Source organism: Pinus tabuliformis, chromosome 8 (genome assembly GCF_031772625.1).
Source record: "Pinus tabuliformis cultivar Carrire ecotype Pingquan chromosome 8, CPIR1, whole genome shotgun sequence".
Lineage (NCBI taxonomy): Eukaryota > Viridiplantae > Streptophyta > Pinopsida > Pinales > Pinaceae > Pinus > Pinus tabuliformis.
Genome location: NC_142294.1, coordinates 2,027,575,770 through 2,028,152,485, shown reverse-complemented (window position 1 = coordinate 2,028,152,485; position 576,716 = coordinate 2,027,575,770). Strand labels below are relative to the sequence as shown.

Below are 576,716 nucleotides of genomic sequence, written 5' to 3'. Positions count from 1 at the left end.
TCATCACCTGTTTCTGAATCAACAATGGAGGTAAACAATGTCGATCATTCTTCTGTTTCATCACCACATGATGTTCTTTCTGTTGGAAATGTGGAGGTACCGATTACAGCAATTGGCATGGGACTCCTTACCAAGATGGGGTACAAAGGAGGAGGACTTGGTATTGATGGCCAAAGCATGACTCAGCCATTGGAGGTCATGCAAAGACCTCGATTTGCAGGTTTGGGATACACTAAAGGAGAATGCTCAAAGTTGTTGAAATCTTTCGAGACATTGTTGAAACCGTCGAGGAAAGAGAATGATGGGAACACATCACCATCATCCCATGGTAGTTCACATTGTAGAGAAAGAGTTGAGGCAAGCTCTCATCGCCATAATTGCACTAGAGACAACTAGGAAAGGTATAAACATTCTCAATATTCCAAAGTTCATTTTGATTACAAGCATGTTGTTAATGATGAACATAAACCATGGAATCGAAAAACATATAGTTTTTTTGGTTTACATAACCATGTGCTTGTTGAGTACTAGAAGAGAATGGCAGCATGAGAAAGGATGAGGCATGAAAGGCCTTCTCCACAACAGGGAAAGAAGCATGTTAAGCAGGTCTGGAGGAAGAAGACTTATTGTAGTCATTGCAATAGAGGTGGTCATCAAAGAGCCACGTGTTGGAGGCTCCATCCAGAGCAGCGCCTTAAGGACAAAGCGCCCATGCAAAAAGAAGTTGAAAAATTTGATCGACAAGCGAAGCCACCACAGGGAGATGACCCATTCACTTTGATAAGTGAGAGATGGTTTTTCTAGATGTGTTAGCTTGTCATGGTCATATTTTTGTAAATCATTTGTTGCAATTTACATTGTAAAAGTGATGATGTGTTTTCCATCACTTGTTGAAGCAACAATGATGTTTTGGCCTTGTGTTGATAGTTGGGGTATTGTTTCCCTTTTGATGTAAACTTGACCACAGAGTATGTGTTATAAACTCGCAACAAGTATGGGATGCTTCGATCATAATTGGTCATGTAGTTAAGAATGTAATTTGCAAAATATTGTACTACAAGTTTGTAGAGGATGCAGGGGTCGGTTCATCCCTTATGGCTCCAAAGAACAAAGGTGAAGGAGAAGGAAGGGTGACCTGTCATGACATTTTTGGTGCAGACAATGTACGAAGCAGTTGCAGATTATGTTCATGCTTTAGGAGGACCGAAAGCTCCTTAGTGGGGAGGAATGATCCCAGTGGCTCCAGACACACTGAGAGGACAAAGAGGGCTTATAATAGCTCAAAATTAAAAGTGGTCAGATTGCTCTCGAACCACAACTAGAGCATAGTGCTCGTCGTCCTGATTCCAACGATGTGAACGACACTCAAATATGAGCTCGTATGAGGGAGATAGAGCCAGTCAAAATTTTGGTCAAAGTGGGAATGTGGGCCAGGTTTAATGGTTCTACAAATTGACGGAGACCCGACGCATGGAATCCAGCCACTGGGCGGAAAAAATAGTCGAATAGATAATTTATCTAATAACCCTTATTTTAGACAAAATTAAAAATAACGATCTTTGTTACTAAAACAAAAAAATTAATTAAAAAAGAAAAGTATGGGGGGCAGGCTGTCACCCCCACCACCCTAGCTCTACAATACCACAGTTACACATATTTGGGGTAGGAGTCTGGCTGACCGAGAACCCCGCCCCGTGGCCCATGCCACCGAAGTCAACGCCGGGTCCGACGAGGCTCGAACCCGCCCGACCCATGTGGGTCGGCCCCCGCCGGGTGGCCCCGTATTTAAACACAAACCATTTTAAATGTAATGTCAAAATATTCGTTGGAACCTCACGTGACTGCCACTAACCGTTATTAAACCACCACCAGTTTGTAACAATAATGTGCCAAAAATGTACATCCATCGGTCAAAAAGGTTAACACGCTAGTCTATGCTAGGGGTCAGCGATTTTGAACGCATGAACTCTCGCCTCTATTTCTAGCTCATCATCGTTGGACCAACGGTCCACTTTGTTAACTCTACCACAAAAAGCATTATTTAACCGTTCTCCAACCAGTCAACTAGGGAGCGTCAAGGCAGATTGGAGGAATTCGGAGGCCAATGGAGCCATGAGCGGGTACGGAACCCGGACTGTGGAAATTTGAACAATGTAGAACCATGACGTAGTTCCAGGAGGCAGATTGATGGCATGATTTTCGAGACGAATCTTACAGAGAATATTCTTTTATGCCTGAACGATTATTTGGGGAGGTAAATTTTTATTTCGTCGGAATGATATGAAGTTTACAGTCATTTTAACCAGAATTTCACAAGGAACGCAATGGTGAAATAAGAATCACCATCTGAGCAGCAGATTTCAAGATTCCCGAAAAATTAGAATCTTTAAAAAATCTTGAGGGAATCTTCCAGATTCCTTGGAGGTTGAAAATCGACAGAGTCAAAATGCAGCCCAGTTTACACTCAAAAGTCTCATAATCTCACAAGGATCATGATGGAAAGATCATATTTGTGATTTGAGTTGCAGATCTCAAGTCATCCTAGAGAAAAGAATCTTTGGAGAATCACGGGGAATCTAAAAGGTTCCGAAAGGCCCAGATTTTGACGGTGTCAGAATTTGAAAAATGGATAGTCGATTTTACACTTCTTGATGACGGAAATTCAGTGGTACGATCAATTTTAGCAGATGAGCCTTCTGTTTTTCGGCCAACTTCAGAGGTGAAGGGACATGAATCAGTCATGTCGTGTTTTCCTTCATAATTGCAGAGCTGATGTATTATGTTTGAGATCCCTGATTGATGTTATGTTGCGGGATCATTATTTCTACCTTAGGTGAGATGTATTTAGCTTATATTTTTATGCATTTTTGTTGAGATCCCCGTGTAACTATGTTGAAGGGATACTCATTGGCACATTGTGTGAGATCATGTTAAGTTGTCATGCTGAGAGGAAGCCTTCTTGAGTGAGAAGTCTTGTAAGCGGAACGTCTCGTGGAGAGACAAGCCACTCTTGTTTGAGGGTGTATGTCCTTGCTATGACAAAGAGTCTTCCATGTACATCATCATCATTTCCAGAAGTATATGAAGCGGTCTCCACCATCTTGACACTGAGCTTAGAGACGTAGTCCACACTAGACTAACTCCATTATCAAATGTGTCGTGTTCTTGGGTTTCCTCTTGTTTAAGCATGAAAATGTGGTTCTTTATGCTCTTTTAAATTCAATTCTCACAACATCACAAAAGTAAAAGATCTTGGATAATCTTGGTAGCCGAAGGAACCCAGATCAAGTTTGGTATCAGAGTTGTCTTCTTGCAGATGTGAATTGCGAGTGTGAATGATTGAACGTGCAACAATGGAGGATGACAAAGAAATGTATGAGCCATTACTAAGGATGTCCAAAATTGTGGAAATAATGTATGAAGCTTATGAGAAGAGAATAGAGGAAAGAGAAGATGATGATGCTCCATCTACCCCTTTTAGTGAACATCCATCACCCTCATCTTCTTCTAGTCATTCGAATGATGAGATCAACCGGAGCCTTCAAGAAGATAACGCTAAATTGAAGATGCTTCTACGAGAAGAGAAATAGGAGAAGCAATGGTTGTAGCTTTAGTTGTGAGCCACGGAAGAGGCCCTAGAAAAATTGAAGCGCAATGACCAGAGTCTTCAAGTAGAGCATGCTGAATTAAGGAGGCTTCTACAAGAAGCGAGATAGGAGAAGTAGAGGCTACGAGCCACAGAAGAGGCCTTGGAGGAGTTGAAGCGCAAAGAAGGCTTAGAGGAGCCCTCATCACCTATTTCTGAATCAACAGTGGAGGTAAACAATGTCAATCATTCTTTAGTTTCATCTCCACATGATGTTCTTTCTGTTGGAAATGTGGAGGTACCGATTACAGCAACTGGCATGGGACTCCTTACCAAGATGGGGTACAAAGGAGGAGGAATTGGTATTGATGGCCAAAGCATGACTAAGCCATTGGAGGTCATGAAAAGACCTTGATTTGCAGGTTTGGGATACACCGAAGGAGAATGCTCAAAGTTGTCGAAATATTTCGAGACATTGTTGAAACCGTCAAGGAAAGAGAATGATGGGAAAACATCACCATCATCCCATGGCAGTGCACAATGCAGAGAAAGAGTTGAGGCAAGCTCTCATCACCATAATTACACTAGAGACAACCAGGAAAGGTATATACATTCTCAATATTCCAAAGTTCATTTTGATTACAAGTATGTTGTTAATGATGAACATAAATCATGGAATCGAAAAACATGTAGTTTTTGTGGTTTACATAAACATGTGTTTGTTGAGTGCTGGAAGAGAATGGCAACACGAGAAAGGATGAGGCATGAAAGGCCTTCTCCACAACAAGGAAAGAAGCAAGTTAAGCAGGTTTGGAGGAAGAAGACTTATTGTAGCCATTATAATAGAGGTGGTCATCAAAGAGCCACGTGTTGGAGGCTCCATCTAGAGCAGCGCCTTAAGGACAAAGTGCCCATGCAAAAAGAAGTTGAAAAAGTTGATCGACAAGCGAAGCCACCACATGGAGATGACCCATTCACTTTGATAAGTGAGAGATGGTTTTTCTAGATGTGTTAGCTTTTCATGGCCGTATTTCTGTAAATCTTTTGTTGCAATTTACATTGTAAAAGTGATGATGTGTTTTCCATCACTTGTTGAAGCAACAATGATGTTTTGGCCTTGTGTTGGTAGCTGGGGTATTGTTTCCATTTTGATGTAAACTTGACCACAGAGTATGTTTATAAACTCGCGGCAAGTATGGGATGCTTCGGTCATAATTGGGCATGTAGTTAAGCATGTAATTTTCAAAATATTGTACTACAGGTTTGCAGAGGATGTAGGTGTCGGTTCATTGCTTATGGCTCCAAAGAACAAAGGTGAAGGAGAAGGAAGGGTGACCTGTCATGACATTTGGGTGCAGACAATGTACGAAGCAGTTGCAGATTATGTTCATGCTTTAGGAGGACCAAAAGCTCTTCAGTGGGGAGGAATGATCCTAGTGGCTCCAAACACACTAAGAGGACAAAGAGGGCTTATAATAGCTCAAAATTCAAAGTGGTCAGGTTGCTTTTAAATCAAAACCAAAGCGTAGTGCTCGTCGTCCTGATTCCAACAATGTGAACGACACTCAAATCTGAGCTCGTATGAGGGAGATAGAGCAAGTCAAAATTTTGGTCAAAGTGGGCATGTGGGCCAAGTTTAATGGTTCTACAAATTGACGGAGACCCGACGCACGGAATCCAGCCACAGGGCAGGAAAAATTGTCGAATGGTTAATTTATCTAATAACCCTTATTTTAGACAAAATTGAAAATAACCATGTTTGTTATTAAAACAAATAATTAATAAAAGAAAAGTATGGGGGGCGGGTTGTCACCTCCACCACCCCTGCTCCACAATACCACAGTTACAGATATTTGGGGTTAGGGTCCGGTTGACCGGGAACCCCGTCTCGTGGCCCATGCCACTGAAGTGAACGTCGGGGCCAGCGGGGCTCGAACCCACCTGACCCATGTGGGTCAGCCCCACCGAGCGGCCCCATATTTAAACACAAACCATTTTAAATGTAATGTCAAAATATTCGTTGGAACCTCATGTGACTCCCACTGACCTTTATTAAACCGTCACCAGTTTGTAACAATAACGTGCTAAAAACATACATCCTTCGGTAAAATAAGGTTAACACGCTATTCTATGTTGGGGGTTAGTGAGTTTGAATGCACAACCTCTCGCCTCTCTTTCTAGCTCCTCACCGTTGGACCAACGGTCCACTTTGTTAACTCTACCACAAAAAGCATTATTTAACAGTTCTCTAACTAGTCGACCAGGGATTGTCAAGGTGGATTGGAGGAATTCAGAGGCCAATGGAGCCATGAGTGGGTGCGGAACCCGGACTGCGGAACTTTGAGAAATGCGGAACCATGATGTAGTTCCAAGAGGCAGATTGATGGCATGCTTTTCGAGATGAATCTTACAGAGAATATTCTTTGATGCATGAAAGATTCTTTGGGGAGGTAAATTTTTATTTCGTCAGAATGATATGAAGTTTATAGTCATTTTAACCAAGATTTCATAGGGAACGCGATGGTGAAATTAAAATCACCATCTGAGCAGCAGATTTGCAAATTCCCGGCAAAGCAGAATCTTGAGGGAATCTTCGAGATTCCTTGAAGGCTAAAAATCGACAGAGTCAGAATGCAATCGAGTTTACACTCAAAAGTCTCAGAATCGTGCAAGGATCATGATGGCAAGATCAAATTTTCGATCTGATTTGCAGATCTCCAGCCAACCCAGAGAACAGAATCTTTGGAGAATCACAAGGAATCTAAAAGGTTCCCAAAGGCCCAGATTTTAACGGTTTTGGAATTTGAAAAATGGAGAGTCAGTTTTACACTTCTCGATGACAGAAATTCAGTGGTGAAGTCAGTTTTTGCCGCTAAGCCTTCCATTTTTCAGCCAACTTCAAAGGTGAAGGTACATGAATCAGTCATGTCATGTTTTCCTTCATAATTGCGGAGATGATGTATTATGTTTGAGATCCCTGATCGATGTTATGTTGCGGGATCGTTATTTCCACCTTAGGTTAGATGTATTTAGCTTGTATTGCTATGTATTGTTGTTGAGATCCCGTTTAACTATGTTGAAGGGATACTCATTACCACATTGTGTGAGATCATGTCAAGTTGTCATGCTAAGAGGAAGCCTTCTTGAGTGAGAATTCCTATAAGAGGAACGTCTCGTGGAGAGACAAGCCACTCTTGTTTGACGGTGTATGTCCTTTCTATGACAAACAGTCTTCCATGTACATGATCATCATTTCCAGCAGTATATGAAGCGGCCTCCACCATCTTGACACTGGGCTCGGAGACATATTCCACACTGGATGAACTTCGTTATCAAATGTGTCATGTTCTTGTTTTGTTGATCGTTGTCATATTTCCTCTTGTTTAAGAATGCACATGTGGTTCTTTATTCTCTTTTAAATGAAATTCTAACAACATCACAAAAGTAAAAGATCTTGGATAATCCTGATAGTCGAAGGAACTTCCATCACCCATAAAGAGTCCTGATGCCTCACTAAATAAACTGATGATCTGGTGGATTATCTTCCAATCAGCATTATCATTCATGTCCCCAAATAAAAGGTCATCTACAAACATAATATGAGTGACCTGCATATTCATAGAAACCTTCACTCCCTTGATTCTACCACTATCTTTTTCCTCTCTCATCTTTTGACTCAAACAATCCATGGCCAGAATAAAAAGGAGTGGTGATAAAGCACATCCTTGTCGGCGACCCCGGAATTCCCTGAAGAATCTGGTCCTGAAACAATTAATAATGATAATAAAATTCATGGACTGTATACATCCCATAATCCAACCTATGTTACTCGTGGATATTCCCACCTTGTGCAATACCATTCTAAAAAACTCCCAATCTATATAATCATATGCCTTTATCAAATCCACCTTTATGAAGCTAACTCGCCTTTTTCTAACCTGGACGTTGGAGCAAGACGAATGCATGTACACATCCATCCGATAGTCTGGTTATGCAGACAGAAAAATCATGAAAATTTTTGGACCGCCCGTCCTTAATATTGTTGGGCACGAAAGAAGGGCCTAGAGATGGACTTCAATTATAGGCGGGAACGACGCATTTTCACATGATACATTGGTGTCCACAAAATGGCATCGATTGTATGTATTAACAATCATTTGTATTAATGCAATTGTATTATTAATTGATAATCCCGAGAGGATTATTAAATTATGGTTAAATATGATTAAGTTAATTGTATGTTGATTTTGAAATAAAAATTTTAGATTTTGACTTTAATTATTAATAATTATTAGGTATATAGTAGGAATTTAACTTTCCCAATTTATTTTGGAATATTTTTAGTAGTATACACTGTGGTTGGAATTTCAAAAGAGACCCATCCATCAAATTTGATAGTTTTCACACCTCCCCACTCATCTTCACAGTTTTGCAAATTTTTTCACTGCATTTGACGAGAAAATCACCCCATGACACCCAATTTTACCCATCAAATTCCCTTCCTTGTATACACAAATCAAAGTCGAGATTTATCCTTAAAGTAGTTATGTCATTTTTACTCTTTTAATTAAATTGATTAATGGTAGAAAATGTCAAATGAACTTCTACCATATGAAGTGAGTTGTGGTTTTTTGGGCATGCAGTGTTGATAAACCGTGGTATTGTAACAAATTAAGAATCTTCATGGCAAAGTGGGAGTAAATCTTCATAGAATCTAGTTCTATATTTTTTTAAATGCATATACATGTTTAACTTATATATTAATTCTTATGTAGAGGGGTCGTTTTTAATTTTTTGAAATCCTAGTTATAGTTGTCAAAATTCAAAGTTTTGGATGATGTTGAATCTGTTTCCACCATCAAAAACGCAATGCAAGCACTCCTACTGTCAAATTTTTTAAAACCTAAGGGTCTTCACATTACTTCGATCACCAATTGAACTACCCCCTTGGAACGTATATATGTTTAACACTTCTATTAATTATTTTTATAATATATATATATATATATATAATTTATTTTTTTAAATTTTAACAACTTAAGATATATCATAAGTGTTTTTATGTTTATTATAGATTGATACCTATCAATATTTACCAATCATTTAAATTATATGTTTGCATGGAATTTTAGGGGCTAATATTCGTAGGTGGGCTAACTTTCCATGATTTTTTCACAAAAAAGATTCACAAATTTCCATTTTTATAAAAATGATTCGACCAAATTTTACAATATAAAATTATTTTACCTTAAAAATCGCCATCATTACACAGAGACTATATTTAAAACCATTTTAAATTTGAATAATTTTACAAATATATCAATAAACATTTTATAGTTTGCATATTAGGGACTAGTGAGATTCACCAATGTTTTTAAACTTCAAGATAATTTTCCATCCTTGAAATTTTCCCTGTATGGTTGTCATAGTTATATCTGAGAAATAATTATTATGATCAATATACAATTTATTACAGTTCATCATGGGGATCGTGATTAACCATGTCCAATCATTTTAATTATGTTATGCATATATCAATCATTTGTATATATGTAATTCTATTATTAATATTGTAGAGATTATTAGTAAATTATGATTGATCCTGGTTAATTGTGCTGAGAGGCACTCTCCACCCTAGTATGGAAGAGGTATTGTAATGTCCCGTCTTGCAAACATTTTGACCAAGTTAAATTACATAAAAATAAAAATAAAATAAAAATAAAACAATAATTAATTTTACAATTATTAATTAAAACATTTTGACATAGTAAAATTGCATAAAAATAAAAATAAATAAAATTAATAACTTTAATTATAATGAATAATTAAACCAACCTAGATCTATCTTAACTCCAAATCTAACCAAGCCCTAAGAGGGATCAAATCTGAGGAGCAACCCTATTTTAGAGTGAAAATAGATTTGATCCCTCTTGGCACTTGGTAGACTCAGAGTTAAGATGGATCTAGTTTGGTAAACCACACTTGTGGTTAAATATGATTAAGTTAATTATAATTGGGAAAGATTTATTATGATCAACATATAATTTACTATAGTTTACCATAGTAATTATGCTTAACCATGTTCAATCATTTTAACCTCATTGAATCATCTTTAACTATTTTAAAGGAAATGACAAATTTTTACACAAATTTATATGAATTACACAAAGAAATCACAAATTTGAAGTGCTATTAAATATCTCAATAAATTATTTTAATAAAATATTAAAAATTTGACATTTATTTTAATAATTCTATATTTTTTTTGTCTTTCTATATAAGTTTTATGTAAATTCTAGCCTCAAGGGTTAGCTTAATTGGTCAAGTTCCCATCGCTAAAGCACCTGGCTAATGGGAGGTCACGAGGTCAGTGCTCCTCGACGCCCTCTAGGTTAGGCTCTACTAATAAACTAGTGGGATGTGATCCCTTAAGGTGGATCTGTCCAGATATTTCCTTGGGCTAAAAGAGAGAGAGAGAGAGAGAGAGAGAGAGAGAGACAGAGAAAAGAAGAAAAAAAGAAAGAAGAAGAAGAAAGAATGAAAGAAAAAAAGAATAAAGAAATAAGAAGTTTTATGTAAATTATTCACTATTTTTTTTTTTTAAATAAGTAAAGACAATTTAACAAGGTTGAAATCTTACTTAAAAATAAGTTGGCCATCATTTTATAATCAACACGCTTCAACATTTTACCGTTCTATTATAACAACCTTCAATAGGCTCTAACTTTGTTGTCCAAAATTAGTGTAAATTTTCCACAGGGGCTTCATTCAATGAACCTCTGGCATATCTTGTGCATTCATGGCATACTAAACAATACCCTTAATTCGACTACATATTGGAAAATACCTTTAAAAATCGCATTATTCAACCCCCTGCCAATACGAACCCAATACACCTTCCCAATTTAAAAAAACCCTACTTTCAATAGATATTGTAGGTATCCATTTTTTCATTAACATTTTTTATACCCCTTTATATTTTTTCATTAACTTTGAGCTCCATTTTTTATACCTACCAATATAAAAACCCTTTACCTCCTATATATCCTAATATACTATTTCATTTTTACCTCAATATATATCCCCCAATATGAATGCACATGGTATGGTATTGCTCCCCCAGTGAAGACCCCGTGGAATTTTCACCTCTATCACAACTAATGTAGTTATGCATTAGAAGAGATAATTTATTAGATGAAACAATTTCAATATTCTTAAAAGCAATTTGTTGAATTAAACTTTTTTCGCTAACTCGAGTATCATTGTTCTACCACATTACTTAATGTGACAAGACCACAAAGGAAGAAATTGCAGAAGTCTTAATCAAACAATATATACTATCAAGTATTAATAAGCACAACCACATTTGCAAAATGTTATTGATATACGTTGATTGGCATCATTTTAATATGATCAATTGCAGATGTATAAAATGTGGGAAATGTCGTCGATTGGTGTATATCAACCACATTTATTAATTTGGTTGTGCTAGTTAATGACTAGTGTGCATAAGGAGCATTAGTAGACCATGGTTACTATGGATAAATATGTTCAAGTTACGGTTAAGGAAAATTTATTATGGTCAATATAGATTTGACTATGGATGACCATTATTGTCCATAACTAATTGCACCGAGAGACGCATTCTACAGCATAGTATGACCCTGATGTGTAAGTATGTCACGTCCTAAAAATAATAATAAAAATAAGTTTTGAAAATGTTGGCCAATCTTAAATTATATATGACTTTTTAATCTTATTAATGGACTAAGATTAACAATTAAAATATAACTATGTATTTGAATGGATAGTAAATTATCTCATGCTTTTAATAGTTCCTTTATCATATACGTGAATTTGAATGGATCATAAATTTACCTTTAACAAAAAAAATTACCACATTCAAATTCCAAATTGAGTAAAATTTTAAACATTTTTACTCTTGCTAAAACAAATGTCATTTTTTTTTTCTATATAATACTACCTAGGCACCCACGGGGGATTTGAACCGATGACCTATTGCAAGGAGTGCCTTAACAATGCACCCATTCACCGTCAATCCAAAGCCCCATAGGCCCGAATGTCATTTTTTAAATCGAAGGAAAAAGGTTAATTCAACACAAAGAATCGAAAATCTTCTCCAAAATCTTTTAATATTTCTTTCAACTAAACATTTGTAAAATGAATCTTTAAAAGGAAAATCCATATCCTAGGGCTATATCAAAATCTTTAAAGACATAAATATCTCCACATCAAAGTTGTAATATTTGGAAATATTAATTTGATGTAGTTTTATTTTAAATTTTGTTATCATGCCATGCAAAAAACATCATTAAATCTAATATTGATATTATAATATTGATATTATAATATTAATATTATATTTAATATTAATATAAATATATTATAATATTAATATTATTAAATTTAATAACTTTGGATTAATGCAATATTAAATTTAATATAATATTCAATTTGTTATATTATAATATATATTAATATATCATGATATATATTAACTCTAGATATATATGGAGGGAAGAACAAAGACATAGAGTGATAGAGGTGGAGAGATAGGGGGAGTGACAAGGGAGAGGAGGAGATACAATGAAGGAGAGGGAAGAGGAGGAATGAAGAGAGAGAGAAAGAGACGAGTGAGAGAGGGAGAGAAGGGTAAGAGAGAGAGAGGGGGGGAGGGAAGAGGAGAAATGAAGAGAGAGAGAAAAAGAGGAGTGAGAGAGGGAGAGAAGGGTAAGAGAGAGATAGGGGGAGACACAAAGATGGAGGGGGGGAGATAGTGACAAGGTTGGAGGGTAGATAGATAGGGGGAGAGAGATAGTGACAAGGTTATAAGGTAGAAAGATAGAGAGAGAGAGACAGACAGACAAATATGGAGAGAGGGAGTGAAGAAGAAAGACATTGAGAGAGAAAAGTGGAGAGAGAGAGGGAGTGACAAGGGAGAGATGGAGAGAGAACGTGTATGTTTTGGGGTGAGATAGAGAGACAAATAAGGAGATATGGAAGGAAGGGGGGGAGAAGGAGAGAGGAGAGAGGGAGGGAGATAGTGACAGAGTTGGAAGGCAAAGAGAGGGGGAGGGGAGATAGAGAGAGGTGGGAGAGAAATGGGCAGAGAGGAAGGAAGAGAGAAAGGACATGGTAGAGAGGAGAGAGGGAGGGAGAGGGAGGTATTTGGAGGGGGGAGAGATGTTGGCATTATGATACAGGTGTTGTCCTTGATGGCAACTCACTCAGATGACAGTTCTCAGTGCAGTAGCAAAGAATTACAGATCAGACTACAGAGAATGAAGAAAGAGAGGTATACGCAGGTTCACCTTGACAGAGTAGCGTATACACGCGGGTTAACAGACCAGAAAGAGCGTATAACATACACACACACTTTCACAAGAGGGAAAGCGCGTACATGTTGGAAAACTAAGTTTTGGTCCAAGGTATTTGGTCCATGGTATTTTGATCCATGGTATTGGTCCATGGTATTTGGTCCGAAGTATTGACCCCAGGTATTGGGTCCAAGGTATTGGTCCTTGGTCCATGGTATTGAGAAAGGCCTAAAACTATATAAGGAGGAGAAGATCATTAGGCCAAGGTGTGCAAGTGGAGCAAGTATTGAATATCTGATGAAGTGTGAGATCCAGTCTGCAGGTTATGGGTTTGTGATGCTTTGCTTGATCTGAACCAAGGATGCACCTATGTGGATGATGATGAATGATGGATCGGGATCTTAAGGATTGGAATGTATTATCATTATGTGGTTTGATCATGGATAGACTAGATTTGAATTACTGACACATATTTTATTATATAAATGTTATGATCTGGGTATGACTGATGTCTAGAATAGCTGCAAAGTTATGAGTAAATATTTGCATATCTGTACGCGGGTTCGTCTTGGTAAAAGCGCGTATACACGCTGGTTCAGCTCATCAGAGTCGCGTATACAGTATGAAGTATGATATCTGAAGTTGTAGTTGGATCTGGTTGTTGTTGCAGAGTTCTGGGTTCTTCTCTGTGTTCTGGTGACTGTGTTTTGATGACAGGGTTTCAGTGATTCAGTGTTGGGTGATTCAGAGATTGATAATGCAGATATAGTTTATGATTGTATTATAGTGGTGATTGATTTTGTGCTTCAATGTTGTTGATGGGTCCAGTATGAAAATTGGATGAAACGTGGCCTTCATATTATGGTGTTGTGTTCCAGGAGTATCCAGTCTGAAAATTTATGAAACGTGGTCCCTGGAGGAAGAGAGAAGGTCGTAGCCTTCTGTAGGCCAGCACCTACGTACTAGTAAACATATCGGCCAGTACAAGAGCCAGGGGGTTGGAGCTCCCTTCCAGTAGCAGCTGGAAAACGAGAGAGGGTTGTAGCCTTCTGTAGGCTGGCACCTACGTACTAGTAAATATATCGACTAGTACAAGAGCCAGGGGGTTGTAGCTCCCTTCCAGTAGTAGCTGGAGAATGAGAGAAGGTTGTAGCCTTTTGCAGGTGGGTTCCTGCGTACTGGTATGAGTCTGCACCAGTACAAGATTGTAAACAGGTTTTTCTTATATTAAAGGAAGACGAAAGCAAGTGGTTTTTGTCCCGCATTGGGTTTCCACCTTATATCATGGTGTTCATGTGTGTGTCTTATGTGTGATGATCTGTTCTGTTTTTACTGCACCTAGTTACTGTTTATATGGTTAATGAAGTTCTGATGCACTGATTAAAGATCAACATATGATGAATTAACTGAATCATAAGTTTGTTGGATATACGCTAGTTGCATTAAACACAGTTGCGTGTACACGCGGGTTCCCTTAACTGAAGTAGCATATATGAATCTGATTATGGAAATGAAAAAGTTATTGATTTTCTAATACTGATTCACCCCCCCCCCCCCCCCCCTCTCAGTATTATTTCCAACAAGAGAGGTAGGTAAGAAGAAAGACATAAAGAGATAAAAGTGGAGAGAGAGGGGGAGTGATAAGGCAAAGAGAGAGAGGGATAGAGGAGAGTAGGAGGGAACATAAATAGAAGGGGGAGAGAGGGAGAGGGAGAGTAAGAGGGAGGGAGAGATAGATATATATGGAGAAAGAGTGGGTATGCTTTGCGGGTGATATAGAGAGTATATGTATATATATATATATAGATATATATATATATATATATATATATATATATATATATATATGGAGAGAGTGTGTGTGTGTTTGGGAGGGTGAGAGAGACAAAGAAGGAGAGATGAAGGGAGATATAGATATAGATGGAGGGGGGAGTGAGGGAAGATAATTTCTTACACAAGATGCATTGATTTCAGTGTAGATGATGATTTATAATCCTATTTGATTGATTGCACTAAATGCATTGATTTCAGTGTAGATGCTGATTTCTAATTATATTTGATTGTTTGCACTAGATGCATTGGTTTCAGTGTAGATGTTTATTTAAAATACTATTTTATTGCTTTCTCTAGATGCATTGATTTCAGTGTAGATGGTGATTTCTAATCCTATTTGATTGCTCACACTAGATGCATTGATTTCAGTGTAGATTTTGATTTCTAATTATATTTGATTGCTTGCACTAGATGCATTGATTTAAGTGTAGATGTTGATTTCTATTCTTATTGGATTGCTTGCATTAGATGCATTAATTTTAGTGTAGATGTTGTTTTCTAATCCTATTTGTTTGCTTGCATTAGATGAATTGTATGTTGTTAATTTTTTGACTGTAAATTATTAAAAAAAAAATCAAGATTAGACGGAGGGGAGAGAGAGGGAAGAATATTTATTGCACTAGATGCATTCATTTCAGTGTAGATAATGTTTTCTTATAATTCTATTCAATTTCTTGCTGTAGATGCATTGATTTTAGTGTAGATGTTGATTTCTAATCCTATTTTATTGTTTGCTCTAGATGCATTGATTTTAGTGTAGATGTTGATTTCTAATCCTTTTTTATTGCTTGCACTAGATGCATTTATTTTAGTGTAGATTTGGATTTCTAATCCTATTTGATTGCTTTCACTGGATGCATTGATTTTAGTGTAGATGTTGATTTCTAATCTCATTTGATTGCTTGCATTAGATGCATTGATTTCAGTGTAGATGTTTTCTAATCTTATTTGATTGCTTGCATTAGATGCATTAGATGTTGTTAATATTGACGTTGTAGATTATTAAGAAAAAATATTTTCAAGATATATAGTAATACCTAAAAGGACACTATTAAGAATTAATTAGCTATCAAAAGTTGTGATACCTAGAATTAAAATGAAATAGATGTGCAGAATCAATCCTCCTGCAAAGTGCAAATTAATCCTTGATAAGATCGTCTCCCTTCTACATCACCAACTAATTACTAATAGACAATTACATATATTCAAAATTACTAATAGATAATTGCATATAATAATGTATTCATAATATTTATAAGAGGAAAATATATATTTATAAAAATTCAAAACAAATAAAAATATTCTTGAAGGAGATGTGATAATTGTTTGGAGACACAAATAATGTAAATATTTTATAATTCTAGCCACTCATTAAAAAAAATAAAAAATACATTATTTCTTGACTTTTCTAAATAACCTATAGATAAAAAGTCATTAAAATATTCTTGAAGGAAATAATTATTTCAAACATTAGCAAAGAAAAAAATTATTTCAAGAGTAATCTTGACGCAATAAATTATGCAAACTAATCTTCAAGATATATTTAGTAATACTTGGAGGGACACTATTGAGAATTAATTAGTTGTCAGAAGTTGTGATACATAAAATTGAATGAAATAGATGTGAAATATCAATCCTCCTACAAACTATTGACAAGATTGTATCCCTTATTCATCACCAACTAATTACTAATAGAAAATTACATACACATATAAAAAAAATATAACACAGCAACTGTAACATTCAAAAACATTATCATCTAAATCCAAACACATAAACACAAAAACCACTCAAAGCATCCAAACAAAGATGTACAAACCATTCAAGGCAAGCAACACAGACTAAATTAAAGAACAAAATGATATGGTCATGCCAAGCAAATAAAACATAATGTGAATTTTGAATTTAATTTCAAACACATATATAATAATGATAGCCTAAAAATGTGACATTGTTGCCCTCAACTAGAACCAGCTTAGATCCATCTAACACCAAATCTATCATGCGCCAAGAGGGATCAAATCCCTCGAGGTGCAAACCTTTCCTCAAGTTCTACACTCCAAAAAGAATGTTTTCACCTCGAGGGATTTGATCCCTCTCAACGCATGATAGATCTGGTGTATGATGGATCTAAGCTGGTTACAGTTATCTATGGTAGATTATGATTGATCATGGTTGTTCATAATTGATCATGGTTGACTATGGTTGGGTAAGTTAACCATGGTTGATGATGTTGGCCATGGGTGAACATGGCTTGACTAATTTGACCATGCTTGACCATAGTTTTCTATCATATATTATGGTCATCCATGTTGACAACGAATGGCCATGGTTGACCATGTTCAACCATGGTGATCTTCATTAAGCTTGTTTGATGATTCTAACTATGATTTTCCTTGTTGAGGATGGTTTGACCATGTTTTTCTAAGGTTGACTATGGTCAACATGAGATGACCATGGTTAATCATGGTTTATCATCATTGATGGTTGACCATGGAAAATACAGTCAACAATGTTGATGATGGTTGACCATGTTGACCATATTTATCTACATGTTACCATAGTTAACTGTGGTCAACCATAGTTAACCATAGTAAACTATGGTGACCATAGTTACTTATGATTAACCACATTGACTATGGCTAACAATGGTTGACTATGGTTGACCATGATTGGCTATGGTCACTATGGTTGAACATTGTTGAAAATATGGTGTCTATGGTTGATTGAAGACGACGAAGCTTTCTAATGGTTGAATAAGGTTGACCATGATTGACTATGGTTGACTAGGATCAAGACATGGACGACTATGACTAACTATAGTAAACCTTAGTCAATCATGATCAACCATGCTTTGATTTTTGTTTATCACGTTACAATGTTGATGTTTCATTTGTCATATGACAATGTTGATTATTGTTTGTCACATTGTGATGCAAATTTTTGGCTCATAAAATGCGATGCCAAATTTTTTCATAGGTTCTCATTTTCTTGACTCTCTCTTTCTCAAAATGCAGATCTCATTACCCTGATGATGGACTCACCTAGCTAGTCCGAAACGTTGGTTTCAAAATTGCTCACAGGTTTTTCCATTAATTAAATAATCATATTATGATGTTGATTTTGTTCTTAAAATTATAACATTGATATTTGTTTAATATATTATGATGTTGATATTTATTTTTTGTGATCATTTTTAAACATGGATGTCTATGGTCAAATGTGGTTGACTACGGGTGAACATTATTGACCATGATTGTTAATGTCTAACTATATATGAATGTGGATGGTCAAGTTAACTGTGGATTACCATGGTGACCATAGTTGACAATAGTAGAGCTTGTCTAATCATAATTAAAAATAATTACATTGTTGAGAAAAGTTATAAAAAAATTATTAAAATTTATATATCAAAAAAACTTAAAAATTAAATAAGCCTTAAACCTTATTAAATATAAATACTAAACCTTATTCATAAACCTTAATGTTAATATCATAATAAGCCTTATCAATATAGATATTATTATATAAATATAGTAAACTTTAATAATAATAATAATAACAACAACAATGTTTTATAATATTAATAATATTAAACAATTGTAAACCTTCACTATCACTGAGTAAGGTTGACTATGGTCAATCATGGTTGATAATATATGAATATAGTCGACTAAAACTAACTGAGGATGGCTATGAGTGAACAAGGTTGACTATCATTAACTATGTCAAACATATGGTTGACTAAGTTTGACCATGGTTGGCAATTTAAACATTGACCCTAAAGGTTGGCTACAAAGGTTGACTATGTTTGCATATGTCGTCAAATTATAACATTGTTATTTGTTAATCATAATGTGATGACATTTTTTCATTCATCTCATTGTGTTGTTGATTCCAATTCATGATATTGTGATGTTGATTTTTTATTTGTCACATTACGACATAGATTATTGTTTGCCATATTGCATTGTTGAGTTTTCTTTGTAATAATGTGACGTAAATTTTTTCTCCATGAAAAGTTTTATTCATCATATTATGATGCCAATTATATATTAAATAAACCTTAAACTTGATTAAATATAAATATTAAACCTTATTCAAAAATTTGAATATTACTATTATTAGTAAAACTTGTTACTGTAAATATTAATACTATTATTAAGATTTTTTAGTAATCCTATTTAAAATTAAATAACCTTTAAATATTATTAAAAATAATATCTTATTAATAAAACCTTTAAATCTTATTAAATATAATATCTTATTAATAAGCTTTAACCTTTAAATCTTATTAAATATAATATCTTATTAATAAAAGCTTATGGAAAATTATTAATAAACTTTATCATTAAACTTTTAAAAAATTATTAATATCAATATCGTTAAACAATTTTAAACCTTTTAAATAACATTTTATTGAATTCTATTAATATTATAAATGTGTTTTGAATCATATTAATATTAATATTATTAAAAATCAATAAACTTTGGCTATCTGTGAGCATGGTTTAACCATGAATGAACATGGCTCGGTTGAAATGACTATGGATAAACGTGCTTTCACTAATTTAACCAAGGTTAGAGATCCCAAACTTAGGGGAAATTATTTTTAATGAAAGAAAACAAAAAAGAATAGTATAATACTTTGGAAAATTGTAGTGTCTGAAGCAATGCAGTCCAATTAATTAACATAACAAAACATAGGCCCTGAATATAATTCCAATTGGACAAACAATGGTTTGATTTGGGGGGTGGGGGTATAAGTTGTTAAAAGAGCATGGATTATTTTTTAGTAACAAGCATTTTATGGAAGAATTCAAACTCCTTACTCATAATGGAAGGATTGATGTCGATGAATATCTAATTGTTATAAGAAGTAATATGTTGTTCATCTCATATATCACATCTTATACTCTGAAATCCTATAATAAAAAATTCTAAACATCCACCACCTATTTCTATTCTAAGGCAGTAATAAGGAAATAATGGAAAGGTCAAATTTGTTTAGGGAAAAATGGAAAGGTCAATTTCATTATTCTACTATAATAGGACTACAATTAAAAAATATATACAAAACATATGTGAAAGAAATATCTAAATTTTGTAGATTCAAAAACTCTATGAATAAACATGGGTCAAAAAGAAATTTGAAAAGAACTAGTTAACTTTATTAAAACACCAGATAACTCCTTTATCTTATTCTCGCTAGAAAAATTCCATAAAAAGTAATGATTTTGCATCACAATAAACTTTGAAATTTGTTGAGAAGCTTCCTCACAACTCATTACTTGAAATCATCGGTTTCTAACTATCTAATGCATGTTCCCTACGAACTATCTCTTTAGAGCAGCAAAAGCAGTCTTCAATCTCTCTCACTATTCTATTGCATTGTTACTCTACATATATAAACCATAATAAAAATCAAAACCATGATAACCTTTAATATTAATTAGAGTATGTTTCATAACCTTTAGTATTAATTGGAGTAGATTCCAAGTTTAACTTCACTAACATTCTCCCCATAGTGTGGGTAATAAATTGAGTTTAAACAACATATTTATCATGCTCAATCCATGCTATCTGAACCATCTTGCAACGCTCTTTTGTAAACATATTAAAAACATGTATGGTAAAGTCTTGCTTTCACTCATTTACCAATCCAAACTTTGTGAACCATCTTGCAACGTTCTTTTGTAAACATATTAAAAACATGTATGGTAAAGTTTTGCTTTCACTCTTTTACCAATCCAAGCTTTTTCATAAACAAAAGGTAGGCCATTCAACCCAGCTTGCTCATTTTGAGGCCAATAATTATTTCTCTTCAAACTTTGAGTTGGAAATGACCTAAACAAAAACTATATTGTACATATAGTTGAACATAGCAATATAACTGTATAATGCTCTTCACAAAATCATCTTCTTCCTGGAAGGAAAAAAATCGTCTTTCAAGCAATCTATGATCTATTTGAAAACGAGGAAGAGGCAATATTGTATTGCCATGTTTAACAAGGATTTTTGCAATAAATTAACCAAATTACCAAATCCAACCATATATATCTTTAACAAACAATTATTCCATTCCAACCTGTAAAATAGCTCTTCGAGTTGTTAGAATAATTAATTCAGTGACTTTTGTTGCTAATGAAATGTTTTAAATATTTCTGTGTAAGGAACCTATGCACCCTTTATACCAATTACATTATAGAACAAACAAGGCAATATACCAATATGATCATTATAATACAAATGACACCAGCTACTATGAATTTATATCCAGTGGCATAGTCCCATATTAAAAAGGGTATAATATCCATAACTTACCCAAAATTGAGGTAAATAATAATTTATTTATGATGACTTGTTAAAAAATATTGAATTTTCCTTTTTATGTTATTAAAATTAAAAAAAAAAAAATCAAATTAACATTCATAAGAGTATTATATAATTTTACATTCATTAAGAAATGAAGACTTCACAAATTATTAATAATTTAATTTGTTTATTTTTGTTCTAATTTTTTTTAGAAAAATGCTATGAACATAAATATATAAAATTAATATAGTTTAACCATATAAATTAAATTGTTGGTAAACATTGATAAGGATCAATTCATAATAAACATCAAAACACTTATTTTATTTTACATCTCACTTTGCTAAATTGTGAAAAAAAAAAAAAAAAAACCTAATTAAGTTACAAATTTATTATTATTATTAATTATAAAAATAATTAATATATAAATGAAACATATTTATATTAAAAAAACATGGAACAAGATTTTTAACCATGAATATTTACCTCCACTTTAAAATGGAGATTCTTAATCTATAAGTAAGTTTTGCTACAATACCATGGTTTATCAATACCACATGCCGAGAAAACCATGAATTATTTCATATGACACTTGTTCATATATAAAAAAATAATTAGTCAATTTAATTAGAAGAGAAAAAAAGAGCATAACTACTTTAGGGATAAATTCCAACCTTCGATTTGTGTATACTATGAATATTCTAGAATTTCATGGAGGTTAAATCCTTACCGATAACCAACCACCTCCCACATTTATCCAACTTCACCGGTCTGCCAATGTAAACATGAGAAGAAGAGTTACTATGACATGACTTGACCTGCCAGTTCCAGTTAAGAAATTGGGGCCTACAAACCAACACACTGACAACTCACAAACATCCCTCGGGACATTAGGTCACCCAGAAGTCAGTCCACCACCTTTGATGACAAAATCATAAGTTGGAACTGTATTTTCACTGACCTAACCCCCAACCACACCCACAACAAGGCATGCATGCGGTTGTGAGCCTCCAATCGCACTCACAAGCCTAGTTGTCAACGGTTGTGACCCTAAATCTTCTGGTTAGAGCATGTGGTCCCGGGATCAGTGCCAGCTCTTTAGGCCAACCTCTAGACCACTGCCCAGAACTCCCTGAAACTTCTTAGAATCATAAATGACATAACAACAAGGCTACACATTCAAACATAGACAAAGAACTTGACCTAGACTGCCTGGAAAATAACAAACATCTCGTCAAACACATGGCAAACATGTAAGCTACAATTCATGAAAGCATATCTAATCATAAACTGATAGTCTTCACCTGAGGATCATCGAGAAGGCTCTAAACCCTCTCTAGCTAGCTGCAACAACACTTGTTAATCCATGCATTCCTCAACCATTCGTGTATTCATCAAAACATGTAAAGAGCCATAGATAATATACATAATATAATTGACATATAACCAGAAAATAACCAGCATAGAAACCATGACAACTCACCTATAATATCACCAACATAATCACTACAAATGTTCATGGATCACAATAATGAAATATCTCATATTAATATGTGAAAATACCAACCAAGTCAAGGAATTTCACGTACCACCCAACCATAGATTGGGTTGAATCAAATCTCTCTTTCAGCCAATCACCCTCGCTCCATATTCCAAGCATGAATATCAGGTCTCATGGAATAGACCAAAACAAAACCAAATCAAGGCTTCCATAAGTCAAACCACCTGAGCAACCGTCAACCAAAGTGATTCCACTTCCATGGTTGGACATCACTAAAACCAACCAGATTAGTCTCTACCCAAGTTGTCCAGGGCCCCAGGAACTAATAACTCAATCCACAACCTTCCAGGGTTCTAGAGCATTTATCCAACCTAACTCCAGGGAATAGTAACTCAACCCACCAAGGGCTCCAAAGCATTTGTCCCAACCTAGGCTCTATGACTAGTAACTCAACCCAAGTTGTTCTAGGACTTCCAGAGCATTTGTTCCAACCCATGGCCATAAGGAATTACAAACACCAATAAAAAAACAATCAAGTGGAAAACACCCACAACACCATGACTATCCAAGAAATGGAAAAGCAAGGCTAAAACCACTATCGCTCTGAGAAATTCTCCATGCCAATGACAACAAATGACCAGAAAATCACATGCATATACCATGCATCCATAAACCAACAAGTAAATCACACATGTAATCTATTACCTGCAAAGAAATCTAGTTGTAATTGTTGATCCACCTGTTCCCTTGCACTTTTCTTCTTTCCTTTACCTTCTTTCTCCAAATCCAAGGTATGCCAAAGTGCTCCAATAATGCTCCAAGAATATTCTAAGTGTGCAAGAGTGTGAGAGAATGAAAGAATAGAAGACAACTCCACCCAAAAACTGTCAAAAGGCTATGAACTGATCATTAGAAGCCTTTTTATCATTGAGGTCTCTATTTGCTTCATTTTCCTTCGATTTCCCTCACATGCAAATATGTGTCTCTTCACCTTTATTTTCTCCTATTTTCCTTTATTTCATAACTAAAATGTCAATAAATACCACTTTTTATTTATCAATGCCTCTGTGAATTTCCATAGTCATTAATTAACGGAACCTATTAGGATATTTTGCCCACCATTCAATTTGGAATACATGTCCCATGACCTTGATCTTATATTTTTTTATATCGAAAATCAATCCAGAGATATTACATTATCATTCACCTAATAATAATTGACAATTAAATTAAAATTCTAAAAGCTCAATTTCAAAATAGACACACCTAGCATAATAATTAATATATGAAAAACATAACTATTCATGAAAAAGACATCCAATACAAAAACTTCATTATATTTCACCACATCATATAAATTATAATTTACTAAATAAAATAAACGAAATTTATTTATACAAAATATCTAAAATATAAATTATTTCTAATAAAATTTAAACTCTTCTTATATTAATAAAATCCTAAAATCCATAAACATTCATGCATATATTCAAAATGATACTTTACCTTATACGAAAATCGGAAACCGCTCCATATTTTCACGAATCTTTTATATATATATATATATATAAAAGAATCTTTATTTATTTATTTATATATACACTCCACTTGTAAATATTATACCATAATTGAGTTGACTTTAAAGTTGAGCTGGTAGTTACGCGGAAACACCATTTTTCCCTTCGTGAGACGTGGGAATCATTTGGCTTTTGTCATTTCAAACAATCAATCGATAAACACTTTCTCTTTTCCTCTCACACCTTTCACTTTTGTCGTTTCAAACATAATGAGTGTTTAAGTGTTAATTATGATGTTAAAGAGGGATTTCCATGTTTCTTGATGATGAAGAAATACTTTACCTTTTGTTAAAGCAAGCACGATGATGATGCCGCACTTTTTCTTTATCAATGTGGAACAACTACTCCCATCTTCCGTTCATGTCAAAATTAGAATTGATGCAAAACTTTCTTGTCGATTTTGCAAGCCACACGTGTCCCGCTTTTTCTTTGTTAAATGAAAAAATATTTCTTTTGTGATCTCGAATCTCATATATCCTTGACTTGGGACATTACGACAAATACAGTTGGCTAGATGTTAACACCACATGGTCCGTAAAATGTCTCTTGCTTTTCCCTAATATTGTGAGAATATATAGATTGGACAACCACACGCCATTATTTTCCTTCTTTGCATATATGATTGTATATGCGCAAGTTTTTCAAAGTTTATGGAGGGTGTTTTTCTAAGTATTTAAAATTATTTATATTTAATTGAAAGTTTTAATTTGATAGGATTATTAGCATATTTATTGATGGTAGTTTATAGTTTCAAGTTTCAATAATCTATGGTATTTTTGTGTAATATCTTATTTAAGGTGTACTATGATCAACATGAGATGACTATGGTTAATCATGGTTTATCATCATTGATGGTTGACCATGGAAAATACAGTCAGCGATATTGATGATGGTTGGCCATGTTGATCATATTTATCTACATGTTACCATAGTTAACTGTGGTCAACATAGTTAACCATAGTAAACTATGGTGACCATAGTTAATTATGATTAACCACATTGACTATGGCTAACAATGGTTGACTATGGTTGACCATGGTTGACCATGGTCACCATGGTCACTATGGTTGATCATTATTGAAAATATGGTGTCTATGGTTGATTGAAGACAACGATGCTTGCTAATGGTTGAATAAGGTTGACCATGATTGACTATGGTTGACTAGGATCAAGACATGGATGACTATGACTAACTATAGTAAACATTAGTCAAACATGATCAACCATGATTTGATTTTTGTTTATCACGTTACAATTTTGATGTTTTATTTGTCACATGACAATGTTAATTATTGTTTTTCACGCTGCGATGCAAATTTCTGGATCATCAAATGCGATGCCAATTTTTTTCATCATATTATGATGTTGATTTTTGTTCTTAAAATTATAACATTGATATTTTTTTAATATATTATGATGTTGATATTTATTTTTCATATTGTGATGTTAATTTTTAAGCATGGATGTCTATGGTCAAATGTGGTTGACTACGGGTGAACATTATTTACCATGATTGTTAATATATAACTATATATGAATGTGGATGGTCAAGTTAACTGTGGATTACCATGGTGACCATAGTTGACAATAGTAGAGCTTGTCTAATCATAATTAAAAATAAATTACATTGTTGAGAAAAGTTATAAAAATTTATTAAAATTTATATATCAAAAAAACTTAAAATTTAAATAAGCCTTAAACCTTATTAAATATAAATACTAAACCTTATTCATAAACCTTAATGTTATTGTTATAATAAGCCTTATCAATATAAATATTATTATATAAATATAGTAAACTTTAATAATAATAATAATAATAACAACAAAGTTTTATAATATTAATAATATTAAACAATTGTAAACCTCCACTATCACTGAGTAAGGTTGACTACGGTCAATCATGGTTGATAATATCTGAATATGGTCGACTAAGACTAACTGAGGATGACTATGAGTGAACAAGGTTGACTATCATTGATTATGTCAAACATATGGTTGACTATGTTTGACCATGGTTGGAAATTTAAACATTGACTCTAAAGTTTGGCTACAAAGGTTGACTATGTTTGCATATGTCGTCAAATTATAACATTGTTATTTGTTAATCATAAAGTGATGACATTTTTTCATTCATCCCATTGTGTTGTTGATTCCAATTCATGATATTGTGATGTTGATTTTTTGTTTGTCACATTGCGACATAGATTATTGTTTGCCATATTGCATTGTTGAGTTTTCTTTGTAAAAATGTGACCTGAACTTTTTCTCCATGAAAAGTTTTATTCATCATATTATGATGTCAATTATATATTAAATAAACCTTAAACCTGATTAAATATAAATATTAAACCTTATTCAAAAAATTTAATATTAGTATTATTAGTAAAACTTATTACTGTAAATATTAATACTATTATTAAGAATTTGTAGTAATCCTATTTAAAATTAAATAACCTTTGAATATTATTAAAAATAATATCTTATTAATAAAACCTTTAAATCTTATTAAATATATCTAATTAATAAAACCTTATGGAAATTAATTAATAAACTTTATCATTAAACTTTTAAAAAATTATCAATATCAATATCATTAAACAATTTTAAACCTATTAAAAAATTTTAAACCTTTTAAATAAAAGTTTATTGAATTCTATTAATATTATAAATGTGTTTTAAATCATATTAATATTAATATTATTAAAAAACAATAAACTTTGACGGTGTGTGAGCTTGGTTTAACCATGAATGAACATGGCTCGGTTGCGATGATTATGGATAAACGTAGTTTCACTAATTTAACCAAGGTTAGAGATCCCAGACTTGGAGGAAATTATTTTTAATAAAAGAAAACAAAAGAAAAATAGTATAATAATTTGGAAAATTGTAGTGTCTGAAGCAATGCAATCCAATTAATTAACATAACAAAACATAGGCCCTAAAGATCATTCCAATTGGATAAACAATGCTTTGATTTGGGGGGTGGGGGATATAAGTTTTTAAAAGATGACAGATTAATTTTTAGTAACAAGCATTTTATGGAAGAATTCAAACTCCTTACTCATAATGGAAGGATTGATGTCAATGTATATCTAAATGCTTTATAAGAAATAATATATTGTTCCTCTCATCTATCACATCTTATACTCTGAAATCCTATAATGAAAATTTCTAAACATCTACCACCTATTTCTATTCTAAGGCACAAATAAGGAAATAATGGAAAGGTCAAATTTGTTTAGGGAAAATTGGAAAGGTCAATTTCACTATTCTACTATAATAGGACTACAATTAACAAATATATACAAAACATATGTGAAAGAAAGATCTAAATTTTGTAGATTCAAAAACTCTATAAATAAACATGGGTCAAAAAGAAATTTGAAAAGAACTAGTTAACTTTATTAAAACACCAAATAACTCCTTTATCTTATTCTCGCTAGAACAATTCTCTAAAGAGTAATGATTTTGCATCACAACAAACTTTGAAATTTGTTGAGAAGCTTCCTCACAACTCACTACTTGAAATCATCGTTTCTAACTATCTAATGCATGTTCCCTACGAGCTATCTCTTTAGAGCATCAAAAACAGTCTTCAATCTCTCTCACTACTCTATTGCATTGTTTTTTTTTTTTCTGAGTAAAGACTAATTCTATTAAGTGATGAAAATATAGTACAATCAAGCCTGGAAACAGGCTTACCAGAGAAGCTATGGAGCCGAAGGTGATAGGGAATCAACCTTGCTCCAAATAGACAGACCAGGGACAGGTCATAGAAGCAAAGGATTACAAAGGAAGGTACTAATCAAAAGGCTACCCCGAAGGGTTGTTTCCTACAAATCGACCTTTTTTGCCTTTTTTCTTGCTCACTTTTATCCACCCAGTGGAGTTTGGCTGTGTCATGACAAGTTGTAGATTATTTTGTCCTGAAGGCTGATCATCCTTGTCAGAGTCTGAGGGCGAAGAGAGATGGGTACGTTTCTGAGAAATCTGCTGGTTAGAGGGAGCCTCCTGGTGAGCTGAGGGGGCGTCCTTCGGAATTTCCTCATTCTGTAGATCAGCTTCAATTTCCTCATCAACCTGCTCATCTGCCTCAGATTCCTCCTCCTCCGAACTCGAGAAGCCTAAATCGTCCAGCCGACGGGGTGGTTCAAAAGGATTCCATCTCTTGGATTTGGGCTTACGATTCAGATTCTTCTTTTTATCTTTGAGCTGTGAACATGTACTCTGAAGGTGCCCTGTTTGATGACAATGGCGACAGCGGAAGGCTGTGTTCTCGTAATCCAGTGGTTGAGTCCAATGGAAATCTCCAAACTTGAGATTAATCTGATCCGGCAGTCCTTTGCTGATATCTATTTCTGCACATAGTCTGCCATACGTGTAGAGACCATTTTCCTTTCTTGAGGTATCTGTAGCCAGGTATCGTCCCAAAGTGTTTCCAATAGCTAGGAAGACAGAGAAATCCCAAAAATGTGCCGGAAGATTCGGGAGCCTGACCCAAATGGGGATCTTGGAGATGACTGCTGTAGAGGGGTCGAAGTCAGGAAACCAGGGGGTTAGAAAAAGCCCAGCTGAACCCCAGAACCAAGGGCCTCCCGTTAAGGCTTTCTGGTAGTCTTCGCTTGATTCAAAAAGCACCAAGAAAAAACCTTTTGAACATAAGAAGATTTTACACTTTTTAGTCCAAGAGGTATGGACCCATTGATAAAGATCTGTTGTGCGAGGCCATAGGCCATTAAATCTGCAAATGAGTGCGGATTCTGCAAAGCTCTGGTAGCGGCTTTCAACCTTGGGATTAGAGAAGTCGATGGAGGGAATTTCCTCTGATTTGTCTACCAGAAACGGCTTTGGAGCTTCATGTAGCTGGGATGCCTTTGAAGAGAACTGAGGTTGGGCAGCGTTTTTGCATGCTGCATCTTTGTAAGAGAAAGAAGGGGCAGAGGAGGTTTGCCCAAATGAACCACCTCTTAGACGGAAAGAAACCCCAATAGACGCGTCCTTTTGAATGCTATAAAAAGAAAGAGGAAGGGAATGCATAAGCTGCTTACCCTTATACAGCAATCTGAGGTAGGAGGAGGGAATCCCCAGCCGGCATTCAAGTTTTTGCAGAAGATCCTGCACAAGATCTGTTGCGCAAACCCATAACATTGTCGTTTTGCCGGAAAGATTAACTTGGATCTGGAATGCATGAGGTTCTTCTGGTAGATCCAGCTGGTTCACGATCGAAAGCTGCTTCAGAGTTGATCTCGTCTGAACTTGCCTCCTGCAAGCTGCTTGTCCATCGATCTGGGTTTTTTTAAGGCCCCAAGATCTTCTGGGCTCCAGATTTGATGGTTTACCTGCAGATCTGATCATCTGACTACCATGCATATTCTGTGCTCCCGATTCAGAGCAGATCCATGACCCTTGACATCGGATCTTGAGGATTCGAAGGCCGCAGATCTGTAATAAAGGCAGATCTGTGACCCAGAGGATTCGAAGGCTGCAGATCTGGACAATAACCAAGGGTGTGACGCTGCTAAAATCGCTTCCAAGATTCTGATCAGTCCGGCTAAGCTCCGGCTCCAAGCAACAATCCTTCAAATCCTCCCAATCCTTCAAATTAGTATCTGAGAAAGCTTCGAAAATTCTAACCCCAGCGTCGTTACATTTCACATAAAGTCTGCCATCCGGCGCTAAATTCAACCTCCCCGCGACCGGTCTGTAGTCCAGGAGAGGATCTAAGAACGCTTCCTTCCATTTTCCACCGCAGGAATTTTCCACAGACCTCTTCTCAAAATAATACACAGCTCGGACGTACTGTAACTTCATGCTCAGATCCGAATCATGGAAGCCGAGAAAAAAAAAACTCTATTGCATTGTTACTGTACATATATAAACCATAATAAAAATCAAAACCATCTCTATAAGTGTTTTTAACAATTTGGATCAATGTTTCACAACCTTTAGTATTAATTGGAGTAGATTCCAAATTTAACTTCATTAACATTCTCTCCATAGTGTGGGTAATAAATTGAGTTTAAACAACATATTTATCATGCTCAATGCATGTTATCTGAACCATCTTGCAACGTTCTTTTGTAAACATATTAAAAACATGTATGGTAAAGTTTTGCTTTCACTCCTTTACCAATCCAAAAATTTTCATAAACAAAAGGTAGGCCATTCAACCAGCTCGCTCACTTTGAGACCAAAACCTAAAATGAGTATAGAATATATCAAAATATAGAAAAAAAATCTTTTAACAATCATTGCAAGGAGACTCTTTAATATGACATAGGCCAATAATTATTTCTCTTCAAACTTTGAGTTGGAAATGACCTAAATAAAAACTATATTGTACATATAGTTGAACATAGCAATATAATTGTATAATGCTCTTCACAAAATCATCTTCTTCCTTGAAGGAAAAAAATCATTTTTCAAGCAATCTAGGACCTATTTGAAAATGACAAAAACTATATTGTACATATAGTTGAACATAGCAATATAACTGTATAATGCTCTTCACAAAATCATCTTCTTCCTTGAAGAAAAAAAATCATCTTTCAAGCAATCTAGGATCTATTTGAAAACGACAAAACCTATATTGTACATATAGTTGAACATAGCAATATAACTGTATAATGCTCTTCACAAAATCATCTTCTTCCTTGAAGAAAAAAAATCCGTCTTTCAAGCAATCTATGATCTATTTGAAAACGAGAAAAAGGCAATATTGTATTGCGTGTTTAACAAATATTTTTGCAATAAACTAACCAAAATTACCGAATGCAACCATATATATCTTTAACAAACAATTATTCCATTCCAACCTATAAAATAGCTTTTCGAGTTGTTAGAATAATTAATTCAGTGACTTTTGTTGCTAATGAAATGTTTTAAATATTTCTGTGTATGGAACCTATGCACCCTTTATACCAATTACATTATAGAACAAACAAGGCAATATACGCATATGATCATTATAAAACAAATGACACTAGCTACTATGAATTTATATCTAGTGGCATAGTCCCATATTAAAAAGGGTATAATATCCCTAACTTATGGTAAAAAATAATTTAATTTTTATGACTGGTTAAAAAATATTGAATTTTCCTTTTATGTTATTAAAATATAAAAACAAGAAAACAAATTGACATGCATAAGAGTAATATATAATTTTACATTTATTAAGAAATGAAGACTTCACACATTATTAATAATTTAATTTATTTATTTGTTATAAAAAAATTTAGAAAAATATTATGGACATAAATATATAAAATTAATATAATTTAATCATATAATTAAATTGTTGGTAAATGTTGATAGGCATCAATTTATAATAAACATCAAAACACTTATTTTATTTTACATCTCACTTTGCTAAATTATAAAAAAGATAAAAATAAAAACTAATTAAGTTACAAATTTATTATTATTAATAGTTATAAAAATAATTAATATATAAATTAAATATATTTATATTAAAAAAAATATGGAACGCGATTCTTAACAATGAATATTTACCTCCACTTTAAAATGTAGATTCTTAATCTATAAGTAAGTTTTTCTACAATACCATGGACCAATACCATTGTTTATCAATACCACATGCCGAGAAAACCATGAAATATTTCATATGACACTTGTTCATATAACTTTTTTCTAATTAGTCAATTTAATTAGAAGGGAAAAAAAGAGCATAACTACTTTAGGGATAAATTTCAACCTTCAATTTGTGTATGCTATGAATATTGTAGAATATTTCATGGAGGTTAAACCCTTACCTGTAACCAACCGCCTCTCACATTTACCCAATTTCACTGGTCTGCCAAGGTAAACATGAGACAAAGAGTTACTATGACATGACTTGACCATCCAGTTCCAGTTAAGAAATTGGGGTCTACAAACCAACACACTGACAACTCAAAAACATCCCTCGGGACATTAGGTCACCCAAAAGTCAGTGCACCACTTTTGATGACAAAATCCTAAGTTGGAACTGTATTTTCACTAACCTAACCCCCAACTGCACCCACAACAAGGAATGCATGCCGTTGTGAGCCTCCAAGCGCACTCGCAAGCCTAGTTGTCAGCGGTTGTGACCCTAAATCCTCCGGTTAGAGCATGTGGTCACGAGATCAGTGCCACCTCTTTAGGCCAACCTCTAGACCATTGCCCAGAACTCTCTGAAACTTCTCAAAATCATAAATGACATAACAACAACGCTACACATCCAAACATAGACGAAGAACTTGACTTAGACTGCTTGGAAAATAACAAACATCTCGTCAAACACATGGCAAACATGTAAGCTACAAATCATGAAAGCATATCTAATCATAAACTGATAGTCTTCACCTGAGGATCATCGAGAAGGCTCTAAACCCTCTCTAGCTAGCTGCAACAACACTTATTAATCCATGCATTCCTCAACCATTCATGTATTCATCAAAACATGTAAAGAGCCATAGATAATATACATCATATAATTGACATATAACCAGAAAATAACCAGCGTAGAAACCATGGCAGCTCACCTATAATATCACGTACATAATCACTACATATGTTCATGGATCACAATAATGAAATATCTCATATTAACATGTGAAAATATCAACCAAGTCAAGGAATTTCACGTACCACCCAACCATAGATTGGGTTGAATCAAATCTCTCTTTCAGCCAATCACCCCCGCTCCATATTGCAAGCATGAATGTCAGGTCTCATGGAATAAACCAAAACAAAACCAAATCAAGGCTTCCATAAGTCAAACCACCTGAGCGACCCTCAACCACAGTGATTCCACTTCCATGGTTGGACATCACTAAAACCAACCAGATTGGTCTCTACCCAAGTTGTCCGGGGCTCCAGGAACTAATAACTCAATCCACAACCTTCCAGGGTTCTAGAGCATTTATCCAACCTGACTCCAGGGAATAGTAACTCAACCCACCAAGGGCTCCAAAGCATTTGTCCCAACCTAGGCTCTAGGACTAGTAACTCAACCCAAGTTGTTCTAGGACTTCCAAAGCATTTGTTCCAACCCATGGCCATAAGGAATTACGAACACCAATAAAAAAACAATCAAGTGGAAAACACCCACAACACCATGACTATCCAAGAAATGGAAAAGCAAGGCTAAAACCACTATCGCTCTGAGAAATTCTCCATGCCAATGACAACAAATGACCAGAAAATCACATGCATATACCATGCATCCATAAACCAAAAAGTAAATCACACATGTAATCTATTACCTGCAAAGAAATCTAGTTGTAATTGTTGATCCACCTGTTCCCTTGCACTTTTCTTCTTTCCTTTACCTTCTTTCTCCAAATCCAAGGTATGCCAAAGTGCTCCAATAATGCTCCAAGAATATTCTAAGTGTGCAAGAGTGTGAGAGAATGAAAGAATAGAAGACAACTCCACCAAAAAACTGTCAAAAGGCTATGAACTGAACATCAGAAGCCTTTTTATCATTGAGGTCTCTATTTGCTTCATTTTCATTCGATTTCCCTCACATGCAAATCTGTGTCTCTTCACCTTTATTTTCTCCTATTTTCCTTTATTTCATAAATAAAATGTCAATAAATACCACTTTTTATTTATCAATGCCTCTGTCAATTTCGATAGTCATTAATCAACGGAACCTATTAGGATATTTTGCCCACCATTCAATTTGGAATACATGTCCCATAACCTTGGTCTTATATTTTTTTATATAGAAAATCAACCTAGAGATATTACATTACATTCACCTAATAATAATTGACAATTAAATTAAAATTCTAAAAACTCAATTTCAAAATAAACACACCTAACATAATAATTAATATATGAAAAACATAACTATTTATGAAAAAAACATCAAATACAGAAACTTCATTATATTTCACCACATCATATAAATTATAATTTACTAAATAAAAAAAATAAAAAAAAAACAAAATTTATTTATACAAAATATCTAAAATATAAATTATTTCTAATAAAATTTGAACTCTTCTTATATTAATAAAATCCTAAAATCCACAGACATTGCATATATTCAAAATGATACTTAAGAAAATGAAAAACCGCTCCATATTTTCACCAATTTTTTTTAGATATATGTATATATATAAAAGAATATTTATTTATTTATATATATATATACACTCCACTTGTAAATATTATACCATAATTGACTTGACTTTAAAGTTGAGCTAGTAGTTACGCCCTAAAATCCACAGACATTGCATATATTCAAAATGATACTTAAGAAAATGAAAAACCGCTCCATATTTTCACCAATTTTTTTAGATATATGTATATATATAAAAGAATATTTATTTATTTATATATATATATACACTCCACTTGTAAATATTATACCATAATTGACTTGACTTTAAAGTTGAGCTAGTAGTTACGCGGAAACAGCATTTTTCCCTTCGTGAGACGTGGGAATCATTTGGCTTTTGTCCTTTCAAACCATCAATCGTTAAACACTTTGTCTTTGACAGCGTACAATTACTCTCACACCTGTCACACCTTTCACTTTTGTCGTTTCAAACATAATGAGTGTTTAAGTGTTAATTATGATGTTAAAGAGGGATTTCCATGTTTCCTCTTGTTGTTGATGAAGAAATACTTTACCTTTTGTTAAAGCAAACAGAGTGATGATGCCACACTTTTTCTATTAAATGCTATTCACAAATATTAAATGCTATATTTTCTTTTTCTTTGTTAAATGAAGGAGTACTTTCACTTTTGTGATTTCAAACATAATTAATTATGATGTTAAAGATGGATTTCCATGTTTCTTGTTGATGAAGAAATACTTTATCTTTTGTTAAAGCAAACACAGTGATGATGCCACACTTTTTCTTAAAGCAAACACAGTGATGATGCCGCACTACGATTAGAATTGATGCAACACTTTTTTGTCGATTTTGCAAGCCACATGTGTCTCGCTTTTTCTTTGTTAAATGAAAAAATATTTCTTTTTTGATTGCTTTTGTGATCTCAAATCTCATATATCCTTGACATGGGACATTACCACAATTACAGTTGGATAGATGTTAACACCACATAGTCCGTAAAATGTTGCTTGCTTTTCCCTAATATTGTGAGAATATATACATTGGACGACCACACGCCATTATATTATACCTCCAAAGACATTGCATATATGATTGTATATGTGCAAGTTTTTTAAAGTTTATGGAGGTTTTTTTTTCTAAATATTTAAAATGATTTATATTTAATTGAAAGTTTTAATTTGATATGATTATTAGCATATTTATTGATGGTAGTTTATAGTTTGAAGTTTTAATAACCTGTGGTATTTTTATGTGATATCTTATTTAAGGGGATGATGAAGTCATTGTGAGATGTTTTTAGCCAAATAATAGTATGTTTAATGTTTATTATTAGAAGTTGGTTTTTCTAAATTTTTAAAGATATTTTAAAATATTCATATATTTTTATCTATACATGTTGTTATTATATTCTATTTATTTTTCTTTTTATAATAAATATTAATTAAAATTTCTCTCCACCCACATTAACATTTAACAAGTTACATGTTTCAATATTTTTTAATCTCATTGATACTTATCATTTTCTCATATACTCTTTCAATCAAAATTCACTTAACAAATTTTTTGATACAACCTACACAACTTCATGTAGACCATGGTTGATTTTTTTCATAGCCTAGATATATATTGGTAGCAATACAAACTATTAAATAGGTTGTTCGATAGACCAGATTAGTTTACATTGTACCTAGGAAAAAATGGGACCTATATCTTATTTTATGAGAGTGCCAACTTCAAATGTGGGGCCCTTTTAGATGGTATTTGAGAGAATGGAGGAACACAAACCACTACAGTAGCTAAACTCACTAATTAACTAACAATTTAATACTACATAATACTACACACTAAAGTCGCGACTCTTGAATTTGAATTGCTTGAGAATATACGACAAAATAGATGTAAACAATCATAAAGAATCCTCTAGAAAGATATTTAGAACACAAATAACATATGTGTTAATTTTAGCTCACACATCCATGGCTAAATGTTCTTGAATTTAAAGTCTATGTAAAATGCTAGAAATTATATGACAGCTCGTAATAATTAACACATTCCAACACTCTCCCTTAATTACAACCACTAGTGCCTATTGGTCTACATCTCAGCTAGGCTTACAAAAACTTGAGAGCAATTAAAAACTTGTTTTCGTTCTGCATGTTGGTGCAAGTTGTTCTTAGCTATATGATGTGAAAAATTTGTCTTCTTTTTTATTCAAACGTTACATTATACATATCTTTTCTTGTTCTTCAACTTCAACTTTACCATGATTTTGTTCTTCAATATTTCTTTGTCTCTTTATTGGATTCTTCTTCAGCATCTGCTATACCTTAGTTATTGTTGATTGAATTTTTTTTTCAACCTTTATAATATTGAAAAAAACATTTTCATTTTCTTTCATATCCTCTTTTACTATAAAAAAAAGCTTCCACAATTATGATGATTTCCTTTATATTTATTATTTATTTTCCTGCTATAGTTATTATAGCTTTTCCATATTGATGCCAATAGTCTCACTTGTCCCCAAATTCACTAGCTCCTAAGTGCTAACTAGAATGGTCCATAGATCAACGTTATGAACAAGGGCCCAAATCAAAGGCATTAGGCATTTCAACTGCCCACAATAACTGGTAATTTATTTATCTTAACTTGAGGTTGTGAATAGGATACAATGGTGATGGCGGTAAGAAATTGCAATTACTGTGAAATTCCTTGCTTTTCGGCGCCTGTTTGTCATCGGGACTGTCTAGTGCTTCCCATGCTTTACAACTTTAACCACTTCAACATTAGGCCCATAACAATGACTAGTGATAGTTATTGTAAGAGGATTTTTATATGTTGGGTCTATTAACTAAAGGTAGTGCCTTATGCTCGTCGATGCTTTGCAACCTTTGACACATTCCCGGTAGGGCAGTGATGGTATTACAAAACTGCAATTACCATGGAAATGTTTGTTTATCAGGAGTGTTAATTGACAAAGCGACCTAGTGTTCATCAGATTGGTGACAAAAGGTGTTATCACCCAACATTTGCACTATCCCCAATCCCCAATGGTTGATATCTGGGAGATATTAATGGGAATAACTTTGTTAGTTCGCGTGACTGCTCGATGGTTGTCAGATTGCCAAGAAAAGTTTTATTTGTGTGAAGCCTTCAGTAATTTTGATGGTCGATTTCCAATATGCAAGAAAGGTTGACAAGAACTCACAAAAAGCTTGAAAAAACAAGAATCAGTTAAGTTAAACCCAAGGGGATAATATTAAACCCAAGGAACAAGGTATAGAAACCCTAAGATAGATATAATAAACATATCGCTGATCATGGTTTATTTTCATATTGAGACAATTCTTATCACAATGCGACGTTAGACTATGGTTGATTTACATATCGACACAATGTTTGTCACAATTCGATGTTAGACCATAGTTAACCATGGTTGATTTTCATATCAAGACAATCTTTGTTACAATGTGACGTTAAACTATGGTTGAACATGGTTTATTTACATATCAAGACAATCTTTGTCACAATGCGACGTTGGACCATGGTTGGCCATGGCTGACCATGATTGATTTTCATATTGAGACAATCTTTGTCACAATGCGACATTCGAACATGGTTGAACAATATTGACCATAGTTCGCCATGTTTCATTCTATAAAACATGATTGACCATGACCAACCATGGCTAACCATGGTTGACCATGATTGTCCATGATTTTCACATGGAGACAACTTTTGTCATAATGTAATATTCGACCATGGTTGACCATGATTTATATTATAAACCCAAAAGAATAATAAACCCAAGGGATTAATATTATAAATCGAGGGATTAATAATAAAACCCCAAGGGATTATGAACCGAAGGGGATAATATTAAACACAAGGGACAAATATTATAAACCCAAGGTATATAAACCCTAAGATAAATATTATAAAAACATGATTGACCATGGTTGATTTTTATATTGAGACAAGTCTTATGATAGTGCTACGTTAGACCATGGTTGACCATGGTTAATTTACATATCGATGAAATCTTTCTCACAATGCGACGTTAGACCATGGTTGACCATGGTTGATTTTCATACAGAGGCAATCTTTGTGACAATGTGACGTTAGACCATGGTTGAACATGGTTAATTTTCACATCGAGACACTATTTATCACAATACCACACTCAACCATGGTTGATTTTCATATCGAGACAATATTTGTTGCAATGTGATGTTCAACCATGTTGAACATGATTGTGCATGATTTTCATATGGAGACAATTTTTGTCACAATGCGAGATTCGACCATGGTTGACCATGGCTAGCTATGATTGATCATGATTAACCATGATTGATATTATAAACCCAAGCGAATAATAAACCCAAGGGATAGATATTATAAATGCTAAAATAAACATGGTTGAGCATGGTTGACCATGATTGTCCATGATTTTCATATGGAGAAAATTTTTGTCGTAATGTGGCATTCAAGACCATGGTTGATTTACATATCAAAACAGTATTTGTCACAATGCGGCGTTAGATCATGATTGACCATGGATGACCATGATTAATTTTCATATCGAGACAATCTTTGTCAAAATGCAACATTCGATCATGTTTGACCAAGATTGACCATGGTTAACCATTTTTTATTCTTCGATTTGATTCATTTATTTATTGTAAGAAATTTATATATTGCATTTTAAAAACCTGACATTATTTTTGGATGTTAATTGACAATTGAAAAAAATCAAACTCCATAAAAAACTTACCTTTAAATTAATTGAATTAAACTAATTAAATTAATCTATAATTTATAATTAAAACTAATTATTATAACTATAATAAAAATAACTATTATAATACAAATAATTATAATAATATTATAATTAATTGAAAATAATTTTAATAATTAATATAAATTGATAATTTACAATTACATAGTTGATATATCCATTACATTAGCTCCATTGCAATATTAATGATAATTGATATATACATTGCATTAGCTTTTTCGATAATTTTTCAACTAGCTTTAGTTATAGTACGACTTTACTTTTTATAAATAAAGAACTTGCTATTTTAAGAGATTGGATGAAGCCAAAAGCTTACAGTTTCATTAGACAATTAAATTACACTTTTAGTTTTATGTTTTCAAATAAAGAATTGGCTGTAGTTAGCGAAAGAGATTGGATGATGCTCTATTTGGCTTACCCTCATTGATTTTCATCATCTAAGATAAGATAAGATAGAAAACATTTTTTTCATCATTTATATATATATATATATGTTTATCGATTTCTAATTATTTTAAATAGATTATTTATTTAAAATTCTAAAATATAATTTATTTTTGTTTAAAAATGTTTTTCCAATAATAAAATATGTACAATTATATTGAAACAAAATTATTGACCTTTTCAAAAATAAATTCTTGTAAGTAATATTTTCATGAGCATTGGTATTGTTCGAGGAACAAACTAAACATGATCTGCATCATATCTTTATTTAATTTTTTAATCATTTATCAATTTATTTTAATTATTTTAGACAAATTATTTGCTTAAAATTGTTTTTCCAATTATAAAATATGTATAATTTCTTTTAAACAAAATTATTAATGTTTTTAAACGCTGAATTATAATTCTTGAAGTGGCTCTATGGCTATTTAATATTTCCATGAATAGTGAAACTGTTAAACGAGTGTTAAACGAGTGAACCAAACAGGGTCTCCATATGTTTATTTAAATTTAGAGAAATTGGTTGATCAAAACATGTTTTAAAAATATAAAATTATTATTATTTAAAATTGGTTGCAATAATTAACAATATCACTATTTTATTATTAAAAATATTTATCAGAATATTTATAATAGACATCTAATACCAACTGTTTCAAAAGAAGTTCCAACACTTGAGTGGATGGATATTCAAAAACCACGATGAAATTCACAAAACTCTTTTTCACAGCATCTACTATTAAAATTTTCTTTCAAGTCATTGTTCATGTCATTATTATTGGAGTGGCCAGAATGACAAAGGAGAAATATGCGGTGATGATATTTAGTCCATTTTCCCTTAAATTCAAGGCCTGTTATCACGACCCACTAATTTTAATATTTATATACAAATTAAATTAAATTAAACATTAAGGCACATATATATTTCAAAAAAATATAATAACAATGTAGTTTTAAATGCACATATATATTTCAAAAAAATATAATAACAATGTAGTTTTAAATGCACATTACACCAATTTCTGTAAATTTCTTACATGTTTCTTGTGGATTCAAACTAAGATACAAACAAAATTAAAAGAACGTTTCAAGACGGTCAATCATGCTCAATATGGAAGTTACACATGAATTGTGCAAGTATGGGTGAGCTTTTACTGTACCCGAATAAATTTGAAAATATCTTCAATACTCTTCAAAACAATAAGAACGTGACGGGGTCCCCGCAAAGACTTTTGCGTGAAACCTCTGAAACGACGCTGCGAGCAACGCGTATAACCATTCCCCCGAGGCGGGAGTCTTTTTCCCGATATAGGTGTTTGACGTACATGTCATAATAAAAAAAATTAAAACACATGCATGTCTGGGTGTGGAATGTAAGACAATCTTACCAATCTCTAATAAAATAGAATATGTGGTTAAGGTAGATGGTGCCTTGTTGCGGTCGGGATTTATCATATTTAATTCAATTTTAATTTTCCATGTAAACGAGTCCATCCCCAATGTATTTTGAACTTGGAAATTTGGGAAAATATTGTGAACCAATCATTAGACGAAAACATGGTGCATAAATTTACTGATTTTCTTTTATCTTACGTTGTGATAATGGTGATTAATTCTAGACACTGAACTCTTTTTTCCATGCTACAGATCCAACGGAACCATAGTTCCACCTCGAGCTCTGTGCATATGAGATAATTATGCAAAATGCCTAGACGCCATATGCCCCTAGACTGATTTCCACACAACTTAGAAGCACTGTTAATGCTTCATGATCACCTGCATTTCAATAATGCATTACAATGAGATGATCTAGAACAAGTTGACCATTAATCTATACAACGTCGTAGAAATAATGTTAAAAACAATGGAGTTATATCAATAACGATGATAAACAATGTGAGAAAATATAATCTGATAGTGGGAATGAAAAATTCTGGTTCGATAATCAATGCAAACGCAAACGGGATAGTTGAAGTAAGCTTGACATTAAACCTGACAACCCTCATCGTTGAACCAACCAGCGCACAGTAACTAATGATGAAAACAACAGGGCTATACTAATATCCATGACAAACGTTGTGCGAAACAATAATCAGATAGACGGAACAAAATAAACAGGCAGTATGCGAAGCCCTCAGAAATGTATAGAATTAACGGTGAAGAGAACAGGAAAGAAAATATGGTTGTGCCAAGGATATGAAGGCCGAGAAATGGAATAGAACCGATAGAAAACTGAACATAAATGATTTTCCTTGCCACCTAACATGTGGCGTTATAGCTCTTCCAATGCAAACGATTCATGATGGGGCAAGCAATTAATTGATTAAAAAATGTTTATATCATGTTGTAACGTAAATCATCTCGGTCGACATCATATTTCATCCCTCTAAAAATTGTTTCAATTTCTTAAATGTGGTTGCCATGCGAAGGACACCCAATCACTCCGATGCAATTTTTTTAAAAATTAAAAAAAAAAATAACATATCATGTTCCCTGGTTGCAAATTGGTTGCAAGTCCCTAGATATGCTTCTCAGACGAAACACATTCTCCCCACATTTAATCTCATCCATCCATTTTTTATTGGAGTTGTCTATAATGCGATTTTTTGAGATTCCGGTGACGGAATCCGGCGGAAGAAATTGAGATGAAATCATGATTTGTTGCAGTTAAAATAGTTTTTTAACTGCATATTCGGATTCAGCACCCTGAAAAACCCCTGGGAGGCTTTCATTGTGCAGAAACTAGTTATCAAACTTCGATTTCAATAAATTACTGCCAGATTTTCACCGGAAAAAATCGCCAAAAAAACTTTCAAAAAATCACGTTAAAAACTACGACTTTTTTATTTATTAAAAGAAGTCAACTTAAGATCATCTACCCCAATCTTCCACCCAGATTGAAATAGGGGAGCCTTCGACTAATTAATAAAAATCCATTCATATATTCAAGATGATACCTTACCTTACACAAAAATTGGAAACTGCTCCATATTTTCACGAATCTTATTGCGGCAGGGTATAACGCATTTAGAAATGTGTTGACCCTCTATTAATGGAACTTTGACCAAAAATTGAATAACATTTTATAAAGTTAACATTGCAAATTTAAAAAAATGATTTTATTTATTTGAATTTTGATTGGTGAAGTTAGATTCACTTTTATTATGTAATGATGATTTTACATCAAATGTCGTACGAACTTTGCAGATAGTACCACACCAGATCTCTTTTGCCCAGAAAATCCGATGACTGCGAACATGTGGCCTCCTCGGTTTGCTCAACTTTTTGGTTTCTTCACCTTGCAAATGACAACTTCGTTGCTTTTGCAGCACTGTATCACTGCTTCAGCTGATCTTATCAGTGACACTTTTGTACTTATTTCTATTAATTTTGATGTGATGTGTTACTTAATCATGATGAGTAACGTACCATGATTGATCATTATTTTAATTTTATAAATTCTAAGCTTGTTTTACATTAAATATATTGCAAATATAACTCAAATTTTTATATTCTTTATAAATTAATATATTGAATAATTTAAATTATTTATTTTTAATCTTTTATTAATACTTTCTATTATTAAAAAATAATAAATAAAACACTATGAATTTGTATGGAATCTAAAACGGAAAAATTAAAAATTTCCCAAAATATTGAAATTCTAACGGTGTGTCCAGTCATTTTAAGTCCGTCATTTTTATTTGACATTCAGTTTTAGTTTTAGTCAAGCCGGGTTTCCAAACTGCGTGTAGAGATCTCACATTGTCGATTTTCAATTTTATGTTTAATGTAAAATTAAAAAAATAGATTTAGTTTTTATCTTTCTTTTTTTCCTAATAATAAAAAGTTATCAATATTTATAGGTTTATGGTTTTTGTTGATATAATTTAATGATTTTTTAATCTCTTAAATATGGTTTTAAGATTTAGATATGCAATTTTATATTTTTTTGGACTTTTTTTTAGTGGTTTGTGTTTTAAATTATTAATATGTTTTTTAAAAGAAATAAAATTAGAGCAGTTATATAAATTAAATGGTTCTATAAACATCTTACCATAAGTATCAAAATAGTTTAGGATACATTTAATATTACCAAACATGAATTTTTTTTAACTAAATTATAATTTTATTTCTAAATCATTATCGTTATTATTAAGTATAAAAATAATAATATATGAGTCAAATATATATACATTTAAAATAAGAGGTATCAAAATTCTTGACCATGGTTATTCTTAACCTATAAATAGGTAGAAAATGTGGATCAGTTCACGACTAGAGTCATGGGAATATTCAATCAGATCAAACTCATTGGTGAAACCATTACACATCAAAAGATTGTTGAAAAAGTCATTCGAAGCTTGCCCAAGAAAACTTGCGTGGATAGGCCCATTTTAATCTCTGACATGGAAGACAATAAAATATTAGAGTGCCTTGCACTCATCTTTTTTTGGGATATGTTCATTTACTCTCTTTTAATTAATTTAATTTAAAGTGATGTGTAAGGTGAAACATTAGGTATAGAATAATATTGTTTTTAAATAAAATAAAAAAATAAAAATTTGATATTTGATTGATGGATAGAGTAGTTAAAGGTAAAGATTCTCCATAACGAATCCTAATTCACAATTTGCAGTTCACAATTCTGCTATTATAAATTTATGTTCGGTTACTTTATATAGTTTTTATTATAAACTATATTAGCAAAAATTATTTATATAATAATTATTATGACATAGAAAAAAAAAAGATGAATATATAACACTTTAGTAAGTATTCTGGTCAAATTTCTTATTTCTTGGGTGATGTCTCATTTTAATTAACTAATTTATATTTGCAAAATGGAATTAAAATATGTGTTAAATATTTTACAATGTTTTAATGGTCGTGATTTATTTTTTTAATTAATTCTTGAAACTCAAAAATAGTGTTTTACATTTTATAAAACTACAAGATTCTTAAATATAACACACAAAAATTTAAATAAAATGAAATTTTGAGATTACTATGTTTCAATTGTGTAGTCTCAATTTATATTTTAAATAGAATTTGTATTGATCATTAAATAAGAAATAAACTTATAACTTATATTCAATCTTAAAAACATATATTCAATAAACAATTATACTAGAGTTGTGTATGGAAAATAAAGTTGTATTGATACCTTACATTTTTGGAAATGTAATAGAATTGAGTTAATCATGATTTTAATTTGAGAGTTCCAAGCGTACCAAATACAAACAAGTGCTGCATGCAGCCGGTAGTCCCTGCCTAACCATATAATATGCCATTTGTTAAGGCTCATAACCGTTTTATACACATGGTATCCATGGGAGGGTTAGAAGTCTAGCAAAAACCTTATTTCATGATATCATGAACAAATCACTTTTATCTTCGCGTTAGGATAACTTCACACAAAGTTTGGGGTGTATTGAGAAATGTATGACGTGTAAACTAAGGAAGAGAAAGTCAGTTTAGGAATTAAGTTGAATGTCTTTCGTACAACAACGGAAGCAAAATTCTTTTATTTCCCTGGGGATATCAAGATAAAAACATTAATAATATAAAATAAGAAGAGTAATATTTGAATGTAAAACCATGGAAGCGAAATATTTGGAAATATTGAGAAATAAAATTGTTTAGATACATGTTGAAGACAACCATATCTCCGGGTAAATTGGCCCATTCAGGTACACATAAACAAAATAAGATTAGTAAACTAAACAAAATAAGATTAGTAAACTAAATTATAACTTAAGATCCCTCTCTCTACATAAGAAAAACATAAAAATTGAATGATCCTAATTTATAAAGGTTAAAATGGAAACCAACATTAATTTAGTGTTAGGGTTTCACTACATGTAAACCCTATTCGTACGAAGAAATAAAATTGAAGAAAATACATAACTAGTCTGTAGTAGGATAGAAAGAATTCAACACTACAATAATGGAAGAAATTTTGATAATTAGTGAAAAGGTATGCCACTCTAGCCATTGTGTCCTATCGTGCTCTACGTGCTCTACATGACACTGAAGATATGTTTGATATAATCAATTAATATGGTTTTGAGACAAATTAGACATTGCAGGGCTTTGAGCCAAATTAAACCCGAAGATTCTGGAAGATCCCAACATTAATTCATAACATTTTATGTAAATTTAATAGGCATCAAAACACATTTTATCCAAAGTTCACTCACGGCCTTGCCATACAATTGTGTCACCACCTTGCTGCCATAACCTAGCCCACAAAATCAAGAGGCCTGAAACGCTAAAAAAAACCCACCATTGTAATGTTTATGTATAAATCTAAATATTATCGTTGTTAATATGGGCAGACTCATACTTACAGGGAGTTTTCCCTCCCATGATATTCCGTTGTGCATTTGAATGTTAGTAGTGATAATGTGTTAATGATGTGAAAGTTTCCCCTGTGTGTTTAAAGAAAGATTGTACTTAGTATTTGAAAAATATTCTAAGTATAGAAGTAAGGACGATTGTTAGTATTGTTAAAAAGAAAATGGTGGGTGGTGATGCACCTCCTATAGTGCGGTTGAAAGATCACCACCAGTGTAGGGGCGTGACAGGTGGGGTGGCAGGCTCCCTCCCCTTTTCCATTAATGCAAGTAGCAACAACTTGACTACAAAATCTTATTTTTTAATATTAACTATCTCATCATAACAATTTACTAAAAACTACAATCACAACTTTAAACACAATGTTTTTTCAATAAAAATTACATTTAAATAAAATCTTTAATTTCTAAAATTTCATTTTACTTCTTGTTAATTTAATTTCCAATAAAAACATTAAAATCTTTAATTTCTAAAATTTCATTTTACTTCTTGTTAATTTAATTTCCAATAAAAACATTAATGATAGTCATATATATATTTATCAATTTTTTATATGTAATAAATATGCTATATAAAAATTTCAATAAACATAATATTTTTATATATAAAAAATTAATTTTAAACTTTCTTGCACTTTATTATAGTTCAACCTTCAATAAAGCTACAATAAAAACAATATACCCCCACATCATTAGAAAAATAAAGGCCACACTAAAAAACGATATACCCCACATCAACATTAAAGATAGTCATATATATATTTATCAAATTTTTTATATGTAATAAATATGCTATATAAAAATTTCAATAAACATAATATTTTTATATATAAAAAATTAATTTTAAACATTCTTGCACTTTATTATAGTTCAACATTCAATAAAGCTACAATAAAAAAAATATACCCCACATCATTAGAAAAAAAAGGGCACACTGAAAAACGATATACCCCACATCAAAGTTATAATCATCACCATTTGAATCTTTCCTTGCCTCAAAAGAGGTGAAGAAAATTAGACACATATTCTTTTGAAAACATTATAACATACATAACTTCGTAAACATGCCATGAAACATTAAACATATTTTACTACAATATAAGACATAGGCTGCTTTTTAAATTTGGCAGGTAAGTATCTTGAATTTTTTTACTCCGAACTTTATTAAGTAACAAACGTCTAGAATTAGACAAATTTTGTTGTAAACTCAACCTGGTTTTGAAGACTGTTACGGCAAAATAGACATTGCAGTTCTTTGAGCTAAATTAAACCCGAAGATTCCGGAAAATCGCAACATTAATTCATAATATTTTATGTAAATTTAATAGCCATCAAAACACATTTTATCCAAAGTTGACTCACAGCCTGTCACCGCCTTGCTGCCATAACCGAGCCCACAAAATCAAGACGCCTGAAACGCTAAAAAAAAACCACCATGGACGTAGATATTAAGTTCCAACCTTCGAAGCTAAAAAAAACCCACCATGGACGTAAATATTTATCTTGCCCTTCTCATCCTAACATATCTTGTACAGCTTTCGAAGGACGATATCCTACGCATAACAGAAAAAGCTATAAAAGGAATTTACTCGCATTAATCTACCCAAATTGCTGGTCTTTCTCTCGCATTTGGGGTGATTTATACGTCTTCCTGCTGCAAAATATGATGGAACAAAAACACCCCTCTTGTAACTGTAGTTTCAGAAGACTGTTCGAGGTTTAGGGTCGAGCCACCCTTCTAAATAATGCAACATTCGGTTATAGTAGAGTAACGCATATACTAAGTAGATTCCTAACCAAGTAGATAATTCAAGAACCACAAATTTAAACGCCTGTGAAGCAACTACGGTAGCGAAACGACTCAAAGACAGCAGAGCAAATACCTGAAAACACTGGAGTTCCAACAACAGAGGAAGAAGTTGTTCACACCGTTCGGTAACCTGAGATAAACAGAGAGACATGGAAGGACCGAGAAACCTCAACCCAGGTCGTCTCGGCCCAAATGACAAGGAAGTCACATGGTGGTCGAAACCGACATTTACGGAAATTTCCATAAAACCCATGCAGGTAAGAGAAACCCTCAATATCACGGAAAACCTTATAATTTTCGCAAAGGAAACATTTCATCCAATATATAAACAACAACAAACGAAGAACATCTAGTACCAGTATAGCAAACCTTCAATTCAGCGGTTCTTAACAAAGCAAATGAACTTAACAGTAACTAAATGAACTTAACAGAGTTCTTAACAAAGCAACCTTCCGTTCTAGGAGTAATGTCAGAGTCGAATATTCATACATCCATAACAGAATTACAAACTTAAAAAAACATTATGCACCAAAGTAAGCATAGAGATAAATTATACAAGCGAAAAACCTTGAATGCACGCCTAAGATAGGAAACCGTGCAGTTACAAAACATAGTGTAATCTTAAATATTTTAAAATTTCGGGCAAGCAGAACAGCAAAACTTAGACGATAGGAGGAGTAGTCCGCTCAAGCCTGACAACTGGTGAAACCAGACCTAACCCTTTTCCTGAAGGGAAAAGCAAAGTCTATACCGACAGCGTGCTTATAATGAAAACTAAGAATTCCAGACTACAAATTCCTCAAAGGGCATTTAGACTCTACGGTTCTAAACAACAGACAAACCCTTGAATTTAACATAGGAGTGCCAGGCAAACAACACTGGACTGTCCAGCCTTGCGACTTCCCATACAACCAACAATGAAGATTATGAGCCTAAGAGACAACATCTCATCAAGAGTCGAACCACCTAGATCTGGACAACCAGAAAACAGTGGAAAATTCTTACCCGAATCATACCGAGCAAGGAAATCTAGTTGGAAGTTCATCAAACTGCCTTGATAGGTAATTCCCAGGTCCTCTAGAGATGAACCTGTAGAGACACCACATTTGCAATTAGCAAAAAGAAATGAAAACAATGAAAACAAATAACAGAACATAAGGTCAAATAATAAAACAGGGTTACCCTGCCCTCACCCGGAATCCGCAGCGGAAGAGAAACTATAACCCTGTAACTGAGACCATGCATCAAGTCCTTGGCCCTGGGCTGAGGGTAACACCGGTACCGCAGAGAGCATGCATAAAGACACAGCGGAAGCCGGGGAACATACATAATTCCAACCAGGTGACAACAATGTGGACGCAGTCACGCAATGAAGACATTGAGACAACTAGCGAGCCAGGTGCCAAAGTCATGGAAACGCAATGAAGACACTGAGACATCTAGCGAACCAGGTGTCAACGTCCTGCAAGTGGTTTGACAGCCAAAAGTTTAGATATCCAAAATTTGAGAGTTTATATATCCAAAGTTTGTTATTTTTTTTAACTCATATAAATGTTTATCCAAACTTCGCAATTACCTGCCAACCAAGATATCCAAAGTTACTTTTATGTGCTAGCCAGCGAAAGTCGAAACATCCAAAGTTTTCATTGATGCATGAATGAAAAATTTAGGATATCCAAAACTAAATTGCATTGGGATACGTGAGGCTTGCAATAAGACCTCAAAAGCTATGGACCAATAAAAAAAACTTAATATATTTTATATTATTTTTTTAATACTAAAAATTTGGTTAAAGCTTTGGTGCAGATATATATTTCTGGTCAAACAAAAAATTAATATCCATTCAACGCTCTATCGAACGCTAATAGTCCCAGTCAGGGACTAATAATAGACACCTGGTGGCTAATGTGATAGGAAACTTAGAAGTTCAATAATAAATATAAAAACAAATAAAACTATGTTCTTGATAAGTTATTAATAAAAAATTATTTCGTTATTGTTTTTACTTTAATTTAATTATATTCAAATTAAACAGCGGTTAAAATATGACACTTGGTTCATACATTTCAAAATTCAATAATTAAACTAAGGAACATGAAACACGTACCATAATTTAACTTTACTTTAAAGTTGAGCTCCACTAGTAAATATTTTAGATAATTGACTTGACTTTAAAGTTTAGCTCGTAACTCCATTTGTTTCTTCGTGAGACATGCGAATCATTTGGCTTTTGTCATTTCAAAAAATCAGTTGATAAACACTGTCTTTGATAGCGTAGAATTTTTCTCACACCTTTCATCACGTGAAATATAAATGCTATGTTTTCTTGGTTAAATGAGGGAGTACTTTCACTTTTGTCATTTCAAATATAATAAGTGTTTAAGTAATGACTATGATGTTAAAGAGGGATTTCTTTGTTAAATGAGGGAGTACTTTCACTTTTGTCATTTCAAACCTAATGAGTGTTTGAGTAATGATTATGAGGTTAAAGAAAGATTTCCATGTTTCTTGTGGATGAAGAAATACTTTACCCTTTGTTAAAGCAAACACAATGATGATGCTGCACTTTTTCTTTATCAATGTGGAACTACTACTCCCATCTTCTGTTCATGTTAAAATTAGACTTGATGCAACACTTTCTTATCGATTTTGCAAAGCACGTGTTCTGAGCTTTTTCTTTGTATTTTTATATAGTATCTTATTTAAAGGTACATAAAGTCATTGTAAAATGTTTTTAGGCTAAATAATAATATATTTAATATTAAAAATTGGTTTTCATATATTCTTATATATATATTATATATTTTATAATAAATATTAATTAAAATTTCTCTCCACCTACATTAACATTTAACAAGTTACATGTTTCGATATTTTTAAATCTTATAAATTGTTTAGAAATACTTATTCTTTTCCCATATACTCTTTTGATCAAAATTCACTTCAATTTTTTTGATACAATCTACATGACCACTTGGATGTAGACCATGATACCATGATTTTTTTCCTAGCGTAGATATATATTGGCAACAATACAAACTATTAAATAAGTTGTTTGATAGACCAAATTTGTTTACATTGTACCTAGGAAAATATGGGACATATATCTTATTTTTTAAGAGTGCCAACTTTAAATGTGGGCCCTTTAGATGGTATTTGAGAGAATGAAGGAAGAACCCATATCACTACAGTAGATAAACTCACTAATTAACTAACAATTTAATACTACACAATAGAGTCGCAACTCTTGAATTTGAATTGCATGAATTTCTTGAGAATACGCGATAAAATATATGTAAACAATCACGAAGAATCTTCTAGAAATATATTTAGAACACAAATAACATATATGTTAATTTTAGCTCACGCATCCATGACTAAATGTTCCTGACTTTAGAGTCTATGTAAAATACTAGAAATTATATGACATCTGGGAGTAATTAACACATTCCAACACTCTCCCTTAATTACAACCACTAGTGTTTATTGGTCTGCATCTCAGCTAGAATTACAAAAACTCGAGATCAATTCAAAACTTGTTTTATTTTTGCATGTTGGTGCAAGTTGTTCTTAGCTCTATGATGTGCAAATGTTTTCTTCTTTTTGCTTCAAACATTAAATTCTACATATCTTTTCTTGTTCTTCAACTTCAACTTTACCATGATTTTGTTCTTCAATATTTCCTTGCCTCTTTATCATATTCTTCTTCCGCATCTTCTTATACCTTATAGCTATTATTGATTGAACTTTTTTTCAACCTTGTAACATTGAAAAAAACATCTTCATTTTCTTTCATCTCCTCTTCCACTATCAAAAAAGCTTCCACAATTATGATGATTTCCTTTATATTTTATTTATTTATTTTCATATTATAGTTATTATAGCTTATTATAACTTTTCCATACTGATGCCAATAGTCTCACTTGTCCCCAAATTCCCTAGCTCCCCATTGCTAGCTAGAATGGTCCATAGACCGCAAGGGCCCAAATCAAAGGCATTAGACATTTCAACTTCTCAATTTCATTATTATCCCTTCCGTAGGCTAGGGTATAATGTATTCAAAAATACATTAACCCTTCAATTAATTTCATGTTGACGAAATATTTATAAAGAATATGTAAAATGGACATTAGAAACATAGGAATAATTATTTTTTTTTCAATTATTAAACTGAATTTATTTAATTTTTGATTGACATAGAGAAGAGAGACTCTTATTTAGTATTCATTACTTGAGATTTGGCTTTATCTATGCATGGATTGCATGATTTGAGTTCTGACCAATATACCTTGGAATATGTGCCAAATATGAACGTCCAAAGCCTTCATATTTGTATTCGGTCTAAATGTGGGTGGGAGGCGTGGATTGGTCAATTATCAGTACAATTTATGACCTGGCCTCTCACAAAGAATGGTCCTTACTATCCGAACTAGAACCAGAAAACCAGATAAAGGTTCTTGTAACATATCTACCATTCAATTCAATAAAATAAATCAACATGTACGAAATCAACTATACGAATCACAGAAGCATTCAAACCCGACTTAATTGGAACCAACTCTCTTTAAATTGCCACTTTGTTCACATGACAAAATGTATGAATTTCTTAAAATGGGGCTTAGGCACCTCCTAATTATATTCTTCTTCCGATGTGTAGGGTTCACAGTTTTCTCGATTTAGGTTCGATGGTTTGAAATGTTCGAATAATATAAATGTTTATAGCCATTGAAACACTTCTATTTCTTTTAATTGTTTTTACCCGAGGTTCTAAACATATTTCATAAATTAAAAATAAAATAAAATATATATATATATATATATATATATATATATATATATATATATATATATATATTTAAACATGAAATTTATAAAAACTCTATTAAAAAATAAATCAAATATAATATTATTTATGAAATATTATTTATAAAATAAATCAAATATTATATTATTTATGAAACAATAATGCATTAGCCAAGATGGTTGAGCTGATTCACTTATTAATGACTTACTAATGACATGTGTTAGTACAAACATAATCTTTTTCTTGGTATCCGGCATAGTACAAACATAATCTTTGTCGACACGATATCATCGAAACTAAATTTTATTTGAAATTGATCAGTGAATCAGGTTAAATATCACTATTTTTTTTTAATGGGAGGGGCTAGTTCCTAGAAGAAGCATTTAGGGGCCCTCTTTTTTTTTTTGTACATATACGTGTCAGACAAGCTGACACCTGTCACATCTTGTTTACATTCTCATTACAACCACATTGAAACATATATATGCTACTGCGCAGCGTACAATTCGGGATTGATCTTTGGTGGGGTGCGTGGCAGCCGACTGCCCCAACCATTGATCCATGCACTCACGTGCATAGGTTAAATATCACTATCTTTATTTATTTGTTCTATAATTTACAACTATGAAATATTTAGTATTAATTCTGTAAAATTATTGAAGTTGGATTTAAGTAGTTTATATTAATGGTTAATGATTTAATATATATGAATGAAATTTAAATAAATTATTTTTTTTAATACTCACATTAAAAATATAAAAATATATAGAAATATCATTTAAAATTAAATTTCTACTATCTATAATAGCAATTTTAACTAACCAAGTGATGCTTCAAAAATAGTTCAATCTCAACAAACTTGTACTCGGCATTTTAACAACACTAACATAAATTAATAAAAATACCATCACATAACATTGTTATAAATAGAATGGCGAAGTCCTACACATTAGACCTGGCAGTGTTCAACAACATTTGTTGAAATTGGAGGCATGAAGATAAAGAGTAGAGAAATATTGGAGGTCTGAGGGTATGGCGACTTAGGGTTTCTGCAGAACCTGCAACGGCAGACCTGAGCAAACTTCTGCAATACTGTCATACCACCAGCAATACGAAAGGCAACACACGACAAGAAGCAGCGCGAGCAACATGAATACCCCCCAGGGGGAGGACGCTGCGCCTCCCCCCAACGCAAATGATTCTCCTCAGAGGCGTGAGGAAGGAACTAGTTCAGCTGATCAAAATGGAGACAGAGAGAAGATAGATCCACAAGATGCCAAGGCGAACGACAGGGAGAACCCCCAGGTCACCTCAAACACCTGTAGACCGGTCGCTGCTGAACACCCGAAAATAGAGCTCCCAAGTCATCGGATCAATGCTCAGATCCAGTACATGAGAGATCATGCATTGATAGGAAAATTCATAGGTATGTGGCCAACAGAGAAAGCGCTGCATGGCTGGATAGCAGCGAAGTGGAAGCCGAAAGGACACATAACGCTGTAGCTAGGACCTAAAGGGTTCTTCACAGCCATCTTTAACTACTTGGAGGACCGAAACAAAGTACTAGACGGCGGCCCCTATTTTTTCAATGTAGCTTGCCTATATTTGAGGGGATGGGTGGAGCGCTTTAATCCAGACAAAGAAGATCTCAGCTGGGCGCCAATCTGGATCCGTCTCTACTCACTCCCAATGGAATACTGGGACGAAGAGACATTACAAACCATAGGAAATGGTCTCGGTGAATTTGTCAAAACGACAGAGGAAACAAAACTCCGAAGATATACCTCCTTCACCCGTATTTGTGTTTATATGCACCTTAGCAAGGCACTTCTGGATGCGGTAAGTATTTTTCATGACGATGTTGAATGGGTTCAGTTAATTGATTATGAACCTTTGGTTTCTCCCCATCTACCTTTGGTTTCTCCCCATCTTGGATTCGCTAGGTCATGAGTATCATCTCCTCCTCTTTTTTCTCAATTTTGATCAATGGTATCCCCTCATCTCCTTTCCAGCCTTCCTAGGATATCAGACAGGGGGACCCTCTTTCCCCCTTCCTCTTTGTGTTAATGGCGGAAGGTCTTGGCCGCAGTATTAAAGCTGCTATGTTTTTCCAAAAACTAAGAGGCCTGACATTTCCTAACACTCCAGCCTTCACTCATCAACAATTTGTGGACGACAATATGCTTTTTGGTCACCCTTCAGTCCAGGAAGCTCAACAATTCAATTCACTATTGACGGAATTTTCAGAGGCCTCTGGCGCAAAGATAAACAAGGCCAAATCTCAAATCTTCTTTTTTCATACCCCCGCTGTCACCCAAGCTTCTATAGCTCGTATTCTTGGATTCTCAATTGTTGTTCTCCCTTCCAAGTATCTTGGCGCTCCTATGACTGACTCAGCTATGAAACACTCCTCTTGGAGAATGCTCTTAGAAAAACTGGAGGCTCAATTATCTTCCTGGACTCATAGGGCTCTCAATATGGCCAGTCGCCTTGTCTTAATCAAGGCAGTTCTACAATCCATGCCGTTGTATCTCTTCTCTATCCTAGCAGCACCCAAATGGGTTCTCAAAGAGATCAAACGCCTACAGAGATCCCTCCTGTGGGGAAACTTAGATAAAAAACGCAAATGGGCCCTAGTCAATTGGGACACCGTTTGCCTGCCAAAGCTTGCTGGTGGAATGGGTCTGTGGGATCCTTACCACAGCAATATGGTTATGGGCGCCCGCATCTGGTGGAAATGGCTTACTATGCCATCTACCCCTTGGGCATCCCTATGGACTGCAAAGTATGCCAACAGTCGACCCACCGAAGAATTAATTCGAATTTCAGAAGTCAACCCAGGTTCTCTAATATGGAATACGGCCAAACAACACAAGCTCTTAATTCAGTAGCATAGCTTCTGGGAAGTGAAGGACGGCAATACAGCAAGGTTCTGGGACGACTCTTGGTAGCAGCAACCCAAACTAAAGGATTTGATCTTACCTCATCAAATCCCGGAACAAGAAATGCAAACCTATAATACTGTCAAGCACTTATGGCTTCCTTCCACACTGCAAGGGCACAGACAATGGTGTAGCATGGACCACATAATAAGACAGGGAACGGACTCAGCTCAACAGATTCTCAGTACTAAATTAGCAAAGAGAAGAATACAATACTCAGAGGAAAAGGATATTCTTAGATGGGGCTATGAAGAAAAAGGATCCTTCACAACTAGGGAGGCCTATCACATCATCATGAAGGAACACATTGTCAAGGACCCTCTCTGGAATAAAATATGGGACCCCAAGATTTGGCCGAAAGTCTCGACCTTTCTTTGGCTCTTATGTCATAATAAAATCCTTACATGGGACAATCTCAGGAAGAGGAGCTTCCAAGGCCCCTCCATATGTCCTAACTGCAAGTAAGAAGAGGAAACCACTCAGCATCTTGTGAACTCTTGTCCATTAGTGCACAAGCTCTAGGAAACGGTCAGCTTTAGATGCCAAAAGGATGGAAGGACACAAGGAGATATAGTTTCCACTGTTTGTAACTGGGCAAGGAACCCATTCAAGAGCAAGTTGTTAAACTCCTTATGGAATCTTATACCGGGGTTTCTCATGTGGACACTATGGAAGGAGAGAAACCGACGAATCTTTAAGGACCAATCTATGCCCTTGGAATCTCTATGGAATACAATATGTCAAAATATCAAGGAAACACTACTTCTTCAAACATGGTCTGAGGAAGACTTTCCCTCTCTCCCGTTGGAATGAACCATATGGACAAATTGGAATCTGCAGTGGAACCAAGAAATGATAATCAACGGAAAAACTCAAGCAAGAAGCAGGACACCAGATAAGTGGATTCCTCCTCCCTATCACATGTTCTAGCTAAACTTTGATGGAGCCTCGAAAGGAAATCCAGGAAAGGCTGGATTTGGAGGAATATTCAGAGATCATAAGGGAACTCCTATTCTAACCTACTTAGGCTCAACTGGATGGGACACCAACAACTCGGTAGAGTTAGAAGGATTATGGTAGGGACTCATTATAGCCCAAAAATAGGATATATTCCCGCTTGTTATAGAGGGAGATTCAAAAATTCTCATAAATATGGTCACCAAAATGCTGCAGGGAACAACCTCAAGTAAGGTGAGCAACAGCTGGAGAATGGAGAGTCGACTAATACTTATCGAAATCTGGCTCTCCTCCCACAAAGCGATCAATCTCAAGCACATACGCCGGGATGGAAACAAAGTAGTTGACCTATTGGAAAATATAGGAGTGGAAAGTGGAACAAATCTCTATACAGGTACACTCTCTAATCTAGCCACTGAACAACAGATGCTGGATTATCAGGAATTGGTAAAGAATGAAATGGCTCAGGAGGAAGAAGCACACCCGGAGGTGGGTGATCTCCAAGAACATTAATGGCCACCCAATGGACCGCTGGCGATCGCAAAATGAGGATACCAAAGGGCAAGGCCTTCACATATAGCAATATGCAATTGCGATCAGATCACATTGCAATATCGCATCGGCGGAAACCAAGGGGTGGAGCCTTTACATATAGCAATATGCGATTGCAATCGAATTGCATCGCAATATCGCATTGGCAGAAACCAAGGGGTGGAGCCTTTACATATTGCAATATGCGATTGCGATCTGATTGCATCGCAATATTGCATCAGCGGAAACCAAGGGGCGGAGCCTTTACTTATAGCAATATGCGATTGCGATCAGATCACATTGCAATATCGCATCGACGGAAACCAAGGGGCGGCGCCTTTACTTATAGCAATATGCAATTGCGATCAGATCGCATCGCAATATCGCATCGATGGAAACCAAGGGGCAGAGCCTTTACACCTTCTTATGTGCGATGCGATGATGCGGACCCGACAGTTTTCTAAATATTATTTGATAATATTTGTTTTTGCTGTTTGTATGATTAACCAGCGGGTCTATCATTTTGTTGTCGCTTCTGGTGGTGCTGTGTTGAATCTTTTTCGGGGTTTTGCTTCAAATCATGGATCCGAGTCCTATGTTTGGGTTTCCTTTGGTGACAGTCCTGGGATATAAGATTGGTCTTTTTGCCATGTCAAACTGGTTTCTAAATAAAAATATCCTAGGATTAAAGCTGCTAAATTAGAAATAGAGTCAACTGGTGAGATATATGTCCAATAATGCATTTAACAAAAGCTCAAATTCTCATTTGACCTTTGGAGGAAAATAAGCTTCAACATTAAGGCAAAATTATATTGATTTAAATATGGTCTTCAATTAGATTTGAATTGATTTTTTCTAGTGATGCAGCCAGATTTGAATGGACTGCTTCTACTGCTCCGGGACCATTAATCCAAGATGTGTATATTCATTTCATTCAAAATGTGTGCTTCCTTTGATTTAAAATATAGTTTCCAAGCTTAGAAAAAATTTGAATTTTTATCAAAAATTGCATAGTTATCCAAATTAAATAACAAATACATGCAGATAGTCAAGGTTGTAATCAAAATAAGGTTAAGGGTGAAGTTTTGAAATTGATAACAATCTATTAAGAGCGAATTTTAAAAATTTTGAGAACTTTTATTTCACTCCTTAAATCATATATGTTATTAAGAATATTCTCATATCAAAACTATTTATAATTTTTTATATTTTAAAAAATAATTCCGAAAACTTTATTTCAAAATAAACCACACTTATAAATATAAAAATATTACTTTATGAAATAAAATAAATAATAAGAGTGTTCAATGAATCAAAGAAGTCATACGCAAGGAGTTCAGTGACACCATTCTGAGCAACACAGTATGAGTTGAATGCTTCAAACTTCCACTCTGAAAATGCTCTAAAAACAATTACGTTTAGATCAACCCATGCCTTAGAACTCAACTCTCTGAAATTTTCATTAACTAGCTAGATTTAGAATAATGCCAATGTTGAAATTAAAACCACTAGAAAAACCAATTAAAAGCTTTTGAAGAGATATTAATTGGTTGTAGATCTAAAAATACTCAAATTTGCTCATGTAGAAACACATTTGAGACTATGTAAATATAGAAAACCTCTGCATATGACTCCAAAATTCGAATGATCAATTATTTATTTTAAAATATCTCAAATTCCACTTATGCACTTATGTTTAATAAATTGTAGTTTCTGGATTTCGCTATTGTTTTTAAGTACATTTTATCTAGAAAATCTTAGAGACTCTAGTTTGAACAGATTTAAGTTTTATGTCTTTATTTTCATTTTAATGTTTAGAAGTTTTTAAATTTAAATTTTATATATAGTTTTATAATATTCTTAGAAAATATTTAAAGTAAATTAGAATAATTAAACCTTGTATATATTTTTAAAAGTTATTTTAAATTAATTTTAAAAATAAAGGAAGTTAAAAAAAAAATCATGTTCAATATAGTTATTTTTGTGTGGTTTAAAAGGCCTGGAAAATATTGGATTTTCCATCTTGTTTTCAAGACTTGTCTCCATGGTTGGTTTCAATGTCCAAACAATTATTGTGTTATCAATTTTTAGACATAATATATTGTAGTAGTTGAAGTAGTTTTGGTCTTTCTTGGGATATTGGTGAAAACAATTTTGAAATTGCTAAATTTATTATTATATGTTGCTAAAGGTCTCTATTGTACCAATTATTGGTTAACTTCACTTGTGGTAATAATGTATTGTTAAGTGAAAAAAACATAACCTGAAATATTTTTAAAATATAAAAGATGACTTCTTTGTTTTTTATTTTAAAGCGATATTTTGCATTCTTGGTGATAGAATTCTTGTACATTGTACTCTTCTTATAATGATAGTGTATTCTTAAGTGAAAAAAACATAACCTGGAATCTTTTTAAAATATAAAAGATGACTTCTTTGTTTTTTGTTTGTTTGTTTTCTTTTTTTTTTTAAAGCGATATTCTGCATTCTTGGTGATCTGGAATTTATCCAAGATAAAGAATTAAAGGTATTACAGACTCATGTGCATGGATGTGCCTATGTTACTTATGCAACGGATCGATAAGATTGCTAGTATACATAGACAATGAGGCAATCAGAGAAAAACATAACAGTCAAACATGTAAACACAACAAGTTTAATAAGGAGTTCACCCAATGCTCCTGGGCTACGTCTCCTAGTCCAGCCTTCAGTGGTGGCCTCTCTATTATGTTTTCAAGCAGTGTTTTACAACAGTGAACTCAAATTGAGTCTCACTTAAACAGATATAAGTCAGTAGGACTGGAGTACACAGACTCTCCTTACTGAACTTGACCTCTGAGGGTCACAGTAGTATGACAGGCCTATGTCGAGGAGTTTGCTTGAACCTCTCAAGCCTTCTAGAGTGCACAGACTCTTGGACTCTACTCTGGCTCTGTCTGGCTCGATGCTACCTTCAGGTCAGCTCGGCTTCTACTCTCTGCTCTTAGCTAGCTTCATGTAACTAACTCTTGTCACTGCCTTTCTGTTTGTCTTCTTGGTTTCTACCTCTTTTTCGTCGTCCTCTGGTTTTGTCATTTCATGGATTTAAAACCAATCTGCTCTTTCGACTGTTCGTTTCCTCTTCTCGGCCTTCTGGTTTCCTGCCCTCTGTCCGTTCGAAATCCTCTGCTCTACGTCATCATCACCGGGTAACGTCTCGCAGGGAGGTGGCAACCTATTTGTCAATGAACTAGGTGTCAGATTCCTTGAATCATATTTGAATGGTCGTTTGTTTAGCTTGCTTTAAGATCACCCGTGAACACGAATCGTCTGTCAACTCATTGTCCACGTCGGACTCCAAATCTCGTTGAATCTTGCTTTTTGATTGGTTAAAACCGGTCGATCATCGGGATGCATCTCCACCGTTGATCTCGCCCCCCCAGATCCTAGAGTTGTCCTTAATATCGCGTGGGAAAATCGCACGACGTTTACCCGTGCGATGCAGGCGGTTTTTGTTGGGTGTGGAGCATGATTATTCAGAGGTCTTTGTTTCAGCCGGATGTATACCCCAAGAAGATTGTACACCCCTCCACGTGGGGCGGTGCAGGGGGGACTTGTACCCCTGCGGGGGTCCGAGGGGGTTAATCCTCCCCGGTTGGGGGGTCCAGGGGCCAGCAGTCCCCCGATGGGAGTTTTGGGGGCAGCGCCCCCGAAGCTAAAAATAGATGTAAAAATGCCTTGTAAAATGTTGTAATTTCGTAGTCAATCTGGGTTGTTCATTAGGCGGAGATCTGACGGTAGAAGTTATGTTTAATTTAAGGTTTTTTCCCTAGAAGGCAACCCCTCATTATATATGACGGAATTGTATTACGTCTATATATATCTGTATTCAAAGTGACGAAGAGTGAAGAAGGAATTACAACAGACCTGTTGTAGGTTGTATCCCATCATTTCACTGGATAATAAAAAGGAAGGACTGGCTGTTTGGGGTGGATGTAGCCCAAATTGGGTGAACCACATATATCTGTGTCTCTCTGGTTTTATGTGTTTGTGTTTTTCTGCATATTATATGTCTTGCATTGCTCTGTCATATATAATTTTTCTAACAACTGGTATCAGAGCCGAAGGTCTATCTGGCTGAAAAACTCGCAGGAAAGAAGGGTTTCTCGTTCGAGTGGGAGCAATGGCAGAAGATGGTAAGTTTAGGGTCGAGAAATTTAACGGCCAAAACTTCTCGCTGTGGAAGATGCAGATGGAAGATTATCTGTATCAGAAAGATCTGTACCTACCATTGAGCAGAAAAACAAAGATGCCGACGGGTATGATAGATGAAGAATGGAACCTTCTCGATAGAAAGGCACTCGGAACAATACGGTTGTGCCTCGCAGCGTCGGTCGCCTTCAACATTTCGAAGGAAACAATGACAGAGGGTTTGATTCAGGCGTTGGTGAAACTATATGAAAAACCCTTGGCCTCAAATAAGGTATCTATTATGAAACGATTATTTAATATGAATATTTCAAAAGGTGGATCTATTGCAGATCATTTAAATGATTTTAATACAGTTACAAGTCAGTTAAGTTCTATAGGGGTAAACTTTGATGATGAAGTTAGAGCTCTGTTATTCTTGTGCTTATTCCAGAAAGTTGGAATGGTTTAGTAATGGCCATTAGTAACTCTGTTTCTGGATCTAATACTTTAAAATTTGATGATGTTGTCGGTGCTATCCTTAGCGAGAAAATGTGATTGAAAAGATCCTCTGAGACATCAGGTAATGCTTTGGGTGCAGAGTTTAGGGGAAGAAAAATGGAAAGAGGAAAGAGCTCAGGATATCGCAGTAAATCAAGGAAAGGCAGATCCAAGTCTAGATCGGGGATAGTGTGCTGGAAATGCGGAAAGAAGGGACACCTAAAGAAAGACTGTAGATCTCCGAAGGAAAAAGAAGGATATGCACAACAAGAAAACAATCATGAAGAAAATGTGACAGGTGAGGTGTTACAAGGTGCTTTGATTCTTTCTTTTGAAAATATTATTGATTCCTGGGTGGTAGATTCAGGGGCCTCATTCCATGCCACACCTGATAAGAGATATTTTCATGACTATGTTCAAGGAGATTTTGGACAAGTCCGTTTGGGTGATGATAAACCCTGTAAAATTGTTGGAATGGGTAAGGTTCTTGTAAAACAGTAGAATGGAAACCAATGGCTACTAAAGGAGGTAAGGCATGTTCCAGATCTGAAGAAAAATCTGATTTCAACAGGGCAGTTAGGTGGTAAAGGTTGTGTGACAACTTTCACAGATAAAGTTTGGAAGGTCACCAAAGGAGCCTTGGTAATAGCAAAAGGCGAAAAGGTTGGTACATTGTATTTATGCAATGGTATTTCTAACTCTGTTAATGCTTTGACTTCCAAAAGAGCAAATGCAGCATTATGGCATCATAGGCTCGGACATATGAGTGAGAAGGGGATGAAGATTCTTCACTCAAGGAATTTGTTGCCGAGTTTGAAGAATGTTGATTTGGAATTCTGTGAGAATTGCATTTATAGAAAACAGAAGAGAGTCAGATTTCTCAGAGTTGGGAAAGAAAAGAAGAGAGAAAAAATAGAGTTTGTGCATAGAAATGTATGGGGACCTACTCATGTATGGGGACCTGCTCATGTATCATCTCTCGGTGGCTCTCATTATTATGTTACTTTTATTGATGATGCAACTAGAAAAACTTGGATTTATTGTATTCAAAATAAATTTGATGTATTTGATACTTTCAAGAAATGGAAAGCTTTGGTTGAGATTGAGACAGGAAAGAAATTGAAGTGTCTCAGATCAGAAAATGAAGGTGAATATTACAGTAAAGAGTTTGATAGGTACTGTTCAGAGCATGGAATTCGCAGAGAGAAGACAGTTCCAAGAACACCACAAGAAAATGGTGTGTCAGAAAGGATGAACAGAACAATCATGGAGCGTGCAAGGTGCATGAGATTGCATGCAAGATTTCCTTTACAATTTTGGGCAGATGTTGTAGATACTACTGTTTATCTAATACACAGAGGGCCTTTAAGTTCCTTGGATGGTGGTATTCCAGAGGAAGCATGGACAGGTAAAAAGGTAAACTACTCTTTTTTAAAGCCTTTTGGTTGTGAGGCCTTTGTCCATATTAATAAAGAAAATAGAACAAAGCTTGAGGCAAAATCAATGAAATGTACCTTTTTTGGATATGGTGTGAATGATTTTGGTTAACGCTTATATGATTATGAAAATCAAAAAATCATTAGAAGCAGAGATGTAATATTCAATGAAAAGGTCTTGTATAAGAATTAGTTGCAAGAAAATAAACAGGAAAAAGAAAACAAGGAATACACAGTTCTTGATGAGATCACGGAAAAAGAAAAGGTGGCTGAAAATAATAATAATCAACAACCACAACAACAGCAACTACCACAACAACAACAGGCACCCAAACACCTGAAAGTGGTGTTAGAAGACCTGGATAAGTATACCTCCTGAACGATACTCTCCTTCATTATATTATTTATTGTTCACTGATTCTGGTGAACCCGAATGTTATGAAGAAGTAATGCAGGTTGAAAGCAGGAAGAAGTGGGAGCTAGCCATGGAAGAAGAGATGGACTTCTTAATGCATAACCAGACTTGGGACTTAGTCAGGTTGCCTGCAGGTAAAACTACATTGCAGAATAAATGGGTTTACAGGTTGAAGGAACAAGATGGAGGAAAAAAGAGGTACAAAGCTAGAGTTGTGGTGAAGGGGTTTGTGTAGAGGAAAGGTATTTATTTTGATGAAATATTTTCTCCTGTTGTTAAGATGACTTCAATTAGAACTATTTTAAGTCTTGTAGCAGCGGAAGATTTGCATCTTGAGCAGTTAGATGTAAAGACAGCCTTTCTCCATGGGGATTTGGAGGAAGAGATATATATGCAGCAGCCACAAGGATATGAGGTGAAAGGGAAGGAGAAACTAGTGTGCAGGTTGAAGAAGAGCTTGTATGGCTTAAAACAAGCTCCAAGGCAGTGGTATCTAAAATTTGACAAGTTTATGTCTAAACAAGGTTATACTAGATGTCACTCTGATCATTGTGTTTATCTAAAAAAGCAAAATGATGGCAGCTATATTATATTGTTATTGTATGTAGATGACATGCTTGTCGCAGGGTCTAACATGCAGGAAATAAATGTGCTCAAAAGAAAATTAGAAAATTCATTTGCAATGAAGGATTTGGGAGCTGCAAAACAAATCCTTGGTATGAGAATAACTAGAGACAGGAAAAATCGCAAATTAACATTGTGTCAGAATGAGTACATACAAAAGGTGTTGAAAAGATTTAATATGCACAATGAAAAACCAGTTAGTACACCTTTTGCTATCCATTTCAAACTTAGTAAGGAAATGTGCCCAAAAACCCAAGAAGACATGGATTATATGTCTAAAGTTCCATATGCATCAGCAGTTGGAAGCTTAACATATGCAATGGTCTGCACAAGGCTTGACATTGCACATGCAATGGGAGTTGTAAGCAGGTACATGAACAATCCAGGAAAAGAACATTGGATGGCAATGAAATGGGTTCTCAGATATTTGAGAGGTACCACAAGTCAAGCATTATAATTTGGCGGTTCAAACATTTCTCTACAGGGATATGTTGATGCAGATATGGCAAGTGACAGAGATAACAAGAGGAGCACTACAGGATATGTATTTACTGTAGGTGGAACAACGGCCAGTTGGGTTTCAAAAATACAAAGTGTTGTTGCACTTTCAACAATAGAATCGGAGTATGTTGCTGCTACAGAGGCTAGTAAAGAAATGATTTGGTTACAAAGGTTTATGGATGAATTGGGAAAGAAGCATGATAGGGGCACGTTATATAGTGACAGCCAAAGTGCCATTCATCGTGCAAAGAACTCAACAGTTCATTCCAGGACTAAACACATACAACTCAAGTACCATTTCATACAATCAGTGTTGGAAGATGGTGAGTTGAAGCTGGAAAAGATACATACTAGCTAGAATCCTGCAGATATGCTAACAAAAGTTGTAACCAGGGAGAAACTAAGCATATGCTCAGTTTCAATTGGTCTTCAAGGATGACGATGAAGATGAGAAATAGCCAGGTCCAAAGAGGAGTCATTGTCCAACAAGTGAAGCAGCGGTGGAGTTGCTATAATCATTCTCCAAGTGGGAGATTGTTGGGTGTGGAGCATGATTATTTAGAGGTCTTTGTTTCAGTCAGATGTATACCCCAAGAATATTGTACACCCCTCCACGCGGGGGGGTGCGGGGGGGACTTGCACCCCCCGCGAGGGTTCACGGGGGCTAATCCCCCCCGACTGGGGGCTCTGGGGGCTAGTGGTCCCCTGCGGGGGTTTCGAGGGCAATGCCCCCGAAGCTAAAAATAGATGTAAAATTGCCTTGTAAAATGTTGTAATTTCGTAGTCAATCTGGGTCGTTCATTAAGTGGAGATTTGACGGTAGAAGTTATGTTTAATTTAGGGTTTTTTGCCCTAGAAGGCAACCCCTCACTATATATGAGGGAATTGTATTGCGTCTATATATATCTGTATTATGAGTGAGGAAGAGTGAAGAAGGAATTACATCGGATTTTCTCTAGGTTGTATCCCATCATTTTGCTGGGTAATAAAAGGAAGGACTAGATGTTCGGGGTGGACGTAGCCCAAACTGGGTGAACCACGTATATCTGTGTCTCTTTGGTTTTATGTGTTTGTGATTTTCCGCATATTATATGTCTTGCATTGCTCTGTCATATATAATTTTTCTAACAGTTTTCTCTCTCATCCGCTGGACGCGTGTCACTCGAAGTGTGGCATCAGGTGGGACTCAGCCAAAACTTCTTACCGCCTTGAAGCCTTCTGATATCCTACCGGTTTGTGGAATCCCGCTTTACGGAACCGAAAACATTACTTTTCCATTTTTCACATCAATTTTGGGTCAGGGCAACTTCGTGGCTTTCCTTCACTAAGGGGAACGCCCTACTAATTGTGTATCAGAAACCACCCCGTTTTGCCAGTTTTGTGCCATCGCGCGTCGACCATGGGTCAACAGTCTACGTGCTCGACCGAGGGTCCTTGTTGCTCCACTTTGGCCACAATTGTCCCTGTCACGAGGATTCCTTCTGATAGCTTTGATTTTACTTGGACTTGAATCTTTTAACATAATTGAAACAGTCATGAAAACTTAGAGAGTGTTTTAAGATCCAATTCATATCACGACCTTCCCACTGAAAAAGCTTTTTGACCACCAAAAGTTGGTTTTCTTTAAGCATCAATCAAGTGAGGGTATTGCTTCCTCGCTCGCTCAATTTCTATCCATTTCACACTGCTTGGCTTTGAACCTTTGAGTCCAATCCTGAGGTACTCAACATCCCCTCTGTGCGTGGTTCTTACCTTCCTGTCTAGAACTATATCTTCATGCAATTCATTAAGATATTTCGGTAATAGATCATCAATAGAAGGCAATTGACTCTACTCTTCGGGATCTTCAATTAATGAAGGCTCAAATAGTCTCACACTGTCTACATTAACAACTGAGTAGATGTGCATGTAAGCTGGTAGATCAAGGCGAAAAGCGTTCTCACCAATTTTCTCAAGTATCTTGAAAGGTCCATACCTTATTGGCTTTAGCTTTTTACCTTCACCTTGCATTCTGTCTTTGCTGATATACAACCAGACTTGGTCACCAACTTGGAAACTATGCTCCATCCGATGCTTGTCATGCCTTGCCTTGTACTTGGCTTGGCTCTTTTCCAGCTATTCCTGTACTACCTGGTGAATCTCTTGGATTTGTTCAATGAACCTGGTTGCCTTGTCCACATCGTTGTGTCCATCAACCATTATGTCTTTACCAAAGACAAAATCCAAGGGAGACCTTGGTGTGAAACCAAAACAGGTCTCAAAAGGAGACCTCTGTGTAGAAGAATGTTTAGCTCGGTTGTAAGCATGCTGCACATAACATAAATGTTCATACCAAAGTTTGGGATGCTTACTACAATAGCCTCTAAGCAACTGGATCATTGTCCTGTTGACCACTTCTATTTGGCCATCTGTTTGCGGATGAAAAGTTATGCTCTTCTTTAGCCTGGTGTCCATCAGTTCCCACAAAATCAACCAAAATTTCCCAACAAATCGGGTATCTAGATCAGATATAATGGAAGTGGGTAATGTTGGAAATAATACTGAGAGGGGGGGGTGAATCAGTATTATCAGATCAATGAAACTTTTTCAATGCTCAAAAGCATACACGCCACTTCAATTAAGTGAACCTGCGTGTACACGCTACTGTGTCTAAAGCAACCAGCGTATAACCAGAAATCTTATGATTCAGTTAGTTTATCTTCAGTAAATGCATCAGAACATTATTAACCACATTAACAGTAAACAGGTGCAATATAACAGAACAGATCATCACACATAAGGCACACACATGAACACCATGATATAAGGTGGAAACCCAATGTGGGTGAAAACCACCTGCTGCAATTTGTTTCTATCTTCCTTTAATAAGAAACTTCTTTTACAATGTACTGGTGCAGTCCTTTACCAGCACGCAGGCTACAACCTGCAGAGGGCTACAACCCTCATAGCTCTTGTACTAGCCGATCCATTTACTAGTACGTAGGTGCCTACCTACAGAATGCTCCAACCTTTACTCGTTTTCCAGCTGCTACTGGAAGGGAGCTACAACCCCCTGGCTCTTGTACTGGCTGATATGTTTACCAGTACGTAGGTGCTGGCCTACGATCTATCCGGGACCACGTTTCATACATTTTCATACTGGATCCATAAGACAATCACCATTGTAGTACAACCTGCATCATCAATCTCTGAATCACCCAATACTGAATCACTGAAACCCTGTCAAGAACACAGACAACATAACAACAACCAGATCCAACTCCATCTTCATACTTCACATTGTATACGCTACTTCAACGAACCCAACCTGCGTGTATACGCTCTTTTACCAAAGACAACCCGCGTACAGATCTGTAAATTCAAACTTAAAGCTCCGTAGCTATATTAGACATCAAAACATACCCAGACCATAACAATAAACATGCGTTAATAGATCTAGTCTATTCACAGTCAAACCATATGAAGATAATCATTCCAAGCCTTGAGATCTCGTTCCATCATTCATCATCCTCTACATGAGTGAATCCTTGGTTCAGATCACCAACCCATAACCAGCACTTGGATCTCACACTTCCTCAGATCTTCATCACTCACACACTCTTGCACTTTGGCCTAATGATCTTTCTCCTTATATAGCTTTAGGCCCTTCACAATACCACGGGCCAAACCATAGTAACACAATACCATCAACTTCAAAACTAGGGATCAACACGTCCGTCGAGACACCATGGTCCAAAACCATAGGCACAACTTCCAAGGAATAACCGCCACGGACCAAAGATAAGATTTCCACATACACGCTCTTTTATTGAAGCCAACCTGCGTGTACACGCGACTTGGTATATAGCGAACCTGCGTATACGCGACTTGGTATATAGTGAACCTGCTTGTATGAGCGACTTGGTATATAGTGAACCAGCGTGTATGAACCTTCTTGACCTGTTGTACTAAGATCTGTCCTCTGATTAAGTTGCCATCACCTGTACCAACCTCTGAGTGAGTTGCCATCAAGGACAACACTTGAATCATAATGCCAACAATCTCCCCCTTTGGACTTGATGGCAACCACCACACCAAGTCACTCTCCCCCTTTGACATCAAGGGCAAAGGGCGGGCCAAGATATTCTCTTCTTTGGTATACCTTCTGTTGTCCATACTCCCCCTGAGTACATGCTGAATATCTCTGCTCTGTTGTGCTGAACATGTTCCCCCTGACTGTAGGCAAGATCTGCAAAGGATGTTCTTCAAAAAGAACCAAGACTTATACATCATAAAGGACCTTCCTATCACCAAAAGACTCAATACATACATCCATACTCCCAACCATGTGGGGATACATCAGAAAATAACAACCAATTACATTACATCATTCATCCCAGGCATAGTGGGGAAACCAACATAGGCCGTTACATGACCTTGACACCATAAAAGAGATATCACAAAAGAGATACATGCCGAAGTTTCTGAATGGGCTCCAAGTTGTATCAATCCATCCATGCTCCCCCTGAGTAGATGCAAGTTCTAAGACCAGCAATTCATTCAAGACCATGACTATCATTCATCATATATGATCTGTACCATCAGCCTGCAATACCATTCCTTTTATCAAACAACAATATGTATCATTTAGCTTCATAGACTTTATCAACAACTTCTAACCATAATGCCAACAATGCATTAATTGAAGTATATGCTCCCCCTGAGCCTGTGCCATCTGTAGTTAGATCTGATCATGCATACATCAGTAATAAGCATCAAGATCTCATCATCATCAAGTTAGGATTAAACACTTCTAACATCTTACAAGTATCAAAACATTTCCAAACATCCTCAGCAGACTGTAATCGTTAATCAAGAGAGCAGATATTGGACTGAATCATAACAGACCCCTTTTCTGAGCCTATCTCCACTGTATTTCTTCAGACTAACATATACGCGATTTTGCAGTGTTAAACTCGCATATATACGCGACTTCCCTTCATTAAGCTTGCGTATGAGAATTAGAACACTGAAGTTCTATGCCTTCAGCTCCCCCTGAGTCTGTTATGTCTGTGCTGTGCTGAGTACCCTGTGCTGTGCCACATCTTGCTGACTGAACTTCCTTCTTCTTCCATATCTTTAGGCATGTTGATGATTTCTTCTTATCATGAGCTTTGTTCCTGCAATCCTTTGCTCTATGTCCAAACTTGTTACATGCATAGCATCTTACATGTTTCATATTCCTCCTATAGCAATCAGCAGCTTTGTGGCCAAACATATTGCAAGAAAAGCAATATCCATTAAAGTACCTTGAATGTGATGATCTTTCTGCATGATGGTCTTGAAGCCTTCTTCTTCTACATATGGCTGCAACATGTCCAAGATTATGACATACATAACATTCAACATTATTCATGGGAGGAGTCAAAGTTTTTTTTTTGAGGAGTCTCTTTCCTTGATTGTTGATGGGGTTGTCCTTTCATCTCCTTGTAGAGCCTTTCAGATTTTGCATTAGAGATTCTTGTCTTACTTTGTGAACCAGATTCACCTTCAATAGACTCATGAAAACCAAGACCAGTTTTGATAGCAGGGGACCTTTGACTACTAAGAATATCATCCAAGATCTTAGTACTATCTTGAAATCGTAATAGTTTATCTTTTTCTTCTAATTTACTTTTCAAGATATTTACCTCAACTTGATGTTGTTCTTCTTTTTCAAGACATTGCTTCTTCAAGGTCTCTTCAACTTTCCTTCCTTCATCCAGCTGATGCCTTAGTTTGAGGATCTCGTTTTCTTGCTCTTTATTCAGCGCTAGCAGCATTTGTCGAATTCTGGAGGCACCTTCCAACTGATCTTCTAATCTGATGATTTCTTCTTTGAGGGCATTCTCCCTTTTGCTAGGTAGATCTTGCTGATCTATGATTTGATCTGATGCTTCATTTGCTTGTCCATCTTCAATCTGAGGTGCTTCAGGATCTGAATACTTGCTTCCACTCAACGGCAGGTTGTCATTGTTCCTTTGAGTTGTCTTCTTCTTCTGACGTGCTTTCTTCCCCATTGTTCTACGAATCTACTTCAAGCGATCAAGCTTCTCTGAAGGACCTGCTCCGATACCAATTGTTGGAAATAATACTGAGAGGGGGGGGGGTGAATCAGTATTATCAGATCAATGGAACTTTTTCAATGCTCAGAAGCATACACGCCACTTCAGTTAAGTGAACCTGCGTGTACACGCTACTATGTCTAAAGCAACCAGCGTATAACCAGAAATCTTATGATTCAGTTAGTTTATCTTCAGTAAATGCATCATAACATTATTAACCACATTAACAGTAAACAGGTGCAGTATAACAGAACAGATCATCACACATAAGGCACACACATGAACACCATGATATAAGGTGGAAACCCAATGTGGGTGAAAACCACCTGCTGCAATTTGTTTCTATCTTCCTTTAATAAGAAACTTCTTTTACAATGTACTGGTGCAGTCCTTTATCAGCACGCAGGCTACAACCTGCAGAGGGCTACAACCCTCATAGCTCTTGTACTAGCCGATCCATTTACTAGTATGTAGGTGCCTACCTACAGAATGCTCCAACCTTTACTCGTTTTCCAGCTGCTACTGGAAGGGAGCTACAACCCCCTGGCTCTTGTACTGGCTGATATGTTTACCAGTACGTAGGTGCTGGCCTACAATCTATGCGGGACCACGTTTCATACATTTTCATACTGGATCCATAAGACAATCACCATTGTAGTACAACCTGCATCATCAATCTCTGAATCACCCAATACTGAATCACTGAAACCCTGTCAAGAACACATACAACATAACAACAACCAGATCCAACTCCATCTTCATACTTCACATTGTATACGCTACTTCAACGAACCCAACCTGCGTGTATACGCTCTTTTACCAAAGAAAACCCGCGTACAGATCTGTAAATTCAAACTTAAAGCTCCGCAGCTATATTAAACATCAAAACATACCCAGATCATAACAATAAACATGCGTCAATAGATCTAGTCTATTCACAGTCAAACCATATGAAGATAATCATTCCAAGCCTTGAGATCTCGTTCCATCATTCATCATCCTCTACATGAGTGAATCCTTGGTTCAGATCACCAACCCATAACCAGCACTTGGATCTCACACTTCCTCAGATCTTCATCACTCACACACTCTTGCACTTTGGCCTAATGATCTTTCTCCTTATATAGCTTTAGGCCCTTCACAATACCACGGGCCAAAACCATAGTAACACAATACCATCAACTTCAAAACTAGGGATCAACACGTCCGTCGAGACACCATGGTCCAAAACCATAGGCACAACTTCCAAGGAATAACTGCCATGGACCAAAGATAAGATTTCCACATACACGCTCTTTTACTGAAGCCAACCTGCGTGTACACGCGACTTGGTATATAGCGAACCTGCGTATACGCGACTTGGTATATAGTGAACCTGCTTGTATGAGCGACTTGGTATATAGTGAACCAGTGTGTATGAACCTTCTTGACCTGTTGTACTAAGATCTGTCCTCTGATTAAGTTGCCATCACCTGTACCAACCTCTGAGTGAGTTGCCATCAAGGACAACACTTGAATCATAATGCCAACAATCTCCCCCTTTGGACTTGATGGCAACCACCACACCAAGTCACTCTTCCCCTTTGACATCAAGGGCAAAGGGCGGGCCAAGATATTCTCTTCTTTGGTATACCTTCTGTTGTCCATACTCCCCCTGAGTACATGCTGAATATCTCTGCTCTGTTGTGCTGAACGTGTTCCCCCTGACTGTAGGCAAGATCTGCAAAGGATGTTCTTCAAAAAGAACCAAGACTTATACATCATAAAGGACCTTCCTATCACCAAAAGACTCAATACATACATCCATACTCCCAACCATGTGGGGATACATCAGAAAATAACAACCAATTACATTACATCATTCATCCCAGGCATAGTGGGGAAACCAACATAGGCCGTTACATGACCTTGACACCATAAAAGAGATATCACAAAAGAGATACATGCTGAAGTTTCTGAATGGGCTCCAAGTTGTATCAATCCATCCATGCTCCCCCTGAGTAGATGCAAGTTCTAAGACCAGCAATTCATTCAAGACCATGACTATCATTCATCATATATGATCTGTACCATCAGCCTGCAATACCATTCCTTTTATCAAACAACAATATGTATCATTTAGCTTCATAGACTTTATCAACAACTTCTAACCATAATGCCAACAATGCATTAATTGAAGTATATGCTCCCCCTGAGCCTGTGCCATCTGTAGTTAGATCTGATCATGCATACATCAGTAATAAGCATCAAGATCTCATCATCATCAAGTTAGGATTAAACACTTCTAACATCTTACAAGTATCAAAACATTTCCAAACATCCTCAGCAGACTGTAATCGTTAATCAAGAGAGCAGATATTGGACTGAATCATAACAGACCCCTTTTCTGAGCCTATCTCCACTGTATTTCTTCAGACTAACATATACGTGATTTTGCAGTGTTAAACTCGCGTATATACGCGACTTCCCTTCATTAAGCTTGCGTATGAGAATTAGAACACTGAAGTTCTATGCCTTCAGCTCCCCCTGAGTCTGTTATGTCTGTGCTGTGCTGAGTACCCTGTGCTGTGCCACATCTTTCTGACTGAACTTCCTTCTTCTTCCATATCTTTAGGCATGTTGATGATTTCTTCTTATCATGAGCTTTGTTCCTGCAATCCTTTGCTCTATGTCCAAACTTGTTACATGCATAGCATCTTACATGTTTCATATTCCTCCTATAGCAATCAGCAGCTTTGTGGCCAAACATATTGCAAGAAAAGCAATATCCATTAAAGTACCTTGAATGTGATGATCTTTCTGCATGATGGTCTTGAAGCCTTCTTCTTCTACATATGGCTGCAACATGTCCAAGATTATGACATACATAACATTCAACATTATTCATGGGAGGAGTAAAAGATTTTTTTTTTAGGAGTCTCTTTCCTTGATTGTTGATGGGGTTGTCCTTTCATCTCCTTGTAGAGCCTTTCAGATTTTGCATTAGAGATTCTTGTCTTACTTTGTGAACCAGATTCACCTTCAATAGACTCATGAAAACCAAGACCAGTTTTGATAGAAGGGGACCTTTGACTACTAAGAATATCATCCAAGATCTTAGTACTATCTTGAAATCGTAATAGTTTATCTTTTTCTTCTAATTTACTTTTCAAGATATTTACCTCAACTTGATGTTGTTCTTCTTTTTCAAGACATTGCTTCTTCAAGGTCTCTTCAACTTTCCTTCCTTCATCCAGCTGATGCCTTAGTTTGAGGATCTCGTTTTCTTGCTCTTTATTCAGCGCTAGCAGCGTTTGTCCAATTCTGGAGGCACCTTCCAACTGATCTTCTAATCTGATGATTTCTTCTTTGAGGGAATTCTCCCTTTTGCTAGGTAGATCTTGCTGATCTATGATTTGATCTGATGCTTCATTTGCTTGTCCATATTCAATCTGAGGTGCTTCAGGATCTGAATACTTGCTTCCACTCAACGGCAGGTTGTCATTGTTCCTTTGAGCTGTCTTCTTCTTCTGACATGCTTTCTTCCCCATTGTTCTACGAATCTACTTCAAGCGATCAAGCTTCTCTGAAGGACCTGCTCCGATACCAATTGTTGGAAATAATACTGAGAGGGGGGGGGGTGAATCAGTGTTATCAGATCAATGAAACTTTTTCAATGCTCAGAAGCATACACGCCACTTCAGTTAAGTGAACCTGCGTGTACACGCTACTATGTCTAAAGCTACCAGCGTATAACCAGAAATCTTATGATTCAGTTAGTTTATCTTCAGTAAATGCATCATAACATTATTAACCACATTAACAGTAAACAGGTGCAGTATAACAGAACAGATCATCACACATAAGGCACACACATGAACACCATGATATAAGGTGGAAACCCAATGTGGGTGAAAACCACCTGCTGCAATTTGTTTCTATCTTCCTTTAATAAGAAACTTCTTTTACAATGTACTGGTGCAGTCTGTTAGCGCTTGGAATTCACCTAGGCTGAGATAGACAAACTCTCAAGGCTACATCAAACCATTTCACCTCGTAGCTAGCCCTACGAGGTATGAGAAGGCTCTCTCGGGTCAGATTTGATAGATCTTTCAATATGATTAGGCTGACCAATTAAGAATAAATATTTTAGGCTAGTAAATTGATAGGGGGGTTGGATTTAATGATTTTTGAGGTTTTTGGTGGCAATTGGAGGGAGTGCAATTCAGGTTGCGGGGATTGGGCTCAGTTTTTGCAGGGGGTTCTTTGGGGCAAGGTAGGAACTTGTGCTGATGCCTTTGGCTTGGATGAGTGATCAGGGAAGAAAGAGAGGAGGTTAAAGAGGGCAAACAAGGACTTTGAATCCTCTTTAAACAGTGGAAAACATAGATATTGAACAGAATTAAAAGCTGAGCATGGCATGCATGAATTCAAACTTTATCACTTCATCTTGTTCAAATAGCAGCAAAGAAAGAGAGATGTAACACATAAACAAACTTACAGTAACAATTAGAAGACACACCATCAACACAATGATCCACAATAATCCACAATGAAATCTGCAAAACCCTGGCTTTCCTTTCCTTAAATTGCAGAAATAGATGTACAATACACAATAATGTTTCTCCCACAAGAGTCCAGCCATGAAAATGAGAAGGAGAGAGCATAATATAGACCATCTAGACCATCTAACTCCTTTCCCCACCTCTAGGGGTCGAGCTCAGCTTCCTAGGGGCAGTTTGAACTAATTCTAAATTAAGCACTAGATAATAGGCAATCCAACAACTTGCCTCTATTACTTAGCTAACTGATTCATGCATTAATTATTCACTTTTTACATCAAGGAAGCTTCTAGAAGGGTAAAGAGAGATAAAATCTATCAAAGTGCCATGAAAATATTACATTTATCCATCATCTACAAGTAAAAATGGTCAACCATAGTCAAAACAGTGTTTTTTGACAAAAAAGGTCAATTCTGGCAAAGCTGGCTCGAATGGTCGCGCCCCCTGTTCAAATGGTCGCGCCCCTTTGCAGCACCTTTTGAGTGGGTTCCACTGGTCCAAATCAGGTGCAAGATGGCTCATTGGAAAGCTTGGTCTGTCTACTTTCCATCCCAAGTGGAATTTCTGAATTTGGAGTTGTTTTTCCCCCTCAAAAACCATTTCTCCCAAGGTCACTTTCTGCAACTCAAAAAGTGGGCAGAAAGTCATTTTTTTGATGTATTTTGAGCTTTTGGAGGCTCAAATCTCAAAATCAGGCTTCTCCCAAGTATTGGTAATTTTTCTCTTTGCATGCCTTTTCCAAAAATGCCAAGTTTTCAAAATTCCGAGCAGTCCTCCAAAATGGTCTCACCCGGGGTGAGACCATTCCACGGGAAAAACCTGTAATTTTACCAAAAATTTGCAAATGACAAAATTTTCTCCAAATTTCTTGAAATTTGGGCTGGGAGTCCCCAATCAAGTACCATGCTCAGTCAAAGAGGCTTTGGCCAAAGTTTGGAGTGGATCGGGCGTTTTCCTTCGTTTTTGTGCTTTGGCCAACCGTCCTTGGAGCACCTTCGTTCTCGCCGGTATTTTTGACATTTATCTCAAACCATGACACCTGTGTAAAAAGTGAAGGATGTTTTTCTTCCTTGGCATGTTTTGGACAAAAGCCTCTCTCAGTTTTTCAAAATTCATCTTTGATTGCTCAAAAACAGCTTTTGAGTGAAACTTGTCCCGATGTGTGAAACAAGGGATTTTGTCGAAATGGAGCGAAATGAAGGGAATAGAGGGCTTCTAAATTCCTGGGGAAATTTTTGGGAGTGGGGAGAGATGTTAGGAAGCAGGGGAAAGTGGAATCTCAGAGATTGAGTGAGGGGAAGGGGTCGAAAAGGACAAAACACAGGCCAAACCTAGAAAATTGCCAGGTTGTAGCTAGAAACTAGGGTTTGTGCAAAAATGAGGAATTTGGCGGATCTAAGGGATGGGAAGTGTTTGATAAGGTACTTTAAGCATAGGGGAAGGTGTATGAACATTAGGAAACAAGTTTTGCCGGTGATTTTACCGTCCAAGAGAAATTGGCTTCAAAACCCTAGGAGAGGGAAATGACCTTGCCTAGGTGGCAACTGAAGCATGGACCAGGTGTAAAATGACTCATTAGACACTGAGATGATAATGACAACCCTATGAATGATGATAGGCTCAGCTGAATGATGACATAGACTGACATTTGGGCAACTTTGAACAGAGTGAAAGCAAACCCTAGACCTAATGCTTAGTGACCAAATTTTGCTTGAAGACTCACTGAAATGACAAAATTTGACCTTGACACTTCGAAATCACTTTGTAAGAGCATATTTGATCACTGTAGGAAGGCTGAAAAGACTGACACTAACACAGTCCTTTACCAGCACGCAGGCTACAACCTGCAGAGGGCTACAACCCTCATAGCTCTTGTACTAGCCGATCCATTTACTAGTACGTAGGTGCCTACCTACAGAATGCTCCAACCTTTACTCGTTTTCCAGCTGCTACTGGAAGGGAGCTACAACCCCCTGGATCTTGTACTGGCTGATATGTTTACCAGTACGTAGGTGCTGGCCTACGATCTATCTGGGACCACGTTTCATACATTTTCATACTGGATCCATAAGACAATCACCATTGTAGTACAACCTGCATCATCAATCTCTGAATCACCCAATACTGAATCACTGAAACCCTGTCAAGAACACAAACAACATAACAACAACCAGATCCAACTCCATCTTCATACTTCACATTGTATACGCTACTTCAACGAACCCAACCTGCGTGTATACGCTCTTTTACCAAAGACAACCCGCGTACAGATCTGTAAATTCAAACTTAAAGCTCCGCAGCTATATTAGACATCAAAACATACCCAGATCATAACAATAAACATGCGTCAATAGATCTAGTCTATTCACAGTCAAACCATATGAAGATAATCATTCCAAGCCTTGAGATCTCGTTCCATCATTCATCATCCTCTACATGAGTGAATCCTTGGTTCAGATCACCAACCCATAACCAGCACTTGGATCTCACACTTCCTCAGATCTTCATCACTCACACACTCTTGCACTTTGGCCTAATGATCTTTCTCCTTATATAGCTTTAGGCCCTTCACAATACCACGGGCCAAAACCATAGTAACACAATACCATCAACTTCAAAACTAGGGATCAACACGTCCGTCGAGACACCATGGTCCAAAACCATAGGCACAACTTCCAAGGAATAACCGCCACGGACCAAAGATAAGATTTCCACATACACGCTCTGTTACTGAAGCCAACCTGCGTGTACACACGACTTGGTATATAGCGAACCTGCGTATACGCGACTTGGTATATAGTGAACCTGCTTGTATACGCGACTTGGTATATAGTGAACCAGCGTGTATGAACCTTCTTGACCTGCTGTACTAAGATCTGTCCTCTGATTAAGTTGCCATCACCTGTACCAACCTCTGAGTGAGTTGCCATCAAGGACAACACTTGAATCATAATGCCAACAGGTAATCCAAAATGAACCCATACATGCCGAAAAAATAACTTTGCAGTTTGTTCAAATATAATCTATTTATTACAAGGTATCAAATACACATTTTGCTGAACCTATCCACAACAACATATAAATAATCATGACCCTTCCTAGATTTAGGCAGTCATCCAACAAAGTCCATGGAAACACTTTCCCAAGTATGAGAAGGAACTAGTAATGGAGTGTACAAGCCTAGTTTTCTATTGTCGGGCTTGCTTTTAGCACACATAGTACACCCTCTTACATATCTAGAAATTGTCTCATTCATTTTCAGCCAATAACAAAATCTTTGCAGCTCTGCAATGGTTTTACTTACACCAAAGTGACCTGATATTAGAGAAGTGTGAGCTTCTTGAATTATCTTTACTCTTTTAGTTTTTGGAATGCATAGCTTCCCAAAATGATACAAGAGCCGATCCTTAACATGATAATCTAATTCTTCTATTCGTTTTCCTTGACTTAAAGTTGCATTTACATCTTTAAAATCTATATCTTGAACATATTGTTCAATGTAGCTCTCATGCAATACTGAATTATGCTTAATTATAGTAGATGCATTTATAATTGGTCTAGACAACATGTCTGCAACTTTATTGTGTATGCCCTTTTTATATATGATGACTAAATGAAATTGTTGTAGAAACCCATCCATCTATAGTGTCTTGATTGTTGCAACTTAGTTTGGGAGTGTAAATATTGAAGTGGTTGATGATCAGTATGTATAACTGTCTCTTTTCCCATTAAGTAATGTTTCCAATTTTTCGCACTCTATACTAATGCATACAATTCTTTATCATATGTGGGATAGTTAACTACTATAGAATTAAATATCTCAGAATGATAACATATGGGTTTATCGTGTTGTATCAACACTGCTCCCATGGCATAGTCATTGGCATCAGTTTGAATCTCAAATGGTCTTTGAGATCAGGTAGTGCTAGTACTGATGTTGTACTAATCTTTTCTTTCAAGGTGTCAAAGGCTTTCTGCTATTTGCCTCCCCACTGAAACACCTTGTTCAATCCTGTTAAAGCATGTAAGGGAGCTGCAATTAAGGAAAAGTTAAAAATAAACTTTCTCCAATATTGTGCTGCTCCAGATTGCATGGAACAAGCTGCAACTGATCGGATCATGGACACACAGATCAAGAACACTCGCCAACAGAATATCCAACTGTATCGAGTTGTCAAAGCGGGCCAACTCCTTCAGCAGGGCAAGTGGCTCACCAGGGAACAAGTTCAGCAGAAGTTTCCTCATCTCATGGAGGAGCTCAACGCAATGGGGACCATTGCTTCCTAAGGGGGGAGGAATGATCCAGGTGGATATTGGTGGCCACCTGCCAAGTCCACCTGGACCCCCACCATTGTCTTTCTCAGCATTTTCAGTTTCCTTAATTGTAGCACAACTTACTATTTTTAGCAGTTTTTCGGGTCCTGAACTTCCGGAGCCATTTTGAGGCCCTAAACGACGTTTTTTGGGGAATCCCGGGGCAACACAAGTCCATGGAATGGACTGGACTGGTGTTGCCCGTTCCAACAATGATAGTGCTCGGATAGATCTTTCTAATGAGCTATTGTATGCGTCAAACGGAGATCATATGTCAAAGTTACGACCCCAGGAAGTTGATGTACCAACTTACCCCCAAACGGGGCCCACAGTTTGGCGTTTCATCTCCTAGGGTTAGGTTTTGGAATGTGAAGGGTTTTTCCATTGTTTCTCAACAATAAATAGGCCTTCGAGCCTCATTGTAACACAGTTCAGAGGCATGTAGCCATCACATCTCTTCTCAGAGATAAGCTACCATCGCCCTAGCTAGTTTATTTCCATTTCTGTCTGTAAGCATATTTCAGTATTATCCATTAATGAAATGAAGTATTATTTCCGCTGCATCTTTGTGTATATGGTTATCTCTGTAATTTGTTGCGTTCCTGTTTAAATCCGGATCAGTGGTATCAGAGCGGTCTACTTTTTCTCTGTTTTTCTTTGCATGTCCCCAACAAGGTCGGGATACATGGAAAATTTTAGGGGCTAATGTTCGCCCAGTGGGCTAATTTTCCATGATTTTTCCAAAAAATGATTCGCCAATTTCCAATTTTTATAAAAGATGATTCGCCCAAATTTTAGAACATAAAATTATTTTATCTTAAAAATCGCCAACATTATATAGAGACTATATGTAAAATCATTATAATTTTGAATAATTTTGCAAATATATCATTAAAAAATTTATAGTTTGTATATTAGGGATTAGTGAGATTCGCCAATGTTTTTAAACTTCAAGAAAATTTTCCATCCTTAAAATTTTCCTTGTCGGGATATAAGGAGTTAGGGCTTGAACTGGTTGAACCTTTGCAAGACCAGCCTCGCAAATCCCGACGGCCTCCCATGGCGGACGAGAAGAAAGACGAGGGGGCAGGAGATCCCCTCAAAATCTTGCTCGAAGAAGCGCTCGAGCGACAACGGAACGCGATGATGGACAACTTTGCGCAGATCCTTCAACGGCTACCCAGAAGCGGCGCATCGGCTTCCAGCAGCTCCTCTGGAAACGCCACACCCTTTAAGGTACAATTTAATTTTGAAATCCCCATATTCGAGGGTCAGATAGATGCCGATACCGTAGATAAATGGTTAAATCTGCTAGAGGGTTATTTTTTTGTTCATGAATTTTCGAGTCGGGAAAAGATTGTTTTTGCTCTTCTCAAAGCAACCCCCCACGTCAAGGACTGGTGGGAAACCTACTGCGAGCAAAAGGATGAAAGTACTGGCTCACTATTTTCAGCCACACCCACCTGGGATTCGTTCCGGGATGCCATCAAGGAGCAGTACTACCCTGTTGGAAGCTATGAGGATGAATACATAAAGTGGACCACGCTGCGGCAGGGAAGGGACCAAGACGTGCCGGAGTTCACCAATCTTTTCCATACCCTTCGCACAAAGTTGGGTATCAAGGATTCGGAGCAACATTTGATACTCAAATACCATGGCTGCCTACACAAGTACATCCAGGAAGAAATACAGTTCCTAAACATCCCCTCGCTCGGCGCAGCATACCGGTATGCCGTCAAGGTCGAGCAGAAGTTTAAACAAAAGAAGCGAGACTTTGGATCTACGAATCCAAAGCAGGGGAAAGGTGCCCCTAAACCACAGAACAAAGGACAAAGCCAAGGCGGAACAACCCAAGACAACCAGCCGAAGCTGCAAGCAAAGAGCAATGCCGCGAAGCCGAGAAAGGACACTGGAAAATGGTGCGAGTTCCATAAGAGCTCCACTCACAACACAAGTGAGTGTCGGGCCAAGCAGTCACTGGTGGCTGAGCTAAAGGTTTCAGAATCAGATGCATGTTCTGACTCTGAGTCAGAACCCGATAAGGGGTATGAAAAAGGGAATCATATCATTGATGCGGATCCCAGCGCCACTGTTGCTACCGCAAAGATCCAGAAAAATGAACCCGAAGATCCAGAGGAGGAGGAGCGTCTCTTCCACTCCCAGATGTGGGTAAAGGGCTCCCTGATACAGTTCATTGTTGATAGCGGGAGTCAAAAGAACCTCATTTCGGCAGAGGTCGTGAAGCGGTGGGGCTTACCGACCACAGCACATCCACAACCATACACCATTGGGTGGCTTCACCAAGGGCGAGATCTTCGCGTGAGCCAGCAGTGTCGCCTTCCATACAACATCAAGCCCTTCACGGATGAGGTATTGTGTGACATTGCTCCCCTTGAAGTTTGTGACGTATTACTAGGACAACCATACTTGTGGAAGCGACATGCTGTGTATGAATCAAGGCCCCGTGTTGTTATTATTACATTGGGAAATAAGTTGTTCAGGATACCAGAGGTAGCACCACCTGCCGCCATCTCTTTGATTACTGCAAAACAATGCAGTAAGATCATTTCCAAAACCAGGAAATTTGTTTTCCTGATGATACGCCCTCAAGGGAAGAAGAAGACAGTGGCCGCGGCCTCCAAACGGGGTCCCTCTGCACGGCAGCTACAGATGGACAAGATTGTGGAGGAGTACGAAGACATCTTCACCTCCCCGGCAGGGGTTCCTCTGCACTGTCAAGTCAAGCACTCCATCGATCTGACCCCAGGTGCGCAGCTACCCAATGGACCAATTTATCGGCGCTCCATTCTGGAGAACAATGAAATCAAGAGGCAGATTCAGGAGCTCCTGCAGAAAGGTCACATCCGTCCGAGTTCTTCGCCCTGTGGGAGCCCGATAGTGTTGGTACAGAAGAAGGATGGGACGTGGAGACTCTGTATTGACTATCGGGCGCTGAACAAGATCACTGTCCGTAATAGGTACCCGATCCCGCGGATTGATGACCTCCTAGACCAACTAAAGGGGGCGAAATATTTCAGCAAGATCGATCTGAAGTCAGGATATCACCAGGTACCAATTGAACCCTCAGATGTGTGGAAGACTGCCTTCAAATCCAAGGAGGGCCTCTTCGAATGGTTGGTCATGCCTTTCGGATTGACGAATGCTCCTGCAACCTTTATGAGGCTAATGGATGACATCTTGCGGCCATTCACCAACTCCTTTGTAGTAGTATACTTGGATGACATTCTGATCTTCAGCCAGAGTTGGGAAGAGCACCTCCAACACATCCGACAGGTTCTCCAAACACTGCGGCAACACAAGCTATGTGCCAATTTGGAGAAATGCACTTTTGGCATGACCGAGGTTCAGTATCTGGGATACATCATTGATGAACAGGGGGTGCATGTCGATCCAGCCAAGGTCCAAGTCATTCGGGATTGGCCCTCTCCAACCACTCTAACAGAGCTCCGCAGCTTTCTAGGTCTTGCCAACTTCTACCGCAGGTTTGTGTTGGGATTTTCTCATATTTCTTGGCCCTTGAGTCAAGTCACCAAGGGCGGGGCGAAAGCAAAATTCTTTTGGTCTGAATCTCAACAAAAGGCATTCAGGGAGTTGAAGGATCGCCTCTGCACGGCACCAGTGCTCGTGTTACCAGATTTACAACAACCATTTGAGGTCGAGACAGATGCCTCTGACTATGCTATTGGGGCAGTCCTTACTCAACATGGACATCCAGTGGCATATCACAGTGAAACACTTTCAGACACAGTCCGGAAGTACCCCACTTATGATAAAGAGATGTATTCCATTGTACAGGCCTGCCGACAATGGAAGCATTACATTTTGGGGAAGGAAACGGTCATCCACACAGACCACCGACCTCTGCAGTTCATACAGACCCAAGGGAAATTGCAGAATGATCGCCATCAGAAGTGGTCTACATACCTGCAACAGTTTCACTTGAATATCAAGTATAAAAAGGGCAGCACCAATAATGTTGCAGATTGCCTCAGTCGACCACCGATCATGGCGCTAACCACCGTGCTCAACTCTTGCGGGCACGAGACTTCTGATTGGCCACTTCTCTACAAAAGCGACCCAGAATTCGGCCACACATACCAGACACTCTTGGAGGGTCGGCAGGTTGCAGATTTTCACCTCCAAGATGCCCTATTATGCCACCTCGGTCACCTTTGTGTTCCTTCAAGCGAGCGTGCCAAGATGATTTGGGAAGCACACTACAGTCGGGCTGCTGGGCATTTCGGGGTCGAGAAAACAGTGGCAGTACTGCAAAACTATTTCTATTGGCCGAATCTTCGACAGGATGTTGGGAAGTACATCCGATCATGTACTGCCTGTGTCATTGCCAAACCGACCATTAAGAAGCAAGGCCTCTATACCCCGTTGCCTACCCCTAGTCGACCTTGGGAATCCATCTCCATGGATTACATGTCAGGCCTTCCTTCCACTAAGCATGGAAATGACTGTGTTTTTGTGGTCGTCGACAGGTTCTCAAAGATGGCCATTATGATGGCCTGCAAGAAGAATATCACAGCAGAAGCCACTGCTAAACTCTTCTTTGAATGAGTGTGGGTGCACTTTGGGATCCCACAGTCTATCATCTCATATCGGGATAGTCGGTTTCTCAGCACCTTTTGGTCCAGTCTCTGGTCAATGCTGGACACCAAACTCACGAAGTCCACAACCTTCCATCCTCAAACTGATGGCCAGACAGAGGTTGTCAATAGGATGATTGTGCACATTCTGCGCATGTATAACTCAAAGCATCCACGCACATGGGACGAGAGCCTCCCCTACGTTCATCACAGCTACAACCGAGCTCTTCACAGCTCCACTGGCCATAGCCCTTTTCAGGTGGGTTTGGGATTCCAGCCACTATGCCCCATTGATGTGGCCATGCCACTTGCAGTGCTCACATGAATTCAGCTCATGTCCAGTCCGAAACAGATAAGGCCACCAGCTTCATTGAGCGCATCCAACATATTCGCCAGCAGGTCCATGACATTCTTGAGAAATCAAATGCCAAGTACAAGCAGCGACATGATCAACATCGGGTGCCACACAAGTTTCAGGTGGGCGACAAAGTCTGGTTGCATTTGCAAAAGGAACGCCTTACTGGAGCCTATCGGAAATTGAGACCACTCCGATATGGTCCTTACACCATTACTAAGGCTATGGGAGACAATGCATTTGAGCTCAGCATTCCCCCATTCCTTGGCCTGCACCCAGTATTCAATGTGGACCGCCTTCAACCATACTTTCCACCATTGCTAGACACATCCGACATTGCAGAACAGCTCAAACCCACAGAATTAAATCCAGATTGCATGGAACAAGCTGCAACTGATCGGATCATGGACACACAGATCAAGAACACTCGCCAACAGAATATCCAACTGTATCGAGTTGTCAAAGCGGGCCAACTCCTTCAGCAGGGCAAGTGGCTCACCAGGGAACAAGTTCAGCAGAAGTTTCCTCATCTCATGGAGGAGCTCAACGCAATGGGGACCATTGCTTCCTAAGGGGGGAGGAATGATCCAGGTGGATATTGGTGGCCACCTGCCAAGTCCACCTGGACCCCCACCATTGTCTTTCTCAGCATTTTCAGTTTCCTTAATTGTAGCACAACTTACTATTTTTAGCAGTTTTTCGGGTCCTGAACTTCCGGAGCCGTTTTGAGGCCCTAAACGACGTTTTTTGGGGAATCCGGGGGCAACACGAGTCCATGGAATGGACTGGTGTTGCCCGTTCCAACAATGATAGTGCTCGGATAGATCTTTCTAATGAGCTATTGTATGCGTCAAACGGAGATCATATGTCAAAGTTACGACCCCAGGAAGTTGATGTACCAACTTACCCCCAAACGGGGCCCACAGTTTGGCGTTTCATCTCCTAGGGTTAGGTTTTGGAATGTGAAGGGTTTTTCCATTGTTTCTCAACAATAAATATGCCTTCGAGCCTCATTGTAACACAGTTCAGAGGCATGTAGCCATCACATCTCTTCTCAGAGATAAGCTACCATCGCCCTAGCTAGTTTATTTCCATTTCTGTCTGTAAGCATATTTCAGTATTTTCCATTAATGAAATGAAGTATTATTTCCGCTGCATCTTTGTGTATATGGTTATCTCTGTAATTTGTTGCGTTCCTGTTTAAATCCGGATCACTAACTGAACCTCATCTACAAATGCTGACCCAAACGAAAAATTAAGTTTGCATTGTCTAGTCACTTGTAGCTGTGCTTTATCACATAACCAACCCAATGGATATGGCTTCTTGTGAGGTGTGGTTAGGAATCCCAACTTCTTATAGTTGCTTCAGAAATTAAATTTACTTGTGAGCCACTATCAAACAAAGTATCAATCTTTTGATGTTTGGAAATAACTCGAATATGAAAATGCTCATGTCTTTTCCTCTCAGTTTCTTCATTGTCAGTAGATTGTGCAAAATTACTAGTAGATGCTTCAGAATTTTTACCTCTTATACCTGTGGTTGCGATTGTTGTTTCATCTCCTGAGTCTGACCCCAAGTCCTTTTGAATAGCTGCAGCAATCTTCTTCTTCTTGCCCTCGAACTTCTTAGGTTTCAGCTCCGGATGCAAAATCCAGCAGTGTTCATCATCATGCCCCTCCTTCTTACAGTGAGTGCATGAAGACTTTGTCTTTTGTACAGCATTAGCCTTCCTTTCTTTCCATTTCTATTTTCTTTTCTCCTTATTCTTGCTTGTAGTGGGTTGGGATGATCCCCCAACTTCTGGGTTCCCATTCTTACCTCTAGCTTCTAGATGTGTAGCCTGAACAGATACCTCATCTATACTAGTGGGATTAAACATGAGGATGGTGTGCCTCATGTAGCTGTGTAGACCACCTATATACTTCAACAGAGTCTCAGGTGAGTCTAAATAAATTCCTAGAATCAAAGCTCTTTTCCTAAATTCGTGGGTGTAACCTTGTACACTTTGCCCTTTGAGTTGTCGAAGAGTTTGCGAGCTCATCATGGCTTGTTTCATATAAGCCAGTGGATAGAATTTCTTATTGATTGCAGAAACAAATTCACTCCAGACAAAAAGAATCTTACCATGTTTCTTCATGTTAGCTTGCATCCTGCCTTCCCACCATACCAAGGCAGTGCCTCCAAGGCGTAGGCTGGCCAGCTGAATCTTACTTCTATCTGAGTCAATATTCTGCACCCTGCAATACATATCAATATGTCTAATCCAATTGTCCAGCTTCTCTACATTTAATTCTCCATCATATATAGGCAAATCAAATTTAACATCTAATTTCATCAAAGATGTCCTCTTCTTATTTTCAGGGCTATTAGGAGGTGTGAGAAAGCTTTCCTCTTTCCCTTTGCCTTTAGAGTGGTCATGGAGGAGAGATTCTTCTTCTCCTTTATCTTTGGAGTGTGATGAATCTACATCTCTACCTTTCTTAAACTCCCTATACATTTCCTATACCATGGATCTCATGGCCAGGAAATTTTCCATGAACTGGGGGTCTAATGCCAAGGGACTTTCTTCTGACATTTTCTTCTTAAGATAGACTCTTCCAATTTCTGGGTTAGCTTCAACCAACTCTTCTTCTCCTAATTTAAGCTTTGATCTAATTAGCATTCAACAACAAATCCAGCACAAGCTTGTCTAACCTTAGTAAACCTAAAGCTCTGATACCACTTGATCTGGAATTTATCCAAGATAAAGAATTAAAGGTATTATAGACTCATGTGCATGGATGTGCCTATGTTACTTATGCAACGGATCGACAAGATTGCTAGTATACATAGAAAATGAGGCAATCAGAGAAAAACATAACAGTCAAACATGAAAACACAACATGTTTAATAAGGAGTTCACCCAATGCTCCTGGGCTACGTTTCCTGGTCCAGCCTTCAGTGGTGGCCTCTCTATTATGTTTTCAAGCAGTGTTTTACAATAGTGAACTCAAATTGAGTCTCACTTAGACATATATAAGTTAGTAGGATTGGAGTACATAGACTCTCCTTACTGAACTTGACCTCTGAGGGTCACAGTAGTATGACAAGCTTATGTCGAGGAGTTTTCTTGAACCTCTCAAGCCTTTTGGAGTGCACAGACTCTCGAATTCTACTCTGGCTCTGTCTGGCTCGATGTTGCCTTCAGGTCAGCTCAGCTTCTACTCTTTTCTCTTAGCTAGCTTCGTGTAACTAACTCTTGTCACTAACTTTCTATTTGTCTTCTCGGTTTCTGCCTCTTTTTCGACGTCCTCTACTTTTGTCATTCATGGTTTTAGAGCCAGTCTGCTCTTTCGACCGTTTGTTTCCTGTTCCCGACCTTCTAGTTTCCTGCCCTGTGTTCGTTCAAAATCCTTTTCTCTACGTCATCATCACCGAGTAACGTCTCACAGGGAGGTGGCCACCTGTTTGTCAACGAACTGGGTGTTAGATTCCTTAAATCATATTTTAATGGCCATTTATTCAGTTTGCTTCCAGATCGCCCATGAACACAAATTATTTGTCAACTCATCGTCCACGTCAGATTTTTAATCTCATTGAATCTTCCTTTTTGATTGGTCAAATCCGGCCGATCATCAGGATGCATCTCCACCCGTCGATCTGGGCCCCCCAGTTCCTACAATTGTCCTTCATATCGCGCGGGCAAATCACATGATGTTTACACGTGCAATGCGAGCATTTTTCTCTCTCATCCACCAAACGCATGTTGCTCGATCTGTGGCATCGGGTGGGACTCAGCCAAAACTACTTACCACCTCGAAGCCTTCTAATATCCTGCCGGTTTGTGGAATCCCACTTTACGGAACCAAAAACATTAATTTTCTGTTTTTCATAGCAATTTCGAGTTCGGGCAACTTCGAGGCTTTCCTTCACTGAGGGGGACACCCTGCGATAGTGCTAATTGCGTATCAGAAACCACCCCCGTTTCTGGATTTGATCTCCCGTTTTCCCAGTTTTGTGCCATCGCGTGTCCACCATGGGCCAACGGTCTACACGCTCGACCGAGGATCCTCATTGCTCCGCTTTGGCCAAAACTGTCACTGTCACGAGGATTCCTTCTAATAGCTTTGATTTTACTTGGATTTGAATCTTTTAGCATAATTGAAACAGTCATGAAAACTTAAAGAGTGTTTTAGGATCTAATTCGGATCACTTGGTGATAAAATTCTTGTACATTGTATCTTCTTATAATGATATGAATCCTGAATGGGTTTCTTTGGTTGTCCAATCAAAATGGTTTGGTGCACTTTGTTTAGTCATTGTAACTTGGGAAAATGTACAAGTCATTTTTTCCAATAACCAATCATATTAAAATGTATGTAAGTAGTACAATATATCAAAAACAAAATTTCACTAGTCAAAATTCATTAATTAAAGTAAGCCGCGAGGAATGCTAGCTATGTGGCCTTGTCTTAACTCAAGGTGGTGAATAGGGTACAATGGTAATGGCCGTAAAATAATGCAATTACTGTGAAAGTTCTTGCATTTCGGGCCTACTTGTCGTCAAGATTGTCTATTTCTTCTCACGCTTTGCAACTTTAACCACTTCAACATTAGGCCCATAACAATGACTAGTGATAGTTATCGTAGAGAATTTCTATCTGTTGGGTTTGTTAACTAAAGGGAGCGCCTTATGGTCGTCGATACTTTGAAACCTTCGACACTTTCCTGGTAGGGCAGTGATGGTATTACAAAACTGCAATTACCATGGAAATGTCTATTTTTCAGGAGTGTTAGTTGACAAAACCACCTAGTGTTCATCAGATTGGTGAGAAAAGGTGTTATAACCCAACATTTCCACTGTCCCCAATCCCCAATGGTTGATAGATGGGAGACATTAATCTGAATATATTTGTTAGTTGGCGTGATTGCTCAATGGTTGTCGGATCACCAAGAAAATGTTTATCTGTGTGAAGCCTTCACTAACTTTGATGGTCGATTTCCAATAGACAAGAAAGGTTGACAAGAAAAGATCTGTCGCCATCGACTCACAAAAAGCTAGAAAAAACATGAATTGGTTAAGTGTTTCTTCACTGAGTTTTTACCACTGCAATTCAAACCTCGCCACTCTACACCTTCCTGGTTAAACCGAAAATGAAAAATAATTGGGATGATTAACACAAGATCTCATGCATACACGGGAATTAAAAACATAGAGAACTCAATAAATATGTATATTAATTTTGAAAGGAAGGAAGAAAATAAAATTTATTTGTCATGCACAGTTTCCTTCTAATCCCTCACACACCTCTCTAAACTCTCTTTAAAAACCTCCTTGTCTAATCTAATATCTCAAATTAAATATGAAAACTCTCTTCATAGATTTCTTGAATAATTCAATAAACTCAATTTGTTCCTAAATTATCTAACAAATCCCTCATTTAGCCAATTCATCTCCTTTACATAGAAATTAAGTGACACTTTTCTAACTTCCTAACAAATTAAATTCCTTCTAAACTATAACTAAATTAAATGGCTTAGGGAACCCAACTTCCCTCGGTAAATAAATTGGGTAACCAACTCCCTTAGTAAATGAGTTTTGACCCAAGAGGTCAAAAATGGTATTGGCTCTTAAATGCTCCTACATGGGACTCCTGGAAAAGAAAAGAATTGTTCATCGGATTATCAATACTTGTGCCATATTTAATACTACATGTTGTTCTCCTGTAATTATTTATTAACTCTTTACTACAATACTTGCATCCTCACTGCAAAATATTCATGTTTTTCACTCCTAAACTCTTTATTTCCGAAATGTAGAAATTTGATAGAAATTGCAATTGCTCGGGAAATAAAACTGAAATTAGAAGACTCAAATTCTACTCTGCTAATATGCAGAATGAAAATCAAAATTTAGAACAACATGCATAGACATGCAACAATCAAAACCACAAGTACACAGTGATTTCTAGGGGAACCCAATTGGGGAAAAAACCCTCAAGCATCTTTGCATTAATCAGTTGAATAGAGAAACTATTACAGTTGCATTCTCTAGCTCTGAGCACCACCTGAAAAAGGAAAATTTTTATCTCTACTGAATGATAACTTCTAGACAACACTTAGCCAATTTCTGCCTCCTCCAACCTCATATTTCCATGCACAATTCTGAGCTAATTCGAGCTCCCAAGTAATAGGGAAGTCCCTATTTCCTGACGCAATTCCCAATGAATTGATCTTCTAACTACATGCAACAATTGTACATTCAACTAGTATAAAATTAATGTTACACTAGCCTTTGTCTCCTCCACTCCAACTGGGAAATTCAAATTCCATGCATGTTTGGGATATTTTGGGCTGTTTGATTAAATAACTGACTATTGATGGTGTTGGACCCGCCAACAATCAGGGGATATCCCTAGTATGAAGACCTAATTAGACCTCACACTATTCAATGTAGGAATCCCATCTGAAATATGGCTTGGTTTTCGATGCAGTGGGTTTTAATGATATGCCTTGGCTACAATAATGTATAGAGTGATGTATAGTGACTTTGGTGAGAACGAGTTTGTGACCCTGTGGAGAGTCAAGTGCGATGCATGAAGGTTTTGCCATGCAGAAGGGAAAATAAGTGAGCCCCTTAAAATCCTGTAATAGTACACAACTTGAAAGGAACATGTTAGTGTCAGTCTTTGAAGCCTTCCACCAGTGATCAAACATGCTCTTACAAAGTGGTCTTAGGGTGTCAAAGTCAAATTTTGTCATTTCAGTGAGTCTTCAAGTAAAATTTGGTCACTAGGTATTAGGTCTAGGATTTGTTTCACTCCTTTCAAAATTTTCCAAGTGTCCGTCCATGTCACCATTCAGCTGAGTGTACCATCATTCAAAGAGTTGTCTTCATCATTTCATGTTTCCAATGGGTCATTTTACATCTTGTTTGTGCTTCAGTTGTGCTCAAGTAAGGCTCATTTCCCTCTCCTAGGGTTTTTGTTTCTGAGCAAGAAAAAATGTATTTGGAAAGTGTGAGAGAGGTTGTTGTCCACAATAGGCCAAGGAAGAAAATCCTCCTTCGCCTTTTACACAAGTGTCATGGTTTTAGAGAAATGTCAAAAATACAAGTGCCTCAGCAGAGTTAATGCACCTCTGGAGTGACCTTGGGAAAATCAAGATTTATCCTAGCCTGGTTGGCCAAATCACTTACTTGATGAGTGAAATGATAACTAGACACAAAGACATTTCCAATGAGATATCATGAGCTCAATTTGGAGTTGAGGAAGACCTTCAAAAGTTGACTGCAACAACACTCTTCATTTAGGTAGCCTCATTCTGCACATTTTGACCAGTCTTGGGAGATTGGACTTTTGACAGGGTAAATGAACTCCAAATTGAAAAATTAAAGATGTTTTGGAAAGTAGACTCAACAAGATTTCCAACGCGCTATCCCGCACCCAATTTAGACACATGGAAGGCCTCCAAAAGTGCTTTGCGAACCAGCACTGCACACCTGTCATCTCGTGCTGCGCATAGAAAAGGCGTTGCACACCTAAGAGATTTCCACAATGTAAAATTACACTGGCACTGCGCATAGAAAAGGCACTGTGCACCTGAGAAAGGGCACTACGCACCTCTCTAGAAACCTCCAAACTGATCCAAATCATTCTAATTTGCCTCAAATTGCTAAATTAGTCTCTTGTCAAGTAAGCAAAGCCCTCTATCTGATTAAAAAAGGGTTTTTTCATCAGTTTTTGTGATTTTCATCTCTCAAAAAACTAGACCCTAGTTTTTCTCAAAATTGTCTCATAGATTTTCAAAGTTCACTTATTTATTGCTATTTTATTTCCTTCATTCCCTACTCCCTAAAACCTCATTCCCTTCATCTATTTTCTTAATTCTCAAACCCTACATACAAACCCTACATACATATATCCCTAACTCTACACTGTCCCAAACCCTACTCACTCCCTAAATACCATTCACACTCCCATTCACTCTCACCTACTCATCCTAAAATCTCTTCATACTCATCTTTCATCCATCCACCCTATCTCATCATTCACCACAAGTTTTCACAAACAATGAAAAAGGGCAAGTGACTAGGCAACAAAAAAGGAAAAGGTCAAGATGACCTCCATTGAACAAGAGATTGAGAATGACCGGGAAAATTGGCTTGAAAGGGTCAACATTCACCTTGAAAAGTTGCTTGAGAAGGCCAATAAAGAAAAGAAGATGCTTCGCCACATGGCCTATCACTATATGACCCGGAACAAAGTATGCATTGTGAGAATCAGAAAGCATAAGGCAAGATTGAGGAAGGCTTTGAGAAGCAAAAAGGAGCAAAACAAAATTGAAATCCTAGCTGATGCTTCATTAGCCCATCAAAGCAGTGCATGAGGGTGTCTTGTGCCAATTTTGGTAATGTTTTGGTAAATTTTTTCAATTTTCAAATTTTAAATTTTACAACACAGGAAATTCCAATAGGTGCATAGCGCCACCGGCACTGCGCTTTTGACTAGGACATTTTTTGGAGAAGTGGCTTACATATTCAGATTGAACATGAAAAAATAAGAAAACCCAGAAAGTTTCATCAAATTTGGAGCAGATCTTGGTCACCTAAAGGCCAAAAAACCATCAAAAAATGACCTCTCTGCCACTTTTTGGACACACAGGAAGCAGTCTTGGGAGATTCCATTTTTGAGGGGGGAAATGACCTCCAAATTTAGAAATTCAAGATGTTCCAGAAACTAGACAGATAGAACTTTCCAACAAGCTATCTTGGGCTCAATTTGGTTAAAGGGAAGGCCCCAAAACTGGGTTTGAAAATGCGTTATGCATAGGATTAGTGGCGCTGCGCATAGGATGGATTTTGCTAGTTTTGCTCAAAAATCAAAATTTCGCCTAGTTTTTCTACAAGTTGAATTTTACTCCCATTTTGGATGAATCTATGAATGTAAATGATGCTTTGGTATGTAAATGTAATTGAGAAATGACTCTTGAGCGTAGATACATCATTTTGAGGTAATTGAGGGATGAATGAATCAGTTTCCATGATTATAGAGGCAAGTTATTCCACTACCTATTTTCCTGTTCCTAGTTTAGAAATGGTTGAAACCACTCTTTATCTCATGGATTTGCCCCCTGATGGCTATCATAGGTGGTTTGATGTATATATTATGTATTTTTTCAGTCATTAGCAAAGGTTGGACTCTTGTGGATGCTTTGAGCTACATTGTACATCTCTACAACAGTTTGGCAAGGAAATAAACCAATATTTGCAGCAATTCTTGTGGGATTCTTGTGGTAATGTGTCTATGCATTGTTTTTCCTTCTGTCATTAGTTTCTCTCTTGTGTTATATGTGCCAAAATCTATTTCATTCTTCTTAACTAAATGAATCAAGATAGATAGGTAGAATACATTGGTAACAATGCTCTACCTTGGGATTATATTTAGTTTTTATTGTTTTCACCTGTTTGAAGAGGATTCATGACCTTTGCTTGCCCTCTTCAACCCCTGACCAGTCTTAGATATACCATATCATTCAAAATTCAAGTGCTTAAACACTTGCCTACCTCGCCCCACAGGACATCATACATTTCTGAGTTGATTCCCCGGACCCAAAACTGCTTGCTTCATTTGATCTAGCAAAACCATCAAAATCAACCAAAAAACTCTTGCACTCTATACCTAGCTTGAGATCCATATTAAATTCAGTCATCTTGATAGAGATTGACAAGGGGAGATCCCTCTCCCGACCTGGTAGGGCTAGCTACCAGGTTAAGCGTGGTTTGTGGTTATCCTAAGATTGCCTCCCTTCAGCCTGAGGTCGATCTAGGCTCTAACAGAACACACGAGCATAATGACATCACAAGATAATATTCAAAATATTTCACAAGTTAACAACGATGAATTAATACAACGACACACATTCAAAAATATTAGCACGAATGCAAACGAAATGGTTCATAAGCATAAGCGTAAGTTAAATAACATACACTGCAAACATAACAAGAGTAGTCCTAATATATTTACAACATATGCATGAAAGAGTCGACTTTAAGCTTTTATTAAGTGAAAATTCCAATCATACATACACCATTGATGGACCACTAGCCCCAATAGTGGAACGTGAAGTCAACATCACCTTCTCCTCCAAATAAATATACTTCCTTTATGCTATGGAGAAGCCAAGGCTCTCACAAAACCCCAAGCTCCTGACTTTAAGCCTAAGCCTAGCCACAAGCTTGACTCCCCAAAATCCCTTTACATGAGCTATGAGGTCCTATATATAACAAGAGGGGGTGACTCTTCAACCCACTTGTGAATTTTGGACTACCCTCATGACTCTTCAACTTCTTTACAAAATAACTCATTACATTACATCATGACTCTTCACATTCCAATATTTATACTTGGAATTCGATTTACAAATTAATTAAAAATAATATTACAATTTATACTCGTACCCATATAAGGAAAAATAGGGTAGAGTCAATTAGACAATCTAATAAGACAAAACTCTATGATGAGCTCAAGAAGTTCCAATTGATGTCTCCCAGTCACGTATCGGTGCCAAGCTTGATAATGTGCGATGACATCCCAAAACTATGTTATGGTGTCTAGCTGGAAGTGGAATCTAGCCTCCATGGAAATTGGGTACAATGATTTGGAACCAATTTCAACTTCCTTATAAAGCATGAGCAACATTATCGCACTTGGGTAGGGCCACCGATGTAGTTTTGCATGTTTTGTCTATTCACCTCCAAATATTCCTTGGTGGAAATCTGTCTCAGTTGCACCAATTATTCTTCTATCTCCTTCCTGACCTGATTCCTAGGTTTGGCTTCAATGAGTGAGTCAACAGATGGGACCCTGTGGGACTTCACCAAGAAATCTAGGTTGTTGTATAACTGTGCATACGAGACTTGAATGTTACCAATGAATGAAGCGAGGTGCTTGCTATTCTGGATCAACATCCGCAATCTTTATTTCTCCAGATCTGCCTATTGCTTCATTTTCTTGCCTAAGTCAAGTGGTGCCCCTTTGTAATGCATTGACCATTCATGAATGACATCGATTGCAGCTTACACATTCCTAAGAGTTTTGACAAAATATTTTCACTACTATTACAATCCATGCACTTAGACAACTGCCTTATGCATGGTAATAATCTCCTTATATATATTCTTCATGGTCTCTCCAAGTGTCGATACTTCACTAAGTATCACTGCGTTCATTTCCTCTAGATGGACCTGTGCGGAACTTGTGTTATAAGCTGTTGTGCGGAGCTGTTTAACCTATTTCTTGGAAGTCTGCAAGTTATTTTCCAATTGCTTGTTCTCGGCCACCAAATACTCAATGTTTGACTTTACTCCACCTGCGAAGGCCAAGTTGGCCATGGCAATGGTATTGGGATTCTTCCTAGTGTCGGCCACAATCACCATTTCTCTCATAAAAGCAAGAGATGTGAGATCATTCGATTTTTTTTTACACACTTGTATAATCTTCTTCTGGAGTTCATCATATGAAAAATTGTACATTTCTGTAATTGGATCATTGTCAAGAGGAACAACTTCCCCTTCCTCGCTTGGAGTGGAATCTACTGCTGGAGGTGGTGGAGACTAAACAGTGACCTATTGTGTGCTAGGCATCGGGTCAACATCTTGATTTGGCAGCTCCGGTTTATCCTCCATGTCTATAATCTCTATCAATTCTTCAACCTATTGAGAAAGCTCCTAGTCTTGCACCTATACTGTTGGCACAAAAATGTCATCAAGGAAAAGACCCCGAGTCTAGGCACAAGGGGCAAACAAGGATCTGATGTAGTCTAGGACAACACCGCATTTTCACCTTACCTAAAGGGTAAGGAGTCTCACCCGAGGTGTGTCGTGACCGGAACTAAGAAGGGTTAGAGAGATATCAAGGAAAATCCAGACATTAACTTATAAGTATCTTAAAGAATTCATTCATCACAACATCATATTGTTATAGTTACCACATTCGTCCAGGAAATGGCCATTAATATAAAATTTTGAGTAGGTATGTAAATCAGAGCAATACACTTGATCATAATCCCATGCAAACTGGTTCATTCATTCATTCATATTAACTCAAAGGAAGACTCATTACAATATAAATCAGGCGTAAAGCCTTAATCAAATACATAAAATACCATAGCCACAGGATGTCTTAGAGCTCAGGTCAAGTCTAACTCTGGCCACTCTGTAACTGCTAAGGTCCTCATCACCCTGTTCTTTTGTGCCTCCGACTTCTACTAGATACCAACCCCCTCTTCATGTTATCTTCTGCTTTTATCTTATTTTTCTGCTGTTTCCACTGCTAGTTCTATTCGTTTGTCTTTTCCCTCGGCTGCTTCTCTCTCTCCTCCTTGTCCGCTCGATTGTTCCTACTCGCTCTCGACACCTTTCCGCAACTGCCCATCTACTGTATGTTCTTGCTTCCCTCCCTGGTTGTCATCTCCACAACTCGACCATTTCTCCTGCCACCTGTTCTCCACCTTAATTCCTTCAAAACTTTCAAAACTAAAAATGAAGGCCCCAACATGTACGCTCTCCTCCTTTGCTAGTTGTCAGTTTTGTTCTTTCCCTTCAACTTGTTCCCGCATTGTTTCTTTTTCTATTATTCTTTGCCTCTTTTCTTCTTCCTTCTTATGTTTCTCTTCTTGTTCTTGAATTCTTCTTTTCTTCCTCCAATTTCCTCTGCTCTTACCTATTTCTCCATTCTACTCTCTATATCCCCTGTTTCCTTTTTCCTTCTACTGTTAAAGCTGCTTTCACAATAGTTGGATCTGATTTCATCTTGCAGCGTCGTTCTCCCCCTGGAATATAAGAAAACTTTCTCTTTCCCTTATCCTGTGTGGCTTACTCCCTTTTGTTGACATTGCCTCTGGAGTAGCTTCCTTTTGCAGAGTCACCTGTAAAGTTCCTGCAAAATTGACCAACTCGTGGGTCTTGGAGGCATTATAGAAATTCTTCCATGGATTCTCCTCCTGCGAGTGAAATTTCCTGTCAAGCCATTACAAGTGAATTCTCGCACAGTGGTCTTTGAAAATACCATGGGGTTCATATGGATTAGAGTCTTGAGTACCGAATGCAAACTTCTCTATCTCCTTTCCTTCAGTATCCGCAACTTTCAGGTTCTTTATCTCATACAATCTAATTTTCATAGGAAGAGTTGGCCAAGGTGCTTTCTTCTTCATGTGCAAAGCTACTGGCAACCCTATGGAGAGATGATATGAAACTTCTTGCATGACAAGCTTGTTGGTGGCATACTTTGGCAAAAGATGCGGTGACTTCTAATCGCCGAACACTCTAAGGAAGGTGCCATCGGGTGAGGCAAACCAATCTATGATCTTTGATATTTCTTCCATTACCCCACGTGACATGCAAGGTGGTTCTTCCTTAAAGATCATATTGTATAGTGAAATGAGGAAGTGGTTAGTTAGCTTCTCCATTAGTCCTCAATGGCCGCAATTTGAGATCATTTTTCAGTGGTTGTGCACGACAGGATCTTGAGGTCTCCAAACCCAGTTCATCCCACAGAATGCATTATGTGTGCAGATTGCATCCAGTAAACATGCAGACATATAAAATCTTAATTTCCCGCCCTTGGGAGGATTCAGGGTGTTCCATACATGGAGACTTAATTGTCGAGCCAATACATTTGACTATTTGAATGGCTTCCCCTCATTCACAACGTGGTTAAGTAAGATTTCCCACCCTTGAGGAAAGGTCTTTGTGCTCTGCTGATTGTAGATTTTGCAAGCTAATATGATCAATAATTGATAGGCCCACCTAAGAGACTTTGTCTTATAAGTATCGGTGGGTGTATGTCGAAACTTTTATGACTCTTTCAACCATAGTTTTTGGTGGCATAGAAGTATGAATCCATGAGTGTTTATGGATTGGGAAAATGGTATATTCAATGATAATCTGTTGCCAGAAAAGTAGCAATATTTTGTCTGCTGGTACTACTCAAAGTCATGGTCTTCACATCAATATGTGAAACAATCTAGCTGATAACATCTGCACATGGGAAGGTTGGATATCTGCATGCAACCCTGTGTAGCCCTAATTTCTAGAAATTAATGTATAACTACCAATCATGTAGATATACTTCGAATTTCATTGCTGAAAAAGCTTCGTTCACTTTCTACCATGTAAGATATGATTCCTTTTCCACATATAGTTTAGTGTCTGCATATACTAGCAAGTTTACTGGCGTACTCCTAAATACTTCCCTAGTATTGCTTTATGTGGTATATTATGAGGCAACTCTCTTGGGTGTCTTGATAACAGTGACTATTGTAGAGGATTTCTCAGCAAATGTGGTATGTGCGGGACAAAAAAGACACTCATGGCAAGAATAAATTAGCTTTTGCAAATCCACTTTCAAAGTAAGAGTAGGCAGCTAACCAATGCACTAATGATAGAGATTGTGTAATATTGATGAGAAAGGGAGGGAGATCGGCTGAGGGAACTTCTCAAATCACAGTCTCAACAGCCAGTGATGCATCTTGAGGCTTGAGACTGTGCAATATTAAGTTTAGCCTAGGCAGTGACAGGGAGAGACTACACATTGCACAATATCAGTGGACAAGGTGGTAGGATTGATCCCTAGGACTGCGCATTCTCAGTTGGGCCAACCTGTATTGTGCATTGCATAGTCTCAGAGGCCAAGCTCAGCGTGATCCTTGTACTTGCGCAATGCCCAACTAGGAAAGGAAATGCATGGTCAAGTGAAGTGCAGATATGCTTTGTGAGGGTGTAGGAAACAGGCACATCTAAGTGATAATGAAAGTCAAAGTATGGATCTAACTAAGTATGGATAGATCAATGTGAATCAAGTGCAGAAACTCAACAAACAGAAAGAAAAAAGAAATATGCAAGGAGAGTCACCGAAACAACGATCACAAGTGAGCAAAAACAAGAAAAATGATGCAACACTTATGAAAGGTGAACGAAAAATTGAATCATCACTTCTACAAGCTAATGTAAGTTAAAACGGTAGCAACCATGAAGAGAAACAAGAAAAAAACACTCACATAAGAGAAAATGTTGGGTCTCCTTTTTTATGCCTTTAATACCCCATATTTTCCTCTATTTTTGACCAACTTTACCTCAAATCACTTTCCTATCTTCTTCAAGAACATGTGTTTTAGCACCCTTGTGTATCTATCATGTAATTTATATTTAAATCATGGTTTTATGATTTATTGATTAGTAGAAATAGAATAATTGATTCTTTATATTCTCTAATTATTTGGATTGACCCAAATATATTTTAAGACTTAGTTCTTGTTCGTTTGACACCAATATTATCCATTTCGTACCAACCCTGTTTGTCTGGTACCTATGTTCATTCGGTACCTGTGCTTGTTTGGTATCTGTGCTTGTTCGGTACCTACGTTCGTCTTGTGCTGACTATGTTCGTTAGGTACTTGACCCGATTTTTCAGCTTTTTATGGTTCGAGTGAGCTACTTCCGATGAGACCAAGGGAACTAATGGTCAAAGCATCATCTTTTTATGGAAAATCAAAATACGCTTCATCCTCATGCATTGCACATCACAAACCCAATTTTTTAGCTTTCGATGGTTCGAGTGAGCTACTTCCGATGAGACCAAGGGAACTGATGGTCAAAGCATCATATTTTTATGGAAAATCAAGATATGATTCATCCTCATGCACTGCGTGTCATGGGGATGAAGCCAAATATGTGAAGGAAAGTGATGTAATGGATTCAATGTAATATTTACACAATGATTTGAAAATATATTTGAGCTTTGTATGTAACGACCATTCCTCTATAAGAGAAGGCTTGTAGATGGAAGATGATATACACAGATTTAGACATTATTGTTATGCTGGAGATTTAACTAAGCAAATAGATCTATAAAAAAAATTTGAAATCAATGGTATGAGCAACATTTGATAAGTTTGTTGTGTTAATGGAGTCTTTAGTTCTGTAGTTCTCTCAGTTTTCCTTGTTAGCTCGGTAAGGTCCCACTGAGGCCATCAAGGTAAGCTTTAAATTGTAATTATTGTGAATATAGCTTGGTTTTTGTGTGAAGAGTGACTTAGTATTATGATTCAATTTCAAAACATTTGATGTGATTTCAGTTTTGTTCTATTATAGTAATTTGTTTGAGAGTGTGTGATATAAGTGTATTATAATTTTGGAGTTGTTAGTTTCTGAGTAAGGATTCATTAGTTTTGTGAATGCAAACTTTATTTCTCAGGTAGTATGTTTAATTGTTGTTTTCTATTTTGAAGAACAGGAAAAGTTAAGATAAGAGATCTCACCATTCACCTACATGTGTTGTTAAGTGAAGACTCTTATTATACCTAACATTTCCTGTATAAGAATGCATAGCTTCTTTCAGAACTAGTTAAATTAGGAATTATTGTTTTGCTTGATATTTGAGTGTAGTGAGTTCATTTTAGTTCAGTGATTGAAACCAGTTGCTACAGGAAAATAGAGTTGAATCCATATTTTATTTCATGACTCTTTAAATGGACAGACTCATTACCTGAGCAAGAACTTTAGATCACATGCTTGTTGAGATTCTATATATGACTTTTTCTGATCGTTAAGCTGTGTGAGGAAGTTAGATTGAACATTGTAAAATGGAGTATTGGTTTTGAGTGCTTCTTATCTAAGCTATACTCATAAGACATAGGAACTTATCTGTTATTGGCACATATAGTGCATCAAATATATTGATTACGAAACCATATTTACATTTTAAAGATTGCAATATATTAACCATATAATTGCATCAACATTTTGGTGTCGTTGCCGGAGAGTTATAAATGGTAATATATAAATATTTGAACTAGATTGCTTCAATGGTTTTGATTGGTTTTAAGGGCGACCTAAGGGCGGAAAGAAGATAGTAACACGTGAGGGAAGATCCCACACATCCACTTTAGTGGGGTTGCTCTAAAGTTAGGCTGTCATCTTACATTCAGTAGTTAAAGTTTGTGTCGTGTTAGTATTAGATCTTCTTCTTATTTTTTTATGTGTAGACGTAGGGATAATAAAGGTAGATTTGTTGCATCCAAAGTTATAGAAAATTCAAGAAACCCCCAACCACACTAATTCATCTAATTTCTGTGTAGGAGAAATTCTCAGAGGAGAGAGTTCAAAGGCATTAATTGAAACCACAGCCAAAGGCCCTAAATCTGAAGCTACTCTGCAGATTGAAAACATATCACAACAAGAAGTAAGGGGAGTACTGGTGACCCAATCATAAGGAGGAGCTAGAAAAGAGACAGAGGTAGTGGTAGAAGAGGTTGAATCTGCCATTGGAGTAGTACACAAAGTATTGGGACAATTGGATATCCTAACCAATCTAGTGGTTGAACCATCATATAGTGGGGAAAAATCACCTACATCCTATAATGTGTAGTTTGGAAATATGGCAGATGACGGGAATGAAAATAATGAAACTGAGACATTTAGATTCCCAATATTAGACATTACCAGAGATGTTTCTATGAAGAATATCCCACTATCATCACTACCTCATTTCCACGTACGTCAACAGAATATCATGATTAATTTTTGTTTGAATTTGATATACTATGTGGAAGTTAAAATTATAATGATACCTATGCTCGTTCAATACCTATGCTTGTCCATTACCTGTGCTCACCTGGTACCAGTGTTCACCTTGTGCTGATTGTGTTCATCCGGTACTAGACCTGATTTTTCAGCTTTCGATGGTTCAAGTGAGCTAAGTTCAATGAGACCAAGGGAAATGATGGTCAAAGCATCATCTTTTTATGGAAAATGAAGATACACTTCATCCTCATGCACTATGTGTCATAGAAGTGATTTTTCAAATTTTAATGGTTTGAGTGAGCTACTTCTGATGATACCAAGGGAACTAATGGTCAAAACGTCATCTTTTTATGGAAAATAAAGATACGCTTCATCCTCATGCACTGTGTGTCATGAGGATGAAGCCAAATATGTGAGGAAAACTATGTAATGGATTGATTGTAATATTTACGCAATGATTAATTACAATATCTTTACGTTGTGTGAAGACAACATACAAAATACTACAGTAAGGATGGGGAAAATATGTTTGCGATGCGATAAGCCGGACCCGACGGGTATATAGAATTCTGTCGCATAATATTTAATGTACCTGACAATTAGTGCACTGCTATAATATTATGCTTCAAAGCTTTCAGGAAATACGAACAAAAAAAAAAATCTTGTTGACTTCTAAAACGCTGGAATGCCGGAATAGAAGTCCTGTTTCAAATTAAAACATGGAAATTGAATCCCTTTACATCATTCATACAGGGCGCGGCCCATACAACTCTTTACTTCAACCTACGACTTTAAAATAAACATCTGCAGCATACACATGTTTCATTCGTAGCAACTGACAAATAACAACAAACAATGTTCAGATTGATCCAATCCAATGCAATCTATTTGCATTTGTCCACAATAAAGTAATACCAAATCCTTTTATTTCTGCATTAAAATTCTCTTATACCATATAACAACGCCCAGAAGTTTTGTCGTGACATGGAATCTAATTGCAACCTGTATGATTTCTGTATATCACAGGAGATCTACGTTTTTCATTCTACTGGCCTTGAATGCGATATACGGCCTCACGACTCACCAATATTTTGTATGGCCATAACACCAACGCATGCACCATTGGGATCACCCCTTTTATGCAGTGACATGTCACGTATCACTTGTAGCAATTGCATCGCCGATGCCATAAATTTGGAACTGTTTCCATTTAAAACTGAATTCAATCTAACTTCCGGTTTTATTGCGATAGGATGGAACACGTCCTTACTTCTACTCCGATGTCGATTACATTGAACCGTTATAATTAACACGATTTATCTTCCCTTGATTGTTGCCGGTTGACAAACGCAAATCCAGACTTCCTTGCCGATTCAATTCAAGACTGTATTCCTGTATTAATGTCTTCGAACTCATCAAATTCAACAACGTTAAAAGTGGAAAAATACTGAATCTACAAGAGAAACACAATTCAAAACCCACATCGACCAATTTTAATGTTTAGATCAACGATATTTGTATTCATTTATATATATATCACAGTCACGTTTAATAAAACAAACAGAAATCGGCTTCTGGCATAACAGGCCACTATTCTGCACAAAAAACCATTCTCTTTATTTATCCGAGCTTCTGCTCTACAAATTTCACACCTACTCTGCCTCGCCAATCTCTTTGCTTATTACATTTTTTATGTATTTCCTCCACTAATTGCTCTAACAAACAGCTAACATAATCTCCTATTATTAAAGAAAATCTCAAATAAAACAGTTGCATTTATTACAATAATAACAAACTATATGAAGAATCGACCTCCTCAGTAAAACTGAAATTGAACAAACAGTAATAAAATTCACCCTGTCAAACCACAACATGTGGACAATTTTCCACATTGCTGGTCAGTTCCGATGCTCCTGCATCAGACTCCCGGAGAAGAAAAGATTGGTTCTTTAAACTTTCAGGATTTATGCCGTATTTCTGCAATTCAGTTGCTATCAACCAACTGGAATCTTCCATTGGCTGCTCTTTCCACTTGACAAGATACTGAAAATACGTTTGTCCTCGAGTTTTCTTGGATATCCTTTGATCTAAAATAGCTTCAACTTCTTTCTTGGATGTTTTTGGTACCTGTTCTTCCCAATCCACAGTTTGAACTTCATCACCTGTAGCTTCAGTCTGCAATTCTGTTTCTGCCTCTTTGAATGGATATAAGTCTGCAATATTAAAAATGGGGGATATTCCCATCCCTTCCGGCAACTCAATTTCATATGCATTGGCTGAAAATTTCCTTTTGATTTTATAGGGTCCTATCTTCTTCAGTTTCAGCTTATTATAAGTCTTTGTAGGAAATCTTTCTTTCCTCAAATATGCCATGACCAAATCTCCTACTTGAAATTATTTTTCTCTTCTTTTCAGATCTGCCTTCTTCTTGTATTTCTTGCTGCTTTCCTGTAGTTTTCCTTTAACCTCTTCCTGTAGCTTATGCATTTGTTCAACAAAATCTTCAGCACTTGCACTTCTGGCTTCTTGTTTTCCCAAGTCTCTTAGCTCATATACTCCTCTCGGATGCATTCCAAAGATAATCTGAAATGGACTCATTCCAGTGCTTCAGTTTGGTGTGTCATTGTAAGCAAATTCAGCTTGAGCTAATGCCAAATCCCACTGTTTGGGATTTTGATGTACCAGACTTCTTAGTATATTTCCCAAGCTTCTGTTCACAACTTCAGTTTGTCCATCCGTCTAAGGATGGTAGGCTGAACTAAAGCTGAGTTTAGTTCCCAGTTTCTTCCAAAGTGTCCTCCAGAAATGCCCTAAAAATTTAGTGTCTCGATCTGATATAATACTTACAGGCAAACCATGCAATCTTACAATCTCTGAAAAGAATAAATTTGCTATGTGTGTGGCATCATTAGTCTTCTTACAAGCAATAAAATGAGCCATTTTAGAAAATCTGTCTACAACAACATAAATAGAATCGTTTCCTCTTTGAGTTTTTGGTAAACCCAAAACAAAATCCATACTCACTGAATCCCATGGTCGATCTGGTATGGGCAATGGCTGATATAGACCGGTATTCTGACTCCTTCCTTTGGCATACTAACATACCCTGTATTTCTCAACAAACTTTTTAATATCAGTTTGCATTTTAGGCCAATAATAAAAAGCATTTACTTGGGCGAAAGCTTTGTCTTGTCCAAAATGACCAGACAATCCTCCACTATGCTTCTCTTTAATGATGTTCCTCTCTCATGGAACATTTAGGAATACATAATTTGTTGCTTTTAAATAACAGGCCTCCTTGAATAAGGTAGTCCATCCATTGACTTCTGTTATGGTTCACCAGATTCTGCACTGTTGTGTAGATGTCTTTAAAATCCTCATCATCCTTGTACATTTCTATCATTTCATCAAAACCTACAACACCCACTTTAAATTCTTGCAAAAGAAAACTTACCCTGCTTAATGCATCCGCCACTTTATTAGACTTACCAATTTTATGCTTTATTACAAAAGTGAAACTTTGCAGAAATTCCACCCACTTGGCATGCTTCTGATTTAGCTTTGGCTGATTATTAATAAACTGCAAAGCGTGGTTGTCTGAATATAAGATGAACTCCTTCGGCAACAAGTAATGCCTCCATTTTTTCAATGCCTACACAATAGCGTAAAATTCTTTGTCATAAGAAGAGTATTTTTTCTTTGCATCATTTAAATTCTCGCTGAAATATGCTATCGGCCTTTGCTCTTGGCTTAGCACCGCACCAACTGCTTCTCCACTTGCATCAGTTTCCACTTGAAAGACTTTCTCGAAATTTGGCAATGCCAAAATAGGCTTTTCTGTTATCTTCTTTTTCAGCAAATTAAAATTCCTATCAGCTACTTCTGTCCATTGAAATGGTTGATTGACCTCCTTGATTGTCTCAAGGATTGGTGCACAAACTTGACTAAATCCCTTTATAAATTTTCGGTAGAAACTAGCAAGTCCATGGAAACTTCTTACCTCGAATACACTCCTGGGAGTAGGCCAGTTTCTGATTGCTTGTACCTTCTCCGGATCCATTTTCAAACCGTCTCTGGAAATCACAAATGCCAAATATACCATCTCCTCTTTCATGAAACTACATTTCTTCAGATTGATTAGTAGTTTCTCTTTCTGCAGAGTTTTCAAAACTAACTTCAAGTGTTCCAAATGCTCCTCTTTACTTTTGCTGAAAACTAGAATATCATCAAGGTAAACAACAACAAATTTACCTGTATATTCTTTCATAACCTCATTCATTAGTCTCATGAATGTGTTGGGTGCATTAGTGAGCCCAAAAGGCATCACTAACCACTCATACAGTCCACCGTTGGTTTTGAAAGCGGTTTTCCACTCATCGCCTTCCCGAATCCTGATCTGATGATACCCACTTTTCAGATCTATCTTAGTAAAGTACCTGGATCCACTTAAACAATCCATTAAATCATCCATCCTGGGGAAAGGAAATCTATACCTGACTGTTATCTTGTTGATAGCTCTGGAATCGGTGCACATGCGCCATTCTCCTCCCTTTTTCGGACTAAGCACCGTTGGCACAGCACACGGACTCAGACTTTCTCGAATCAACCCCTTGTCCATCAGCTCTTGAACATGTCTTGCAACTTCTGCATTTTCCTGAGGAGTTAATCTATATGCAGCTTTATTAGGTAGACTTGCTCCTGGTATTAAGTCGATATGGTGACTTATACTTCTAATCGGTGGTAATTCATTCGACAATTCATCCACAATGATATCCATGTAACTATTTAACACAGATTGAATTTCTTCAGGCAAATCATTTAAATTTGTGGAGGTTAAAATTACCTTCGGCCTTCCCACGATAGCGAAATGCATCTCTTCGCTTTTATCCACCTCTTATAGCAATTCTTTGCCATTGATCAGCATATTATTATTTTCAGGCAGCTCTTTATCAACATCATTCTTCACTGGCAGCAACGTATGCTTAACTCCATCCTTTTCTATGGTGTATGTATATCTTCTTCCATCATGAATCGCCTTTCGGTCAAATTTCCATGGTCTTCCCAATAACAGGTGACATACATCCATGGGCATTATGTCACATAAAATCACATCTCTGTATGTGCCAATCTGCATTTCCACATTACACTGTTCTATCACGATGACTTGATGACCCTTCTAAAGCCAAGATACTTTGTAAGGTGCAGGATGCGCTTTCCTTGTTAGCCCAAGATTTTCCACCATCTCTTTAGACACAAGATTTTCAGTACTCCCGCTATCAATTATAACCTTACAACACTTACCCTTTGATTTGCATGTAGTCCTAAACAAATTCTTTCTTTGCGCAGGTTCTCCAATCTCCTTTTCTGATCTCAGCAAAGTTCTTCTAAGCAGCAATGATTCACCTTCCTCCTGTGGTTCCTCCTTTTCTACAAGTCGAGGTGGTTCCGGCTTTGCCTCAGCCACATTTGCACCCCTCTGCCTTGCTGATTTGTTATGAGGACAGTCCCGCGACATATGTCCCCATTCTCCACAGGTATAACACCTAACATCTCTTCCTCGCCCTCTTCCTCTGGGTGTGAATCTCCCTCTACTAGATTCACCCATCTATGGTGATCTGCTGCTTGAACTTCCTGCTTCAAACTGATGTTGTGTTCCTGTGGATCTGGCAGCTCCTCTACCTCTTGCTGAGCTCTTTCCTCTGTTTCTTTGACTTTGTTTCCGCAGTATTTTCTCCTCTGCTTTCAAACTTGCTTGATAGGCATCCTCAACAATTTTCAAACTTAATAGGCTAATCTCATCTTGGATCTCATACCTTAGCCCATTAACATATCTGGCTACTTTCTCCAAATCATCTTCTACATGCCCTGTCCTGATGCTTAACCTGTAAAATTCTTCAGTATATTCTTTAACAGACATTCCTTTTTGCTTTAGATTTTTCATCTGCTTAAAAAGATTCAAATGATAGTCTTTAGGCAAAACCTTGGCTTTCAGTTTGCTTACCATTTTATCCCACTGCTTGATCTTAGATTTCCCTTTCCTCATTCTTGATGTCTGTAACTCGTCCCACCAGATGGCTGCATGGCCCTTCAGTCTAGTGACTACAAACTTCACCCTCTTATTCTCCTCAACCTCTTCAGAATTGAAATACTGATCTATGGATCTGATCCAATCCATGAGCTCCTCTTCATTCAAACTCCCTTCATACATAGGAATTTCTATCTTGGGTTTGCTTCCAACTTTTGCCAGCATCTTGAGGACTTTGGCAGTTTCATTTTCTTCTCCTGCTTCCACCTCTTCATCAGATTCTTCTGAAGAACTCTCAGTTCTCTCATCAGGTGCTCTTCTCTGGGCTGTTTCCATTGTCTCCATTCGTTCACGCAGTCTTCGCACTTCTTCTATCAAGACTGCATTTGGTTCTGGTCTTCCTCGACCAATTCCTTGCCTTGGCGGCATCTTGGCTGCAAACACCTATATCTTTGGCTCCGATACCAAAAATAATGTACCTGACAGTTAGCGCACTCCTATAATATTATGCTGCAGAGCTTTCAGGAAATACGAACAAAAAAAAAATCTTGTTGACTTCTAAAACGCTAGAATGCCGGAATAGAAGTCTTGTTTCAAATTAAAATACGGAAATTGAATCCCTTTGCATCATTCATACAGGGCGCAGCCCGTACAACTCTTTACTTCAACCTACGGCTTTAAAATAAACATCTGCAGCATACACATGTTTCATTTGTAGCAACTGACAAATAACAACAAACAATGTTCAGATTGATCCAATCCGATGCAATCTATTTTCATTTGTCCACAATAAAGTAATACCAAATCCTTTTATTTCTGCATTAAAATGCTCTTATACCATATAACAACGCCCATAAGTTTTGTTGTGACATGGAATCTAATTGCAACCTGTATGATTTCTGTATATCACAGGAGATTTTCGTTTTTCATTCTACTGGCCTTGAACGCGATATACGGCCTCACGACTCACCAAGATTTTGTATGGCCATAACACCAACGCATGCACCATTGGTATTGCCCCTTTTCTGCGGTGACATGTCACATATCACTTGTAGCAATTGCATCGTCGATGCCATAAATTTGGAACTGTTTCCATTTAAAACAGAATTCAATCTAACTTCCGGTTTTATTGCGATAGGATGGAACACGTCCTTACTTCCGCTCCGATGTCGATTACATCGAACCGTTACAATTAACACGATTTATCTTCCCTTGATTGTTGCCGGTTGACACACCGCAAATCTAGACTTCCTCGCCGATTCAATTCAAGACTGGATTCCTGTATTAATGTCTTCGAACTCATCAAATTCAACAGCGTTAAAAGTGGAACAAAATACTGAATCTACAAGAGAAACACAATTCAAAACCCACATCGACCAATTTTAATGTTTAGATCAACGATATTTGTATTCATTTATATATATATATCGCAGTCACATTTAATAATCAAACAGAAATCGACTTCTAGCATAACAGGCCACTGTTCTGTACGAAAAACCATTCTCTTTATTTATCTGAGCTTCCGCTCTGCAAATTTCACACCTACTCTGCCTCGCCAATCTCTTTTCTTATTACATTTTTTATGTATTTCCTCCACTAATTGATCTAACAAACAACTAACATAATCTCCTATTATTAAAGAAAATCTCAAATAAAACAGTTGCATTTATTACAATAATAACAAACTATATGAAGAATCGACCTCCTAAGTAAAACTGAAATTAAACAAACAGTAATAAAATTCACCCTGTCAAACCACAACATGTGGATAATTTTCCACATTGCTGGTCAGTTCCGATGCTCCTGCATCAATATTTCAGTTCCACTGGCGGCCATTTTTCCCGTATTTGCACTGTTTTTCAAGTATAAGCCAAAATGTATAGCATCAGTGGATATCGCATCGGCGGGTCGCAAGTCGTCATTTCGCTATCGGCACAACCAAAGGGGTAGGGCCTTCACGTAAGTCATGTATGTGACCCGATGAGGCGGACCCGATGGTGATATAAGTGATTTTTTATGAACTTTCAGGTCCGCGCTCAGGCCATTTTCAATGTATGTTGCACATTTTCATAGTATAAATGAAATATAAGGGAGGCCTTAGGCGAGCGCCGATAGCGATGAAGCCCGGACCTGAAAGGGTCTGGGAAGTGATATATATATATATATATATATATATATATACGTCCGGCAGAGGAAATTTTTCATGTTTTTCAGTGTTTTTACGTATTTCCAAATATAAGGAAAAGCAAAGGACCGGTGGTATTGGCCCAGATCGCGATCGGCATATCGAAATCGGGGAAACCAAGGGTGCACAACATTATCATATATGCGCGCAATGCGATGAAGCCCGAACCGATGGGTTTCCGAAGCCAAATTGTATAATGTTTGAAATCCGCCAAAGCCATTTTTCATGATTTTGCAGCATTTTTGCATGTATTTTCAAATATAAAGAAATAGAGGATTGGTCGGTTAAGACATGCATTGCGACTCGAAAGGCGGACCTGATAGAAAAGATATATATGTGTGGACCTTTGATATTTAAAAATGGCAAGGTGGGCGATATTTCTCAGTGGCACGGAGCTGGTTAAAGCAAGCATGCAGCAGTACAGCGCAGCAGGCTGCTGCCTTCAATTAGCAGTATGGTCGAGTAGGAAAGAGGACGTGCCTCAAACAGATCAACATTTATCAGTCATGGCTTCACCCATATTTCACTCCACCTGCCCAAGGAGGACCGCAGAGCACCAGAGGGGGTCAAATCTATTTAAAACATAATCAGATTTGTATCAGAAGCCCATTTCTAAGTGTAAATGTGGTTGGTGGCCATTTATGGGCTCCTCCACGCATGTGTTACCAGAGATATCTTGTAGTGAAACATATATATACCAAAATTAAAGAATGTAAGGGACTTGATGAGTGTTTGATGAGTGAGAGCTTGTTGTAGCCTTTAACGTCTGGAGACAGTAAATACTATGAGACCTGCAGCTTCTGGTCTTGATTTCCAACAAATATAAGCTTCTTTTGTTGTCACCTACTCACTTTTCACTTCTTCTATGTTCTAGGCTCTGCCTGCATTGCATTTGTTTGATGTGTTGTGAATATTTAGCATTTGAGGGGCTGTCATCCCACCTCTGTGCTACAATTTAGTGGTTCATTGATTTTGCTTGCAGATTGTTGTTGTTTAAATAACGGAGAGCTGTCATCCTCTTTGTGTATTGAATAATAGTCTTGCAGACCTTCTAACTGGTTGCAGCTGGCCATCATAGGGCCCTGTGCACCTGTTGGTGCAATCAGTCTTCTCCATCATCACTTTTACCTTAAACTGTGAGTAGTTGGTGGTTGAAAGCCTTGTAGTTTGGGGGTCTTCACCCATGTCTGGGGATAATCATAGTAGGAGTGGTTATCTGGCTTAAATGTGTTACACATCTTCCATTTATCCATCATTTTATCCAACAAAACTGTTGAATTTTTAATGTTCCTGAGCATCACTGATATACAACCTAGGTGAGTTTCTTGGGGTGATAACAGGACCCTTCATGGAGGCTTACTATGTCAAGGCTCGGTTGTAAGTTTTACTTTGATTTATATTAATACAAATTAATAACTTGTTTCCTATATCGTGCATCAAATTGTGTGTCGATAGCTTGAGGTTCCTTGACTCTTCAAGTAGATTGTTTGGTTGTTTTCTATTGTGTTTGTGGTGTTTCTATACAACTTGTTTTCAGGTATGAGCAATTAGAAGAACAAGAGCTGGAGAAACACGATGAGGACTTCATCGAACGTCAAATTGAAGGTAGGTCTTCATAACACCAACTTTCTAAGGAAATTTTCTTTGGTATTGCCTGTGCAATGACTAGACCCACTCTAGGGCTAGAGGGGTTGCCTCTATCTGCAGAGGGAACTTACCTATGTCACAACAACACCAACTACTTCCAATGGGTGTCCTAAATGGAGGATTTACTTAGAAGTAAAGGTCTTTGTAAAATAGCCTCAGGCCAAGACTCTAAACCCAAAGATGAAGATAAGCAAGCCAAATGGGAAAATAGGCAAGATCAAACACGTGGCTTGATAGGGATGTCTATTTCTCTAAACCTTAGATTCCATATCGCAGAACTTGATACCCCTGATGAAGCAATGAAACAACTCAATAATTTTTTTGGAATTAAAAATGAAATTAGAGCCCATCAACTCGAAAATGAGTTGCTTACATTGGACCCTAATAATTTTTCTTCCATTGAAGATTTTTTGTCCAAGTTCAAGACCCTTAGACTTCTCTTGGAAGATGTTAAGGTTAAGAAAGAAGATTGTAGCCTTATCTATTCCATTCTTACTAAGTTGGGACCAACCTACTCTGTGTTTGTTTCCACCTTCCATTCTACTAGAGAAGCCTTTATTTCTCAAGGACAAGACTACAAGTCCCCTCCTTTGATGCCTTTTGTGATTCTTTAATAAGAGAACAAGAAAAAATCTTACATCTTGGTCTTCTTAATCTTGGAAACTCTTCTAAGAAAGCCTTAGCTGCCCAGCAGCAACCAAGTTCAAAGAATCATAAGAAGCAGCATCCTAAAAAGAATGGTCCTAAACCAACCAAGGGTCCTAAGCATTTTCAGTCTCAAAATGAAAAATCAATTCAACAAAATGATAAGGCAAATAAAAACAAAAGGAAGAAGATTGATAGACATTGCAACTTTTGTAATCGTGATTAACACTTAGAATCCAAATGCTTTGAAAAGATGGAAGCCTTGGAAGCAGCAATGAAGAAGCATAACATCCATTTGGAGCACTCTTCAACTTCAAATTCATCTTCAGGAATAACACTTTCTGCATGTGGTTGTCAAGCATCTCGGTCTGGTTATGCACTAAATGTATCTTCTTCTTCTCATTCTCATGAGTGGCTCATTGATTGTGGAGCTTCTTATCACATGGCCAAAAATAAAGCCATGTTTTCTTCTTTAAATGATTGTAACACCAAAAATATATATGTTGGTGATGATAGATCTCTTAGTGTTGTAGGGACTGGAACTATTCATCTAGAAAATGGTCAATTTAATGATGTATTATGTGTTCCAACCTTATACTGCAACCTTCTATCTATATATCAGATAACTCATTTAGGTGAAGGTAAACTCATTGAATTTTCACCTCATGATGTTGTAATTAAGGACCTAATAGATCCTAGACAGATTTTAGTTACTGGCATTGTTGATGATTCTACAAGGTTGTATAAGTTTAACAACTTTGGGTCATCAACTCTTCCCTCGGTATTTGTTGCTCATAATGATGAAGTGAGCAAACTTTTGCATGAGTGATTTGGTCACTTAAACTATTGCTCCCCTCAAAATATATGTAAAGAAAATATGGTGACAGGTCTTCCTTTGGTATCTTGCAGAGAAGTGTTTGTTCCGGATGTGTACTCGGAAAACATCATCGGGATAGTTTTGAAAAATGTGCCTCTTGGCACGCCTCAACCCCTTTACAACTTGTGCATAGTGATTTATGTGATCCAATTCTAGTTGTTTCATTCTCTGGCTACAAGCATTTCTTAACTTTCATTGATGATTTCTCGAGACGCACTTGGGTATACTTCTTAAAACTCAAGAGTGAAGTATTTAACATGTTCTTGGCCTTTAAGGCCTTTGTTGAGAAACAATCATGACATCAAATTATTAAGCTCAGATCTAATAATGGCAGAGAATATGTTAACAACAAATTCATCAAATTTTTCACTCACTAAGAATAGAATTCAATTGCAACATATTGTTCCATATACTCCACAACAAAATGGTGTAGCTGAAAGGAAGAATCACACCTTAAAGGAAATTGTTAATTGTATGCTTCAATCTAAATAACTTAGTCTTAATTTTTGGGCAAAAGCAATTAACTATGCAAATTACATAGTAAATTGCACTCCTACTAAGGTTTTAGGGAATATCACTCTAGAAGAAGCATGGAGCTTAATTAAACCATATGTAAGTCACTTTCGTGTTTTTGGAAGTGAAGCATGGGCCCATATTCCAGATGAGAAACATAAAGCCTTAGAACCTAAGAGTGAAAAATGTATTTTTCTTGGATATTTTGAAGATGTCAAAGGATATAAACGTCTTCAACCTAAATCCAAAAATGTTATCATTAGAAGAGATGTAAAGTTGTTGAAAATATATTGGCCTACGAGAGTAGTTCGACAGATGTGCCACCTCTTTCTATCCCTTCTACTTTTGAAAATATTCCTTCTTCACATGATGACAGCGAGGATGACAATCCTGCCCCACCTTCTCGCTATCCTCCTTCAACTCCTTAGCTTCCAAAATGGGTCTATACTACTCGAGATGTAGCAGGTGCTCTTGCAGGTGATCCTACAAATCAACGTCGTACATGTTCTCAATTCGATAGAGCCTCTTCTTTACTGGCTCAAGCTTCAGCGAATTATGATTGAGACACCTTTGCAGAAGCTTTAGGCCATCCAGATTGGGACGCAACTATAAATGAAGAATATCATTCACTATTAGCAAATGATACATGGGACCTTGTTCCTCTTCCAAAGGGACGAAAACTTGTTAGATGAAAATGGGTTTACAGAACCAAGTTTGGACCAGATGGAAAAGTTAATAAACATAAATATTGCCTTGTTGCTAAGGTTTTTTAACAAGTTGAAGGCATTGAATATACTGAAACCTTCTCCCCTATTGCAAAAATGAACTCTATATACCTTGTTCTTTCCTTTGTTGCCTCTTTCAAATGGGAAGTCCATCAGATGGATGTTAAATCCGCCTTCTTTCATGGGGACTTGCATGAAGAAATCTATATGGAACAACCTCTTGGCTTTATACAAAGAGACTCCAACCTTGTATGTCAGCTTAAGAAATCCCATTATGGTCTCAAGAAAGCCCCTCGTTCTTGGTATGCCAAAATGGATAGCTTTCTTTTAGATATTGGCTTTTCTAGGTGTCATTCTAACAATACTGTCTACACCAAGAAAGTGGGTAAGTCTCTCATCATTCTTGTTATTTAAGTTGATGATCTTATCCTTACTGGAAGTGATCCCAACCTTATAAACCATGTGAAGTCCAACCTTAAAAAGCAGTTTGAAATGACAGACTTAGGACACTTGCATTATTTTCTTGGTCTTCAAGTCTTGCAATCCAAAGAAGGTATTTCCCTTTCCCAACCCAAGTATGCCTATGATCTTCTACGCCACTTTCACATGGAAGACTGTAAGCCAGACCCTTCTCCCTTTCAGTTTGGAGCCAAACTTTCAGTCACTTGTACTTCCCCTTAAGTTGATGCAACCTTATACCATCATCTTGTTGGAAAACTTTTGTATCTGACCCATACCCGTCCCAACCTTTCCTTTGTTGTTGGCCTTGTTTCTCGGTTTATGCAAAACCCACATGAAAGTCATTGAAAAACAACTAAAAGAATACTTTGTTATGTTCGAGGTACAGTTCAGTTTGGGATTCATTACAGTGCATAAGCATCTCCTCTATTAGTTGGTTTCACTGATTATGATTGGGTTGGTGACCCTAATGATCGGAAGTCTATTGCAGTTTATGTCTTCACTCTTGGTTCTGGACCTATTACATGGGCTTGCAAGAAACAAAGTGCCATTTCTCTTTCTTCAGCAAAAGCAGAGTGTCGTGGCATTGTTGAAGCTAGTAAGGAAGCCCTGTGCCTTTGTCAAATCCTTTCAGAGTTTGGTTTTCAGCAGCAACATCCAACTACACTTTAGTGTGATAATCAAAGTGCCATTCAACTATGCAAAGATCCAGTCCAACATCAACATAGAAAACACATTGAACTACACATGCACTTCATTAGAAAGCTCATTCATGACCACATCCTTGAAGTGCAATATTGTTCAACTGACGATCAAGTTGTAGACATATTTACAAAGGCTCTCACAGAGGCGAAGTTTACTAAACTTCAATTTAGGGTTAGAGTGCAGGAAGTTGTGACTAAGGGGGTGTTGGAAATGATACTGAGAGGGGGGGAGTGAATCAGTATTATCATATTAATAAAACTTTTTCATTTCCATAATCAGATTCATATATGCTACTTCCACAACTTCTTATGGTTAAGTTAATCGATCTTCAATGAGTGCATTAGAACATTATCAACCATATTATCAGTTAACAGATGCAGTAACATAAAGTAGATCATCACACATAAGGCACACACATGAACACAATGATGTAAGGTGGAAACCCAATGCGGGAGAAAAACCACCTGCTGCAAGTCATCTCAATCTTCTTCTTAATAAGAAAATTCTTTTACAATATTTGTACTGGTGCAGCCTTATACCAGTACGGGAGCTACAACCCCCTTTGCTCTTGTACTAGCCGATCCATTTACTAGTACGCAGGCTACTACCTGCTACAATGCTCCCAAGATTTCCTTTAGCTCTTGTACTAGCTTAGATACTAGTACGTAGGTGCCAGCCTACAATCTTCTTTCCTTCAAGTACCACGTTTCATTAATTTTCATACTGGATACACTGAAGCACAACCCATAAACTGAAAGGCCACATTTCATCCAATTTTCATACTGGACCCAACAACAACATTGAAGCTCAAACAACCTTCTGAAACACCCAATCAACTGAAGTAACCAGATCAACAATAATAGGACCAAACCCAGAACACAACAATGATAAACAAAGATTTTAAGAGAAGGAAGCACCCTGCTCAACTGCCAGCCTGAGTCCGGACTCACCCTGTTCAACTGCTAGCCTGAGTCCCTGGACTGACCCTGCTCAACTGCTTACCTGAGTCCCTGGACGCACCCTGCTCAACTGCTAGCCTGTGTCCCGGACGCACCCTACTCAACTGCTAGCCTGCGTCCCTCGCACTGAGTCTACTGAACTGCCTGCATCCCGGCGCACCTGAACCCTTCCTGCACCTGCGTCCGGCGCACCTGAAATAATTCGCTCCTGCGTCCCGGACACACCTGAACCCTTACTGCACCTGCGTCCCTCTGGGCAAAGATGATTTCAAGACTTTAGAAGTAACCCAGACAATCAGATCTATAGATCCGAGCAAGAGTCGAAGAGATCTCGGTCCATCAGATTCGCCTTGTTTAGATCTAGACCAGATCTTGCCCTCATAAGATGTTCAACCCAAGACTTACAAAATCCAAATGATCTCCTTTAATTTATATAGGCAAGCTCCTCCTCAAAACATGGAACAATACCACGAGCCGACACCATAGAAACACAAAACCGTCGGCTAGATACCACACAAGAAACCCCCACGTGCTTTTCTCTGCCTTGAAGTGTGTGCACTGGGTGGACGCACCCCCTGAACGGCTGGCCTGCGTCCTTGGACGCGGGTTCTGCATAGTATACCTGCGGGTACGCACCTTCTGAACTGGCTTCCTGCGTCCTTCATAATTTTTCAATAAAATGAGAGCTGATCATCAACTTCTGCTGCTGACTTGAAGAATAGTGAACTACCACCTGAATGGGTTGCCATCAAGGACAATACTTTAGCCATAATGCCAACAATCTCCCCCTTTGGACTTGATGGCAAAGCTTACTAAGAACTTGCCATTTGATTCCTTTGAGCTGTCCTGCATCTATGTATTATGTTACATCTGATATCTCTTCTGAATGTATATAAGTGAGATGGTCTTCTATGAGGGGGGTTGCCATCAAGTACAACACATGCATCATAATGCCAACAATCTCCCCCTTTGGACTTGATGGCAACAACACCAGATCACTCTCCCCCTTTGACATCAAGGGCAAAGGGGTATGCTCCCCCTAAGAACATGCTCCCTTTGACTATGAACCAAATCTGCTGAAGTCTCTGAATGAGCTCCCCCTTTGTATATGTCATGGTGCTCCAATCTGATAATGGTCTTTCTGAGAACCAGCTGAGATGTCTGCTCTGCTGTATGGTGCTATTCATGCTCAAGCTCCCCCTGACTGTAAGCAAGGTCTGCAAAAGGATGTTCTACAAGAAGAACATGACTCTATATATATCATAAATGACCTTCCTATCACCAAAAGACTCAATACATACATCCATCACCCATCACAATAAGGATCATCCATCCAACCAAGTGGGAATACATCAGAAATATGAGAACCAAATATATTACATCTTCATCCCATGCATAGTGGGGAGACATAGGCCGTTACATGACCTGAAGAGATGACTATAATAGATAGACCATTACAACATGAGTCTTGCTACGACCTTCCAAACATCTAAAGATCATGACAAACAACAACACTGTATAATTTGCTCCATAGTATCATCAACTCATAACCATCCAGATCTACATGAATCAAGAGCCATCAAATGAAAGCATCAGCATCAATCAACATATATATGAATAATCATCCCTGTATCCAGCCAACAATCCTCATCTATTTGTGCCAAGAAAGAATTTATGCATCATGCTCATCTCAGCATCATCATGAAATGCGTATGAGTGACTCATCATCATCATGTCTCCAACAATGCGACTTTGAGTAATCATCCACGAAATCAGCCAACCTCATCCATATATGTGCCAAGGATAAAGACTTCATGCAAGCATCATTAGAGAATCAACCATACATCTGATCATGTGACCAACTCATAATAGCAAGATGAATCATAAGCATTGTCACCAAGGACCATAATGCCAACAATGCATTTAGGACATATGCTCCCCCTGAACCAGTGCCATCTGTTAAATCTGATCATGCATATCAAGAAGAATCAGCCAATAAATGCTTTGAGACAGGTACGCACTTCATCTTCTGCTGTGCTGCGTCCTGTTGCTGCAGGGACGCACCCAAAAACACTATCGCGCCGCGTACTTTTACTCAGGGACGCACCCAAAATAACTATTTCGCCGCGTCCTTTTGCTTCAGGGACGCACCTGATCCTCAGTCGCTCTGCGTCCCCACGCAGATTTTCAGTTACTGAACTGCGTCCTGGACGCACCTAGACTTGGTCTGGCCTGCGTCCGCACGCAGGTCTCCTGTTACTGCACTGCGTCCTGTACTTTCAGCTTCCTCTGATTCTGGTATGTCTGTACATTGTACTGTGCCATCCTTTTCTGACTGTACTTCCTTTTTCCTCCATATCTTCAAGCGTGATGATGACATTTTCTCCTTTTGATATGGTGCCCAAACTTTGTTCCTGCATTCCTTGGCTATATGTCCAAGCTTGTTACATGCATAACATCTTACATGTTTCATATTCCTCCTGTAACAATCAGTAGCTTTGTGACCAAACATATTGCAAGCAAAGCAATATCCATAAAAGTACCTTGATTGAGATGACCTTTCTGCATAATGGTCTTGAACTCTTCTTCTTCTACATCTTGCTGCAACATGTCCAAGATTATGACATACATAACATTCAACATTATTCATAGGAGGAGTAAAGGATTTTCTTTGAGGAATCTCTTTCCTTGGTTGATGATGAGATTGATCTTTCACTTCTTCGTTGATCACTTTAGATTTCCTTTTAGAGTTTCTTTCCTCACCTTGTGAACTAGATTCACCTTCAACAGATTCATGGAAACCAAGACCAGTCTTTATAGCAGGGGACCTTTGACTACTAAGAATATCATCCAATACTTTAGAGCTATCTTGAAATCGTAAAAGCTTATCCTTTTCTTCTAGTTTACCTTTCAAGATATTTACCTCAACCTGAAGCTGTTCTTCCTTTTCAAGGGATTTCTTTTTCAAAATTTCTTCAGCTTTCCTTCCTTCTTCCATTTGTTCCCTTAGTTTGAGAATTTCTTTTTCTTGTTCTTCATACAGATCCTGCTGCATTTGACGAACTCGGAAGGCACATTCCAGTTGAAATTTTAAGCTGGTGACTTCGTTTTCTTGTTTTGCAATAGCTTGGAGTAGATCTGTATTCTGCTTCTTTGATTCTTCAAGATCTCCTTTTAGTGAGAGGATTGTAGCTTCAAGATTTTCATAGTAGCTGGATCTATCTTTGAGTTTCTTGATGGTTGTGCTTCTTTCGTTGACTTCTTTTCTTAATGATGTCACTTCATGCTGCAATTTTTGACATTGGTCTTCCTTGTCCTTGAGTAGCTTTCTTACCTTGTTTCCTTCTTCTAGTTGTGCCCTTAGTTTGGTAGCTTCTTCTTTGAAATCACATTCCTTTTTGTTTAATAGATCTTGTTGATATCTAATTTTGTCTGTCAGCCTTTTAAATTCTGCCTCTATTTGATATCTTTCTTGTTCACCCATAAGAGCAAATTCAGTAGTTTCGCTATCACTTTCATCTCTTTCACAAGGAAATATAGCTGGAACATCAGAGGATAACACATTCATACCTGATAATGACTCTGAATCTGATTCTGAATCTGAAGAGCTTCTTATGCCTAATCCCCAATCGATTCTTCCACTGTCATAGTTCTTCTGAGATGACTTCTTTTTCTTATTAGCTTTCTTCTTAAGCTTCTTTCCCATTGTTCCACGGATCTCCTTCAAGCGATCAAGCTTCTATCAAAGGACCTGCTCTGATACCAATTGTTGGAAATAATACTGAGAGGGGGGGGGGGGGGGGGTGAATCAGTATTATCATATTAATAAAACTTTTTCATTTCCATAATCCGATTCATATATGCTACTTCCACAACTTCTTATGGTTAAGTTAATCGATCTTCAATGAGTGCATTAGAACATTATCAACCATATTATCAGTTAACAGATGCAGTAACATAAAGTAGATCATCACACATAAGGCACACACATGAACACAATGATGTAAGGTGGAAACCCAATGCGGGAGAAAAACCACCTGCTGCAAGTCATCTCAATCTTCTTCTTAATAAGAAAATTCTTTTACAATATTTGTACTGGTGCAGCCTTATACCAGTACGGGAGCTACAACCCCCTTTGCTCTTGTACTAGCCGATCCATTTACTAGTACGCAGGCTACTACCTGCTACAATGCTCCCAAGATTTCCTTTAGCTCTTGTACTAGCTTAGATACTAGTACGTAGGTGCCAGCCTACAATCTTCTTTCCTTCAAGTACCACGTTTCATTAATTTTCATACTGGATACACTGAAGCACAACCCATAAACTGAAAGGCCACATTTCATCCAATTTTCATACTGGACCCAAAAAAAACATTGAAGCTCAAACAACCTTCTGAAACACCCAATCAACTGAAGTAACCAGATCAACAATAATAGGACCAAACCCAGAACACAACAATGATAAACAAAGATTTTAAGAGAAGGAAGCACCCTGCTCAACTGCCAGCCTGAGTCCGGACTCACCCTGTTCAACTGCTAGCCTGAGTCCCTGGACTCACCCTGCTCAACTGCTGACCTGAGTCCCTGGACGCACCCTGCTCAACTGCTAGCCTGCGTCCCAGTCGCACCCTACTCAACTGCTAGCCTGCGTCCCTCGCACTGAGTCTACTGAACTGCCTGCGTCCCGGCGCACCTGAACCCTTCCTGCACCTGCGTCCGGCGCACCTGAAATAATTCGCTCCTGCGTCCTGGACGCACCTGAACCCTTACTGCACCTGCGTCCCTTTGGGCAAAGATGATTTCAAGACTTTAGAAGTAACCCAGACAATCAGATCTATAGATCCGAGCAAGAGCCGAAGAGATCTCAGTCCATCAGATTCGCCTTGTTTAGATCTAGACCAGATCTTGCCCTCATAAGATGTTCAACCCAAGACTTACAAAATCCAAATGATCTCCTTTAATTTATATAGGCAAGCTCCTCCTCAAAACATGGAACAATACCACGAGCCGACACCATAGAAACACAAAATCGTCGGCTAGATACCACACAAGAAACCCCCACGTGCTTTTCTCTGCCTTGAAGTGTGTGCACTGGGTGGACGCACCCCCTGAACGGCTGGCCTGCGTCCTTGGACGCGGGTTCTGCATGGTATACCTGCGGGTACGCACCTTCTGAACTGGCTTCCTGCGTCCTTCATAATTTTTCAATAAAATGAGAGCTGATCATCAACTTCTGCTGCTGACTTGAAGAATAGTGAACTACCACCTGAATGGGTTGCCATCAAGGACAATACTTTAGCCATAATGCCAACAATCTCCCCCTTTGGACTTGATGGCAAAGCTTACTAAGAACTTGCCATTTGATTCCTTTGAGCTGTCCTGCATCTATGTATTATGTTACATCTGATATCTCTTCTGAATGTATATAAGTGAGATGGTCTTCTATGAGGGGGGTTGCCATCAAGTGCAACACATGCATCATAATGCCAACAGGGGGTTAGGCTCTAATGCCTCCTTCCTTCTCCTATTGTGTCATCTTTGTAAATTCTTCAATCATATCCCAAGTTGTTCTTAAGGGGGGATGTTATGATATTCCGACACATAGGAAATAATTAAGTACAACTTGGTCTAGTGTATAGTTAGGTAAAGTGTGTTCTTTAGTATTTACTTTTTGTAACTTACAATCCGATGGTCACAATATGTTCTAGACATGAAGTGATCCGATGGTTCATTCTCTCCTCGATATTACCGACACTTGATCCTTGGCTTAACACCCGATTGGTCCATGATCTCTATTTAAAGAGCATGGAGGGTCATTTGTTAGGTGACCGTTCATGAGATAAGATTATGTAAATTTTCTTTATTTTACATTAATAAATTGCCTGAAGTGGGCGCGTTGGCTCAGGCCGTGTACTGTTTCCTTCTTTGAGGGTTTTAACCACGTCAAGAAGACTGGTGTACTGATATGTGATCTGTTTGTGAGCGGTGTCCTTTGGTGTTCTATCTAAGGAACTTACCCTGTAAATTCCTACACCAATTATGATAATGTTATTTTTACCCTAAGCCAATTTTCTTCCAAATCATTAGATGAAATGGTAGAAACTCTTTTAGCAGAAGAAAAGAGAATAAAAACATGTGATGCAGAGGACAACTCACAACCTGAGATGGCACTATTCTCCAGGGGCAGGGTCCATAAAAACAAGAACTAAGTCAAATGTGTTTATTACCAAAAACATGGACACACGACATTGAATTGTAAGACTCGTGCCAAATATCTCTTAAATGGGAAATTAAAAGAATCTGCTAACATAGCTTCTTTTGAAGACTTACCAGATGAGCACTTCGAGGACTTCTCAGATTATGATAGTGATGATGAGTTTAATGTAGATCCTCTCAGACTCTTTTAAGCTATCAGTGATGTATGTTGTAAGTTATATTTGGTGCAGAACTAATTACTGAACAATGTTGCATAATTCAAATTAATTGTTCTTGGCGCTCGGAAACCCTTGAACACATCACTTGTTTGGTTGTGTTTACACTATTATGGTTTGTTGTTCTTGGTGCTTGGAAACCCCTGAACAATGGCTACAGGTGACAATATGAGATCCATGTGTATGAAACAGGTCAAGTTTTTTGATCAATTTTTGAACACATTCAGTATTCAGACCGTCTTCCTAGAAATTGATGGATAGCTGAAAGCGAAATATTCGACAAATGGTGATTGGTCCATAGGATGGTTCATTGCTTGACAACTCACAACTCTTATCGTGGAAGCCCTGACGAGCCAAGTTGTCAATATGGTTGATCTTGCAAAGTTCATCAATGATGGTCCGAGGCAAGCATGTGTTAAATGGAGTTCAAGTGACAGCTCGAAGTAGTGGATGAAGAAAGAATGATATTCACAAGATTTTAGAATGGATGTGGGTACTGATGAAGATCAGTGAGACAAAGACCCGTTATATTGTTGTGGTATATGTAATAATGTAAGCGTTAAAAGGGGGACTTGAAACTAACGCTTACTATAGCAGGTAGATTTGGTTGAGTTGTTGAGATAATTTCTCAACAACCAATCTTATTGTTTTGGAATCACTTAGATCTCACTAGCACCATAAATATGTGATGTATCTGTGTAATTTGAAGAGTGTAATAGAACTTTTCCTTTGTGTGTGCATCTTTCTTTTTCTACTAAAATATCAATAATACAATATTATATATTTACTAAAATATGAGAGACATAATCATATATATTCAAATCAGCATTATACCCCTAATTAATGTTACAATATAATATATATACATGTAAAGTATGAAATATCTAATAATATATAAACTAGATTACATTATGGTATAAATGCAAGTTTCCTTCTTTATGTATCATTAAAGAGTTTTTTTTGGAGGACTGTAGTGCTCTTGGGATAATATTCATATTAGTATTATCTCCATGTTAGTTATGCGCTTTCAATTAATTTATCTCAAAATCATTAATTAAAGAAAATCTCATATCAACATGTGTTATATTGGGCATACGGTATTAATAAACCATGATATTGAAACAAAAACTATTTACAAGTTAAAAATTTCCATGGTAAAATGGGGCGAATCTACATTAAAAATATTATTTAAGTAATGTTTTATAATGTAGGTGTTTTGATTTTTATCATGATTAGATGCATATAAGAATTTATCAATCATTTAATTTATATGACTATGATAATAATTATAAATACTCATCACTTTCAACTATTAATCACTATAATTATTATTACTTAATAAATTTTATTAATATATATATATATATATATATTTATTAATACCATATTTATTATTAATTACTCATAAAAATAAAAAGTAGAGAGATATGAAAAGACATAATTTAACCAAATCACAGCCAATAATAATGACACTTGAACTTATTAAAACATATTTCTCTTATCTTCGTATTCAAATCCATTGATAGCCTACCACCACATCAGCAAAAGCTTGGAAATTACTTAAAACAAAAGTTAGAAGGGACAACGGATCGTGCTCATCATCGTCATGAATTGATCGCATCTCCTTTCGGCGTCATAGATTTATCTCATGTATATTTCCTATTTTATATGTTCACCTACCATTCCCTTTCCCATTTTATATGTTCACCTACAATTCCCAAAGAAAAGAAATATATATGTAATTTAAAAAGTTAAAGTTAAAAGAATAAAAAAAAATGATTTAAAAATAAAAATTAGAAAATTCATGAAGTAAATTTTTATTTTTTTTTAAATAAAATTTAAAAAAAAAAGATAATAAATAATGATGATGATGGTTAACGTCTACTGAGATCAAACTTTGGTCTATCGGACCTAAAAAACGAATTATTTAGTTTGATTTAAGATTTTATTCCTATGCTCAAAAAGCTTGGAGAGAAGCCTCCCGAGCTCACTGTAATTTTGACAACGTAAAAGGCTAGGAAGGTCAGTATTGCAACAAAGATTTTGAAACTGAGATCTAATGTGGTTGTATGTCGGGCACTCTAAGAGGAAGTGATTTTCATCCTCGATGTTCGTATTCTCACAAAGATGGCAAAACCTTTCCATCCATGGTGTTTTAGGAACTGCCCAACGACCCATTTCACTATGGAGCTCATGAGAGTTCGTTCTAATCTTGCTATATTAATCTTCTTCTTTGAGCTAGTTAAAACAGAGAGATACTTTTGATCTTTTAGGGTGGGGTTGATGACCTCCTTATAATATCTTAATTTTCTTTTAGCTGCTAAATCTTTCTCACACCACATTTTTTCTTTGAACTTAGAAGTAACAATATTTTTAATGTTATTAATGTTTTGCAATGCAACATTCCCGTTGATCTCCCAATGGTTTAACCAGGCCTTGGTGTCTTTATACCAACCTTGTTTGAACCTTAGGTGGTTTTGGCTGGAATTTAAAGCTAGCTTAGGAAGTCTATGGTCTCCTATGTTATTGAGTTTGTGCTTGTACAACAGAAGCCTAGTCATAGCTAGGCTCTCGATAGGGGAAAGACCCACTTCTATAAGGAGAATAGGATAGGGTGTGTTGCTTTTAATTCTGAGGTTATACGTTATAAAACGCTTCTGGATTTGCTCAATCTTTCATCAAGATTCTCTAGAGATGCTACAACCCCAAACCTCACATCCATATAAGATAATCGGAGTGACTGAAGTTTCAAAGACGAACTTCTTTCTATCCCACATTACGAGGTTTGTCATTTTACAATTATTTTCAAGACCAAAATAATCTTTCCATCCCCCATTAATCCTTTTCTCAATGCTATAGTTCCAGTTGAGCTTGTGATGAATATCAATTCCTAGGTACTTGTAGGAAGACACTTCATCCAAGTTACTATTGTCATACATAAAATTAGCATAAGTGTCCTTCTTGGATTTAATAATCATAACTTTTGTTTTATCGGTGTTAACAATCATACCCATAGTAGAGCAGAAATCCTTAAGAAGTATAAGTTGCTTAACAAGATCATATGGGCACCTTGTGAGAAGAACAATATCATCAGCGTAGAGAAGAATGATGATGACTATCCCAGCTAAGATCGTGCCAGCACATCCTGCTTCCTCTAAACAACCTTCTAGCTTGTCGATGTAAATGCCAAATAGGGTAGGGGAGAGGGGGAAGCCTTGTTTAACTCCGATATTACACTTAATATCTTTCGACCACCCCTCATTGCTCTTTAACTTGGCAATTACATTCTCGTATAACCTTATAGAGGCAACTCTCAACTCAAAAGGAACCTTTAGCTCTTCTAATCTGTTCCAAAGGTTATTTCTAGGAACCATATCGGAAGCCTTTCTAAAGTCCACAAAGCAACAAAAGAGATTGGATTTATCATTACGGAATTCCTCCACAATGATCCTACACGTAACGAGGTGGTCTGTTGTTGAGTGTTGCTTTCTAAAACCCGCTTGACCTTTAACCCACTTACCTTCACTTTCAAGCCATATGCTCAACTTCCTTTCCAAAATAATACCATATAACTTGGCTAGGAGAGGGCTGATCATAATTGTCTGATAATTAGAGGGGTTATTTGTATCCCCACTTTTAAAAATAGGGATAATAAGGCTTTGAGTCCATGGTTTAGGAAAACCTTACTTGAAAGCTTGATTGAAAAGCTTGTAAATTGTAATATAAAAATATTACAATTAAAATTATTTTATTAGATGATATATTCTTTTTAAATATATAAAAATATACCTTAAAATAAGTTTAGAATTTAAATTTAAATTATATATATATAAGTTACTTGTTTTTAAAGTTTAGTTTAGGATATTTTTTTGATATCGTTATTAGTTATTACTAATTATAAATTTGTTAATCATAATAAAAAATTTATTCGTTTTAGCATTACAAAATATACAAAAATACTTCAAGATTTCTATATTTTCATTCCATACATGTATTATTTTTAATATATTTTAAACATATGTATTAGAAAATATATTCATAAATACAATCATCTCACAACCTTACAATTCTATATAAGTTTTTTCAAATTTTATGATGACATTAAAATAGTGATAACGATAAGCACGATTAATTTTATATTTATGCCTATTAAATTGAAAATAGACCATGGATACAATAAAGTGTTTATGGTAATCATATGGAAATGTAAATGACGAGGAGTCGAATATTTGGTAGTGAGTTGACGAAAATGGTGGACAATATTCAAGTGGTTGAGTAATATTTTTTAAATGTTGTAACCAGTTTTGTCTAATTCTAGAATATGTAAAGTATTGTGTAAATATTTAATATAAATAAATATGTAGAAATATTGTGTAAATATTTAATAAAGTATCTCTAGAACAAATTTTATAGGTCACTTTTTATAAAACATAAATTGTAAAATATAATAAACATATTTTATAGATCACTTTTTATAAAACATAAATTGTAAAATAGTTAATAAGTTTATATATATTGAAATGTTATTCATAATGTATTAGGAATGTTTCTGATATTTTGTATTATAAAGCTAACCTAGACTTTATCATAGACAAATGTTTCAAGTTACAAAAACACTTGCAAAATTGGACCTCTTTGAGCATCATCCATGTGTTTAGAACAATTATATATTACATATTATTTTTAATTCCTAGGTTAACTTACAAAAACACTTGCAAAATTGGACCTCGTTGAGCATCGTCCATGTGTTTAGAACAATTATATATTACATATTATTTTTAATTCCTAGGTTTGCAAGGGTTTTAGATTTTCATTAGTTTATTGAAAGTGAAAGTATTTTGGATAATTTATTAATATTGGATATTTATATATGTTAATGAAAATATAGGAAGTGGTCGCAAATTAAGGAAGTGAGGATAAGAGTGGTCATGGTACGTGGTATCATCAATTGTAGTTATGGTATCAAAATATTCAAGCATATTGAATTTATTTTTATATAAAAATTATAATATTTTAATAATATTAAATTTATTTTTAGATAATAATTTAATAATTTAAAAATATATTTTTAAAAGATATTTTATTATTTATATTAAAAATAGAAAATGAAAAAATAAAAATTTATAAAATATTTAATTTAATTTCATAAGTCTAGTTGTAAAAATTAAATTAAATTAAATTTTTGGTAAATGTAGTTTTAAGAGATAGCTCTTCTGGTTAAGTACCTCTCTTATGGGGAGGTTATGGTGCTAAATCTCCTAGATTCTCTTGGGTTAGGTTTTGTTAGTTTGATCGACAGGTAGATTCTTTCGGGTTGATCTATCTCGATTTTCTAGTGGATGTAGTGGTCATTGTGAATCACCCTAAAAAAAATAGTAATTGTGGAAAAGTATCAATTCATAGTAAATATCAAAACACTTAGTTCATCATACATTTTAAGTTGCTCAAATTTCAAAAAAAACAAAAGAAAGAATTAAATTGTTACTTTATTTTTAAAAAAATCATTATTATTATTCAAACTAATTAATACATAAGTTAAATAATATACATTTTAGAAAAACATGTAATAAGATTCTTAACTATATATATTCACCCCCAGCTTATGATGAATATTTTTAATTTGTAAATAGACTTTCTTACAATATCACCCCATGTTATCATGGAGATTTTTAATTTGTAAATAAACTTTCTTACAATATCATGGTGAATATCGTCGCTTATCAATACCACATGCCCAAAAGATCATAGTTTATTTTATATGACACTTGTTCATATGATTTTTTTTAAAATTAATGGATTTAGTTAAAAATGTCAAAAAGACATAACTACTTTGGAAATAAATCTCAATCTTTGATTGTGTATACTATTAAAAATATTTTATAACAATTAAATCCCTATTTTCCACCAAATAATTATTGATAATTAAATTATTTTTGTGTACACTATTAAAAATATTTTATAAAGGTTAAATCCCTACCATCCACCTAATAATTATTGATAACTAAATTAAAATCATAAAACTTCTATAAAGGCATCGCCACGGTTAATGGATCCCTGAGAGCCAGTTAAGGACATGTTGCGAAACACATAGGGAGTGTTGGACTATCCATTGCCTAACGATATCTCCCCCAACGCGAACCAGGGGTGTTTTGAACTCAGACCTTTGGCTCTAATACCATTTATTGGAATCACAATTGTCATTGCACCAAAAACCAGTAGATGTAGTAAACAAATACATCACCTTGCACCAAAAACCAGTAAGCGTTAGTAAACAAACTTTGCACCAAAAACTAGTAGGTGTTAGTAAACAAACACATCACCTTGCACCAAAAACCAGCAGGTGTTAGTAAACAAACACATCACCAGAGTTAACGGATTTCGAGAGTGCAAGTCACGAAACACACGGGAGCCCTAGATTATCCAATGTCCAACATAATGCTCATGTCTTTATAAATGGAAGTTTAATTGAAGTAGAAGTGACAATAAAATTACTTCCACTATAGCAAAGTCATGGTATAAGTAACTAATGGCATAGATATTATATAAGTAAGCTTAATGTCAGGTGTAGTCCAAGTGAAGTAGCTCTATGCTGCACAAGTCAGAGGTGAAACACATCGGTGCAAGCTCGAGGTATCATAATGTGCCCAAATAGTGCATTCTGACACTAAGATGTTGAAATATTACTTTCAACTGCAGCGCCAGTCCTTTGCCGGAATCCACCATTAAACAGCGACCGCAAATATTTTTTTTCGGAAAACCATCATGGGATTCCCTGCACCGCTTTTACGGAATGGTGGTAATTCTCGGGGGGTAGCGAACACACTCATCGGCCGACACGTATCCTGAGCGATTCGCCAATACAACCCTTTCCCTGACGCGTAAAGTTCGGTAAAAGAGGTCGTGCGATATTACCGACGACCGTCCGATTAATGTGGGCCAGATCGATAGTTATGGTAGCGGCGGCATGTTTTTTGTTATTGGGAGGACCTCCGGTAATTGCAATAACCGTTGGATGGACGTGGAGCAAAATCTACGGTTAAAAAAAAATATTGCCATGTGAAGTAATTAATGTAAATTTATTACAGTTGTTGAATGTAGGTGGAGATTTTATTTTTATTATTTTTAATTCACGGGAGTCGGTTTCTACGATACAAGTAAAAAATGTAATGTTATGTTTTTTTTTGAGATGAAATGTAATGCACAGCAGTGCAAAGTAAGAAGTGAAAAAATTACACACAACAGTGTTAATTTCTATAGTGAGAGATAGAGTGAAGTTTTGAACTGCCTCTGAAGCAGTCTTGTTGTAATCCCTCTATTAGAGGAAGACTTTTGTAACAGTTAGTTTTGTTAATGAATACAAGTTTTTTTGTGTGTGAAACTCTGTCTTTCCAAAACATTTTTAGTTTTTCTGCGTTAAGAAACAGAGCATTATTCTCTTTTTATTTGTTATGGAATTATCAGAAATTTCCAACATGGTATCGGAGTGTGTCCAGGCTCTTTGATGTCAAAGAAGCTGAAGGAAGGATTTCTTGTTGCAGCAGATTCTCCAGCAGAGTGAAGACTCAATCAAGAAATAATCCAAGGTATTTCTCAAGTTAGTTTTTTATGTTACTGTTGAGGACAATCAGTTATTTTAAATACACAGTCAAGTATTTTGAAGCATAGTTAAGAGTGCAAGAATGGCTGGAGCCAGCACTAGCATGGGTATCTGTAATACTTAGCTCCCACAATTTAATGGGAAAAACTATGACTATTGGGCAATAACTATGAGAGCTTTTCTTGCTTCCCAAGACTTATGGGAATTTGTTGAGGATGGTTTTGAAGAACCAACAGATGAAGATGAGTTTAATGATTTAACTCAGGCAGAGAAAGAACTGTTGAAGAGCAGTAAGAAGAAGGATTATAAAGCCCTCTACTTTTTGTATCAAGCAGTGCATGAGAGTGTGTTTCCAAGGATAACAACAACCAAGAGATCCAAAGAAGCATGGCAAACTCTCAAGATAGCCTATCAAGGCATGGAGAAAGTGAAGACAACAAAACTACAGTTGCTGAGGAGAGATTTTGAGACTCTCTGCATGAAGGAGTCAGATAATATTGACTCATTCTTCACACATGTGATTGGAATGGTCACACAGATAAGGTCTCATGGAGAGATTCTTGAAGAAAGGAGGATTGTGGAGAAACTATTGAGGAGCCTACCAAGGTTCGATGTGATTGTCACCACCATAGAAGAGACAAGGGATCTCACAAACTTCTCAGTTGATGAACTACATGCATCACTGATGACACATGAGCAGAGATTGAGTAGAAATGAAAACTCATCTCTAGAGCATGCCTTTAAGACCCGGATGTTCTTTGGAAGAGGAAGAGGTCAAGGCAGAGGAAACAAGAGAGGAAGAGGTAGAAGCCAAAACAGAGGTGGAAGAAACAGTCCAGCAAATGCTCAAGGAAGATACAGCAATCCAAATTAGAACCAAGGCCAAGGCAGCAGCCAACAAAGTGGACAACATCATGCTCAAGGACAAAGATATGATAAATCCAATGTCCAGTGTCACTATTGTAAAAAATATGGGCATTATGCAAATGAATGTAGGAAGAAGCAGCGTGATATGAGTAATAGAGCTAGTGCAAATTTCACTAGAGAAAATATCAGCCAAGATAATTTGTTTTTAGCCTATAATATGGCTGAAGCAAAGAGTGAAGATGTATGGTTTCTAGACTCCGGTTGCAGTAACCATATGACAGGAAACATAGCCATGTTTTCTATGTTAGATCAGAGTGTGAAGTCACAAGTCACACTAGGGACTGAGAGTAAAGTTTCTGTTATGGGAAAAGGAGAAGTAAATGTCTTAACAAGGAAAGGTGAAAAGAAAACCATAGCAAATGTTTATTATGTTCCTGGAATGAAATGTAACCTCATAAGTATTGGACAGCTTATTCAAAAGGGGTACAATGTTTTCTTTGTGGATGATGTATGCACCATCATGGATAAACCACCCAGCAAACAATGTATTGTTGAAGTGAAGATGACAAGGAACATGATGTTCCCTCTCAGAATGAAAGAAGATTTAAAAAATGGAGAAAAAATAGCAGCAGTGACACAAGAGGCTTTCCAAAGTGAACCAAAAGATGAAAATTGGTTGTGGCACTTGAGATTTGGACATCTCAACTGTGGAGTTCTTAACTTGTTGAATAGAAAAGGAGGATTACCATTGATAGAGAAACCAGACAGCCTTTGTGAAGGTTGTATCTTAGGGAAACAACACAGAGAAAGTTTTCCATCTGGGAAAAGCATAAGGGAAAAAACACCCTTAGAGATTGTCCACTCAGATCTATGTGGACCGATGCAAACTCCATCACTTGCAAGCAGCCACTATATGCTAACATTTATTGATGATTTTACTATAAAAACTTGGGTTTATTTCCTGAAGAACAAAAGTGAAGTGTTTGAAAGATTTTGCAATTTCAAAGCACTTGTAGAAAACCAAAGTGGACTGCATATCAAAGTTCTAAGAACTGATAGAGGAGGTGAGTACATCTCCAAAGAATTTCTACATTTTTGTAGAGAAAATGGAATTCATAAGCAATTTACCACTAGGTACACTTCGCAGCAGAATGGAGTTGCCGAAAGGAAGAATAGGACAATCATGGATATGGCGAGGAGTATGTTAAAGGCAATGCATTTGCCAAATGATTATTGGGCTGAAGCTGTACACTGTGCAGCGTACATTTTGAATAGATGCCCTATAAAAGCAGTCATGAACAGAGTGTCAGAAGAAGCATGGAGTGGGACAAAGCAAGGAGTCACCCACATGAAAGTTTTTAGGTGTGTGGCTTATGCACACATTCTAGATCAACTAAGGAAGAAGTTGGACAACAAAGGGGAAAAATGTATTTTCATTGGATACAGTGAGGAATCCAAAGCTTATAGGTTGTATAACCCATCCACCAAGAAGCTTATTGTGAGTAGAGATGTTCAGTTAATTGAGGAGGAAGAGTGGGATGGAAGCATAGAGAAAACAGTGAATGTTAAAAACTCTTTGTCTCATGATGAAGATGATGAGGAGATGGCTGAAATACATCCCCAAACAGCAGCACCAACACAAGGGCAGCAAGAGACACCCTTGAGGAGAAATGAAAGTGCTTCTCCAAGCACACCACCAGGAGGAAATTCAAGTGCTTCTTCAAGCACTTGTACACCAAATGAAAGAGGTAAGAAGTTCAGAAATTTAAGTGACATTTATGAACAAGAGGCAACAAATGAAGGTATGAACTAATGACCCTGTTCATTTCGAAGAAGCAATTAAAGATAGGAAATGGATAGAAGCTATGGATGAGGAGATCAATGCCATAGAAAGAAACAAGACATGGGATTTAGTTGAACTACCAAAAGGAAAAGAAGTCATTGGAGTTAAATGGGTCTACAAGACCAAGAGTAATGCTGAAGGAAAAATAGAAAGACACAAGGCAAGACTTGTTGTCAAAGGATATATGAAGCAGCATGGGAGAGACTATGAGGAAACTTTCACACCGGTTGCTAGAATGGAAATCGTGAGAGTAGTGTTGTCCATAACAGCACAAAACAAGTGGAAAGTTTACCAAATGGACGTGAAGTCAGCATTCCTAAATGGAGTGTTAATGGAAGAGGTTTACATTGAACAACATCTAGGCTATGAAAAGAAAGGCCAAGAGCACAAAGTGTGCAGATTGAAGAAAGCTATTTATGGGCTGAAGCAAGCACCAAGAGCGTGATACAGTAGGATAGATTCCTATCTACTGGAAAATGGATTTGAAAAGTGTGAGAGAGAATCCACCCTCTACATCAAAGAAAATGATGGTAAAATACTAATTGTTGTGTTATATGTTGATGATGTTATTTTCACAGGTAATAATGATTACCTTATTGAAAATTTCAAAATAGTCATGAAAGAAGAATTTGAAATGACTGACATGGGTTTGCTGAGATACTTCTTAGGAATAGAAGTAGAACAAAATGGAAATGGGATTTTTATCTCACAAGCGAAATATGTTAATGAAGTGTTGGAAAGATTTAATATGCAGGAGAGCAAAGCAGCAATCACTCCCACAGTGATGGGATTAAAACTCAACAAAGAGGACAACAGCAAGGATTTTGATCCTAGTTTGTACAAGAGCATAGATGACAACCTCATGTGTTTGACTACAACTAGGCCGGATATAATGCATGCTGTTAGTTTGATTTCCAGATTCATGGAGAGGCCAAAAGAAGCACATTGGTAGGCAGCAAAAAGGATTTTGAGGTATGTTAAAGGTACTAAAAGGTTTGGCATTTTATATACTGCTTCAAAATGTTCAGATTTAATTGGATACACTGATAGTGATTGGGCTGTAAGTGTAGATGATCGGAAAAGCACATCCAGTTATGTTTTTCACATGGGTTCAAGAGCCATTTCATGGGCTTCTAAAAAACAGCCTATTGTAGCGTTGTATACAACAGAGGCAGAATATGTGGCAGCTGCAGCAGTAGCATGTCAAGCAATTTGGATGAGAAGGATGTTAAGGAGTTTATTCCAAGAGCAAGCAAAAGGAACTGTGATTTTTTGTGACAATAGCTCAGTTGTTGCATTATCCAAGAATTATGTGTTTCATAAGAGAATGAAACACATTGACACAAAGTTTCATTACATCATGGAATTGGTAAACAATGGAGAAATTATCTTAGAACACTGCAGAACTCAGGAGCAGGTTGCAGATATTCTGACCAAACCATTGGGGTAGAAAAGTTTTGAGTTTTTGAGGAAATGTCTCGGTATGACTGATAACCAGCAGTTGAAATTATAGGGGAGTGTTGAAATATTACTTTCAACTGCAGCGCCAGTCTTTTGCCGGAATCTGCCATTAAACAACAACCGCAAATAGTAGTTGTTGTTGTTGTTGTTGTTTTTTTTTTTTTTTTTTCGGAAAACCATCATGGGATTCCCCGCACCGCTTTTACGGAATGGTGGTAATTCTCGGGGGCAGCGAACACACTCATCGGCCGACACGTACCCTGAGCGGTTCGCCAATACAACCCTTTCCCCGGCGCGTAAAGTTCGGTAAAAGAGGCCGTGCGATATTGCCGACAACCGTCCGATTAATGTGGGCCAGATCGACGGTTATGGTAGCGGCGGCATGTTTTTTTGTTATCGGGAGGACCTCCGGTAATTGCAATAACCGTTGGATGGACGTGGAGCAAAATCTATGGTTAAAAAAAATATCACCATGTGAAGTAATTAATGTAAATTTATTACGGTTGTTGAATGTAGGTGGATATTTTATTTTTATTATTTTTAATTCACGGGAGTCGGTTTCTACGATACAAGTAAAAAATGTAATGTTATTTTTTTTTTGAGATGCAATGCACAACAGTGCAAAGTAAGAAGTGAAAAAATTACACAAAGCAGTGTTAATTTTTATAGTGAGAGACAGAGTGAAGTTTTGAACTGCTTCTGAAGCAGTCTTGTTGTAATAGGAAGACTTTTGTAACAATTAGTTTTGTTAATGAATACAAGTTTTTTTGTGTGTGAAACTCTGTCTTCCCGAAATATTTTTAATTTTTCTGTGTTAAGAAACAAAGCATTATTCTCTGTTTATTTGTTCTGGAATTATCAGAAATTTCGAACTTTAAAGTTGTGAAAGAGATTCCTATAATGATGAATATTAAACACTATTCACTATGTCAATCATTGATACATTACTTTTACATTTTGTCCAAACCAATCATTAACATACTATATCTATATTTTATTCTCTTGAATAAGAATAAAATCACATTGGTATTCTCTTGAATAAGAATAAAATCACATTGGTTAAACTAACATAGTTACGGATCTAACATGAGCCGAGAAAGATCAAATTTCTTCAACTACAAACTGAATTTTTTAACCATAAAAAAAACTTATTTATATATTTTAACAATCTTTTTCTATATAAATATATATAAAATTGATATACACATAATAAGTTAAAATAGATTTTTAAATAGCTTATTTAAATCTCTTATTAAAATATATTTTAAAATTTTAAAATTTAAACATTCTAAATACACATTTTTTTGTTATCATAGAAAATTTAGTTTTATTTTATAATAGCATATTATTTTTCTATTAAAGTTAACATACCAACTGCACACTTACACTTCTATCGTACTAAGCTGCCGAATTAGCCTTCGGCTCAATAACCTTAACGAACACAGTAAGCCAATCATCAAATTATTATATAGTGCTTAATATTTGCTTCTACTAAGGTCGGCAATGGGCATTATTGGTAAGTGAGTGGTAGTCGGTCCGCATAATGTGGGGATCTGAGGTCTGCAGGGATAAATCGCCATGTTTTTCAAAGATAGATCGGTAAAGTGAATGACAAAGCAGTGGTGACTGTCGGTGACAAAGGTGCGTACTGGGAGAGCAGTTCTGTAAAGCTGTTTTAGGAGCACAAGCTGTTTTAGGAGCACCACCAAGTTAATTTGGGAAAAGCTTGTCCTTACTTATACCTTGATTAGATTCTGGACATCACTATGAATTTATCTCCTCTCCTTGCCGCGTCTTTCGTTTATCTCAAAAATACCTCAATCTTCCTTTCAATCTGATAGCCTACTATCCCATCTGCAAAATCCAATGGAGTCGGTTGCCACAGAGCGAGCGCCAGTATCATCAGCAACATACCACGTTTTTATAAGTCACAGGGGTCCTGATGTCAAGAAGACTTTGGCCAGCCTCATCTACTATCGCCTCAAATCTTATGGGTTCCGCGTCTTTCTCGATCAAAAGGAACTCCACACCGGAGATGCTCTCTCCCCTGCAATTCTCGGAGCCATTGAGAGTGCGTCAGTACATATTGCCATTTTCAGCAAGCGCTATGCTGAATCGCGTTGGTGTTTGGATGAATTGTGTTGGATCTTGAGATGCAACAGGAAGATCATTCCTGTGTTTTATGACGTTGAGCCCACAGACCTTCGTTACATTGACAGCGAGAGGGGATGTTATAGGAAAACCTTTGAAGAACACCAACTGAAAGGCAGAGTCGGCATGGAAGACATCAAGAAATGGAAGGCGGCCCTCAACAAAGCCTCAGAGATTTCTGGCCTTCTCTTCAAAACTAATGAAAGGTGAATACGTTCAGCTTTATTACGAATCTTTGATTTCTCTAAGCCGTTTCTTCCTTCCTTCCAGTAATTCTGATCATTATGACTGCATGTACGTGTTTGTTGCTTTGCAGTGACCATGGAGAGGTTTTGGAGGAGATTGTCAAAGCTGTGTTACAAGGGGTAAATTGGGAACCATTGGAAGTGGGTAAATACCTAGTTGGACTCGATCCAGCTGTGAGGGAAATAGATGATGAGATTAAGAAACAGAGGGAGTTAAATGGCACATTTATTGTGGGGATTGCAGGAATGGCCGGAGTAGGCAAGTCAACTCTGGTCACATATCTCTACAACCTGAAACGTTCGGCTTTTACTAGGTTTTGTTTTTTGTCCGACGTCAGGAAAAAGGATTTATCATCTTTGCAGCGGAAGCTCCTTCGGGATCTGCTGGGTTGTGATCTCTATGTTGAAGATACCAGACATGGGAAAGGTATTTTTCGCGATCGTCTCCGAGGACTCCAAGTTCTGATTGTTTTGGATGACGTGGATCATATCGAGCAAATAAGTATTCTACTAGTCACTGATGTTGTGGGATCGCGTAGTTTGATTTTGATCACTTCTCGTGATCAAGATTTACTCAAACGCTCCTCTCCAAAAACTGTAGTGTATAATCTAAAGCCATTGCAGACAAAGCAGGCTCAGGAGCTTTTCTGCTGGCACGCGTTCGATCAATCCGAACCATATGAAGGATTCGAATGTTTGGTTGCGGAGGTTTTGAAAATTTGTGGTGGGTTGCCATTATCCTTACAAGTTTTGGGCGGGCTGTTCCTTGGCCGCCATGATGAAAAGTATTGGAAACGGCAGTTGGAAAGGTTATCAAGAAGACTGCCAGAGGATATAGTGGACACTTTAAAAGTGAGTTACGAGGCTCTGAATAGTGAAGAGAAGGAGATATTTTTGGACATCGGTTGTTTCTTGGTGGGAGAGGAAAAAGAAGTCGCAGTTCGAGTATTTGAGGGCCTAGGTTACACAGACGTCTGTGATTGGCTTGAAAATCTCCGTCAAAAATGCCTAGTCGAGTTTTATGATGAGGTACAAGATGATGAAAGACCGAAATTGGTAAGAATTATCTCTGTATTTTTTATTTTTATATTTCTTTTCGCCAAAAACTTATTCCAGTGGGATCTTATTAACTTCTTTTTTTCTTCGTTGGATTGATTTTTTTTCTTTTATTTTTCTATTTTTTTTCATTCTTTCTTTATTTTTCTATTTATTTTTTCCTTCAATCATTCAATCTTTCTTTATTTTTCTATTTATTTTTTCCTTCAGTCATTGAATCTTTCTTTATTTTTCTATTTATTTTTTCCTTCAATTGAGATTGATGGATTCAATCTTGCCAGGCCTATCCAGACTGTATCTCTGATTATGTCCACCTACCAAAGACGAAGAAAATTACAATGCATGAGAATATCAGGCAGTTGGCCAGACATATCGCCAGGGAAGAGTTTGGTGTGCTCCCAACGCGTAACACACTACGGCTCGGCTGCTCGAAAGATGTAGAGGAATTGATGTTGAAGTTACAAGTAAGCAAGCATATTTTATCCCCAGTTTTTCTCTTATTTTTATGAAACGATCCATTACAAACAGGCGTTTAATTGATCTCCCTGAAATGCGTTTGTTAGGGCGGAGCCGATTCCTGTTTGATACGAGGGATTACGACACCAAAAGGTGAGCATCTGCCAGATTGCACGAATTACATTAAAGGTGTGGGTGTACGCCTCTTTGTAGTTGAGGTTCCCATAGATTTGTCGACACTTTTTGGTATGTGGGATATGTCGGGAGATTTGGTGTGGCTTCGATTGCGCAGTTTCAGCTCCATCTATTTTCCTGATACCGTTTCACTGAGAAACTTGAGAGTTTTGGAACTTGAGGGACATGGGGACCTCGAGCAGTTCTTCCAAAGATTTAATATGGTAAGTACATCCATAGTTTGCTGAGTATTTTGAGTATAGTGAAATTCGTCCCACATTGTATTAAACACATTATGTGCATTAACATTTGCAGCCTCCTCGGAACTTGAGTGTGTTGAATATTGATGTGACAGACACACATCCAAGGCCCATCTTTAACCCTTCTGCCCATCTGACGGGCACGCATCGTAGTCAACGGTTAAGTCGGGGACGTGCTCATCAGATGGCCCGAAGGAACAATCGGGTTAAGTCAGGGGCGAGTACCTCTAGCAGCAGCCTTGATCTTAACGATTCTGCGATGGTCTCAAATCGCAGTAGGGAAGGCTTGACGGCATCTTATTTTTTCCGCTTTCTGGAATGGATGGGAACCAGCATAAAATATCCGAGCAAGATTGTGTTGAAGAATATCACATTTCTACAATCGCTCCCCATTGGGTTTGGGGAACTCAAAAGCCTCAAACATTTAGATCTATCCGGCTGCAATAATCTAACCCAACTGCCCTATTCCTTCTCTGAATTGATGCATCTCCAATTTCTCGCTTTGCGAAACTGTGAAAATCTCTCCATCCCCATAGACTTCTCGGGAAATATGTCATCACTTGAGTATGTAGATTTCGAAGGTTGTCACAAGTTGAAATATTTGCCGGCGGGAATCGAAAATCAAAAGTCTTTAAGATACCTGAATTTACTATCTACTGATTTAAAATGGCCCATGAATTTGAAACTACCGGAAAAGTTACAAAATCTAAGAATAGGGCATCGGAATTTTAAACTTGTTGGAGGTGCTTATTCTCCACAAATGGAAGAAAAGCATTTACTGGGGACAAAGCTCCGGCATTCTCTGGACGACCTGAGTACAGAGCTACGGCAGCCTGTGGGTGATTTGAGGCGATTAAAAGAGTTGAAAGAGTTAGTTTTGATAGGTTTCAGAGGTCAAGAGCTTATTTTATGGAAGGAAATTGCAGGGCCGAATATGGAAGTTTTGGTTATAAGGGATTGTCCAATCACTAAATTTAGTTTTAAAAAGGGGGCCAAGCAGGTTGGCACTGTTTTAAGAGATTTCACTTTGAGTGGCACGTCCATAACCAAGATACATATTCCCGGAGATGTTTTACCCAGCCTTGAAACTCTTGATCTTTCACGAAATTGGGTGCTAAAGGAGATTCAAAACTTGCCATCGACATTAGTAAGATTAAACCTGCAAGGATGCTCACAATTGAAGACAAGAAGAAGCCTTTCAAATCTGGTATGCCTCAAAGTCCTAAACGAAAATGAATGTTCTGTGTTGGAAACTTTGAATGTTGAAGGTCTGACATCGTTGGAAGAGATTCAAGCGAAGACATGTTGGGCGCTGAAGAGCATACAGGGACTGAGTCAACGGGATCGGTTGAAATGTCTCCGCATTTCAACATACACTCGTGCTATCTGGAATGATGTTTGTAATTTTTTGGTTAGTATTTGTTGAAATCTAATTTCAACGCAGACCAAGAAAAACCGTGAACCAAGCCAGAAACCGTTCACCGGATTTTCTCGGAGCTATTTGCCGACGAAGGAATAATCCGGGAAGGAGCTCCGAGAAAATATGGAGCTGACGCGTGGTTGACCCCTGACGTAACGCAACGTAAGAATCTCGGAGGTTAACTTTCAGCACTTGTTGGTCTTCCGATATTGTTCTCCACCGTTGGATTTGCTCCCGTGTTCTCCGCCGTTGATCACCTGGAGCTGCATACGAACCCACATCAATTCAATGTTTTGCGTGGAGTAAAAGGTTTATGGTTGACCGCCGTAGGTAAAAGAATTTAATGATTGGTACAAGATTTTGGTGAGGCTCTTTTAATATGAGCATGGGCATGTTATAATATATGTTTTTATATATATTTATATACGGCATGTATTAAATAGGAAATCGTATGTAATAAGTTTAATGTTTTTTGTTTTGACTTTTAAAAAAAATGTTATGTATTGCACACGGGAGGAACAAAAATTATTCTTCACAGCAGTGAAAAAGAATGATGGAGCAGTAAAAGAAAATCACACAGCAGTGTGTAAAATGAGAAGAACCAGGTGATGTAATTTTTGGAATAGCAAAAACCATGTGTGGTTTTGCACAGCAGTGCAGAAAGGAAATGGTGGAGCGATTTTTGTAACTCTGTGTAAATTTCTTTTCACAGCAGTAAACTTATGTAAATCTTTTTATTACAGCAGTAAGTTGTTTTTCACACCAGTGAATATAAAAAGGGATTTTACAGTGGTAAATCTTTGCATCAGGTTTTAATGAATAGAATGCTTTAATGGTGGTGAAATACTCTGTCTCTCAGTGAAATTTCTTTTAAGTCTTCTGTGTGCACAAAAGATCTTGGAGCAAAAGAAACAGAGCATTGTCTCTGTGTGTTTGTTTATTTGGTTTTTGGTATTTTCCCCATCAAAAATACCCTACAGTGGTATCGGAGCAGGCTTAGGCTCTTTGAAGGAGACAAAGAAGCTGAAGGGAGAAGGTTGTTGCTGCAGCAAAACTTCTCAGGCAGACAGAAGACTCAGACAACAAAGGATTCAGATATTCTTCATAGCTATCTTGTTTGTTATTGAAGAGACAGTCAGTGTTTTAAATACACAGTCAAGGAATGGCCAGCACAAGCACTGGTATGGGTTTGTTTAACACCCAGCTCCCACAGTTTAATGGGAAGAACTATGACTACTGGTCAATAACTATGACAGCTCTGCTTGCTTCCCAAGATTTATGGGAAATAGTTGAAGAAGGCTTTGAAGAACCAGCAGATGAAACTGAGTTCAATGCATTAACTCAAGGAGAGAAGGATCTGCTGAAGAACAATAGGAAGAAAGATTCAAAAGCCCGTGTGTTGTTGTATCTAGCAGTAGACCAGAGTATGTTTCCAAGGTTAGCAGCAGCTAAGACAGCCAATGAAGCATGGCAAACCCTCAAGACAGCCTATCAAGGCATGGAGAGAGTGAAGACAGCAAAACTACAATTGCTGAGAAAGGACTTTGAGAATCTGTGCATGAAGGAGTCAGATAACATTGACTCATTCTTCACTCATGTGATTGGTGTAATCACACAAATGAGAACTCATGGAGAAACCATTGAAGATAGAAGAATTGTGGAGAAAATATTGAGGGTCTTGCCCTCAAGGTTTGATGCCATAGTCACCACCATTGAAGAGACAAAGGATCTCTCAAGCTATTCAGTTGATGAGCTGCATGCATCACTGATAACACATGAGCAGAGGTTGAGTAGGAATGAAAACTCATCTCTTGAGCAAGCCTTCAAGACCCAGATGTCCTTTGGAAGAGGCAGAGGTCAAGGCAGAGGAAACAAAAGAGGAAGAGACAGAAGCCAGAATAGAGGTGGAAGGAACAACCCATCAAATGCACAAGGAAGAGGCAGCAATCCAAATCAGAACCAAGGCCAAGGCAGCAGCCAACAAAGAGATCAACATCATGCTCAAGGACAAAGGTATGATAAATCTAATGTTCAATGCTATTATTGCAAAAAGTATGGACATTATGCTAGTGATTGCAGAAAGAAACAACATGATATGAACAGCAGACAAAATGCAAATGTTACAAGAGAAAACAACAGTCAAGACAATGTTCTGTTAGCTTGTAACATGGCTGAAACACATAGTGAGGACATATGGTTTTTAGACTCAGGTTGCAGCAACCATATGACCGGAAACATTGCCTTCTTTTCTGCCCTAGATAAAAATGTGAAATCAGAGGTCACACTAGGAACTGATAGTAAAGTGTCTGTTATGGGAAAAGGAGAAATAAAAATACTTTCAAAGCAAGGAGAAAGGAAAACCATAGCAGATGTATACTATGTCCCCGGAATGAGATGTAATCTCTTGAGTATTGGACAGCTTGTCCATAAGGGGTACAATGTTTTCTTTAAAAATGATGTGTGCACCATCATGGATATACCACCCAGCAAAAGATGCATTGCTGAAGTGAAGATGACAAGGAACAGGATGTTCCCTCTCCGGATCAGGGCAGACATGAAGAACAAAAGGGAAATGGCAGCAGTCACCCAAGAGGCCTTCCAAAGCGTGCCAAAGGATAAAAATTGGTTGTGGCACTTGAGATTTGGTCATCTCAATTTTGGAGGTCTAAACTTGTTGAGTAGGAAAGGAATGGTAAGAGGATTACCATTGATAGAGAAACCGGACAGCCTATGTGAAGGCTGCATTTTGGGAAAACAACATAGAGAAAGTTTTCCATCAGGGAAGAGTATAAGGGCAAAGACACCCTTAGAGATTATCCACTCAGATTTGTGTGGACCAATGCAAGCTCCATCATTAGCAGGCAGCCTATATTTCTTGACATTCATTGATGATTTTACAAGAAAGACTTGGATATATTTCCTCAAGAACAAAAGTGAAGTCTTTGAGAAATTCCAAAACTTCAAAGCATTTGTTGAAAACCAAAGCGGGCTGCACATTAAAGTTTTGAGAACTGATAGAGGAGGTGAATATATCTCCAAGGAATTCCTAAGATTTTGTAGAGAAAATGGAATACATAAACAGTTTACAGCAAGGTACACTCCACAGCAAAATGGAGTTGCTGAAAGGAAGAACAGAACCATCATGGAGATGGCAAGGAGCATGTTGAAGGCAAAGCATTTGCCAAATGAGTATTGGGCTGAAGCTGTACATTGTGCAGTTTATATATTGAACAGGTGTCCTACAAAAGCAGTCATGAACAAAGTGCCAGAAGAGGCATGGAGTGGGAGAAAGCAAGGAGTCACCCACATGAGAGTTTTTGGGTGTGTGGCCTATGCACACATTCCAGATCAGCTAAGGAGGAAGTTGGACAGCAAAGGGGAGAAATGCATCTTCATTGGATACAGTGATGAATCCAAAGCCTACAGGCTGTACATTCCATCTACCAAGAAGTTCTTTGTCAGCAGGGATGTTCAATTCATAGAAGAGGAAGCTTGGGATGGAAGCATAGAGAAAACAGTCAATGTCAAGAACTGTTTGTCTCATGATGAAGATGAAGAGGAGGTGGCTGAAATGAATCCCCAAACAACAGCGCCAACACAAGGACAGCAAGGTACACCATTGAGGATCAATGAGAGTGCTTCTCCAAGCACACCACAAGGAGGAAATTCAAGTGCATCTTCAAGCACTTGCACACCAAGTGAACGAGGTAAGAAGTTTAGAAATCTAAGTGAAATTTATGAAGAAGGAATGAATCCCTTATTTGCCTTGTATTGTCATGTTGATGATCCTATTCATTTTGAAGAAGCTATTAAAGATAAGAAATGGATAGAAGCTATGGATGAGGAGATGAATGCCATAGAGAGAAACAAAACATGGGATTTGGTTGAGTTACCAAAAGGCAAAGAAGTCATTGGTGTGAAATGGGTCTATAAGACCAAGAGCAATGCTGAAGGCAAGATAGAAAGGCACAAGGCAAGGCTGGTTGTCAAAGGCTACAAGCAGCAGTATGGGAGAGATTATGAGGAGACTTTCGCCCCGGTTGCAAGAATGGAAACCGTGAGAGCAGTGTTGTCCATGGCAGCACAAAACAAATGGAAAGTCTACCAAATGGACGTGAAATCAGCATTCCTAAATGGAGTGTTAATGGAAGAGGTTTATGTGGAACAGCCTCTCGGATATGAGAAGAAAGGTGAAGAGCACAAAGTGTGCAAATTGAAGAAAGCTCTTTATGGGCTGAAGCAAGCGCCAAGAGCATGGTACAGCAGGATAGATTCATATCTATTGGATAATGAATTTGACAAATGTGAAGGAGAACCCACAGTCTACATCAAAGAAAAGGATGGTAAGATTTTGATTGTGGTCTTATATGTTGATGATGTTATTTTCACAGGTAATGATGATCAGCTCATTAAGAATTTTAAATCAGTCATGAAGGATGAATTTGAAATGACTGACATGGGTTTCTTGAGATACTTCTTAGGCATAGAAGTAGATCAAAATGAAAAAGGAATTTTTATATCTCAAGCAAGATATGTAAATCAAGTTTTGGGCAGATTTAACATGCAAGAGTGCAAGGCAGCCATCACTCCCACAGTAATGGGATTAAAGCTCAGCAGAGAGGACAGCAGCAAGGATTTTAATCCTAGTTTGTACAAGAGTATTGTAGGCAGCCTTATGTATTTAACAGCTACTAGGCCTGATTTAATGTATGCTGTTAGTTTAATTTCCAGGTTCATGGAGAGGCCAAAGGAGGCACATTGGCAGGCAGCAAAGAGAATTTTGAGGTATGTCAAAGGTACCAAAATGTTTGGAATTTTATATCATGCCTCAGAACATTCAGATTTGGTTGGATACACAGATAGCGATTGGGCTGGAAGTGTAGATGATCGGAAGAGCACTTCCGGTTATGTTTTTCATATGGGTTCAGGAGTCATTTCATGGGCTTCTAAGAAGCAGTCCATTGTAGCATTGTCTACAGCAGAGGCTGAATATGTGGCAGCTACAGCAGCAGCATGTCAAGCAGTGTGGATGAGAAGAATGTTGAGAAGCTTAGGCCAAGAGCAGGCAAAAGCGACAATGATTTTTTGTGACAATAGCTCAGCTATTGCTTTGTCAAAGAATTCAGTGTTTCATAAGAGAACGAAACACATTGATACAAGGTTTCACTACATCAGAGAATTGGTGAACAATGGAGAAATTGTCTTGGAACATTGCAGGACTCAAGAACAGGTTGCGGACATCTTGACAAAGCCGCTGGATCAGAAGAGCTTTGAATTTTTGAGAAAGTGTCTGGGTATGACTGAATGCCCAGCTGTTGAAATTAAAGGGGAGTGTTGAAATCTAATTTCAACGCAGACCAAGAAAAACCGTGAACCAAGCCAGAAACCGTTCACCGGATTTTCTCGGAGCTATTTGCCGACGAAGGAATAATCCGGGAAGGAGCTCCGAGAAAATATGGAGCTGACGCGTGGTTGACCCCTGACGTAACGCAACGTAAGAATCTCGGAGGTTAACTTTCAGCACTTGTTGGTCTTCCGATATTGTTCTCCACCGTTGGATTTGCTCCCGTGTTCTCCGCCGTTGATCACCTGGAGCTGCATACGAACCCACATCAATTCAATGTTTTGCGTGGAGTAAAAGGTTTATGGTTGACCGCCGTAGGTAAAAGAATTTAATGATTGGTACAAGATTTTGGTGAGGCTCTTTTAATATGAGCATGGGCATGTTATAATATATGTTTTTATATATATTTATATACGGCATGTATTAAATAGGAAATCATATGTAATAAGTTTAATGTTTTTTGTTTTGACTTTTAAAAAAAATGTTATGTATTGCACACGGGAGGAACAAAAATTATTCTTCAGAGCAGTGAAAAAGAATGATGGAGTAGTAAAAGAAAATCACACAGCAGTGTGTAAAATGAGAAGAACAAGGTGATGTAATTTTTGGAATAGCAAAAACCATGTGTGGTTTTGCACAGCAGTGCAGAAAGGAAATGGTGGAGCGATTTTTGTAACTCTGTGTAAATTTCTTTTCACAGCAGTAAACTTATGTAAATCTTTTTATTACAGCAGTAAGTTGTTTTTCACACCAGTGAATATAAAAAGGGATTTTACAGTGGTAAATCTTTGCATCAGGTTTTAATGAATAGAATGCTTTAATGGTGGTGAAATACTCTGTCTCTCAGTGAAATTTCTTTTAAGTCTTCTGTGTGCACAAAAGATCTTGGAGCAAAAGAAACAGAGCATTGTCTCTGTGTGTTTGTTTATTTGGTTTTTGGTATTTTCCCCATCAAAAATACCCTACAGTATTACACAGCGTTTAATTCATGGTTAGGCGTGTTCCGCTTATCGGTGGATGTGTAATCTTATTTTTCTTATTTATTTACTGTCGTGGCCAGTTTAACGAGACTACAATATAGTTATGCTAAACGAATTTGGGAAATGTGTGCAGGCACTGACTTCTCATGAAAATCTATCAACGGCCTTCTTGAGTGGAACAGTGGGGTACTCATCAGCTTTCAGTCGTCTGTACCCACGAGTTAATGAGGTGTTTAATTTTCCGAGAGCAGAGTTAATCTTTCAAGCAATAAATCGATACATTGAATTGTATTATTTATCAATTGAAATGAACTTCTGAAATTTGTGCAGGTCATGCCAAAAATACATTCCATTGCAGGGAAGTTCAACGTCAAAGTGGTGGATGTTGTCTATGGTGGACATTCATCCGAGTTTAATGCGAAGATGGAAGAATTCCAGTCGTACGGTGCTATGTTGATGTGCTTTTTCACCCTTCGCCCTTCCCACCGGCACTACGATACTTACTTTGTAAGATTTGAAGCGAGTGATGATGGTGTGTCAGTTGATGAATTCAAAATGGTAGTTGATTACCCCCCATACAGCGGCGATGGTAAATTATACTTTCATATATTAATGTGGACAGAAGAGTCTAATGTGTTCATTGATGACAAAGGGTATAACAACATCTGTGTATCTCGTCGCTCAAACTGCGACTATGTGGGAAGGGGATGTATTATGATGGTCGATAAGGACACAAAGGTTTCACAAGTTTGCAGAGAAATCATAATGGCATTGTCATAAAAGAACAACCTTCCGTTTGGGTACTGATAGGGATCACAGGTGATAAATATTGCTGATTGAAATGTTTTCAAAATATTAACGGGTCAGGAAGGAAAACTTGATTCATTGAGAAGGATTTGTAAATATATTTTAATTTTGTGCTTTTTTAAATGAACTTTTTATATTGAGTAGGTTTGTTTTTTTGTCACCTCAATTAATTGTAATGGTATTGTATTATCCTCTGTCGTTTTTTTTAAAAGATTGGCTATTATATTATATTATGTTATAAAATTGTATTTATTGGGAAGAGTTGTTATTGGGTTAAGAGTTGGTTTTTAGTTTATATTTTTTTGGATTTAAGGAAATAAGTTAATGATCTAAGATTTAGAGGGTTTGTCTTTTTATGGATTATTAAAAGGTAATTTTAGGTAGAAACCATTAACATATAATTTTAAGTGGAAACCATTAACATGTAATCTTAGGTGGTTTATTTTCCTTGAATAACAGTGATGAGTCAGTTTGTATTTACAGATAACATCAAGTGATAAATGTCTATTACTAATTTGACAATTAAGATATGACACATTTTCCTACTATTTAAAAAAAATAATCACTATATTTAAACTTTTTTAAAACAAATTATATTAAATTTTTTTATTCAAATATTACACTTCTTGACATCACCAAACTAATTTAATTACTTTATAAATTATTATTATTTTTTAAACCTTTATGAAAGAATTACATTGGGTATTGTTGATAAAAAAAAATTATTTTAATTATAAATAAATTCATTGCGTTGAATATTGTGGGTGGAAATGTTTTCAAAATATTAACTAATTTAATTGCTGTATAAATTATTATTATTTTTTAAACCCTTATGAAAGAATTATATTACATATTGTTGATAAAAATGTTTTATTTTAATTATAAATAAATTCATTTCGCTTAATATTGTGGGTGGAAATGTTTTCAAAATATTTAATTTTGAAAATTTTGATATAAATTTATTTAAAAGTTAAAATATTAATTTTTTAGTTTGAGATTTAATTTCAAATTTTATAAACCAAAAGTTTAAAATGGTTTTTGTTAATATTTTTTAATTTTCTTTATTAATAATTTTGGAAGTGTGAGGTCTTCTAAAGGTTACATTTGAAACTTTGTAACAAAGTTTTTATTTTATCTAAAATAAATAAATAAAATGATCATTCGTCATTTAATTGTATTTGAAACTTTGTAACGAAGTTTTTATTTTATCTAAAATAAAGAAATAAAATAATCATTCGTCATTTAATTGTATGTATTGCAAACATGTGTATTTATTTATTTGTATATACAATATTCATAAATTAATTTAGATAACAACCACCACAAAACTTTGAATGTTATCCACCCATCTAACTAGGAAGAGCATATAATGCTTCCTTTTATTATAAGTGCATGGGTCTTGAAATGTTTGAGAGCCTCCACATTGATAAGCTTGCCTTGATCCCATTGATAGTTTAGTAATATAGAAAGAAGACATTGATAGTTTAGTAGTATCGAAAGAAGACACAAAAATAGAACACGAAAGATTAGTTGTTCCTCTTTCATATCAATCCCACATGTCTGGACTCGAAGGAGCAAAGCCTTGAACTTGGTGAAGAATTATTTTATGGTATTAAATTTTATTTTTGTGTGTTGATCTAAGTCGTTAAAGGGTAGTGTGTCTGCGTGTATAGCTTGGATCTGCAAGGGATAATGCGTATGGCTGAGTGCTGGTGCATAACGGATTTTGAAGAGCAGCTGCGTAGATCTGTCTTTTTTTATAGACTTGTATGCGATAAACAACGAGTGCTCTGCAGATCTCAGCCGACATTCTGGAGGTGAAACAAATCCACTGTGAAGAAACGACCCAGTTTTGTCATGAGCTATTGGCATATAATAACCGACACAAAAAAGGTAAGGAGGCTCCTCTCTGGATATGGAGAAAACAACGACTTGTTTTTTTTAAATTGAACTGGTGCGTCGTATGAGTTGATGACACGTTGCAGTGGCGTCCCATCATATCAATGGTCTGCGCAGGAGAGAAGGCAATGTTATGTCATTGAATAGTCAAATATGCAACGAACCAAAAGGTTGCGAGATCGAATCGTTGTTGTAGAAGCAAAGGTGTCCGACGTATTCCACTATTGTAAATGCTCTTCAATTCTACCCAAGGACGCAGGTGTCTGTTTGACACAGGGGATTGGGAAGGCCGAGAAGCTATACAAGGCTGTGCTGGATATTCCAAGGCAATAAACCCTCACGCAGGTGTCTGAGCGTCATCACACATAAGTTCCAAGTTGTGGGGGCCACAGTCCATCGCATAGCTATTGGAGTGCCGACAGGGTAATCATGTTAGATGCCAACCCCGATAGGTGTGGGAAATTTCTGGTAATTTCAAACAAAAAATTAACAGCGAATGATACTCTATTTTTACACAGGAAAGCTTAAAATAGATTGCTGGAGAAGTTCAGAGTTTTTCACACACATAAAAACTTTATATTCATTAATAAACTGCCTGATACAAACTTCATCCTCTTAACAAAGGGATTCACCACGATTTTAAAAAAATTACTCTCTTTTAGAAATTTTACACTACTGTGTGTAAAAATTTCTTTTACATTTACTGCTGTACAAGAAATCCCTTACATATGCTCTGCTGCGAGTTTCATTTCATATGCCCAACAAAAAAAATTACAATTCATTCGCACTACTGTGCGTTACACTTCGTTTTTCAACGAACACCCAAAACAAGCATCATGCTGCTTCGTATTACATTAAGACTCTGCATACAAAATGTTACACTGCTGTGTAATGGTTTTTTTACTCACACGCTGCTGTGTAATGGTTTTTACAATACACTTACACTACAAAGTCAACAAGCAACATAAAAAAAACATTAACAAAAAAAACATATGATTTTACATGCGGTGTATAAAAAAAATAAAATTAAAGCCTTTACCAAAATTTACCAAACGCAATTACTTCGCATTAATAAATTTCCTGAACGTTGGTACTTCAGCATGGCGAGTTAATTTTGTTTTGTCCGTAGATTGCGGCTGGCTGCAATGTCACACGGAAGGTCAACCAAAATCGCACGGACTTTCAAACTGCTACCACAACCGTTGATCTAATCGGTTTGCTGTCATTAATTCCCCGGGAGGCCCTTTTAATCGAACTTTACCGGCCGGGGAAATGGTGGTTTTGGAACCGTACTGTGGACACGCGTCGGCAGCTGGATGTGATCGGAGCCCCTTCAGAAAATACCACTTTGCGTGAAAGGTGGTGCGGGGAAATCCATGGTGGTTTTCTGCAATAAATGCGCGGCAGTTCGAAATTACATTTCAACACTCCCCTTTAATTTCAACTGCTGGGTTATCAGTCATACCCAGACATTTCCTCAAAAATTCAAAACTTTTCTGGTCCAATGGTTTGGTCAAAATGTCTCCAACCTGCTCATTTGGAGCTTCCTCTACTGCCACTGGTCCTTCTCCATGGTCTGACTGCACATATACTTCTTCAACCTGGGGTTCTTCGTTCAATTCAGCAACCGGTTGATCAACTACATGTTCTGGTGAAGGTGCTGGATCAGCAGCTGGCTTAGGAGCAGGAACCTTGGAAGTCTGTTTTGGGATGCCATTAATAAATATGTTAGTTGTCTCTGGCTGTGGAGGCTCGTCCAAATACCTGAACACATCGTTTAAAACAAAGTAGCCCTTGTCCTGAGGAGTGATCTCCTCATCCATAGCTTCTATCCTTTTCCTATCCTTAATTGCATCTTCGAAATGAATAGGGTCATCAACATGACAATATAATGCAAACAAAGAATTCATACCTTCATTTGCTGCCTCTTGTTCATAAATATCATTTAAATTTCTGAATTTCTTACCTCTTTCATTTGGTGTACAAGTGCTTGAAGATGCACTTGAATTTCCTCCTTGTGGTGTGTTTGGAGAAGCACTTTCATTTCTCCTCAAGGGTGTCCCTTGCTGTCCTTGTGTTGGCGCTGCTGTTTGGGGATGTATTTCAGCCATCTCCTCATTATCTTCATCATGAGACAAACAGTTTTTAACATTCACTATTTTCTCTATGCTCCCATCCCAAGCTTCCTCATCAATGAACTGAACATCTCTGCTCACAAAAAACTTCTTGGTGGATGGGTTATACAACCTGTAAGCTTTGGATTCCTCACTGTATCCAATGAAAATACATTTCTCCCCTTTGTTGTCCAACTTCTTCCTTAGCTGATCTGGAATGTGTGCATAGGCCACACATCCAAAAACTTTCATGTGGGTGACTCCTTGCTTTGTCCCACTCCATGCTTCTTCCGGCACTCTGTTCATGACTGCTTTTGTAGGGCATCTATTCAAAATATACGCTGCACAGTGTACAGCTTCAGCGCAATAATCATTTGGCAAATGCTTTGCCTTCAACATGCTCCTTGCCATATCCATGATTGTCCTGTTCTTCTTTCGGCAACACCATTTTGCTGCGGAGTGTACCTTGTGGTAAACTGTTTATGAATTCCATTTTCTCTACAAAACCGTAGAAATTCCTTGGAGATATACTCAACTCCTCTATCAGTTCTTAGAACTTTGATATGTAGCCCACTTTGGTTTTCTACAAGTGCCTTGAAATTGCAAAATTTTTCAAACACTTCACTTTTGTTCTTCATGAAATAAACCCAAGTTTTTCTAGTAAAATCATCAATGAATGTTAAAATATATTGGCTGCGTGCTAGTGATGGAGTTTGCATCGGTCCACATAAATCTGAGTGGACAATCTCTAAGGGTGTTTTTGCCCTTATGCTTTTCCATGATGGAAAACTTTCTCTATGTTGTTTCCCCAATATACAACCTTCACAAAAGCTATCTGGTTTCTCTATCAATGGTAGTCCTCTTACCATTCCTTTTCTGTTCAACAAGTTAAGACCTCCAAAGTTGAGATGTCCAAATCTCAAGTGCCACAACCAATTTTCATCCTTTGGTTCACTTTGGAAAGCCTCTTGTGTAACTGCTGCAATTTCTACTCCATCTTTTAAAACTGCTTTTATCCTGAGAGGGAACATCCTGTTCCTTGTCATCTTCACTTCAGCAACACATCGTTTGCTGGGTGCTCTATCCATGATGGTGCATACATCATTCACAAAGAAAACATTGTAACCTTTTTGAACAAGCTGTCCAATACTCAAGAGGTTACATTTCATTCCAGGAACATAATAGACATCTGCTATGGTTTTCTTTTCACCTTTCTTTGTAAATATTTTTACTTCTCCTTTTCCCATAACAGAAACTTTACTATCAGTCCCAAGCGTGACTTGTGACTTTACACTCTGATCTAACTTAGAAAACAGGGCTATGTTTCCTGTCATATGGTTGCTGCAACCTGAGTCTAGAAACCATATATCATCACTCTTTGTTTCAGCCATATTACAAGCTAACAACAAATTATCTTGGCTGATATTGTCTCTAGTGAAATTTGCACTAGATCTATTACTCATATCATGCTGCTTCTTCCTACATTCATTGGCATAATGCCCATATTTTTTACAATAATAACATTGGACATTGGATTTATCATACCTTTGCCCTTGAGCATGATGTTGTCCACTTTGTTGGATGCTGCCTTGGCCTTGGTTCTGATTTGGATTGCTGCCTTTTCCTTGAGTGTTCGCTACACTGTTTCTTCCACCTCTGTTTTGGCTTCTGCCTCTTCCTCTCTTGTTTCCTCTGCCTTGACCTCTTCCTCTTCCAAAGGACATCTGAGTCTTGAAGGCATGCTCTAGAGATGTGTTTTCATTTCTACTCAACCTATTCTCATGTGTTATCAGTGATGCATGTAGTTCATCAACTGAGAAGTTTGTGAGATCCTTTGTCTCTTCTATGGTGGTGACAATCACATCGAACTTTGAGGGTATGATCCTCAGTAGTTTCTCCACAATCCTCCTTTCTTCAAGAATCTCTCCATGATACCTTATCTGTGTGACTAGACCAATCATATGTGTGAAGAATGAGTCAATATTATTTGACTCCTTCACACATAGATTCTCAAAATCTCTCCTCAGCAACTGTAGTTTTGCTATCTTCACTTTCTCCATCCCTTGATAGGCTATCTTGAGAGTTTGCCATGCTTCTTTGGATGTTTTTGCTGCTGCTATCCTTGGAAACACACTCTCATGCACTGCTTGATACAAAAATACGAGGGCTTTGGAATCCTTCTTCTTATTGCTCTTCAATAGATCTTTCCCTGCCTGAGTTAACCTATTAAACTCATTTTCATCTGCTGGTTTTTCAAAACCATCTTCAACTAATTCCCATAAATCTTGAGAAGCAAACAGGGCTCTCATGGTTATTTCCCAATAGTCACAGTTTTTCACATTAAACTGTGGGAGCTGAGTATTAAAGATACCCATGCTAGTGCTGGTGCTGGAGCCAACCATTCTTGCACTCTTCAAAAAACTTGACTGTGTATTTAAAAATCACTGACTGTCTTCAACAAAAAACTAGTCTTGAGAAATACCTTGGATTCTTTGACTGAGTCTTCACTCTACTGGAGAAGCTGCTGAAGCTAGAAACCTTCCTTCAACTTCTTTGACACCTTCAAAGAGCCTGGACAAGCTCTGATACCATGTTGGAAATTTCTAGTAATTTCAAACAAACACTGAACAGAGAATGATACTGTGTTTTTACACAGGATCTTTAACACAGGGAAGCTTAAAATAGATTGCTGGAGAAGCTCAGAGTTTTTCACACACATAAAAACTTTATATTCATTAATAAACTGCCTGATACAAACTTCATCCTCTTAACAGAGGGATTCATCAAGAACTTAAAAAAATCTCTGCCTCTTTTAGAAATTTTACACTACTATGTGTAAAAATTTCTTTTACATTTACTGCTGTAAATAAAAAAAATTACATGGATTTACTGCTGTAAAAGAAATCCCTTACATATGGTCTGTTGCGAGTTTCATTTCATATGCCCAACAAAAAAAATTACAATTCGTTTGCACTGTTGTGCATTACACTTCGTTTTTCAATGAACACCCAAAACAAGCATCATGCTGCTGCGTATTACATTAAGAAACAATCTGCCTCTGCATACAAAATGTTACACCACTGTGTAATGGTTTTTTTTACTCACATGTTGCTGTGTGGTTCACAATACACTTACAATACAAAGTCAACAAGCAACATAAAAAAAACATTAACAAAAAAAACATATGATTTTACATGCCATGTATAAAAAAAATAAAATTAAAGCCTTTACCAAAATTTACCAAACGCAATTACTTCGCATTAATAAATTTCCTGAACGTTGGTACTTCAGCATGGCGAATTAATTTTTTTTTGTCCGTAGATCACGGCTGGCTGCAATGTCACACGGAAGGTCAACCAAAATCGCACGGACTTTCAAACTGCTACCACAACCGTTGATCTGATCGGTCGGCTGTCATTAATTCCCCGGGAGGCCCTTTTAATCGAACTTTACCGGCCGGGGAAATGGTGGTTTTGGAACTGTACTGTGGACACGTGTCGACAGCTGGATGTGATCGAAGCCCCTTCGGAAAATACCACTTTGCGTGAAAGGTGGTGCGGGGAAATCCATGGTGGTTTTCTACAATAAATGCACGACAATTTGAAATTACATTTCAACAATAGGAAGAATTAGTGCTAACCCTTGATTGGCGTATTGTATAAAGATCCACGTCTGCGCTTGGAAATGAAAATCAACATCACGACCTCAGGTCTGAAGAGGAGTTTCCATGTCGAATGAAAGCTGCCATTTCATTAGCCTCTCTCCAGATCGGCATATTTTCTTCAAATTGTGTTCATTAGAAAAGTCAAAGGCTTGGAGAAACGTTGTGTTCAATGTGAGATGGAGGAGAGTAATGAGGGATCCGAGAATGAGACGATTGGATCTGGGGAGTCTACAATTTATGCCGCTGCGAGGACACGCTGCACGGTGAGACTTGGAACTCAACCTGTGCGTGTGTTGAAGTTTTGAAGCCAATGTCATGGAGCTGGAGCCAAGCGTGGTATTGTTTCAAGGAGTTGATTTTTGTGTGTATTTGTCCCATGTTGATTGGAATCAATGCTCAGATATTATGCAGCTCTCAAGCGTGGAATTAAAATTTTCTATTGTGGCAATGATGGTCTTGTATGGGTTTATTATAGTGGGTCAATGTTTTAGGGATTGTTTTGGGTCTTTTTTAGAGTTTGATAAGCAAAGTTAGCATGATTTTATTGTAATCATATAAAAGACTAATTAATGAACAGAAAATAATCTTTTAAGTTGATGGTTCTCAACATTCTTCGGTGCCGAGAGAACACATCATTGACTTGGTTATGTTGAGTCTGTTATATGTTAATGGGTCTTGTCATTCTTCGGTGCTTTAAGAACATTAGTTACAGGTTTTCTTCATATGTATGTAAGTGTATTTGTAAAAAATGTCGAGTGGTATAATTGACTATTGGATACACTTAGTACCCAGATAACTCACCTATACAACTATCAAAAGTGTAGTTCGATGCATTTTGATAGATGAGAGTTGATCCATAGGGTGGTTTAGTATCGAGATTGTTCTTCAGGAGGTCGAGAAGCGTCAATTGTACAAAGTTCATCAACAATGGTCAGAGGCAATTATGTTTTAAATGGAGGTTAAGTGACAGCTCGAAGACGTGGTGGTGAAGAAAGAGTGATGTTTGCGAGATTCCAGAGTGGATGTGAGCGTTGATGAAGACCAGTGAGACATATATCATATTGTTGTTATATGTGTTTTGGTTATTTTCCATGTAAGCATTAAGGGAGGGTGTTGGAAGTAATGCTTCCATGTCATGTGTAGTTGTCATTGTGAGTCCCTAGGCATCAGTCTAGAAACTGATGATTCTTATGTGATGGGTTGGAGTCATGATCTAGATGTGCGTTATATCCTATATATATGTAACTATTGTGATGAATAAGCTCATAGTGTGATTTGTGTTGTGTTGTGCAATCTCTCTCTGGTCATCTCTCAATTTCTAATAGGTGATATATAGCATGTTTAATTTAATATTAATTAAAATTTATTGTAACATTAAACACTGCATAGCGGTATAGATATTAAACATTACACATTTATATCATATTTTAATTACACTGTAAGGCGTTCCTCTCTGAGAACAACTCTCTGAATTGCCATTGTGTATTCTTATGCACCATCAGATCAAATGTTAGACGATTAAAATATTTTAGACATTGTCTAACTACTTAACTAACTATTATCTAACTACCTAACTAACTCACTAAACCCTACACCTCTCTTTCATAGCGCTATGAAATATGACCCTCTCATGTGTCTCTCTCGGAATGCAAAGTACAGTGGTGGTAACCTTTGGAACATTTGAGAAGGGATCAAGTATTGTGAACGATCCAGCAAATTAAATCCTTCTCTCATGCAGTGGGGCGAAAGTTTCGGTGGAATTGTGCTTTTAGCTGTCGATTGGGCAACTGCAAATCCATCCGGAGGGTTTCTTGGGAGTTTTAGAAGTTTTGATTGGTTATTATGCATGCAATTTTGCAGCCAGGGTGTATTCCTACACTACGAATGGGGTTCAGCGTCTGTCGGTTTTCAGGTTCATTACCCTAGAGAATCACCCCAGTGGGCTGAGCGAAACAGATGAAGAAGATGACTATATTGTCGGATTGGTCGAGCAAGTTGCTTATGCTATACTGGATGATGATATGCTGGATAATAATGAAAATTGTCCACAGGGTGTTGATGTGAGCACGGGTGTTCATGCCGCCATGAATTGGGCTTCTTCGAAGCAACCATTTTTTGTGGAAAATAATATCTAGAAGGTATGTTCTTAGTTTTTCTTGTTACAATACTTCTTGTTTTACGATATTTCTTAACGCTACCAGTAGAGGCCTTGGAAAGCCTCATATACACAAAAAACTTGTATTCATTAACAAAACTAACTGCTACAAAAAGGTCTTCCTCTAACAAAGGGATTACCACAAGACTGCTTCAGAGGCAGTTCCAAAAAACTTCACTCTGTCTCTCCTGAAAATTAACACTGCTGTGTGTAATTTTTCCTTTTTTTTTTACTTCTTACTTTTGCGCTGCTGTGTATTACATTGCTTCTACCAAAAAAAACATAACATAACATTTTACTTGTACCGTAGAAACCGACTCCTGTGAATTAAAAACAATAAAAATAAAAATCTTCACCTACATTCAACAACTGTAATAAATTTTCATTAATTACTTCACTGATAAAGCTGGTCATCAATGAAAATGCCAATTCACATCAAGTAATAAATAGCTCCATGATGCAGGGCTTTCAAAGTGAATCCATATTCATTTACTAGTATGGATAGCCCGGAAGAGTGTACCAAAACTGTTTTTTTTTCAAACACAGCCCTCACGTTTATCGGTCCCGCTGGAACTTCAACTCCTCTGTTATTGATGAATACAGTTATTTGGCGGTTGTACATCGAGCCTTGGCATTAATCGGACGGTTGTCGGCAAAATCGCACGGCCTCTTTTACTGAACTTTACGCTCTAGGGAAAAAATTGTATTGACAAACCACTCAGAGTACGTGTCGGCCGATGAGTGTGTTCGCTACCCCCTGGAGAATTACCACCATTCCGTAAAAGTGGTGCGGGGAATCCCATGACGGTTTTGGCACTGTAGTTGAAAGTAATATTTCAACACTCCCCTTTAATTTCAACTGCTGGGTTATCAGTCATACCCAGACATTTCCTCAAAAACTCAAAACTTTTCTTCCCCAATGGTTTGGTTAGAATATCTTCAACCTGCTCCTGAGTTCTGCAGTGTTCTAAAACAATTTCTCCATTGTTTACCAATTCCCTGATGTAATGAAACTTTGTGTCAATGTGTTTTGTTCTCTTATGAAACACAAAATTCTTGGATAATGCAATAGCTGAGCTATTGTCACAAAAAATCACAGTTCCTTTTGCTTGCTCTTGGCATAAACTCCTTAACATCATTCTCATCCAAATTGCTTGACACGCTGCTGCTGTAGTTGCCACATATTCTGCCTCTGCTATAGACAACGCTACAATAGGCTGTTTTTTAGAAGCCCATGAAATGGCTCCTGAACCCATGTGAAAAACATAACCGGATGTGCTTTTCCGATCATCTACACTTCCAGCCCAATCACTATCAGTGTATCCAATTAAATCTGAACATTCTGAAGCAGTATATAAAATGCCAAACCTTTTAGTACTTTTAACATACCTCAGAATCCTTTTTGCTGCCTCCCAATGTGCTTTTTTTGGTCTCTCCATGAATCTCGAAATCAAACTAATAGCATGCATTATATCCAGCCTAGTTGCAGTCAAATACATGAGGCTACCAACTATGCTCTTGTACAAACTAGGATCAAAATCCTTATTGTTGTCCTCTTTGCTGAGTTTTAATCCCATCACTGTGGGAGTGATTGCTGCGTTGCTCTCCTGCATATTAAATCTTTCCAACACTTCATTAACATATTTCGCTTGTGAGATAAAAATCCCATTTCCATTTTGTTCTACTTCTATTCCTAAGAATTATCTCAGCAGACTCATGTCAGTCATTTCAAATTCTTCTTTCATGACTGTTTTGAAATTTTCAATAAGGTAATCATCATTACCTGTGAAAATAACATCATCAACATATAACACAACAATTAGTATTTTACTATCCTTTTCTTTGATGTAGAGGGTGGGTTCTCCCTCACACTTTTCAAATCCATTTTCCAGTAGATAGGAATCTATCCTACTGTACCACGCTCTTGGTGCTTGCTTCAGCCCATAAAGAGCTTTCTTCAATCTGCACACTTTGTGCTCTTGACCTTTCTTTTCATAGCGTAGAGGTTGTTCAATGTAAACCTCTTCCATTAACACTCCATTTAGGAAGGCTGACTTCACGTCCATTTGGTAAACTTTCCACTTGTTTTGTGCTGCTATGGACAACACTGCTCTTACGGTTTCCATTCTAGCAACTGGTGCAAAAGTTTCCTCATAGTCTCTCCCATGCTTCTGCTTATATCCTTTGACAACAAGTCTTGCCTTGTATCTTTCTATTTTGCCTTTAGCATTACTCTTGGTCTTGTAGACCCATTTAACTCCAATGACTTCTTTTCCTTTTGGTAGTTCAACTAAATCCCATGTCTTGTTTCTTTCTATGGCATTGATCTCCTCATCCATAGCTTCTATCCATTTCCTATCCTTAATTGCTTCTTCGAAATGAACAGGGTCATCAACATGACAATATAAAGCAAACAAAGAGTTCATACCTTCATTTGTTGCCTCTTGTTCATAAATGTCACTTAAATTTCTGAACTTCTTACCTCTTTCATTTGGTGTACAAGTGCTTGAAGAAGCACTTGAATTTCCTCCTTATGGTGTGCTTGGAGAAGCACTTTCATTTCTCCTCAAGGGTGTTTCTTGCTGCCCTTGTTTTGGTGCTGCTGTTTGGGGATGTATTTCAGCCATCTCCTCATCATCTTCATCATGAGACAAAGAGTTTTTAACATTCACTGTTTTCTCTATGCTTCCATCCCAAGCTTCCTCCTCAATGAACTGAACATCTCTACTCACAACAAGCTTCTTGGTGGATGGGTTATACAACCTATAAGCTTTGGATTCCTCACTGTATCCAATGAAAATACATTTCTCCCCTTTGTTGTCCAACTTCTTCCTTAGTTGATCTGGAATGTGTGCATAAGCCACACATCCAAAAACTTTCATGTGGGTGACTCCTTGCTTTGTCCCACTCCATGCTTCTTCCGGCACTCTGTTCATGACTGCTTTTGTAGGGCATCTATTCAAAATGTACGCTGCACAGTGTACAGCTTCAGCCCAATAATCATTTGGCAAATGCTTTGCTTTTAACATACTCCTCGCCATATCCATGATTGTCCTATTCTTCCTTTCGGCGACTCCATTTTGCTGCGGAGTGTACCTAGTGGTAAACTGCTTATGAATTCCATTTTCTCTACAAAAACGTAGAAATTCTTTGGAGATATACTCACCTCCTCTATCAGTTCTTAGAACTTTGATATGAAGCCCACTTTGGTTTTCTACAAGTGCTTTGAAATTGCAAAATCTTTCAAACACTTCACTTTTGTTCTTCAGGAAATAAACCCAAGTTTTTATAGTAAAATCATCAATAAATGTTAGCATATAGTGGTTGCTTGCAAGTGATGGAGTTTGCATCGGTCCACATAAATCTGAGTGGACAATCTCTAAGGGTGTTTTTGCCCTTATGCTTTTGCCAGATGGAAAACTTTCTCTGTGTTGTTTCCCCAAGATACAACCTTCACAAAGGCTGTCTGGTTTCTCTATCAATGGTAATCCTCTTACCATTCATTTTCTATTCAACAAGTTAAGACCTCCAAAGTTGAGATGTCAAAATCTCAAGTGCCACAACCAATTTTCATCTTTTGGTTCGCTTTGGAAAGCCTCTTGTGTCACTACTGCTATTTCTTCTCTATTTTTTAAATCTATTTTCATTCTGAGAGGGAACATCCTGTTCCTTGTCATCTTCACTTCAACAATACATTGTTTGCTGGGTGTTTTATCCATGATGGTGCATACATCATCCACAAAGAAAACATTGTACCCCTTTTGAATAAGTTGTCCAATGCTTATGAGGTTACATTTCATTTCAGGAACATAATAAACATCTGCTATGGTTTTCTTTTCACCTTTCCTTGTTAAGACATTTACTTCTCCTTTTCCCATAACAAAAACTTTCCTATCAGTCCCTAGTGTGACCTGTGACTTCACACCCTGATCTAACATAGAAAGCAGGGCTATGTTTCCTGTCATATGGTTACTGCAACCAGAGTCTAGAACCCATACATCTTCACTCCTTGCTTCAGTCATATTATAGGCTAAAAACAAATTATCTTGGCTGGTATTTTCTCTAGTGAAATTTGCACTAGTTCTATTACTCATATCATGCTGCTTCTTCCTACATTCATTTGCATAATGCCCATATTTTTTACAATAGTGACATTGGACATTGGATTTATCATACCTTTGTCCTTGAGCATGATGTTGTCCACTTTGTTGGCTGCTTCCTTGGCCTTGGTTCTGATTTGGATTGCTGCCTCTTCCTTGAGCATTTGCTGGACTGTTTCTTCCACCTCTGTTTTGGCTTTTGCCTCTTCCTCTCTTGTTTCCTCTGCCTTGACCTCTTCCTCTGCCGAAGAACATCTGGGTCTTAAAGGCATGCTCTAGAGATGAGTTTTCATTTCTACTTAATCTCTGCTCATGTGTCATCAGTGATGCATGTAGTTTATCAACTGAGAAGTTTGTGAGATTCTTTGTCTCTTCTATGGTGGTGACAATCACATCGAACCTTGAGGTTAGGATTCTCAATAGTTTCTCCACAATCCTCATTTCTTCAAGAATCTCTCCATGAGACCTTATCTGTGTGACCAGACCAATCACATGTGTGAAGAATGAGTCAATATTATCTGACTCCTTCATGCAGAGAGTCTCAAAATCTCTCCTTAGCAACTGTAGTTTTGTTGTCTTCACTTTCTCCATGCCTTGATAGGCTATCTTGAGAGTTTGTCATGCTTCTTTGGATCTCTTGGCTGCTGCTATCCTTGGAAACACACTCTCATGCACTGCTTGATACAAAAAGTAGAGGGCTTTAGAATCCTTCTTCTTATTGCTCTTCAACAGATCTTTCTCTACCTGAGTTAAATTATTAAACTCATTTTCATCTGCTGGTTTTTCAAAACCATCCTCAACAAATTCCCATAAGTCTTGGGAAGCAAGCAAAGCTCTCATAGTTATTGCCCAATAGTCATAGTTTTTCCCATTAAATTGTGGGAGTTGAGTATTAAGATACCCATGCTAGTGCTGGCTCCAGTCATTCTTGCACTCTTAACTATGCTTCAAAATACTTGAATGTGTATTTAAAATGACTGAATGTCCTCAAGAGTAACACAAAAAAATAACTTGAGAAATACCTTGGATTCTTTCTTGACTGAGTCTTCACTCTGCTGGAGAAGCTGCTGCAACAAGAAATCCTTCCTTCAGCTTCTTTGACACCTTCAAAGAGCCTGGACAAGCTCCGATACCATGTTGGGAATTTATGATAATTCCAGAACAAAAACGAATAGAGAATAATTCTCTGTTCGTTTTTGTTCTGGAATTATCAGAAATTCCCAACAATCCAAGGGTCGAAGAACGCAAAATTATGATTCACCAAGTCTGTTTTTTCTTTTCACACATATTTCATTTGTCTTTTTTAATTTATTCTGTGAACAGTGTCCAATATTTGGAGGGTGAGGCACTGAACTTATATTTGAATGGTTTTGTGTGTTTTTAGAATCATCAGTACCCATAAGGGAAGAAATCGATGGCGAGACAGAGAAGACTACAAACAACATATATCATGACAACTTATTTCCAGCACTTCCAACAGACTTGTTTCGTGGTTTTTAAATTTCTCACAATATACACCATAACCAATTTAACTTTTCCAACAAATTTAAATTTCTCACAGTATACACCTCAAAATTGTTTATACAAATTTAACTTTTCCAACAACAGTTAACATCCAAACGTCCAACTTAAGAAGGTAAAAACTTTTGTGATGAGTTATAAGGTTTCGTTTTCAAATTAAGACCATCATTTCCTTTTAGATTTTTAAAACATCTACCCTCTATCAGTGAGCAATGAATCTCCGCATCATATTATGATCTAAAAGTGAATATAAGAATAGGAGATTATTATGCAGAATATTATGAGCAATGCATCTCTGCATCGCATTCTCATCTAAATGTGAATACATGGATAGAAAGTAAGGAAGGTGAAGCGTACAGACACAAAGTTGAATCCTAACAAAATTGTAAGTTGGGGTTTTAGCCGTTTTCTGAAACTTAAAAAACACTAAGATGTTTTTGGACATTCTTAGTAAAATATTTGAACAAAATACGTAGATTAAGCAATATTCATAATGATACCCATATGAAATGAATTTTGATAATAATATAAAATTTACATGTTAATTGTAAATTGAATTTTGATATTTTATGTAAATTGTAAAATATTCAAAAATATTTTAATATGTTTTAATATTTTAAATATTTTATATCAATTTCTAAATATTCTATATAAGATTCTAAATATTTTGTATATTTTTATATGAATTTTTCTTAATTTAAGCAATTAAATAATTCTATTTTATAAAATTTAAATCAAAATTTACCATAATATTTTATAAATTTAAATAATATTTAGCATAAGATTAATAAAGGAAATCTCAATTTCCCATCATTTAAACTATTGTTGTCTTTTAAATTAGCTTAATAAATTTATTTCCAAAATCCTATTATATTTGTACATTAAAATAACAAAAAACTCTTTAAATTCTCAAATTTCTTAACATTTCCTTCCGCTAAAAAAATATTAATCACATTTATTTTTATTCTTAAGCTAGCAAAAAAATCAATCAGATTTATAAAAAATGACCATAAATGACCATGGCATAGAGAAATTATGCATACCTTGCTAATATTAATCTCAACCCATTTGCACAATCTCGTTACAGCAACACATTCTCTAAAATGGGGAGTTGGGCTTGGCCACTGAGCTTATCAGTGTCCTCTGCGAGGATTGACGTCCACAGTGAAAACTCAATACTTTGAAGCGGCACTATAACGTTATAGTTTTCGAGCTACAACAGAAGGTATGTTCCCAAAGGATAATATATGATGTGAGTTTATTTACTGGATGTATGTAGGAAACAATATGCATGGACTAAACTTTGGTATTTAGGAATTAAAATCTCCATCATCTTACAAAAAACAAGACTTAGAATAGTTTAAATGTCTAGCATTTCTAGGTTTTGATTATATGTTGTTATAGCAATGATGGTTTTATTTCCTGAATTTCTCTCGCCCCTGTTTTTCTCGGGATTATTCCATATTATCTTACTTATATTCACAGTCGTATTCATCCTGGCTTGCATTTTTAAGACACACTTGTTTCAATACTCCCGCAGCCCGAATTCCAGCCAACACTAACCTTTCAACTCTTTCTTGTCCATCTCTATTCCCGATAGAAGCATCATGCTTATAGACACACGGTATGTATGCAATTTGTATATGTGGACAAACTCATTCTTTGTTTCATAGTCTTGTAAGAGTTTTTCCATTAGAATATGATTTAGGTGGTGGTCATGCCAGGGCTGGTACTGCATTTGTTGCTATGAAGGTATCGACTCTTCAATCTTGCTCTAGGGGTGGTGCTCGTTTCCACTGGTTTTTCTGGGGAGGGGAACACGTCGGTTTTCGACTCCACTACTTTCCGGGGATTATTTAAATTTTAATATCACAAACTCCAATAGCTGGTAGGTTGTTTGAGGTGACAGGTGTTCTTATCCTTACACCTTGCACACTCTATCGGATGTCCTCACATGCCCCTCTTACATGTTAACACTCTGTTTTCGGACGAATATCACTTCTCGATCAGAGGCACTATCTTTTCAAATCAGGTTCTTGGTTTGGCGACGTTTCCATCCTCTTAGGTTGCGAGATCTAGGCTGGTTGAGGTGTGGGAACTGCCTTGACTGCAGGAGGACGGATGATCATTTATTTCCTGTAGGATATATTCTTGGTAGGAGGGACGACATAAATTCCTGGGGGTTGTACCTGCAGAACTTTGATTGCTGATGGACCCCTTTGAGTCTGACACCTCACTGCACGAGGCTTTCATCCAAGCCACGCTGAATACTGAGTCTCAGCGCCACGCAATCATGTATATGACAAGGAATGAGGCATGATCCCCTTAGCTGACGACCCTAGGTGATGGAAGATCCATGTGGGTGGATGGCAGAAAACAAACACATAACACATATGAGGTGGATTAAAAAGGTGGTGGAAGGTGGGGTGGCAAAAACACCATGCCATCAAGATTACTGTGCCAACGCTGATTCTATCCTTCAGCCATGACGTTCTCCTTGATAGAGTAACTAGCCTCTAGAAGAGGGCACTGGTGGGTAAGTGGTACTTTGCTGAGATTGAAGACGTTGAGATGAGGCAATAGCTGGAAACAAAATGGAAATCCCTGTTGGGATACGTCCCCACGGTGGTTAGACTAATGGGAGGCTAGTACAACTTCCACTTTCTAAGCGAAGAGGATCTTTGAAAAATCGTACCGATGCCATGGGTTAAGGGTTGTGGTTTTCTGTTGGGTTGTGTTATATTCTTTCCACAACTAACCTACGTAGTGAACCGGGGGGTTAGAGGGGGGTGGAGCCCCCCCTTCGTTGTGCCGATTGCGCAGTAGGGGGGTCACAAGAGGGGCGACAACCCCCCTTGTCTGGGGGGTTTGAGGGGGGTGGGTAGCCCCCCTCTACGGGGTCCAAGGCAGTACCCCGGGATTTTTTTTTTTGGACACTATATTAGGTTAGGTGAACCTACCTATGATTTTCGGTCCATGGTTTTGGATGCGATGGTTTTCAGTCCATGGTATTGGATGCTTCAGCATGTATAAATATGTATTGTAACATTGAAAGGAATATAATGAAAAATCAAGCTGGTAGTCCCAGTTTTGGGATCGAGGGGAAAATCTCTGTATATATGTATTTTATGTGTTATGCTCTCGCATTGTTTATTTTCTGTGTTTTAGAATTCGTATGCAGGTAATTTTTGTACGGGTTTAAAACCTACATTTGGTATCAGAGCAGTTTTGGCTTCAAGGGGATGCCTTTGTTGCTGATGGGTTTTGCTCGGGCCTGTGGTAAACCCTGCTCAGTGGGAGATCTGCGAGATCGATTCTGGTGGTGAAAGAAGATGGTGAGCAGTGGAAAGATAGAGATTGAGAAATTTAATGGTCAAAGTTTTGAGTTTTGGAAACTCAAGATGGAGGATCTATTGGTGGATAAAGATCAGTGATCACGGTAGATCTGGGTACTAAACCAACAGGAGTGTCTGATGAAGAATGGAAGAAGTTGGATCGGAGGGAAAAGAGCACAATACGATTGTGTGTCTTAGATTCAGTATTGCTGAATGTATCAAGGGAAGCTATGGCGAAGGTTTTGTGGGACAAGTCAGGGACTTCGTACCAATCTAAGTCTCTGGTGAATAAATTGTTCCTGTGGAAAAAGCTGTATAACCCGAGGATCAAAGATGGAGACTCGGTGACAGAGCATCTGAACGCATTTAACACTATGGTAAGTCAGTTAGCATCTGTTGATATTAAAATTTCAGATGATTTTAAGTGCACCAGTTTGTTGTGTTCTCTACCAGATTCGTGGGATAGTCTGGTTATTGCAATAGGTAGCAATGCAACTGCCTTGCATTTTGATGAAATATTCTCATCCTTGCTGACGGAGGAGATGAGATGGAAAAACATGGAGAGCCAGAATGGTGATGCCTTGTCTGTACGAGGACGGTCCCAGAACAGAAACAAAAATAAGTCATCAAGTGGGAGATCTAAAACTCTAGGAAAACCTGTAAAGGTGGTGTGCTGGAAATGGAGAAAGGAAGGGCACTTCAAAAGGGACTGTAAATCTAAAGCTCCTGATAAAGGAAAGGGATCTGATGATGCTCCTTCTGTAGAGGCGAAAACCACCTCAGATGAAGGTGGGGATGTGTACTTGGCTTCTTCAAGTACACATGTAGATCATGAGGCATGGTTGATTGACTCAATTGCATCCTTTCACTTCACTCCCCATAGAGAGTGGTTCTGCGAGTATGAGAAATATGATGGTGGTGATGTCTTCTTTGGGGATGACATGAAGGCTAGAATCATAGGTCGCGGAAAAGTAAAGTTGAAGTTGCAAGGTGGAAGGGTTAGAACACTTCCGTGTGTTCTGCATATTCCTGCATTGGCCAAAAATCTAGTGGTCTCTGGAGGGAAGACCATGTTGTGGCATCAAAGGCTTGGACATATTGGAGAGAAGGGCCTTCAAATACTTCATGGTAAAGGTATGGTAGAAGGTATGAGTAATAGCTCTCTAGATTTTGATTTCTGTGAAAATTGTGTATATGGGAAGCAGAATCGGGTGAGTTTCCCCTCTGGTGGTAAAAGGGCGAAACAGATATTAGAGGTTGTGCATAGTGATGTGTTTGGACTTGTGAAGGTTCCATCACTAGGTAAGTGTGTGTACTATGTATCTTTTATAGATGACTTCTCAAGGAATACATGGATATATTTCCTTAAGAAGAAATCTGAAGTCTTCGACATGTTTAAAGAATTTAAGGCTCTGGTGGAAAACCAGACAGAGAAGAAGATAAAGGTGTTGAAGACAGATAACGGTGGAGAGTTTTGTAGTAAGGAATATGAAGAATTCTGTAACAAGTGTGGTATAGCATGGCAGAAGACTACTCCATATACACCTTAACAAAATGGAGTTGCAGAAAGAATGAACAAGACATTGATGGAAATGGCAAGAAGCATGCTCAGTGGTGTCGGGTTAGGACATGAATTCTGGGCAGAGGCGGTGGAGACATCATGTTACCTGGTCAATAGATCACCTTCATCAGCATTGGAGGATAAGACTCCACAAGAGGTATGGACTGGTAAGAAACCCTCTCTTTCACATCTGAGGGTATTTGGATGTGATGCATATGTACATGTTCCAAATTAGAAACGAACCAAGTTGGATAGTAAATCTGAAAAGTGCATCTTTATTGGGTATAAAGATGGTTTAAAGGGTTATAAGGTTTGGAACCCAGCAACAAGGAAGGTTGTGTACAACAGAGACATGATGTTCAGAGAGGTGAAAGATGTTATTAAACATGAAATTCAACCAAAGGAACCTGAGAAGATAGAGTTTGAGCTAAAGGAGGAAGAATCAGACTCTACATCGGAGGAGGAATCAGAAGATGAAGAGCCACAAACTCTGGGTGTAAGAAGTTCAGTTCGAGAAAGAAGGTAGCCAGAAAGGTATAGTCCATCTGCTTTCTGTTCAAATTTTGCTTTATCTATTACTGATGATGATCCCAGAATTGTGAAGGAAGCAGTAGATTCAGAGGATGGAAAACCCTGGAAAGAGGCCATGGTTGATTAAATGGCATCTTTGCACAAAAATGAGGCTTGGGATCTGGTGGAGTTGTCGGTTGGAAGGAAACCCATTGGCAGAAAATGGGTGTTCAAGAAGAGGACACATGCAGAAGGAAAGGTGGAGAAATACAAATCTCGGTTGGTAGCAAAAGGTTATTCCCAGGTGTCGGGAATTGATTTTGGTGATATTTTTTCTCCTGTTGCCAAGGTAATTTCTATTAGGTTACTTTTATCTGTTGCTGTTGCTTTTGATTTCGAGGTAGAACAAATGGATGTGAAGACAACATTTCTTCACAGGGATCTGGAAGAGGAGATCTACATGAAGCAACCTGAAGGCTTTGCGGTGAAGGGTAAGAAAGAACTAGTATGCAAGTTAAAGAAGTCTCTGTATGGGTTAACACAGTCACGGATGTGGTATCAGAAATTTGATACATTTATACGGGGACTTGGCTTCACAAGAAGCAAAGCAGATCACTGTGTGTATTTTAAATTAATTAGTGACCATGTTATTTATCTGGTCTTGTATGTGGACGATATGTTGCTGGTTGGAAATGACAAAGAAATTATCCAAGATTTGAAGACCCAATTATCCTCCAAATTCGACATGAAAGATCTTGGTGCTGCAAACTATATTTTGGACATGGAAATTAAAAGAGATCGAGCAAAGAGGAAGCTTTGGTTAAACCAGAGGAAGTATGTCGAGACAATATTGCAGAGGTTTAATATGCAGGATAGTAAACCGGTGAAGGTTCTTATTCCTGTAGGTGTAAAGTTATCTGCTGAGCAATGTCCCAAGACACAAGAAGAGGAAGAGGATATGTCCCGTGTTCCATATGCAAGTGCAGTCGATAGCCTGATGTATGCAATGGTCTGTACTAGACCAAACATTGCACATGCAGTGGGAGTATTGAGCAGGTTTATGTCAAAACCAGGGAAGGAGCATTGGACAACAGTGAAGTGGGTTTTTAGGTATTTGCGTGGAAATAGAGATTATGGTTTGTGCTACCAAGGAAGACTAAGATTGGATAGAGTGTTGGATATTCGTGGCTTTGTTGATGCAGACTGGGCTGGAGATCTGGATCAGAGAAGATCCACAAGTGGGTATGTGTTTAACCTATTTGGATGTGTAGTCAGTTGGATGATTAAGAAACAATCTGTAGTGGCACTATCAACTACAGAGGTAGAATACATGGCAGCCACTCATGCAAGCAAGGAAGCAATTTGGTTGCAGAGATTGTGTTCAAGTATGGGGTTAGTACAGGGAGTGATAAGGATAGACTGTGACAGCCAAAGTGCAATTTTCTTGGCAAAGAACCCTGCTTACCATTCGAAGACAAAGCACATTGATGTTCAGTATCACTTTGTGAGGGATATGATAGAAGACAAAAGGGTGTTGCTAGTAAAGGTGGACACTTTGAAGACTATTGCAGATGCAGTGACAAAATCTGTGAGCTCTGAGAAGTTCTCTTGGTGTAGAGAAACAATGGGAATTTCAGGGCTGGAAAAATGACTAAGCTCTCTTATGGCCCCCTCTACGGGGTCTGGGCAGCGCCTCGGGAAATTTTTTTTGGACCCTATATTAGGTTGGGCGAACCTACCTATGGTTTTCGGTCCATGGTATTGAATGCTTCGGCATGTATAAATATGTATTATAACATTGAAAGGAATATAATGAAAAATCAAGCTGGTAATCCTGGTTTTGGGATCCAGGGGAAAATCTCTGTATATATGTATTTTATGTGATATACTCTCGCATTGTTTATTTTCTGTGTTTTAGAATTCGTATGCAGGTAATTTCTATATGGGGTTAAAACCTACATTTTTTTGCTATGTACTCCTGGTATGTGGGCTTCAATCCTCTGAAGCAAACGCCAAAAAACAAGCTTCATTGGGTAAAATTACCAGGACTTTCCTTAGAATTATGGATGGAGGAGGTGTTTACAGATATCGACAACACCATAGGTAAATTCATATATGTCGACCCACGTTGTCTTGGGCCCAGGGATAAATGGATCGCATGGGTCCTAATTGAAAAGGACTTCGGTGAGGCTTTCCCGGATCATATTGAGTTAATATGGGAGGACATTAATCTTAGACAGCATCTGGATTTCTGGGGCATATTCTTTAGGTGCCTCAATTTCCATCAAACAGGTCATTTAATAGCAAACTGTACAAAAGGAAGAGGTGGGTGGCGGCCTTCACTAGAGCGTAAAGGGACACATCACCGCTACCAAATGGAGAACAAGTCTCACTGTTTCTCCCCACGTCACGGCTTAGCTACGAAATAGGGTGGACACTCAATAGGTTCAGGTAACTTTATTCACAGAAACCTAGTTTTTTCTGAGCCGTCACACCATTTTATAAATACGGCTTCTTTTCCTATTCATGTTCACACCTCCCCCACAACGTCAAAACATTCTAGTTCACATATTGCTGCCGACTCACCCTGTCAGGAACAACATCAGTTCCTTACCACCCTGCTCCGCCTCAGTTTTCGGTACTGTCACAAAATACTCAATTTGACATTCCATCTACCTCATATGCCACGTATACACAAGCACGAAATCTTCCATCACTGACCACCCATACAAATTCTCTCCTAGCCAGACCTATCACACAAAAGTCTCTGGTTTCATCACCTAACAACTTCGTTGATAGCGACCTGGATTTCTTACTACAAAGGAAGACCCTCGACCTTCAATCTCTCACCATCCATAAACCGCAAGGTTCTGGGTCCCCTGTAATAAGCCCATCCTCTGCTAGGAATATAACTGTTAGGCGCACACATAATAGAGGTAGCATGCATTTCAGGCGATGCCCTCGCCAAACTCATACAATCCTGACTAATTCGCCGTCCCTCATTGATAGTCCTATTTCATCACCTATCTCCCCTAGGGAAGTTAGAGCATGCATGCCCTCTACTAGGCCTAATTGAATTATATCCTCTCCTTGAATATTAGGGGTTTGGGGGCCCTTCCAAAATTCCTCGCCCTAAAAGAGATTTTTCTCTCATCTCATTCTAATATTATTCTCATTCAAGAAATAATGCATTCGGCATCACAAACAAGTGAATGCTTTCGGAGGATGCTTTCGACATGGTACATTGTGGCTACTGATGCCACATGTAGGTCTGGGGGTCTAACAACTTTTTGGGATCCCCGATGGGAAAATCTGAAGGCCTTTCCTTATTCGGCGGGTATTCTCCTGGTAGGAAGTATCAGAGGCATCCCAGGGAGGACACACATACTTAATGTGTATGCCCTTTACAGGGATCGGGAGTGTTTCTGGGATATGGTGGAGGCATCTAGGATCCTTCATTCTTCTTCTTTTATTTTGGCAAGGGATCTTAACTGTACCACAGGGATAGAAGAGCTGTGGGATCATTCCAAGATGGCAAATAAGATGGCACAAAAACTCAGAGACATTATTTTTTATCATAATTTAGTAGACATTTGTCCTCCAAAAAATGCTCCTACCTGGGACAATGGAAGAAGTGGTAATAATTATATAGCAAAGAGACTTGATCGATTTCTTATACAAGATAATATGGTGGAAAAGATGGGGGATGTGAGATCCCACATTATTGAAAATTACATTTCAGACCACCGCCCAATCACTCTCTTCTGGTGCAATGTTGATATAAGAGTTGGTTTGCCATTTAAGTTTAATAGGGTTTGGCTTGAAGACACAGGCTTCGACTCCCTTGTCCGAGTACACTAGCTCGAAGAAAAGGATAAAGAGGATGGCCTTACTCACACGAAAAGGTTTTTAAACAAGCTTTGAAACCTCAAAGCAGTGGTTAAAAGATGGGAGCGGAAGAAGAAGGCGAGCCTGAAACAAGAGCTGACATAAATAGATGAGGCCTTAAAGCCACTACATAGCTTAATGGCCACTCACTCCCCATCTGTCGAAGTAAGGGAACAGACCCATGGCCTTGAGCTGAAAAAGAGGAAGATTCTCCAAATAAGGGGGACCACATGGCGCTTGAAGAGAAGAGCAATTTGGATCCACGAAGGGGAAAAAAACACTAAGTTTTTCCACCGATTCGCCAATCATAGAGGAAAACTGAACACCATTTGGAAGATAGCTGATGGCGAAGGGAACTGTTTTAATAAACAATCGGAAATCTCTGCCTTGGCGGCCTCACATTTTCAACAAGCATATAGAAGAATGGATTTGGAGGATGGGGATTCACAAGTCTGGGCGGTAAATGAATATGCTACAATGTTTAACAAGGAGGAGAACCTGGAGCTGTTCAAGATGATTACGGTGGAGGAATTGTCCCGGGCCATAAAATCGATGAAGGGAGACAAAAGCTCGGGCCCGGACTGCTGAACATTGGAATTTTTTGCCCACTTCCTTGACATCTTTCAGGAGGATCTTATAAATATGATAGAAGAATCTAGAACTATGGGAACCATACATCCTCATTTAAATTCTACCTATATTACTCTTATTCCAAAGAAGACAAAGGCAACCACCTTTGCTAATTACCGACCAATTTCTCTATGCAATCTTACTTATAAGATTATATCCAAGATAATCACCATCAAGATCAAGGCTTCATTATCAAAATTCATTTCCTCGGAGAAATATTTCTTTCTAAACAATAGAATAATTCATGACGCAGTGGCAGTAGCTCAAGAATGCATGCACACTATCAAGACAAAAAAGATGAATGCAGCAGTTATGTAGGTGGACCTCAAAAAGGCTTATGACTGTTTAGACTGAGGTTATCTAAGAATGGTTCTTCATAAAATAGGCATAAGAACAAATATGGCAGAATGGATAATGGGATGTGTCACAACAGTCCGGTATGTTGTGGTAATAAATGGGTACCCATCAAGGTTCTTTGGAGCTGGCAGGGGACTTAGATAGGGTTGCGCTCTGTCCCCCCTACTTTTCATACTGGCAATGGATGGCCTAAGTTTGATCATCAAAAAAGCAGTGACTACAAGACAGTTTGAAGCGCTAAAAATTAGTAGTCATATATCTATTTCTCACAGTTTCTTTGTAGATGATATCCTGTTGATGGGTATGGTCAACAGACTTAAATGGCTTGCTTTGTCCTTAGTTTTTAAGAAGTTTGGAAGAGAAATTGGCCTTGTTCTAAATGAATACAAATCTATCTTTCTATATGGGTCCTGTAAGCTGGATGATATCATCTATATTCAGAGGAATTTTGGGGTGAAAGCAGATAACTTGCACACTGGAATGAAATATCTAGGATATCACCTAAAGCTTGGAAATTACAAAAATATAGATTGGATGTGGCTCGTGGATAGATTCCATTCGAGAATTAAGGGTTGGGAACGCCAATTCTTATCAATGGGAGGTCGTATCACTCTCGCACAGTCAATACTCACACAATTGGGGGTCTATTGGGCTCACCTATTTCGTATCACACAACTGATTGTAAACTCTCTCAACCACATAATGGCAAACTTCATTTGGTCATGGGCAAGTAAAAGTTATAAATATCATATGGTAAAATTGGATAGGATCACAAGACCAAAGAAGCTGGGTGGATGGGGTATTATAAATGTCAAAATTTTTGGCTGGGCACTGCTTCTAAAATCATTGTGGCGAGGAATTTCCAGTAATGGAATATGGGGAAAATTGATCCAGTTCAAGTACCTGAAGAATAAGGATTTTACCTACTGGATTAGACAAGGATCAATTGGGAAAAAAATCAGATCCAAGATATGGAGCAGCCTTAATAAGATAAAAGACATTTTACTTTAGAACATTTCATGGTTGTTCGGTACAAGAAACAAAATTATATTGGGCAAAGACAGTATCTTAGGTTCTTGTGAGGATCCACTTGGTACAATATAATTAATAAAATACCTAAATAGGAAAGGTATCTTTGTATTGAACCAGGTGATCTGTGAATGGAGAGGCAATATTCCAATCTGGATGGATCCCATCCATCTGAACCTCACAGGACAATCCGAATTGGAATGGATGCAACTTGTAAAATCTTTAAAAGGCGCAGGGGTATGTTATGATAGCAAAGGAGATCACATTACCTGGATGGGAAAAAAGAAATCAGGAGAGATTGAAGTTGCGGATTGTTATCTCAAATTGTGTATGAAGGAGCTATAGATTTCAGACAGATGCTGGTTCTATAAGTTCCGGAAAACAAATATTCCCATAAAGATTATCATTTTCCTATGGTTAACATGGTAGAATAAGAATCTTACATGGGAAAATTTGCAAAAGAGGAATCAACATGGACTTGAGATCTGTTACCTATGTAGGAAAGAAGGAGAGGATAAATGCCATTTATTCTTACATTGTCCAAGTTCTATTAGCATCTGGAAGCACTTCACTACCAACAAGAAGATACCATATATTCATTTTAATACAATTAACGAATGTTTAAAATGGTGGAGTACACAATGCATCAGCTGGAGGTCGCTCTCACTGGATGTCTTCTGGGAAATCTGGAAAGGCTGCAATCACCTTATCTTTGGAACTAAAAGGTGGATAGAAGATTTGATTTGTGATTACATAGAATAGTGAACCAAATCGGATCAGGGGTCTAGTACCAAGCAAAAAGAAAAGGAAGACAAAGGGATGGTACAGGATAACATTTACCCAGTTGGATTTTTTTTATGGGGTGTCACAAGGAGGGAGATGTGGATGTGGAATTTGGTTACAGGTTTCGAAAGATCAAGAATTCTGGATACTGTGGAATGCGAGAGAGGGAACAAGTATGAAAGCTGAAGCAATTGCTTTGTGGGGGCTATTATAGATTACCACATTTTTTGACATCCCACAAATACAAATATATGGAGATTCTAGATGTATTGTACACCACATTTTGGGGAATAATAGTATCCAACAAAACTCCCTACAAGGCTCGCTGAACCGAATACAAAGTCTATGGATCACATTTCAGTAGTCTTCCATACAACACATCATCATAGCTTACAACAAGAATGCAGATGAAATGTCAAAAAAGGGACTAATGGCCACAAAAGAAGGTATGCACATTCAGATAAAAATGGGGACAACAATGACAGAATCAGAAAGCATTGACATGCCAGGATAGAGCTTTTCACTTCTTGTCAGCCAAGCAATACAACACCACATATAGGTACCTTGAAACAACTTTTTGCATTACTTTTTTGTATATATTTTGTATAAAAAATGACATTTGATAAACCACTGTATATGGAGCAATTTCTAGAAAATATGTGTATTTTTGTTTTCTCTTATTCATCACAAATATCTAGATAATGACGCTGTTAAAAAGAGAATATATTTAGTTTCATGATGAGTGAGATAAAGAATATACTATCAAGACTATGATGATGTTTATATTATCACATATATGTACTGTTTTAATATAATACAAAACACGCAGTTTTTTTCTACTTGGATTAAAAAAAAAACCAAAAAAACCATTCTCTAAAATAATAATGTATCTGAAAACAATATTAAATATATATAAGAAAGAAAAAACGAAATTACACAAACATAATAAAACACTCTTTTATTAAAACACTATAAACTCGCCAATAACAATATTAAATATATATAAAAGAAAGAAAAAACGAAATTACACAAACATAATAAAACACTCTTTTATTAAAACACTATAAACTCGCCAATATATCTTCTCGGTGTGGCCAATATCCTTCATCATCCACTTGAAAATGCCCCCAACATCATCCGATTCAAAAACAAATCCCATATGCGCTATCGCTGCCTCCACCGGAACGAAGATATCAAACAAAAAGAATCCCCGTTGCGCATCCTAGTACTAGTGAAAATATAGTATGCGAATCCCAAACCAAGAGGAGATAGCAACAGGTATAAAAATAATATAGAAAATTTCAGATCTCTCAAGCGTGATCGAGAGTGAGCGTAAAAATGATATCAGTGGGAGAAAATTTAAGATAACTTTGGAATTGTGTTCCTTAGTGAAGGCCTTCATAACAGAGCCTAGTGGAACATGCCCATCATGCTCCAATTATTTCGAGTTTCGATTTTTGGGTCGAACAAATTTATCGACATTGGGTTGATTGGTTATTTCAATATTTTTTTCTTGGGTTGATTATATCGACACATAACACACAATATTGAATACCCAAGTCCAACAGGCCACGCACTAATATTTGGGATAAGAATAATGAAGATCAAGAAACAGAGCATTAATATTTTGGTATTCAAAAACAATTTTACAAACTTTGCGTGAAACTGTATAACACATGTTCACGGCAATGTTGTGATTTTGACAACTTAGGATTGTATGATGAACTTAAGACTAAACAATAATGCTGAAAAGAAGAAGAAAAGGAACTTAATAACGGAGGGAAAAAAGATTTTCATAATGTAAATTATTCATTTTCTATTTTTAAATGACATCTGGTTTATTAATTATTAATTTTTAATGATTTTTTACATGTGATGATTTGTTTCGAATTATGCCTTAAGATTCTTTTTTTACAACATCTGGTGTAATTGTTAATTTTAATTTTATTTTAATGAAATCAAAATGTTTATATTACATTATTCATTTTTAATATAATAAACTAGAGAGTAGAATTGAAAAATGCTAATTTTAATTTAATTATTTTAATTTAATTATAAATTTATTTAATTTATTTTTATTTTTATTTTATATAATTTAATCTAATCAAAATATTAAAAAAGACAAAATAAGATATTACAACTCGCTACCAAAAAATTTATCCAAATAAAATATATTTAATCATATAAACATTCCACTACTATAACAAATAAAAAAAACAAAAATATAGAAAAATGAATTAAAAAACATTTTGGTTGGTGATGAAGATTAAAAGAATACTGTGACTATTGCTCCGCTTCTTCTGAAAATGGAATGTCACTAGATTCCATCTGCAAATGGCTTTACAGTACATGGTGTTTATCCAACTAAGCGACATCGACGGATTAGATGCCATGTCGACATTGTCTCGCACATCATGGAATTATCTTTTCTGGGCAGCGGTCACATGTGTCATGGGGCGGTGCATCATACACCCTTACGACACAACTCACGGACAGTTGGGGTTAATCTCCGGAAGCTTAAAAATACACACTGCTTATCCTGCGGCTCGGCTCATTATGATCTTCTCTCTCTGTGAATTTCATGGTGCGGCACTCCACTCACAGCATCTTCAGAACATCAATTATGTTCCTTTTCAAAATTAGTTTCCACCACTTTGTAATTATCTCATCAAATAATCTTCTTTTCACACCTAATTTCACGACTTTTCAATCCCATTGCACTCATGGCCATCACTCAATTCTAAACCGTAGATAACAGTTAAATCCGAAATCCTGATTAAACATTATACAATTTCTTAAATTTGGTTTTAGGAAAAAGTCCATTAATAGTCTTCAATGGAATCACTCATGACTAAGATTACATCGTCTCGCGTGCCACCGTTGTGGTTAAATTATATTTTAAAGGAAGCAATGATCGCTGTCACACGGGCGGTGCATCGTACTCCGTTTATGGGAAACTCTTATTTTCATTTTTATAGCATTATAAATGTTATTAATGTTATCTGACATGGGAGGGGAATGGCTATGGAGTGCCATTTTCAAACTCACATTTTCCTCAGAACGCGATGACTCGCCCTCTCTCCACGTGCTGTCACTCAAAGCGCGATGACTATTCCCCTGACATGTGAAATAGCATTTATAATACTATGGAAGGAAATAAGAGTTTCTGTCTATTGGCGAACAGCACAGTACGACCCCACCCTTAAATTACGGCATCACATATGTTTCCTCTCAAATTATTTTGACGAAAATTCCGTTTATATCGCCTTGTAGTCATCGGCAAGATTATGCTTATGTCATGATAAAATTTGTACATCGGCATAGAAATGATTTTTTTTCTAAAACGTATCCAACAGTTAAACCCAAATTTCGTAATACACATTATAAAATTTGTATATTCGTGTGTTTTTTTAAAATCGTATGAAGTCTTCTGGAATGACGAATTACCTCACTAATGAGTAACTAAGTTGGATTTAACCAATATTTTTTAATTACCTTATCTTGTACTATTAAATGATTTTCTAAATACATTATAAAATCTTCCAAATTTTATAATTTCTAAAAATTTCTCCTGTTTCACAACTCTTTTTACCATTCACTCTTCCATTTCTTAATGCTTCTCTAACTTTTACCACGTGGATTGTGAATAGGTATAATTGGAAATCGAATACTTAGAATTTGGCTTCTCACCATAATGTTACATTATGAGGAATGTGGAATATGCTAAATCATTTTGGAAAAGGTTATTTTTATAATTCAGTTTAGATTCATTTAATTCTAGATCTGTCATGCATCGAGAGGATGTAAATTTTTTTTGGAGTGTGGAATTTGAAGAAAAGTTTGCACCTCGAGGGATTTGATCCCTCTCACATGATAAATCCAGATTGCACCTCGAGGGATTTGATTCCTTTCACACGATAGATCCAGATTTAGATGAATCTAGGCTAGTTCCATTTGAGGGCAACAATGACACCTTTTTAGATTATCATTATTATGTATATGTTTGTGATAAGCTTAATACTTTGAAATTTACATTATGTTTTCTTTGTTTGACATGGCAATATCATTCTCTTCTTTAATTTTGTTTTTATTGCTTGCCTTGAACGGTTTGTAGGTCTGCACTTGGATCCTTTGGATCCTTTGAGTGGTTTGTGTGTTTATGCGTTTGGATTTGGATGGTAATGTTTGTGAATGTTACAATTGTTGTATTATATTTCTATATATGTATGTAATTGTATGTTAGTAATCAGTTGGTGATGAAGAAGGGAGACAATCTTGTCAATAGTTTGCAAGAAGATTGATATTGCACATATATTTCATTTCATTTTAGGTATCACAACTTTTAAAAACTAATAATTCTTAATAGTGTCCCTCTAGGTATTACTAAATATATTTTGAATAGTAGTTTTAATAATTTATTGCATCAAGATGATCATTTGTTCCATTGATAATGTTTTAAGGAATTTATTTCCTTCAAAATATTTTGATGATTTATTTTTTTATCTATAGTATTTTTACAAAAGTAAAAAAATAACGTAATTTTGATTTTTTTAATGAGTGGTCAGATTTACAAAATCTTTACATTATTTGTTTGTTTTTCCATCTCTTCATATCGATTATATGAAAATGATAGTTGATATTGTAAACCATTCAATTCTTTAACTCGAACTATTGTATTAAACATCATACCTTGTCTCTCTTTCTCTCCAATATTAATAGGTTGAATTACTATAACACAAAAATCAATGCAAATTCATTTTTTTGTGCTTACATTGAATCAATGCACATTGTTAATCCAATCACTTTAAGTTAATGTATCATCATACATTGAGTTACATCAAATCAGAAATCATCATCTACACTGAAATCAATGCATTTAATGCACACAATGATATAAGATTAGAAAACATCTACACTGAAATCAATGAATCCAATCCAAGCAATCATATAAGATTAGAAATCAACATCTACATTAAAATCAATGCATCTAGTGCAAGAAATCAAATAAGATTAGAAATTAACATCTACACTGGAATCAATGCACCTAGTGCAATAAATCAAATAGGATTAGAAATTACCATATACACTAAAATCAATGCATCTAGTGCAAGCAATTAAATAGGATTAGAAATCACAATCTACACCGAAATCAATGCATCTAGTACAAGAAATCAAATAGAATTAGAAATCACTATCTACACTGAAATCAATGAATATAGTGCAAGCAATCAAACAGAATTAGAAATCATCATCTACATTGAAATCAATGTACTTAGTGCAAGCAATCAAATAGAATTAGGAAACATCTACACTGAAATCAATGCATCTAGTGCAAACAATGAAATAGGATTAGAAATCAACATCTACGTTGAAATTAATGCATCTAGTGCAAGCAATCAAATATCATTAGAAATCAACATCTACATTGAAATTAATGCATCTAGTGCAAGCAATCAAGTAGGATTAGAAATCATCATCTACCATGAATTCAATGCATTTAGTGCAAGCAATCAAAATATCATTATAAAGCAAAATCTACACTGAAATTAATGCATCTAGTGCAAGAAATCAAATAGAATTAGAAATCATCATCTACATTGAAATCAATGTATTTAGTGTAAGCAATCAAATAGAATTAGAAAACATCTACACTAAAATCAATGCATCTAGTGCAAGCAATCAAATAGGATTAGAAATCGACATCTACATTGAAATCAATGCATCTAGTGCAAGCAATCAAATATCATTAGAAATCAACATCTACACTAAAATTAATGCATCTATTGCAAGCAATCAAATAGGATTATAAAACATCATCTACCATGAATTCAATGAATTTAGTGCAAGAAATTTTCTTCCCTCACTCCCCCCTCCATCTATATCTATATCTCCCTCCATCTCTCCTTCTTTGTCTCTCTATCTCACCCCCCAACATACACACTCTCTCTTCATTTCTTCCTTTTCACTCCCCCCTCTCTCTTGCTCCACTTTTCTCTTTGTATGTCTTTTTTCTTCCCTACCTCTCTCCCCTATCAAATCCATCTCTTTCTCTTCCCTCTCTCCTCCTCTCTCCCCTCCTCTCTATCAAGTCATCTCTCTCCCTTTCTCTCCCATCTCTCTCTCTTTTCCCTCCAACCCTGTTGATGAGCCCCAAATTTGGTAACATTTTGGGCTCATTTGGCCTAACTACCCTTGCTCAACCCTTCATTTTTCATAACTTATGCATCATTTTTTTAGTATATTCATGTCATTTGTACGAATGAGGGCAGTCACTATTCCTAGGTGGCTAACACATGTTTATTTCAGGTTTTTTGACATTTAATGGAGCAAAACCACGCAGATGAGGGCTAGGAGACAGCCAAGATGGGATTGAGGTTTTGTAGGAAGGTTGTCCACAGCATTGAATGGCCTTCCTCGTGATCTCCACCCCCAACTCCGAGCTCCAACAACCACCACCACCGAGCTAGAAGGCAGCCAAACGGATTTTGAGGAAGCAGCAGATTACTCTCAGTTTGGTCAACCAAACCCCACTAATTTAGGAGGCCATCTTGGCCGTCGTAATGTATAAATGATGAGGTTGTAGCCTTCGATGGGGACTTTTGAAACTTTGTTGCATATTCTGAACTATGGGCTTATAGCTCTGTTTTGCTCTTTGTAAGCCATTTTGGCATGTTATTTGACTTATGACTATTATCTTTTAATGAAAAGCCGGCAGATTTGAGTTCAGTTCTGAGTTCTTAGAAGAGCCATAGCTCTCGGGGTTGGGCCCAACCTGAGAGCAATAGGCCTCCTTCCTATTTATTGTTACCTTTCTTTCAGCATTGTATTTCTTTTCCTTTACATGCATTTGGAAACACAGTTTTTTGAGTTGAATTTCTTGGTGTGGTTAAGTAGGTTAGTTTTATGAACAAAGTTGCTTTTAGTAGTTTACATTAGAGTAAGGAGATTGGAGTTAATCAGAGTTCCAAAAAGGGTTGGCTGCATACTCACTTACACCTTTGTTTAGGGACTGGAATTGCAGGCCGTGCCACCCACCAAAAACATTGTTTTACATGTTCATGCAAGCTTTGATGCAATGTTCTCGGTTGTAGCAGCGTCCATGCGTTTAGATTTTGTGGAATGAATCTTTGCTTCAGTACCATGCAAGAGTTTCCTTCCAAAATCACATTGTTGTTCTGTGGTTTTATAAAAACAGTTAGAATAGGTTGATGAAATTTCGGTTATGTGCAAGACATGGATGATTTGTTTCATTTACACTATGCAGTACTACTCCCTCACTCCCTTATCCTTCTAAGCCGTGCCTAGGCCATCCACTCAGCTCTCAGTTAGACCACTTGCCTCCTAACTCTTCTATCACCCACGTGACTCTACCTTTTCGGCCTTCCATTTCCGCTAACCTCCTCTAGACCAACCAACTTTGCACACCCCCTCTTCATCTCATCTCTCTGTCCATAAGCCATCACAAGCTCCCCTCCTACCTCCCTATCCATCCATATAGCCTCTTCCACTCATCCATCACCCAAAAATCCTATTGCAGAACATCCTGTAGGAATTACTGAACTTCCTGTAGAAATCCTGAACATCCTGTAGAACCCCTGCAGACTTCCTGTAGAAGCTTGTAAACACGGTTGCCAGGCATCTAAACTATTGTGAACTTCTCTGAAAGGATGTTAGGGATTCCTTAGACCCTCTCTGAGCCTTCCTGACCTTTTCCAAGCATTTCCCTCCTTGATCTATCCCTGCACAGTCAAGACCCAGTTAGAAGCACACACATAATAATTCCAACAACTTGAACAAAAATACAAAAATATGCTTTCTTTAGATCAAAGTAGTCTAGACACATGCATATCACCTTCCTAGAAGTAATGGCACCTCTTTCAGTAGTTTGCATTCCCACCTTTGCATCAGTAGGACTAGTTGGTAGAATTAGGGTTTGCTAGGGTTTTCATTTCTTGTTGGCCTTCAGTTCCTTCCTACAGTAGGTTAATTTCCTTTGAGATAGCTTTCATTCATCGGTTAAAAAGCTTCTTCTAAGAAATCATAGAAGTTGGCTTGAGCCCTAGCGGACTTGTGCCAGCTGACCAAGTGACAGCTGCGACAAGAGTTAGTACTTGTGCATACAACACCTCGCTTCCAAGTTTGTTACGAACTACCAGGTTGATAAAATTAGAGAAGGAAGCTCCAGGAGTTGTAGCATTATTGCTACAATACTGGAGCCCACCATCCTTTTTGGCGCCGTTGCCGGGGAAGCGTCAGAGTATTAATAATTTTTGCTTTTCTTCTATTTTCCTACTCTCGCCTTCTGCCAAGTAGTTTATTTCATTTCCATTCCGCAAAAGTAGCATAGACATTTCCTGCTTTCATCGATTAGCATTTCAATTCCGCAATTTCATTTTTTGCAAGCGTAGATTAGCATTTCAATTCTGCAAGCGTAGACTAGCATTTCCATTCCTGCAATTTCATTTGAGCAAAGTAGATTAGTTCTTTCCTGCTTTCATTTCAATTCTGCAAGATAGTTAGTTGTAGATCAATCTGTTTCAGTTTTTGCAGGTACCAGAGAAAAAAAACAAAAGCAATCAAAAGTCTTTCCATTTCATGCCTCGTAGGAATCGAGATAAAACAGGCAAATTCTTACCCAACACCCCCACCACATCACTAAGTCACCCTTCTCTCTTCTTTGGTGACAGTGATCCAGAAGAACCTATAGGTGAACCTCCTGAGATATACGAAGATCCTATAGCAGAAGAAGAGTTAGAGACCATTCCATCTGAAGCTATGGCTGACAATAGGGGAGAAGATGAGAGAATAGCAGGTGCCTTCCCCATCCGAGAGACCAATGGAGACATGAAAATGAAGAACATAAGCCCTTCTGCTTTACCTCACTTCCATGGACTGACTACTGAAGATCCTGATACCTTCCTATTTGAGTTTGTTGTTTTTTGTCGAACCTATGACTATACTGAAGATGAGCAGAAGCTGAAACTCTTCCCCTCAACCCTTAAGGATGCAGCATTACGCTGGTTCATGGGCTTACCTGGGAACAGTATCACCACTTGGGCTCAGATGCAACAAGCTTTCAATACCAAGTACCGGGACTACTGTAGGTCCAAGGAAACCAAGGGAGAAATCTTTCGGATGACCATGGGAAATGATGAGTCCTTAGAGAATTACGAGGAAAGGTTCCAACTTAGCTATAAAAGGGCCAGGTGCACACTTGACCCTGAATCCCTCAAGTTGGTCCTGCTCCGAGGAGTCCCTGAAGACCTCTTAGATACCCTTCACATGTTAGCTGGAGGAGATATTTACCAACTGCCTTATGAGGACATAAAGATTGTGTTTAGAAACCACTCTAGGGCAGCCCGGAAACGAGGTAGAGGAAACCTCCTCTCAGCTTGTATTCCTTTCTCCAAACATGAGTTTGCAAATCAATTAGAGGATCTCAAGAGTGAGGTGAGACAGACTATTGCCATGCAACTTGATACATTCAGGATCCAGCAGAAGAAGGAAGAAGCTGAGAGGGCCTTGGCTATCTTCTGCCTTAGGTGTACAAGGAAACACCCTAAGAACGAATGCTCATTACATTCGGTTGAAGTATGTTTTGTTTGTGAGGAGGACCACCCCACAAACCAATGTCCAACCTTACTTAGGCTTAAAGCCATGTATCAAGGGACAGAAGCCCCCACCGAACCTCTCTATTTCCTCAACTAAAGGAGGCCACAAGGACCTAGACCTTACCAACAGGGGATGCAAGGGGCACCCCAAGCTTATTACAGCCCCAAGCAATCTACTCCTATGCCTTCCTGGGGTCCCCCTGCTCATCCTTCCTGGTCTATGCCTCCTCCATGGCCTTACCCACCTCAGTACCATACTCAACCCACTACTCATTCGTATCACTCACATGCCCAACCACAGCCTCAGTGGAATGCACCTCAATCGGGGTGGAGGCCCCAGTACAACACTCCTCCCGCCATTTTTCCTCCACCACCAGTTCAAACACAACCATTACCTCCTGCTCCTCCAAGGCAACCTCAAATTCCTGCTCAACCGAACCCGAACCCCAACAATAGACAGGCCCAGCAGGTATATACTGGGGAAACATCATGCCCTACCTATGCTGTGGAGATCCAGGAGATCAATCTGCGGTCTGGAAAGACCCTTCCGGATCGCCAACCCCCTCCCCCAGAGGACGAGGAAGATAAACAGGAAAGTGAACCAAAGGCTATTCCACCCTTTCCTGAGAGACTAACAGCCACCACACAACCCAACCCAGAGGAGGATGAGCTTCTGGGAGAGCTCAAACAGTTGTGTGTGAAAATACCACTTCTCCAAGCCATCAAAGATGTACCAATATATAACAAATTGGTTAAGGAAAAGTGTTTCAGACACCCAGGTAGGTGAAAGAGGGATGCTTCAACCATCAATGTCATAGGACAACTGTCTGACCTTATGTTGGGACAAGTCATCTGCCCAAAGTATCTAGATCCTGGGAGTCCTGTAGTAGATGTCCACATCAATGGCACCATCATACCTCACACCTTGATTGATCTGGGGGTTGCCATTAATGTGATGACCAGAGATACCATGCTCAAACTCAACCTTCAGGGTTCCTTGAGGAAGACCTCGACAGTCCTACAACTAGCAGATCGCTCCACCGTGACTCCCGAAGGGATTGTGGAGGATGTCTTGGTCTCTGTTGACTCTTGGGAATACGCTGCAGATTTCTTGGTGCTGCAACCAAAGGCAAAGCTCACTGGATATCCTCTTATTTTGGGAAGGCCTTGGTTAGCCACTGCAGATGCTTACATAAGCTGTCGTGCAGGAAACATGACCATAAAAAATGGTCCTATGTCCAAGCAGCTAGTCCTATACCCTTCTGCCCAACCCTCATTAGAGCATGACTTACCACTTTGGTTGGAGGAAGGAGAAGAGGATGAGGTGTACTCAGCACCTTTGTGCACCCTAGACACCACTAGGGGAGACCCCCCAACCGAGGATGATTTGATTGAGACCTTGATCCAGAATCCACCTCCCAGTGCACTGTCCTTAGAGGAATTGGTGGAGGATGCCCAAGCCAACACCTTAGTGGACCTTTGTGCGACCAACCCTGTCACTCCCAGAGTAAAAAATGTGGAGTTTAAATGGACTGACGATTGTCAGAGGGCTCTGAATGAATTAAAGGACAAGTTGGTGTCTGCCCCAATCTTGAGAGGTCCAAACTGGGCCCTACCTTTCCACATCCACACTGATGCCTCGAACAAAGCCATAGGAGCAGCCTTAGGACAAGTTGAACAAAAACTTCCGTATGCCATTTACTTTGTTAGCAAAAACTTATCCAAAGCGGAACTGAATTACACCGTAACTGAGAAAGAATTCTTGGTCGTGGTCCATGCACTGAACAAATTCCGACATTATATCACTGGCTATCAAACATTTGTACATACTGATCATGCTGCAATTAGATATTTAATGAATAAACCAGATGTGAATTCTCGTATTATTAGATGGTTACTTTTGTTGCAGCAGTTTGATTTGACTATTGTTGACAAACCAGGTAAAGAAAATGTTGTTGCCGAATTTTTATCTAGATTGGATTTATCTGCAGATGAGGATGGAACAGTGGATGACCAGATGCCCGATGAACATCTATTTGCTATTTCAGTACTCTCTCCATGGTTTGCTGATATAGCAAACTACCTTGTTTCAGCAAAGTTCCCTCCGCACCTATCCTCAAGAGAGAAGAGTAGAATCATCAGAAAAAGTGCCTCATTCACTTGGATCGGGGGCAACCTGTTCAAGCTTGGCCCTGATCAGATCTTAAGGCGTTGTGTAAGGGAGGAGGAAGTCTTTGATATCCTCCTCACCTGTCATGATGGGCCTTGTGGAGGACATTTTGCAGCAAAGAGGACTGCCTTCAAAATCCTGTAGGCAGGCTACTATTGGCCCACACTTCATCAAGATGTCAGAAGGTATATTAGCCAATGTGACCGATGCCAAAGAATGGGGAAACCGACTCAAAGGGATGAGAGGCCTCTCCAACCTCAAGTGACTCTTGAGCCATTTGAGAAGTGGGGTATGGATTTTGTGGGTCCAATCAACCCTCCTTCGAGGCAAAGGTCTTACATCATTGTGTGCACCGACTACCTGACAAAGTGGGCAGAAACTAAGGCAATCAAAGCAGCGACAGAAGAAAAGGTGGCTGAGTTCTTAAGAGAAAACATCTTCTACAAATTTGGCTACCCAAGCGAGCTAGTCACTGATCAAGGAAGCCAGTTCACCTCCAACTTAATTGAAGACCTACTAGCTCATCACAAAATCAAGCATAGGACTTCCACCCCCTATCATCCTCAAGAAAATGGGCAGGTGGAAGTCCCCAATAGAGCATTGGAAGGGATTTTGACTAAGGTGGTGAGCAGCAGTAGGAAAGATTGGGCAGATCGCCTGGTTGAGGCCACATGGGCTTACAACACCACTTGGAAGACCACAACTGGCTTCACACCTTATGAGCTGGTCTATGGAAAGAGAGCTTTGCTGTCAATTGAATTTGAATACAACACTCTGAGGATGGCAGCTCAGCTGGACCTAGATCTCAGCCATGCCCAACAAGAAAGGTTATTGCAGCTGAATGGATTGGATGAGCACCGAATGCAGGCCCTCCTTCACTCAGAAGTGGTTCAACTTCAGAGAAAGGTGTGGCATGACCAACACCTCAATGACAAACAATTTCAGCCAGGAGATTAGGCGTTGTTGTATGGTTCCCGGCATAAAGATTTCAAGGGGAAGTTGAGAACCAGATGGCTGGGACCATATGTAGTGGAAAAATGTCATGACAATGGATCTGTTCTTATTCGGACCATTGATGAGGAGGCCATCCCCATGCTTGTCAATGGGCATCGACTAAAGATCTACAGTAAACCTTTCTCAAGACAAGAGCTCATCAAAACTGTGGAGAAATCAGTGTTGGTCATAGAGAAGGGTTCTGCCTCTGTTTTGGGCATACCCTGAAAGATCTTAAAAAAAAAAAAAAAAAAAAGATCCTTGGGTGAGAACCTTTCTGAGGCTCCCGAGGCAGATGGTAGGGGTGAAAGCCTCATTAAGGTGCCCCTGCTGTCTTTCAAAAAAAAAGGAAGAAAGAGATTTGAAAAAGATACTTGAGTGAAAACCTCTCTGAGGCGCTTAAGGCAGATGGCAAGGGTGAAAACCTCATTGAGGCGCCCCTGCTGTCTTTCAAAAAAAAAAAAAAAAGAAGAAAAAAGAAAAAACAATAAACAAAAAAAAAACAGGGACAACAAGTTCACAATGTGGCAATGCATGCAGGTTGCAGGTATTCTATGAAGGAGAGGAGGTCTCTCAACTCAAAGTCAAGGGTCCTTATCATGCTACTAGGTGACCTCACCAGCACCTCCTCCGAAAACACTCATCTTCTCCAAGGTATGGGCACGATTTCATCACAGCTTAGTCTTCTACAGAAAGCTGCAGAATTTCTAAAGGAAGTTCTGTATTTCTACAGGAAACTTCCTGTAGAAGTTTTGGACGGCCCAGAACTAATTGTGTGGGGAGATCTAACGACCAAGGTTCGACATGGAGGCATGCAAGCTACTATTTTCTCCATCACACACCGCTGTCACCTCCTTCTACCACCCCAGTTGACATGCAATAAAAGTACCTGCACAATCAAAACAGATCATTGAATTATCAAGAGGAAGCGATTCTTAAATGAAAAAAGATGCCGAGATGCCATGCAATACCCATCAAAGCTATCCAAGGGCCCTACGAGTGTGATCGTGATTCCACTGTCTTCATCATCAGCATGCACTCGAGGAGGAAAAACTGCTACAGGACATCGTACAGGAATCCCGTAGCAGTTAAGCCAACTAGAGTGTACACCATTCAATCGCCTGCAATATGCAATAATAAAGCGGGCAAATGCAGTCGAGTCACAAGCTTCATCATCAGCAGCTTGCGAAGAGGAACCTTCAGGCCTGTGCAAATAGCAGCAGCAAGCAAATCTAGTCATCGTCGTCCTCAAGCTTGGAAAATCATGTCGCGGCCGCACAGGTAAGTGCCTCGCCCTTTCTTTCGTCGAATTACATGAATACTACTTTGAAATGTTTGCAAGTATGAAATGAATGGGTTGAGCGGTCATATGGCCATTCGACTGGCCACGTCGACCAGTCAGATGGTCTAGTCGGATGTGTAAAAGGTGGTCGTGGCAAGAAGAACGGGTAGTGGACACGTGAGAGCCATCCAATCGGGGAGAAGCGCGTTTTAACATAAATGACGGCGGCGGGTCTGCGGAGAATGATGCAGCAGTCAGGGAACTTGCAGTAGAATGATTAAGTGACGTTGTCCAACGGTCCGGCAGGGACAGCTAACCCCCGCGCCACGGATTCCGCCGGATTGAAATCTATCAGCTAGATTGCCACCCCACGCATTTATCATCAGCCGTTTAGAAGTGGAGTGAGCATCCGGATTCCTCTGAAGCTCGACACTCCAAGTCTTCGGCCGTTCGAACATCTGATAGCAGTACAGAGGGCGCAGAACCACTGCAGTGTTCTCCAGAACCCGTGCGCTGCTTCTACAGGAAGCTCACTACCACGAGGAAAATTGGGCTCTTCACGTCAAAGGTGGCGAATTAAAAAGGTAAGCCTGAACCTTGCCTCCCATGCAATTGGTTTCGAGGGTGGCGGAGTCGACGTTCTACAGTATGCTCATAAAAGAATTGCAAGTGTTGTCCGCCGTTTGCATGAATTGTCGTCGAAGTGTATGTAAGGTTTCCTACAGGATATGATTTGTAATTAAGCCCTGTTAAGGCTCATCTGGAGATAGTCTTCATGAATTGTATGCGTGGCAGAGGCGTAATTCTACGCTTTGTCCCAAAAGGCTAGTTTTTTCGCATCCGCCACCTCCAGCCAACGTAGCAGTTTTTCACCATGCCGGGTGGGTTCATCAGAAAGGAACCAACCGACTCCAAGAAACTAAGAGAGAACCCTGAGGTGGTAGAGCTGTTCACTCGCGCGCAATGGATGTCGTTCTACGACAAATTGCAAGGGTATGATGATGAGGTGGCAGAGGAGTTCTTGTGGGCTCTGAAGCCAAAATCAAAGACATTAGCCACCGTTAATTTCAGGGGTTTGAGTCTCAGACTCACCCCACAGTTCATCAGCCGAGTTACCGAGCTCCCGATGGGGGTACCATGGGACAAAGAAGAGAGGAAATTAGGCCAAAAGGCTAAGAAGGAATTCTTTCCACCAGAGAAGCAGTTCTCAGAAGATAAGAACGGGGTTCGCAGGACTAGCTTACTGCCACTTTGGAGCGAAGTCAGCCTCCAAATTATGAAATACATCACCTGCGAAGGTCAGTTTAGCATTGTGTATGGGTACCATTTTCGGCTACTCATAGAATTAAGGCATCAAATGGACCTACCTGCAGAGAACAAATTAAGTATTCCCTACTTTCTACTGCAGTCTATGACTGAAAGTGCCACCAAGTTGAGAGAAGGCACACCAGACCAGGTAGCTCATCACGGGCTCATTAAGCTCCTCGTGGAGGATGCACTCCACACATACAAAGTCCCTCTCTCATGGGAAGCCTTTCGAAATTTGACTAAGGATGGCAATATAAAAATGTTGACTGAAGAGCTTGGTTCCTCCAGCAGCGAGGAGAAGGAGTCAGTACCCGCAGGGAAGAAAGAAAAAGGCCAGAGACCCACGGCCAAAGCACCGAAGACAGAGCCAAAGGAGAAACAAGAGAAAAAGGGTGCAAAAGAGAAGGATGACACACCCATATTAACGCCCAGAGAGAAAAGATTACAAAGTAGGGTGGACAGGACTAAGCCAGTCCACGTCAGTAAGGGCACCTCGACAGCAGCCTCGACCAAGTCAAAAAGCAAAACGCACTCAGCAAAAAAAACTAAAACGATGGCACCTGCTCCTATAGGAAAACCAAAACCGGCTTCTACAGGAAGCCAGAAATCAGCTGAAAAAGGGCCTTCTACAGGAAGCCCTGAGAAAGGAAAACCCAAGGAAAAGAAAGCCGACATTCTTGCAAGGGAGGCAGCAGCCGTGCTGGCCGCCCTCAGTACACCTCCTAAGCCAAAGGAAAAGAGAAAGAGGGAGGCCCCTCTATATTTTAAATCTAGGAGAAGTGTGAGAATAAAAACGGGCAAGCCACAGCCTCCATCCAACAGCCCAATCACTATAGAGGATGCCCCTACTTCGCCCAGGGAGAGGTCCCCCTCAAATATATCAGTCACCTATGAGAGGGGGAGCCCGAAAACAACTACTTGGAAAGAGAGGTTGGACCAGTTGGCCTCAAAAGCCCGGCTACAGGATGCTGAGGCTGCTCTATAGGAAACCTTAGCCCGGCTTAAGGAGACAGAGAAAATGGAAGGAGAAGCACCCTCATCACCACCGAGGGAGGACGAAGTAGAGCCACCAAGAGAGGAAGAGAAAGAGCATATTTCAGAGCCTAGCCCTCAGCCAAGTCTGAGCTCATATTATAACTTCTTAGAAGCTGGCAAAATTATACCACAGAAATTCACTGTGCCACTGTTCTTTGCATTGGAGGAAGAGAGAGTACGAACACACACGTGGATGAAAATAGCCAAATCAAAAGGTGTGGCGGACATAGGCCCCTTGGAGGAGCAACTCAAGGAGGCAAGAAGGGAATTAGCTATGGCTAAACACGTGGCAAATTGCCAGCGGGTGTTCCTACAGGAAGAAAACAAAAAACTTAGACTGCAGCTACAGGAGCTGAGGAGAGGGACAGGCACATCCTCAGGGGACATCATAGCAGAACAGCAAGGCAGAAAGGAACTGCAAATCAATCTTGGGGAGCCAACCACGCATCTACAGGAAACAGAACTGCAAGCACAAATTGAGGTGCAAGCTCTCAAACAACAGCTGCAGCATAAAGAGGCACAATTGGCCTGCATGGCCAGTTGGGCCATGGATGCTATACAATGCAGACAACCGGCGAAATCCTATGGCCTGTACCTGAGAGACTAATGGCTACAATTTCAAATCAATACCTTGGCGCAAAGGGGTATCTCTCAGCTCCAAGACCCGCAGCAGTTCACTGAATTATGCAATACCAGTTCATCAGAGGATAAGGCCAAACTATCGGAGTTCTACCTCCATAATTTGGTCCTTCCTAATGTGACTTCATGGGATCCCAACACGGTCTTAGGGGATATGAAGTTAATGGCATTTGCCTCATGGTTGAACCATGAAGAGAAAAGAGAAGCAGAAGCCAAAGTGGTCATGAACCGAGAGCTGAATGAGCCATTACTAATTAGAGCAGAACCAGGGGATCCAACTGCATTAATATCAGCACACCAACACTTATCCACCGACCCTCAAGCTTCACTTAAATATATGGATCAGCAGGCCCAGGCCATAGCGCATTTCGAGGATATGGAGAGACTGTTAGGGGACAACTGTGTTCAAGCTTGCACCCACCGATGGAACACATTGGCCCACAATCTAAAAATCAGAGAATATCATACTCCAACTCGAATGAGGGAAGCTCTAGTACGGGTGCCCCTCTATAAGAAATCTATGCAGAACCTCCAGGCTAGCTGGATTGGCCTCAAGCTAAGCCCACCTCTGCTGTTAGGATTGATGGAAGGCAGGACAGAGAAAGATGAGCATGAACAGTGGGAAGAGGTGGAAAGAAAGGCTGGGTTCCATGTCAGTAAGGAGGACATTGCTGCAGAAGCTTGGGATGTGAGGGTGGCAGTAAAGGCAATGAAGGACGAGGAGCTAGATTAATTGCTCAAGGATGAGCAATCATTTTAGCTGGGGGGTGATGATGAGCCCCAAATTTGGTAACATTTTGGGCTCATTTGGCCTAACTACTCTTGCTCAACCCTTCTTTTTTCATAACTTATGCATCATTTTTTTAGTATATTCATGTCATTTGTACGAATGAGGGCAGTCACTATTCCTAGGTGGCTAACACATGTTTATTTTAGGTTTTTTGACATTTAATGGAGCAAAACCACGCAGATGAGGGCTAGGAGACAGCCAAGATGGGATTGAGGTTTTGTAGGAAGGTTGTCCACAGCATTGAATGGCCTTCCTCGTGATCTCCACCCCCAACTCCGAGCTCCAACAGCCACCACCACCGAGCTAGAAGGCAGCCAAACGGATTTTGAGGAAGCAGCAGATTACTCTCAGTTTGGTCAGCCAAACCCCACTAATTTAGGAGGCCAGCTTGGCCGTCGTAATGTATAAATGATGAGGCTGTAGCCTTCGATGGGGACTTTTGAAACTTTGTTGCATATTCTGAACTACGGGCTGATAGCTCTGTTTTGCTCTTTGTAAGCCATTTTTGGCATGTTATTTGACTTATGACTATTATCTTTTAATGAAAAGCCGGCAGATTTGAGTTCAGTTCTGAGTTCTTAGAGGAGCCATAGCTCTCGGGGTTGGGCCCAACCTGAGAGCAATAGGCATCCTTCCTATGTATTGTTACCTTTCTTTCAACATTGTATTTCTTTTCCTTTACATGCATTTGGAAACACAGTTTGCTGAGTTGGATTTCTTGGTGTGGTTAAGTAGGTTAGTTTTATGAACAAAGTTGCTTTCAGTAGTTTAGATTAGAGTAAGGAGATTGGAGTTAATCAGAGTTCCAAAAAGGGTTGACTGCACACTAACTTCCACCTCTGTTTAGGGACTGGAATTGCAGACCGTGCCACCCACCAAAAACACTGTTTTACATGTTCATGCAAGCTTTGATGCAATGTTCTCGGTTGTAGCAACATCCATGCATTCAGATTTTGTGGAATGAATCTTTGCTTCAGTACCATGCAAGAGTTTCCTTCCAAAATCACGTTGTTGTTCTGTGGTTTTATAAAAACAGTTAGAATAGGTTGATGAAATTTCGGTTATGTGCAAGACATGGATGATTTGTTTCATTTACACTGTGCAGTACTACTCCCTCACTCCCTTATCCTTCTAAGCCATGCCTAGGCCATCCACTCATCTCTCAGTTAGACCACTTGCCTCCTAACTCTTCTATCACCCACGTGACTCTACCTTTTCGGCCTTCCATTTCCTCTAACCTCCTCTAGACCAACCAGCTTTGCACACCGCCTCTTCATCTCATCTCTCTGTCCATAAGCCATCACAAGCTCCCCTCCTACCTCCCTATCCATCCATATAGCCTCTTCCACTCATCCATCACCCAAAAATCCTATTGCAGAACATCCTGTAGGAATTACTGAACTTCCTGTAGAAATCCTGAACATCCTGTAGAACCCCTGCAGACTTCCTGTAGAAGCTTGTAAACACGGTTGCCAGGCATCTAAACTATTGTGAACTTCTCTGAAAGGATGTTAGGGATTCCTTAGACCCTCTCTGAGCCTTCCTGACCTTTTCCAAGCATTTCCCTCCTTGATCTATCCTTGCACAGTCAAGACCCAGTTAGAAGCACACACATAATAATTCCAACAACTTGAACAAAAATACAAAAATATGATTTCTTTAGATCAAATTAGTCTAGACACATGCATCTCACCTTCTTAGAAGTAATGGCACCTCTTTCAGTAGTTTGCATTCCCACCTTTGCATCAGTAGGACTAGCTGGTAGAATTAGGGTTTGCTAGGGTTTTCATTTCTTGTTGGCCTTCAGTTCCTTCCTACAATAGGTTAATTTCCTTTGAGATAGCTTTCGTTCATCGGTTAAAAAGCTTCTTCTGAGAACTCATATAAGTTGGCTTGAGCCCTAGCGGACTTGTGCCAGCTGACCAAGTGACAGCTGCGACAAGAGCTAGTACTTGTGCATACAGCACCTCGCTTCCAAGTTTGTTATGAACTACCGGGTTGATAAAATTAGAGAAGGAAGCTCCAGGAGTTGTAGCATTATTTCTACAATACTGGAGCCCACCACCTGTCACTATCTCCCTCCCTCTCTCCTTATCTCTCTCCCTCTCTCCCCCCCTCCATCTTTGTGTCTCCCTCTCTCTCTTACCCTTCTCTCCCTCTCTCACTCTTCTCCTTCTCTCTCTCTCTCTCTTCATTCCTCCTCTCCCATGTCCTTTAGTTTATCTTCTTGAATGCAAGCAATCAAATATGATTAGAAATCACCATCTACATTGAAATCAATGCATCTAGTGCAAGAATGCTTCTTCCCTCTCTCCCCCCTCCATCTATATCTATATCTCCCTCCATCTCTATCTATCTCTCCCTATCTCTCTCTCTATCTTCTTCCCTCTCTTCACCTTCCATTTATATATCTATTTCTCTTTTGTATCTTTATATCACCCCCAAAACATACACACTATTTCTCCATGTTCATCGACCTCTCCCTCCCTCTTCCTCTCCCTCTCTCTCTTTCTTCCCCTTCTCTCCCTCCTTCTATCTCTCTTCCATCTTGATCTCCTCTCTCCCTCTCTCTCCATCTCCCTTATCACTCCCTCTCTCTCACTCCACCTTTCTCTCTACGTGTCTTTATTCTTACCTCCCTGTTTCTCTCCCTTCCTCTCTCCTTCCCTCTCACACATCCAAGCTCTCTTCCTTCCTCTCTCTCCCTTTCTCTCTTGCCTCCCTCTATCTCTCCCCCTTATCTCCCTGTCTTTGTCTCTCTCTCTCTCTGCCCTCCAACTCTGTCATTATCTCTCCTTCTCTCCCCCTCTTCTCTTTATCTCGCTATCTTACCCCCAAACCTACACACTCTCTCTCCATCTCTTCCTTGTCACTCCTTCTCTCTCTCTCTCTCTCCACTTTTCTCTCTCTTTGTGATTCTTCTTCCCTCCCCCTCTTTCCTTGCAGTTCATTTCTTTATCCCTACGTCTCTCCTCTTGTCTATCAAGTCCTCTCTCGTCCTTCCTTTCTCTCCCTTTCTCTCGCTTCCTCTCACTCCCTCTCACTCCCTTTATCTCTCCACCTCTATCACTGTGTCTTTGTTCTTCCCTCCCATATATATCTAGAGTTAATATATATCATGATATATTAATATATATTATAATATAACAAATTTAATATTGTATTAATCCTAAGTTATTAAATTTATAATATCATTATGTGAGTTAAATGGCACAGTCATTATGTGGATTGTTGGAATGATATTATAAATTTAATAACTTAGGATTAATATTAATATCATTGGAGGGTTATTGTTATGAGACGATAAGACTCTTGAGTTAATTTACATAGATCACAAAGTTAATTTACATGTGACTGTGCCAGCCTTGGAATCCACCAACCAAATTATCTAGATCTTCGTATGGCTTTGACATTTGGAGGCTTGTGCACCCTTGGATGTTTAGGGTTCTAATCGCATGGTGCAACGTGGCTTAATCATTATGGTAATTGTTTCCCTTTCATCAGAGACCCACCCGATGCTTCGTTCTTGCTTCTAGAGGCGGAGCTGTTCAACCCTGTAGATGTTAATTTCTCATTTTTACAGGTGAGGCTTAAACATTTTGGTTAATAGAAATGTCACATGGGCTACACCTTCCTATTGCTTTGGATGCTACAGTTCTCTTACTGATATGAACGATCCTATGCAGAGTATTGTCGAGCGCTGTAGGGTATCCAACCAAGCTCTCCTCTTTTGTTCGCAGGTGAATAGTCTTTGCTACCTTCTTCCAGGCTCAAGGAAACATAACGCCTCTATATTGTTGTTGGTAGTGCGGAAGCAATGCATATCCGGTCAGAACTCCATGACCATCCTTTTCTCAGCCAATCTTTTGTTCTCATCTCCTCATTTCATTTTATCCCCAAAACCTTAGCTAATGACGGTTTCAAATCTGGAATGGTGGCATGTAACCCCTCAATGGAATTTCCTATGTGATGGATGGAGGAATTTCAGTTTTCCTTTACTACGAGGTACTCTCTGCTTAAGTCCTTGATTGAATACCCTTTGTTGATTATTTCGATTAAGCAACTCTTCTGCTGGGTTATGGTTGAAGTTCTAGCCTTTCACCTCCGATGATGCCTTTTCTAGTTCAAGATAGAGCTTAGCTAGGGTTTTACTACTCGGTTTATTTCAGTTAAGTGACTAGTGTGTAACTGATTTCTGTGCATGAATTTCTTGGTATTGTTCTATTAAACATGGCAGTTTTGGAGTTAATAGTATGTAAGATTTTATTTCTTATGTTGTAGATTCATTTTTGTTTCTGGTAATATGTCGACTTCGCTTTTCGGTTCCATATGGTGTACAAACAGTTTTGAACAGTGTACTAAGATGTTTTCCATCATAAATCTGTGCTTATTTTATTTAAAGAAGTGACATAAGTTTTTCTTCATTTTATAATCTTGATTTGGGTGATTTCTATTCTACTGTTCAAGACAAGGAAATATAGCAGGCAATATTTATTACAGATTTTCCTTGTGTCTCTTTAAAATAATAGTAGTCATATGGTTCGAGTCTTTTCCTGCCTTTAGCCCCTGAAATTTCTAGAATTCCTAAATTATTTTTAATGTTTTAGTTTCCTGTTTTTCCAGCTCTTGTATAGTAATAGGTTTATATAGAGCAGTCAACTAATTCGTGTATGCTTAAGATATTTCCTTACTGTACTACAATAATTGACAACGTTTTGTTTTTGCTTTGATGCTCAGTTGATTAGCTTAGGTCTTTACAACCCTACAACAATAAACTTTGTTTGATTTATTTATCAGGTTTAATGGTTGACTTGCGCCCCCCCACTCGGGTTGAAGGTCGGGTTCTTCACGGGCTCTTACCAACCCATGAGGGAACTCCATAACTGGGTACAGGACAGTCTTCCTCGGCGGTTCTCGATGATGACTAATCTTTTCCTAATGTTTAATTTGATTCTGGTTCTTTATTAAACTCTTCCATTAACAATAAACTGTTTCGTTCTACATTAACTAAATTCACAACAGTAAGAAATAATACTATAACCTAGAATTTCTATTACAAGCAGAGACCAATTAATTTAAGCTTGCATAATTTAAATTCATTCTAACCAACATCATTAATATACACTTATCTGTATTGATGTCTATGCAATCAAGTATCTCTGTCTGAATATGCTCTCCTCCCAACCAACAAGACCGAAAATTACCTCTTAGTCCTCTGAGTCTTCCCCTGAGCTCCTATGCTTCCACATTTCTTTTCTAGTCTTCCTAAGTCTAACAATTAAATATCAAGACTTCCTGGGTCCAATCTGAAAGTTCCAGGTCTTGCCTACACGATGGATAACTCCACTAGTTCAAGCGAGCTCAAGAGTTAAACACCTTATGTAGGCTACCACTTTGTCCCATTAGAATCTTCTCTTATCTTTTTGATTTTTCTAGAAGAAGCTCTATTTCATTCACTCAGATCTTTTATTCTCTAGAATGGGGCACTGACTCATAACTGTTAGGAAGTTAGGTTTTCTTATCCAAACATGAGCTCCTTCAAGAGTTCTTCTCTTGTTCAAGAAAATCCAAAAAAAAATAAAAATTTCGCAAATTAATATTATTAAGTTTTCAACTGTCAACTTTACCTACATTAACAACCAAAAACAAAATTTGCTAACGATAATTAGTATTAATCTTGAGGCGTTACAGGTTAAATATATATATAAAATAAAAAAATGTTACAAGTTGAATCTAAAGTTAAATCCATATAGAAAGTCAAAAAAAAGTTTAAACGAGACAAATCAAGATGCTACTTACCAAAGACACAAAAAATTACAACGCATGAGCATATTGGGAATTTGGACAAACATATCACTAGAGAAAAAAGTATGGCTTAGCTGCTCAGATGATATAGAGGAATTGATGTCGAAGCTGCAAGTAAGCATATTTTGTCCCCATGTTTTGCCTTATTTTTATGTAATAATCCATTACACATGGGTAAGTTGGTGAAGTGTGTTTTCTAGGGTGGAGCAGACTGTTGTTTGATAAGAGGGATTTGAACTCTAGAAGGTCAGAATCTGCCTAATTGCAGGAGCTACATGAAGGGTGTGGGTGTAAGCCTCCTTGTGGTTGAAGTTCCAGTAGATTTTTCATCACTTTTTGGTGTGTGGGATATGTCGGGAGATTTGGTGTGGCTTCGCCTGCGCAGTCTCAGCTCCATCTATTGGTTGACCTATGAGGTGCATCAGTGTGTAATCCTATTTCAAGATTTAGTGTGACTAGCTGCGGTGAGTTTATCAAGACTAAAGTATAGTTTTGTGGTCAATGGATTTGGGAAATTTGTGCAAACATCGACCTCTCATGAAAAGCTAGCAAGTGCATTCTTTACTGGAGCGTCAACGATCACTTACTATGATACAGATATAGCGAGTGTTTAATTTTCCCGGAAAGCAAAAAAATAAATGAATTTTAAATTTTATCAAATTTGAAATGCCAGATTATGAAACCTGTGCAGGTGGTGCGACAATCCATTACGGAAAAGTTAAAGTGAAAGTGGTAGATGTTGTCTTTCCCACAACTCCATCTGCCTTTAACGAGGGTTCATTTGAGTTTTTCATGGGAAGATGGAAGATTTCCAAACGTACAGTGGCATATTGATGTGCTTTCTCACCATTAGTTCTGGACCTGATGTATTTGGTGTAAGATTTGAAGCCAGTAATGACAGTACCTCAGATGATTAATACACAATCATCTGTGGCAACGATGTGAGATATGAACAAAAGCTACATGTGTTTATGTGGACGGAAGAGTGCAGAGTGTGGTAACGATGTGAGATATGAACAAAAGCTACATGTGTTTATGTGGATGAAAGAGTGCAGTGTATGGCCTGTCTAGGGATCACAAAGGGTGTGACAACATTAGTGTATATAATTGTCACACAATGCCACTGTCCAAGGGATGGATTATTCAAGTTTCACAAATTTGCAAACAAATTATAATTGCATTGTCACTGTCCAAGGGATGGATTATTCAAGTTTCTCAAATTTGCAAACAAATTATAATTGGATTGTCCTTAGCTTAGGTATATATACTCTTTATCCTATGGAGAGTTCTTACTTAAAAGTACATATTCTTAAGTTCATTCAGAGTGTAACATGTAATAACATTATTTATATTTTTTATTTAATAATAAAATGATTATATTATTCATGATGACATTTTTCATATAGCAATATATATTAATAACATTATAATAAAAATAATAATATTATTTGAAAATTAAAAATGGTGGTTAATCATAAACAACATATATATACATATTAGATTATTTTGTAAGATTATCTTTTATTGTTATTATTATTTATAAAAATATAATATTTTTTATAATTAATATATGATATTGTTTATTAATAATATTTTTATAATTTCTGAATTCCAATGGTTTATAGTATATGACTTGAAGGAATCCATTTTTCCCTAGATATGGATAGAAATTATAATTTGTAAAATTAAAATCTTTTAATACAATAATTTTATTTTACAATTAAAAAAAATAAACATTATAACAATATCTTTCGGAAAAAATCACATACGAGATAATATCGTCGACCCGTATAGAACCAAACAGTGTGGTTCATATTCAAGACAAGATGATGAATTAGATCTAGGCAATGAAATAAATAGATGAAGAGAGCAGCTAACTAGCCGTTAGAAAAAATAGCTAGTTTGACTAATAATATTTATTTTAGATATCATTTTTGGGATTCAACTGCGTTAAGTAAGTCATTCAAAGTATGACCATTTCCATGAGAGGTAGTCGTAAAGTGACTAATTTCTCATGATTTTTGAATAGTTCACTTAGCACGCATTGCATCGGGTGATGCTCACAGGGGTGAAGAAGTGGGATTGAAACTAGTGAAATGTGGAGAACGAATCACATAGCATCAATCATCACTTCCGGGGCTTGCACCCGGTAACCAGGACTTCCCAGGAGGTCACCCATCCCAGAACTCCTCTGGCTCAAGCGCGCTTAACTCCAGAGTTTTTCCCCACAATCAAGCCCACTTAGCTTGCTACCCCATTTGCAAAACCTTAGCAAGTATTGTGCCTCATGAACCATTCAGGTAGAGATCCCTTGACTCTTTTTGAATTTAAGTATGGGGGATTTTCACAGTGCATTATATTAGATATCATTTTTGGGATTCAACTGCGTTAAGTAAGTCATTCAAAGTATGACCATTTCCATGAGAGGTAGTCGTAAAGTGACTAATTTCTCATGATTTTTGAATAGTTCACTTAGCACTCATTGCATCGGGTGATGCTCACAGGGGTGAAGAAGTGGGATTGAAACTAGTGAAATGTGGAGAACGAATCACATAGCATCAATCATCACTTCCGGGGCTTGCACCCGGTAACCAGGACTTCCTAGGAGGTCACCTATCCCAGAACTCCTCTGGCTCAAGCACGCTTAACTGTGGAGTTTTTCCCCACAATCAAGCCCACTTAGCTTGCTACCCCATTTGCAAAACCTTAGCAAGTATTGTGCCTCATGAACCATTCAGGTAGAGATCCCTTGACTCTTTTTGAATTTAAGTATGGGGGATTTTCGCAGTGCATTATATTAGATATCATTTTTGGGATTCAACTGCGTTAAGTAAGTCATTCAAAGTATGACCATTTCCATGAGAGGTAGTCGTAAAGTGACTAATTTCTCATGATTTTTGAATAGTTCACTTAGCACTCATTGCATCAGGTGATGCTCACAGGGGTGAAGAAGTGGGATTGAAACTAGTGAAATGTGGAGAACGAATCACATAGCATCAATCATCACTTCCGGGGCTTGCACCCGGTAACCAGGACTTCCCAGGTGGTCACCCATCCCAGAACTCCTCTGGCTCAAGCACGCTTAACTGTGGAGTTTTTCCCCACAATCAAGCCCACTTAGCTTGCTACCCCATTTGCAAAACCTTAGCAAGTATTGTGCCTCATGAACCATTCAGGTAGAGATCCCTTGACTCTTTTTGAATTTAAGTATGGGGATTTTCGCAGTGCATTATATTAGATATCATTTTTGGGATTCAACTGCGTTAAGTAAGTCATTCAAAGTATGACCATTTCCATGAGAGGTAGTCGTAAAGTGACTAATTTCTCATGATTTTTGAATAGTTCACTTAGCACTCATTGCATCGGGTGATGCTCACAGGGGTGAAGAAGTGGGATTGAAACTAGTGAAATGTGGAGAACGAATCACATAGCATCAATCATCACTTCCGGGGCTTGCACCCGGTAACCAGGACTTCCCAGGAGGTCACCCATCCCAGAACTCCTCTGGCTCAAGCACGCTTAACTGTGGAGTTTTTCCCCACAATCAAGCCCACTTAGCTTGCTACCCCATTTGCAAAACCTTAGCAAGTATTGTGCCTCATGAACCATTCAGGTAGAGATCCCTTCCTGAATGGTTCATGAGGCACAATACTTGCTAAGGTTTTGCAAATGGGGTAGCAAGCTAAGTGGGCTTGATTGTGGGGAAAAACTCCACAGTTAAGCGCGCTTGAGCCAGAGGAGTTCTGGGATGGGGGACCCCCTGGGAAGTCCTGGTTACCGGGTGCAAGCCCCGGAAGTGATGATTGATGCTATGTGATTCGTTCTCCACATTTCACTAGTTTCAATCCCACTTCTTCACCCCTGTGAGCATCACCCGATGCAATGAGTGCTAAGTGAACTATTCAAAAATCATGAGAAATTAGTCACTTTACGACTACCTCTCATAGAAATGGTCATACTTTGAATGACTTACTTAACGCAGTTGAATCCCAAAAATGATATCTAATATAATGCACTGCGAAAATCCCCCATACTTAAATTCAAAAAGAGTCAAGGGATCTCTACCTGAATGGTTCATGAGGCACAATACTTGCTAAGGTTTTGCAAATGGGGTAGCAAGCTAAGTGGGCTTGATTGTGGGGAAAAACTCCACAGTTAAGCGCGCTTGAGCCAGAGGAGTTCTGGGATGGGTGACCCCCTGGGAAGTCCTGGTTACCGGGTGCAAGCCCCGGAAGTGATGATTGATGCTATGTGATTCATTCTCCACATTTCACTAGTTTCAATCCCACTTCTTCACCCCTGTGAGCATCACCCGATGCAATGAGTGCTAAGTGAACTATTCAAAAATCATGAGAAATTAGTCACTTTACGACTACCTCTCATGGAAATGGTCATACTTTGAATGACTTACTTAACGCAGTTGAATCCCAAAAATGATATCTAATATAATGCACTGCGAAAATCCCCCATACTTAAATTCAAAAAGAGTCAAGGGATCTCTACCTGAATGGTTCATGAGGCACAATACTTGCTAAGGTTTTGCAAATGGGGTAGCAAGCTAAGTGGGCTTGGTTGTGGGGAAAAACTCCACAGTTAAGCGCGCTTGAGCCAGAGGAGTTCTGGGATGGGTGACCTCCTGGGAAGTCCTGGTTACCGGGTGCAAGCCCCGGAAGTGATGATTGATGCTATGTGATTCGTTCTCCACATTTCACTAGTTTCAATCCCACTTCTTCACCCCTGTGAGCATCACCCGATGCAATGAGTGCTAAGTGAACTATTCAAAAATCATGAGAAATTAGTCACTTTACGACTACCTCTCATGGAAATGGTCATACTTTGAATGACTTACTTAACGCAGTTGAATCCCAAAAATGATATCTAATATAATGCACTGCGAAAATCCCCCATACTTAAATTCAAAAAGAGTCAAGGGATCTCTACCTGAATGGTTCATGAGGCACAATACTTGCTAAGGTTTTACAAATGGGGTAGCAAGCTAAGTGGGCTTGATTGTGGGGAAAAACTCCACAGTTAAGCGCGCTTGAGCTAGAGGAGTTCTGGGATGGGTGACCTCCTGGGAAGTCCTGGTTACCGGGTGCAAGCCCCGGAAGTGATGATTGATGCTATGTGATTCGTTCTCCACATTTCACTAGTTTCAATCCCACTTCTTCACCCCTGTGAGCATCACTCGATGCAATGAGTGCTAAGTGAACTATTCAAAAATCATGAGAAATTAGTCACTTTACGACTACCTCTCATGGAAATGGTCATACTTTGAATGACTTACTTAACGCAGTTGAATCCCAAAAATGATATCTAATATAATGCACTGCGAAAATCCCCCATACTTAAATTCAAAAAGAGTCAAGGGATCTCTACCTGAATGGTTCATGAGGCACAATACTTGCTAAGGTTTTGCAAATGGGGTAGCAAGCTAAGTGGGCTTGATTGTGGGGAAAAACTCCACAGTTAAGCGCGCTTGAGCCAGAGGAGTTCTGGGATGGGTGACCTCCTGGGAAGTCCTGGTTACCGGGTGCAAGCCCCGGAAGTGATGATTGATGCTATGTGATTCGTTCTCCACATTTCACTAGTTTCAATCCCACTTCTTCACCCCTGTGAGCATCACCCGATGCAATGAGTGCTAAGTGAACTATTCAAAAATCATGAGAAATTAGTCACTTTACGACTACCTCTCATGGAAATGGTCATACTTTGAATGACTTACTTAACGCAGTTGAATCCCAAAAATGATATCTAATATAATGCACTGCGAAAATCCCCCATACTTAAATATTTATTTTATTATTATTATTATTTTTATTTAGGTTTTGACCGAGATTAAAAAAGAATTTTAATTAATATTTTCGAATTAGGTTATATTTTTTATTTATATAATAAATTAATTTAAGTTATAATGTTATAATAATCATTAGGATAAAAAAAAAATGGAAATTTCTGTACTCAAGCTTCTGTGATCCATAATGAATTAAACAAATTTTTGGAAAGTTTGAATTATAAATAACATCAAAGTAAATAATATTTAAATTATAATAAAAATTAATATTACTATGGAGGTACTATTAGGGATTAGTATTTTAATAATTAATTATAAACAGAGTTGTTAAGATGTTAAAAACTTAATGAAGTGACTGAATAAACAAACAAATAAATAAAAATATATAGGAAAAAAAAACGCGAGAAACTTTAGGAATTCAGGGCAAGGGTCCAACATCTGCTGATACTCCATCCATCGTCTCTATTTAGATTAACGGGCCTTTTTTCAATTTCTAAGGCCTCTCTAAATTAACGATGATGAAAATGGTCAACCCTTGCTATGACTCTAGCCTCTTCTATGCAGATGTGATGATTGGTATTTTCTGCATGTTCTGCCAAAGCAAAGGAGTGATACTTCCCATGCTTGATGTCTACAGCATGCTCAAAGATCCTTTGATTTATTGATCGACCAGTCTCACCAATATAAGGAGTCCCACAGGAACAAGGAATAATATAAACCCCCTTCACATCCTTGGGGTTAACCGGGTCCTTGATCGAACAAAGAGAACTTAGAATAGTGCGAAGGGGTCTAAAGGAAGAAGGAATATTATGTTTTTTAAAGATCCTCTCGATTTTATCCGTGGTCCCCTAAATAAAAGGAGGATGAACTCCATAAGCTCGATCCTCTTCTTAGGACCTCTTTCTGAATTAAGGAAATATCTCAAACCCTAGGACTTTCTATAACCATTCTTATTAAAGATCCTAAGGAGGTGGGTCTTTCCATCATCAATGTGATTTTCATTAGAAACTCGTAACGCCCGCGTGACTAAGGTGTTGAGAACACCTAGTTTTTGAGCCGGGAAATGATGGGAATTTGCATGAAGATATTGCTCTGTGTGAGTTTTCTTCCGAAAAACCTAATGAGAGAAAGAATCGTCATCCTTTTTTGAAATGAGAATGTCAAGGAAAGGAAGGCTGCCATCAACCTCAATTTCCATGGTGAAATTTATGGAATCCGATTGATTATTAAGATGATGGAAAAACAACTCCAACTTCTCTTTGCCATGAGACCAGACGGTACAAGTGTCATCCACAAACCTTTTCCACAACATGGGTTGGAACAGTGCAGATGACAAGGCTTTCCATAAAGAGATTGGCAACCACAGGGGAAAGGGGCGAACCCATAGCAACACCATAGGTTTTCTCATAAAATTTGCCCTCAAAATTAAAGAAAGTAGAGGTAAGACAAATCTTGACTAAAAAAGTAGTATCAGGATCCGTAATACGATTAATAACATCAATGGCCTCATTAATAGGGATATTAGTGAATAATGAGACCACATCGAAACTAACCAACATATCATTTGGATCAATTCTAATACCCTTTAATTCATTAACAAAGGAGGACGAATCTTTAACGAAGGACTTAGTCCGACCAACAAGAGGCTTGAGCTTATTAGCAAGATATTTAGCGAGAAGATAAGTCGGCCCTCCTATAGTGTTGACTATGGGGTGTAGGGGGGCCCCTTCCTTATGGATCTTGGGAAGACCATAAATCCTAGGAGTGAGAGGGTTGCTCTCAATAAGTTTCTTACTCAGAGAGCTAACAATGCTACTAGATTTTATGGTTGGCGCAACTATCTTAGAAACCCTTTTTAAGGTATTTTTAGCAAGCTTTCTGTAGCTCCCACTATTACAAAGGTGATCTAACATCTTATCACGGTAATCCTCCCTGTTAAGGATAACAACTGCACCTCCTTTGTCAGCGTTAAGAACAACAATGTCCTTGTTTTTGTTCAAGACTTTTAGAGCTTCGAAACTCAGGTTTGCTAAGGTTGTTCCTAGGGGGTTTAGCCTTTCTAAGGATAACCACACAATACTGCCTAATAATATCTTTAGAAGCTTCCGGTAAATCCTTTATCCCGAATTCAATGTCACATATAATACCATGAACCGAGATTATCCTTGGAGCTACCGCAAAGTTTAAACCCTTCTCTAAGAGACTGAAAACATGAGGATTAAACGAGAATTTGGAGAGATTAGCGACCTTATTGCTAGAAGAGGAAAAATAAGCCTTAAAGCCTACATTATTAGTCAAAAATAAATTAATGTTATTTATATGACTAGAGACATCATTATTATTATTGTTGTTATTAATATTATCATATTTTTTAATATCATTACCTTTATTATCAACATTATCATTATTATTATAATTAGAGTCAAAGTTATTATGAACATTATCATTATTATTATAATTAGAGTCAAAGTTATAGCTATTATTATAATTAGAGTCAAAGTTAAAGTATATATAACTAGAGGAATTATTTGAATAACTAAAGCTGCTATTATTATTATTATTATTATGATTATAGTTATTAATATTATAATAGTCACTAATATAATTACCCTTATTATTATTAGGGTCAAAGATATCTATATTATATTTAGAGTCAAGTTTATTATTAGAATCATAAGAGGAAAGGTTCAAAAATGAAAAGGTCGACTGAGCCAAAACCACCATGATTTGGGACCGTCAAACCGCTCAGCAGCAGATTTTCAATAACCGGGAGAGGATTCGGACTCAGGTGATTTCAAACTCAAAAGACCAGGGAACAATGCTCTGTTTTTCACACACAGGATCTTAACACAGCGGAAACTTAAAAAAAATTATTTGCAGCTGACAGAGTTCTCACACACCAACAAATTTCTATTCATTAATACAGGAAAGAAACTGCTGTTACAAAAATATGATCTTCCTCTCTCACAAAGGGATTTACAAAAACAAAAGACTCAGACTGCTGTGTCTACTGTATATTCTATTTTGCTGCTGTTGCCCTTCTTTTTCATTCACGCGCTGCTGCGTTCTATATTTTTACTTCTTCGCACTGATGTGCATTACAATACAATTTACACTGCTGTGTATATATACGCACTGCTGCATTCTTCCCTCTTCACTCTTCTTACTTCGCACTGCTGTGCATTACAATTCCTTCTCCACTCTCATCAACACAACAAAAAGAACATTACATATATATATCAACAATAAGAACTTACTTCACGTTTTCACTTCCCATGCTTCCGTAAAAGAAATAATAAAAATTAAATGCTTTTACCAACTATTACTTGAGCCCATACTCCCGCTGAAATAAAATTAAAATCTTCACCAAAACTTACCAACCCATAGTAAATTGCATTTACTGTTTTACTGACATTTACTGGTTGTAAAGAAACTTTTACATCACGTCAAATTTATTTTGCTGTTGTTCTGTACTTCAACCATTGACTTCATTTAGATCGCATCGCAGAAGGCTATCGGGAGGAAAAAAATGGAACATTATGTTGGTGCGATTTGCGATCGAATCGCATCGCGAAATCGCATTTGGCTGAACACAACAAATTGAAGCACAAACATATGGAGCGAACTGCGATATGCGATCGGATCGCATCGCATCATCATCGTCATCGCAGCGCATGGGACAAGAAGTGGAGGGGGCAGCGATCTGCGATGGATCGCATCGCAAATAAACCTGCAGTTGAAATTATTATTTTAACACTCCCCTTTAATTTCAACTGCTGGGTTATCAATCATACCCAGACATTTCCTCCAAAATTCAAAGCTTTTCTGGTCCAATGGCTTGGTCAGAATATCTGCAACCTGTTCTTGAGTGCTGCAATGTTGTAAAACAATTTCTCCATTGTTCACCAATTCTCTGATGTAGTGAAATCTTGTATCAATGTGTTTCGTTCGCTTGTGAAACACAGAATTCTTGGACAACGCAATAGCTGAGCTATTGTCACAAAAAATAACTGTTGCTTTTGCCTGCTCTTGGCCTAAGCTCCTCAACATTCTTCTCATCCAAACTGCTTGACATGCTGCTGCTGTAGCTGCCACGTACTCTGCTTCTGCTGTAGACAACGCCACAATTGGCTATTTCTTGGAAGCCCATGAAATTTCTCTTGAACCCATGTGAAAGACATAACCGGAAGTGCTTTTACGATCATCCACACTTCCATCCCAATCGCTATTGGTGTAGCCAACTAAGTCTGAGCTTTTTGAAAAAGTATAGAAAATGCCAAATCTTTTTGTACCTTTGACATACCTCAGAATTCTTTTTGCTGCTTGCCAATGTGCCTCTTTTGGCCTCTCCATGAATCTGGAAATCAAACTAATAGCAAACATTATATCAGGCCTAGTTGTAGTTAAATACATAAGGCTGCCAACTATTCTCTTATACAAGCTAGGATCAAAGTCCTTGCTGCTGTCCTCTTTGCTGAGTTTTAATCCCATTACCGTGGGAGTGATTGCTGCCTTGCACTCTTGCATGTGGAATCTTTCCAACACTTCATTTACATATCTTTCTTGAGAGATAAAAATCCCATTTTCATTTTGATCTACTTCTATTCCTAAGAATTATCTCAGCAAACCCATGCCAGTCATCTCAAATTCCTCTTTCATGACTGATTTGAAGTTTTCAATGAGGTAGTCATCATTACCTGTAAAAATAACATCATCAACATACAAGACAATAATTAAAATCTTGCCATCCTTTTCTTTGATGTAGACTGTGGGTTCTCCCTCACACTTGTCAAATTCATTTTCCAGTAGATAGGAGTCTATTCTACTGTACCACGCTCTTGGCGCTTGCTTCAGCCCATAAAGAGCTTTCTTCAATCTACACACTTTGTGCTCTTGGCCTTTCTTCTCATAGCCTAGTGTCTGTTCAATGTAAACCTCCTCCTTTAACACTCCATTTAGGAATGCCGACTTCACATCCATTTGGTAAACTTTCCATTTGTTTTGTGCTGCTATGGACAACACTGCTCTCACGGTTTCCATTCTTGCAACCGGTGCGAAAGTTTCCTCATAATCTCTCCCATATTGCTACTTGCATCCCTTGACAACCAGCCTTGCCTTGTGTCTTTCAATTTTGCCTTCAGCATTGCACTTGGTCTTATAGACCCATTTGACTCCAATGACTTCTTTACCTTTTGGTAGCTCAACCAAATCCCATGTCTTGTTTCTTTCTATGGCATTCATCTCCTCATCCATAGCTTCTATCCGTTTCTTATCTTTAATAACATCTTCGAAATGAATAGGATCATCAACATGACAATACAAGGCGAATAAGGAATTCATTCCTTCATTATAAATGTCACTTAAGTTTCTGAATTTCTTACCTCTTTCACTTGGTGTGCAAGTGCTTGAAGATGCACTTGAATTTCCTCTTTGTGGTGTGCTTGGAGAAGCACTCTCATTTCTCCTCAAGGGTGTTCCTTGCTGTCCTTGTGTTGGCGCTGCTATTTGGGGATGTATTTCTACCATTTCCTCATCATCTTCATCATGAGACAAACAGTTTTTAACATTAACTGTTTTCTCTATGCTTCCATCCCAAGCTTCCTCCTCAATAAACTGAACATCTCTTCTCACAAAGAATTTCTTGGTGGATGGGATATACAACCTGTAAGCCTTGGATTCCTCACTATATCCAATGAAGATACATTTCTCCCCTTTGCTGTCCAACTTCCTCCTTAGCTGATCAGGAATGTGTGCATAGGCCACACATCCAAAAATTTTCATGTGGGTGACTCCTTGATTTCTCCCACTCCATGCTTCTTCCGGCACTTTGTTCATTATAGCTTTTGTAGGACACCTATTCAAGATATATACAACACAGTTTATGGCTTCAGCCCAATAATCATTTGACAAATGCTTTGCCTTCAACATGCTCCTCGCCATATCCATAATGGTCCTGTTCTTCCTTTCAGCAACTCCATTTTGCTGTGGGGTGTACCTAGTTGTAAACTGTTTATGAATTCCATTTTCTTTGCAAAACCGTAGGAATTCCTTGGAGATATACTCACCTCCTCTGTCTGTTCTCAAGACTTTAATACACAACCCACTTTGATTTTCCACAAGTGCTTTGAAATTTCAGATTTTTTCAAACACTTCCGATTTGTTCTTCAAGAAATAAACCCATGTCTTTCTTGTAAAATCATCAATGAATGTTAGAAAATATTGGCTGTCAGCTAAAGATGAATTTTGCATTGGTCCACATAAATCTGAGTGGACAATCTCTAAGGGTGCTTTTGCCCTTATGCTTTTCCCTGATGGAAAACTTTCTGTGTTGTTTCCCCAATATGCAACCTTCACAAAGGCTATCCAGTTTCTCTATCAATGGTAATCCTCTTACCATTCCTTTTCTGCTCAACAAGTTAAGACCTCCAAAGTTGAGATGTCCAAATCTCAAGTGCCACAACCAATTTTCATCCTTTGGCACACTTTGGAGAGCCTCTTGGGAAACTGCTGCAATTACTTCTTTGTTTTTCAATTCTGCTCTTATTCTGAGAGGGAACATCCTGTTCCTTGTCATCTTCACTTTAGCAATGCATCTCTTGCTGGGTGCTCTATCCATGATGGTGCATACATCATTCTCAAAGAAGACATTGTAACCCTTTTGAACAAGCTGTCCAATACTCAAGAGGTTACATCTCATTCCAGGAACATAATAGACATCTGTTATGGTTTTCCTTTCTCCTTGCTTTGTAAATATTTTAACTTCTCCTTTACCCATAACAGAAATTTTGCTATCAGTCCCAAGTGTGACTTGTGACTTCACACTTTGATCTAAAGCAGAAAACAAAACTATGTTTCCTGTCATATGGTTGCTGCAACCGGAGTCTAGAAACCATATATCTTCACTATTTGTTTCAGCCATGTTACAAGCTAACAATACATTATCTTGGCTGACATTTTCTCTAGTAATATTTGAATTAGATCTATTATTTACATCATGCTGCTTCTTCCTACATTCACTGGCATAATGCCCATATTTTTTACAATAATAACATTGGACATTTGGTTTTTCATACCTTTGTCCTTGAGCATGATGTTGTCCTCCTTGTTGGCTGTTGCCTTGACCTTGGTTCTGATTTGGATTGCTGCCTCTTCCTTTCTTGTTTCCTCTACCTTGACCTCTTCCTCTTCCAAAGGACATCTGGGTCTTGAAGGCTTGCTCTAGAGATGAGTTTTCATTTCTACTCAACCTCTGCTCATGTGTGATCAGTGATGGATGATGCTCATCAACTGAAAAGTTTGAGAGATCCTTTGTCTCTTCTATGGTGGTGACAATCACATGGAACCTTGAGGGTAGGCACCTCAATAGTTTCTCCACAATCCTCCTTTCTTCAAGTATCTCTCCATGAGATCTTATTTGTGTGACCAGGCCAATTACTTGAGTGAAGAATGAGTCAATATTGTCTGACTCCTTCATGCACAAGTTCTAAAAATCTTTCCTCAGCAACTGTAGTTTTGTTGTCTTCACTTTCTCCATGCCTTGATAGGCTATCTTGAGAGTTTTCCATGCATCTTTGGATGTCTTAGCTGCTGCTAACCTTGGAGACACGCTTCCATGCACTGCTTGATACAAGAAGAAAAGGGCTTTTGAATCCTTCTTCTTATAGCTCTTCAACAGATCCTTCTCTCCCTGAGTTAATGCATTAAACTCATTTTCATCTGCTGGTTGTTCAAAACCATCCTCAACTATTTTCCATAAGTCTTGGGAAGCAAACAAGGCTTTCATTGTTATTGCCCAATAGTCATAGTTTTTACCATCAAATAATGGGAGCTTCATACCCATGCTATTGCTGGTGCTGGTTCCAACAATTTTTGCACTCTTAACTATGCTTCAAATACTTCACTGTGTATTTAAAATAACAGACTGTCTTCAACAGCAACACACAAAAAAAAACTTGAGAAATACCTTGGATTCTTTTGCCTGAGTCTTCACACTGCTGGAGAAGTTGCTGCAATAAGAATCCTTCCTTCAGCTTCTTTGAACCCTTCAAAGAGCCTGGATTAGCTCTGATACCACTGTTGGAAATTTCAGGTGATTTCAAACTCAAAAGACCAGGGAACAATGCTCTGTTTTTCACACACATGATCTTAACACAGCGGAAACCTTAAAAAAAATTATTTGCAGTTGACAGAGTTCTCACACACCAACAAATTTCTATTCATTTATAAAGGAAAGAAACCGCTGTTACAAAAATATGATCTTCCTCTCTCACAGAGGGATTTACAAAAACAAAAGACTCAGACTGCTGTGTCTGCTGTATATTCTATTTTGCTGTTGCTGCCTTTCTTTTTCATTCACGCGCTGCTGCGTTCTATATTTTTACTTCTTCGCACTGCTGTGCATTACAATACAATTTACACTGCTGTGTATATATACGCACTGCTGCGTTCTTCCCTCTTCACTCTTCTTACTTCGCACTGCTGTGCATTACAATTCCTTCTTCACTCTCATCAACACAACAAAAAGAACATTACATATATATATCAACAATAAGAACTTACTTCATGTTTTCACTTCCCATGCTTCCGTAAAAGAAATAATAAAAATTAAATGCTTTTACCAACTATTACTTGAGCCCATACTCCCGCTGAAATAAAATTAAAATCTTCACCAAAACTTACCAACCCACAGTAAATTGCATTTACTGTTTTACTGACATTTACTGGCTGTAAAGAAACTTTTACATCACGTCAAATTTATTTTGCTGCTGGCCTGTACTCCAACCATTGACTTCATTTAGATCGCATCGTAGAAGGCTATTGGGAGGAAAAAAAATGGAACATTATGTTGGTGCGATTTGCGATCGAATCGCATCACGAAATCGCATTTGGTTGAACACAACAAATTGAAGCAGAAACATATGGAGTGAACTGCGATATGCGATTGGATCGCATCGCATCATCATCGTCATCGCAGCGCATGGGACAAGAAGTGGAGGGGGCAGCGATCTGCGATGGATCGCATCGCAAATAAACCTGCAGTTGAAATTATTATTTTAACAAAGAGGAGGGGTTTGGGGAACCAGAGGGAGACAAAACCCTCAAAGGGGGCTGACAAGGATTAGAAGAAAAAGAATCCGCGAGAGCAAGAGGAAAATCAGCGTCGACCAAGATGTTAGGACGCAAAACAGATGAGGAAAAGGAATCATCACTGGGCGATCTGCTTGATCCGACCGAAGAGGAGGGTAGACCTTCTACCATGGCAATTTCCGAGCAACCAGCAATCAAATTCTGATTAAACGAAGGAAGAACATCATTCCCAAGAACACCATCTGATGAGGTCGAGCTGGAACACCGAGGGTTCAACGGATCAAAAAGACATGAACATTTAATAATCGAGCAAGAGGAAAGGCTAGCAGAAATTGGGCCACTATGAATAATTCGTTGCGAAGATCACGACAGTGCTCGACTAGAATGGACTCCAAAGGGATCAACATTCAGATAGCGAGAATCAGGAGCATTAATCGATGGGGCTGTCGTGATCAATCCAGAAGAAAGAGAAGAGCTGGTAACCCAAGAGCGAAGAGCGGAGACCTGTTCTTCCCTTACTGTGCTGCGGGAAGGATAGGAGAACAAATTAATCGGTTAATGGAGGGAACAGGAGAACCCCAAAACAAGAGGAATATTTGGAGAGCTGGAGAAACTTCGCAAACTTTTTTTTCTTCCAAATATCTTCTAAGCGCAACATCTTGAGCGTAGAACACACATCTATCCTCGCCCAAAGTGCAGCAAAAATCAAATTAGAGAGATCTAAATGAAGAGATAGTAGTCTCCTCGAGACAAGATCCAGATATTTCCTAACCCTGGAAATCTCTGCACGAACGAGCGCAAGGCTAGCAGCCACAAATATATGATTATTTTTAGAATTATAACGCTAATGCTTAATTTTGGCTAACGAAGGAATAATGGATGTGTCTCTACATCTCTTTAAAAACACTAGATCTGATTTCATCTTTGAGACCTACAAACGTGCCTTCTCGAAATGATTAACCTTAATCCCGATAGCCCTCCCGTGTAGGGTTATAATTATTGATTTTAGACTTCTGGGATCCATATTTAATTATAACAACATCTTTCGAAAAAAATCATATAGTAGATAATCTGGTCAACGCGTTTCGAACATTCAGTGTGGTTCATCTTCAGGATAAGATGATGAATCAGATCTAGGCAATGAAATAAATAGATGAAGAGAGCAACTAACTAGCCGTTAGAAAAAAATAGCTAATTTGACTAAAAATATTTATTTATTTTTATTTTTTATTTAGGTTTCGATTGAGATTAAAAAAAAATTTTAATTGATATGTTTGGATTAGGTTATATTTTTTATTTATATAATAAATCAATTTAAGTTATAATGTTATAATAATCATTAGAATTCAAAAAAATAAAATAAAAAATGAAATAAATAATTTTTGGAAAGTTTGAATTATAAATAACATCAAAGTAAATAATATTTAAATTATAATAAAAATTAATGTTATAATATGGATCACATAAGTTTAAATTCAATAAAAATGTTTATTATTGAAAGAATGTAGAATTATCTTGTAATAGTTTTATTTTTACTTATATATTTTATAAAGCTATGTGATTTTCATAACATTAATGTCAAATAATGGTAATAAATATGGTTAATGCAAATGTTGGTAGAAGATTCTAATTTTGAAATAAAAAAGAAAACATTCATTTCAAATTTAGCATGGTAAATATCATATTATTAGCTTTGTTGAGTTGTAATCATTAAAAAAAATGATATAGTTTTGTTGGTTTATAATTTTGAAAATATACATAAATATTTTTAGGTGTTATTTTTCTTTAATAATTTTATTAATTTGATCATTTAAAATTCTTTTTTCCTGGACCAAATGATGGATTCGATGGTCTAAAGTTTTATATCATTTACATTTTCTAAATTTTTTTAACAAGATCGGTTAGATGATATAATACCAAAAGAGGGTGTAGAGAAAGCTCTTATTACATTCATCTATATTGTGATAGTAGTCTAAGCAACGAGATGAGAGCGCAATCCCTTCTTCTGTGCTTAATTTCCAAACTTCATAGATTCTTTTAACTATTTTAGGATACTGCCATACGTATTGTCCTACAAAGAAAACAACTTTACATAACATAAATTCTCATTGGGTTTATGGCTTGTTGACTGAGTATTCTTGGGCTGCTTCAATCATGATGTTGTTGTTGACTGAGTTTTGTCCTTCACTGCTCATAGTGTTGCTCTTGTAGTATTCTACTGCTTCCTCGAGACGCTTGCACTTGGTTTTCAGATCCTTTATCTCATGTTGTTGCGCTGCCATATTTTGCTTCTGAAAGCTATATTCCATTCTCATTTCACTTCTTAGATCTTTGAGAGACTGTTGCAGCCAATGTATCATGACCTTGTTTCCTTTGCATGTTGGGCATGAGTCGTTCCTGGCTGCCTTCTCAATGGGGTTAAACTCCATCTGACTGATGTTTCCCCTTGCTTTGATGTAGCTGCCTGCGCTCCCTTGATCCTTCATTGCTCTGATTTGATGGCCTCTGTTTTGATTTTTTTTGTAGCTGTAGATATTGCCGCTGAGGTAGATAATATGATGGAGGGCTTGCGATTTTGTAGAGAGGGAGGTAATATGCAGCGGATAGTGAAACTCTGCGATGAGAGCTGGATGAGGGAAGACAATGGTTGTTCAAAGAGGAGCAAGGAGCGGATGAGCCACGTAATTATGGGCAGAGGCTTGTCAAACCAAAACAGAAGGTTGGGATATACAAGGGCTGCTAGCTGAAGTGTGCTTGCATGTGAACGAGGTATTGAGGGCAGAGTTAAGCAGGTTAGAGGGAGGGAATGTAGCTGAGTGCGCATAGACCACGTGGAAGCCTGCGTGAGGGAGGGGATATGAATTGCGCAGAGAGCAGCTGCTCTTGCTAACCAAAAAGTGACTGAGCTTTGAGAGTGCTAGGCTGGAAGCGCTATGGAGAGTCGTGGGCCAGTCATTGGACATAGGCAAATAATAACTTCATAGCAGATTGCAATTCGCTCTCATATCTGTTGTCTTTTAGAACTATGATGCTTATGTGCTGCAGGCTTGCCTCCAAACTTATAGTTGAAATGACCCCCCCATGCGTTGAACTTGAGAGCTGTCAGTTGCGTGCTTTTTCCTTCTCTAGCTCGATTTTCTTCTGAGCTGTGCTTTGCTTGCTCATGAACCTTATGACTTAGTTTGCATTTTCTGACAATGATCATTTGCATATCCTTTTTTCCTTGCTTTTTCCTCTGCCTATCCATGATTTTCTGAGATTTCTTTGGGCTGTGTGGTTTTTGATTTTTTGTGTTTTTTGTTTTTTTATTTTTTCCATGATTTATCTTTCTTTGTCCCTTTTTCAAAAGTACTTTAATCTTTTCAAATTCATTTTGATCTTATGGCACAGAGTGATGGCATTCTTCATTCTTCTCCCGGACTCTTCCTTCACTCATCTCCACTTCTTTATTTGCATGGAGATCCGCCTGCTGATTGTGAAGCCTCAGTATATGTTTGAAAGTTACACTACCAGAGTCTTTTAAATTCCTTCTTATTCTTTTGATAATTCTTTTCATAAACTTGTTGCTTGGACTTTTGGTTTGAATCATTGCCTCAATTATGATGGCTGGATCTCCTAGGATTACTGGATTTTGGATTCCTCTTTTTTTAATTATTTTTATTCCCATGAGCAAGCTATAAGCTTCGGCCTTATTATTTGAAATTTGTCCCAATCCCCATTCATATGTGACAAATTTTTCCCCGCTTGGATAAAAAATTATCCCACCTGCTCCTGCCTTTCCAGGATATTCTTGGAGGCTCCATCAAATTGCAAACAATATCTATTTTGTAGTCTTTTCCAACTTTCAATTTCTTCTTCAGTCATTTTCAGTTTCTAGCTTTTCCCTGAGCTTTCTTTTCTTTGTCCCTTTTTACCATTGTTGTCTATTATGGCTTTGCTGAGCCATTCTCTTTCTTATTGCTGAAGGATACTATAATCTGTTGGAGAAGTTCCTTTTTCATTAAATATTTCTGAAGTTAGTCCCCATGTTTTTGATAGTATTTTTCCAATTCTAAGATTTTGGTTTTTAAAGATGCACTTGTTGAGAGTCAGCCAAATTTGCCATCATAGGACCGTTGGAATGCATTTCCAGATTCTTATAATTGTGACTTTTTTCTTTGTTGCATATGGGTAGGCTTTCTCTATAGTTTTGAGAAATTTCGGCAATGGTTTACCATAGTCTATATTTACTTCCAGCGGGCTCAATAGCTGCTCCCAACATTCTCTTGATAATTTACAGTCCTGAAACAAGTGTTGAATGGTTTCTTCTGCCTGCTGGCATAATGGGCATCTTGATGGTTCTTGGAATCCTCCTTTTTTAATGTTTTTGCCGGTCAAGATATTTTATTTTAGTAACGTCCAAATGAAATTTTTTATCTTAGGCAAACTTTCATATTTCCATGCTATTTTCCATGGTTCCCAGTCTTGCTGATTGGTTTTATCTTGGAGAATTTTAAATCCATTTTTGACTGTATATTTCCCATTACTTGGGTCCCAAAGGTAATTGTCTTCCTCATCACTATGAATTGGTATTGTCCCCTTTAGATGCTGCTTGATTTTGTTCCATTGTCCTTCCATGTTTGCTGGGATTGCTGGCCTCTTCCATTCCTTCCATTTCTTCTGATTCCACAGGAAGATTGAATGTAAGGTGTTAAAGCATTTTCCTCTCATCCAATCTTGAATGCCATCCAATTCCGGGTGATCTTGTAATGGGTCTTTTCCCATGATTATGTTTTCCCTTATCGAGATTTTTTGTCCATTCCCTGGAGTTTTGGAAATGTGGCTGCTCATTATTGGGATGAATCTTTTGACTAGCTTCCATACTTGGGTGCTTTGTCTTATTGGGATGTTTCCATTCAGTAGTTTCTCCTTGGAACCATTCAGATATTTATTTATGAGGGCTTTTTTCCACTAGCTCTCGTTACCTGTTATGAGTCTCCAAACAATTTTCATTCCCAGGGCTGGATTCATGAGCCCAGGCAACCAAATGGAAAAGCCTCCTTGTTTATATGGTAGCACTACTTGTTCTCACCTCACCAAACTGAACTTTTTTTCCCTGCTTCCCACCCTGCCAAAGAAAACTTCTTAGAATTAATTCCATCTACTTGGGGGCACTTGCTGGTGCCATGATTAGAACATATTGATATATTCGTAATGCAGCAAGAAGAGCCTTAATTAATATCACCCTTCCAGCCATATTTAACCACATCATTCCCCAATTATTTATCCTGTCTTGCATTTTCCCAATTTGTTTTGTCCATATTTCTGCCTTCATGCTCTCTTTTGATATTGGTAATCCCAGATAGAGGAAGTGATTCCAATTTTCCTGTGCTGGGATTTCCATGATTTGGGAAATTCTTTGCATAGTTCTCGGTGGAATGTTCCACCCATAGATCCTGCATTTTGTATTATTCAAAAGTCCACCTGACACCTATAGAAATGCATCCATTATTTTTTTGAATCTTCTTGCTATTATTGTTGATGCTCCTCCCATCAACAATGTATCATCTGCAAACAAGGAATGATTTATGGTTTTTATTCCTTTTGCTATTCTCAGTCCTGTGATAGTTCTTTCTTTCCTCTGAGTTTCCAATGCTCTACTAAGAGTTTCTGCCATTATTATATAGAGAAATGGTGATAGAGGGTAGCCTTGCCTGAGGCCTCTTGTGCTTTGAAAAAATTCACTGGGTCTTCCATTGATGAGGGGGGCGATCCAGGGAGTGGATATGCATTCTTGTATCACTTCTATTATTTCTTTTGAGAAGCCCAGTTTCTGAAGTACAACCATTAGATATGGGTGGCTGACTCTATCGAAAGCGTTTGCCATATCTAGTTTGATTATCATACCTTTTTCTTGCTTTAAGATACTGGAGTGGACAACTTCCTAAACTATCATGACATTATCAATGATTTGTTTGTGTGGGACAAACCCTCCTTGGTTTTCTGAGATAATTAAGTGCAGCACTTTATTTATTCTATTTGCCACTATTTTTGTTCTTATCTTGTAGGAGGAATTGCACAGAGAAATGGGCCAGAACCTATTGAAGGTGGAGGGGTTTGCTTCCCTTGGAACCAAAGCAAGATAGGAAGATCTTGTGTTGCTTCCCATTTATTTTTTGAAAACATTCTTTTCCATTCTTAAGAAATCCTTTCTGATTGTATGCCAATGGTTTCTGTAGAAGGCTATTGTGAATCCGTCTGGCCCGGGCGCTTTGTCCGGATGCATGCTCCAAATGGCCTCCACAATTTCTTCTTCTGTGAGGTCCTTGCACATGTCTTTGTTTTGTTCTTTTTTTATTTTCTTCTTTGTATGCTGCAAAATTTCTTCATATTCAGCCGTTTCCTCTGTTGCTGACAGTAAGTTTTTGAAGTGCTTGTGGGCTAATTTTTTTATTTCTTCCGTTCCTTTGATTTCTTGATTTTCCACCTATATTTTTTCTATCTAGTTTCTAGCTCTTCTTATTTTCATAATGTTGTGAAAAAAAGATGTATTCTTTCCCATTGCCTTGAGCCAGAGGCTTCTAGATTTCAGTCTTGCCTCTTCCTCCTCTTTCCTGTTTTCCCTGTATATCTCCCAGAATATTTCTTTCTCTTTTAGGTAGTCTTTCTTGCTTTCTTCTTTACATTCTTTTTCTGCCTGCATGCTGTCCATTTTCTGTTGTAGATCTTTTTTTATTTTTTTATTTCATTTAACCTTGCCCATTCCTTTAGCTTGGTTTTGACATTTTTTAATTGTCTACCATATGTACTGTGGTGAGCCTGATATTCTTGGTGCCCATGCTGCTTTAACTAATTCGCTGATTTCTGTGCTGCTGTCCCAGATTGAGCTGTACCTAAATGGGAGTGAGCCTGGGTTTTTCATTTTTCCCGTTGCTATTACAACCGGTTTATGATCAGAAGCTGCGGTATGAATGATTTTGGATTTGATAGAGTTGTACATTGCTACTATGTTTTCTTGGATCAGAATTCTGTCCAGTCTTTCTTTTATGTTACTTTTACCCACTCTCTTGTTATTCCAGGTATATTTTCCATTATTTGGAGGGATATCCAGAAGGCTATACTGTTCCATTATTTTTTCTAAAGAGTTCCTGGATCGATCCGCTTGATAGTTCCCTCCAAACTTTTCCTCTCTGCTTCTAACCAGAGTTAAATCTCCTCCTAAAATTATTTTTCCAGCTTGTGTTTCTTGTAATACTTCCTTAATTGTTGCCCAACACTATTCTTTCTCCTTATAGTGGTTGGGAGCATATATATTTATCACCTTGTATTTCTCTTTTGTGTTGATCCTCCCAATATCCGTTAAAATCCAATGTTGCCCTATTTTTTCCCCATTAATTCCCACCTTCCTTTTTTCTAGATTGTGCATATACCTCTTGATGCCCCAGTTGCTTGGATTGCTTCCCCTTCATATTGCCTGAACTTTTTTTAAGGTTTTCCAATTCTTGGTTGTTTACTTTTGTCTCTTGGATCATAAGGATATCTGAGTTCTCTTTTGTCAAAATGTCTCTTGTTGCATTTTCCTTAAAAGGTGTCCCCATTCCTCTGCAGTTCCAGGAGACTATTATCATTATTTACTTGTTGGGTGGTGCATGCCTCCTTTCCCCTTATGCTGGCTTTTCTCCATATTTCCCATACTTTTCCCTAGATAAGTATCCATGGGTTGTTGGGTTCCTAGGGCCATTTTTTTTGCTGCTGCTTCATCACTTATTTCTTTATTTGTCTTTCTTCCAACTTTTTTTTGGTTTTCTGCATTTGGGAGTGCTTCTTTAGCTTGTTTTCTGGTTAATATCCTATCTACTGAGGGAGGGGGAGAGAGGTGAGTTGAATCTCTGGGGGAGAGGGGGGACCACTGGGGGATTGGGGAGTGTGGGGTTGTAGATCTATATCTAGATCTAGATTTAGCTCCAGGGGATGGGGGATCTGATGGGAGTAGTGGATCAAAGGGTTTATGGCTAGCTAAGTTTACTTTTGGCGAGAGGGAGTGAGATTCAGCAGATTGTGAGGGTTGAGAGGAGTGTTGGACTGGTTGTTTGTTGGCTATCTTCTTTCGTTTGAGTTATTCCCATTTATTTTCCAGATCCTCAATTTTTTCACTTTCATTTTCTTTCGTTTTTTGTACATCTATTTGCAAAATGACCATATTCATGACATACCTTACATTTGAAGGGGATTTGCTCATAGTCCAGCTGTTGTATGTGCGTCCACTTATCCACTTTTATTTTGATAGCTTCTGGGAGACCTTTACCTAGATCCACTTCCACGCAGATTCGGGCGCATGCATGCATGTTTTCTTTTGGCTCACATCTGTCTATGTATTTCCCGACTGTGTTTCCTATAGCTTTAACTGAATCATCTCCCCAGCAGTGGAGGGGAAGATGTGACAATCTTACCCATACTAGAACAACATTTGGGACATCCATTTCTGGATCAAAGTCCGGTGTCCATCTGTTCAGATACAGTCCCCTTGTATCCATGAAGTATGGACCGTTCCTGAATATCAGATCACGGTCTTCTTTGGTTTCAAAGTGGAAGGTGTAGTAACCTCTACCACAGAATCTGATTGAGATCTTCCCAGATATTGATGCAACCCAGTTTCTTTCTACCCACTTTTGCACAGTCTTGGGTGATGGCCACAACCCAAAAAACTACCCTACTAATCCTCGTTTTGCCAGGGAGAGTGCTGCTTTTCTTGGAAGTGTTTGAGGGAGAGATATTTCTGGTATTTCTTCCATTCATTTAACAAAATTTGACACTGACGGTCTGTTCTTTGCTGGACCCATTGCAGAGATGAGGGAAGAAAAAGATTTTTTTGTTACTTCTGATTCTTGCTGGTGATCTGTGTGATGATGATCTTCATCTTCCGTTTGATCCATATTGCTCAAACCCCAACAACAGAAGGCCGCTGAGGGCCAATATGATTTGGGGCAGTAGCTGCCTGCCAAATGCTGTAGCTGTGATCTCGCCTTCCTCTTCCTGCCATTCTGACCTCAGCAGCAAGGGCCGCTGAGGCACAGTGAATGCTGCTTCGCATTGGGAGCTGCAGCAGCAGCTAGGGCTGAGCGCGATCCTCAGCTGCTCTCCGTGCCATCGCATGCAAAAATCTATCATTTACCTTACTTTAATCAATTAAGGAAAAACAAATTTATTTCCCTTTTTAGTTTAGATAAGCCCATCACATTTGCTATTCATCCCAAAAGGGGTTTTCTGAGCATTATTAATGAGTGGTGGAGGTGGCATTGTTAGGTGGATAAATCCCACTTGTGGACAAGAGGGATCTCCCTAGATCCTAAAGGAAACTAGAAACAAACAGACAATTAAATAACTCTTTTCCTAAGCTTACTTTGTTTGAATTGTAAATACAAGAGAAGGAGAATAAGCCTCTCACCTATTTGCGAAATGCTTGATGGAGATCCTTGTTCTGTTCCGTGCAACTTCTCAATGCTAAAAAAATATCTACAATCATAGACATAAGACATATCAAAGGCATATGCAACATAACAACTCAAACAAGATTAATCTAATGATCCAGGAGATTAGAAATTGAAATCATCTAAATGAATATCAAAAGAGACATAAATCATTCATCATTTCAGTAAGACAATACAATGGAAAAAATGATTCATTTATATTAATTTAAGGATAAATAAGAGCCTTACAACCTATGCCTTCATGTCATTGTAGGTTTTAATCCCATACACAAATTACCTGCATATGAATTCTAAAACACAGAAAATAAATAATGCGAGAGCATAACACATAAAACACATATACACATAGATTTTCCTCTGGATCCCAAAACCGGGACTATGAGCTTGATTTTTTCATTATTTTCCTTTCAATGTTACAGTACATATTTATACATGCCGAAACATCAAATACCATGGACCGAAAACCATCATGTCCAAATCCATGGACTGAAAAACATCGCATCCAAAACCATGTGTGAAAAATCATGCAGAAAACCATAGGTAGGTCCGCCCAACCTAATATAGGGTCCAAAAACAAAATTGTCTAGGGTGCTACCCCGGACCCCATAGAGTGGGGTTACCTGCACCCCTCAAACCCCTTGTGACTCCCCCCACTACGCAATCGGCACAACGAAGGGGGGGCTCTGCCCCGCTTCTAGCCCCCGGTTAACTACGTGGGCTAGTCGTGGAAAGAATCTAACACAACCCAACATTCTCCCACATGTTGTTTTCTTTCCACAGGGGGCCACAAGCGAGCTTAGTCTTTTATCCAGCCTTACAATGCCCATTGTTTCTCTACACCGAGAGAACTTCTCAGATCTCACAGATTTTTTCAATGCATCTGTTGTATTCTTCAAAGTGTCCACTTTTACCAGCAACACCTTTTTGTCCTCTATCATATCCCTCACAAAGTGATAATGAACATCAATGTGCTTTGTCTTTGAATGATATGCAGGGTTCTTTGCCAAGAAAATTGCACTTTGGCTATCACAGTCTATCCTTATAGCTCCCTGTACTAACCCCATACTTGAACACAATCTCTGCAACCAAACTGCTTCCTCGCTTGCATGAGTGGTTGCCATGTATTCTGCCTCTGTAGTTGATAGTGCCACTATAGATTGTTTCTTACTCATCCAACTGACTGCACCTCCAAATAGGTTAAACACATACCCACTTGTAGATCTTCTCTGATCCAGATCTCCAACCCAATCTGCATCAAAAAAGCCATGAATATCCAACACTCTGTCCAATCCTGGTCTTTCTTGGTAGCACAAACCATAATCACTAGTGCCACGCAAATACCTGAAAACCCGCTTCATTATTGTCTAGTGCTCCTTCCCTGGTTTTGACATAAACCTGCTCAATACTCCCACTTCATGTGCAATGTCTGGTCTAGTACAGACCATCGCATACTTTAGGCTACCGACTACACTTGCATATGGAACAAGGGACATGTCCTCTTCCTCTTCTTGTGTCTTGGGACACTGTTCAACAGATAACTTTACACCTACAAGAATAAGAACTTTCACCAATTTACTATCCTGCATATTAAACCTTTGCAATATTGTCTCGACATACTTCCTTTGGTTTAACCAGAGCTTCCCTTTTGTCCAATCTCTTTTAATTTCCATGCCCAAAATATAGTTTGCAGCACCAAGATTTTTCATGTTGAATTTGGAGGACAAATGGTTCTTCAAATCTTGGATAATTTCTTTGTCATTTCCAACCAACAACATATCATCCACATACAAGACCAGATAAATAACACGGTCACCAATTAATTTAAAATACACACAGTGATCTGCTTTGCTTCTGGTGAAGTCAAGTCCCCGTATAAATGTATCAAATTTCTGATACCACATCCTTGGTGCCTTTTTTAACCCATATAGAGACTTCTTTAACTTGCATACCAGTTCTTTCTTACCCTTCACCGCAAAGCCTTCAAGTTGCTTAATGTAGATCTCCTCTTTCAGATCTCCGTGAAGAAATGTTGTCTTGACATCCTGTTGTGGTCACCAACAACCCCCCTTTTTCACTTGACATTAGCAATAACGTCAAGTGAAGAGGGGACCCTGAACGAAAATCCCAAAAATATATTTTTTCTAAAGTTTTTGTATTTCTCTCCCTAAGGCTCAAATCGCATCGCAAGGAAAAGCCAAAGCATAACTCGAGTGCGAAAAACAAATGCTGCGAAATTGCGATGCGAAGTTCATCGCATCGCATACTTCACACGCGCCCCTTAAAAGAAAAACCTTCGAGCAATGTGATCGCCGATATGCGATATCGCAAATCGCAAGCATTACACTATACGACGTAACCATTAAACGAGAACTTGCGATATTTGCGATTTGCGATCTGCGATGGCAGCGATCTGCGATCTGCGACCTGCGATCTGAAAAGACTTACCACACGATAGACCCATGCATTAAGCGCGCGCCTTGAAAGAATTTAATGACCACATGCTTAAGTATCTAGGAATGATTGCGTTACATTTATCGAAGAGTCAAGTGATGATGGATGTCAGAATTATGCATTCATTAGAGATTAATGCTTTCACGTCAAGTCTTTTCATTTCACTTCTCCTTTGCGTAGGCTGCAAGACACGCAACTGATATAAGTTTATATGCAGGAAACATCTGAAGGAAAGAGGAAAGCGCCAATCAGCAAAGAGAGAATGCTTTCGCAAAATGGATGCCGCATGCAGCAGAACCGTGGATTCCAGGCTATCAGCCAACCGGCACTGATGAAATTAGACTATCCGGGACTCAGAGTCAAAGGCGCACAAAAGCAGCATATTCAGAAAAGATCCTGAAGCTAAGACTTAGCGAAGCAGAGAAAGAAGCGCATGAGGAGGAGAACACTTCAGGGAAACCTGGAACAAATAACGGAAGAAATTCTCGAAACAGGGAGTTGCCCATGCAGCACGACTCTTAACCCACTCAATCCACCGCACGACCGAAAACCGAAAACGACAACAGCAAAATCAGTTCGAGAAGAAACTGGGACACGCTAAGTATACACGCAGCGAATACACCCAGCTAGAGAAAGGTTTTCGAAAATATCTTCTGGTCTGCCGGAAGGAAGTGCCAGCTCTTGCTATTTCCACTTTTATCTCCCGAGCGAAACAAGAAGGCGGCTAGCCGACTCTTCCCAGGAAAGCATTACACTGTTGACAGCACTAAAGAGAATATACAGAAACGGTCAGAAATTAGATTTTAAGTTTAGAAATAAAGTTTCTTTTAGTAAAAGGGCGGTCATTTGAGGCCGATTCCCTAATTTCATGTAATTAATATTGATTAGTTAGTAGTATTTAACCCTTCTCATGGTTTTTGGAGAAGGGTCCGGAAATCTGTCAAAAAACTTATCCTCAGAATATGCACTTCTGCACCCTCAGAGGAGGTTTTTGATGAATGGATGGATCGAGATTTATTTATGTTTGCATTTTAATATCTGTTACTGATGTTGCACTTCTGTACTCTTAGCAGATGTTAGAACAAGTAGAAATAAATCATTGTTACTTGAAGTTTATTAGTGAACTTAGTCATAAATGGTACTTTTATCTCTTGGCTAGATTCTGCTAGTATTCCTAAAGTGATATGTGGCTGAGTTCTTTGTATGTTATTGCATGAATGTCTGTATTACCATTTGGCACTTCTGTACGGTGGGGTCATTTATTTATGTTTAACATATAGAAAACTGATTATGCGATATGTTGTTCACAAACTACTCTGCCTAACTTCTTATGCAGAATGGTTCATCTTTATCGATTTATATTCTGATATCAGTTGAATGATCTTTATTACCGGCTGCTGTTAGAAATCTTTCTAGATCACATAACAAGAGAAAAACACCCCGGGTTAGCGTAGATTAGATGTATTTTTCTTCATTAGATCACATTAGCATAGAGTTAATTAAGTAGTTAGAATTAAGACTAGATTAGAAGAATCCTCCCCCCTTCCTTAGATTAATACCATCAGACTCTACGCACACACACACACCCATCACATTGGGAAACTGGTCCCATTACCCCCAGTCGGACCCGCTACTCCAAACGGGCAAGGAGCCGCCAACCAGGTTCCGGACCGGGTGGGTATCCCCCTTGTTGTTGACCCGACCTCGGGGCCCTCAACATTTCTGGCGCTAGAAGGAGGGCCACAGCTATGAATGGCACATAATTCAAAACCCAAATACCATTCTAAGAGCAAATCACCCTCACCAACTTCCCCGACTTCCCCAGTACGACTAAACTCGGAACTGGAAGTCGCTCGGGCATCCACCGCTGCTATACATCCCGATACATCAGAACAACTTATTGTCGATCCCCCTGAAGTTCAAACCTTGATCCGTAAACTCTAGGGATTCTCTATTTTTAATCAGAAATCTGATAAATCTAAAAGCAGCTTGACTTCGCAATACAACCCTGCTCATCCCCTGACCCGATTGAAGAGTGAAAAGTTTGGCATTCAGCCAACTGAAATCCCTCTCCCCACTAGGAAAAGAGCAAGGAAAACATTTCAAGAGTCTGACAGAGGGACTCTTTCATCCACCTCTTCCATTTCAACTCCCTCTCCGCGAAGTCGACCACCCACATCTCCACCTCAAATCACTCATCCATCTTCCGCAACTCTTCCTCCACAATCGTCAAAGATCATAACATCTCTATCTTCTCAACCTCAAAGATCATCTTCTACACTTTTACTAACCAGAAACTCAGCGATGGCACAATCTCCATGGAACAACCCTGGGGCGGTTCTAATGCCTCCACCCCTGAGTCCAATACCTGCCCATCCCGAGAAGTGGTTACCAAAGTTCAATCTAGAAACTGGAATGCTAGCTGAAGAACATATCAATAATTTCATGCTTTCTGTTAATCTCAACGGAGTTACCAACGAAGATGCCGTGGTCCGACTCTTCCCCTATACGATGCAAGGGACGACCGGGTCATGGTACTTCTCGTTACCCTTCGGATCTATCACCAGCTGGGATATTTTTCAAAATCAATTTCTCACTAAATTCGGCGATGATAGATCGACAACGACACTGATCAATGATCTGTCCAATCTTAAAGTTGAGGCTTGGGAACCCATTAAAGATTTTAACTTACGGTTCAACAAGATCCTCAATAAAATCCCCGCTGCTTCCCAACCCAGCGAGGAAGTAAGATGAGAATGGTACATCACCGCCTTACCTTCAAATTTGGCCATCTTCGTAGATAGGGCAAGCAAGACAACCTTAGTCGAAAATTTGGATGAGGCATTAGCAGTCGAAAGACGCGTAGTAGCCCTAGAAAAGAGATCTACAATCGAGGAGCGTAAATCTAAGAAAATATCTTTCAAAGAAGAAACCAAGAAGAAGCAAACAAAAGATCCTTTCGACATGGAAGGATTACAAAAGGTATTAAAGGCCATATCAAATGAGATGATTGATATCAGGAAACAAGTAGCAGAATCGTCCCCAAGAAAGCCTTTTAGGAGTTTTAAGAGAAATCCTCCCATGGAGATGAAGCCACCTAGCGTGGTCTCTAACGTGGAATCTGAAGAAGAAGAAGAAGAGAACACCGCTGAAATGCATACCGACGATGAAGAAGTGGTGGAACTGCAAGGAATGTGGGATTTCATCCTCCCACAAGAGGAAGATCAAGAAGCACTTCTCGTTAGTACAAGAAGCAGAAATCAACTTGATCCTCCCCAGACTACCCCAAAACAGAAGGGCGCAAGCCCTCCAGCAAGAGAAAAGGTCGCAACAAAGAAGACAACCCCTAAAGCGACCTCATTTAGCCCAGTCCAATCAGAGCAATCGCCTCCATCAAAGACACTAATAGTGTCGGATGAAATGGAGTATAACATCATCGACGACATGAAGAAGACTAGGGCTAATATCACCCTGTACGAGCTGAGCAAATTGAAACACCAATAGAAGATCATGATGAAAGAGTTACACGCCGTACCTACTGCGCCTCTACCTACAGCTATAGCTTCTCATAATGTAGGAAGACCCCCAATCAACGCGATCAATAAAATCGATCCAAATGACATCGCCTTGATTGGAGGGAGGTCTAGATCTCACACTCCCCCTTTCCTGCTCACTTACGAGATCTTTAACAGAAACGTGCATAACTGCTTGGTTGATTCTGGTGCTTCAACCAATATTCTACCCAAGTCAATATGTGCCAAACTTAATGTTCAACCGCAAAAATCCGCAGTACGCATAGTTCAACTTGATCGATCACAAGTCGAAGTGATAGGCGAACTAAATCAAGTGAATATAAGACTATCGTCCGACCCCAAGGTATGCCAGGTCATCGATATTCTAGTTGCTGACATCCCTGAATTTTATGGTCTAATTCTTAGCAGGGATTGGTCCGAGAAGCTCCACGGATATTTTTCGACTGACTGGTCGCACATGTGGTTACCCTTCAACGGGAAGCCAAATCAAATAAAGGTTGAACGAGAACTGCACCAAAAGTACATAGTGACAGACCTGGAGGGAGAGAACGAAGCCATAGCATACAACAGCATCATCATAGGCAACTATTCGGTAGACTCTTTCCTTGGAAATTTCAATGCTCACATATCACCATATTTAGAAAATTCAGTCGTGTCCCAAGTAGAAAACTTTTCCCAGACTGATGATTCAAAATGTGTTAGTTTCTTAGATAACCCTGTAAATACTTATTTATTTTGGAAATTATATTTTGATGGCTCTAAGTCCAACGAGGGAGCGGGAGCAGGATGCGTCTTGATTAGCCCAGACGGAAATAAGACCATGCTCACATGCAGACTGGAGTTCGATTGCACGAACAACACAGCGGAATACGAAGCCTTGGTGCAAGGCCTATACAAAGCAATCGGCTCCAACGTCAAATATCTTCAAGTCTTTGGAGATTCCGAGATCGTCGTGAAACATGTACGTAACACCATACATTGCCTGTCTAGTCATTTAAAGCACTACCAATCTTTAGTGCAAGATCTCACTGCGCATTTTACAGCATTTAATATTTCATCAATCCCAAGACTTCACAATGCAAGCGCAGACCTGCTAGCAAACGTAGCCTCCAGACTCATTCCCTCCGAAGACTTTAGTCCAGATAGGTTTTCGATAGAATTAATTTTTAAACCGTCTATTCCTGACAACATCACCAACTGGAGAGTATTCAACGACGACCCAGACATCGTAAGTTTCCTTACCTCCGAAGGATCCTACTCAAACCAGATAATCGATGAAGACTGTCATGACCACCAAATACAACAAAGTAGCACTGATAACGCTATACCCAAATCAGTGGTCAAATTAGAAGATTTGTATGACTTAAAAAGTCGGTTCAAAAGGTCAGCTAATGCCAAACTTTACAGTTCAACTCTGAACTACGAATCAGTGAACTTAGGAACCAACGAGAAACCCCAAAACGTCAATCTAGGCCAAGGCCTATCTCCTGAAGAAAAATCAGCATACATCCGTCTTCTACGACAGTACAAGAACGTCTTTGCCTGGAACTACGATGAGCTGAAAACTTATAACACTTCTATCATTCAGCACACTATCCCTATGATCGATAACGAGAAACCCGTCCAACAAAAGCTCAGAAAAATCCACCCCAACCTGGAAAATCAGATAAAAACTGAGCTGAATAAGTTGTTGAGAGCCAAAATAATTTTCCCGGTTAGACATTCCAAATGGGTATCCAATATGGTACCTGTTAGGAAGAAAAACGGAGATATTAGAATCTGCATTGACTTCCGGAATCTCAACAAAGCCTGTCAGAAGGACAATTTTCCCCTCCCACCTATGGAGCAAATATTACAGGCTGTAGCAGGCTCAGAATTGATGTCTTTCCTGGATGGATTTTCAGGATATAATCAAGTGCTGGTACACCCAGACGATCAGCTAAAAACCACCTTCCGAACTAAATGGGGTACCTACGCGTATCGAAAGATGCCGTTCGGTCTGATCAACGCCGGCGCTACTTTTCAAAGAGCTATGGATATTGCGTTCAAAGGGTTAATCAATAGATCAGTAGTGATTTACCTGGATGATATAACTGTGTACTCCAAAAAACGAAGCGACCATCTCAGAGATTTGAAGCAAATCTTTCAAAGATGTTTAAGGTATGGAATCTCGCTTAACCCGAAGAAATCTTTCTTCGCGTTGAGTGAAGGAAAATTGCTAGGATTCATAGTGTCCAAATCGGGCATTCACATCGAATATGCCAGAATCAAAGAAATTTCCGAGATATCCATGCCCCATAACAAAAAGACCATGCAATCTTTTCTAGGACAGATCAATTTTGTGAAAAGATTTGTCCCAGATTTTTCACGTATTATTTCTCCTTTACAAAAAATGATAAAAAAGAATTCAAACTTTAAATGGGGTCTAGACGAGCACGAAGCGTTTAACTTAATCAAACAAGCCATCATCAACGCTCCATCCCTAGCAACCCCAAATTTTTCAGAACCATTTGTCTTATACACGTTTGCCTCAGAGCATTCTTATGCTGCGATCTTGACCCAGGCAAACAAAGAAAAGGCAGAAGCCCCAATCGCATTCTTTAGCTCAAACTTACAAGGTGCTGAGCTGAAATATTCGGACGTAGAAAAACAGGCATATGCCGTCTTTAAAGCAGTCAAATATTTCAGACCCTTCTTGCTAAAGGCCCATACCAAGGTCATAGTACCATTCCCGGCGGTGAGAAACCTCCTGATTCAGAAAGACGTGGGCGAAAAGAGAGCGAATTGGATCACCGCCTTGCAAGAATACGACCTGGAAATCAAGCCGGCACACATCGTAAGAGGCCAAGGCTTCTGCAAGATGTTAGCTGGAGCATCGCAAATCCCCGAAGAGTCACCTGAAGAGGTACACGCGTATGAGGTAAGCCTAAACAACGCAGAATCATTTTATGCCGACATCATTTATTTCCTAAAGAACGGATATGCCCCATTTCACCTGGGTCACATAAAAAAGAGAGCCCTGAGGTTAAAAGCTAAACAATACCAACTCGTAAATGATGTCTTATTTAAAAGAAACTATGATTTTGTGCTTCTTAGATGTCTTGAGAAAACTGAAGCCGAAAAGGTTTTGCAGGAACTCCACGATGGACCAGCAGGTGGACACTATGCTGGAGAAGCCACCGCACACAAGATCTTACGTGCGGGATACTACTGGCCCACGCTGTTCAAAGACTCGTACAATCACGTGAGAAAATGCCAAGTCTGCCAAACTGCTGCAGGAAAACAAAAGAAGTCATCCATGCCACTGCAGCCGGTTAACATCGAACAGCCATTCAGCCAATGGGGCCTGGACATAATAGGTGAGATCGTTCCTCACTCCTCTAAACAGCATAGGTATATCCTCACCGCAACCGACTATTTTACTAAATGGGTAGAGGCAGTTCTGCTCAAGACAGCTAATTCTGAAAACATTGTTGAATTCATAGATCAGTTTATCATTACTAGGTTTGGATTGCCGACGGCCTTAATATTTGATAATGCTTCATATTTTTCTGGAAATACCATGACTGAGTTCGCGCTCAAAAGAGGGTTCAAACTGAAGTATTCTGCCAACTACTATCCGCAAGGCAATGGGTTGGCTGAATCAACAAACAAGAACCTAATCAGGATTATCAAAAAGACAGTTGACCAAAACCAAAAGAATTGGCACAAATCGCTGATAAACGCCTTATGGGTAGACAAGATTACCAAGAAAGCCTCTATCGGGACTTCTCCCTTTAATTTGGTTTACGAGAGAGAAGCAGTTCTTCCTACCCACTTACTCATTCCCTCTTTGTCCTTAGTACAACACATTGATGAAGTATCTACTTCTCCCTTACAACTAAGGCAAATGGAGATAATCAAGTTAGAAGAACGACGAGAACAGGCCAAGCAAACCCATGCTCACCACCAAGCGTTGATAAAATCCTCTTTTGACTCGAACATAAAAACCAGAAAAAACTTCCAGATGGGTGATCTAGTTTTGAAGTGGGATAAGGCTCACGAAGAAAAGGGCAAACACACGAAATTCCAGAAGCTTTGGATTGGTCCTTTTCAAATCGTAGAAGTCATAGGTCCATCGACTTTTGTGTTGCAGGACTTGATAGGCAGAAGAGATTCTCTGCCTGTAAACGGACAAATCCTCAAAATGTATTTCCCATAGAAGGTCGTCCTTCTGTTTTTGTAGGATAGTTTTAAATTTTCATGTTAGTTTTCATTTTTCATAGATAGGGCTGGTTGTAAATGATCATAAATAGTATTCATGAAGAAACATACCATTTCTGTATCAGATTTTGATTTCACTTGTATAAATAGCAAAACTTTTCGAAAGATCTGACTTTTATTATTGACAAATAGAGTTAGCTTTAACCTGAATATGATGTTAGTTTCAAACTTCACCTAGAAACCTGGGATGAGAGTAACTTTTGGAAAAAATTGTTTTATCCAATGCTATGAAAGGTGTCATCTATAGAAAAATAGGTATTCTCTGCAAAACTGTTGTTCTTAAAACTCTATTATTGTCGTCCAGAGCTTTCTTAAGGAAAAACAATGACTTCCTCCCTGCTAAGGAAAATCGCAGCATCCAGAGAGACAATCCAAGGAAACACTATATCTCAAAGAATAAGAGGTCTCATCACGAGCCGGCTTATCATGATCACATATATTATAACTTGCTGACTTTTCCACTACTGTCTACCAAAACAGGGCAATGACTCAAGATTGTGCAATCGAAAGACAAGGGGTCTCATCACGAGCCAGCTTGTTCAACAAAAAAGTGTAAATCAAGTGAATGACTGTGTCATAATTTGGCCACCAAACCAAGACATTGTTCTTTAGAGAATAAAAAATCAAAAAAAAAAGAAAGAAAAAGTGTCAAAAGGATTTTTCTCTGGAATGTTGTAAATGACCTCAAGCAGGAAAAAGGATCATTGCTGGATAACATGGTAACCCTGTCGAGGCTATGGACGCCTGCGGGCAGCAGAGGCTCTACCTGCGACAAATGAGCATACTTTACAAAGCCAGTACGCAGAGAAGACCTTATTTTGTCTTTGAGGAGACTGAGTAATGACTAGGTATGAATACAAAAAAAAAAAAAATAACCCAGGGGAAACAAACAATCAGAATCAAATAAGAAGTTGTGACGAAGCATTATTGACAGGATAAAAGGTAATACTCTATCTGTCCATAACAAAATTTAGGCATAAGAAAACTTTTCTGTTTTGGAAGTGAAAATGCAATAGAACAAGCAGAGATAACTGGTTCTTCACAATGAATCGCCATTGTTGTCGTCACCAACAACCCCCCTTTTTCACTTGACATTAGCAATAACGTCAAGTGAAGAGGGGACCCTGAACGAAAATCCCAAAAATATATTTTTTCTAAAGTTTTTGTATTTCTCTCCCTAACACTCAAATCGCATCGCAAGGAAAAGCCAAAGCATAACTCGAGCGCGAAAAACAAATGCTGCGAAATTGCGATGCGAAGTTCATCGCATCGCATACTTCACATGCGCCCCTTAAAAGAAAAACCTTCGAGCAATGCGATCACCGATATGCGATATCGCAAATCGCAAGCATTACGCTATACGACGTAACCATTAAACGAGAACTTGCGATATTTGCGATTTGCGATCTACGATGGCAGCGATCTGCGATCTGCGACCTGCGATCTGAAAAGACTTACCACACGATAGACCCATGCATTAAGCGCGCGCCTTGAAAGAATTTAATGACCGCATGCTTAAGTATCTAGGAATGATTGCGTTACATTTATCGAAGAGTCAAGTGATGATGGATGTCAGAATTATGCATTCATTAGAGATTAATGCTTTCACGTCAAGTCTTTTCATTTCACTTCTCCTTTGCGTAGGCTGCAAGACACGCAACTGATATAAGTTTATATGCAGGAAACATCTGAAGGAAAGAGGAAAGCGCCAATCAGCAAAGAGAGAATGCTTTCGCAAAATGGATGCCGCATGCAGCAGAACCGCGGATTCCAGGCTATCAGCCAACTCAATCCACCGCATGACCGAAAACCGAAAACGGCAACAGCAAAATCAGTTCGAGAAGAAACTGGAACACGCTAAGTATACACGCAGCGAATACACCCAGCTAGAGAAAGGTTTTCGAAAATATCTTCTGGTCTGCCGGAAGGAAGTGCCAGCTCTTGCTATTTCCACTTTTATCTCCCGAGCGAAACAAGAAGGCGGCTAGCCGACTCTTCCCAGGAAAGCATTACACTGTTGACAGCACTAAAGAGAATATACAGAAACGGTCAGAAATTAGATTTTAAGTTTAGAAATAAAGTTTCTTTTAGTAAAAGGGCGGTCATTTGAGGCCGATTCCCTAATTTCATGTAATTAATATTGATTAGTTAGTAGTATTTAACCCTTCTCATGGTTTTTGGAGAAGGGTCCGGAAATCTGTCAAAAAACTTATCCTCAGAACATGCACTTCTGCACCCTCAGAGGAGGTTTTTGATGAATGGATGGATCGAGATTTATTTATGTTTGCATTTTAATATCTGTTACTGATGTTGCACTTCTGTACTCTTAGCAGATGTTAGAACAAGTAGAAATAAATCATTGTTACTTGAAGTTTATTAGTGAACTTAGTCATAAATGGTACTTTTATCTCTTGGCTAGATTCTGCTAGTATTCCTAAAGTGATATGTGGCTGAGTTCTTTGTATGTTATTACATGAATTTCTGTATTACCATTTGGCACTTCTGTACGGTGGGGTCATTTATTTATGTTTAACATATAGAAAACTGATTATGCGATATGCTGTTCACAAACTACTATGCCTAACTTCTTATGCAGAATGGTTCATCTTTATCGATTTATATTCTGATATCAGTTGAATGATCTTTATTACCGGCTGCTGTTAGAAATCTTTCTAGATCGCATAACAAGAGAAAAACACCCCGGGTTAGCGTAGATTAGATGTATTTTTCTTCATTAGATCACATTAGCATAGAGTTAATTAAGTAGTTAGAATTAAGACTAGATTAGAAGAATCCTTCCCCCCTTCCTTAGATTAATACCATCAGACTCTACGCACAAACACACACCCATCACATTGGGAAACTGGTCCCATTACCCCCAGTCGGACTCGCTACTCCAAACGGGCAAGGAGCCGCCAACCAGGTTCCGGACCGGGTGGGTATCCCCCTTGTTGTTGACCCGACCTCGGGGCCCTCAACACATCCATATGTTCTACCTCAAAATCAAAAGCAACAACAACAAATAAAAGTAATCTAATAGAAGTTGCCTTGGCAACAAGAGAAAAAATATCATCAAAATCAATTCTCGACACCTGAGAATAACCTTTCGCTACCAACTGAGCTTTGTATTTCTCCACCTTTCCTTCTACACTTGTCTTCTTCTTGAACACCCATTTGTTGCCAATGGGTTTCCTTCCAGTCGGCAACTCCACCAAATCCGAAGCCTCATTTTTGTGCAAAGATGCCTTTTCATCAACCATGGCCTCTTTTCAGAGTTTCCCATCCTCTGAATCTACTGCTTCCTTCACAGTTCTGGGATCATCATCAGTAACAGGTAAAACAAAATTTGAATAGAAGGCAGATGGACTATACCTTTTTGGCTGCCTTCTTTCTCGAACTGATCTTCTCACACCCAGATTTTGTGTCTCTTCATCTTCTGATTCCTCCTCTGTTGTAGAGTTTGATTCTTTCTTCTTTAGCTCAAACTCTATCTTCTCAGGTTCCTTTGGTTGGACTTCATGTTTAATAACATCTTTCACCTCTCTGAACACCACATCTCGGTTGTACACAACCTTCCTTGTTACTGGGTTCCAAAGATTATAACTCTTTAAACCATCCTTATACCCAATAAATATGCATTTTTCAAATTTACTATCCAAGTTGGTTCGTTTATACTTTAGAACATGTACATATACATCACATCAAAATACCCTCAGATGTGAAAGAGAGGGTTTATTACTAGTCCATACCTCTTGTGGAGTCTTATCCTCTAACACTGATGAAGGTGATCTGTTGACTAGGTAACATGCTGCCTCCACCACCTCTGCCTACAATTCTTGTCCTAACCTGACACCACTGAGCATGCTTCTTTCCCTTTTCATCAACGTCTTGTTCATTCTTTCTGCAACTCTATTTTGCTGAGGTTTATATGGAGTAGTCTTCTGTCGTGCTATACCACATTTCTGACAGAATTCTTCAAATTCCTTGTTGCAAAACTCTCCACCGTTTTCTGTCCTCAACACCTTTATCTTCTTCTTTGTCTGGTTTTCCACCAGAGCCTTAAATTCTTTAAACCTGTCAAATACTTCAGATTTTTTCTTAAGGAAATATATCCATGTATTCCTTGAGAAGTCATCTATAAATGATACATAGTACATAGACTTACCCAGTGATGGAACCTTCACAGGTCCAAACACATCACTGTGCACAAGCTCTAGTATCTATTTTGCCCTCTTACCACCAAAGGGGAAACTCACTCGATTCTACTTCCCATATACACATTTTTCACAGAAATCAAAATCCAAAGAGCTATTACTCATACCTTCTACCATACCTTTACCATGAAGTATTCTCCAATATGTCTAAGCCTTTGATGCCACAACATGGTCTTCTCTCCGGAGACCACTAGATTTTCTGCTCCACTTTCAGGAACCATAGAACTGTTGCACCCATCAACAAAAGTGCTACCTTGCAGCTTGTACAGAGTTCCAATTTGAACTCCCCACATCAATACTAGTGCCCCCAAACCATCTTTCAATTATCCTTCTCGAACACTGTTTTACACTTGCATCATCCAGCTTGCTTACTGAAATTTGATTTCTGGCTAATGCAGGAATATGCAGAACACCCAGAAGTGTTCTAACCCTTCCACCTTGAAACTTCAACTTTACTTTTTCGTGACCAATGATTCTATCCTTCCTATCATCCCCCAAGAAGACATCACCACCATCATATTTCTCATACTCGCAGAACCACTCTCTATGGGGAGTGAAGTGAAAGGATGCACCTGAGTCAGTCAACCATGCCTCATTATCTACATGTGTACTTGAAGAAGCCAAGTACACATCCCACCTTCATCTGAGGTGGTTTTCGCCTCTACAGAGGGATCATCATCAGATCCCTTTCCTTTATCAGAAGCTTTAGATTTACAATCCCTTTTGTAGTGCCCTTCCTTTTCGCATTTCCAGCACACCACCTTTACAGGTTTTCCTGGAGATTTAGATCTCCCGCTCGATGACTTATTTTTGTTTCTATTCTAGTACTATCCTCGTACAGACAAGGCATCACCATTCTGGCTCTCCATATTTTTCCGTCTCATCTCCTCCGTCAGCAAGGATGAGACTATTTCATCAAACTGCAAGGCAGTTGTATTGCTACCTATTGCAATAACTAGACTATCCCATGAATCTGGTAGAGAACACAACAAAGTAATGCACTTATCTTCATCTGAAATTTTAATATGAACATTCAATAACTGACTTACCACAATATTAAATTCATTCAGATGCTCTGTCACCGAGTCTCCATCTTTCATCCTTAGATTATATAGCTTTTTCCATAGGAACAATTATTCACTAGAGACTTAGATTGGTACAAAGTCCCTAACTTGTCCCACAAAGCCTTTATTGTAGCTTCCCCTGATACATTCAACAATACTGAATCTAAGACACATAATCATATTGTGCTCTTTTCCTTTCGATCCAACTTCTTCCATTCTTCATAGGACACTCACGTTGGTTTATTACTCGGATCTACCGCGATCCCACTTATCTTTATCCACCAACAAATCCTCCATCTTGAGTTTCCGCAACTCAAAACTCTGAGCATTAAATTTCTCGATCTCTATCTTTCCACTGCTTGCCATCTTCTTTCACTACCAGAATCGATCTCGCAGATCTCCCACTAAATAGGATCTACGACAGGCCCGAGCGAAATCCTTCAGCAACAAAGGTGTCCCCTTGAAGGCAAAACATCTCTGATACTAAATGTAGGTTTTAACCTTGTACAGAAATTACCTGCATATGAATTCTAAAACACAAAAAATAGACAATGCGAGAGCATAACACATAAAACACATATACACAGAGATTTTCCCCTGGATCCCAAAACCGGGACTATTAGCTTGATTTTTTCATTATTATACTTTCAATGTTACAATACATATTTATACATGCCGAAGCATCCAATACCATGGACCGAAAACCTTCGCGTCCAAAACCATGTGCTAAAAATCATGCACAAAACCATAGGTAGGTCCGCCCAACCTAATATAGGGTCCAAAAACAACAGTGCCCCGGACCCCATAGAATGGGGTTACCTGCACCTCTCAAATCCCTTGTGACTCCCCCCACTACACAATCGGTGCAATGAAGGGGGGGCTCCGCCCCCCTTCTAACCCCCTCGTTAACTACATGGGCTAGTCGTGGAAAGAATATAACACAACCCAACAGTCATGAGGTTCCTCCCAAATGCCTCCAAGCCTCTCCTTAGATGATAACCTTTCCAATCTAAATCAATAACATAAGTCTATTATGAACCCCCTAATCCCTCTAACTTGTAGTCAACTTATAGACCAAGAGGAAGAAGTTTTAGATCCAAAAGAGAAGGATGAGATCCTCTAATTGGGGGATTAGCGTTCCTTAATGAGAGGGAATTAGCTTCATGATCTGAGGGGTATGACTCAAATAGATATGACCTAGAAGCTTTCTGTTGGGATATATTCGCCCAACAAGGCTTCTAGAATTCACTTTTTATTTTTAGTTTTCTTCGAGTTATGTGCACGGTCTATAGTGGAAGACATAACACAATTGTGCGCAGGTTTCAAGGATAGAAACTGTGAATGCGAAGAAAATTAGTAGGAAAAGTGTGCAGGTCATACTAAAATAGTTATAAAACCATTTTACCCAAAATGCACATCTTCTTCAAAGGTTTTTTATTGTTTGGCCAGAGATCCATTTTAACAGTCAAGTGTCATGTTGACAAAATGACATGTAACATATTTCCCTCTAAAGTGCGAAGTCTGAAAAGTAATTTTTAAGATTGAAGCATTTTATCATGTCAAACATTGGATTAGAGACAATGGTCAGAAACCTGTAAGAATCACTCAAGGATTACAATGCAATATATAATCACCATTGAGGTAGGCATTCCCATACTCAGAGTAAAATTGACTTAATGAACAAATACAAAAATACTCAAGAATCCTATCAATAGTAGACACAGTATGGGCGCATTCATCAGCTATGAATTTATCTACATAATCATGAATACATAACTCCTCACAACCTGGATTGATGAAACTAGATCGAAGGTCTTGATCTCCATCTCTCGATTTGTAGTATGAATCTAGCCATGCGAGTGAACGTCTTGAAGTCAAACATGGTAGAAACCACCCTATTACCAGTCAATGATGTGAACCGTTAACAAGCGCGAGAGAAACCACCAATAATGACAATGGCTCTCAAGGAACTCTCAAAACAATCTATAGAGTGTGAAAATATTATCTGAAGTCAAACACTCATATAATCGTTCGATCGAAGGACAATGATGAGAACCTGTCGTAAAATGCAAGAAACCTCCCATTAAGGCATGCAGGCCTCAAGGCACTGAAGGTTTCTAGATCTACTTCCTAGATAATGAGTTCAAGTCGATAGGAAGCGACCCGTCGCAGGAGGGCATACGACACGAAACATAATTTCAAGTTTTGAAGAATAGTTTGCAAGGACTGAATCAGGGATGGTCGACGTGACTAAAGGCTAAAATTTGCAAAGGATCATGAACCAAGGTTGAACTTATTTTTGAACACATAATGACATGACAATTGAATTGGCAACATTTAACTCAACGATAATACTCAAAACTAGCTGAAGACTTTCAATGGGGTTCGATTAACAATAAGACATGGATTTCCCAACGCGGACACAGATGTAACAAAGTGTTGTGTTCAAGAGTGACATATTGCCTTTGTAATGAATGTAAAATGAATATCTTTTCCCAATTCCCCCCCACCATTACTGGCAAGTACCTGTTTATTTTTTACAAGATTGAGGAGGATAACATATGCTTGTCATACAAGCTCATCGTTCGGACGAGTCCTCCAAAGTATTTTTAACGAACCCTAAGAAGGAGTGGTTCAATCTCGTCATGCGTAACAAGTCCTATACTATTTCGATTTTACGAGTCCAGTAAAGGGGTAACTTGATGTCGTTTTCATGTTGAAAGAGTTTGAAAATACACAAAAAGGAAACTTGTTTAGATCTTTTACCATAAGATTTTAACGATAAAGCTCAATGTTTTTCAGTTTTAGGGAGATAGCAGAAAAACGTAAGTAAACTCCACAATGTTATTTTTTCATACGTTTAGTCTCTCGAGCCCGAAAAAAGGATAAAATAATGCAAGAGAGAACTCTATTGACCATGATTAGTCAACATATACATTTTTCATAAATAATCCAGTTTAGTCTGTAAAAGGGGTAAACTTATACTGAAAGGATGGTTATTCATTTACTTTTACGAGTTTGAAAAATCAAGTACTCGGTGGTCTTTTTGTTTTTAAGGAGTCTAAAAAGGGTTTAAAGAAGAATCCATAGTTTCTCTTTTTTGTAAGTTTTAATGAGTTCAAAAAAGTGATCAAAATATACTCATATCATCGGCTTTCAATTTAATTAATGAGCAGGAAAAGACAGAAAGAACTTGGCATCTTCATGTGCGTTTACAGAGCATGAAAGGATAGAAAAAGAAGCTCTGGATTTTCATGAGTTGAACGAATCTTTAAAATAATAACTGAAATGGGCTCGAGGTAGGTTTAGACAAGCTTGAAACAAAACAAAATTGTGCTTGAGGGTGGTTTCATTTTTACACAAGCTTGAAACACAGAAAATTGTTCTTGAAAGTGGTTTCATGTTTACACAAGCTTGAAACAAATAAAAATTGTGCTTGAAATAAGTTTTCATGCCCCCAACATAATGACTACAAGGACACATTCCCCCCCATAATTCATCTCACTCACCTAAGTAGACTACAGGTGATGCAGGTGCATCTAACCTAGGTCAAATGTTTACTAGAGGAGTTAGTTTACAAAGTTAGGATTTATTTAATTATTGTATTTCCAATCATTTTAAGAGAGAATGATGATTATGTAAATAGAAGAAGATTCAAGAGTATTCTAGAAAGTTTGAGAGGATTATGGATTAGTTAGCTCTTATCTAGGGATAAAGGATTAGATGAGATATTTTATGGATTATGAAAGATATTTTGCGAGTTTGTTGAGGATCTAGAACCTATTTTTGTTCAGATCCATTTGTATAAATTGAGGTGAGCCTATGAGGCATGTAAGAGGTAGAAGTGTGTGAGTGAGTGAGAGCAATGAGAGGCCAATAATTGGGCCTTTTCTTTAATTAATTATTTTGAGAGTTTACGTGAATTTTGTTATTGGGTGAATCTCAGTTCATTTTTGGTAATATGGTGTGTGTTTATGATTTAGTTGTAGACTTATGGTTACTTGACCTGCGTCAAATTTTGGTATCAGAGCTTATAACATTATTGTTTGATGAGAATGAGTGTTATTTGATGCCTACTCCTTCAGTCGCAACTAATATTTTGATATCGAAGTGTGGATTTGATTGGAGAAGAATCTAATTAGGCGTGTCATCGAGTTGCCCGCAAGAAGCATGTTATAGATATCGCTATTGGGAGATGTTGTCAAGCATATTTGAAGATGTTGAAGGATCAAGAGAAGACTAGTCAAAGGTTGCTCTTGTTGGATTGATCATCATTAGCATCGAGAATATATTGCAAGTGCAGGGTGTTAGCAATCATTGGGAATTGTTAGTGGTTCATTCTTCAGAATTGAGGTAGAGGAAGTCAGTGAAACGGTTTTGGAGCCTCTAAGTGGCAGCTTGATTGGCTCACAAATCGTTAATTGTGTAGCCAAGAAGAGATTTTATGCATATGAGAATATGTGAAGAAAGCTTAAAACCTGTTTCGTGCATTGAATACTTGCGTGTGGAGATATGTGACGGAAGTGTGTTGATTAAAGTTGTGAAACACTTGAAAGAAAATTTATGCGTGGAGACTTGTGTGGACGCTACAAATGGAGATTTGCATGGATGTAGCTAGCATTGAAAGATCTGCGTGAGACCTGTTAGTGTCAGTCTTTTCAGCCTTCCTACAGTGATCAAATATGCTCTTACAAAGTGATCTCAGAGTGTCAAGGTCAAATTTTGTTATTTCAGTGAGTCTTCAAGCAAAATTTGGTCACTAAGCATTAGGTCTAGGGTTTGCTTTCACTTTGTTCAAAGTTGCCCAAATGTCAGTCTATGTCACTATCCAGCTGAGTCTATCATCATTCATAGGGTTGTCATTATCATGTCAGTGTCTAATGGGTCATTTGATACCTTGTTCATGCTTCAGTTGCACCCAGGCAAGGTCATTTCCCTCTCTTAGGGTTTTGAAGGCAGTTTCTCTTGGATGGTCAAATCACCGGCAAAACTTGTTTCCTGATGTTCATACACCTTCCCCTATCTTTAAAGTACCTTATCAAACACTTCCCATCCCTTAGATCCGCCAAATTCCTCATTTTTGCACAAACCCTAGTTTCTAGCTACAACCTCGCAATTTTCTAGGTTTGGCCTGTGTTTTGCCCTTTTCGACCCCTTCCCCTCACTCAATCTCTGAGATTCCACTTTCCCCTGCTTCCTAACATACCTCCCCACTCCCAAAAATTTCCCCAAGAATTTAGAAGCCCCCTATCCCCTTCATTTCGCTCCATTTCGACAAAATCCCTTGTTTCACACATCGGGACAAGTTTCACTCAAAAGCTGTTTTTGAGAAATCAAAGATGAATTTTGCAAAACTGAGAGAGGTTTTTGTCCAAAACATGCCAAGGAAGAAAATCCTCTTTCACTTTTTACACAGGTGTCATGGTTTGAGAGAAATGTCAAAAATACTGGCGAGAACGAAGGTGCTCCAAGGATGGTTGGCCAAAGCACAAAAACGAAGGAAAACGCCCGATCCACTCCAAACTTTGGCCAAAGCCTCTTTGACTGAGCATGGTACTTGATTGGGGACTCCCAGCCCAAATTTCAAGAAATTTGGAGAAAATTTTGTCATTTGTGAATTTTTTGTGCAATTTACAGGTTTTGGCCATTGGAGTGGTCTCACCCCGCGCGCGACCACTCGTGGGGACAGCTCAGAACGGGGAAAACTCTACATTTTTGGAAAGGGCATGAAAAAACTAGAATTACCTATACTTGGGGTCAACTTGATTTTGAGATTTGGGCCTCCAAAAGCTCAAAATACATCAAAATTTTGACTTTCTGCCCACTTTTTGAGTTGCAGAAAGTGACCTTGGGAGAATTGACTTTTGAGGGGTCAAATCAACTCCAAATCCAGAAATTCCAGTTGGGATGGAAAGTAGACACACAGAGCTTTCCAATGAGCTATCTTGCACTTGATTTGGACAATTTTAACCCACTCAAAAAGTGCTGCAAAGGGGCGCGACCACTCGAGCAGGGGGCGCGACCACTCGAGCTAAAATTGCCAGTTTTGACTTTTCAGGCCTGCAAACTCTGTTTTTACCTTGGTTGATCATTTGTACTTGTAAATGATGGATTGTTGGGTAATTTTCATGGCACATGGATACATTTACTCTCCTTTAACACTTCTAGAAGTTTCCTTGATGTAAATAGTGAATATTAAATGCATGAATGGGTTACCTAAGTTTTAGAGGCAAGTTGTTTTGACTGCCTATTATCTAGTGCTTAGTTTAGAATTAGTTCAAACTGCTCCTAGGAAGCTGAGCTCGACCCCTAGAGGTGGGGAAAGGAGTTAGATCATCTATATTATGCCTTCTCTTGCTCATTTTCATGGTTGGACTCTTGAGGGAGAAGCTCTATTGTATATTTTACTTGTATCTCTGCAATTTGAGGAAAAGGAAGGCCAGGGTTTTGCAGACATCATTGTGGATTCTTGTGGATTATTGTGTTGATGGTGTGTTTCCTACTTGTCATTGTAAGTGTGTTCATGTGTTCCATCTCTTATTCTATTGCTGCTAATTAAACAAAAGAAGTGATAAATTTTGAATTCATGCATGCCATGCTCAGCTTTCAATTTTGTTTAATATTTATGTTTTCCACTGTCTAAAGAGGATTCAAAGTCATTGTTTGCCCTCTTTAGCTCCCTCTCTTTCTTCCTTGATCATCCATCTCAGCTTAAGGCATCAGCACAAACTCCTTCCTTGCCCCAAAGACCCACCTGCAAAAACTGAGCTCAATCCCCACACCCTGAATTGCACTCCCTCCAATTGCCACCAAAAACCCCAAAAACTTTAAATCAACCCTCCTTATCAGTTTACTAGCCTAATATCAGTGTTCCTAATTGGGTCAGCTCATCCTATTGAAATATCTACCGAGTTTGACCGGAGAGAGCCTTCTCATACCCCGTAGGGCTAGCTACGAGGTGAAATGGTTTGATGTTGCCTTGAAGGTTTACCTTCCTCAGCCTAGGGTGAAATCTCAAGCGCTAACATATTGGCGACCATACTGGGGAGAACAAACTTGTTTGTGGGTTGATGTGTTTGTTTCATAAGTTTTAGACGGAGCCTGAAGTTACGCCAGGAGCCTTCGAAAACGCTCTTGTTTTACATCAACGTTAGTAGATAAACGCTGCTTTAGTCAATCTCCGTGAGCTTGTGAATACGACCACTTTCATTGACATTTTACCCCAGTACATGTATCAAGTTCAGATCTGATTGTTGATGGTGGACAACGATCAGACACTTGAAAGGCTGAAATCATTCACCTGGCGACTCTAAATCATTTTCAAGATCAGATCCAAAGACTCCACTGGAGGATGATCCCGACCAGCAAAAACATGAAAGGAGAATATGGATAGATCAGGTACTCAAGTTGGAATTTCATCCAAGATATTTTGTTCTTTGTTCTAAATTATTTCTTCTCTTTTCCCAAGAATGTAAAGAAGGCTTTGCAAAGTATACTATGCTTGAGAAGAGATCCTCGGCCTGCAGTTGATTCTTTCCCTTTGAAAAGTGTGAAAACCAAAGATTTGCATGCCTTCGAGCTTGATCAAGATCCTTTTTCCGAATTTTGTGATGACCATCTTCAAGTTGATGAACCTCAAGCGACCAAGTCTGATTCTATACCTGCTGTACATACCCCTACACCTTGTAAAATTCCAGATCGGTATAAACCTCTTGTTTTGCCTTCTGTTCTTCATGCTTTCCCCAAAAACTATGATCTATACTTGCCGATGTTTGATGGTGAATGTAAGAATGTCAACGCTGAGCAACATGTCCAGAATTTTGAGAATTTTCTAGATCTTTTTGAAGTTGATGAAGAAGATGTCAGTATTAGGCTTTTTGCTCTTTCTTTGCAAGCTGAAGTGAAGAGTTGGTTCAATACCCTGCCTGATGCAAGCATCTCAGATTTCCAGCAGTTCGTCAAAGTTTTTCTCGATAGGTGGATGATCGGGCAAAACCTTTCCTTGATTGTAGAAGAGTATAACCAGCTGAAAAGATTGCCAGGGGAGACGGTACAACAGTTTTCGGCCAGATTTAATCAAGTTTATTATTCAATGCCAGCTGATATAAGGCCTACTCCTAGATCTGCTCTCTTACACTATCCGGGTGCCTTTGATCCGGAGATGGAGTTTCAGCTGAGGGAAAAGGATATTGCAACACTTCACGAGATGCAAAACAATGCAGTAAGTGTAGAGGCTCATCTGTTGATCCGAAGGGCAAGGATGAAGGAAGAAGAGATGAAAAACATAGATCCGGCCGAATCTCTAGAGGTGAAGCTTCACATTTGGTAAGTGCAGTGGAAGAGATGATGGACAAGATCACCGCAAGGAATGATTATGATGTCCATGGCTCGCTGATTGAAGAAGAACAAGTTGCTGATCCAAAACATTTTGTTTCCCATCCTAGTTGTCATCGCACTCATAGTGATTGTTTTGTAGATCATCTAGGAGAAGAGAGAGCTGTTGATATGATGTATATGTTTGATGACGATTTGCCTCGGTTTGATGAGTATGATGATGATTATGTTCTCCAAACAGAAGCTAATCTTGCAGACAAATCAGCAGCTCGTTTGTGGGAGGAAGAAGTTCATTTTCAGCAGCTTGAATACAATGTTCAGCCATCATATAGCAGCTATGACAGTGACGAGGAAAGTGCAGCAAATTTTGAAGTAAGTGAAGGATCTTTGCCTTTTTGTTTTGATTCATGTCAGTTCATCAGAGATAACTACCATGCAATCAGAAATCAAATGTCAACAAGTATTGATTTAGATCATCTTGAGGGCAATGAAAATTTTGTTCAAGACTTCTCATATTCAGATTTGCAACCCCCGAAAGCCATTGATTGTCAAATTGCAGCTGATTTAATGATTCAAGGTGACTCCGTACCATTCTGTTTTGAATCATTTCAGTTTTTGAAGGGTTGATTGCATAGTACATCTTCAAATGAAAAGCCTATAACAAATCAACAATCACTCAGTTTTAATGTTGAGGATGAAGGTCAGATTATAGATGAAGTTGTGGAAGATGAAATACATGATTTGATGATGCAGGAAGATTCTTTTTCCTTTTGTTTCGAAACATTTCAGTTGATAAGGCAAAATCTTCGTAAAATCTCTCAAGAAAAAGATGAACAGCTAGAAGGATGTCATACATCTTCAATGGATACATTGCAGCAGTCTTTTCAAGTTTTTCATGATCCCATAGCTGATGTTTTCGATGAGTTTTGCAGTCAAAATCTTTCTCCATTGACTACATGTGAGCTTGAAAAATGTGCTGATATGAATTTGATCTGGCAGCCAGTTTCTTCGTCATTTTCAGCAGGGGTCTCGTCACAAGGCTCAGATCAAAGTTTGCATGCATGGTATGAGGAAGAGAAGTAATCCATTGGATGAGTTGAGTTCCAGTGTGCTTGAATTTCAAGATCCTTATGCAGTGTTTTTGGAGGCGGATAGAGAATTTATATCATTCAATGGATCTGTTTCTAAGTTGTCATGGGAGTTGCCTTTCAGTAGTTCTCTCTTGTTGGTCATAATCAAGAACTTGCGGAGATTTCGAACAGCAGATGAGATACTTACTTGGTTGCATTGGTTGTTTCATTTCACTTGATCATGTGATGAATGAAACTGTTAGAGTAGGTTGTGATGAATAAGCTCCACTTTGAGCATCATTTTCAGTTTGTCGGTTGTGTTTAAGTATCAAGTCAGTTGTTAGTTGAGTCATGAGTCCTTTATGAGTCAATTTTTAATCTTGTTGTTAAGTTAGTTTGTGTCAGTTTTCAGTCATGCATTTCAGCTTGAGTTTTTGACTCCATTGCCCAATAATTGTAAGGCACTGGTCTGCTCTCCCAGAGGTCTGAGGTTCTTGGCACCTCCAAGGAGCTACCATCCCCATTGGAGCCAATGTTAGTGTCAGTCTTTTCAGCCTTCCTACAGTGATCAAATATGCTCTTACAAAGTGATCTCAGAGTGTCAAGGTCAAATTTTGTTATTTCAGTGAGTCTTCAAGCAAAATTTGGTCACTAAGCATTAGGTCTAGGGTTTGCTTTCACTTTGTTCAAAGTTGCCCAAATGTCAGTCTATGTCACTATCCAGCTGAGTCTATCATCATTCATAGGGTTGTCATTATCATGTCAGTGTCTAATGGGTCATTTGATACCTTGTTCATGCTTCAGTTGCACCCAGGCAAGGTCATTTCCCTCTCTTAGGGTTTTGAAGGCAGTTTCTCTTGGATGGTCAAATCACCAGCAAAACTTGTTTCCTGATGTTCATACACCTTCCCCTATCTTTAAAGTACCTTATCAAACACTTCCCATCCCTTAGATCCGCCAAATTCCTCATTTTTGCACAAACCCTAGTTTCTAGCTACAACCTCGCAATTTTCTAGGTTTGGCCTGTGTTTTGCCCTTTTCGACCCCTTCCCCTCACTCAATATCTGAGATTCCACTTTCCCCTGCTTCCTAACATCCCTCCCCACTCCCAAAAATTTCCCCAAGAATTTAGAAGCCCCCTATCCCCTTCATTTCGCTCCATTTCGACAAAATCCCTTGTTTCACACATCGGGACAAGTTTCACTCAAAAGCTGTTTCAGAGCAATAAAAGATGAATTTTGCAAAACTGAGAGAGGTTTTTGTCCACAACATGCCAAGGAAGAAAATACTCTTTCACTTTTTACACATGTGTCATGGTTTGAGAGAAATGTCAAAAATACCGGCGAGAACGAAGGTGCTCCAAGGACGGTTGGCCAAGGCACAAAAACGAAGGAAAACGCCCGATCCACTCCAAACTTTGGCCAAAGCCTCTTTGACTGAGCATGGTACTTGATTGGGGACTCCCAGCCCAAATTTCAAGAAATTTGGAGAAAATTTTGTCATTTGTGAATTTTTTGTGCAATTTACAGGTTTTGGCCATTGGAGTGGTCTCACCCCGCGCGCGACCACTCGTGGGGACAGCTCAGAACGGGGAAAACTCTACATTTTTGGAAAGGGCATGCAAAAAATAGAATTAACTATACTTGGGGTCAACTTGATTTTGAGATTTGGGCCTCCAAAAGCTCAAAATACATCAAACTTTTGACTTTCTGCCCACTTTTTGAGTTGCAGAAAGTGACCTTGGGAGAATTGACTTTTGAGGAGTCAAATCAACTCCAAATCCAGAAATTCCACTTGGGATGGAAAGTAGACACACATGGCTTTCCAATGAGCCATCTTGCACTTGATTTGGACAATTGGAACCCACTCAAAACGTGCTGCAAAGGGGCGCGACCACTCGAGCAGGGGGCGCGACCACTCGAGCTAAAATTGCCAGTTTTGACTTTTCAGGACTGCAAACTCTGTTTTTACCTTGGTTGATCATTTGTACTTGTAAATGATGGATTGTTGGGTAATTTTCATGGCACATGGATACATTTACTCTCATTTAACACTTCTAGAAGTTTCCTTGATGTAAATAGTGAATATTAAATGCATGAATGGGTTACCTAAGTTTTAGAGGCAAGTTGTTTTGACTGCCTATTATCTAGTGCTCAGTTTAGAATTAGTTCAAACTGCTCCTAGGAAGCTGAGCGCGACCCCTAGAGGTGGGGAAAGGAGTTAGATCATCTATATTATGCCTTCTCTTGCTCATTTTCATGGTTGGACTCTTGAGGGAGAAGCTCTATTGTATATTTTACTTGTATCTCTGCAATTTGAGGAAAAGGAAGGCCAGGGTTTTGCAGACATCATTGTGGATTCTTGTGGATTATTGTGTTGATGGTGTGTTTCCTACTTGTCATTGTAAGTGTGTTCATGTGTTCCATATCTTATTCTATTGCTGCTAATTAAACAAAAGAAGTGATAAAGTTTGAATTCACGCATGCCATGCTCAGCTTTCAATTTTGTTTAATATTTATGTTTTCCACTGTCTAAAGAGGATTCAAAGTCATTGTTTGCCCTCTTTAGCTCCCTCTCTTTCTTCCTTGATCATCCATCTCAGCTTAAGGCATCAGCACAAACTCCTTCCTTGCCCCAAAGACCCACCTGCAAAAACTGAGCTCAATCCCCACACCCTGAATTGCACTCCCTCCAATTGCCACCAAAAACCACAAAAACTTTAAATCAACCCTCCTTATCAGTTTACTAGCCTAATATCAGTGTTCCTAATTGGGTCAGCTCATCCTATTGAAAGATCTACCGAGTTTGACCGGAGAGAGCCTTCTCATACCCCGTAGGGCTAGCTACGAGGTGAAATGGTTTGATGTTGCCTTGAAGGTTTACCTTCCTCAGCCTAGGGTGAAATCTCAAGCGCTAACAAGACCTGCAGTGGTTGTTGTTGTGAAAAATAATTAAATAAAGGTGTAGTGCAGATGCTCAGCTTGTTCCAGCAAATGGCTACACCAATTTCAGCAAACTTGTTCTCAACCACTTAAAATCCTATATCACTTGGACTTATCGTAATATGTTGCTTCCAGAAAATTCTACAAGGTAAAGTGAATTGATAAGAAATTTAATCTAGTTTGTAAATGGGAAGAATCCCATGCTATAGCTGTGGGTCGGATAATATTAATATCAATATTAGTCACATAGTTTATTGCCGCATGTTAAGAGAAATTTGTCTATTGTATCTGTGATCCATGTTGTGATTTCCAAAGTTGCATGCTCTCAAGAAAATGTGCATGAAACAATGTAGGAGAAGAAAGCATCAGAATGTTCACTAAAGGGCCAAGTTTTGTGATCCATTGTGGAATGGAGCCAAGGCCTGAACTTGGCATTGTATGAGGAGGACACCAAGGTTGTCACATATCGCTGGTGTGAACGCTGAAGAAGATTGCAGCTCGTGGACTGTGATTGCAACGTTGTGAAGTTATTTATGAAAGATATGTGACTGAGTGGTAGTGTCTTGCTCTAATTTCGTTTATTAAGATATCGATTGGGAACCCGTGAATAGATTCAGACAAGAACCCCGACAATGGAAATTTTTGTATTTTGTTTGCAGAACTTAAACAATAGCTTCTACTTATTAAGGTGATATTAACCAAAGGTGTCTATTGTTGTTGCGGCAAGGGCACGTTTCTGTGTGTATTGTTGTTGTGGTTTTGTGAGCTAGATTTGCAACAAAAAATAAAGCATTCTGGTAAGAAACAACAAGTCTTGTGCCAAATACATGGCGAAGAACATTGTGGTAGGCATAATAAATATAAAATGCATAATGATCATCCTTTTCTGTTTCTCGCGCTGCTAGAGGAAATTGTTTGATAGCTGGCACTGCCATGGGAGCAATATTGTCATGAGCATCTTGATTAGCATTCTATTGTAAGGGTTGAATCCTTCTAATAAATGAAGAAAATAATACAAAAAACGATGATTTTCATTCATGTCCAAACATGAGCTTTCAAATCTCGATAAATAACCTGAAGATATTAAGGAGTTGTGGCCTGTTGAATAACGTGGGTGCGAGCGAGTCAAGCGACGTCTCCAACCTCATTCTATTGTGTCAAGTTTTTGGTGATCAGGAAATTTTGCATGGAGGACCTACACAATTCTGTAATTTCATGAAATTATATTTTGTTACAGTAATTAGATCAGAAATCATGGCAGTGACAACAAATCCGACAACTTTAGAGACTAATTTGCATTAATTGGAGGCCATTGTTCTAGAATTTAAAAGATTACGAAATAGACGTGGATAAGCATTATTATGATAGCTATGGTCGTGATTATGCATTTCTGGATTAAAACGTTCATATTCTGTGCCGATAAGAAGGTATATGTATTTATTTTGAGGGTGTATTGTCTTATGTTTTACTGTAGTGTGCTAATATGTATTTGACATGTTCATGTGGAGTTGATTCAAGAAGAATTAAGTTGAGTTGTTGAGAGCACTAAGATTTGTATAAGTGTGAGAAAGTCCCAGGATCTAGTGTGCCTTAGTACAAACAACAAAAATATACTAATAGAATAAGTAAAGACTCGATGGACAGTAAAAAAAAGAGAGCTTACTATAGAGGATTAGAGTTGATTTCTTGTAGAGTGAGATTGTTTGTAATCTTATGTGCTAGTAAAGTAGTGTTATACGTGTTGTATGATTAGAGCCAATGCAATGGCGTGTAACTTGTGCATTCATGCACGTTTGATGTTCAAGTACCGAGATCGATGGGAGCCAGTCAGTGAATCTGATTTAGAAAAAACAGGAGTAATAAATTTCCTTTTTCTTATTATACTTTGCATCAAAATACTTGGTAGGGATTTCATATTCAGATATATATATATATATATCCTTGTGAATCAATTGTTTCGAGTGCAAAAACTTTGTATACATTACTGCTAGCACTGTAGAAGTCAAATATGTTGGTTGGGGTTGTAAGTGAGATGGAACAAGTGCTCTACTTTGGTCACTAGAATAAATTCTAGGCACATTAATGTATTGTAATTGGATTGATAGTAATAATCATAAAAGCCAAGGGAGGTTATGAGTGCTCAAATGAACAAAGGTCCTTGTATAAGTTGAGTTGAAGTGAGAAATTAAAAATTTAAGTCAAGGTATTTTGAAATAAGTTGGCCAAGTAAATTTGTCAAGTCAAGTGGAAAGGGTTAAAAGTCTCTTGATAAAAATTGTAAAGTTGAATTCATTCGAATTTGGGTGCATTTTCAGTGGAACCGGCACCCAAAGTCCATTGATAATTTAGAAGTTTGGGGTCAAAAGGAATTTAGAGTCATAAGTCAAAATCACATTGTAATTGGGTACATGATCAGCAGAGCTCGGCACCCAAAGTCTGGTCATTGTAAAGACAATTTGAAGAGATACTGCAGTTATTTGTAGCGAAAGGGAACAAAAAGGAGCAAGGAGTGCTTAGGATAAGGTTCAAGTAAAGCGAACCATTGGACAAGTTCAGAGGAGATAAATTGGTAAAATATTTCAATTGCAGGTTACAATGAACAAGATGAAGTTCATAGAAGGAAATGAAGATGACTATACAGAATTCAAAAGAAAGACACAACAATGCCATATAAGTTGGCATACATGATGAAAAAATTGAGAGAGAGATCGATTAATTAAAGGCAGGACTTGACATATTGATGGAGTTACTACAAAGACAGAGACATATGAGTACTAAAGAGAACAATTAAATGACCAATCAATCAGTTGATGGAAAGAAGACAGAAGCGTAAACTAAGAGTTTTGGAAGCAGAGAAAATACAGACAAATGAATATATTTGTGAACCAGAGAAAGGATCACTGCTTGGTGACGATGATGATGATGTGAACGTGGGTTCAATTCCCACAAATGACACCATAAATTATTCTGAAGAACAATCATCGAATCCTATTGTGTATATTTAAAAGAGGCCAGAACAACCTGAGGATAATTAATAAATGGATATAGACACCAATAATAAAATTGAAGAATGCGAGGAAGAGTCGGTGGGAATCTTGAAGGGTTGTATGCCACATAATGAAGGGATGTAGGAAGCCATAAGAGATACCTCCAGGTCTCATGATTTTGAAACTAATACTTATTTTTTGTTTGCAGGTAGTGGAGAATTGCAAGAAACTGAGAGTAAGTTGGAAATTAACGGAGCTCAGGAACCACTGGAGCAACCTATGCAAGTTTGCAAAGACATATATATGGAGGTTGTTGTTGCATAAATGGATTTTTTAGAGGATTCTTGGACAATCCAAAGAACAGTTGTGAAGCAAATGAAATGATGATGGACTGAAAGAATTTCATAGAGGATGAGGAAAAGGTTTTAGTGAAGAAAATATGGCGGCAAAGTGGAAGAAATGAGGATGAATTCCATGAGAATAGGGAGAGAATGATAGAATATGAGTGGTATCCTAGTGAATTCATGGAGAACAACAATCATTCTCAACAAAAGATGGGTGATTTTTTCCAGCAAGAAGACAAATTGGACATGGAAATTGTAGAGATTAGAAGATTGATGGTGAAAGTGTCCCAAAAGAGACATATTGCAGGATGGAAAGAAGATGGTAGAAGCTTGTTGATGACAACAGAACAAGCATACATCAACAAGGGGAAGGAAGAATTGCAGCATAAAGTTTGGAAGCCTAGAAGACCGAAAAGAACAGCCACATAACATCAACAACATGACAGAACAATGGATTTATTGCAAATGAAAGTTTGGGATTGAGGAGGAATTTCATCATCCTATGAAGACTTATGGTTAGGAGACCATGATTTTCTTTACCCGGGGAGTCTAATGCAGGTGCAACTAACCTAGGTCAAATGTTTACTAGGGGAGTTAGTTTACAAAGTTAGGATTTATTTAATTATTTTATTTTCCAATAGTTTTAATAGAGAATGATGATTATTGTAAATAATAGAAGATTAGAGAGTATTGTGGAAAGATTGAGAGGATTATGGATTAGTAAGCTCTTATCTCGTTATAAAGGATTAGATGAGAGATTTTATGGATTATGAGAGATAGTTTGGGAGTTTGTTGAGGATCTAGAACCTACTTTGTTTCAGATCCATTTGTATAAATTGAGGTGAGCCTATGAGGCATGTAAGAGGTAGAAGTGTGTGAGCGAGTGAGAGGAATGAGAGACCAATCATTGGGCCATGATTTCTCCTCTAAATATTTTCTTTAATTAATTATTTTGAGGGTTTATGTGCATTTTGTTATTGGGTGAATCTCAGTTCATTTTTGGTATTATGGTGTGTGTTTATGATTTAGTTGCAGACCTATGGTTATTTGACCTGCGTCACCAGGTTATTAATAGGTGGATGTAATGAAGGTTTGTTTACGAGATCAGATGAAAGAATCAACTTAACATTTACAATATCTAGTTAAAGACTCAACTCAAATATGAGAGGATTTGTTTCATTTTTTAACGAGCTTGACACAAGAAAATAATTATGTTCATGGGATGTTGTTTAATTTTTTAACGTGCTTGAAAAAAGAAAAGGAACCTATTTCATTTTTTAATGAGGTTGACACAGTAAAAGAACTATCCTCATGGGTGTTGTTTCATTTTTTAACGAGTTTGACACAAGAAAAAAACTATGCTCATATAACATGTTTCATTTTTTAATGAGGTTGACATTGGAAAAGGACCATCCTCATAATGACCTGTTTCATTTTTTAACGAGGCTGACACAATAAAAGAACTATTCACATCGGGTCGGTTTCATTTTTTAATGAGGTCGACACAATAAAAGAACCATCCTCATAAGGACCTGTTTCATTTTTTAATGAGGTTGACAGAATCAATGAACTATCCTCAAGGGACCTATTTCATTTTTTAATGAGGCTGACATAGGAAAAGAACCATCCTCATCAAGAATGTTTCATTTTTTAATGAGGTCGACACTGGAAAATAACCATCCTCATATGACCTATTTCATTTTTTAACAAGGTTGACATATGAAATTAAAATAACCATCCCCATCAGGAATGTTTCATTTTTTAGTGAGGTCGACACAATAAAAGGACCATCCTCATAGGACCTATTTCATTTTTCAACGAGGTTGGCACAATCAAAGAGCTATCCTCAAGGGACCTATTTCATTTTTTAACAAGGTTGACATAGGAAAAGAACCATTCTCATAAGGATCTATTTCATTTTTTAATGAGGTTGACACAGGAAAAGAACCATCCTCATAGGACTTGTTTCATTTTTTAACAAGGTTGACACAGTCAAAGAACTATCCTCAAGGGACCTATTGCATTTTTTAACAAGGTTTAAATAGGAAAAGAACCATCCTCATCATGCATGTTGTATTTTTTAATGAGGTTGACACAAGGAAAGAACCATCCTCATAGGATCTTCATTTTTTAACGAGGTTGACACAGTCAAAGAACTATCTTCAAGGGACCTATTTCTTTTTTTAACAAGGTTGACATCGGAAAAGAACCATCCTCATCAGGCTTGTTTCACTTTTTAATGAGGTCGACATGGTAAAAGAACCATCCTCATATGACCTGTTTCATTTTTTAACAAGGTTGACACACACAAAGAACTATCCTCAAGGGACCTATTTCATTTTTTAACAAAGTTGGCATAGGAAAAAAACCATCCTCATAAGGATCTGTTTCATTTTTTAATGACGTTGACACAGGAAAAGAACCATCCTCATAGGACCTGTTTCATTTTTTAATGAGTTTGACACGGACAAAGAACTATCCTCAAGGGACCTATTTCATTTTTAACGAGGTTGACATACGAAAAGAACGATCCTCATAAGGATCTGTTTCATTTTTTAATGAGGTCGACATAAGAAAAGAACCATCCTCATAGGACCTGTTTCATTTTTAAACGAGGTTGACATAGAAAAAGAATTATCCTCAAGGGACCTATTTCATTTTTTAACGAGGTTGACATGGGAAAAGAAACATCCTCATCATGAGTTGGATCATGGCTTCCATTTGGAAGAAACGCATGCCAAGGGATACTTCCCGACCATGGCTTCCAAGAGATCTTCATCAGAAGGAAGAATATCTCTCTGGAAGGGATACATGTGAAGATAATCAAAAGGGGTAAGAAAATACATCTCCCCTACGAGGTTTCCTATGTCAAACACTGGATATAAGTCATAAGAATTCAAGCAAATAGTGAGAGGCTTGCTTGCATCTGTAACTAAAAATATGGGACAGGGTTCCACATAATTAACCCATGGCGGGGTAGATACCACTTGCAGACAAGGAACATTAAGGGATTTTGAATGGATAGTATTCGAATTAAGATTAACGAATGAAAGCTATTCAACAGTCACAATGTTTCCATTGTGAGGAAAAGACATCATGCAAAAGAGTGTCGATACGACAACTTTCATAACATAGACATAGTCTCACCCAAGGGGAAGATTGAAATCCAAGGGGCCTTGGACTACCATAAGATCATTACAGACAGTCTTACCTTCCAAGGTAATAAGTAACTTAGGAAGGAACCCTAAAGGTTCACTAACGGTTCTATTAAAAGTTAACCGATTTTCTGTAATAGGCACAAGCTGAGGGGAACCCAAAGCTTTCCAAGCAGTCAAGGGTAAAACACTCGCAAAAGCACCTTCATCTATAGTTTTGCGACACACATTCTTACCATAATCCTTCACAGTGATTTGAAAAGGGGTGGAAGAAGGAAGACGAGGTTCTGTCAGTTTGTTCCAATCAAAAGAAATAGCCTCATTAATTGGATGCGGTTCAAAAGCAGCAAATGAAATGCCCCCATGTGTATAAGAATATGAGATAAAATGATGAACATAAGTGGTATGAAATTAACTCTCTAAAGGGAGAGTGGGATCAACCAAAGATGGAATCGATTCGACCACTTGATCAACAAATGGTCCATCAACCTGAGTGATACGTGTTTCACTCTCCAACGGAAGAGTGGGATTGACTGTACTTGGATTTAGATCAATCACTTCATCAACTAATGGTGGGTGGGGAGAAAGGGGTTGGTAATTAGTTGGAAGTTGTTACTGTGAAACAATAAGTTTTTACAACAAGTTTGAGGCTTCATCCATGTGATGGAAAAGGTGACTATGATGAGTCCCTTTGCATAACCTACAAAGAAACCTAACTTTAAACTTTTTCCCTGGAATCTTAGAATCATTGGTTGATGGATCAATAGTAAGTTGATGAGAATTGATTGAACACCCTTCCAAGACCTTACAAATACCAAGACAATTGATAAGGAAGTGGTAACCCTTACAAAGCTTTTAAGGGTATTTGGGCTCACGACGTGTTTTTTCAACATTGCCAATAATTACAACCATGGTTGGTTGGTTGACTACTTTCTGATATTGCTTCTTCTTCTTCTTCCCTTTCTTCTTCTTCCTAGTCACCTGGTTACTATCATCATGGATTTTACCAAGCAAAGAAGAAGAAAGGGAGGAGGACAAGTTGGATGAAGAAATTAAAGGGTTAACAATAGGCTGGTGATGTTGATATGGTGAACTCAGTTAAGGTGAAAATTTTGGTTGAGCTGGTACAATTGGAGTATTTGGAATTAAAGAAGTTGAGAACATCCATATAGGTAAACCTATCATGAATCCGTGAAGTGACAATGTGGCTATATAAGGAGGAACGACATTTCCAAGGTTGGGAAAAGGACTATGATTCTCATTAATGGGGTTTCCTTAGTTGATAACTTCATGATTGGTAGCTAATAGATTCAATACAAATAAGTTTTTATTATTACATTAAATCATATTCACAATCCATGCCTAAGGTCTTGTAAAAAAAATAAAAACAAACATATAACACACGTTAGAAAATCTAGGGATTCAAACCATGCAAATAAGCTTTTCACAGTGAAATTACTAGTTAGCGATGAAATCCAACATCAGAAAAATCGAGGTGAACAATGGAAATAGATAGAGAGATTGGAACCAATTACATTGACAACCTACTTAATGAAACAATTTGGTGCAAGTAACTTCACTTATGCCATCTCGAGTGAATATTTCCCTCCAAAAAGTCCAATTGAGTCTAGTCAACATCTGTTCTAGGTACATCATGACCTTTCCTCTGTCGTCACCTCGGGTAATAGCCCTAGGATTATAGTCACTATGGTTACAAAATATAAAAATTCCACCTAGGGGAATATGTTGGAAATAATACTGAGAGGGGGGGTGAATCAATATTTATATTTCAATAATATTTCATTTCCCAAACAGATTTATATACGCTACTTCAGTGAAGTGAACTTGCGTGTACACACTACTGTGATTAGAGAAACCAATGTATATCTAGAGAACTTAGGAGCCGAGGAACAACAAAACCCACAGCTCCACCATGATGCACGAACTGATCAATGCACGAACTGATCAACTTAGGAATAGAATGAGATCCAAATTTCGTCAATCTCGACACATGTTGCACACAACAAGAGTGGCAAGCCTTTGTCCGCCTGTTCAAATAGTACCAAGATGTGTTTGCATGGACATACGATGATCTGAAAACTTATGATACATAGATAATCCAACACATCATCCCGATCAAAGAAGGGGTCAAGCCATATCAGCAGAAGCTGAGAAAAGTACATCCGTCACTTGAACCCCTCATGAAGGACATGATCAAGAAAGATGCAGTCTACAGTTGGGGCAAGTGGGAAAGTATGAATTTACTCGTATCAAGCAGGCTATTGCAAAAGCGCCTGCAATTTATAGCCCAGACTTTAAGAAGGATTTCCTGCTATACAGCTTCGCCTTTGATAATTTGCTTGTTGTAGTACTCACTTAGAAGGATGAGATGAACAATGAACATCCCATCTCCTTCATGAGCACAAGCCTGCATGGACTAGAACTTAACTACCCTGCCATTGACAAGTAAGCATATGCAGTCTATAAGGTGGTGAAACGCTTTAAGCCCTATTTGCTAAAGGACCACTACATAGTCTACAACCCTCACCTAACAACCTACACACTACTTGTACAACAAGAACTATGTGAATGACGTGTGAACTGGAAGACAGGATTGCAAGAGTATGATCTTGAAATCAAGCCAGTTCACACGATCAAAGCACATGGGCTCTGCATACTTGCAGCGGAATCAGTAAATGCACCAGAGGGTGAAGAAGAGCTCGTCAACTGGGAGCAAGAAGATGAGATGTATGATATAGGGTAAGTGACACCCACTAAAGACGGAACCTCTTGGTAAGCAGATGTGCGCCAGTACCTTGAGCATGACACCATACCTTCTCACTTTTCCATCAAATAGAAGAGGGAATTGCACCTCAAAGCTTTAGCATATCAGTCAGTGCATGGAGTTCTTTACAAGAAGCACAACAACAGAGTTTTGGTCAGGTGCTTAGAGGCACATGAATTAGAGAGGGTATTACAAGATCTACATGACGGACCCGCCGGGGGTCACTTTGTGGGAAACATCACTGCACACAAAGTTATGTGAGCTGGTTTCTACTAGCCCACGTTATTCAAGGACGCACATGCTTATGCCCACAAGTACCCGGTCTATCAACGATGCATCGTCAAAACACGAAGGTCAACAGCCCCACTACACCTTGTTGCAGTGACTGAATCGTTCCAACAATGGGGCCTAGACATCATTGGGGATATTTTCCCACATTCATCAAAATAGCACCACTACATTCTGACAACAGTTGATTACTTCACGCAGTGGATAGAAGCAGTTCTGCTCAAACAACTGAACAACCAAGAGGTTATCAGCTGCCTCCTACAGAACATCATCTCACGCTTCGACGTTTTGGTATCACTTGTTTTTGATAATGCAACATACTTTTAATCTTTGAAACTTTATGATTTTTCATTACAAAATGGTATTGTGCTGAAACACTCATCTAACTACTACTTGCAGGGAAACAGTCTCGCAGAATCCATGAACAAAAACCTCATCCACATAATCAAAAGGACCATTTTCTCTAAGCAACGCAACTGGCATACTGCCCTAACGAATGCATTATGGGCTGACTGCGTAACACCCAAACTCTCTCTCAATACCTCACCATACTTCCTGGTCTATGGTAAAGAAGCCATCCTTCCACCCAATATCTACTTGCCTACACATTAGCTATCCCAAGAATCACAAGGCAAGCCTTGTCAGCTAGTTCAGCATAGGATGGATACACTCCACAAGCTTTAGGAAGAAAGGATGAGAAAAAAGAAAACTTTACACTCCACCAGAACCGTATCAAGAGATGGTTTGATAAGAAGTCTATAGAGAAAGCTAACTTCGATGTTGGTGACTTGGTCCATACACAGTCCATGAGAAGCTTGGCCCACACACATACCGTCTGTGATCACTTTGATGGGAGGGTTGACAACCTTCCTGTCAACGACCAAGATCTCAAGCACTACTTCTAGTAGGTAGGGCCACGCCCCATGCCATGTACATAGTTTGCTTGTTGCTTGTTGTTTTCATTCTATTTACCTTGCTTATTATCATTGTTTTCATTTTGTTTGCTTTGCTTACTATTTTTGTTTTCATTTGTTTGAGTTGATTAATACCTTGCTATTTTTGTTTTCCAGAAATAAGTGTTTCCATCTACTGAGTTTTGGCTTCTGAATGAGTATGTGGCTGAGATATGAAGAGGCTTGTGACACTACAACACTTGGATAGTATTGTGTTTGTCTTCTCTGTGCTTGGTTATAACCTTTGGCCAATGAATCCTTGACGGAAAATACGAGCCGTCGGCAAGGGGAGCTTTGGTCCAACCATGAATCTATGTCCACACTGGGAAGCCCCACCCCTCTACTCAGCCTTTTGCTCTGTGTGTTCAAGCTCATCCAACTAGTAGAAACAGAGAAGGGGAAAATTTAAACAAGCAAACCTATGTCACATGTCTTACATGCTTGTTTGAAGGAACAACCTCTTCTGCTTTCAATAAGTTAGGATCCCCTTTCCACCCCAAAAATAAATAAGTTCCTATGCACAATCCGCTTGAAAAAAACACAAAGGTGAAAGAAGAGAAAGGCTTCATGCACAGAGAGGTGAAGCATGCAACTCCACCAAGGTACTGACCAGGCTCGCTGGTAGTGGAGCAATGTGTGTGTTCCTGCATGACTCCATCGGGGTATTGTCTAGGCCTACTAGCAACAGAGCAACACCAGAGATGAAAACTTATAATCTGAAAATATTCAACTTGCGAGCTAAACTACCCTTCCCAAGTTCGAAACACTGTGATTAAGATGAAATTTTGTTGTGTTTCACTGAGTTGGAAAAAGGTGAACCATGTATGTCCATGGGGTAAGTGGGGAAGCTAAAGTAACCTGTACAATGATTCAATACTCCCTGAAAGACCAAGGCCCTGTGCTGTCAACGAACCAAAACAGAGAAGTTGGAGTTCTACCAGTCTGTCACCAAGTGTTGTAGCGGTTGCAACACCCTCCAAAATTTTGGCCCCCATCCAATTTTAGAGCCTCATTTGAGAGTTTTACTTGATGATTGCAAGCACTTGGGTTCACTTCGTGCGTTCGTGTGAATCTTCACACCCACCTTGCTTGATCATTCCATCGACAAATTTTGCATGACGATGTCAATGTCATGCTTGTGACCATGTTCTAGTCATACACAAGGTGTTCACTTCACGTGTGCATGTTGTGTTCGCTATGTAAACATCCATCGCGCTCAAAAATGAAGTCATATACATTGTCACACAAGCATCATCACGGTCGACCAATGATTAATCACAAGCGTTGCACTTGTCGCTCACACCGTTGGTCAATCATGTTGAGCATGTGCATCTGGACGGTTTGAGTCATTTCATTGCCAAGTCCTGTAAGTGTGTGTTTGCAAGTTCATGTATGAATCTTTTCACTTGATCACATACTTAGTCGTTTTGCTGAAGTTCTGACGACTAGATCACCCTATGACAATCGGACCTTTGCCTTGCCATCGACTCAATCAACTCTCAACCAAAAAAGCGTAGGAGCACCAAGCAAGCTATTTCAAGCTGCGCTGCCCGCAAGATGATCAATCAACCTTCTTGTTGGTCAATCAGAGAATTTGACCCGGCAGTCACCCCGGCACTGATTCCCCTAAAAAATTGCATAGAGGCTATAGACCTTGCTCGCTTCGCTAACTGAGAAAATCGCGCAGACAAGCCGAATAGACACCTAGTGGTTGTCCTTGTCTCCCTCAGAAAATTGCACAGTTTTTCCAGCCAGCTCACCAGTTAGCCGACTAGCTGCTCACTTAGAAAACTGTGTAGATTTCATGAGCAAACCCTCTGCTGCCCAGCAGTTCGCTCAGCTCAGAAACTGCGCAGAAGTGATCAGTAGGCCAGCCTTGCAGAATTAGCGCATTTTTTTCTGCCAGCAACTGACTGCTAGTTCCCTCCATGAATTGCATAGTTTTTGCTGCCAAGTCCCAACAACTGATTGCCAGTTTCCTCCACGAATTCCGCAGTTTTTGCTACCAAGGTCTCAGTAGCCAGCTGCCAGTTCCCTCTAGGAATTACGTATTTTTTGCTGCCAGGCTCCCACCACCCGTTCCTTCCAAAAATTGCACAGATTTTGTTTGCCCAGCCTTCCCTTAACCCCGACTGCTCCTCCCAAAAATTGCACAATTTTGTCCTCCAGCTGAGCCAGACCCCACGAAGAGTCACTGTTGATCCATATTTCCCATCACCATCTCCCAGTGACTTCTGTGTAGTTTTCACCAACAGTTCCAAGAGGCTCCATCCCAACTCGAAGCTCGCAACCTTGTCTTCTCTCTCGGTCAATTGCATCTGAAACGATCATGCATCATGGTAGACTAGGAGGTTTATGGATTTTGATGTCATCTCGTCATGAGCGATTGCAGATATAAGTACACAAACAAACATGGCGTGATGATGGATGGGATGAACAAAGGGAGTACATGCAAAAGGACATATTCGCCAATGGATGAAAAAACTATGCTTTCGTGAATGGACGATCATGCAAAGATGTGTTCACAGATGGACGGATGGACGAACATGTGAGGATGTGTTCGCACACAGACAGACGCACGCACATGCACGTTTTGTGAATGGATGCACCTATCAACCATGCCAACATACAAGAAAGGAGCAATGTGTGAATGAAACATCAAGCGAACCCAATGACCATCGAAGACTTCGCGCACCTTGCCATGCGGAGGTGAAGTTGTGACACACCATGAGGACATCCATCACCTAGAAACGCTGCAACTTGACATGCACACCAGCAACAGCACAAATGTACCAGCATTTTCATGTCGTGTCTTGTCATGAGTCATGTCATCCACATCTCTATTGTGGGCCATACTGTTGTTGGCTACGTGGGGCCTAACCCAGGTTCAACAGCGAGTTTAGCCAAGCAAATCCCGGTACTACTGGCCCTTTTGGCAACACTCCGCGGAGCGCAGACTGAGGTCTCACTCGAAGTAGTATGGGAGGGTGTTGGAACCAGGTTTTTGCACCCTAGGGATGTCTTGATGAGGGTTCTGGAGGTTTGTGATCCTAATTTGCGCGGTTGCGTTGCTCCATGCAACTTTCTATTCTTCACAACTCGTGCGCACCTTCATATTATTCTGATCCGATCCTTACTGTGCTATTATGTTAGTGCTTAACTTAGTTTGTGTGGGCCTAATATTCTTATTACTTATTCAACTTCTAGATTAGCGTGAGTACTCGAAAACAATATAAATGTATGCAGATAACCAGAACATAGAAATACAGATCTACAAGCCGATGCACAATATTATGAATCAATCTTATCTTTATTAATACTCAAGTTCAGTTACAGACCCGACTCCGCCCTGTGCACTCAGCTGCAAGGGTTCGCGCACTCAGCTGCGGACTCTATTAGGCCTCTGCGCACTCAGCTGCAGAGCCTCTACCTACCACTATGACCCAATACACTTCAGATTTCACTTCTATCTTCTAACCATACCTTCGCACCTATCTAATACTTGTCAAAACTAAGACTCCCTTTACCCTTAGAGCCTCACTCTATTTATACAATCCCATGGTCCATAGACCATGGGTAGGCCGACACAGTTTACATTAAATTACATTATCTTAGGGCAGACAACCCTAGGCTCTCACGCTTCGCGCCCGCATTTCGTGGGGTTTTTACATTACACTTGACCAAAATTCGGGCTTCAAGCTCCAAAAACATGCTATGGGGGAATCTGCTACCCAATAGGCCCCCAACAAAATCATTGTGACTCATCACAAGTCACTCTGTTGGTGCGGCGATCTTTGCGCGAAGTCCATCCAATTGTGCCTGTGCTACGCGAAGATCTATAGCGCACTGCTCTGACGTCCGCTGGATCCGTTCTGCTCGCTCGGCCGAATGCTCATTGTCAGGGTCAAATCCCTGTCTCAGGTCATGCATCGCTTTCATTTGTGCAAGTTTTCCTTCAATGTCAGCCGTTATGAGGAAGGCCTCATCAACCCAAGGCTGGACGCGTGCTTTAAGTACTACCTATTTTTGGCGCACTGCGTCCACTTGCTCCTTCAATGCCTTTGCCTATTGTAGCCTCGCGAGCCGCTGAGTTAGGACCACTGTCTGTGCCGTCTCGCGCACATTGTCATATTGCATTTGAAGCTCCCGCGCCTCTGTTTCCAACCGCTGTATGGTGGGTTCCTGTTGTAAGGTTGTGAGGACACTGAAGGATTCTTCCAACAACGTGGTGTAGTTTTGCACTGCCTGTTCAATTTCTTCCAACCCTTTTTGGATATCATTGACGCACTGATCTCGAACTTCTGGGGGCATGGAGGGCTACACCTTTAATCGTAGTTCAACAATTTGCAGGTTGAGGTCCAACTGGATCCTTGTAGCTTCCTCCTTTGCCTCGTGGAATCCACTAGCCAATTTGTGGATCCGCATTCCTACTGGCAGATCTGTCGCAATTTCCGGTTTTGGGATGTGGTGACATGCTTCCTCTACGATCTACTCCAATTGCTAGTTCTGAGCCACCGCTTCATCACGTTGCAGGCTAAGTTGTTCTCTGTTTATTCGTTGTTCACTTAGCATTTGCACTACGTGTGCCTCCCTAGTGCGGAGTTTTGTCATTGCTCCATCCTGTAGCTGGTATAAAATATCCCGCGGAAGGGCAGCCAAGTTTAGGCCGAGTCCCTTGATCCATCCTATCGTGGCTCTATCCTCCATGTTGTCCGCTATCAGTGCTCCTTCCGGCAGCGCGACGGTGTTGGCCATTTTGGCCCGCAACAACTGCTCTGTTGTCGATGCTCCTGTGGGACCATAGACGGCTACCATTCCTTCTTGTGAGAGACACACCTAAAGTCCCTGCAGTTGTGCCCTGAGTGCCCCCAACACATTCTGTTGCTCTGTCATTGCTTCTTGGAGCGCCTCCCTGGTGACCTTGCGAACTGTGTCGCCGATGTCGTATAGATCACCGTCTATCAGTGTAATAGGCTCCCCATCCAATTTTGAAGCCTTGATCTTCTTTTGTGGCCCTGTTCGTTCCATACCATGCAGCCATTTAAATTGTGTAGAGGTGGTGCTTGGGTCTGCACCTTCCGCCGTATCATCTATCCCATGTCCTGTGGTTAGGTCTGGATCTCTTTCCTCCTGCATCGTGGTGGCCCCAGCTGCTACTATTTTTTCGGCGGCCTTGGTCTACTTTGCGATGGCCTTTGCTACCTCACGAGAAGCCCTTACCTCCTCAGTGAGCTGCTCATTCTGCTTCTGTTGTGCCAGCAGCTTGGCGGCATCCTTCTATTGCTGTATCGCTACCTCATCACACGCTGCAAGATCCGGGGCGCGCCATTTAGGTGGCCATGAGTTGAGTATTGTGAAAACAACGTCATCAGTTGTGATGAACAAGAGTTTGGTCTAGTTCTACTCTGGATCCTTCCGCACCTTGATCTACACATTGTGAATATCCGCCTTAAAGTCTGCAAAGCTCCGCAGACTGTTTTATACCATGGGGGATAGGCGAGGCCATTTGTGGATCCACATCCATACGCTCGCCTCCATGAGTATCCAGAAGATCTTGATCTCACGGATGCGCATGGCGTGCCTTGTCGCCCAAAGCAATGCGTATTTTTCTGCCTCTGGCAAGTCCTGGTCAAGAGGAGGAAACTGACTGTCCTCCGAAAATTCCCCTGCAACCAACAAGATGGATAAGAGCCACCACACGTAGTGGAAGGTCTTACCCTGCTCCTGAGCCTCCTTGTAGTTCGTCAGGAACTCCTCGCAGAGGAACTGCGCCTAGTTGAACTGTGCCTCCTTGGCGCATTGTTCGGCCAACACGATGACCGTTGCTGGTACCTCGTTGTCGTGGCATTTTCTCATCACTTTTCCTGCCAGTAGCTGGGTGGCGACGCGCATCCCTTTGTTTTGAATGCTAGTAATGACATAGCCCCTCTGCTTCTTCTCTAACCTGTATTTCTTCTTCATGGCTTCTGCGAGTGCCAAGTCACTACTTTGGCCAGCTATTTCTGCCGGGTCCCTTCCTGTACAAGGAAGGCGAGAAATCCTATGAATAAGCTCTGCCATAATGGGAATTGGCTCCTCCAGCCACAAGTACCCATCATGCACTAGGCAAAGCAGTTGCCTGATGATGAATATCATGATTGTGCCCGGTGAAAGTGTGGAATCCATAGTAGGTGGAGTAGCTCGACCTCCTCCACCCCACACAACCATTTCCGTGGTTGTAGCATTGTAACTAACCCCTCCTTGCTTTGTTTCATAAGTTGGCTAGTCTCCAAATGTGGGAACTTTTCGCTATCCACGAGGTCCCAATCTTCAAATTTCATCGTGGGTACGTGGCCTAGGACTGAACCCGCAAATAGAATCCCATCTGGGAGGAGTGGGGTTTCAAGTGCTCTCTTAACGGTATCCACGTCCTTGGGTACTTTTTCTTTCCCTTTCCGTGGGGGGACATATTTGGGCAGTTTTTCTGTAGCGTGTACTGGCTAAATATCTTCCTCCACTTCTTCATCTGGTTCAATCTCTTCTATGAAAGCCTAAAGATCCTCCTCCTCATCATCTGCCTCAATATTAACCGTCTTGCCCTTATCTTCCATAGACAGTTTCCCGAACCATGGATTTCGTGGAGACATATGGACCGGTCCTGCTGCCTGTGGATCCATTTTGGGCCTCGGAGTCCAGGGCGATTTAGGGATTTTCGGTGCATCCCCCACTAGTGGCATAGGGCTTTGCGTGGCTCTCTCAGTTGTTGACATCATTCTGACCAGGAAATCTTGTGTCTCTTTCGGCAATGTTTCAAACACTGGACTTACTCTTACAACCTCCAAATTCGTCAAGTTCATACCTAATTGATAGTGCAACAAGTAAATTCTCAAAATGCCAAGGGTTGTTCGGTGGATGGCCACCTGTGATTTATAGGCCCTTTTTAATTCAAATTCGACCGTTCCCCCCATATTTGGCTCATTAATGCGAGATTGGTGGCAGATAGTCCCAAATCTAGTTATGAATTTGTGTCTTAATTTCCCGCCATCCACTCCTCGTTGCCTTAAATTGGACATCTTGTCATGAACAGTGACACCAACGGTCACTTTCCAGCCTACCCCCGTGGCACCATAACCCCTTGTGCGGGAATACGACCCGTGCATCATACTGATCCTGCGCGCAGCTTTTGTGTTGCGCAGCTCCCATATAGACTCTTTTATAGTCACGTGCTCTCTTTCAACTTCTTGGAGCCCTAAAGCTATGCTTCCTACAGATATTCAGGTGGTCACCCCACTGGTGCGAGGCTTCAAGTCACCGTCCAACCCGGTCCACGGGCCTTCCTTAGTTACCCTCGCGCCAGGCAACGCCTCACGTTCTTCCTTATGCAGTGTGCTTCCCTCGTTACTTTGTCTGATAAGGTGCGTCGCAACCATGGTACCAGAGCCAGAAATTCTCGGCGACAATCTTCTAGTGCGGTGGTATGGCTGCCCATATGTTGTCCTGTCCTTCTGTCGATGCATATTGCTTGCGCGATTTCAGTTTCTAGTTGTCTGATTTCCACATCCATTAACATGCTTCTCTGCTTCAGTCATACTCGATCTTCTTCAAGTTCGTGAAGCTCAAGGTTCCCTTGCCGAATGGATTTTGAATCTACATATGTTCATCCTCGCGCGGTTGCATAATCTCTTTGCTATGGTCATTGCTTGCTGTCTCAATTATGGGAGTTATTGCATGAGGATTCTTTTCCAAAGCTACGGCCTGGACTCTGCTCGTTGTCTTCAGAATCATTCCCGTGCTTAGGTTCTTGTGCATGGCCCTATAGGCCCATTGGACCGCTGGCACGCGCAGGTCCCAGTCATTTTGTTTCACCTGGTAAACCCTGTTCATGATTCTGCATAACTTTGTGAATGCTCCGTCGTGGAATATTTGTGGTGTGCGTTGCCGCGTCTGGTTCTGATTTTCGATCCTTAGTCTGGGATGTGCTTGCACAGCACACGTCTGCACCCATCGACACAGGTGGGCGTGCAAACTGCTTCGTCCTGGCTGCCCGGCTCTCATTCGACGTTGGGGACTTCCAAACTGCAAGCGCATCCATCTTCTACATTCGCACTAGTTTCCAATGGTCTTCTGATGTGTACCCCAACATCGTGCGGGTGTTCTACGCAGCGCCCATTCCATCGCACCGTACCACTGCTGTTCTGGTACTGCGCTTTCAAATTTGTCCAGGAATTCATCCACCACTGTCACCCCATCATAGGTTGGCAGTTCCCTTGCCTCTATTGTCATGCAACGCAATGATCTAATCATCATGTTGCAATTTAGCGTTGTCACTTCGTGCAACCGGTTCTGCCAGCATTCTACTTCTTCGTCGGGATCTGAAGTATAGGAACTGTCACACTCCCACAAGATTTTTCCATCTGTAGTCGGGTTCACTTGATCCTCGTCTCGCGCTGTTATCTAGTAAATACAATCTAGCTCATCGTCGCTTTCATCTTCGCGCACTAGTTCAGTGTAGCGTACTCCTTCCACTGGGTCTAGCGGAACTACTACGCGTAGGGACTTTTTCTCGAATATCATCTTCCACTTCTTCAAGTTAATGACCCCATTCATATCAGTGGCCCAGTCTATTCTTAGCAACGCAGGATAAGGATTGTTGTCATCAACAATCTCTATTACTTCAAAGTCCATTTGCGTGCTCGCGCCTTCGATATCAACTGTTACCCCTTGCAACGTTCCCATGGGAAAAATCTTCTGTTGGTTCACCATTCATAATTGAATAGGGGACCACTATAACGCGGGCCTCCCCACGCATTCTCATGTCTGCTTTGGCAACACATTCACGTCCAAACCCAGGTCTAGGATTACCTGATCCATTTCATACTTGCCAATCAATGCCATCAATCTCATTTCCCTCCTGGTGCACAACACATGATTTCCTAGTTTACGTACTACGCGCGGTTCCCTTGATCCTGCACACCTAATGATCAACTACTGTAGTCTCTTAACTACCTTATTGTCGTGCAATAGTTTCATGCATTTCTCCAAAAAGCTAGTAAGCATAGAAGGATTCATTCCTGGCTCTGGTTGATCCTTACTACTTGAAGTGGAGGCCTCCGCAAAGCTCTTCTTAGCTTCCATGAACATCTCCTTTGCGCGTTCTAATTCAAACTCAGGTTCCTTTGTAAGAGCCTTGCGAACCCATGTATCTTCCTTGGGCTGCTTCCCCTTATCCTCCCCTATAGTCGCACCACTTCTGAGCACCATATTCACATTTGGGTCTTCTTCGTGCGGTTCAGACCTCATCATTTGGATATAATGAGTTGGAGGAGGCTGGAGTACCCCTCTTTTGCGCATCTATGCAGTCAACGTAGGCAAATCTACCATTTCATGATCAAATTGAGCATAGTACGAACATGATAGTCTCGTTGGGTTGGTACAATCACGGGCGTAGTGCCCTCGTCCTCCGCAATTGTAACAAATTAACTGTCCGCGACATCTTCCTGGTCCCATTCCTCGTCGTCCTCGACCTCGCCCCTGAAATCCTGCGCGTGCCATCTCCGTAGCTGGGTAGAGGGCTCGTGTTTTTGTTTGTATACGATAGGCTGGTGTTATCGGGAAATCTAGTGTCCACTCAGAGTTGCTAGTCCCACTAAGACGAGTAGCTATCTTAGAAATAAACAAACTAAAGTTATCTTTGTTTTCCTTTATGAGAAGTAGATAGAAGAGAAGCAAAGTACCAACCTCAGTCTTGCACTCGGTTCCTTGCTTGGTTCCTCTCCCTTTTGACAGATCTTTGTTGCTTCCTTCCTTGCTTCAGAGAGCACCTATAGAATCAAAGCAGCATAACACTATCGAAGTACATAGATCTACAGTCATAAACAATATAGGACCAGATATATATTGACCACACAAATGTGTATAATATCAAACATACAAGAATGTGGAGGAAAACTCGAATAGATTTATTAATATAAAGAATAGCAAAGAGGATTACAACCCATTTTTCTGACCCAGCGTCATCCTCCCAGTTTGAAAGCCCTTCTTCACCTCATGAAAAGCTTAGATCACCCAACACTATGATGTTCCACCAAGAAACCAATAGCACTTCCTTACAAAATACAAGATTCTAGCCTCCGGATCTTTGTGATGAGGGATCCATATATAGATGTTTGCAGGGGTGTGAGTTAGCTTCTAGGGTTTTGATTAGTGTCCTCTCTCTAATAGTTCTTGGTTCCACTTGGAGATACATGATCTCTTACTCATTCCTGGGCGAATTCAGAGAGGCAAGTGTCGCAGGAGAAGTTTCTGGAAGATTCCATGATCATCCACCTTGCAAACTGTCTCTACCATTTGTCCATCCTCGCTCATCGCACCCTACAGAAGGGTTATCCAGTATGCATCGCACTTTTTGCACTGAGCAGGTGAGATGCATCGCACCCCTAGCACTGAGCAGTCTGTATGGTCTAGTTTTGACCAGTTCTGAGCAGTTTTCCATGGAGAACTTCTGGGAGAAGATGTAATCAGCTGACCTTGCTTCTTTAGGGAGTAAAGCAACACTTTTAGGGACTTAGAAGCCCTCAGTTTATGGACATGTATGATTGGGGTTGCAGTGCCCAAAAATGTCTATAACAGTTGCCCCCTAAAGCATGAGGTCGTTAATCTTTTGATGTCGTGTGAAATGCTTTATCATGAGGATCCAAAGTTTTTTCGAACTGGAAGGTGCCTGTAATAAGATACAATACAATACATTATCTTCATAATATTTTTCATGATATAGCTGATGCAGGAATTCCCATGCTCAGCTTTATAAATTCATTTTCATGTACATAGGAAAGACAACCGCCTGTGTAGAAGACTGATGATTCGGAGAGAGTCATCATCCTTTGATTTGGATGATCATCTGTTCCGCAATGATGTAAATTTGATGTCTTTATTTCCCTGAATATATCGCAACCCGGATGGATGAAACTAGATCCGGGGTCTTCAAACTTGTTCAATCTTCGCCCAAAGTACAAGTCGATCCATGTGAAAAAATTTTGGAGTCAAACATGGAAAGACATCGCCTGATTACTAACCAATGATGTAAGTTGTTAACAGGCGTGAGAGGAATCACCGATAATTATTATGACCCTCAAGGTACACCAGTACAATTCACGTGGCGTGAAAATGGGACTTGGCGTCGAACACCACGCAAAATCTTTCAGTCGAAGGCCATTGATGTAAACCTGTCGCTAGAAGTGAGAAACTTGCCATTGAGGCATGCAAGCTTCAAAGTACTGAAAGGGTTGTTCCTAGGTCAGCTTCTTGGATAATGAGCTGATGTCGACAAGAAGTGACCCATCATAGGAGGGCCTTAAGGAATCCCACATTTACAACACAGAATGGAGCAAATGATTTTGTGGAGGTGAAAACGATTTGATGATACAAGGTTTAGGGTGGCGGTCATGAAAGAATGGAGCGTGAATGTACTGCAGCGGATGAGACACAGGTGAATTCTCTTAGCGACTTCTCTTGAACATACCGGCGACACTAAAATGGATTGGTAGTGTTAACCCCAAAGATGGATGGTGCAATGGACCAATGGCAATATGACTGGTGAACGGAATAACCCAACCCGACTCAAACATGGAGTGAAAGTTTCATGTTCAAGAGCGACTTGCTACCAATAAAGTTTCTTCAAGTTTTCTTCCCAATTTTTCCCCAGTCATTGCTGACCATTACCTCTTTATTTTTATCAAGCTTGAGGAGGATAACATATTATTCTTCTATAATTCGCCCTTCGGGCGAACCCGTCGCTATGTTTTAACGAGCCTAGCGATAGTGAAACTCGTTCTTGTCTATATGGACAAGTTTGTCGCTATTGATTTTAACGAGTTTAATGATAATGATAACTCGGTCCTTTTTCAATTTTAGAGAGTCTGAAAAGGGACGGAAAGGAAACTCCAATAATCCTTTTTCGTCATATAATCCCTAAGTCTGAAAAAGTATAAAATAATACGAAAGGGATGAATTTTCGATAGTTTTAATGAGCCAAACAAGACAAGCGCTCGATCTTTTTGTGTAATAATCCCTCTGGTCCAAGAATTTTAAAATCTAGAGGAGGGATAGCAATTTCGATGACTTTAACGAGCTGGAGAGGCCAATCGCTCAGTAATCTTTTCATATTTTACGAGTTAGATGAAAAGAGCTTAAAGGAGACTCGTTTTTTGAGGAACGAGTGATGATTTCGGGTAGCAGCTAATTCTAGGTAAGGTTTGGAATTTTCCAATCACGACAGTGTCACAAGGATGGCTATCAAGATCACTCATCGCAGATGTTCCTCAAAAGGGGTAAACAATCAAACGGAGGCATATGATCAGCTAAACAGAGTGGAGGTGATGATGAGAACACGACCAAGGCTCAAAAGCTGATGATAACGCATTCACAATGGTTATTTACCGGAAATTGGTTCATTTTTTAATGAGCTTAAACTCTGGGGAAAAAATTTGCTCATTTCTTATGTTTAATTTTTAACGAGCTTGAACTCGACATAAAAACTGCTCATGTCAGTCATATAATAAGGACGTCTCATCTATAGATTCCATTTTTTATGGAGCTTGCGCCTTTCAAAGCTTTGCTCCACTGCCTCTGGCACACAAGCTAGGAACGACCAACTACTTTCCTAGGGGTTAGATAACTACTAAGGTCAGGTAGGAAAATTTTCCCTTTACTTTGCTGGTGCCATTTGGCTCCTGCGAAGGCAAACGGTCGATTCGACCACTCACCCAACTTAAGCAGTTGAAGTTAGTGGACTATAGAGTTAGCATTACGCTGGTCGCTTTTCACTTGCGCACAAAAGGTTTGCATGCCCTCAGGTATAGCGAAGTAGAGTTTCGAGGTTACCTTTCAATTTGCAAAAAAAGCATTTGCTCTGTCGGGAAAGGCATACCTTTTCCAGGTTACCCTTCAATTTGCAGAAAAAACATTTGTTCTATCGGGAAAGGCCTACCTTCTAGCAGAGGAATCTTATTACAGTCTAATACCATCTTCCTATACGGACGGGTGTCGGACCAGTCATTTTCCTTCGTGGAAACCTACCCTATACCCAGAGTTTCCCTGCTGAAGTAGACCAGGGTGCATGCCCCCTGGGTTTCAGTCATGACTCCCGAATTACTCGCGTTCTTCAGGTGGTCAGACTGGAGATTGATGAGACATCCCTTGCATGAAAATACCATTTAGGGATGGCATTCGACTATTTTCTATGTGTGAGCCGGGGAATGAACGTTGGTTTATGAGCTGGACCAGTCTGCCTTCATGCGGAAAACACATTACTTGAAAGAGTGAGGAGACAATGGCTCCCATGCAATAAATATAATCACGCCCAAGGAGTAGATTATAATCTAAAGGCCCTTGGACTACCATTACGTTTATATATACGGTTTTCCTTCTCAAAGTAATAGGCACTGGTTCCTTTGTCAAAGCCTATCACATTTCTCATTTCAGGCATAAGCGATGGCGAGCCAAGCGCTTCCTAAGCAGTTGAGGAAAGGATACTCAAAGAAGCCCCTTCATCTATGATGGTACTGACCATGACCATTCTGTAATCTTGTACAATGATTCGGAATGGTACATTAGCCGATAAACGGGGTCTGCCTAGTAGATTCCAATCGAAGGAAATGACTAGGTTGCTTAGAGGTGGGACCGAATAGACGGCTGGATATGACTCTGATGAACTTCCTTCCTACGGTAAAGGAACTGGTAGATTGCCCCCATGTTCATCAGAGTCTATGTTTACGAAAATAATTTGAACGGTGTCGCTCTCATTCTCTTCGGTGACCGTATCATTTGAGGATGGACCTTCCGAAGGCAAGACCGAGTCAACTGTCGCCTCGACCTTTTGACTTTCATCTGGTGTGGATTCAGAGGGTTTATCTTCAATGATAGATGCTTCGATTGACCACAATGGCGTGTCAGTCAGATTTTCAACTAGTGATGGACTCGGAAAGAGTTTCTTATATCTAGGAGGAAGCCGTAGCGGTGAAGCAGAGCGATTATCCAAGACTCTTTTAGCTTCATCTAGGAAGGGACAATGGTGGACGACGTGATTTCCCTCACATAGTTTGCAAGGAAATTTACATTTCCTTTTTTGTCCAGATACTTCGCTTTCACTAGTTGACGGTGTACTTTCAACATGATCGTCAGAGGTTGATGACACTAGATTGTGCAAACGAGAAGACCAGTCCCTTAAGATCAAAGGGATGCAAGGACAATCTCGATGATAGTGATCTCCTTTGCAAATGACACATGGAGATTTAGGCTTGGATGGTGCAGTGTGTGGATTTTTGCTAGACGATGCATGGTTGCCCCCTTTTGCTTTTAGCTCCTTCTTCTTCTTTTCCTTCTTCTCCTTCCGCTTCTTCTTCTTCTCAGTTACTTGGTTTTTAGCTTTACCAGCTTCATCAAGCGAAGAGGAAGGAGGAGAGGGAGAAATGGATAAAGTAGAAGGTTTGGGGGTAACTCTAGTATCATCTAGTTGTTTATTTGATTGCTCAGGAATCGCGGTGGTTTGAACAACAGAGATCGAGAAGAGCCATATCGGCAGGCCGATTGTTAGTCCTGGAAGGGACAATGTGGCCATATGAGGTGCACCAACATCTCCCCAAGAGGAGAAAGGACTAGGATTTCCTCCAAGGGGAAATCCTTGGTTGGTGGACTCCATTTTTCTCAACCTAAGACCAATGAGGTAACAGTGATGTTTTTTCAATTTTTAAGAGTCGAGGAAAAACAAAAGATGACACTAGTCGCCTTCGATTTTTAATGAGCCTGAAGTGAAAAGTGCTCAGATGGACCTTTTCCTTTAAGGAGTCTGAAAAGGAACAAAAGAGACTACTCTGGAAATCTAGACAGAGGGATTACCAAATCAATCACAAAAATGCAGAATAATTTTTACGGTACGGCAGTCAATCTTCCCGAATGTTGTGTTCAGTGCATTGTGATCGATAAGGCGGCAGACACGGCTTCCTATGGATAAAGGATATAGCCTATTGTGGTCTTCCAATATCTACTCGACAGTACGTGGGAGCACAAGTCCATACTGGCACTTGTCCTCTCAAAGAGGAGGAATCACCCAACCAACAATGAAAGATATAGTTACCAGGCTTTACGACGTCAGAATACGTCTCTAGCCTAGACTTCTAAATGTTATGCGTTAGGTTCCAAAGCATTTTTATGTTCATTGAATTTATTTTACAGTTGATATTTCTTAAGAAATTTGCCTTTCAGGTTCACCACGTGATGTAGATATATAATTCCTAAAATGCAATCTAAGATGATAAACAATCGTTTAATCTTCTTCTTGCAATGAAAATCCTAGCTTGTAAAGAAAGAGAGATGATATTCTTTCAACATAGAGCAGAGAGCACACACTAGATGCACTGTCCTAAATCAAACCAACAAGCAGTCTAAATGAAAATGCACATGCATGTATTTGTTTTCCGCTTTCTTAATGTGTGAATGACATAAAGAATGCTGAGTACAAATCTGAATTATATTTTCAAAGTGACAGTACTAACAAATTTCTCTTCAAAAACGAAAGGAAGATAATGTTGACACTTTGCGATTTTGAATTGAAAACTGCTTTCAACACTTGAAAAACTACTAATTCAAATCAAATACAAGAGTAACAGTATAATCGACTATCAAGAACAATAGGATTCTTTTCTTTGACTGAAAATGACACTTGCGACACTTTCAAATCAAGTTTGACAGTTCGATTACGCTACTTCTTTGTAAAAGAGAACTGTAAATGGCACATAGTACATAAAAACAGTCACAGTTCTTTGCATGATGGGGGTAGAATAATGGAAAGGAAGAGAGTTTCCTCAGTGGTATACTAATCACAGACATCAAAACTCCTGAATAGAGCTGAAGAGAGTGAAGAAAAACCAAAAACTGGAGGCAAAATTAGCCTTTTCCGATCATCGCACCCATAACACAGGGAAACAGGGATGCATCCCACCTACTGCACATGGGAGGTGCGATGCATCCAGATTTCCTTGGAGATAGGGTGCAATGGTACTAGGACGAGACTTTACTTGGCTCTTGGTCACAGTTTGCAGCTCAGTTCAGGGATTTAGGCCGAGCAAATGATAGCCAGTAAATAGAAATCACAGAGGCTGATCTAATGAGGTTACTAGAGATACCACTAGGGCAATTAGGATGTTTGCAAATCGATTGTTCAATTTATAAACAAAACCCGAAGATAGATTGAAGCAACATTGATCTACTTTGCACTTGCATAGAAAATGCAGTTCGAAGGCTAGCTGGCTTGACTTCAGGCTCCGTCTGTAAGTTTATAAAACAACCAAATATAGACAAGCAAACAAGCTATTCACTCCCCAGTGGAGTCGCCATTTTGTTATCGGGAAATCTAGTGTCCACTCGGAGCTGCTAGTCCCACTAAGACGGGTAGCTATCTTAGAAACAAACTAACTAAAGTTATCTTTGTTTTCCTTTATGAGAAGTAGATAGAAGAGAAGCAGAGTACCAACCTCAGTCTTGCGCTCGGTTCCTTGCTTGGTTCCTCTCCCTTATGACAGATATTTGCCGCTTCCTTCCTTGCTTCAGAGAGCACTTGTAGAATCAAAGCAGCATAACACTATCTAAGTACATAGATCTATAGTCATAAACAATATAGGACCAGATATATATTGACCACACAAATGCATATGATATCAAACATACAAGAATGTGGAGGAAAAATCGAATAGCTTTATTAATATAAAGAATAGCAAAGAGGATTACAACCCATTGTTCTGACCCAGCATCATCCTCCCAGCTTGAAAGCCCTTCTTCACCTCATGAAAATCTTAGATCACCCAACAATATGATGTTCCACCAAGAAACCAACAACACTTCCTTACAAAAGACAATATTCCAGCCTCTGGATCTCTGTGATGAGGGATCCATATATAGATGTTTCCAGGGGTGTGAGTTAGCTTCTAGGGTTTTGATTAGTGTCCTCTCTCTGATGGTTCTTGGTTCCACTTGGAGATACATGATCTCTGACTCATTCCTGGGCGAATTCAAAGAGGCAAGTGTCACAAGAGAAGTTTCTGGAAGATTCCATGATCATCCACCTTGCAAACTGTCTCTGCCATTTGTTCATACTCGCTCATCGCACCCTATAGAAGGGTTATCTAGTATTCATCACACTTTTTGCACTGAGAAGGTGAGATGCATCGCACCCCTATTACTGAGCAGTCTGTATGGTCTAGTTTTGACCAGTTCTGAGCAGTTTTCCATGGAGAACTTCTGGGAGAAGATGTAATCAGCTGACCTTGCTTCCTTAGGGAGTGAAGCAACACTTTTAGGGACTTAGAAGCCCTCAGTTTATGGACATGTATGATTAGGGTTGCAGTGCCCAAAAATGTCTATAATAGCTGGGGTCCGATCCATCATTAACTCGTAGATACAACAAGTACACTCATTGTGGCCCACCGACCTACAAAAATTACAAAACAGTTGCTAGGGTGCCGGTGTATACTTCTGCAACAAATGACAATTATCTATCGTGTGCTTTCCTCCTATCTAACAGATCACACACCATAATGCGGGTGTCGCATTTGGCCCTGCCTATGGCTCTAGTCTCAACGACATTGGCCCCCCTCCTGCCAAGTAGTTCGCGAATACTGGATAGTGATCCTTGTCATGGCCCTGGCCCTTGCATTTTATGCACCATCCTTCCTCGCGTGCCTCTGGCCGTGGTGCCCTATCTTGCTTCAAGCTCTGCATTTCCAAGCAGAGATTCTATAGTTGCACATGGATTTGTTGAACTCCTAGCCCTGGATCTTGTATCAGTGTCTCATGCAACCTCATCGCCATTTCCAACGCTTCGACGTGGGTAGAAAGTTTCTGTTGCGACAGCGCCGTCCTCAGTTGCGGTGTTAGAGATGCCACAAACCATGTGCGATGTTGTGCATCTGTGAGTGTCATATTAGCCTCATGATTCGTACTCTTCAGTCGCCGATCTAGATCCCAGGGGATCTCACCTGGAATCATCGTGATCTCTTTAAACCCAATGATTGACTGTGTCTCTGTTTTAGGCCGACTAAATGCTCTATTCAGCACAATTTGGATCTATGCTATACCTGCATTTGGGTGATCATTAGAGTGCTTGATATACCATGTCAATGCGCGATCATGCAACGCGCTCACCAATGTAGCCTTCTTAATGTTTTCATCCGTAACCCCTTGCGCTTCCCGCACTGCTCTTACTACGAACCAAAATTGGTCTGGATCCTCATTCCCTACTCCTTTAAATACGGGTAGCTTGATAGCGCTCACCATTCTAAACTGTGGGTTTGGTGGAGGTGGAGTGGGTGGAGATGGAGGTGAAAGAGGTGAAGCGGGTGGTGGCATGGGTGGAGGTGGTAACTGTGGAATGCAATGCCTTATCAAACTGAACGCACTTCTCGGAGAGAATCGAGTGAGCTCTTCCTCACTCTCTTGCGAAGGTGAAATTAAGGGACTATTTCCTAATTCCCCGCTACCTTTGTAGATCTTCCTGCTCTGCGTCGTTCCAAACATTAATGTATTCGCATAACCTTCTTTTCACATAATAGCATCTTAATCCAGGTATTCAAAGATTTGATGTACTTACCTCGCGGTCCCTTGAGAAAACATCATTTTTCTTTGTTGTAGCTCACGGTCGTGTCTATCGCAAACTCAGTGATAAATCCCCCTATTATCTGGTCGAGCCAATGGTCCACAGCTCGCGCGATCTTATCTTCTGATGCCTCTAGTCTGCGCACTAATTTCGGAGTCCACACTATCAGTTGGTCGAGCTTACACCTTCCCTGGCTGTCGGCTAACCTCGCAATCCACTTGTACAGTTCAGAAGGAAAGGATGTGAAGAAGATCTCGTGGATTTCCCTATACACGTAGCGATCCAGCCACCTTTTCTCGGACATCTGCGGAGTTCTGTTTTCCTACGTCACGAACTCGTGAATCTTCTTGTCCAACCACTCTTCAATTTTGTTCTTTGTTGGGTTCCAGTGGCACGACATCAGACATCCCTTAGGCAGATCCTGTCCTGACAATGGAACCATTTGTTGGCTACGTGGGTCCTGACCTAGGTTCAGCAGTGAGTTTAGCCAAGCAAATCCCAGTACTGCTAGCCCTTTCGGCAACAGTCTGCAGAGTGCGGATTGAGGTCTCACCCGAAGTAGTATAGGAGGGTGCTGGAACTAGGTTTCCGCACCCTAAGGATGTCTTGATGAGAGTTCTGGAGGTTCGCAATCCTAATCTGCGCACTGCGCTACTCCGCGCAACTTTCTATTCTTCGCAACCCGTGCGCACCTTCGTATTATTCTGATTTGATCCTTACTGTGCTATTATGTTAGTGCTTAACTTAGCTTGTGCGGGCCCAATATTCTTATTACTTATTCAACTTCCATATTAGCGCGAGTACTCGAAAACAATATAAATGCATACAGATAGCCAGAACATAGAAATACAGATCTACAAGTAGTTGCACAATATTCTGAATCAATCTTATCTTTATTAATACTCAAGTTCAGTTACAGACCCGACTCCACCCTATGCACTTAGCTCCAGGGGTCCGCGCACTCAGTTGCGGACTCTACTAGGCCTTTGCACACTCAGCTGCAGAGCCTCTACCTACCACTATGACCCAATACACTTCAGATTTCACTTCTATCTTCTAACCATGCCTTCACACCTATTTGATATTTGTCAAAACTAAGACTCCCTTTACCCTTAGAGCCTCTCTCTATTTATACAATCCCACCATGGGTAGGCCGACACACTTTACATTAAATTACATTATCTTAGGGTGGACAACCCTAGGCTCTCGCACTCCACGCCCACATTTCGCGGGGTATTTACATTACACTTGACCAAAATTTGGGCTTCAAGCCCCAAAAACATGTTATGGGGGGATCCGCTGCCCAAAAACTATCAATCAATGTAATGTAACGTGGAAGTCCAAGAGACCCACTTGTCATATGAAGAATCATGTAAAATCGAAAGGTCATGGAAGTTAAACAATCATGAGGGAATTCGAACAGCCAAAAGGGTTTGTTTCACCCTTGGCTATAAATACCCCCTCATTTGTACATGCAAGGGAATTTTCACCTCGGCTCCTCCCACATAGCCTTGAGAGTCTGTAATATTTTCTTTGAGGAGTAAGTAGTGGGTCCAACACCCCATCCACGGGGTTAGTGATGTATGGTGTAATGATGTGTCTTGGAACTTTCACTTAATTCAGAAGCCTGCTAACAAGACAACACGTTTTCACACATGTGTTGCAACTGTTGTAAGACTAATCTTGAACACTTGTAATGCATGTTGCTTTAATCTGTGTTTAACACTTGAACTCATTCAATTGTTGTAATACATATATATTAATGAAAACGTGTTGTATGATATTTTAACATTGTCCTTCCCGTGTTGGTGACCTCCCCGGACATCAGACAAACCTTTCACGTAAACTTGTTATAACGAGTGTCGCACTCGCATAGAGTCCTCCGTTGTGTGTTGTACGTGTTATCTTTCCTTGTGTATTGTGACTGTCGCTTCTGTGTGGACTACTCCTCCGAAAGCTATGCACGTCCTGTTGTGTTGTGTGTTCCTAACAGAGTTGGGTCTTCCTCCCATCCGACTTGGGACTCACTCCCACCCTCTCACTCTATGGTGAAAGAACCATTGACACAAGTAACACTAGCAATCACCAAGCACATGAACCTCACTACTCGAAGACAAAGCAGACCACTCTCCTATGCTGACAAGCAAGAGATGAGGCAAATCTTTAAGACAATGGAAATCCAGGCCATCATACCGGATGGGACTCACACACCAAACGGTGTGAGGTCTAGTTGGGACTTCATACCGAGGTGATCCCCTGAATGTTGGCAGGTCCAGCACCATCAACATATGGTCAAAAGAGTGTGCATTTTTATCATCTGCACGTAGTGTGTCACGTCACCAAGATATGTCTGCAAAATGCTTATCTTGCGCTTTTATTCTTTTCTTTTAAGTGAACGCTTTTAAACTTGGAGCGTCTTGGTCTTCACTGATATATCTTTCATATTTGTTACTTTACATACTTATCCTTTTTGTAAAACATGCCTTCACCAACATGGGTCAACCAATGCAGTAATGGCTGCATTGGAAATATCACTTTACGTGATCAGGCCCATGCACTGTTTAGTTTAGGAGTATGGGTAGTGGTTTCCTTGCATGCATGTTTGCTTTCTTTAATTTATTTGGTTTGTATGCTTGCTTTCTTTTCTTACCTGTTTTTTCTTTCACTTTACTTCTTCTCTTTGCTTTCTTGTTTTGTTTGCTTGTTTACACTCGTAGGTTAGTTTCGCATGAAACCGTGTGTGGCTTTTAAGACAAGTAGGGTAAAGTACAAGAGGTCTTGTATGGATATCCACACTTGATTATCTGTTGTCCTTTCTGTTTATGAAGAGCTTGTTGTCTTAAATCAATAATACACTCATGGAAAATACATTTTGTTTGGAGTAAATGTTGGTGAAAACACAACGCTTGCACTTTAACTAGTACCGCCTACTCTAATCATTTATTCTTTCGGTGAACCCTTGTCAGCTCAGTCAAGTAGAGTAAGGTGAGGGGGAAAACTTAACAAGTATGTCAGAGGTATATATAACATACTTATCTAAAGGAACAACCTCTTCTGTCAGACTAGGAGTAACTCCAGACTTGGCAGAAAAACTGATTCATTTATTTCATTAGGTAGCGATTGTTATATACATGAATGTGACTGATCAGTTCATCTTCTTGATGACTGTTCACATTCCAAATTCACCCAATCGCAGAGGATTAGGTGTTAACATTCCCCCCCTTAATCTGAATGGATGTTGGTGAGTCCAAGCATCGTTCTGAATCTTTCAAGCTTTTCTCTTCCAAGCGCTTTGGTGAAGATGTCTGCAATTTGCTCATTTGTGGAACAATGACGGAGATGGATTGTTTTGGCCTCAACATGATGTCAGATCAGATGATATTTAGTATTGATGTGCTTTGTATGATCATGGAACTTTGGGTTCTTGGCCAACTTTATTGCAGAGGTGTTGTCAATCATGAGTGGAGTTGATTGTACTTGTTTTACCTGCAAATCTTCAAGAATTTTCCTGAGCCACACAATTTCTTTCGTTGCTTCAGCTGCTGCCACATATTCTGCTTCTCTTGTGGAATCTGCTGGAACTGATTTTTTGCGTGATCTCCAAGAGACAGCTCCTGATCCAAGACTCATAGCATATCCTGAAGTAGATACTCCAGTTTCTTTGTCTCCATCGAAGTCTGAATTAGAGTATCCAATCAAGCTGAAGTCGTCCACCTGTGTATACTTGATTCCAAGGTCTTGAGTTCCCTTCAAGTACCTTAGAACTCTTTTTGCAGCAGACCAATGTCCCTCACAAGGCTTTTGCATGAACCTGGAGAGAATTCCAACAGTAAATGAAATGTCTGGTCTGGTAGTAGTGAGGTAGATGAGACTTCCTACAAGCTGTCTATACCTTGTTGCATCCTCAAATTCCTTTCCTTCAATATATGTGAGCTTTAAGTTTTGTTCCATTGGAGTAGAAAGAGGATTGCACTTTGTCATGCCAAATCTGTTTAACAAATCTCCAATGTATTTTTTTTGAGAAAGAAATATGGATTTTGGATGTTGGGTTACTTCAATGCCAAGATAGTAATGAACATAGCCCAAATAAGTCATTTCAAAACTTTTTCCTAATTCTTTCTTTATGGATGCAATATAGCTTTCATTGTTCCCTGTCATTAAAACATCATCTACATATACCACAAGATATACAACTGTTTTGCCAACTTTCTTGACAAATAAAGTTGCATCATCAAGATCAAAATGATTGAAGTTGAGTTTCAGAAGATGCTCAGTTAGTTTTTCATACTAGGCTCGTGGTGCTTGTTTGAGGCCATACAAGGACTTCACAAGTTTGCATACTTTATGTTCATGTCCTTTCACAGAAAATACTTCAGGCTGGGACATAAAAACATTCTCTTTTAGATCTCCATTCAAGAATGCAGTTTTTACATCCATTTGATGGACTTTCCAACCGTTCTGAGCAGCTAGTGCAAAGAGTGTCCGGATGGTGGCCCATTTTGCTGTGGGAGCAAAAGTTTCCTCATAATCGACCCCTTCCTTCTGTGCAAAGACTTTTACCACAAGCCTAGATTTGTGCTTGTACAGTGAGCCATCAACTTTGTATTTGTTCTTGTAGACCCACTTGCAGCCAATTGGTTTGGTTCCAAGTGGAGGATCAACCAGCTTCCAAGTGCCATTCTTTATGAGGGCATCATACTCCTTTTTCATCGCTTCTTTCCATTAATCATGAGAAGCAGCTTCTTTGAAGGAAGTTGGTTCAAAATCTGTAGACAAGTTCAATTCACAATCATAAGTAACATCCATATCAACAGGTGAATTAGAGTCAACTACATCACCTCCATTTTGTCGGTTTGAATTTCTGGTTCCTGTTTTTCCAATTTCATCAGGATGAACACTTTCAAGTGTCTTTGTCAGCCACTTTGGGGGACCTTTCTGAGATGGTCCAGGCTGCTCTGTTGATTGACTTGTGACTGAATCAAGATTGAGTCTCCCAATTCTATTAATTACATCACTTAAAGCATCATCCGTTGTTGGAGTTTCATGCAGGGGAGATTGTTCTTCAGAAGAAGATTCCACATGTTGATCTAGTATAGGAATCCCCCCTTCAAGATGTGGAATCTGATTATCAAATTCTTGAAATGATTTTATTTTTGTGAATCTATCCAAGCGATCAAGTTGTCGCTCAACAACATTGTCAGATTTGGATGATTCCAGAAAAATGACATCTCTAGATACAACAAACTTTTTATTTACTTCATCATAGAGGCGGTATGCTTTAGAGGTGTTTGAATACCCCAGGAAGATACACTTACGACTTGTTAGGGTCCCACCCTAACCCCCTTATTTATGTCATGGGATCACGTCATAGTCAAGAGTCAATAAAGCCCATATTAATAATTGTAAGTGGTTAACCCGCAGTTAATGTCGGGACCACAGTTAGTTGCAAATGGGCGGTAGTATTAGTTAGAGTCAATAAAACCCATATTAATAATTGTAAGTGGTTAACCCGCAGTTAATGACGGGACCATAGTTAGTTGCAAATGGGCGGTAGTATTAGATAGATATTGCATGTATGAGTCATATATAAAGGATAGAGACTCCCTGCGAGGAGCATTGTGTCTTGTTTTGTAATCGAGCTCTGCTCTATTGGAGGTTGCCCCCTCGAAGAGGCCTGTGAACATTTCTCTCTGGATAATAAAATCTTTGCTATTCTGTGCTCTGGGTATATTTTCTTCGCATATTTTGTGTCTCGGTATCTTTTCTTCGCTATTTCTATGTCTGGGTCTCGCTTTGCAGGTTCAGAAGCATAACACGACTTCTAGCACCAAGTTTGTTTCTATGTACCTTTGGTATCAAAGCATAATAGGTGGAACCAAAGATCCTGAGATGTTTTACCGAAGGAACATGTCCATACCACAATTCATAAGGAGTCTTGTTTCTTATAGCATTAGATGGACATCTATTCTTTATATATACAGCACATAGAACAGCATCAGCCCAAAACATTATCTTTACATTTTTGAAAAAGAGCATGGATCGTACCATATTCAAGATTGTTCTATTCATTCTTTCAGCTACACCATTTTGTTGGGGATTATAAGGCACAGTTGTTTGATGTTTAATCCCATGTTGGCGAAGATAGTGTTCAAATTCATTTGATGTATATTCTTTTCCATTATCAGTGCGAATAGACCCAATATGAGATTGTGCATCATTTTCAATCCATTTATGAAAATTCTTGAATGTTTGAAAAGCATCAGATTTGTTCTTCAATAAATAAACCCAACACATTCTGGTGTAATCATCAATAAATGTCATGATATATCTATTTCCATTTGCAGAAGGAACAGGCATTGGATCACATAAATCTGAATGAATGAGTTCAAGCTTCCTATGTGCTCTTGAATGTGAATCATGAAAAGACTGTTTGTTATGCTTTCCTAGAATGCAAGCATCACATTTCTTATGTTTCCTAGGAATTGTTGGCAAACCAGAAACACCATTTTTCTTCAATAAGCGGAGACTGTCATAGTTTAAATGTCCAAATCTAGCATGCCATAATAAACTTGATGGAATTGTACCTTCTTCATGATGAGAAATATATGAGAAATGTTGTGCATGAGTAGAGGTTCCTTGCAGTTTGAGAAGCCTTTCTTCTTCTATTCCCCTCATGACAAGTGAGTGGTCAGATGCTTTTCTTACCTCAAGCTTGCCATCAAACATATGAATGGAGTGACCTTGCTGGCGGATGTGGACCAAGGACAGCAAGTTTCTCTTGAGCTGTGGGAGATATAGAACATGATCCAGAAGAAAGTCTGGAAGACCAGGCAGTTTAAGCCTGATTGTGCCAAGCCCTGATGGCTTGATTTTTGACTGATCTGCAAAGTATACTGCTCCATCAACATTGTCAGTGAAATCTTCAAAAAAATCTTTTCTATTAGTCATATGACAGGTTTCTCCTGAATCAAGCAACCAATCATTTTTCGAAGAAGCAAGTGAAGCATTAAAAAATCTTCATTTACTCTAATGTTACATTGTGCCTCAATATAGTGAGCGGATTCAGGTGCTTTACCTTTGTCTGTATCATCACTTTTACCTTTCTGCTGGTTTCTTTTCTGCTCAATTTTGTCCCATGGTAGCTTGCATGTAGAAGCATCAATTGATCCATTTCATTTGCAGCGAATGCAATGTAAGTCTGCCTTTTCTCCTTGAGAATGTCTGCCCCCCCTGCCTCTGAAGTATCTTCCTCTTCCTCTTCGTCCACCTCTTCCTCTTGTGGAATCTTGAGCATGATGCTTTTCTTTATGAGCAAGGCAAACAATCTCTTCAGAAGATTCAGGGACTGTCTTCTTTCCAAAGGCTTTCTCTCTTTCAACAAACTTTTTCACAAGAGAATCAAAGGTTATATCTTTAAGATTTCCATTTGCTTGTAGAGACTCAAGATAATTGGAGTAAGTAGGATAGAGTGCCTTGAGAAAAGCAATAAGAGGGATATCCAGCTCTACCTTAGTGGATTTAATATCATGCATTATAGACTTTACTTCAGATGCAAGAGTAAGAGGATCATTATTTTTCAGTTCAAGAGTGAAGAGTTTAATCATGAGCTGAACAACTTCAAGTGCAGAATGTGAGTCATAGAGTTCTTTCAGCTTTTGTAAAGCTTCAAAGGCAGTTGAATATGATGAAATATGGCGACTTACTTCTTCATTTACAGATGCTACGATTAATGCATAGGCTTTGCTGTTATTGTTTTCCCAAATGACGAGCTCTTTGTCTGATGTAGGCTGCACTGGGTCATTTTCTCCTTCTCCGACACACACTCCCTTCCACAACTCATTGAAGATGAGGGCGTGTTTTATCATCCGGGACCATTCAGGATAGTTCTCCTTGCCAGTGAGAACTATTCCTACCATAGAGATGATTGAATGCATTATGTAATAAAATACTTCTGCTGATATACAGTGAAATTGTACTCAAAAGGGCAAACAAAAATTTCAAACACTTTTATGTATTGTTTCTTCAAATCCCTCCAAGGATCCTCATATAATATATCCACCATATTCCATATCTACAAACTATTCAAACATCGTCCAAAAATTTTCTCAAGCAAGATGGTGAATATCTATATATATATATATATATATATATATATATATATATATATATGCTGGTCAATCATCAGGCGTCCAAAACTCAAACGTTGGTCAACATCATTCAAGCCACAGTTCAATGGGACAGTGCATTCAAAACATATATAAACCACGCATTAATTCAGCACCGCTATAATATAAGCCACAACAAATTAATTCAGCACCGCTATCTCAAATAAAAAACACCGCATACAACTATTCAGGTCTTTGTCAGCACCATTATCATTGAGAAAATTCATGTTAAAAAATTATCTCCCACCAGCTTTAAGCGTATTGCTTAACCAATCCAATCCTTCACAACAGGCCTTCACCCTTTATTGCTGAAGTAATATTCATGTTAAAAATTATCTCCCGCCAGAAACTATATAACAATGATTACATAAAGGACTATGAAGGAAAGTTGTAAGCAGAAATATACACTTTAACCCTCCAATCTTAGGGCTAGCAAGTCCACATATCAAGGCATCCTTCTAACAGTAAGGACCTCAAACCCGAAGGACCCCAAATAGAGAAGCAGGGGTGGCGTTGTTCAGAGAATAATCAGGTCGGAAATTCCCATAACATGGATGGTCACCAAGAACCTGAGTTGCTATTCAGGAGAAGCTCAATCCTCGTAACCCTTCTTTTCCATCTCTCGGCTGAGCAAAAACGTACAGATGCATGGAAAATCAGGAGCAGGGACTGTGTGTTCACCTTCTTTGCCATCTCTTGGCTGAGCAAAAACGTACAGATGCATGGAAAACCTACTGGGTTCCATGTTGAAGAACATTGGTCGCAGAGCTACAACCTCTAGAACGCTAGGGTTTCGAATGATTCCAATCGGCGTGAGGGAAGAGGGAAGGTCATTACCATCGTAACTTCCACCCTAATTGACCATCTAGATTCACCTTAACACAATGTCTCAACACAAAATACGACCCCTTCAGCACAACATGCAGTGACACGCTTCAACGGATGTATTCAGGAATGAATGAGATTTGCAGAGTTTCGACAGAGATTTTAGCATAGAAGCGAAATGAGCTCAGACAGGCCATCATCAGGACAGAAGGGAATATGGCAGTGGCAAATAATTTCAGGACAGAGGCAGAGGAGCGCTAAGTGGAAAGAATGACAGAGGCGTTTGAGGACAGAGCTCAGGCCAGCGTACAGCCCACAGTAGCAAAACTGAAGGGAGTTACAACTATTTTTAAACCTGGCTCTGATACCATGTCAGACCAGGAGTAACTCCAGACTTGGAAGAAAAACTGATTCATTTATTTCATTAGGTAGTTATTGTTATATACATGAATGTGACTGATCAGTTCATCTTCTTGATGACTGTTCACATTCCAAATTCACCCAATCGCAGAGGATTAGGTGTCAACATCTTCTACTCTCAATAAGTTGGGATCCCTCTTCTGCCTCATGAAAATAAATAAGTGCATATGCATAGTTTTTTGAAAATGAAAAAAATTTAAAAAATTAGAATAAGGTGAAAGAAGAGAAAGGATTCCTATGCAGAGAGGTGACGCAAGTACTCCATCAAGTGTTGACCAGGCTCGTTGGAAGCGGAATGATGCTTGTGCTCTTGCATGACTCCATCGATTATTGTCCAGGCCTGCTGGCAACGGAGCAACACTAGAGATGAAACTTAAACTCTGACAGTTATATTACTTGTGCACCAATATACTCCTCATCCCCAATCGAAACAACTAAGTTGACTTGGCTTGGTATGTGTGTTGACCAATCAAGAGAATGGAAGGGGCTACATCTTTCACTCAATATAGTGTGGAAACCACAACGATCAAATAATCGAAACATACTTCCAGAGGGGTTAGACTTGATTTACACGAAATAAGGTCCATTTAGAGAGCTGGAGTTCTACCAGTGCGTTGCCAATGTTGTAGCGGCTACAACTACCCTCAAAATTTTTTCCTTTGCTTCGTTTTGGAGCCTCCCTTCTCAAAAATCACAACAGTTATCCAACACTGGTCAAGTACTTTTGTTTTACTTGATTTTACCTTTCTCTTTCAATTTTTGTTCACTCACTCGTTATGTCAATCAACCAAAAGTTGACCCAACACTTGGTTCACAATCGGTCTTGGTGCTATCTGAGAAAACTGTGCAATCCTGGAGGGAAGTCTGTCTTCCCCCCAGGAATACCACAGAGTAGCCCAGAAGTTTTCCAGCACCTAGAAATTGCATAGATTAGGCTAGCTACCTTTCTCCCAGAAATTATGCAGAGTAGGCATCCCATCCTTGCTATGGAAAATTGTGCAAAGCCTCTCGGTAGTGAGATGAGGCTCAAAGCTACACTATCCTAGTAGGCAGTCAGCACTACTTTGGGAAATTGCACAAAACTAAGAGACAGTCTGAACCCCTCAGCCAAAAAACAAGGTAGAAGCTTCTCCCTCAGTCACTGTTCGTTGCATGTGTCGGCAAGTTGCATGGTTCCCTCAAGAACTGTGCAATCCTTCCTTGAATGCCAGGCATATTTTCCCAAAAAATAAAAAAGTAAAAAGTGAAAAACCATCCCTAAATTTTAGGGTTCTATTTTTAGCAGCTGGGAGTTACATACAAAGTCGTTTTAGAAACTTCCCGCCAATTATTGCTTTTTCCTAGATTTGTGACTTGCACGTCATAAACCCTAAAATTCACAAATCTATTTAATCGATGACTTAGATCTCATTCTTCACATTCTATATTGTAGCTCTAGCATTCCTGAGGCATCTAGGAATATTTGACATAGTCGGCGCAACTTTTCCGGGTAAGTTTTGCTTTTAATGTCTTTCGCTGCTTTTTCTGTTGCTTTTTATTTCTCGTCTTGTGTGAGTGTTGTTTGCCTTGCTTTATTGAATGTTTGTTTTTGTTTTAATGTATTTTAGCTTGTAGAAGTGTCGTTTCAAGTTTCACATTTCATTTCCTTAGTGTTGCATGCATAACACTATTTCTGCACTACCAGTCGCCGTTTTGACGAATTTTTTCATGAGCTTCATTGTTTTCACATTTGATTGATTTCTGCACTTTCTTGGATTGTATGCATGTCTATCTCTCTCTGATCTACACCAAATTTGCACACACACCCAATCCTTCTCGTTTTCAGGTTGCCATTAGGCAGATTGAGGCTACCGTGGCCCGGGTCTTCTCCTAGCATGCACTGAGCATTCCTGGAAGTCAAGGCTTTGCCTTGCCTCCAAGAACTGCATAGAGGCTGCCTGGAATTGCCCCCAGTTGTGCTCTATGTAGTTTTGGAAGACAGTGCCCCAGTTCTGCCACTGGAACTACGCAATGCAAAATTCCAGCCAGCAACCCAACTTGACTGTATTGTGCATTGTGCAGTCTCAGCCAGCAGCCAGCCTCATTGGACTGTTCTCTACGCAGTTCCATCCAGCAGTAAGTCTCACTGGCAGTTGATACTGCACAATGCGCAGTTCCAGCTGACATACCCTCAGCCTGTCAGAGTCAATGTTGCGCAATCTTGTCTAGCAGTCACCCGGTTTGTTGCTTGATTGATTCCCAAAGTTGTTTTATGTTTTAGCTGACATTGTCTTGTCGTGAATCTCTTCTCTGTCTCCAGGTACTACAGGTGCTAAACAACTTCTCAACAACATAGGTAGAATGGCCTCCAAGAGAGATGGATCAAAGGACACAGTTGAGAGCAATACCGGTGATCCAGGTGGATATTGGTGGCCACCCACTTATTCTACTTGGACCCCCACCATTTTTTCTTTCAGTTTTTCATTTTCCTTATTTCTAGCACAATTTACTATTTTTGGTAGTTTTTCGGGTCTTAAACTTCCAGAGCCAATTTGAGGCCCTAAACGACTTTTTTTGGGAAAACCAGGGCCAACATGGGTCATCAAGTAATGTTGGCGATTCAAAAGTTGTATTCCTTAGATAGATATTTCTAACGAGGTATTTTGCACATCAAACGAAGATCGTATGCCAAAGTTATGCCCTCGGGAGGTTCATGTACCAATTTGCCCAAACGAGGCCCATAGTTTGGTGCTTCATCTCCTAGGGTTAAGTTTTTGGATGTTTAGGGTTTTCCATTGTTTCTCAATAATAAATAGGCCTTTAAGCCTCATTGTAACACAATTCAGAGGCATGTAGCCACCACATCTCTTCTCAGAGATAAGCTACCATCGCCTGAGCTAGTCTTATTTCCATTCTATTTGTAAGCCTATTTCAATATTTGATATTAATGAAATGAAGTGTTATTTCTACTGCATCTTTGTATTTATGGTTATATTTGTAATTTGTTGCGTTCCTTTTTAAATTCGAATTAATCGATGATGTGGTTGAATAGGTATCGATGAGATTGCCCGTGTATGCAAACACACACTTTTTCATTGAGAAAGACAACAGGATCACATGGCAAGGCATCAATAACATATTCTCAGACGGCTTTGAGGAAAATCTGGAAAACAAACATGTCTATGTCAATATTCATAAGTCAGGTTTCTATAAGGTCGCATGAAGGCACCCCATGTTCCCATGTGCAGACTTAATCCACTGGATTCTCTCACACATTGATCCCAAGACAATGGTACTAAGCAATGTTAGTGGAACAGACCTTGCTACCTTTAGGGCATAATATTATCAGCAAATGTATCATTTTTCGTTGCCGGTGAATCGTATGGATGCACCATTCTACACTCCTAAAAATAGCGTGAACATCATACACATCTTGAAGCATTGGGTCAGAGAGGCATCAAAGTACAGGACGAATCCCAACCAGATTTACAAGATGAAGAAACTCTAAAAGGCTTATCAACACTTGGTCATCTTTTCATGTTGTCTATATGGCCAAAAGAGTACAGATAACTTCCTGCAGAGTTGGGTGATTGTATTTGATCAGTTGGCAAGTGAAGGAAGGCCTTTCAACTGGTCCGACATGTTGGATCTCCAACTAAAAGTGCACATATCAAATGCCCGGACTCTGCCCAAGAATCAACAAGAAATATTCTTCATGTCTGCATACCTGCTTGATGCGATCTGCTTCCTTCAAGAGTTTCCTAGCATTGGTTGGGCATGGCCACCTTCAAAGAATGTTGTGAACGTATATTGTAAGTTGTTATCTGAGTGCAGCTACTTAGGAGTCATGGCGAGACCATCTAACCATTTCATCACCCCACTGTACATGATGATCTTTGAACAAGATCCACCTTGCATGTCCTAGGAAGCAATGGAAGAGTTTCTCAACATTGCAGATTGGTATGCTTCACCCGAAGGCCCCTTCATCAGAATGTATAGTGCGAAGAAGACTCTCCATGTTTTGCCAAAGTTTTCCATGGATAAACTGGTCATGCAGGAAGTTGCATGCCACATCTCCACAGGGTTGTCAGGAAGACTGCACATGAAGAAGAAGGAACCATGGTCCATGTTGTGGAGGTAAATCCCCTCTGCGGACAAAGGCGATCCCTACTAGCCCAGACCGGGTCTAGCAACAATCAAACAATGCTATCACGCAAGTTCCTAATTGCAAATTAAAGGTGGATGATGAGAACCTACATGGATTCCAACGCTAATATTTGTAGAAGAGACATCGCTCTCATTCCTTTGCCTCGGCCGGTCACGATCCCCACGATCTCCGTGATTGGACACCTGCACATGCAAAGAACAACACAAATACAAGCATAAAATCCAATAGATGCAATTATATATCAGTCAGAAAAGATATAACTCAACATCAAACATAAGACAATGAGAGTGGAACCACAATGATAGTCATCTATTATTGATAAATAACAATGAATAATACAACCATTGTTCTGACGTCAAATCCTCCTTTGGCTGGGTAGTCAGCTACACAAGTCTTGCAAAGCTTGTCGGGATGGGAACAAGCCTCTCTCTCTTTGGGTGACAAGAATCTCCTTACTTAGATTTGGCCTTATGGGTGCAAAGAAGGCTCTTGCAGCTTCAAACTCTTGAACTCCTGGTATTCTCTATCACTATGCTGGAACTACTGACTAGAACTACTACTAGCTTGCTCAAGGCATAGAGACAAGCTTTTATAGATAGAGAGGAAAGAGATAGGATCAACCACATTATTCATGGGATTAGCTTTATCACTTAGAAACTTCCATGAAAGGTGGCAAACCACTTCCCTTCTATGGAGATTTGAAGCCAAACCATCCTAGCTCAACATAGATTCAGTTGGTGAATGGGTTGAAGAGAACCTTTGGGAGCTTGTTGGTTAAAAACTTTACTTAATTCAGTTGGCGCGAGTGCGACTCTGAGACAGAGCGCCAATGGCGCACCCTTTTTAGAGGATTTCCCTCATTGGCGTGGGTAGTGAACTGTGGACCCGCGCTAATGCAAAAAGAGTTGTTTTCATGAGTATTTTGCAGGAGATGTCTTCAGGGCATATGAAGCTCATACTTAGAGGAATATGATGCAAGTGGTTTCAGGTCATGTCACTTCTCACAGGTCCCGGAATGAGTCCTCTAGTGTGCGGGAGAGGGGTGACAGGGACGGTGACAAATTACTATGTAACAAATGCCCACCAAAGCATGAGGCCCGAGAGAGAGAGGGGTGAAATGCTTTACAAGAACATGCGTGACTGAAAACACGGCCGCCGGAGAACCTGCGAAAAGAAGTACAACTGATATCTCAAGTACATTATTGGGTTGTGTTATATTCTTTCCACGACTAACCTCCGTAGTTAAACGGGGGGTTAGAGGGGGGCGGCAGCCCCCCTTCGTTGCGCCGATTGCGCAGTGGGGGGCGGGTAGCCCCCCTCTACGGGGTCCGGGGCAACGCCCCGGGAAATTTTTTTTTGGACCCTATATTAGGTTGGGCGAACCTATCTATGGTTTTGTGCATGATTTTCGCACATGGTATTGGGCGCGACGGTTTTTCGGTCCATGGTATTGGATGCTTCGGCATGTATAAATATGTATTGTAACATTGAAAGGAACATAATGAAAAATCAAGCTGGTAGTCCTGGTTTTGGGATCCAGGGAAAAATCTCTGTGCATATGTGTTTTATGGGTTATGCTCTCGCATTGTTTATTTTCTTTGTTTAAGAATTCGTATGCAGGTAATTTCTGTACAGGGTTAAAACCTACATTTGGTATCGGAGCTGTTTTGGCTTCAAGGGGACGCCTTTGTTGCTGAGGGGTTTCGCTCGGGCCTGTGGTAGACCCTGTTCAGTGGGAGATCTGCGAGATCGATTCTGGTGGTGAAAGAATATGGTGAGCAGTGGAAAGATCGAGATTGAGAAGTTCAATGGTCAGAGTTTTGAGTTGTGGAAACTCAAGATGGAGGATCTGTTGGTCGATAAAGATCAGTGGATCGCGGTAGATCCGGGTACTAAACCATCGGGAGTGACCGATGAAGAATGGAAGAAATTGGATTGGAAGGCAAAGAGCACAATACGATTGTGTGTCTCAGATTCAGTATTGCTGAATGTATCAGGGGAAGCTACGGCAAAGGCTTTGTGGGTCAAGTTAGGGACTTTGTACCAATCTAAGTCTCTAGTGAATAAACTGTTCCTGCGGAAAAAGCTGTATAACCTGAGGATGAAAGATGGAGACTCGGTGACAGAGCATCTGAATGCGTTTAATACTGTGGTAAGTCAATTATTATCTGTTGATATTAAAATTTTAGATGAAGATAAGTGCATTAGTCTATTGTGTTCTCTACCAGATTCGTGGGATAGTCTGGTTATTGCAATAGGTAGCAATGCAACTGCTTTGCAGTTTGATGAAATAGTCTCAGCCTTGCTGATGGAGGAGATGAGACGGAAGAATATGGACAACCAGAATGGTGATGCCTTGTCTGTACGAGGACGGTCCCAGAACAGAAACAAAAATAAGTCATCGAGTGGGAGATCTAAATCTAGAGGGAGATCTAAATCTCCAGGAAAACCTACAAAGGTGGTGTGCTGGAAATGCGGAAAGGAAGGGCACTTCAGAAGGGATTGTAAATCTAAAGCTCCTGATAAAGGAAAGGGATCTGATTATGCTCCTTCTGCAGAGGCGAAAACCACCTCAGATGAAGGTGGGGATGTGTACTTGGCTTCTTCAAGTACACATGTAGATCATGAGGCATGGTTGATTGACTCAGGTGCATCCTTTCACTTAACTCCCCATAGAGAGTGGTTCTGCGAGTATGAGAAATACGATGGTGGTGATGTCTTCTTAGGAGATGATAGGAAGGCTAGAATCATTGGTCGGGGAAAAGTAAAGTTGAAGTTGCAAGGTGGAAGGGTTAGAACACTTCCGGGTGTTCTACATATTCCTGCATTGGCCAGAAATCTGATTTCTGTAAGCAAGTTGGATGATGCAGGTGTAAAGACAGTGTTCGAGAAAGATACCTGCAAGATGGTTCGAGGAGCACTGATATTGATGCGGGGAGTTCGGACTGGAACTCTGTACAAACTGCAAGGTAGCACTGTTGTTGATGGGTGCAATAGTTCTATAGTTCCTGAAAATGGAGTAGAAAATCTAGTGGTCTCTGGAGAGAAGACCATGTTGTGGCATCAAAGGATTGGACATATTGGAGAGAAGGGCCTTCGAATACTTCATGGTAAAGGTATGGTAGAAGGTATGAATGATAGCTCTCTGGATTTTGATTTCTGTGAAAATTGTGTGTATGGGAAGCAGAATCGAGTGAGTTTCCCCTCTGGTGGTAAGAGGATGAAACAGATATTAGAGCTTGTGCACAGTGATGTGTTTGGACCTGTGAAGGTTCCATCACTGGGTAAGTCTATGTACTATGTATCATTCATAGATGACTTCTCAAGGAATACATGGATATATTTCCTTAAGAAGAAATCTGAAGTCTTTGACAGGTTTAAAGAATTTAAGGCTCTGGTGGAAAATCAGACAGAGAAGAAGATAAAGGTGCTGAGGACAGATAATGGTGGAGAATTTTGCAACAAGGAATTTGAAGAATTTTGTAAGAAGTGTGGTATAGCACGGTAGAAGACTACTCCATATACACCTCAGCAAAATGGAGTCGCAGAAAGAATGAACAAGACGTTGATGGAAAGGGCAAGAAGCATGCTCAGTGGTGCCGGGTTAGGACAGGAATTCTGGGCAGAGGCGGTGGATACTGCACGTTACCTGATCAACAAATCACCCTCATCAGCGTTGGAGGATAAGACTCCACAAGAAGTATGGACTGGTAAGAAACCCTCTCTTTCACATCTGAGGGTATTTGGATGTGATGCATATGTACATGTTCCAAAGGAGAAACGAACCAAGTTGGATAGTAAATCTGAAAAGTGCATCTTTATTGGGTATAAGGATGGTTTAAAGGGTTATAAGCTTTGGAACCCAGTCATACGGAAGGTTGTGTACAGCCGAGATGTGGTGTTTAGAGAGGTAAAAGATGTTATTCAATCTGAAGTCCAACCAAAGGAACCTGAGAAGATAGAGTTTGAGCCAAAGGAGGAAGAATCAGACTCTGCAGCAGAGGAGGAATCAGAAGATGAAGAGCCACAAACTCCAGCTGTGAGAAGATCAGGTCGAGAAAGAAGGCAACCATAAAGGTATAGTCCAGCTGCTTTCAGTTCAAATTTTGCTTTGTCTGTTACTGATGATGATCCCAGAACTGTGAAGGAAGCAGTGGATTCAGAGGATGGGAAACTCTGGAAAGAGGCCATGGTTGATGAAATGGCATCTTTGCACAAAAATGAGGCTTGGGATCTGGTAGAGTTGCCGGCTGGAAGGAAACCCATTGGCAACAAATGGGTGTTCAAGAAGAAGACTAATGCAGAAGGAAAGGTGGAGAAATACAAAGCTCGGTTGGTAGCAAAAGGTTATTCCCAGGTGTCGGGAATTGATTTTGGTGATATTTTTTCTCTTGTTGCCAAGGTAGCTTCTATTAGATTACTTTTATCTGTTGCTGCTGCTCTTGATTTTGAGGTAGAACAGATGGATGTGAAGACATCATTTCTTCACGGGGATTTGGAAGAGGAAATCTACATGAGGCAACCTGAAGGCTTTGCGGTGAAGGGTAAGAAAGAACTGGTATGCAAGTTAAAGAAGTCTTTGTATGGGTTAAAACAATCACCAAGGATGTGGTATCAGAAATTTGATACATTTATACGGGGACTTGGCTTCACCATAAGCAAAGCAGATCATTGTGTGTATTTTAAATTAATTGGTGACCGTGTTATTTATCTGGTCTTGTATGTGGATGATATGTTGCTGGTTGGAAATGACAAAGAAATTATCGAGGATTTGAAGACCCAATTGTCCTCCAAATTTGACATGAAAGATCTTGGTGCTGCAAACTATATTTTGGGCATGGAAATTAAAAGAGATCGGGCAAAGAGGAAGCTCTGGTTAAACCAGAGGAAGTATGTCGAGACAATACTGCAGAGGTTTAATATGCAGGATAGTAAACCAGTGAAGGTTCCTATTCCTGTAGGTGTGAGGTTATCTGCTGAACAGTGTCCCAAGACACAAGAAGAGGAAGAGGACATGTCCCGTGTTCCATATGCAAGTGCAGTCGGTAGCCTGATGTATGCAATGGTCTGTACTAGACCAGACATTGCACATGCAGTGGGAGTATTGAGCAGGTTTATGTCAAAACCTGGGAAGGAGCACTGGACAGCAGTGAAGCGGGTTTTCAGGTATTTGCGTGGCACTAGTGATTATGGTTTGTGCTACCAAGGAAGACCAGGATTGGACAGAGTGTTGGATATTCATGGTTTTGTTGATGCAGACTGGGCTGGAGATCTGGATCAGAGAAGATCTACAAGTGGGTATGTGTTTAACCTATTTGGAGTTGCAGTCAGTTGGATGAGTAAGAAACAATCTGTAGTGGCACTATCAACTACAGAGGCAGAATACATGGCAGCCACTCATGCAAGCAAGGAAGCAGTTTGGTTGCAGAGATTGTGTTCAAGTATGGGGTTAGTACAGGGAGCTATAAGAATAGACTGTGACAGCCAAAGTGCAATTTTCTTGGCAAAAAACCCTGCTTATCATTCAAAGACAAAGCACATTGATGTTCAGTATCACTTTGTGAGGGATATGATAGAAGACAAAAAGGTGTTGCTGGTAAAGGTGGACACTTTGAAGAATACTGCAGATGCATTGACAAAATCTGTGAGCTCTGAGAAGTTCTCTTGGTGTAGAGAAACAATGGGTGTTTCAGGTCTGGAAAAATGAGTAGCTCTCCTATGGCCCCTTGTGGAAAGAAAACAACAAGTGGGAGATAGTTGGGTTGTGTTATATTCTTTCCACGACTAACCTACGTAGTTAAACGGGGGGTTAGAGGGGGGCGGTAGCCCCCCTTCGTTGCGCAGTGGGGGGGCGGCAGCCCCCCCTGTCTGGGTGGGTTTGAGGGGGGCGGTTGGCCCCCCTCTACGGGGTCCGGGGCAGCGCCCTGGGAAAATTTTTTTTGGACCCTATATTAGGTTGGCCGAACCTATCTATGGTTTTGTGCATGATTTTCGCACATGGTATTGGATGCGATGGTTTTTCGGTCCATGGTATTGGATGCTTCGGCATGTATAAATATGTATTGTAACATTGAAAGGAACATAATGAAAAATCAAGCTGGTAGTCCCGGTTTTGGGATCCAGGGAAAAATCTCTGTGCATATGTGTTTTATGGGTTATGCTCTCGCATTGTTTATTTTCTTTGTTTAAGAATTTGTATGCAGGTAATTTCTGTACAGGGTTAAAACCTACATACATGATATATGTGGTATGGGCGCATCCATCCATAACACAGTACATAATAATCTAGATCCAAGGCATGGACGCAGCCATCCAGAGAGGATCGATAAATAGACTCAGGCATGGTCGCAACCATCCAGTGAATGAGTCATGTAATGATCATAATAATCCACAAATCGCAGCCTAGATTCCAACAGACAAAATCCAAGGTCTTGCGCTCCATCTCGACCCAAACAGAGTACAAGTCCAAGCATGTGAATATAGGAGTTGAAGTTGAACATGCATGAACATCGTCTGATTACCAGCCAATAGTGAAAGTTGTTAATAGACGCGAGAGGTACCACCAATATTGACGATGGTACTCAATGTACTATAGGTACAATCTACGGTGTGCGAATCAATGAGCTGGTGTCGAACACCCATAGAATCATTCGATTGGAGGCCAATGATGAAAACCTCTCATCGAACACGAAGAACCTGCCATTGAGGCATGTAGGCTCCAAGGCACCGAAGGGAGTCTCTAGATCAGCTTCTTGGATAATGAGCTGAAGTCGACAGGAAGTGACCTTGATCAAAGGTGGGCCATAGTGTTTCCCACATCAGTGACACGAGACAGAGGAAGAATGTTGTGGTGAATCAAAATTATGCGAGGTATCAGAGGGAGGTTGTATTTCTGCAGAGGTCAGCTTCTCTTGAACATATCGGCGGCACGACAGTGGACTTGGCAGTATTTGACATCAAATGAGCAGAGGTCATGGTGACAAGGCGATGAGCAGATGAGAGGTCAAATAGGATAACCCAAACCCACGGAAGCAAGTGTAAAACAAGATGAGAGGTTCCCACCAAGACACGATGCAGACAAGTGCCATGTCCAAGAGCGACATACTGCCAACACGACAATAATTATGGTTCCATTTTCCCCACCATTTCTGGCGAGTACCCGAGTTATTTTTTATCAACAAGCTTGACGGGGATAGCATATGTTTGTAAAGCGTCATTTCGACAGAATCCAATGTCATCAAGTTTTAACGAGCCTGACAAAGGAAGAAATCGACGTCTTTTCATGTTTAGAGAGTTTGAAAAGACAGCAGAAAAGTAAACTCCAAGGGGGTCCTTTTTCATAAAGTTTTGTCTCTCGAGCCCGAAAAAGTATAAAACAATGCTCGAAAGAACCGCCCGATCATTACAATCAAGGAGTACTTTGCATATGTAGTGACATCGACCTGAAAAAGTAAAAAAGCGATTGATATCACGTCGTTTCGTAACCATTAACGAGCCTGAAACAACAAAGACCCGACAATCTTTTGTTTTTACATGGTCAGAAAAGAGTTTAAAGACGACCGCCTCTTATTTCCATTTAATGAGTCAAGAGGGAACTAGGTAATCTTTTCATCTTTAAACGATCGGAAAAGAGTTGAAAGCAGACCTCCATTTTTATTCTCTTTAACGAGTCAAAAAGGGAAAAAATACTCGGCAATCTTTTCATATTTTACGAGTTAGAAAAGAGCTTAAAGGTGAATCGTCCTAGAGGAACGAGTGGTATAAAGGGTAGCAACTGGTTCCGGCAATGGTGGAACTGCTCAAAACATGTAATGGTCAAGAGGCTGGCTAATAAAACCACTCATCGCTGTGGTTCCTCAGGAAAGGAAAAACAACCAAGTGAAAGCATATGATCGGCCAAAGAGATGGTGGCGATGGAATGAAACAACCAAGGCTCATCTAGTAGAATTTAGCGGATAACAAAGGCAATCACGAGGTGTAAATCAGGTATGGGTTCATTGTTACACAAGATTGAACCATGGAGAACTTTGCTTGGATTCAGTTTCATGTTTACACAAGCTTGAAATGAAAAACTATGCTTGTTATAAGCTTGCATGCCCCTAGCATAATAATGCAAATATAGGTACATGCCCCCCAAGCTTCATTGCATTCAACGAGGTGGATGGAATGAAGGTTCACTCTCGAGATCGATGAAAGACTCGAATTGTATTTTACGAGATCTTAATCAAAAGAATCGATTTGGAAAGGGAGTTGTTTCATTTTTTAATGAGGTTGACACAGTAAAAGTATTATCGTCATAACCCTTGTTTCATTTTTTAACGAGCTTGACACAAGATCAGGAACTATGCTCCGACCAAGCCTAGTTTCATTTTTTAAGGAGCTTGACATAGGAAAGGAACTATGCTCCGCCAAACCTAGTTTCATTTTTTAAGGAGATTGACACCGGAAAGGGATTATGCTCCACCTGAACTTCATCATAATGAATAGAAAGTCGGGGCTTCCAAGATTGTCACTCCCGGTGGAAGGGAAACATCTTGGAAGTCAGGGCCCAATGCCCCCAGGACACTATGCACGATGGCGGCATCACTGGATCCAGGCATGGGATAAGTGGCCACGTAGTTGATCTGTGGTGGGGTAGATGCAACTGGTGGATGAAAACTAGGAGGGGACGACAACGGCGCAGGAGGCATCGGGGGACTAACGAATGACACTTGATCAATAACCACAATTCTTCCATCGTGTGGAAAGCAAACCACACGAAAAAGCGAAGAAACGAGGGCCCCCATGGCATAAACATAGTCGCGACCAAGGAGAAGACTAAAGTCTAAAACACCTTGGGTAACCAAGACGTCTATATAGACGGTTTTGCCTCCCAAAGTAATAGGGAACTTCGGGAGAACTCCTAGAGATGGACATGCTCCTCCGTCGAAGGCCAACAGATTCTGAGTGATTGGCCCAAGTTGCGGGGAACCTAAAGCTTGCCAAGAAGTGTACGGCATAAGACTGACAGATGCCCCTTCGTCCAAAACAGTGCTGGGTACTGCCTTAGCACAGGCATGTACTATGATATGGAAAGGCATATGGGATGGAAGGCGACTGGCAATTAGGCGATTCCAATCAAACGAAGCAACTATACTACTTGGTGGTGGAATCTTATGATTGCCCCCATGTGCTAAAGGAACCGAAGGAGAATCTTCCGGAGCAGCTGGGTTAGGAGAGTCATTTCGGGACTCAGGAGAATCTAAAGAGACGAGAAGAACATGGGCGTGATGCTCGTCTGAAATAGAGTGATCGACGGGTGGTGAACTCAAGTCGACACTCTTTCAGACCAATGGTTGTGTTAGCGCTTGAAATTTCACCTCAGGCTGAGAAAGGTAAACCTCAAGGCAACATCAAACCACTTAGCCTCGTAGCTAGCCCTACGGGGCAGGAGAGGGCTCTGTCCGGTCTATCTCGATAAATATCTTCAATAGGCGAGATAACCAATAGGGTAACACTGATTTTAGGCTAGTAAACTGATCAAAAGGGTTGATTTGGGATTTTTAGGGTTTTTGGTGGCAAATTGAGGAGTGGCAATTTTGGGTGCGGGGATAAGACACAGTTTCTGCAGGGGGTTCTTTGGGGCGAGATAGGATACAATATTGATGCCTTAGATTGAGGTGAATGGATGAGAAAGATAGGTGAGGAGCTAAGCAGAGCAAACAATAACTTTGAATTCTCCTTAAACAGTAGAAAACATTGAAATTAAACAAACTTAAAAGCAGAGCATGACTGTCATGAATTCTACTTTAACACTTCATTTGTTTAATGTGCAGAAGGAAAAGAAAGGAAATGATTCACATAACACACTTACAAGTACATAGAGAAACACACCATCAATACATGTAACCACAAGAATCCCAAAAAGGACTGCAAAACCCTGGTCTTCCTTAGCCAAAAATTGCAGAGATACAGTGAATAATACAATGATAGCTTATCCCTCAAGAGTCCAACCATGAAAATGAGCAAGAAAGTAAATAATATAGATCATCTAACCTCTTTCCCTGCCTCCATGGGTCGAGCTCACTATCCTAGGAGCTGTTTCAACCACTTCTAAACTAAGCACTGAAAACTAGGCAGTCAAAACAACTTGCCTCTATAAGCTAGGAAACCAATTCATTCATTTAATTTTCACCTTTTTCATGAATGAATCTTCTAGAAGAGGTACATAAGTGTAAAATTGTCATAAAAGTACATTAATTACATCAAAGAGCATAATAATCCACCCCAAAAAGTCAAACAGGGTCAAACTGCGTTTTTCTGAGCTGTACACTGAAATTTGGAGAAGTTTGCCTGACGGGTCGCGCGCCTCTGCCTGACGGGTCGCGCGCCTTTTGGAAACCATTTGGGGCACTTCCCGGTGTCCAAATTGAGCCAGAGGAGGCTTGTTAGAAAGGTCTGTGAGTCTACTTTCCAACCCAACTGGAATTTTTGAATTTGGTGGTCATTTGCCCCTCCAAAACATCAATCTCCCAAGACTGCTTTCTGTGTCTCAAAAATGTGGCAGAAAGTCATTTTTTGCTACGTTTTTGACTTTCTGGAGGCCCAAAACTTCATAAAATCTCAAGTCCATTGATGAGCATATGTAACTTCTCATGAAAAATCTGGAAATGCTGAGTTTTTGCAAAATGGAGTTGCCAGGATGAAGGGTCGCGCGGGGGGTGAGACCCGTTAATGGACAAAAACCTGTAAATTGCCTGAAAAATCAAAATTGACCCAAAATGTTCAAAATTTCTTGGGATTTTTGCTGTGGCTAGGCTATTTAGTGCCTTGGTCCTTCAGTGAATCCTCGGCCAAGATATGGAGGGGATCGGGCCTCTTTCTCCTTTTTTGTGCCTTGGCCAACCGCCTTTGTAACATCTTCATCTTTGCCTTGCACACGTGCATTCTTGCCCAATAATGGTTCTTCATGTTCCTCAGCAATTTCTTCTCTTGGTTGGCCTTAGCCAACAACCTCTCCAAGTGAGCATTGAGCTGGATAAGCATGGACTCTCGCTCAGTGGGCAAAATATCACCAGGTCTTCTTCGGTTCAAGTTGCGGTCACTACGAATCCTCCACAACTCATCAAGAGCTTGTTCATCCTCCAACTGTTTGTTGCGCTGCTCCAGGTATGAGATTGTCCATTGTGCCCCCTCTAAACTCCTCTGCAATGCGTCATTTTCAGCTCTAAGGTGCTGAATGATCTCCTTTGACTCTCGGCTATGAGAACTGACATCAAGATCAATAAGCTCTATATCCGGAACACCTGATGGTCCCTCATCAATCTTGGGTTGTTTGCCCTTCCCTGGTACCTGTGCTGCAGAAGAAAGCGAGGCCCCTTCCACCTGATGTGGAGATAACACTCGCTGAGCCGATGAAGAAGGCGAGACCCCTTCCACATGCTGTGGAGAAAGTACTCGCCGAGCTGCTGCAAATAAGGCCCTCTGGCCTCTCTGATAAGTAACCAAAGGTGAGGAGCTGACATGTCTAGTGACAGGGATGTCATGCTGCTGTGATGGTCCTACCTCCTCGTGAATAACCTCAGGATGTGGCGGTGGTGGTGCTGTGAAAAGCTCACGAGAGATGAACTCTTCCCATGAGATGCCTTGCTGAGCCAACTGATGTAATACCACAAGCTGAATCAAACCATAATGGTAGAGGCTCCTATACTGCTGTGTCGGGCTCTTCCTCTGCATCATGGACACCATCCTCTCAATGTTCTGATAGAAGAAAACAGGGATGTTCATCATGCGTACCCGTGTGAAGTGCATCAATAGGCGAATATGGTACGAATATACCTGTGAAAATCTACCCTCACAGGTAAAATAGAGCATGATGAACCTCATCATGGGAGCATACTCACTCCTGAGAAATCTGAAGGGAAACACTCCTGTCAAGTGTCTCATGAGTGCTGGTCTAACGAAAGGCTCAAAATGAACACTGTCCAACACCTTGCGCTTATTCCATACCTCTCCGACATTAGGTATCCCTGTGGCCTGTGCAATCATCTCGGGTGTCAATGTAAAGTCCACCCCGGCAAGGTTGACATGTCCATCATGCAAATGTAAAACAAATAGGCGAGCCAACTCTCTGTGATGTTGAATCTGAGAGATCCTCTCGCAAAACTCATGACAAGACATATACTGGAAACATGAAACTGCCATAGGACAAGCCTGTAAATCTGTTAAAGAAGTGGGCTCCTCTCTCTTATGATGACCACCCTTTCCACCCTTATGAGGCCTCCTCTGTACCTCAATCTCTGAAGCTGATGCCCGGTCATCACTCTGCTCATAGGTTTCGGTTTCTGACATTGTTTAAGGAGCAAAGTGGCCAAAATGTACTGCTGTTTCTGCCTTGCAAAATGCTGATCTATATGTTGTTTCAAGGGGGACAAGGAGCATGAGGGGAATGTTAGGGGAGGGACATTTTAAAGGGAAAATGGGAATAAATATATAAAACAGGGATTTTGGGAAAAAACATTGCAAAATCATTGCATATGCATCATTATATACATTTGTTTACATGGGTATAATGAGAGGTAGGATTAGGGCTTGATTTTTTAGTTTTTTAGGGAAGAGGGGTAGAGTTTAGGTTTTCTTTACAAATTTAAAAGGGAAATTTATATAGAAAGACAAGGAAAATGACATGGGAAATGGGAAAAATGATTACAAGGGAAAAACCTTAAAACAACATAAAACCCTAGGCATATTTTACAATTTTAAACCACAGCCATATAGAGCTTTTTCTCTTGCACAATGACATCTTTAAAACATGTATTCATGATGTCTTTAACCATAACAAGCAGCAATTTGTAAGTTGGAGGGCCTACCTTAGGCAATTTAGCAATTTTGTTGGCTCCTTGGATGAATTTGTAGGTGATTTGGTAAGGAGGGCGCTGACGGGTCGCGCGCCTCACCGAACGGGTCGCGTGCCACTGACGGGTCGCGCCTGTTATAAAATAACACTGCTGGAAGGCGCTTTACGGGTCGCGCGCCCTCTAACGGGTCGCGCTCCTGGTCTGACGGGTCGCGCACCTGTCAAGCTCACAATTTCGCTCAAACCCTCGCCCAATCTCTCTTGCAAGTGAGTTAGATGCACAATGAGGGTAAATGGAGGGAGATTGGGCTTTTATAAATTTGATTTGAAATAATTTCATGCCCAACCCACTTTATAATGTTTTTCTTTGACACTTTATAAAATTGACCATTTTGGTTTCCTTTGTCCTGAAATTGACGCATTTAATGATTTTGCTCGATACTTTTTGCAGGGATATCATGTGAGGGATCTTGGCAAGGGAGCGAGGGTTACATACTGTCCTTGGAAGCTTTTTGAAATTTCATCACTTTTTACAAAGATTTGAAAAATGACCTTGGCTTTAAAAACAGGGTTTTTAAATCCAAGGTGAAAATTAACTGTACAAGATAGAAATTTGCGAAGAAACACCTTTAAAATCATCCCTCTGGCTTGCTGAGCACTTATTGACCTTCAGAGACATGACCTTGTAAACAAACTTGACCAAAACCCTAGACCTAGGAATTTGACCTCAAGACAAGACAAGACAAGCTTGAAAGAGATTAAGGACTTAAATGACTTTGATCCAGCAATGCCAAGAGGGGGACAAAGACACCAACTCCTCCATGAGGGTTATGACATGCCTAATGGGATGCAAAAATTGACACTGATGAGACACCTACTTATGCAAATGCAAAGAGCTTTGATCGCTGATGGAGGGCTACTAGACCGACTCTAACATTGGCTCCAATGGGGATGGTAGCTCCTTGGAGGTGCCAAGAACCTCAGACCTCTGGGAGAGCAGACTAGTGCTTTCAACCATTGGGCGATGGAGTCATTATTTGACAAACAATACAAGACTTTGACTCATTTATTGACTGAAACCTGACTCAAGCCGACACAATTATGAAACCTACATGACTGAAAATTGACTCACAAATGACTCATGACTGACTTAACTAAAAAAAAAACTTACAAAGCTTATTGAAGGGCGGCAGTACATCAAGAGTTGAAATCATGATGAAAACCACCTGTGTTTCTTACAAGACAATATACATCAAACTATATCAAAATGCCAATGCAACCAATCAAGCAGATGCCTTCTTGATTGATTCTCCTGATCAGATCTTCTGGTCAACAGTACAAACCTATCACTGGGTGTCCAAACACATAGTTGGCCATATTCTCCTTCACCACTGAATATTGCAATGATCACCTTCACTACTGACTGCAACAGATCTGCCATTGGATCTTGAAAAACATGAAGTTTTGCCACTGCCTCCTCCTGCTGAAAGAACAAGGTGTCTATTGTTTCAAATTTTGATCTACCTTCATCATGTGCTTCGGTAAAAGTATGCTCATGGGCTTCAAAAAACTCTGAACAAGTAGATGAGCAGATCTCCTCTTGAAATAACATTTCAAAACATGAGACATATGAGGAATCTGAAAGGTAATCCTGTATGCTATGATCTTCTATAGTCTGATAATATGGTAGGTCATCTCCATATGATATAACAGCCGGATTATCATCTTTGTGAAAGAAAACATTATCTATTTGCTGATCTACAAGACAGTTATCTTCTTCAACAGAGGAAGAAGTTTCCCCAACACTTTCCTGACTATGTGTGCACTGCAACTCTGCTGTAGCTTGGGCTATAACAAGACCTTTCAAGAGCTGATCTATCTCCTCTTCAGACAAAGGAGACAATGCCTTTTGTCTTCTTCTGCTTAAACAGTAATTATCTTCATATGATAGGGCACTCAAACTATCATTTATTACTGAGCTATTGAAAGGAGATTCATCACTTACTTGCACAAAGGTCTCACCTTGCTGTTCATGAACATCTGAATCCAAAACTCTGTCTATGATCTCAACAGCAGAGCTCTCTTTGATGGGTTGCATGCTATTGTCTTCTGTGGGCATATCTGAAACAAGCTCTTCTCTTTCATCAATTACAGCCATATGGAAATCTTCAGCCTACTGATCTTGACAAGTATCCTCTAAGATTTCTGTGTGCTGCTGAAATGGATTCTCATACAGAGCCTCCATAATCTCAACGTCCATAAAATTATCATCTTCATAAAACTTCTCAAGGCTTTCAATAAAACTATAAGCATGCTTGCAACAGTCTTGAACTAAATTTAATGATGGATAAGAGTCCTTATATCGTTCAATGAACATAGCATGAAAATCATTTAAACAGTAAATACAAGCAGGCGGCAAACTTTCATACCATGATTGGGCTTTACCTTCCAGAGTGGCCAGAATATCTTCATCAAGCAATCTTTAGGAAAATCCACTTTCAACTTGCGAATATGCATATGAAATCTAACTAGATGTAAAGCAACATCCTTTTTACCATCATCATTAAATATAGGCAGATTCCTTGACCAATCTACCTTTGGAATTTTATTAGGAAAACCTGGAATGTGATCTCGGCTCAAGGGAGCATATCTTCTTGTGATTCGGTCCATCTTGAAAATCTCACAGCTACTGATCTCTCTGCAGTGAAGTCACCATGAAGCATTGATCTCTGGAGTTTTCATTGAAGGAGTCGCCAGTGAATGATTTTAGCCTGTGTAAACTCTCAACTTATCATCCAAAAGTTTAGAGTTTACAAATGAACTGGGGTAAAATGCAATCGAGGTGGTTGTATTCACAAGCTCACGGAGATTGACTGAAGCAGCGTTTATCTACTTCCGCTAATGCAAAGCAAAAGCGTTTCAAAGGCTACCTGGCGTATCTTCAGACTCCGTCTAAGACTTATGAAATAAACACATCAATCAACAAACAATTTTTTCTCCCCAGTATGGTCGCCAATATGTTAGCGCTTGAAATTTCACCTCAGGGTGAGAAAGGTAAACCTCAAGGCAACATCAAACCACTTAGCCTCGTAGCTAGCCCTACGAGGCAGGAGAGGGCTCTCTCCGGTCTATCTCGATAAAGATCTTCAATAGGCGAGATAACCAATAGGGTAACACTGATTTTAGGCTAGTAAACTGATCAAAAGGGTTGATTTGGGATTTTTAGGGTTTTTGGTGGCAAATTGAGGAGTGGCAATTTTGGGTGCGGGGATAGGACACAGTTTCTGCAGGGGGTTATTTGGGGCGAGATAGGATACAGTATTGATGCCTTAGATTGAGGTGAATGGATGATAAAGATAGGTGAGGAGCTAAGGAGAACAAACAATAACTTTGAATTCTCCTTAAACAGTAGAAAACATTGAAATTAAACAAACTTAAAAGCAGAGCATGACTGTCATGAATTCTACTTTAACACTTCATTTGTTTAATGTGCAGAAGGAAAAGAAATGAAATGATTCACATAACACACTTACAAGTACATAGAGAAACACACCATCAATACATGTAACCACAAGAATCCCAAAAAGGACTGCAAAACCCTGGTCTTCCTTAGCCAAAAATTGCAGAGATACAGTGAATAATACAATGATAGCTTATCCCTCAAGAGTCCAACCATGAAAATGAGCAAGAAAGTACATAATATAGATCATCTAACCTCTTTCCCTGCCTCCATGGGTCGAACTCACTATCCTAGGAGCTGTTTCAACCACTTCTAAACTAAGCACTGAAAACTAGGCAGTCAAAACAACTTGCCTCTATAAGCTAGGAAACCAATTCATTCATTTAATTTTCACCTTTTTCATGAATGAATCTTCTAGAAGAGGTACATAAGTGTAAAAGTTTCATAAAATTACATTAATTACATCAAAGATCATAATAATCCACCCCAAAAATTCAAACAGGGTCAAACTGCGTTTTTCTGAGCTGTACACTGAAATTTGGAGAAGTTTGCCTGACGGGTCGTGCGCCTCTGCCTGAAGGGTCGCGCGCCTTTGGGACCACATTTGGGGCACTTATCGGTGTCCCAATTGAGCAAGAGTAGGCTTTTTGGAAAGGTATGTGAGTCTACTTTCCAACCCAACTGGAATTTTTGAATTTGGTGGTCATTTGCCCCTCCAAAAGTGCAATCTCCCAAGACTGCTTTCTGTGTCTCAAAAATGTGGCAGAAAGTCATTTTTTGCTCCGTTTTTGACTTTCTGGAGGCCCAAAACTTCATAAAATCTCAATTCCATTGATGAGCATATTTAACTTCTCATGACAAATCTGGAAATGCTGAGTTTTTGCAAAATGGAGTTGCCAGGATGAAGGGTCGCGCGGGGGGTGAGACCCGTTAATGGACAAAAACCTGTAAATTGCCTGAAAAATCAAAATTGACCCAAAATGTTCAAAATTTCTTGGGATTTGTGTTGTGGCTAGGCTATTTAGTGCCTTGGTCCTTCAGTGAAGCCTCGGCCAAGATATGGAGGGGATCGGGCCTCTTTCTCCTTTTTTGTGCCTTGGCCAACTGCCTTTGGAACATCTTCATCTTTGCCTTGCACACATGCATTCTTGCCCAATAATGGTTCTTCATGTTCCTCAACAATTTCTTCTCTTGGTTGGCCTTAGCCAACAGCCTCTCCAAGTGAGCATTGAGCTGGATAAGCATGGACTCTCGCTCAGCGGGCAAAAGATCACCAGGTCTTCTTCGGTTCAAGTTGCGGTCACTACAAATCCTCCACAACTCATCAAGAGCTTGTTCATCCTCCAACTGTTTGTTGCGCTGCTCCAGATATGAGATTGTCCATTGTGCCCCCTCTAACCTCCTCTGCAATGCATCATTTTCAGCTCTAAGGTGCTGAATGATCTCCTTTGACTCTCGGCTAGGAGAACTAACATCAAGATCAATAAGCTCTATATCCGGAACACCTGATGGTCCCTCATCAATCTTGGGTTGTTTGCCCCTCCCTGGTACCTGTGCTGCTGAAGAAAGCGAGGCCCCTTCCACCTGATGTGGAGATAACACTCTCTGAGCCGATGAAGAAGGCGAGACCCCTTCCACATGTTGTGGATTAAGTACTCACCGAGCTGCTGCAAATAAGGCCCTCTGGCCTCTCTGATAAGTAACCAAAGGTGAGGAGCTGACATGTCTAGTGACGGGGATGTCATGCTGCTGTGATGGTCCTCCCTCCTCGTGAATAACCTCAGGATGTGGCGGTGGTGGTGCTGTGAAAATCTCACGAGAGATGAACTCTTCCCATGAGATGCCCTGCTGAGCCAACTGATGTAATACCACAAGCTGAATCAAACCATAATGGTAAAGGCTCCTATACTATTGTGCCGGGATCTTCCTCTGCATCATGGACACCATCCTCTCAATGTTCTGATAGAAGAAAACAGGGATGTTCATCATCTGTACCCGTGTGAAGTGCATCAATAGGTGAATATGGTACGAATATACCTGTGAAAATTTTCCCTCACAGGTAAAATAGAGCATGATGAGCCTCATCATGGGAGCATACTCACTCCTGAGAAATCTGAAGGGAAACACTCCTGTCAAGTGTCTCATGAGTGCTGGTCTAATGAAAGGCTCAAAATGAACACTGTCCTAATGTTAGAGTCGGTCTAGTAGCTCTCCATCAGCGATCAAAGCTCTTTGCATTTGCATAAGTAGGTGTCTCATCAGTGTCAATTTTTGCATCCCATTAGGCATGCCATAACCCTGATGGAGGAGCTGGTGTCTTTGTCCCCCTCTTGGCATTGCTGGATCAAAGTCATTTCAGTCCTTAATCTCTTTCAAGCTTGTCTTGTCTTGTCTTGAGGTCAAATTCCTAGGTCTAGGGTTTTGGTCAAGTTTGTTTACAAGGTCATGTCTCTGAAGGTCAATAAGTGCTCAGCAAGCCAGAGGGATGATTTTAAAGGTGTTTCTTCGCAAATTTCTATCTTGTACAGTTAATTTTCACCTTGGATTTAAAAACCCTGTTTTTAAAGCCAAGGTCATTTTTCAAATCTTTGTAAAAAGTGATGAAATTTCAAAAAGCTTCCAAGTACAGCATGTAACCCTGGCTCCCTTGCCAAGATCCCTCACATGATATCCTTGCAAAAAGTATCGAGCAAAAGCATTAAATGAGTCAATTTCAGGACAAAGGAAACCAAAATGGTCAATTTTATAAAGTGTCAAAGAAAAACATTATAAAGTGGGTTGGGCATGAAATTATTTCAAATCAAAGTTATAAAAGCCCAATCTCCCTCCATTTACCCTCATTGTGCATCTAACTCACTTGCAAGAGAGATTGGGCGAGGGTTTGAGCGAAATTGTGAGCTTGACAGGCGCGCGACCCGTCAGACCAAGCACGTGACCCGTCAGAGGCGCGCGACCCGTAAAGCGCCTTCCAGCAGTGTTATTTTATAACGGGCGCGACTCGTCAGTGGCACGTGACCCGTTGGGTGAGGCGCGCGACCCGTCAGCGCCCTCCTTACCAAATCACCTGCAAATTCATCCAAGGAGCCAACAAAATTGCTAAATTGCCTAAGGTAGGCCCTCCAACTTACAAATTGCTGCTTGTTATGGTTAAAGACATCATGAATACATGTTTTAAAGATCTCATTTTGCAAGAGAAAAAGCTCTATATCGCTGTGGTTTAAAATTGTAAAATATGCCTAGGGTTTTATGTTGTTTTAAGGTTTTTCCCTTGTAATCATTTTTCCCATTTCCCATGTCATTTTCCTTGTCTTTCTATATAAATTTCCCTTTTAAATTTGTAAAGAAAACCTAAACTCTACCCCTCTTCCCTAAAAAACTAAAAAATCAAGCCCTAATCCTACCTCTCATTATACCCATGTAAACAAATGTATATAATGATGCATATGCAATGATTTTGCAATGTTTTTTCCCAAAATCCCTTTTTATATATTTATTCCCATTTTCCTTTAAAATGTCCCTCCCCTAACATTCCCCTCATGCTCCTTGTCCCCCTTGAAACAACATATAGATCAACATTTTGGAAGGCAGAAACAACAGTACATTTTGGCCACTTTTCTCCTTAAACAATGTCAGAAACTGAAACCTATGAGTAGAGTGATGACCAGGCATCAGCTTCAGAGATTGAGGTACAGAGGAGGCCTCATAAGGGTGGAAAGGGTGGTCATCATAAGAGAGAGGAGCCCACTTCCTTGACAGATTTACAAGCTTGTCCTATGGCAATTTCATGTTTCTAGTATATGTCTTGTCATGAGTTTTGCGAGAGGATCTCTCAGATTCAGCATCACAGAGAGTTGGCTCCCCTATTTGTTTTACATTTGCATGATGGACATGTCAACCTTTCCGGGGTGGACTTTACATTGACACCCGAGATGATTGCACAGGCCACAGGGATACCTAATGTCGAAGAGGTATGGAATAAGCGCAAGGTGTTGCACAATGTTCATTTTGAGCCTTTCATTAGACCAGCACTCATGAGACACTTGACAGGAGTGTTTCCCTTCAGATTTCTCAGGAGTGAGTATGCTCCCATGATGAGGCTCATCATGCTCTATTTTACCTGTGAGGGCAGATTTTCACAGGTATATTCGTACCATATTCGCCTATTGATGCACTTCACATGGGTACGGATGATGAACATCCCTGTTTTCTTCTATCAGAACATTGAGAGGATGGTGTCCATGATGCAGAGGAAGAACCCGGCACAGCAATATAAGAGCCTTTACCATTATGGTTTGATTCAGCTTGTGGTATTAAATCAGTTGGCTCAGCATGGAATCTCATGGGAAGAGTTCATCTCTCGTGAGCTTTTCACAGCACCACCACCGCCACATCCTGAGGTTATTCACAAGGAGGGAGGACCATCACAGCAGCATGACATCCCTGTCACTAGACATGTCAGCTCCTCACCTTTGGTTACTTATCAGAGAGGCCAGAGGGCCTTATTTGCACCAGCTCGGTGAGTACTTTCTCCACAGCATGTGGAAGGGGTGTCGCCTTCTTCATCGGCTCAGCGAGTGTTATCTCCACATCAGGTGGAAGGGGCCTCACTTTCTTCAGCAGCACAGGTACCAGGGAGGGGAAAACAACCCAAGATTGATGAGGGACCATCAGGTGTTCTGGATATAGAGCTTATTGATCTTGATGTCACTTCTCCTAGTCGAGAGTCAAAGGAGATCATTCAGCACCTTAGAGCTGAAAATGATGCATTGCAGAGGAGGTTAGAGGGGGCACAATGGACAATCTCATACCTGGAGCAGCGCAACAAATAGTTGGAGGATGAACAAGCTCTTGATGAGTTGTGGAGGATTCGTAGTGACCGCAACTTGAACCGAAGAAGACCTGGTGATCTTTTGCCCACTGAGCGAGAGTCCATGCTTATCCAGCTCAATGCTCACTTGGAGAGGTTGTTGGCTAAGGCCAACCAAGAGAAAAAATTGCTGAGGAAGATGAAGAACCATTATTGGGCAAGAATGCACGTGTGCAAGGCAAAGATGAAGATGTTCCAAAGGCGATTGGCCAAGGCACAAAAAAGGAGAAAGAGGCCCGATCCCCTCCATATCTTGGCCGAGGCTTCACTGAAGGACTAAGGCACTAAATAGCCTAGCCACAGCAAAAATCCCAAGAAATTGTGAACATTTTGGGTCAATTTTGATTTTTCAGGCAATTTACAGGTTTTTGTCCATTAACGGGTCTCACCCCCCGCGCGACCCTTCATCCTGGCAACTCCATTTTGCAAAAACTCAGCATTTCCAGATTTTTCATGAGAAGTTACATATGATCATCAATGGACTTGAGATTTTATGAAGTTTTGGGTCTCCAGAAAGTCAAAAAAGGAGCAAAAAATGACTTTCTGCCACATTTTTGAGACACAGAAAGCAGTCTTGGGAGATTGAACTTTTGGAGGGGAAAATGACCACCAAATTCAGAAATTCTAGTTGGGTTGGAAATTAGACTCACATACCTTTCCAACAAGCCTCCTCTTGCTCAAGTTGGACACCGGGAAGTGCCCCAAATGTGGTCCCAAAGGCGCGCGACCCGTCAGGCAAACTTCTCCAAATTTCAGTGTACAGCTCAGAAAAACGCAGTTTGACCTTGTTTGACTTTTTGGGGTGGATTATTATGCTCTTTGATGTAATTAATGTACTTTTATGACACTTTTGCACTTATGTACCTCTTCTAGAAGATTCATTCATGAAAAAGGTGAAAATTAAATGAATGAATTGGTTTCCTAGCTTATAGAGGCAAGTTGTTTTGACTGCCTAGTTTTCAGTGCTTAGTTTAGAAGTAGTTGAAACAACTCCTAGGATAGTGAGCTCGACCCATGGAGGCAGGGAAAGAGGAGGTTAGATGATCTATATTATTTACTTTCTTGCTCATTTTCATGGTTTGACGCTTGAGGGATAAGCTATCATTGTATTATTCACTGTATCTTTGCAATTTTTGGCTAAGGAAGACCAGGGTTTTGCAGTCCTTTTTGGGATTCTTGTGGTTACATGTATTGATGGTGTGTTTCTCTATGTACTTGTAAGTGTGTTATGTGAATCATTTCCTTTCTTTTCCTTCTGCACATTAAACAAATGAAGTGTTAAAGTAGAATTCATGACAGTCATGCTCTGCTTTTAAGTTTGTTTAATTTCAATGTTTTCTATTGTTTAAGGAGAATTCAAAGTTATTGCTTGCTCTCCTTAGCTCCTCACCTGTCTTTCTCATCCATTCACCTCAATCTAAGGCATAAATACTGTATCCTATCTCGCCCCAAAGAACCCCCTGCAGAAACTATGTCCTATCCCCGCACCCCAAATTGCCACTCCTCAATTTGCCACCAAAAACCCTAAAAATCCCAAATCAACCCTTTTGATCCGTTTACTAGCCTAAAATCAGTGTTACCCTATTGGTTATCTCGCCTATTGAAGATCTTTATCGAGATAGACCGGAGAGAGCCCTCTCCTGCCCCGTAGGGCTAGCTACGAGGCTAAGTGGTTTGATGTTGCCTTGAGGTTTACCTTTCTCAGCCTGAGGTGAAATTTCAAGCGCTAACAGGTTGGTCTGGAACAGCCTAGGCACAACCAGGTTCGGGAAGAGGAGGCTGGACAAGAAAAGAATATGAATCAATCTCTTTGTCAGTAGGGGAACGATCTGCGGCTACAGAGAGACGTTGATAACCAACGGGAAGTTGGGGTGAAGGAGCTGTAAGACTTTCCAAGACAACGGAGGCTTTATCCATGAGTGGACAAAGGTGAAGGGGATGATTGCCTTCACAAAGTCTACAGGGGATTCGAATCTTCCATTTTCCCTTACCATTCCCAACTGATAAGGTAGCATCACCGTGAGATTCAGAGGACGATGAGGGGTGGGCCGGATTGCGAGACCATACGTCTAGTACCCTGGGAATGCCAGGACAATCGTGAAGAAGATGGTCCTTCTTGCATAATCGACAAGGAAATTTGACCTTCCACGGAGGAGCAGAAGGTGGCCTGACTTCAGGTGTACTCGGAGTAAGAGTTGTACTTCTAAACTCTCCCTTGGGAGCCTTCTTCTTCTTCGTCTTCTTCTTCGTCTTCTTAGCCACCGGGTTACTCGCATCGAAACTTTCACTAGGCGAAGTAGAAGATGAGGACGTAGAAGTAGGCGTAGAAGGGGAGAGGTCCACCTTAGAATCAACATGATGTAGTTCAGGTGGAGGGACTGATTGATCAGACGGTGAGACGGCAGGGACCAAAGAGGTTGAGAACAACCAAACTGGCAACCCAACAGTTAACCCTGGGAGGGAAAACATTGCCATATAAGGAGCGCCAACATTTCCAAAAGGAGCGAAATGACCAGGGTTCCTGTCAGAGGGGATCCCTGGGTTGGTGAACCCCGGAAAAGTTGCCATCGAGAACGAAAAGAAGCCTACTCAAGCTAACGCAAACAAGATCTAACCGGGTGTTACACAGCAATTTGTCACCATTTGTCACCGCCCCTGTTACCCCTCTCCCGCACACTGGAGGACTCATTCAGGGACCTGTGAGAAGTGACATGACCTGAAACCACTTGCATCATATTCCTCTAAGTATGAGCTTCATATGCCCTGAAGACATCTCTTGCAAAATACTCATGAAAACAACTCTTTTTGCATTAGCGCAGGTCCACAGTTCACTGCCGGCGCCAATGAGGGAAATCCTCTAAAAAGAGCGCGCCATTGGCGCTCTGTCCCAGAGTCGCACTCGCGCCAACCGAATCAAGTAAAGTTTTTAACCAACAAGCTCCCGAAGGTTCTCTTCAACTCATTCACCAACTGAATCTATGTTGAGCTAGGATGGTTTGGCTTCGAATCTCCATAGAAGGGAAGTGGTTTGCCACCTTTCATGGAAGTTTCTAAGTGATAAATCCAATCCCATGAATAATGTGGTTGATCCTATCTATTTCCTCTCTATCTATAAAATCTTGTCTCTATGCCTTGAGCAAGCTAGTAGTAGTTCTAGTCAGTAGTTCTAGCATAGTGATAGAGAATACCAGGAGTTCAAGAGTTTGAAGCTACAAGAGCCTTCTTTGCACCCATAAGGCCAAATCTAAGTAAGGAGATTCTTGTCACCCAAAGAGAGAGAGGCTTGTTCCCATCCCGACAATCTTTGCAAGACTTGTGTAGCTGACTACCCAACCAAAGGAGGATTTGACGTCAGAAGAATGGTTGTATTCTTCTTTGTTATTTATCAATAATAGATGACTATCATTATGGTTCCACTCTCATTGTCTTATGTTTGATGTTGAGTTATATCTTTTCTGACTGATATATAATTGCATCTATTGGATTTTATGCTTGTATTTGTGTTGTTCTTTGCATGTGCAGGTGTCCAATCATGGAGATCGTGGGGATCGTGACCGCCCGAGGCAAAGGAACGAGAGCGACGTCTCTTCTACGAATATTAGCGTTGGAATCCAAGTAGGTTCTCATCATCCACCTTTAATTTTCAATTAGGAACTTGCGTGATAGCATTGTTTGATTGTTGCTAGACCCGGTCTGGGCTAGTAGGGATCGCCTCTATCCACAGAGGGGATGTACCTCCACAAAAATTTGGCAACTCCGCTGGGGAGTTAGCTTGTTGTTTGATTTGTAAACTTTAGATGGAGCCTGAAGTACGGCCATATAGCCTTCGAAACGCTATTGCTTTGCATTAGCGAAGTAGATCAATGCCACTTCAGTCAATCTCCAGTTTGGTTTACGGACTAAACAACTTGGAGTTTTCTTGTCTCTTTGGTTTCTCTTGTTTTAATTTCTTAGATAGCTTTCTAGGTTGGATGCTCTGTTGTCTCTTGCTGCCTGGTCTGTCTGGATACTGTCGACCAAGCCTTGGACTGCTTGTTTTTATTTTTAAGCTAGAAAAATTGATTGGCGCTCTTTTTTGCATGACAGTCGCGCCCATTGGCACTACTTGCCAGTGTACAGCCCGCGCCAATCCTCAATTGGCGCTAGTTTTCCGCCTGACAGTCGCGCCAGGCCTATGAACTTTTCCAGTTTGCTTGTTTGCAGCCTTCCAAGCTTGGGTTTTGTGTCTAGCTACACCTTTTTCAATCACTTGAGTGTGTCAGAGTCTTGTTTGACTGGTTTTGAGTTTTTTGGAAAATTATTAATTTGATTTCCTTTGATCATTACTTGGAGGTTTGTCTCAGTCTTTTCACAATTTTGCATCTTTTTGCTTTTGTTTTTGCAAAATTGTGTATGAGTGTTAATCGCCTTTGAGTTTTTTTAGTTTATGATCTTTGGAACTCACACTCGTTTTTCTTGATTTGCACTTGATTGGTTCTTAGATTACATTAGAATCATCGTGTGTTTGAGAATTCTCTTGCATAGATCACACTTGCATAATTAGAATTCTCATTTTAAAGATATGAATGAAAAGTGTGCATAGATTACATTTGCATACTTTGGGTGTTTTCCATTTTCCACCGATTTCACATTTTAGCCCTAGGGCATCTAGTGGCTTTCTGCATCGAGCCTTCCTTAGGAGTTTTGGTCTTTTGTTGGTCCAATCAACTTTTTGGTTACTCTCTTGCACTTGTTCAGTGATTGTTAAACTTTTTATTGCATTATTCGAGTGATTCTCTTATTTTCACTTGGATTTCGCTTGGCTTTGTTTTGGGCTTAGATTACATGGCCCATTGAGGTCTTTGAGATCTTCTCTTGGTTTGAAGGACTGCCTTGGTATTTATGGACTTGATTGTATTTTCATTGAGTGAAATTTGTCTTTTTACTCTTTGTTATTGTCTCTCAAAATTTGTTTCGTGCATTTTGCCATCAAAAAAGAAACAAACAATCTCTTTTGCTTTGCATTAGTTAATGGAAAATAAAGATTTTCGTTGTTATTAGCGATTAGTAACTTTAGATAAAAGTTTTGTTAATTGCCATTAGCTGCATTAGAGTTATTGCTGATTTTTTTATGGTCATTTTTGTTTGTGTGAAAGCTCTCAACCCTCTCGTAGTTAGCATTCATCGAACGAAATGATATATTTTGGCATATAGCTTGCATTTAGGGAATTGTGAGGGATTACATACGGTAGGACCTGGAAATCGAAACCTAATCAAAGATCAACCGTAAAATGAACTGAATTAACTTAAAAACGCATTGGAACATAACGCTCACTGATTAGAGGTCTAGGCTAGAGACGTGCTCCGGCGTCGTTAAACCTAGTCACTTTTGTTTCACTCAAGGTTGGGTGATTCCTCCTTTTGTGACTCGATAGTGGTCTAGCACGGACTTGAGCTCCCACGTACCGTCGAGTATATAGGGGAGACCCCACTAGGTTATCATCCTTTATCCACAGGAAGCCGTGTCTGCCGCCTTACAAGTCGTAACGCATCGAACACAACATTCGGGAAGATTGACTGCCGTACGGGAAGTCCTTCGTTTTCATATGACTGCCAAGGTGTATATGCAGTTTTACGGTTTGTTTGGTAAACCCTTTGCCTAGTCTCTCCAGAGTAGTCACTTTTGATCCTTTTCGAACTCCTTAAAAGAAAAGGCTCACTTGAGCAGTTTGTCACTTCGGGCTCACAAAACATTCGAAGGCGACTAGAGTCACCTTTTTGTCCTTTTCTCGACTCTTAAAACATGAAAAGGTAAAGTTGTGTCCTTGCGTCTTAAAATTTATTTGGCCGCGATTAACATTACCCGGTGTTACACAGCAATTTGTCACCATTTGTCACCGTCCCTGTTACTCCTCTCCCACACACTGGAGGACTCATTCCGGTACCTGTGAGAAGTGACATGACCTGAAACCACTTGCATCATATTCCTCTAAGTATGAGCTTCATATGCCCTGAAGACATCTCTTGCAAAATACTCATGAAAACAACTCTTTTTGCATTAGCGTGGGTCCATAGTTCACTGCCCGCGCCAATGAGGGAAATCCTCTAAAAAGGGTGCGCCATTGGTGCTCTGTCCCAGAGTCGCACTTGCGCCAACCGAATTGAGTAAAGTTTTTAACCAACAAGCTCCCGAAGGTTCTCTTCAACCCATTCACCAACTGAATCTATGTTGAGCTAGGATGGTTTGGCTTTGAATCTCCATAGAAGGGAAGTGGTTTGCCACCTTTCATGGAAGTTTCTAAGTGATAAAGTCAATCCCATGAATAATGTGGTTGATCCTATCTCTTTCCTCTCTATCTATAAAAGCTTGTCTCTATGCCTTGAGCAAGCTAGTAGTAGTTCTAGTCAGTAGTTCTAGCATAATGATAGTCATCTATTATTGATAAATAACAAAGAAGAATACAACCATTGTTCTGACGTCAAATCCTCCTTTGGCTGGGTAGTCAGCTACACAAGTCTTGCAAAGCTTGTCGGGATGGGAACAAGCCTCTCTCTCTTTGGGTGAAAGAAGAATACAACCATTGTCCTGACGTCAAATCCTCCTTTGGCTGGGTAGTTAGCTACACAAGTATTGCAAAGCTTGTCGGGATGGGAACAAGCCTCTCTCTCTTTTGGTGACAAGAATCTCCTTACTTAGATTTGGCCTTATGGGTGCAAAGAAGGCTCTTGCAGCTTCAAACTCTTGAACTCCTGGTATTCTCTATCACTATGCTGGAACTACTGACTAGAACTACTACTAGCTTGCTCAAGGCATAGAGACAAGCTTTTATAGATAGAGAGGAAAGAGATAGGATCAACCACATTATTCATGGGATTGGCTTTATCACTTAGAAACTTCCATGAAAGGTGGCAAAATACTTCCCTTCTATGGAGATTCGAAGCCAAACCATCCTAGCTCAACATAGATTCAGTTGGTGAATGGGTTGAAAAGAACCTTCGGGAGCTTGTTGGTTAAAAACTTTACTCAATTTGGTTGGCACGAGTGCGACTCTGGGACAGAGCGCCAATGGCACGCCCTTTTTAGAGGATTTCCCTCATTGGCGCGGGCAGTGAACTGTGGACCCGCGCTAATGCAAAAAGAGTTGTTTTCATGAGTATTTTGCAGGAGATGTCTTCAGGGCATATGAAGCTCATACTTAGAGGAATATGATGCAAGTGATTTTAGGTCATGTCACTTCTCACAGGTCCCGGAATGAGTCCTCCAGTGTGCGGGAGAGGGGTAACAGGGACGGTGACAAACGGTGACAAATTGCTGTGTAACAGTCCACTATTCCTTTGTCGACCAGGCTGTACGAGATCCGTACTTTGAAAGATGTTGATGTCTAGGTTAAGGAAATCAAGAAGTTAAGTTCGGCATAAAGAGTTACAATCCGTATGACCCGCATTGCATATGCAAAGAACACTGTGTGAAGGTGTATTATCCTTGGATCCACATGGCATGTCATTGACCAGAGGAAGATCCATGGAGATATTGTTATAACGCCTCCAGGCTCAATGAACCGGATGTGTAACTATATAATGGCTCACAGCCGCCAAGGCATCAACACCATAGAAAGCAGCAGTAGTGAGCACAAACCAGCACAGGAAGAGGGCAAGAGGAAGATTTCCAAAAGCACAAAGGCAAAACAAAGCTACAAGTTCAAGGAGGATCCACTTGTTGAAAAGGTAACATCGAATATAGATGCAAAGAGGCAACATAGCGAGAGGAGAGTAGTGAAGAAGAATGAAGAGAAATAATGGTTGGAAGAGACAGAGAGGAAGCTGCAGTAAGTTGAGAAGAAGCTCAGAGAAGAACGAGTTCTGCGCAGAAGAGAGAAGGAAGCACAACATGAGAAATAACAAGAACATGAATAGGATCAGGAGGAAGTGAAAGGCACATACACAAATAAAACTATGCCCATACAAGTTGAATACTTAGATCCACCAGTAGTGGATAATGAACAAGGTGAGCAGACGCAGGAGAAGGAACATGCTCAACAGGATGAACCGATGGACACAGACATGGAGTAGCCGTAATAGGATCAAGATACTGACCTCATGCCAAAAGAAACTGAGGTCACCGCACAGGCTTCACCAGCTCTGACAACAAACAAATTCTCAGGGGAACAAGGGGATACAACTCTCCTTGACGAACATTCAGGAGAAGATGTGTACAAAATAGCCTTTGATAAGTGACAACACAGAGTTGTACAAGCACGCAAAGCACATGTCCTAGATGATCATGCATCACCTGTGCATTTTGAAGAATGGGTGATAGTGTCAGATGTATGAAGACATCTAGCTTCCCTGGCTGATGCTACAAAGGTTTATGCCAAAGCCACAAGCTCGAATGTTAAGTTCTTGATAGCTAAGAACGAGCGCATGGCTAAGAAATTGCAAGCAGCCAGGAAGAGAGAAGAATAAGCAACAAGATCTGCCAAAGGAGAAATGAAGAAATTGATACTTGCTGAAGTATCGTCTCTTGAGACAGTCATGCAAAAACTGTATAACTGGTTCATCACCATGCACAAGGTAGTTGTCCACCTACATGGTCATCAACAACGTTGCATCAATATAGTGAGGACACTTGAAGACATACACACTGCAGTTGATCATGTACAGACTTGGACAATGAGATGCTAGGGAGCCCTGCTTCACTTGCACAAGATGATGAAGTGGGAGGTGGAATTGGAGAAAGCGCACATCTAGAGTCTGATCCAGAACTTTGAAGAATTCTCACCGCTCATCACTAGTATTCAGGCTTCATATGCACGGTTGTACAAGATCTTGGATGTTGTGGTGAGAATGTATGGCACTTTGTCAGTCGAAACACTCATCGAGGAAAAGGAGAAGAACCAAGTCTGACAGGAGCTTGATGTGTACTTTGATAAGTCGATGCTCATGGCCACTAGCACAGATCTGGAAGTCAGTGCAAATACCATGCGGACATACATTGCCGGTCTGGCCATGCTCATAACTAAGATGTGTATGTTACAGGATGAGTTGGACAAAGGTTCCAAATCAGTATACCCAAAATCAATGGAGGCGAGAGTTCGTTTCTAGGAAGGCATCCTCAAAGAGTACACAGACACAATTGCACACTATCAAGCTTGGCATCAGTTTGTCACCGAAGAACACAAAGAGAAACTTTCTGAGTTGATCTTCCCACAATTGTCTGTGTCTTAGTGTTGTCTTGTCTAGCTAACTCAAGCCTATCTTGTCCCACATGGGTATATGTGTAAAATGTATCATTATTGTAACTATGTTGTAAAGTGAAACTCCAAGTGTCATTAATGGATTGCAAACAATCATGTGTAATGCAAAGAGTCATGTAATGTAGCTGAACAGTCATGAGGGTAGTCAAATAGTCACAAAGGGGAATGTCAAGGGTCACCCCACCCTTTGCTATACATATAACCTCATAACTCTTAGAAGGGGTTTTTGGGAGCCAAGCTTTTGCTAGGCATAACTTAGAGAGGGCTTGGAGAGTATTGTGACGAGCCTTGGCTTGTCCATAATGCAGAGCGAGTACATCTCTTTGGAGGAGCAGGCGATGTTGACTGTAATTTTCCACTACTGGGGTTAGTGGTTGTCATGGTTGTATGTATGGTTGGAACTTTCACTTTTATAATATAACAGAGCCAACATGTTTCATGCATATGTTGTTATTGTAGTTTGACTATTTTGGTTACTTTAACAATGTATGTAGTTGTAACTTACACATTTATCTATGGACTATCCCGTATGTGATTGTATGAATCTTATCAAAGTGTGTTTTTGGTTTAACTCATCACTTTGGATTGTCGACTATTGTACTTTCCAACTTGTGATGTATTTCAGCTCGTGTGTTCCTTTTCAGGTTGGACACTCTTACAGGCTTCTAAGGGACACACTTCTTTCCCCTTTCATGTGTTAGAACTTCCCCATGCATCTCTCCTGGCTTGCTGCAAGGTCACACCCTTGCTTCCGACAAGGATATCTTGCTTACCTTTGTGCGCTATCGCAGTCAAGACACTACTGTACTGCTCACTAATGGGACTCCTACTCCAAATGGTTTGAGGCCTAGTTGGGACTTCTTACCAGGGAGATCCCCTGACATTTTGGTGAGTCCAGCACCGTCAACAAGACCGTTAACAAATAATTTGCATTTGCACATAGTTAAGTAATAGATATCTATTATTGATTTGACAATTATGATATAGCAAATTTTCCACCTATTTTAAAAAAATAATCACTATATTTAAAGTTTTTAAAACAAATTATATTAAAATTATTTTTATTCAAATGTTATATTTCTTGCCATCATGAAACTAATTTAATTACTTATAAATTATTATATTTATTTATAAATATGAAAGAATTACATAAGGTATTGATGATATAAATATTTTATTTTAGTTATAAATAAATTCATTATGATGAATAATGTGTGTGGAAATGTTTTCAACCTATTTAATTTTGAAAATTTGAAAAATTTAATATAAATTTGTTTATAAGTCAAACTATTAAATTTTTAGATTGGATTTTAATTTCAAATTTTACAAATCAAAATGTTTAATATTGGTTTTGTTAATATTCTTTATTTTTCTTTACTAATATTTTTGTAAGTGTGAAGTCTTTCAAGCATAGCCTCAACATTTGAATTTTTGTAACCAAGTCTTTATTTTAGACAAAATAAAATATTCATGTTTTATTTAGTTGTATGTTTTGAAAATATGTATATTTATTTATTTACTTGTATATATAATATTAATAAATGAACTTAGATAACAAACACCACAAAACCTTGAATGTTATCCACCCATACAACTAGGAAGAACATATCAAAATTCCTTGTGTTATAAGTACATAGACCTTGGAATGCTTGAAAGCCTTCATCTTGATGAGTTTGTCTTGCTCCTAAATGAGAGATTTTATGAAGGTATCTTCTAAGTTTTTCCCATTGATAGTTTAATAGTATGGAAAGAAGACACAAAAATAGAACATTCAAGACCAAGTTTTGAGAGTATGGAGAGGATTAGTTGTTCCTCTTTCCTATCAATCCCACATGCCTGTACTCGAAGAAGCAAAGCCTTGAACTTGGTGAAGAATTCTTTTATGGTATTAAAACAAGATAGAGACAAGAGAGATAAAATAGACGAGAGAGAAAATAGGTCAACTTGAATTCACGGTATTACATCCAATGTCATGAGCACATATTTATAACACTCTAAGGGAGACGATCAATGTGCATTAGGTTGGGGTTCTTTAGTGCATGCACAAAAATAAAAAAACAATTCCCCCTTAGTTTCTATTAAATAGCCCACAGATAGAGTTAAGTAGTCAAAAATGCCCCCCTCCCCTTAGTTTCTATTAAATATCCCAAAGATAGAGTTAAATAGTTAAAAATGGAGTTAGAGCCAATAATAGAGTTGACTAAGAATTGATAAGCCATAAATAAGGAGAACTAAAAAAAGAACCCATGGCATGCAACTCTTAACCATAGAAAGATAACAAAATCCAAAAATAAGATTAAATATGAGGATAAGGTGATATCTAGAAGTAGAAGAAAGTATAGACTTGTGTTGAAGGAGAATAAATATAAAGAAATACATTGTAGGTGCCATATCATAACCATGTCTCTCTAATCACTACCATATATCACTATACATAATAATACATACTAAAAATAAATATACTATAAATAAAAATTATTATAAATAATAGTCTTATTAAATAAAAATAAAATTCCAATATAAATTTTGGAAAAACTATATACAATTATAGATCATCAAATTAAAAAATATATCTATATATATATATATATATATATGTGCGTGTGTGTATGTGTGTGTGTATGGTAAAAGTTTTGTTTTTTAAATTCTATTTACAAAATAAATTGATAATGCCATATTTCAACTTCTAAATCTTTTAAATTTCTATTAAAATATATTATTGGTAATTAATTAATTATATATATTTTATATAAATTATCAACTTGTAAATTCAAATTATAAATTGAAAAATAGACTCCATTCATGAAAATGCCAGCATTGAAAAAAAAATTGACTTTTGCATCTATCTAAATATGAGGGATAGAAAGAGGTTGACGGAAGAGGAAGATAGATTGTTAAGACGGTGCTAGCCACCCCAAAGTATCTGAATTTTTGAATAACCTTAACGTTATCCAAAACTCTCCCATAAATTCGATGTCTGTGTGGAGCTCTGGAAAGGTATGTTTTTGACAAACAATTTAGTGACTTTTCGGTAGCAATTGTAACCCTTTCTGCATAATGAACTTAAAGAGATAAAGCATTTTTAGTAGAATATGTGAGAATTAGTATGAAAACGTAATCACTGATAATTGTTATTTTTTCATGCAGAAAAGGGTGGAAACGAAGGATTACTGTTTAAGAGGAAAAGACAAAGGAAGAGTAACTGCTGTCCCTTTGGGAGGGAACCGGATGCGAACGAGATCAAGCGGATCGAAGCAGAATGACCCGGGAAAGAAAGAAGAATTAACGATTCGGCGAAGCAGGGAAAGGAAAATCAAGGAGTAACGGCTTTGGCGAATCCCTCAGGATATTTGATCTTGAGGGATCGCTGTCTTGCTTATTTTTGCTACCTAGATACCTCCGCCATTTCTCTTATAAAAAGGGATAGCAGTGTTAAGCTCGAGGGACCTTTTTTCATATATGTAAATTTAAGTCTCAGTTTGAACTTTGATCATCGAGTCTCGTTAAGACTTGTTTTGCTGTACTTTTGTTGATGCATTAATACTAAAGACCTGGTGCTTTATTTCATCTCTGCGTCTAGAGTAATCTAAGGCGGTGTATCCTTGGAAGCTAAGGGCCCGGCTCCGAAGGACACTTGCTTTTGTATCATTATAATTTGGTTTCTGTGTGGATTGTTTATATAGTTTGGTAATCTGACGTGTTTGTCATATGTTGTTCCATGCTCTGTTACGACTAATTCATTAATGGTTTCATTCAGGAGATTTATGTAAGTAACTCTGCATCGTGTAAATGAATCTCTTCAGGGTTGATTGCATGTTCACTATTTAAAGCCAACTGTTTCTGTTACAGAGCCTTCATATTAAATATTGCTATGGGATTCATTTGAACTCTTATTCGTGGGAATCCGAAAGTAATATTATTCTATCTGGAAGCATAGTCATATTCTCTGGAATCATCAGATTTCTATAATAAGTGTGTTGTGTATATATGATAAATGTTGTTCCATAATTCATTTGTGAATATCGCCTCATAAAGTAAGGTTCATTGGAATTGCTTTTGACGATTGTTATTTGATTGCGGAATGAGAGTTCAGTTCTAACTCGCGAGATCTAGTTTACTGAGTTGCTGTTCCATTTATTGCCGTTCCATTTACTGTTGTTCCATTTCAGATTTGTTGTTCCATTTTCCGTTTGTTGTTCCATTTTACTTTCTGCTGTTCCATTTCCTTGCATTTACTGTTTTGGTGTGAGAGAAGGTCTAAAGCTGTAGTGAGTCAGCAAGTCGCTGCTTAGCTCCCAGATCTTTGGTCCATGCTCTATTTTTCCTTCATCAGTTTCTAGAGGGATGGGTTATTGCTTCCGCACCCTTGACTGATAAATCGTTTGGTGTGGTTCCTTTCTTTTAAAAGCAAATTAGTTATAGTTTAGCATCCATTTACTCTTGTATTTTCTAGACACTGTACTACGAAGCATTACTCTGACGAATAGCCTCGGATTGAGCTACTCTTTGCAATAACAAAGCGTTCCCGGATTGACTTATTAATGTAGCATAACTAGAGGTGAAAGAGACCCTTGTTACAACTCTACATTTTTGCGCCGTTTCCGGGGAAAGAGTACAACCATTTGTCTTTTACAGAGTAGTGTACGAGTCTGCTAGGGGAGAGTTGGATTTTAAAAACGGAAGGTAAGAACCTGCGTACGGAGCATGTAAAAGCCCTGCTCCACCGTCCGCTTTCCTGGAAGAATTGTGGGTTGAATAGAATTTGGTAGTTTATAGAATGAATGACTAAGCAGAAAAAGCCAGAAAAATTTATCAAACCTCCATTCAAACCTGAAAAATCCAAAGGGCTGGTAACCCTTGGCCGAACGACCTTCATAGACGAAATCTATAAGAAAATTGAATCTCAGCCATCAGTAGGTTTCAGAAAAACCAATTCCAAACAGCCTACTGGTTCCCTTCAGGCCACAGGGTCACCATCTGTAGCCTTCGCTGAGGTGCATAGTCAAACTGATGAACATGACTTTCAAGAAATTGAAAATTCTATTTTAGAACGACTGCAGGAAGGGAATCTAAGCAATCTTTGTGAAGGAGAAGGGGAAACAGGAGAAGTTGAAGAGCCAAGATCTCCTAGGATAATCCATCCATTAGAAAGCCCAGATAAAGGGAGCGCTGTAAAAATCATTGAAGGGATTCAATCTCCTCAAGTAACAGGAGCTTCCATTATTCCGGACAAAGGAAGTGCTATTAAGACAACCAAAACCGTACCTTCTCAGCCTAAGAATACCCTTTTAGAAATCCCTGAAGGTTATTGGCATATATTCGATCCGATGGCGCAGAATCAGCCCAATACTCAAACTTATACATTACAATATCCTATAGTGGATTCCGCAGCAAATGCTCCTATGAAAGCAATTCCCCTTCAACACATTCCTACATTTCATGGACTGACATCAGAAGACCTAGACGCATTCTTATTTGAATTTGATGTCTTATGCAGGGGATATGATTACACCACTAACCCCCAAAAATTAAAGTTGTTCCCCTCCACTTTGAAAGGAGCAGCCTTAAGATGGTTTATGGGTTTAGGTGGTGGGGTTATAAATAACTGGGAGCAGATGAAGGAATCTTTTCTAAAGAAATATCAAGACTATTGTAGGTCTAGAGAATTGAAAGACGAAATATTCCAAATGATAGTTAGACCGAATGAAACATTAGAAGAATATGTAGAACGTTTTCAGTATAATTTACAAAGGTCGCCTTACGCATCATTACCACTGCCTGATAATGTGTTAAAAACTGCATTAATCAGAGGCATGAAAGAGCAGTGGATCAAAACATTAAATATCATGGGAAAAGGGGATATTTATCAAGAAAATTTTGCTGACATCATTGATCTATGTATCAGAAGTTCGAGAGGCAGCACAAGGATAAAACCAGCAGAATATGATCGATTCGTCAGAGATAACAAAGCACCAACAGAAGGAGTGACACGTTTAGAACTTGGAAATTTATTAGAAAATTTTAAAACTGATATTCTGGGGACATTAACTACACAACTTGATATTGTGCAGGCTAAACAGAAGCAGATTGAGGCAGAACAGAATTTGGCGATCTTCTGCCCCCGATGTAGAAGAAAGCATAGCCACAAGGAATGTCCGCTGGATACAGTTCAAACATGTGCCATCTGTACAAAAGATCACCTTACCGAAAGTTGCCCCTCACTTCCTGGATTGAAAGCAGCATATAAGGAAGCAGAAGAAGAACCGGAATCAGCATACTTTGTTAACTAGCGTCGCCAATGGCAACCAAGGCAGTCAGGTATGTTTTCAGACCCGACTTCTTCTTTTCAGCCTCCACAATATAGTATGTGGCAAAATCAATCTCAACCCCCATTTCCGAACTGGTCATCACAACCATTTCCTTCTCCAAATCCATGGATGAATCAGCTAAGCCAATTTGGTTGGCCAAATTTTCCTTACACTCCACCATATTGGCAAAATAACTCATACCCTCCGCAATGGACCCCCCCTACTTCACAAAGTTCACCCTGGCAGACAAATTGGCCAAGATCGACATATCAGCCAACAGGAACTATTCCACTCCCTCAACCGACTCTGCCAGCTTTGCAACAAAATTCCCAGTCTAATCTAAGACCGCAACTCCCAGCCCAACCTAATCCTAATCCTAATAATAGACCGGTCCAGTCTCTCCAAATCATAGAATCAGCAGAAATCAGACCTGAACTGAGGGAGTGCAATGATCTTCAGTTAAGATCTGGACGAATAATAGAAACAGAGGGAGATAAAACAATGCACATTGAAGATCAGTTACCAATAGAACAACCGTTACAACAAGAGAGCGTAAATAAGGAGCAGACTCATCATCAAATAAATGCACCCGCTCCTCCCTTCCCAGAACGATTAGTCATACCACAACCTGTACAGCAACCAGACTTTGACATTTTGGGGGAGTTACAAAATCTGTACATAAGAATTCCATTCCTCCAAGCCATTCAAGACATCCCTATATACCCAAAAACTATAAAAGAATTGTGCATAAAGAAATCAAGGAGGAATCCAACCACTAACCCAAGAGTCCAAGTAGTCGGTACTTTATCTGACTTGTTATCAGGAATACCCATTAAATATGAAGATCCGGGAAACCCAATAGTAACTGTTCAAATCTATGGACAGACTCTGACTAATGCTTTAGTTGATTTAGGAGCTGTAATTAATATTTTGACAACTTCTACGTGCAAAAAGCTTGGGATTACATCGGTAGAACCCACTTCTACTTTGTTAGAATTGGCTGACCGATCTGTAGTGCGACCAGAAGGAACTCTATACGATGTCATGGTCTCTGTAGATTCTTGGGAATACCCGACTGACTTCCTGGTAATTAATCCAAAAACCCGACTGGATGGACACCCTCTAATTTTAGGTAGACCCTGGCTGGCCACTGCCGATGCGTACATTGGTTGTCGGCAGGGGAATATGACAATAACCAAAGGACCAAATATCAAAAATCTAGTCCTATATCCTCCAGCACAGCCAAGTCTTGCAATGATAAAAACTAACCAGCACCCTGTATCATACCTTACTGACAATATCAGATCACCATTGACTATACAGAAGGCTCTAGACTTTAAAGATCAAACAGAAGATGATGCCATCAACAACTTCGTTAGTCAAACGGAATCTAGACCTCATGCACAGTGTTTTATGATAGAAGCTGCATTCGAGAACGAACTGGAAGAAGACCCCTTGAAAGATACACATGACCAAACGATACCTGTGACTTCTGTTGCTAATAGTAAAGTAGTGAAAATTGAACCGGGAAAAACACTAAACATTAATGCCAACCTTACAATGGACCAAGAAATTAAACTCATCCATTTGTTACGAAAATATCAAGAAGCATTTGCATGGGACTATCCTGATATGAAAGGGATTGATCCCCAATTGTGCACCCACCATATTTACATAGAAAAAGATGCAAGACCTGTCCGTCAACCGCAAAGAAGACTCAACCCCCATCTAAAATATGTTGTGAAAGTAGAACTTCAGAAGCTTTTAGATGTTAATTTTATTTATCCTATTTCTGATAGTAAGTGGGTCTCTCCACTTGTGGTTGTACCCAAGAAGAATGGGAAATGGAGGATTTGTGTGGATTATAGAGAGCTAAACAAAGCCACACAAAAAGACCATTTTCCCCTCCCATTCATAGACCAAGTACTGGGTATGTTAACAGGAAAGAAATTCTTTTCTTTCCTAGATGGCTTCAGTGGATACAATCAGATTCAGATTGCCCCTGAAGACCAGGACAAAACTACCTTTACTTGTCCTTGGGGAACGTTCGCTTATAGAGTTCTACCCTTTGGCCTATGTAATGCCACTGCCACATTCCAAAGGGCCATTCTTAGCATCTTTGCAGACTTAATAAATGATGGGCTTGAAGTCTACATGGATGACTTTGCACCATATGGAGATGATTTTGACCCAGCTCTCAACACTCTAGAAAAAGTGCTACAGCGCTGCATTGCTGCCAGGCTTTGTTTAAGCCACAAAAAGTGTTATATGATGAAGACAGAAGGGCTTATTCTAGCGCACTACGTCTCAGCAGCCGGCATTCAGGTAGATCCGGCTAAAATTCAGATTCTTTTGCTTATTCCCACCCCCACTACTCATACAGAGGTACGCAGCTTTGTTGGATTTTCTGGGTATTACAGACGATTTATAGAACATTATTCACATATTGCTGCACCTCTATATGCACTAATGGGTAATGTTGATTTCATGTGGATAGAAAAATGTGACCGTGCTTTCCAGGATTTAAAGAAACTCGTATCAACAGCTCCAGTCCTTCGAGGACCAAACTGGAATTTACCATTCCAAATCTCATCTGATGCCTCAGATACAGCAATCGGTGCAGTCCTTGGACAGGAGGAGGATAAAAAAACCTTATGCCATTTATTATATCAGCAAAAATTTAACCCCTGCTGAATTAAATTACACTGTCACCGAAAAAGAATTCCTTGCTGTAATACATGCTGTCAATAAATTTAGACATTATATCACAAGCTATCCCGTTGTTTTATATACAGATCATTCTGCTATTAAATATTTAGCAAATAAGCCTGTTACAAATGCGAGAGTAACAAGATGGTTGATCTTATTGCAGGAATTTGATATCACAATCAAAGATAGACCCGACAAGGAGAACCCTGTAGCTGATTTTCTCTCACGGATACCAAAACCAATTGAAGCAGCAGTAGTAGAAGACCAATTTCCGGATGAACACCTGTTTGCTATTGCTGCTCAAACACCCTGGTATGCTGATGTTGCCAATTACCTTGCAACAGGTAAACTACCAAAGCACTTAACCCCTAATGAACGTAAGCAAATTTTTCAGAAGAGCACTCGATTTTCATGGATTGGGGGCTATTTGTTCCACACAGGGGTAGACATGCAAATCAGGAGATGTATTCGAGAAGATGAAATTTTTGACATCCTAAAAGCCTGTCATGACGGACCATGCGGGGGACACTTTGCAAAAAAAAGAACAGCACATAAGGTACTGCAGACAGGATACTACTGGCCTGCAATTTTTAAGGATGCGAAGAAATTCGTTCAAGCCTGTGACAGCTGCCAGCGAGCAGGACGACCTGGTCAAGCCGACGAGATGCCTCTGAGGCCACAATTGGTTATTGAACCATTTGAACGGTGGGCTCTTGACTTCGTTGGACCCATCAACCCATCATCAAATCAGAGAACATATATCTTGGTAGCCACAGAATATGTTACTAAATGGGTTGAAGCGGAAGCGTTACCTAGAGCTACAGAAGATTCAGTAGTTCAGTTCCTATTTCATTTGTTTGTATGATATGGCCTTCCGAGAGAAATAATTACAGATGGAGGACCTCAATTTGCCGAAAACAAATTAGCTGCAACACTTAACAACTATCACGTCCAGCACAAAATTACTACCCCATATCACCCACAGGCGAATGGGCAAGTAGAGAGCAGCAATAAGGTAATAGAATCAATTTTAACAAAAACCATTGCTTCACACAGGCGTGATTGGGCCGCCCGACTACCTGAAGCACTCTGGGCCTATAGAACCACCTGGAGAAGTACCACTGGTTATTCACCCTATCAATTAGTGTTTGGGAAACAACCTATTTTCCCCATAGAATTCGAAATCCAAACCCTACGAACTGCACAGGAAGTTGGCATAGATTTAAGTGAGGCACAAATCAATCGACTACAGCAGATTAATGAATTGGACGAAATAAGGCTCTCTGCATTACAGAATACAGCACTTATTCAATAGCAACAAGCTAAATGGCATGATGCAGTTATCAAGAACAAAGTCTTTCACGAAGGGGACTGGGCTCTGTTATATGACTCTCGGTTTTAGGATTTCCCAGGGAAACTGCAGACTCGATGGCTGGGGCCATATGAAATCCAGAAAGTACATGATAATGGGACCCTTACTCTCATTACAATCGATGGTTCTGGATATGCATTCAAGGTAAATGGCCATCGAGTTCGTCTCTATCGCAGGCCACTCACTCGGGAATCCTTCTGTGATCAGCTACGTCAAGATACTGACATGAAAATTTTAGGAGAGGAAGTAAAATCTTCCTCACCTACAATTCAGTAAGGAACTCATTCTTTTGACTTGTACATAAGTTCTTGTATATACGTTTTTTAATATTTCTTTGATCTCTCTTTCTTAAGATTGCTCTTTACAGTCAGTGTGTTTTTGCTGTTCCTTTTTTTCAAACGGAACAACATTTTTGAGTTTTTGTTGTTCCTTTTTCAGAAGGAACAACAGTGGTTTGCTTTTGTGTCTTTGCTGTTCCTTTTTTTCCAAAAGGAACAGCAGGTGTGGATTTTTGCTGTTCCTTTTCAAAAGGAACAGCAGTTGCTTGTTTTCGTGTTTTTTTTGCATTATTGTGTTTTTGCTGTTCCTTTTTCAAAAGGAACAGCATTTCGTGTTTTTGCTGTTCCTTTTTCAAAAGGAACAACATTTCGTGTTTTTGTTGTTCCTTTTTCCAAAAGGAACAACATTCCGAGTTTTTGTTGTTCCTTTTTCCAAAAAGGAACAACATTCCGAGTTTTTGCTGTTCCTTTTCCAAAAGGAACAGCACTTCGAGTTTTTGCTGTTCCTTTTTCAAAAGGAACAGCAGTTTGTGTTTTCGCTGTTCCTTTTTCAAAAAAGGAACAGCATTTCGAGTTTTGCTGTTCCTTTTTAAAGGAACAGCGTTTTGAGTTTTGCTGTTCCTTTTCAAAGGAACAGCAGTGGTGAGTTTTTGTTGTTCCTTTTCAAAAAGGGACAACATTTGCGAGTTTTTGCTGTTCCTTTCCAAAAGGAACAACAGTTGACAATTTTTTAAACATCACTCATGATCTTAGGAGAACAACATCCCAACTATTTGCTTGCATGGATCGTTCTCTTTCAAAAGGAACACCATAGTCATATCTTTGTCTCAGTGATGATTCATAATTGAGGATGATTTTTCACCCATCGTCTCTCCAGTCTTTAAGATACAGCTATACACTTATGCAATGAACATCAATTACAACATGCCGAAGTCAGGATATCATAAAATCGCCATCTTTATAGAGCCTAGTATTGATAAGAAGACAAGAGGGGGGACAAACTTACTTCTCATCCCCGTTGTCATTGACTTATTCCCATTGCCCTGGTTGGTTATCTTTATCATGGCGACTTCCTTAAAAAAAAAATCCAGATTATTACATAAGAATAAGAACAGAGGATTTATATTTTCCTGTTGGGATGATAAGACTTCTTCCGCCATTCCCACTCTTAAGGAGTGTTGAACCACCCTTATGTGTAAATATATAAGAAAAAGTACTGAAAAAAACAAAAGAAAAAAAAAATGATGACGAATGTGATTTATTGTCAAATGCAGGATAGGGGGTCTCATCAAGAGCCATCCTCCCATGATCATCAGGTTGGAAGCGAAGTGGCATTCCCAGCATGGCCACCATACCAGGGATATGGTCCAAAGGTACACTAACTAAGCAGACCTTGGAACAGGGGGTCTCATCACGAGCCAGCCTGCCCACGTTTCGCGCCTTCCTGGTGAATGGCATTATGGCTACCTGGTTACCAAGCCAGCATAATGACCTGTATTTTGACTAAATATTTTTATACACATACAAGATCATGGTTCCGGGGGTGAAATAAACAACTCTGCCAAGGTTATGGACACCTATTGGCAGCAGAGCTCTGTTAATGGTATCGAAGTCATAAATGGTTACACCAACAAGGATAATATTAATACCTCTTTATTTCTTCTATTCTATGAATAATTCATATTTTATTCCCCGATTAACATATTGCATGAATACTCATTACTACCAATCATGGCAAAGGAACTGACAATGACCCCTCGGGACTTCGTACAAGTGACAGACGTCCCATCCCCCAGCCTCGCATCATATTATGAAAGCTCTTATGTAAAACACGATCCACCTTTTTGCCTCGATTGCGGTATTTAGTTGTCTATCCAAAACATGGCGTAATTTTATATGTTGTTCTTTATGACTGGTAACGTGATGGCTGCTGCTCCTCTATTTGACGGCTGGGGCAGCCTATCACATCGTCGGGGGGGGAAGGTAATCTCATTACTCCACGAGGTACATGTCACCACACCATTCGGGGTAGATAGTGTACGAAGGAATGGCATGGTTTAACGGTATGATAGTTCTATTTTAAGCAAAGTTGCCATCCGCAATCCATTTTTGCTGCATGCTCTGTTTTTTCGCGACGATCACCTTCTGTGCATCCCAAAACAGCTCAGACAGTTGCTGTTCCATTAAAAATTCCTAGTAGAACCATGGGAGGTAAGGCAGTCCGAAGCGAGCCCCAGGAATTGATAGCCTCTGCTGCTGCTCGGGAGATCCTGGAAAAGGCTGGATGGCTGAATTATTTCAATCGCCTACAAGAACCAAACGAGACAGTGGCGTTGGAATTTCTGCAGAACTTGCAGGAAGACTACTCCACAGTAAGAGAAAGACGGATACTGGTCACTGACGATGTAATTGCAGAAATTTCAGGCCTACCAGCCACCGGACCTGTATGGACGCTGAAGAAAGAAAGACTGCAGAAGATTATAGAGATTTTTCAGGATGAAGGCCAAAGCTTGACAGTGAAAGGGAAGGGAGTTCTGCCAGCTACGTTAGGAGAACCCTGGACCGAACTAGCAAAGGTAGTACAGAGCTACATTACTTGCGAAGGAAGGAAGGACGTGGTAAGACCTCGCCATCTTAAACTCTTAGCTGTTTTAAAAGAAAAATGTTCTGTAAATATGCCTGCACTTTTAAATTTGCTATTGCATGATGCGGCCCGAAGCCTGAAAATAGCCCAGCATGTAGACGCAGTTGTTAGCCACCATGGATTGATTCGATTGATAGTGAGCCATAGTCTCACTCAACAGCAGAGCAGCTGGGAGGAGCTCATTGCAGTGATTGAGGGGGGATTGGTTGCACCACCCCCAAAAACTAAAACTTCCTCCAGCACGCCAGAACAATCAGAGAAACGCAGAGAAGTGGCAGCTGGAAAACGTGTCGCTCCGAAACGAAAGCATTCTTCAGATACATCGGAGCGACCAGAAAAATGCAGAGAAGTGATAGCAGAAAAACTTGTTGCCTGTACACCTGAACAGCCAGAAAAACCAAGGAAATCAATTCGGCTAGCTCGAATACGAGGGAGGCTGGAAAAGATTCGGAACACCAGCCAACCAATTGAGATTACAGACGAACCTCTAGAACCAGAAGAAATACCTTCTGATGAAAATGCTGGACAATCTGGGGACGAGGCTGAACAAGCCGAAGAAGGAGGAAAGGAAGGAGAAATGCACTCCGAAGCTGAACACTCCAAGGCAGTCACTGAACAAGACAATCGGGAGGAGGAAGTAATACAGCCAGAAAGCAGCCCGCTGCGAGACCCTGTGGGCGAAGAAGAATTGGCCGCAATTCTGGCTAGTTTGGGGGAATATGGCCAACCCTCTAGCCCAGCAGGTCCTCCCGATGGACCGCCAGAGGAAGAGATACCCAAGAATTCACATGCAGAGAACCAAGGAGAAGAAAATCCACCCGTTCATGAGGAAGAAATAAGGGATACCAGCCGGGAACAATCTGTTCCCGAAGCACCAGAAGAAATGCTGGACATAGGGGCAGATTTAAGGGCCAGGCCCAAACCCTCTGCCGAGACAAGGGAAATCAAGAAATTGAAGACTAAACAGCAGAGGCTACTGAGCACTATAGCCCGACTCCGACAGAAAATTCGCATTCTGAAAGCTAGTCTGAGGATACAAAGGACCACACAGAAGAGGAAGAGGACCGCTACAGCAGAATCCCGTCGAACAAGAAGTCGAGGGACTTACACTCGCACTGTTGGTCGAAACCCGATTAGAAGACCTGCAGCTGTTCCAAATGACGCTGAGGAACAAACTGTTGTTCCAATGGCCACTGAGGGACAAACTGCTGTTCCAATTGCTACTGAAGAACAGACTGCCGTTCCATTAGCAGAGGAACCACAGCAACCTTTTGTTCATGTCAAGAAAGAAAAGGAGAATAAGGAGATCCAAACAGAGGCACCGCCCTCAGGGGTGATCCGGGTTCTGAATTCTAAGAAGCATAACAAAAAGGTTCAGGTAAAACTCCCGACCTCTATGGCCTTATGGAAAAAGGATCCAAAAACAAGAACCTTGCATAAAATGATGAAGGAAGCTCAACAAGAAACTGAAAGATTGAAGGAACAAACAGTCCCCCGGGAGAGATATGAAGAGTTGCAGCAGCAACTTTGGAATATTAGTCAGTCTGAGGGCCAAGCCTTCGAAGGCTGGCAAAAAGAGCAGGAAAAGGTTGCAAAGGTAACTCATCAATTAGATATGGTTGTTAGGTAGATGGACACTGTGTGTTCCTTGTATAATGACGTTCTAGCCTGTAGGGCCCCTGCTAAAAACTATGCTTTATTTTTGCTTGAACGATATTTACGATTAAAGATAAAAGCTGTCAGGGCAGGTGCCCCTATACAAATCAATACCCTTAATGATTTCATAGATTGTTGCAAGCATTATGGAATTAAGGTCCAAAGATTATTATGTGAATTTTACTTGCATAACCTCGTGCTAGACCAGGAAACTGATTTAAATCCTAGCCCTTTCGTTGGAGACATACAATTACAAGCCTTTGTTTCCTTCGGGGTTAATCAGCTAAAATGGCTCAGGGCTTATACCACTTTCCAGAGACAGGAAAATAGCCTAGACTTGTGGGTGAGAGCCGAGCCTAGAGACCCAGTACGGTTATGGAGAGCACATAGGAACCTTATGAGAACCCCGGATGTTATGGAGACATTAGGACCCATGCATGAGGACTTAATCAGACAAAATTTGGAATATTTTCTGACTATTAAAGACCTTGCTACCGATGCTGCAAAATTCCAATATCAGATTTCGAACCCAAACATCCAGCTCAGGGAACCATTCAGATATGAAAATTTTGAGTTGGCATCCAGCCGTTTGAACCTTTATGGCGAGCAAATTTTGCAAGCATGGCCATCCTGGTTAGGGTATCGATTTCGTAGTCCAATCATTTGGCACCCTGCACCCGGATACCAGGCCTTGTATGAAATGCCTGAAGGTCAAACAAATCAGTTTTTTGATGATTTGGTTGCTCATCACGGTTATAGGTCTCCACACGAGATTCCCTCTCCGGCCTACTCTCTTACTGCTTTGCATATCAACTATAATGTTTTCATGAGGGCATGAAACAGGGTAAGCAGCGGGGTGTGTGGAGCTCTGGAAAGGTATGTTTTTGACAAACAATTTAGTGACTTTTCGGTATCAATTGTAACCCTTTCTGCATAATGAGCTTAAAGAGATAAATCATTTTTAGTAGAATATGTGAGAATTAGTATGAAAACATAATCACTGATAATTGTTATTTTTTCATGCAGAAAAGGGTGGAAATGAAGGATTACTATTTAAGAGGAAAAGACAAAGGAAGAGTAACTGTTGTCCCTTTCGGAGGGAACCGGATGCGAACGAGATCAAGTGGATCGAAGCAGAACGACCCGGGAAAGAAAGAAGAACTATCGATTCGGCGAAGCAGGGAAAGAAAAATCAAGGAGTAACGGCTTGGCGCTGTCTTGCTTATTTTTGCTACCTAGATACCTCTGCCATTTTTCTTATAAAAAGGGACAGCAGTGTTAAGCTCGAGGGACCTTTTTTCATATATGTAAATTTAAGTCTCAGTTTGAACTTTGATCATCGAGTCTCGTTAAGACTTGTTTTGCTGTACTTTTGTTGATGCATTAATACTAAAGACCTGGTGCTGTTACACTAAAAAATGTCACCTTGACTACTTACAGTTAGTATGGCTCAAATCAACAGTCATGCTACCCCTTTTAGGCAAGTCGCATGCCTCTGTTATCCATCTCAAACTCAAAGAAGAGAGAAAGTCTTGTAAAAACTATGTTTATCTCTGGGGTCGCAGGTTCTCTCTTGCCTTACCTGCGGGGACGCTGACCATGTTCACAAAAGCTGCGTCCATGGACGCTCTGTATGTTAAGGGATAGGTGCGTCCTTCTGTAAAAGGAAAAATGCACGAGTTTCATCTTAAAAAAGTTACTTGTGGTTACTTCTAGAACATTCTAGAGGTCGGTTTGATGAAATGGATGCGCCTCCAGTTGGTTCATGTATCTCTATTAAGAGGGAACTTATCCCATCAATAAGGGAGCTATCCCACCCATAGAGGGGGATGATCCCATTGATAGTGGACCTGAATAACCTCTTTACAACACTATAAATAAAGACATTGAGCCAGAGGGAGAAGAGGTTGGAGCTATACATTTTCTTTGGGCAAATGCTGCAGGATTTAGGTCTTCCATTAGAACCTTTGTGAGGAGAGATTGTCTTTACTTGATTCTACTTGGAAGTGGGTGAGCTTTGTCAAAGTAGAGGAAAACCCTTGATGGACCCTGGGAGGAACTTGCACAACACCAAGGCCAGGTTGTAAGAGTTTCTTTGTTTCGTTATTAATACAAACTGGTTTATTTTTCTCAATAGCTTGTGTTAATGAGTTATTTCATGTGTTCCTTGGTCTGCATGTTGAATATATGTTTTATTATATGAAATGCAAGTGCTTGGTAATGGTTTGATTGTTTGTGGTTGCAGGAATTGACGTGAAGGAGGAGCTCATCCGGATCGCAAGGACGAACTTCAACAATAGCGTTTTGGAATAAGGTAAGCCTAAACACTTGTAGTTTTCATGTTGTAAAAGGTATATTTAGAGAAAGATCACTCCATTTTGTCTTGTTTGTCATTAGAACGTCTTAGACTTCTAGGAAGGTCAGCTGTGTCCGCACCCTTGACCAATTCCGTGTGACAAATTGGCGACTCCGCTGGGGAATCCATTAATGAGAGAGTCTTTTCCTTTGTGTGAACTTTGCTTTGAGAAAATCATTTTTATTTTCTGGTTTTTGACTGTGAGAATTAGTATTTGGGTGGCTTAGCTTTAGATTTAGTTAGATTTGGTTTTTCTTCATTTTTCCAGAAGGACGCACCCTCTGAGTACTGCACAGTGCGTCTTTGGACGCGCTGTTGCCGTTTGCACAGAGCGGGCCCGCACCTGTGATAACGGGTGGCCTGCGTCTTCCTGTAAAATTTAAGAAAATTCCATTTTTGCTTTAAATTGCTTTTAGATTTTAATTTTCCTTAGTGTTTTCTGCCCAGATCCTTTAGTACCCTGTCCAAAATTTTCACCTGAACTTGTTTTGTGAGCTTTGAGTGTTTTAGTGGATTTCAACGAAGTTTAGACCTAGGGTTTGATTTTTGGATAGGTTTTGTAGTGACTTTGATAGTAGAAAGTTGTCCAGCCTTAGATCTCTCTGGTTAGTCAACCTTCTTAGAAGTCGGGCCTGTCGTAAAGTCTCCTTGTGTGAGCAGCTTGCCATTTGAGTTGTTTTGGGTCAAATTTCGAATTGCTTGTTTATAAAGTATTGATTTCCATTTTACAAAAAGAACAAAAAGATTAGAGTTTTGTTTTGGCTAGTTTTTGGTTCTGCAATAAGCTAGTCCTTGATTTGATTGTGATCAAGTAAAACACCTTAGAATAATCATTGTTAGTTTTGGCCTCGTTAAGATTGCTTAGAATAAATTTGCCTTTAGTTTGCTTATGAGTGGATTTTCATAGATTTTAATATTCATTAAGATTGATTTTTGGTTACATTAGATTTATTTGCTTTATTAAAAGAAAAATACAAAAACATCTTCTTTAAAAGTCTTGTTTCAAGTAGCTTTTTGTTTTTGAAAAAAGAAAAGAGTTTTTTTTCGTGCATGTAAAGAGAGGTTATGTTTTTATGCTTGGAAAAGAAAAACAAATTGTTTCTTTGATTGTCTTCAATTAAGAAGTTGCTTTTATAAAGATTGCATTCTCTCAACTTTTTAGTTAAACAATTCATCGAAAAAGTAAAGTAGTGGGTAAATCATCCTAGGTGCATTTTGTAGTGGTTTCGAGTCGAGTCAACACACCACTGGTTTCACTTCCATCACCTTTTGACTTAAGAAACAACCTTAAAAGTAACGCTTAAATTAAAATCAATCTAGTAATTTTTTTTTTTCTAGGGCTCTAAAGCACCAACATAGCTTAGGCTAGGGTCTTGGAGTAGGTGAGTACTTAACTCTCCAAGACTACAAAACCAAACAGATAGTCTATCTTGAGTAGAACAAATCCAATTGTTTCAGTTACATTCTGGGAAAGCTCCTCTTAAAGGAGAAGCACGAGCTCGTGTCCGAACCAGTGAGGGGATCATTCCTCCCTCGTTGGGAACGACGCCAGACAGTACGTATTACAAACGGTAAACCTCGGATTAACCATTGTCGAGGAGCCAGGGGTCACTTATCGGTAAACCTTGGATTACTGTCAAGGAGCCGGTAAGGGGATTGAGCTTGTTACTCTGCCCTTGCGTGCTGTCGGAGTTTAGACTGTTCCCCCAGGTGTAATTGTTGTGATTGGTAACCTTAGTGGCCATAATATCTAGGATTCTACCCAAGGTGACGGTGGAGGGAAGGTCCCACTGTACCTGGAGCAGACGTCGGTATACTCACTTGGATTTTCTGGGGGGTTCACTTCACTTCGAGACGGTTAAAGTGGAGGAACTTGGTCCAGTCTATTCATTAAGCAGGTTGTCGGCGTAACTGTTCCACCCGCCATTTCTGTACTGAATCCTGCGAGGTTGGACCTAATCACCAACTAGCGCTTTTGGTCCGGAAGATACTGTTTGTGTGTGCTTTGACGCTCTAGATTCTTTAGGCGTGTGCTTCAAATTTGTTTGGTTCTTTAGAAGACTTTAGGTGGTTTGATTTGAAATTTTTTACTTTGTTTTCGTGTGTTGTAGTTAAAAATCATTAATTGTGGCGGAATTACCGAGACAGTCCCGTCGAATTGCGGGCCAGTCTCCTGAAGTTGTTTCTGTGGCCGAATTGTTGAGAAGATCCCGTGAACTTAGGGGTTCACCTCCTCGAGACGACCCCAGTATTTTAGAAGGTTTAAAGGTCCTTGTAACTCCTCCTAGTGGCAGTAGAGTAGGATCACCTGAAGAAGGAGAATCTTCCTTGGTAGTCCATCCAGATTACCAAAGTTTAGAAACAGGTTACAATCCCGAAGCTGTTACAGTTTCCGAGCTTGCTGGTAGTTTTTCATCTGCCAGTGAAACAGGCGAAGAACCTGAAATTTCCGAACCTGTTACTCCAACTCCTAGTGTTCCTGATTCACCAAGAATAGAAAGAATTATCACCGAAAATCTTCCTGTTGGATTAATTTCTATAGAAGAACTTGTTCCAGAGGAAGAAATAGGCGTTTCTGATTCTGAAGATCTAATTACCCTTGATCTAAGGGAGCGTGAATCCATCTTTTACAGTCCTCCTAGAAGTGAATCTTGGTACCTTGCATTAACCAATTTTTTAGACAACTCAGTAGGTTTTTTTACACCTCGTACTCCTTTTCCACCTAGAGGAATTCATACTCTTGTAAATATGTCTGGTCAGTCATCTGTGTTTACACAAAGTCCTGAATCATTTTTACATGGCGGTCCTTCTGTTCCTACTGGGTATCAATCACTTTCTGGTACCTTTGCGGGAGCATCTCCTCAACCCATTGATCATGGGTTATTAGTTGGAAACAGTGGTAATGTACCATTGAGTATAGGTGATGTTTATATGATGTCAGGTTCAACTCCCATTAACCAACCTCAAGGTGGCCAATTACCGCCTGGGGGGCAACCTTCGTTAATGCCTGGGGGGCAACCTCAAGGTACTTCATTCGTGTCTGGGGGGCAACCTCAAGGTCAGTACGCTCCTATGGGGCAATACATACCTCAAGGTCAGCCCCAGCCTCAATATGTACCCCAAAGTCAACCTCAGTATCAATATCAACCTCAAGGATGGCAACCTCAAGGATGGCAACCCCAAGGGTATCAACCCCAAGGGTATCAACCTCAAGGATACCAACCTCAAGGTCAAGGTCAACCCCAGTACTCGTATTTACCTCAAGGTTATCAACCTACGGGTCAATACCCTGGTCAAAGTTATCAACCACCTCAAGGGCAATCATATGGGACTGCACCTTACAATTATCAACCCTATCCTCAATACGGCTATGGATCTCAGTATCCTCAACCTGTTACGAGTCAATACCCTGGAATGTTAACATGGGATCCGTCACAGGGTCAACAGATGTCGCAACCAAGTATACAGTCGGTACCTCAAGCAGGACAACCTGTAGTTCCTGGTCCACCCCAGCAACCGCAACCTGTCCAGTCAAGTGTTCAGACCCCTGTAACTTCCGTAGTTACTCAGCCGCCAATTGCACCTGGTACTCCACCTCACACGGCTGCAGCAACTACCGCTACATCTACCATGCTTACTTCTGGAGTATCGGCAGCTCCGGTTTCTACTGTCCCTGTAACCACTCCTCAGACATCTGTACCGTTGTCTGGACCTACGGTTCAAACCACAGTCCAGATGCCTGCAGGCCAACCTGGTACAAGTACGGTTGTTACTACTCAACCTCAATTTGTTCAACCTCCGTACCAGGGACAGTATCAACCTGGGCAAGCTGCCCAACAACCGGTTTACCAGTATCAACCGTATCCTGGGTACACTTATCAACAACCTCAGCAACCCCAGTACGGTCCGGTTAATCCTGGTTTTCCAGGAGGATATAATATCCCAAATGCGACTCCTGTTCCTAGTTATCCTGGATATCCTCCTCCTGGGGCTGGTATTGTGACTCAGAGTTTTAGAGATCCTAACCGGCAGTTACCGTTTATTGCGACTTTAGATTTACCCGACTTGACGCGCCTAACGAACGATCCAATTCAATATCTTCAGTTCTGGCCGCCAATGCCAAATAAGTTGCCCAGCGATATACCCAAGTTCGAAGGTAAGTCTGGAGAGGATCCGTCAATCACGTGATGACTTACCACCTCTGGTGTGCATCAAATTCCATCTCAGATGATTCCATCCGCTTACGTCTTTTCCAGCGTACACTCATTGGTCTCGCAGCCAAGTGGTACATTGAGTTACCACGGGCCTCTTTTTACAACTTTAGCCAGTTAGCTACCTCATTCTTAACTCATTTTCAGTTACCAGTCAGATACGATAATGGTACAGAATTATTAACTTCGCTAAAACAATCGACATCCACGTACATTTCTGATCACATTCATGAGTGGAGACGTCGAAGGAGATTAGTGAAAGTTTTTATCCCGGACCAAATCTTAGCTGAATGGTTTGTCAAATCATTATTACCAAGAATTACTGAAGATGTAGCTAAGGCCGGAGTAGTTACTGAGGAGCAAGTCATTGCTCAGGCACAATACCTTGACTTAGTTTACACTCAGTCGGGTACGTTACACGAGAAAATTCCGGATCTTCCAAAGTCAAACCAAATCGCTGCTGCTCCTTCGGGATCTCATGCCGCTGATGGTATGATTGGTATCGTGACTACGAAGAGCAAGAAGAAGTCTTCCAAGGCTTCAACTACTCCAATTATCACTTTGCCTGATTCTCCGACAGGAGAGTCTTCTCCTGAACTTACCGCCGACATTCACGCTGTAGAGTCATCTACGGCCAAATCAAAAAACGGTGGAAAGAAGAAAGGAAAGAAGAAGGCTAAAGCAGACAAGGCTCCAAAGGAGAAAACGGAAAAGTCGGAAACCAATGACGAAAAGCGCAAACCTCGATATCCTTGTCTCATTTGTGAAGAAGATCATTTTACGAGAGACTGCCCTCATCGGGCCGAGGTAGTGAAAATAGTCAAAGGTTCTCCCACTCCTGCTGTGTTAAAAAATCCATTTCCAGAGCAGGAGAATAAGATGATAGGTTCTTCTTCGAATGCCAGTGAAGAACCCATTTTGATGATGTCTCATGTCAGGATTGCGACTCGATCGCAAGATTATGGTAGTAAGGCTCCTGTTGATGGTAAGGAAGCAGAATCTTCTCACTCTAACCCATCAACCTCAGCTCCTGGTTCCGATCCACTACAGATCGAAAAACCTAACCCAGACTTAGTGATTAAGCCGCCCGCCAAGGGTGTACTTCGAAGGTCTGCTTTCAATCCACATGCGAGAGCAGCCCAGAATTACAACATTGTTGAAGACTTAGCTGTTTCACCTTCAGCAATGTCGGCACTCGAAGTGCTGCAATCATGTCCAGCGCAACGAAAATTGCTTTTGTCGGCTATCGGAGCTGTCGATGTTCAGGACCCGAACCTAATGATCTTTGATCTAGAAAATAGTACACCACGTCTCCCCCATCAAATGGCTTTCCAAATCCAGTGATAGTCAAAAACAGGCCTATTCATCGGACTGTGATTGATGAGGGAGCTTCTACGTGTATTATGTCGATTCAATGTTGGAGATCGCTTGGTTCTCCTTCGTTGAACCAATCCCCCACCATCCTTAAGGCCTTTGATGGCCGTGGGTTCCGTCCGTTTGGTATTCTACAAGAATTGCCTATAGGGGTCGAAGGTAAAACCGTTAGTCTGGATGTGGAAGTGGTTGATGCCCCTCTAGACTACAACCTTCTTTTGGGTCGAAGTTGGTCATATGCTATGACAGCGGTCGTTTCATCGGTCTTCAGAGTCATTAAGTTTCCACATAACGGTAAGATCGTGACTATTGATCAGCTGACATACTTTTCATCCGACCCAACCTCTTCAGAAACTATCCAGCATGTTGGTAAAACGACAATCCCTTATAGGGACATTGGTGTAGGTTTAGTTAAGGATTCCGGTTTACTGGGAACTTTTCCTCTCCCTCCACTCAACGCAGACCCTTCGTTTGCAACAATTCATATGATCACGTCAGAAAACATTATTTATGATGATCCTTGGTATGTTCCATCTGACTCTGAGCTAGACTCACTCGGTGATGTTATGCCTTTGAGTCCATATGAAATTGCTTATGAAGCTCTCATGTCTTTTACTGACTTTCATTCAACCGAAACCGACCAAATGAATGTGGTCAGTGAAGAGTCACTTTTCACCTCACCCTTAGAACGGATAACGTTTCCCGAAGAAGTGTCATCTGACGAACAACTTCGCGAAATCCTAAGTGTAGATGATCTACCATGGGAAGATCTCCATCACAGATCTTCGTTTTTACCTAAGGATGATGCATTTGAAAATGATTTTTCATCTATCTTTACCGCTGAATATGTCAAAGACGCTCAGGATCCAACGAAACATTCTGATTCAGAGCTGAATTTAGGGAATATTTCTCGTACTATTCCCATTGATATTTCAGTGAAGCCCGGAATCGAGGAGAACATTCATATAGGTGCCGCATGTACTGAAGAAGAAATCCAAACTTACAAGGCCCTATTCCAAGAATTCCGCGACGTGTTTGCCTGGTCTTACGAGGAAATGCCAGGAATCGATCCTGCCATTGTTGTTCATGAAATCAAAACCTACCCGGATGCTAAACCCATTCGGCAACGGTTGCGTCAGATTCACCCTCGAAAAGCGGCTGCAATTAAAGCAGAAGTCGAAAAGCTGTTGAAAGCAGGTTTCATTTATCCGATCCCGTTAACGGATTGGGTATCGAATATTGTTCCCGTCAATAAAAAACAAGGAACAATAAGAATCTGTATCGACTATAGGGATATCAATCGAGCTTGTCCAAAAGACAACTATCCTACGCCTTATATCGATCAAATTATTGATGATTGTGCCGGAAGTGAGATGTTTTCCTTCATGGATGGTTTCTCAGGCTATAATCAAATCAATATTCTACCTGCCGACCAACCAAAAACGGCATTCATTTGTCCATGGGGGACATTTGCTTATTGCAAATTACCTTTTGGGCTTAAGAATGCCGGCGCTACTTTTCAACGGGCGATGTCTTATGCATTTCATGACATCAAGCACATTGTGCAACCCTATCTCGATGATTTGCCTGCTCATTCTTTACATCGAGCTGATCACCTTGTCCACCTACGAGCAATCTTTATGAGGTGTAGGCATTATCGAATTCGGTTGAATCCCCACAAGTGTGTTTTCTGTATAGAAACAGGTCGATTGCTGGGATTTGTTGTTTCAAAAGCCGGCATTCGCGTCGATCCCTCGAAAGTCGAGGCTATCATCAAATTGCCTCCTCCTTCGAGTTTGCGCCAACTCCAAAGTTTGCAAGGGAAAGCGAACTTTTTACGCCGATTCATCCCAAACTACGCCGAGGTCACTAAAGGTTTTACACGGTTGTTGAAACAGAACGCACAATTCTTTTGGGACGAGATTGCCCAACAATCTTTTGATGCATTAAAACACGCGTTGACCCATGCACCGTTATTGCATCCTCCCAACTACAACCAGGACTACTTCTTATACCTCGCAGCTTCGCATTCCACCATTGGAATGGTGTTAGTTCAAGAAGATGAATTCAAAGCAGAGCATGTGATATATTATCTTAGTAGAACCTTAAATCCCACTGAGTTAAAATATTCGCATGTGGAGAAATTGGCCCTGGCAGCCGTTCAAGCTGTCCAGCGTTTTCGTCACTACATTCTTCTCCGCAAAACTACAGTTATTTCGGATTGCAACCCTATGATTTATATTTTGACAAAACAACTGCTAGGGGGCAAGTACTCTAAATGGATTGTCATCCTGCAAGAGTTCGACTTGGAGTTCGAGAAGTCCAAGTCTAAGAAATCTTTAGTTTTTGCGGAATTGATGTGTGATTTCCCGAGTGCTGACACAGAGACTGTGGCAGAGGAGTCCATTGCGGACGAATCTTTGTTTCTTATTAGCACTTTAGATCCGTGGTATGGGGATATAATCATCTATCTCCAAACCCAAACCTTTCGGCCTGAAGCTTCCAAGGAAGACCGTCGAAAAATTCGGTTTCGATCCCAGCAATACAGAATTATTGGAGATACACTTTATCGCCGGGGGGCAGACTTAGTTTTTCGACGTTGTTTAACTCACGAAGAGGCTGAGAGAGTTTTGAATGATTGTCACTCTGGAGCATGTGGCGGTCATATGTCTGGGTATGCCACAGCTCAGAAGGTGTTGCGCGCTGGCTATTTCTGGCCGTCTATGTTTAAAGATTGTATCCTTGCCGTCAGAAAATGCCACAACTGTCAAGTGTTTGATCGAAAGATGCGCGCTCCACCTGCTCCTCTCCACCCTATAATTGCCGCTGGTCCATTCGCCAAATGGGGTATTGACTTTATTACTTGTAACCCTCACTCGGCCGGGGGGCATGCGTATATCATCCTCGCGGTTGATTATTTTACTAAATGGGCCGAGGCGATGCCTACATTCGACGCAAGCGGCAAGACAGCTGCAGTTTTCGTATTCAATCATATCATAACTAGGTTTGGTGTCCCACAAGCAATCATTACTGACCATGGGAGCCATTTTCGAAACGTCATGATGACTGAGCTTACAAGCCAGCTTGGTTTGCGCCACGATAGCTCTACTCCTTATTATCCGCAAGCCAACGGTTTGGTTGAGTCAATCAACAAAGTTCTAGTCATCATGATTCGACGGATCATTGGTATCCATCGAACGAATTGGCATAACATGTTATTTTCGGCGCTATGGGCATATCGAACTTCAGTGAAAAATTCAACAGGTTTCACCCCTTTCCAGCTAGTTTATGGCTTAGAAGCTGTGTTACCTATTGAATGCGAAATCCCATCACTTCAAATGGCTGTCGAATTACTTCCAGCTACTTCCGAAGAGGAGAAACGGTTATTATACTTGGCTAAATTAGATGAGACTCGACGTGACGCTACTTTAGCTATCGAGACTCACGCGAAACGAATGAAAGCTCAGTACGATAAAAATGTAACCCCTCGAAGTTTTTCGGAAGGAGACCTAGTACTATTATATGATCAAGCTAACGATAAGCTAGGTGCCGGAAAATTCGTTCCCATGTGGCATGGGCCCTACATTGTAAAGCGAAAGCTAGCAAAAGGGGCTTATGAGTTAGTTGATTTTGATGGGGACTCTTTGGGTAAACCCAGAAATGGACTTTACCTAAAGAGGTATTATGCTTAAAATGATGGGTATGGAGAAATTTTTAGATAGGTTAGATTTCCTTTCTAGCTAGCAAGTGTGTTAGTTTAGTCAGTGTGCTTAGCTTAGCGAGTGTGGTTTTTCGTCATTATTCTGGCTTATCTTGGTTTTACTCTTGATATTGTAGATGTCGACGCCTCTCCAAACATACATTGGATTTGCTGATGGTGCTTGTCGTAATACACGGAATATCTCTTCCGCAGCTTGGGTTATCTATTCGCCCTCTGACGAGTTAGTTTCTATGCATGGGGTAAGCCTCGGTCAAACAACGAATAACATTGCAGAATACAGTGCAGTGGTTGAATTATTATCCGAATCTATTTCATTTGGAATTCGACGTTTGATAGTGAGGTTAGATTCTGAACTTGTTGTATTACAGCTTAATAGAGTTTATGCCATTAGAAATCCTGTGTTATTAAGGTTGTTTTTGAGAGTGCGTCTCTTGGAACGTGAATTTGATTACATTGAATATCAACATATTCCAAGGTCCTTGAATACATTAGCAGATGCAATTGCTTCTCGAGTGTTGGACAGACATTTATAATAATCATGCAAGTAAATTTAAAAACATTTCATCATATATGTTAAACAAGATAAGCCGGTAATAGTGATATATATAGATAGAAGTGTGTCAAAAAATATATACATCGTCTTCGATCATAGGTTGAAAACACCTTATGATCGGCAAAATGATAGTACAAAAAGTCAAAAATGTCACATGTGACTACAAAAGTGACTAGTCAATCACTGGTGGTGCTCTCTGTACGACACCACTGCGCGGGCTACCTTACGCAAAAATCTCCTAAACGGTCCAGGGACCGCGACTACGAAACGCTGAAGCCTGATAGGAATGTCGTCCATAGTAGTCTCAGGTATATCTGCCGTGAGACGCTCTAGATCATGCTCCAACTCAGCTAGTACGTCTGCAGCCGCGTCCTGTGGGGCCGGTACCGGTGCAGCTGGATGTAGTCTATCATAAGGCCGGAGGTTGGCTGGACGCTGTGGACCAACATCTGCATTTTGAAAAAATTTTACTATTAGTTTTGAGACGATATATATAAAAAATACAAAAAATACATAACTAGAAAACTTGTGAAAATAAAAGTACCTCTGTCGTCCCATTGTTCTCCCTGTGGAAGAACCATGTCCGGATCACCTCTGAAATCCATTCCGGCATACGGAAAGTCCTGTATCACAAAAAGCTGGCCCTCTAACCAGTCAAAGTAACTATCTGAGAATCGAACCACTGCCGCACCCTCGTCAGGATGCCGGGCCATCACCGCAACCCATCGAATCAGCTTTGGCTCCCGAGGACCCAAGATATCAACAGTGAGTTGCTGAGGGATCAGCATTGGAACTCTCTCCAAGGCAAAGCTCACGACTATAGGCCCATATCCAAAAGTCTTTAGTCGTCCGTTCTTTGCCTTGGTCAGTTGGCTCTTCATATGAGCCGACACAGCTTCACACCAGTTGAAAATGGTGCCTTGGTAACAGTCAATTGCCATCCGCATTTGGGATCCGGAAGCAATGTGCAAAGCGGCCGCGCCGCAAATTCTGGTGACCGTGAACGCAATGACTTTGAGTTCAGGCAGAGTGATGTGTTTTATCTCTATGCCTTTTGAATGGTGAGCCCCACGTGTGCACCAATCCTCGCGGAGACTATCAAGGGATTGGCCACCCGGCCTAGTCCCCGCAAGATTGAGTTGCTCACCTCTGTTTGGCAAGCCAGTGAGAAAGTATACATCCGAGGGCTCTATCTCGAGCTGGTGCCCTCCTATGTAAAAGCATTGTTCTTGAACGTTCCATCGCTCAACCAGCCATTCCAAGAATCTTACCTGGCCCCTCATGCCCGGTATGGTCCAATATTTGTATAACCCGCATGCTCTTAGGGCATCCAGAGAAGGTTGATGATTTATTGCAGCTTCATCTTCCTCTACATGCTCTCTCTCTCTCCAGTCTAACATGATTAATGCCCTGCATATCAAAAAAGGCAATTAGAAATTGATTTGAGGATTTTTGGTAGTTTTTTGAGGGAGTTGGGGTTTTGAAATGCGCACTTCTCGGAAGACGCACCCCAGCTTTGTAGCACAGGGCGTCCGGACGCAGCTGGCCTGAAGGCGGGCTGCGTCCCCCGACCGTTTTCCCGTATGAGAAAAAGTCGGGGGACGCAGGTCACCCGAAGGGCACCTGCGTCCGCCGAGAGGCGCATTCCAAATCCAAAACCCCCCAAAAAATGAAACTAAGACCTAAAAATTAATTCTAAACGGATAGAAATGCAGAGTAGGATGTGTAAAATACCTGGATGAAACGGCGTTCGATTCCGACGGTCAGATTTTCCGCAGCGACCACGGGAAGTTTCTTGTCAAAAGCTCCTTTTTCAACCTCCAAAGTCAAACGGTAAAAATGACATGGTAAAAGGTCTTTTTATAGGTTTTTTGGATGAATTAGTTCATTTTTTACCATGAAAAGATGTTTTTCGACGTATTTTTGCCTATTTTAAACAGGTATGAGTAATGTGTTTCTTTTGTGCAGGACAAAGGATTTCGAGGGAAATTGTAATTTTTCACAAACAAAATATCAGAGTCATCTTTTAAGCCCTTTTCTGACTCCTAAAACATGAAAAGATCGCCGAGTGTTTCTTTTTCACTCGTTAAAACGGAATTAAAAGACGGTCCCCTTTTAGCTCTTTTCTGACCGTAAAATCAGGAAAAGATTGCCGGGTTTTTGTCGTTTCAAACTCGATAAGGAAATAAAACGACGTGTCCTTGATCGCTTTTTACTTTTCAGGTCGACGACACTATCATGAAAGTACTCCTTGGTCGCAAGATCAAGCGGTTCCCCCAGGTATTATTTTATACTTTTTCGGGCTTGAGGGACACAAATTTACGAAAAAGTTCAACGTGGAGTTTCCTTAAGTTTTTTCAGACTCTCTAAAATTGAAAAACGCCGAGTTTTCCTATACTGGGCTCGTTAAACTTTTACAGTAAAGGACCTGTTCAATTACAAACAGGAACGAACCACTCCTTCCTAGGGTTCGAATTTAAACTAGGTTGGACTCGTCCGAAGGATGAGCTTATAATCAAGCATATGTTATCCTCCTCAAGCTTGTTAAAAATAAAGAGGTACTTGCCAGAAATGGTGGGGGAAAAGAGAGAAAAATGAGCCTATTTGTTACCTTTTGTCTCAAAAGAAACTTTATTACCACTCTTGAACATGACACTTTTCATTCACTTGGGTTGGGAAATCTTTTACCTCACAGTTGACCAAATCACTTTGAAAGTCTTTAACCGGGTTCCAGGGATTAACTTTGAGTTATTCGTCACCAAAGCATCTGTCGTGTCGTTATGTGTTCAAGAGGTCTGCAAGTAAAACTTTCATCTGCAAAATACTTGTCATCCATTTGACCATCCCTGAGTCAGTCCTTACAGCAACATTTCTTCAACTTGAACAATGATTTCGTGTTGTAGGCTTGCCTGCAACGAGTCGCTTTCTATCGACATCGACACATTATCTAGAAAGATGACTTAGGAATCGACAGTACCTTGAAGTCTGCATGCATCAATGGCAGGTTTCTCGCCTTTGACGTCAGTTTACATCATTGACTTTCGATCAAAGGATTCCGTGAAGTGTTCGACATCAAAACATCTATTCACATTTCACGGGTTGTGCTTGGTACTTTGAGAACCATTGACATTACTGGTGGTCTCTCTCACGCTTGTTAACAGTTCACATCATCGACTGGTAATCAAGTGGTTTCTAACATGTTCGACATCAAATCATTTAATCACATGCTTAGAATCGTACCAATTCGGGAAGTAGAAGTGAAGACCCTGGATCTAGTTTTTACCATCCAGGCTGCGAGGAGTTTTGTATTCATTATCTATGTAGACTAATCATAAACAGATGGCTGCGTCCATACTGTGTCTACAAAAGTCTATAAAAAATGATGTACTGCAAGATCATTCCTGTATCAGAATAGTTAGTCCATTAGTTAAAGTTTTGAATCTGAGTATGGGAATGCCTACCTCAGTGATGATATAATCTTATCCATGTATTTTGTGTTGAAAATTGCAGGTTCCAACCAGGTCATCCACAAGACAATCCTTGAAATGATAAAGCGCTTCACCCTTCCTAGAATTACAAAACCCTAACTTATTCCAGGCTTCGCACTTTAGGGGGCAATCTGTTACACTAAAAAATGTCACCTTGACTACTTACAGTTAGTATGGCTCAAATCAACAGTCATGCTACCCCTTTTAGGCAAGTCTCATGCCTCTGTTATCCATCTCAAACTCAAAGAAGAGAGAAAGTCTTGTAAAAACTATGTTTATCTCTGGGGTCGCAGGTTCTCTCTTGCCTTACCTGCGGGGACGCTGACCATGTTCACAAAAGCTGCGTCCATGGACGCTCTGTATGTTAAGGGACAGGTGCGTCCTTCTGTAAAAGGCAAAATGCGCGAGTTTCATCTTAAAAAAGTTACTTGTGGTTACTTCTAGAACATTCTAGAGGTCGGTTTGATGAAATGGATGCGCCTCCAGTTGGTTCATGTATCTCTATTAAGAGGGAACTTATCCCATCAATAAGGGAGCTATCCCACCCATAGAGGGGGATGATCCCATTGATAGTGGACCTGAATAACCTCTTTACAACACTATAAATAAAGACATTGAGCCAGAGGGAGAAGAGGTTGGAGCTATACATTTTCTTTGGGTAAATGCTGCAGGATTTAGGTCTTCCATTAGAACCTTTGTGAGGAGAGATTGTCTTTACATGATTCTACTTGGAAGTGGGTGAGCTTTGTCAAAGTAGAGGAAAACCCTTGATGGACCCTGGGAGGAACTTGCACAACACCAAGGCCAGGTTGTAAGAGTTTCTTTGTTTCGTTATTTAATACAAACTGGTTTATTTTTCTCAATAGCTTGTGTTAATGAGTTATTTCATGTGTTCCTTGGTCTGCATGTTGAATATATGTTTTATTGTATGAAATGCAAGTGCTTGGTAATGGTTTGATTGTTTGTGGTTGCAGGAATTGATGTGAAGGAGGAGCTCATCTGGATCGCAAGGACGAACTTCAACAATAGCGTTTTGGAATAAGGTAAGCCTAAACACTTGTAGTTTTCATGTTGTAAAAGGTATATTTAGAGAAAGATCACTCCATTTTGTCTTGTTTGTCATTAGAACGTCTTAGACTTCTAGGAAGGTCAGCTGTGTCCGCACCCTTGACCAATTCCGTGTGACAGGTGCTTTATTTCATCTCTGCGTCTGGAGTAATCTAAGGCGGTGTATCCTTGGAAGCTAAGGACCCGGCTCCGAAGGACACTTGCTTTTGTATCATTATAATTTGGTTTCTGTGTGGATTGTTTATATAGTTTGGTAATCTGACGTGTTTGTCATATGTTGTTCCATGCTCTGTTACGACTAATTCATTAATGGTTTCATTCAGGAGATTTATGTAAGTAACTCTGCATCGTGTAAATGAATCTCTTCAGGGTTGACTACATGTTCACTATTTAAAGCCAACTGTTTCTTTTACAGAGCCTTCATATTAAATATTGCTATGGGATTCATTTGAACTCTTATTCGTGGGAATCCGAAAGTAATATTATTCTATCTGGAAGCATAGTCATATTCTCTGGAATCATCAGATTGCTATAATAAGTGTGTTGTGTATATATGATAAATGTTGTTCCATAATTCATTTGTGAATATCGCCTCATAAAGTAAGGTTCATTGGAATTGCTTTTGACGATTGTTATTTGATTGCGGAATGAGAGTTCAGTTCTAACTCGCGAGATCTAGTTTACTGAGTTGTTGTTCCATTTATTGCCATTCCATTTACTGCTGTTCCATTTCAGATTTTTTGTTCCATTTTCCGTTTGCTGTTCCATTTTACTTTCTGTTGTTCCATTTCCTTGCATTTACTGTTTTGGTGTGAGATAAGGTCTAAAGCTGTAGTGAGTCAGCAAGTCGCTGCTTAGCTCCCAGATATTTGGTCCATGCTCTATTTTTCCTTCATCAGTTTCTATAGGGATGGGTTATTGCTTCCGCACCCTTGACTGATAAATTGTTTGGTGTGGTTCCTTTCTTTTGAAAGCAAATTAGTTATAGTTTAGCATCCATTTACTCTTGTATTTTCTAGACACTGTACTACGAAGCATTACTCTGATGAATAGCCTCGGATTGAGCTACTCTTTGCAATAACAAAGCGTTCCCGGATTGACTTATTAATGTAGCATAACTAGAGGTGAAAGAGACCCTTGTTACATCTCTACAGTCTGTTAGAAAAAATTTCGTAGGGGAAGAGGAGAGGAGTCTGGCTAAAATTTGGTTGCGGCAAGACAAATCTTATGTTCCGGAAAGGATATCGCAACTACACAGGGGCTTAAATAATACATAGGAAATAACTCACGGCAAAACAGAGTAGAAACAAAAAGGTTGCGGTAAATTTACTCATGAAGGTTTAAGACCACATCGCAACATAACATACTTTGTATTATATTTCAAAACATAGGAAAATACATTCGCGTGATAAATGGAGGCTGCAGCTCCAAGTGAAAACACAAAAGACTTACTGCAATTTACACATCACTGGGGTTGTGGAGTAAATGTTTGTAAAACTCCATAAAAATAGTTTTCACGCGCCCACCAATATTTCCTCCATGATTTTCTCCTCACTACCTCACAGAATTTCACCCTCTCTCTCGCTCTCTAACTTGCCCAACAATGCAAATGACTTTTACATTCATATTTATCTCAACATACAAATTTTACATTAATACATGACAAAGAAAATATTTAATACACAACATGGGCGATTTTACATAATAAATGGTTTTCTAAACTTGCAGGTGTTGTGGAGTGTGGGCAACAGTTGTGGAGTGAATGCTTTCCCATATTTATTTACAAAACTTCATTAAATGCCTTAAACTCTTTGTTGTGTTGCGGAATGGTCAACGTTGTACTTCTTCTCTGAGTTTAGTCCTTTCGCCTGCAAACAAAATCGCAACCATGCAGTAGTTGACTGGGCAAGCATGGTGTTTGTCATTATGTTTAAGGCGGTGGTTGGGATTAATATTTCCAATACTTCCCCTTAATAACAACTTCTGCCATTGAAAATTCCCAAACAATCTTTGAGATAAACAAAATTTTGATGTGCCAATGGCTTTGTTAAAATATCGGCAAATTGTTCTTGTGACCTGTAGTGTTGCAACACAATTTCATCATTGTTAATCAACTCTCTGATAAAATCATATTTAGCATCAATATAGTTGGTCCTCTTGTGAAAAACAGAATTCTTTGATAATGCAATTGCGGAAGTGTTGTTGCTGAAAATAGTTGTCGTTCCTTCTTGGTTGAGACAAAGATCCCTCAACATCCTTCTCATCCAAACTGCTTGACACACTGCTGCTGTTGCGGCAACATATTCAGCCTCTTCTGTTGACAATGAAATTTTCGGCTGCTTCTTCGAAGCCCATGAAACGGCTCTAAACCCCAAATGAAAAACATACCCTGACATGCTCTTTCAGTCATCCATACTCCCTGCCCAGTCACTGTCAGTGTAACCAACCAGCCTGAAATCATTTGTTGCGGCATACAAAATACCATACTGTTTTGTCCCATTGACATACCTTAGAATCCTTTTAGTTTCTTGCCAATGTGTCTCCATGAAACTCGGCGCCAAACTCACTGCATATATTATATCCGGCCTACTGGCAGTCAAGTACATCAAGATGTCTATCATACTTTTGTATAATGTTGAATCGACATTGCTACTACAATCTTATTTGCTCAAATTCAACCCCATGGCAATTGGAGTTGGTGCGGGCTTGCTGTTCTGCATCTTAAACCTCTCCAAAATTTCTGTTACATATTTTTCTTGAGAAATGAAAATGCCATTTTTTGTTTGCTTCACTTCTATGCCCAAAAAAATCTTGACAACCCCAAGTCAGTCATTTCAAATTCACTCTTCATGACTTCTTTGAAATCAGTGATGAGGAAATCATCACTGCATGCAAATATCAAATCATCTACATACAAGACGACAATAAGGATCTTACCATCGCTCTCTTTGATGTAGAGGGTAGGCTCACCATCACATTTGACGAAACCATTGTCCAACAAGTAGGCATCTATCCTGTTGTACCATGTACGCAATGCTTGCTTCAGCCCATAAAGAGCTTTCCTCAAACGATACACTTTGTCTTCTTAGCCTTCTACCTCATAACCAGTTGGTTGTGCAACATACACTTCCTCTTTCAGCACTCCATTGAAGAATGATGAGTTTATGCCCATTTGATACACTTTCCATTTATGTTGCACGGTCATTTCCACAACAATACGCATTGTCTCCATCCTCACGAATGGCGCAAATGTCTCTGCATAATATCTTCCATGCTTCTGCTAATATCCTTTGACAACTAGCCTTGCTTTATGCCTTTCAATCTTACTGTTGACATTGCTCTTGGTCTTATAGACCCACTTCAGTCCAATGACTTATTTTCCTTGCGGAAGGCTCACTAACTCCCATGTGTCATTCTTTTCTCTTGCTTTTATTTCTTCCTCCATTGTCGCAACCCATTTTTCTTCTTTGACTGCATATTCAAAATGAATTGGGCCATCCACATGACAAAATAATGCAAATAAGGAATTCACACCAGCACTACTATCAGCTTCATCTTGCTCATAAATTTCATTTAAATTTCTGAATTTTAGTCTTCTTGTGCTCGCTGAAGATGGGCTTGACATGTCACTTGGTGCTGTGCTTTGCAACGTGTTTTGAAAAATACTTGCTTGACTGTGCGACATTGTTCTTTTGTGCTTGCTTGACTATGCGACACTGTGGACAGTTCCTTTCATGGGTTCTCGTCATTAGGGTTTTTTGGTTGCATGTACGTGAGGGATTAGGTTTTATATCCATGAAGGATTGCAGCCATGTAACTGATGGTTTCCATATATATATATATATATATATATATATATATATATATATATATATATATATATATATATATATTGTTCGATTTATATAGTCGTGGACCATATGTTTGAGTTTCCTGCTTGCCTGTAGGCACGTGGTTAGGGTTTTTAAATTCTCCTCTTTATATCCATGAAGGACTGCAACCACGAAAATCCATACGATGAAAGGATTCTACCACGAAAATCCATAAGATGAAAGGATTCTCCCGAAATAAGTTAGACTACATCAATAAAAAAAAATTAATATAAAACAATTTCTTTTAAATTTGCAATTTATAATTATTTGAATCTATATTTCTTTTATTTAATTAAACTAATATATATTTTTTTATTAATTAATTTTTTTTCCTATTTTAATAACTAACATTTTGAATATTAATCTTAATATAATTATTTTTTCTGAATTTACTAATAAATTTACTTTTTTCAATTATAATAATTAATAATATATTTTTTAATTACAATATGTCGCTGCGATTAAAGTTAATTATATTAACAACATGCAACACTGGGCAGGCCATCAATTTCACTTTTAATTCAATTTAAAATATTTTTAAATCCAACGCTTCGAGCTTCCTTATTAAATAATTTTCTTTCATTAACCACTTTTAATTTAATATCTTTTCTTTTTTAATTATAATATGTAGTTGTGACGTGTCATCAATTTGACTTTTAATTCACTTTAAAATATTTCCAACACTTCGCATGCCCTTACACCACAGTGGTTAATCAACGACTCAAACGAAACACATCCCAAAACATATTCACTAATCATACCCTTCAATTAAAAAACAAAAAAAAGCAATGAACCTTCATCCACCATATATATGATGATGATGATGATGATGATGATGATGATGATGATGATGATGATGATGATGGTTAATGTCTACTGAGACCAAACAATGGTATATCGGACCTAAAGAAACAAATTATTTATTTTGATTTAAGATTTTATTCCTATGCTCAAAAAGCTTGGAGAGAAGCCTCCCAAGCTCACTATAATTTTGACATTGTAAAAGGCTAGGAAGGTCAGTATTGTAACAAAGATTGTGAAACTGAGATCTAATGTGATTGTATGTGGGGCACTCTTAGAGGAAGTGGTTTTCATCCTCGATGTTCCTATTCTCACATATATGGCAGATCCTTTCCATCCATGGTGCTTTAGGAACTGCCCAACGACCTGTTTCACTATGGAGCTCATGAGAATTCGTTCTAATCTTTGCTATATTAATTTTCTTCTTTGAGCTAGTTAAAATAGAGAGATACTTTTTATCTTCTAGGGTGGGGTTGATGACCTTCTTATCATAACTTAATTTTCTTTTAGCCGCTAAATCTTTCTCACACCACATTTTTTCTTTGAACTTAGAAGTAACAATATCTTTAATGTTATTTATGTTTTTCAATCCATCACTTTCGTTGATCTCCCAATAGTTTAACCAGGCCCTTGTGAATTTATGCCACCCTCGATTGAGCCTTAGGTGGTTTTGGTTGGAATTTAAAGCTAGCTTAGGAAGTCTATGATCCTCTATGTTATTGAGTTTGTGCTTGTACAACAGAAACCTAAGCATAGCTAGGCTCTCAATAGGGGAAAGACCTGCTTCTATAAGGATAATAGGATAGGGTGTATTAATTTTAATTTTCAGGTTATAAGTTATAAAATGCTTCTGGATTTGTTCAATCTTTCTCCATGATTCTCTGGAGATGCTGCAACCCCAAACCTCACAGCCATATAAGATAACAAGAGTGACTAAATTTTCAAAGAGGAACTTCTTTTTATCCCACATTACGAGGTTTGTTATTTTACAATTATTTTCAAGACCAACATAAGCTTTCCACCCCCCATTAATCCTTTTCTCAATGCTATGGTTCCAATTGAGCTTGTGATGAATATCAATTCCTAGGTACTTGTAAGAATACACTTCCTCCAAGTTATTATTGTCATACATAAAATTAGCGTAAGTGTCCTTCTTGGATTTGATAATCATAACTTTTGTTTTGTCAGTGTTAACAGTCATACCCATGGTAGAGCAGAAATCCTTAAGAAGCCTGAGTTGCTTATCAAGATCAGATGGGAACCTTGCCAAAAGAACAATATCATCAGCATAAAGAAGAAGGATGATGACTATCCCAGCTAAGATCGTGCCATCACATCTTGCTTCCTCTAAATAGCCTTTGAGCTTATCGATGTAAATGCCAAATAGGGTAGGGGAGAGGGGGCAACCTTGTTTAACTCCGATATTACACTTAATATCTTTTGACCACCCCTCATTGCTCTTTAGCTTGGCAATTACATTCTCGTATAACCTTATAGTGGCAGCTCTCAACTCGAGAGGAACCTTTAGCTCTTCTAATCTATTCCAAAGGTTGTATCTAGGAACCGTATCAAAAGCCTTTATAAAGTCCACAAAGCAACAAAATAAATTGGATTTATCATTACGACATTCCTCCGCAATGATCCTAAGTGTAACAAGGTGGTCTATTGTTGAGTGATGCCTTCTGAAACCTGCTTGGCCTTTAGCCTGCTTACCTTCACTTTCAAGCCATATGCTTAACTTCTTTTCCAAAATACTACCATATAACTTGGCTAAGAGAGGGATGATCATAATTGTTCGATAATTAGAGGGGTTATTTGTATCCCCACTTTTAAAAATAGGGATAATCAAGCTCTCAGTCCAAGGTTTAGGGAACCCTTTCTTGACTGCTTGATTGAAAAGCTTGTGGATGTGGGGGATGAGGACAGGACCTCCAATTTTTAAGATTTCCGCCTGGTAACCTTTAATGTCCTTAGCTTTCCCATTAGCGAGGCGATTAACCCCAAACTTAATGTCTTCTAAAGAGAAAACTTCTTTTGTTGTGAGAAGGGTTTCCAAATTATCCATGACATTTGGAGATTCATAAATCTTTTTAAGATAGGAATTCCAATTGTGAAGAGAAATTTTATTATTATCCTTAGTCTTCCTAGTTAGAATCTGCCTCCAAAATTTCTTAGGAGCTACCTTAGAGAGGTGTAAGAGATTCTCCTGTCTTTGACAAATGTACTGCCTCTTTTTTCTTTTAGTTAGGGCTTTGTATATTTTTATCTTGTCCATTTTAAGAGATTCATCAACAGCTTCTTTAATTGCTCTCCTCGCACTTTTACAATCTTTGTCATACCATGGATTGGTTTTTCTATTTCTTTTATTATTTGAAACTTCAATTGAGAACTTGTTAATAGAATATGAGAGGGTTGTAGTAAAAAACTATAAAAGCTATATTAAACATTTGATTAAAAAATATAAAATTTATGCTAAAGGATTTTCACTTTTTACAGAACTTAAACTCTAAAATTAACATAAATTTACTATAATAATAACCATGCAATTACGAATTGACTCTTATGACAATGCAATTATAAATTGTTTCTGAAACGTCGATATTCTTATCCATCGTAATGAATCCCTTAGAAAGTGGCAAATGACGATATAATTCTTTTGACACGTTGAAATTAACATAAATTCACTCTAATGAATGAGAATGCAATTATAATCCCTTTTACACATTCCCCGATTTAGCACATGGCCTCGACTTACAAGATCTAGTGATGTTGTTATACCTTTCTCTTCTCTAAACACATCACTCTTCCTTCATACACACAAATGTCTATGTTAATAAATTTTTTTTAAAAGAGGGGTAGGATTTTAATTTAATTATGAAATGGTTTTTTGCGCTATATTTTTTCTAGTTAATTTTAATCAAAATCTAGTAAAAATATTTAAAATTTTGAGTTTAAGTTGTTTAATCTATAGAATTTGAGTGCCGCAAGGGTTTTTAAGGGTGTTGAATATATTTATGCAATCAAAAATGTATTTTAAACATATGAAGCTCACAATCTTGCCTTTTAAGGGTGTTGAATCCATTTATGCAATCAAAAATGTATTTTAAACATCAAAAATCCACAATCTTGCCTCAAATTATATTGTCAGATTATAATGGAAAAAATTATTTCGTCTATAAGTTCAACTATGCTATTATTAAATGGAGGGTAGAAATCTATTTTTTAGAAAATATTTTTAATAGTATTTGCAAATAAAAAAATTAAAATTTTATTTAAATGTAGTTATTTATTTTTTACCCTTTTAATTAAATTGATTAATTAGAAAATTGGCATATGAATAAGTATTATATGAAATGATTTATGGTATGTTGGACATGTAGTATTGATAATGGCTCATGATATTGTAACAAAGTTTATTTACAAGTTAAGAATTTCCATGATAAAATAGAAAAATTGTATATTTAGTTCATACATTAATTTATTTTATAATAATAATAATAATTTAGTTACATTTTTATTTTTTAATATTAACAATGTGAGATATATCATGAAATAAGTGTTTTGTATCTATCAACATTTATGAACCATTTAATTCACATGACCACACTAACATTTAATATTCTCTAACGGACACACATGGCCATTACTAATCTTATACCAAAAAGATCCTCTCCATACGAATGGGAGAGGGAAAGGTGAGAAAGCACAATAACATACCATAGTATGATTGTAAACCTTCCATCTTAGTCTATATGAGGCATTGTGTCACGGCCTCGAGTTGGCGAGTGCCCAAGAGAGTCAAAAAACCAACGATCGCAGTTAAAGGCGTGCGGGCACGCCCACCATATGCGATGGGCGCCCGTGTTCAGTTAAAGGCGACTCGGGTTAGAGAATTCGGTTAAAGGTGACTTGGAGGTGGATATTTGGTTATGTGCGACAAGTCATCGGTTAAAGGTGACGGACAGACGCACACGTTGTAGTGGGCATGGTGGGTGAGTTACCAGGTAGAGGCGCGTTGCGCGACCCGAGTTGGGAGCCTAGGTAGGCGAGCACCTGGGCGTGCGAGCACCTAATTGTGCGGACGAGCTGGGCGAGACGAGTTGTAACGGTGGGTGAAGTCATGTAGAAGTGTGATGGGCGAACTACATGAGCGTGTGTGAGTCAGCGGGCAGCATGTGTGAGTCGACCCACAACCCACCCAAGCGACACGATGGGTAGTGGCTTATTATTATGGATGGATGTGTCTAAATAATGGACATGCTTACACATTGGTACATGGGTAGGCTGACGCATTGGTATGGGTAGGCTAACCTTTGGTAAGACCGAAAGGACGCAGCAGTTGGGTGGATGTCCATCGCACAACCCATATAAATATGGGAGCCATTGGATGGAGGAGGCTCATCGAAATTTGACCAAGGAAAAGAAAGAAACAAATTTCAGAGTGAGGACAAGCGAGGAAGGGGCCGAAGCATATAGAAGGGGTGCAGGACGCAGGACTGAAAGTATTTTTGGCACCAAAGTTTAGGGTTTTGCTGGGTGCAGTATTGTAGCTCAAGCAAGCAGAAACTTGGGTGCAGGTCATTGTAACAGACCTATGGGTCACCCAAACCCAAGGTCATTGTAGAAGTGGCACAGTTGGACCGGAAGACCCGAAGTGAGTGTGCAGGGCGTGATAGAAAACCGATTGTTGTTTTATTGTTCATCACATGGTGGTGAAACAATTGGGTAGGAGGTGGGTGCAGGTGACTTGAGGGGCGGTGCGACCTGACCGAAGAGCATGGGCGTTGTGACATGACGGTGTGGGCAGGTCGACACAGCGGGCTAGGCAGTGTGACACAACATTTAGGAAGAAGTGTGTACAACTATGCACGATGACAGTGGCAGTTCGGGTAAGGTGTGTTGGGTTGCACAATAAGCTGGAAAGTGTGCATAGCTTGGGACAGAAGGGTGTAGGCCAAGATTTTGAAGGTTGCGCAACTTGTAAAGTTGTTTTGTACAATTGAATTATAGAATATTTATATTGGGCAGACTTGAATTAATTGGGATTTTCCCTTGCCACATATGGTGTATGTGTATAAGATTATGATGTTTTATTTCATATTTTATTAAAGATAAACTGATGATAGATAATTGAATTTTTTCCATTGCATAATAAACACTTGTGATAAAATTGGTTAAGTGTTGAAGTAAGCATAGTTTGAGTACTTGAGTATTGGTGAAAAGAAAAAGTACGGCGGTGTCACATATGCCTATGCGTGGTTGAAAGACTACCACAAGGGTAGGGCCATGACAATTGGTATCAAATTTTCTTTTGCGGAAAGGGGCTTTGGTTGAAGAATAAGAAGGAATACGATAGGTAGTGGTTGCAGTTGGTATTGAAGCTTGGGCACTGTCTAGTTGGTTGCAGTGTGTTTTTTGGAAATTTGGCAGGGGCAAGACCACACGTCAGGGATAAATCTTAACAAGGAAGTGTATGGTCTTAACAAGTTCTAATACAGAGTTGATGGCATACAACATGGGGGAACCACAGGTTACAGGTGAGTCGAGCATAAGTCCCGAGACAATTTTCATAAACAAGATGTTGGATCATTCTGATGAGATAAATTGAAACATGGGTATAGTGGAAGCTGAAAATGTTGAACTTAGAGATAAGTACACAAAGCAGGAAGAGGCTCATGAGAACCTTAAGGTGAGATATGAGTATCTTGAATGGCAGTATGGGAAAACGACGAGTGAGGTCAAGAACTTTGAAGCTGGGAAGAATCAAGGATTAGAAGAGATCACGAAGTTGTGGAAGAGTCTTGATAAGGCTCTAAATGAGATAGTTAGATGGGCAAGGACCGGTTGGAGGAGCTGCCCACATCAAAGTCAAGGAACCCGACTCATATCATGAGGTGATGATCGTGAAGACACATGGTAATTTCTTATGGGATATGGAGAAATACTTGGAACGCTTGGGACTTACTAATGAGGAGGGCAAGGTAAAGGTAGCTACTCAATTCCTTACAAAGGATGCCAAGATGTGGTGGAGAAGGAAAGCAGACCAGATTGCACATGTTGAAGCCGAGGAAATCTCTACTTGGGAAGAAATGAAGGAAGCATTGCAAACTCACTTTATCCCTCAAGATGAGACTTGGGATTCAAGGATGAAGATCAAATACATTAAGCAAATAGGGAGTCTACAGACATATAAACGAGAATTTGTGAGTGTTGTCTTGGAACTACCTAATATGGCAGAGAAGGACAAGGTGTTCAACTTCATCATTGGATTGGAACCTTTGGAACGCAATGAGGTGAAGAGGCAAAAGATCAAGACACTTGAGGAGGCCTTGTTGCGGTTGATAGGCTAGTGGACCATTATGATGAAGGGGTTGAAGAGAAGAAGAAGAATTCTTATAAAGTGAAGGATAAAAGTACAAAGGAGGATCATTCAAAAGTATGTGGTCAACCAAAGATGAAGAAACTTATGAAGTGTTGGTTGTGCAGAGAAGAGAATACAGTGAAGAATTTTCCTACAAGACCGGCTATGGAAGATTTGGCACAATCTAATGGAAAGAAGAAGGAGGAACCAACGATTGGGATGATGCAAATATTGGGTGTTGCATCAACAATGAAGGCTATCCCAAGGCATGATCCTGAGAGGAACAAATTGGAGTATGTGGACATGAAGGTTGGGAAAGGAACATTACTCACTGTGGTGGATAGTGGTGTGACCCATCACTTCATCAGAGAGGAAGCTACAAAGAAAGTTCAGTTGAATTTTACCCCACACCTCTTCCTCAATCACGTCATTAAGGAAGGTTTTCTTTACACCCATCTGGTGTATCTTCCATCCCATCTGTGCTAACAGTGCCAAAATGGATCTGATTGATGAGTACCTTGCAACAGGATAAAAGGTCTCATCGTAATCAATCCCCTCCACCTCAAAAATTCATCGGGCCATAAACCTAGCCTTGTGTTTCTCCACACTACCATATGTTGTTTGATTTACCTTGTAAAGCTATCAAGAAATCACCACTAACTTGTGTGCCGGTCTTGGGACCACATCCAAAACATTCTTCCTGAAAATGGAGTCATACTTCTCAACCATGGTATCAACCCAAACCGATTGCTCCACTGCTTCCTCAAAAGAGGATGGTTATGTCTCTACACATCCACTCATAAGAGCCATGTATCTAGTGCACCTCTCTGGTGACCTCCTTTGCCTGTATTGTGATGTGGGTTTTCCCACATTATCTCTAGCATCATGAAATAACCTGTCAGCCTCTCTCGTGCACTTTCTCCCATCTCTAGAAGACTCTACATGAGTGGGTATCTCCACTCCTTGATCCTCTACATGTGGCTTCTCTACATCAATCTGAGGTTCCTCCTTAGGAGCTAAAATCTCCTCAACCGCATGTAGATGAAACTCCCTCTCAAAGGAACATCTCATGGCCTTCTCTCCATCGAATTTTACATCCCTACGAACCACTATCATCTTGTTGGTCAACAGGTACACCCGATAGTTGGGAGGTGTATCAATGTACCCCAAAAATATCCCCAACTCTATTGTTGGTTCAAGATTCTTTTGTGCATCTTTGGTTACATGGCAGTAGACCGATGAACCAAAAATATTGAAGTGACCCACATCTGGTTTCTTCCCTGAAAAATCCTCTTCCAATGTACTCATCCCAAGAATTCAATGAGGGCTTTTGTTCTGCAAATAAACAACTGTGTTGCATGCCTCGGCCCACAAGTGTAATGGTAGGCCGTGATCATGCAACATCACATGTGTTTCCCCTACTATGCTTCTATTCTTCCTTTTAACCACCCCATTCTACTATGGGTTATGAGTTGTTGTCAGCTATCGTCGAATGCCTTTTGCCGCACAGAAGTTTTTTAACTCATTTGACACATACTCTCCACCATTATCACTCCCGAGAAATTTAACCTTCCTACAAGTATCTTTCTCAACCAATGCTTCAAATTCACAAAACTTTGCAAAAGTATGATCTTTCTTCTGCATGAATAAGACCCAACATTTACGAGAAAAATCATCAATAAATATAACATAATATGTGTGCTTGGTCGTGGATGTTGTTGAGAACAGTCCACACACATCTGAATGGACTTGATCGAGGATCGCCTGCGCTCGACTGTCTTTGTCGTGAAAGGAAACTTTGGTGTATTTTCCCAAAGTACACCCTTTACATGTGTCAACTTGCTCTAGTGTACCTTTAGGAAGACCGTAGAAATTTGTTGCATGATTTTCAAAGTGCCATGATGCAAGTGAACCAACCGCATATGCCACAAATCACCGATGTCTCGGCTCTGCACCTTCTCTACTTTCGTGCTCAAGGAAGCACAATATTCTACCTCCAACTTGTAGAGATTCTTCACTCAAACCCCCATCCTCTTCACCTGTCCTGTGGCTATGTGATGAAGGAACACCTTTCCCTTACTAAATATCACATCATAGCCTCTATCCTCCAACATTGCAACAAATACCAATTTATTCTTCAAACTAGGAACATACATAACATCTCGCAAAGTGAGGGGAACATGTTGTGAAACCAGCTCACAAAAAGATAGAAAAGATAGATCAACGCCTTAGAATTCAGCTTCTTCGAGGGGGAAACCTCCTTTACATTACACAAATGAATGATTCTTTGATGATTCAAATGACAAAAACTCCTTTCTATATATAGGAGTCTAAGGAGTCACAATATAACCCAGCCGACCTAACAATAATAATGTAAAGGCACAAAAATAACAATAGAGGGATTCTATGGGGCACAATAATAACAATATGGGGACAATAGGGGCACAAAAATATTAATAAGGGATACAAATACAATAGTAATGGGGTAATCACTAGTATTATAGGCACCTAATATGTCCCTCTCCTTCAAAAAAGTGTTGTCCTCAACACTTAAGTAGTTCTGGATGCTTCTATATGAAATTCTCTTCCTCCCATGTGGAATCTTCAGCGGATAAGTTCTTCCACTTGATGAGATACTCCGAAATTGATTGATTTCGTAGCTGTCGAGTTCTTTTTTCTGTGACTACTTCCAGTTCCAATATAATTTGTCCTTCCTTGTCAAGTTCTGGCAATATTGTTTGAACTGGGAGCTCGTCGCCTATAACCTTCTTTAAACATGAAACATGGAAAACTGGGTGCACTCGAGAAGCAGCAGGAAGATCCAATTTGTATGCCATAGTACCAATCTTTTGCAACACCTTGTACGGACCATAATACTTTGGTGATAATTTATTATCCTTCTTAGCTTGCTTGAGGGACATTTGTTTATATGGTTGTAGCCATAGGAATACCCAATCACCTACATCAAAACTTCTTTTGCTGCGATGTTGATCTGCCTATTGTTTCATTCTATTCTGCACGAACACGAGGTTATCCTTTAAGAGTTGGAGGACTTGTTGTTGATGCTTGATGTGATGTTCCATTGCTTGAACCTTAGAATTTTCTCTTAAATATGATGTGATGGGTGGTGGCTGATATCCATAAAGTGCCATAAATGGGGTCATTTTTGTTGCTATATAGAAGGAAGTGTTATACCACCATTCAGCCAGAGGCAACCATTTGACCCATTGTGTCTGTTTATCAGATACAAAGCAACGGAGATATCCTTCCAAACATTTTTTTACTATCTCAGTTTGCCCATCGGATTGAGGATGATAAGATGACCTGTGAGCTAATTGAGTACCGAGACAAGAAAATAATTCTATCCAAAAATTTCTAGTGAAAATGGGATCTCTGTTACTTACAATAATCTTTGGGTTTCCATGTAGCTTTTGAATTGTTTCCATAAATGCAGTATAAACTATACTTGCTTTAAATGAATGTGATAATGCACAAAAGTCTGCATACTTGGTAAGTCTGTCAACTACCACCATGATGACACTCTTTCCCTCAGACTTGGGTAAACCTGTGATAAAATCCATTGAAACCTCCTCCCAACGTTGGCTTGGAATGGATAAAGGTTGTAATAGACCCCGGGTATTAATTGTTTCAATTTTATTTTGTTTGAAAACCAAACATTTTGCCACAAACTTTTGAATATCCGATTTAAGGCCATCCCAAAAAAATTCCTTCTTAACCAAGTGGCAAGTTTTTAAAAATCCTGAGTGCCCTCCTAAGGGATAAGTGTGCAATTTCATAAGAATCTTTTGTTTGAGTTGGGAATTCTTACAGAGGTATAAGTGATATTTGTACCATAACGAATCCTTTTTCCAGCTAAATGTATCAGATGTACTCGAATCTTGTTGTAACTTTTGAATAAGTGCCCACATTTCTTCATCATTCTTCCATTCCTCCCTTGCTTCGTTTATCCAATCTGGTTGGATAATAGAAATGGCGCACAACAATGCTTCCACATCCTCATCCTTTCTTGAGAGTGCATCTGCCACCACATTTTGCTTCCTTTTTTTGTAGATGATTTCAAAGTCATAACCCAACATCTTTGTGACCCACTTTTGTTGCTCTTCAAAGGATAATCTTTGTTCTAAAAAGTATTTAAGGCTATCATAATCCGTTTTTACCTTGAAGTGTCTTCCCATTAGGTAGGGTCACCATTTCTTAAGAGCATGTAGTATTGCCAACATTTCCTTCTCATAAATAGCTTTGTGTAAAAACCTTCCCTTGATTGGAGGACTTTCAAAAGCAATGGGTCTTTCATATTGTATTAAAACAACACTAATTCCATTTTCTGAAGCATCACATTCCACAATAAAGGTTTTTGTGAAGTCCGGTGTAGCTAAGACCAGTGCTTGGTGTTGTGGGGAAAAGTATCCAACACTGAATGACCCTATCCCACTCTAAGGGTGATAGTTCCTTAGCAACAGTCAAAGCAAAGCTATCTAAGATTACTTCTTTATGACATGCAAAAGAGGAAAGGAAGAGATCCACTTACCGATGTCTTGCGCAAGTGGTCGATCCAATCTTCTTTCTTTGCTGCTTGCTCCCAGCTCCTTGTCTTCTCATGGGCCCAGCTACACAAGATCCTGCAAACAAGACGAGAAAAGGAAACTACAAGAAGCATGCATTCATAATTGATTCAAGGATTAGCATAAATCAAATACGCAAGTAAGACAACACCATTGAAACACATGCGAATAGAAGAACCTCAAATGCTTTATTAATGGAAGAAAGTAAGGTTCAGGCGGTGATACAACCATAAGAGGCCCAATCCAGCATCACCTTCCCGACGGAAAGAAATCTCCTCTTCACCTCCCTCAAGCAATCACCCAATACTCTCAACTGTAAACCAACAACAATTCTTTGCACAAAATTCCGGCCTGCAGATCCCATGGGATGAGATCCTTATATAGAGTTTTGGAGTGAAGATAAGTCAGCTTGATGTGTGACTGTTGTCCTCTTCAACCCCAGTTGTTCTTTAGTTCTTGAGTCCACTCAGAGATTCTACCTTCCACTTGGAGTTTTAGAACCTCTTTACTCATCATTAGGCGAATCTTCTGATCCAAGTGTCATTTTGGAAGCTTCCTGGGCACTGACACATTGAGGAAAGATTCCTCCACATGTCCAAACTCGCTCAGCGCAGGTAGCCTTTGATGAAGTTGAAATTCAGCGCAGGTACACCATGGAGCAGTTGACATTCAGCGCAGATGCTCAGTGGAGCAGTTGCTTTGATCCAAAATTGACCTGTTTTTGAGTGTTTTTCAGTGGAGAACTGATCTGAAGTGCTGTGGTTTGCTGACCTTGTTCCTCTAGGGGTAGGAACAACATGTTTAGGGACTTTGGATCCCTCAGATTATCGACATTTCATGCTTCATGCTGTAAGGCACAAAAAGGTCTATAACACTTGGCACATTGCATCTTTAAGATTTTCAAAGGCCTTTGTTGCTTTTGGAGTCCATGAAAATGCATCTTTCTTCAATAATGTTGTTAGAGGTGTTGCTATTCTCCCATAACTCTTAACAAACTTGCGATAATACCCTATCAACCCGATAAATCCTTGCAGATGCTTTATGGATGTGGGGATTTTCCATTCCTTAATGGCTTTAATTTTGCTAGGGTCTACCTTAACTCCTTCATGAGATACAATATGACTTAGATATTCCACCTCTTGTACTCCAAAGAGATATTTGGATCTTTTTGCATATAATTGTTTCTCCTCCAATAGTTGTAGCACCCTATCAACATGTTCAACATGATCCTTCCAAGACTTGTTGTAGATTAGTATATCATCAAAAAATACTAACACAAATTTTCTAAGGAAGGGTTTGAAAATGGAATTCATCAAACCTTGAAATGTAGAAGGTGCATTGGTGAGACCAAAAGGCATGACCAAAAATTCATAATGACCCTCATGAGTTCTAAATGTTGTTTTCGGAATGTCTTCAGTCTTCATTTTGATTTGATGATATCCTGAACGAAGATCCAACTTGGTGAAGTAAATTGATTCATGAAATTCATCCAGTAATTCATCAATGATAGGAATGGGAAACTTATCTTTAATAGTGAGCTTGTTGAGCTCCCTATAATCCGGACACATGTGCCATGATCCATCCTTCTTGTACACCAATACTACTGGAGCAGAGAAAAAACTTTGACTAGGTTGAATTATACCAGCCTCTAGCATTTCTGCAACCATACGTTCAATTTTACTCCTTTGGGCATAGGGATATCTGTACGGCCTGATGTTTGGAGGAAAACTTTCTGGAATCAGATGAATAGCATGATCATGATCACGAATAGGTGGGTGTTGGGTCCCTATAATACTAGTGATTACCCCATTACTATTGTATTTATACCCCTTATTTATATTGTTGTGCCCCTATTACCCCCATATTGTTATTTCTGTGCCCCATAGAATCCCTCTATTGTTATTTTTCTGGCTTTATATTATTATTGTTAGGTCGGCTAGATTATATTGTGACTCCTTAGACTCCTATATATAGAAAGGAGGTTTTGTCATTTGTATCATCCAATAATTTTTCATTTATGTAATGTAAAGGAGGTTGCCCCCTCGAAGAGGCTAAATTCTAAGGCGTTGATCTATCTTTTCTTGAGCTGGTTTCATAACATTTGGTATCAGAGCTTTGGATTCTAGGGTTTCGCTGCTCCAAACAGGTCATCGTGGAATTTTCGCTATAACTTTTTTTCTGTGATGTTTCAGAAGCCGTAAAAAAAACCCATTTGAGAAGAAATCGCGTTGAACCTTGGGTCCGAACTTCAGAGCTTTTAGCACAATATTTGTGGAGATATGATCTGAGAAAGTTGGTCTTTTTGCAGACTCCTGAATTACATTCAAAACAAGTGACCTGGGGAAAATTGTCATAACTTACTCTCTGGGAATCAGATTGAAATTTCATAAGAAGGTATAGAATGAGGACGGACTGTAGTTTTCTGTTTATCGTTTTCAGAACCAAAGATCGAAAATTGTACACGTGGCACTTCATATAAGTTCGCTCTTTTGGAAAGGTCTATAAGCAGGTCATCTTGGGAAATTGTGCATAACTCTTTCTTGGAGAATCCAATTTGGATCAGACTGGTGGCATTGGAAAGAGGACACAGAGATCTACTACAGGTCACCAATTCAGAACTAGATGAATGGAAAGTACAGAGATACATCAGAGGCAATATCAAGCTTCTACAAAGTGAAAAAAGGTGTGTAGATTTTTTTAAATTTTTGCTTAAGCTTGGTTTGAAAATTTATTTTGAAGGAATTCAAAGGGCATAGTAGAGAATTATTATCAGTAACTGATGCCCCGAGGAAATAAAATGCAAACACCTAGTAAGGAACTTGGAATCTCTAGCATGACTCATGAAGAAGAGGAAGAAATGCTACATGATATATCAAAATTAAAAGAACAAGTGCAACAAATGTCACGCTCACAAAAGTTAACAGAAGCTAAGATAAATGGCGTGGAAGCTAAGATGAATGGCATGGAAGCTAAGATGGACAATTTGAAGATAGATTTGAAGATAGATTTGACAAATTTTCTACAAGAAATACTTACTAATGGTGAAAAGATAGTAAAGGAAACTCATGATGAGAACAAAAGAAATGTTAATCATGATTCCATAGACGTTAATGTTGGATCGAAGAATCACCATATTCCAAAAATCGATATGAGGAAGTTTGATGGCAAGGATCCCGCCACATGGATATTACAGATGGAGAAATTCTTCGATCTCAATAATGTGCAAAACGCACAAAAGGTACGTATGGCAACTGTATATTTAGAACCAAATCAGTTTGTATGGTATCAATGGCTTTGTTCTCGTAAACAATTTATCACTTGGGCAATTTTTACGGAAGAATTGATAGCACATTATGAGGATACAAAAAGCAACACTTTTTTTAGCCAATTGATGAGTCTCAAACAAAAGGGTTCAATAATGGAGCACATTGAGGAGCTCCAAAAATTGAACATAAGGGTAAAAGATATTCCAGAGGAGCATAGGATTGATGTGTTCATAGGGTCTTTAAAGGATAATATCCAACATTATGTTCGCCTTTGGGAACTTGATTCATTAGAGAAGGCATTCAGGTTAGCAAGAAAAATGGAAAGCAAAATTATGGCAACTAGGAAGCATACCACTCACAACTATAAAGACGGAAGTGTTGTTTCCCCTAGTCTTCCACAACCTACAAGGTTGACACCACAATAATTGGAAGAAAAAAGAGCAAAAGGGCTTTGTTATAGTTGTGATAGCAAATACACAAAAGGTCATAAGTGTGCTTAGAAGAAATTATTCTACATAGATTGTGAAGAGGAAGAAGAAAAGGAGCAAGAAAGGTCAAAAGAAGAGGATATAATCCAGGAACAAAGCCTAGATGAAGAACAAATAAATCCGACCATATCTTGTAATGCATTGGCAGGAATTACCACTCCTCAAACCATCAAGATAGAAGGACAAATCAAGAAGAAAAAGGTAATAGTGTTGATTGATTCAGGAAGCACCCACAATTTTATTCATTGTAGGGTAGCAAAAGAATTGAATTGCTTCCTATATTTAGCACCAGAGTGTCAAGTGATTATTGCAAATGGAGGAACAATAAATTGCTCTAGAAAGTGCCATAATATCAAGCTATCCATGGGAGAATATGTATTGACTAGCCCAATGCTTTCCATTCCAATGGGAGGTGCTGATGTTGTACTAGGAGTCCAATGGCTACAATCCTTGGGTACAATAGCTTTTAATTTTTAAGAACTTTTCATCAAATTTTCTACGGAAGGAAAGGAAGTTGAATTAAGGGGTATTGCAGGGAAACCAGGAAAGATAATCAGCTCTAATGGCATGACAAAGCTTCTAAAAAAGGAGAAAAGAGGTGTAATTGCACAATTATGTTCGCTAGATGTTTCCACATTGGAATCATCTATTTCTCCAGATCTCCAAAAAGTCCTGGACAATCATTCCAAGGTATTTGAGACTCCCAAAGGTCTCCCACCTATGCGTGATCATGATCATGTTATTCATCTGATTCCAGGAAGTGTTCCTCCAAATATCAGGCTATACAGATATCCCTATGTCCAAAAAAGTGAAATTGAACATATGGTTGCAGAAATGCTAGAGGCTGGTATAATTCAACCGAGTCAAAGTTCTTTCTCAACTCCAGTAGTATTGGTGCACAAGAAGGATGGATCATGACTGCTTCCGGTTCCAATATAATTTTTCCTTCCATCACATCATATTTAAGAGAAAATTACAAGGTTCAGGCAGTGGAACATCACATCGAACATCAACAACAAGTCCTCCAACTCTTAAAGGATAACCTCGTGTTGGCACAAAATAGAATGAAACAACAGGCAGATCAACATCGCAGTGAAAGAAGTTTTGATGTAGGTGATTGGGTATTCCTACGGCTACAACCATATAAGCAAATGTCCCTAAAGCAAGCTAAGAAAATAATAAATTATCACCAAAGTATTATGGTCCGTACAAGGTGTTGCAAAAGATTGGTACTATGGCATACAAATTGGAGCTTCCTGCAGCTTCTCGATTGCACCCAGTTTTCCATGTTTCATGTTTAAAGAAGGTTATAGGCGACAAGCTGCCAATTCAAACAATATTGCCAGAACTTGACGAGGAAGGAAAAATTATATTGGAACCGGAAGTAGTCACAGAAACAAGAACTCGACAGCTACGAAATCGATCAATTTCAGAGTATCTTATCAAGTGGAAGAACTTATCTGCTGAAGATTCCACATGGGAGGATGAGAATTTTATGCAGAAGTATCCAGAACTACTCAAGCATTGAGGACAACACTTTTTTGAAGGAGAGGGGCATGTTGGGTCACTATAATACTAGCGATTACCCCCTTACTATTGTAGTTATACCCCTTATTTATATTGTTGTGCCCCTATTACCCCCATATTGTTATTTTTGTGCCCCATAGAATCCCTCTATTGTTATTTTTGTGGCTTTATATTATTATTGTTAGGTTGACTGGATTATATTGTGACTCCTTAGACTCCTATATATAGAAAGGAGGTTTTTTCATTTGTATCATCCAATAATTGTTCATTTATGTAATGTAAAGGAGGTTGCCCCCTCAAAGAGGCTGAATTCTAAGGCGTTGATCTATCTTTTCTATCTTTTCTTGAGCTAGTTTCATAACAGTGGGAGACCTTTTGGAGTCTCAAATATCTTGGAATGATTGTCCAAAACGTTTTGGAGATCTAGAGAAATATATGATTTCGATGTGGAAACATCTAGCGAACATAATTGTGCAATTACACCTCTTTGTTCCTTTTTTAGAAGCTTTGTCATACCATTAGAGCTGATTATCTTTCCCAGTTTCCCTACAATACCCCTTAACTCAACTTCCTTTCCTTCCACAGAAAATTTCATGAAAATTTCTTGGAAATTAAAATCTATTATACCCAAGGATTGTAGCCATTGGACTCCTAGTACAACATCAACACCTCGCATTGGAATGGAAAGCATTGGGCTAGTCAATACATATTCTCCCATGTATAACTTGATATTATGGCACTTTTCAGAGAAATTTATTGTTCCTCCATTTGCAACCATCACTTGACACTCTGGTGCTAGATATAGGAATAAATTCAATTCCTTTGCTACCTTACAATGAATAAAATGGTGGGTACTTCCCGAATCAATCAACACTATTACCTTTTTCATCTTGATTTGTCCTTCTATCTTGATGGTTTGAGGAGTGGTAATTCTCGCCTATGCATTACAAGATATGGTCAGATTCATTTCTTCTTTATCTAGGCTTTGTTCCTGGAGTATATCCTCTTATTTTGACCTTTCTTGCTCCTTTTCTTCTTCCTCTTCACAATCTATGTAGAATAATTTCTTCTGAGCACACTTATGACCTTTAGTGTATTTGCTATCACAATTGTAACAAAGCCCTTTTGCTCTTTTTTCTTCCAATTGTTGTGGTGTCAACCTTATAGGTTGTGGAAGACTAGGGGCAACAACAGTTCCATCTTTATAGTTGTGAGTGGTATGCTTCCTGGTTGCCATAATTTTGATTTCCATTTTTCTTGCTAACTTGAATGCCTTCTCTAATGAATCAAGTTCCCAAAGGCGAACATCATGTTGGATATTATCCTTTAAAGTCCCTATGAACAAATCAATCCTATGCTCCTCTGGAATATTTTTTACCCTTATGTTAAATTTTTGGAACTCCTTAGTGTGCTCCATTATTGAACCCTTTTGTTTGAGACTTATCAACTGGTTAAAAAAGGTGTTGCTTTTTGTATCCTCATAATGTGTTGTCAATTCTTCCGTAAAAATTGCCCAAGTGATAATTTTTTTACGAGAGAAAAGCCATTGATACCATACAAACTGATTTGGCTCCAAATATAAAGTTGCAATACGTACCTTTTGTGTGTTTTGCACATTATTTAGATCGAAAAATTTCTCCATCTGTAATATCCATGTTGCAGGATCCTTGCCATCAAACTTCCTCATATCGATTTTTGGAATATGGTGGGTCCTCGATCCCACATTAGAGTCTATGAAATCATGATTAACATTTCTTTTGTTCGCATCATGAGTTTCCTTTACTACCCTTTCACCATTAGTAAGTATTTCTTGTAGAAAATTTGTCAAATCTGTCTTCAAATCTTCCATGTTTTTCTTCAAATTTGTCTTCAAATTTGTCATGTCTCTCTTCAAATCTGTCTTCAAATATATCTTCAAATCATCCATCTTAGCTTCCATGCCATTCATCTTAGCTTCCATGCCCTTTATCTTAGATTCCACGCCATTTATCTTAGTCTCTGTTAGCTTTTGTGAGAGTGACATTTGTTGCACTTGGTCTTGTAATTTTTGTTATATCATGTAGCATTTCTTCCTCTTTTTCATGAGTCATGCTAGAGCTTTCAAGTTGCTTATTAGGTGTTTGCATTTTCTTTCCTCGGGGCATCAGTTACTGATAATAATGCTCTACTATGCCCTTTGAATTCATTCAAAATAATTTTTCAGACCAAGCTTAAGAAAAAATTTTAAAAAAAGATCTACACACCTTTTTTCACTTTGTAGGAGCTCGATATTTCCTCTGATGTATCTATATAATTGTGGATCATCTAGTTTTGAAATTGTGATATGTAGTAGCCCTCTGTGTCCTCTTTCCAATGCCTCTTGTCTGATCCAAATTGGATTCTTCAAGGAAGAGTTATTCCAAATCTCCTACAGTGACCTGATTATAGACTAGTTCAGTATAGCGAACTTGTACGACATGCCATGTGTTCTTGTTTTGACCTTTGGCTCTGGAAAATATATACAGGAAACTACAGTCTGTCATATTTCTATACCTTCTAACGAAACTTCAATCCGATGCTCAGAGAGAAAGTTATGATGATTTTACCCAGGTCACCTGTTTGGAATGTAATTCAGGAGTCTGCAAAAATACCAACTTCCTCAAATCATAACTCTACAAATATAGCACGAAAAGCTTGGAAATTCAGACCCAAGGTTCAATGCGATTTCTTCTCAAATGGGTTTTTTTTTTTTCGTTTTTGAAACATCGCAGAAAAAAGGTTATAGCGAAAATTCCACGATGACCTATTTGGAGCAGTGAAACCCTAGAATCCAAAGCTCTGATACCAAATGTTATGAAACCAACTCACAAAAATATAGAAAAGATAGATCAACGCCTTAGAATTCAGCCTCTTCGAGGGGGCAACCTCCTTTACATTACACAAATGAATGATTATTTGATGATTCAAATGACAAAACCTCCTTTCTATATATAGGAGTCTAAGGAGTCACAATATAACCGAGTCAACCTAACAATAATAATATAAAGGCACAAAAATAACAATAAATGGATTCTATGGGGCACAATAATAATAATATGGAGACAATAGGGGCACAACAATATTAATAAGGGATACAAATACAATAGTAATGGGGTTATCACTAGTATTATGGGCACCTAATAGAACACCCGACTCCCTTTGAAAGGTAACTGTACCAAGCCCAGTAGCACTATACCTCCCATCATCACCCATCTCGATATGCATCTGGAGATCCTTCTCCCCCAAGTTATTGAAGAGCTCTTTATTACCAGTCATGTGGAAAGAAGCTCCACTGTCCAGGTACCATACACTACCCATCATCGATGACACCATACATGCGATGACGTTAAATTCCAGTTCGAATTGTGAGGTGAGCACCTCACCTCCTACCACTCCTCTTGAGGGATTCTTAGCAGCCTTCGTGAGCAGACACTTTGTGGAAAAATGTCCCATATCATGACAATGAAAGCACTTGACTTTCGACATGTCCTTCTTCTTGTCGCCATCACAAGAATCTGATTTGGAATGGGATGCCTTCCCCATCCCTTTCTTTGCCATACCCTCTAAGGCACAATTCTCATCATCATTAGTCTTTTATAAGGATTCGTATCTGGTGTTCCTCCAAATCTCTTCCTGCACCAAATATGACCACAGTCATTCCCATTCTATTAGCTTCTCCCTCCCATTGACAGAGTCTTGATAACTCTGCCGACTCTTGGGAAGTCCTTGAAGAACTAGGCTCGCCATATTGTCTTCAGCAACAGTAATCCTGACACTTCCAAGCTCATCCCAACAATGAGTGAACTTGGTCAAGTACTTTGGAATTGATTCATCCTTCTCCATCTTGATCTTTCTAAGTTTGTCCTGCAATGCCAACTTCCTATGGTCACTGCTATTTTGAAACAAGTCTGTCAATGCCTTCCACATTGAGTATAGAATATCCTTACCATGGAGACTCGAGATAATGTGGTCTCAAACTCCTTCTAGGATAATTCTTCTCGCTTTTTCAACACACTTTATCCATTCAACTAGATCTTTAGCATATGATGTTGTAGGCTTAAGGATGTCATGATATATGAATTCCTTGAAGCCATTGTCTTCCATCACTGCCTCCATCCTGTCCTTCCAAGCTATGTAATTCGAGCTTTCCTCAAAGGCATACTCAAGTCGCAAACCGTCAAATGACATATTGCTTCTTTGAAGTATGAACTTGCAAATTCTATTTTCCCCTGCACAAAAAACTTGAATTCTCCTCTTATATATTGTCTTCAGCTCCGATACCATGTAGAAAATTTCTACAAATATAGCTCTGATACTATGTAGATTTTCCTGTAGATTCAACATCTTATGTGATATGCTAAAACACAAAACAAGAATATACTCTACTCTTCAACGGAAACCAAAATTGATCGATGAAAACAATAAGTAGAAAGAGGAAGAATATCAATCACACATAACACAATATTTCTCTAGGGAAAGTAACTACTAAAAACCCCAACTATCTATATTACATTAACTAGAAGATCTGAGAAGAAAATACAATGCTTGTTCATCCTGAACAATTACTACACTAGTACAATCTAACTCTCTACCTCACAAGCTAGCTCAAGCCAACACTTCGCCAATTTTGTTACCTTCCAAGTCCATACTTCCTTGTGAAATTGCTAGAGGAACTAGTCCATATTTAATTGGGAAATCCACTTTCCATAACTACGCAATCCAAACATAGGTCCTCAACTAATTGCATGCACCATTTGTACAACTCAAAAAATTATACAACTAATAGTACATTGTCCTTGAACTCTAATCTCAACCGGGTCTTCCTCTGAATTGACATGCATGAGTTATTTATGAGTGAATATTCAGTTAACTGGTGATGCACTAGCACACTACTCCACTTCTAGACCTCTACTAGTTTCTCCAACACTTAGAACTAGTTTAACTGACTATAACTCAGTTAGTCTGAGTTATCTAATTACAACTCCAAAGAACTCAACCTGGGCCCCTAAAATTTAGGGATCACTCTACATGACTATATATAGACTTCCAACACGAATTTCCTAAGTCAATTAAGTCAAATTAACTTAATTAACTATTACAAGTTGTTATGAGAATAGAATTACAATTTAATTCAAGGACAAATCAAATTGCAATTTCTTCTTGTTATTTTTAACATTGCCCTCTAAACCTTTTATTGCATCCAATCCTACCTCCACCTTGTTTCCATCACCGATTGCCCATCTCATATTCCCCAACATCCAATGATTGTTTTTCATCATGCTCCTCCATTTATCCTTCTTGCCCCCATCCTTAACCATGTCAAGAGGCCTTGTCCCTTCATGTACTTATCTCTAATTATTCCCCCCTAGATGCCATTATCTTTAATTGCCCTCCATAAAAAATTTATGATTAAGGCACAATTGAAGTTGTGAGTATTCAAAATACCCCACCCCCCTCATCTATCCGTCTAGCAATGGCCTTCGACCTTACTAGGTGAATCTCCCCCTTCAGCTCTGTACCAAACCAGAGGAATATCACCAATATCTCATCAATCTTATGACAAACCTTTATAGGCAGCAAGAATAGATGCATCCTATACATCAAGATATTTTGAAGCATAGATCTGACTAAGGTCAATCGCTTGTCAATGTGTTGTTGGCCCATAACACCCCACATAAGTTTTTCGAAAAATCATGGGGACCATTCATTTTAATTCTTTTTGAAAAACTCCCTTCTATATTGGCATTTTGGTGATTTTTTATTTCTCTAGCCTTTAGTGCGTGGGTTTGGAATTTTTTAGGTTTTGGTCACATCTTGAATTTCTGCAATGGTTGCCTTATTTGTTTAATGATTTCCTTTCACTTTCATAATGACATCGATAATGGAGCACCTTCATATACCACATCACCTTACATTTAATGTTTCATCACACTATTTACTTGTCTCCTCCACTTGGACCTCATAAATAATTCCACCTTAAGAATGTAAGGTAAAGATAATAAAAAAGTTACATAGGAATGAAACGTGAACTTTATAAAGTGATTGGCTTTATATTCATTGGAAAAAGGGCTTAAGTTTGTAATTTATTTGTAAACACAAAGTGAATGAACTGCCATGAAGCTACGTCAATCATAAACAACTCAAATGCCAACACAAAATATCACCCCATGTGCACACGACCATCATCCCATTTAAGCCAACACACAATTCAAATCCCGCGAGAGCCATAGGTCTTGGTGTTATTTTGCATGATGTATTGCATGTGGGATAATAATAAAATTTTTATGTTGTGCCACATTGATAATTTTATCCACCATTCGAGCATCAACAATGCCACTTAACCATCAACATTTACACATTTCCCGCATTGCATTCCTTTCTGAAAGTTTAATCCAACCATAGATATAATTCATGGTTGTTTTATTTATGTGAAATATGTTAAACTCCCTCTCCCAACGGCCGTTAATTTTTGGAAACCAATTGCAGTGATTTCCTTAAATTCGGAAATCAACTGCAGTTAATTAATTTCTTGTTGGGAGCTTCTAGAGTGGTCCATTACTCCCTCTACAGTTCTCTACCATGATTTTTGGAACACTTGACACATAGTCAATAGAAGCTTGATGGAAGCTTAGCTATAAATACTTTTTTTTGGTCCCCATGCTCACAACTCAATCTACTTCAACCTTAAACCATCAAATCTGAGTGTGGAGAGCTTGGAAGTGCCAAACGAGATATGGGAACGATCTTTTGTCTTTATAAATCCTTTGCCTAACCTCCCCTCTTGCATTGTGTTCTCGTCTCTCTATTATTTTTCTGTTGTGGTGTGATATTTGGAGCGCTCCTTCTATTTCCGGAGCCCCTTCTATTTCTTAAAGTTGAGGCTATGTGCGCAAAAGTCCAAGTTGTCAGTGGGGGTGTAGTGTTGCAGAGTTTGTAATTGCAGATACAAGTAGTTGAAGGGTGCCACCTTTGCATGGGAGATTATAACGTATCAATCCGCAAGAAGGGGCCGATCTTACCCAGAACAACGTTGTGAAATGGAGCCGCAGATGACGTGCATGATATAAGTGTTGGTGCGGGTGCAGAAATTATTTGGTGTAAATCCGGAAGTGATCTCCAACAGCTATAAATTGCACATCGTATATTGAGAGTCGTGAAGCAGATCAAGGTTTTAATGAGCAAAGGTTGAATTTTTACCTAGTGCCAAAACGTGAGGGAGAAACAGTGAAAGATAGTGAGCAACATCAATGGCCGGAGGTATTTTTCTTGGGCATTAAAATTTATTCCGCATTAAAGTTCAGATTTAACATTGTTAAAGTTTTCGATTCTTTTTAAGTGTTTATTCCCCATTATAGAATCGATATTTATGCTGTCATTTGGTATCAGAGCCCATCTTTTATCTCTGCCTTGGTGTTTACCATTAAAATGAGGGTTTTCTAGAGTTTCTTGATTTCGTGTGTTTTACCCAATTGAATGAGGTCTCTTGTTTCCGTTTGTTGTCATCATTCTGTATTTTGGTCTGTTTTTCAAATTAATTGTAATGAGAGTGCAATCCAAACTATGTTTGAAACCCGTTTGTAAGATCTCAGGTTTCAATTTAACACCATTGTTTGGAGGATTATTTTAATTGTGAATCTCTAAATTTAAAGTCACTTGTAAAAGTACAAGCTGAGCGATTGTATAATTTGTTTTTACTTGAGTAAAAAGAGGAATATAATGAAATCAATGAGTGGCTTTATAGATAATGAAATTTTTTTGACATATAAAGAATTTTCAGAATGTACAGGGGAATTCCAGACTCTTCACTAAACACTAAAACGTAATGCATTACATAACAAATTCCCATTACAGAACCTAATTAGAGTTTTTAAGAATGTTATGCATGAATATTTTAGTTTTATTTATGCAAATTATCATTATTCTCATATCAAGTTAATTTTTTTTTTTTTTTTTTTTTTTAATGTAAGAAATAATGTCTAGTGATCCATATAATTTTAATTGATTAGAGAATAGCCACAACATCTCTAATTAAATAATATTATATATTATGATTGGTTAGGATCACATAAAGATTATTTAGACATTAATTGTAATTAATTATACTAAATATAATAAATTTTATCCCACATGAATTTTTATTATATTTATATAATTAATTAAGATAAAATATTCATAACTTACCGACAAGAATTATGAATTAATAGTTTTATCATAAATTTCAAATCTAAGATAGAATTTATATCGAATTATAATCATAATATACCCTTTAGAATTATGAATTAAGTGAATAATTTGGTAAATTCTATCATAAAGAATAATTGAATCTGCTTGAATTGAAAATTTAGTCCACGGACAATTTTTATGTCATTAGATTCAATTTTTTTAAACATGGTTTACATTGGTAAAGCATGAAATTTTATTTTTAGGCCTCAAATTTAACATAAGCATGTGATCTTTAATTTTATGCAGCTGTACAACCTGCAAATTTCTCTGAAATTCGTTGTGCTATCCCTGAACTGAAGGGAAATAACTATAAGGTCTGGAAGGAGAGATTTCTCCTTCATTTGGGGTTGAAGGACATAGACTATGCTATTAGGAAAGATGAACCACCGGCGCTCGCTAATACCAGCACTGCAGCGGACATCACGCTTTATGAACGATGGGAATGATCTAATCGCCTAAGCATGATGTTCATTAAGACTAAAAATTTAGTTGGTATTCGTGGTTCCATTGATTAGCATGAAAAGGTCCGAGACTTGCTGAAAGTCATTGATGATCAATTCGTCACTTCAGACAAGGCACTAGCAAGCACCCTAATCATGAAGTTCTCATCTCTGAGGCTCACTAGTGTGAAAGGTGTGCGCGAGGACATCATGCGAATGAGGGACACTGTGGCTCAATTGAAGAAACTCGAGGTTGAAATATTGGAGTCTTTCCTGATGCACTACATTCTGAACACCCTTCCGCACCAATATGGACCCTTTAAAATCTCATACAACACACATAAGGATAAATGGTAAATTAATGAACTCATGACCATGTGTGTTCAAGAGGAAGAGAGACTAGTGATGGAACTGGGAGAAAGTGCAATGCTGGCAACGCGTGGAAAGTCAAGCCAATCGGGAAGGGAAAGGTAAAGTACCTCCCCAAGCCGATATCAAGAAGGATTCCAAGTGTTTCTTCTATAAAAAGAAGAGACACATGAAGAAGGAATGCGCCAAATTTCAGAAATGGCTTGCAGACAAAGGTAATCCAATCTCGTTTGTTTGTTATGAATTTAATATGCCTAATGTCAATTTTAACACTTGGTGGATTGATTCTGGATCAACAATTCACATTTCGAATTTCTTGCAAGGTTTGCAAAACCTAAGGAACCCAGTGGGGAGTGAGCAAAGCATCTTACCAGGGAACAAGATGGGCTCGCATGTGGAAGCTATAGGAACATGCTATTTAACTTTAGGTAGTGGCTTTGTTTAAGAATTGGAAAAGACCTTTTATGTTCCAAGTTTTTCTAGAAACTTGATTTCAGTTTCAAGGCTTGTACCTTTTGGATATTCCTTTAACTTTTCAGAAACATCCTTCAGTTTATTTTATAACTCTGATTGTGTTGGGAATGGTATTTTGTCTAATGGTCTTTACTGCATTAATTTACAAAACAATGTCACTTATGATTCAATGCATGTTCACAGTGGCACTAAAAGATGTGTTATTAATGAAGATTCCTCTAAACTATGGCACCAGAGATTAGGTCATATCTCCATAGAAAGAATTAAAAGATTGGTAACTGAAGGGGTACTTAATACTCTGGATTTTACTGATTTTGAGACTTGTGTGGATTGCATAAAGGGAAAGCAAAGCAACAAGTCAAAGAAAGGTGCCAATAGGAGTTTGGAAATATTAGAGATCATACATACTGATATATGTAGTCCAAACATGGACTCACATGGTCAAAGATACTTCATCTCTTTTATAGATGATTACTCACTATATATGTATCTCTACATGCTTCATAAAAAGAGCGAAGCATTAGATGCCTTTAAGATCTTTAAGGCTGAAGTAGAGAAACAATGTGGGAAGCAAATTAAGATCGTGAGATCAGATAGAGGTGGACAATATTATGGTAGATACACAGAAGATGGACAAGCACTTGGGCCATTCGCAAAAATTTTTCAAGAGCATGGGATTGTTGCCCAATACACCATGCCTGGTTCACCCGACCAGAATGGTGTAGCAGAAAGAAGAAACCAAACATTATTGGACATGGTGCGGAGTATGCTTAGCAGCTCCAATCTTCCTAAATACTTGTGGATCAAAGAAATTAAGACGACAGTGTATATATTAAACCGAGATCCAACCAAGGTTGTTCCTAAAACGCCATTTGAATTATGGAAAGGTTGGAAACCAAGTTTGTGACATATGCGCATTTGAGAATGCCCGTATGACGTGAGAATATATAATCCACAAGAAAAGAAGCTGGACCCAAGGACCATTAGTGGGTATTTCATTGGATATGCTGAAAGGTCTAAAGGTTACATATTTTATTGTCCATCTCACAACACTAGGATTATGGAATCAAGAAATGACAAGTTTCTTGAAAATGACTTGATAAGTGGGAGCAATCAAACCAGGAACATAGTTTCTGAGAAGGATCATTCAGAATCTCAACCTTCCACCTCAAGTGATAGATTAGTTATTGTTCACAGCACCCCTCAAGTATAAACTGGTGTTGAACAACCAATTGTTGAAGTTCCACAAGCTGCTGACGACATTCTAGTAGATCAGGTAGTTCAAGAGTTGCCAAGAACTTTTGGACAACGAGTTGAACCACATACTTCTCAGGAAGATGATGGTACAACATTAAGAAGATCTACTAGACCAAAGAGATCAACAATTCCTAATGATTATGTTGCGTATCTGCAAGAATCTGACTACAACATTGGAGCCAAAAATGATCCCGAGTCTTTTTCACAAGCCATGAGTTGCAAAGAATCAAAATTATGGTACGATGCCATGAAGGAAGAGATGAATTCTATAAAGAGTAACGAAGTCTGGGATTTTTTTGAGTTGCCTAATGATGCAAAAGCCATTGGATGTAAATGGGTCTTTAAGACAAAGAAAGACCCATTGAGTAACATTGAGAGATACAAGGCAAGACTTGTTTCTAAGGGATTCACTCAGAAAGAAGGAATCAACTACACGGAGACTTTCTCTCCAGTATCTAAGAAAGATTCCTTGTGCGTTATTGTGGCATTAGTAGCCCATTTTGACTTGGAGTTGCAACAAATGGACGTGAAAACGACATTTCTCAATGGAGATTTAGAGGAGGTTTACATGAAACAACCTGAAGGATTCCCCTCTAGTGATGGTAAGCAATTGGTTTGCAAGCTCAAGAAATCCTTATATGGTTTAAAACAAGCATCCTGCCAACGATATTTGAAACTCCATAATGTAATTTCTTCATTTGGTTTTGTAGAAAATATTATGGATCAATGTATATACCTGAAAGTCAGTGGGAGTAAAATCTGTTTTCTTGTTTTATATGTGGATGACATTTTGCTAACAAGCAATGATAAGGGTTTGCTGCATGAGGTGAAACAATTCCTCTCTAAAAATTTCGATATTAAGGATATGGGTGAGGCATCTTATGTCATTGGTATTAAAATCCATAGAGACAGATTTCAAGGCATCTTGGGTCTGTCTCAGGAAACCTATATTAATAAAATTTTATAGAGATTTCAGATGAAGGATTGTTCACCAAGTGTAGCTCCCATTGTGAAGGGTGATAGGTTCAATTTGAACCAATGCCCAAAGAAAGACTTTAAAAGGGAACAAATGAATAACTTTCCATATGCGTCTGTTGTCGGAAGCCTAATGTATGCTCAGGTCTGCACAAGATTGACATAGCATTTATTGCGGGAATGTTGGGACGATATCAGAGTGATCCAGGTATAGACCACTGGAGAGCTGCAAAGAAAGTAATGAGGTACCTTCAAGAAACCAAAAACTACATGCTTATGTATAGACAGACAGACAATTTGGAAGTAATTAGCTACTCAGATTCTAACTTTGCTGGACGTGTTGATTCACACAAATCAACATCGGGATACATTTTTATGATGGACGGTGGAGCTGTATCATGGAGGAGTGCCAAGCAGACCTTGATTGCCACTTCCACTATGGAAGACGAGTTCGTCTCTTGTTTTGAGTTTACTCTACATGGTGTATGGCTTAAGAGTTTCGTTTCTGGGTTTAGAATTATGGATTCTATCTCTAAGCCATTGAGAATATATTGCGACAATTCAGCCGTTGTTTTTATGGCTAAAAACAACAAAAGTGGGAGTCGAAATAAACACATCGAAATTAAGTATTTAGCTATAAGGGAACGTGTTAAAGAAAAGAAAGTGGTCATTGAGCACGTTACCACTGAGTTGATGATCATTGATCCTTTGACTAAGGGCATGCCACCGTTTAAATTCAAGGATCATGTAATGAATATGGGACTTGGTTCCATTATGTAGTTTCTCATTTTATGGACAATGTTATTTTAATGAAATTCTTAATTATTGTGATGTTTCTCTCATATTTATGTGCACCTTAATTTGATTTGAGAAAATTCATATGTGTAGGACCAAGAATAAACATAGGGTTTATTCATTAAGAAATTGTTGCCACATAAATTTTAATAGAAATAAATACATAGTAATACATGGAAGATAATACTCGTCATTAGAGGACTTATCGCCATGATTCATGTATCTATTACTTAATACAGACTATCAATGGGTTTTAAGATGAGACATTAAGATTGGAAGTATGGACCAAGTGGGAGAATGTTAAACTCCCTTTCCCAACGGCCGTTAATTTCTGGAAATGAATTGCAGTCATTTCCTTAAATTACGGAAATCAACTGCAATTAAGTAGTTTCTTATTGGGAGCTTCTAGAGTGGTCCATTACTCCCTCTACAGTTCTCTACCATGATTTGTGGAACACTTGACACATAGCCAACAGAAGCTTGATGGAAGCTTGGCTATAAATACTTCTGTTTGGTCCCCAAGCTCACAACTCAATCTCCTTCAGCCTTACACCATCAAATCTGAGTGTGGAGAGCTTGGAAGTGCCAAACAGGATTTGGGAACGATCTTCTGTCTTTATAAATCCTTTGCCTAACCTCCCCTCTCGCATTGCGTTCTCGTCTCTCTATTCTTTTTTTGTTGTGGTGTGATCTTTGGAGCGCTCCTTCTATTTCTGAAGCCCCTTCTATCTCTTAAAGTTGAGGCTATGTGCGCAGAAGTCCAAGTTGTCAGCGAGGGTGTAGTGTTGCAGAGTTTGTAATTGTAGATACAAGTAGTTGAAGGGTGCCCCCTGTGCATGGGAGATTATAGCGTATCAGTCCGCAGGAAGGGGCCAATCTTACCCAGAACAACGTTGTGAAATGGAGCCGCAGATGACGTGCATGATATAAGTGTTGGTGCGGGTGCAGAAATTATTTGGTGTAAATCCGGAAGTGATCTACAACAGCTATAAATTGTACATCGTATATTGAGCGCTGTGAAATAGATCAAGGTTTTAATGAGCAAAGGTTGACGTTGTACCCCGTGCCAAAACGTGAGGGAGAAACAGTGAAAGATAGTGAGCAGCATCAATGGCCGGAGGTATTTTTCTTGGGCATTAAAGTTTATTCCGCATTAAAGTTCAGATTTAACATTGTTAAAGTTTTGGATTCTTTTTAAGTGTTTATTCCCCATTATAAAATCGTTATTTATGCCGTCAAAATATATCTTTGATTTGCAAAAAGACGTGCCATGATAAACGAATATATGCAAATAAATCCTTTTGCTATCAAAAAATTCAACAGTGCGCCAATAGATGTGGGATCTTAAAAAACCAGATTACCTCTATCTCGTCATTCAATCCCAACAAGTCTTGCAATAGTTGCGGGATTGCTTTTAAAATTGTAACCCAGAATGTCGATTTCATCCAAATAACGCCGAGTAAATATGAACTTATTAATGATCACAGTTAACGCAAGTCTATATTGGATTGCAGGGACTGCGAGCTAGAAGAAAGGATTTAGTATCCCGATGCGCATTATTGGCAATTCAGGATCACTGCACAAGTGGCATCAATCTCGAAAAGGACTCTATCACTTTTCGTGGCGCATGCACAATCTGGAAAATGCCGATGTTAGTGCAGAACCACCATTCGTTGCCAGGCTACTAAAGAGATGACAGAGCATTAAAACAAATTGAGATCGTGTTGAGCAAACCATAAGAGATGAATGGTCAGCCAACAGGAGAGATTTTGGCTCGGTGGCAAGATAAGACTGCACCACTGCATTATGGATGGAATGGATCCAATTATGCTCCAACAACGAAAACGCAAGGGATAACAACCTTTCCATTGAATCTTCCCTTTAGTTCATTGTTTCATCCATAAGGGTCTCATCGTATTTTTTTAATTTTAGCTTCTCATATCATCGTATTCACTGTACATACACTTTGATTTTATTTAATCCAGTTTAAATTTAGTTCCTAAATTCATATTTTAGTTTAATTATAATGTAGTTTAACTTTTAATTTTATTACTTTTTGTTTTTTAGGTCTAGATTACCTCACTGTGTGAATTTTAGTTTAATTTTCAAGTTTCAGTTAGTATATTTTGCAGTTTTGTTTTATTATCTAGTTTAATTCATATATTAGATGTTAATTTTATTTTAGTCATTTTAATATTAATCTTACTTAATTTAAATGTTTAATTTGTTGTATACTTTTATTTTAGACAATGTAATTTTACTTTTTAACATTATTTTTTATCTAGTTTGGTTTGGATTTCTTTAAAATTTAGATTTAAAATTTTATATAATTTAAATTTAATTTGATTTTATAAGATTATTTTTGTTTTAAATAAAATGATGGTTTTGAATTGTAGGGGATATGGAGAACTTGAAGGCTAAGCTCCAGGGGAAAGAAAATAAACTCATAAGGCTATAAACGAGGCATCAATAAACATTAGGAAGAGGATTCAAATCCAAAGATGAGAGACTAGAGAGAAGAAAATGTTGTAGGAATAAATTCTTCTTTCATGCACTATTGTAGAGAGGGCAGTGTTATTTTGTAGATAGTTTAGATTTCCAATTTTTCAAGGAAGTTTTTGGCACTATTGCCAAAATGTTTTTTGAAGGAATTTGAGATTTAAACATTGAATATATATGGCAATTAGATTTTACTACAAGTTTCATCTTTCTTGCACTTTTGTAAGAATTTCTGAGTTTGTACGTTTTTAATGCCATAAACCAATTTTGGGTTAAATTTTGTGCCAATTAGTATACTAATATTCAATTGGAGCACTATTGTTTTGTTGATTGTTTCATGCTTATTGTTGTTCTATTCAAGCTATCTTTTTATGCTAAGGTTGAAAACCAGTTCATGGAAATTAATTTGTGATGATAAATAATTATTTATTTTTTTCTTGCAAATTTGTTTTGCTAAATCTTATGTTTTGTAGGGGGAACTATTTCCCTTACACTACATAAAACTTCAAATGAATTCATGTTTAAATTGGATTAAAACATATGTAGAATTAGTTTAAATAACTAATTATTCAAATCTGATTAAATAACTTATGGGTCATTGAACTATTTTAATGACATATAGGTTCATCTTGATTTTAAATTTGATTCCAGATCCTCCTCTTTGTTTAGAAACATTTTTCTCTTGGGTAGGAGTAAAGCTACCTTTCTTCTATTCTTTCTTTCATTCTCGCATCTTAGAGTAATCTACATTTTAGTTTTGGTGTCAAGTCCTCTCATAAAGAGGCAAACACATAACATTTGTTTGATTGAACCCTCACATTAACCTTTTATGTTAATCCAAATCTTTTATCAATATAATTAAAGGATCAATAAAAAAGGTATTGTACATTTTGTATATACTAATCTGTCATTTTTATTTAAGATAGTTTAACTTAGATAATTTTATAGTTCTTTTCTTTATAACTTTTATTTTAGAATTAAACTTTGATATTTAATTTAACAATTTAATTAGAATTGATAAGGTTGAAAAGTTGACTTAAGATAATTAGATATGATTTTAGAAGCTACATTTCATTAGATTAGATAATTGAAAAATAATATAATATATATTACTAATTCAACTTTATTTATTAGCATCCCTTTAGAACTAATCTTTTGACATTATAATAATAACATAGTTATATTATATGATAAAGTAGATGACATATTTTAATAATAAATAACATTGTAGAATATGTAATAGCTAGATATATATTAGTTATCACAAATATAAATAAGATTTATATTAACTTAGGTTAATGACTAACATAGCCTAAATATTATGATAACATTAATACATATTAATATAATTTTACATTAATACTAAAAATTAGTGTTGTATAATAAGACTAATATTTAGATTCACATAGGTTAACCCTGAGTGCGGCATGGTTGAGCCCTAGATCAACTTAAGGATCACTTTCTTTCCTGGTCAACAAGAGGGTTGATCTGATGTCCATTCTCCATTGAAGGATGAAAGCCATACTTTAAGCCATTGGAGATTGAGAGAAGGTAATTGGACTTAGTCAAACCAGTCGGAACCATCATTTCAACGAAAAAGGAGTTGTTCTAAGGTCCGGACTTAGTGGTCTCCCTTATAGTGTTGTAGGTAGAGAATTTTGAGCCTTCAAAACAATGGAAAGCCATTTATGTGCCCACCCTATGAATTTGTTGTTGAATTTGTCGAGTAGCCAAGTCCAATCCGTGTTGTTATATCTATTTTACTTTAGTTGGAACCCCGGATATTTGATGCCTTCTTCAAACTGGTTGCAGAGATCCCAAATAAGATGCAAATATCCCTGCACCCAGGGTCATTAATGTCTTCCGTGATCAATAATGATTTGTTAGTGCCCATTGATCTAGGTGGCTCCAGACACACTAAGAGGACAAAGACGACTTATAATAGCTCATATTTCAAAGTGGTTAGATTGCTCTCGAACCAAAACTAGAGCGTAGTGCTCATCGTCTTGATTCCATTAATGTGAATGACACTCAAATCTGAGCTCGTATGAGGGAGATAGAGGCAGTCAAAATTTTGGTCAAAGTGGGCATGTGGGCCAGGTTTAATGGTTCTACAAATTGAAGGAGACCAAGCGCGTGGAATCTTACCACTAGGCGGGAAAAATTTTCGAATAGTTAATTTATCTAATAACCCTTATTTTAGACAAAATTAAAAATAACGATGTTTGTTATTAAAACAAAAAAATAATTAAAAAAAGAAAAGTATGGGGGGAAGGTTTTCACCCTCGCTCCACAATACTGCAGTTACACATATTTGGGGTAGGGGTCCAGCTGACCGGGAACCTCGCCCCATGGCCCATGCCACCGAAGTCAACGCTAGGTCCGACGAGGCTCGAACCCGCCCGACCCACGTGGGTCGGCCCCCGCCAGGCGGCCCCATATTTAAACACAAACCATTTTAAATGTAATGTCAAAATATTCGTTGGAACCTCACGTGACTACCACTAACCGTTATTAAACCGCCGACAGTTTGTAACAATAACGTGCCAGAAACATACATCCGTCGGTCAAAAAGGTTAACACGCTAGTCTATGCTGGGGTCTGCGAGTTTAAATGCACGACCTCCCGCCTCTATTTATAGCTCATCACCATTGGACCAACGGTCTACTTTGTTAACTCTGCCACATAAGGCATTATTTAACCGTTCTCCAACCAATCGACTAGGGAGCGTCAAGCCAGATTGGAGGAACCTGAACTGCAAAACTTTGAGCAATGTGGAACCATGACGCAGTTCTAGGAGGCAGATTGATGGCATGCTTTTCAAGATGAATCTTACAGAGAATATTCTTTTATGCCTGAAAGATTATCTCGGGAGGTGAATTTTTATTTCGTTGGAATGATATGAAGTTTACAGTGATTTTAACTAGAATTTCACAAGGAATGCAATGGTGAAATCAGAATCACCATCTGAGCAGCAGATTTGCAAATTCCTGGAAAAGCAGGAAATTTAAAGAATCTTGAGGGAATCTTCCAGATTCCTTGGAGGTTGAAAATCGATAGAGTCAGAATGCAACTGAGTTTACACTCAAAAGTCTCATAATCTCGCAAGGATAATGGTGGAAAGATCATATTTTTTATCTGAGTTGCAGATCTCAAGTCATCCTAGAGAACATAATCTTTGGAGAATCACAAGGAATCTAAAAGGTTCCCAAAGGCCCAGATTTTGACGGTGTCAAAATTTGAAAAATGGATAGTCGATTTTACACTTCTTGACGAAAGAAATTCAGTGGTGCGATCAATTTTTGTAAATGAGCCTTCCATTTTTCGGCCAACTTCAGAGATGAAGGGACATGAATCAGTTATGTAATGTTTTCCTTCATAATTACGGAGATGATGTATTATGTTTGAGATCCCTTATTGATGTTATGTTGTGGGATCATTATTTCCACCTTAGGTGAGATGTATTTAGCTTGTATTTCTATGTATTGTTGTTGAGATCCCCATATAACTATGTTGAAGGGATACTCATTGCCACATTGTGTGAGACCATGTTAAGTTGTCATGCTGAGAGGAAGCCTTCTTAAGTGAGAAGTCTTATAAACGAAACGTCTCGTGGAGAGACAAGCCACTGTTGTTTGAGGGTGTATGTCCTTGCTATGACAAAGAGTCTTCCATGTACATCATCATCATTTCCAGCAGTATATGAAGCGGCCTCCACCATCTTGAGATTGACCGCGGAGACGTAATCCACACTGGACTAACTCTGTTATCAAATGTGTCGTGTTCTTGGGTTTCCTCTTGTTTAAGCATGCACATGTGGTTCTTTATGCTCTTTAAATGCAACTCTAACAACATCATAGAAGTAAAAGATCTTGGATAATCCCGGTAGCTGAAGGAACACAGATCAAGTTTGGTATCAGAGCGGTCTTCTCGCTAATGTGAATTGCAAGTGTGAACAACTGAACCTGCAACAATGGAGGATGACAAAGAAATGTATGAGGCATTACTAAGGATTTCCAAAATCGTGGACATAATGTATGAAACTTATGAGAAGAGAATAGAGGAATGGGAGAAAGAAAGAGAAGATGATGATGCTCCATCTACCCCTTCTAGTGAACATTCATCACCCTCATCATCTTCTCATCATTTGAATGACGAGATCAACCAGAGCCTTCAATAAAATAACGTTGAATTAAAGATGCTTTACGACAAGAGAAATAGGAGAAGCAATGAATGCAACTTCAGTTGCGAGCCACGAAAGAGACCCTAGAAGAATTGAAGCGCAACGACCAGAGTCTTCAAGCAGAGCATGCTAAATTAAGGAGGCTTCTACAAGAACAAAGAGAGGAGAAGCAGAGATTGCAGCTTCAGTTACGAGCCACGGAAGAGGCCTTAGAGGAGTTTCATCTCCACATGATGTTCTTTCTGTTGGAAATGTGGAGGTACTGATTACAGCAACTGGCATGGGACTCCTTACCAAGATGGGGTACAAAGGAGGAGGACTTGGTATGGATGGCCAAAGGATGACTTAGCCATTGGAGGTCATGAAAAGACCTTGATTTGCAGGTTTGGGATACACCGAAGGGGAATGCTCAAAGTTGTCAAAATCTTTCAAGACATTGTTGAAACTGTCGAAGAAAGAGAATGATGGGAACACATCACCATCGTCCCATGGCAGTGCACAATGCAGAGAAAGAGTTGAGGCAAGCTCTCATCACCATAATTGCACTAGAGACAACCAGGAAAGTTATATACATTCTCAATATTCAAAAGTTCATTTTGATTACAAGCATGTTGTTAATGATGAACATAAATCATGGAATCGAAAAGCATGTAGTTTATGTGGTTTACATAACCATGTGTTTGTTGAGTGCTGGAAGAGAATGGAAACACGAGAAAGGATGAGGCATGAAAGGACTTCTCCACAACAAGGAAAGAAGCAAGTTAAGCAGGTCTGCAAGAACAAGACTTATTGTAGTCATTGTAATAGAGGTGGTCATCAAAGAGCCACGTGTTGGAGGCTCCATCCAGAGCAACACCTTAAGGACAAAGCGCCCATGCAAAAACAAATTGGAAAAGTTGATCGACAAGCGAAGCCACCACAAGGAGATTACCCATTCACTTTGATAAGTGAGAGATGGTTTTTCTAGATGTGTTAGCTTTTCATGGCCATATTTTTGTAAATCATTTGTTGCAATTTACATTGTAAAAGTGATGATGTGTTTTCCATCACTTGTTGAAGCAACAATGATGTTTTGGCCTTGTATTGATAGCTGGGGTATTGTTTCCATTTTGATGTAAACTTGACCACAAAGTATGTGTTATAAACTCGTGGCAAGTATGGGATGCTTCGGTCATAATTGGGCATGTAGTTAAGCATGTAATTTGCAAAATATTGTACTACAGGTTTGCAGAGGATGTAGGTGTCGGTTCATTGCTTATGTCTCCAAAGAACAAAGGTGAAGGAGAAGGAAGGGTGACCTGTCATGACTTTTGTGGTGCAGACAATGTACGAAGCAGTTGTAGATTATGTTCATGCTTTAGGAGGACCAAAAGCTCCTTAGTGGGGAGGAATGATCTTAGTGGCTCCAAACACACTAAGAGGACAAAGAGGGCTTATAATAGCTCAAAATTCAAAGTGGTCGCATTGTTCTCGAATCAAAACCAGAGCGTAGTGCTCATCGTCCTGATTCCAATGATGTGAACGACACTCAAATCTGAGCTCGTATGAGGGAGATAGAGCAAGTAAAATTTTTGGTCAAAGTGGGCATGTGGGCCAGGTTTAATGGTTCTACAAATTGATAGAGACCCGACGCATGGAATCCGGCCATAGGGAGGGCAAAATTGTTGAATGGTTAATTTATCTATTAACCCTTATTTTAGACAAAATTGAAAATAACAATGTTTGTTATTAAAATAAATAATTAATAAAAGAAAAGTGTGTGTGTGTGTGGGGCGGGGGTGTTGTCACCTCCGCCACCCCTGGTCCACAATACCACAGTTACACATATTCGGGTTGGGGTCCGGCTAACCGGGAACCTCGTCCCATGGCCCATGCCACTGAAGTCAACATCGGGGCCATCGGGGCTCAAACCCACCTGACCCATGTGGGTCGGCCCCACTGAGTGGCCCCATATTTAAACACAAACCATTTTAAATGTAATGTCAAAATATTCATTGGAACCTCATGTGACTCCCACTGTCCGTTATTAAACCGCCACCAGTTTGTAACAATAACGTGCTAAAAACATACATTCGTCGGTAAAAAAAGGTTAACATGCTAGTCTATGTTAGGGGTCAGCGAGTTTGAACGCACAACCTCCCGCCTCTCTTTCTAGCTCACCATTGGACCAACGGTCCACTTTGTTAACTCTGTCACAAAAAGCATTATTTAACTGTTCTCTAACCAGTTGACCAGGGAGCGTCAAGGCAGATTGGAGGAATTCAGAGGCCAATGGAGCCATAAGTAGGTGCAGAACCCGAACTGCAGAACTTTGAGAAATGCCGAACCATGATGCCTGTTCCAAGAGGCAAATTGATGGCATGCTTTTCAAGACGAATCTTACAGAGAATATTCTTTGATGCTTGAAAGATTCTTTAGGGAGGTAAATTTTTATTTCGTCAGAATGATATGAAGTTTACAATCATTTTAACCAAGATTTCATAGGGAACGCGATGGTGAAATTAGAATCACCATCTGAGAAGCAGATTTTCATATTCCCGGCAAAGCATAATCTTGAGGGAATCTTCCATATTCCTTGAAGGCTGAAAATCGACAGAGTCAGAATGCAATCGAGTTTACACTCAAAAGTCTCAGAATCATGCAAGGATCATGATGGAAAGATCAAAATTTCAATCTGATTTGCAGATCTCCAGCCAGCGTAGAGAACAAAATCTTTAGAGAATCACGAGGTATTTAAAAGGTTCCCAAAGGCCCAAATTTTGACAGTTTTGGAATTTGAAAAATGGAGAGTTGATTTTACACTTCTCGATGACAGAAATTCAGTGGTGAAGTCAGTTTTTGCTGCTAAGCCTTCCATTGTCAGCCAACTTCAAAGGTGAAGGTACATGAATCAGTCATGTCATGTTTTCCTTCATAAGTGCGGCGATGATGTATTATGTTTGAGATCCCTGATTGATGTTATGTTACGAGATCAATATTTCCACCTTAGGTTAGATGTATTTAGCTTGTATTGCTATGTATTGTTGTTGAGATCCCGTTTAACTATGATGAAGGGATACTCATTGCCACGTTGTATGAGATCATGTTAAGTTTTCATGCTGAGAGGAAGCCTTCTTGAGTGAGAATTCCTATAAGAGGAACGTCTTGTGGAGAGACAAGCCACTCTTGTTTGACGATGTATGTCCTTTCTATGACAAACAGTCTTCCATGTACATGATCATCATTTCCAGTAGTATATGAAGTGACCTCCACCATATTGACACTGGGCCCAGAGACGTAGTCCACACTGGATGAACTTTGTTATCAAATGTGTCATGTTCTTGATTTTTTGATCGTTGTCATATTTCCTCTTGTTTAAGAATGCACATGTGGTTCTTTATTCTCTTTTAATTGAAATTCTAACAACATCACAAAAGTAAAAGATCTTCGATAATCCCGATAGCCGAAGGAACTTCGATCACCCATAAAGAGGTCTGATGCCTCACTAAATAAACTTATGATCTGGTGGATTATCTTCCAATCATCATTATCATTCATGCCCCCAAATAGAAGGTCATATACAAACATAATATGAGTGACCTGCATATTCATAGAAACCTTCACTCCCTTGATTCTACCACTATCTTTTTCCTCTCTCATCTTTTGACTCAAACAATCCATGGCTAGAATAAAAAGGAGTGGTGATAAAGCACATCCTTGTTGGCGACCTCGGAATGCCCTAAAGAATCTAGTCGTGAAACCATTAATAATGATAATAAAATTTTTGGACTGTACACATCCCATAATCCAGCCTATGTTACTCATGGATATTCCCACCTTGTGCAATACCATTCTCAAAAACTCCCAATTTATATAATCATATGCCTTTATCAAATCCACCATTATCAAGCTAACTCACCTTTTTCTAACCTGCACGTTGGAGCAAGAAAAATGCATGTACACATCCATCCGATAGTCCGGTTATGTAGGCAGAAAAATCATGAAAATTTTTGGACCACTCGTCCTTAATATTGTTGGGCATGAAAGAAGGGCCTAGAGATGGACTTCAATTATAGGCGGGAACGACACATTTTCACATGATACATTGGTGTCCACAAAATGGCACCGATTGTATATATTAACAATCATTTATATTAATGCGATTGCATTATTAATTCATAATCCCGAGAGGATTATTAAATTATTGTTAAATATGATTAAGTTAATTATATGATGATTTTGAAATAAAATTTTAGATGTTGACTTTAATTATTAATAATTATTAGGTATATAGTAGGAATTTAACTTTCCCAATTTATTTTGGAATATTTTTAGTAGTATACACTGTGGTTGGAATTTCAAAAGAGACCCATCTATAAAATTTGATAGTTTTCACACCTCTCCACTCATCTTCACAGTTTTGCAAAATTTTTCACTACATTTGACGAGAAAATCACCCAATGACACCCAATTTTACCCATCAAATTCCCTTCCTTGTATACACAAATCAAAGTCAAGATTTATCCTTAAAGTAGTTATGTCATTTTTACTCTTTTAATTAAATTGATTAATGGTAGAAAATGTCAAATGAACTTCTACCATATGAAGTGAGTTGTGGTTTTTTGGGCATGCAGTGTTGATAAACCGTGGTATTGTAACAAATTAAGAATCTTCATGGCAAAGTGGGAGTAAATCTTCATAGAATCAAGTTCTATATTTTTTTAAATGCATATACATGTTTAACTTATATATTAATTCTTATGTAGAGGGGTCGTTTTTAATTTTTTGAAATCCTGGTTATAGTTGTCAAACTTCAAAGTTTTGGATGATGTTGAATCTGTTTCCACCATCAAAAACGCAATGCAAGCACTCCTACTGTCAAATTTTTTAAAACCTAAGGGTCTTCACAATACTTCAATCACCAATTGAACTACCCCCTTGGAACGTATATATGTTTAACAATTATATTAATTCTTTTTATAATTAATAATAATAATATATATAATTTATTTTTAAAAATTTTAACAACTTAATATATATCATAAGTGTTTTTATGTTTATTATAGATTGATACCTATCAATATTTACCAATCATTTAAATTATATGTTTGCATGGAATTTTAGGGGCTAATATTTGTAGGTGGGCTAAATTAAATTACATAAAAATAAAAATAAAACAATAATTAATTTTACAATTATTAATTAAAACATTTTGACGCAGTAAAATTGCATAAAAATAAAAATAAATAAAATTAATAACTTTAATTATAATGAATAATTAAACCAACCTAGATCTGTCTTAACTCCAAATCTAACCAAGCCCTAAGAGGGATCAAATCTGAGGAGCAACCCTATTTTAGAGTGAAAATAGATTTGATCCCTCTTGGCACTTGGTAGACTCAGAGTTAAGATGGATCTAGTTTGGTTAACCACACTTGTGGTTAAATATGATTAAGTTAATTATAATTGGGAAAAATTTATTATGATCAACATATAATTTACTATAGTTTACCATAGTAATTATGCTTAACCATGTTCAATCATTTTAACCTCATTGAATCATCTTTAACTATTTTAAATGAAATGACAAATTTTTACACAAATTTATATGAATTACACAAAGAAATCACAAATTTTGAAGTGTTATTAAATATCTCAATAAACTATTTTAATAAAATATTAAAAATTTGACATTTATTTTAATAATTCTATATTTTTTTGTCTTTCTATATAAGTTTTATGTAAATTCTAGCCTCGAGGGTTAGCTTAATTGGTCAAGTTCCCATCACTAAAGCACCTGGCTAATGGAGGTCACGAGGTCAGTTCTCCTCGACGCCCTCGAGGTTAGGCTCTACTAATAAACTAGTGGGATGTGATCCCTTAAGGTGGATCTATCCAGATATTTCCTTGGGCTAAAAGAGAGAGAGAGAGAGAGAGAGAGAGAGAGAGAAAAGAAGAAAAAAAGAAAGAAGAAGAAGAAAGAATGAAAGAAAAAAAGAATAAAGAAATAAAAAGTTTTATGTAAATTATTCACTAATTTTTTTTTTTTTTAATAAGTCAAGATAATTTAACAAGGTTGAAATCTTACTTAAAAATAAGTTGGCCATCATTTTACAATCAACACACTTCAACATTTTACCATTCTATTATAACAACCTTCAATAGGCTCTAACTTTGTTGTCCAAAATTAGTATAAATTTTCCACGGGGGCTTCATTCAATGAACCTTTGACATATCTCGTGCATTCGTGGCATACTAAACAATACCCCTAATTCGACTACATATTGGAAAATACCTTTAAAAATCACATTATTCAACCCCCTGCCAATACGAACCCAATACACCTTCCCAATTTAAAAAAACCCTACTTTCAATAGATATTGTAGGTATCCATTTTTTCATTAACAATTTTATACCCCTTTATATTTTTCCATTAACTTTGAGCTCCATTTTTTATACCTACCAATATAAAAACCCTTTACCTCCTATATATCCTAATATATTATGTCATTTTTTCCTCAATATATATCCCCCAATATGAATGCACATGGTATGGTATTGCTCCCCCAGTGAAGCCCCGTAGAGTTTTCAACCCTATCACAACTAATGTAGTTATGCATTGGAAGAGATAATTTATTAGATGAAACAATTTCAATATTCTTAAAAGCAATTTGTTGAATTAAATTTTTTTCGCTAACTCGAGTATCATTGTTCTATCACATTACTTAATGTGACAAGACCACAAAGGAAGAAATTGCAGAAGTCTTAATCAAACAATATATACTATCAAGTATTAATAAGCACAACCACATTTGCAAAATGTTATTTTTTTTTTTTTCTGAATTTGACTAATTCTATTATCATACAAAACAAATATACAAAATAGAGTACAAAGGCAAGGCTAAGAGGATTTGCTTGTCAGCCCTGGCCTTGCCCACTTAACAGCTCCAAAATTGAAGAGATTCAAAATTGGGAATGTTGCTGATCCACTGCCGACACTGTTACATAACATAGAAGAACTGAACATAGATGGACAACAAGACACCAGGGCCGTAGTATGACCCGGACATAGACACACAAACAACTGGACAATGATAACTGACACTTGGACAATTACGGGTGACACTTGAACAGTATAGCCGACACATTGACAGAAATAAGGCTGCCACTCAGCCATTTTACACATCAAAATCCCAACAACAACAGAGATTACCAGGGCGAGTTCAGTCTTCATCGGTAGTCTGGAGCGCCTCCGTAGTTCGGTGCCCGAAATGGAGCGAATTCTCTGAATCTGAAAGCTGGATGACCCTATCTGGGCTGCCCTTTCGGGCTGGCTTGCTCGTACTCGCCAGTGCAACAGCAGCGTGTCCAGAAGGGCCAGCATCCGGGTCAAGATTGGTGGCGGGGCGTTCCAGGTCCATCCCATAAGCACGACGAGCCAGTGAAGCAGCAACGTGCCCAGAAGGGCCAGCATCCGGGTCAAGATTGGTAGCGGGGCGTTCCAGGCCCTTCCCATATGCGCGACTAGACTCCAACCATCCCCGTCCAGGAACATGCGCAGGCGGCGACCAACCACTTCCTGCTCCGACCGGAAGGCAAGCAATTGGAGAGTCATCTCTGCTGGAGCGCTGCCCTTCTGGCAGAGGCTCGACCTCCATATTCGAATTGACTCCAGGTTCAATAGTAATTGACACAATCAGTGTGGAATTGACTTGTGGGCAGGGGAGTCGATACCTGAGCATGGGGAGCTCCCTCTGCCTTTCTTCAGCAATTGGGCTTCTTTCAGTGTGCCCCCCCTCCTCATCGTTGCTGTCCTGAAACCACTGAGGCCTCGAGGTTACCTCCATGGAGGAAGAGGGGGAATAATAGTCATCTTTCGGTGGAGCTCTGCCTTGAATTCCACCCCTCCGGCTGCCCATCCTCGGCCTATCCCTCGGCATGGTTATCCTTCTTACAATTCGAGCGCTCTGAGCTTCGACAATGGCTGGAGCGACCTGCAGCACCAGGAACAAACACCAGCACCAGGCCCTGACTCCAGCTCCAAGAACCAACCTTGTCAACAAGAACCAACACCAAGAACCAAACCCGATAACACGAACCAGCCCCAGCAACAAGAATCCGCTCCGAGGGCCAATCCCAGCAACAAGAACCCGCACCAACTCCAGAGACTAACACCGGTCTCACCAATCCAGATCCTAGAACCCACAACGGCCTCACAATCACAGCTCCAAGAGCTAATACCCCTCGGCTCTGCAATCGCCTTACTGTCTGAGCGGAGCAGGGTCTCCTTACCAGGCTCGCGAATTTCCTCCCGTCGTGCCATCCTTCTCCGTTTAAACTTCCTCACCACCCCGTCGCTCAACTGCCTCCCTCGAGCCGAGTAGACAGGCATTAATGCCTTCTCCTCTTCGCATTCAGGTTGTTTAATGTAGCCCAACGCGTGGTACCGTTGGGTACCATGAGCCTGCCACCCGCCCACGTGCCGGCGCGTGCCAATCCCCCGTCCCTTATGCACCCGCATCCGGGACATTTGCAAAATGTTATTGATATACGTTGATTGGCATCATTTTAATATGACCAATTGCAGATGTATAAAATGTGGGAAATGTCATCGATTGGTGTATATCAACCACATTTATTAATCTGGTCGTGCTAGTTAATGACTAGTGTGCATAAGGAGCATTAGTAGACCATGGTTACTATGGATAAATATGTTCAAGTTATGGTTAAGGAAAATTTATTATGGTCCATATAGATTTGACTATGGATGACCATTACTGTCCATAACTAATTGCACCGAGAGGCACATTCTACAACATAGTATGACCCTGATGTGTAAGTATGTCACATCCTAAAAAAAAAAAAAAGTTTTGAAAATGTTGGCCAATCTTAAATTATATATAACTTTTTAATATTATTAATGGACTAAGATTAATAATTAAAATATAACTATGTATTTGAATGGATAGTAAATTATCTCATGCTTTTAATAGTTCCTTTATCATATACGTGAATTTGAATGGATCATAAATTTACCTTTAACAAAAAAATTTACCACATTCAAATTCCAAATTGAGTAAAATTTTAAACATTTTTACTCTTGCTAAAACAAATGTCATTTTTTAAATCAAAGGAAAAAGGTTAATTCAACACAAAGAATCAAAAATATTCTCCAAAATCTTTTAATATTTCTTTCAACTAAACATTTGTAAAATGAATCTTTAAAAGGAAAATCCATATCCTAGGGCTATGTCAAAATCTTTAAAGACATAAGTATCTCCACATCAAAGTTGTAATATTTAGAAATATTAATTTGATGTAGTTTTATTTTAAATTTTGTTATCATGCCATGCAAAAAACATCATTAAATCTAATATTGATATTATAATATTAATATTAATATAAATATATTATAATATTAGTATTATTGAATTTAATAACTTTGGATTAATGAAATATTAAATTTAATATAATATTAAATTTGTTATATATTAATATATCATGAGATATATTAACTCTAGATATATATGGGGGGAAGAACAAAGACATAGAGTGATAGAGGTGGAGAGTTAGGGGGAGTGACAAGGGAGAGGATGAGATAAAATGAAGGAGAGGGAAGAGGGGAATGAAGAGAGATAGAAAGAGAGGAGTGAGAGAGGGAGAGAAGGGTAAGAGAGATGGGGGGGGGGGGGGTGGAAGAGGAGGAATGGAGAGAAAGAGAAAAGGAGGATTGAGAGAGGGAGAGAAGGGTAAAAGAGAGATAGGGGGGACACAAAGATGGAGGGGGGGAGATAGTGACAAGGTTGGACGGTAGATATATAGGGGGAGAGAGAGCGGGGGGAGAGAGATAGTGACAAGGTTATAAGGTAGAAAGAGAGAGAGAGAGAGTGAGAGTGAAGAAGAAAGACATTGAGAGAGAAAAGTGGAGAGAGAGAGGGAGTGACAAGGTAGAGATGGAGAGAGAACATGTATGTTTTAGGGTGAGATAGAGATACAAATAAGGAGAGATGGAAGGAAGGGGGGGAGAAGGAGAGAGGAGAGAGGGAGGGAGATAGTGATAGAGTTGGAAGGCAAAGAGAGGGGGAGGGGAGACAGAGTGAGGTGGGAGAGAAATGGGCAGAGAGGAAGGAAGAGAGAAAGGACATGACAGAGAGGAGAGAGGGAGGGAGAGGGAGGTAGTTGGAGCGGGGAGAGAGGTAGGTAAGAAGAAAGACATAGATACATAAAAGTGGAGAGAGAGAGGGGGAGTGATAAGGCAAAGAGAGAGAGGGATAGAGGAGAGGAGGGAACATAAATATAAGGGAAGAGAGAGAGAGAGAGAGGGAGAGTAAGAGGGAGGGAGAGATAGATGTATATGGGGAAAGAGTGGGTATGCTTAATGGGTGATATAGAGAGACAAAGCAGAGGCAGAGGGAGATAGAGATATAGATGGGAGGTGAAGAGAGGGAAGAAGAGATACATATAGAGAGGGAGGGAGATATAGATATATATATATATATATATATATATATATATATATATATATATATATATATATATATATATATATATATATATATATATATATATATATATAAGGTATGCTTTGTGAGTGATATAGAGAGACAAAGCAGAGGCAGAGGGAGATAGAGATATAGATGGGAGGTGAAGAGAGGTAAGAAGAGATACATAGAGAGAGGGAGGGAGGGATATATATATATATATATATATATATATATATATATATATATATATATGGAGAGAGTGTATGTGTGTGTTTGGGAGGGTGAGATGGAGAGACAAATAAGGAGAGATGAAGGGAGATATAGATATAGATGGAAGGGGGAGAGAGGGAAGATAATTTCTTACACAAGATGCATTGATTTTAGTGTAGATGATGATTTATAATCCTATTTGATTGCTTTCACTAGATGCATTGATTTCGGTGTAGATGTTTATTTCTAATTATATTTGATTGTTTGCACTAGATGCATTGGTTTCAGTGTAGATGTTTATTTAAAATACTATTTTATCGCTTTCTCTAGATGCATTGATTTCAGTGTAGATGGTGATTTCTAATCCTATTTGATTGCTCGCACTAGATGCATTGATTTCAGTGTAGATTTTGATTTCTAATTATATTTGATTGCTTGCACTAGATGCATTGATTTAAGTGTAGATGTTGATTTCTATTCTTATTGGATTGCTTGCATTATATGCATTAATTTTAGTGTAGATGTTGTTTTCTAATCCTATTTGTTTGCTTGCATTAGATGAATTGTATGTTGTTAATCTTAAGATTGTAAATAATTAAAAAAAAAAATCAAGATTAGATGGAGGGGAGAGAGAGGGAAGAATATTTATTGCACTAGATGCATTCATTTCAGTGTAGATAATGTTTTCTTATAATTCTATTCAATTTCTTGTTGTAGATGCATTGATTTTAGTGTAGATGTTGATTTCTAATCCTATTTGATTTCTTGCTCTAGATGCATTGATTTTAGTGTAGATGTTTATTTCTAATCCTTTTTTATTGCTTGCACTAGATGCATTTATTTTAGTGTAGATTTGGATTTCTAATCCTATTTGATTGCTTTAGCTGGATGCATTGATTTTAGTGTAGATGTTGATTTCTAATCTCATTTGATCGCTTGCATTAGATGCATTGGTTTCAGTGTAGATGTTGTTTTCTAGTCTTATTTGATTGCTTGCATTAGATGCATTAGATGTCGTTAATATTGAAGTTGTAGATTATTAAGAAAAAATATTTTCAAGATATATAGTAATACCTAAAAGGACGCTATTAAGAATTAATTAGCTATCAAAAGTTGGGATATCTAGAATTAAAATGAAATAGATGTGCAAAATCAATCCTCCTGAAAAGTGCAAATTAATCCTTGATAAGATTGTCTCCCTTCTACATCACCAACTTATTACTAATAGACAATTACATATATTCAAAATTACAAATAGATAATTGCATATAATAATGTGTTCATAATATTTATAAAAGGAACATATAAATTCATAAACATTCAACACAAATCAAAATATTCTTGAAGGAGATGTGATAATTGTTTGGAGAAACAAATAATATAAATATTTTATAATTCTAGCCACTCATTAAAAAAAAACAAAAATACATTATTTATTGACTTTTCTGAATAAACTATAGATAAAAAATCATTAAAATATTCTTGAAGGAAATAAATTATTTCAAACATTAGCAAAGAAAAAAATTATTTCAAGAGTAATCTTGACGCAATAAATTATTAAAACTAATCTTCAAGATATATTTAGTAATACTTGGAGGGACACTATTGAGAATTAATTAGTTGTCAGAAGTTGTGATACATAAAATTAAATGAAATAGATGTGAAATATCAATCCTCCTACAAACTATTGACAAGATTGTATCCCTTATTCATCACCAACTAATTACTAATAGAAAATTACATACACATATAAAAATATAACACAACAACTATAACATTCAAAAACATTGTCATCCAAATCCAAACACATAAACACACAAAAGCATCCAAACAAAGATGTACAAACCATTCAAGGCAAGCAACACAAACTAAATTAAAGAACAGAATGATATGTTCATGCCAAGCAAAGAAAACATAATGTGAATTTTGAATTTAATCTCAAACACATATATAATAATGATAACCTAAAAATGTAACATTGTTGCCCTGAACTGGAACCAGCTTAGATCCATCTAACACCAGATCTATCATGCGCCAAGAGGGATCAAATCCCTCGAGGTGCAAACCTTTCCTCAAGTTCTACACTCCAAAAAGAATGTTTGCACCTCGAGGGATTTGATCCCTCTTAGCGCATGATAGATCCAGTGTATGATGGATCTAAGCTAGTTACAATTATCTATGGTAGATTATGATTGATCATGGTTGTTCATATTTGATCATGGTTGACTATGGTTGGGTAAGTTAACCATGGTTGATGATGTTGGCCATGGGTGAACATGGATTGACTAATTTGACCATGCTTGACCATAGTTTTCTATCATATATTATGGTCATCCATGTTGACAACAAATGGCCATGGTTGACCATGTTCAACCATGGTGATATTCATTAAGCTTGTTTGACCTTTCTAACCATGATTTTCCTTGTTGAGAATGGGTTGACCATGTTTTTCTAAGGTTGACTATGGTCAACATGAGATGACCATGGTTAATCATGGTTTATCATCATTGATGTTTGACCATGGAAAATACAGTCAACAATGTTGATGATGGTTGACCATATTTATCTACATGTTACCATAGTTAACTGTGGTCAACCATAGTAAACTATGGTGACCATAGTTAATTATGATTAACCACATTGACTATGGCTAATAATGGTTGACTATGGTTGACCATGGTTGGCTATGGTCACTATGGTTGATCATTGTTGAAAATATGGTGTCTATGGTTGGTTGAAGACGACGATGCTTTCTAATGGTTGAATAAGGTTGATCATGATTAACTATGGTTGACTAGGATCAAGACATGGATGACTATGACTAACTATAGTAAAACTTAATCAACCATGCACTCAATTTTTGTTTATCATGTTACAATGTTGATGTTTTATTTGTCACATGACAATTTTAATTATTGTTTGTCACATTGCATGCAAATTTTTGGCTCATCAAATGCGATGCCAAATTTTTTCATCATATTATGATGTTGATTTTGTTCTTAAAATTATAACATTGATATTTGTTTAATATATTATGATGTTGATATTTATTTTTCATATTGTGATGTTAATTTTTAAACATGGATGTCTATGGTCAAATGTGGTTGACTACGGGTGAACATTATTGACCATGATTGTTAATGTCTAACTATATATGAATGTGGATGGTCAAGTTAACTGTGGATTACCATGGTGACCATAGTTGACAATAGTAGAGCTTGTATAATCATAATTAAAAATAATTACATTGTTGAGAAAAGTTATAAAAAAAATTATTAAAATTTATATATCAAAAAAACTTAAAAATTAAATAAGCCTTAAACCTTATTAAATATAAATAATAAACCTTATTCATAAACCTTAATTTTAATATCATAATAAGCCTTATCAATATAGATATTATTATATAAATATAGTAAACTTTAATAATAATAATAATAATAACAATAAAGTTTTATAATATTAATAATATTAAACAATTGTAAACCTTCACTATCACTGAGTAAGGTTGACTATGGTCAATCATGGTTGATAATATATGAATATGGTCGACTAAGACTAACTAAGGATGGCTATGAGTGAACAAGGTTGACTATCATTGACTATGTCAAACATATGGTTGACTAAGTTTGACCATGGTTGGCAATTTAAACATTGACTAAAAAGGTTGGCTACAAAGGTTGACTATGTTTGCATATGTCGTCAAATTATAACATTGTTATTTGTTAGTCATAATGTGATGACATTTTTTCATTCATCTCATTGTGTTGTTGATTCCAATTCATGAAATTGTGATGTTGATTTTTTGTTTGTCACATTACGACATAAATTATTGTTTGCCATATTGCATTGTTGAGTTTTCTTTGTGATAATGTGACGCAAATTTTTTCTCCATGAAAAGTTTTATTCATCATATTATTATGTCGATTATATATTAAATAAACCTTAAACTTGATTACATATAGTTATTAAACCTTATTCAAAAATTTGAATATTACTATTATTAGTAAAACTGGTTACTGTAAATATTAATACTATTATTAATATTTTTTAGTAATCCTATTTAAAATTAAATAACTTTTAAATATTATTAAAAATAATATCTTATTAATAAAACCTTTAAATCTTATTAAATATAATATCTTATTAATAAAAGCTTATGGAAAATTATTAATAAGCTTTATCATTAAACTTTTAAAAAATTATTAATATCAATATCATTAAACAATTTTAAACCTTTTAAATAAAATTTTATTGAATTCTATTAATATTATAAATGTGTTTTGAATCATATTAATATTAATTTTATTAAAAAGCAATAAACTTTGGCTATCTGTGAGCATGGTTTAACCATGAATGAACATGGCTCAATTGAGATGACTATCGATAAACGTGCTTTCACTAATTTAACCAAGGTTAGAGATCCTAAACTTAGAGGAAATTATTTTTAATCAAAGAAAACAAAAAAGAATAGTATAATACTTTGGAAAATTGTAGTGTCTGAAGCAATGCAGTCCAATTAATTAACATAACAAAACATAGGCCCTAAATATCATTCCAACTGGACAAACAATGGTTTGATTTGGGGGGTGGGGGGTATAAGTTGTTAAAAGAGCATGAATTATTTTTTAGTAACAAGCATTTTATGGAAGAATTCAAACTCCTTACTCATAATGGAAGGTTTGATGTCAATGAATATCTAATTGTTATAAGAAGTAATATGTTATTCATCTCATCTATCACATCTTATACTTTGAAATCCTATAATAAAAAATTCTAAACATCCACCACCTATTTCTATTCTAAGGCACAAATAAGGAAATAATGGAAAGGTCAAATCCATTATTCTACTATAATATGACTACAATTAAAAAAATATATACAAAACATATGTGAAAGAAATATCTAAATTTTGTAGATTCAAAAACTCTATAAATAAACATGGTTCAAAAAGAAATTTGAAAAGAACTAGTTAACTTTATTAAAACACCAGATAACTCCTTTATCTTATTCTCACTAGAACAATTCCCTAAAAAGTAATGATTTTGCATCACAATAAAATTTGAAATTTGTTGACAAGCTTCCTCACAACTCATTACTTGAAATCATCGGTTTCTAACTATCTAATTCATGTTCCCTATGAGCTATCTCTTTAGAGCATCAAAAGCAGTCTTCAATCTCTCTCACTACTCTATTGCATTGTTACTCTACATATATAAACCATCGATGATAACCTTCAATATTAATTAGAGTATGTTTCATAACCTTTAGTATCAATTGGAGTAAATTCCAAGTTTAACTTCACTAACATTCTCCCTGTAGTGTGGGTAGTAAATTGAGTTTAAACAACATATTTATCATGCTCAATGCATGCTATCTGAACCATCTTGCAACGTTCTTTTGTAAACATAGTAAAAACATGTATGGTAAAGTTTTGCTTTCACTCCTTTAAATCCTTACCTGTAACCAACCACCTCTCACATTTACCCAACTTCACTGGTCTGCCAAGGTAAACATGAGACGAAGAGTTACTATGACATGACTTGACCTTCCAGTTCCAGTTAAGAAATTGGGGTCTACAAACCAACACACTGACAACTCAAAAACATCCCTCGGGACATTAGGTCACCCAAAAGTCAGTCCACCACTTTTGATGACAAAATCCTAAGTTGGAATTGTATTTTCACTGACCTAACCCCCAACTGCACCCACAACAAGGCATGCATGCGGTTGTGAGCCTCCAATCACACTCACAAGCCTAGTTGTCAGTGGTTGTGACCCTAAATCCTCCGGTTAGAGCATGCGATCACGAGATTAGTGCCACCTCTTTAGGCCAACCTATAGACCACTGCCCAAAACTCTCTGAAACTTCTCAGAATCATAAATGACATAACAAAAAGGGTACACATCCAAACATAGAGGAAGAACTTGACCTAGACTACCTAGAAAATAACAAACATCTCGTCAAACACATGGCAAACATGTAAGCTAAAAATCATGAAAGCATATCTAATCATAAACTGATAGTCTTCACCCGAGGATCATCGATAAGGCTCTAAACCCTCTCTAGCTAGCTACAACAACACTTATTAATCCATGCATTCATCAACCATTCATGTATTCATCAAAACATGTAAAGAGCCATAGATAATATACATCATATAATTGACATATAACAAGAAAATAACCAGCGTAGAAACCATGGCAACTCACCCATAATATCACGAACATAATCACTACAAATTTTCATGGATCACAATAATGAAATATCTCATATTAACATGTGAAAATACCAACCAAGTCAAGGAATTTCACGTACCACCCAACCATAGCTTGGGTTGAATCAAATATCTCTTTCAGCCAATCACCCCCGCTCCATATTCCAAGCATGAATGTCAGGTCTCATGGAATAAACCAAAACAAAACCAAATCAAGGCTTCCATAAGTCAAACCACCTGAGTGACCCTCAACCACAGTGATTTCACTTCCATGGTTGGACATCACTAAAACCAACCAGATTGGTCTCTACCCAAGTTTTCCGGGCTCCAAGAACTAATAACTCAATCCACAACCTTCCAGGGTTGTAGAGCCTTTATCCAACCTGACTCCAGGGAATAGTAACTCAACCCACCAAGGGCTCCAAAGCATTTGTCCCAACCTAGGCTCTATAACTAGTAACTCAACCCAAGTTGTTCTAGGACTTCCAGAGCATTTGTTCCAACCCATGGCCATAAGGAATTACGAACACCAACAAAAAAACAATCAAGTGGAAAACACCCACAACACCATGACTATCCAAGAAATGGAAAAGCAAGGCTAAAACCATTGTCGCTCCGAGAAATTCTCCATGCCAATGACAACAAATGACCATAAAATCACATGCATATACCATGCATCCATAACCAACAAGTAAATCACACATGTAATCTATTACTTGCAAAGAAATCTAGTTGTAATTGTTGATCCACTTGTTCCCTTGCACTTTTCTTCTTTCCTTTACCTTCTTTCTCCAAATCCAAGGTATGCCAAAGTGCTCCAATAATTCTCCAAGAATATTTTAAGTGTGCAAGAGTGTGAGAGAATGGAAGAATAGAAGACAACTCCACCCAAAAACTGTCAAAAGGCTATGAACTGATCATCATAAGCCTTTTTATCATTGAGGTGTCTATTTGCTTCATTTTCCTTCGATTTCCCTCACATGCAAATCTGTGTCTCTTCACCTTCATTTTCTCCTATTTTCCTTCATTTCATAAATAAAATGTCAATAAATACCACTTTTGATTTATCAATGCCTTTGTCAATTTCCATAGTCATTAATTAACGGAACCTATTAGGATATTTTGCCCACCATTCAATTTGGAATACATGTCCCATGACCTTGGTCTTATATTTTTTTATATAGAAAATCAACCCAAAGATATTACATTATCATTCACGTAATGATAACTAACCATTAAATTAAAATTCTAAAAACTCAATTTGAAAATAGACACACCTAGCATAATAATTAATATATGAAAAATATAACTATTCATGAAAAAAACATCCAATACAAAAACTTCATTATATTTCACCCCATCATATAATTTATAATTTACTAAATAAAATTTATTTATACAAAATATCTAACATATAAATTATTTCTAATAAAATTTAAACTCTTCTTATACTAATAAAATCCTGAAATCCACAAACATTCATGCACATATTCGAAATGATACTTTACCTTATACGAAAATCGTAAACCGCTCCATATTTTCACGAATTTTCTATAGATATATGTATATATATATAAAAGAATATATGTATATATATACACTCCACTTGTAAATATTATACCATTTTTTTCGTTCGTGAGACGTGGAATCATTTGGCTTTTGTCATTTCAAACAATCAATCGATAAACACTTTCTCTTTGACAGCGTAGAATTACTCACTCTCACACCTTTCACTTTTGTCATTTTCAGCGTGGGATTTACCTTTTATGGTTGATGAAGAAATACTTCACCTTTTGTTAAAGCAAACTACTACTACTCCCATCTTCCGTTCATGTCAAAATTAGAACTGCTTTCTGATACATGTATATATATAAAAGAACTGCTCACATGTGTATTAGAACTGCTTTCTGTTGCTTTTCTTTGCACGGCCTCCAAGGGGCTGACAAGCCAACCTCATTTTCAGACCATGAGAAGCAAAACCTACTTTCGACTCTTTGACTTCGTGCACAGTTGTGGATACCATCCTCGAGCTCTTTTCCTTCGATTTCACCGATGGTGGCACACTACATTTTCCCAAACAGCCAGGGAATACGCGCCATTGTAAACTTGCACGGGCGGTCCTTGCAGGGCTGGATGGCATCGTTGTTAATTCGAAATTGCTGTTGTTGGTAGCTTCATGATCAGATTTATCTATCCAATCAGCCTTTTGTACATCCAACTCAATATTGGGTGGAATTATATCTTCATCCTCGTACTTATAGTCATAATCTTCTCCATCGTAGTCACTAATATTTTCTCCATGCACAGAACCCTCGAAGACATCGATCGATTTTGTGTGTAAATGAGAGAGATTCCAGGTGAAGTAGCTCTCACTTTCCTTGAGGGATGCTGATGATGTTCTAATGGAATGACAGGATGGTAAAATAACACTTGGAGCGTTATCATTCCTTACTTCTTCTTCTCTCTGCGCTGACTTACGAACCCCGGGCCATCTGACTGGAACACTGTCTGGCGGTGCCTTGTAGGAATAGTATTCCTCCGACAAATGTGTCATATGGTTCATGAGTTTACCAGAATTCCTGAGCAGCTCACATGATGATTCCTGAGGCGAATACATTTCCAGTACAATTTTCTGTGTACGTAGACTATAACTCTGTAGCGCTTTGGTGGAGGTTATATGACTATTACTTTCCTGAGTAGTAGCAGAATCCGTCTTCACAGGCAGCATTTTTTGACAATGGTCACTGAGATCATCGTCAGTGGATAACTCTGCTAGAACTGATTCAAGTAACATCGTCTTCAATTCAATTGCTGCTCAATAATCTCAGCTATGGCAGTTGAATGAATAAGGGGTATCGTATATTGGAAAACATAAGCCCTGAGAATTAAATGATAAGCAACAGGGTCAGTCGTTTTATAGATTTAATATCAGAGAGAGAGCTGCTTCTTCTTCTGGTGTCAACAGGTAAGGCAACGTGGGGTGGAACTAGAAAATGTGTGGAGTGGCGTTGCACTAATCGCGATTATTGGGATTCGGCGGTGACTCTGGAGTTGTTGTATGCACGACCATGACATGGGATTAAACAAATAAATTTGTCCAAGGGTGGGGTATTAGCTGTAGGTTTGCTCTGTTTGCAATAATTCTGAAAATTAGGAAAGATTTTAATAAAATAGTTTTGAAAATTATGGAAATTTTTGTAAGATTTTGATAAAATTTGGTTGGGATTTTTGTAAATCTAAGTTACAGTGGTTAAATTTCAAGGTTTTGGGTGCTCTAGAAAAATAGTGCTGAATTTACTTTTACCATCTAAAACACGATTTAATCAATTTCTACCATCAAAAATATAATTCAAAATTTTAAGTGCTCTAGAAAAACAGTGCTGAATCTATTTCCACCATCCAAAACACAATTCAATCTATTTCTACCATAAAAACATAATTCAAACAATGCAAATATAATTTTTTTTACCTCTATCTAAGCAACTGTTTATAGATATGTATATATATAAAAGAATCTTTATTTATTTATTTATTTATACCATAATTGAGTTGACCTGGTAGTTACGCGGAAACACCATTTTTTCCTTCGTGAGACGTGGGAATCATTTGGCTTTTGTCATTTCAAACAATCAATCGATAAACACTTTCTCTTTGACAGCGTAGAATTACTCTCACTCTCACACCTTTCACTTTTGTCATTTCAATCATAATGAGTGTTTAAGTGTTAATTATGATGTTAAAGAGGGAACCACTACTCCCATCTTCCCTTCATGTCAAAATTAGAATTGATGCAACACTTTCTTGTCGATTTTGCAAACCACATGTGTCCCGCTTTTTCTTTGTTAAATGAGAAAATATTTCTTTTTTTATTGCTTTTGTGATGGAATCTCATATATCCTTGACTTGGGACATTACGAAAATTACAGTTGGATAGACGTTAACACCACATAGTCCGTAAAATGTTGCTTGCTTTTCCCTAATATTGTGAGAATATATACATTGGACGACCAAAAGCCATTCCTTTTTTGATCCTATATGTTATACCTCCAAAGGCATTGCATATATGATTGTATATGTGCAAGTTTTTCAAAGTTTGTTTTGTCTTTTTTACATTTAATTGAAAGTTTTAATTTGATAGGATTATTAGCATATTTATTGATGGTAGTTCATAATTTAAAGTTTCAATAACTTATGGTATTTTTATGTAATATCTTATTTAAGGGGATGATGAAGTCATTGTAAGATGTTTTTGGCCAAATAATAGTATATTTATTATTAGAGGTTGGTTGTTCTACAATTTTTAAAGATATTTTAAAATATTCATATATTTTTATCTATACATGTTGTTATTATATTTTATTTATTTTTCTTTTTATAATAAATATTAATTAAAATTTCTCCCCACCCACATTAACATTTAACAAGTTACATGTTTCAATATTTTTTAATCTCATTGACACTTATCATTTTCCCATATACTCTTTCGATCAAAATTCACTTAACAAATTTTTTGATACAACCTACACGACTTCATGTAGACCATGGTTGACTTTTTTCATAGCCTAGATATATATTGGCAACAATACAAATTATTAAATAGGTTGTTCGATAGACCAGATTTGTTTACATGTACCTAGGAAAATATGGGACCTATATCTTATTTTATGAGAATGCCAACTTCAAATGTGGGGCCCTTTTAGATGGTATTTGAGAGAATGGAGGAACCCAAACCATTACAGTAGCTAAACTCACTAATTAACGAACAATTTAATACTAGATAATACTACACAATAAAGTCGCGACTCTTGAATTTGAATTGCATGAATTGCTTGAGAATATACGATAAAATAGATGTAAACAATCATAAAGAATCCTCTAGAAAGATATTTAGAACACAAATAACATATATGTTAATTTTAGCTCACACATCCATGACTAAATGTTCTTGAATTTAAAGTCTATGTAAAATACTAGAAATTATATGACAGCTCGGAATAATTAACACATTCCAACACTCTCCCTTAATTACAACCACTAGTGCCTATTGGTCTACATCTCAACTAGGCTTACAACAACTTGAGAGCAATTAAAAACTTGTTTTCGTTCTACATATTGGTGCAAGTTGTTCTCAGCTATATGATGTGGAAAATTTGTCTTCTTTTTGCTTCAAACGTTACATTATACATATCTTTTCTTATTCTTCAGCTTCAACTTTACCATGATTTTGTTCTTCAATATTTCTTTGTCTCTTTATTGAATCCTTCTTCAGCATCTGTTATACCTTAGTTATTGTTGATTGATTTTTTTTTTCAACCTTTGTAACATTGGAAAAAACATTTTCATTTTCTTTCATATCCTCTTTTACTATCAAAAAGGCTTCCACAATTATGATGATTTCCTTTATATTTATTATTTATTTTCCTACTATAGTTATTATAGCTTTTCCATGCGGATGCCAATAGTCTCACTTGTCCCCAAATTCACTAGCTCCCAAGTGCTAACTAGAATGGTCCATAGACCAACGTTATGAACAAGGGCCCAAATCAAAGGCATTAGGCATTTCAACTACTCACAATAGCTGGTAATTTATTTATCTTAACTTGAGGTGGTGAATAGGATACAATGGTGATGGCGGTAAGAAATTGCAATTACCGTGAAATTTCTTGCTTTTCGACGCCTGTTTGTCATCGTGACTGTCTAGTGCTTCCCACGCTTTACAACTTTAACCACTTCAACATTAGGCCCATAAAAATGACCAGTGATAGTTATCATAAGAGGATTTTTATATGTTGGGTCTATTAAATAAAGGGAGTGCCTTATGCTCGTCGATGCTTTGCAACCTTCGACACATTCCCAGTAGGGCAGTGATGGTATTACAAAACTGCAATTACCATGGAAATGTTTGTTTATCGGGAGTGTTAATTAACAAAGCGACCTAGTGTTCATCAGATTGGTGACAAAAGGTGTTATCTCCCAAAATTTGCATTATCCCCAATCCCTAATGGTTGATAGATGGGAGACATTAATGGGAATAACTTTGTTAGTTTGCGTCACTGCTCGATGGTTGTCAGATTGCCAAGAAAAGTTTTATTTGTGTGAAGCCTTCACTAACTTTGATGGTCAATTTCCAATATGCAAGAAAGGTTGACAAGAAAGGATATGTCGCCATCAACTCACAAAAAGCTGGAAAAAACAAGAATCAATTAAGTTAAACCCAAGGGGATAATATTAAACCCAAGGAACAAATATTTTAAACCCAAGGTATATAAACCCTAACATAGATATTATAAACATATTGTTGATCATTGTTCATTTTCATATTGAGACAATTCTTATCACAATGTGACGTTATACTATGGTTGATTTACATAGCGACGCAATGTTTGTCACAATTCGACGTTAGACCATAGTTGACCATGGCTAATTTTCATATCGAGACAATCTTTGTCACAATGTGATGTTAAACTATGATTGAACATGGTTTATTTACATATCGAGCCAATCTTTGTCACAATGCGACGTTGGACCATGGTTGGTCATGGATGACCATGATTGATTTTCATATTGAGACAGTCTTGGGCACAATGCGACATTCGAACATGGTTGAACACTATTGACCATAGTTGGCCATGTTTCATTCTATAAAACATGATTGACCATGACCAACCATGGCTAACCATGGTTGACCATGATTGTCCATGATTTTCACATGTAGACAATTTTTGTCATAATGTAATATTTGACCATGGTTGACCATGACTCGCTATGATTGACCATGATTTATATTATAAACCCAAAAGAATAATAAACCCAAGGGATTAATATTATAAACCGAGGGATTAATAATAAAACCCCAAGGGATTATGAACCGAAGGGGATAATATTAAACACAAGGGACAAATATTATAAACCCAAGGTATATAAACCCTAAGATAAATATTATAAACACATGATAGACCATGGTTGATTTTTATATTGAGACAAGTCTTATGATAGTGCTACGTTAGACCATGGTTGACCATGGTTAATTTACATATCAAGGAAATCTTTCTCACAATGCGATGTTAGACCATGGTTGACCATGGTTGATTTTCATACGGAGGCAATATTTGTGACAATGTGACATTAGACCATGGTTGAACATGGTTAATTTTCACACCGATACACTATTTATCACAATACCACACTCAACCATGGTTGATTTTCATATTGAGACAATATTTGTTGCAATGTGATGTTCAACCATGTTGAACATGATTGTGCATGATTTTCATATGGAGACAATTTTTGTCACAATGCGAGATTCGACCGTGGTTGACCATGGCTAGCTATGATTGACCATGATTAACCATGATTGATATTATAAACACAAGCGAATAATAAACCCAAGGGATAGCTATTATAAATGCTAAAATAAACATGGTTGACCATGGTTGACCATGGTTGACCATGATTGTCCATGATTTTCATATGGAGGAAATTTTTGTTGTAATGTGGCATTCAAGACCATGGTTGATTTACATATCAAAACAATATTTGTCACAATGCGGCATTGGATCATGGTTAACCATGGATGACCATGATTAATTTTCATTTCGAGACAATCTTTGTCAAAATGCAACATTCGATCATGTTTGACCAAGATTGACCATGGTTAACCATGTTTTATTCTTCAGTTTGATTCATTTATTTATTGTAAGAAATTTATATATTACATTTTAAAAACCTGACATTATTTTTGGATGTTAATTGACAATTGAAAAAAATCAAACTCCATAAGAAAACTTACCTTTAAATTAATTGAATTAAACTAATTAAATTAATCTATAATTTATAATTAAAACTAATTATTATAACTATAATAAAAATAACTATTATAATACAAATAATTTTAATTAATTAAAAATAATTTTAATAATTAATATAAATTGATAATTTACAATTACATAGTTGATATATCCATTACATTAGCTCCATTGCAATATTAATGATAATTGATATATATCCACTACATTCACTCCATAATATTAATCTCCATAATATTAATGATAATTGATATATACATTACATTAGCTTTTTCGATCATTTTTCAACTAGCTTTAGTTATAGTACGACTTTACTTTTTATAAATAAAGAACTTGCTATTGCTATAGCAGGTTTATAGCAAGCTTAAGAGATTGGATGAAGCCAAAAGCTTACAGTTTCATTAGAGAATTTAATTACACTTTTAGTTTTATGTTTTCAAATAAAGAATTGGTTGTACATAGTTAGCGGAAGAGATTGGATGATGCCATGACCAGGCTAATCCATTTGGCTTACCCTCATTAATTTTCATCATATAAGATAAGATAAGATAAGATAAGATAGAAAACATTATTTTTCATCATTTATATATATGTAAAAGTAATAACTTATCTCTCTTATGCATTATGGGAGAATCCAAGGCTAAAAGTCCTTTACATGAAAAATGAAGATTTATTTATAAATTGAGGAGTAACCTTTCATATCCTCACGACTCTTGACTTTATAACTTCCAGTGACCTTTGGACTACTACAACCATTGAATTTCCAAATGAATTTTGGAATTTCATTTGACTATTTCCTTTGGACTTCCATGACTCTTCAGATTACACATGACTCTTGGACTTCTACCTGTTTGTCTTCTACAATGATTACAATAATACATCTTTGTCTTCCATATCATCATATGATGAAACTAGACATGCCACTATCTTGGATGATTGGGAGATGACAGTGACTAATGACATGGATTTGCTTCAATGGTGACATGGTTGCCACTGTGTCTGTTCTTTATCATCATCTTCTCAAGGTGATTCCTCCCTCCAAAGGGTGTTCAAATTTTGGAGCCTTCATGGTGCTTTGATCATCAGGATTCAAGTGTGTTCTTCGTTCTTCTTGCATAAGGTTCATAGAATACCTATTTCTTCAATCACTCATGACAAGCAACTCTTAGTCTGAAAATATCCTAATCCGCCATGTTTCATGCATATTTTCTTGTTCACACCCTTTCAATGTGCTTAAAATGGTCAACAAAGCTTCATGGCACAAGGGCACACTCTGAAAGGATGGAGGATGGAGGAGGAGGAACTTTGAGGCTTCAAGATGCACTCATGTGCCCTAAAGAAGAAAGTAATCAAGGTAGCGCACATGTCACAAGTTTGAAGGATGAAGGGGAAGACTTTAGGCTTCCAAAGTGTTCCGTGTGCCTAAGGGAGAGGGGGAAGGCACAAAGTACATTCCTGAAGGTTGAAGGTTGAGGCTTCGTCTCTTCGAGGTGCACTCATGCACCAAGGAGGCCTCATGAAGGGTGCATGGTGCATTCTTGAAGGCTGAAATTTGGGGATTTGTGCCTTCAGGGTCTAATAGTGTGCTTAATTAGTTCAAGAGAGAGCATGGTGCATAGGGACACGCATAGGGGAAGGTTGAAATGCTAAGCTTCGTGTCTTCAAGATGTGCTAGTCAGCTAAAGGAGGGTGCACTTCTTCGAGTTGAAGGACTGCACGCAAGGAAAACTTAGTGAATTGAGGGCACAGTTCGAAGAAGGGGAGGGGCTTCGTGATTTTGGAGTGTGCCCAGCTCTGTGGGAGGGCACAAGACGCACTTCTGAATAGCGAAGGTGTTGGACATAGATTGTCATTATGGAAATATTCGAGGAGCAAATAGAACTATTGGAGGAGCCAAGAGGAGCAAATAGCTATCGGAGGAGCCAAGAGGAGAAAATAGAGCTATCGAAGGAGCCAAGAGGAGAAGACAGAGCCACATATGTATATGCCATATATATATGCCAAAGAAGATGAGCACACAGAGCAGACAGAGGAAATAGAGAAACAGAGCCATCAGAGAGCTTATATATGCTTGCTTTGATACTATCGGCGGAGAGAAAGCCCATATATATAGGCTTAACACTATTGGTGGGCATCTATGGCACATTACACTATCGGGAGCAGCGATATGCCTCAAACTCATGTATTTACCCATTGGCAGCAAAAACCATGCATATATGTGTTTAACACTATCGGAGGCGCAAACGGAGGCCAAGGCATGTACATAGGCAAATACACTATCGGAGGCAGAAAGCGGACCTGAATTTTTATGAATGGGAGCATTGAGTTGTATCGGGTCCGGTACATAATATTATATCGCATCGGCACTTCGGGAGCGATGTTACAGTGTGTCAAGTGGACCATTGCGATCGCCGATAGCGATTATCGCATCGGGAATTCGGAGCGGAGGTAATATAGTGTTAAGCGGCCCTTTCTTTGTGATCACCGATAACGATACATATATATATATATATATATATATATATATATAAGCAGACCCGATGGAATATCACAACTGACTCAATGTAATATCGCGTCCAGTGGTGGATCGGTCGTCCACCATTGGCGGAGTCATGGGTTTGATATATAAAGGATCCCCGGGGGTCACGAATCGTCGATTGCAATGTAAGCGTGGACCGGATGTAGAAATAAATACGGGTGTAATACACCGTGAAGTCCGCCCTTCAGTCCTTTCGACTGTTTTGCCCGTTTTTTCCTGTGTAATCGTGTTTTTGGCTTGCACAGGGTTTTTAGGCCGAAAGGCCTATGATAACTACTCTGATGATTCAGGAGGTTGAACGTCTGTTAAATGGGGTGTATCAAGGCGATGGAGATTGCAATTGGGGCATAACGCCTCCGTTAAACTAAAAAACTCTGTGCATGCCTGAAATCATTGTCAAAGGAGCATTGTTACAGTTGTAACTGAGAAGATGTGTTCTCCGTGGATTTTTGGACATCTCTAATGAATATACGTGTCCTCAGAGAGTCAGCGAACTTGCACAGCGAAGAGGAAGCCATAGCGACCGAGGAGGAAGACAAAGAGGCGATAGTAAGCGGAAACGATGAGACAGAGGCATGGGGAATGAATAAAACAGAACAACAAAGAACAGGGAGTTGTTGTTGTTGTGAATAACCAGAGTGAGAGGTAGCAGAGGTAGTAGAAGCAGTAGAGGCAGTAGAGGCAGGAGAAGCAGGAGAATAGGAGTGAAGGAGAACCTCAGCAGAACAAAGATCAACAACATAATAGTTTATACGAGGGTTGGGTTGGAGCCCAAGAGGTTGGAGCCTCAGAATTGAACAGGATTGAAATCCTTGGGAGTTGGTGCTCCTAAGTGCAGAACCATTGCAAAATAGAGTTGGTGCTCTGGAGTTTGGAGCCTCACTGAAGTCCAAGTTGGAGCTTGGCAACTGATCACAACCAGATATATTCTTAGATTGTATTAATTTCATTGTACTATTTTGTGTTAATAAAAGCACTTATTCTAGCTATCTATTTCTATCTTTCATATATATATATATATATATATATATATATATATATATATATATATATATATATATATATATATATATATATATATGTATGTATGTATGTATGTATGTATGTATGTATGTATGTATGTATGTATGTATATATGTATATATACATATATCTATATATGTGTGTGTGTGTGTGTGTGTGTGTGTGTGTGTGTGTGTGTGTGTGCTTTTGGTAACAACAAGAACAACAAAGAAAAAGAAATACTAATTCACCCCCCTCTCAGTATTTCCAACAATTGGTATGAGAGCCGGCTTCTTCATACTAGCCTAACAGCTTGAAGAAGGATCCGCAGCCATGATGAGAAATGACAAAGCATCAGGAAGACCTCCTCTATTCAATGGCACTAACTTTGGTTTTTGGAAAAAGAGAATGATCTACTACTTAATGTCCCTTGGACCTGAAGTCTGGAATTTTTTTCAAAATGAGTACCATATGCCTACCACTCTTCCAACGGATCAAGATGAGAGGAAAGCATACATTGCAAATTCCAAGGCCTTAAACTCAATCACTAGTGGAATCACTGATTCTGAGTTCACAAAAATCATGAATTGTGACTCTGCTAAAGAAATGTGGGACAAGCTAGTTGGCTTATACGATGGAGACTCAAAAGTCAAGAAGGCAAAGCTTCAAACTCACAGAAGACAATTTGAAAGCCTGAGGATGGAAGATGAAGAAGATATTGCAGCATACCTCCTCCGAGTAGCTGAAGTGGTCAACTCCCTTAAAGGATTGGACGAAAAAATTGAAGAAAGTACCATTGTTCAAAAAGTATTAAGATCTCTTCCAGACAGATTTGACTCCAAAATAAGCACCATAGAAGAAGCAAAGGATCTAGATACCCTCAAGATGGATGAACTCCATGGAATCCTCACTGCCTATGAGATGAGGAAAAGTGGCCCAAGCTCCAAAGATGCAGCATTCAAGGCTTCAAAGTTAAAGAAGGGGAAAGAAAGGAATGATTGTAGTGATGAGTCTGATGTGGAATCCGAATTGGCTCAATTTGTACGAAAGCTGAAGAAAGGATCTAAGATTAAAGGCAAGTACCCTCTTATCTATTTTAAGTGTTGAAAAATAGGTCATTATGCAACAAAATGTCCTCATAAACATGATAGTGATGATGAAGGAAATTCTAAAAGAATGGCACAGAAAAAGAAAGGGTTCAATAAGAAGAACTTCTTCTCTAAGCAAGATGAGTCTGATGAGGATGAGTTTATGGTCATCAAAAAGAAATCAGATGAGGAAAGTGACCATGATGAAAGCCAAGAAACATTATTCATGGCATTCACAAATGATGATGACTCAGGGCTGGAAGGAAATGTAGATGAACTGTTAATAAGTGTCATTGAAGAAAATGAGAAACTAGGGAATAAAATCATCTCTCAAAGCGGAAATCGTGGAAACAAGAAGGAGAGAAGATCTCTTGGAAGCAAAGCTAAAAGAAAAAGAAGAGACTTGTGAAGAACGTGAGGCTGAAATATTGTCTCTGAGAAAGGAGTTGGAGCAAATTAAAAAGGGTTGTAAAAGCTCTCAAATACTTGAGACTATTCTAAAAAGTCAAAAACCTCAACATGACAAGTCTGGAATAGGTTTCAAAGGAGAATTCTCAAGCACTAAGAATAGTGCGAAAAGCTATGCTGATGCACTTTCCTACAATTCAAAAGAAGAAAAAGTATGTTATCAAAAGCCCACCCCAGATCCAAAGAATGAAGAGAGAATTACTCCAAAGAAGAATGTGGAGTCGAATCATGGATACTACAACAAATGAAAACATGTACTCCACCAAGGGCCCATCTCAAATCCAAAGAATGAGGCAGGAGTAATTCCCAGGAAGGAAATCAACTCAAAATGTGGCTACTTCAATAGGTACAAAACCATCTTTCTTGGACATTGTTTTCATTGTAAAAACTTCGGTCGTCAATCCAGACATTGCATGGCTCGCAGAAGTGAGACACCTAAGCTAAAGGACTGAATAATCAATCCATATTCCCCCAAAAGGCAGGGACAAATCAAAACCTTCAATTCATTTGATCCCTTGACCAAATTTGATCTGATTTGTTCATTATGCTACAATAATGGACACTATGAACAAAACTGCCCACTCAAAGGAAGAAAGACAAGTAGTAAAAATTCCAACATGGATAAATGCGGCCTGGCTCTATATGCTCAAAATAATGGAAATCATTGGTTTGTGGATAGCGGGTGTTCCAGACACATGACAGGAGACAAAAGGAAGTTTGTCTCATTGAGCAAAAAGGAAGGGAATGTGTTTTTTGGAAGTGGATCTGCCAGAATTGCAGGAAAAGGAACTATTACTCTGATCAATGGAAAAGGAAAAGTTCAAGATGCTCTGCTAGTAGATGGGCTCAAACACAATCTCCTGAGTGTCAGCCAAATCTGTGATAAAGTATAAATCTAAAACTTTTGAATGTTTTAAGAATCTAAAAGCCCTTGTAGAAAATGAAAAAGATTCAAAAATTAAGTGCCTCAAAACAGAGAGAGGGGGAGAATTCACATCAAACGAGTTTAGTAAGTTCTGTAATATTCATGGAATTAAAAGGGAATTCTCTGCTGCCAGAACACCCCAGCAAAATGGTGTAGTTGAAAGAAGAAACCGAACAGTCCAAGAAATGGCAAGAAAAATGTTACTAGCAACAGACTTGTAGCCGAAAGTCTGGAGAGAAGCAGTAGGGACAACGGTCTATACATTAAATCAAACTCAATTGAGACCAAACTATGAAAAAACACCTTATGAGTTATGGAAAGGAAGACCAGCTTCAGTAAATTACTTCGAGATATTTGGAAGCAAGTGCTTCATAAAAATCAATGATGGCTTACCAGGAAAGTTTGATTCTCGGGTTGATGAAGGGATATTTCTTGGATACTCTACATGGAGCAAGGCTTACAAGTGATACAATTTTCAACCGAAGAAAATAGTGGAAAGCATTGATGTAAAGGTTGATGAAGGACTTCCAGAAAAAGAAACTGAAGATTATGAAGATGATCTTTTCATTAAAGAAGAAGGACCTAAAGAAGAAGAACCTGAAGAAGAAGAAATAGATGAGGAAGAAGAAGAGGAGAAAGAACTACCTCATACCCCTTCAAAGATGAAGTTTATCCAGAAATATCATCCAGAAGAGCATATTATTGGAAATAGAGATGAAGGGATGCAAACTCGAAGAAGGGTGACCATTACACCAAAGAGAAATGTTATTGCTCTTCTATCTATGACATAACCAGAAACATTTGCAGAAGAAAGTAAGGATCCTCATTGGGTAAAAGCCATGGAAGAAGAAATGTCCCAAATTGAGAAGAACAAGACATGGGAGCTGGTACCTCGTCCAAAGGACAAAAACGTAATACGAACCAAATGGGTGTTCAAAAATAAAATGAATGAGGAAGGACAGGTTATCAGAAACAAGGCAAGGCTTGTTTGCAAAGGCTATTCACAAATTGAAGGAATTGACTTTGAAGAGACATTTGCACCAGTAGCCCGTATGGAAGCTATCAAGATGTTCTTGGCTTTTGCTTGCTCAAAAGGATTAAAAATATATCAAATGGACGTGAAATAAACATTTCTAAATGGGGAACTCAAAGAAGAAGTCTACCGGGAGTAGCCAGAAGGATTTGATCTAACAGAAGGAAAGGGCTTAGTCTGTAAGTTGAAAAAAGATTTATATGGGTTGAAACAAGCTCCTAGAGCTTGGTATGCAAGATTGGATCACTATCTACAACAACAAGGCTTCAAAAAGGGAGTGGCTAGAAGTAATCTATACATAAAGACAAATGAAGGTAAGTTATTAGTTACTCTTGTTTATGTCAATGATCTGATTTTTGCTAGCAATAATGATGAAATGAGCCATGAATTTTCTCAAAACATGTCAAAAGAGTTTGAGATGTCAATGATAGGAGAGCTGTCTCACTTCCTTGGACTTCAAGTATATCAAATGAGAGCAAGATTGTGTATATCTCAAACCAAATATCTAAAGGACATGCTCAAAAGATATGGAATGGAGGACTATGCACCCATGAGCACATCTATGACCACAAACTGCAAATTGAGCAAAGATGATGACTCCCCTCCAGTAGATGCAACTCATTACAGGTCAATAATTGGAGCCCTTCTATACTTAACAGCTACAAGACCATACATAATGCAGGTAGTAGGAATGGTGGGAAGATTTCAATATGCTCCCAAAAAATCCCATTTATTACCTGTAAAAAGAAATCTCAGATATCTGAAATGAACTCCTAATTTTGGTCTTTGGTACCCAAAGAGCTCAACACTAACTGTAACTGCATACATCGATGTTGATTGGGCTGGAAGTATAGATGATCGGAAAAGTACTAGTGGAAATGCATTCTTCCTAAGAGACTGTTTAGTATCCTGGCTTAGCAAGAAACAGTCATCCATATCATTATCCACAGCCAAAGCCGAGTATATTGTTGCAGAAGACTGTTGTACTCAAATACTATGGATGAAGGAAGCTCTAAAAGATGTCAACATATGTACAGATCAATTGATTACCATCTATTGTGACAACACAAGTGTTATCAGTCTTAGCAAAAATCCAGTGATGCACTCAAGGAACAAACACATACCAATCAAGTATCATTTCCTTCGTGAGAAAGTAGCTGAACAAAACATCGTCCTGGAATAGATCAGTACTAAGGAGCAGATAGCTGATATTTTCACAAAACCTCTTCCTCGAGAACCATTCGAACGTCTGCATGAAAAGATGGGGGTTATCTCTTTATCATCACTCAAATCCATTCACAAAGATGTAGCAGGACAGGGGAGGCAATTTGACAGGGGGAGTCCATATGAATTCCTTTGCCATTGATGTCAAAGGGGAAGAGCAGAAGAATATTGCCATCAATAACAAAGGGGGAGATTGTTGGACACAGATTGTCATTATGGAAATATTCAAGGAGCAAACAAAACTATCAGAGGAGCCAAGAGGAGAAAATAGAGCTATCGGAGGAGCCAAGAGGAGCAGACAGAGCCACATATCTATATGTCATATATATATGCCAAAGAAGAGGAGCACATAGAGTAGGCGGAGGAAACAGAGAAACAGAGCCATCAGAGAGCTTATATATGCTTGCTTTGATACTATCGACAGAGAGAAAGCCCATATATAGAGGCTTAACACTATCGGCGGGCATTTATGGCACATTACACTATCGGGAGCATGATATGCCTCAAACTCATGTATTTACCCATCGGTGGCAAAAACCATGCATATTTTTGTTTAACACTATCGGAGGTGCAAACGGAGGCCAAGGCATGTACATAGGCAAATACACTATCGGAGGTGGAAAGCGGACCTGAATTTTTATGAACGGGAGCGTTGAGTTGTATCGGGTCCAGTACATAATATTATATCGCATCGGCACTTCGGGAGTGGCATTACAATGTGTCAAGTGGACCATTGCGATCGCCGATAGCGATACATACATACATACATACATACATACATACATACATACATACATACATACATACATACATACATACATACATACATACATACATACATACATACATACATACATACATACATATATATATATATATATATATATATATATATATATATATATATATATATATATATATACGCAGACCCGATGGAATATCACAACTGACTCAATGTAATATCACGTCCAGTGGTGGATCGGTCGTCGGCCATCGGCGGAGTCATGGGTCTGATATATAAAGGATCCTCGAGAGTCACGAATTGCCGATTGCGATGTCAGCGCAAACCCGATGCAGAAATAAATACGGGTGTAATACACTCTGAAGTCCGCCCTTTAGTCCTTTCGACTGTTTTGCCCGTTTTTTTCTTGTGTAATCGTGTTTTTGGCTTGCGCGGGGTTCTTAGGCTGAAAGGCCTATGATAACTGCTCCGATGATTCAGGAGGTTGAATGTTTGTTAAATGGGGTGTATCAGGGCGATGGAGATTGTGATTGGGGCATAATCATTGTCAAAGGAGCGTTGTTACTGTTGTAACTGGGAAGATGTGTTCTTCATGGATTTTTGGACCTCCCTAGAGAATCTACGTGTCCTCAGAGAGTCGGTGAACTTGCACAACGTAGAGGAAGCCACAACGACCGAGGAGGAAGACAAAGAGGCGGTAGTAAGCGGAAACGATGAGACAGAGGCATGGGGAATGAATAAAACAGAAAAATAGAGAACAGAGAGTTGTTGTTGTTGTGAATAACCAAAGTGAGAGGCAGTAGAGGCAGTAGAGGTAGGAGAAGCAAGAGAATAGGAGTGAAGGAGAACCTCAGCAGAACAGAGATCAGCATCATAAAAGTTTATACCAAGGTTGGGCTAGAGCCCAAGAGGTTGGAGCCTCAAAACTAAATAGGATTGAAATCCTTGGGAGTTGGTGTTCCTAAGTGTAGAACCATTGCAAAACAGAGTTGGTGCTCTGGAGGTTGGAGCCTCACTGAAGTCCAAGTTGGAGCTTGGAAACTGATCACAACCAGAAATATACTTAGATTGTATTTATTTCATTGCACTGTTTTGTGTTAATAAAGAAATTATTCCTGTCAGGCCAGGTAGTAACTCCACAAATTAATTCATATTTTATTCCTTGAGGTTGGTCTTTATTATATACATGAGGGAGAGACTATTCACTTCATCTCCCGATGATTGTTCATATTTCTTATTATTTATTTACATTAATTACATTCACCCAATCCTGATGATTAGGTGTCAACATTCCCCCCCTTAATTTGAAGGGATGTTGGTGAGTCCAAGCATCATTCTGAATCATTCAAGCTTTTCTCTTCCAAGCACTTTGGTGAAGATGTTTGCAATTTTCTCATTAGTGGAACAATAACGGAGATGGATTGTTTTGGTCTCAACATGATGTCCAATCGGATGATATTTAGTATTGATGTGCTTCTTTTGTTCATGGAACTTTGGGTTCTTGGCCAACTTTATTGCAGAGGTATTGTCAATCATGAGTGGAGTTGATTGTACTTTTTTTACCTGCAAATCTTCAAGAATTTTCCTGAGCCACACAATTTCTTTTGTTGCCTCAGCTGCTGCCACGTATTCTGCTTCTGTTGTGGAATCTGTTGGAACTGATTGTTTGCGTGATCTCCAGGAGACAGCTCCTGATCCAAGACTCATAGCATATCCTGAAGTAGATACCCCAGTTTTTTTGTCTCCATCAAAGTCTGAATCAGAATATCCAATCAAGTTGAAGTCGTCCACCCGTGTATACTTGATTCCAAAGTCTTGAGTTCCCTTCAAGTACCTTAGAACTCTTTTTACAGTAGACCAATGTCCCTCACAAGGCTTTTGCATAAACCTGAAGAGGATTCCAACAGCAAACGAAATGTCTGGTATGGTAGTAGTTAGGTAGTTGATACTTCCTACAAGTTGTCTATACTTTGTTGCATCCTCAAATTCTTTTCCTTCAATAGATGTGAGCTTTAAGTTTTGTTCCATTGGAGTAGTAAGAGGATTGCATTTTGTCATGCAAAACTTGTTCAAAAAATATCCAATATACTTCTTTTGAAAAAGAAATATGGACTTTGGATGTTGAGTTACTTCAATACCAAGATAGTAATGAACATAGCCCAAATCAGTCATTTCAAAACTTTTCCCCATTTCCTTCTTTATGGATGCAATGTAGCTTTCATTGTTCCTTGTCATCAAAAGATCATCTACATATACCACAAGATATATAACTGTTTTTCCAACTTTCTTTACAAATAAAGTTGCATCATCAAGATCATAATGTTTGAAATTGAGTTTCAGAAGATGCTCAGTTAGTTTTTCATACCAGGCTCACAGTGCTTGTTTGAGGCCATACAAGGATTTCACAAGTTTCCATACTTTTTGTTCATGTCCTTTCACAACAAATCCTTCAGGCTAGGACAAAAAAACATGCTCTTTTAGATCTCCATTCAACAAAGAAGTTTTTACATCCATTTGATGGACTTTCCAACCGTTCTGAGCTGCTAGGGCAAAGAGTGTCCGGATGGTAACCCATTTTATTGTGGGGGAAAAAGTCTCCTCATAATCGACCCCTTCCTTCTGTGAAAAACCTTTTGCCACAAGCCTAGCTTTATACTTGTTCTTGTAGACCGACTTGCAGCCAATTGGTTTAGTTCCTAATGGGGGATCAACCAACTTCCAAGTGTCGTTCTTTATGAGGGCATCATACTCCTTTTGTATCGCTTCTTTCCATTCATCATTAGAAGCAGCTTCTTTGAAGGAAGTTGGTTCAAAATATATAGACAAGTTCAATTCACAATCATAAGAAACATCCATATCAACAAGTGAATTAGAGTCATCTACATCACCTCCATTTTGCCAGTTTGAATTTCTAGTTCCTGTCTTTCCAACCTCATCAGGATGAACACTTTCAAGTGTCTTTGTTAGCCACTTTGGGGGACCTTTCTCAGATGGTCCAGGCTGCTCTGTTGATTGATTTGGGACTGAATCAAGATTGAGTCTCCCAATTCTATCAATCACATCACTTCAAGCATCATCCATTGTTTGTGTTTCATGTGGGGGAGATTGTTCTTCAGAAGAAGATTCCACATGTTGATCTAGTATAGGAATCCCCCCTTCAAGATGTGGAATCTAATTATCAAATTCTTGAAATGATTTTGCATTTGCGAATATATCCAAGAAATCAAGTTGCCGCTCAACAACATTGTCAGTTTTGGATGATTCAAGAAAAATTACATCTCTAGATACAACAAACTTTTTATTGACTTCATCATAGAGATGATATGCTTTGGAGGTGTTTGAATACCCCAGGAAGATACACTTACGACTTCTTGCACCAAGTTTGTTTCTATGTACCTTTGGTATCAAGGCATAACAGGTGGAACCAAAGACCCTGAGATGCTTCACCGAAGGAACATGCCCATACCAAATTTCATATGGAGTCTTGTTTCTAATAGCATTATATGGACATCTATTCTTTATATATGCAGAACATAGAACAGCATTAGCCCAAAACATTATCTTTACATTTTTGAAGAAGAGCATGGAGCGTACCATATTTAAGATTGTCCTATTCATTCTTTCATCTACACCATTCTGTTGGGGATTATAAGGTACAGTTGTTTGATGTTTGATCACATGTTGGCGAAGATAGATTTCAAATTCATTTGATGTGTATTCTTTTCCATTATCAGTGCGAATAGACCCAATATGAGATTGTGCATCATTTTCAGTCCATTTATGAAAGTTCTTGAATGTTTGAAAAGCATGAGATTTGTTCTTCAATAAATAAACCCAACACATTCTGGTGTAGTCATCAACAAATGTCATCATATATTTATTTCCATTTGCAGAAGGAACATGCATTGGACCACATAAATTTGAATGAATGAGTTCAATTTTTCTATGTGCTCTTGAATTTGAATCATGAAAAGACTGTTTGCTATGCTTTCCTAGAATGCAAGCATCACATTGCTTAAATTTCCTAGTAATTGTAGGCAAACCAGCAACACCATTTTTCTTAAACAAGCGGAGGCTGTCATAGTTCAAATGTCCAAATCTAGCATGCCATAATAAACTTGATGGAAGTGTACCTTGTTCATAATGAGAATTGTATGAGAAATGTTGTGCACGATCAAAGGTACCTTGTAGCTTGAGAAGCCTTTCTTCCTCTAATCCCCTCATGACAAGTGAGTGGTCAGATGCTTTTCTCACCTCAAGCTTGCCATCAAACATATGAATGGAGTGACCTTGCTGGCGGACGTGGACCAAGGACAACAAGTTTCTCTTGAGTTGTGGGAGATATAGAACATGATGCAGAAGAAAGTCTGGAAGACTAGGCAATTTAAGCCTAATTGTGCCAAGCCCTGATGGCTTGATTTTTGATTGGTATGCAAAGTATACTGCTCCATCAACATTGTCAGTAAATTCTTCAAAAAAATATTTTCTATGAGTCATGTGGCAAGTTGCTCCTAAATCAAGCAACCAATCATTTTTCCAAGAAGCAAGTGAAACCAATATTACATTGTGCCACAACATAGTGAGCGGATTCAGGGGCTTTACCTTTGTCTGTGTCATTAGTTTTACCTTTTTGTTGGTTTATTTGTTTCTCAATTTTGTCCCATGGTAACTTGCATGTAGAGGCATCATGTGATCCATTTCTTTTGCAGCATATGCAGTGCAAATCTGCCTTTTCTCCTTGAGAGTGTTTGCCCCTCCTGCCGATGAAATATCTTCCTCTTCCTCTTCGACTACCTCTTCCTCTGGAAGAATCTTGAGCAGGATTCTTTTCTTTATGAGGAAGACACACAGCCTCTTCAGAAGATTCAGGGGCTGTCTTCTTTCCAAAAGCTTTCTCTCTTTCAGCAAATTTTTTCACAAGAGAGTCAAAGGTAATATCTTTGAGATTTCCATTTTCTTGCAATGACTCAAGATAATTGGAGTAAGTAGGATAAAGTGCCTTGAGAAAAGTGATAAGAGGAATATCCAATTCAACCTTAGTGGATTTGATATCATGCATTATAGATTTTACTTCAGATGCAAGAGCAAGAGGATCATTATTTTGTAATTCAAGAGTGAAGAGTTTAATCATGAGTTGGACAACTTCAAGTGCAGAGTGTGAATCATAGAGTTCTTTCAGCTTTTGTAAGGCTTCGAAAACAGTTGAAAATGGCAAAATATGGCAGCTCACCTCTTCATTTATAGATGTTGCGATTAATGCATAAGCTTTGTTGTTCTTATTTTCCCAAATGGCGAGTTCTTTGTCTGAGTTAGGTTGTTTTGGCTCTTTGTCTCCGTCTCCAATGCACACTCCTTTCCACAACTCATTGAAAATGAGGGTGTGTTTTATCATCCAGGACCACTCAAGATAGTTCTCCTTGCCAGTGAGAACTATTCCCACAATGGATATGATTGAATGCATACTGTAACAAAAAAAACTTCTGCCTAATATAATTCAGCGTAAATATATTGTGGAGCAGCTCCAATACACAAAAAAAACTGTACAGCGCATTCAACGCTTCATGCCATAGTGCTTTGACCCACGACCTTGTTTTAAAAAAATCTATTCAACACATGGCATTCAACGATTTTTATATGCCAAAAGGTTCAACGCATACACGAGTGGGGCAGTGTATGGTGAGTGTAAATACAATGTAATACACAGTGTTCAATATATGGTGAGTGTAAATACAATGAAACTATTCAAACTTCAATGGAACCAACGTTCAATGTAATACATCATAAATATCAGCGTTCAATGTAATACAGCATTCAAGAAACTATTCAACGCACAACCACAGTTCAATGACCACAACCATAGTTCAACCAGCGTTCAAGAAACTAACGTTCAATGTAATACAGCGTAAATACAAGAACTGTGTATATATGGGGCAACGTTAACAACCATATATGATACCAATGCACATATCAAGAATGAACAACACAACGTTCAATTCACACGCAGTCAATATATCAACCCAACACACCATAGACTTCTCACAACAATACACACCATATGTTATCACCAATCGAATTGTTGCAGCGGTCTTGAATGCACCACACCAACCTCACAGTCAGAATACTATTCAAACTCGCATGCTTAGTGTGTATCAATGGATTGTTTCTCAGACAACGCAACATATAATATCGTTTCAATGCAACCCACAGACAACGTATGCAGTAAACATGAAGATGAGATATATGACTAACAGATATGGGACTCTCCAGAGTGCACCCACAAAACCTGCAGCTGAGACCAGCAGCAGAACGACTCCTATGGTGATGAGAGGCCAGTGGAAAAACATCACGCAACAGCATGTCCCCTTCCCTTGTTTGTAATCACAAAGGTAAATATCACCAGGGCCAACAACGCAACATATCATACCAGCATATCACTAGCATAGTCACCTCCACGCTCACCGCACCATTCTATCAATTAGAAACAAAATGAAATCCAGGCTTACCACTCTTCCACTTTGGCGCTCTCCAGGAATAATACTTTGCCAACCGCTCTTTGAGTTCTTTTCTTTTAGGTTTTACCATTGCCGGAACGTTCTCCTCGCTTCCACCCGAGATCGATACACCATTTGGCACCCATGACAACAGATTATACCATGTCAGGGTAGCGCAACGTTATATGTATCAGGATTATATGTCAGGGCAACGTAGTGTTATATGCAGGTGATTATAAAAAACCGGTCAGAGAAGAGCAGAGGGGCAGCGCTCTGTATGCAAAGAAGAACATAGCCAGAATAGGGAGTTACAAATCAGAGGGAAGCCAAAAATGGCATTGGCTCTGATACCATGTCAGGCTAGGTAGTAACTCCACAAATTAATTCCTATTTTATTCCTTTAGGTTGGTCTTTATTATATACATGAGGGAGAGACTGTTCACTTCGTCTCCCAATGACTGTTCATATTTCATATTATTTATTTACATTAATTACATTCACCGAATCCTGATGATTAGATGTCAACAATTCCAGCTATCTATTTCTGTGTGTGTGTGTGTGTGTGTGTGTGTGATTTTGTTAACAACATGAACAACAAAGAAAAAGAAATACAGATTCACCCCCCTCTCATTATTTCCAACAGAAGGGTCTCCCATCAAGGCTTCAGAGTGTTCCCATGCACTCTTGGCCTTGATGATCTCATTTGAAATATAAATTTGTCTAAGTCTGATCCAGGTGGATATTGGTGGCCACTTGCCAAGTCCACCTGGACCCCCAACATTGTTTCTCTCAGCATTTTCAGTTTCCTTAATTGTAGCACAACTTACTATTTTTAGCAGTTTTTCGGGTCCTGAACTTCCGGAGCCGTTTTGAGGCCTTAAACGACGTTTTTTGGGAAATCTGGGGCAACATCGGTCCATGGACCGATGTTGCCTCCCAAAGTGGCAGTGCTTGGATAGATCTTTCTAACGAGATATTGTACGCGTCAAACGAAGATCGTATGCCAAAGTTACGAACCTGGGAAGTTGGTGTACCAATTTACCCAAACGGGCCCACAGTTTGGCGTTTCATCTTCTAGGGTTAGGTTTTGGAATGTTAAGGGTTTTCCATTGTTTCTCAACAATAAATAGGCCTTCGAGCCTCATTGTAACACAGTTCAGAGGCAAGTAGCCACCACATCTCTTCTTAGAGATAAGCTACCATCGCCCTAGCTGGTTTATTTCCTTTCTGGTTGTAAGCATATTTCAGTATTTTCCATTAATAAAATGAAGTATTATTTCCACTGCATCTTTGTGTATATGGTTATCTCTGTAATTTGTTGCGTTCCTGTTTAAATCCGGATTAGTGGTATCAGAGCGGTCTGCTTTTTCTCTGTTTTTCTTTGCATGTCCCCAACAAGGTCGGGATATAAGGAGTTAGGGCTTGAACTGGTCGAACCTTTGCAAGACCAGCCTCGCAAATCCCGATGGCCTCCCATGGCGGATGAGAAGAAAGACGAGGGGGCAGGAGATACCATCAAAATCTTGCTCGAAGAAGCCCTCGAGCGACAACGGAACGCGATGATGGACAGCTTTGCCCAGATCCTTCAACGGCTACCCAGAAGCGACGCATCGGCTTCCAGCAGCTACTCTGGAAACACCACACCCTTTAAGGTACAATTTAATTTTGAAATCCCCATATTCGAGGGTCAGATAGACGCAGATGTCGTAGATAAATGGTTAAATCTGTTAGAGGGTTATTTTTCTGTTCATGAATTTTCGAGTCGGGAAAATATTGTTTTCGCTCTTCTCAAAGCAGCCCCCCACGTCAAGGACTGGTGGGAAACCTATTGCGAGCAGAAGGATGAAAGTTCTAGCTCACTATTTTCAGCCGCACCCACCTGGAATTCATTTCGGGATGCCATCAAGGAGCAGTACTACCCTGTCGAAAGGGACCAAGACGTGCCGGAGTTCACCAATATTTTCCATACCCTTCGCACAAAGTTGAGTATCAAGGGTTCGGAGCAACATTTGATACTCAAATACCGTGGCTGCCTGCACAAGTACATCCAGGAAGAAATACAATTCTTGAACATCTCCTCGCTCAGTGCAACATACCGATATGCCGTCAAGGTCGAGCAGAAGTTTAAACAAAAGAAGCGAGACTTTGGATCTATGAATCCAAAGCAGGGGAAAGGTGCCCCTAAACCACAGAACAAGGGACAAAGCCAAGGCAAGACAGCCCAAGACAACCCGCGGAAGCTGCAAGCAAAGAACAGCGCCACGAAGCCGAAAAAGGACACGGGAAAATGGTGTGAGTTCCATAAGAGCTCCACTCACAACACAAGTGAGTGTCGGGCCAAGCAGTCACTGGTGGGTGAGCTAAAGGTTTTAGAATCAGATGCATGTTCCGACTCTAAGTCAGAATCTAATAAGGGGAATGACAAAGGGAAGCAGATCATTGATGCGGATCCCAACGCCACTGTTGCTACCGTCAAGATCCAGAAAAATGAACTCGAAGATCCAGAGGAGGAGGAGCGTCTCTTCCACTCCCAGATGTGGGTAAGGGTTCCCCCATACAGTTCATTGTTGATAGCGGGAGTCAAAAGAACCTCATTTCGGCAAAGGTTGTGAAGCGGTTGGGCTTGCCGACCACAGCACATCCACAACCATACACCATTGGGTGGCTTCACCAAGGACGAGATCTTCGCGTGAGCCAGCAGTGTCGCCTTCCATACAACATCAAGCCCTTCACACATGAGGTATTGTGTGACATTGCTCCCTTGAAGTTTGTGATGTATTATTAGGACAGCCATACTTGTGGAAGCGACATGTTGTGTATGAATCAAGGCCCCGTGCTATTATTATTACATTGGGAAATAAGTTGTACAGGATACCAGAGGTAGCACCACCTACCGACATCTCTTTGATTACTGCAAAACAATGCAGTAAGATCATTTCCAAAACCAGAAAATTTGTTTTCCTAATGATACGCCCTCAAGGAAAGAAGAAGACGGTGGCCGCGGCCTCCAGACGGGGTCCCTCTCCACGACAACTACAGATGGACAAGGTTGTGGAGGAGTACGAGGACATCTTCACCTCCCCTGCAGGGGTTCCTCTGCACTGTCAGGTCAAGCACTCCATCGATCTAACCCCAGGTGCGCCGCTACCCAATGGACTAATTTATCGGCGCTCCGTTCTAGAGAACAATGAAATCAAGAGGCAGATTCAGGAGCTCCTGCAGAAAGGTCACATCCGTCCGAGTTCATCACCTTGTGGGAGCCCGATCGTGTTGGTACAAAAGAAGGATGGGACGTGGGGACTCTGTATTGACTATCGGGCGCTGAACAAGATCACTGTCCGTAATAGGTACCCAATCCCGCGGATTGATGACCTCCTGGACCAACTAAAGGGGGCGAAATATTTCAGCAAGATCGATCTAAAGTCAGGATATCACCAGGTACCAATCGAACCCTCTGATGTGTGGAAGACTGCCTTCAAATCCAAGGAGGGCCTTTTCGAATGGTTGGTTATGCCTTTCGGATTGACGAATGCTCCTGCAACCTTCATGAGGCTAATGGATGACATCTTGCGGCCATTCACCAACTCCTTTGTAGTAGTATACTTGGATGACATTCTGATCTTCAGCCAGAGTTGGGAAGAGCACCTCCACCACATCCGACAGGTTCTCCAAACACTGTGGCAACACAAGCTATGTGCCAATTTGGAGAAATGCACTTTTGGCATGACCCAGGTTCAGTATCTGGGATACATCATTGATGAACAGGGGGTGCATGTCGATCCAGCAAAGATCCAAGTCATTCGGGATTGGCCATCTCCAACCACTCTAACAGAGCTTCGCAGCTTTCTAGGTCTTTCCAACTTCTACCACAGGTTCTTGTTGGGGTTTTCTCATATTACTTGGCCCTTGAGTCAAGTCACCAAGGTAGGGGCGAAAGCAAAATTCTTTTGGTCTGAATCTCAATAGAAGGCATTCATGGAGTTGAAGGACCGCCTCTACATGGCACCAGTGCTCGCGTTACCAGATTTACAACAACCATTTGAGGTCGAGACAGATGCCTCTGACTATGCTATTGGGGCAGTCCTTACTCAACATGGACATCCAGTGGCATATCACAGTGAAACACTTTCAGACATAGTTCGGAAGTACCCCACTTATGATAAAGAGATGTATTCCATTGTACAGGCCTGCCGAAAATGGAAGCATTACATTTTGGGGAAGGAAACGATCATCCACACAAACCACCGACCCCTGCAGTTCATACAGACCCAAGGGAAATTTCAAAATGATCGCCATCAGAAGTGGTCTACATACCTGCAACAGTTCCACTTGAATATCAAGTATAAGAAGGGCAGCACCAATAATGTTGCAGATTGCCTCAGTCGACCACCGATCATGGCGTTAACCACCGTGCTCAACTCTTGTGGGCACGAGACTTCTGATTGGCCACTTCTCTACAAAAGCGACCCAGAATTCGGCCACACATACCAGACACTCTTGGAGGGTCGGCATGTTCCAGATTTTCACCTCCAAGATGATCTGTTATGCCACCTGGGTCACCTTTGTGTTCCTTCAAGCGAGCATGCCAATATGATTTGGGAAGAACACTACAGTCGGGCTGCTGGGCATTTCGAGGTCGAGAAAACAGTGGCAGTACTGCAAAATTATTTCTATTGGCCGAATCTTCGACAGGATGTTGGGAAGTACATCAGATCATGTACTACCTGTGCCATTGCCAAACCGACCATCAAGAAGCACGGCCTCTATACCCCGTTGCCTACCCCTAGTCGACCTTGGGAATCCATCTCCATGGATTACATGTCAGGCCTTCCTTCCACTAAGCATGGAAATGAATGTGTTTTTGTGGTCGTCGACAGGTTCTCGAAGATGGCCATTATGGCAGCCTGCAAGAAGAATATCACAGTAGAAGCCACTGCTAAACTCTTATTTGAACGAGTGTGGGTGCACTTTGGGATCCCACAGTCTATCATCTCAGATCGGGACAGTCGGTTTCTCAGCACATTTTGGTCCAGTCTCTGGTCAATGCTGGACACCAAACTCATGAAGTCCACAGCCTTCCATCCTCAAATTGATGGCCAAACAGAGGTTGTCAATAGGATGATTGTGCACATTCTGTGCATGTATAACTCAAAGCATCCACGCACATGGGACGAGAGCCTCCCCTATGTTCAGCACAGCTAAAACCGAGCTCTTCACAGCTCCACTGGCCATAGCCCTTTTCAGGTGGGTTTGGGATTCCAGCCACTATGCCCCATTGATGTGGCCATGCCACTTGCAGCTACTCACATAAATTCAGCTCATGTCCAGTCCGAAACAGATAAGGCCACCAGCTTCATTGAGCGCATCCAACATATTCGCCAGCAGGTCCATGACATTCTGGAGAAATCAAATGCCAAGTACAAGCAGCGACATGATCAACATCGGGTGCCACACAAGTTACAGGTGGGTGACAAAGTCTGGTTGCATTTGCAAAAGGAACGCCTTACTGGAGCCTATCGGAAACTGAGACCACTCCGTTATGGTCCTTACACCATTACTAAGGCTATGGGAGACAATGCATTTGAGCTCAGCATTCCCCCATTCCTTGGCCTGCACCCAGTGTTCAATGTGGACTGCCTTCGGCCATACTTTCCACCATTGCTAGACACATCCGACATTGCAGAATAGCTCACACCCACAGAATTAAATCCAGATTGCATGGAACAAGCTGCAACTGATCGGATCATGGACACACAGATCAAGAACACTCGCCAACAAAATATCCAACTGTATCGAGTTGTCAAAGCAGGCCAACTCCTTCAGCAGGGCAAGTGGCTCACCAGGGAACAAGTTCAGCAAAAGTTTCCTCATCTCATGGAGGAACTCAACGCAATGGGGACCATTGCTTCCTAAGGGGGGAGGAATGATCCAGGTGGATATTGGTGGCCACCTGCCAAGTCCACCTAGACCCCCACCATTGTTTCTCTCAGCATTTTCAGTTTCCTTAATTGTAGCACAACTTACTATTTTTAGCAGTTTTTCGGGTCCTGAACTTCTGGAGCCGTTTTGAGGCCCTAAACGACGTTTTTTGGGAAATATGGGGCAACATGGGTCCATGGACCAATGTTGCCTCCCAAAGTGGCAGTGCTTGGATAGATCTTTCTAACGAGCTATTGTACGTGTCAAACGGAGATCGTATGCCAAAGTTACGACCCTAGGAAGTTGGTGTACCAATTTACCCAAACGGGGCCCACAGTTTGGCGTTTCATCTTCTAGGGTTAGGTTTTGGAATGTTAAGGGTTTTCCATTGTTTCTCAACAATAAATAGGCCTTCGAGCTTCATTGTAACACAGTTTAGAGGCAAGTAGTCACCACATCTCTTCTCAGAGATAAGCTACCATCGCCCTAGCTGGTTTATTTCCATTTCTGGTTGTAAGCATATTTCAGTATTTTCCATTAATGAAATGAAGTATTATTTCCGCTGCATCTTTGTGTATATGGTTATCTTTGTAATTTGTTGCGTTCCTGTTTAAATCCAGATCAAAGTCTGGATGATTGACTGAGGAGTGGCCAAGATGTGTTTCAGACACAAAACCACACACATCACATACTAACTCATCAAGAAAAAAAATCGAAAAAACTTAATCAATAATGAGTATTTATGAAAACACCACTTTTTGCATATTCCCCAACTATAAACAATGAACTACAACCCAAAAGTGTCATTTTAAAAAAAGAAATATGTTGTGACCATGAAACACATATATTGATCCGAATGGAAAATGGCATCTACCCATGATATTCATCCACCCATAGAATTTACCCATGGTATTGTAAGTGGAATCCACTCATGGTATTCATTCACCCATGGTATTTACCCACCCATGGAACTTACCTGTGGTATTGTAACCAAAAAAGGCTATAAGTAACAAGTCACATTTTGTAAAAGGACAGATTGTCCACCATAATGTAGGCTTTTTTTGTGTAAATCAGCTTTTTATATTAAGACAAAAATACATATTTACAAAAGGTCTGCTCGTGCAGACAGAAGACTGTATCGCTACTCCGCATACACATCATCTTGACCAAAAAGACCTCCTACAGAACCCCGGGCACACCACGCATGGCGGCCGTGACAGTTTGGGGTTGACAAAAAAAATGCAGACAGTGAACAAACTTAGACCAGATGAAGCCATAGACAGTAAAAGAAAAAAATAGAACTAGTTGATCAGACAGAATTCCAGGGTCATCGATTGCATATCTAGATCCTTGCCCCAAGAACTCATCCAAAGCTTGCCGCAGCGACCCGTTACATCTCGAGAACCACATAATTCTTGGGGGAATCCTAACCAGTCGGAGCTTTGGCTTTGCCTGCCTGCGGTGGCGCTGAGAGCGTGCTCTTGCTGTTGCTTGTGAACCCCTCCGCCCTTTCCCCTGCATTTGCAGCATCCTGACATATAGAATGGCGCAGAAGACTGATCAAGACAGTCAGTTTTTAGAAATGTTGTCGAATCGCTGCTCCAGGCCGCTGATTTTTAATTCCAGGCCTTCCAAGATCGCTGCATGCTCAGCAGAAGTAACAGCAATTGCATGTTGAGCCTGGCTTATATAGTCACCCTGCATACTTATGGCTTTTTCCAGCAGTGTTTTCATTCTCCACATTTCTGCTTGCGTGCAGACATATTGGGTGGCTCGAGTAGTAGAAGTTCCAGGGTCGTGGATCCATTCCATGTCCTTTTCCAGCTCCCGCTCCTTCAAATTCTCCTCTTCCTCATTCACAATGGCCTCTAGCTCCTCGATCTTCCGTTTTTCTCTCTGCGACGTCCTTGCTTCATAGACCTCCTGGGCTTGTCTGAGATCCCGGTTTGCAGAAGCATTTCTGCTTCCCTCACCCGCCATTATCTTGAAATCGAGCACCTGGCTACACTGTATTCTAAGGGCCAAGGAAAAGAGTTTCTGCAGACTAATCGAATTCACATTGGCACTGCCGATACTGGGTATTGCAGATATATAGGAGAGATCGGATGAGCCACTTGCTGCATTCCATCTTGTCACCTGCTGATCGCAAATCTCTTCATGATTATCCCTATTTCGTGGTTTATACTTTCGATGATGTTTCTGATTTTTACTCTCAAGATTGCCTCTTTTGAGCTTCTCCGAAGCGTGCCAAGTGTCCCTCCTTCTATATGGGCGCCGGCGCCGCTCATACTTCCCACTTATGGAGTTGATGGGCGTGACTCTTACCTGCCTATGCATTGAATGCCCATTTCCTGCTTGTCCTACATTCCTCTGCCGATAGTTAATTCTCCCCGCAATATGATTAATCGTGATCATATCCCTATGCCTGTTAAGAGCACTATCCCACTGTCCTTATCTTTCATTCACCATATCCTACCTCGAGAGCAGGGTACATTTGTTTCTTACTTCTGGGCAGGTGACGTCCTGCCAACAGCTGTCCATGATATCGTTTGGGTTCTCTATACCATAATTTGCTAGATGGTCCGCAACTGTATTGGCTTTGCGATGAACAACTTGAAAAATTAACCCTTTCAAACGCCCAAGATGATCGGTAATACTCTTTGTTACTTTGGCAAGTTGCCAATGCTGTGTAACTTTATTTGCTTTGGCTCCCGCATACATCCTTCTGGCAGCTGTGATTGCGAGCTGGGAGTCCCCTTCTACCACCGTTGTGCCCGCCTGTAATTTCCCTAGAATTCTCAGACCCTGTTCCATCGCTGCGAACTCCATCTCATTATTGGTTCCTTCCCCTAAGGCTCTGCTGTAGATGTACTGAATTTCTCCTTCGTTGTTCCTGATAATGCCTCTGATACCTGCCAGACCCGGATTACCTCGCGAGGCACCATCGAAATTTAGCTTGAGGAAGCCTGAAGGTGGTCGCTTCCAGATGCTTAAAGTGGTATTTATCTCCTGTTGGCGATTTACGGTGGTCGCAAAGGTTTCCTTATCCAGGTTGAAGGCTTTCAAGATTTGTAAGTCCCCAATTGATACTTTAGTATCTTTGTCTGGTTTGCCTTTGACAAGAATCAGTTGCCTAGTGTTTTGAATGATTGTTTCTATAGAGTGATTTATGTTTCTGGTTTCATTTAAAAAAACTCTCCTGTTCCTTTCCTTCCAGATTGACCATGTGATAAACCCCGGCATGATTTTCCAAATGATGTTGACCAATTGATTGCTGGAGAAATTGCCTCGCAAATTTTCGATGGTTGCTTGAATGGACTCTCTTACTCTGTCCGTTTGCTGCAAAGTAGTTTCCGCCCAATTCCACAGGAGGTTCGCCACCTCATATGTGTTGAAGAGATGATTCATTGTTTCTTCTTCCTTTTCGCACATGGGGCACCTATATGGGCCACAAAACCCTTTCTTTCGGAGATTCTCCCAAGTGAGAGTTTTCTTGTGCATTAGGAGCCAGAGGAATGTTTTAACTTTCGGCCAGAACTGAGAGTCCCAGACCTTGTTGCTCCATTTAACCTTTTCTTCTTGCTCCAAGTCTTCGATGCAGTGTCCGGCTTCTTTGAGCATAAAATTGCCCCCTCCTTGCTTTCCCCATCTTAGTTGGTCGTTTTCTTCCGCCATTCTAATTCTTCTTTTGTTTAACAGCGTTTGCAGATCCCTGATGTCATTGTTTGCTTCGGAAATGTTCTCTGTTTCGTTGATTGCCCAATTTCTCCATTCCGGGTCCCTGTTATTAGGAGTCCAATAGTGATTCACCGTTATTCTCCCAAGCTCCTGGTATTTTCGCTATAAACCTGCAAACTCAGGCCTTTCTAGCTTGGGGAGTTGTTGCTAGGCATCCTCCCAGAAAAGGGTTGTTTCTCCATTACGAATTTCCCAGAAGTTGTTCTCCTGTATAATGTGTCGATTATTCCTTGCTAGGTTCCAGATCGGTGAGCCTTCTGGATTCTCTTGCATTCTGATCAGGTGTTATGCATTGGAGCGTATTTTTCCTTCCAATGTCTAGCCCACGGAAGATTGGGTTCCTTCAACCATTTCCACCACAGCTTAGCCCCGCAGGCCCTATTGATGGTGGAGGGGTCTAGCAGGTTTAACCCTCCCAGATGTTTGGGCTTACACATTTTATTCCATGCCACTAGTGCCCACTTTTTCTTCTCTGCATTTCCCGACCATAAGAAAGATCTCTGAATTACCCTCATTTGTTGCAGGACTCCTTTGGGAGCAGGAATTATAGATAGCATGTATTGAGGAATAGCTTGCAAGACTGCTTTGGCTAAGACTAGTCTACCTGCAAAATTGAGGGCTCTGTGGGTCCAATGTTGGCATCTTTTCTCCATGCTAGCTAGGATCTTCTCTCAATGAGTTTTTGGCCAGGGTTTATCCGTTAGAGGAGCTCCTAAGTATCGAGAGGGCAGGTTGCTTCTCTGGAAGCCTAGAATGGTAGTGAGATTTTTTAGCACTGCTAAATGAGTATTGAGAAAGAAATGATGGATTTAGATAGGTTAATTTCCATACCTGAAGCTTTGCTGAAAAGATTGAGGATCCTTTTATAACCCAAGGCTTCCTTCACTATTGGAGTGCCATGTAACATCGTGTCATCAACAAATTGTTGGTGAGTGGTCGCTGGGATGGAAGGCAGGGGCTGCAATCCTTTGATATTTCCCTCCTCTTTGGCTCTGCTAATGAGTCTGCTTAAATCTTCCATCAGGATTACAAAGAGGAAGGGTGATAATGGGTCACCTTGCCTCAGTCCTCGTGATGGAGAGAATTGATCGGCAGGGGCACCATTAACCAGAATAGAAAATTTAGTAGATTTGATCAGAGCTAAAATCCACACTATCCATTGACTGGCAAAACTGAAAGCATTTAAAATTGCTTCCAGGTAATTCCAGTTGACTTTATCATAAGCCTTTGATAAGTCAAGTTGCATCATCATACCTGCGATTTTCCTGGAGTGAAGTGTATGAATCATTTCTTGAGCTAGTAAAATGTTGTCCAGGATTTGTCTCCCCTCAACATATCCGGATTGCTCTTCAGAGATGAGACCCGGAAGAATAGGTTTCATTCTGTTAGCTATGACTTTAGAGATAATTTTATATATAACATTGCATAAAGCAATAGGCCGAAACTTTTCCGGGATGTTGGCCTCCTCTTCTTTTGGAATTAGGGTAAGGAAAGTAGAATTTAGGGACTTGAGGATTTAGGTGCCTTATCATTTGGCATATCCTTCACCGCTTCTTCCACCTCTTCCAAAGAACTTTCACGAGTAAGTGCTAGGCTTTGCTCATCGGAGATTGTCTTGGGAATGGATTTGATGAGTTCCTCAATCGCTTCTGTCCTGTCAACCTCTGGCTCTTGAGCTATGTTGCTGAAATGCGAATTAAGCAGGGTTGAAACTTCTTGATGTGTCTGTAGAATGACTCCCTGTTCATTTTTGAGACTGAGGATTTTGTTCGCTCCCCTGTGGTCCATTGCTGATCTATGGAAGAATTTTGTATTATGTTCCCCTTCCTTGAGCCACTGAATCCGGGACTTTTGTTTCCACAGTGTCTCCTCTTGCTGGCAACGAAGCTGCCATTGCTGCATTAGCATTTTTTCTTTGTCTATTGTTTCTAGGTCAATGTCTTCCGTGATCCAGCCTTTGTGTATCTGCTCTAATTGCTCCTCTAACTTGGCTTTTTCTTTGAAAATGTTCCCAAAGACTGTTTTATTCCATATTTTGATTTTGTTTTTGATATATCTCAATTTGCCTTGTAATTTATACATTTTGGTGCCTCTGATGTCCACCGGTTTATGCCACCATTTTTCAATAAGTTGGATGAAGTCCGGATGAGTGAGCCAAAATTTCTCAAATCTAAATGGCTTGTTTCTTGGAGTGCCCTGGATAGCAGCAATCAGAGAAATGGGCCAATGGTCAAATCCTCCACTTGGGAGTATATCTGATTCCACTACAGTTCCCTCCAACAGAATGCTTTCAGAGATTAGAAATCTGTCGAGTCTGGAAGCAATTTGTCTTTCACCTCCCCTTTTGTTATTCCAAGTGTAAGTTCCACTCTTGGGGTAGACATCCACTAGTTTAGCAGAATCGATGAACTCTAAAAAGGCTTTAGAATATTGTTAAGTCTTCTTATCCCTCCTTTCTTTTCCATTAGGGTTTTTATCATATTGAAATCTCCTCCTATGACAGCCTTCGATCTGGGATATCTCAGCATCAGATTTAGTATAGTTCTCAGAAATAGAAACTTTTCTTCTAACTTCTGAGGCCCGTAGACATTAGTACATAGGTTGGTTACCAAATTACCTACCACCTGAGCTTCTATGGCTATGTAGGATCTTGTTGCTTCCGAGGAGAGGACTGTGATAACTCGCGGATCCCACAGGGTTACTAAAACTCCCTCCCATCCATGGCTGGCGGTTTCTAGGCATTCCAGACGTTTACCTAATTTTTTCCTTACCTTCTGAATAGTGCTATTTGCACATTTGGTTTCTTGTACAAATATAATGTCTGGGTTTTCCTTTTGAACTTTCTTCTTTAACAGTCGTTGTTTTAATTGGCTATTAAGCCCTCTAGCATTCCAAGAGATGACTTTCATTTTAAAACAATATTTAGTAGTTTAGAGAAAAAGCTTCTAGAGCTTTCATCTTACCAGAGTTTAAGAGCATCTGACCCAATTCCTGCAGTTCCTCATTATTGGTTCTGCGTCCTCTTTTTTTCCTTTGTTTGGAGCTTGTGGAGGTTTGGAGTAGACCTTTTGTTCGGTTTCCCATTCCTTTGGCTACGCCCAGGTTCTTGCTCTGTCTTTCGATTTCTGCTTTCTGTCGTGCTATTAGTATCTCATTGATTCTTCTAACTTCCTCTTCCGGTATGTGTTCCATCCCCTTCTTTTTCCAGTGCTCCACCATGTCTGGTAGATTAACTCCTTCCTGCTCTAGTATGTCATTAAGCTCCATCTCATCACTTCCGATGTCACTTATGAGCATTTCTGAGTCTTCATCTCCCCCTTCCGTTATCTCTTGAATCTGTAGTGTAATGCTTGGAGGATTTTCCTCCATTGTTTTGATTTCAAGCTCTGTTGTAGTTTTGTTTGCTTCCGCGGTATTTTGTTCCTTATTATTTTCCTCTGATTCGGTCTCAGTTTTCAATACTTAGAAATCATTACTAGTATTACCTTGTGATGTTCCTGCTTTGGTTGGGCGTTTCCTGTTTGCTCTTTGTCTCGCTCTTGGTCGAGTAAAGATCTCCCTGTTCTTTCCTGCTTTATCTGCGTTAAGGTCTTCTGCTGCTTTATTTAATGGACACTCTCTGACTAAATGTCCATGATCATGACATTTTCGGCATCGGAATGGGATTTGCTCATAATCAATGGCTTGGAAATAGTCCTCATCCCTATACTCCAACCACAGTCCCTCATGCAGAGCCCCTGATACATCCATTTCCACACAGATTCGGGCACAGGAAGTGTATCTTCTTTGCAGAGTAGCTTCTGAAGCTTTGATGAAGGTTCCTAATTTGTCACCTATCTGTTTTAGAGCAGCATATCCCCAATAGTCTATTGGTAGGGAGAAAAGGCGAATCCAGACTGGCACTTGCTTGAAGGTCTCTTTTTCTGGCACAAAATTTGGCTTCCAAGGCCTAATGTATAGGCCCGCAGAAGCGAAGAAGTAAGGTCCGCCATCAAATATTCTATCCTTATCCTCTAGATTTGAAAAAACAACAGTAAAAAAACCTTTCGCTCCTAAGTGCAGTCTAACATCACCTTTGGGTTTCCATTGCTGCTTTATCCATTGACACAATGCCCTTTCCGTTGGCCAAAGTCCCATAAACTTGCAGATTATTGCATGTTCGGTCATGTGATCTCGGTAGGCTTGAATCTCTGGGTCTGTTATCACCACCCTTAGGGTTTCTGCCGCCTTAGGTTTACATGGGCCTTGAGTTTTTTTGCCATTGCTTGCTCCTGATTTGTCTCCTTTTTCCTTGTTCTCTTTATTCAGATCCCCTTCTTCTTCTTCTTCTATCTGCTTCTTTCCTTGTCTATTTTCATGATCGGGATGTGCAAGCGTTGCCTTCTCCCTGCCTCTATTTTCTGTTCGTCCACCATCCTCCTTTCCTTTTAGCTTTTGATTCTGGTGTTCCTCCTTGCCCTCATATCTTTTCCTTCCCTTGTTGGTTCCGTCCTCTTTCTGTGATCTTTCATATCCAGCTATTTGCACACCTTCCTGTGTTGTCTGTTTGTGCATCATCATATGCTTGTACGAAGGGGTCCCTATGGACCCCTCGTTTTCCATCTGTCTGGTCAGAATCTGTCCTCTTCTGATTAACTCTGCCACTCTGCCCCTGTTCTTTTCCAGTTTCGAACCCTAGATCTGAAGAGTCCTGAATCTGCAAACCCCCGTTTTCACCAGGTCGCGCTCTTCCTTGCGGGTAATTGTACCATAATGTAGCCTTTACAATTATTATATGTTTTAATAAAAAAAAATGTGGTTTTTTTATTGTGTATTTTCCTATTTTCTTCTGGCATTTCAAATTTCAGATCTTGGGGGCCTCCCCCTTTAAGATCCATTTCAATTTTTTAGATCTTTGGGGCCTCCCCCCAAGTTCCCGATCAGTGGTATTAGAGTCAGGTTATGGTTCCATGGCAATGAGTTTTTGATGCATATTTAAGTTTCAAAATTTTGCAGCAATATTTAACAAATTTTAGGCATGTGCTACGATCTCCACAGAGCACCTCCTTGGGCGAAGCAAGAAGAATTTTTCTTTTTCCATTTTTTGTAGGATTTTTTTGGGCAACGAGTTTGCAGATCAAATATGAAACTTTTGGAGAAAAATTTACAAAAAAAAAAAGATCTGGATTCCTTGCGAAAAAATACCCAAATTCCAAAAACCAATCGGTCGAATCAAAGTGCGGATGAGGGAGATACCGTTGATTTAAAATCATCTATGTTGAAGAAATTTTACTGACTACAATTCATGGATGACAACTCTCCTATCATTTTTGCAACTTTTGTGAATAATTTCAGAAAAAATATTGTAGATCTGAGCTCCGCTCGAAAAATCATCCAATTTAAAAAAACATTTTGGTCGAAACAGAGTTCGGATGAAGGAGATATCACTGATTTAAAATCAATTATTTTTTCATAACTTTTGTGATGACAAAACAATTGCAATGCGAAACTAAGTTTCCAAAATGTCCAGATAGAGATTTCAAACACATGGGAAGATGTAGAATGGTCATTCTGTTTCCAAAAATAGGATATAATAAATATTTTGAGTTATATTGACCGAATTATGTCCATTTAAATCTGGAGAAACATTCAGAGCAGGTTCCCTTTGGAGACGTACCCTCCCACTCTAGGCTATGTAGGCACCTGCTACTTCATCAACGATCAACATCATGGTTATGGGTCAACTGCACAAAATCCTTGCTATCAAATTCCATTTGCTAGGACGCACATTGTTAGCATCACAATTAGTCATAAGCAGTACAAGGTATCTCTATCCTCGGATCTTTATTTGTCATGGTAATGGGTCATCCAAAAATCCACACTTCATCAAAGTCCATTTTCCAAGCCGCACACTATCAGTATCACAGTTGGTCACAAACATTACAGGGTATCTTTATCCTCATATTTTTGTTTGTCATGGTTATGGGTCATCCAACAACCCACACTTCATTGAAGTCCATTTGCTAGGCCGTAGACTATCAATATCATAGTTGGTCACAAGCATTATAGGGTATCTCTATCCTCGGATCTTCGTTCATCACAGTTATGGGTTAACCACAAAAAATCCTTCTCTTTAGTGGCTATTCATATTCAACACATGTTTCTGATGAGGTCAATTCATGCAATGGGGACCACTGCTTCTTAAGGAGGGAGGAATGATCTGAATGGAAAATGGCATCTACCCATGGTATTCATCCACCCATGGAATTTACATATGGTATTGTATGTGCATACACCCATGGTATTCATTTAGTCGTTGTATTATAAGTGACATCAACACATGGTATTCATTCACCCATGGTATTTACCCACCCATGGAATTTACCTGTGGTATTGTAACAAAAAAAGGCTATAAGTAAGAAGTCACATTTTGTAAAAGGACAGACTGTCCACCACAATGTAGCCTTTACAGTTATTATCTGTTTTAATACAAAAAATTCTCTGTGGTTTTGTTATTCTGTATTCTCTTATTTTCTTTTGGAATTTCAAATTTTTAGATCTTGGGGGCCTGCCTTCCCCCCCCCCCCCCCCAACAAAGATCCATTTCAATTTTTTATATCTTGGGGGCCTCCCCCCAAGTTCTGGATCATATATAGATGTTTTAATTGATGCGACGAAATTTGAGAAGACTCAAGAACACTTAAGACATATCAATTAATAAAAATGATACTTGACAACAAAGGTGACACATGATGTGACCATGAAGTAGGATCCAAAATTTGAATGTAGTGAAATTTTGGAGGGTGTTGTGGCAGCGACAACACTTGGCGACACAATGGGCGAACTTCAACTTCTCTTTCCAAGAATTATATTTTAGTTAAGGGTCATACCTTCTAGAAATATTAATTGCCCCAAGTTCCCCTTTTTGACCCGATTTCACACATAACATCTTCTCAATTCTCTACTTGGTTGAACTCACACAAAGATATAACATATCACAATTAGTTCAATTCTGGAAAGGGTAATGTGCACAACGATTTTAGGATATTCAGAGTATAGAGTTTCATATTTGGTGTTGCTCCACTGCCAATAGGCCTAGATAGTACCCAACAGAGCCACTTCAAGAGCACAAGCATTGCTTCACTGCCAGCGAGCCTGGACAGTACCTCGATGAGTCGCTTGCTTCACCTCCCAATGTAGGAAGTCTTTCTCTTCTTTCACCCCTTTATTTATTTAGTTTATTAGAAATGTGCATTGACACTTATTATTTTCAACAGGCGGAAGAGGGATTCCAACTATTCGAGAGAAGATGAGGTTTCCCCTTCAAAGAAGTATTTTTAAGACCTATGATTTAGGTTTTCTTGCTTTAGATTTCCCCTTATCCCTTATCTTCTAGATCGGAAAAGCATTGACACACAAGTAGACATAGACCAAGTTTAGTAGTTATAGTTCTAGCATAAGCATGTATCTCATAAATTCCCCCAAGGTTATCCTATTGGATGAATCATATTTTCCATCTAGACTTACCTCAACCTACGATACTTTCCCAAACAAAGAAGGAGAATAATTAGAAATCCAAGCATTGTAGTTGTCACACTTCTCTTTGATTATACTACAAAGTCTTTGGGCCAAGAATTTTCCACACATGTCTTGATTATATAAAATGACCATCACTGAGACACGACACAACATGAATGGACAACCTACATACAACTGACTCAGAAAAAAGAAAAGGATATGCAAAAAAAATATTTATAGAAAGTACAACTCGTAGCTGCTAATGAAAATAATGTTTTAGGTTTCAACCATTTACAGGTAGGGGGTCAATCCTCTCATCCAAGGATCTGAGCTTGAAAGCGTTGTGGTTGAGTTTCTCTTCAATGGTGAATGGTCCAATCCATATTGGCTAGAACCTTGTATGTTTACCTTTTTCCTCATGGGGTTTATCTCATCTCAGGACTAGGTCAACCACATCAAAGCTCTTCGTCCTTGCAAGTTTTCTATCAAACCAAGACTTTAAACGGTTATGATGAATATCAAATCTGTCCTTGGCTTTGAGACATTATTCCTCGAGTTTTAGTAAAGTGTCTATCCTATTCTAAACTAGTAGGCAAGGTTTACCATGTGACTCCTGAGAAATTTGCAAGGATAGGAGGTACAGGTTCCGAGGCAAGACAAATTCTTTACCATATACCAGAAAGTATTGCGAGGTCTTCAGGGAAGGTTTGGGAGTAAAACGATCAACCCATAGTGCATTAGACAAAGTAGTATGCCAACTCTTCTTTTTAGAGAATATGGTCTTCTTAAAATAAGCTAATTACTCCTACATGAGGAGTTGGCTAAACTTAGAGAGTCAGTTAACTGAGTGTTGAGTGATTGAATATTGGAGCGTTGATTTAAGTCGAGTTAAGTGATAGACGACTTTTAGTGTGTGATTGCATGTGGTTGCATGTCAAGATATTTTAGGCAAGTCACTAGTTGAAAAAGTTAAATATCCTTCACTAGGTTCATTGTAAGAATCAAGTTTTGTGTGATCAATAGAAGAGCTGCAACTCGTGTGTTTTGGGTGAATTCTGTGTTTTAGCTTCTCTACCTTTCCAACAGAACTAGCTTCATTGGGTGGCACATGAGAGGACTTCCATGTTCTCCTTGAGAGAGAGGGCATTTCATTCCGCGGGGGATATTTCGATTTCTGTTGCACATCTTCTTGAATTTCTTTTTCCTCCTCTCTTTTCTCACTGTAATTCTCTTCTTTGATTTTGTTTTCGTAGTGTGTTTCTTGGTGATCAATTTCAGCTGGTGCAATCCTCTCCCTTTGGAAATCCCTGTCAGTATCAGAAAACTTACAGGATAATTGCATGGTTTTTTTAGTATTTGAGAATGTCCGCAAATTTTTGACAGTTGTTATTTAACTTGAACAGTTGTTATTTAATTTGAACAATTGTCATTTAATAGGAAAAACAACAAAGGAACAAATGAAAAGGGTGGACTAATGCATAATCCGACCAATTTCAAAAAGGGACACTTTCGTTGTAATTAATGTTACTTCAGTTACTCTGTATTTCCAATGAGGGTTTCAAACCTCTACCTGCTCAAACTTTCTTAATTTGATGCTCAAAATAGTGTGTTTCAACTCTCTTTTCTTTGGTTCGAGTTGAGTAATGTTTGTTTGTTTGTTTTTTTTTTTTTTTTTTTTTGTTATCGTGATATCCATAGGCTTCCAGGTAATTTCTATGTTTCTTTGTTTCTAGTTGAGTTTTGGTTTGTTTGTTTTATGGCCATGATAGCTATAATTTTTAAGTTTGATTGTTTTGTTTATTTTATGGCCATGATAGTTATAGTTCTTAAGTTTAATATAGACCCAAAACAAAAATGAAAGTAACCATATAGATTAAAAACTACAATACAGTTCCAATGTATGACTTTAAATGCACCCTGCTAAGTCACACGCCCTTCTGCCTGCACCTGCGCCTGTGCCTGTTCTTGCAGCCTTTAGCCCTGCCATGGCGCCTCCAGATGCAACCCCAGAGGTGGCCGCTACCCAACTGGCCTTCTCTGCCCTAGTCAAATCTTTGTCGCCTCAGCGCCCTCGCCTAGCAATCTCAAAGTTTGTTAAGAAGCTAGATGTCCTCCAAGAAGTGACTCTTCCCCTACTCTCCCTCGCATGGCAGCACTTTCCCTTGCAGAACGAGGTCTCATCGGAAATTCACTAGTCTCTGGCCCTCTCCAAAGATGGTGCAAAGGTGGTTCGAGTGAAACTAGTCGGATAAAATAAACGGCAAGATTTCTATCCGCTTCTATGGGAAAGGGTACTTCACCTTCCACTTCGAATCAAGAGAAGACAAGGATCTAATCTTTAGGAACAGACCATATTTCATGGACTCTAAAGGCTTGTACCTCAATAAATGGACCTCATATTTTGATCCTGAATTGGATGTTCCTAGCGTGGTCTCAGTTTGGGTTCGGCTCCCCCATCTCCCTCTCCACTAGTGGGGAGATGAATCGGTTCGAGCCATCGGAAATGCTGTTGGAAAGTTTATTGATTGCAGTGAGCCAAAGGACAACATGCAAGCTTGCGCTCGCATATGTGTTGAAGTTGATCTCAGCAAAGGCCTCCCGGAGGCCATCAAGCTTAAAGTGGATGACTGGACTCACATCCAACAATTGGACTATGAACAGATCCCGTTTAAATGCAAGGTATGTCACGAATATGGCCATTTTGCTAATCGCTGCTCTAAAATAGTTGATGTCAAAAATGTTTCACAAGATGAGCAATGGGAAACTGTTAAAAAAAGGAAGATCGCTTCCATCCCTAAGGCAAACCCTAACGCTACCCCTCCCAGGGCCAATCATATAGCCCCCCCCCTCCACTTCCTCACTGGATCCTCCTCTCTCTTCCTCCACCCCCACCCCTCTGGTTCTTCCCCCCCCCCCCCCCCCAAGACTTCCTTAGAATCATCCAACCCCTTTTCCGCCATTTCCCCCCTGAAGATAATCCTCCCCTCTTCATGCCTCTATCCCACGCTGATCCTAATGATCCCATTTCCCCTCTGGTAAATTCTTCTTCCTTCTCCCAAGATCCCCCCTCCTCTAGATCAACCAAGAGCTCTTCTAAAGAGCACGGTGTAACTTTGGACACACAAAAAAAACAAGGGCCAGGAAGGAAGTCATCAAAGCAGCAGAGAGATGAAAATGCTCAAAAGGACATTGCCATGGGTACGTAGAACCCCATAGAAACTTACATTTTGGGGCAAAATAGTAAAGAGGCAACACATAAGGAACAAGGAGGGTGAGAAACTCTTTGTATCCCTCACATTCAATGATGAAAGCCCTATCCTGGAACAGCAGGGGACTAGGGCACCCCTCTAAAATTGTTGCCCTAAATGATCTGATAATTCATGAGAAACCAGAAATCCTATTGCTACAAGAAACAAAACAAGGACACCAAGAAATGAAAGGAATCATTGATCGGCTCAAGCAGTATGAAGGTCATATATGTGAGTCAAGGGGTGCCTCCGGGGGAATTGCAACCCTTTGGAACCACAACATTTGGAAACACACAACAGTTACGATCAGCCAGTATTGGATCAAAGTCACTCTAGAGAACCTAACAGATAGCAAAAGGATTGTTATCTACAATATCTATGCACCAAGCCACTATAAAGACAAAGAACAATGTTGGACTTCCCTCAAAGCAGACATAGATGAAGAAGAAAATAACAATATTATCCTTGGTGGAGATTTCAATCTCATTCTCCACTCCAACGAGAAAAGAGGAGGCTGTTTTTTATATGACCCTTGCAGAACACAGTTGGAAACCATCATGCAGGCCCATGATCTAGTTGATGTGGCACCAAAAAATCGCAGATTTACTTGGAATAATCGTAGACTGGGCAAAGATAATATCATGGAGTGGCTAGACAGGATTTTTTTGAATGTTTCGCTTCTCTCATCTTACTCCACCACATATGTTGTTGTACTCCCCTACTCAGCGTCTGATCATTATCCCATAACTCTTGTTCTCGAAGCCCACTGTCCCTTAGGGCCCATTCCATTTAAATATAGTCCACTATGGAGCAGCATTCCTATTGTCGATCAGATTGTCAAATCCACATGGAGTCAGCACATAGAAGGGTCGCCCGGATATATATGGGAAAACAAGCTGAAAAGGACCAAAAGCGCCTTGAAGGATTGGGCAAAAAATTACTACAAGGAACCTGAGAAGGTCAAAACTGAAATAAAAAGCAAATTGGAGAAAGTTCACAGCATGATAGAGGAGCGGGGGCTCTCCCAGGAATACAAAGCACTAGAAGGTGATCTCTACTTCCAGCTATATCGGGCCAGTAGAATGGAGGAGCAAAAATGGAGAATAAAATCAAGACAGCTATGGTTGCAAGGAGGTGGAAAAAACTTTGCCTTCTTTCATAAGTAGGCCACTGTCAGGAAAATCAGAAACAATGTTACCTCCATCACCGATGCTGAAGGAAATCTTCAAACCACTCAAGATGTTATTAAAAAGGCTGCCTCAGAACATTACAGTGTCCTCTTAATTGAGACAAAAGAAGTCGAAGATTATTCAGATCTTCTGCAACACCTCTCCACTGAGATTAGTGAGGAAATCAATGAAAATATAACCAAGGAAATTGAAGAAGAAGAAATACAAAGAGCCATCTGGATGCTTCACCCAGACAAGGCTCCTGGCCCAGATGGTTTCCCCATCTGCTTCTACAGAAATTATTGGGGAATAATAAAAAAATACCTTGTTAAGATGATAAAATGGGCTCAACGCAAGTGAAAAATCGGAGGTTTCACCAACGCCACTCATCTTTCCCTCCTCCCTAAAGAGAATAGACCATCATCCTTCTCCCGATTTCGGCTCATTTCTCTCTGCAATTCCTCATACAAAATACTGACCAAAATCATCACTTCTCATCTTAAACCTCTTCTCCCCTCTCTCATCTCTGAGAATCAAGGAGGCTTCTTGGCCAATAGATAAATTTCTGACTCCATTCTTCTTGTCCAAGAGGCTATTCACTCCAACCAAACTAGGAAAGAAAAAAGGTTTCATTTTAAAACTAGACTTAGCCAATTCCTTCGATCGAGTTAGGCACGCTTTCCTCTTTGCTATTCTAAAGAAAATTGGATTTGTTGCGCCCTTCCTCCGTTGAAAATGCAACAAGATGATGGAGGTTAGTGAAAAGAAGTTGCCTTCACTAAGTGTGCCTGCAGGCTATTTTTGGCGCAAAGTCTATTTTTAGACTATGTCTATTTTTAGACATATGGATCATGGTCTATGAGTTGCAGGATGCTTTTTATGGATGATTGGTAATGTTGGGAAAAATAGATGGACTTCTATTTTTGGTTCACAGCGGTGTGATCAGAGTCTATTTTTAGACTGCCAGGCTAAAAATAGAAACAGTCAAATATTATTAGCCCTTAGTAATATTTGGACTCTAAACATTATCTTATTCTCTTGGAGCACTTCAGTTCGAGCTACAGATGTGGCACATGCAGCTTCCAGAAGGAAAAACGTTTTTCTTATGTGTTAGTTGAGCTATTGCATGGAGGACTTCAGTTAGAACTCATGCATGTGAGTTCTATGGAGTTGGATGTGGAGTTGATGGAGTTGTGTTCAGTTTGACTTAGTTGAACTAGTTGTATTTAGTCTAACTAAAGAATACACTAGTGATGAGTTGTGTGAATTGATTGTTAATTAATTCACTAATTATTAACTCATAAAGCAACTAAAGAATACATCAGTTAACTCAGTGCATGGACAGTTCAACAGAGACAGGTGTTAGAGGTAAGTGAAAGGGTGAGTTGTGACTATCAGTTGTGCATGAGATTTGCACATGCAATGGATTGAGTAATGCCAATGAGGCCAAGGGAAATTGTAGCTTGTGCTCACGTGATTTTGCCAAGAAAATACGAGTTTGCTTCAGCCATAATCATTATTCTCATGCAGGATTGCGCAGTGGAGGCAGGCAAACAATGGAGGAGATTTGAGGCATCAGATCTGAGCTAGTTTGTGTGTAACAGGTGGAGATAGTACTGAGTACTTGTGAGGAGTATTGTACTATGTATTGTTACATGTTCTCAATCATTATAATATATAGATAGTGTGGGGTTTTCAGCTGTATGCTTTCCCCGGGATACATACTGTGTTAATGTGTGCATGTGATTGATGTTTCATTGTTTTTAATGCTGCTAAATTGATGATCAACGTAGAGGAGGTTATGTATTATGCATGTATTCCGCAATAGTGTATAATTGGGATAATCTCTGTGAATAAGTGTCATATTATTCAAATTTTCTACATCCTCGACCTTGTCAAAGCATGCATTTCAGGCCCTTGGATCTCTCCTCCCATCAATGGTAGACCAGTGCCTTCCTTTCAATCTTCTCGAGGATTAAGACAAGGTTGTCCATCTTGATGGCTGAGTCTTTCAGTAAGGCCTTGGACTATAATCGGCGCATCGGTCTTATCACGGGTATTAAATTTGGGAATGGGGTCAAAAACATAAATAATTCTCAATTTGCTGACGACACACTGTTAATGGGAGGAGCCTCTAATATCATAGCTCGTCAATTCAAAGCCCTCTTAGACAAATATATGAGCTACTCAGGAGGTATGATCAACTATATTAAGAGATGCATCTATGGCTGGAATCCATCTGCTCCAACTCTTCATAACATTGCCAGCACATTTGGGGTCCCTTGCAAGTTAGACTGGGGGCATTTCTCTTACCTAGGCATGCTAGTGAGTGTTGGTCCTCTGAAAGCTGAAGTATGGGACACTATCATAGATAAAATGAAAAGGAAAGTGCAACAATGGGGCTCCTCTTGGCTTAATCCAGCAAGCTGCCTAATTCTCCTAAAAACATGCCTTTCTTCTTTGCCCTTATATCAATTCACACTTCTACAAGCTCCTGCCAGTTTTCATCACAAAGTGGAAGCCATCCTCCATCACTTTCTTTGGCAAGGGGGGAAATGAAAGAAAGAAATACAACCTTATAAATTGGAAACAGGTTATTCAACCACAGGAGCATGGAGGTTTAGGAATCAGATCACCAAAGCTCTTAAATCTGGCTTTTGGTGGCAAGATTGTGTGGAGACTCATTAGTGGCCAATCAGCTTGGTGGAAAAATGTGCTGGAATCCAAATACCTAAAATCTCCAAGACAACACCTCTTGGATCATGATATCCCTATCAGAGCTTGCTCTAAAATCCAAGGGCTGTGTAAGAAAGCTATTCCCTTCCTTTCTTAAAACATTTCCAAAGTTCCCAAGGGTGGCAATGATATCAGATTCAGGGCAGATAGAATAATGGGCCAGTAGCCCATTAGTAGCAGACCTGGAACTCATCAGATTCTATCCTTTCTAGACAATATGGGGATCCATTATCTGGACCAAATATCTCAGTGGGACATTCACTCACAACTTTGGACAGGATGGATCTTCCCAGAAATACCCACTGATCTTGAAGCAAGTCTTGCTAATCTCCAAACCCATCTCCATGGCATTGCCCCTACAAAAAAAAATAGTGATGATGGCTTCCATTGGGATCCTTCAGGCTCCAATTACACAGTCAAAGCTACCTACCAACATATCTGTAGCAACGAATATCCCATGCCCATTTGGGCGCAGTGGAAAATTGCTTGGAAATCAGAGACCCTTCCAAAAATAAAATTCGTCATTTGGGTCCTCCTAAAAGGGAAAGTCCTCACCCCAGACAATCTGCAAAAATGTGGTATAATTGGTCCATCCCGCTGCCGAAATAGCCAAGCAGCCGAAGAAACCATCCAGCACCTATTCATTGTTTTCCCCTTTGCTACTGCCTGTTGGAAAGATCTTTTTCTAAACAGCCAACTCCCCTGGGGCTCCCACAACTCTATTATTGAGGTCTTACACCTTTGGAAGAGAAACTATCCTTAGCAATGAAAGAATAACAATATTGCTAGAAGAGTCTGAAATGCTCTCTTCTGTGGAACATATGGCTGGCACAAAACCATATGGTCTTCAAGGACAAAAAAACCAACATCAGTAAATTATGTAGCAAGGCAAGGAGCCTTACATTGGAAGCAATATCTGTCAAAAGTCAAAGGAAAATTGACATCGCAGATCTTTGTGTCGAAGAAAGGAATTTCATAGGGTATTTGTTGGATAAAAGTAACAGGGGCCAAAGCGGGAGTGACATCAGCAGTCAACACAACAACTCTAATTACAGTTGGAAAATAAGAATGAAAGACGAGGAGTTTTCTACCTGGCTCAGAAATTGTAACACACATTATCTTTTCTTTGACGGGGCCTCCAAATTTAACCCAGGAATAGCCAGGGCTGGCAAAATCATTTGCAATGCCAATAGAGATATTAAATCTACTTATGAATGGGGATTAGGCCCCCTCTCCAATAACAGGGCTGAAGCACTCGCACTATACCAAGGGCTCATCCAGCTTCAAAAACTCGGCATAACCACTGCCACGATCCTTGGAGACTCGGCCATCATCATTAGTCTGATGGTATATAATCAAAACGCCTCCAATGTACTCCTGCAACAAACAATAAGTCGTTGTCAAGCACTTACCCAGCAAATGAAAGAAGTCTGTTTTTTCCATGTACTTCGCTCCCTCAACAAGGAGGCCGATTCTTGTGCAAACAGAGCCTGTTCCAAATCCATAGGCAATCTCTGATGTAACGCTATTGAATCTCAATGTTACCTGCCATGACCAGAAGCAAATCAATTTTCAGATCGCCCGCAGAGGTATCTAGCATCATCGGGTACCACCTCACTGTCACTCGCCATGTCCTTATGCTGAATTTGGTCCTTGTTTTAGCAGAAATCTCCTTTGATTCTTATAATGATGATAACACTGTCATAATATCTCTGAATCCAATCCGAAAATCTTACTTGGGTCCCTTCCCCCAAAAAATTCTGACTCTTTCATTTCTTACCCGTGATTTATCACTCAAATTCCCCGTGACTCCCTCTTCGCTCCACCTTATCCCCCTGCCTGAGCCTTCCTTTTTATTTGTGTCTTCCTACGTCCAGAATCTCATTTATATCTCCCCTTTGCTGCGTTCGATCTTCCCCCTGTTTGCTCCTGACCGATCCCTTGCTACTTGGTGCTCTCGACCATCTTTCTTCAGGTTAACCTTTGTTAATCTTGCTCTCTTTTCACCCTTCAGTCCAGACCCCAGCTCCTTTGAATAGCACATTAGCAGCCCTTTGTTCTTACTGCGTTCTAGTAAATTAGTTTGGTTATCCTCAATGGCGAGAAGCGAAGATTGCTTGCACTGTGCTGATCTCCAGGTAGAACTGGAGCAAATCCGAGCACGCTAGAAGATTCGGACACCAAACTCGATACCCATGCTCAGATCACCAAGGAGAAACATGAGGCCGACCTCTATCTCTTTCTTCACAGAGTTACATCCCTTCAGGAGCAGTTCAATGACCTCTCAAATAGATGCAATCATGTCCAAGAGTCCATTGACATCCTAAAGTACATCATGGAAAAAAATAACGCTCCTAGCACTAGCTCAACAAATTTAATGAATGCAGGTGCTGAAGGCAATCCTGAAGAATCCACGGCCCGCCAAATCAGTCATATAAACATTGATTGAGCATGACTTGCAAATTCTGTTTCCTTACTCTGCTTCTCATGCATATCGCCTTGTAACAATGGAGCTTAGGCTCCCCAATCTTTTTTGAATACAAACAGCAACCGATTATGTAAAAAAAAAAAAAACTACAATACAGTTTGATCTAGGGCTTTTGTCATCCATAATGTATTAGCTGTCTTTTAGATTAATCACATTATCAAAATTTGGTCTACGTTTCAAACCAACTAATATGGTGCATCCTCATATTAAAATCTTGCTCCATAATCTTTTAATATTTCTTTTAATTAAATATTTGAAAGGAAAAACCATATCTTATGAATATATTAAAATATTAAAACACATAAATATTTCCAATATTATGTTGTAATATTTGAAAATATTAATTTGATATAATTTTATTATCATACCATCTAAAAAAAATCATTAAATCTAATATTAATATTAAAATTAAAAGTATTATTAAATTTAACATTAATATTAATATATTATAATATTAGTAAATTTAACATTTTAGGAAAAAATTGCATTTAGAGAGATTTAATATTTTTGGCAGTGTGTATGATAGATCCAGAATTAGATAAATCTAAGCTTATTAATGCTGATTAATTGTTATTTATTTTTTAAAAATTTACTCCAAAATTTCTATTTCCATTTCATAATGTGGTCCTCATCGCTGCCATGGGTCAGGTCTGTGTTCTATTATGACAAAATCTGCATACAAGTACATGCCGACTTATATAGAAAGATATTATCACCGGATTAAATATAAAAGCCAAAAGGACAACAACCCAGAAGCCTTTTTTGGATTGAATGGGCAAGGCGTTACAAAGTTTTCAAGGTTGTATTTTTCCCAAATCCACTTAAGCCTAAAATGCTAAAATAATCCCAGCCCGATCCAAACTCGTAATGCATGTGAAGTAAAACAATCCCAGCCCGATCCAAACTCGTAGTGCATGTGAAGCATGTATTTTTTCAAATTCACATTTCCTACTAAAAAGTAATAGCCTAAACCGCTAAAATAATGCCACCTGCCACTAAAGTCTAGCGAAAGAAATTCAGCCAAATGCTATGAAATTTAGCCCACGTAGACAGGGGATTCCTTCTCCTTAAAAAACACGCTTTCAATTAGGTAAGCCGCCAAAATATCCACATTTTCCAGCTCTTTTTTTAAAGAGCGCCTGGTAAAATTGAAATTGACATTAATAAGTCGATGTTCGAACGGTAAAAAGTTAAAACAAATGTCAAATGCATTTGTTATACTACATTCAATTCCATTCACCACTTCATTGTCTACATATTTTTTTTTCAGGGAGAAATTTTCATATGGTCGAAGCCCACAGATTTTTACAATCAATATGGCCGAAGCCAACAGAATTTACGGCCGAAGCCAGCAGAATACGGCATAGCCGTTACAAATCGCCAAAGCGAAAAAAACCTCAATAAATGCCACGGCAAAAATGGAACACGACTGAAGATACGAAAACCAACCACCCCAACCGTCATATCATTCACGTCATTGCATTGTCCACAAATTCTTAGCAATAATATAGATCTGAAATCCTTCCACTGCTGGACGGCTTCACCTTTCACTGCTTTTCCAAGGATAAAAAAAGGGAGATGTGACGGGAAAAAGCATATGTAAGAAAAATATGGAAATTGAGAGAGGACATCTGTCATCAACTCTGAGTTTTTGATCCAATAGGATTGTGCATATATATTTATGTACTCTGAGTTTTTGATCCAATAGGATTGTGCATATATATTTATGTACTCTGATTACGTAGACCGATGTGCAATGTCGATAGTAGGTATTAATATTCAAATCATATTAAGTTACGTAGACCGATGTGCAATGCCGATAGCAGGCATTAATATTCAAATCATATCATCGTATTATCTGTTACTATATAAGAGGTTCAAAATTTCAGCCAATAATATTACAAGTAAATAGTAATAAAAAATAGTGTAATAAATAAAAAAAATAAATCATAAAATTTTACTTTACAAAATTAAAAAATAATTTAATAAATTTAACTAAAATAATAGATAGTAAACTCAAAGCAAATACATAATATTTGCTAAAAACAGGCCTAATAAAAAGAGTAATCTACCTAGGCGGCAAATTCTCCTGGAACCGTTGCCACTCCAAAAAAATCCGTTTCCGACGATGGAGAACGGTGAGGCAATGGTCGCTCGGATAATGTGTTTCGGGCTGCCGGGGACGACCGTCACACACTTTATAGTTTAAGTTGTGGCACACATACAATGCAAATTGTTGCACTTGTGACAATGATTTTTCACATTGTTGCACTTGTGACAATGATTTTTCGCAGACTCTTCCACTATAGTGTAGTTTCCCATTCAGATTGTTTAAAAATTACACTCAAATTTGATATTACAATCATCAGATTTTACTTCCTGTCAATATTTTTGCAGAGATCTCTTTCTTATTTAACTTCATTTCGCTGGATTTAATTTTTATTTATTTAATTAATTATTAATTTAACTATATATATATAGTTTTAAAAAGTTTTATGGGTGTTTAATTATATAATATTAATATTTAATATAATTTTTCAATAAAAATATATAGATTTTTCTTCCAATGTTAGCAAAAAAATTGAAATAAATCCAAAGTTTAAACTATATTATTAATAAATATTATTTTGTTTGCTATGGTTTATATGGCTTTTGTTATTTAATATAAATTTTCAATTAAAAATATAGATTTTCTTTCTCATGTTATTAAAATTGAAGTTAATCCATGTGTAAAGTTTAAAGTTTAAACTACATTATTAATAAATATTATTTGTTTGCTATTGTTTAGATGGTTTTTGCTATGGATATGGTTTTTGTTATCGATAATATTTGGAAGGATATAATACAGATGTATTGACAAACAAGATATCATGTTAAGTAGATTTTCTAACAAGATCTGAGTATAACAAGATATCATGTTAAGTAGATTTTCTAACAAGATCTGAGTATTATTGTTCACATTCTTGTTCACATTCATGAGTGTACATGTCTTTATTCACAGTTCATTTTTATAAGGAAAATAGTTCATTTTTATAAGGAAAATAGTTAAAATTTAAATAATAATAATAATAATATTTTCACTAAGTGTAAAATTAGCTAAGATGAAAACGTTGCACATGATTTAAAAGTAATTAAAATCTTTGGAAAACTAATTATATTATGTAATTATTTAGTGGAAAATGTGAAAACTAAGATAGTAGATACCATTAAGATAGTAGAGTTTTGGTAGATTATAATTTTAACTGAAAATATAAAGACTAGTCAAGATAGAGGTTTCACACATGATGACATGAGGTTAAGTGAGAGATAAAGATAAAGATAGAGAACAATACTTAAATCTCTATCTCTGGACCACTTGGGTCTGCTATACTTGGGCCAAGCTGAGAATACATGTATGTACTTCACTTTAAGCTGAACAAACCTCTAAATTGTCATTACACTGCTAGCTTCAGAAATGAACAGAGTCCGAACACAAAAGGAACCAAGTCCAACAACTAACACCCAACAACTGTACATAAAATATTTGGCATATTGATGAAAACCTTCCCTAGTCGTTTCTGGTGACTATAAATAAAAGTTTGCCCAGGTCTAATTGTTAGGTGGGAAGTTTGGTCTCCATAGAATTTGTGGTACACTCTTAGATAAGGTTGTACTCCAAATAAGACTATATTTGTCTAAGAGCTGCTCCAAGTATTTCGTCACTTGAAAATAAAATTTTAATCACACTATCAAACTCAAATTAGATAATAAAAAAATATGTTACAGATGTGTTGATTATCAATATTAACGATCTCTCATTTCATTCAATTTCATTTCTATTAAACTAAACTATAAACTAAATTGTATAAAGAAACTAGATAGAAACCTCCGCAAAAATATTGAAAGGAAAGCTACTAATTCTAATATAAAATCTAATGATTGTAATATCAAATTTGAGTAATTTTTTAACAATTTGAATGAGAAACTAGAATACAGTGATAGAGTCTAAAAAATCATTATTGTCACAAGTGCAATAATTTTCGTTATATGTGTGTCGCAACTTAAACCATTATTCTAAAGTGTGTGAAAGTCCACGAAACATTGAACATTGGAAACCCAGAAGAACGTCATATGAAACAAGAAATTCCAGGGAAATAAACGTCCTGTGGGGAAATTCCAAGAAAAGTACATTTGTGTAATTGGCACGCTCTATAGCGGAAGAAGAGGACCAAGGGCCCATAGATATTTTTTCCATGGCAGCCCAAACCGATTTGATTCCATGGCCTTCACAACAACCTTATCTTGTGACTATAAAATGGTAACAAAACAATCCAATCTTGATCCATTCACCAGATATTGACTACAAATTAAAATGAAAATACTGGCACGGGAAATCAATTCAAATTCCAAATCCAAATTAATGAATGACGTGGGTTCACGATTTGTGCAACGACATACTGCAGAAAAGGTAAATAATTAATTCCCCACATAGGCAGTCATCCCTAGTGGCCTGAAACACATTTTTCACCAACCATTGCCTTACCGTTCTCAAGAACGGATTTATTTCCTGGTGGCGACAGTTCCCAGGCTAATTTTCCGCCTGGGTAGACTACTACTCAATAAAAAGGAAAAAATCGTAGTGATCTGAGAGGGAGGCAAACGGGAAACTAATTAGGAGTAATCTGAAAATGGGGAAAATTGATTTTAAAATTGGCAAACTAAAACTATTGCAAGATATTTACGAACCCTCCTGAGAAGACCTATTATAACATTATAACCAGTTCACTGGAAATACCATCCTTTCCGGTACCAAAACAATAGGTATTTTTATGAGAATGCAATTATGATTTCTTTGCGAACTTGTGAAACATTTGTGTCCTTATCGACCATCATAATCCATCCCCTTCCCACATTGTCGGGGTTAAAGTTACAAGATACTCTAATGTTGTTATATCATTTGTAATCTTTAAGCAAATTAATGTCTTCAGTCCATATAAATCCATGAAGATATAATCCACCACTACGAATTCGATTTGGTGGTATCCAATGAGGATTTTGGATTCATCAAATGACCCACCATTGTTACTGACTTCAAATATTACACGAAACTCAAGATTCTTTCTAGAATTGACGGGAGAAGGAAAGGTCAGAAAGCACATCAACGGACCACCGCACGATTGGAATTCTCCCATCTTCGTATGAAACTTAGATGAGTATGCAGCAAAGAAAACATCCACAACTCTGACGTTAAACTTCCCCGTAATGGCATGTTATTCAATTGATAATTCCATTTCAATTGATAAAAAGTTAAAATTCAATTGGTTGGAGGTACTACACACTTAGGACCTTCATTACTGGGTTAGAGCATGTGACTACATGCAAGATCCTTTCTGTATGATTTACTCCCTGATTTGCTCCTCCTTTCACTCTGCAACTGGCTATTTCTTCTGCATGATTTACTATTTGCTCCTCATTTCACTCCGCAACTAGCTAGTTCTCTCCGGAACTTGCTGTAGGTGTTGAGTCCTCTCATTGATCACCATTCTGGTGCATTACCTTGGGATCTTCACCCAATAATGCTATATCATGAGCATTGTAACATATTTTCAGAATCATTCTTTTGTTCTTTCGATTCTTTTAGTGTTTTTGTTCTTCAAAGCTGTGTGTTCAACCTTTACTAGCTAGATTCATCTGTGTAGGTTTTCTAACACATTTACATGGTATCAAAGCTTGGACTCAGGTTCGATTCCCTCGAGTTGCGTTTGAGGGGGGCGTTGGAAGAATCACCACACCTCTATGGAATCCGTAATTTCCACCCTGGGTGTAAGGACCTGCGGTTCATAGGCACGCCCACCTGATGTGCGACTAAGTTCGGTGTTGAACGAACGAAGGTGGAAAGTGCAAAGTGCGAAGTCCTTGACAGAGATGCGATGAACATATGTTATAATATGCATGGAAGGAGGACGAGCGAAGTGTTTATAGGCGTGGGGAGCGAAGGCTCAACCCACGGGCCGACCTCATATATTGTGGAGGATGTGCATTGAAGTGTTGGCTGACCAACATAAAGGCAAGCAATCAAATGATATGTGAGGGTGTTGGCAAGTCGGCTTGGGTAGCCAAGACTTGCCCAATGCACCGTATAAATAACATGCGATGGAGTTTCATTTGGACATCGCTCAAGCTCAAGCGTTCAAGTCTTCTACGAAGAAGTGTGAAGGTTAAAGGGCCGCAGCAAGAAGGTAAGGCGCAGGTCGTATGCGCCCAACCTTGGGCAGCTCGTTAAGGTAGCACGAGATCTTGAAACGAAGGTGAAGGCGCAATGTAGAGGTGAAGGCGTTGGGTGCTTGGTTGGCATGGGTTCCTGGGTAGCTCGAGTGAGCGCCCACTCGTCGTGCAAAGACAAACACAGAGGTGGAAGAAAGGGGACTTGGGTGAGGTCGCTCGCCCACCGTGTGGAGGTAAACGAAGGGTGACTCGGGTGAGGTCGCCCGCCCGTCGTGCAAAGGTTCGGTTGTGAAGTTTGGTTGGCAGCTTGTGTGAGGGCGCGCCCGCTCGACTTGGGCAAAGGATCTTGGTTATCACACGGAGGTGTGATGAAGTTGTAAATTTGGCTAAGTATGAAACTTGGTGTTTCCAAGTATACTTGTAAAGCTTTGTAACATTGAAGATTGTATAATATATTATTTGGGCAGACTCATTGTTCAGGGAGTTGCCCCTCCCTTTATACTGTGCAATTGTGTTCTCTTGTATAATTGTTGATGATAATGAATGTGTATGGGTGTTCATTGGTATAAAGGAAACATTAATAATACTTGGTTGCGAAAAACAAACTAAGTAGACTAATGGTTAGGCGTAGTCCATGAACATAAGTATTGGTGAAAAGAAAGTGTTCGATGGTGCCGCATCTCGCCAAGAGCGGTTGAAAGACTACAGCCGGCCTCAGGGCATGACAGTTGGTATCAGAGCAAGGTTGCTCGTGATGAAGTGCAGGTGTATATGCACTTGGGAACTTGGAAGTTGGTGAAAGTGAGGCAGGTACTTGTAGGTGAAGGAAGTTGTTTCACATACAAGTGGAACAAGGGCTTGTTCATGGTTGCAGGAAACTTGGTGAAGCTATTGGATGGTGGAAACTAGGTCGCAAAGAAGGAAACTATTAGCAATGGTGGGTGAATCTCAGGTTTGGTCTAGTCATGGTGCGAAGGATGCTACTATGGCATTCATTGAAAAGGTGTTGGAAAGAATGGAGGACTTAGAGGCTTACTGGACTAAGAAGATGGACTTGGTCGTGAAAGATCAAGAGGCCAATTCGAAGATGAGGGAAGAGCTCAATGAACTCTGGACGCAACACGAGTACGCTGATCTTATGTGTACACAACTTGAAGTAAAGGTCAAGGAGATTGAAAAGGCAAGAGATTGAGGCTTGGAAGAGATCGTAAACTTGTAAAAATATCTTGATGAAGCCAGAGATGAGATCGCGGTGTTGAAGAAGGCCGTGAGGCATAACTCAGGTGGAGGAGTGCCTCATGTGAAAGTCAAGGAACCGGAATCTTACGATGGTACAAGGAGTGCGAAGACTCTTGGAAAATTTCTATGGGAGATGGAGCAGTACTTGGAACGATTGGGTCTATCTGATGATGAGACGAAGGTGAAGGTAGCTGCTCAATTCTTGACGAAGGATGCTAAGATGTGGTGGCGAAGGAGGATGGATCAGATTGCCAATGGCAATGCTGGTGACATTACTTTGTGGGATGAGATGAAGAAGGCTTTGCACACCCATTTCAATCCTCAGGATGAGAAGCGAATGGATGATATGAGTAAGCGGTTGTCTATGGTTGAGACAAAGCTTACCGAGCAGTCATTGGTCATCAGGACACTTTCTGATAGTATCTTGGATTTGTCAAGAAGGCTAGAAGTGGTTGAGGATGATGGTGATGATGAGAAGGCTTACGTGAGGCCGAATGTCTGGGAGGAGGATCGGGTCACTTATCTACAGAGGATGGAGATAGAGAATCCTGACAGATGGATTGAGATTATTAGTGAGGGTGAGCCTTCAGGCTCTACTCCCTCCACATCTTCTTAGATGACATAGAAGATGGGGCTCATTGTTAGCTGCTCATGGCAGTGAGTCCTTAAAACAGGTTGAGCAGGTATGGCAGATGGTGCAGGGATGGTTTGACATCAAGCATCATGACATGTTGCAGATGGGATGGAGTTTCCATGGACCTGAGCATGGGTAAGATTCTTGGTGAGTCCAGGATGTGGCAGAATCCGAGATAGACTAGTGAAGGCATAAGGATGTTCACTCTCATGGCTTGAGCGTGACAATTGGATTAGCTACCCGACTAGTTCGAACATGGGGTCCGGAAGTGCATGGAGAGATGTTGGAATCAGGTAGGCAAGGAGGATAGTTCACAGGATGGGACGACACATGATGGAGATGGGAGTTCTACATATGTTGCAGGGATGTTTGCAGTATGTGGAGGAGTTGACATCATGGACCGAGTATGAGACAATTGTTGATGTTGATCTTGGTGGATGAATACCAGGATGTAATGTTGTCGAGGACGACAATGATTTCAGGTGGAGGAGGATGTAAGGACCTGTGGTTCCTAGGCACGCCCACCCGATGTGCGACCGAGTTTGGTGTTGAACGAACGAAGGTGAAAAGTGCGAAGTGTGAAGTCCTTGACGGAGATGCGATGAACATATGTTATAATACGCATGGAAGGAGGATGAGCGAAGTGTTTATAGGCGTGGGGAGTGAAGGCTCAACCCACAGGCCAACCTCATATATTGTGGAGGATGTGCGTTGAAGTGTTGGCTGACCAACATAAAGGCAAGCAACCAAATGATATGTGAGGGCGTTGGCAAGTCGGCTTGGGCAGCCAAGACTTGCCCAACACACCGTATAAATAACATGTGATGGAGTTTCATTTGGACATCGCTCAAGTTCAAGCGTTCAAATCTTCTATGAAGAAGTGAAAAGGTTACAGGGACGTAGCAAGAAGGTAAGGCGTAGGTCGTATGCGCTCAACCTTGGTCAGCTCTTTAAGATAGCACGAGATCTTGAAACGAAGGCGAAGGCGCGGTGCAGAATTGAAGGCGTCGGGCACTTGGTTGGCACGGGTTCTTGGGTAGCTCGGGTGAGCGCCCGCCTGTCGTGCGAAGACAAACACAGAGGTGGAAGAAAGGGGACTTGGGTGAGGTCGTCCACCCACCGTGTGGAGGTAAACGAAGGGTGACTCGAGTGAGGTCGCCCGCCCATCGTGCAAAGGTTCGGTTGTGAAGTTTGGTTGGCAGCTCGTGTGAGGGCGTGCCCGCCCGACTTGGGCAAAGGATCTTGGTTATCACACGGAGGTGTGATGAAGTTGTAAAATTGGCTAAGTATGAAACTTGGTGTTTCCAAGTATACTTGTAAAGCTTTGTAACATTGAAGATTGTATAATATATTATTCGGGTAGACTCATTATTCAGGGAGTTGCGCATCCCTTTATACTATGCAATTGTGTTCTTTTGTATAATTGTCGATGATAATGAATGTGTATGGGTGTTCATTGGTATAAAGGAAACATTAATAATACTTGGTTGCGAAAAAAGAACTAACTAGACTAATGGTTAGGCATAGTCCATGAACATAAGTATTGGTGAAAAGAAAGTGTTCGGTGGTGCCGCACCTCGCCAAGAGTGGTTGAAAGACTACCGCCGGCCTCGGGGCATGACACTGGGGATCCTAGTTACTGGTTTTGAATGTTTACCAACACCTGCGGGTTTTGGTGTAATAGAAAACCTCCAAACAATTGTTGTTTATGGAATAAATACATTTTCTTTCACGGAAAATTAAACACCCACCATCTCTTCGTCCTCATAACTAATAGTTGAATTTCTAGTAAAATCCTTTAATATCTTTCTATGACATGTCGATGTCTACACACATCTCCCAAATCCATTAAGGACAACTATCATTAAACTCACCACAATTATATGGTAAATTAAAAATAATATTACACACCCAATAAAGCACCTCATAGATAAACCAAAGCACGATTAGATATTGCCAACTTTCTTAGTTAGCACAAAAAATATCTAAATAATATATATGAATTAATATTCTATGTTATGAAGGATCTTAACCAAAAAAATTACAAGTGTCATTCCACATAACATCACTATTTGTTGAAATGTGGAGATATTTCAACCGTTCTAGCTGCCTCTCCATGTATGCTCCTGATCTCCCCACATCTCTTTGTTTCAATCTCCTCTAACGATGTCAGAACTTCAACATTTAAGGTTTCCATCTCTAGGCAATGATTTATGTAGGCAATATTAAATGTGGGCGTGGTAGAATATTCATAATATTAAATTTTATTAATATTAATATTATAAACTTTTTATAGCTTGAGTGGGCCTAATGGTTAAGAGCATGTGTTTCTTCCTAAGAGGTCACAAGTTCAAAACAAGAGGGGGTAGAGTATGTATGCCTTCATAGGCTTAGCAGTCGAATCACTACACGGAGGTGGGTCCCTTGTCCCACAAACAAGGGGGTCTCATACACCAATGTGGTGTCTAGCTTCGTTGTGACCTTAAAATTGGATAATAATAATAATAATATAAACTCCAAGAAAAAATATTAAACACAAAGGATTAACATTATAAACCAGTGGGATTATTATTATAAACCCAAGTCACAAATAAACTGAAAGGTTTTATATTGAGACAATCTTTGTCTCAATGTGACATTGGACCATGGTTGACCATGCTAGATTTTCATAGTGAGACAACCCTTCTCACAATGCTACGTAAGACCATATCTTACCTTGCTTCGTCGTGATTGATTTTGATATCGAGACAATATTTGTCACTATGCAACGTTGGACCATGATTGGCCATGGTTGATTTCCATATGGAGACAATCTTTGTGAAAATACAACGCCACGCCATGGTTGACCATTATTGATTTAATGAGACATGGTTGCACATGGTTTACCATGATTGACAATGGTTGACCATGATTGATATTATAAACCCAAGAAAATAATTAACCAAAGAGATTAATACTAAAAACCAAAGAGATTATAAAATGAAGGGAATAATATTAAACCCAAGCGAATAATATAGACCCAAGGTAAATAAATCCTAAGATAAATATTATAGACCCTAAAATAAACATGGATGACCATGGTTGATTTTCATATTGACACAATCATTGTCACAATGCGACATTGGAGCATGGTTCATCATGCTTAATCATGATTTATTTTCATATCGAAACAATCTTTGTTACAATGCGAAAGTTGGACCATGGTTGGCCATGGTTGATTTTCATATTGAGACAATCCTTGTCAAAATGTGACATTGCACCTTGGTTGACCATGATTGTCCATGGCATAGATAGATCGACTTTATAAAACATGGTTGACCATAATTGACCATGGTTGACCATAAATGGCCATTGTTGACTGTTACTAATCATGGTTGTGCATGCTCAGTATTATAAATGGTAGTGAATAATAAAACCCAAGGGATTAATACTAAAAACCCAAGCAACTATAAAACCCTAGGGAGAAAATTAAACTCAGGGGGAATAATATTAAGGCCAGCGGAATACTATTAAACCTAAGGGAATAATATAAAACCAAGTTATATAAACCCTAAGATAGATATTATAAACCCTTAAATAAACATGGTTTACCATCGTTCGCAATGGCCGATTTTCATACTCATATAATCTTTGTCACAATATGATGTTGGACCATGCTCGATCATAGTTGAACCCTTAGATTAATAAACCCAACTGATTGATATTATAAAACAAACATAACAATAATCCTAAGGGATCAATATTAAAACCCTAAGATATTTTGAACCCTAGGCAATAATATTCAACCCACTAGATTAATATTTTAAAGCCAAGGTATATAAACCCAAAGAAAATCATGGAAATAATAATCATGATATTGCTATAATAAATATCATAATAATATTTAACCAAATGAGATTATATTAAACCCAATGGATTAATATTATAAACCGAAAGTATGTAAACCCTAGCATAAATATTATAAACCCTTAAATAAACATGGTTGACCAAGATTTATTTCCATATTGAGACAATGCTTGTCACAATGCGATGTTGGACCATTCGTGACCATGCTTTATCATGATTGATTTTCATATGGAGACAATGTTTGTCACAGTACAACGTTGTACCATCATTGACCATGATTTATTTTCATATTGAGACAATCTTTGTCACAATGCAACATTGGACCATGGTTGACCATGACTGTCATTTCTTGATCATGATTGATTATATAAAACATGGTTGACAATGGTTGTCCATATCTTTCCATGCTTGACCTTGTTTCACCATGATTTATCATGGTCAACCATGATTGATATTACTAACCCAAGGGAATAATAAACCAAAGGAATTAATAACAAAAACCCAAGGGAAAAATACCAAACCCAAGATAATAATATTAAACCCAAAAGGAATAATATAAACCCAAAGATAAATATTATAAACCCTTAAATAAACATCCTTTTCCATGTTTGGCCATGGGTGTTTTTCATATTCATACATTCTTTATCACAATGCGATGTTGGACCATGTTCGACCATACTTGACCAAGTTCAAAGGGATTAATATTATAAAACCGAGGTATGTAAACCCCAACATAAAAATTATAAACCCTAGAATAAACACGGTTTACAATGGTTAGCAATGGATGATCTCTATATTGACACAATCCTTATCACAATGCAACGTCAGAGCATTATTGACCATGCTTGATCATGATTTATTTTCATATCCAAACAATCTTTCTCACAATGCAATGTTGAACCTTCGTTGACCATGGTTGATTTTCATATTGAGATAATCTTTGTCACAACGAGAAAGTGTACCATAGTTGACCATGATTTATGATAAAAAGCATAGTTGATAATGACTGACAATGGTTCACCATGGTCAACCATGGTTGGCCTTCGTTGCCCATTTTTTATGACAGTCAACCATTATTGACATTATAAACCCAAGGGAATAATAAACCCGAGGAATTAATTCTAAAAAACGAAGGGATTATAAACCCAAGGGAACAATATTTAACCCAAATGAATAATATAAACCCCAACGAATTAATACCAAAAACCCAAGGGATTATCAACCCAAGGGAAAAATATGTAACCCGAACGAATAATATGAATCCAAGGTATATAAACCCCAATATAAATATTATAAACACTTAAATAAACATGCTTGACCATCTTTGGCCATTGTTTATTTCCATAATGACATAATATTTGCCGCAACGCGACGTTGCACCATGCTCAACCACGGTCGAAGGGATTAATATTACAAACCCAAGGTATGTAAACCCTAACATAAATATTATAAACCCTAAATAAACATGGTTGACCATGGTTTTCCATGGTACATTTTCATTTTGAGACAATGCTTGTCACAAAATGACGTTGGATCATGCTTGACCATGATTCATTTCCATATCGAGATAATCTTTGTCACAATGATACGTTGGACCATTGTTGACCATCCTTCATTTTCATATTGAGACAATGTTTGACACAATGTGACATTGGACCATGGCTTATCACAATTGTCCTTGGTTGGCCATGATTGATTACATAAAGCTTGGTTGACCATGGTTGACAATGGTTGACCATGGTCAACCATGGTTGGCCTTAGTTGACCATTATTGATCATGGTCGACGATGATTGATATTATAAACCCAAGGAATTAATACTAGAAACCCAAGGGAAAAATATTTAACCCAAGGGAATAATATTAAACCCAAACAAATAACATAAACCCAACGTATATATACCCTAAGATAAATATTATAAACCATCTAATAAACATGTATGTCCAAGTTTCTCCATGGCTGATTTTGATTTTGGTACAATGTGATGTTGGACCATGCTTAACCATGTTTGAACCCTGACTTTAATAAACCGAAGGGATTGATATCATAAATCCAAGGGAATAAAAAAACTAAGGGATCAATACTAAAACCCCAAGGAATTATGAACCCAACAAAACAATATTAAACCCAGGGGATTAATATTATAAACCCAAGGTATATCAACCCAAAGATAAATATTACAAACCCTAATACAAACATGGTTGACCATGGTTGTCCATGTAACACCACAACTATAAATGAGGCTAACCATGATTAACCATCGTAATCATGGATGCTTTTCCACAAATGTTTTCCATATTGTAACAATCTTCATTAGAAATCCATGCTCAACCATTCACCACCATGATTCACCATGGTTGACCAAGGTTGACTATCAACATGTATGACCATGATCAAGCATGGTTCACCATGGTTGTTTTTCAATAATAGACACAAACACATGACATTAATATTTTAAACCCAAACATGAAACCTCGGAGAGCGGCATTCATGGCAGCTTAGGGTTCAGGTCTAATCTGCTACGACAGACCTGCAGAGTTTGCAGTAACTCTTACAGCTACACGACAAACCACAACGGACAAGAGAGGTGCGCGAATCATGAGACTACCTCAGGGGGAGGGCGCAAAGCCTCCCCCAAATGAAAACGAACATGTTCCAATGCAGGAGGAAGCCTGCAAACAAACTGTCCAGGGGGAAACGGAAGAAGGACAGAACTCACAAGCAGACAAAGAAACAGTTAACGAGATTCCCAAAGCGACTTCGACCACATGCAAGCCAGTTGCAGCCACGAGGCCAAAGATTGAGCTACCAAGCTGTAGGATTAACACTCAAATCCAATATATGAAGGATCATGCTTTGATTGGGAAGTTTATTGGCTTTTGGCCCACAGAAAAAGCATTACAGGGATGGATTGCAGCCAAATGGAAGCCGAAAGGTCATATAACCCTGCAGTTGGGCCCTAAGGGCTTCTTCACGGCGGTTTTCAACTGTCTAGAGGATAGGAATAGAATCATTGATGGAGGGTCGTATTTCTTCAATGTTGCTGGCCTGTATCTCAGAGATTGGGTTGAGAGATTTAACCCGGATAAAGAAGATCTTAGTTGGGCACCAGTATGGATCCGCCTCTACTCCCTCCCTCTGGAGTACTGGGATGAGGCTTCATTACAAGATATTGGTAATGGCCTTGGTGAGTTCGTCAAAATTGCAGAGGAGACTAAGCTCAGAAGATACACCTCATATGCTCGTATATGCGTCTATATGCACCTCAACAACGCCCTTCTGGATGCGGTAAGTCTTTTTCATGACGATTTTGAATGGATCCAATCAATAGACTATGAACATGTTCCGTTCCGCTGTAGGAAATGTCACACACTTGGCCACTTATTTCGAGATTTCCCATCTAATATGAAAACCTCAGCCCCACCCCCTCTCAAAAATCGGACGCAGATGGCTTCACCAAAGTCTCCCATCGCAAAAAGCACCTCAGAAAATCTGGTTCTAACCCCAAGACCTTTGCTGATAACCCCCCCAGACCGAGCACAAGGAACAACTTTGATTCCCTGGCCCAGCCAGATCTGAACAACCATAAAACCCCTGCTCCCTCTAAGGAGCAGCCTAAGTTAAAAGCCCATTCAGCCTCCACCAGCACAAAGATTCTCCAGAAGTCTAAACAAACCATTGACCTCAGCTCCCCCTCTCCCAGTGACATTCCCACCTGGCTCACTCAAAGCATGGATGTGGACAATGAGCAGACTGCTTTCAAGGATGCAAAGGAAAATACAGAAGAAAGAAATGAAACCCAAAATATGGAAGAGGAACCAGAAAGCATAGATATAGGAGATCTGGATATACTAGGCTTAGAGCAAGCCTGTAAAACAAAAAATTATGACAAGATTCCAAAAAGACAGCTAGAAAACCTGGAAGTAATTTTGTCAAGAGCACAGAAGCAGAGAACCCTTGGCATACAGCCTGGAAGTCAATGGGACGGAAAGATCCTCAACAAAGATAATAAAAAGAGAGGAAGGAAAACGGATCTCCAACGAACCATTCGCATTGGGGAAATGCTAGTGGAATCGGGAAGATATTCCAAGCTCATGAAGTACTATACCACCCTTCCCAATACCTCATCATGAAGCTCATTTCATGGAATATTAGAGGGCTCAATAGCCCTGGGAAGTACAGATTGATAAAAAGCATGATTCAGCAAGAAAAACCCAGCATCTTCTTCATACAGGAAACTAAGTGTAACTCTGTAACTCTGGAAAAAACCATGGCAAAAGCATGGCCAGGTTGTAATGCAATTGCTGTGGATGCCTCAGGCGCATCAGGAGGCCTTGCAATCATTTGGAATGCTCAGAAAATCACGCTCTCCAATATGCATGCGAACAAGCATTTCATTCAGGCTACATTCCATATAACAGGGACAAATATACATGGGCATTTAACAAATGTTTACTTTCCTCAGGAAGCCATGTACAAGATAGACATACTGAATAATATATCAATAATCAATGCTGAAAGAACCCACCCGCTTTGGATCACAGGGGGGGACTTCAACATGATAACCAAATTGGAGGAAAAAAGGGGAGGCAGAAGCAGACTAGATAAGGAAAGTTGTCACTTAAAAAACTTCATCCAGAACAACTGGTTCATTGATATACCCTTCAATAATGGAGTTTTCACCTAGAACAATAAAAGAGTAGGCCCTCATCAAATCGCCTCATGACTGGATAGATTCCTTCTTTCTGATAATGCAATCCATTTAGGCGGAGACCTCTCAGCTTCAATCTTGCCCCTCACAGGTTCCGATCATTGGCCAATCACACTTCAATGGACAAGACTAGGCAACACTGCTCGTCGGCCCTTTCGCTTTGAAGCCTTCTGGCTGTCACATCCAGACTTCAATAACTTCATAAATACGGTCTGGAAAAGCTTCATACCTTTGGAGGGCTCAAAAATGTTCCAATTCCAGCAAAAACTCAAAAATCTTAAATTCCATATCAAACAATGGAACCAGTTTACTTTTGGTAATATTTTTCAGGCACAAACTACTCTAAATAAAGCAATGAAAGAGCTACAACAGAAAATCATCACAGAAGGTAGATCAGAGCATCTCTCGGAGCAGGAAACACGCCTGCAATCTCAAATCTTGGAAAGAGACAAGCAAGAAGAAGTTCTTTGGAAGCAAAAATCACGTGTCAGGTGGCTGAAGGAAGGTGAAAAAAATACAAAGTTTTTTCACCATTCTACGGTTCAAAGGAGAATGAACAATACCATCACCCATATACAGAACAGCCAAGGAGAAAGAGTAGAAGACCACGCAAACATAGAGCAAGAACTTCTTGCCTACTTCAAGCAGGTTCATCACGAGACTCAAACAGATAGAACGGAGGCCATAGATAAAATAATCAAGTCTATTCCAAAGATCATCACTGAAGAACATAATCAGCTGCTTCTCAAACCGATTACCTTACAGGAGGTGGAAAAGGTGGTACATCAGTTAAAAGAAGGAAAGGTGCCCGACCCAGATGGGTTTACTTCTAATTTCTTTCACAATTTCTGGGATTTGATCAAATTGGAAGTCTGGCAGGTTGTTGAAGAATCCAGATCCAATAGATGGATACTACCATCCATGAATGCCACTTTCATCACCCTCATTCCTAAAGAAGCTCAATCTAGAACCCCTGATAAATTCAGGCCTATCGCATTGTGCAATGTCATCTACAAAATAGTCTCCAAAGTCATTGCTTCAAGGCTTAAACCGTTGCTCCCGTTACTTATCTCACCAGAGAAATCAGGGTATGTGGAAGGCTGGAAAATCACGGACGACATTATTCTAACACATGAGATCATCCATTCCTTGAAGCAGCATAAAAAAGCAGGTATGCTACTTAAAATAGATCTATCTAAAGCCTTTGATAGCTTAAGCTGGAATTATATACAAAAGATGCTAACTGCCTTTGGTTTTTCCCCACCATGGGTTAGATGGGTCATGAGTCTCATTTCATCCACCTTCTTCTCCATCCTAATCAATGGCATACCTTCCTCCCCCTTTCATCCTTCTAGAGGTATTCGACAAGGAGACCCCTTATCTCCTTTTTTGTTTGTCATCATGGCGGAAGGTCTTGGTAGATGTATCAAAGATGCACTTCACTCCCAGCAACTACGAGGCCTCTCCTTTCCCAACTCCCCTCCCTTCACCCACCAACAATTTGTGGATGATAACATGCTTTATGGCCATCCTTCAGTCCAAGAAGCTCGCAAGTTAAAATCTCTGTTAAATAATTTTTCAGCTGCTTCTGGAGCTTCTATAAACCAGGCCAAATCCCAAATTTTCTTCTTTCATACCCCTGTAGTAACCCAAGCCTCCATTGCTCAAATCCTGGGTTTTCCGATAGCTGCTCTTCCATCCAACTACCTAGGAGCTCCCATGACTGATGCAGCCCTGAAACACTCATCTTGGCATCTGCTCCTTGAAAAATTAGAAGCACGTCTCTCCTCTTGGACCCACAGGTCCCTCAATATGCCTAGTCGCTTAGTCTTAATCAAATCAATTTTACAATCTATGCCGCTGTATCTCTTCTCAGTCCTGGCAGCGCCCAAATGGGTTCTCAAAGAAATAAAAAAGCTCCAAAGATCCTTTCTATGGGGTAACTCAGGACAGAATCACAAATGGGCTCTGGTTAAATGGGATAAAGTATGTCTTCCCAAGAACTCCGGAGGGACTGGGCTTCGTGATCCTTATCATAGCAACGCAGTTATGGGAGCACGCATCTGGTGGAACTGGCTCACAGCACCGTACACTCCTTGGGCCACTTTATGGACAGCAAAATATGCCAATAACAGACCTGTTGAGGATCTCATCCGACTCACTGATATAGGTCCAGGTTCCCTAGTTTGGAATGCAGCAAAGCAACACAAAAATTTAATCTAGCAGCATAGCTTCTAGGAAGTTAGGGACGACACTATTGCAAGGTTCTGGGAAGATTCCTGGTAGCAACAACATAGACTAAAATATTTGATTAATCCCCACCAAATTCCCAATTGGGAAACTCACAGGTTTGATAAGATCAATCAATATTGGAAACCTACCTTAACCCATGGATTCAGGAAATGGTTAAACTCTGATCACATTATTCGAAATGGCCTGGAGCCCGATTAGCAGATCTTGGGAAAGGAACTCTCCAATCGGAACATAAGATATTCAGAAAAGAAGGATGTGCTCATATGGGGATATGAAGCCAGGGGAATGTTCACCACGCATGAAGCCTACAACATAATCATAAAAGATTCTGCATTCAAAGATCCACTTTGGACCACTATCTGGGCTCCTAACATCTGGCCGAACGTGTCCACCTTCCTTTGGTTGCTTTGTCAAAACAAAATCCTCACCTGGGATAATTTGAGGAAGAGAAACTTTCATGGACCTTCCATCTATTCCAATTGTAAACATGAAGAAGAAACCTCCTTGCATATCATGAATACTTTCCCCCTGGCTGTAAGCTCTGGGAAAAAGTCATTTTTTGATGCCAAAGGGATAGTAGAATCAAGGAAGACATTCCCACCATTGTTCGCAATTGGGCAAGAAATCCTTATAAGAGTAAGGTTCTAAACTCCTTATGGAAGCTCATCCCCAGCCTTCTCATGTGGACTATATGGAAGGAGAGGAACAAACGTATCTTCAAGGATCAGTCTTCGCCTCTGGAAACCATTTGGAACAATGTATGTCAAAACCTTAAGGAAACTCTTCTACTCCAAACTTGGCATGATGACGACCTTCCCTCACTGCCACAGGAAAAGAATATCTGGGACAACTGGAATCTACAATGGAATCAAGAATTGAAAATCCTTGCTAAATCTGTAGCAAAAGGTACAATATCAGATAAATGGCTCCCTCCTCCTCAGCATGTGTTTCAACTGAACTTCGAGGGGGCCTCAAAAGGCAATCCAAGCAAAGCCGAGTTTGGGGGAATTTTCAGAGATCATAACAAAGCCACCCTAATAAATATGGTGAATAAAATTCTACAGGGGTCTCCCTCAAATAAAATAGGCAACAGTTGGCGACTAGCGGAAAGACTGGAACTTGTTGAGATTTGGCTCAGATCCCACAGAGCAGTCAATTTCAAACATATTCGTCAGGAAGGCAATAAGGTGGCTGACCTTCTTGCCAACATAGGTGTGGAGAGCAACACTGCTCTGAATGCTAATGCGCTATCTACTATAGCCACGGAAACACAGATGAAGGAATTCAATGAATTAGTAGAGAAAGAGAAGACACAGGAAGCAGGAGAGCACCCAGATGCGGGTGACACACTATGATATTAATGAACACATTGAAGATTGGCGGTGAGGGGACGGGCCACTTGGCTGATGGCGCCCCTCCCCATACCACCCTGAGATGCCCTCATGACACACTGCAGGCAACATTCAATGCAGGTCTAAAGCGGAAAAAAGCCATTTACTGTCTGGATATGGAGGTACCTCAGTTCATTGTTTCTCTGCCTCCCCTGCTCCACTGCAATTGCCCGCCTCAAGCCTATGAACCTAGCTCTCGCACTGTAATTGGGCATCGCTACTGGTTATTCTGTTGCGTTTATTTTGGAAATGGGTTTCACCATTCCCATTCTGGTTTCTGCTTTCTAACCTCTCCTCCGAATGACCCTGCTCCCCCTCACAATCCCTATGTTAGAGGTCCCTCTATCATCGTTCCTTTTGTTACTGCTCCCTCTGAGCACTTAGCCAAAGATACCATCATGGTGAGACATTGAATGAGAAGTCGAAGGGGTGGAACTCGGGGAGGTAGTTCTTGCCCTCCGACGGAGCCGCACCCTGAGCCCACTGCCTCCTCTCCTTCCCCTGAATTGCATCATCCTCAAATACATGGGGCGAGTAGATATCCTAGTACTAGAAGTGGGCAGGGTCATGCTTGGTCTTTAGGTTTTGTTCATGGTGATTTTGCAGTCCACTCTGCTAATTTTCCTTTGCCCCTTCATCCCGCTCCCCACTCAACCCAATTCAGGTTTTGTAGCACCCTGAACAGGCTTGTTATTACAGCTACTATTTCCATCCTCTTCACTGAAGACAATGATCAGACTGCCTCTCAGGTGGACAATTCCAACTTGCGGCAAGAGGTCGCCCCTAGATGCAGCAATTGCAGAGACACAGGGAAGAATGTGATGGACGAAGGCTTCTTCACTCTGCATGGCAAGAACCTCGGTGGCAATCAACATGGTGAAGGGGGTAGCTCTGCAGCCACGCGCCCCTCAGGTGGAACTGGTCACGACGGGTCAGCTTTGCAAGCAGCATCTGGCAGGCTTGGCAATGCCCATCCGACGGATGAGCCTCATGGCGGCGGTGGGGAGCCACACGGCAGTGTGTCGAGGGACGAGGCGGATGATTAGGCATGCCCAATTGTTGAGGAACCCATCCCAGATGATTTCAATTAGGTTGCCGTGGCTTCTAGGTGTCTAGACGTGGCGGCCAGGGGTATGGGCGTGGCTGCCAGGGGTTTGAACGTGGCTGCCTGATGTAGGGATGTGGCTGCCAGGTGTCTTATGTCTGGTCTTTTTGTTTTTGTTAGCTTTTGTTGGAATCTGGTCTCCTATCTGGACATTATGTCATGGCAATACCTCATTGTTTCTTTTGTGGATTCTGGTCTTAAGAACTGATACCATTTTTGGTTTTTTGTTTTCTGTGGACTGGTTTCCCCAACATTGGGGTAGTCCAAATTTTGCTGAAACACTACGTTAAACTTGGTTGAGGTTTTGTCCTCTATGTAATTTTCTGTACATATTAATAGATTATCTTTACTTAGAAAAAAAAATATTTTAAACCCAAACCATATAAAGCGAAAGATAAATATTGTGAACCAGTAAATAAACATTAATCCCTAACATTAATACTATAAACCTCAAGAATATTTTTATAAGCCAAAGGCATCAATAAACCCCAAGGGGTTGATACTAAAAACCCAAGCAATTACAAACTCAAAAGAATAACATTAAATTGAAGCATTGTTATTAAATCATAGGAACATAATTGAAAAAATTGAACAATTGGTATTGTTACACAACACAACTGTAGATTTTAACCCTGTACAGAAATTGCCTGCATACGAATTCTAAAACATAGAAAATAAACAATGCGAGAGCATAGCACATAAAACACATATACACAGAGAATTTCCCTTGGATCCCAAAACCGGGACTACCAGCTTGATTTTTCATTATGTTCCTTTCAATGTTACAATACATATTTATACATGCCGAAGCATCCGATACCATGGATTGAAAACCATCGTGTCCAAAACCATGCACTGAAAACCATCACGTCCAAAACCATGTGTGAAAATCATGCACAAAATCATAGGTAGGTCCGCCCAACCTAAAATAGGGTTCAAAACCAAAATTTTCTGGAGCGTTGCCCCAGACCCCATAGAGTGGGGTTACCTGCACCCCTCAAACCCCCTGTGACTCCCCCTACTACGCAATCGGCACAACGAAGGGGAGGCTCCGCCCCCCTTCTAACCCCCCGGTTAACTACATGGGCTAGTCGTGGAAAGAATATAACACAACCCAACATTCTCCCACTTGTTGTTTTTTTCCATAGGGGGCCACAAGAGAGCTTAGTCATTTATCCAGCCCTGCAATGCCCATTGTTTCTCTACACCAAGAGAAATTCTCAGAGCTCACAGATTTTGTCAATGCATCTGTAGTATTCTTCAAAGTGTCCACCTTTACCAGCAACACCTTTTTGTCTTCTATCATATCCCTCACAAATTGATACTGAACATCAATGTGCTTTGTCTTTGAATGATATGCAAAGTTCTTTTCCAAGAAAATTTCACTTTGGCTGTCACAATCTATCCTTATAGCTCCCTGTACTAACCCCATATTTGAACATAATCTCTGCAACCAAACTGCTTCCTTGCTTGCATGAGTGGCTGCCATGTATTCTGCCTCTGTAGTTGATAGTGCCACTACAAATTATTTCTTACTCATCCAACTGACTGCACCTCCAAATATGTTAAACACATACCCACTTGTAGATCTTCTTTGATACAGATCTCCAGTCTAGTCTGCATCAACAAAGCCATGAATATCCAACACTCTGTCCAATCCTGGTCTTTATTAGTAGCACAAACCATAATCACTAGTGCCACGCAAATACCTGAAAACCCCCTTCAATATTGTCTAGTTCTCCTTCCCTGGTTTTGACATAAACCTGCTCAATACTCCCACTGCATGTGCGATGTCTGGTCTAGTACAGACCATCGCATACATCAAGCTACCGACTGCACTTGCATATGGAACACGGGACATGTCCTCTTCCTCTTCTTGTGTCTTGGGACATTGTTCAGAAAATAACTTTACACCTACAGGAATAGGAACCTTCACCGGTTTACTATCCTGCATATTAAACCTCTACAATATTGTCTCGACATACTTCCTCTGGTTTAACTAGAGCTTCCTCTTTGTCCGATCTCTTTTAATTTCCATGCCCAAAATATAGTTTGTAGCACCAAGATCTTTCATGTCGAATTTGGAGGACAAATGGGTCTTCAAATCCTGGATAATTTCTTTGTCATTTCCAACTAGCAACATATCATCCACATACAAGACCAGATAAATAACACGGTCACCAATTAATTTAAAATACACACAGTGATCTACTTTTCTTCTGGTGAAGCTAAGTCCTCGTATAAATGTGTCAAATTTCTGATACCACATCCTTGGTGACTTTTTTAACCCATACAGAGACTTCTTTAACTTTCATACCAGTTCTTTCTTACCCTTCAACGCAAAGCCTTCAAGTTGCTTCATGTAGATCTCCTCTTCTAGGTCCCCGTGAAGAAATGATGTCTTCACATCCATTTGTTCTACCTCAAAATCAAAAGAAGCAGCAATAGATAAAAGCAATCTAATAGAAGTTACCTTGGAAACAGGAGAACAAATATCACCAAAATCAATTCCCAACACTTGGGAATAACCTTTTGCTACCAACCGAGCTTTGTATTTCTCCACCTTTCCTTCTGCATTTGTCTTCTTCTTGAACACCCATTTGCTGCCAATGGGTTTCCTTCCAGCCGGCAACTCCACCAAATCCCAAGCCTCATTTTTGTGCAAAGATGCCATTTCATCAACCATGGCCTCTTTCCAGAGTTTTCCATCCTCTGAATCTACTGCTTCCTTCACAGTTCTAGGATCATCATCAGTAATAGATAAAGCAAAATTTGAATAGAAAGCAGATGGACTATACCTTTCTGGCTGCCTTCTTTCTCGAACTGATCTTCTCACACCCAGAGTTTGTGGCTCTTCATCTTCTGATTCCTCCTCTGCTATAGAGTTTGATTCTTCCTCCTTTAGATCAAACTCTATCTTCTCAGGTTCCTTTGGTTGGACTTCATGTTTAATAACATCTTTCACCTCTCTGAACACCACATCTCGGTTGTACACAACCTTCCTTGTTACTGGGTTCCAAAGCTTATAACCCTTTAAACCATCCTTATACCCAATAAAGATGCACTTTTCAGATTTACTATCCAACTTGGTTCGTTTCTCCTTTGGAACATGTACATATGCATCACATCCAAATACCCTCAGATGTGAAAGAGAGGGTTTCTTACCAGTCCATACCTCTAGTGGAGCTTGATCCTCCAATGTTGATGAAGGTGATCTGTTGAACAAGTAACATGCTGTCTCCACTGCCTCTGCCCAAAATTCATGTCCTAACCCGGCACCACTGAGCATGCTTCTTGCCCTTTCCATCAATGTCTTGTTCATTCTTTCTGCAACTCCATTTTGCTGAGGTGTCTATGGAGTAGTCTTCTACCATGCTATACCACACTTCTTACAGAATTCTTCAAATTCCTTACTTCAAAACTCTCCACTATTATCTTTCCTCAGCACCTTTATCGTCTTCTCTGTCTGGTTTTCCACTAGACCCTTAAATTCTTTAAACCTGTCAAGGACTTCAGGTTTCTTCTTAAGGAAATATATCCATGTATTCCTTGAGAAGTCATCTATAAATGATACATAGTACATAGAATTACCCAGTGATGGAACCTTCACGGGTCCAAACACATCACTGTGCACAAGCTCTAATATATGTTTCGCCCTCTTACCACCAGAGGGGAAACTCACCCAATTATGCTTCCCATATACACAATTTTCACAGAAATCAAAATCCATAGAGCTATTACTCATACCTTCTACCATACCTTTACCACGAAGTATTCGAAGGCCCTTCTCTCCAATATGTCCAAGCCTTTGATGCCACAACATGGTCTTCTCTCCAAAGACCACTATATTTTCTGCTCCACTTTCAGGAATCACAGAACTGTTGCACCCATCAACAACAGTGCTACCTTGCAGCTTGTATAGATTTCCAATCCAAACTCCCCGCATGAATACCAGTGCTCCCCGAACCATCTTGCAGGGATCCTTCTCGAACACTGTTTTTACACCTGCATCATCTAGCTTGCTTATAGAAATAAGATTTCTAGCTAATGCAGGAATATGCAGAACACCAGGAAGTGTTCTAACCCTTCCACCTTGCAACTTCAACTTTACTTTTTTGCGACCAACGATTCTAGCCTTCCTGTCATCCCCCAATAAGACATCACCACCATCATATTTCTCATACTTACAAAACCACTCTCTATGGGGAGTGAAGTGAAAGGATGCACCTGAGTCAATCAACCATGCCTCATGATCTACATGTGTACTTGAAGAAGCCAAGTACACATCCCCACCTTCATCTGAGGTGGTTTTCGCCTCTGCAGAAGGAGCATCATCAAATCCCTTTCCTTTATTAGGATCTTTAGATTTATAGTCCTTTTTGTAGTGCCCTTCGTTTCTGCATTTCTAGCACACCACCTTTACAGGTTTTCATAGAGATTTAGATCTCCCTCTAGATTTAGATCTCCCACTCAATGACTTATTTTTGTTTCTGTTCTGGGACCGTCTTTATACAGACAAGGCATCACCATTATGGCTCTCCATATTTTTCCATCTCATCTCCTCCATCAGCAAGGATGAGACTATTTCTTCAAACTGCAAGGCAGTTGTATTGCTACCTATTGCAATAACCAGACTATCCCACGAATCTGGTAGAGAACACAACAAACTGATGCACTTATCTTCATCTGAAATTTTAATATCAACAAACAATAATTGGCATACCATAGTATTAAATGCGTTCAAATGCTCCGTCACCGAGTCTCCATCTTTCATCCTAAGGTTATACAACTTTTTCCGCAGGAACAGTTTATTCACCAAAGACTTAGATTGGTACAAAGTCCCTAACTTGTTCCATAAATGCTTAGCTATAGCTTCCCCTGATACATTCAACAATACTGAATCTGAGACACACAATCGTATTGTGCTCTTTGCCTTCCAATCTAACTTCTTCCATTCTTCATCAAACACTCCCATTGGTTTAGTACCCGGATCTACCGAAATCCATTGATCTTTATCCACCAACAGATCCTCCACCTTGAGTTTCCCCAACTCAAAACTCTAACCATTAAATTTCTCGATCTCTATATTTCCACTACTTGTCATCTTCTTTCACCACCAGAATCAATCTCACATATCTCCCACTGAACAGGGTCTACGACAGGCCCGAGTGAAACCTCTCAACAACAAAGGCATCCCCTTGAAGCCAAAACAACTCTGATACCAAATGTAGATTTTAACCCCATACAGAAATTACCTACATACGAATTCTAAAACACAGAAAATAAACAATGTGAGAGCATAAGACATAAAACACATATACACAAAGATTTTCCCCTGGATCCCAAAACCTGGACTACCAGCTTGATTTTTCATTATGTTCCTTTCAAAGTTACAATACATATTTATACATGCCAAAGCATCCAATACCATGGACCGAAAACCATCGTGTCCAAAACCATGGACCGAAAACCATCGTGTCCAAAACCATGTGCGAAAATCATGCACAAAACCATAGGTAGGTCTACCCAACCTAACATAGGGTCCAAAACCAAAATTTTCCGGGGTGCTGCCCCGGACCCCATAGAGTAGGGTTACCTGCACCCCTCAAACCCCTTGTGACTCCCCCTGCTACGTAATCAGCGCAACGAAGGGGAGGCTCCGCCCCCCTTCTAACCTCCCGGTTAACTACGTGGGCTAGTCATGGAAAGAATATAACACAACCCAACAACAACGTCGCAACATGAAAGAAAAAACACATATGAATTGAAAACAATGGAATCTAAGAAAAACAACACCACACAAAATTTGAAGAGTATTGATATACAATTTTTTACATAACAACATCAATGGCAAACAATCAATTTTACTAATATTGAAACAAAAAAAAGAGAGTTTAAATTAAGAAATATTTTTTCTGTATTTATATCAAAGAATTCTACTACGAAAATGAACTTTAAATAATTAATTAGAAGGCATTTATTAAATAGCCTCTTTCAAAACATAGTCAGATTAATGACAAAAACAACACTAATTCAAATTAACAGTGTAATGATCGCGACCTTTTTGCCTTTCCAACCAGCCCCTTCTTGTTTTTCGTCCGTATTCTCTTTGACGCACATGCAAAAAGTATTTCACATATGATTTCATTTCATCTAAGACACTAACATGTTCATAAACAAAACTAGGACGAAACCTAATTTTTCTATCAAGCCTTGTTTGAATATACACAAGAAAATTGATTTCTTCAACAATAGCATGAACCACTGAGGTGCAATATAAGACATCATTATTTTCCATATCTGCATTTCAATGAGAAAATGAAAAAATTAAAATTGGTACACACACACACACACACACACACACAACTACAATTTAACCGATTAAACATCAAACACCATAACAAATTATTTAATCAAGTAAATTTTGCTAATTATTTAATCAATTAACTTTAATTATTAAAAAATCTATTCAAATTATCAAGAAGCAAAACAATTAACTTATTGATTTCCATACAATTTATTGCAAGTTACAACAATAAATATAAAAAAGTGTTCATACTAGTTTCAAAGCTATGCCAAAGCACTAAACTCTATTCAAGATAAATACCTCAAAATGATATCGACTTCAATCATTCCTCCTCTTTCTTCCTGAGTGTAACATATGCATTGTTTTTCATTTTTTCATAATGTTGAAAAGAAAAGGGTGGTGAAATCCATAAACCATCAATGGATTTCACTCTTGATATAGTTGTAAATGTCAAACCCTACCTATTTATCTCCAATATCTACAATGGCTCTTTGCAAAGTCATCCCGTGTGATTTGTGTATAGTCAAGGTCCATGCCATTTTCAAAGGCATATGTTTAAGATTCCATCTAACAACAGGTAGTATGGGCACAATGTTTCGACAATCCATGTCAAATTCAACACCAATGCACTTTTCAAAAATAATTGTAGCGAATTGTGGAAATTGTGGCGACTTTGAACCAGACGCATAGAAGATATATTCAATATATCCAAGTGCACCATTAACCAACCCAGCTTCAACCCACAAGTTACACGTTATAATGACACGTTCTCCACAAAACAGTAACACTTCATGCTCTAAGACATCATTATCATTGTCAACTATTTTTGTTCTTCTAGCACATTCTGCAACACATCCTGAAATTGGACAATTTAATGGTTTTAGCATTTTATGATAGTGAAAATTAACGAGATTATTCGTTGCAAACAAGTGAACTGAAGAATCGAATAAACTCATTTCCTATGGATGTAAGAAACTATCGACACGGGTCATAAGAAGATCTCAATCATCCGAAAAAGGATTTGCATTTCTAATATTGGTTAAAATATTGAGAAAAGATGCATGTCTCGAATCATCTCCTTGTTGCATAAATTTTTTATCCAAAGTTACAACAATGTTGAATATTTTCCACAACACTTTCCTTGTTTTCTTACTTGCATGCAAGAGTTTATCCTTAACAGGAGGTAGCTTCCCAAGGTCACCATAGAGCTATTACGGGAATTTTTGAATCTGCCAATTTTGCACTAAAAGCCAAACTTTCATAAAAACTTTAGAAATTGAAAAATTAAAATTAAATACCTAAATGGATATCAAATATACATTAAAATGGGATGAATGAAGGGAAAATGGATGGAAAATAGATGGATTAGTAAGTTTCTTAGAGCAAAAATAAGACCAAAACTAAGGCCCAACATCTCTCCCTTGCTTATCATCAAGCATGTCCCCATGCTTGCTTACTCCTCTTTGATCTTCTTCTCTCTATAGTAGATGTTGTACCTGTAGATGCTTCCTGTTGTGCTACCTTGACCAAACAATCCAAACCTGAGTCATGTCTTTCGTTGAACAAAGCTGCTTTTAACGAAGACACATATCTGAGATATGTATTCTAGAAGGTGTTCTACCCAGGCTTGAGACTCTTGATATTTCAAAAAATAGGTTTGTTAATGCAGTTTAATTACTTTCCATAAACATTAGTAAGACTAAACCTGCAAGAGTGCTCCCAATTGAAGGCATTAATAAACCTATCAAATCTGGTAAATCCTAGTTGACCTTCAGTCTAGGTTTTTTTAATAATCTCAGTAGTAACCTGGAGGTCATGGACGGTTGAAAAATAGAACGATTCCATAGAGAGAGCTTTACATTTTTATTGAATTTTAGCTTTGTAAATAACTCAAAGCCAAGGAATATTTGTACAAAATATGTGGCCACTACCAGACAATTTGTGTATATATTAGCAATTGCAGTACAATATATTTATTGTTTAGAAAAATCTAGTTTCCAATCTTTTTCCTGTTTTTAATGATAGAAAGCTAGAATAACTATCTTCCACAGTAACTAAATATTGAATTGACAAATCATTTTGCAAAAATAATGTTGACTCCAGAAATGTAAAACAAAGTAGTTTAGTTTAAATATTAATTTACAGGTGATTGGATATATTTTTATGGTGATAGTGCCTAAATTGGACCATGAGCTTGGCAGAGATATTACCAGTTCACTTGAGATTAAAATATCGAGTTCAACTGAGCTTGGCACAGTCTCAATCATAACATTTCACTATTAAACCACCAAAGTTCCGTACAAATTGAGTGATAATATTCCAATATTAAACAAATCCTTTTTCCAATATCATTAAATAAAATAAATAAATAAATAAAATATATTTCACTATTAAACGACCAAAGTTTTGTACCAATTGAATCATAATATTCCAATATTAAACAAATTCTTTTTCCAATATCAATGTGTTTCACCTGCAATCCAACATTTTTTTGGGAGATTGTTTTAAAAATGATTCAATTCGGTAAAAATATTTCATATAGCTTTGAACTATAACGTAGAAAAAACTTTGTATACAAAACAAATTAATAGGATATGGTATGGTTTGCATATTCAACCATTGTATCTCTACCGCTTCCATTTCTGAATGTTGATTTTGTGTAGTGAAACATTCTGCCATGTTCAGGAATTTATGAACTACAGTTCGGATCTATTTAATCCAAACGCTTCCCAGCAAGTTTATGCTTGAGTTTTTTTCCTTTTAGACAGAATTACATAACAGATTACAAATTGAAACAACTTGTCTCACAGAAGCAACAAGGTTGGGGAAACTAACTGAGAATAAAGGAAGGCTGATCCGAATAAAAGTGAGCTCTACTGACCATAAGTATGACATACTTAGTAAAACCTCAAGTCTAAAAGGAACGAGAATATTTATAAATGAAGATCTCATTCCAGAAGATCAAGCAGAATTGAGAAAGGAGGTTCAAAAGGTAAAGGAAGCTAGGAAGGAAGGAAAATGGGCAATAATCAGAAATATAAAAGCCGTTATTCGAGATAGAAACCAAAAAGATAATAATAAATAGCAATTCAACATGCTTCGGATTCTTTCTTGGAACTATCGGGGCTTTCCATGGAACAAAGGCCCCAAGCTAAGTTGGATCTCGAATGATGTTGATATTATTTTGCTTGTTGAAACTTGGGAGCACGAAGAATCTAAGGTCCCTAACATAGATGGATTTACATTATGGTCTACCTGGAATAAGCGATCCTCCCATAGAGGCATTGGGGGTATAGCTTGTTACATTAAGAAGAACATCTCTCCCCATTCTAGGATTTATAAAAACGACCTTTACAACCAATATAGTTGGATAGAATTACGGACATTTATGATAAAAAGACCTACATAGCAATCTATTATTCCCCCCCATCAATTCTAACTTCTATAAGAAAGAGAGTCTAGATAAAAATAATCCTTACAATGGTTTAGAGAATGATATTTCTAGCCTAAGGAATGAAGGAAATATCCTTTTAATGGGTGAATTTAATGCTCGAACTTCAAGCAACCAAGCTATTCTTCTAAGCAATCATTCCAACCCTAATCCTCTTTGGTTAGACGAAGACCTTCCTCTGGCTAGCCGATACAAAAGGAGCTTTGAAGACCTCTAGGAGAATTTGTTTGGGTTGGAGCTAGTCAAGCTCTGTAGTGCTCAGGATCTCATAGTTTGCAATGGTCTAAAGAAGTGGCCCAATTCTAGCGAGATGCCCTGCATCCATGGGCTTGGTAGTAGCGTGGTAGACTATGTTATCTCCAGTCTCCCTCTATACAATGAAATAACAAATTTTGACATCTTAAATGACCACGAGCCTGACTCTGATTATAGGCCTTTACTTATAACTCTCAATGTTTTCATGCATAGAGATCTCATAGAAGATAATCCTTATATCCAAAAGAAGTCAATCTTTGATAGAAATAAAAAAGATCTCTTTCTAAATGAATTAAAAACTAACTTGCTTCCTTTATCTAGTATAGACAACATAGAAGATCTCTATCATAATTTTACTACAACCCTCTCATATTCTATTAAAAATTTCTCAATTGAAGTTTCAAGTAATAAAAGAAATAGCAAAACCAACCCATGGTATGACAAAGATTGTAAAAGTACGAAGAGAGCAATTAATGAAGTTGTTGATGAATCTCTTAAAATTGGCAAGATAAAAATATACAAAGCCCTAACTAAAAGGAAAAAAAGGCAGTATATTCCTAAAAGACGAGAGAATCTCTTACACCTCTCTAAGGTAGCTCCTAGGAAATTTTGGAGGCAGATTCTAACTAGGAAAGCTAAAGATAATAATAAAATTGTTTTACATGACTGGAATTCCTATCTTAAAAATATTTATGTATCTCCAAATTTCATGGATAACTTTGAAACCCTGCTCACAACAAAAGAAGTTTTCTAATTAGAAGACATCGATTTTAGGGTTAATCGCTTGGCTAATGGGAAAGCTAAGGACATTGAAGGTTACCAAGCAGAAATCTTAAAAATTGGAGGTCTTGTCCTCATCCGCCACATTCACAAGCTTTTCAATCAAGCGGTCAAGCAAGGGTTCCCTAAACCATGGAATCAAAGCCTCATTATCCCTATTTTTAAAAGTGGGGATACAAATAACCCTTCTAATTATCGGACAATTATGATCAGCCCTCTCCTAGCCAAGTTATATGGTATTATTTTGGAAAGGAAGTTGAGCATATGGCTTGAAAGTGAAGGTAAGTGGGCTAAAGGCCAAGCGGGTTTTAGAAAGCAACACTCAACAACAGACCACCTCGTTACACTTAGGATCATTATGGAGGAATGCTGCAATGATAAATCCAATCTCTTTTGTTGCTTTGTGGAATTTAGAAAGGCTTTCAATATGGTTCCCAGAAACAACCTTTGGAACAGATTAGAAGAGCTAAAGGTTCCTTTTGAGTTGAGAGTTGTCGCTATAACGTTATATGAGAATGTAATTGCCAAGTTAAAGATAAATGAGGGGTGGTCGAAAGATACTAAGTGTAATATCGGAGTTAAACAAGTTTTCCCCCTCTCCCCTACCCTATTTTTCATTTACATCGACAAGCTAGAAGGTTGTTTAGAGGAAGCAGGATGTGATGGTATGATCTTAGCTGGGATAGTCATCATCCTTCTTCTCTACATTGATGATATTGTTCTTCTCACAAGGTTCCCATTTGATCTTGATAAGCAACTTATACTTCTTAAGGATTTATTCTCTACCATGGGTATGATTGTTAACCATGGGGGCTTCACTCAATGAACCTTTGACATATCACGTACGTTTGTGACATACTAAATAATACCCCTAATTTGACTACATATTGAAAAATGCCTCTAAAAATCACATTATTTAACCCCCTGCCAATATGAACCCAATACACCTTCCCAATTTAAAAAACCCCTACTTTCACTAGATATTGTAGGCATCCATTTTTTCATTAACATTTTTTATACCCCTTTATATTTTTCCATTAACTTTGAGCTTCATTTTTATACTTGGCAATATAAAAATCCTTTACCCTCTATATATCCCCCAATATATTATGTCATTTTTTCCTAAATATATATCCCCCAATATGAACCCACGTGGTATGGCATTGCTTCCTCAGTGAAGCCCTCTTGTTGTTAACACTGACAAAACAAAAGTTATGATTATCTGTTACATAGTAATTTGTCACTGCCTTCATTCCCAGTCCATCTACTGTGTCATGTATCCAAGTCAACTGAACAAATGCTCTCTTATGCTGGCAATTGACCCACTTTTCCTAAGTTATCTGCCTCATTGTGACTATGGACTTAATATACGCGCTGAAGGGCGCTCATAAACAGTCCAGCTGTGATATCAGCGTAGAAGTACATTCGATTCCCGCGATGGTCCAATTTCATGCTCCAGCGTGAGGTTACTTATTATCTTTAGTGATGATCTGACTGGCTACATTACCTATTGGCGATGTTAGTGCTAAAGCTCAATTATACACTCGCGGTGACCCAGATTGGGCGAATTTGTTCCAACAGTCAGCCTTCTGGATGACTCCAGACTTGGTTGTTGGCATAGTTTGTGTCGCCCTTCCTTCTCTAGCATGGTAATTCCGTCAATTGTGATACCTTCCTTGGTGATAAGCTCTCTCTTCCAACTTTCATGGAGACCCCTTCTCCTATTTATACTCTCACCATTGCTATGCTCTGCTAGTTGGATAGTTGGCTAGTTGGTAAATTCTTGGATTGAGCAGTGCTGTTAGTGTTTGTGAGTTTGATAGATAGCTAGTGTGGGTGTGACAAGTGTGGGATTGTTGATATCTTGTGGAAAGTTGTGAAGTGCCCTTAGCTTTATGTAAAACTTATGAGTGAGAGAGAACTTTGTATATGGGAGATCCATCTTCAAAGAGTGAATGTTTGAGGAACATGTTGGTTGGACCCTCTGAGAAGGCTTGCAACGTTAATACTTTGGTTGTAAGCTTGTTCTTATTTCATTATTAATAAAATCAATGATGTTTTCCTATCTCTTGTATCCAATTTACTTGATAGCTCATGACTTCTTAACTTTATGAATAAATAGATCATCGTTGTTTTCTGGTTACGTGCTTTATTGTATTTCCTTTGCATTGTTTCAGGTAGATCACTCATCAAGGGGAAGGAAGCAAAAGCTGGAGCAGCGCAACGGAACTCCATCAACCACCGGTTGAGGTAGGCCTCCAACTATGACTGTTTAAGGAAATCTATTGTTGATCTGTCCTTGTTTGTGACTAGACCCACTCTAGGGCTAGAGGGGTTGCCTCTGTCTGTAGAGGGAACACTTTCATGCATCACAAATTGGCGACTCCACTGGGGAATTTGGCCTATGTTTTTCTTCTGTTTGCTCTTCTTTTGATTTTGATTTGGTCTCTCTTGAAGTTTGGGGATTAACTATCAGTCTTTTGAGTTTCCTGGGTTGATATGGGAAATACCTCTATTTGATTGAAGGATTGACTAGTTTTGGTTTGGGAGTTTTTGTTCGCCTGTCATTGTTTTGAACATCATCATGGATAATAGCTTAACATTCACGCTGTCATCACGCTCACCTTTTTGTAAGATCCTGTGTGTCGCGTAATAATGTCACACAGTCGCGATGGTTCTGAAAATCTGACCATCGTGGAAAATTCGTGTACTTCTGCGATGCCATCGCTCTATTGCTACAGTCAGTTCTTTGTCAGCGCTGGTTGCTTGTGTATTACCCGCGCATATTCCTGTAGAATTGATTTTTTCAATTCTGCCTCTTGAGTCCATCAGTCCTGCTGGTCCCTTGCTTTTTGGCTTGCTCAATAGCTTTTTTTTCACTGTTTATGGTTAAGACACTCTTTTGTTAGCTTTGTTGAATGAATCTTGCATTTTTGCTTGTGTGACCTAGTTCATTATTTCAAGTTTCTTGAATTAGTTGGCATGGTTATTGGTTTGCTCAAGGTTTGTTTGCAACTTTCTTGTTGGTTTGATTGAGCCTTCCCCATTGCTCATTTTTGGTTGATTGTTTAGTGACTGTTATTGAACCAATCTTTGGTATTGATTTGATTTTTTTCACTACCGAACATAGATCATGACAACTAGGCTTTTTCCACACTTGCTTGTTTGCTTATTTATTTCTTCTAGATTTAAAGACATAAAAATAAAAAAGATTTCATTCATTTAGTATACGAAAGTGAAAATGAATTTGCATTTCAAGTTTGCGTATTGGAAAGCGAATGATAAAATCTCTCATTTGTCGTATCCGTGCACTTTAGGAATTGATGTTTGTATGCACTGAGTGACTGTCTTTGTTTATCTTGGTTTTCTTGGTTTGGGAATGATCTCTCTACCCTCCCATAGGTAGGTGTTCATTGAAGTAAAAGGATATTTCGCTCATTCTAGCTACATCCTAGGATTTGTTGTATACATACGGTGAGGCCTGAAAACTAAAACATAATTCAAGATCAACTCTAAAATGAATTGAATAAACCTAACAACGCATTGGAACATAACGCACACTATTTAGAGGTCTAGGCTAGAGACGTGCTTCGACGTCGTTAAACCTAGTCACTATTGCTTTCACTCAAGGTTGGGTGATTCCTCCTTCTGTGACTCAATAGCGGTCTAGTACGGAATTGTGCTCCCATGTACCATCGAGTATATGTTGGGAGACCCCACTAGGTTATCATCCTTTATCCTTAGGAAGCCATGTCTGCCGCCTTGCAAACCGTAACGCATCGAACATAGCATTTGGGAAGATTGACTGCCGTATGGAAAGTCCTTGGTTTTCATATGACTGCGAAGGTGTATATAAAGTTTTATGGGTTGTTTGGTAAACCTTTTTCCTAGTTCTCCAGAGTAGTCACTTTCGTTCCTTTTCAGACTCCTTAAAAGAAAAGGTCCATCTAAGCACTTGTCACTTTAGGCTCATTAAATATTCGAAGGTGACTAGAGTCATATTTTCGTCCTTTTCTTGACTCTTTAAAGGTGAAAAGGTCAAGTTCTGTTCCTGTGTCTTAAAATTTATTCAGCCACGTTTACATTTACCCTGTTAGATCTTGTTTTCATTTTACCTTGTGTAGGGTTCTTTCTCGTTAGTTTTCCTAGGATTTTTGAATTGAATCATCCTGGCGGAATCACCGATCCCATATCCCATTCCAAGTGACCAAGGGTCTCCCTCTTCTGTTGCTCCTGAGGTACCGGTTGTTAGTGATACTCTCCCTGTTATTCCAAGTATCCAACCGATTAACTCTCATGCTCCAGAGGACGAGTCTTACGATATTCATTAGAACCCCATTTGGGAGCCAATTTGTGATGCAGGAAAGTGTTCCCTCTGCGAACAGAGGTAACCCCTCTAACTCTGCTCCTTCAAGCAGAGCTCTTGACTCGTACGCTCATTCCCCTTGCCTTGGAGATGGCACTTATTCAGACCCTTTAAAGGAAATTTTTCCTTCTGATGAAGCGATTATTGAGACCATGTCTTTTGAGGAACCCTCCTTGGTCTGATCATGACCATCATTCCTCGTGTCTCCCTTCCCATCGGGAAATGCTTACCTGTCTCGAGCAGTTTGCTCCTTGTCTCCCATCCCAACCCCTTCAGACACGCATTCAAGTTTATCAAGTGTATTCTGAAGGGAACATGGGAAACATCACGCAAACTCAACCAATCGACATCTTTGTTAAACCAGGGATTGTCGAGCACATCCATGTTGGAGTAACTTGTGCTCCGGAGGAGATTTAGCTCTACACTGATCTTTTTCGCGAATTTCGTGATGTGTTTGCTTGGTCTTACGAAGAAATGCCTGACATCGATCCTAGCATCGTGGTGCATGAGATACCTACATATCTAGGTGCTAAGCCTGTTCGGCAGCGTTTACGCCCCGTGAACCCCGGAAAGGTTGCAACTATTAAAATGGAAGTTGAAAAGCTTCTTAAGGCTGGTTTTATTTACCCCATCCCACTCACAGAATGGGTCTCTAGTATTGTCCCTATGACTAAAAGGTAGTGCAATATCAGGGTATGTGTTGATTATCGTGATATTAATCGGGCCTGTCCCAAAGATAAATACCCTACACCCTTCATTGACCAGTTCATTGATGAGTGTGCCGGGAGTGAGATGTACTCATTCATGGACGGCTTTTCTGGTTATAACCAGATTAATATCGCGCCTGTAGATCAACACAAGACCACCTTTATCTGTCTGTGGGTCACTTTAGCCTATAAAAAGCTCCCCTTCGGTTTAAAAAATGCCGGTGCCACCTTCCAGCGCGTAATGTCTTATGCATTCCTTGATATTCAACACATTGTGTAGCCTTGCCTAGATGATCTGCTAGCTCATTCAGCAAAGCGCCAGGACCATCCAGCTCACCTTCGCGAAATTTTCCTCCATTGTCGACACTATCGTATCCAGCTTAATCCCCATAAGTGTGTCTTCTACGTTGATTCAAGCAGTTTTTCTCAGGTTCATCGTTTCCCAAGAGGGCATCCGTCTAGATCCCCTTAAAGTCGAAGCCATCCTGAATCTCCCTTCCCCTGCTTCTTTGCAGAAATTGCAGAGTTTGCAGGGTAAAGTGAATTTTCTACGACGATTCATTCTGAACTATGCCAAAGTGGCCAAAGGCTATACGCGATTATTAAAGCGGGATACCCCTTTTCTTTGGGATGTCGCTGCACAAGAGTCATTCAAGCGCCTCAAGGTTCTCCTTGTTTTTGCTCCATTGTTGCGTCCTCCTGATTATCATCGTGACTACACTCTGTATTTAGCCGCTGCTGATACCACTATTGGCATGGTTCTAGTTCAAGATGATGACGATGACACTGAGCATGTCGTTTATTATCTCAGCCACAATTTACTAGATACGGAAACTCATTATGCCTATGTCGAGAAATTGGCATTGGCCACCGTTTGTGTTGTTCAACGTTTCTGCCACTATATTTTATTGCGCACCACGACGGTGGTTTCTGATTGCAACCCGATGACGTACATCTTGTCACGTCAATTACTGGGGGGCAAGTACTCGAAGTGGATTGTTATCCTCCAAGAGTTCGACTTGGAATTCACCACTGCCAAGTCTAAGAAATCCCTCGTCTTTGCTGAGTTGCTTTGCTCTCTGCCATCTCTTACCGCGCCCTCTCGATTAGAGGACCATATTCCGGATGAAACTCTGTTCTTAATTAGCACCCTCAGCCCCTGGTACGGGGATATCATTGTCTATCTTCAGACATCCTCTTTTCGTCCCGATTTGTTTAAGGATGCTCGGTGACAAATTCGCCATCATTCTCAGCCCTATCGTATCATTGGGGACACCCTGTATCGTCTCGATGCGAACTTGGTTCTCCGTCGATGCTTAACATTCGAGGAAGCGAAACGAGTTTCAAATGACTGCCATTCTGGCACCTGTGGTGGTCACATGTCCAGGTATGCTACTGCTCATAAGATCCTCTGTGCCAGTTACTTTTGGCTCTCCATCTTCAAGGATTTCATTCTGTCAGGCCAGGGTAACTCCAGCAATTAATGAGCGCAAGAAAACTGATTGATTTATTCATTAGACACTTATTTATTTATACATATACACAATGGATCAATTCATCTTCTAGATGACTGTCCAGCTTCACCTCATCCGTTTCGGATTAGGTGTCAACATTCCCCCCCTTAATTTGAAGGGATGTTGGTGAGTCCAAGCATCGTTCTGAATCTTTCAAGCTTTTCTCTTCCAAGCGCTTTGGTGAAGATGTCTTCAATTTGCTCGTTTGTGGAACAATGACGGAGATGGATTGTTTTGGCCTCAACATGATGTCAGATCAGGTGATATTTAGTATTGATGTGCTTAGTACGATCATGGAACTTTGGGTTCTTGGCCAATTTTATTGCAGAGGTGTTATCAATCATGAGTGGAGTTGATTGTATTTGTTTTACCTGCAAATCTGCAAGAATTTTCCTGAGCCACACAATTTCTTTCGTTGCTTCAGCTGCTGCCACATATTCTGCTTCTGTTGTGGAATCTGCTGGTACTGATTGTTTGCGTGATCTCCAGGAGACAACTCCCGATCCAAGACTCATAGCATATCCTGAAGTAGATACCCCAGTTTCTTTGTCTCTATCGAAGTTTGAATCAGAGTATCCAATCAAGTTGAGGTCGTCCACCTGTGTATACTTGATTCCAAGGTCTTTAGTTCCCTTCAAGTACCTTAGAACTCTTTTTGCAGCAGACCAATGTCCCTCACAAGGCCTTTGCATGAACCTGGAGAGGATTCCAATAGCAAATGAAATGTCTGGTCTGGTAGTAGTGAGGTAGATGAGACTTCCTACAAGCTGTCTATACTTTGTTGCATCCTCAAATTCCTTTCCTTCAGTAGATGTGAGCTTTAAGTTTTGTTCCATTGGAGTAGAAAGGGGATTGCACTCTGTCATGCCAAATCTGTATAACAAATCTCCAATGTATTTCTTTTGAGAAAGAAATATGGACTTTGGATGTTGGGTTACTTCAATGCCAAGATAGTAATGAACATAGCCCAAATCAGTCATTTCAAAAAAATTTCCTAATTCTTTCTTTATGGATGCAATATAGCTTTCATTGTTCCCTGTCATTAAAAGATCATCTACATATACCACAAGATATACAACTGTTTTTCCAACTTTCTTGACAAATAAAGTTGCATCATCAAGATCAAAATGATTGAAGTTGAGTTTCAGAAGATGCTCAGTCAGTTTTTCATACCAGGCTCGTGGTGCTTGTTTGAGACCATACAAGGACTTCACAAGTTTGCATACTTTGTGTTCATGTCCTTTCACAGCAAATCCTTCAGGATGGGACATAAAGACATTCTCTTTTAGATCTCCATTCAAGAATGCATTTTTTACATCCATTTGATGGACTTTCCAACCGTTCTGAGCAGCTAGTGCAAAGAGTGTCCGGATGGTGGCCCATTTTGCTGTGGGAGTAAAAGTTTCCTCATAATCGACCCCTTCCTTCTGTGCAAAACCTTTTGCCACAAGCCTAGCTTTGTGCTTGTCAAGTGAGCCATCAGCTTTGTACTTGTTCTTGTAGACCCACTTGCAGCCAATTGGTTTGGTTCCAAATGGAGGATCAACCAGCTTCCAAGTGCCATTCTTTATGAGGGCATCATACTCCTTCTGCATCACTTTTTTCCATTCATCATGAGAAGCAGCTTCTTTGAAGGAAGTTGGTTCAAAATCTGTAGACAAGTTCAATTCACAATCATAAGTAATATCCATATCAACAGGTGAATTAGAGTTATCTACATCACCTCCATCTTGTCGGTTTGTATTTCTGGTTCCTGTTTTTCCAATTTCATCAGGATGAACTCTTTCAAGTGTCTTTGTCAGCCACTTTGGGGGACCTTTCTGAGATGGTCCAGGCTGTTCTGTTGATTGAGTTGGGACTGAATCAAGATTAAGTCTCCCAATTCTATCAATTACATCACTTAAAGCATCATCCGTTGTTGAAGTGTCATGCAGGGGAGATTGTTCTTCAGAAGAAGATTCCACATGTTGATCTAGTATAGGAATCCCCCCTTCAAGATGTGGAATCTGATTATCAAACTCTTGGAATGATTTCGGTTTTGTGAATCTATCCAAGCGATCAAGTTACCGCTCAACAACACTGTCTGATTTGGATGATTCAAGAAAAATGACATCTCTAGATAAAACAAACTTTTTATTTACTTCATCATAGAGGCGGTATGCTTTAGATGTGTTTGAATACCCCAGGAAGATACACTTACAACTTCTAGCACCAAGTTTGTTTCTATGTACCTTTGGTATTAAAGCATAACAGGTGGAACCAAATATCCTGAGATGTTTTACCGAAGGAACATGTCCATACCACAATTCATAAGGAGTCTTGTTTCTTATAGCACTAGATGGACATCTATTCTTTATATATGCAGCACATAGAACAACATCAGCCCAAAACATTGTCTTTACATTTTTGAAGAAAATCATGGATCGTACCATATTCAAAATTGTTCTGTTCATTCTTTCAGCTACACCATTCTGTTGAGGATTATAAGGCACAGTTGTTTGATGTTTAATCCCATGTTGGCGAAGATAGTGTTCAAATTCATTTGATGTATATTCTTTTCCATTATCAGTGTGAATAGACCCAATATGAGATTGTGCATAATTTTCAATCCATTTATGAAAATTCTTGAATGTTTGAAAAGCATCAGATTTGTTCTTCAAAAAATAAACCCAACACATTCTGGTGTAATCATCAATAAATGTCATGATATATTTATTTCCATTTGCAGAAGGAACAGGCATTGGACCACATAAATCTGAATGAATAAGTTCAAGCTTCCTATGTGCTCTTGAATGTGAATCATGAAAAGACTGTTTTCTATGCTTTCCTAGAATGCAAGCATCACATTGTTTATGTTTTCTAGGAATTGTAGGCAAACCAGCAACACCATTTTTCTTCAACAAGCGGAGACTATCATAGTTTAAATGTCCAAATCTAGCATGCCATAATAAACTTGATGGAAGTGCACCTTCTTCATGATGAGAAATATATGAGAAATGTTGTGCATGAGCAGAGGTTCCTTGCAGTTTAAGGAGTCTTTCTTCTTCTATACCCCTCATGACAAGTGAGTGGTCAGATGCCTTTCTTACCTCAAGCTTGCCATCAAACATGTGAATGGAGTGACCTTGCCGGCGGATGTGGACCAGGGATAGCAAGTTTCTCTTCAGCTGTGGGAGATATAGAACATGATCCAGAAGAAAGTCTGGAAGACCAGGCAGTTTAAGCCTGATTGTGCCAAGCCCTGATGGCATGATTTTTGACTGATCTGCAAAGTATACTGCTCCATCAACATTGTCAGTGAAATCTTCAAAGAAATCTCTCCTATAAGTCATATGACAGGTTTCTCCTGAATCAAGCAACCGGTCATTTTTCGAAGAAGCAAGTGAAGCATTAAACAAAACTTCATTTACTCCAATGTTACATTGTGCCTCAATATAGTGAGCGGATTCAGGTGCTTTACCTTTGTCTGTGTCATCAGTTTTACCTTTCTGCTGATTTCTTCTCTGCTCAACTTTGTCACATGGTAGCTTGCATGTAGAAGCATCATGTGATCCATTTCGTTTGCAGCGAATGCAATGCAGATCTGCCTTTTCTGCTTGAGGATGTCTGCCCCCCCTGCCTCTGAAGTATCTTCCTCTTCCTCTTCGTCCACCTCTTCCTCTTGTAGAATCTTGAGCAGGATGCTTTTCTTTATGAGCAAGGCAAACAGTCTCTTCAGAAGATTCAGGGACTGTTTTCTTTCCAAAGGCTTTCTCTCTTTCAGCAAACTTTTTCACAAGAGTGTCAAAGGTTATATCTTTAAGATTTCCACTTGCTTGTAAAGACTCAAGATAGTTAGAGTAGGTAGGATAGAGTGCTTTGAGAAAGGCAATAAGAGAGATATCCAGCTCAACCTTAGTGGATTTAATATCATGCACTATAGACTTTATTTCAGATGCAAGAGTAAGAGGATCATTATTTTTCAGTTCAAGAGTGAAGAGTTTAATCATGAGCTGAACAACTTCAAGTGCAGAATGTGTATCATAGAGTTCTTTCAGCTTTTGTAAAGCTTCAAAGGCAGTGGAATAGGATGAAATATGACGACTTACTTCCTCACTTACGGATGCTGCGATCAATGCAAAGGCTTTGCTGTTCTTGTTTTCCCAAATGGCGAGTTCTTTGTCTGATGTGGGCTGCACAGGGTCTCTGTCTTCTTCTCCGACACACACACCTTTCCACGGCTCATTGTAGATGAGGGTGTGTTTTACCATCCGAGACCATTCATAATAGTTCTCCTTGCCAGTGAGAACTATTCCGACCATAGAAATGATTGAATGCATTCTGTAAAAAATATCTCTGCTAAAAAACTTCTGTTGATAAAAGACTTCTGCTGGAATTTTTTTTTTCTTATGCCATAGCCTTATGCACTTTATTTTCTTCTGGAAATAACAATGCTTTGAATAATATGAACTGCATATATCAATTCAACAAACTGCTTTGATTTCAACAAACTGCTCAGCCACTATAAAAACGCATCTCAAACTTATACAAAAAACGCCATACAAAGTCAAAAAATCAACTGCATAATACTGAAGTCCTAGCAGTTTTTGCGACTTTTGAGGCTCTGTGTTCTGAGTCTTTGATTGTCAGTAATGGAAAATGGTTCGAATAGGAGCAGTTCTAAAAAACACAGTCATTCTTACAAGAGAACGCAGGTATCAAAGCAGTCACCATTCTTATAATAAAAAACGCAGTCATTCTTTATGCATTTTATTGTGTATAATCAACTCACGGACCATGGGCTGGCACAAAACCTTTCTGAGATTCAAAACGCAATCACCATTACACAGTCAATAAAAAAAACGCAGTCACCAACTGATGCAGAGAGTCTTCAATAAAAAACGCAGTCACTCAATGACTCCTTTATCTACTGATCCACCCATGACTCTACCAAAGCATCCAGATTTATTTAAACAATATGTAAGGTGCTCTTATGGGTTGCATTCTACGCCTTTTGTCTCCAGCAAGTTTGTTGTTGGAAGGATCACAATATTTTTCTCCACAGAACATAAAATAAAGCACAAAAATTTTCTTTTTTTGAAAAAATATCTCTCACTGTAATTCGAAACCAAACCCCTTTACCGGGCAGCGGCTACCATGGCGTGAAGCCCCTCCAGGATACCACAGCTGTACCAATGACATTTGAAGCCCCCACAAGAGCACTTGCCGCAACATCAGAAGCAATACCAGCACTCCGAAACACATTAGTGGAGTAATAAACAACCGCATTTAAAAATCTCAGGTAGAAGTAAAGCTGGTACAGGACCAGCTCCCAAGGAAAATGAAACGACGTACATGACAGTCCCGAGAACAGTCTTTAAAAAAACGCAGCGATACCAATTCTATCAATTAGAACAGTCTTTAAAAAAATGCTCGGATACCAATTCTATCAATTACCACAGTCTTTACAAAAAAACGCAGCGGTTCAAATGCACCAGGTTACCATGTCTTCAACGCAGTCACCATCAGTCTTCATTAAACTAAGAAGGCAGCCACCAAAAAACTCAAAATCTTGAACGCATACCACAGTCAGCATTAAAAAAACGATACCTCAGCTCTCAGTTCAACAGCATCAACGCATAGGTAACGGAGCTCAACGCAGCGTTCCAGGGAATGAACGCATCAACTCAGGGCACAGTACTCAAGGTCTGAGGGCGCAGTCTCCAGAGGCGCAGTCTCTGGCAGTCAGAGAGCGCAGCGAATTCAGGAAAAGGCAGAGGCAGAGCCAGGGAATCAAGTCAGAGCAGCTCTCAAGACAGGAGTTACTACTATTTTAGGGACTGGGACCTGGGCTCTGATACCATGTCAGGCCAGGGTAACTCCAGCAATTAATGAGTGCAAGAAAACTGATTGATTTATTCATTAGACACTTATTTATTTATACATATACACAACGGATCAGTTCATCTTCTAGATGACTGTCTAGCTTCACCTCATCCATTTCAGATTAGGTGTCAACACATTCTTGCCATCTGATCTTGTCATGAGTGCCAAATCTACCAACGGAAGATGCATGCGCCTCCCGCTCCATTGCACCATGTTGTTACCGTCGGCCCTTTTGCCAAATGGGGCATTGATTATATGACCTGTAACCCTCACTCGGCAAGGGGGCATGGGTATATCATCGTCGTCATTGATTATTTCACAAAATGGGTTGAGGCGAGGTCTAAACTATCTGAAGACGTTCACACAACAGCGTAATTTTTATTTAATCATGTTATCTCACGGTTTGGAGTCCCTTAGGCTATTGTCACTGATCACGGAAATCATTTCTGTAATCATATGATGACTGAGTTAACAAGCCAGATAGGCTTGCGGCATGATAGCTCGACACCATACTATCCTCAGGCCAATGGACAAGTAGAAGCCGTCAACAAGGTTCCAGTTACGATGCTTCAACGCACCATTGGCATGCACAAGTCCAACTGGCACTTGGTGTTATTCTTCGCCTTATGGGCCTACCGAACTTCTGTGAAGGATGCCACCAGATTCACCCCATTCCAATTAGTTTACGGGTTGGAGGCTACCCTTCCAATTGAGTGAGAGATCCCTTATTTGAAATTAGCCGTCAAATTACTCCCCAACACTACTCCGGTGGAAGAACGCCTTCTCTACCTATAGCGGCTGGACGAGGCTCGTTGACTAGCCTCTCTAGCTATTGAAGCACAGAAGAAGAGAGTGAAAACTCACTTTGATCATACTGTCCATCCTCATTCTTTCTTTGAAGGAGATTTAGTCCTGCTCTATGATCAAGCGAATGATAAGCTGGGGGCAGGAAAATTCGAGCCGATGTGGCACGGATCTTATATTGTAAAGCGAGTTTTGGAAAAAGGGGCCTATGAGCTGATTGATTATAAAGGGAACCCTCTAGATAAGCCCCGAAATGGACTTTACCTGAAAAATATTATGCGTGAACTCCATGCACTCTGATTTGTACATATGTGTGTTTTCAGCAGGTGTGTTGTGTGTGTGTTTTCATGTTTGGCTTGGTGTGTAGGCATAATTGCCGCTTATTGTGTCTTTTGATTCTTGTGCAGATGTTTGGTACACCTTACGTTGGTTTCACTGATGGTGCCTGCCGCAGTACCCACAATCTTTCTTCTGCGACATGGGTGATCTATGATCCTCACGATGAGTTAGTAGACCTTCAAGTTGTTTTTTTGGGTTGTACCACAAACAATGTCGCTGAATATAGTGTTGTTATTGAACTACTTACCAAGGCTATTAACCTTGGCATTCATTCATTGGTTGTAAATTTGGACTCTCAGCTTGTTGTCCACTAGCTTAATGGGTGTTATTCCGTAAGAGACCATTGGATTTTAAGGTTTTATTTATGTGTTAAATTGTTAGAAAGGAATTTTGATTTTATCACATATCAGCACATTCCCAGAAGATTAAACACGTTAACTGATGCATTAGCAAACCATGTATTAGACAGACATTTGCGTAACATGTAATCAAAACAGCATATAGAAGCATTCAAAACACAATAATGAACCATAGGAATATATATATATATATATATATATATATATATATATATATATATATATATATATATATATATATATATATATATATATATATATATATATATATATATATAGATATATCGTGTGGCGCACTGAGGCACTCAAAAAATAAGTGTATATGTCCAAATAGAGTCTGTGTTCTCCATACATCCAATACACATGTCCCTCAAAAAATCAGCAGGAAATAAAACTTAGGCATCTACTGCGGTGGGTTATGATCCCTATAGCACACCACCACTGGTGCCACTCGCCTCAATAGGCAGTGCACCCTGGGTATCACTCCTACTGTGTGAATCTGGAACTCTATGGGGACCTCCTTGACCCCCATGTAATCAGGGATCCCCATTGTCAGGCCCTCAAGATTTCAAGCCACTGTCTCCACCAAATCATTAGCTAGGGAAGCCAAGGCTACCGCTGTGATGCCCTGTGCATCTTTCCGTGCCTCTGGAGCCAGCCCTACAAGTCTCACTGGTCCCACATCTACGAATACCATAGAGTACGTCATTAGGACATATGCATGAAAAAATCTAAAAAACACCATAAAAAAATAAAATGCAAAAAATAATGTGATCAAGTCATCCCATTGCTCGCCAGCGAGCAGCTGCATGTCAGGGTCTCCATGAAAGTCCATGCCAGCATATGGCCAGTCCTCGATGGAGATCGTCTGGCAATCCAGCCACTCACAGAATAGTGTCCCCCACGACACTAGTCGTCAGCCACCTCCTCGTGGCTTAACATGTGCCCACCGTGTGATCCTAGTCTCCCATGGCCTGGGAAAATCCAAGTCCATATCCTGCAACTACAATGCCGGAACCCGCTCTAGCATGAGCAGGACCAAGAAGGACCCATAGCCAAACTGTTTCGTCTCTCCTCGATGGTAGTTGGTAAGTTGTCTCTTCATATTGGCCGTCACTATTTCTGCCCAGTTGAACATGGTCGGATTGAGACATTCGAGAGCCAACTGCAGATGGGTCTTTGATGCCTCGTGTTGGGCTTGGGAGCTTGCTGCCCTCGTCACCATAAATAGTATTGCACGAAGAACCACGTCTTCCACTGTCGGGATTTCCACCTTCCCACTTTTCATTTTACGTGCCCATGGTCACACTCGTGCCATCAACATCTCTAGAGATTCGACCTGGGGTCGCTGCCCCTCTAGAATTGGCCTCTCACCGCGACAGGACAACCCGGCCAGGAAATATACGTCCGTGGCATCGAACTCAATGTATCAGCCTCTAATTATGAATTTTCCATCTGTTGGATTCTAGGCACAGATTAGTAGCTCTAGCAAATTAGGTTGGGACTGAAGGTGTGGAGTAAGGAAGAATTTTAGCAACCCGCACACACGTAAAGCATTTCGACACCCAACATCAGAAAAAGATTCCACATCGTTGTCATCATGTGTTCGTTCCTGCCAAACAAATGCCATGATGTCCTGCATGACAAGAAAAAATGAATTAGAACTTCGTTCACAAATTTTAGTCCATAATTTACACAAAAAAATAATTTTGCGTCGTCATCGCGACTGTTTTTAAAACAGTCGCCATGACGCGAAGTTGATAGTTCAATTTTTTCGTGGTCATCGCGGAAGTACATCATATTCTCGCGATGATCGGAAAGAGTTATGTGTAAAGCACGCTTGGTCGTCGTGGAGTCGAGCGACATACCTACAATGACTGAGCAGCGGACTCCGACTCAAAAATCCATCTAAACTTACATGTCTAATGCCAAAATGCATAAAAAAGATACTAAAATGAAGCATAGGAAGAAGTCTACTTACCTGGTAGAAGTTTCAGGATGAACCATGGATGATTGAGGCCGAAATCAGCTCGCCAACTTTGCTCAGGCTGGTGCTCCAAAACACTCCAAGGTGAAACAATTAGTGCCAATGGTAAAAATAAATGGATTACCCCCCCCTTTTATAATAATTTTTGAAAATTAAAAAATTGTATTTTAAAAATGTGGGTTTTTTCTCGTTTTTATCACATGGTTAATTAAAGTTTTGGCTTTTTGACTATGTTTCCACATATATTGATCATTTTATGTCGAATGGGTTTACGTTTGACGTGTTTTGTGCAGAGCTACGGTAGTGGAGTTATGTCATGCTTCGTGTACACTTGATCTGTAAAGTCTTCTTTAACGCTCTTTTCCGACTTAAAAGATGAAAAGATAGCTGAGTTATTCCTTTTGAATCGTTAAAAGAAACAAGAGGTAGTCGCCTTTAAGCTCTTTTCCGACTGTGTAAATGCGAAAAGATTGCCAGGATTTTGTCGTTTCGGGTTCGTTACTGGTTACGAAACGACGTGACGTCAATCGCTTTTCTACTTTTTCGGGTCGAGGTCACTAATCACGAAAAGTACTCCTTGATCGTAATGGTATTGCGGTTCTTTCAAGTATCGTTTTATACTTTTTCGGGCTTGAGAGACACAAATCTACGAAAAAGGACCCCCTTGGAGTTTTCTTTTCTGTGTCTTTTTCAAACTCCCTAAACATGAAAAAGACTCTGAGTTTTACCTATGTTAGACTCGTTAAACCCTGACGACATTGGACTCGTCACCATGACGAGACTAGAGCTTCTCCTCCCTAGGGCTCATTAAACTATTACTAGGTTGGATTCGACCGACAATCGAACTTATATTACAAGCATATGCTATCCCCTTCAAGCTTGTTTTCAAAAATAATTGGGGTACTCGCCAGCAATGGTGGGGGAAAATTTGGAAATCATCATTGGCAGCTAGTCACTCTTGAACATCAACACTTCTGCTTCTTGTCAAGTTGGGAAATCCATACATTGTCATTTGGCCTTCCGCGGGTTTGGGTTGCCATTTAGCCTCATTCCATCCGATTCATGCCGTCTCCATCGAGCCTTTGGTCCCTTGGTACCTGAATGCTGCCATCCTCTAGAGTTGTGTCGCCGACATGTTCACGAGTATAATCCTTCTACAGTTTACATCCTTGCCTCCTATGATACTCCGTTTTGCCATCTACCGCTTGTTCCTTATCTCGTGTCGTTGATGGGGGAAGCATTATGGCCCTCCTGTGACGGGTCGTCTCCTATTGACATCAGCTTATTATCCACGAGATTGATCTAGAGATCCCCTTTAGTACCTTAAAGCTTGCATGCCCTGATGGTCGACTTTCATCATTGGTCGTCGATTGGGTGATTCCATGAGTGTTCGAATTTAGCTCCTTCTTCACACTTCGTGGATTGTGTTATATAGTACCTTGATAACCATTGGCATTATTGGTGGCTTCTCTCGTGCTTGTTAATGGTTTTCATCATTGACCATAATCAAGCGATGTTCTATCATACTCGACCTCAACACATCTATTCGCATGTTAGAATTTGTACTACGATCGATTGGGTTCAAGACCCCGAACTCAAATTACACATGTTCGGGCTGTGTGGATTGGTTTGTGATTACATGACTCATTGATGGATGGGTGCAACCATACCTGAGTCTTCATGGATGGATGTGACCATACCTTTATCACTATCATGGTCTTATTAGCTGGATGGCTGCGTCCATACCACAGACCTAGTTCGTATGTCTTTTGGATGGCTGCGCCCATGCCTAGACTACATGTGTTTCACTATCGAGATATCAGTTGTACTTCCGTGCAGGTTCTTCTAGATGGCGTTCCATCTCAGTCGGTTTCGTAAAGCATTTCACCCCTCCCACTCTCTCGGGCTTCATACTTTAGGGGGCATCTGTTACATAGTAATTTGCCACTCCCTTCACTCCCAGTCCATCTATTGTGTCATGTATCCAAGTCAATTGAACAAATGCTCTCTTATGCTACCAATTGACCCACTTTTCTTAAGTTATCTGCCTCATCGCGACTATGGACTTAATATACGCGCTAAAGGGCACTCATAAATAGTCCAGCCGCGCTATCAGCGTGGAAGTACATCTGATTCCTGCAATGGTCCGATTTCATACTCCAGCGCGAGGTTACTTATTATCTTTAGCAATGATCTGACTGGCTACATTACCTACTAGTGATGTCAGCGCTAAAGCTCAATTATACACTCGTGATGACCCAGACTGGGCGAATTTATTCTAACAGTCGGCCTTCTGGATGACTCCAGACCTGGCTGTTGGCATAGTTTGTGTCGCCCTTCCTTCTCTGGCATGGCAGTTCTGTCAATTGTGCTACATTCCTTAGTGATAAGCTCTCTCTTCCACCTTTCATGGAGACTCCTTCTCCTATTTAAAATCTCACCATTGCTATGCTCTGCTAGTTGGATAGTTGGCTAGTTGGTAAATTCTTGGATTGAGCAGTGCTATTACTGTTTGTGAGTTTGATAGATAGCTGGTGTGGGTGTGACAAGTGTGGGATTGTTGATAGCTTGTGGAAGGTTGTGAAGTGCCCTTATCTTTATGTAAAACTTATGAGTGAGAGAGAACTTTGTATATTGGGAGATCCATCTTCACAAAGTGAATGCTTGAGGAACATGCTAGTTGGACCCTCTGAGAAGGCTTGCGACGTCAAGATTTTGGTTGTAAGCTTGCTCTTGTTTCATTATTAATACAATAAATGATGTTTTCCTATGTCTTGTATGCAAGTTACTTGATAGCTCATGACTTATTGACTTTATGAGTAAATAGATCATCATTGTTTTCTGGTTACGTGCTTTGTTGTATTTCCTTTGCATTGTTTCAGGTTGATCACTCATCAAGGGGAAGGAAGTGAAAGATGGAGTAGCTCAACGGAACTCCATCGACCACCGGTTGAAGTAGGCCTCCAACTATGACTGTTTAAGGAAATCTATTGTTGATCTGTCCTTATTTGTGACTAGACCCACTCTAGGGCTAGAGGGGTTGCCTCTGTCCGCAGAGGGAACACTTTCCTGCATCACATTATCAAATCCAAGAAGGACATTTACGCTAATTTTATGTATGACAATAATAACTTGGAGGGAGTGTCTTCCTACAAGTAACTAGGAATTGATATTCATCACAAACTCAACTAGAACTATATCATTAAGAGAAGGATTAATGGGGGATGGAAAGCTTGTTTTGGTATTGAAAATATTTGTAAAACAGAAAACCTCATAATGTAGGATAGAAAGAAGTTCCTCTTTGAAACTTTAGTCACTTTGGTTATCTTATATGGATGTGAGATTTGGGGTTGTAGCATCTCTAGAGAATCCTCGAGAAAGATTGAACAAATCCAGAAGTGTTTTATAACCTATAACCTCAAAATTAAAAGCAACACACACTATCCTATTCTACTTATAAAAGTGGGTCGTTCCCCTATCGAGAGCCTATATATGACTAGGCTTCTGTTGTACAAGCACAAACTCAATAACATAGGAGACCATATACCTCCTAAGATAGCTTTAAATTCTAGACAAAACCACCTAAGGCTCAAACAAGGTTGGTATAAAGACACCAAGGCCCGGTTAAACCATTGCGAGATTGACGAGAATGTTGCATTGCAAAACATTAATAACATTAAAACTATTGTTGCTTCTAAGTTCAAAGAAAAATGTGGCGTGAGAAAGATTTAGCAGCTAAAAGAAAATTAAGATATTATATGGAGGTCATCAACCCCACCCTAGAAGATCAAAAGTATCTCTCTGTTTTAACTAGCTCAAAGAAGAAAATGAATATAGCCAAGATTAGAACGAACTCTCATGAGATCCATAGTGAAACAGGTCGTTGGGTAGTTCCTAAAACACCATGGATGGAAAGGTTCTACCATCCCTGTGAGAATATGAACATCAAGGATGAAAATCACTTCCTCTTAGAGTGCCCCACGTACAACCACATTAGATCTTAGTTTCAAAATCTTTGTTGCAATACTGACCTTCCTAGCCTTTTACGTTGTCAAAATTACAGTGAGCTCAACAGGCTTCTCTCCAAGATTTTTAAGCATAGGAATAAAATCTTAAATCAAACTAAATAATTTGTTTCTTTAGGTCCGATAGACCAAATTTTGGTCTCCGTGGATGTTAACCATCATCATCATCATCTTAAAAAAATAAATAAAAAATTTGCTTTTAAATATCTAAACATTAAATAATTATCATAATTTGAAAAAATAATCATCATAATTAAAAAAAAAAATGGAAAAAAACGAAATTTGTAAAATCAATGTAATATTTAAATATAATTTATTAAATGATTTTGTTATTATATATATATATATATATATATATATATATATATATATATATATATATATATATATAATTATAATTGTAGAATTGAGGCTTTTGTTATCCATAACAATTATAAGAAGAGTTTAGGTGTAGATCACATGTAGAAAACCTTTGTCGACGCGTTTGGAACCAACTAGTGTGGTTCATCGTCAGGACAAGCTGAGGAGTCAGATCATGGCCGCACATTAAATAGGGAGAGCAGACCTTCCCAACAACTAAGTTGACTAGGTTGACCATCAATGGCTAGATAATATTTTAATGTTTAAAATGTCAACAGATAATAAAAATAATAATATTATAATTATAATAAATACTTTTATATATTATTATACATTAGAATGTAATTCCATTTTATATTATTTGTATATATTATAAATATATTTAATTCTTTTTTAATTTATTTATTAAATCATTAGGGATAAGTAAACAATGGTTGCCTCCCTTTCTTGGATATTCTTATATCTAAGAATAAGGACGGTTCCCTCTCCCACTCAGTGTTCTGTAGGAAAATGCATACTAAGCAGTATCTTCATGCCGATTCCCATCATTTCCCCGCTCAAAAGTTGGGTGTTCTTAACACCCTCGCTACTCGTGCCCTTAGGATTTCTGATAATGAGAGTTTTGATAAGGAGAAATCCCATCTCCTTAATGTCTTTGTGGAGAGTGGCTATAGGAGGTGCCTAGGGCAGAAGGCTTTCCTTAAAGCATATAAAAATTGTTAGGATATTCCGACACATAGGAAATAGTTAAGTACAACTTGGTCTAGTATAGGGTTAGGTAAAGTGTGTTTCTTTACTATGTACATTTTGTAACTTACAATCCAAAGGTCACTATATGTAGTGATCCGACGGTTCATTCTCTCCTCGGTATTACCGACACTTGATCCGTGGATTGACACCCAATTGGTCCATGATTTCTATTTAAAGCGCATGGAGGGTCATTTGTAGGGTAATTGGTCTATGAGAGAAGCTTATGTAAATTTTCATTCTTTTATTGATAAATTGCCTGAAGTGGCCGCGTTGGCTCAGGCCGTGGACTGTTTCCCTCTTTGAGGGTTTTAACCACGTCAAAAATACTGGTGTATTGATCTGTGATCTGGTTGTGAGTGGTGTCCTTTGGTGTTCTGTCTGAGGAACTTACCCTGTAAATTCCTACATGGTATCAGAGCTATTTGAGGGCCGCGTCCGTTGGTGATCCAAATCTGAAGCCGGTAGAACTGCATCCGACTGTCGTTTCCCAGATCTAATGTTTCTGACTACTTTCAGGCCGAGAGGACTGCTCTATTGTGTTGGGAGCATCTGTTCCAGTGAGGAACCTCTTTCGTTTCATGCGAAAAGGTTTCCGGTAGCCCTAGCTGCGTCATTTTTAAGATCTGTAGGTATACAGTGTGTATTTGCAGTTTACAATTATTTTCTCTCTGTTTATTTTGGTTTCGGTTTATTTAGCTTTTTTTATTATCGGATATATACCTTTCATTTATGTGTATGCTCTTTGCCCTGTGACTCTATGCGATCTGGGCAAATCAGAAACAAAAAGGAAGGATTTTTCTCATGCGTGTGCTCTTTTCCCTGCGCCTTAGTGTGATCTTGGAAAATAAAAAACATTGAGGAAAATATTTAGTTTCTGGATAAAGCTAACTTCGAGCCTTAGTATGCTCTCTCTCTCTCTCTCTCTCTCTCTCTCTCTCATTGAGAAAAATATTTAGTTTCCGGCTAAAGCTAACTTCGAGCCTTAGTATGCTCTCTCTCTCTCTCTCTCTCTCTCTCTCTCTCTCTCTCATTTTTGTATAGCTCAATTGGTTAATTGGTTCAAAGCTATTTTAAGAGAGTAGAGGTCTTGGGTTCAAATCTCCTTTTTGTGAGGGCGGATTTTTCATTTCCGCACATTCCCGCACTTCGTCAGCATCTTCAACAACGTTTTTTTTCAAAAAGCCATAACTTCTTCATCCGGAAGCCGTCTTCAGAGCCGTTTTTTTAAACCAGCCTAATTTCTCAAGATCTATCCATTGGAACACTTATTTTCAGCATTTTTGCTTCAGTTTCTGTTGAAATGGAAAGTCAATACCAAGTTACCCTTGACAGCACCAACTACTTCCAATGGCTGTCCTACATTGAGGATTTACTTAGAAGTAAAGGTCTCTACAGAATAGCCTTAGGCCAAGAAAAAAAACCGAAGGATGAAGATAAGGCTGCTAAATGGGAAAATAGGCAAGATTAAGCACGTGGATTGATAGGGATGTCCATTTCTCCAGATCTTAGATTCCATATTACAGAACTTGATACTCCTGATGAAGCAATGAAACAAATCAATAAAGTTTTTGGGATTAAAAATGAACTTAGAGCCCATCAACTTGAAAATGAGTTGCTTACATTGGACCCTAATAATTCTTCTTGCATTGAAGATTTCTTGTCCAAGTTCAAGACCCTTAGATATCTCTTGGAAGATGTTAAGGTTAAGAAAAAAGATAGTAACCTTATCTATTCCATTCTTACTAAGTTGGGACTAGCTTACACTGTGTTTGTTTCCACCTTCCATTCTACAAGAGAAGCCTTCATTTCTCAAGGAACAGACTACAAGTCCCCTTCCTTTGACTTTTTTTGTGATTCTTTAATAAGAAAACAAGAAAAACTCTTACACCTTGGTCTTCTTAATCTTGGAAACTCTTCCAAGAAAGCGTTAGCCACCCAGCAACAATCAAATTCAAAGAATCCTAAGAAGTCATATCCTAAAAAGAATGGTCCTAAACCAAACAAGGGTCCTAAGCAATCTCAACCTCAAAATGAAAAATCATTTCAACAAAATGATAAGACAAATAAAAACAAATGGAAGAAGACTGATAGACATTGCAACTTTTGTAATCGAGATGGCCACTTAGAATCCAAATGCTTTAAGAAGATGGAAGTCTTGGAACCAGCGATGAAGAAACATAACATCCATTTGGAGCATTCTTCAACTTCAACTTCATCTTCAGGAATGGAACTTTCTGCATGTGGTTGTTAATCATCTCGGTCTGGTTATGCATTAAATGTATCTTCTTCTTCTCATTCTCATGAGTGGCTCATTGATTCTGGAGCTTCTTATCACATGGCCAAAAACAAAGCCATGTTTTCTTCTTTAAATGATTGTAACACCAAAAATATATATGTTGGTGATGATAGATCTCTTAATGTTGTAGGGATTGGAATTGTTCATCTAGACAATGGTCAATTTAATGATGTATTATGCGTTCCAACCTTATCCTTCAACCTTCTATCTGTATATTAGATAACTCATTCAGGTGAAGGTAAAATCATTGAATTTTCACCTCATGATGTTGTAATCAAGGACCTAAGAGATCCTAAATAGATTTTAGCTACTGGCATTGCTGATGATTCTACAAGGTTGTATAAGTTTCACAACTTTGGGTCATCAAATCTTCCCTCAGTATTTGTTGCTCATAACGATGAAGTGAACAAACTTTGGCATGAGCGATTTGGTCACTTAAACTATCGCTCCCTTCAGCATCTATGTAAAGAAAATATGGTGACAGGTCTTCCAATGGTATCTTGCAGAGATGGTGTTTGTTCCAGATGTGTACTCGGAAAACATCATCGGGACAGTTTTGAAAAACGTGCCTCTTGGGACGCCTCAGCCCCTTTACAGCTTGTGCATAGTGATTTATGTGGTCCACTTCCAGTTGTTTCATTCTCTGGCTGCAAGTATTTCTTAACTTTCATTGATGATTTCTCCAAATGCACTTGGGTATACTTCTTAAAACTCAAGAGTGAAGTATTTAACACATTTTTGGCCTTCAAGGCCTTTGTTGAAAAACAATTTGGACATCAAATTCTTAAGCTAAGATCTGATAATGGCGGAGAATATGTTAAAAACACATTCATCAACTTTTTCACTGAGAATGGAATTCAAATGAAACATACTGTTCCATATACTCCACAACAAAATGGTGTAGCTGAAAGGAAGAATCACACCTTAAAGGAAATGGCCAATTGTATGCTACAATCTAAAGGACTTGGTCTTAGTTTTTGGGCAGAAGCAATTAACTGTGAAAATTACATAATCAATCGCACTCCTACTAAGGCTTTAAAGAATATCACTCCAGAAGAAGCATGGAGCTCAATCAAACCAGATGTAAGTCACTTTCGTGTTTTTGGAAGTGAAGCATGGGCCCATATTCCAGATGAAAATCATAAAGCTTTAGAACCTAAGAGTGAAAAATGTATTTTTTTTGGATATTCTGAAGATGTCAAAGGCTATAGACTTATTCTGTTTAAGTCCAAAAATGTTATCATTAGAAGAGATGTAAAATTTGATGAAAATATATCAGCCTGCGAGCCTAGTCCAGAGGGTGTGCCACCTCTCCCTATCTCTTCTACTTTTGAAAACATTTCTTCTTCAGATGATGAAAGTGAGGATGACAATCCTCCCCCACCATCTCAGGATCCTCCTTCATCTCCTCAGCTTCTAAAATGGGTTCGTGCTACTCGAGATGCAGCAGGTGATCCTGCCAGTAATCCTACAGATCAGCAACGCACACGTTCTCAGTTTGACAGAGCCTCTTCTTTATTGGCTCAAGCTCCAATAAATTATGATCCTGACACCTTTGCAGAAGCTTCAGGCCATCTAGATTGGGAAGTAGCTATGAATGAAGAATATCATTCATTATTGGCAAATGATACATGGGATCTTGTTCCTCTACCAAAGGGACGAAAACTTGTTAGATGCAAATGGGTTTACAGAACCAAGTATGGACCAGATGGGAAGTTGATAAACATAAAGCTCGTCTTGTTGCTAAAGGTTTTTCATAGGTTGAAGGCATTGACTACACTGAAACCTTCTCCCCTGTTGCCAAAATGAACTCTATCTGCCTTGTTCTTTCCCCTGCTGCCTCGTTCAAATGGGAAGTCCATCAGATGGATGTTAAATCTGCCTTCTTGCATGGGGACTTGCATGAAGAAATCTACATGGAACAACCCATTGGCTTCATAAAAAAAGACTCCAGCCTTGTATGTCGGCTTAAGAAATCCCTTTATGGTCTCAAGCAAGCTCCTCGAGCTTGGTATGCCAAAATGGATAGCTTTCTTTTAGAATCTGGCTTTTCTAGGTGTCATTCTGACAATACTGTCTACACCAAGAAAGTGGGCAAGTCTCTTATCATTATTGTTCTTTATGTTGATGATCTTATCCTTACCAGTAGTGATCCCAACCTTATAAACCATGTGAAGTCTAGCCTTAAAAAGAAATTTGAAATGACAGACTTAGGACACTTACATTATTTTCTCGGTCTTCAAGTTTTGCAATCCAAGGAGGGTATTTCCCTTTCCCATTCCAAGTATTCCTGTGATATTCTACGCCATTTTCACATGGAAGACTGTAAGCCAGCCCCTTCTCCCTTCCAGTCTGGAGTCAAACTTTCAGTCACTTGTACTTCTCCTGAAGTTGATGCTACCTTATACCGTCAACTTGTAGGAAAACTTTTGTATCTAACCCATACTCATCCTGACCTTTCCTTTGTTGTTGGCCTTGTTGCTCGGTTTATGCAAAAACCACGTGAAAGTCATTGGAAAGTAGCTAAAAGAATACTTCGTTATTGTTACACAGTAATTTGTCACTGTCTCCCTATCATTCACCCCACTGTGTCAGGAGATCACAATAATCAAGTTCATGCCTTCTGAACTGGCCAAAAAACCCACTTTCCCAAAGTTTTCCTCATCAGCGCGTCTGTTTCTAAAATACCCGCGCTGACTGGCGCTTCATAACAGACCGCGTGCGCTGCCAGCGCGGAAGCACACGACTTTTCCGCGCTGGTCGAATTTCATGACCAGCGCAGCCTCTGTTTGTATTAAACCGCGCTGACAACAGCTTGACCGTTATTGCCTTGCGACGTCAGCGCGCAAGACTAGTTATGCACCTGCGCTGATCCAGTTTGGGCGAATTTGTTCCAACAGCCAGCCTTCCAGATAACTCCAGACTTGGTTGTTGGCCTTGTGAGTATTGCCTCCCTTCTATGGCATGTCTGTTCGACCCTTTGCAACTACTTCCCTTGAAGATAAACTCATCCTTCCACCATTCAAGGACACTCCTTCTCCTATATAAACCTTCACCATTACCATGAGCAGCTAGTTTTGGAGTTTTTGATAGTGTGGAATTCATAGTGCTTGGATTGCTGCTGTTAGTAGGTAATTGGTGTGACAAGTGTGGTTTTGTTAGAGGAAACTCAAGGAAGGTTGTGAGTGTTGCTTGTGTGAGAGAGAGCTTTTGTGTTGGGAGAGTCCATTTCCAAAGGTGAATAATTATGAGACTTGCTGGCTGGACCCTCAAGAGAAGGACTCAGCGTCAGAACATTGGTTGTACCTTTCTCTGTTATTGATTTAATAATAGATGACTACTGTTATGGTTCCATTCTCGTTTGTCTTGCAATGGTTAACGTGAATTACATCTTTTTTGACTGATGTATAGTTGCTTTTATTAGATTTCACGCTTGTGTTTGTCTGTCTCTTCGTGTGTGCAGGTATCTATTCACGGAGATCGTGGTAGATCGTGACCGGCTGGAGCGAAGGAGCGAGAGCGGCATCTCTTCATCAAACAATAGCGTTGGAATCCAAGTAGGTGTTCTTTGCCTCTTGTTTAATTTCAATTAGGAACTTGCACAGTAGCATTGATTGATTGTTGCTAGACCCGTTCTGGGCTAGTAGGGATCGCCTCTATCCGTAGAGGGGATTTGCCTCTCCAACAATTTGGCGACTCCCCGACGCTACATTTCAACATGCAATGTCTTACGCTTTTCATGATATACGTCACATTGTACAACCTTACCTGGATGACCTTCCGGCTCATTCAGCTAAGCGTCAGGACCATCCCTCACATCTTCGCGAGATCTTTCTCCGCTGTCGACACTACCACATCAGGCTCAATCCTCATAAGTGTGTCTTCTGCCTAGAATCTGGCTGACTGCTCGGGTTTATCATCTCCCGAGAAGGCATCCGTCTGGATCCCCTCAAAGTTGAGGCCATCTTGAATCTTCCTCCCCCTGCCTCTTTGCAACAATTGCAGAGCTTGCAGGGTAAAGCGAATTTCCTTAGACGATTCATTCCGAATTATGCCAAGGTAGCTAAGGGTTTCACACGATTATTAAAGCGAGACACACGCTTTCGTTGGGATGCCATCGCTCAGGAGTCTTTCGAGCGACTCAAGGATCTCCTTGTCTCGGCTCCACTCTTAAGACCTCCGAACTATCACCGTGATTATTCTCTCTATCTAGCTGCCGCTGACACCACCATCGGCATGGTTCTGGTGCAGGATGATGATGATGGCAACGAGCATGTTATCTATTACCTTAGTCGCAATCTCTTGGATACAGAAACTTGCTACGCGTATGTCGAGAAGTTGGCATTGGCATCTATCTGCGCCGTCCAACGATTCCGGCACTATATCCTGTTGCGCACAACAACCGTGATTTCTGACTGCAACCCCATGACCTACATCTTGTCGCGTCAGCTGCTGGGGGGCAAGTACTCGAAATGGATTGTCATCCTACAAGAGTTTGACTTGGAGTTTACTGCAGCCAAGTCTAAGAAATCTCTGGTCTTTGCAGAACTGCTCTGTTCTTTGCCATCCTCTTCTCCACCATCTCGTTCGGAAGAGCATATCCCGGATGAAACATTGTTTCTCATCAGCACCCTCGACCCTTGGTATGGGGACATCATAGTGTATTTGCAGACGTCTTCCTTCTGTCCCGACGTATCGAAAGACGCTCGTCGAAGGATTCGTCACCAATCTCAACCCTATCGCATTATTGGTGATACCCTGTACCGCCTCGGTGTTGATTCTGTTCTCCGCCGATGCTTGACTCTCGAGGAGGCTGAGTGGGTGTTGAATGACTGCCACTCCGGCGCTTGTGGTGGCCATATGTCTGGATATGCTCCTGCCCAGAAAAGCCTCCGTGCTGGTTATTTCTGGCCTTCTATTTTCAAGGATTGCATCCTTGCTGTCCGTGGATGTCATGAATGTCAGGTTTACCACCGGAAAATGCGTGCACCTCCTGCACCACTGCACCCCGTTGTTACCGTAGGTCCCTTTGCCAAATGGGGAATCGATTATACATCCTGTAACCCTCGTTCGGCCGGGGGGCACGGGTATATCATCGTTGCCGTCGATTATTTCACCAAATGGGCCGAAGAGATGCCTACATTGAACGAAGACGGTTACACGGCGGCACAGTTTCTTTTTAATCATGTCATTACTCGGTTCGGAGTCCCCCAAGCTATTGTCACAGATCACGGAAAACATTTCCGTAATCACATGATGACGGAACTAACGACCCAGCTAGGCTTGCGTCAAGATAGCTCGACGCCGTATTACCCTCAATCCAACGACCAAGTTGAAGCTGTGAACAAAGTTTTGATCACAATGCTCCAACGTACCGTGAATACGCACAAGTCTAACTGGCATCTGATGCTGTTCCCTGCCTTGTGGGCTTACCGGACCTCTGTGAAGGATGCCACCCGTTTCACTCCTTTTCAGCTTGTTTATGGACTGGAGGCCACCCTTCCTGTTGAGTGTGAAATTCCTTCGTTAAAATTAGCTGTCGAGTTGCTTCCCAACACCACTCTGGTGGAGGAACGGCTTCTCTATTTAGAAAGGCTAGATGAGACCCGTCGCTTAGCTTCTATGGCTATTGAAGCGCAGAAGAAGAGGGTTAAGGCCCACTTCGATGATACCATTCGACCTCGTTCCTTTGTTGAGGGAGATTTAGTACTGCTCTATGATCAAGCCAAGGATAAGCTGGGGGCAGGTAAACTCGAATCCATGTGGCTAGGCCCCTATATCGTAAAAAGAGTTTTGCAAAAGGGGGCATATGAACTGATCGATTACGAAGGAAATCCTCTTGACAAGCCCCACAACGGGCTCTATTTGAAGAAATATTATGCATGATTTCGTGCACCTAGTTTGTACATACGTGTGTTCTTAGCAAGTGTGTCATGTGTGCATGATTTCTAGTTTTGCTTTGGTGTGAAGGCGTGTTTGCCTCTTATTTTGTTTTCTGCTTCTTGTGCAGATGTCTAGTACACCTTACGTTGGCTTCGCCGATGGCGCCTGCCGTAGTACTTGCAATTTGTCTTCTGCGGCGTGGGCGATCTACGATCCTCACGGCGAGTTGCTAGATCTCCAAGGCGTGTGCCTGGGCCGCACCACCAACAATGTTGCCGAATACAGTGCTGTAATTGAATTGCTAGCCGAAGCAGTTGATCTTGGCATCCGTGCTTTAGTGGTAAACCTGGACTCTCAACTTGTTGTCCATCAACTCAACGGGCGATATTTCGTCAGAGACCAACGCATTCTGAGGTTATATTTACGTGTGAAATTGTTAGAAAGGAATTTTGATTATATCACATATCAACATATTCCGAGACGATTAAATACGTTAACCGATGCATTGGCAAACCATGTGTTGGATAGACATTTGCGGAATAGGTAAACATCATACAAGAAGAGATAGAAAACATAATAAGACCATAGCATAAGCATGTGTAAATAATTTCCTTTCCAAGCATAGTTTGCATGTGTGTCTGCATGTGTGTTTTTAAGCTTGCATAAAAATTAAAATACATGGGTCGTGTGTTGTGCAATAGATGCATAGATCACAATTGTATCGAACATTTGCATAAAAATATTAAAAAACATCATCACATGTGAAACGATCCATCCAAAAACAGTATATATATATATATATCGTGTGGCGCACTAAGGCGCTCAAAAATAAGTGTATATGTCCGAAAAATAAAACCGGTGTCCTCAGTACATCCGAGACATATGTCTCTCAAAACATCAGTGGGAAAACCTAGATAGCTACTGATCTGGGTTGTGCTCTCTATAGCACACTGCGGCCCGTGCCACTCGCCTCAAAAGGCGGTGCATCCTGGGTGCCACCCCCACTGTGTGGATCTGATGCTCTATAGGGACCTCCTCGACCCCCTGGTAATCTGGCACCCCCTCCAGCAAACCCTCGAGGTTGCGAGCTACAGTCTCCGACGTATCAACTCCTGGAGGAACTAGGGCCAGGGCTCCAGCTCCTTGTCCCTCTCTCCGTGCCGTTGGGGCTAGCCCGATGGGTCTCACAGGTCCCACATCTGCACACCGTGACATTTATTAAGACATGTACATGAAAAATCAAAAAACATCAAAAAATATTGAAGAGAGATCAAGTGTCATACCTCCATCGTCCCAATGCTCTCCTGCGGGCAGTGGCATGTCAGGATCATTGCGGAAGTCCATGCCAGCATATGGCCAGTCCTCCACGATGACAACCTGTCGATCCAGCCACTCTCTAAAATACACTCCCCAAGGCACTGGGCGGCCTCCACCTCCACGTGGCATGACACGGGCCCATCAACTGGCCCTCGTCTCCCGAGGACCTCTAGGTGGATCCACAGCCATGGTCTGTAACTGTAAAGCCGGCACCCGCTCCAGCATGAGCGGAAGAAGAAGAGACCCGTACGCAAACTGCTTCGTCTCTCCGCGACGGCAGTTGTTTAGTTGCCTCTTCATGCTGGTAGTCATAGCTGTCGCCCAGTTGAAAATGGTGGGCTGTAGGCACTCCAAAGCTAGTAGTAGTTGGTTCTTCGAGGCCTTATGATTGGCCAAAGAACCCGCTGCCCGTGTCACTAGGAAGAGTATAGTGTGAAGAGGCATGTCTCGTACTGTCGGGATACCCACCTTCCCGCTCCGTGTTTTGGCGGCTCCTGGGCATACTCGAGCCATCAACTGGTCCAAAGTCTCACCGCTGGGTTGCTGCCCCTCCAGTATGGGCATCTGACCCCGGCGTGACAATCCAGTCAAAAAGTAGATGTCCATGGAGTCAAACTTGATATCCTGACCACGGATTGTGAATTTTCCATCTACTGGGTTCCAAGCTCTGATTAGGAACTCTAGTAAGTCAGGTTGCGCCCTCAGGCGCGGAGTCAGGAAGAATTTCAAGAATCCGCATGCCCGCATTGCATTTCGGCATTCGGGAAGTGCATAGGCGGCTATATCCTCATCATCGTGAGATCTCTCTTGCCACACAAAAGACATTTTGCCCTGCAAAACCGTGAAAAAATATTAGGTTGCTAACCGTTGAGATTTGTACGTCCAATTGTTAAAAAATAAATCTTTACAGCGCCGGCGCGACTGTTTCTAAAACAGTCGCGCTGAAAATGGCGCACCGTTGTTTTTTCACTGGGTTAGCACGGAAGCACACGTGTTTTCCGCGCTGACCCATGTGGTGGTACGTGTAAATATAAATCGATCAGCGTGGTCCCGAGCGGGAAACTCGCGCTGACCGAGAGCGCACCAACGCTCAAAAAATTCGCCCATAGGGCCACATTCCACCGTGGAATTGCTCAAAAAATGCTCAAAATGAAACACAGGGAGAAGAGAACCTACCTGGAGCAAGCTGCCAGATGAATGGTGTCTGTACGGGCTGGAAATCACTCCGTCAATCTTGCAGCTCCTCCACGTTCTTCACAACTCAAAATGGTAACAATGGTAAAAAATGACTTTTACCCCCCTATTTATGGTAAAAAACTCATAATTTGCTATAATTCCTTGTCAATGTGGGTTTTTGTCGTATTTTCACCATGGATTTAGCTCTAGTGTCATTAAATTATGCCTTTATGTATGTTTTACTATGTTTTTTTTATCGAACGGATTTATGCGGGTGGTGTTCTTGTGCAGGTCCTAGTAACCGGCGTGGTCATAACGATTCTTTGTACACTTGGTCCCAAAAAATATCTTTAAGCTCTTTTCCGACATGAATCAAGAAAAGATGGCCGAGCTTCCTTTCGGCTCGTTAAAGGGAATGAGAGGCGGTCGTTTTAAGCTCTTTTTCCGACCGAATAACTTAAAAAGATTGCCGGGTGTTTGTCGTTTCGCACTCGTTATTGGCCCTAAAACGACGTGCTTCCGACCGCTTTTTTACTTTTTCGGGTCGAAGCTACTATTTACGAAAAGTACTCCTCAGTCGTAATGGCCGGGCGGTTCTTTCGAGCATTGTTTTATACTTTTTCGGGCTCGAGAGACACAACTTTACGAAAAAGGACCCCCCTGGAGTTTCCTTTTCTCTTGTCTTTTCAGACTCTCTAAACAAGAAAAGACACCGAGCTTCTCCTTTGTCAGGCTCGTTAAAACTTAATGACATCGGGCATCGTCGAAATGACACCTCTTCAAGCATATGCTATCCCTGTCAAGCTTGTCATCCAAAAATAACCGGGGTACCTACCAGAAATGGTGGGGAAAATGAAACTGTAATAATGGTCATGTCGGCAGTATGTCGCTCTTGAACATGGCACTCCTCTGCATTTGTGTCTGGGTGGGGATTTCTCATCTTGTTTTACACTAGCCTCAGTGGGTTTGGGTTATCCTATTTGACCTCTCATCTGCTCATTGCCTTGTCACCATGACTTCCTCTCATTTGATGTCAGATACTGCCAAATCCGCTTTTGTGCCGCCGATATGTTCAAGAGAAGTTGGCCTCTGCAAGATTACCACCTCCCTCTGATGTCTCACACAAAATCTTTCGTCCTTCTCTGTCTCGTGTCGATGATGTGGGAAACATCATGGCCCACCTTCGATCAAGGTTACTTCCTGTCGACTTCAGCTCATTATCCAGGAAAGTGACCTAGAGACTCCCTTCAGGTGCCTTAGAGCCTGCATGCCTCAATGGCAGGTTCTTCGTGTTCGACGTGAGGTTTTCATCATTGGCCTCCGATCGGATGATTCTGCGGGTGTTCGACACCAGCTCATTGATTCACACGCCGCAGATTGTACCTATAAGTACCTTGAGGACCATTGTCATTATTGGTGGTACCTCTCGCGTCTGTTAACGGTTTTCATCATTGACTGGTAATCAGACGATGTTCATGCATGTTCGACTTCAACTCATGTATTCACATGCTTGAACTTGTACTTTGTTCGGGTTGGGATGGAGCGCAAGACCCTGGTTTTTGTCTGTTATGAACCAGGCTGCGATTTTGTGGATTGTTATTACATGACTCATTGATGGGTGGTTGCGCCCATACCTGAGTCTTCGGGATGGCTGCGACCATACCCTCTTATCTTTCTGGTCTCTTCAGCTGGGTGGCTGCGTCCATACCACAGGCCTTCTTCGTATGTCTTTTGGATGGCTGTGCCCATGCCTAGACTACATGTGATTGAGATATCAGTTGTACCATTCATGCAGGTCCTTCCTGGTGGTGTTCCGGTTCAGCAGTTTTGTAAAGCATTTCACCCCTCCCACTCTCTCGGGCCTCATGCTTTAGGGAGCATCTGTTACACAGTAATTTGTCAGTCTCCCTATCAGTCACCCCACTGTGTCAGGAGTTCATAATAATCAAGTTCATGCCTTCTGAACTGGCCAAAAAACCCACTTTCCCAAAGTTTTCCTCATCAGCGCGTCTGTTTCTAAAATACCCGCGCTGACTGGCGCTTCATAACAGACCACGTGCGCTGCCAGCGTGGAAGCACATGACTTTTCCGCGCTGGTCGAATTTCATGACCAGTGCAGCCTCTGTTTGTATTAAACCGCGCTGACAACAGCTTGACCATTATTGCCTTGCGACGTCAGCGTGCAAGACGAGTTATGCACCTGCGCTGATCCAGTTTGGGCGAATTTGTTCCAACAGCCAGCCTTCCAGATAACTCCAGACTTGGTTGTTGGCCTTGTGAGTATCGCCCCCCTTCTATGGCATGTCTGTTCGACCCATTGCAACTACTTCCCTTGAAGATAAACTCATCCTTCCACCATTCAAGGACACTCCTTCTCCTATATAAACCTTCACCATTACCATGAGCAGCTATTTTTGGAGTTTTTGATAGTTTTGGATAGTGTGGAATTCATAGTGCTTGGATTGTTGTTGTTAGTAGGTAATTGGTGTGACAAGTGTGGTTTTGTTAGAGGAAGCTCAAGGAAGGTTGTGAGTGTTGCTTGTGTGAGAGAGAGATTTTGTGTTGGGAGAGTCCATTTCCAAAGGTGAATGCTTATGAGACTTGCTGGCTGGACCCTCAAGAGAAGGACTCAGCGTCAGAACATTGGTTGTACCTTTCTCTGTTATTGATTTAATAATAGATGAATACTGTTATGGTTCCATTCTCGTTTGTCTTGCAATGGTTAATGTGAATTACATCTTTTCTGACTGATGTATAGTTGCTTTTATTAGATTTCACGCTTGTGTTTGTCTGTCTCTTCGTGTGTGCAGGTATCTATTCACGGAGTCGTGGTAGATCATGACCGGCTGGAGCGAAGGAGCGAGAGCGGCATCTCTTCATCAAACAATAGCGTTGGAATCCAAGTAGGTGTTCTTTGCCTCTTGTTTAATTGCAATTAGGAACTTGCACAGTAGCATTGATTGAGTGTTGCTAGACCCGTTCTGGGCTAGTAGGGATCGCCTCTATCCGTAGAGGGGATTTGCCTCTCCAACAATTATGTTCGAGGTAAAGTTCAGTTTAGGATTCATTACAGTGCCGAAGCAGCTCCTCTATTGGTTGGTTTCACTGATTCTGATTGGGCTGGTGACCCTGATGATCGAAAGTCTACTGCTAGTTATGTGTTCACTCATGCTTTAGGACCTATTACATGGGCTTGTAAGAAACAATGTGCCATTTCTCTTTCATCAGCAGAAGCAGAGTATCGTGGTGCTGTAGAAGCTAGTAAGGAAGCCTTGTGGCTTCGTCAGATCCTGCCAGAGTTTGGCTTTCAGCGGTAGCATCCGACTACACTTTGGTGTGGTAATCAAAGTGCCATTCAACTATGCAAAGAACCAGTCCAACATCATTGCAACAAACACATTGAACTGCACATGCACTTCATCAGAAATCTCATTTACGATCATGTTCTTGAAGTGCAATATTGTTCAATAGATGATCAAGTTGCAGACATCTTCACAAAGGCTCTCACAGAGGCAAAGTTCACTAAACTTCGATTTATGGTTGGAGTTTAGAAAGTTGTCACTAAGGGGGGATAGGCTCTAGTGCCTCCTTCCTTCTCCTATTGTGTCATATTTGTAAATCCTTCAATCCTATCCAAAGTTGTTCTTAAGGGGGGATGTTAGGATATTTCGACACATAGGAAATAGTTAAGTACAACTTGGTCTAGTATAGGGTTAGGTAAAGTGTGTTTCTTTACTTTGTATATTTTGTAACTTACAATCTGACGGTCACGATATGTAGTGATCCAGCGGTTCATTCTCTCCTCAGTATTACCGACACTTGATCCGTGGCTTGACACCCAATTGGTCCATGATTTCTATTTAAAGCGCATGAAGGTTCATTTGTAGGGTAATCCGTCTATGAGAGAAGCTCATGTAAATTTTCATTCTTTTATTAATAAATTGCCTGAAGTGGCTGCCTTGGCTCAGGCCGTGGACTGTTTCTCTCTTTGAGGGTTTTAACCACGTCAAAAATACTGGTGTATTGATCTGTGATCTGGTTGTGAGAGGTGTCCTTTGGTGTTCTGTATGAGGAACTTACCCTGTAAATTCCTAAAAAAATTCGTTTATTAAAAAAGAACCTAAAGAAGACATGTCACCATATTTTCTTTACATAGATTCTGAAGGGAGCGATAGTTTAAGTGACCAAATCGCTCATTCCAAAGTTTGCTCATTTCATCGTTATGAGAACTAAATACAGAGGGAAGATTTAATGACCCAAAGTTGTGAAACTTATACAACCTTGTAGAATCATCAACAATGCCAGTAGCTAAAATCTATCTAGGATCTCTTAGGTCCTTAATTACAACATCATGAGGTGAAAATTCAATGATTTTACCTTCACCTGAATGAGTTATCTGATATACAGATAGAAGGTTGCAGGATAAGGTTGGAACACATAATACATCATTAAATTGATCATTGTCTATATGAATAGTTCCAGTCCCTACAACACTAAGAGATCTATCATCACCAACATATATGTTTTTGGTGTTACAATCATTTAAAGAAGAAAACATGGCTTTGTTTTTGGCCATGTGATAAGAAGCTCCAGAATCAATGAGCCACTCATGGGAATGAGAAGAAGAAGATACATTTAGTGCATAGCCAGACTGAGATGATTGACAACCACATGCAGAAAGTGCCATTCTAGAATATGAAGTTGAAGTTGAAGAGTGCTCCAAATGGATGTTATGCTTCTTCACTGCTGCTTCCAAGGCTTCCATCTTCTTAAAGCATTTGGATTCTAAGTGGCCATCTTGATTACAAAAGTTGCAATGTCTATCAGTCTTCTTCCCTTTGTTTTTATTTGTCTTATCATTTTGTTGAAATGATTTTTCATTTTCTGGCTGAAATTGCTTAGGACCCTTGTTTGGTTTAGGACCATTCCTTTTAGGATACAACTTCTTAGGATTCTTTGAATTTGGTTGCTGCTGGGCAGCTAACACTTTCTTAGAAGAGTTTCCAAGATTAAGAAGACCAAGGTGTAAGAGTTTTTCTTGTTCTCTTATTAAAGTATCACAAAAAGAATCAAAGGAAGGGGACTTGTAGTCTTGTCCTTGAGAGATGGAGGCTTCTCTTGTAGAATGGAAGGTGGAAACAAACACAGAGTAGGCTGGTCCCAACTTAGTAAGGATGGAATATATAAGGTTATTATCTTCTTTCTTAACCTTAACACCTTCCAAGAGAAGTCTAAGGGTCTTGAACTTGGACAAAAAATCTTCAATGCAAGAAAAATTATTGGGGTCCAATGTAGGCATCTCATTTTCAAGTTGATGGGCTCTAAGTTCATTTTTGATTCCAAAAACTTTAGTAAGTTGTTTCAATGCTTCATCAGGAGTATGAAGTTCTACAATATGGAATCTAAGATCTGGAGAAATAGACATCCCTATCAACCCTCATGCTTGATCTTGCCTTTTTTCCCATTTGGCTACCTTATCTGCATCTTTCGGTTTCGTTTCTTGGCCTGTGGCTATTCTGTAAAGAGCTTTACTTCTAAGTAAATCCACAATGTAGGACCATCATTGGAAGTAGTTGGTGCTATCAAGAGTAACTTGGCATGGACTTTCCATTTTAACCGAAACTGAAGCTATAGATGCTCAAACTAAGTGTTACAATGGAAAGATCTCGAAAAATTAGGCTGGTTCAAAAAAACGGCTCTAAAAGCGGCTTCCGGATGAAGAAGTTATGGCTCTTTGAAGAAAAGTTGGTGAAGATGCCAACAAAGTGCGGGAATGTGCGGAAATGAAAAAAAGCGCCCCCACAAAAAGGAGATTTGAACTCAAGACCTCTATTCTCATAAATTAGCTTTGGACCAAGTGAGCTATACAAAAAATTTGTGTTATGAAACCAGCTCAAGAAAAGATAGAAAAGATAGATCAACGCCTTAGAATTCAGCCTCTTCGAGGGGGCAACCTCCTTTACATTACATAAATGAACATTATTGGATGATTCAAATGACAAAACCTCATTTCTATATATAGGAGTCTAAGGAGTCACAATATAATCCACCTGAACTAACAATAATAATATAAAGCCACAAAAATAACAATAGAGGGATTCTATGGGGCACAGTAATAACAATATGGGGGTAATAGGGGCACAACAATATTAATAAGGGGTATAAATACAATAGTAATGGGGTAATCACTAGTATTATAGGGACCCAACATGCCCCTCTCCTTCAAAAAAGTGTTGTCCTCAACGCTTGAGTAGTTCTGGATACTTCTGCATAAAATTCTCATCCTCCCATGTGGAATTTTCAGTGGATAAGTTCTTCCACTTGATAAGATACTCTGAAATTGAACGATTTCGTAGTTGTCGAGTTCTTGTTTCTGTGACTGCTTCCGGTTCCAATATAATTTTTCCTTCCTCGTCAAGTATTGGAAATATTGTTTGAACTGGGAGCTTGTCGCCTATAACCTTCTTTAAACATGAAACATGGAAAACTGGGTGCAATCGAGAAGCTGCAGGAAGCTCCAATTTGTATGCCATAGTACCAATCTTTTGTAACACCTTGTACGGACCATAATTCTTTGGTGATAATTTATTATCCTTCTTAGCTTGCTTGAGGGACATTTGCTTATATGGTTGTAGCCATAGGAATACCCAATCACCTACATCAAAACTTCTTTCACTGCGATGTTGATTTGCCTGTTGTTTCATTCTATTCTGTGCGAACACGAGGTTATCCTTTAAGAGTTGGAGGACTTGTTGTTGATGTTTGATGTGATGTTCCACTGCCTGAACCTTAGAATTTTCTTTTAAATATGATGTGATGGATGGTGGTTGATACCCATAAAGTGCCATAAATGGGGTCATTTTTGTTGCTGTATGGAAGGAAGTGTTATACCACCATTTAGCCAGAAGCAACCATTTGACCCATTGTGTATGTTTATCAGATACAAAGCAACGAAGATATCCTTCCAAACATTTGTTTACTATCTCAGTTTTCCCGTCAGATTGAGGATGATAAGATGAGCTATGAGCTAACTGAGTACCAAGACAAGAAAATAATTCTGTCCAAAAATTTCCAGTGAAAATGGGATCTCTGTCACTTACAATAATCTTTGGGTTTCCATGTAGCTTTTGAATTGTTTCCATAAATGCAGTAGAAACTGTATTGGCTTTAAATGGATGTGATAATGCACAAAAGTGTGCATACTTGGTAAGTCTGTCAACTACCACCATGATGACACTCTTTCCCTCAGACTTGGGTAAACCTGTGATAAAATCCATTGAAACCTCCTCCCAACGTTGGCTTGGAATGGATAAAGGTTGTAATAGACCTGGTGTCTTAATTATTCAACTTTATTTTGTTGGCAAACCAGACATTCTGCCACAAACTTTTGAATATTTGATTTAAGGCCATCTCAAAAAAATTCCTTCTTGACCCTGTGGTAAGTTTTTAAAAATCCTGAGTGCCCTCCTAAGGGAGAAGTGTGCAATTCCATAAGAAACTTTTGTTTTAGCTGGGAATTCTTACAAAGGTATAAGCAATCCTTGTACCATAACGAATCATTTTGCCAGCTAAATGTATCAGACGTATTGGAATCTTGTTGTAACTTTCGAATAAGTGCCCACACTTCTTCGTCATTCTTCCATTCCTCCCTTGCTTCGTTTATCCAATCTGGTTGGATAATAGAAGTGGCACACAATAATGCTTCCACATCCTCATCCTTTCTTGAGAGTGCATCTGCCACCACATTTTGCTTCCCTTTTTTGTAGATGATTTCAAAGTCATAACCCAACATCTTTGTGACCCACTTTTGTTGCTCTTCAGAGGATAATCTTTGTTCTAAAAAGTATTTAAGGCTATCATGATCCATTTTTACCTTGAAATGTCTTCCCATTAGGTAGGGTCGCCATTTCTTAAGTGCATGGAGTATTGCCAACATTTCCTTCTCATAAATAGCTTTGCTTAAAAACTTTCCCTTGATTGGACGACTTTCAAAAGCAATGGGTCTTTCATCTTGCATTAGAACAACACCAATTCCATTTCCTGAAGCATCACATTCCACAATAAAGGTTTTCGTGAAGTCGGGTGTAGCTAAGACTGGTGCTTGGCACATTGCCTCTTTAAGATGTTCAAAGGCCTTTGTTGCTTCTGGAGTCCATGAAAATGCATCTTTCTTCAATAATGTTGTTAGAGGTGCTACTATTCTCCCATAATTCTTAACAAACTTGCGATAATACCCTGTCAACCCGAGAAATCCTCGCAGATGCTTTATGGATGTGGGGATTTTCCATTCCTTAATGGCTTTAATTTTGCTAGGGTCTACCTTAACTCCTTCATGAGATACAATATGACCCAAATATTCCACCTCCTGGACTCCAAAGAAACATTTGGATCTTTTTGCATACAATTGTTTCTCCTTCAATAGTTGTAGCACCCCGTTAACATGTTCAACATGATCCTTCCAAGACTTTCTGTAGATTAGTATATCATAAAAAAATACTAACACAAATTTTCTAAGGAATGGTTTGAAAATTGAATTCATCAAACCTTGAAATGTTGAAGGTGCATTGGTAAGGCCAAAAGGCATGACCAAAAATTCATAATGACCCTCATGAGTTCTAAATGTTGTTTCCGGAATGTCTTCAATCTTCATTCTGATTTGATAATATCCTGAACGAAGATCCAACTTGGTGAAGTAAATTTCTCCATGCAATTCATCCAGTAATTCATCAATGACAGGAATGGGGAACTTATCTTTATTAGTGAGCTTGTTGAGCTCCCTATAATCCGGACACATGTGCCATGATCCATCCTTCTTGTGCACCAATACTACTGGAGCAGAGAAAGAACTTTGACTCGGTTGAATTATACCAGCCTCTAGCATTTCTGCAACCATATGTTCAATTTTACTCTTTTGGACATAGGGATATCTGTACGGCATGATGTTTGGAGGAACACTTCCTGGAATCAGATGAATAGAATGATCATGATCATGAATAGGTGGGAGACCTTTGGGAGTCTCAAATACCTTGGAATGATTGTCCAGGACTTTTTGGAGATCTGGAGAAATAGATGATTCCGATGTGGAAACATCTAGCGAGCATAATTGTGCAATTACACCTCTTTGCTCCTTTTTTAGAAGCTTTGTCATACCATTAGAGCTGATTATCTTTCTTGGTTTCCCTACAATACCCCTTAATTCAACTTCCTTTCCTTCCATAGAAAATTTCATGAAAATTTCTTGAAAATTAAAGGCTATTGTACCCAGCGATTGCAGCCATTGGACTCCTAGTACAACATCAACACCTCCCATTGGAATGGAAAGCATTGGGCTAGTCAATACATATTCTCCCATGGATAGCTTGATATTATGGCACTTTCCAGAGCAATTTATTGTTCCTCCATTTGCAATCATCACTTGACACTCTGGTGCTGGATATAAGAAGCAATTCAATTCTTTTGCTACCTTACAATGAATAAAATTGTGGGTGCTTCCTGAATCAATCAAAACTATTACCTTTTTCTTCTTGATTTGTCCTTCTATCTTGATGGTTTGAGGAGTGGTAATTCCCGCCAATGCATTACAAGATATGGTCGGATTTGTTTTTTCTTCATCAAGGCTTTGTTCCTGGAGTATATCCTCTTCTTTTGACCTTTCTTGCTCCCTTTATTCTTCCTCTTCACAATCTATGTAGAATAATTTCTTCTCAGCACACTTATGGCCTTTAGTGTATTTGCTATCACAACTGTAACAAAGCCCTTTTGCTCTTTTTTCTTCCAATTGTTGTGGTGTCAACCTTATAGGTTGTGGAAGACTAGGGGCAACAACACTTCCGTCTTTATAGTTGTGAGTGGTATGCTTCCTGGTTTCCATAATTTTGCTTTCCATTTTTCTTGCTAACCTGAATGCCTTCTCTAATGAATCAGGTTCCCAAAGGCGAACATCATGTTGGATATTATCCTTTAAAGACCCTATGAACACATCAATCCTATGCTCCTCTTGAATATCTTTTACCCTTATGTTCAATTTTTGGAACTCCTCAATGTGCTCCATTATTGAACCCTTTTGTTTGAGACTTATCAATTGGCTAAAAAAAGTGTTGCTTTTTGTATCCTCATAATGTGCTACCAATTCTTCCGTAAAAATTGCCCAAGTGATAAATTGTTTACGAGATCATAGCCATTGATACCATACAAACTGATTTGGTTCCAAATATAAAGTTTTCATACGTACCTTTTGTTTGTTTTGCACATTATTGAGATCGAAGAATTGCTCCATCTGTAATATCCATGTGGCAGGATCCTTGCCATAAAACTTCCTCATATCGATTTTTGGAATATGTTGAGTCTTCAATCCAACATTAGCATCTATGGAATCATGATTAACATTTCTTTTATTCTCATCATGAGTTTCCTTTAGTACCCTTTCGCCCTTAGTGCCCATTTCTTGTAGCAACTTATTCATATTTATCTTCAATTCATCCATGTCTGTCTTCAAATCTGTCTTCAAATCTACCATGTCTCTCTTTAGTTCTATCTTCGAATCATCCATCTTAGCTTCCATGCCCTTTATCTTAGCTTCTGTTAGCTTTTGTGAGCACGACATTTGTTGCACTTGTTCTTGTAATTTTGATATATCATGTAGCATTTCTTCCTCTTCTTCATGAGTCATGCTAGAGCTTTCAGGTTCCTTACTAGGTGTTTGCATTTTCTTTCGGGGCATCAGTTACCAATAATAATGCTTTACTATGCCCTTCGAATTCCTTCAAACCAAGCTTATGCAAAAATTAAAAACAAAAACTACACAAGTTTTTTCACTTTGTAGAAGCCTGATATTGAATCTGATGTATCTCTGTAATTTTAGATCATCCAGTTCTGAAATTGCGACCTATAGTAGCCTTTTGCATCCTCTTTCCAATGCCACAAGTCTGATCCAAATTGGATTCTCCAAGGAAGATTTATGCGAAATATCCCACAGTGACTTGATTTTAGACTAGTTCAGTAGAGCAAACTTGTACGACGTGCCACGAGTCACTGTTTCGACCTATGGATCTGAAAAAATGCATAGAAGAAACTACAGTCCGTCCTCTTTCTATACCTTCTTACGAAATTTCAATCCGATCTTCAGAGAGAAAGTTATGACGATTTTTCCCAGGTTACCTGTTTAGAATGTAATTCAGGAGTCTGCAAAAAGACCAACTTCCTCAGATCATATCTCCGCAAATATAGCGCAAAAAGATCTGACCCAAGGTTCAACACAATTTCTTCTCAAATGGTTTTTTTTTTGCAACTTCTGAAACGTCACAGAAAAAGTTATAACAAAAATTCCACGATGACCTATTTGGAGCAGCGAAACCCTAGAATCCAAAGCTCTGATACCAAATGTTATGAAACCAGCTCAAGAAAAGATAGAAAAGATAGATCAATGCCTTAGAATTCAGCCTCTTCGAGGGGGCAACCTCCTTTACATTACATAAATGAACAATTCTTGGATGATTCAAATGACAAAACCTACTTTCTATATATAGGAGTTTAAGGAGTCACAATATAATCCAGCCGACCTAACAATAATAATATAAAGCCACAAAAATAACAATAAAGGGATTCTATGGGGCACAGTAATAACAATATGGGGGTAATAGGGGCACAAAAATATTAATAAGGGGTATACCTACAATAGTAATGGGGTAATCACCAGTATTATAGGGACCCAACAATTTGAGAGAGAGAGAGGGTGGGGGGGTTGGCTTTGGGTTGCATGCTTGCCTTGAGAAAGCTTTTTTTCCCTACAAAACAAAAAACACAAGACCCAACACGGACATACAAAAAAAAATGAACCTTACGGCTCGAAGTTAGCTTTAGCCGGAAACTAAATATTTTCCTCTATGTTTCTGATTTTCCGAGATCACACTAAGGCGTAGCAGAAAAGATCATACGCATGAGAAAAATCCTTCATTTTTGTTTCTAATTTGCCCAGATCGCACAGAGTCATGGGGAAAAGAGCATATGAAGAAATGAAAGGTATAGATCCGGTAATAAAAAAGGCTAAATAAACCGAAACCGAAATAAACAGAGAGAAAATAACTGTAAACTGCAAATAAACACTGTATACCTCTAGATCTTAAAAATGATGCAGCTAGGGCTACCGGAAACCTTTTCGCGTGAAACGAAAGGGGTTCCTCACTAGAGCAGATGCTCCCAACACAATAGAGCAGTCCTCTCGGCCCGAAAGTAGTCAGAAACAGTAGATCTAGGAAATGACAATCGGATGCAGTTCTACCAGCTTCAGATTTGGATCACCAACGGAAGCGGCCCTTAAATAGCTCTGATACCATGTAGGAATTTACAGGGTAAGTTCCTCAGACAGAACACCAAAGGACACCGCTCACAAACAAATCACAGATCAATACACTAATATTTTTGACGTGGTTAAAACCCTCAAAGAGGGAAACAGTCCACGGCCTGAGCCAACGCGGCCACTTCAGGCAATTTATTAATAAAAGAATGAAAATTTACATATGCTTCTCTCATGGACGGATTACCCTACAAATGATCCTCCATGTTCTTTAAATAGAGATAATTGACCAATCAGGTGTTAAGCCACAGATCAAGTGTCGGTAATACTGAGGAGAGAATGAATTGTCGGATCACTACATATCGTGACCGTCGGATTGTAAGTTACAAAATGTACATAGTAAAGAAACACACTTTACCTAACTCTATACTAGACCAAGTTATACTTAACTATTTCATATGTGTCGGAATATCCTAACACCATCTTCCCTATGTCCAGGGAACCACGAACAAGATTGCTCAGATCCTTAAGAAGTATAATATTCCCTCAACCTTTAGGCCCCTCAGCACCATTCGTTAATCCGCTTGATTGGTGAAAGATCCCATTGACCCTAAAGACATGAAGGGTGTCTGCTTGATCCCTTGTTCTTGTGGGACCCCCTATATTGGGGAAACAAGGCGCTCCATCCATCAAAGGATCAACGAACATGCAACTGACCTAAGACATGGGAGAACCAAGTCTCCAACGTTAGCAGAGCATGCGGAGAAGACCAAGCATCATCTTTGCATAGAGGAGGCCAAGGTTATTGCCAAGGTGGTGCAGTTCCATCACTGTAAATTCAGGGAAGATATTGAAATTGAAAGAAGGCCTAACAATCTCAATAGAGATGATGACTGGAAGATCAGTAGTTGCTGGATCCCTGCTCTTTCTTCTTAGTCTTTCCTTCTTTTTCCCCCTTCCTCTCCCCCGCCGCCCCGCCTTTTAACCTTTTCTTGCTTTTGAGATTTCCGGATCCTTCTCTTTTGAGCCTTGTCTTTTCCATCCTCCTAGGGTTTCTCCTTTGGTTTAGTTGTTTTACTAATGGTCCTGTTCTTGACATTCTTGTTTTTAAATTCTGTTGCTCATTCTATTTATTTTTTCCTGGCTTGTTCTATTAGATGGCTTTTTTTTTTTTTTTTAAGCTTTTACATTTACCATAAGATCAATATAAATTAAATCTATATTAATTCCAATAAATATTATTAAATCAATATCAATATTATTGAACTAATATTATTATTAATAATAATAACTCCACTAAATCGATATTATTAAAAAAACCCCTTTCACTTATCCCTAGTGATAATAAGTTGATTTAATAACCTAAGATTAATATATAAATGAAATGAAATTTAATAACATTCTTGTCCCTAGTAATTTAAGTGATTAAATAAATTAAAAAGGAATTAAATTAATTAATTTAATAACAAAGAAATTTAAAAACAAAAACCCCTTCACCATAAAATCTATATTAATTCCAACATTATGAAATCAATATTATTATTAATAATTTTAATTCCCCTAAATCAATATTATTAAAAATAACCCCTTTTACTTATCCCTAATGATAAAAAGTTAATTTAATAACCTAACAATAATATATAAATAGAATAAAATAAAATAACAATTTTAAATGATTAAATAAATTAAAAAGGAATTAAATAAATTACCTTAATAAGAAAGAAATTTTTTTCTAAAACCCATTTACTTATCCTTAATGATTTAATAAATAAATTAAAAAAGAATTAAATATATTTATAATTTATATAAATAATATAAAATGGAATTACATTCTAATATATAATAATATATAAAATTATTTATTATAATTATAATATTATTATTTTTATTATATGTTGACTTTTTAAACATTAAAATATTATCTAGTTGTTTTTCTATATAGTCATTGATGGTCAACCTAGTCAACCTGGCTGTTGGGAAGGTCTGCTCTACCTATTTAATGTGCGGCCATGATCTCACTCCTTAGCTTGTCATGAACCACACTAGTTGGTTCGAAATGCATCGACAAAGGTTTTCTACATGTGATTTACGCCGAAACTCTTCTTATAATAATTATAATTATAATCAAAACTTTTCTTTTAAATGTGCAAAAATTTAAATAATTATCATAATTTGAAAAAACAATCATCATAATTAAAAAAAAAATGAAAAAAAAAAATGAAATTTCTAAAATCAACTTAATATTTAAATTTATTTTATTAAATGATTTGGTTATTATGTTTAATCATATATATATATATAATCAAAAATTTTCTTTTAGATGTCTAAACATTAAAAAATTATCTTGAAAAGCCAATCACCATAATTAAAAAAAAATTGGAAAAAAAGGATGAAATTTCAAAAAATCAATGTAATATTTAAATTTACTTGATTAAATGATTTATTTATTATGGAAAATCATTATATATATATATATATATATATATATATATATATAGATAATAAAAAAAATTTCTTTTAAATGTCCAATGTAACTAATAAAAACCTTAAACTATGTAACATTAAAAAAAAAATATTTACATAACTATACACGCCTCGATAATGGACCTTATAGAGAGCATTTAAGAATTATTAATGTGTAAATGAGTTTAACTCATATATACCAAACAACACTTATATAGTTTTTGGTGCATGTACATTAGACTTCGTAGTTGGTGCTATGTATATGGTTGATGACAATTAATGTTCACATGGTTCCTCGTGGGCTCGCTGTCCGCAACCTGACCTTGGTTATTTGGCCTATGTATGTTGAATCCTATGGCACGCTCGTAGCTGAGATTGTTGCATGCCTTAGTCAGCTGGTGATGATCTTGGGTAACACTTGTCTCATTTCATGCCATCCGATCACGTCTAAGCAATCCGGTGCTTGGGAGGGTTTAGGGTTTAACCCCCTAACCACTTTTCCGCATCTGAAAGAGGGTAGCATTAGTTGTTGTCTTCGGCCTTAGCATCTTGCTTCTCTGCAACCATTTTTTCCAGTGAGGGCTTCGGGCCAGCGTAGGGTCCTTCTGCTATTTTCCATGGATGTTATGGTTAGCCTTGTGAAGGTAGGTAACCCCAGTAGCTCGACTTTACGCGGTTTTGATTATTTACATTTTCTAAGTTCGTCTTTTGCTTTGGACCTCCACCTGGTATCGAGATTGAATTATTTCCACCTCTGTCCAGGGTGGCTCGAAGGTCTGCTAATGTTGTAGAAGAGGCATTGCTCTAACAATCCTTTTCGCGATGTAAGCCCACAAACCGCAAGGTTCTATTCCGAGTACTTATAGTCTCTCTATTTTGAATTTGTTGAATGATGAGGTTTATTGTGCTGCAGGTAGGCTGCTCGATGCGGAAACCGTCCAGTTCCAAGTAAGGAATAGCCCTCTTTTTGGCATCATGCATCTTATAAATTTCACAGTCGATTAACCTCATACTGACTCCATAGTTGCTTGCGGCTATATGCAGGTATTTTCCCCCATCTGCCCAGTTCACTAAAGCTTCGAAAGCACCCCTTAGAGGTTTAGTAGCTTACGGCTTCCATGGTCATTTCTAGGTTGGAACATCTTACCTCTAGTACATGAACATTTAGCTACAAAATGATTAAATACTCGATAATAGAGACTGTGCATCAAGCTGAGATTTTTGCTGAGAGTTTCCTAGGTTTTGGTTTTTAATTAATTAATTGTATAAAAGAATAGCCAAACACTATGCACGACACTTGTAATTTTGTGAATGATCAGCTCTTGATTGACTGCGAGTTTTTGTGGATATAGGTTTTGTGTTAAGTTATACACTGGATGGTCTTTTAAGGGTTTTTGGTCATATCGACACATTCAGGCTGTTGAGCCGTTATGAAATGTGGCACTATTCTTCAAGTTATTATTACAATGAATATATTTAATCAAACTTATGAGTCTCATTACTTGAAGGACAATGTACTTATTTCATGTCTGATTTAATGATGGGTCGAGATTGGCTCTGTTTCCTTGCTTAGGGTATTAGTAGTTTAGCAAGTTTGTCTTAGTTCGCTCGACATTTCCAGAATAGTACATTTAAATGTTGTTATACAATGAGTCACCTAGATTACTTCTGAAATGGCTTACGATATATTATGCATTCCATCTCTACAGTTGTCCTGTAGCATTTCACATGGTTTATTTCTATTGAGGCTCATATATTTGTTTGACATTTCCAGAATGTTTCCGTTTAAATATTATTTCTACAATGAATCACCTAGAATTTCTCCTATAGTGATTTGTCATATATTACTCAATTTATATTTGACTTTATAGCATAATACATGATAAATTCTACAATAACCATATAGTGTTTCAAAAAGATTGTTTTACTACTTATTATAAGAAAATACTCTTAACACTTTAAGAGCCTATGACTGTTTATTTTCTATATGAAGTTATTTCTTCATACTTTACTAGTATTACCTGTTACCTTTCATGCATTGTCATAACATAGTGTCTACTGTTTTTATTGCAAAACTCGTAATTTCTATTTTTTGTTTCAAAGCATTTTCAAGAAATTCCTTTTCTTAGTTTATTCTATCACTTAAGAAATTCTTCCAGCATCAATTTGTAATGAAAAGTTCTATTTTATCATTTAAATAATTTTCCACAGTCCAACATTAATTCATAATGGAACTTTCTATGATACTTATCTGTTCAATATTAGCAAACTGTAATATTCAATCCTTTCTGGAAAGTCTCTCCTCCCAGCCGCGAGCTTGGCAATTACGTCCATACCCTCCCCTGAGCACTTTCTTTTGTTCACAGTTAAAATAATTCCAGCCGAGCACTTTCTTTTGTTCACAGTTAAAATAATTCTAGCCACAGTCAAGTACCTTGGGCCTCCAAACTCCCGTACCACTTCAGGTCATGTACCTTTTTTACTGACTGTTCTTGAGAATTCTCCCACTGGTTTATTCCACCTAGCTCTAGGATATCTCCTGGATTCTTTTGCCCCATCTAAATCTCCCTTCAGGGCCGTATTTTGTAACTGTTTCTTTTAATTAATGTAAACAATTTCTATTTTTGTTAAAGTACCTGGACTCCTAATTACCAATAATTTAGGTAACCAAATATATGTTTCTTGGCCTTCCAGCCTCAGTCATTTATTATTTAACATCATAGGGTAAGAAAACTAAAGTAATAAATGGTAAAGATCAAACTTAGTAACCATAGTAATTTTTATGCATCTTGGGGTGTTACATCCAAACATTAAATAATTATCATAATTTGAAAAAAAACAATCATCATAATTAAAAAAAAACTAGAAAAAAAATGAAATTTCTAAAATCAATGTAATATTTAAATTTATTTCATTCAATGATTTAGTTATTATGTTATATATAATCAAAAGTTTTCTTTTAAATGTCCAAACATTAAATAAGTATCATAATTTGAAAACACAATCATCATAATTACAAAAACTAAAATCAATGTAATATTTAAATTTACTTTATTAAATGATTTAGTTATTATGTTAATTCTAGTAAAAAAACTAGTTTTTGGGGGTTGGGATTAGCCTTTTTGGATAAGTCAACAATTTACATGTAATGGATGTTATAATAGCCATTGTGAATTTATTTCTTTAAAATTGATTTCCATTCCCACTCTCTCTTTATCAAGTTTGAACCTAAAACTTAGTGAATGACTAAACCTCACTCAAATTAAGTCATTTACACTTCATAGCTTAGTTTTTATTAATGTTAGGTCTCTCATTTTTTTAATTTAAGTTAAATATGCTAGATCTTAGACTTTTGTGATCTATATTGATAATGAGATTTTCTTTCAGATTAATCACATCATTAATATTTGGTAGATGTTTAGAACCATCTATTGTGATTCATAACTTTTTTAGTGAGGATGAAACACATTAGATGGCACATTATATGGTTTGAAATGTGAAACAAATCTTAATGGACAATCTCATTATTAACTTAAATAATTTTTTCTCAAAAATAACTATTGGCTAAGAATATGTATTTTAATCTTTTCCAAAATTATACGTTTAAATTTAGTATAGGGTAGAGTATATACACCTCCATAAACTTTAGATTCAAATGATTACATAAACAAAGATGTTCACTATAACTTTAATTTTAGAATAATAATACTAGTAATATATAGTCAGGCCAGGGTAACTCCAGCAATTAATGAGCGCAAGAAAACTGATTGATTTATTCATTAGACACTTATTTATTTATACATATACACAATGGATCAATTCATCTTCTAGATGACTGTCCAGCTTCACCTCATCCGTTTCGGATTAGGTGTCAACATTCCCCCCCTTAATTTGAAGGGATGTTGGTGAGTCCAAGCATCGTTCTGAATCTTTCAAGCTTTTCTCTTCCAAGCGCTTTGGTGAAGATGTCTGCAATTTGCTCGTTTGTGGAACAATGACGGAGATGGATTGTTTTGGCCTCAACATGATGTCAGATCAGGTGATATTTAGTATTGATGTGCTTAGTACGATCATGGAACTTTGGGTTCTTGGCCAATTTTATTGCAGAGGTGTTATCAATCATGAGTGGAGTTGATTGTATTTGTTTTACCTGCAAATCTTCAAGAATTTTCCTGAGCCACACAATTTCTTTCGTTGCTTCAGCTGCTGCCACATATTCTGCTTCTGTTGTGGAATCTGCTGGTACTGATTGTTTGCGTGATCTCCAGGAGACAACTCCCGATCCAAGACTCATAGCATATCCTGAAGTAGATACCCCAGTTTCTTTGTCTCTATCGAAGTTTGAATCAGAGTATCCAATCAAGTTGAGGTCGTCCACCTGTGTATACTTGATTCCAAGGTCTTTAGTTCCCTTCAAGTACCTTAGAACTCTTTTTGCAGCAGACCAATGTCCCTCACAAGGCCTTTGCATGAACCTGGAGAGGATTCCAATAGCAAATGAAATGTCTGGTCTGGTAGTAGTGAGGTAGATGAGACTTCCTACAAGCTGTCTATACTTTGTTGCATCCTCAAATTCCTTTCCTTCAGTAGATGTGAGCTTTAAGTTTTGTTCCATTGGAGTAGAAAGGGGATTGCACTCTGTCATGCCAAATCTGTATAACAAATCTCCAATGTATTTCTTTTGAGAAAGAAATATGGACTTTGGATGTTGGGTTACTTCAATGCCAAGATAGTAATGAACATAGCCCAAATCAGTCATTTCAAAAAAATTTCCTAATTCTTTCTTTATGGATGCAATATAGCTTTCATTGTTCCCTGTCATTAAAAGATCATCTACATATACCACAAGATATACAACTGTTTTTCCAACTTTCTTGACAAATAAAGTTGCATCATCAAGATCAAAATGATTGAAGTTGAGTTTCAGAAGATGCTCAGTCAGTTTTTCATACCAGGCTCGTGGTGCTTGTTTGAGACCATACAAGGACTTCACAAGTTTGCATACTTTGTGTTCATGTCCTTTCACAGCAAATCCTTCAGGATGGGACATAAAGACATTCTCTTTTAGATCTCCATTCAAGAATGCATTTTTTACATCCATTTGATGGACTTTCCAACCGTTCTGAGCAGCTAGTGCAAAGAGTGTCCGGATGGTGGCCCATTTTGCTGTGGGAGTAAAAGTTTCCTCATAATCGACCCCTTCCTTCTGTGCAAAACCTTTTGCCACAAGCCTAGCTTTGTGCTTGTCAAGTGAGCCATCAGCTTTGTACTTGTTCTTGTAGACCCACTTGCAGCCAATTGGTTTGGTTCCAAATGGAGGATCAACCAGCTTCCAAGTGCCATTCTTTATGAGGGCATCATACTCCTTCTGCATCACTTTTTTCCATTCATCATGAGAAGCAGCTTCTTTGAAGGAAGTTGGTTCAAAATCTGTAGACAAGTTCAATTCACAATCATAAGTAATATCCATATCAACAGGTGAATTAGAGTTATCTACATCACCTCCATCTTGTCGGTTTGTATTTCTGGTTCCTGTTTTTCCAATTTCATCAGGATGAACTCTTTCAAGTGTCTTTGTCAGCCACTTTGGGGGACCTTTCTGAGATGGTCCAGGCTGTTCTGTTGATTGAGTTGGGACTGAATCAAGATTAAGTCTCCCAATTCTATCAATTACATCACTTAAAGCATCATCCGTTGTTGAAGTGTCATGCAGGGGAGATTGTTCTTCAGAAGAAGATTCCACATGTTGATCTAGTATAGGAATCCCCCCTTCAAGATGTGGAATCTGATTATCAAACTCTTGGAATGATTTCGGTTTTGTGAATCTATCCAAGCGATCAAGTTACCGCTCAACAACACTGTCTGATTTGGATGATTCAAGAAAAATGACATCTCTAGATAAAACAAACTTTTTATTTACTTCATCATAGAGGCGGTATGCTTTAGATGTGTTTGAATACCCCAGGAAGATACACTTACGACTTCTAGCACCAAGTTTGTTTCTATGTACCTTTGGTATTAAAGCATAACAGGTGGAACCAAATATCCTGAGATGTTTTACCGAAGGAACATGTCCATACCACAATTCATAAGGAGTCTTGTTTCTTATAGCACTAGATGGACATCTATTCTTTATATATGCAGCACATAGAACAACATCAGCCCAAAACATTGTCTTTACATTTTTGAAGAAAATCATGGATCGTACCATATTCAAAATTGTTCTGTTCATTCTTTCAGCTACACCATTCTGTTGAGGATTATAAGGCACAGTTGTTTGATGTTTAATCCCATGTTGGCGAAGATAGTGTTCAAATTCATTTGATGTATATTCTTTTCCATTATCAGTGTGAATAGACCCAATATGAGATTGTGCATAATTTTCAATCCATTTATGAAAATTCTTGAATGTTTGAAAAGCATCAGATTTGTTCTTCAAAAAATAAACCCAACACATTCTGGTGTAATCATCAATAAATGTCATGATATATTTATTTCCATTTGCAGAAGGAACAGGCATTGGACCACATAAATCTGAATGAATAAGTTCAAGCTTCCTATGTGCTCTTGAATGTGAATCATGAAAAGACTGTTTTCTATGCTTTCCTAGAATGCAAGCATCACATTGTTTATGTTTTCTAGGAATTGTAGGCAAACCAGCAACACCATTTTTCTTCAACAAGCGGAGACTATCATAGTTTAAATGTCCAAATCTAGCATGCCATAATAAACTTGATGGAAGTGCACCTTCTTCATGATGAGAAATATATGAGAAATGTTGTGCATGAGCAGAGGTTCCTTGCAGTTTAAGGAGTCTTTCTTCTTCTATACCCCTCATGACAAGTGAGTGGTCAGATGCCTTTCTTACCTCAAGCTTGCCATCAAACATGTGAATGGAGTGACCTTGCCGGCGGATGTGGACCAGGGATAGCAAGTTTCTCTTCAGCTGTGGGAGATATAGAACATGATCCAGAAGAAAGTCTGGAAGACCAGGCAGTTTAAGCCTGATTGTGCCAAGCCCTGATGGCATGATTTTTGACTGATCTGCAAAGTATACTGCTCCATCAACATTGTCAGTGAAATCTTCAAAGAAATCTCTCCTATAAGTCATATGACAGGTTTCTCCTGAATCAAGCAACCGGTCATTTTTCGAAGAAGCAAGTGAAGCATTAAACAAATCTTCATTTACTCCAATGTTACATTGTGCCTCAATATAGTGAGCGGATTCAGCTGCTTTACCTTTGTCTGTGTCATCAGTTTTACCTTTCTGCTGATTTCTTCTCTGCTCAACTTTGTCACATGGTAGCTTGCATGTAGAAGCATCATGTGATCCATTTCGTTTGCAGCGAATGCAATGCAGATCTGCCTTTTCTGCTTGAGGATGTCTGCCCCCCCTGCCTCTGAAGTATCTTCCTCTTCCTCTTCGTCCACCTCTTCCTCTTGTAGAATCTTGAGCAGGATGCTTTTCTTTATGAGCAAGGCAAACAGTCTCTTCAGAAGATTCAGGGACTGTTTTCTTTCCAAAGGCTTTCTCTCTTTCAGCAAACTTTTTCACAAGAGTGTCAAAGGTTATATCTTTAAGATTTCCACTTGCTTGTAAAGACTCAAGATAGTTAGAGTAGGTAGGATAGAGTGCTTTGAGAAAGGCAATAAGAGAGATATCCAGCTCAACCTTAGTGGATTTAATATCATGCACTATAGACTTTATTTCAGATGCAAGAGTAAGAGGATCATTATTTTTCAGTTCAAGAGTGAAGAGTTTAATCATGAGCTGAACAACTTCAAGTGCAGAATGTGTATCATAGAGTTCTTTCAGCTTTTGTAAAGCTTCAAAGGCAGTGGAATAGGATGAAATATGACGACTTACTTCCTCACTTACGGATGCTGCGATCAATGCAAAGGCTTTGCTGTTCTTGTTTTCCCAAATGGCGAGTTCTTTGTCTGATGTGGGCTGCACAGGGTCTCTGTCTTCTTCTTCGACACACACACCTTTCCACGGCTCATTGTAGATGAGGGTGTGTTTTACCATCCGAGACCATTCATAATAGTTCTCCTTGCCAGTGAGAACTATTCCGACCATAGAAATGATTGAATGCATTCTGTAAAAAATATCTCTGCTAAAAAACTTCTGTTGATAAAAGACTTCTGCTGGAATTTTTTTTTTCTTATGCCATAGCCTTATGCACTTTATTTTCTTCTGGAAATAACAATGCTTTGAATAATATGAACTGCATATATCAATTCAACAAACTGCTTTGATTTCAACAAACTGCTCAGCCACTATAAAAACGCATCTCAAACTTATACAAAAAACGCCATACAAAGTCAAAAAATCAACTGCATAATACTGAAGTCCTAGCAGTTTTTGTGACTTTTGAGGCTCTGCGTTGTGAGTCTTTGATTGTCAGTAATGGAAAATGGTTCGAATAGGAGCAGTTCTAAAAAACACAGTCATTCTTACAAGAGAACGCAGGTATCAAAGCAGTCACCATTCTTATAATAAAAAACGCAGTCATTCTTTATGCATTTTATTGTGTATAATCAACTCACGGACCATGGCTGGCACAAAACCTTTCTGAGATTCAAAACGCAATCACCATTACACAGTCAATAAAAAAAATGCAGTCACCAACTGATGCAGAGAGTCTTCAATAAAAAACGCAGTCACTCAATGACTCCTTTATCTACTGATCCACCCATGACTCTACCAAAGCATCCAGATTTATTTAAACAATATGTAAGGTGCTCTTATGGGTTGCATTCTACGCCTTTTGTCTCCAGCAAGTTTGTTGTTGGAAGGATCACAATATTTTTCTCCACAGAACATAAAATAAAGCACAAAAATTTTCTTTTTTTGAAAAAATATCTCTCACTGTAATTCGAAACCAAACCCCTTTACCGGGCAGCGGCTACCATGGCGTGAAGCCCCTCCAGGATACCACAGCTGTACCAATGACATTTCAAGCCCCCACAAGAGCACTTGCCGCAACATCAGAAGCAATACCAACACTCCAAAACACATTAGTGGAGTAATAAACAACCACATTTAAAAATCTCAGGTAGAAGTAAAGCTGGTACAGGACCATCTCTCAAGGAAAATGAAACGACGTACATGAAAGTCCCGAGAATAGTCTTTAAAAAAACGCAGCAATACCAATTCTATCAATTAGAACAGTCTTTAAAAAAATGCTCGGATACCAATTCTATCAATTACCACAGTCTTTACAAAAAAACGCAACGGTTCAAATGCACCAGGTTACCATGTCTTAAACGCAGTCACCATCAGTCTTCATTAAACTAAGAAGGCAGCCACCAAAAAAACTCAAAATCTTGAACGCATACCACAGTCAGCATTAAAAAAACGATACCTCAGCTCTCAGTTCAACAGCATCAACGCATAGGTAACGGAGCTCAACGCAGCGTTCCAGGGAATGAACGCATCAACTCAGGGCGCAGTACTCAAGGTCTGAGGGCGCAGTCTCCAGAGGCGCAGTCTCTGGCAGTCAGAGAGCGCAGCGAATTCAGGAAAAGGCAGAGGCAGAGCCAGGGAATCAAGTCAGAGCAGCTCTCAAGACAGGAGTTACTACTATTTTAGGGACTGGGACCTGGGCTCTGATACCATGTCAGGCCAGGGTAACTCCAGCAATTAATGAGCGCAAGAAAACTGATTGATTTATTCATTAGACACTTATTTATTTATACATATACACAACGGATCAGTTCATCTTCTAGATGACTGTCTAGCTTCACCTCATCCATTTCGGATTAGGTGTCAACACATTCTTGCCATCTGATCTTGTCATGAGTGCCAAATCTACCAACGGAAGATGCATGCGCCTCCCGCTCCATTGCACCATGTTGTTACCGTCGGCCCTTTTGCCAAATGGGGCATTGATTATATGACCTGTAACCCTCACTCGGCCAGGGGGCATGGGTATATCATCGTCGTCATTGATTATTTCACAAAATGGGTCGAGGCGAGGTCTAAACTATCTGAAGACGCTCACACAACAGCGTAATTTTTATTTAATCATGTTATCTCACGGTTTGGAGTCCCTTAGGCTATTGTCACTGATCACGGAAATCATTTCTGTAATCATATGATGACTGAGTTAACAGGCCAGATAGGCTTGCGGCATGATAGCTCGACACCATACTATCCTCAGGCCAATGGACAAGTAGAAGCCGTCAACAAGGTTCCAGTTACGATGCTTCAACGCACCATTGGCATGCACAAGTCCAACTGGCACTTGGTGTTATTCTCCGCCTTATGGGCCTACCGAACTTCTGTGAAGGATGCCACCAGATTCACCCCATTCCAATTAGTTTACGGGTTGGAGGCTACCCTTCCAATTGAGTGAGAGATCCCTTATTTGAAATTAGCCGTCAAATTACTCCCCAACACTACTCCGGTGGAAGAACGCCTTCTCTACCTATAGCGGCTGGACGAGGCTCGTTGACTAGCCTCTCTAGCTATTGAAGCACAGAAGAAGAGAGTGAAAACTCACTTTGATCATACTGTCCATCCTCATTCTTTCTTTGAAGGAGATTTAGTCCTGCTCTATGATCAAGCGAATGATAAGCTGGGGGCAGGAAAATTCGAGCCGATGTGGCACGGATCTTATATTGTAAAGCGAGTTTTGGAAAAAGGGGCCTATGAGCTGATTGATTATAAAGGGAACCCTCTAGATAAGCCCCGAAATGGACTTTACCTGAAAAATATTATGCGTGAACTCCATGCACTCTGATTTGTACATATGTGTGTTTTCAGCAGGTGTGTTGTGTGTGTGTTTTCATGTTTGGCTTGGTGTGTAGGCATAATTGCCGCTTATTGTGTCTTTTGATTCTTGTGCAGATGTTTGGTACACCTTACGTTGGTTTCACTGATGGTGCCTGCCGCAGTACCCACAATCTTTCTTCTGCGACATGGGTGATCTATGATCCTCACGATGAGTTAGTAGACCTTCAAGTTGTTTTTTTGGGTTGTACCACAAACAATGTCGCTGAATATAGTGTTGTTATTGAACTACTTACCAAGGCTATTAACCTTGGCATTCATTCATTGGTTGTAAATTTGGACTCTCAGCTTGTTGTCCACTAGCTTAATGGGTGTTATTCCGTAAGAGACCATTGGATTTTAAGGTTTTATTTATGTGTTAAATTGTTAGAAAGGAATTTTGATTTTATTACATATCAGCACATTCCCAGAAGATTAAACACGTTAACTGATGCATTAGCAAACCATGTATTAGACAGACATTTGCGTAACATGTAATCAAAACAGCATATAGAAGCATTCAAAACACAATAATGAACCATAGGAATATATATATATATATATCGTGTGGCGCACTGAGGCACTCAAAAAATAAGTGTATATGTCCAAATAGAGTCTGTGTTCTCCATACATCCAATACACATGTCCCTCAAAAAATCAGCAGGAAATAAAACTTAGGCATCTACTGCGGTGGGTTATGATCCCTATAGCACACCACCACTGGTGCCACTCGCCTCAATAGGCAGTGCACCCTGGGTATCACTCCTACTGTGTGAATCTGGAACTCTATGGGGACCTCCTTGACCCCCATGTAATCAGGGATCCCCATTGTCAGGCCCTCAAGATTTCAGGCCACTGTCTCCACCAAATCATTAGCTAGGGAAGCCAAGGCTACCGCTGTGATGCCCTGTGCATCTTTCCGTGCCTCTGGAGCCAGCCCTACAAGTCTCACTGGTCCCACATCTACGAATACCATAGAGTACGTCATTAGGACATATGCATGAAAAAATCTAAAAAACACCATAAAAAAATAAAATGCAAAAAATAATGTGATCAAGTCATCCCATTGCTCGCCAGCGAGCAGCTGCATGTCAGGGTCTCCATGAAAGTCCATGCCAGCATATGGCCAGTCCTCGATGGAGATCGTCTGGCAATCCAGCCACTCACAGAATAGTGTCCCCCACGACACTAGTCGTCCGCCACCTCCTCGTGGCTTAACATGTGCCCACCGTGTGATCCTAGTCTCCCATGGCCTGGGAAAATCCAAGTCCATATCCTGCAACTACAATGCCGGCACCCGCTCTAGCATGAGCAGGACCAAGAAGGACCCATAGCCAAACTGTTTCGTCTCTCCTCGATGGTAGTTGGTAAGTTGTCTCTTCATATTGGCCGTCACTATTTCTGCCCAGTTGAACATGGTCGGATTGAGACATTCGAGAGCCAACTGCAGATGGGTCTTTGATGCCTCGTGTTGGGCTTGGGAGCTTGCTGCCCTCGTCACCATAAATAGTATTGCACGAAGAACCACGTCTTCCACTGTCGGGATTTCCACCTTCCCACTTTTCGTTTTACGTGCCCATGGTCACACTCGTGCCATCAACATCTCTAGAGATTCGACCTGGGGTCGCTGCCCCTCTAGAATTGGCCTCTCACCGCGACAGGACAACCCGGCCAGGAAATATACGTCCGTGGCATCGAACTCAATGTATCAGCCTCTAATTATGAATTTTCCATCTGTTGGATTCTAGGCACAGATTAGTAGCTCTAGCAAATTAGGTTGGGACTGAAGGTGTGGAGTAAGGAAGAATTTTAGCAACCCGCACACACGTAAAGCATTTCGACACCCAACATCAGAAAAAGATTCCACATCGTTGTCATCATGTGTTCGTTCCTGCCAAACAAATGCCATGATGTCCTGCATGACAAGAAAAAATGAATTAGAACTTCGTTCACAAATTTTAGTCCATAATTTACACAAAAAAATAATTTTGCGTCGTCATCGCGACTGTTTTTAAAACAGTCGCCATGACGCGAAGTTGATAGTTCAATTTTTTCGTGGTCATCGCGGAAGTACATCATATTCTCGCGATGATCGGAAAGAGTTATGTGTAAAGCACGCTTGGTCGTCGTGGAGTCGAGCGACATACCTACAATGACTGAGCAGCGGACTCCGACTCAAAAATCCATCTAAACTTACATGTCTAATGCCAAAATGCATAAAAAAGATACTAAAATGAAGCATAGGAAGAAGTCTACTTACCTGGTAGAAGTTTCAGGATGAACCATGGATGAATGAGGCCGAAATCAGCTCGCCAACTTTGCTCAGGCTGGTGCTCCAAAACACTCCAAGGTGAAACAATTAGTGCCAATGGTAAAAATAAATGGATTACCCCCCCCTTTTATAATAATTTTTGAAAATTAAAAAATTGTATTTTAAAAATGTGGGTTTTTTCTCGTTTTTATCACATGGTTAATTAAAGTTTTGGCTTTTTGACTATGTTTCCACATATATTGATCATTTTATGTCGAATGGGTTTACGTTTGACGTGTTTTGTGCAGAGCTACAGGTAGTGGAGTTATGTCATGCTTCGTGTACACTTGATCTGTAAAGTCTTCTTTAACGCTCTTTTCCGACTTAAAAGATGAAAAGATAGCTGAGTTATTCCTTTTGACTCGTTAAAAGAAACAAGAGGTGGTCGCCTTTAAGCTCTTTTCCGACTGTGTAAATGCGAAAAGATTGCCAGGATTTTGTCGTTTCGGGTTCGTTACTGGTTACGAAACGACGTGACGTCGATCGCTTTTCTACTTTTTCGGGTCGAGGTCACTAATCACGAAAAGTACTCCTTGATCGTAATGGTATTGCGGTTCTTTCAAGTATCGTTTTATACTTTTTCGGGCTTGAGAGACACAAATCTACGAAAAAGGACCCCCTTGGAGTTTTCTTTTCTGTGTCTTTTTCAAACTCCCTAAACATGAAAAAGACTCTGAGTTTTACCTATGTTAGACTCGTTAAACCCTGACGACATTGGACTCGTCACCATGACGAGACTCGAGCTTCTCCTCCCTAGGGCTCATTAAACTATTACTAGGTTGGATTCGACCGACAATCGAACTTATATTACAAGCATATGCTATCCCCTTCAAGCTTGTTTTCAAAAATAATTGGGGTACTCGCCAGCAATGGTGGGGGAAAATTTGGAAATCATCATTGGCAGCTAGTCACTCTTGAACATCAACACTTTTGCTTCTTGTCAAGTTGGGACATCCATACATTGTCATTTGGCCTTCCGCGGGTTTGGGTTGCCATTTAGCCTCATTCCATCCGATTCATGCCGTCTCCATCGAGCCTTTGATCCCTTGGTACCTGAATGCTGCCACCCTCTAGAGTTGTGTCGCCGACATGTTCAAGAGTATAATCCTTCTACAGTTTACATCCTTGCCTCCTATGATACTCCGTTTTGCCATCTACCGCTTGTTCCTTATCTCGTGTCGTTGATGGGGGAAGCATTATGGCCCTCCTGTGACGGGTCGTCTCCTATTGACATCAGCTTATTATCCACGAGATTGATCTAGAGATCCCCTTTAGTACCTTAAAGCTTGCATGCCCTGATGGTCGACTTTCATCATTGGTCGTCGATTGGGTGATTCCATGAGTGTTCGAATTTAGCTCCTTCTTCACACTTCGTGGATTGTGTTATATAGTACCTTGATAACCATTGGCATTATTGGTGGCTTCTCTCGTGCTTGTTAATGGTTTTCATCATTGACCATAATCAAGCGATGTTCTATCATACTCGACCTCAACACATCTATTCGCATGTTAGAATTTGTACTACGATCGATTGGGTTCAAGACCCCGAACTCAAATTACACATGTTCGGGCTGTGTGGATTGGTTTGTGATTACATGACTCATTGATGGATGGGTGCAACCATACCTGAGTCTTCATGGATGGATGTGACCATACCTTTATCACTATCATGGTCTTATTAGCTGGATGGCTGCGTCCATACCACAGACCTAGTTCGTATGTCTTTTGGATGGCTGCGCCCATGCCTAGACTACATGTGTTTCACTATCGAGATATCAGTTGTACTTCCGTGCAGGTTCTTCTAGATGGCGTTCCATCTCAGTCGGTTTCGTAAAGCATTTCACCCCTCCCACTCTCTCGGGCTTCATACTTTAGGGGGCATCTGTTACATAGTAATTTGCCACTCCCTTCACTCCCAGTCCATCTATTGTGTCATGTATCCAAGTCAATTGAACAAATGCTCTCTTATGCTACCAATTGACCCACTTTTCTTAAGTTATCTGCCTCATCGCGACTATGGACTTAATATACGCGCTAAAGGGCACTCATAAATAGTCCAGCCGCGCTATCAGCGTGGAAGTACATCTGATTCCTGCAATGGTCCGATTTCATACTCCAGCGCGAGGTTACTTATTATCTTTAGCAATGATCTGACTGGCTACATTACCTACTAGTGATGTCAGCGCTAAAGCTCAATTATACACTCGTGATGACCCAGACTGGGCGAATTTATTCTAACAGTCGGCCTTCTGGATGACTCCAGACCTGGCTGTTGGCATAGTTTGTGTCGCCCTTCCTTCTCTGGCATGGCAGTTCTGTCAATTGTGCTACATTCCTTAGTGATAAGCTCTCTCTTCCACCTTTCATGGAGACTCCTTCTCCTATTTAAAATCTCACCATTGCTATGCTCTGCTAGTTGGATAGTTGGCTAGTTGGTAAATTCTTGGATTGAGCAGTGCTATTACTGTTTGTGAGTTTGATAGATAGCTGGTGTGGGTGTGACAAGTGTGGGATTGTTGATAGCTTGTGGAAGGTTGTGAAGTGCCCTTATCTTTATGTAAAACTTATGAGTGAGAGAGAACTTTGTATATTGGGAGATCCATCTTCACAAAGTGAATGCTTGAGGAACATGCTAGTTGGACCCTCTGAGAAGGCTTGCGACGTCAAGATTTTGGTTGTAAGCTTGCTCTTGTTTCATTATTAATACAATAAATGATGTTTTCCTATGTCTTGTATGCAAGTTACTTGATAGCTCATGACTTATTGACTTTATGAGTAAATAGATCATCATTGTTTTCTGGTTACGTGCTTTGTTGTATTTCCTTTGCATTGTTTCAGGTTGATCACTCATCGAGGGGAAGGAAGCGAAAGATGGAGTAGCTCAACGGAACTCCATCGACCACCGGTTGAAGTAGGCCTCCAACTATGACTGTTTAAGGAAATCTATTGTTGATCTGTCCTTATTTGTGACTAGACCCACTCTAGGGCTAGAGGGGTTGCCTCTGTCCGCAGAGGGAACACTTTCCTGCATCACATTATCAAATCCAAGAAGGACATTTACGCTAATTTTATGTATGACAATAATAACTTGGAGGGAGTGTCTTCCTACAAGTAACTAGGAATTGATATTCATCACAAACTCAACTAGAACTATATCATTAAGAGAAGGATTAATGGGGGATGGAAAGCTTGTTTTGGTATTGAAAATATTTGTAAAACAGAAAACCTCATAATGTAGGATAGAAAGAAGTTCCTCTTTGAAACTTTAGTCACTTTGGTTATCTTATATGGATGTGAGATTTGGGGTTGTAGCATCTCTAGAGAATCCTCGAGAAAGATTGAACAAATCCAGAAGTGTTTTATAACCTATAACCTCAAAATTAAAAGCAACACACACTATCCTATTCTACTTATAAAAGTGGGTCGTTCCCCTATCGAGAGCCTATATATGACTAGGCTTCTGTTGTACAAGCACAAACTCAATAACATAGGAGACCATATACCTCCTAAGATAGCTTTAAATTCTAGACAAAACCACCTAAGGCTCAAACAAGGTTGGTATAAAGACACCAAGGCCCGGTTAAACCATTGCGAGATTGACGAGAATGTTGCATTGCAAAACATTAATAACATTAAAACTATTGTTGCTTCTAAGTTCAAAGAAAAATGTGGCGTGAGAAAGATTTAGCAGCTAAAAGAAAATTAAGATATTATATGGAGGTCATCAACCCCACCCTAGAAGATCAAAAGTATCTCTCTGTTTTAACTAGCTCAAAGAAGAAAATGAATATAGCCAAGATTAGAACGAACTCTCATGAGATCCATAGTGAAACAGGTCGTTGGGTAGTTCCTAAAACACCATGGATGGAAAGGTTCTACCATCCCTGTGAGAATATGAACATCAAGGATGAAAATCACTTCCTCTTAGAGTGCCCCACGTACAACCACATTAGATCTTAGTTTCAAAATCTTTGTTGCAATACTGACCTTCCTAGCCTTTTACGTTGTCAAAATTACAGTGAGCTCAACAGGCTTCTCTCCAAGATTTTTAAGCATAGGAATAAAATCTTAAATCAAACTAAATAATTTGTTTCTTTAGGTCCGATAGACCAAATTTTGGTCTCCGTGGATGTTAACCATCATCATCATCATCTTAAAAAAATAAATAAAAAATTTGCTTTTAAATATCTAAACATTAAATAATTATCATAATTTGAAAAAATAATCATCATAATTTAAAAAAAAATGGAAAAAAACGAAATTTGTAAAATCAATGTAATATTTAAATATAATTTATTAAATGATTTTGTATATATATATATATATATATATATATATATATATATATATATATATATATATATATATATATAATTATAATTGTAGAATTGAGGCTTTTGTTATCCATAACAATTATAAGAAGAGTTTAGGTGTAGATCACATGTAGAAAACCTTTGTCGACGCGTTTGGAACCAACTAGTGTGGTTCATCGTCAGGACAAGCTGAGGAGTCAGATCATGGCCGCACATTAAATAGGGAGAGCAGACCTTCCCAACAGCTAAGTTGACTAGGTTGACCATCAATGGCTAGATAATATTTTAATGTTTAAAATGTCAACAGATAATAAAAATAATAATATTATAATTATAATAAATACTTTTATATATTATTATACATTAGAATGTAATTCCATTTTATATTATTTGTATATATTATAAATATATTTAATTCTTTTTTAATTTATTTATTAAATCATTAGGGATAAGTAAACAATGGTTGCCTCCCTTTCTTGGATATTCTTATATCTAAGAATAAGGACGGTTCCCTCTCCCACTCAGTGTTCTGTAGGAAAATGCATACTAAGCAGTATCTTCATGCCGATTCCCATCATTTCCCCGCTCAAAAGTTGGGTGTTCTTAACACCCTCGCTACTCGTGCCCTTAGGATTTCTGATAATGAGAGTTTTGATAAGGAGAAATCCCATCTCCTTAATGTCTTTGTGGAGAGTGGCTATAGGAGGTGCCTAGGGCAGAAGGCTTTCCTTAAAGCATATAAAAATTGTTAGGATATTCCGACACATAGGAAATAGTTAAGTACAACTTGGTCTAGTATAGGGTTAGGTAAAGTGTGTTTCTTTACTATGTACATTTTGTAACTTACAATCCAAAGGTCACTATATGTAGTGATCCGACGGTTCATTCTCTCCTCGGTATTACCGACACTTGATCCGTGGATTGACACCCAATTGGTCCATGATTTCTATTTAAAGCGCATGGAGGGTCATTTGTAGGGTAATTGGTCTATGAGAGAAGCTTATGTAAATTTTCATTCTTTTATTGATAAATTGCCTGAAGTGGCCGCGTTGGCTCAGGCCGTGGACTGTTTCCCTCTTTGAGGGTTTTAACCACGTCAAAAATACTGGTGTATTGATCTGTGATCTGGTTGTGAGTGGTGTCCTTTGGTGTTCTGTCTGAGGAACTTACCCTGTAAATTCCTACATGGTATCAGAGCTATTTGAGGGCCGCGTCCGTTGGTGATCCAAATCTGAAGCCGGTAGAACTGCATCCGACTGTCGTTTCCCAGATCTAATGTTTCTGACTACTTTCAGGCCGAGAGGACTGCTCTATTGTGTTGGGAGCATCTGTTCCAGTGAGGAACCTCTTTCGTTTCATGCGAAAAGGTTTCCGGTAGCCCTAGCTGCGTCATTTTTAAGATCTGTAGGTATACAGTGTGTATTTGCAGTTTACAATTATTTTCTCTCTGTTTATTTTGGTTTCGGTTTATTTAGCTTTTTTTATTATCGGATATATACCTTTCATTTATGTGTATGCTCTTTGCCCTGTGACTCTATGCGATCTGGGCAAATCAGAAACAAAAAGGAAGGATTTTTCTCATGCGTGTGCTCTTTTCCCTGCGCCTTAGTGTGATCTTGGAAAATAAAAAACATTGAGGAAAATATTTAGTTTCTGGATAAAGCTAACTTCGAGCCTTAGTATGCTCTCTCTCTCTCTCTCTCTCTCTCTCTCTCTCATTGAGAAAAATATTTAGTTTCCGGCTAAAGCTAACTTCGAGCCTTAGTATGCTCTCTCTCTCTCTCTCTCTCTCTCATTTTTGTATAGCTCAATTGGTTAATTGGTTCAAAGCTATTTTAAGAGAGTAGAGGTCTTGGGTTCAAATCTCCTTTTTGTGAGGGCGGATTTTTCATTTCCGCACATTCCCGCACTTCGTCAGCATCTTCAACAACGTTTTTTTCAAAAAGCCATAACTTCTTCATCCGGAAGCCGTCTTCAGAGCCGTTTTTTTAAACCAGCCTAATTTCTCAAGATCTATCCATTGGAACACTTATTTTCAGCATTTTTGCTTCAGTTTCTGTTGAAATGGAAAGTCAATACCAAGTTACCCTTGACAGCACCAACTACTTCCAATGGCTGTCCTACATTGAGGATTTACTTAGAAGTAAAGGTCTCTACAGAATAGCCTTAGGCCAAGAAAAAAAACCGAAGGATGAAGATAAGGCTGCTAAATGGGAAAATAGGCAAGATTAAGCACGTGGATTGATAGGGATGTCCATTTCTCCAGATCTTAGATTCCATATTACAGAACTTGATACTCCTGATGAAGCAATGAAACAAATCAATAAAGTTTTTGGGATTAAAAATGAACTTAGAGCCCATCAACTTGAAAATGAGTTGCTTACATTGGACCCTAATAATTCTTCTTGCATTGAAGATTTCTTGTCCAAGTTCAAGACCCTTAGATATCTCTTGGAAGATGTTAAGGTTAAGAAAGAAGATAGTAACCTTATCTATTCCATTCTTACTAAGTTGGGACTAGCTTACACTGTGTTTGTTTCCACCTTCCATTCTACAAGAGAAGCCTTCATTTCTCAAGGAACAGACTACAAGTCCCCTTCCTTTGACTTTTTTTGTGATTCTTTAATAAGAAAACAAGAAAAACTCTTACACCTTGGTCTTCTTAATCTTGGAAACTCTTCCAAGAAAGCGTTAGCCACCCAGCAACAATCAAATTCAAAGAATCCTAAGAAGTCATATCCTAAAAAGAATGGTCCTAAACCAAACAAGGGTCCTAAGCAATCTCAACCTCAAAATGAAAAATCATTTCAACAAAATGATAAGACAAATAAAAACAAATGGAAGAAGACTGATAGACATTGCAACTTTTGTAATCGAGATGGCCACTTAGAATCCAAATGCTTTAAGAAGATGGAAGTCTTGGAACCAGCGATGAAGAAACATAACATCCATTTGGAGCATTCTTCAACTTCAACTTCATCTTCAGGAATGGAACTTTCTGCATGTGGTTGTTAATCATCTCGGTCTGGTTATGCATTAAATGTATCTTCTTCTTCTCATTCTCATGAGTGGCTCATTGATTCTGGAGCTTCTTATCACATGGCCAAAAACAAAGCCATGTTTTCTTCTTTAAATGATTGTAACACCAAAAATATATATGTTGGTGATGATAGATCTCTTAATGTTGTAGGGATTGGAATTGTTCATCTAGACAATGGTCAATTTAATGATGTATTATGCGTTCCAACCTTATCCTTCAACCTTCTATCTGTATATTAGATAACTCATTCAGGTGAAGGTAAAATCATTGAATTTTCACCTCATGATGTTGTAATCAAGGACCTAAGAGATCCTAAATAGATTTTAGCTACTGGCATTGCTGATGATTCTACAAGGTTGTATAAGTTTCACAACTTTGGGTCATCAAATCTTCCCTCAGTATTTGTTGCTCATAACGATGAAGTGAACAAACTTTGGCATGAGCGATTTGGTCACTTAAACTATCGCTCCCTTCAGCATCTATGTAAAGAAAATATGGTGACAGGTCTTCCAATGGTATCTTGCAGAGATGGTGTTTGTTCCAGATGTGTACTCGGAAAACATCATCGGGACAGTTTTGAAAAACGTGCCTCTTGGGACGCCTCAGCCCCTTTACAGCTTGTGCATAGTGATTTATGTGGTCCACTTCCAGTTGTTTCATTCTCTGGCTGCAAGTATTTCTTAACTTTCATTGATGATTTCTCCAAATGCACTTGGGTATACTTCTTAAAACTCAAGAGTGAAGTATTTAACACATTTTTGGCCTTCAAGGCCTTTGTTGAAAAACAATTTGGACATCAAATTCTTAAGCTAAGATCTGATAATGGCGGAGAATATGTTAAAAACACATTCATCAACTTTTTCACTGAGAATGGAATTCAAATGAAACATACTGTTCCATATACTCCACAACAAAATGGTGTAGCTGAAAGGAAGAATCACACCTTAAAGGAAATGGCCAATTGTATGCTACAATCTAAAGGACTTGGTCTTAGTTTTTGGGCAGAAGCAATTAACTGTGAAAATTACATAATCAATCGCACTCCTACTAAGGCTTTAAAGAATATCACTCCAGAAGAAGCATGGAGCTCAATCAAACCAGATGTAAGTCACTTTCGTGTTTTTGGAAGTGAAGCATGGGCCCATATTCCAGATGAAAATCATAAAGCTTTAGAACCTAAGAGTGAAAAATGTATTTTTTTTGGATATTCTGAAGATGTCAAAGGCTATAGACTTATTCTGTTTAAGTCCAAAAATGTTATCATTAGAAGAGATGTAAAATTTGATGAAAATATATCAGCCTGCGAGCCTAGTCCAGAGGGTGTGCCACCTCTCCCTATCTCTTCTACTTTTGAAAACATTTCTTCTTCAGATGATGAAAGTGAGGATGACAATCCTCCCCCACCATCTCAGGATCCTCCTTCATCTCCTCAGCTTCTAAAATGGGTTCGTGCTACTCGAGATGCAGCAGGTGATCCTGCCAGTAATCCTACAGATCAGCAACGCACACGTTCTCAGTTTGACAGAGCCTCTTCTTTATTGGCTCAAGCTCCAATAAATTATGATCCTGACACCTTTGCAGAAGCTTCAGGCCATCTAGATTGGGAAGTAGCTATGAATGAAGAATATCATTCATTATTGGCAAATGATACATGGGATCTTGTTCCTCTACCAAAGGGACGAAAACTTGTTAGATGCAAATGGGTTTACAGAACCAAGTATGGACCAGATGGGAAGTTGATAAACATAAAGCTCGTCTTGTTGCTAAAGGTTTTTCATAGGTTGAAGGCATTGACTACACTGAAACCTTCTCCCCTGTTGCCAAAATGAACTCTATCTGCCTTGTTCTTTCCCCTGCTGCCTCGTTCAAATGGGAAGTCCATCAGATGGATGTTAAATCTACCTTCTTGCATGGGGACTTGCATGAAGAAATCTACATGGAACAACCCATTGGCTTCATAAAAAAAGACTCCAGCCTTGTATGTCGGCTTAAGAAATCCCTTTATGGTCTCAAGCAAGCTCCTCGAGCTTGGTATGCCAAAATGGATAGCTTTCTTTTAGAATCTGGCTTTTCTAGGTGTCATTCTGACAATACTGTCTACACCAAGAAAGTGGGCAAGTCTCTTATCATTATTGTTCTTTATGTTGATGATCTTATCCTTACCAGTAGTGATCCCAACCTTATAAACCATGTGAAGTCTAGCCTTAAAAAGAAATTTGAAATGACAGACTTAGGACACTTACATTATTTTCTCGGTCTTCAAGTTTTGCAATCCAAGGAGGGTATTTCCCTTTCCCATTCCAAGTATTCCTGTGATATTCTACGCCATTTTCACATGGAAGACTGTAAGCCAGCCCCTTCTCCCTTCCAGTCTGGAGTCAAACTTTCAGTCACTTGTACTTCTCCTGAAGTTGATGCTACCTTATACCGTCAACTTGTAGGAAAACTTTTGTATCTAACCCATACTCATCCTGACCTTTCCTTTGTTGTTGGCCTTGTTGCTCGGTTTATGCAAAAACCACGTGAAAGTCATTGGAAAGTAGCTAAAAGAATACTTCGTTATTGTTACACAGTAATTTGTCACTGTCTCCCTATCATTCACCCCACTGTGTCAGGAGATCACAATAATCAAGTTCATGCCTTCTGAACTGGCCAAAAAACCCACTTTCCCAAAGTTTTCCTCATCAGCGCGTCTGTTTCTAAAATACCCGCGCTGACTGGCGCTTCATAACAGACCGCGTGCGCTGCCAGCGCGGAAGCACACGACTTTTCCGCGCTGGTCGAATTTCATGACCAGCGCAGCCTCTGTTTGTATTAAACCGCGCTGACAACAGCTTGACCGTTATTGCCTTGCGACGTCAGCGCGCAAGACTAGTTATGCACCCGCGCTGATCCAGTTTGGGCGAATTTGTTCCAACAGCCAGCCTTCCAGATAACTCCAGACTTGGTTGTTGGCCTTGTGAGTATTGCCTCCCTTCTATGGCATGTCTGTTCGACCCTTTGCAACTACTTCCCTTGAAGATAAACTCATCCTTCCACCATTCAAGGACACTCCTTCTCCTATATAAACCTTCACCATTACCATGAGCAGCTAGTTTTGGAGTTTTTGATAGTGTGGAATTCATAGTGCTTGGATTGCTGCTGTTAGTAGGTAATTGGTGTGACAAGTGTGGTTTTGTTAGAGGAAACTCAAGGAAGGTTGTGAGTGTTGCTTGTGTGAGAGAGAGCTTTTGTGTTGGGAGAGTCCATTTCCAAAGGTGAATAATTATGAGACTTGCTGGCTGGACCCTCAAGAGAAGGACTCAGCGTCAGAACATTGGTTGTACCTTTCTCTGTTATTGATTTAATAATAGATGACTACTGTTATGGTTCCATTCTCGTTTGTCTTGCAATGGTTAACGTGAATTACATCTTTTTTGACTGATGTATAGTTGCTTTTATTAGATTTCACGCTTGTGTTTGTCTGTCTCTTCGTGTGTGCAGGTATCTATTCACGGAGATCGTGGTAGATCGTGACCGGCTGGAGCGAAGGAGCGAGAGCGGCATCTCTTCATCAAACAATAGCGTTGGAATCCAAGTAGGTGTTCTTTGCCTCTTGTTTAATTTCAATTAGGAACTTGCACAGTAGCATTGATTGATTGTTGCTAGACCCGTTCTGGGCTAGTAGGGATCGCCTCTATCCGTAGAGGGGATTTGCCTCTCCAACAATTTGGCGACTCCCCGACGCTACATTTCAACATGCAATGTCTTACGCTTTTCATGATATACGTCACATTGTACAACCTTACCTGGATGACCTTCCGGCTCATTCAGCTAAGCGTCAGGACCATCCCTCACATCTTCGCGAGATCTTTCTCCGCTGTCGACACTACCACATCAGGCTCAATCCTCATAAGTGTGTCTTCTGCCTAGAATCTGGCTGACTGCTCGGGTTTATCATCTCCCGAGAAGGCATCCGTCTGGATCCCCTCAAAGTTGAGGCCATCTTGAATCTTCCTCCCCCTGCCTCTTTGCAACAATTGCAGAGCTTGCAGGGTAAAGCGAATTTCCTTAGACGATTCATTCCGAATTATGCCAAGGTAGCTAAGGGTTTCACACGATTATTAAAGCGAGACACACGCTTTCGTTGGGATGCCATCGCTCAGGAGTCTTTCGAGCGACTCAAGGATCTCCTTGTCTCGGCTCCACTCTTAAGACCTCCGAACTATCACCGTGATTATTCTCTCTATCTAGCTGCCGCTGACACCACCATCGGCATGGTTCTGGTGCAGGATGATGATGATGGCAACGAGCATGTTATCTATTACCTTAGTCGCAATCTCTTGGATACAGAAACTTGCTACGCGTATGTCGAGAAGTTGGCATTGGCATCTATCTGCGCCGTCCAACGATTCCGGCACTATATCCTGTTGCGCACAACAACCGTGATTTCTGACTGCAACCCCATGACCTACATCTTGTCGCGTCAGCTGCTGGGGGGCAAGTACTCGAAATGGATTGTCATCCTACAAGAGTTTGACTTGGAGTTTACTGCAGCCAAGTCTAAGAAATCTCTGGTCTTTGCAGAACTGCTCTGTTCTTTGCCATCCTCTTCTCCACCATCTCGTTCGGAAGAGCATATCCCGGATGAAACATTGTTTCTCATCAGCACCCTCGACCCTTGGTATGGGGACATCATAGTGTATTTGCAGACGTCTTCCTTCTGTCCCGACGTATCGAAAGACGCTCGTCGAAGGATTCGTCACCAATCTCAACCCTATCGCATTATTGGCGATACCCTGTACCGCCTCGGTGTTGATTCTGTTCTCCGCCGATGCTTGACTCTCGAGGAGGCTGAGCGGGTGTTGAATGACTGCCACTCCGGCGCTTGTGGTGGCCATATGTCTGGATATGCTCCTGCCCAGAAAAGCCTCCGTGCTGGTTATTTCTGGCCTTCTATTTTCAAGGATTGCATCCTTGCTGTCCGTGGATGTCATGAATGTCAGGTTTACCACCGGAAAATGCGTGCACCTCCTGCACCACTGCACCCCGTTGTTACCGTAGGTCCCTTTGCCAAATGGGGAATCGATTATACATCCTGTAACCCTCGTTCGGCCGGGGGGCACGGGTATATCATCGTTGCCGTCGATTATTTCACCAAATGGGCCGAAGAGATGCCTACATTGAACGAAGACGGTTACACGGCGGCACAGTTTCTTTTTAATCATGTCATTACTCGGTTCGGAGTCCCCCAAGCTATTGTCACAGATCACGGAAAACATTTCCGTAATCACATGATGACGGAACTAACGACCCAGCTAGGCTTGCGTCAAGATAGCTCGACGCCGTATTACCCTCAATCCAACGACCAAGTTGAAGCTGTGAACAAAGTTTTGATCACAATGCTCCAACGTACCGTGAATACGCACAAGTCTAACTGGCATCTGATGCTGTTCCCTGCCTTGTGGGCTTACCGGACCTCTGTGAAGGATGCCACCAGTTTCACTCCTTTTCAGCTTGTTTATGGACTGGAGGCCACCCTTCCTGTTGAGTGTGAAATTCCTTCGTTAAAATTAGCTGTCGAGTTGCTTCCCAACACCACTCCGGTGGAGGAACGGCTTCTCTATTTAGAAAGGCTAGATGAGACCCGTCGCTTAGCTTCTATGGCTATTGAAGCGCAGAAGAAGAGGGTTAAGGCCCACTTCGATGATACCATTCGACCTCGTTCCTTTGTTGAGGGAGATTTAGTACTGCTCTATGATCAAGCCAAGGATAAGCTGGGGGCAGGTAAACTCGAATCCATGTGGCTAGGCCCCTATATCGTAAAAAGAGTTTTGCAAAAGGGGGCATATGAACTGATCGATTACGAAGGAAATCCTCTTGACAAGCCCCACAACGGGCTCTATTTGAAGAAATATTATGCATGATTTCGTGCACCTAGTTTGTACATACGTGTGTTCTTAGCAAGTGTGTCATGTGTGCATGATTTCTAGTTTTGCTTTGGTGTGAAGGCGTGTTTGCCTCTTATTTTGTTTTCTGCTTCTTGTGCAGATGTCTAGTACACCTTACGTTGGCTTCGCCGATGGCGCCTGCCGTAGTACTTGCAATTTGTCTTCTGCGGCGTGGGCGATCTACGATCCTCACGGCGAGTTGCTAGATCTTCAAGGCGTGTGCCTGGGCCGTACCACCAACAATGTTGCCGAATACAGTGCTGTAATTGAATTGCTAGCCGAAGCAGTTGATCTTGGCATCCGTGCTTTAGTGGTAAACCTGGACTCTCAACTTGTTGTCCATCAACTCAACGGGCGATATTCCGTCAGAGACCAACGCATTCTGAGGTTGTATTTACGTGTGAGATTGTTAGAAAGGAATTTTGATTATATCACATATCAACATATTCCGAGACGATTAAATACGTTAACCGATGCATTGGCAAACCATGTGTTGGATAGACATTTGCGGAATAGATAAACATCATACAAGAAGAGATAGAAAACATAATAAGACCATAGCATAAGCATGTGTAAATAATTTCCTTTCCAAGCATAGTTTGCATGTGTGTCTGCATGTGTGTTTTTAAGCTTGCATAAAAATTAAAATACATGGGTCGTGTGTTGTGCAATAGATGCATAGATCACAATTGTATCGAACATTTGCATAAACATATTAAAAAACATCATCACATGTGAAACGATCCATCCAAAAACAGTATATATATATATATATCGTGTGGCGCACTAAGGCGCTCAAAAATAAGTGTATATGTCCAAAAAATAAAACCGGTGTCCTCAGTACATCCGAGACATATGTCTCTCAAAACATCAGTGGGAAAACCTAGATAGCTACTGATCTGGGTTGTGCTCTCTATAGCACACTGCTGCCCGTGCCACTCGCCTCAAAAGGCGGTGCATCCTGGGTGCCACCCCCACTGTGTGGATCTGATGCTCTATAGGGACCTCCTCGACCCCCTGGTAATCTGGCACCCCCTCCAGCAAACCCTCGAGGTTGCGAGCTACAGTCTCCGACGTATCAACTCCTGGAGGAACTAGGGCCAGGGCTCCAGCTCCTTGTCCCTCTCTCCGTGCCGTTGGGGCTAGCCCGATGGGTCTCACGGGTCCCACATCTGCACACCGTGACATTTATTAAGACATGTACATGAAAAATCAAAAAACATCAAAAAATATTGAAGAGAGATCAAGTGTCATACCTCCATCGTCCCAATGCTCTCCTGCGGGCAGTGGCATGTCAGGATCATTGCGGAAGTCCATGCCAGCATATGGCCAGTCCTCCACGATGACAACCTGTCGATCCAGCCACTCTCTGAAATACACTCCCCAAGACACTGGGCGGCCTCCACCTCCACGTGGCATGACACGGGCCCATCGACTGGCCCTCGTCTCCCGAGGACCTCTAGGTGGATCCACAGCCATGGTCTGTAACTGTAAAGCCGGCACCCGCTCCAGCATGAGCGGAAGAAGAAGCGACCCGTACGCAAACTGCTTCGTCTCTCCGCGACGGCAGTTGTTTAGTTGCCTCTTCATGCTGGTAGTCATAGCTGTCGCCCAGTTGAAAATGGTGGGCTGTAGGCACTCCAAAGCTAGTAGTAGTTGGTTCTTCGAGGCCTTATGATTGGCCAAAGAACCCGCTGCCCGTGTCACTAGGAAGAGTATAGTGTGAAGAGGCATGTCTCGTACTGTCGGGATACCCACCTTCCCGCTCCGTGTTTTGGCGGCTCCTGGGCATACTCGAGCCATCAACTGGTCCAAAGTCTCACCGCTGGGTTGCTGCCCCTCCAGTATGGGCATCTGACCCCGGCGTGACAATCCAGTCAAAAAGTAGATGTCCGTGGAGTCAAACTTGATATCCTGACCACGGATTGTGAATTTTCCATCTACTGGGTTCCAAGCTCTGATTAGGAACTCCAGTAAGTCAGGTTGCGCCCTCAGGCGCGGAGTCAGGAAGAATTTCAAGAATCCGCATGCCCGCATTGCATTTCGGCATTCGGGAAGTGCATAGGCGGCTATATCCTCATCATCGTGAGATCTCTCTTGCCACACAAAAGACATTTTGCCCTGCAAAACCGTGAAAAAATATTAGGTTGCTAACCGTTGAGATTTGTACGTCCAATTGTTAAAAAATAAATCTTTACAGCGCCGGCGCGACTGTTTCTAAAACAGTCGCGCTGAAAATGGCGCACCGTTGTTTTTTCACTGGGTTAGCACGGAAGCACACGTGTTTTCCGCGCTGACCCATGTGGTGGTACGTGTAAATATAAATCGATCAGCGTGGTCCCGAGCGGGAAACTCGCGCTGACCGAGAGCGCACCAACGCTCAAAAAATTCACCCATAGGGCCACATTCCACCGTGGAATTGCTCAAAAAATGCTCAAAATGAAACACAGGGAGAAGAGAACCTACCTGGAGCAAGCTGCCAGATGAATGGTGTCTGTACGGGCTGGAAATCACTCCGTCAATCTTGCAGCTCCTCCACGTTCTTCACAACTCAAAATGGTAACAATGGTAAAAAATGACTTTTACCCCCCTATTTATGGTAAAAAACTCATAATTTGCTATAATTCCTTGTCAATGTGGGTTTTTGTCGTATTTTCACCATGGATTTAGCTCTAGTGTCATTAAATTATGCCTTTATGTATGTTTTACTATGTTTTTTTTATCGAACGGATTTATGCGGGTGGTGTTCTTGTGCAGGTCCTAGTAACCGGCGTGGTCATAACGATTCTTTGTACACTTGGTCCCAAAAAATATCTTTAAGCTCTTTTCCGACATGAATCAAGAAAAGATGGCCGAGCTTCCTTTCGGCTCGTTAAAGGGAATGAGAGGCGGTCGTTTTAAGCTCTTTTTCCGACCGAATAACTTAAAAAGATTGCCGGGTGTTTGTCGTTTCGCACTCGTTATTGGCCCTAAAACGACGTGCTTCCGACCGCTTTTTTACTTTTTCGGGTCGAAGCTACTATTTACGAAAAGTACTCCTCAGTCGTAATGGCCGGGCGGTTCTTTCGAGCATTGTTTTATACTTTTTCGGGCTCGAGAGACACAACTTTACGAAAAAGGACCCCCCTGGAGTTTCCTTTTCTCTTGTCTTTTCAGACTCTCTAAACAAGAAAAGACACCGAGCTTCTCCTTTGTCAGGCTCGTTAAAACTTAATGACATCGGGCATCGTCGAAATGACACCTCTTCAAGCATATGCTATCCCTGTCAAGCTTGTCATCCAAAAATAACCGGGGTACCTACCAGAAATGGTGGGGAAAATGAAACTGTAATAATGGTCGTGTCGGCAGTATGTCGCTCTTGAACATGGCACTCCTCTGCATTTGTGTCTGGGTGGGGATTTCTCATCTTGTTTTACACTAGCCTCAGTGGGTTTGGGTTATCCTATTTGACCTCTCATCTGCTCATTGCCTTGTCACCATGACTTCCGCTCATTTGATGTCAGATACTGCCAAATCCGCTTTTGTGCCGCCGATATGTTCAAGAGAAGTTGGCCTCTGCAAGATTACCACCTCCCTCTGATGTCTCACACAAAATCTTTCGTCCTTCTCTGTCTCGTGTCGATGATGTGGGAAACATCATGGCCCACCTTCGATCAAGGTTACTTCCTGTCGACTTCAGCTCATTATCCAGGAAAGTGACCTAGAGACTCCCTTCAGGTGCCTTAGAGCCTGCATGCCTCAATGGCAGGTTCTTCGTGTTCGACGTGAGGTTTTCATCATTGGCCTCCGATCGGATGATTCTGCGGGTGTTCGACACCAGCTCATTGATTCACACGCCGCAGATTGTACCTATAAGTACCTTGAGGACCATTGTCATTATTGGTGGTACCTCTCGCGTCTGTTAACGGTTTTCATCATTGACTGGTAATCAGACGATGTTCATGCATGTTCGACTTCAACTCATGTATTCACATGCTTGAACTTGTACTTTGTTCGGGTTGGGATGGAGCGCAAGACCCTGGTTTTTGTCTGTTATGAACCAGGCTGCGATTTTGTGGATTGTTATTACATGACTCATTGATGGATGGCTGCGCCCATACCTGAGTCTTCGGGATGGCTGCGACCATACCCTCTTATCTTTATGGTCTCTTCAGCTGGGTGGCTGCGTCCATACCACAGGCCTTCTTCGTATGTCTTTTGGATGGCTGTGCCCATGCCTAGACTACATGTGATTGAGATATCAGTTGTACCATTCATGCAGGTCCTTCCTGGTGGTGTTCCGGTTCAGCAGTTTTGTAAAGCATTTCACCCCTCCCACTCTCTCGGGCCTCATGCTTTAGGGGGCATCTGTTACACAGTAATTTGTCAGTCTCCCTATCAGTCACCCAAGTTCATGCCTTCTGAACTGGCCAAAGAACCCACTTTCCCAAAGTTTTCCTCATCAGCGCGTCTGTTTCTAAAATACCCGCGCTGACTGGCGCTTCATAACAGACCACGTGCGCTGCCAGCGCGGAAGCACACGACTTTTCCGCGCTGGTCGAATTTCATGACCAGCGCAGCCTCTGTTTGTATTAAACCGCGCTGACAACAGCTTGACCATTATTGCCTTGCGACGTCAGCGTGCAAGACGAGTTATGCACCTGCGCTGATCCAGTTTGGGCGAATTTGTTCCAACAGCCAGCCTTCCAGATAACTCCAGACTTGGTTGTTGGCCTTGTGAGTATCGCCCCCCTTCTATGGCATGTCTGTTCGACCCTTTGCAACTACTTCCCTTGAAGATAAACTCATCCTTCCACCATTCAAGGACACTCCTTCTCCTATATAAACCTTCACCATTACCATGAGCAGCTATTTTTGGAGTTTTTGATAGTTTTGGATAGTGTGGAATTCATAGTGCTTGGATTGTTGTTGTTAGTAGGTAATTGGTGTGACAAGTGTGGTTTTGTTAGAGGAAGCTCAAGGAAGGTTGTGAGTGTTGCTTGTGTGAGAGAGAGATTTTGTGTTGGGAGAGTCCATTTCCAAAGGTGAATGCTTATGAGACTTGCTGGCTGGACCCTCAAGAGAAGGACTCAGCGTCAGAACATTGGTTGTACCTTTCTCTGTTATTGATTTAATAATAGATGAATACTGTTATGGTTCCATTCTCGTTTGTCTTGCAATGGTTAATGTGAATTACATCTTTTCTGACTGATGTATAGTTGCTTTTATTAGATTTCACGCTTGTGTTTGTCTGTCTCTTCGTGTGTGCAGGTATCTATTCACGGAGTCGTGGTAGATCGTGACCGGCTGGAGCGAAGGAGCGAGAGCGGCATCTCTTCATCAAACAATAGCGTTGGAATCCAAGTAGGTGTTCTTTGCCTCTTGTTTAATTGCAATTAGGAACTTGCACAGTAGCATTGATTGAGTGTTGCTAGACCCGTTCTGGGCTAGTAGGGATCGCCTCTATCCGTAGAGGGGATTTGCCTCTCCAACAATTATGTTCGAGGTAAAGTTCAGTTTAGGATTCATTACAGTGCCGAAGCAGCTCCTCTATTGGTTGGTTTCACTGATTCTGATTGGGCTGGTGACCCTGATGATCGAAAGTCTACTGCTAGTTATGTGTTCACTCATGCTTTAGGACCTATTACATGGGCTTGTAAGAAACAATGTGCCATTTCTCTTTCATCAGCAGAAGCAGAGTATCGTGGTGCTGTAGAAGCTAGTAAGGAAGCCTTGTGGCTTCGTCAGATCCTGCCAGAGTTTGGCTTTCAGCGGTAGCATCCGACTACACTTTGGTGTGGTAATCAAAGTGCCATTCAACTATGCAAAGAACCAGTCCAACATCATTGCAACAAACACATTGAACTGCACATGCACTTCATCAGAAATCTCATTTACGATCATGTTCTTGAAGTGCAATATTGTTCAATAGATGATCAAGTTGCAGACATCTTCACAAAGGCTCTCACAGAGGCAAAGTTCACTAAACTTCGATTTATGGTTGGAGTTTAGAAAGTTGTCACTAAGGGGGGATAGGCTCTAGTGCCTCCTTCCTTCTCCTATTGTGTCATATTTGTAAATCCTTCAATCCTATCCAAAGTTGTTCTTAAGGGGGGATGTTAGGATATTTCGACACATAGGAAATAGTTAAGTACAACTTGGTCTAGTATAGGGTTAGGTAAAGTGTGTTTCTTTACTTTGTATATTTTGTAACTTACAATCTGACGGTCACGATATGTAGTGATCCAGCGGTTCATTCTCTCCTCAGTATTACCGACACTTGATCCGTGGCTTGACACCCAATTGGTCCATGATTTCTATTTAAAGCGCATGAAGGTTCATTTGTAGGGTAATCCGTCTATGAGAGAAGCTCATGTAAATTTTCATTCTTTTATTAATAAATTGCCTGAAGTGGCTGCCTTGGCTCAGGCCGTGGACTGTTTCTCTCTTTGAGGGTTTTAACCACGTCAAAAATACTGGTGTATTGATCTGTGATCTGGTTGTGAGCGGTGTCCTTTGGTGTTCTGTATGAGGAACTTACCCTGTAAATTCCTAAAAAAATTCGTTTATTAAAAAAGAACCTAAAGAAGACATGTCACCATATTTTCTTTACATAGATTCTGAAGGGAGCGATAGTTTAAGTGACCAAATCGCTCATTCCAAAGTTTGCTCATTTCATCGTTATGAGAACTAAATACAGAGGGAAGATTTAATGACCCAAAGTTGTGAAACTTATACAACCTTGTAGAATCATCAACAATGCCAGTAGCTAAAATCTATCTAGGATCTCTTAGGTCCTTAATTACAACATCATGAGGTGAAAATTCAACGATTTTACCTTCACCTGAATGAGTTATCTGATATACAGATAGAAGGTTGCAGGATAAGGTTGGAACACATAATACATCATTAAATTGATCATTGTCTATATGAATAGTTCCAGTCCCTACAACACTAAGAGATCTATCATCACCAACATATATGTTTTTGGTGTTACAATCATTTAAAGAAGAAAACATGGCTTTGATTTTGGCCATGTGATAAGAAGCTCCAGAATCAATGAGCCACTCATGGGAATGAGAAGAAGAAGATACATTTAGTGCATAGCCAGACTGAGATGATTGACAACCACATGCAGAAAGTGCCATTCTAGAATATGAAGTTGAAGTTGAAGAGTGCTCCAAATGGATGTTATGCTTCTTCACTGCTGCTTCCAAGGCTTCCATCTTCTTAAAGCATTTGGATTCTAAGTGGCCATCTTGATTACAAAAGTTGCAATGTCTATCAGTCTTCTTCCCTTTGTTTTTATTTGTCTTATCATTTTGTTGAAATGATTTTTCATTTTCTGGCTGAAATTGCTTAGGACCCTTGTTTGGTTTAGGACCATTCCTTTTAGGATACAACTTCTTAGGATTCTTTGAATTTGGTTGCTGCTGGGCAGCTAACACTTTCTTAGAAGAGTTTCCAAGATTAAGAAGACCAAGGTGTAAGAGTTTTTCTTGTTCTCTTATTAAAGTATCACAAAAAGAATCAAAGGAAGGGGACTTGTAGTCTTGTCCTTGAGAGATGGAGGCTTCTCTTGTAGAATGGAAGGTGGAAACAAACACAGAGTAGGCTGGTCCCAACTTAGTAAGGATGGAATATATAAGGTTATTATCTTCTTTCTTAACCTTAACACCTTCCAAGAGAAGTCTAAGGGTCTTGAACTTGGACAAAAAATCTTCAATGCAAGAAAAATTATTGGGGTCCAATGTAGGCATCTCATTTTCAAGTTGATGGGCTCTAAGTTCATTTTTGATTCCAAAAACTTTAGTAAGTTGTTTCAATGCTTCATCAGGAGTATAAAGTTCTACAATATGGAATCTAAGATCTGGAGAAATAGACATCCCTATCAACCCTCATGCTTGATCTTGCCTTTTTTCCCATTTGGCTACCTTATCTGCATCTTTCGGTTTCGTTTCTTGGCCTGTGGCTATTCTGTAAAGACCTTTACTTCTAAGTAAATCCACAATGTAGGACCATCATTGGAAGTAGTTGGTGCTATCAAGAGTAACTTGGCATGGACTTTCCATTTTAACCGAAACTGAAGCTATAGATGCTCAAACTAAGTGTTACAATGGAAAGATCTCGAAAAATTAGGCTGGTTCAAAAAAACGGCTCTAAAAGCGGCTTCCGGATGAAGAAGTTATGGCTCTTTGAAGAAAAGTTGGTGAAGATGCCAACAAAGTGCGGGAATGTGCGGAAATGAAAAAAAGCGCCCCCACAAAAAGGAGATTTGAACTCAAGACCTCTATTCTCATAAATTAGCTTTGGACCAAGTGAGCTATACAAAAAATTTGTGTTATGAAACCAGCTCAAGAAAAGATAGAAAAGATAGATCAACGCCTTAGAATTCAGCCTCTTCGAGGGGGCAACCTCCTTTACATTACATAAATGAACATTATTGGATGATTCAAATGACAAAACCTCATTTCTATATATAGGAGTCTAAGGAGTCACAATATAATCCACCTG

At 39.1% G+C, this 576,716-nt stretch overlaps 1 protein-coding gene across 1 annotated transcript; it reads left to right on the top strand.

The window, feature by feature from the left end:
- Positions 1-136,763: 136,763 nt before the first annotated feature.
- Positions 136,764-147,791, top strand: LOC149244578 (uncharacterized). The gene is made up of 7 exons (XM_089371593.1): positions 136,764-137,282; positions 137,393-138,377; positions 138,659-138,841; positions 138,941-139,231; positions 139,323-140,678; positions 147,145-147,240; positions 147,342-147,791. The coding sequence occupies exons 1-7, from the start codon at positions 136,792-136,794 to the stop codon at positions 147,789-147,791; spliced, it is 3,852 nt and encodes a 1,283-aa protein (XP_089227719.1). The 5' UTR covers positions 136,764-136,791.
- The last annotated feature ends 428,925 nt before the right edge of the window (positions 147,792-576,716 follow it).

Excerpts from the sequence above, each read along its gene's own strand:
- LOC149244578 (XM_089371593.1), top strand. The coding sequence starts at position 136,792 with ATGGAGTCGGTTGCCACAGAGCGAGCGCCAGTATCATCAGCAACATAC. Across the intron at positions 138,378-138,658 it reads ATGATGAAAGACCGAAATTG|GCCTATCCAGACTGTATCTC; the intron begins GTAAGAATTATC and ends CAATCTTGCCAG. Across the intron at positions 138,842-138,940 it reads AATTGATGTTGAAGTTACAA|GGCGGAGCCGATTCCTGTTT; the intron begins GTAAGCAAGCAT and ends TGCGTTTGTTAG.